General features: G+C 48.9%; 1 protein-coding gene and 2 pseudogenes across 1 annotated transcript; 1 reads left to right on the top strand and 2 right to left on the bottom strand.

Annotated features, from left to right (window-relative positions):
- Positions 1 to 176,514: 176,514 nt before the first annotated feature.
- On the bottom strand, positions 176,515 to 557,032 carry SMC2 (structural maintenance of chromosomes 2). The gene is made up of 25 exons (XM_086962048.1): positions 556,904 to 557,032; positions 522,556 to 522,761; positions 496,201 to 496,350; positions 495,736 to 495,858; positions 475,187 to 475,225; positions 473,255 to 473,365; positions 467,205 to 467,249; positions 461,328 to 461,561; positions 430,694 to 430,843; positions 422,754 to 422,987; positions 420,681 to 420,840; positions 410,720 to 410,837; positions 408,970 to 409,108; positions 396,473 to 396,592; positions 389,197 to 389,401; positions 385,661 to 385,796; positions 367,383 to 367,507; positions 366,625 to 366,818; positions 361,293 to 361,436; positions 303,368 to 303,562; positions 296,048 to 296,248; positions 295,168 to 295,284; positions 264,682 to 264,842; positions 210,549 to 210,696; positions 176,515 to 177,451 (listed from the first exon to the last, which is right to left on the bottom strand). The coding sequence occupies exons 2-25, from the start codon at positions 522,721 to 522,723 to the stop codon at positions 177,281 to 177,283; spliced, it is 3,588 nt and encodes a 1,195-aa protein (XP_086818174.1). The 5' UTR covers positions 522,724 to 522,761; positions 556,904 to 557,032; the 3' UTR covers positions 176,515 to 177,280.
- LOC147728189 (uncharacterized) lies at positions 229,316 to 230,671 on the bottom strand (annotated as a pseudogene).
- On the top strand, positions 537,123 to 537,719 carry LOC147728188 (serine/arginine-rich splicing factor 2 pseudogene; annotated as a pseudogene).
- Positions 557,033 to 576,716: the final 19,684 nt, after the last annotated feature.

Raw genomic sequence — 576,716 nt, 5'->3', positions numbered from 1 at the left:
TTCTTAGGATACGTGTGGTAAAACAACAGCAAGCTCAAATCCCACCGCTGTCACCAATGTGAGAAGTTGGCCTGATATATAGTGCTCACTAATCTAGTGATCACTGTGTATCATATCAAACGACCCTTATTGATGATTGGTTGTAAGTCAACCGTATAGACCAGCTATCCTAGTAGCATGGACAAGAGCAGTCTTTAGGCTAAACTCTAGAGGGCGTGTTGAGCCAGCTGTTATACCATCACATATACCCCTTGAACACCAAGTGAAAGGACACCACACAAGTTGTTATGAAAATAAAGGATATTTATTTATAACAAGTCTACCCTGATCTCTTTATGAGTCAGGGAATTAAGCACAATACAAAACTCTTATGAAAATACTTCAAGTTGCACAATTTACACAAATGCCCGAGGGGCACGAAAAACCATATACACTAAAAGTGGAATGCGAAATACTAGCAGGTAAGTAACAAGATCCAGAGGCTTCAGGATCGCTAGGACTACACTACTGAACCCTAAGGTTAGGAGCAGGAGGCCTAGGGAGATCGGGTGCAGAGTGTGCACTCTTACGCGGGATGCGGCACAAAGTCTATGGAGGCTAGTATTTCTTAAGTTACTGTTATCGGACGAATCCGACTAGCTAGACTAAAAACGACAAAGGATCTGGACACTTGGATAGTGAACCTGCGTTGGAGCACCGAAATGCTTGGGTTACCTAGCCCAGGGACTGCGGCTGCATAGGGTTCAAAAGACGTCGGGAATCCTCGTTGTAGTCTATGGAGCCTGAAAGAAGAAGTTGCTGGCAGGCGACCAGTGAAGAAGTTCGATGTGATCCAAGCCTGGATAGGTGATGGAGACGACCTGAAAGCAGAGGGGACTCAGTTCTTAATCACTAGCCAGTGATTGTGTGGGCACCAGGATGGCACCGGCTGAAGTCACCTCGACCAGGTGAGTGGGCGACGCTGGACTCTGCAGTCACACGGGCTAGGAGGCGTTGTCGGCGACCAGGCTGGAGGTGCGAGCTGTCCCACGAAGGTATCTGCTGTCGGCGGTGCTGGACCCAGGATTGGGGCAACAAACCTTGGCAAAGTCAAGCCCACGCGGTCGAGTCAAGATGGCGTCTGGAGTGGACCAGGAGGGTCCGGGGTGCTCCTCTGTTGGAGGGGAGCAAGGGCCAGTCTGGAGCAACCAGACCAGCGATGCAATCATCGTGGTACGTCGTCAAGAGGGCCACTAGCCAGCAGGCAAGTGACCGGACAACGCGGTGAGCAGAAAAGAGCAGAAGGGCCCCACGCAGATCTCGTGGATGCTGGGGGCTGGACTTCGGTGCTGGAGCTGCTCAGGGTTAGGGCTTCTCAAATCCCAAAGCACTCACTCGAGGATCCCTCGGCGGTCGTGCTGGTTAAGCGTCGTGCAGTTTTGAAGATGGCCGGTCCATCAGGTCTCGTCACACCCACGAATCTCAGCTGGGCTGAGGATGCAGGTAGAGGTCAGAGATGCCAGGGAATCCGGGTCTCGTCGAGCTGGGCAGTCTTGATCTGGAGGATGGACTTACAGCAAACCGCGATGCTTAGATGGTGCCTGCGGGTGCAGGGTGGCTACTCCTTAGCCACAAGGGAGAGTCTTCAGAAGGTATCAAGAGTTCCTTTCGTGGAAAGTCATCAAGATTCAGAATTATCTAATTTGGGAAGGGGGACCGCTCCTACCTTTATTCTAAAGAAAGGGGCTGGCACGCGACTAGGTCCTGCCCATGGGTGGGACCAGGAAGGGGGTGGTTACACCCCTCTCCCTTGTCCAGACTTTCCCCAGCTCAGGGGCTGGTGTGCCCCTGGAACTGGTTTAAGCCGGCATATGCACAGTGAGCACCGGGGTGCCACTTGCAGTCACCTTCCTCTCAGTCCTGCCTACCTGGGATACACAAAACCCTGTCTGGGATGGTGCTAGCACCGCCCCTGACAGGAAACCCTTTGTCCAAGCTCTCCTCACTGGAAGGACTCCCAGCAGCAGGAGGTCAGACTTGTGTCTGTGGTGGCAGCATCCATTTTGTGATGCTGAGGCTCGAGTTAGCTTTAACCGGGGTTCACAGTTACATACATGTTGTGTCCCTCTAGAAGGGTGGGATGCTAACCCCGTCGCCAGAATTGGCGAGGGGTTAGTATTCCAATTCGTATGACACCTTACTCGACATGTTTTGATAAAGCGATACCAAAGTTGACAAATAACCGCGAGGATTATAATGCACTTAAGAGTATATGGTACGCGTTATCATGGAACAGCTATTAGGACTTGGTTCCGCAAGCTGCAAACGGGATCAGCTAATGCCAGAGGACCATCTCACATAATTCCAAGCACTCTGCCTTCAGGATTGATAAGACCTGCCATAGGAGTGACTGATAGGAATACATGTGTCCATTTTAGGGTTAGATATAGGAATACTATATCTAAAGCAAAGGGTGATTACACCACCTTGCCCCAGCTGTTGTGCAGCCAGTTGTGTCAGATTTGGATGGCCAGCCAGGGGTGGCATAATACATGCTGCAGCCCCTGGTAGGCCCTGGGTACACCTATGCCCTGGATACCTAAGGTATACTGTACAGGGGCTGATAAGGTGGCCCAGTACCAATTGGTAAATGCACCTAAGGTACATGTGTCAATTTAGAGAGAGAACAGCTAGGCTGTGGGTCTGATTAGCAGGCCCACAGCCAGGGAAAGTCGTAAACCAGTGAAGCAAAAAGCAAAAATCTGGGGTGATCATAGGATTGCAGACCCTACTCTCCTACATATACAGTCAGTAGTTAAATTACCATAGCACAGCTAAAGAACAAAGATAAACTTGTGTACCATCCCAAGGTTAGCGGAGCCATGAACACAAGTGAACAGTTTATAGACAGCAGTTCTGCAATAATGTCTTATGGGAGAAATTTGCTCATATGTACGATTTTGCTTCCTTTTTGAAAGTTGCGATGGATGTAATTCTCCTAATGTTTGGTGGGAGTGCGTTCAAAATTCTCGGTGCTGCTCCTGAGACTGCTCGGTCATAAGTCTTTTTCTTGCAGAAGTGAGTCGGTTTCAGAAGTAAGTCTGTTTTGCTCCTAGAGGGTCGGTTACCTCCCGAAAGCATAAGTTTCTGAGCCAGGTAACCTGGAGTTTTGTGGTGTATTGCTTTATGAGTGATGCATGCCAACTTGAATTGAATTCTTGCTTCGAAAGGCAGCCAGTTTAGCATTTTCAGGTGAGGGGAGATATGGCCGAATTTTTGGATCTGACTATCAGCCTTGTGGCTGCATTGAGACAAGCTTTCAATGGGGCTGTTGAGATCTTGGGGAGCCCAGCTAAGGTAGTGCACCCGTATTCGATCCTTGAGATGACCAGCACTTGAACTGCTGTTTTAAGGTCTGTTTAGTTCAGGAAAGGTTTAAGTTTTCGTAAGTAGCTTAGCTGGAACCGGGCGTTTTTTGCCATTGTATTGATATGTGCTAATATATTCAGGTTTTTATCTAGAGTAATTCCCAGTGATTTGGTGGAGTCGACAATCTTTGGAGTACAATTTAGAGCAGTGATAAGGTTTGACCATTCTGCTGTCTTTAGTTTGCTTTTCTGCAGTGTAATAAGTAGGAATTCGGTTTTCTGAGGGTTTAGCTTCAGGTGATGCTTGGTTAGCCATTGGAGGGTTCTTGATAGTGCAAGGTTCATGGTCTTTATCTCTTCTGTTGATGCGACCTTGATGTACAACTGAGTGTCATCCGCATACATGTGAAAAGCGATATTTGCTTTTTGTAATATTTCCGTGTATAGATTGAATAGCGCTGGTGAAAGCGTTGATCCCTTTGGAACTCCGATTCTATTATTGGTTGGGCCAGAAAGGGTTTGGTTGACAATGAATTTTTGTGATCTGTTCTCATGAAAGGAGCTGAACCAATTAAGGACTGTACCCTCTAGGCCCATTCTGTTTTTCAATCGATCTAGAATTTTGGCATGGTTCACCGTGTCGAACGCTGACAACAGGTCCAGCAAGATTAAGAGGCAGGTTTCATTGTGGTCAAGAGCCAGCAATGCGTCATCTACAATGTGCAGAATTGCAGTTTCTGTACTATGGTTTGGACGGAAGCCAGACTGGCAAACATTTAACAGGTTGAACTCAGAAATGTGTAGACTCAGTTGTTGTTGGACACATTTTTCCAGAACTTTGGCTAACATGGGAATGTTAGTTACAGGTCTGAAATTGTTTGGATCAGAGGGGTTCTCTGTTGGTTTTTTTAACAGAGGAATGACTTGTCCTGTTTTAAGGCAGGCCGGGATTTGTCCTTGTGATAATGAGGCATTTATGATCTTCGTCCAAAATGGGATTAACAGGTGGTTTATGGTGGACCAGCACTTCTTGGTAGGGGATCGTTATAGTGGTTGTTAGGTTTAGTGGTCAACATGCTCATGAGTGTGCTCAGACTGCCTTAGACAGAGGAGTATCTCTCAAAGAGGTGCTGCATGAAAAGCTTTGGGTGCAACGTTGCACTCCTAAAAGCGTAACCGGTGTGTCATCTTTTGTGTGCCTAAAGGGAAAATTAACAGGTTCTACATGAAATCCCTTATGACTGAGGAATTAAAAGGATGTTGGACGTGGATGTGGTGATGGTGTAGTCTCACTGGATACATGCGAGTATTAGAGGAAGTATGAAGAATGCTATAATGACAAACTTTCTGTGTGATAGTTGAAATGGAGGTTGGGGGAAATGGTATAAGTTTAATAAAATAAAAAATAAAAAACAGGGTGGACACCTAAAGGAAGGTAAATACCTAACGTATTTTGGTCCACAGAAAACCATTGACGACGAGAAATATTGTGTGATTTCAGTGGTAGAAAAATTTGGAGCATGGTGCATTTGTCTAAGTCTGTGCTACATCTAGTTCAAGATGGTTCTTCAACTCAGGATTATTCTGATAGAAAGTGGCCATTACCTCCTTCGCTTAAGGGAAGAACATCTCCAAGAGTCAAGTGTAAGCCATCTTATCTTCTAGACTATGTATTGATGTAGATCTCATGTTCTCTATGGAAATATAATATGTATTGTTTTATGTTAATTTGTGTTTTAGTACTTTGGAGGTATTGCAATGTCTTTGGCCACATTGCTTACAGTTTTTTTTAAAATCATTTGTATTATCTCTTTTTCCATTTGCTTTTCCATATTTTGTGAAGGAGAGTGGTATTGTAACCTGTGTGTTGCATTCTCTTTTATACCTTTCCCTTCCCTCGTGCCTCCTCTCCCCGTGCTTGGAACTTGGAATCTAGTGCATGCGCAGCACATCTTTAGTTCCAGGTTCCAGAGCCTTACTTTGTCAGTTATTGCTGTTGCCTTGCATGGTGATTTTGTGCTGTGCCTCCTACAAATAAACCTTGAAGTTTACCTACCGTCTGATATCCTCGTCTTTACAAGTGGCGACGATCCTATGAAGACATCGTTGGCTACAATCTTATCGGAGGCACAGGTGCTGCGACGTCTTCCAAACCCATACTGCTGTTTCCCTCATCCAGAGCCTCCCCGTTGCTGTATGCATCATTTCCACGCTCTTTCCTGGAAACTGCAAGTGTTTCTCTCTTTTGGTGTCCTTTTTATGCCTTTTCTTCGTTTTTGCAAATTTCTAGTCAACAATGGCCATCTTCATTCTTTGGTATTGTTCCGTGACTACCGTTGCCTGGATACATATTGTGACGTGGGCAGCTAATCCTCTCATTGTGTGGCCTGAGTAGTTTGCAGACATCTCATCAACTGTACGTGACCCCACCTTCTGTTGGCTGTTAGTTTCCTTCTGTTGAAAAATAAAGAATCAAACTAACAAGACTTCTGGACTTCATTACCTGTGCCTTAACATTATATTGTTAATTTTTGCACAATTCTAATTTATGGTGCACCTGTGCTTTTTTTGTTACATGTTAAAGTTCTGTTTAGGACTGGCATTGTGATGGCGGGTGTCTTATCAGTGTGCACATAGTCCTCCTTTCAAGTATCAAGAAAAGGGAACATTTACTATTGAGGTTATTTCGGATCAGGTGCATCTTTATGAAGGTTCCGCCATCTGCCTTGTTTTAGTGACCCCACCTTCTGTTTCTCTCTTTGGCCACGCTGTGCGTTGTTAACGCTGGCGGCCATTTTGGAGCAGGAACATCCGAGTGCAGTTCACTACATGGAAACAATTTGAAGCAAGTACATCTGAATACGGTTCATATCACGCATCTTTAAATGAGTTTCGCCTGGGTACGGAGGCTTCGGTAATCGCTCCTCTGATTCTTTTGTTGAAGAGTCATGTTTCCTACAACCTCCAAACGGTGACGAGCACACCTTCATTGCTCATACAGGCACACCTTGTCTTTTATACTTTATTGTCCACAGCCTGCTGATTTGCGTTGACAGGCACACCTTTTATTAATTGACTACTTCACAGCAGTGACAGGCACACTTTTACTTACTCATCTGTTTTACTGCCTGTTCACTGTAACTGCAAAACCTTATTCTTTCCTGTATTGAGTACTATATATATCTTCTCTGTATACTTGCTGTGTATTTGCTGTTATTTTCACATCAATTTCACAGGTGTATTGAATATCACTATTGTGTGTATTAGCTGTTATTTTCTCTGCATTTTTAAAGTCCATTATTGTCACTGTGTTACTACTGTATTGTTACTATGCAGTTCGATCCGCCCTCAAAATTCTTACAAACCAAGGGAGAAGCACCTATACCATGGACAAAATAGAAAGAGGAATTCATCACCTACCTTAAGCCATTGATGGAGAACGCATGTCGGCTGAAAGGAAAAAAAACATCCTGCTCCATTGCTTGGGTTCAGAGGGACAGGTAGTCTATAGAACTCTCCTTCCCGTTAGGTCTGGACGTGATCACAATGTCTATGATGAAGCCATTTTGCGCATAGAAAATCAATTTAAACCTACAAGTGTTGCTCTTAATAGATTTAAGTTTTACACGAGAGTCCAAGAGGAGGGAGAGTTTTGATGATTTCCTCAACGCCCTCCGTACTTTGTCCTTACATTGTAATTTTGGGTTGATAGCTGATTAAATGATCAGGGACTAGATCATTGTACATGTTAAAAGTAAAAAAGTGCAAGAGCAGTTGTGGATAATGGGCGATCCTAATTTAGAAGCTGCCATTAGCACAGCTAAAGCCTTAGAACAATCTGAGAAGTGGATGAAATCACTCAACAAGGAGAGTAAGTCTTCCACTTCCAGTTAAGTTAGCACTATCAACCCTCGCTCTTCAAAAAACTGCTCAAACAACAAAATCAATTCTGCTTCCAAACAGTTTTACTGTTACAGGCGTGGGAATTCTGAACATGTAGCTTATTTCGCACATTGTCCTGCTATTGGTAAAGAATGTGGTATATGTGGACGTTTGGGACATTTTTCCAAAATGTGTAAGAATACCTTAAAAGGTGCTCCTGACTCAAAGAAGCCCATGTCATCTTCTAATTTCTCCAACAGAAAAGTCTCTTGTATAACTTCAGTCTTGTGATCATGCCCCGAGTGATTTAGAGTCTGGTATTGTTGTTTATATCCAAGATTCTTTTGACATCGCCCAATTAGATAAGATGTGTTCCCCTAAATGTAAAATGTACATTCTTGGAAAAGAATTGGAGCTAATGGCAGACTCTGGATCGCCGTGTACTATAATCACAAAAGATTACTGCTCTGAATCCTTGGGAGAATTAGTTTGTTTAGATTCTTTACACAAACCTGATATTGTGGCGCAGAATTTTGATGGCTCCATCATTCATTTTATGGGTTTCAAGGAAGTGTTTATTGAATTCAAAGGAAATTCTGCCACAGTCAAGTTGTATGTAGGTTTCAAAGATGTTAATGTTTTAGGGTGGCGTGACCAAGCCAAGCTAGGTATTGTTTTGAACCCCAGGAACAAAGAACCGGTTTCTGAAATTGCTTTAACTTCTACAAATACTATCTCCTCTAAAGAGTTCCCTGATGTGTTCTCTGAAAAGTTTTCTACCAATACTGATTTCATGAAAGAGTTCCCTGATGTATTCTCTGAAAAACTTGGCAAACTTATTGGTTTCCGTCATAGGATCAAAGTTAGAGATGGGGCTATTCCTGTTAAACAAAAGTTAAGAGGGGTTCCCATCAGCATTAGGGCTTAGTTGAAGAAAATGTTAGATGACATGGTTGAGGGTTGTATTATTAAAGAAATTGAATCGTCTGAGTGGGTTTCCCCCATTGTTTTAACCTAAAAACCTGACAAAAGTATTAGGCTGTGCGTTGATACGAGGGCATTAAATTCCATTTTGGTCACTGATTGCCATCCCCTTCCTAATATTAACCAAATGGTGTGCATGTTGGATGGTGCTTGTATTTTTTCCACTTTTGACCTTCGGTCTGCTTACCACCAGATAGAACTCACTGGAGATTCCAAACATTTTACTGCTTTTATCACGCCCCACTGCCCTTTTCAATTCTAAAGGATGCCCTTTGGCCTAACTGCGGCCGCATCTGTATTCCAGAGAGCCATGTACCACATTTTTAAGGATGTCAGCGATTTTGTAAAATGCTTTCAGGACGATATCCTTATTTTTCTAAGAATAAGGAGGACCACTCCAGTGATGTTATGGAGGTTTACCAGAGGTTAGGAAAGTCTGTTTTGACGCTTAAGGCTGGCAAATGTAAAGTTTTCTGCAGGTAGGTAGAATATCTTTGTGACGGTGTGGTTCCCAAAAAGTCTTTGGTGGGTGAAATTATTAATGTTAATGTTCCTGACAATAAAGAGAAACTTCTCCCTTTTGCGGGCCTGTGTGAATACTATAGTAAATCCAAATAGAACTTTGCCACCAAAATGGAGCCTCTCAGGGAGTTGTCCAGAAGGTCCGCTGAGTTTTGCTAGTCTGAAAGACAAGAGACAGCCTTCAAACAAATAAAAAATGATATTGTAAATGCTCCCACCCTTAAGTCTGTCTGCATCAATAAGAGATGCATTATCACTATGGATGCCAGCCTTTATGGTCGGGGGGTACTTAGCCAGTGCTCAGGAAAGGAGGAATGATGTGTAGCTTTTGCTTCAAGGACCTTTTCTGTTACTGAGAGAAGATGTGCTGTGATCAAGAGAGTTATTGGCATGCATCTGGGCTATTGAACATTTTCGTAGCTATGTGTGGGGAAACAGATTTACCCTTAGGACTGATCATAAGCCCCTCATTGGCATTTTGTCTCTAGGGGGAGGGTGAAACTCTACTGCTCGCATTGCCTGCCTTTCATCTAGATTACAGGAATATGATGTTGAGGTTGTTTATGTTCCTGGCAGAAGCAATGTCACTGCTGACTTTCTATCTAGATTGTTTTGTTCCGATGAGTGTACTTCCCATGATGAACAAGAAGTGGATGTGCTTGCCACAATCAAGGATTTTGTCTCTAATGAGTTTTTGTGTTTGTCTGAGACTGAGTGGACGACAGAGATGAATAATGATGTTGTCTGTCAGCAAGTCTTTGAACATTTAAAGAATGGCTGGCCCAAAGAAAGGTCCGCCACTGCTGAGGTTGCCCCTTTTTGTCATGTTTTGGGTGAGATTGAGATCATCCCTCCTGCTTCTATGCAGAACAAGATTTTGTTACGGGCCCACCAAGGACATTTGGGTACTTCTCTAGGAAACGGCTCATAAAGGCCAATTTTTGGTGGCCTGGGCTCGACAAAATGGTTGACAGAGCTGTTAGAGAGTGTCCCAAATGCATCAATAGCGACAAGATGCTCCAAGTCTCCTCTGCCCCTCTTCAACCTGTTTCTTGGCCTGTATGTCCTTGGCAAAAGGTGGCCTTTGATATTTCGGGTCCTTTTAAACACTTACCTTCAAATGCCCATTTTGCTCTTGTCATGGTGGACTACCACTCTAAGTGGCCGGAGGTTAAGTTTGTGGCTAATGCCTCTACCCAAGTCATCATTACTTTTTCAAGGAGGTTTTGGCATGTGAGGGGTCCCCTGAGGTTCTTGTGACGGACAATGGGGTGCAACTAGTATCACAGGAGATGGAAAGTTTCCTCCTTATGTGTAACATCAAGCATGTGATCACATCACTGTATGAACCAAGGGAGAATGGCCAAGTGGAACGGTTTAACGGGGTTCTTAAGTAGGGCATTCAATCAGCTGTCATGTCCAATGAACCTTGGAAGGATGTGGTGAGAAAGAGGTTGTGGATGTACTGCATCACCCCCCACTCTGAGACTGGAATGAGTCCTTTCAGGCTTTTGAAGGGCAGAGAACCGGTTACAGAAATTTGTCCATGATGGATCAAAGGAGCTAATAAGGTTGAGGACAGTGTTGATGTGAATCTTGTTGCTAAAAGTGTGGAAGATAAGCAAATCAAGATGAAAATCTTGTTTGACTCCAAAATGAATGTTAAAGTTCCTGTCTTTGCTGTAGGTGACTGGGTTAGAATCAAACAACCTGTTTTTTTTGGGGGGAAAGGTGTTTCCAAGTTTAGTCATCCTATTAAGATCGTAAAAGTTTGCAAGAACAGTGTCATTACTCAAGATGGTAGGGTATGGAATGTTAGGAGGGTTGCTAAATGCAAGTCTTTAGGATTTGGACTTGCTGCGGAAGGTGATGAGGTTTAACATGACTCCTCTAATGTTTCACATCTCCCCTCTAATTCCAATGATAACTCTTCTCATCTTAATCATATTACATGACTCCCCTAATTCCAATGATGACTCTTCTAATCTCAATCAATCTGTGGGATCCAGAGTCAAGGGAAATGTCCTTCACAGAATCTTACATGCCAGATACTTATCTTGACGTCATTTTTTTTTGTTTTGTTCTTTTCATGTTTTTTTGTTAGGGGTGAGATGTGTTGCATTTTCACTTAAATCTTTCCCTTCCCTCGTGCTTGGAAATTTGAACCTAGTGCCGGCGCTGCACATCTTTAGTTCCAGACCCTTATTTTGTTAGTTATTGCTGTTGCCTTGCATGGTGACTTTGTGCTGTGCCTCCTACAAATAAACCTTGAAGTTTACTAACCGTCTGATATCCTCGTCTTTACACTGTGTGTCTCCTGGAATCTTGGCTATGTGGTTTCAGCTGGCTACCTAGGTAACTTTAGAATGTACACCTGCTGATGTTGGAACTGTTGCTGAGACTGGGTGGTTGTGCCCGTCTTGATGACATTAAAGCTGGACGGTACTGCTATTAATGATTCCAGTGTTATGACTTCTACAATTTAAGAGTGTGGTCACTTATTCTAATAAATGCCACTCAGTGAAGTGATATACTCTAAGGTGCTAAAGTCAAACAAACCAAAATACACTTTTAGGAGGTGCAGGACGAGCTAAGAGCCACTCTCTGCGCTTATTTTCCAGACAGGGTGCAAGAGTCACAGAAATTCTCAGATTATGGGACCCAGTCATCACTGCCCAACTACCATTCACGTAGTGGTACTTTGGTGTTGGACACGGGGCTCATAGTCTCAAGGCCTATGGACTTCCATTTTCCAAACCCAGTCAGTCGTGAGTGTGGCTTGGAAGCGTGGACACAGCCTGTTTTATAATGCAGACAACAATTACAATGACTCATTTGATGCAAAATCCTGCACATTCTGGCCTTCTCACTAATAGCTTATTGTGAGGCCTCTTCACGGAGCGAAACCCAAAGTAATTTGCCCCATCGCCATTCCCAACCCTCGTTCTCAGGCTAGTGAGCATGCCATATGAAGCAGGGAGCAAGTTCACAAAACTTGATGTGAGATACTTTTATTCCTCAGGAATATTTGAGCACAAAAATATGTTGATGGAACCGCCCCCCAACGCTCCCTGAATTGGATACGGAAGACTGCAGAACGACAGGCAGTGCGCGTTCTCTTGAGTGGCAAAAAGTGCCACCCGAGGAAACCCCCACATCCAAAAGATGCGATGGAACACCTCTGGATGAAGCCGCCACTTGTGAATGGCCGAGTAATGCCGACAGACTGTCACATTCAGCACCCCGGCCAGGTAATGTAAATTGATACTTGTATAGCGCACTACTCACCGCAAGGGTCTCAAGGCGCTTGTACGAATACCGCTGTGGAACCCATCCTGGCTTTCCCTGTGAGGCGTCCACTCCTGGGCATCCCCAAGGTGGAGGCCAGGTATCCTTAGTGTTGTGGGGGCCGTTGTGGAGATTAAGCAAGCTATTGCCCAGAGTTGCAGAGTGGGACTCCATGATTGGAATAGGCACCGAGGCGAGAATTGTCAGGTCAGTGGAATTTTTTAGCCCAAGACCCGCCGAGGTGGGGAATTGAACCCTGGTCCCGGGCTAGGCCTCTGCATCAGGGTCTGCCGCTTTAACCATTGAGCCACACTTCTCCACTTGCAATCACACAAATCTGGTAGCCCTGCGCCCAAGACCAGAGTCGCAGAGCGCCTCTGCAGAGATGATACAACACTACCCCTCCCTGTTTGTTTATGTTCCACATTGCGGAAGTGTTGTCCGTCAGGTATTGAACTGACTGACCGTGAAGGAAGGGATAGAAGGCATTGAGAGCCAAACGTATTGCCTGCAATTCCAAAAGGTTGATGTGAAGCAACCTTTCCTATGGAGACCAAAGACCTTTGATCTCAAGATCCCCCAGATGAGCACCCCGCCCCAGAGTGGAGGCATCTGTAATCACTGCGGCCATCGGCGGAGGAGGTTGAAAGGGCTTTTCTTGAGACAGGTTGCCCTGCACACTCTAGCAAGACAGCTTTGCTGCAGTGTCTCTGGATATTCTGACCTTCTCCCCAAGACCTCCAATGTGCAGATACCACTGCCTGTGGAGGCACCACTGGAGTGCCCTCATGTGCATGGTTGACCAACAGTATGCAGGAAACAAACCGACAGAGCAGGCATAGGACCATCAAGATTGGAACAAATGCTCCATCATGAAATAAAGGAATCATCTCCTGAATGCTGAGATTCCTCTGCGGTGACGGAAAAGCTCGACAAACAGTAGTGTCCAGTATTGCCCCTATGAACAGGCTGTGCTCGGAGGGCACCAGGTGAGATTTGGGCACATTTATTGAGAAACTCAAGTTGAACAACAACTGCATTGTCGCATGCAAGTGGCACAACACCATCTCTGGAGACTTTGCCTTGAGCAGCTAGGGAAAACAGAAATCCCGACCTTCTGAGGTGTGCTGCCACCACCGTCATCACCTTCATAAAGACCCGTGGTGCAGATGTGAGACCGAACGGGAGGACCGCAAACTGGTAGAGTTGTGACCTTAGCATAAACCGGAGATACTTCCGATGCGACTTCAGGATGGGAGGATGAAAATGCGCATCCTGCAAATCGATCAACAGCATCCAGTCTTCCTGTTGCCGCGCCAGAAGAACCTGAGCCAAGGTCAACATTTTGAAATTTTCCTGCCTCGTGTAAAAATTCAAAACCCTGAGGTCTAGAATCGGTCTCAGCCGACCGTCCTTTTTGGGAATCAGTAAATAACGGTAGTAACATCCCTAACCCTTTTCCTGCTCTGAAACCACCTCTATCACACCTTTCTGCAACAAGGCAAGAACCTCCTGTTGCAGAAGCAGCAAATGGTCCTCTGAGCACCTATTCTGCCAAAGAGGGTAAGGAGGTGAAAACTCTAGGAGAGGGAGGTCGTACCCATTTTCCACAAGATTCAAAATCCAACGGTCTGAGGTAACCGATTTCCAATATTTTAGAAAATGGGACACCCAACCCCCTACAGGACCAGCATGCTCCAAGATGGGGGATATAGAGCTGCTTTGATGCTGTACCAGTGGTGGGGGCAGGAGAGGAAGAAGAGGAGGAGAGTTGACGGGATGCACCTCGCAGACCACCTCTGCCCTTTCCTCTGTAAGATTTGTACAGAGGGTTTTGCTGCTGCTGAGGTTGTTGACGGCCTTGAAAGGAAGCCGCCTTACCAAAACCACGAGACCTCCTATATCCAAATCCTCTGGTTTGGGACTGAAGACCTAAGGATTTTGCAGAGGCTCTACTGTCCTTAAATCTTTGCAGCGCAAAATCAGCCTTTTCACAAAAAAGCTTGGATTGAACGAAGGGAAGGTCAAGAAGAGTAGCCTGTACATCAGGAAAAACCCCGAAGACCTGAGCAGGCATGCCTCCTGGTGGCAATAGAGGAACTCATCACCCGGCCACCAAATCAGCTGTACCCAGACCAGACTGGATAACTTGACAGGCTGCAAGTTGGGTATCCGCCAGAACTTCTAAAAAGGAACCACGATCATTGTCCAGTAACTTGGGAGCCAACTGCGTGGTCGAATTCCTTAAGGCATGAATATACCTCCCCAACAACCACGTAGCATTGGTGGACTTCCACGCCATACTTGAAAAAGAGAATACCTTCTTTGCAGATTGCTCCAATTTCTTTGAGTCTCTGCCTCCAGGAGTTTGAGGAAAAGATCCTGCAGACTGTTTAGAACAGGAAACCTGTACTACTAACCTTTCTGATGAAGGATGCACAGAAAGAAAAGCAGGGTCACCAGGAGCAGGCCTGTACCTCCTTGCTACAGCTGGAGCAGAAAGAGGCTTCTGCCACACCTCTAGAATTGGCTCAGTCAAAACCTCATTAAAAGGCAAAAGAGGTTCAACCACAGAAGATGGGGAATGTAATACTTCTGTAAGAATATTTGTTCTGAACTCAGCAGTGGGTAACTGAAGGTTTAAAGGTTCAGCAGCATTCCTAATAACAGCATGGTATGGCATCACATCCTGATAGGGTAAGGTCTTTGGTGATGAAAGCTCCCACTCTGGGGAAGTGTCTAGACCATTTGCCTCTCGAAGGCCCTAAAGCTTGTCAACGGAGTCTTCAAATTCACCTTCTACAGCCTCTTTCTACTGAAATTCTTCCTCTGCCAACAGTCTTTGGGCTTATCTTCTTGACCGCAACTTCTGAACCGGCGTCAGTGGAAGACCCTCTAATGTGGGCAACGGCGCTGATCGAAGTCGAGAGGAAGAAGGACCACCAGATGGTGCCGTAAACTGTGAAAACGGCATTAATAACCTCAGAGCCGAAACTGCCAGGACGGCGCAGTCGGCATAAAGAGCACAAAGGGTGCCTGTGCATATTGTTGAGGAACGCCCAAATTGAAAGCAAGCGGACCCAAAGGGCCCGACGGCGCACAGGTAAGGTAGGCTGCTCTGGCAAACATGCCGTACATAGCATTAAGAAAATGTGAAGAATCTGACCCAGGTCCAGGAAAGGGTGGATAAGGAGCAGAGTCCGAATCCGCTCGAGGCCGGGGGCATCGGATCCAGAACAGGAGAGGCTGCACGCACCAGAGAAGACATCCTAGGCTCCTGTGAATCTCGGCGCATGAGATATCCTTGGCACTGGAGAACCCTTTGGTGTTGGTGAATGCACCGGAGAACACCTCGGCGCCGGAGAGTGAGCCGGAGACGCTCCAGGAGAATGAGAAGGCGACGGTGAGATGACATCTTTAGAGCAGATTCCTGGAGCCAGAGACAGTGACCTCAAAGCCCTACCTTTCAATGAATAACATCAGGAACCGTGCCTTCTTTTCTTCTTGTGCTTCCTCGACTTTGAAGAATGAGAGGTCGACGACTTCGATTTCGACCTCTTCCGGCCCCTCTTCTCCTTTCGTGCCTTCGCCATGAAAAGCATAGCCTCGCGCTCTTTCAAAGCCTTCGGATTCATCTTCTGACAACTGGAGCAACCTCAGACGTCGTGGTCCGAAGAAAAACACCACAAACAGTTGTCATGGGGGTCTGTGATAGACATATGGCCCACACACTCTCCGCAAGGCTTGAAACCAGACTTCTTCGATGTTGCCATAGCACTGCTACACCAAGGGAAACTGCAGAAACAAAGTAACCTACAAAGAAAATTGAGAGTCCCAGAAAACATTCACGCGTCGATGGCTCGGAAAAAAGGGAACTGACGGCAGCATGCAACGCGGTCTTCTTAAGGCTCCGGTGACGTCACACAGAGTTGTGAGCTGAGCCGTGCTATTATGACATCCTTGTCGATGTGGGAGAGTTAAGAAAAGAATTTCCGTGGAATGCTGGCACAGGGGTAATTCAAAAGGCGGGACAGCACCATGTGATTCTGCCCCGATGTCATCCGCGTTCGTGACGTCAGCGAGGATACATAAGTCCCACCCCAGGTGCGCCTACGTCAGTTTTGTTTGGAGAACTTTTCCGCGCCACAACGCGGAGCCATCACAAACAAACTGTGAGAATATGGAGACAATGTGCGAAAAAATCAGCGAAACAGAAAGGGAAGAAACAAATGGTGCCAGGCACTATGGCACTAAAAGTCATGGAAGGAAAGAAGAGAGCACAGCACAGCTACTGCAAAGCAAGCCTGCAACCAAATACAACAGCCTCCCTGGGGGCAGAAAGCATGCAACCACAGCCCAGATCAGAGAAGGGCACCAAGGCCAGAACGGAAGAGTAACGACAATTCACCCCCAGACAACACCAGCAGGGAGAGACATCTTCTGAAAAGAACTAAGGGTCGAGACCCAGCCAAGAGACCTCAACTCCAAGGACTGCTGAGGAGTCAGAAGTGCAGGCAATGAAAGGAAGAAGGGCACGAGCAGACCCCACACTGGAGACCAGGGTACAGGTGGGCAGAAGCATCCATAAAAACATCAACCAATCACCAGAAAGGAAGGAATGAAGTAACAACAAGACAAGCAACCCCCTAGGGAGGGAATAAGAAAAGGCACTCACAGAAGACAACCACCCAGAGGCAGGCGAGTGCAGAAGACCAAACAAAGGGTCCTCGCAGAACGGGGTGGAAGGGCGTGTCCTGAAGGAATCTGCGGCTAGAATCGTCTCTACCAGATACATCGTTACCGAAGGCAAGTAGCTCGTACATGGGGGGCGTGGCTACCAGCCGACAATGGTGGACGTGAGTTGAATCGGCTCCGTCTAACGGCCCTATAAATTGGTGAATTCTCCTATGTAAACTCATGCTGAATCCCCTGAATTTCTACCCACTTGCTGAGAAGAGGACCCGGGCCAGGAATAACTACTCTCGTGGGCTCCGACGACAACGGATTGCAACTACTGACTTCCAGCGACGAGAGGCCTAGCAACGCACCCAGCATGCCGGTGGCCGCGGCCCACAGTAGTAGACCAGGCCGGGCAAGGTGGACTTCCGGGCGGCGCCGCCTGACATCCGGGACCTGCCTGGAGCTTGGCGGACAATGGGCAAATATACCGGACACAGGGGATACCCCACCACTGGACCGGCTACCGCTTAAGGCGACAGGAACCAGGGGAGAGACGCTCCCTTCCAGCGGAGCACGGCACGACGAACATCAGGAGTACCGGCGGAGGGCGGGTGCCTGCCGCGCGGTGCATCTGCTGACGGGAGCCACGAGCCAGGGAGAGGAAAAACTGGTGGGGCCCTGATACTCACCAACGGACACAACCGATGCCCACTGGTCACACATGGGAGGCACAAAGCTCCACCGGCAACAGGAGACGAGCGGCCGCCATCTTGAGGAGGGTGCACTGGGCCCCGGAGCACTGAGGCGGAGCGGACCGTGGTGATCTGCGAATCCTACCTGTAAAGGTCCACTCTACCTATCATCACCCTGCCGAATGACCCTGAGAGTGAGATCCTGGCGGTGACCATATGGAGAGGGCAGATAGACTGTCTGCAACGCCACAGATAGACAACTAGACGCGGACAACCGGTGAGGAAGCGAGGGGTCGGGTACTACTGGTGATCGACATAGTGGGAGTGCCTGGCAGTGCTGGAGAGGGAACCGCCTTGGGTCTAACACAAACCGAGCTATGGTCCGCAATAAGGGCAGGCAACTAGACACGGTGGTACACGCCACGTTGCGCTCTACCAACTCTGAGGATCCACTGGCGTCCTCTAACAATGAAGCGATCCCGCCAACTGGTATGGACTTGCAGGAGGCAAAGCTGGACCTGATCCTGACCGAGATCAGGGCATCGAGAGAAGTAATGGAATCTCGAATGGACACAATGTCTACCGGACTGTCCATCTTAAAGGCCGACCATAAAAAATTAGCAGAAAAGGTCACTGAACATAAACTGGCTCTGGACGACCTGATACCACAGTCGACGGAACACTCCACGAAAATTGAGACACTAGAGCGGCAGTTGAAAGGGCTGAGGGATAGAGTGGATGAAGCGGAAGGGCGCTTGCACCACAACAATGTGCGCCTCCTGGGAGTGCCGGAACGCAGCGAGGGAACCAATCCGATGCAGTTCGTAGAGGACTGGCTTAAGACGGTTGTGGCTTCTGAGGACCTCACCCAGCTATTTACCGTGGAGCGTGCACACAGGGTACCCCCAAGGCCGCCTAAACCGGGAGCGCCTCCGCGCCCACTGATAGCTCGGATCCTGCATTACAAAGACAGGGACGTAATCCTCAAGGCGGCAAGGGAGAAGGCTCCGTTACGCTATGCAAATAAGACCATACCGATATACCCGGACTTCACCCCGGCCGTCCAGAAAGCTAGAGCCTCCTTCTTAGGAGTGAAACGCACGCTGCGAGAACGCAACCTGAAATATGCCCTGTTCTTCCCGGCACGACTCTGAATTATTCATGAGCAAAAATCCTATTTCTTCGACACGGCAGAAGAGGCATCAGAATGGATCGAAGTGGCACCTACACCGGACCTATCACAGGACCCCTTGAAGGACGCGCTGGGAGAGGACAAGGCTGGCACCTCAGATTCCCGGCGGGGACCTGGGGAGGAGGAGGACTCAGAGACTGGCAAGAGTGGCACTCGTGTGCCGTATGGAAAGAGGGGTGCGCAATGAACGGCGATGCTGACGATGGATACGCTGGCGGCTCATGATGCCAGGACCGGAGCGGAAACAAACAGCAAAGTCGGGTCACACACCCTGGCCTCTGAATCGGACACTAGCTTGCAGTTATTCCTGCGCATCACAGCGCAGATGGCGAACGAGTTCTGATAAGCTGACTGAGAGAAACGTGGGGTGGTAATGTATATACGTACATACAGAAATGGTGGTGTTGGGGATACATAGCAAGGGTTACATGTAGCTAGCAGGGCAAATGTAATGAGTCTCTTGCTAACAGACTCTAAGCGGGAACGTAGGGGTACGTCCCCCCCAAGCAACGACGAAATGGTTCTGATTTCTAACCCCGATTGGGTATCAATGTTTGGTCCTGGACAGTTAGGAGGAAGGGACCTCAAAGTTGGGAAGTTAAGCACTAAAGTAGCGCACATTAGACATCACGCACCACTACAGGGCCTGCAGGAGCGGGTGGGGCCACACGACCCAGACAATAATGACTTTGACAACAACTAGCACATACAGACTCTGCACGTGGAATGTGAGGGACCTGGGTTCAGTGCATAAAAGACACAGGGTACTGGCCCAACTTCACAGGCGCCAAATCGACATAGCGTGTATACAGGAGACCCATTTAAACGGTGCAGAGGGCTCCAAGATGGCCTGGAAATGGAGGGGTCAGTTTTATGCAACTGAGTACTCAGCGTTCTCCCGAGGGGCGGCCATTTGGATGAAAAACACGGTCCCTTTTAAACTACTGGAACGCAGGGTAGATAGGGAGGGGAGAGAAGTGTTCATAAAAGGATTGCTCGACAGCTCTTTGGTGGTACTTGGTAGCCTCTATGCCCCTAACACAGACCAATCCAAATTCTTTGATACTGTCAGTAGGGTGTTATCAGATTGGTCGGAGCTCCCGTGGGTGTTGGGTGGGGACTGTAGTGCGGTGCTAGACCTGTATCTGGACCGCTCCCATCCCCACTTGAATGCGTCAGAAAGCAAGAAGCAAGCAGAAGCACTTTCGCGCTGGACTAGTGGATGGGACCTGACAGATGCGTGGCGTACCAAATATGCATATCATAATGAATATACATTCTACTCCCCACCACACAAACTACACACGAGAATAGACCATTTTTTTTGTTCTGCCACATTATCAGGATCTATTGAATCAGTTGTGCACAGGGGCAAGACTCTATCGGACCACAACCCGGTGCGCTAGTGATAAAATGGGGAGGCTTCCTACTCCGATCCCAACCTGGCGGCTAACCCCTGACCTGCTGGAGGATCAAGTCTTTAGGGCAACTGTGTCAGACGCCATTACACAATATTTCACTGAAAACCAAAACACAGCTGGGTCCCGCCAACTCGAATGGGACGCCTTTAAGGCGACCATACGGGGTGTAGCGATAAGTACAAAAGTGGGCATTAAATATGCAGTGATAGAGAAGCTCAAAGAGTGGAGGGTAAACTAGCCATGCTAGAAAATGAGGCGGCGGGCACACACGGCGGCCTAACGCAACTTCAAGAAGCACACATACAGCATGCAGAATTACTGGAGGAACTACGTGTTATAGACTACAGAGAATACACATGCAGGCAACATACACAGGCAGACAGGTCTGGTCCACTTCTGGCTCGCCTGGTGCGCAATACCCCGCCGGCAGCCCCAATAGTGGAAGTGAGAAGTGGGCTGGGAATAGTAGTGCAAACACAACTGGAAATTAGCAATGCATTTAAAGACTATTACACAACGTTGTATGGTCCGCACGACCCAATGATAGTCGCGAACTTGGAGTCATTCCTGTCGGATGTTGACATTCCACGACTTACGACCGAGCAACGAAAAGACCTGGCAAACAATATAACTATAGCTGAAATTCGGCAGGCTATTAAAGCATTACCACGACACAAAGCACCGGGGACAGACGGCCTCCCAGCCGACTTTTATCTCACATACATTGATATCCTGACCCCGCATTTACATGCCCTATATAACATCTTGAGGGAATCCCGCATGCTGCCCCCACAACTCTACAGGCTTTAATCATCTCCCTCCTGAAGCCTGGCAGGGACGCTCTGCAGATGGAGAAATGTAGACCCTTGTCACTATTAAATACGGACTACAAGATCCTTTGCAAGATTTTAGCAACCCGCATATCCCAATATCTCCTGACCCTCATACACCCAGACCAGTGTGGCTTCGTGCCTGGCAGAAGCACGGCACTGAACCTCCGAAGGCTGAGCCAATTACTGATGCTAGAGGGTAATAAACACGACAAGGAGGGGTGCATCTCCCTGGATTTAAGGCAGGCTTTTGATTCCCTGAGATGGGATTATATGATGGCGATATTGGGCAAATTTGGCTTCCCATGGGAGTACATCAACTGGGTATTGTTGGTCTACCATCACCCCACAGCACATGTCCGAACTAACGCACAAGTTACTACTTGTGTAACGATATATCTGTAAGAGACATTAGTTAGTGATAGATTCCTTACCTTAGAATATCCCCAGGCGTCAGACTGGATCCGGAAATTTTTGCGTAGCAATACCCCTGCGCGCTGGTAGGCGTCGTCTGCGGCTCCGCGTCCGTCGTCGGCGTCGTGAGCGCCGGGATGACGTCATCGGAGTATATAGACGGCGCGCATGCGCGCTGACGTCAGTTCTGATAACACAGCTTTTCCGCGCCAGATACGCAGAGCCATGATAGAACTAACACTGGTGCCATTGAAACTAGGGCCCTGAAAGGGGATGACCTTAACCCTAAATATCGGTTCGCAGAACGGGGAGGATGGGAGGGCGGTAAGGAATCTATCACTAACTAATGTCTCTTACAGATATATCGTTACACAAGTAGTAACTTGTGCATCTGAAAGAGACACGTTAGTGATAGATTCCTTACCTTAGAATAGATACCCCAGCAATACCAACCCCGGTGGTGGATCTGCGAACCAATATCACACCAGAAAGTCCTGGAGGACGGAACGGCCAAAGAAGCCATCCCTCCGGACTTGACTGTCCAGGCAGTAGTGTCTTGCGAACGTGTGCAGCGAGGCCCACGTGGCTGCCTGACAGATGTCCTGCAGGGGGACACCGCGGCCCAGGGCAGTTGTCGTTGCCGTGGCCCGAGTGGACTGAGCCCGCAATCCAGCCGGGGGCTCCTTCCTCGCCATGGAGTAGCATGCTTGGATGCACAAGATGATCCACCTGGAGATGGTCCTCTTGTGTACAGCCTTTCCCTTCTTCGCGCCCACGTAACCAACGAAGAGTTGGTCATCCACCCGGAATTGGCGAGTGCGGTCTAGGTAGTAGGAGAGCGCACGTTTTGGATCCAGACGGTGGAGCCTCTCCTCCTCTTTCGAGGGATGCGGAGGCGGAAAGAAGGTGGGCAAGGTGATGGACTGCCCGATGTGGAAGGCCGTGACAACCTTGGGCAGAAAGGAAGGTCGTGTACGCAACACCACCTTATCAGGATGAACAGACAGGAAAGGCGGAGAAGAAGAAAGAGCCTGGAGCTCACTCACCCTCCTGGCAGAGGTGATGGCAACCAGGAAGGCCGTCTTCAGCGTAAGGAGACGAAGAGGACAGTTATGAAGTGGCTCAAAGGGAGCACACATCAGATAGGTGAGAACAAGATTCAAGTCCCACTGGGGCATCACGAAGGGAACAGGAGGGAACATGTGCGTGATGCCCTTCAGAAATCTACTCACTATAGGGGACTTGAACAAAGAAGGCTGATCTGGTAGCCTCAAGAAGGCTGAAAGAGCAGAAAGGTACCCTTTAAGAGTGCCCAGAGCAGAGCCCTGCTGGGCAAGGGAAAGAAGAAAGAGCAGCACTTCCGAAAGGGGTGCAGAGAGGGGATCCACAGCCTTTGCTGCGCACCATGCCACAAATCTATTCCACCGGCAGGCGTATACCGACTTTGTGGAGGGACGCCTGGCTGCCAGAATGATGTCACAGACTTCGGGAGGCAAGTCAAATGGCCTCAACTGCCGCCGCTCAATCTCCAAGCTTGTAGGTGGAGACTGGACAGGTTCGGGTGCAGGACCGTCCCCTGCTGCTGCGACAGAAGGTCCTCCCGAAGAGGCAGACGAATCGGGGGATCGACTGACATGCTGAGTAGCTCGGGATACCAGTATCTTCGAGCCCAGTCCGGAGCCACAAGGATAACTTGGGCCCGGTCGCGCCTGATCTTCTTCAGCACTCTGGGCAGAAGTGGTATAGGCGGAAAGGCGTACAACAGGCCGCAGCTCCACTCGCGACGAAAAGCGTCTCCGAGCGAGTGCCGCCTTGGAAACTCCAACGCGCAGAACTGCTGACATTGCGCGTTCTCTTCTGTGGCGAATAGATCTAACCAAGGCTCTCCCCACTGTCGAAAGAGACCTTGCGCCACGTCCGAGTTCAGACGCCATTCGTGATCCATCATGCACCGGCGGCTGAGTTCGTCCGCCCTGGCATTCAGAGAACCTGCCAGGTGTTGAACCACCAGAGTCACGCCCTGATGTTCCAGCCACTGCCAGAGGCGCAGAGCCTCCTGGCAAAGGGTCCACGACCCCACACCGCCCTGTTTGTTGCAGTACCACATGGCGGTGGTGTTGTCGGTGAACACTTGCACCACGCTCCCCCTGACAGAGGGGAGGAATGCCTTCAGTGCAAGACGAATCGCCCGCAGCTCCAGAAGGTTGATGTGGAGCCGGGACTCCGCCGGAGACCAGAGGCCTCTGATCTCCGCCTCTCCCATGTGGCCTCCCCAGCCCTGGAGGGACGCGTCCGTCACAACTACGTGCTCCGGCTGGGGTAGAGAGAGGGGTCTGCCACTGACCCAGTCGCGGTCCGTGAGCCACCACTGCAGTTGCTTCGCAGTGCCCTCCGAGATCAGGACATGATCGGACAGGTTGCCCTGATGCTGGGCCCACTGAAACTTCAGGTCCCACTGCAGAGCCCGCATCCGCCACCTGGCGTGACGCACCAGAAGGATGCAGGAGGCCATCAGTCCCAGAAGCCGCAGCGTCAACCTGACCGAGACCCGGGATAACGGCCCGAAGATAGGAATCAGAGCCTGAATATCCCGAACCCGCTGCTCGGGTGGGTAAACCCGAAACTGCGCCGAGTCGAGAACCGCTCCGATGAAGAGGAGCTTCTGAGAGGGACACAGGTGTGACTTCGGCACATTGATGGAGAACCCCAGCAAGTGCAGGAGGTCGGCCGTAGTCTGGAGGTGGCTGACGACTGTCTGGGGCGAGCCCGCCTTCAACAACCAGTCGTCGAGGTAGGGGAAGACTGATACCCCTTGCCTGCGCAGATGGGCTGCGACCACCGCCATCACCTTCGTGAACACCCGTGGGGCGCTGGTAAGGCCGAAGGGGAGCACGGTAAACTGAAAGTGCTCTTGGCCTACCGTGAACCGCAGGTAACGCCGGTGGGCCGGCAGGACGGGGATGTGGAAATAGGCGTCCTGCAAGTCCAACGCTACCATCCAGTCTCCTGGGTCCAGGGCAGCCAGGACCTGAGCCAAAGTGAGCATCTTGAACTTCTCCGTCCGGAGGAAGCCGTTGACGTTCCGTAGATCCAAGATAGGGCGTAGGCCCCCTTTGCCCTTCTTGGGTACCAGAAAGTAGTGGGAATAACAGCCACGTCCTACTTCTGGCCCAGGAACGCGCTCGATGGCCCTCTTGGCCAAGAGGGCCGAAACCTCCTCTTGCAGAAGTCGCAAGTGATCCCCCGACACACGGTGGTATTGAGGTGGCATGGATGGAGGGGAAGACTCGAAGGGGAGGGAGAAACCCCTTCGGACAATTTGCAGCACCCACCTGTCCGAAGTGACTGTATGCCAGTGGGAGAGGTGATGGCGAACCCTGCCTCCCACAGGCGTCACATGGGCCTGAAAGCTCGGACTAGGAAGGTTTTGAGGCGGGGGCTGCTGAGGGAGGTGTGGACTGGCCTCGCCGCTGGCCCCGACCACCGCCACGGCGGTTCCCACGGCCGCCACCGCGTTGCTGAACATTCTGCGGCGCGTGGCTGACGGTCCGTGGTGGGGCGCCCCTTCCGTGGCCACGAAAGGAGCGAAAGGCACCCGATTGCTGGCGTGGGGCCGCAAGGCCCAAGGACTTGGCCGTGGCCCTGGAGTCCTTAAAACGTTCCAGCGCATGGTCTGCCTTGCCGCCGAAGAGGCGACGGCCATCAAACGGCATGTCCAGGAGAGTGGCCTGGACATCGGCCGAGAAATTGGCGGACCTCAACCAGGCGTGGCGTCGAACCGCCACCGTCGTTGCCATCGCCCTGCCCAGTGAGTCCGTGGTATCCAGCCCACACCGGATGGAAAAGCGTGCCGCATCTCGGCCGTCCGCAAGGGTTTGGCTGAGTTTAGCCCTGACCTCCTCAGGGCATTGTGGCAGCACCTCCGCAACCGTGTCCCACAGAGTGTGGGTGTAGCGGCCCAAGAGACAGTTGGTGTTCACTGACCGGAGCCCTAGGCTCACAGACGAGAAGACCTTCTTCCCGAACTGCTCATATCTCTTGGATTCCCTGTCGGGCGGGGCCGACGGGAATGCGGTCTGGGAGTTGGAGGCCTGGATGACCAGGCTCTCGGGGGTGGGGTGGGTGGACAAAAAGCAAGGGTCGCCCGGTGCCGGGCGGTAGCGTCTGGCCACGTTCCTATCCACAGGGGGACCTGTGGCGGGCTTGGACCAAGTGCCCAGCAGAACGTCACACAAGGCCTCATTAAACGGCAGAAGGGGCTCCGCGGAGCCGGACTGCTGTTTGAGTACCTCAGTGAGGAGATTAGTCCTCACGGCCGCGACGGGGAGCTCAAGGTTTAGGGCCTTAGCTGCCTTCGTCAACACTACACTGTAAGCAGAACCCGCCTCCGAAGCCACAGTCGGGGGCGACGTAAATCCAGTGTCTGGCGAGGTGTCAATACCACTGGCCTCCCCAAGCTCATATGTCCAGTCCTGATGAGACTGGCAATCACGTGCCAGAGGGTCCTCGGACCCCTCCCATTGCTCCTCGTCACCCGGCTCCTGGAGACCAGGATTAACAGCCAGGGCCTCCTCGTGGAGATAGAACTCTCCGAAGGCCGACGGAATCGGCGCCCAGCGGCGCCCCTCCGACACCTGAGCAGGACCGTAGGAAGCATTGGGGTCGGCAACCACGTCGGCTGCCGGGGACGACACCTGAAGGGACGTCGCCGGCGAGGTCGTAGGGTCGACCGGCGAGGTCCCGGATCCGGGGCCGGATCCAGCGAGGTCGCGCGGCGCCGGGACCGAAGTCGCCAGCGGCGCCGGGGCCGAAGCACCCGACGTCGTCGGGGCCGAAGCGCCCGACCCGGAAGGACCTCCAGACGGAGCCGATCGGCCCGAAGGCGCCACGGGAACCGACTGAGGAGGGAGGGCCCTCATGGCCATGAGGTACCTCTCGACCTCCTCCTGCGACGCGCCGTGCCCAGGGACCCGAAGGTGTGGGGCAGGCGGCGACGCTTGCGACTCCCGCGGAGCCGCGTGGGCGGTGTCGCCCGAATCCCCGGTCGCATCGAGCGAGCGACGGGGCGGGTCGGAGGACCGATGGTGTCGCTCCGACCTCTCATGCCTCTTACCTGAGGACTTGGAACCAGACGATCGGTGTCCACTCCCGGAACGTCGATGACTCCGACCTCGCGACCTGTCCCTCGACCTCCCGTGGGACCGGGACCGGGACCTGGAGCGGCGCGGGGCCGACTGCCTCAGCTCGAGACGCTTGCGGGACCGCTCCCGCCTAGCCTTCGACGTCAGGGCCCGGCAGTCGGAGCAGGTTCGATCGTCGTGGTCGAGGCCTAAGCACTTCAGGCACCGGCGATGGGGGTCCGTGACCGACATGAGTCGGCCGCACTTCGAGCAAGGCTTGAACCCGGGCATCCCTGGCACCGATAGTCGAGAATCGACTAACTAGAGGATCAAAAAGATCAAAAAAGTTTTCAGTCAAAAAGTGACTGGGGGTAGAGCTTCTTCCGGATCTGCGCTAGCTGGCGCGGAAAAAAGAAGAACTGACGTCAGCGCGCATGGGCGCCGTCTATATACTCCGATGACGTCATCCCGGCGCTCACGACGCCGACGACGGACGCGGAGCCGCAGACGACGCCTACCAGCGCGCAGGGGTATTGCTACGCAAAAATTTCCGGATCCAGTCTGACGCCTGGGGATATTCTAAGGTAAGGAATCTATCACTAACGTGTCTCTTTCAGATAGATGTATCTCCAGACAACTTGACATTATGAAGGGCACGCGGCAGGGATGCCCGCTGTTGCCTTTGCTATTTATACTTGCTCTGGAGCCTTTGTTAATTTAAGTTTGTACTTTGGCGAGTACGAAAGGAATACAGAGAAACACAGTGCCCCATACTATATCGGCTTACGCCGATGACATAATATTATACATCAACGACATGTCGGCAGAGCTGGCCCCACTTCCAACAATATTCAATATTTTCCGGGAACTCTCGGGTTTAGGGATAAACTAATCGAAATCTTATGGCTACTGCTTTAACACTCCATTTGAAAACACGCACATAGAGTTTGAGCCCCATTGCTTTCAAGTAGCGACTACGACTTTCAAGTATCTAGGGATACAGGTGTACAGAAACGCTTGTGACCTATTGGAAGGTAACCTGGGCAAAGCGACCGGGGCGCTCAAAACACAAATCCAATTCTGGAACACACTACCCCTGTTGATAGCCGGGAAGGTGACAATTACAAAGATGGTGGTGCTACCTAGGTTAGTGTATTTCTTCACGAACCTACCCCTTGTGATCCCGATGAGTTTTTTCAAGACCATTAACACGTTATTAACGGAGATGACATGGGGTGCAGGCAGACGGCGCATCGGTATAGCTAAATTGCAACTCCCCACAGACAAGGGCGGCATGGGAGTGCCAGATTTGATCGCATACGGGTACGCCTGCCAACTCCAGTGGTTGGCCTATTGGCTAGCAGGGCGTAACCTGCATGAAATAGGTATGACGGAGGTAGAAAAGGACAGGGGCACCATACACAGGCTACTGCTGCCAAAGGCTAGATTGCCGACCACGGCACCATACCTACTACGTTTAGCTATCAAGTGCTGGAAAAAAGCGGTTAAATACACTAGTGCGGTATTGTCCTACGCGCCCACTATACCTCTGCTTGGGCTTCCACTGGGAAATGGTATACTATCGAAATTACAACTCAGAACATGGCAGCAAGCGGGTGTTCAGTGTAAACAATATGGCAGATTATCGACATATAACAAGGGAGAAATCGTAAGGAAGACACCAAACTAAGTAAGTAAAAAAATATAAAGTCTCATTTAATATATAAACGAATATTCATGGTTAAAAACAATTAATAAAAATACACAAGGTGAACCTGTTACATAAACAACAAAATAATTCAAAGCACAATGTATCCCATTAAAAATACATATAACATAGCATATATTAGTGGCAAACAGATTGTATTGTTCGACGCGCGTTTCGGCGTTATTCGGAACGCCTTCTTCAGGAGCCACAGTAATATCAATGACATAGGATGTTGCAAATGGAAAGCATAATGAATTCTTCCTTTCTAAATCAATTTCTTGAAGAAAAGATATGGATTTCAAAGTGAGTCGTTATTGGCTATCCTTATGGGGAAGAACTTCTTTGTGTGTAGTCAGGATAGAGGATGTATCTATCTGGCCTGTCGTTCCTCCAACGTTTATATCGGAATTGCCCAGTAACGATAGACACGTTGCGCTCTTGCTTTAACATGCGAAAGATTTTGAAGTATTGCAATGATGTTTATATCAGCTGCCCGGTATTGGGGAATATATCACAAACTCTTGCGTTGCAACAGGTAAAAAACGTAAGAATGCCGTCTTTGAACTTGTTGACTGGATGCAAGCAATAATTAAAATGGCCGTCTCTGGTCGGCCTTAAGAGAATAACTAGCCGTATCTTAGCGGTACCGATGTGTCCGTGTGAAGCAACCTGCGAGACCCGCGCTGGTACAGACTGCTGGCGTCTCACAGCCGTTTCGGGAAAGGAGGCATATATATAGCAAGCGGGTGTTCAACAGGTGGGAGACTTCTTTGCGGAGAACGTTATCATGACACACGCGGACTTCACGCAGATGCATCACACCACTGACACATTATTCTTGTTACACTCACAGGTTACGCAATACATAACCTCAACCTGGACACGGGATGGGGCAGAACCACCCACAAACCCATTCCTCACAATGCAATACCTAATGGGAAGTCACCTGACGAGGTGGTTGAAGGCCGGAATTAGAAACAGTAGAACAGACACACTGCAACCCACACGCGAACGATGGGAGGGTGATGTGGGACACGTGATAGGAGATAAGGACTGGGAAAAGATACTCAAGTTTCCTAAGAGGGTGTCCCGTAATCCAAAATTCAAATTTATCCAATTGATGATAATGCACAGGGCATACCTCACTCCCCACAAATTGCATGTCATGTTCCCAGACGCAGCGGATACATGCCCTAGGTGCAGGGCGGATGATGCCAGACTGTTACATATGTTATGGGACTGTCCGAAACTCAGCTATTATTGGGCAACAATCCACAAAACTCTAGAAGCTGTTGCACCGGGTAGGCCTTACACATCACAGCTCTACAGCTTACTAGGTATAGAGCATAAAGAAAAGAAAAGGAGTTCAGCCTCCCGCTTCGTTGATCTGGCGCTGCTGCTCGGGAAAAGGTTATTAACGATGCGATGGAAATCGGCAAGACCTCCGGAGGTGGAAGGCTGGCATAGTGAGGTGATGAGATGGGGAAGGGCGGAGGGGATGGAACTACGAAGGGAGGAGCGAAGAGGCCTAAGGAAACTACCCATTTCTTTAGAGTGGGACGCAATACCGGCAAACTTCGATGCTTATGCTGACTCGTTCCAGGACTAGTGGTACGCGACACAGGCCTGCCCGAACTAAGATTGATGCAGCACTGTAACGTCACCACCATGTTAACGAGGGAGATCCTGGGCTCAGTGGGACGGAATGAGGGAGGCATGCACCCGGGAGACACCCCACGTGCAGAGAACAGAGTAGTTTAACATATAGTGAATACAACGCAGTTGTAGGGAAATGTTCTGAATTTGTCGTGTGGGAAACACAAATATTTCTAATAATGGAAATGTGTGCAAACTGAAAAGTGCTAAAGGGGAAAGGGTGGGGGGGGAGTTGGAAACAGAAGGTTGTTCTTTAAAAGTAAAATGTAAAATAAGTTAATGAATACACAGGAAAATGTATGGTTCGATAACACTGCACTGATGTATGAGAGACATAAATGTATAACTGTATCATTGATTGGCTGCAATAAAGAAAGTTAAAAAAAAAAAGTAACTCGTACATCTGATAGAGACTACTAGCCGCAAATTCCTTAACGTAGAATAGATACCCTAGCCATATCCAAGGGGGGAGGAGGGTCTGCAAGAGGACCTCCCCAGCCTGGAAGAACACAGGGGCCCAATAGGGGATGAGTCATAGGGATAGGGACAGGGAGAATAGCCCAGTCCCCCCAAGCAGAAGAGAACCTCACCATCTTGGGAGAAAACCAGGCCCCCAGGGAATGTGTTAGGAGGACTGTAGGAGAGTAGGGTCTGCAATCCTATGATCACCCAGATTTTTTGCTTTTGTTTCACTGGTTTACGACTTTCTCTGGCTGCGGGCCTGCCAATCAGACCCACAGCCTGGCTGTTCTCTTTCTAAATTACGAGATGTACCCTAGGTGCATTTACCAATTGGTACTGGGCCACCTTATCAGACCCTGTAACTCAGGGCATAGGTGTACCCAGGGCCACCAGGGGCTGCAGCATGTATTGTGCCACCCCTGAATGGCCTCCTAAATTTGACACAACTGGCTGCATGACAGCTGGGGCGAAGTCGTGTAATCACCCTTTGCTTTAGATATAGTAGCTCTATATCTAACCTTCCAATGGACACCCGAGTCCCTATCAGTCACTCCTATGGCAGGCCTTGACAATCCTGAAGGCAGAGTGCATGGGCTCGCGTGAACTGTGTTCTGGCCCGAGCCGAGCCGGTTGCAGCTTGCGGAGAAAAGACCCAATGGCTGTTCCATGATAACGCGTACCACATCGGTAACTTCGGTGTCGCGTTATCAAGACATGTCGAGTAAGGTGTCATACGAATCGGGATGCTGCCCTCTCACCAACCCTGGCGACGAGGTTTGCATTCCGCCCTTCTAGAGGGACACGACATGTACGTAACTGTGAACCCCGGTTAAAGTTAACTAAAGCCTCAGCTCCACAAAATGGATGCTGCCACCACAGACACGAGTCTGACCTCCTGCTGCTGGGAGTCCTTCCAGCGAGGAGCACTTGGACAAAGGGTTTCCTGTCAAGGGCGGTGTTCGCACCGTCCCAGACAGGGTTTGTGTATTCTGGGTAGGTAGGGCTTTTGCGAGAAGGTGACTGCGGAGTGGCACCCCGGTGCTCACTACGCATCTGCCGGTTAGAACCAGTTCCAGGGGCGACAGCCCTGGCCTGGGGAAAGTCCGGCAGGGGAGAGGGGTGTAACTACCCCCCTTCCTGGTCCCACCCTTAGGGCAGGACCTAGTCATGTACCCACCCCTTTCTTTAGGATAAAGGCCGGAGCGGGGACCCTTCCAAATTAGATCATCTTTGAATCAAGAATACTTTCTACGAAAGGACTTCAAGACTTCTCAAGATTTCTCCCTTGTGACTAAGGAGTAGTCACCCTGCATCAGCGGGCACCATCTAAGACCTCTGCGGTTTGCTGTAAGTCCTTCCTCAAGGAATCCGACGGCCCAGCTCGACGAGAAACCGGCTTCCCTGGCACCTCTGACCTCTACCCACGTCATCAGCTCAGCTGTGATCTGTGGGTGCGACGAGACCTCGAGGGACCGGCCATCATCAGAACCTGCACGCTCTTAAAAACCAGCACGACCATCGAGGTAACTCTCTGGTGAGTGCTCTGGGGTCCGAGAAGCCCCGACCCTGAGCCGCTCCAGCACCGAAGTGCAGTCTCCCAGCATCTCCACGATCTGCGTGGGGCCCTTCTGCTCGCTGCTCAGCACGTTGTCTGGTCACTAGCCGCTGGCTTGTGCCCTTCTGTGACGACATCCGAGAATCAACACTGCCGGTCTGGTTGCTCCAGACTGGCCCTTGCTTCCATCTTTTCGAGAAGCACTCCGGACCCTCCTGGTCCACTCAAGACGCCGACAGCGACATCCGTCGTGGGACAGCTCGCACCTCCACCGTGGTCGCCGACAACGCCTCCTGGTCCGTGAGACTGCAGAGTCTAGCGTCGCCCACTCACCTGGTCGAGGTGACGGCCAACTGGTGCCTTCCTGGTACCCTCTGACTACTGGCTAGTAGTACGAACTTGGTCCCCTCTGCTTTCAGGTTTCATCAATCTCCGATCCAGGCTTGGATCCCTACGAACTATTCACCACTGGTCGCCGGCCAGCAACTCCTTTTCTTCCGGCTCCTGGCTCGTCAGCGAAGACCCCGACGCCTGTAAGACTTGCAGCCGCAGCCCTCGTGGCTAGGTAACTCGGCATTTCGGTGCCTGCATAGCCTCCTTACTCTAGGGTCCCGAGTCCCTCGCTTCCGACTTGCCTTAACCTTTCCGTGTCCCCGGACACTTGTTTTAAACTGTGCACTTGAAGTATTTGCTAAAGAGATTTGGTTTGTGCTTAGTACCCTGTCCTCATAAAGAGTACAGGGCTGTTGTGATTCTTAATAAATATATTGTTTATTTTCATAACACTTGTGTGGTGTCCTTTCACTGGGTGTTCAAGGGGTACATGTGTGGTAAACAGCTGGCTTAACGTGCCCTCTCGAGTCTTTAGCCTTAGACTGCTCGTATCCACGCTACTAGGATAGCTGGTCTATAGGTTGACTTACAACCAAACACCATAAGGGTCGTTGGAACGATACATAGCGGTCGCTAGAATAGCGAACGTTGCATATCGGGCCAACTTCTCACATTGGTGAGCAGCGGTTGGGATTTGAGCTTGCTGTTGTTTTACCACACGTATCCTAAGAATATCTTGTTGAAAGATCACACGAGTACTGTTAGTACATATAACTAAAGCTTAGAATACTCTGAGTTCTACTGAACCAGCTGTTGTAGCTCCTCAAGGCTTAGCACACCTTGGCTACAACTCTTAGCAAGGGAAAAGTAGGTAAACACATAGTGTAGGTAGGTGCATCACTTACACCACACTAGAAACAGTATGTCGGACAAAGGAGGAAACTCTGAGTCTCCCCTTGTGTCAGTTGACCCTCCACAGGTCATCACGTCAAGATATACTGCGCTTAACTTCCATGAGTTACGACAAGTATGTACCTCTAGGAAGATTAAGCAAGGGGCTAACCCCACCACCTCCTTTCTGATTGGTCTCCTAGAGACTTATGATGCCAGAAAGGCTGAGAAGCTTCTTAGCCCTTCTAATCCAGAAGGAGGCATGCCTCCCCTCGAGGGAACCCGGGGCGATCCTGACCTTATCCACCTCGCAACTGAGAACGAAGATGGCGAGGAGGATGAGGATGAGGATCTCTCTGGGGACGAGGCAGATAAGGGACAGGTAGAAGTCGGTAGACTGACACGGTCCAACTTAAGCAGACATGATAGTGGTACTGGGGGACCCCCGGCGCTACTGTCAGGTGCGCTTAACATTGGGAATGGACGAGTTAGGTCTCTGTCAAGAGGCTCTAACAGATCTGTTCGAACCAATGGCTCTCGCAACTCTTCTCAAAGAGGGATGACGTCCCCTCAGAGGAGAGTGTACGAAGCTAAGGAAAGGGCAGCTAATCTGAGGATCGAAAGGGAAGAACTTGCCCTGGCCAAGGAAAAGCTTGCTTTTGCTAGAGAGCAACAGTTAAGTGGGGCAGTCCCCACTGGTGGCAGCAATGTACCTAGTAATAGGGAAAAGAGTTTCGATACGAAACACCTTGGGAAGATAGTGCCCCCCTTTAAACAAGGGGACGACATCCACAAATGGATTACTGCTTTGGAGAGGGCCTGCACTGTGCAAGGTGTTCCCCAGAGTCAGTGGGCAGCTATCTTGTGGCTCTCCTTTGAAGGTAAAGGAAGAGACAAGCTCCTCACCACAAGGGTAGAGGACGCTAACAATTACCAAGTCTTGAAGAATACACTCGTTGAAGGGTTCGGCCTAACCACTGAGCAGTACAGGGTGCTGTTCAGGGATACCCAGAAAACGCAGGCTCAAGACTGGTCTGATTTTGTCGATTGTGCCACTAAGGCTTTTGAGGGCTGGTTGCTGGGCAGTAAGGTTACTGATTACAAAGGATTGTACAATTTGATGATGAGAGAACAAATTTTAAACAATTGTCAGAACCAGTTGTTGCATCAGCATCTTGTCGACTCGGATCTGACCTCTCCCCAAGAATTGGGACAGAAGGCAGACAAATGGGTTTGTACGAGAGTTAAACAGAACCAGGGCCAGAATCAAGGTGGTCAGAAGAAAGCAGACCAGAAGGGTAAAGATTCTAAGGGGGAACAAAATGACCAGAAGTCTTCGACAGGTCCCCAACAACCCAAAGAGGGTGGGGGTCAGGCTCCCCAAAAGAAGAAAGAAGGCCAATCCAAACGATGGTGCCAGTACTGTAAAAGTAAATCTCACTGGTTTAGTGAGTGCACCAAGAAAGGAGGAGGGCAGCCTCCTGCCACTGCAGCCCCTAAGGCACCTGTGCCCCCTAGTACAGCCAGCAGTGGTAGTGCACCTCCCAAGGGTTTAGTAGGGTTAACCCTGGGTTCTGAGGGGCGTGACAACTTAGTTGGTACACTCACTCAGGCCGTCCTTGTCAGTACAGGGGACGTGGACGTGTCCCCTGACGTAAGCCCCAATACTTTGGGCAAATACAGACAGACGCCTTTCATCAATGGAAAGATGGCTCAGGCCTATAGGGACACTTGTGCCAGCGTCACCATGGTGACGCCTAACTTTGTGGACCCTGGACAGATCATGCCAGGTACAGAATTCCTGGTGACCAATGCAAGCAATGTCACTACCAATCACAGTATGGCAATTGTAGCTTTCTCCTGGGGAGGGGTAACTGGCCAAAAGAAGGTTGTAGTTAGTCCAGACCTCCCAGTGGATTGTTTGTTGGGCAATGATTTGGAGTCGTCACAATGGTCAGAAGTGGAGCACCGGACTCACATGGAAATGTTAGGTTTGCCAGCACATGTGTTCGCTGTGACTAGGTCACAGGTCAGGAAATGCCCCACTGAACAGGTGCTGGATCCTGGAACAACGGACCAGACACCCCCCAAGAAAAAGAGCAGTAGGGTTAAGGCTGCGCCTTCCCCCTTGCCCCAGGTCGAGGATCAAGTCTCAGAGGAGGCTGACCTACAGGAATTGAGGGAAACTGAGCCGAAGGAGTTCGAACTTGATCAAGTTGAATTCTTGGGCTCAGGGGGACCCTCAAGGGAAGATCTGGGGAAGGACCAGTTAGACTGCCCTTCTCTTGAACCCCTCAGACAGCAGGCTGCTGCTGAGGCTGCTGGGAACGCCACAGGTACCCACAAGGTATACTGGGAAGATGGACTCCTGTACACTGAGTCAAGAGACCCCAAGCCTGGCATGACCAGGAGGCTGGTCGTCCCCTTGTCTCAGCGTGGTTTCCTACTTACCTTGGCCCACGAGATTCCCCTAGCAGGTCACTTAGGCCAGACGAAAACGTGGGACAGGCTTGTCTCGCACTTTCACTGGCCTCACATGAACGAAGATACCAAGGAGTTTTGCCGCTCCTGTGTCACTTGCCAAGCCAGTGGTAAGTCAGGTGGCACGACAAAGGCCCCCCTTATACCAATGCCTGTGGTGGGGGTGCCCTTTGAACGGGTGGGGATCGACATCGTCGGTCCCATGGAACCACCGACAGCATCAGGGCACAAGTTTATACTGGTGGTAGTGGATCATGCCACCAGGTATCCTGAAGCTATTCCCCTTAGGACCACTACAGCACCTGTTGTGGCAAGAGCCCTAGTTGGAGTATTCTCCAGAGTGGGCTTCCCTAAGGAGGTCGTCTCCGACAGAGGTGCAAACTTTATGTCGAGCTACTTAACTGCTATGTGGAAGGAATGTGGTGTCAACTACAAGTTCACTACACCCTATCATCCACAATGCAATGGGCTTGTTGAGAGATTCAACAGGACCCTAAAAGGGATGATTCATGGACTACCGGAAAAGCTTCGGCGTAGATGGGACGTCCTAATCCCCTGCCTCTTGTTCGCCTACAGAGAAGTCCCACAGAAGGGGGTTGGCTACAGCCCTTTTGAACTTTTGTACGGGCATCCTGTAAGAGGACCCCTGTGTTTGGTGAAGGAAGGATGGGAGAGACCTCTCAAAAAGCCTGCAACCAACATAGTGGACTATGTGCTCGGCCTCCGCTCGCGGATGGCTGAATACATGGAGAAGGCATCCGAAAACCTTAAGGCCAGCCAAGAACTCCAAAAAGCTTGGCATGACCAAAAGGCTGTCTTGACTGTTTACCAGCCCGGACAGAAGGTGTGGGTGTTGGAGCCGGTGGCCCCAGCAGCACTCAAGGACAAATGGTCCGGGCCCCACACCATCCTGGAGAAAAAGGGAGAGGTCACCTACCTGGTCGACCTGGGAACTCCCCGGAGCCCCCACAGGGTGCTTCATGTCAACAGGCTAAAAGCATATGTCGACAGGAAGGACATGAGTTTGCTCATGGCCCTAGATGAGGGACAGGAAGAGGAGAGTGACCCTCTCCCCGACCTGCTCTCTCAGAATCCTGACGATGGCTCGGTAGATGGTGTTGTCTTTTGTGGCAGCCTCTCCGAACATCAACAGAGCGACTGTAAACAGGTTCTTCAGTCGTTCCGACATCTGTTTTCTCTGACACCCAGTCAGACCGATTGGTGCACCCATGAGGTCGACACTGGTGACAGCTTGCCCGTAAAGAGTAAAATCTACAGGCAGCCTGATCACGTTAGAGACTGCATCAAAAGTGAAGTGCAGAAAATGTTGGAGCTGGGAGTCATTGAACCCTCGGATAGCCCTTGGGCTAGTCCCGTAGTACTAGTGCCGAAACCTCACACCCAGGGTGGTAAGAGAGAGATGAGGTTTTGCGTAGACTACAGGGGTCTCAATGCAGTCACTAAGACTGACGCCCACCCAATACCAAGGGCAGACGAGCTTATCGATAGATTGGCTTCGGCCAACTACTTAAGTACGTTTGACCTGACAGCTGGGTATTGGCAAATCAGGTTAGCTGAGGACGCCAAGCCTAAAACCGCATTTTCAACCCCTGGTGGGCATTATCAGTTCGTGGTGATGCCCTTTGGTCTGAAAAATGCACCTGCCACCTTCCAACGGTTGGTGAATCACGTCCTTACTGGGCTGGAGGACTTCTGTGCGGCGTATCTTGACGATATTGCTGTCTTTAGCTCCACCTGGGAGGATCACCTGGTCCACCTGCGGAAGACGTTAGAGGCACTGCAAGCAGCAGGTCTCACTATCAAGGCCACCAAGTGCCAGATAGGGCAGACACAGGTTGTATACCTGGGCCACCTTGTAGGTGGAGGTCAGGTTCAGCCACTGGAGAGCAAGATACAGTCAATCAGGGACTGGGCTCCTCCAACCACCCAGACTCAGGTTCGAGCTTTCTTGGGCCTGACTGGATACTACAGCAAGTTTGTCAGGAACTATGGTTCCATCGTGACACCATTAAATGAACTGACAAGTAAGAAAATGCCAAAAAAGGTTCAGTGGACAGCGAGCTGTCAAAAAGCATTCGATGACCTAAAGCAGGCCATGTGCACGGCGCCTATCCTCAAGAGTCCGGACTACTCCAAACCATTCATTGTCCAAACAGATGCTTCTGAGTTGGGTGTGGGAGCTGTTCTTTCTCAACTGAATTTTGATGGTCAAGACCAGCCCATTGCTTTTATAAGCAGACGGCTGACCCCTAGAGAGAAGAATTGGTCAGCTATTGAGAGGGAGGCCTTTGCTGTGGTTTGGGCCCTGAAGAAGCTGAGGCCATACTTGTTTGGCACTCACTTCAAGATTCAGACCGACCATAAGCCCCTCTTGTGGCTAAATCAGATGAAGGGTGAAAACCCCAAACTGCTTAGGTGGTCCATTTCCCTACAGGGGATGGACTTCACAGTGGAACATAGACCTGGTACTGATCATGGCAATGCCGATGGGCTCTCCAGATATTTCCACTTAGAACAAGAAGACTCACCTGGTCAAGGTTAGCTAGTTGTTCCGACGTTTGGGGGGGGGTCATGTAGGAGAGTAGGGTCTGCAATCCTATGATCACCCAGATTTTTTGCTTTTGTTTCACTGGTTTACGACTTTCTCTGGCTGCGGGCCTGCCAATCAGACCCACAGCCTGGCTGTTCTCTTTCTAAATTACGAGATGTACCCTAGGTGCATTTACCAATTGGTACTGGGCCACCTTATCAGACCCTGTAACTCAGGGCATAGGTGTACCCAGGGCCACCAGGGGCTGCAGCATGTATTGTGCCACCCCTGAATGGCCTCCTAAATTTGACACAACTGGCTGCATGACAGCTGGGGCGAAGTCGTGTAATCACCCTTTGCTTTAGATATAGTAGCTCTATATCTAACCTTCCAATGGACACCCGAGTCCCTATCAGTCACTCCTATGGCAGGCCTTGACAATCCTGAAGGCAGAGTGCATGGGCTCGCGTGAACTGTGTTCTGGCCCGAGCCGAGCCGGTTGCAGCCTGCGGAGAAAAGACCCAATGGCTGTTCCATGATAACGCGTACCACATCGGTAACTTCGGTGTCGCGTTATCAAGACATGTCGAGTAAGGTGTCATACGAATCGGGATGCTGCCCTCTCACCAACCCTGGCGACGAGGTTAGCATTCCGCCCTTCTAGAGGGACACGACATGTACGTAACTGTGAACCCCGGTTAAAGTTAACTAAAGCCTCAGCTCCACAAAATGGATGCTGCCACCACAGACACGAGTCTGACCTCCTGCTGCTGGGAGTCCTTCCAGCGAGGAGCACTTGGACAAAGGGTTTCCTGTCAAGGGCGGTGTTCGCACCGTCCCAGACAGGGTTTGTGTATTCTGGGTAGGTAGGGCTTTTGCGAGAAGGTGACTGCGGAGTGGCACCCCGGTGCTCACTACGCATCTGCCGGTTAGAACCAGTTCCAGGGGCGACAGCCCTGGCCTGGGGAAAGTCCGGCAGGGGAGAGGGGTGTAACTACCCCCCTTCCTGGTCCCACCCTTAGGGCAGGACCTAGTCATGTACCCACCCCTTTCTTTAGGATAAAGGCCGGAGCGGGGACCCTTCCAAATTAGATCATCTTTGAATCAAGAATACTTTCTACGAAAGGACTTCAAGACTCTTCTCAAGATTTCTCCCTTGTGACTAAGGAGTAGTCACCCTGCATCAGCAGGCACCATCTAAGACCTCTGCGGTTTGCTGTAAGTCCTTCCTCAAGGAATCCGACGGCCCAGCTCGACGAGAAACCGGCTTCCCTGGCACCTCTGACCTCTACCCACGTCATCAGCTCAGCTGTGATCTGTGGGTGCGACGAGACCTCGAGGGACCGGCCATCATCAGAACCTGCACGCTCTTAAAAACCAGCACGACCATCGAGGTAACTCTCTGGTGAGTGCTCTGGGGTCCGAGAAGCCCCGACCCTGAGCCGCTCCAGCACCGAAGTGCAGTCTCCCAGCATCTCCACGATCTGCGTGGGGCCCTTCTGCTCGCTGCTCAGCACGTTGTCTGGTCACTAGCCGCTGGCTTGTGCCCTTCTGTGACGACATCCGAGAATCAACACTGCCGGTCTGGTTGCTCCAGACTGGCCCTTGCTTCCATCTTTTCGAGAAGCACTCCGGACCCTCCTGGTCCACTCAAGACGCCGACAGCGACATCCGTCGTGGGACAGCTCGCACCTCCACCGTGGTCGCCGACAACGCCTCCTGGTCCGTGAGACTGCAGAGTCTAGCGTCGCCCACTCACCTGGTCGAGGTGACGGCCAACTGGTGCCTTCCTGGTACCCTCTGACTACTGGCTAGTAGTACGAACTTGGTCCCCTCTGTTTTCAGGTTTCATCAATCTCCGATCCAGGCTTGGATCCCTACGAACTATTCACCACTGGTCGCCGGCCAGCAACTCCTTTTCTTCCGGCTCCTGGCTCGTCAGCGAAGACCCCGACGCCTGTAAGACTTGCAGCCGCAGCCCTCGTGGCTAGGTAACTCGGCATTTCGGTGCCTGCATAGCCTCCTTACTCTAGGGTCCCGAGTCCCTCGCTTCCGACTTGCCTTAACCTTTCCGTGTCCCCGGACACTTGTTTTAAACTGTGCACTTGAAGTATTTGCTAAAGAGATTTGGTTTGTGCTTAGTACCCTGTCCTCATAAAGAGTACAGGGCTGTTGTGATTCTTAATAAATATATTGTTTATTTTCATAACACTTGTGTGGTGTCCTTTCACTGGGTGTTCAAGGGGTACATGTGTGGTAAACAGCTGGCTTAACGCGCCCTCTCGAGTCTTTAGCCTTAGACTGCTCGTATCCACGCTACTAGGATAGCTGGTCTATAGGTTGACTTACAACCAAACACCATAAGGGTCGTTGGAACGATACATAGCGGTCGCTAGAATAGCGAACGTTGCATATCGGGCCAACTTCTCACAAGGACAATAGAGGCAGACCAGCCCCCACCAAGGAGGAGGAAGTAAGGACAAGGTGAAGGGAGGCCAGTACACCCCAAGTCAAGGCCAGAAGCCCTAGAGGTACAGGCAACGGCAGAGGAGTACCGAGGAGGAAGAACCACCAAAAGACTCCAAGGAGAAGAGGTAGAAACAAAGGCAAAGCCCTTCACCGGAAAAGACACACAGTGAAGAGGGCAGCCAAACCTATCACAGCTGGAAGTCAACAGGCAAGAGAGAACAGCGCCTCAGTCAATAAAGGCAGACGTGAGAAGAAAGACGTAGTCTTACAAGGCTCCATCAGAGCAAGAAGCAGGAGCGCAAGGGCCCACGCCAAGGCTCCCGGATGTAGACCAGAAGAGCAAGCAGGCGCAGCTTGCCGCCGACAAGTGCCATGAAAGCAAACACCCAGACCATGCCAGGCTCAAAACAAAGACAAGGTCAGAGATATCCCGAACGACCCCTAGAAGGAGACCGCTCCGGACAGAAACAGACCCACGAAAGAAGAGTGACCAGCCGGAAGATAAGAGGAGAAACAAGTAGGACGGACCAAGCCGTCTATGTATGTATGTATAGGCATTTATATAGCGCACTACTTACCCGTAGGGTCCCAAGGCGCTTCGACCGCTGCGAAACCCTTCCTGGCTTCCCTGAGAGATGGTCCCTTAATGGGTATCTCCAGGGTGAGACCAGGCATCCCCGGCGGTCTGGTGGGGCCGTTAGTGAAGATGAGGCAAGCTAATGCCCAGAGTTGCCGAGTGTGATCGCTGATCAGAGTGGGCACCGAGGCGAGAGAATTATCGAGTCCGCTGACCCTGGTCCAGAAACCTGCCGCGCCGGGAATCGAACCCTGGTCCCGGGCCGTCCTCTGCTCTCGGGTCTGCCGCCTCTAACCAGTGAGCCACACTACTTCACTACACCGTCAACACAGGAATTTATCCCTCCTGGAACACCAGACAGAGGACCAGGCTGAAACGGCGGACAAAAGAGCAAAAACACCACAGCACAACGCTGCAGATGGCAAAGCCACACCCAGGTAAGGCCAAGAAACCACACCAGCAGAATACAGCGACACCAGGAAAGGTGAGGAACCCGCAAGGGGGAGTCCACACCCTCCCAGCATAAGACAGAGCTATACAATAACTACAAGTACCCCACTTAGGGTATGCCGTGACCCAAAGTAAGTATGGGAACTACTCTTAAGGAAAAAATCCTGCATCAGAGAACAAGAACGTAAGACCTGCAGCAGAAACCACAGACGGCTTAATAATCAGTCAAAAAGCACACTCTTGCCAAAAAGGGCTGAACCAGCAGCCAACCGAAGAGAGGGACCAACCAAAGGACCCTAAAGGCACAGCAAACCACACAGAAAGTGTAACGGTCACTCCAAACACCAGATTCCAGGAACAGGTGGGATGACACCTCCCATCAAGTCCCGGAGGATCAACAAACCAACCTATGGAGGAGGAGGGGAGCGGAGCACCGCAAGAAGACGCTGAATGGCGGAGTCCGCATGAGTGTTAAACAGAAGGACCCCGTCAAATGGCAGGTCAACCAGATGCTCCCTAATATTTTCAGGAAAAGCAGCATCTCTCAGCCAAGCATGGCAACTGAGAGCCACAGTCGTGGCCATAGCACGGCCAAGAACATCGGCAACATCCAAGGCAGCACGAAGAATAAACGCGGCCAACTCCCTACCATCCAACACCTGGTGCCGCAGATCAGAGCAGGTACCCTCATGGGAGACATGAGAAAGAAGGGACTCCACAGCGTCCCACAGGCTGGAAGTAGCCCTAGCCAACACGCACAGAGTGTTGAGCGCCCGCAAGGCAGCACTGAAAGAAGCGAAGAAATTACGCCCCCATGAATCCTACCACTGGGCCTCGCGAGACGGAGGGAACAACACCACAGGCAAGGAAAGAAAAGCCGTCCGTAGAAGAAAACCTTGAGTAGAAGCGTGGAAGGAAAAGCAGACTGGGTCGTGCGGAGCAGGACGGTGGCGATGCAGGAGCGGCTGAGGCATCGGATCACCCGTGGCCGGACGCCCCCCCAAAGCCCCAGAAGGAAATTGTGGAGCAACGCTTCAAAAGGAAGGAACAGCTCCCGTCCACCAGAGACCTGGTGGAGAACTTCCAAAAGGTTATCTGTAGGAAATGGAGGGACAGGTTCACCCATCCGCAAAATGCCAGCGGCCGTGGAAATAGCCCGAATAAAAGCAACACTGGCCTCTGTAGGACGCTGCGGAGGAGAAAGTAATTCCTCCGTGGGCAACGGCTGCAAACTGAGCCGTCCATCCCCAAGTTCAGGGGAAAACGGCCAGCCCCGGAATAGTGGGGGATCCACAGTTGAGTGGGGAACCTGAGGGGCCCCAGGGGAAGGTGGAGAGGCCGGTTGAAAAGCCAACCGCGAGCCACGAAAAGAAGGGTCCGAGGATTTAGGCTGTGGGGACGGCGAGGAGCCCTTCCTGGAAGATGCCAGTGAAAAGGCAACAATGCGGTGCCCTGTCTCTGGGGAGGAAGACACCAACAGATGACAGACCTCCGGAGAGAAAGGAACCTCAGGAGACGAATCAAGGACCTGACGCCAGCACAGCGCCGTGGCGTCCGCCACAGGCACCTGTTCGACATCAATCGGCGCTGGAGTGGGCATTTGCGACACTGAGTTGACCTCTGCCACCAGGTGCTCCCCGGGAGAATGGGGAGGCGTTGACATCGGTACGGCTACGGAGCAGCGCCGAAAAGGCGCCTGCTTGGCCTCAGACGGGCAGCCACCCACGTCGAGGACCAAGAGGGATTCGGGAAAGCACCCCAGGTCCCAGCCTCCACCCAGGGCTCCGCCGGAGCCGGGGAGGAAAGCTCCTGGTGGCTAAACAGCGCCGGCTCGGCCTCTGGCGAGGCAGCCGCCTGCTCAGAGGACCAAGGTGGACTCGGGGGCAAGCCCAAGTCCCGGTAATCTCCTGCGACACCACAGGGAACCCCGTAGGGATTTGCGGCGAGGCAGGGACGCTAGGCGCCGAAGAGGGGAGCCCCGAAGGACTACACCACCCTCCTGCGACCTGAAGCCGAAACCTTCGGCGCCGGAGCCGCCGGCGACTCCGCAGAAGTCCCCGCACGAGGCAAGGGATCCACGGACATCTCAGGAGGTGGAGGAGGGGCCAAAGAAGCCTGCAGAGCCGCAGGGTAGGCTGTCATTTGGGCCCTAGTCGCCCCAATGCTGGGAAACGGCGGGTAGGAAGGCGAGAGGCAGGGGTGCACGTCCCAAGGGGAACCGGCGCCCTCCGCTGAAGGTGGACAGGGTCTCAGAGACAAGCTGAAGGGCCTACCAGTCAGCGAGCAACGCCCTTGAGGCCGTGGCGAGGAAGGATGTTGCAGATGGAACCAGTGGCTCCTTGCTTTCGAAGAAGGGGATGGGAGCTGGGATGACAACCGACCTGGACAAGCAGGCTGACAGCAACTTCATCCGGCGCTCCCGCCTTGACTTAAGCTTAAGGTGCTGACAGGCGTCGCAATCCGTCGAGTCGTGGTGCTCGCCCAGGCACCACATGCAAATCGGGTGAGGGTCAGTCGCCGACATGGGACATGCACAAGAGGTACACGTCCACAACGCCAAAGTGTAAAGAAGAAGAAGGCCTGAAACAGGTCAGGCCACGATCAGGATCCGCGTTGCACGCGGAAAATAGAAAAAACTGACATAGGCGCGCCGGGGTGGGACTTATGTATCCTCGCTGACATCACTAACGCGGATGACGTCAGGGCAGAGTCACATGGTGCTGTCCCCCGGCGTGCAGGGATGCTGTGGCAAAAAGTTTAAAAATCCAGTCTCACGCCTGGGGATAATCCGACATTAAAGAATCTGCGGCTAGTAGTCTCTATCAGATCACCCATGTTTTTTAAGCAAATCCCAATCCACTAACGGCGATAGACAAACACATCCATGAGGGCATGCATAACAGAGAAAAGGTTTCATTTCTCAAAACATTTCTAACTTTGCACGTGGGCTGCACTCTACATCACACATACAACACTAAGGTCAAATCATGGTATTTTGTACTAGGATTCTCTTACTTTGCAAATCCTATGCATGACATCACACACACCCTTGCATTAAATTGTAAGGGAGTGTAGTGTGCATTGTCGTAGTGTCATCTTAGGGTTTTTTTTTTAAACAAACTGTTTTGATATAAGAAGACATTCGTACAATTGTCACCTGTTCCAATACATTAGTGTATTTTTGCAGTTATTTACATTTGTTACTGTCATCAATTGCTATTCCTTAATGCAGAGCATATATTTATTCAGCTTATCCCATCTACTTAACATTTTTACTTCGAACATTAGCCATATTAAATAATTATAATTGGCGGTACATAGTGTGCTTATTCTCAATCTAACAACCCTGGATCCCATCCATCCCGCACCTGACTACTTGGGCAATACAATCGGTGTCTGCTCTAGCATACAGAGTAATCATCCATTACATTTGTGGTAAGAGAAATAGTATCAAAGCTCTGACTCGTGTGGTATCTGCCCATTGATGTGTGGTAGCAGCAGGGCTCGAGTCGGGGTACCACGTGGGTGGATGGCGTCCCCCCACTTATTTTACCGGGAGCTCGAGAACTATAAACTGCAACTGAGTTCAAGACACCTTTCTTGACGTCACTTCCTGTCGTGACATCAGCGTCCCCCTACTCTTTTTTTTAGGACTTGTGCACGGGTAGCAGTATAGTTTCCCATCGTCAGTACTTATGACGTGTCGTTTATGTGATAGGCCACTACCTGAGCGGTCCCATCCCATGCTTTAAAGGTCTCTCACAGCATATCCTATACCATTGGAATGGGTATTTTCCTCTACCCCCGCTGTTCTTGCTTTCGTATCCTAGCGCTTTCGGCTAAGCTCCATTTTTCGACATCCTCCTTCCATGGCTTTATTTTTGGCAGTCTTTCTGCCTTCCACCTTCTAGTGATGTGTTTTTTCGCTAACAGTAACGCTACGTCGGCAAAGCTCGCCTGTACCTTGCATCCCTTCGGGTGCGGATATAGCCCGTGCCATTTTAAGGGTTTTGGAGATCCCAGGCCAAAAATATTTTCGGGGCTCCTCTTTGGAAAAGCTTTGAACTTTATTACCCTTTTTGTTTTTGATAATTCAAGCCCTTTCTTGGCTAACAATATTGAACTGTACGCTTCGGGTCTAGATACAAAAATACACAGAAGTGACTTAAAAAGTAATTTCACTTACTCATGGAATCCCTTTTATCTCTGCATTGGCACAAGGCAGCCTAAAGTACCCCTGTGCTGGAAGAATGAAAAACAGGGCCATATTTTAGTTAAAAAGCATCTGTGTGGCTCTCTCCCTTCCAAGCAATGCAAAGCAGCGACTTTAGTTGCTGTGCTACATTGCGTGAAAAATTAATAAATAAAGCATGAAGTGTACTTGCTCCTCCTGACACTGCTGTGTATTTCTTGTGGCACAATCTCGTCTGCTTACTCCTCAAGAAACGACAAAGCCAATAGGCTGACTTACAAGTCTTAGTTATATATTTCAATCCTTGGAATCTCCAAGGAGTTTAAGATTAAGTAGTTTTGGAAATACAGCCAATTGAAATTGTGGACATTTTAAATGTCTAGGAGGGTGAGGAAATGTTTCAGGGTGGATGATGCAGTCCAGTCAATGGGAGTCATCACAGTTGTTGGGAGGAAAAAGCTGACTCAAGGTTGGGAGCACCTTCCAAATGACAGTCAATTGAAAGGGATGGTAAATACCTAATTGATCGCAAGTGTGGATGGGTGAAGGATGACTGACGATAATTCAATGGTTGAATTAATGGATACATTAAAAAAAACTACAGCTCTATAAACTGAATTTGAATTTGAAATGTAATTATTTTGACTATATTAAATTTAAATTATTTTTTTGAAGTTCAAACTAAAAATACAATTCCACCTAAAGTAAAAGAAATGATAATTAATTAAAAGTGAAGTACCGAAATAAGCTACATTGATTTTTAAATTCAAATACGGTTATAACATTTTAAAATAAAATTATAAGAATAATCTTTTAACATAACATAAGATGCATTTATATTTTTAATTAGTTTAAATACTGTAATATTTCCTTGAGGTTTTAGTTCTGGTCCCTACCTCCATTTCTTCCTATGGAAAGGTGCCACAGCACCGGTGGTTACCCATGTGTGGTGCTGGCCTTACTCCAGCTCTTAGGTGGAGTACATTTACTACTGTGTGGGGCCCTTTTTGGATACAATAACTTTATAAATAACATTTGTGATTATCAAAGGGCTTACTCTTTTGTGGGTGGTGTATGTCCATCGCTAAACCCCTCTCGAGCACTCTATAAACCCTTCCCCTATGTAGTAAGTATGCCTTTTTTCCAGCTAGTCCCATAGTCTCCACGTTTACAATTAAGTAGTAAACTCACATGGGTATGGCTATTCGCATAGAAAAGATAGCAGATGTTGAGATTTACACAGGCATTTATGAATTGCATTGTATAGTAAGGAGTACTACTTAACTTACTACAAATTGCAGTTTGTGAATCGGGCCCTTTGACTCTATACAAGCTTTCAAAACTCTGAAAATAGACTGCTCACTGTAATTATTCTGCCCATCAAAGGCCTCAGCTCTACTTGCTCCATGTTGATGTCAAATGAAAGGGACAAGAGCAAGCTGTCCTCAGGAGAGGTCGTATGAAGCGCTTTTTCAGTGACAGCCTGTCCGGTTCTAACAGAAATTTCATGTCCACGTATTTGGGCTCCAAAGCCGGCTGTCGCACAAGTTACTACTTGTGTAACAATATATCTGTAAGAGACATTAGTTAGTGATAGATTCCTTACCTTAGAATATCCCCAAGCGTCAGACTGGATCCGGAAACTTTTGCGTAGCAGTACCCTTGCGCGTCGGTAGGCGTCATCTGCGGCTCCGCGTCAGTCGTCGGCGCCGTGATGACGTCGTCGGAGTACTTAGACGCCGCCTCCGCATGCTGACGTCAGTTCTTAGACACAGCTTTTCCGCGCCAGAAACGCAGAGCTAAGCTAAAAACCAACACTGGTGCCATGAAACTAGGGCCCTGAAAGGATATGGCCTTAACCCTAGATATCGGGTTCGCAGAACGGGGAGGATGGGTGGGTCGGTAAGGAATCTATCACTAACTAATGTCTCTTACAGATATATCGTTACACAAGTAGTAACTTGTGCATCGGAAAGAGACACGTTAGTGATAGATTCCTTACCTTAGAATAGATACCCCAGCAATACCAACCCCGTGGTGGTGGGTCTGCGAACCAATAATCACACCAGAAAGTCCTGGAGGACGGAACGGCCAAAGAAGCCATCCCTCCGGACTTGACTGTCCAGGCAATGGTGTCTTGCAAACGTGTGCAGCAAGGCCCACGTAGCCGCCTGGCAAATGTCCTGCAAGGGCACACCTCGGCCCAAGGCAGTTGTAGTCGCTGTGGTTCGAGTGGAATGAGCCCTCAGCCCAACAGGGGGTTCCTTCTTTGCCAAGGAGTAACACGCCTGGATACACAAGATGATCCACCGCGAGATGGTCCGCTTGTGCACCGCTTTCCCCTTCTTAGCACCCACGTAACCAACAAAGAGTTGGTCATCCACCCGGAACTGCCGTGTGCGGTCCAGATAGAACGAGAGCGCACGTTTTGGGTCCAGACGGTGGAGCCTCTCTTCCTCTCTCGAGGGATGCGGAGGCGGAAAGAAGGTAGGCAAGGTGATATATTGCCCAATGTGGAAGGCCGTGACTACCTTGGGTAGGAAAGAGGGCCTTGTCCGCAACACAACTTTGTCCGGATGGACTGAAAGGAAAGGAGGTTTACAGGATAGAGCCTGGAGCTCACTCACTCTCCTGGCAGAGGTGATGGCTACCAGGAAGGCAGTCTTCAAAGTGAGAAGGCGAAGAGGACAGTTGTGAAGTGGCTCACAGGGAGCGCACATCAGAAAAGTTAGAACCAAGTTCAAGTCTCACTGGGGCATCACAAAGGGAACAGGAGGGAACGTATGTGTGATGCCTTTCAGGAATCGATTAACGATAGGGGACTTGAACAAAGAAGGTTGATCAGGCAGCCTCAAAAAGGCTGAAAGAGCAGAAAGGGAGCCCTTGACAGTGCCCAGAGCAGAGCCCTGCTGGGCAAGAGAAAGAAGAAAGAGAAGAACCTCAGAAAGAGGGGCATTGAGGGGATCCAGAGCCTTTGCTGTGCACCATGCCACAAATCTGTTCCACCTGCAGGCGTATACCGACTTTGTGGAGGGACGCCTGGCTGCCAGAAGGATGTTACAGACTTCAGGAGGCAAGTCAAATGGCCTCAACTGTCGCCGCTCAATCTCCAAGCATGGAGGTGGAGACTGGACAGGTTCGGGTGGAGGACCGTCCCCTGCTGCTGCGACAGAAGGTCCTCCTGAAGAGGCAGACGAACCGGGGGATCGACTGACATACTGAGTAGCTCGGGATACCAGTACCTTCGTGCCCAGTCCGGAGCCACAAGGATGACTTGTGCCCGGTCGCGCCTTATCTTCTTCAGCACTCTGGGCAGAAGTGGTATAGGCGGAAAGGCGTACAACAGACCGCAACTCCACTCGCGACGAAAAACGTCTCCGAGCGAGTGCCGCCTTGGAAATTCCAACGCAAAGAACTGATGACATTGCGCGTTCTCTCCGGTGGTGAATAGATCTAACCAAGGCTCTCCCCACTGCAGAAAGAGACCTTGCGCCAAGTCCGAGTTCAGACGCCATTCGTGATCCATCATGCACCGGCGGCTGAGTTCGTCCGCCCTGGCGTTCAGAGAACCTGCCAGGTGTTGAACCACCAGAGTCACGCCCTGATGTTCCAACCATTGCCAGAGGCGCAGAGCCTCCTGGCAGAGGGTCCACGACCCCACCCCGCCCTGTTTGTTGCAGTACCACATGGCGGTGGTGTTGTCCGTGAACACATGCACTACACTCCCTCGGACAGAGGGGAGGAATGCCTTCAGTGCTAGACGAATCGCCCGCAGCTCCAAAAGGTTGATATGGAGCCGGGACTCCGCCGGAAACCAGAGGCCTCTGATCTCCGCCTCTCCCATGTGGCCTCCCCAGCCCTGGAGGGACGCGTCCGTCACAACTACGTGCTCGGGTTGGGGAAGGGAGGGGGATCTGCCACTGACCCAATCGCGGTCCGTGAGCCACCACTGCAGCTGTCTCGCAGTGCCCTCCGAGATCAGGACATGGTCGGACAGGTTGCCCTGATGCTGGGCCCACTGAAACTTAAGGTCCCACTGCAGAGCCCGCATCCGCCACCGGGCGTGATGCACCAGAAGGATGCAGGAAGCCATCAGCCCCAGAAGCCGCAGCGTCAACCTGACCGAAACTCGGGATAAAGGCTGGAAGATTGGAATCAGAGCCTGTATCTCCCGAACCCGCTGTTTGGGCGGGTAAACCCGAAACTGCGCCAAGTCGAGAACCGCTCCGATGAAATGGAGCTTCTGAGAGGAACACAGGTGTAACTTCGGCACATTGATGGAGAACCCCAGCTGGTGCAAGAGGTCTACCGTTGTCTGGAGGTGGTTGACGACTGTCTGGGGCGAGCCCGCCTTCAACAACCAGTCGTCGAGGTAGGGGAAGACTGAAACCCCTAACCTGCGCAGATGAGCTGCGACCACCTCCATCACCTTCGTGAACACCCGTGGGGCGCTGGTAAGGCCGAAAGGGAGCACGGTAAACTGAAAGTGCTCGTGGCCTACTGTGAACCTCAGGTAATGCCGGTGGGCCGGCAGGACGTGGATGTGGAAATAAGCGTCCTGCAAGTCCAACGCTACCACCCAGTCTCCTGGGTCCAAGGCAGCCAAGACCTGAGCCAGAGTCAGCATCTTGAACTTCTCCTTCCGGAGGAAGCCGTTGACGTTCCGTAGGTCCAAGATAGGGCGTAGGCCCCCTTTGCCCTTCTTGGGTACCAGAAAGTAGTGGGAGTAGCAACCACGTCCTACTTCTGGCCCAGGAACGCGCTCGATGGCCCACTTGGCCAAGAGGGCCGAAACTTCCTCCTGCTGAAGCCGCAAGTGATCCCCGATACACGGTGGTGTTGCGGTGGCATGGCTTGAGGGGTCATCTCGAAGGGGAGGGAGTAGCCCCTCCGGACTATCTGCAGCACCCACCTGTCTGAAGTGACAGTGCACCAGTGAGAGTGGTGATGGCGAACCCTGCCCTCCACTGGCGTCACATGGGCCGAGAAGCACGGACTAGGAGGGTTTAGAGGCGGATGCTGCGGGGGAAGGTGTGGACTGGCCTCGCCATTGTCCCCGACCGCCTCCATGGTGATTTCTATGGCCGCCACCGCGCTGGATGTTAGTCTGCGGCGTGTGGCTGGTGGCACGTGTGGGGGTGCCCCTTCCTTGGCCACGAAAGGAGCGAAAGGCACCCGTTTGCTGGCATGGAGCCGAGAGGCCCAAGGACTTGGCCGTAGCCCTGGAGTCCTTAAAGCGCTCAAGCGCGTGGTCTGCCTTGTCGCCAAAAAGGCGACAGCCATCAAACGGCATGTCCATCAGAGTGTTTTGGACATCTGCCAAAAAGTTGGCGGACCTCAACCAGGCGTGGCGTCTAACCACCACCGTCGTTGCCATCGCTCTACCTAGTGAGTCGGTGGTATCCAGCCCACATCGGATGGAATATTTGGCTGCATCCTGACCTTCCACAAGGGCTTGGCCGAGTTTGGCCCGTACCTCCAACGGACACTCTGGCAGCACTTCCGCAACCGTCTCCCACAGAGAGTGGGTGTAGCGGCCCAAGAGGCATGCAGTGTTGGAAGACCGCAGTCCCAGACTAAGGGAGGAGAAGATCTTTTTCCCGTACTGCTCGTACCTCTTGGATTCCCTGTCCGGCGGAGCCGACGGGAATGCGGTCTGGGAATTGGAGGCCTGGATGACCAGACTCTCGGGGGTGGTGTGGGTGGACAGGAAACATGGGTCGCCCGGGGCCGGGCGGTGGCGTCTGGCCACGTTCCTATCTACGGGCGAACCAGTAGCGGGCCTGGACCAAGTGCCCAAAAGAACGTCGGTCAAGGCCTCATTAAAGGGCAGCAGAGGCTCAGCCGAGCTTGACTGCGGTTTAAGGACCGCAGTGAGGAGGTTAGTCCTCACGGCCGCGACGGGGAGCTCAAGGCCCAAGGCCTTGGCAGCCCTCATCAACACCACACTATAGGTTTCCCCCTCCTCCGAAGCCACGGTAGGAGGGGAGACAAAACCAGTGTCTGGAGAGGTGTCCAGGCCACTGGCCTCCCCAAGGTCTCCTGCCCAGTCCTCTTGAGACTGACACTCCTTGGTCAGAGGGTCCTCAGACCCCTCCCAATCCTCCTCATCACCCATCTCCTGATACTCAGGGTTTTCAATCAATGGGGCCGGTTCGTAGAAGTGAAAATCTCCAAACGGCGTCGAAAGCGGCGCCCAGTGGCGCCGTTCCGACGTCGGAACCGGAGCAAAGGAGGTATCGGGGCGGCGCCGACCGAGGACGGCGCCGGAGGCGACAACTGACGGACCGACGCCGGGGGGGGTCGTAAGGTCCACCGGTGACGATCCAGAACCCGAAGAAGGTCCAGTAGGGTCCCGCGGCGCACCGGGACCACTTGACCCTGCGGCGTCGGGCCCAAAGGCGCCGTCGGTGTCGGGAGTGTGGGGCCCTGCGGCACCGGGCCCGAAGGCGCCGGCGGCGTCGGGGCCGAAGCACCCGACGGCGTTGGGGCCAAAGCACCCGACCCGCTAGGGGCCCCAGACAGGTCCGCTGGGCCCGAAGGCGCCGCAGAGCCCGTCGGAGGAGAAAGGGGCCTCATGGCCATGAGGAAGCGGTTGATCTCCTCCGGCGTCGCGTCTCGCCCAGGGACCGGAGGGTGTGCGGCGGGACGCGACGCCCGCGATTCCGAAGGAGCCGCGTGGGCGGTGTCACCCGAACCCCCGGCCGCATCGCGCGAGCGTCGGGGGAGTCAGAAGAGCGATGACGCCTCTTCGACTTCTTGTGCTTCTTACCTGACGACGACTTCGACCCGGAGGAGTGGTGCCGACTCCCGGAGCTGTGGTGGCTCCGTCTCCGCGACCTGTCCCTCGACCTCCCGTGGGACCGGGACCTCACGCGGTGTGGGGCCGACTGCCGGAGTTCGAGTCGCCTGCGGGACGGCTCCCGCCTGGCTTTCGAAGAGAGGGCCTGGCAGTCGGAGCAGGCCTTGTCGTCGTGGTCGACGCCTAGACAAGTTAGGCACAGGTGGTGAGGATCCGTGACCGACATCGTGCGGTCGCAATCCTCGCAGTGCTTGAAACCAGGCATCCCTACGGCACCGATCGGAGTCGCAAGACTTCGAGAAATGATCAAAAATGATCCCAAAAAGTTAGTAAAAAATTGACTAGGGTTACTGTTTTTTCCATATCTGCGCTTGCTGGCGCGGAAAAAAGAAGAACTGACGTCAGCACGCGGAGGCGGCGTCTAAGTAGTCCGACGATGTCATCACGGCGCCCACGACGCCGACGACGGACGCGGAGCCGCAGACGACGCCTACCGACGCGCAAGGGTACTGCTACGCAAAAGTTTCCGGATCCAGTCTGACGCCTGGGGATATTCTAAGGTAAGGAATCTATCACTAACGTGTCTCTTTCAGATATCATGATACTCTAGGACTGCCTGTAAAGTGACAAGTTCACAATAATGATAGATAGTAATACCCTCATCTATGTGAACATGACTGTCAACCTTGATGGAACAGCCCATCAGTGGTTATCTGTAGTATTTACGTATGGCTTTCAGCTCTACAGTGCTCCTTAGAAAGTAAACATAGAACTTCTGCACATTAGCATCTCAAGGAGCCAGAGCCCTCCTCAGTGGCACTCCCACCTTCAGGAATTAGAGTAGGTAAGTAGGTGAGAGCAATTGAAATCCAAGGTGCCAAACCTAATTCCCTTTGGTTTTTCTATTGTAGTGTTTCAAAAGTGAGGCAAGATGACGGCCGAGCACTCGGCTGTGTAGGTTGGTGTTTTGCTCCTCTGGATAATCCCCCCTACATTATGCTGCAGCTCCTACCGTGATGATTAAACTTTGAAGCAAAAAACACTTTGAATTGGTTCTGATTCTACAAATAATAAATGCCATGCTGAGGCGACTTGTACAACTCCAGAGAGACTCACCGGCAAGATATTGTGGCTCTGGTTTGGCTCAACGCCAATCTCCTTTAGCCTCCAGCATCTGTGTCTGTCCTATTGCTCCTTTGGTACTATGGCCCCGAAAGTAGCAGCAAAGTACGTGACCGGGAAGGCACAAGCTCCGACTACGCGAGATATAAAGGAGCCCGAAGGCACAGATACATTTTACTCAATGTCGGACCATACCGGTTCATCAGCAGATGAAGGGTCAGACAGAGAATGGACAGACGACGATAGTGATCTTGCAGATTGGAGTTCAAATGAAGTATCTAAAGATGAGATTTCGCTGCATGGTCCCCGCACGGTCTGCAAAGCCTTGACATTGAAAGACCAAGGGGTCCTGGTGTCAAGCAAGGACCCGGGGTCTATCGGGTCAATGATGTGGGATTATTCCTTCTCTGCACAGCCTGGCTTAGTTGGTAATGGATCTATAGCTGGAGGCGGTATCGTTGACCACCCTCAAGTGCCTTCCGGAGAAATGACTTTGTACATCATCTCCCAAACCATCATGTCACATCGTGAGGAGACTCGACAGGAGAGTGCCCGTTCACAGGGTGCATGCCGTAGGGTGCAAAACTCAATTTGAAGAGTTGCTAAAACGTGTTCGGGCATCGCAGCAAGTATTGTTGAGGCTGAGGAACGGATTTCCACTTTGGAGGATGCAATGGCTACTCAGAAGGGACTTGCAGATACAATTAAAGTACAAAGGGAGGACATGCTCTGGAAGTTGACTGATTTGGAAAACAGAGCTAGGAGAAATAATTTAAGGATTTTGGGAATCCCGGAGGGCAGGGAAGGGTCAGATACTAGACAGTTTGTCGTGGAATTCGTTTTGGAAGCCCTCCCGGAAGTCACACAGTGGGACCGGCATCTGGAAGTCCAACGTGCACATTGTTTCCTGTTCAAGCAGAAGCAGAACTCTGGCTGGGCTGGTGACAAGCTTCGGGTAATCTTAATTTGTTTGAACAATTTTTTGGTCAGGGAAAAGGTTTATGACCTAGCTAGGCCAGATAGGAAGAGGGTAGGGAAGGATGGTAAATTTTTTGTCAGACCAGATTTTTGTCCAGCAACTGTTGAGCGGAGATGGCAGCTCAGCCAGCTAATAGTCCCATTTCAGGCAAAGGTAGCCCAATCCTTCCTGCTCTATCCCCCTCCAAATTGAAAATAATCCATCGGGTACAAACCAGGTTCTTCGTATCTGAAGTTCAGGCAAAGGAGTTTTTGAACTCTATTTAGTGAATAATGTCAATGTCAATAATGTATGCTTTTTGGGTTACCATTGCGCGGGGCTTGAGGTGTTGTCATGGGGTCTGAGTTGATTTGTACTTTTTTAAGTGTTGTTTTGTTTCGCTATGGTCAGCTTAGATCCTCAGACATTGGTTAAATGGGAGGTAGGATCTAGGGGAGAGTGGGAGGAACAAACCTATCCCATCACAAGGGCCTTGGCCCTGATGCCTCATAAGGGGGGTGAAGGGTTTTGGGTGGCAGGGGGTGGTAGGGGTGGGTTTGGGTTGAGCTTTTTGGGGGGTGAGCAATTTTTCGGCTTTAATGTTTAGTCGTAGTATTGGTGACAGTACATTTTGTTTTATATCAGAATTTATGATTAAAAAGCATCTATTTTGAGTGGAGATTAGGATTTATCCTGTGTGTAAATGGGGCAGGATAGATCGCGTTTAAGTTCATGGATCATCTGCGGTCTCAATGACGGGAAAAAGCAGGCCTTGCTCGCTAAAATTGTTCAAACCATGCAGGTAGAGATCTTGTGTATGAGACACATATACCGTGGGGTAAGAGGGAGAGTTTGAAAATTCCTGGCTATGATCTTGTAGCTTGTTCTCGTCAGACATCTATGATTAGAGGGGTGGCCCTAATGCTAAAGCGAGGGGTGGGGTCCTGTAAGAAAGTTAGAGAGGATATTGCAGGCAGGTGGGCTATAGCGGAAATTGTCATCAATAGTAGTTCCCTATGTGTGTGTACCATATATGGCTCAAACTTGGACGACCCAGTAGTTATAAAAAATGTAAATCTAGAACTAGCAGCATGGCCACAACCTATGTTATTGTGTGGGGACTTGAATATTAATTTGACAATCAATTGTAAGTTGGCAAGCGATCAAAAGTATTTTGGTAGGTAACCCCGGGTCTTCAAGGCTCTTCAGACCTTAGTCATAGAACATGGGTTGATCGATGTCTGGCATCGACATAATATAGATAAGGATACTTTTACATTCTATTCTGCCCCTCACAATAAATTGGTCCGGTTGGACTATTTTTTTTATTTCTGATCAGTTGGTAGGGGCAGATTCTATTGTAGTATCCCCAAGAACCCTATTGGATCATAATTCATTGGTAGTTGAGTGTCACTGGGGCCGCTCCATCAAAGTTCCTAGACTGTGGTCATTTGAAAGAAAACTTCTTCTGGAGCAATCTTATCAGGATCATATGGGGAAGTGGATAATTGAATTTTTAAATATCAATAGAGAAACTGCATATGATTGCATGTCTGGGATACATTTAAGGCAGCACTCCCTGGTGAGATGAAAAGCTTTGCAGCTCATCGATGGAGGATTACACAGGCACAGATTAAGGGTCGCTTAGAGGAGCTTCGGTTGGCTGAGCTGGAATTAACATGCAATATCCAGTATGGCCTCAATATTGCCCAGAGCCAGCAGGCGGTGGCTATAAATAAGTCTAAACTGCTGGAATTTTTTGGTCAAGATTTGGCTGCAAAGTATGTGCAATTTCGTACGATGATGTACGAGTTTAGAGAAAATTCAGGTAAAATTTTCGCTAAAAGACTGCAGCAGAAAAGTATGGCAAATCAAATCGTTAGAGTCCAGGATCATCAGGGTGTTATTCAGGATTCGCCCGACCGGGACATGGATGTTTTTAAGAATTTTTATACTCTGCTGTATGAGGAGGAGAGTTGTAGCTCTCAGAGCAAGATTCTGGCTGATTATTTCCTCCAGAATGTTGACACTTCGGAAATTACACTGGGACAGAATGAGGTACTTTCTGCTCCAATTACTTGGGAAGAGGTTGAGCTGGCTATTAAATCTCTGGCCAACGGTAAGGCTGCGGGCCCGGATGCCATTCCTTTAGAATTTTATAAGGCGTTTTCTTCAGTAATCAGCAAGTCTTTAGGGCAGTGCAGGGTGGTTTTATACCGGATTCCTGGCGCCAAACTACGATTGTATTGTTTAAAAAAAAAGACAAATCAGAGTTGAATCCCTCATCTTATAGTTCAATTTCACTTATAAACACGGACAGCAAAATATACTCAAAAATATTATCTTCAAGACTTGCACAGGTTATCACTCCGTTAGTTTCTCTGCGCCAGCACGGGTTTATCCCGGGCAGGGACACAGCTGACAGGGCCTCCTGGAGGTTCTTATGGGCTGTGCTCCGCTGGGAGGGCTTTAACTCTGAGTTTATCTAGGCTATTCAGTCATTATATATCTCCCCGGCTGCAACAATCTGGATCTCTGGGCAAGAGTCAGGGCGTTTTAACATCAGCAGGGGTACCAGACAGGGGTGCCCCTGCTCGCCCTTGCTCTTTGCCCTCTACATTGAACATTTTCTCAGTAAAATTGAAGAAAGCCTAGATATCTCCCCGATTAGGGTCAGGGAGGTAGAATACAAGACGTTGGCTTACGCTGACGATATTGTGGTTTTAACCAGTGATGCCGGACCTGCCTTTGCAGCTTTAGAAATTCTTGCTGAACAATTTGGCTCATTATCAGGGTACAAGTTAAATATTACAAAAACGCAGGTCATTCAGTCTTCTATCATGTCCCACTTTGATGTTTCTGCTGTTACAGAAGCAGTGTATACGGGGGTCAAAATTACTGCTGCAGTCGCCAAAATTCCCGACCTAAGTATTCTTCCAGTAGTCGACTCTGTCAAGACTAAGGGGCCGATTAGGATTGCGGTGAATCGGCATCCTCCGGGCCGGAGGAAGCCACCGCCGGCCCAGAGGATGCGGATTCACCGCTGCGGTGATTCTAAAGACCCCCCGCCAGGTTAGGATGGCTGGGGGGTCATCGGCAGAAGGGAAGACCGTCCGCCAATTTTCCTCCGCAGTCGCCTTCCGACCCCGGCGGAAAAGCTCTAATATGGTGGCGGTGTCTATCAGACACCGCCAGCCTTATTAGGATTTGCATTGGGACATGCCTTTTCGCTATGGCAATGCCGCCAGGAAAAGGCATACAGTCTTTTCTTTGGGGGCCCGTTGCGGGCCCCCAGGGTGAAGGGAGGGGTGGGTGGTGCACATGGGGGGTACCTATGGTACCCCCCTGCATTTACATGCACAAAGCGGAAGGCACCGCGCAGTGCCTGCTGCTTTGTGCATGTAAATGTAAAACATGCTTTTTTAACCTTGCGGCGGGTACTGCTTCAAGCAGCACCCGCCGCAAGGTTAATGATCCAGGATGTGACCGCCAGGGTGGCGGTCACATCCTAATTGCACCGGAGGGACCGCCGCTGCCCCTGCAGATGGTCCCTCCACCTCGGGGGTGGCGGACGGACGCAGGTCTGTCCGCCATCCTAATGAGGCCCTAAGTTGGAGAAGTTGGATCATTTGCATTTGTCACTTTATGGTCGCTACAACGTACTAAAAATGTTGGTTCTCCCAAAGTTTTTGTATCTGCTTAGTACTATCCCTCTGGAATTCTCGCAGGCAACCTTGGTTAGGGCCGATAGGATTTGTCTTAGGTTTCTTTGGGGATACCGTCAGTCACGCAGGGCGGCCACATGGATCTTTCTTCCTAGGGATTGAAGCGGCTGGGCAGTCCCCAATCTCTTATTTTATTATTGGTCCGCCATGTTGCAACACTTTGGGCCACTGTTGTTGGGTGATAGGGCAGTTGTTCCCCTGTGCAGTAGGCCTCCTATATATGAGTTACTTTTGGGGGAGGCGGCTAAGGGTATCTTAATGCCGTATTGGAACCCAGTTACTTAAAATAAACTAGGTTAAAAGTCATTGGGGGGGAGGAGCTTAGCGCGCATCCAAGATGGTCGCGTGAGCACAGGGCTCCCGAGACCCTCGCCGCCTCCCGCATATATCCTGTCACCAATCCTGATGAAGACGACGGGTTATTAAGGACATGACCCTGCTGACATAAAAGCTCTTTTCAGGAATCGACTTGGGTGCCGGGAACCGGACTTATTCCACTCCGAAAGTTGATGGCCTACACCGAGGAGCCTGTGACTCGGGTCCCCGAGATACCCAGGTGGTAGTTGAATAACAACGACCAGTGGAAGTTGACTAGTGCCCTTGAGGTACTTCCGGTTTCGTTTTTTGATTTTGTCTACCGAAATCAGCCACCATCCGACTTCGGCGGCCCATGGTCTGTACTTCGGGTTGTACAGTCGCCCGCTGCGTCTCATATCTAGACTCTTCCAAGACTGACTTGTGAGGAGCCATTCATACCAGGTCTCAGAGGCCCCTCCGGGGCACATCGCTCAACATGGCGAGCAAGCCAGAAAGCGAGAAACGGACGACCAAAGTCACGCACCGAGGGGGCGCCATTCAATCCAATGTCATGGATCGGTACACTCGGCCTAAAGGATCCCCCAGTGGTGTCAGTAAAACCTTGGAAGAGACCGGAGATGGCTCCTCAGCGAGTTGACTTTGCGAGACGTCATGGGCGCCATTGCGAGCATGAAGACGTCATGGGCCAGGAATATGAGACTTTGGCTCTAAAGCTTGATACGGTGGCTATCGATGTTAACCTGATCAGGACTGACCTGGCGAAGACCAACGAACGGGTCAAGTCTCTAGATATCAAGACCGCCAGCCTCACGACCGAGATGTCCGATCTCCAAACAGAGGTCCGCAATCTACAATCCTCCAACGATCTATTTGCCTGCCGGCTGGAAGACTTCGAAAGTCGAGCAAGGCGCAATAACGTTTGTATCATCGGGGTTCCAGAGAAGTCCGCCGAGTTGACTACGGATCTCCTCGTGGAGGACCTAATATTGAATCATCTGGCCCCCAAGGGCCTCAGTAACTTTTTTGCTGTTGAATGTGCCCACAGAGTTCCGGGCGGGAAGCATAAACCAGGCGCTCCACCACGGCCCATAATAGCTAGAATCTTCAATTTTAGGGATAGAGACGCTATCCTGCAGGCGTCGCGGGCCAATGGACCCACGAAATTTGAGAATGCGACGGTTGGCTTCTACCCAGACTTCACTCAATCGTGCAGAAACAGAGGATGGGATTCTTGGGGGTGAAACGGAGATTGAGAGACATGGGATTGAAATACGCAATGCTCTTTCCTGCTCGACTACGTGTCGAATACAACGAACGGACATTCTTCTTTAATCGGCCTGAGGCCGTTAGTGACTGGCTTGACACACTGCCGACACATCGAGACTGCCCGGAGCACTCGGGGGGCGCAGAAGGTGGCCCGTTGGAACAGGAGTAAGGAGTGGTGACCGGCATGAGCAGTATAAGGACTTCGCAGCAGTGGTTTGATGACTTTCTGTGTTTGTACATACAATTGTATATACCCAGCGGCGGTAGGGGAGACGGGACTCTCCCTCCTCCGGGATTCTTCTTCTTCTTGTAGATTAGTTTTATGCCAGGGCGACAGGCACACTGCAAGTTGGGGTGGCTATTTAGTCTAACGCAGGGGTGCAGGGTGGGGGGATGTGTTCAAGGGATTTCCTTGGGGGTGGAGGTGGGGACTTTGTTTTATTTCTTTTTGTTTAGAGGCAATGTATCACTGCATATTTTGATCTTGGTGTCCGGTTCGCTGTGGGAGGGAGTCTGCCTTCATTCCTGGGATGGGGGGAAGGGGGTTGAGGGTACTAAGTTGGAATGTTAACGGTTTGGGGGACAGGATAAAAAGAGGGGTAGTACTGCAGTTTTTGAAACGTCTTTCCCCTGATGTAGTGTTGCTGCAGGAAACGCACTTGATAGGGAATACATGGCATGCAATGAACCGGCGAGGTTATCGTTTATTCACATTCGGGATTCACTACTGGATCTATGGGGGCGGGTATGCTAATCAGGAGTTCCCTCCCCTTGGAGTTAGATAATACTATCCTAGACGACAGGGGACGATATGCTGCTATCACGGGCAGATGGGAGGGGGAAGACTATTTCCATACTCTCTGTGTATGTTCCGCCAGGCCTGCAAACAATGACATTTGCTGATTTGGGGAGAGTAGTATTGGGACTCCCCGAGGGTATTTTAGTTGTGGGTGGAGACTTCAACTCTGTTGTCTGTGGTAGGGAGGATCGCAGCCCCCCTAGAGATCTTGCGAGATCGCAGACTTGGCTGGGTAACTTCCTGGAGACACTGGGTCTGGTGGATTGTTGGAGACTTATGCACCCCGGACAGGCACAATACACTTTTCACTCTGGTGCACAAGGGAGCCTTGCTAGGCTTGATTATGTCCTTATGCCGGCAGTGCAGGCCGTCTCGGTGACGGAGGTCAGGCACCTAGCCAGGGGTATTTCGGACCACTCCCCACTGTGGCTTTCTATTGATATACAGCTGGGAGCGGAGGGTCGAGTGGCTCCGATTAATCCCTGGCATCTTCACAATCCTAAAACCAGGGCGGGCGTGTGTAGGAAGGTGGATACCTGACTATGGTTGCCCCCAACTTTTTGCCTGGTGTTTTGCTGGTTTTCCGACTTAGTTGACCTGGGGCCCTGCCAATCAGGACCCCAGGCCTACTGCTCTCTCTCTAAAATGGATTCCATGTACCTTAGGTACATTTCCAATTGGTACTGGGCCACCTTATCAGATCCTGTAACTCAGGGCATAGGTGTACCCAGGGCCTACCAGGGGCTGAAGCATGTATTATGCCACCCCTGAATGGCCATCTAAATCTGACACAACTGGCTGCACGACAGCTGGGGCAAGGTGGTGTAATCACCCTTTGCTTTAGATATAGTATACCTATATCTACCCCTAAAAATGGACACACAGATTCCTATCAGTCACTCCTATGGCAGGCCTTGACAATCCTGAAGGCAGAGTGCTTGGAATCGTGTGAAATGGTGCTCTGGCATGAGCTGAGCCCGTTTGCAGCTTGCGTAACCAAGTCCTAATAGCTGTTCCATGATAACGCATACCATATACTCTTAAGTGCATTATAATCCTCGCGGTTAAATGCTATCTTTGGTGTTGCTTTATCAAAACATGTCGAGTAAGGTGTCATACGAATTGGAATACTAACCCCTCGCCAATTCTGGTGACAGGGTTAGCATTCCACCCTTCTAGAGGGACATGACATGTATGTAAATGTGAACCCCGGTTAAAGTTAACTCAAGCCTCAGCTCCACAAAATGGATGCTGCCAGCACAGACACGAGTCTGACCTCCTGCTGCTGGGAGTCCTTCCAGCGAGGAGAGCTTGGACAAAGGGTTTCCTGTCAGGGGCGGTGCTAGCACCATCCCAGACAGGGTTTTGTGTATCCTGGGTAGGCAGGGCTTTACAGGAAGGTGACTGCAAGTGGCACCCCGGTGCTCACTACGCATCTGCCGGCTAGAACCAGTTCCAGGGGCACACCAGCCCCTGGCTTGGGGAAAGTCCGGCATGGGAGAGGGGTGTAACCACCCCCCTTCCTGGTCCCACCCCTAGGGTAGGACCTAGTCGCGTACCCACCCCTTTCTTTAGGATAAAGGCAGGAGCGGGGACCCTTCCAAATTAGATCGTCTTTGAATCAAGAAACTACTTTCTACGAAAGGAACTCTCGACTTCTTCTCAAGATTTCTCCCTTGTGGCTAAGGAGTAGTCACCCTGCACCCGCAGGCACCATCTAAGAACTCTGCGGTTTGCTGCACGTCCTTCCTCAGGAATCCGACCGACCAGCACGATGAGACCCGGCTTCCCTGGCACCTCTGACCTCTACCTACCTCTACAGCTAAGCTGAGAACCGTAAGTGCGACAAGACCTCGAGGGACCGGCCATCATCAGAACTGCACGACTTCTATCCAGCACGACCGCCGAGGGATCGTCTGGTGAGTGCTTTGGGGTCCGAGAAGTCCCGACCCTGAGCAGCTCCAGCACCGAAGTTCAGCCTTCCAGCATCTCCACGATCTGCGTGGGGCCTTTCTGCTTTTTGGCTGCTCACCTTGTTGTCTGGCTACTGGCCCGCTGGCTTGTGGCCTTCCCGAAGACGATCAACGACGACAACACTGCTGGTCTGGTTGCTACAGACTGGCCCTTGCTCCCTTCCAAAAGAGGAGTACCCCGGACCCTCCTGGTCCACTCCAGACGCCATTTTAGGTCCACCGCGTGGGCTTGAATTTGCCAAGACTTGTTGCCCCAATCCTGGGTCCAGCGACGTCAACAGCATCATCCATCGTGGGACAGCTCGCACCTCCATCCTGGTCGCCAACAACGCCTCCTGGTCCGTGAGACTGCAGAGCCCAGCGTCGCCCACTCACCTGGTCGAGGTGACTTCGCCCGGTGCCATCCTGGTGCCCACACAATCACTGGCTAGTGATTAAGAACTTGGTCCCCTCTGCTTTCAGGGGTCATCCATCTTCGATCCAGGCTTGGATCACTCGAACAATCTTCACTGGTCGCCTGCCAGCAACTTCTTTCTTCAGGCTCCTGGTTCGTCAACGAGGATTCCCGACGTCTTTTCAGACCTATGCAGCTGCAGCCCCTGGGCTAGGTAACTTCGGCATTTAGGTGCCCCAGCATAGCCTTACTATCCAAGGGTCCAGATCCACTTTCGTTTTCGATCTACCTAGTCGGGTTCGCCCGAGAACACTAACTTTGCCTTTACTAGCTCCCATAGACTTTGTCCCGCATCCCGCGTGAGAGTGCACACTCTGCACCCGAGTCCCCTAGGCCTCCTACTAGTAATCTGAAGGTTCAGTAACGTAGTCCTAGCGATTCCAAAGCCTATTAGTACAGTACTTACCTGCTAGTAATTTCGCATTCCACTTTCAGAGTATATGGTTTTTCGTGCCCCTCGGGCATTTGTGTAAATTGTGCAACTTAAAGTATTTTCGTAAGAGTTTTGTTGTGTGCTTAGTACCCTGTCCTCATAAAGAGTACAGGGCTGTTGTGATCTAAATAAATACACTGTTTATTTTCATAACACTTGTGTGGTGTCCTTTCACTTGGTGTTCAAGGGGTATATGTGATGGTATAACAGCTGGCTTATCACGCCCTCTAGAGTTTAGCCCGAAGACTGCTCGTATCCATGCTACTAGGATAGCTGGTCTATAAGGTTGACTTATAACCAATCACCATAAGGGTTGTTTGGACTGATACAAAGTGCTCACTAGAATAGTGAACATTATATATCAGGCCAACTTCTCACATGGCAGACCTAAGAAGTGGGGGAGAATAAGGGATCAATGGAACTCGTACAGAGGGGAGATGTGTACTCCTCCTTTTGTAGACACTCCGAAAATGCCACAGTCCCCATAGCCGAGCATTCCTTGTACTGTATAGATCCTTGTTGACACTGTGTTTACTTGCTTGCCCCCCTTCCCACTTTTTCATCTATTATTGTTGCGTACATTGTTTCTTGGCATGGCTCTCCCCCCTGGAAAAGACACCTACCGCATAACTTCTTTTGCCTCGTCAGTTTTTTTTGGTTTATTTATTGTTTATTCATGTATATTTAAAATGTAAAACCTTAACCTCATCCTGTGCAAAATCCTATGATTCACACGAACTGTATGCTGAATCGCTGCCGGGCCCCCGGGTTGTCGGCTGAAGAGCTGTGTATTTGTGCAATACCAAGTTTCTGTTTAGTTTTAGTGATGGCCGGCCCCTGTGGTTGTAGGCCCACAAATGTATTGCTGCAAAATGAAAATACAGGTTTTCAAAAAAAAAACGTCATTGGGGCTATGTTTTCAGTATGGCAGAAAATCCGCCGTAAATGTATTATTCCGAAGGTTAATATTTATACGCCCTACAATGCGGTAGGTGTTTTACCAGCTATCTTTCAGGCCCAGGTTATCTTCAAATGGTAGAGATTGAGCTTGAATCTCATAGGTGACCCGTGCTCTGGAGGGAAAATGGCCTCTTTCGCCTCTCTAAGGGAAAAATGTCATATACAAACGCAAGATTTTTTAAAATATCTCCAAGTCAGAATCTTTGTAGATAAACATCATTATAATACCCCCACAATGTTTGATAAGTTCATTTTAATCGAGTTGACTCAAAGCAAGGAGGGCTAAAATAGGCATTTTCTATCAACATCTATTATTAGGTCTTCCGGATGATCTTGATGCACAGAATATTAAGTGGGCGGGGGAAACTGGGTAAGGCAGGAGTGGATATAAGGTCTGCTTTAGAATTACCAAGCCATGTCTTAGTCTTCGGTAGTCTACGGACCTAAAGCTACATGGCAATGTTCTACTTATATTATACTCCTGCAAAAATTGCAAGGTGGGGTGGTCGGAAGGGAGATCGTTGTGCCAGGTGCGGATTCCAAGCGGCTGACTCAATCCACATGTTTTATTCATGCCCAAACTTGGGGGACTTTCTCCGGGAAATTGAGGGTTTTATAAATAAGGTGTAGAAGATTCCGGTTGTGATCACCCCAGAGCTGGTCATAATGGGGTGTGATTTACTTTAACTGTTGAAAGATCTAGGCATACTACTGCCTTCCTGTATATAGTGATAGCAATGATTCGGCTCTGTATTACATCTCAGTGGTTAAGTTTAGAAGCCCCTACCTTTTTGAATTGGAGAGCTAGGATGCTAGCTCTGTACAATCCGGAGTCCTCAGTGTATCTATTAAGGGGGAGAATAAGGCGGGAGATGGGCGCTAAGATATGGGCCCCTCTAGAGGAATGGTCTAAGCGCTGAATATTCTTTTTATGGTATTAAGGAGTGTTGAATCTTATTTGTTTACTGCTTTTTTGATGTTCTGGGCTCTTTTTTTTTCGGTCTCCTGCCTATTATGGTATGTTACGTCTTGTAACTGACTGCTTATTGATTTAATGCTTTAGTATCGTCTCCACCGTTCTTTTTTATGTGAATGTTGTTTCCTATATATTGAAAATAAAGATTAAAAAAAATGTAGTGTTTCAAAAGTGAATATGGTTTCTCTACCCCACTTGAGCAGCAAAGAAATCCGAGGAACAAGTTACTTACCTTCAGTAACACATTATCTGGTAGAGACTGGATAACTAGCTGCAGATTCCTTACCTTTGAATTTCCCAGGCATAAGGCTGGATCCAGAAACTTTTGCTGAACAATACCCCTTGTGCGCGACGTCGGGTCGCTCCATTCGGCTCCATGAGACATAGTCGGCGTCGCTAGCTTTGGTTATGACGGTGCAGTGCCTATATAGGCGCTACCCAGGCGCGCAGACGTCCTTACTTTTCGTTTTTTTGCACGCCAGAAGTTCAGAGCCACAAAGTAACTGACGTAGTCGTGTGCAGGGCCCTTAATGGGGAAAACAACCCTAGTCCTACCATAATAGTCTGCAAGACGGGGAGACATAGGTGGGGCTGTTGGCAATCTGCAGCTAGATAGAATCTCTACCAGATAATACGTTACCGAAGGTAAGTAACTTGGTCATCTGATAGAGACTTCCAGCTGCAGATGCCTTACCTTTGAATCAGATAACCGAGCCATACGATCCCGGCGGTGGGTTACGGACTCATATCCTAAACTAAAAAGTCTGCAGGACTGAACAAGCAAAATGAATGTCTCTGTGGACCGGACCATCCAGGCAGTAGTGTTTTGAGAACGTGTGCAATAATGCCCAATAATGCCCACATTGCTGCCTGACAGATGGACACCCGAGCCAAGGCCATAGTCACAGCTTTTCTTCTGGTGGAATGGGCTCTTAATCCTCAGGGGCTGATTCTTTGCCAAGGCATAACAGATCTTACAAATAGGGGTGGGGTCGCACACTACTCACACACTGGCGGTGTCGCCCTAAGGACTCTGGTCAATGTAGTAAAGTGTTTGCGATGCATCATCTTTCGATCTTCTGCTATCTTTGCGGTCTTCGTCATCCCTGGACACGTGTTTCGGGGTTTCACCCCTCGTCAGCAGGGATAGGCAGTGTTCTGGGGGTTGCCGATGGCTGCCAATATCTGCCAGGTATAGTACCACTCCGGCGCGTAGGTGCGGAATCCCAGGCTTGTCAACCCGCTGCTCAAGGGAGCTTTAAAGTTACAAATGGGGATGGGGTCGCGCACTACTCACACACAGGCGGTGTCGCCCTAAGGACTCTGGTCAATGTAGTAAAGTGTTTGCGATGCATCATCTTTCGATCTTCTGCTATCTTCGCGGTCTTCGCCATCCCTGGACACGTGTTTCGGGGTTTCACCCCTCGTCAGCAGGGATAGGCAGTGTTCTGGGGGTTGCCGATGGCTGCCAATATCTGCCAGGTATAGTACCACTCCGGCGCGTTGGTGCGGGATCCCAGGCTCGTCAGCCCGCTGCTCAAGGGAGCTTTAAAGTTACAAATGGGGGTGGGGTCGCACACTACTCACACACCGGCGGTGTTGCCCTAAGGACTCTGGTCAATGTAGTAAAGTGATTGTGATGCATCATCTTTTGATCTTCTGCTATCTTCGCGGTCTTCGCCATCCCTGGACACGTGTTTCGGGGTTTCACCTCTCGTCAGCAGGGATAGGCAGTGTTCTGGGGGTTGCCGATGGCTGCCAATATCTGCCAGGTATAGTATCACTCCGGCGCGTAGGTGCGGGATCCCAGGCTCGTCAGCCCGCTGCTCACGGGAGCTTTAAATTTACAAATGGTGGTGGGGTCGCACACTACTCACACACCGGCGGTGTCGCCCTAAGGACTCTGGTCAATGTAGTAAAGTGTTTGCGATGCATCATCTTTCGATCTTCTGCTATCTTCGCAGTCTTTGCCATCCCTGGACACGTGTTTCGGGGTTTCACCCCTCGTCAGCAGGGATAGGCAGTGTTCTGGGGGTTGCGGATGGCTGCCAATATCTGCCGGGTATAGTACCACTCTGGCGCGTAGGTGCGGGATCCCAGGCTCGTCAGCCCGCTGCTCAATGGAGCTTTTAATGTTACTAATGGGGGTGGGGTCGCACACTACTCACACACCGGCGGTGTCGCCCTAAGGACTCTGGTCAAGTCAAGTCAATAGATTTATATAGCGCACTACATACCCATAGGGTCTCAAGGCGCTGGAGGGAGGGTGGGGGGTTACTTGTCGAATATCCAAGTTTTAAGTTGCTTTCTGAATGCTAGGTGGTTCTGGGTAAGGCGAAGGTGAGTGGGAAGTGAGTTCCAGGTTTTAGCTGCGAGGTAGGAGAAGGATCTACCTCCCATGGTGGTTTTGTTGATGCGAGGTACTGTGGCAAGGGCTTGGTTGGAGGATCGCAGCTGACGGGAGGGGGTGTAGAAGGACAAACGTGTGTTGAGGCATTCGGGCCCAAGTTCGTAAAGTGCTTTGTGTGCGTGGGTTAGGAGGCGGAAAGTAATCCTCTTATTTATGGGGAGCCAGTGGAGGTTTTTCAGGTGACCAGAGATGTGTTCTTTACGCGGGATGTCTAGTATGAGTCTGGCTAAAGCGTTCTGGATGCATTGGAGTTTTTTCTGGAGTTTTGCGGTGGTACCGGCGTATAGTGTGTTTCCGTAGTCCAGGCGGCTCGTGACCAGTGCGTGGGTGACCGTTTTTCTAGTTTCGGTGGGGATCCAGCGAAATGTTTTTTTGAGCATGCGGAGAATGTTGAAGCAAGATGATGAAACGGCGTTGACTTGTCTGGTCATCGAGAGTGAGGAGTCCAGGATGACGCCCAGGTTCCGTGCGTGGTCCGTCGGGATGGGGGCTTTTCCAAGGGCTTCTCGCCACCAAGAGTCATCCCAGGCGGAGGGGGAGGTGCCTAAGATGAGGACTTCTGTTTTGTCTGAGTTCAGTTTCAGACGGCTGTGCTTCATCCACTCGGCTACTTCTTTCATTCCTTCGTGTAAGTTGGTTTTGGCGGTGTTAGGGTCTTTGGTGAGTGATAGGATCAGTTGAGTGTCATCCGCGTAGGAGATGATGTTGAGATTGTGTTGGCGAGCGATGGCCGCAAGGGGGCTCATGTATACGTTGAAGAGGGTGGGGCTGAGTGACGATCCTTGTGGCACGCCGCAGATGACTTCAGAGGCCTTTGACTTGAATGGTGGGAGGCGGACTCTCTGTGTTCTTCCGGTGAGGAACGAGGTGATCCATTCCAGTGCTTTTCCTTGGATTCCTACGTCTCTGAGGCGCTGTAGAAGGGTGCTGTGACAGACTGTGTCGAAGGCAGCGGAGAGGTCGAGGAGGATGAGGGCGACTGTGTTTGCGATGCATCATCTTTCGATCTTCTGCTATCTTCGCGGTCTTCGCCATCCCTGGACACGTGTTTCGGGGTTTCACCCCTCGTCAGCAGGGATATGCAGTTTTCTGGGGGTTGCGGATGGCTGCCAATATCTGCCAGGTATAGTACCACTCTGGCGCGTAGGTGCAGGATCCCAGGCTTGTCAGCCCGCTGCTCAAGGGAGCTTTAAAGTTACAAATGGGGGTGGGATCGCACACTATTCACACACCGGCGGTGTCGCCCTAAGGACTCTGGTCAATGTAGTAAAGTGTTTGCGATGCATCATCTTTCGATCTTCTGCTATCTTCGCGGTCTTCGCCATCCCTGGACACGTGTTTCGGGGTTTCACCCCTCGTCAGCAGGGATAGGCAGTGTTCTGGGGGTTGCCGATGGCTGCCAATATCTGCCATAACAGATCTTGATGCAGAGAACAAACCAGTGAGAGATGGTCCTCTGCCTTTCCTTCTTCGCTCCCACGTACCCCACAAAGAGTTGGTCATTTACCCGGAACGCTTTTGTGCGGTCAAGGTAGAACAGCAAAGCTCTTTTTGTGTCCAGTCGGTGGAGACTCTCCTCTTCCTTAGAGGGATGTGGGGGAGCAAAGAATGTGGGCAAAGGGATGGACTGACCCAGATAGAATGGCAAAATGTATGCCTAGTGCAAAGTACCACCTTGTCTGGAAAGGACATAAGATAAGGAGGCGAGCAAGATAACGCCTGCAAAACACCCACCCTCCGGGCAGATGTAATCGCCAATAAGAATGCTGTTTTGATGTTCAACAGTCAGAGGGGACAATTGTGCAAAGGCTCAAAGGGAGCAAACATCAAATAGGTACGGACCAATTTAAGGTCCCACTGTGGCATAACAAAGGGTGTGGATGGAAATAAGTGAGCCAGCCCTTTTAGAAATCTATTTACAATAGGAGACATGAAGAGAGAGGGCTGGTCTGGCAGCGGTAAAAAAGCAGACAGAGCAGAAAGGTAACCCTTGAGAGTTCCCAAGCAGAGCCCTGCTGGGCAAGGGTTAGAATGAATAAAAGGACAGTGGATATAGAGACAGAAAGAGGGTCAATTGATCTTTCTGGACAGTATAATACAAATTTCTGTCAATAGCAGGAGTATAATGTCTTAGTGGAGGGCCGCCTGGCCGCCAGAATAACATGACAGACTTCAGGAGGAAGGTCAAAAGCTATCAACTGTCGCCACTCAATCTCCACGCACAGTTGACTGGTTCGGGTGGAGGACCCTCCCCTGCTGCTGCGACAGAAGCTCCTCCCGAAGGGGCAGCCTGATTGGAGGATCGATACTCATTCTCAGAAGCTCTGGATACCAGACTCTTCTTTCACAGTCCGGAGCAACAAGAATGACTTGGGCCCGGTCGCTCCTGATCTTCTTCAGAACCCTGGGCAGGAGTGGTATGGGTGGAAAGGCGTACAACAGGCCTGAGCTGCACTCAAGACGAAAAAAGCATCGCCGAGCGATAGCCGCCTTGGAAACTCCAATGCCCAGTACCACTGACACTGCAAGTTCTTTTGAGAGGTGGACAAATCTAAACAAGGTTCTCCCCACTACTGAAAGAAACCTTGTGCCACCTCCGACTGGAGAAACCATTTATGATCCGCTAGGCATTGATGGCTGAGTTTGCCCGCCCTGGCTTTCAAAGGACATGCCAGATGTTGAACCACCAGGGTTGTGCCCTGCTGTTAAAGCCATGTCCAGAGACGTAGATCCTCTCGAGAAAGGATCCACGACCCCATCCTGCCCAAGCATGAGCGAATTTTGCGGATCTCGCGTTCGCGAATTTTGCGGATTTGCGGATTCGCAATCCGCAAAATCCGCGAATTCCCGCGAATTTGCGGATTTTTTTTTTTTGTGTTCGCCCGTGTTTCTGCCAGTTCGCGAGGGTTTTGTACACTTTCGCAAATTGCGAACTTACCTGTCGGGTCGCAAGTTTCGCGAACTTGTTGTTTCTACGTGTCCAGCCTGTTTGGGACACTCTTCTTCATCACTGCCACTCTCTGTCACCACTGCCACTCTCTGACTACTCATGCCACCCTCTGGCCCACCCATGCCACCCTCTGTTTCATCACCACACCCTCTGGTTGTCCAGTGTACATTATTTTCGGCAAAGCAAATCACACCTTCCCTGCCTCAAGTGACCTGAATTAATTTGGGGCTGATTAATGTGTCACAGAATATTTTTTTAGCTGGCACCTGCTTCCTTAGTGCGCCCTGATTAGTGATCTTTTGCACTTGCTAAGTGCTTTCATTGTTGCAAAATTAGTTACAACACCTGCCCTGCCCCAACTGACAATAATGAATTAGGGGCTGATTAATGGATTTTAACTTCCAGCCTGGCTCCTGCTTGTCTCCCTTAGCTGTAATTCAGGACCTTTGTGGCATATGTGTAACTATTCTGAGGTTCAGAGCAGGGTCACATAATAGTTTCAACTGGCAACTGAACTCTGGAGGGGCCCCTCAGGAAGCACTACAGGAAATGGCTACTAATGATGAGCCTGAACTTTTGAACCTGGTAAGTAGTTACTTTCAGTTTTGCTAAAATCGTATTTCTGCAATTTTGCACTTATTCGCGGGGCGCGAACTCACGCGAACTCACGCGAACAGTGCGAGCAGTGCGAGCAAAATCCGCTGCTCGCGGATTTGCGGATTTTGCGGGAGATTCGCAAATCTCGCGGATTGCGGATTTCCCGAAAATCCGCAAAATCCGCGAGCGGAACGGATTTTCCGCCCATGCCTAATCCTGCCCTGGTTGTTGAAATACCACATGGTGGTGTTGTCGTCCGTTAACACCTGCACTAACTTCTCCTTGACAGAGGTAAGAAATGCTTTCAATGCCAACCGAATCACTCGGATCTCCAACGAATTTATGTGGAGAACTGTCTCCACCGGAGACCAGTGTCCCCTGATCCCCACCTCTACGAGGTGGCTGCCCCATCCCAGAAGTGACGCATGTGTCACAACTGTGAGATCTGGTTGGGGAAGGGAGAGGTATCGGACGTTGACCCAGTTGCAATTCGTTAACCACCACTGTAGATCTTTTGCAGTTCCTTCTGAGATCTGAACCATGTCTGTGAGATTTCCCCACTGCTGTACCAATTGAAACTTCAAGTCCCACTTCAGAGCCCACATATGCTTCCTGGTGTGCCTTACCAACAGGATGCAGGGGGCCATGAGGCCCAACAGCCTCAGTCAGTCTCACCGAAATCCAGGATATAGGCTGAAATATCAAATCAAAGCCTGAATATCCTGGGCTTGCTGCTCGGGAGGGTAGGCCCGAAACTGTACTGTGTCCAGAACTGCTCCTATAAAAGGGAGCGTCTGAGAAGAAGTCAGGTGTGACTTCATGTTTATAGAGAACCCAAGCAAATGCAGGAGGTTCGCAGTAGTCTGAAGGTGGGAGACGATTGTCTGGTGCGAGGACGCCTTCAATAGCCAGTCATCGAGGTAGGAAAAGACTAATACCCTTAACCTGCGCAGATGAGCTGCGACCACGGCCATTACCTTGGTGAACACCTGAGGGACAATGGTAAGGCCAAAGGGGAGCATGGTAAACTGAAAGTGCTCGTGGCCTACCTTGAACTACGCATCCTGCATGTCCAACGCTACCATCCAGTCTTCTTAGTCTAGGGCAGACAAGACCTGAGCCAGAGAGACAATTTTGAATTTTTCCTTTTTGATGAAGAGATTGACGGTCCGAGGATCCAAAATGGGCCACAGCCCCTTGTTCTTCTGCAGAATCCGAAAGTAGTGGGAATAACAGCCACTGCCTACTTCTGAAACTGGGACCCTTTCTATAGCCCGCTTGGCCAAGAGAACTGTAACTTCCTCTTGGAGCAACTTTAAATGATCCTCTGTCAGCCGTTCCTGATTTGGCAGAATAGGAGGAGGAAAAGAAAGAAAAGGTAGAGAATAGCCCTCCTGGACTATCTGTAAGACCCACTTGTCCGATGTTATGGATCTCGAGTGGAGGAGATGATGACAAATTCACCCACCAGCCGGAGTAGTGTGGTCCTGCAGAATCAGCCTAGGAGTGCTTGGAGGCTGTGGCTGCTTGGACAGTATGGGCGACGACTTCTGGCCTCCATTCCAGGATCGGAAAGCACTGTGTCCATGTCCTCGCATGGGTTGGGCAGTTTGTGTGGTACGGTGGATGGGATACGGCTGACGCAGCTGGAAACCCATTCTGTTGCCACGAAAGGAAGACTGGCCACAGGGGTGGAGAAGACCACCAAGGATCTGGCCATAGCTCGAGAGTCCTTAAACATAACCAGGGCAGAGTCTGGCTTTTCCCCAAACAGGCGGGTTCCATCAAAGGCTATGTTAGAAATGGGATTTCTGGTTGGCTAGGGCTTGCACCTAAGCCAGGGAGAAACCACCACTCTAGTCAGGGCAGGGGAGTTACACGCCAAAGATAACCCCTGCTCACCCCCTTGGTAGCTTGGCACGAGCAGTCAGGCTTATCCTGGAGGCCATGTGTAAAACATTTGCACAACCCACACAGCAACAACATACTAGGCACACCACAAATGGAACTCCACACAAGGTTATATCAAAAATAGCCTTTGTATTATCATAAAACACAATAGAATAGTAATCACACAATATACACTGTGCCAACTGGCACTGGGCAATATTTACAGGGGATTATATAAACATGACAGGGCAACTTGGACCACTGTCAGAACCATTACTTAGTAAAGATAGTAAATGGAGAACATATAATAAGCATAGAACACAACCAGTAATTACTGGCAAACACTGGACTCAGCATCATCCTGTAACATAAATCATATTATGCACAGTATCACATTAGGCGTGAAATATATCCTACATCAACCTCATAATCATAAACCACATTTAGAGGCATAAAAAACAGGGTGCGTAAATCATACTACATACATCACATTTCCTAGCACCACATCCATCACATTAGAGCCTGGGCCCTACAAACCTAACAGTCCCCCTAGCCAACTGGCCTTCTCAAAGGGGCTCAAAATGCCCTATGTCCAAAGTGCCAGGGCGGCTGCCAATGCAGCAGATTCCATGTGCGCAATTGCGCAGACCTAAACATTGCAGCTGGCACTAAGTGCTGCACAGCTGTGGAAGTATGGGGCTTAAAGGAAGGCACTCAGCGGCACAGTTCCTCAGCTGCAGTGGCCCACAATAGCGATAGCAATGATTTTCGTAGTACGGCAAATGCGGGCACTCAGCGGCACAGCTCCTCAGCTGAGGCGGCCCACAATAGCGATATCGATGAATCCCGTAGGACGGCAAATGCGGGCACTCAGCGGCCACAGCTCCCCAGCTGCAGCGGCCCACAATAGCGAAGATTCTCGTAGGACAGCAAATGCGGGCACTCAGCAGCCACAGCTCCCCAGCTGCAGCGGCCCACAATAGCGATAACAATGATTCGCGTAGGACGGCAAATGCGGGCACTCAACGGCCACAGCTCCCCAGCTGCAGCGGCCCACAATAGCGATAACGATGACTTTGGTAACACAAGCAAATGCAGGCTCTCAGAGGCAACAGCTCCTCAGTTGCGGCGTCCCACAATAGTGATAACGATGACTTTGGTAACACAGGCAAATGCGGGCTCTCAGCGGCAACAGCTCATCAGCTGCGGCAGCCCACAATAGCGATAACGATGAATTTGGTAACACAGGCAAATGCGGGCTCTCAGCTGCAACAGCTCCTCAGTTGCGGCTGCCCACAATAGCGATAGTGATTACTTTGGTAACACAGGCAAATGCGGGCTCTCAGAGGCAACAGCTCCTCAGCTGCAGCGGCCCACAATAACGATAATGATGACTTTGGTAACACACGCAAATGCGGGCTCTCAGCAGCAACAGCTCCTCAACTGCGGCAGCCCACAATAGCGATAACTATGACTTTCAGCCTGCGTTCCCAGCAGTAGAACCAGAGGCTCTAGAATTTTCAACATAGGCCTGCCCTGCGAGGAGAATTCCCCTCAAATAGGAATACGGATGGCTGATGGGTGAAGTCTAATGTCCCCGAGACTTCAGCAGGAGGCAAGCTCAAATCAGGCCTTTGGGTAGTTGCTTCATCAAGATGGATGAAAGTTTCAAAGTCCTTTCCCTCTAGTTACACGGACAGAGGTTCGTCTTGTAACACGTTCTTCCTCCAGGAAAGAATTATAATATAGCGCTCACAGGGCGCAGGGAGCCGTAGCTCCAAAAGCAAAAGTCCTCAGCAATCAAGGGGGCAATGCAGGGCCCAGGGAGGCAAGCCCTCATGGCAGTTCCTCCTGTGCCCCAGCAGCAGCATGCCCCAGCAGGATCAGGAACAACACATCATCCTAGAAAAGCAACATGGAACTGAACATCTACATGGGATCACAGCCCCTACATTTTTATCACCAAAAGTCTTTGTTCTCAAAAGTCATAAGTCACTGAACCCAGCCAGAACCAGTTTGGTGTGGTCCTGAAGCACTTTGTTTACAAGGCTGCATCTTGCCTTTCAGAAAGAGGGGGTCTACCATCAGACACACCGTGGGAGGTGGAGCCATCATTCACTTTGCCAGGCACAGCCCTGCTCAGATCAAAGGGTCACCCCTCCCCATACTTCAACTGCATATCTCTCTATTCAACCCACGTCTGGCTCATCCTGCCCTGTCCCTCCAAAACCAGACATGCAATTCACATCAGGCAGGCACACAAATAGCACACAGAAATGTCAACTTCTAAAAGTGGCATTTCTCACATAGTCATAATAAATCTGCACACACCATTGCGCAGCATTTATTCTCACAATTTCATACATACCAGACTTGACCATACTGCTACTCTCATAACAGGAATTACAATGGACACACACTGAGCAGGGAATTCCCCATGCTATTCCTCTGGGAGGGCAGGCCTCTCTCACTAAATGTAACAGAGCGCACGCACTTTACACTGGACCACAGGGCATGCATTCCTATGGGAGGGCAGGCCTCTCTCACTAAATGTAACAGAGTGCATGCACCTTACACTGGACCACAGGGCTAAAGTGCCCAGCGGCTTAAAACCACTAACACTACACAGAGAAAAAGGCTGGGAGAAAAGCAAAAAGTTCAGGGGTGAACCTACACAAAGGGCCAAGTCCAACAGGGCATGTCCATCAAATTGGCATAGACATCGTCCGAGAAGCCAGTTGTTCAAAGCCATGCATGGCGACCCAAGACAACCGTAGTTGAAATCGATCTACCCTGTGAATTGGTTGTATTTAGGCCACATCGTATGGGACTCGTGGCAGCACTTGCGCAACCGTCTCCCAAAGGGAATGGGAGAAGCAGCCCAATGAGCATGTGGTATTCACCGACCGCAATGCCAGGCTGGAGGAAGAAAACTATTTCTTTTTGAATGAGTCCATCCTCTTGGATTCCATTTCCGAAGGAGCAGAAGGGAACATGCCCTGGAACGTAGAGGCCTGCACCACCAAACTCTCTGGGGTGGGGTATTGGCTGAGGGACTTTGGGTCAACCGGAGCTGGCAATGGCAGCGTGCAGTCGTCCTATCCACAGGAGCCACTGTGCTAGGTTTGGACCATGTCCCTAGAAGGACGTCCGTAAGTGCCTCATTAAAGGGAAAAAGGGTTCGGGCGTGGGAGTCCCAGGTTGAAGCACCTCGTCAGGAAATTAGTCCCGACTTGCACTGAAGAAGCTCTAGTCCAAGGACCTCAGCTGCCCTTTTCACCAGCATGGCATAGGATGCCCCCTCCTCCATAGCCACTGTTGGTGGAGAGAGCATGCCAGTATGTGGGAAAGTATCCAGTCCAATGGCCTCCCCAAGTTACCCATTCCAGGCCAAATTCTCCTCAGAGACATCCTAGTTTTCAAGAGGGTCCCAAGACCCCTACCAATCCTCTCCTGAGCCTAGCACATCTTCAAAGTGCTCAGGCGACAACATAGAACCTATTGGTTCTGTAGACGTTGGAATCAGCATCGAGCGACGTTGTTCCAGCTCCGAGATGTCGGGATGGGGATGGAGCTAGCACCACGGATGGGCATCAGCGACATCGTAGGCACATACTTCGGATCCTGCGCCGGAGGAGGTCACGATGGTACGACCGGCATCTAATTGTATCTGGGATCAGAGCCCTGGGGCCCCACCGGCACCGTGGCCGGAACGGACAGCGTCGAACCCGATGGGGGCCCCTTCCGACTCCGTGGGCTCATCGGCGAGGTTGTTCCGCTCAAATACACAGCGCATGGCCTAGTAAAACTCTTATTTGAGCAGGAGTCGCTCCAACTCCCGGAAAGGGGGGAGGCATGAAGTTGACTCTGACGCCGCGGAACCGTGCCTAGAGGGTCAGTGCTCCTTACCTCTTTCGACGACTGACACCAGTTGAGGCGAAGATGAAGTCTGCTTGGGCTTCTCCTCCTTGTGCCTTTTCCCCGAGTGGCCAGAGAACCTAGAGTGGGAGGAAGAGGACTTAAGGCTCCGGGAGCGGTCAAGTGACCTCCGCAGAGTTCCACTGGACGGTATGACTGCCGGGCCATCAGAAGCTCCATCACCCACTCCCTTAAGGTCTTCTGAGCCATGCCCGACAGTCCGAGCTAGACTTTGAATCGTGGTTGCGCTCGAGATACCTTGGACACATGATGGGGATTGGTGACCAACATCATGTGGGAACAGGCCTCGCATGTCTTGATAATGGTCGTCCTCAAAGACATCCCTCGCACACAAAGTCAGAAAAAATCCTAGAATGCAACAAAAGTCGAGAAAAAGCCAGTCAAAAATCAGCCGAAGGGTAGCTCTTTCCGGATCGGCGCTTAACTGGCGCAGAAAGAAAAGAACTGATGTCCGTGTGCCTGGATGGCACCTTTACAGGCACTGTGACATCAAAAACTGTGCAAGTGGTATTGCTCAGCAAAAGTTTCCGGATCCAGCCTGACGCCAGGGAAATTTAAAGGTAAGGAATCTGCAACTAGAAGTCTCTATCAGATTTCGGGGACACCAGTGTCTGGGTGGCTCTTAAATATAGTAAGATGTGAGAATCAGTGAGCCACGCTCAGCCAAACATATGCATCATTCTCTGAAGTTGGGATCGCATAGAGGGCTTGAAGGGTGTTCCTGTTCCCGACAAGTCTGGTTCCTGGTGACACTAGGGATATTCCACACCCTTGAAGTTGTTTGTCGTAGGTTCTGGAGACACTGATTAGCCACAAATTTTGAGCAGCATTGCAGGAACTGCCTCCATGCCATCACTAGGAAGAGACAACATAAGAGTGTGTTGCAGTTCAACTCCTCCAAAGTTGTGGGACTATGGATTTTATCTGGATGGATTTTAGGTGACCGACACCTAACAGCATTGCAAGTGAAAATATTCCCCTATTTAACCATAAAATATTTTGGTGTGACCATTTAGTTCCCTGCATCCAAAAAGCATCTACATGGCAAGTTCCTAGTGCATGTACGTTCAATAATAATCTGTTCTAGTCACGGTCAAGACTTTGAGTTCAGTAGATAATACCGGATGAAGAACTAGATCACACTGTATAATCCACTGGGCGACACTTTGAGAGTGCTCACAAGTATACTGTTGGACATTTGGTGCATCTTAAAGCCCACCAGAAACCTAAATAAAGTCAGCATGCTGCCATGTTGGTGCAAGTCTAAAACTGCAGTGGAAACCATTCCATTGGGCGTGCTCCCTACCACGCGATAATTAGGATAAAGTAGTCGGGACTACCAGTAGACATCTGCCCTTGTGTCACTGTAAAAGGCAATGGAGCTGTGATATACATCAGGGGCCAGACTTACTAAGGGCTTGCGTTGCCCTTGCATCATGCAAGGCAACACAAGCTCTTAAAGAACAAGTTACTTACCTTCGGTAACGCCTAATCTGCTAGACACTATCTAGCTGCAGATTCTTTACCTTGAAATTATCCCCGCATCAGACTGGTTCAGAACTTTTTTAGTAAGTGGTACCACTGCGCACCGGTAGGTGGCGTAGTTTGGCTGTGCATGGCGTCATCCAAGTCAAAAGTGATGTGTGCGCGACCAATATAGGCGACACCCCAGCGCGCTGTCAACTTCTTTTTGTGACAAGCCGGGAGCGCGGAGCCATGAAGAACAATGACCACCAGTGTGGAAAACTAGGGCCCTGAAAGGAGAACAGCCTTGACTCTAGAAATCTGTACACGGAGTGGGTCATATGGGCGGGTCGGTATCGTAATCTGGAGCTAGATGGAGTCTCTACCAGATAAGGCGTTACCAAAGGTAAGTAACTTCTTCATTCTTCATCTGATAGACTTCTAGTTGCAAATTCCTTACCTTAGAATAGATACCAAAGCAATACCTCCCTGGAGGTGGGTCTGCGAAACAAATTCACACTAGAAAGTCCTGCAAGACCGAACGGGTAGTGTCCATCCGGACGGACCTGCCTGGTGAACGTGTGCAGAGAAGACTACGTTGCTGCCTGCGAGATGTCCAGGACCAGAACTCGGTGTGCTAAAGAAGTGGTCGCAGCCTTCGCTGTGATGGAATGAGCACGCAAATCCTCAGGGGGTTGCTTCTTGGCCAGTGTACAGCAGATTTTAATGCGGAGCACGATCCATAGGAAGATGGTCCGTTTCCGCACAGCCTTCCCCTTCTTGGCTCAGACATACCCCACGAAGAGCTGATTGTCCACCTGGAAATATTTTGTGTGGTCATGGAAGAACAACACTGCTCTTTTTGGGTCCAGTTGTTAGAGCTGGTCCTCTTCCTTAGAGGGGTGCGGCGGAGCATAAAAGGTAGGCTGGGTGATGGACTGGCCTACGTGAAAGAGAGTGGCAACATTCGACAGAAAGGAAGCTCTAATGCAAAGAACGACACAAGGAAGGCCGTCTTGATGGTAAGGAGTCTGAGAGGACAGTTATGTCGCGCCTCAAAGGTAGCGCACATAAAAGTAAGCACAAAATTGAGGTTCCACTGAGGCATGTTAAAAGGAGAAGGATGAAACATATGTTGGAGACCTTTCAAAAACCTTTTCACAACAGGGGATTTGAAGAGGGATGGCTGATCTGGCAACTGCAGGAAGGCGGTGATGGCAGAAAGATAGCTCATAAAGGTGCCTAACGCAGGGCCCTGCTGGGTAAGAGAAAGAATAAACAGAAAAAAAGGGAGCAGAAAGAGGGTCAACTTGCTTTTCTGTACATCATGGCACAAACTTGCCCCAGTGGCAGGCGTATGCCATCTTGGCAGAGGGACTGCTGTCCGTCAAAATAATATTGCAGACTTTGCTTGGAAGGTCAAAAGCTGTCAACGCCCATGCATGAAGTGGAAGCGTTGACGGGTTCAGGTGGAGAACCCTCCCCTACTGCTGTGACAGATGAGCCTCCAAAAGGAGCACCCTCATCAGAGGACCAATGGCCATGCTCAACAGCTTGGGATACCAAACTCTCCAAGTCCACCCCAGAAGCACAAGGATGATTTGATCCCAAGCGTTCCTAATATTTTTGAAAACACTGGGCAGGAGTGTTATTGGTGGAAAGAATACAGGAGGCTGAGCTCCACTCGAAACGAAAAGCATCTCCAAGCGAGAGCCACCTTGGAAACTTGTAGTTCCGTAGTTTAGCGGTCTGAGGTTCGGTGGTTCCGAACTCGTTCAATAAAGGTCATCGGAAATAGACGATCTTGGTGTCAGCGGACCGCAAATCACGAGTGCGGTGTATACGAGTGTTTTCGCATTAATCGATCAATGAGAACACTACGTATTCAGGGATTTCGTTTGAACCCTCGGGTTCCATTTTGTGAACGGCAGCCATTTTGTGTGGTTGCCCTCACATAAGCCGATGACTACGGCCAAGCGAGTCCTTGGGGCACGTACACCTTAGCTGACTTCTGAATGACCTGGCCGAACTGACTCCCTTGCTCGAGGCTGACCTCGCTGAGCCAGTTCCTTGTTAAACAGCTGGTCAGATAAAGATCCAAGAGCAGGACATACCGAAGTTTACAGTACACTGCACCCACCTTTCTATCTTGTTCCCAATCTATTTCTGCTCCTTCCTTTACGACATAATCACTGATTTGGGTTGAGGTTTTATGATCGGTTTGTCCGGCCTGATCGAACAGGATATGGGAATGTGCTTGGTCATTTCTGGTGGGCTGGACAACGGAAAGTGGGTTTGTCGTTATGCGATACTTTTGAAATGTCATGTTTCCATTGGTAGTTTGTACGTAGTCGATGCTACTTTGGAATGTGATTTTTGGCATAAAAGACCATGCTCCGCTCATTGATTTTGTGCAGTCTCTAGCGAACCACCCGTGTTGTGCTTCGTAGATCTCTGTTCCTGGTTGCAGCCAATAAACTTTTGTCTTTGACGTCATCAAGAAGCGTCCCGTGTCTCTGTTTGCCAAGGCAGGGGAACTCGAAGGGATCAGGCGTTTTCCCTGGCCCGCTAGGTTCTAAAACCTGGTCCTTCAGTTGGCGCCCAACGTGGGGCGACTTCAGCGGTACCGGTCCAAGCCAGAAGATCGTGGAGAGCTTCGTGTGGAAATTCTGGAGGAAGGCCTGCCACTTCATCGACCCCTGTATGTCGTCGTGGTCCGAAAGTCTTTGCTGCGAGGTTCCCCGCTTTCCGACGGCTACGAAGGACTGCTGCCCTGACTGTTGCCCTGTCTTGGAGCCGTAGACGATTTGTAGAGCGAGACGATAGACGGGTCTTCTGGTGACGCCATCGACATTTCAGTTAAGTATGAGTGGAGCGTCTCCCAGTCCTTAGTTTGTTTTGGTATCCTTCGTGGATCGCTTTGATTTGGTACCTGCAGGCCCCAAAGCCAAGGGACTCGTGTATTCGCGAGACTATCGTTTTGAGATTCCCCTTGAAGTTTGAAGCTAGACTAGTGAGCAAAGATGCCTGGTCTTAGCAGACTTGGAAAGATATTTGGTTGTGGTTGTTCTAGGGATTCCCGGTTAGAGGATTTGTGTCCGGTTCCTCCAATTGGAACTCCTACATATGATCTTTACGTGAAGCATGGTTTGGGTCCTATTAGTTATAATGACATTTGGGTAAAATATACGAGGAAAGACGGTGTCCTACAGTGGCCCCGTTACGGTAGCTTTGAAACACAGATTCTAGATAACCTCGAGGTGAAACTGTTCAAAAAGAAAGCCCGGCCGGCAATGTTTGACTCTTTCCGCATATGGCGCAAAGAAGCCAAACAGAAAGAAATTAAGTTAGCGAAGAAGAATAAACGAGAACGAGGTTTGTCAATGGTGCAAGCTACTATAGCGTATAGGGATAATGAGGAAGAGCAAGAGAGCGAACAGATGCTTAGGGTTAGGAAGTTAGCGGTAGATAAGTGCTACCCAGTTTTGCCGCTTAAAGAGCAGGAAGCAAAGGAAGACCTTGCGAAAGATCCTTAATGTCGCTGTAGGAGAGTAGGGTCTGCAATCCTATGATCACCCCAGATTTTTGCTTTTTGCTTCACTGGTTTACGACTTTCCCTGGCTGTGGGCCTGCTAATCAGACCCACAGCCTAGCTGTTCTCTCTCTAAATTGACACATGTACCTTAGGTGCATTTACCAATTGGTACTGGGCCACCTTATCAGTCCCTGTACTCTGGGCATAGGTGTACCCAGGGCCTACCAGGCGCTGCAGCATGTATTATGCCACCCCTGGCTGGCCATCTAAATCTGACAAAACTGGCTGCACGACAGCTGGGGCAAGGTGGTGTATTCACCCTTTGCTTTAGATATAGTATTCCCATATCTAACCCTAAAATGGACACATGTATTCCTAACAGTCACTCCTATGGCAGGCCTTAACAATCCTGGAGGCAGAGTGCTTGGAATTATGTGAGATGGTGCTCTGGCATGAGCTGAGCCCGTCTGCAGCTTGCGGAACCAAGTCCTAATAGCTGTTCTATGATAACGCGTACCATATACTCTTAAGTGCATTATAATCCTCGCGTTTATTTGCTATCTTTGGTATCGCTTTATCAAAACATGTCGAGAAAGGTGTCATACGAATTGGAATACTAACCCCTCGCCAATTCTGGCGACGGAGTTAGAATTCCACCCTTCTAGAGAGACACGACATGTATGTAACTGTGAACCCCGGTTAAAGTTAACTCGAGCCTCAGCATCACAAAATGGATGCTGCCACCACAGACACAAGTCTGACCTCCTGCTGCTGGGAGTCCTTCCAGCGAGGAGAGCTTGGACAAAGGGTTTCTTGTCAGGGGCGGTGCTAGCACCATCCCAGACAGGGTTTTGTGTATCCCAGGTAGGCAGGGCTGAGAAGGAAGGTGACTACAAGTGGCACCCCGGTGCTCACTATGCATCTGCCGGTTTGAACCAGTTCCAGAGGCCAACACAAGCCCCTGAGCTGGGGAAAGTCAGGACAAGGGAGAGGGGTGTAACCACCCCCTCCTGGTCCCACCCATGGGCAGGATCTAGTCGCGTGCCAGCCCCTTTCTTTAGTATAAAGGTAGGAGCGGGCCCCCTTCCCAAATTAGATAATTCCGAATCTTGATGACTTTCCACGAAAGAACTCTTGAACCTTTCTGAAGACTCTCCCTTGTGGCTAAGGAGTAGCCACCCTGCACCAGCGGGCACCATCTAAGCGCATGCGGTTTGCTGCACGTCCATCCTCCGGATCAAGACTGCCCAGCTCGACGAGACCCGGCTCCCTGGCACCTCTGACCTCTACCTACATCATCAGCCCAGCTGAGATTCGTGGGTGTGACGAGACCTCGAGGGACCGGCCATCTTCAGAACTGCACAACGCTTATCCAGCACGACCGCCGAGGGATCCTCGAGTGAGTGCTTTGGGGTTTGAGAAGCCCTAACCCTGAGCAGCTCCAGCACCGAAGTCCAGCCTCCCAGCATCCACGAGATCTGCGTGGGGCCCTTCTGCTCTTTGCTGCTCACCGCGTTGTCCGGCTACTTGCCTGCTGGCTTGTGGCCCTCCTGACGATGAACCACAACACTTCCATCGTTGGTCTGGTTGCTCCAGACTGGCCCTTGCTCCCCTCCAACAGAGGAGCACCCCGGACCCTCCTGGTCCACTCCAGACACCATTTTGAGTCCACCGCGTGGGCTTGCATTTGCCAAGAGTTGTTGCCCCAATCCTGGGTCCAGCATCGCCGACAGCAGATACCTTCGTGGGACAGCTCGCACCTCCATCCTGGTCGCCGACAAAGCCTCCTGGTCCGAGAGACTGCAGAGCCCAGCGTCGCCCACTCACCTGGTCGAGGTGACTTCATCCGGTGCCATCCTGGTGCCCAGCTGATCACTGGCTAGTGATTAAGAACTGAGTCCCCTCTGCTTTCAGGTCGTCTCAATCTTCGATCCAGGCTTGGATCACATCGAACTTCATCACTGGTCGCCTGCCAGCAACTTCTTCTTTCAGGCTCCATAGACTGTAACGAGGATTCCCGACGTCTTTTGAACCCTATGCAGCCGCAGCCCCTGGGCTAGGTAACTTGAGTATTTCGGTGCTCCAACATAGGTTGGCTATCTAAGTGTCCAGATCCTTTTTCGTTTTCAGCCTATCTAGTCAGATTCGTCCGATAACACTAACTTTACGAAATCTAGCATTCATAGACTTTGTCCCGCATCCCGCGTGAGAGTGCACACTCGGCACACGATCCCCCTAGGCCTCCTGCTCCTAACCTGAAGGTTCAGTAGTGTAGTCCTAGCGATCCTAAAGCCTCTGGATCAAGTTACTTACCTGCTAGTATTTCGCATTCCACTTTTGTAGTATATGGTATTTCGTGCCCCTCGGGCATTTGTGCAACTTGAAGTATTTTCTTAAGAGTTTTGTTGTGTGCTTAGCTCCCTGACTCATAAAGAGATCAGGGTAGACTTGTTATAAATAAATATCCTTTTATTTTCATAACAACTTGTGTGGTGTCCTTTCACTTGGTGTTCAAGGGGTATATGTGATGGTATAACAGCTGGCTTAACACGCCCTCTAGAGTTTAGCCTGAAGACTGCTCTTGTCCATGCTACTAGGATAGCTGGTCTATAAGGTTGACTTACAACCAATCATCAATAAGGGTCGTTTGGAATGATACACAGTGCTCACTAGAATAGTGAGCACTACATATCAGGCCAACTTCTCACAGTCGCATCTATTGAGTTCGCCACTCCCTTATGCACAGAATGCTACGGCACCACCGCCACCAGTTGTAATTCCGCAACACCCGGTTGTTGTGTACCTACGATTCCTCCACAGCCAGCTCCTCTTCCGTTGGCTACTATTCCTTTGGCGCAGCCTCCTCAGGGGCCGCCAACTTTGCCTCCTTCTTCGTCTGCTACTCCTACGCCTATCTATAATACTCCTTCTGTTTCGACTTTGGATTCTTCTACTATTGTTCCGTCTTCTCTTATTCTTTCACCTTCTCCTTCTGCTAGACAGAGAATGACTACTGCAGTTTCTGGTTGCTTTTCTCCTTTGTTGGGACAAATCTCCTGTTAATGAGCGTAGACAATGACGTAGTCAGTTGCCTGATACAGATGAGCGTACAGTTTTGGATCACATGACGCGTAAATGGATTACGTACGCCACACAGTATGATCTTGAGGGTGTTATGGATGTTTTCCTCCAATGGGAAGCACCAAAGCATCAGTACGTCTTTGAGATGATGTGTGTGTTCCTCCATGAACAATGGGTTGCAGAAGTAGGTAAAGCTCCTAATGAGTTGTATCGTATACGTTCCGAATTTGCGAAAGGGACCGTTGTGAGTCCTCAGGATGTTGGAAGAGCAGTTGCGACCATATTGTCATTCCGTAGCGATACTCCTTCTGAGCGACTGTTTGAGCCTGATTCGTCAGTTAGGAGAGCAGCGCGTCAATATCCGATGCGTGAGGTTCCTCCAGTTTGGAGACCTGGTGATCCAGCTGCTAATCCAGCCATTCCACCATACTTTCAGCGTGTTTGGGTACATGTTCCTTGGAAGCGTGTTGAAGTTTTAGCTATTAAGAAGTCTTTGCCTGATCCACGCAAAAATCCAGCAGGGTACTATAAAGAGCTCACTCAGACTGTGGGTTCGTGTATCATGAATCTGGCGGACATAGACATGTTGTTTGGGAATGTTGTTCCACAGCCCATTTGAGTAAGATTTGTCATATGGATCATGCGGACGAATTAGGTGACACTTGGGTTAATCTTAGAGATGCCGATAATAGACAAGTAGGCGGCGCTAAGCCTGAAGATTTGATTACTGAACTCCCTGGCAAGGTTATTACATATATGAAGACTTTGATGCCTGAAGTGCGTGTCAATTGGGAAAAGTTGTCTGCATGTAAGCAGAAGAAAGATGAGACGGTGTCTGACTTTTTCACACGGTTTGAAGAGACCTTTGTAGATCATAGTGGTCAGGATATGGCTACTGAGGGTGGTCAGAGATTGTTCATCGACAAATTTGTGCATAATCTGCTTCCCGAGTTGTGCACTAAGTTGAAGGATTCTGAGAGTGCTTGGGCTGTCTCCACATCAGCACAGATTTTAGCTACGGCCCAGTACTATGAAAATAGGCACAAAGATGAGATAGAGAAAGCGGATAAGAAGACTAAGGAATTGAAGACTAAAGTTCTTCTACAACAAGCTTATCCACCCCGTACTAATAATCAACGTGATTATCAGCAGAATCAGCAATATTCGAGAAACTCGCAAAGGAACGAGTCTTCTCAACAACATTTTCCGTATGGGCCTAATCAGTGTGCATATTGCAAAGAAGAGGGCCATTTTAAGAATAGTTGCCCGGTTTTGTTACAGCGCACAAATTGTTCTACTGGTGTGAGAGGTCGAGGTGCTCAACAGGCACCTAGAGGTAGAGGTCGAGGACAGAATGGGCGTTCTTTGCCTCCACAGAACTCAATGAATAGTTTTGACCAGCAACAGGGTTCATCTGGTAGGACAGCACAGTACTATATGGATGATTACTATATCGAAGGTGAGGCAGTGGATGGCAATGATTGCTAGGACAGCCATGGACAAAGAGAGGGAGTTGTTTCATTTCCAGTAGATCAGAGTGGACATTATGTTGAGGTGATTGCATCAGGTGTGTCAGAGCCTTTTCTATTAGATACTGGTGCTACGAAGAGTTCTATTATGCACTCTAAACTCCCTGGCGCACCTTTGTCTGGCTTTGAGAATGTTTCTGTAGGTTTTTCTGGCGCCCCGGTTACAAATCCAATTTCTACTCCGTTGCCTCTTTCTGTTGGTCCTCGTAGATTTGAAGCACCCATCATTTTGACTACAGGTTGTGGTGAGAACTTGTTGGGATTGGATTTGTTGAAAAGATTGTATGCGACGTTGTATTGTTCTCCGTCAGGAGTACATCTTACGTTGGGTGAGAGAGTGTTTTCTCCAATGTATATATCTAAAGACAGACTTCCACCTGAATTGTCTTCTTTACCTGATTCATTATGGGCTACTGGTCCGAATGATGTAGGCCTTTTGGAGATTCCACCTTATGTTGTGACACTGAAGGTAAATGCTAAGTTACCGCGCATTCCACAGTACCGTATCTCGAGCGATGGCGAACGTGCATGTTTGGCGATCATTTATGATCTGATCGAGAAGGGTGTGATTGAGGAAACGAGAGGTAATGTGTGCAATAGTCCTGTTTTGCCTGTTCTGAAGAGAACTGATTCTTCACAGCGTCCTGTATATAGGTTTGTCATTGATCTCCGCGAGGTGAACAAGATTGTTGTTCCACAGTTTCCTGTTGTACCTGATATCACCGCTTTGTTGACTTTGATCCCGGCTACAGCCATGTGGTTTTCGGTGATTGATTTGAAGAATGCTTTCTTCAGCATCTCGATTGCCGTGGAGAGTAGAGATATCTTTGGATTCTCTTTAAGCGCGCTCCTCAAGGCTATTGCGAGAGTCCATCGATCTATAGTCAAGCTTTGAAAACACAACTTGATCTGTTGGTGTTACCTGATGGTGCTGCCCTTATTCAATATGTTGACGACTTGCTAGTTGCTGCTGACAATGAAGAGATTTGTAGGGAAGCCACTTTGTCGTTGTTACGTCATTTGTCTGATTTTCATCACAAAGTTTCTCTCTCCAAGTTGCAATATTGTCGACAAGAAGTAACCTACTTAGGTCACCTCTTATCGAAGGAGGGAATGAAACTGACCCCAGAGAGAATTCAAGCTATTGATAAAATGAGTGTTCCTAAAACACAGAGAGAAGTACGTGCGTTTTTGGGTATTACGTCGTACTGTAGACAGTGGATCCCTAATTTTTCTTTGCTAGCGAAACCTTTGATAGCACTTACTGTTAAGGATACTCCAAATCCTATTCCTTGGACTGACGAATGTCAGAAGAGCTTCTCGGAATTACGCAATGCGTGGTGTTCGGCTCCTGTGTTGGGTACTCCCGACTACAGTAAGCCTTTCACATTGTATGTCCACGAGAGAGAGGGATGTGCATTGTCAGTCTTGACACAACAGTTCGGCGATAAGCAACGTCCATGTGCGTATTTTTCATCGACTTTAGATCCGGTAGCTAGAGCGTTGCCAAGTTGCTTGAGAGCAACAGCGGCAGCAGCTGTTTCAATTCGACAGTCTGCTGGTTTGGTTATGGACAACACGTTGATCGTAATGGTTCCACATGCAGTGGATACCTTGTTGAACCGTACCAAGACACAGCACTTAACTAGTGCTCGGTTGTCGGGTTACGAGTTGACCTTGTTAGCGAGTCATGTGCACATTAAACGATGCAACACGTTGAATCCAGCTACGTTGTTGCCAATTTCAGTTGAGACAGATAATGTTGAAGAACAGCACGATTGTTTTCTGAGAACTGAGGAAGAAACGAAAGGGAGGATAGACCTTAGGGATACTCCTCTTCCAGAGTGTGATGGTACTTTATGGGTTGATGGTTCGTGCTTTAAGCTTCCGAATGGAGATACGACTGCGGCATATGCTGTTACGACTTTGCATACCATTGCTGAAGCTGCACGTATCCCACACAATTCAGCGCAAGCAGCAGAGTTGATTGCATTAACGAGAGCATGTGTGTTGGCGAAAGGAAAACGAGTGAATGTGTACACTGACAGCCAGTATGCGTTTGGTGTGGCTCATAGTTTTGGACGTTTGTGGCGTGAACGTGGGTTTCTGACTTCGCATGGAACAAAGATCCAGCATGGGCAGTTGGTGAATGAACTCCTTGAATCACTTACTTTGCCGATTAATTTATCGAATGGCAAGAGGGGCTTTTTGCGCGTATAGTGTTATTAATAAATGGATAGTCAATCAGGCTTAGTAATGCTCAAAGGTTGAGATACAGTCCCTGCCACAACTGTAGGAATAGACAAAAAGAAATCTGTCTATATAATGAACATTATACAATTCTCTTCCTGAGCAGTTACCAAAGCATTATCTTAGAATTAATTCACAAGAAACATCCAAATGATATCAAAACAAATCAGAAGAAATGAATCCAGTATATTTCAAAAACTTCTTCTTTATTTTTCTTCTTTCCAGTCACTCAGTACTTTTTCTTTTCCTTTGCCAACACGTGTTTCGTCCTAACTAAATACAGTTAACGGACTTCGTCAGGGCTAAAGAAAAATTAAACAGTTATAAAATTACTAAAATTCATAAAAGTTTATGTAATATAGTTTCATCAACATAATACTAGACAATTTATAGGATATAGTCATTTTAGCGATGCGATTAGAAGTCTATTATGGTGGAACTCGCTCTATTCAACCGCAACAAAGGGCAAATAATAGTTCATTCATCTGTAATGTTCACATCCGGAACCATTACTAATAATTCCCATCATAAAAAATCATATTCACATATTTACAGGTTAAAAAATCATGGTTTCAAAGTTTCATAGGAAGATCATTAAGAAAAATTCTCAAAAAGAGAGGAAATGATATCAGCAACTCTATAACTCTCTATATTTCTCATGCTACACATGACTACAAATGAGGCAATCTCAGAATCCATTCAACACAGATATATAAATATGATGCATATAATGCTAGACTCACCAATGAGTATCTTTAATCTATGATATTGGCGAAACCTCAGGTGATCAAAACTTGAAAATTCCTAGAGAATACATATTATATTTTAAACATCAAGTATATACATCCATTATTTAGTGCAATAATCTAAAATACTTCATGTAATGTAAACCAATAGGTACATAGTTTCCTTAATGATATTCATTGTGTATCATAATTTCATTATTCCTTATTTTGATTATTAATCTACGATTCAATTATAAGCACGATTGTCACTATGTTGACCTGAAATCACATTTTATAATAAGGCGATATTCTCAGTTAGTTCCGCTGATGCACTCATATCAGACAGGTTTCAACAATAGAGATACCAAGTTTATCTAAAATAATATTTATAGACCGAGATGTCATAATCTTAACATTGGACCCCTCATGTTCATAAAGCACCCCTATAAATAGCTACTACTGATAAGCCCGTGTTAGGCAGGTTTCTATACAATTAATGAAACATTAGCAATGGTTCACACCCTTCAAGAAAGGAAAGAAAAAGGGGGGGGGGGGTAATTTTATAACTGTTTAATTTTTCTTTAGCCCTGACGAAGTCCGTTAACTGTATTTAGTTAGGACGAAACACGTGTTGGCAAAGGAAAAGAAAAGAAAAAGTACTGAGTGACTGGAAAGAAGAAAAATAAAGAAGAAGTTTTTGAAATATACTGGATTCATTTCTTCTGATTTGTTTTGATATCATTTGGATGTTTCTTGTGAATTAATTCTAAGATAATGCTTTGGTAACTGCTCAGGAAGAGAATTGTATAATGTTCACTTACTTTGCCATTACAAGTAGCGATTGTGAAATGCAGTGCCCATAAGAAAGTTACGGATGATGTTGGCCGCGGAAATGCGTTTGCGGATGAAGTCGCGAAAGAAACTGCGAGAAATGTGATGAGCCGAATGTACGTAGCAGGTCCAGCGAGATGGGTTCCAGAGAAAAGCATGTGTGAAGATACGATTGAGAGTGTGAAATCCATCCAAGCTGAAGCTACAGAGAAAGAGTTAAATGAATGGAGAGAAAGTAAGGGTAGATTGGACTCGAATGGTTGTTGGACTGATTTGTCTGAACATCAAAGATGGTTTTTGCCTGACGTGTATGTGCTTCCAGTTGCTACAATGGCTCATGGTATGGCACATATTAGCATGAACGGGATTTGCAAGTTGTTGGCTCCGGTTTGGCAGAATACAGGGATTTCCAAATGTGCAGAGAATTTGGTTAAGAACTGTATGGTGTGTTTGATGTACAATCCTGGTAAGGAAACTCCAACCCCAGCTGGTCATTTTGCTCCTCCTATGTATCTGTTCGAGGCTTTGCAGCTAGATTTCATCCACATGGAGAGGTGCAACAACCTGAAATATGTTTTGGTGGTTGTTTGCTCCTTCTCTAGATGGGTGGAAGCTTATCCTTTGAAGGACAATACTGCCTTGTCCACAGCGAAAGCCCTTATCAAGGAATTTTTCCCGAGGTTTGGTTTGCCGAGAATTATCTGGCGTGACAATAGGAGTGAATTTGTGGGTCAAGTGATGAAGAAAGTATGCGAGGGATTAGGTATCCGGCAGAAGTTCCACGCTGCAAATCACCCCCAATCAGCTGGTTTAGTCGAGTGCTATAATGGCACTTTGAAATTAAAGTTGGCCAAAATTCAAGCGAGCTCTGGTTTGCAATGGCCAGATGCTTTGCCTTTAGCGCTCTTGTCCATAAAATAAGAATGACAGTGCATTCGCTAATGGGTTTGAGTCCGTATGAGGTTGTGTTTGGTCGCCCGGTGAACATTTGGGGCGTACCAAGACCAACAAAGTTTAGTGACCTTGAATACCCTGTGTTGCTTGATTACTTGCACGAACTGACGGCTAAACTGCGTGTTTTACACCAACAGGTTTACGATAGCTTGCCACAGGCTTCTGAATATCCAGGTCACACCATTGAACCCGGGGACTGGATTTTCATGTAGAATTTTCAGCGGAGCAAGAACGATCAGCCCCGCTGGACAGGACCGTATCTAGTTCTCCTGTCTACACGTTCTGCAGTTCGAGTGCAAGGCAAGAAACACTGGATCCACGGCGTACACTGTAAGCGGGCTCCATGGCCCTTACCGTACGACCGGTGGGTCCAGGAAGGACTCCCAGACTCTGAAACAGAAACTGTGCCACGATTTTTGTCATTCAGCGATGCCCGTTTGATTGGAACAAACTCTGGGAAAGAAAGTGCCGATCTTTTGCAAGAAGCTGTGCCTCCTCTGAATCGATTGAACACTACTGAGCCTGAACTCCTATTTAAGGAACATACATTTCCTGGGAAAAATCGTTATAATTTGCGACCAAGAGTCGTGGGACTAATAAATAAATAAAGTTTTTATGATTTTTCTGTTTACAGGTTAACTCTCCTCCGAGGATTTACTTATTTTTGTTTTTCGAACCGCCATCCGGGTTCAGCTGTAGGGTCGCAGTAGACAAGTCTTTGGAGTGCAAGCCTGAGACACTAGGTCGAAGGTTCTGGTTGGCCTAAGGGAGTTGCCCTGGGTTGACAGAGGCATTCCTTAGCATAGAACACCCTACCACCGCGAGCAGCATATTTAGTTAGGATGGATTTCTTCGAGTTGGAGAGACCTGTAGGAATGATGAGTTTTAGAAATAAGATACACAAGCTGATTACACGGAAAATATTTTTAATATTGTGCTTGTTTTTGCTATTAAGTTTAATGATATTTATAATTGGTTATGTGACATTCTCTTTTAAAGTGACGTTTATTCCCACTGTGCAACCTACACCTCCACCTACTATTTCTTCTCATTCTTTTCATCCTTTACCTGAACATGAGGTAGTTAGACGACTGGAATTTGCCAATAATTCCTTTATTCAACTTTTGCACCAACACCAGTTAGTCATGAACACGACGAATTGTTGGATTTGTGGTCTAATGCCCCATACGACTGATAAAGGTATTCCGTACTTGGTTTTGCCTTTCAGCCTCAATGGTTCTATTTGGGCTTATAGAACAATGTTCATCTATGCTCATAGCGTCTATCCCCTACGTTCACCGAAGGACAATCCAAAGAATAGTGCTGTAGCTAGAGGCATAGTCGCCCTGGTTAAAGGGACTAATGCCGTTGAAACTATTCCGACAGATGAGAAGCAACCATATAGTGGTTGGGACGTTACTGGATATGGAGTTAGTCTGAGTGTTAACCAGCGAGCAAAAAGTTCTCCACCGATTTGGATAGTGCCCCATCAGGGTCGCTATTGTCTGGAGGGTATTGGCAAGAATCCGAGAGCTCATCTAGGGAAGAGCGTTTGTACTGACACCTATGTATTTACGTCTCAGACTTCCCCAGCATTTCTAGCCGCTAAGGGTATTTATTTTGTCTGCTATGACAAAGCGTATACATGGTTGCCCCCTGATTTTTCGGGCACATGTTTTGTTTCCTTTCTGTTGCCTCCCACTTTTACAGCTGCGGCAGATTACCATAAGACGAAAGTTGCTAGAGGTGTTTTCAGTCAGGAAGAATTGGGAGATTTCTTTAAGGGTTTTCTGCCATTCTGGGGACCAATGGCAAACAGCAGGAATATTCGCCAGTTGACGAGAGTAGTTGAGTCCACCATAGTCGAAACTGCTGGTGCCCTTAGTAACTTGACTGCTAAGTGTGAGAAGTTGGCCTGATATGCAGTGCTCACTATTCTAGTGATCACTATGTATCATTCCAAGCGACCCTTATTGATGATTGGTTGTAAGTTAACCGTAGACCAGCTATCCTAGTAGCATGGACAAGAGCAGTCTTTAGGCTAGACTCTAGAGGGCGTGTTAAGCCAGCTGTTATACCATCACATATACCCCTTGAACACCAAGTGAAAGGACACCACACAAGTTGTTATGAAAATAAAAGTATATTTATTTAGAACACAACAGCCCTGGACTCTTTATGAGGACAGGGTGCTAAGCACAATACAAAGCTCTTACGAAAATACTCAAAGTCGCACAATTTACACAAATGCCCGAGGGGCACGAAAAACCATATACTCTAAAAGTGGAATGCGAAATTACTAGCAGGTAAGTACTACTCTAATAGACTTTAGGATCGCTAGGACTGGACTACTGAACCTTCAGATTACTAGCAGGAGGCCTAGGGAGATCGGGTGCAGAGTGTGCACTCTCACGCGGGATGCGGGACAAAGTCTATGGATGCTAGATTTCGTAAAGTTAGTGTTATCGGACGAATCCGACTAGGTAGAGCTGAAACGAAAAAGGATCTGGACACTTGGATAGTTAGGCTATGCTGGAGCACCGAAATGCTGAGGTTACCTAGCCCAGGGGCTGCGGCTGCATAGGTCTGGAAAGACATCGGGAATCCTCGTTGCAGTCTATGGAGCCTGAAAGAAGAAGTTGCTGGCAGGCGACCAGTGAAGAGATTCGGAGGGATCCAAGCCTGGATCGATGATGGAGGATACCTGTAAGCAGAGGGGACCAAGTTCTGAATCACTAGCCAGTAATTAGATGGGCACCAGGATGGCACCGGATGGAGTCACCTCGACCAGGTGAGTGGGCGACGCTGGGCTCTGCAGTCTCACGGACCAGGAGGCGTTGTCGGCGACCAGGATGGAGGTGCGAGCTGTCCCACGAAGGTATCTGCTGTCGACGTCGCTGGACCCAGGATTGGGGCAACAAGTCTTGGCAAATGCAAGCCCACGCAGTGGACTCAAAATGGCGTCGGGAGTGGACCAGGAGGGTCCGGGGTGCTCCTCTGTTGGAGGGGAGCAAGGGCCAGTCTGGAGCAACCAGACCAGCGGAGTTGTCGTCGGGGTGCGTCGTCAAGAGGGCCACAAGCCAGCAGGCAAGTAGCCGGACAACGCGGTGAGCAGCAAAGAGCAGAAGGGCCCCACACAGATCTGGTGGATGCTGGGGGGCTGGACTTCAGTGCTGGAGCTGCTCAGGGTTAGGGCTTCTCGAACCCCAAAGCACTCACTCGAGGATCCCTCGGTGGTCGTGCTGGATAAGCATCGTGCAGTTCTGAAGATGGCCGGTCCCTCGAGGTCTCGTCACACCCACGGATCTCAGCTGAGCTGACGATGTAGGTAGAGGTCAGAGGTGCCAGGGAAGCCAGGTCTCGTCATGCTGATCGGTCGTATTCCTGAGGAAGGACGTGCAGCAAACTGCAGTGTTCTTAGTTGGTGCCCGCAGATGCAGGGTGACTACTCCTTAGTCACAAGGGAGAAATCTTAGGAAGAAGTCTTGAGTTCCTTTCGAAGAAAGTAGTTTCAGGATTCAAAGATGATCTAATTTGGAAGGGTCCCCGCTCCCACCTTTATACTGAAGAAAGGGCTGGTACGGGACTAGGTCCTGCCCATGGGTGGGACCAGGAAGGGGGGTGGTTACACCCCTCTCCCATGCCGGACTTTCCCCAGCTCAGGGGCTGGTGTGCCCCTGGAACTGGTTTTAGCCGGCCTATGCGTAGTGAGCACCGTGGTGCCACTTGCAGTCACCTTCCTATTCAGCCCTGCCTACCCAGGATACACAAAACCCTGTCTGGGATGGTGCTAGCACCGCCCCTGACAGGAAACCCTTTGTCCAAGCTCTCCTCGCTGGAAGGACTCCCAGCAGCAGGAGGTCAGACTTGTGTCTGTGGTGGCAGCATCCATTTTGTGATGCTGAGGCTCGAGTTAACTTTAACCGGGGTTCACAGTTACATACATGTCGTGTCCCTCTAGAAGGGTGGAATGCTAACCCCGTCGCCAGAATTGGCGAGGGGTTAGTATTCCAAATCGTATGACACCTTACTCGACATGTTTTGATAAAGCGATACCAGAGTTGGCATATAACCGCGAGGATTACAATGCACTTAAGAGTATATGGTATGCGTTATCATGGAACAGCTATTAGGACTTGGTTCCGCAAGCTGCAAACGGGCTCAGCTCATGCCAGAGGACCATCTCACACGATTCCAAGCACTCTGCCTTCAGGATTGTCAAGGCCTGCCATAGGAGTGACTGATAGGAATACGAGTGTCCATTTTAGGGTTAGATATAGGTATATTATATCTACAGCAAGGGGTGATTACACCACCTTGCCCCAGCTGTCGTGCAGCCAGTTGTGTCAGATTTAGATGGCCAGCCAGGGGTGGCATAATACATGCTGCAGCCCCTGGTAGGCCCTGGGTACACCTATGCCCTGAGTTACAGGGTCTGATAAGGTGGCCCAGTACCAATTGGTAAATGCACCTAAGGTACATGGAATCCATTTTACAGAGAGAGCAGTAGGCCTGGGGTCCTGATTGGCAGGGTCCCAGGCCAACTATGTCAAAAACCAGCTAAAACACAGGGCAAAAAGTTGGAGGCAACCATAGTCAGGATCTACCTTCCTACACTGAGCTCCAGTCGGATAGACTTATGACACTTCAGAATAGAGTTGCTATTGATGTCATACTAGCAGACCAATGTGAAGTATGTAAACTGATTCAATCGAGCTGCTGCGTTTTCATTCCAGACAACGCTCCGTCAGTCTTCCAGGCCATTTCCAAGCTACATAAGATCTCCGATTCTGTCCATATAGACAAATTAGATTGGTCGTTGATGGGATGGTTATGGGGATTGATATCCACTTGGGGATGGAAGATTCTGATGGTCATTGGGATGGTCTTAGCTATCCTTTTCCTGTTCTGTCTCTGTGTACAGTGTGCTCCTGCTATTTGTGGCCTTTGTGCTACTTCGTGTGCAAGGAGACCTGTCCAGAGAGAGGTACTAAGTACTAGGATGATGCTACAGCAACATATCGATGATCTGATGAATATAGATCCAGATTCAGACTGACATGGGTTTGGGTTTATTGTCTATGTAAGGGCAAAAGGAGGGTCTGTAGTTCCGTAGTTCAGCGGTCTGAGGTTCGGTGGTTCCGAACTCGTTCAATAAAGGTCGTCGGAAATAGACGATCTTGGTGTCAGCGGACCGCAAATCACGAGTGCGGTGTATACGAGTGTTTTCGCATTAATCGATCAATGAGAACACTACGTATTCAGGGATTTCGTTTGAACCCTCGGGTTCCATTTTGTGAACGGCAGCCATTTTGTGTGGTTGCCCTCACATAGGCCGATGACTACGGCCAAGCGAGTCCTTGGGACACGTACATCTTAGCAGACTTCTGAATGACCTGGCCGAACTGACTCCCTTGCCCGAGGCTGACCTCGCTGACCAGTTCCTTGTTAAACAGCTGGTCAGATAAAGATCAAAGAGCAGGACATACCGAAGTTTACAGTACACTGCACCCACCTTTCTATCTTGCTCCCAATCTATTTCTGCTCCTTCCTTTACGACATAATCACTGATTTGGGTTGAGGTTTAATGATCGGTTTGTCCGGCCTGATCGAACAGGATATGGGAATGTGCTTGGTCATTTCTGGTGGGCTGGACAACGGAAAGTGGGTTTGTTGTTGTTGTTGTAATACTTTATATATTTAGATCTCTGTTCCTGGTTGCAGCCAATAAAATTTGGTATTTGACGTCATCAAGAAGCGTCCCGTGTCTCTGTTTACCAAGGCAGGGGAACTCGAAGGCATCGAGCGTTTTCCCTGGCGCTGCTAGGTTCTAAAACCTGGTCCTTCAAACTCCGGCGCTCAGAACTGCAGACGAGTATTCCCAGCAGTGGCGAACAGATATAACCAAGGTTCTCCCCACTGCTGAAAGAGACCTTGAACCACCTCCAGATGGAGACACCATTTATTATTTGCCAGCCATCTTGGGCTGTGTTTGCCTCCTCTGGCGTTCAGAGAGCCCGCCAGGTGTTGAATCACCATAAAAATGCCTTGATTTTCCAGCCATGTCCAGAGACACAGTGCCTATTGACAAAGACTGCCCTGTTTTTTACTGTACCACATGGCAGTGGTGTTGTCCATGAACATCTGCACTAGCCTTCCCTTGATGGAGGGTAGAAAGGCTTTTAATGCCCAGAGCTCCAGTAAGTTGATGTTGAGTTTGGATTCCACCAGAGAGCTCTGATTTCCACCTCCCAGATGGTTATCCCATACTATGTGTGACATATATGTCACAATTTGTCAGATCTGGATGGGGAAGGGAGAGGGGTCTTCCCCTGATCCATTTACGGTTCGTTAAACACCACTGCAGATCTTTTGTAGACCCCTTCGAGATCTGGACCATGTCAGAGAGATTCCCCTGATGCTGGGCCCACTGGAACTTCAGGCAACACTGCACAGCACGCATATGCCAGCAGGCATGCGTCACATGCAAGAGGCCATGAGGCCCAGCAGCCTTCGAGTCAGTCTCACCGAAACCCAGGGTAGAGGCCGAAACATCAGTATCATAACCTGAATATCCTGGACTCGTTCAGGAAGATGAGCCCTAAACTGCACTGTGTCCATAATAGCTCAGATAAAAGGGAGCATCTGAGAGGGAGTCAGGCGTGACTTCAGCATGTTGATAGAGAACCCCAGCGAGTTCAGGAGGTCCTTTGTAGTCCGGAGGTGGGGGGTGACTGTGAGAAGTTGGCCTGATATGCGGTGCTCACTATTCTAGTGATCAATATGTATCAGTCTAAACGACCCTTATTGATGATTGGTTGTAAGTCAACCTTATAGACCAGCTATCCTAGTAGCATGGACAAGAGCAGTCTTTAGGCTAAACTCTAGAGGGCGTGTTAAGCCAGCTGTTATGCCATCACATATACCCCTTGAACACCAAGTGAAAGGACACCACACAAGTTGTTATGAAAATAAAAGGATATTTATTTAGAACACAACAGCCATGGACTCTTTATGAGGACAGGGCGCTAAGCACAATACAAAGCTCTTAAAGAAATACTGAAAGTCGCACAAGTTACACAAATGCCCGAGGGGCACGGAAAACCATATACTACAAAAGTGGAACGCAAAATTACTAGCAGGTAAGTACTACTCTCAGAGACTTTGGAATAGCTAGGCCTACAATGCTGAACCCTTAGATTAGAAGCAGGAGGTCTAGGAACGCCGTGTGCAGAGTGGGAACTCTCACGCGTAATGCGGGACAAAGTCTATGGATACTAGTAAATGCAAAAGTTAGTGTTCTCGGGCGAACCCGACTAGGTAGGTCAAAAACGAAAGTGGATCTAGACACTTAGAGAGTTCGTCTACGCTGGAGCACCGTGGTACTCGGTTTACCTAGCCCAGGGGCTGCGGCTGCATAGGGTTCAAGTGTCGTCAGGAATCCTCGTTGACGAACCAGGAGCCTGAAGTGGAAGTTGCTGGCAGGCGACCAGTGAAGATGTTCCGGGCTGATCCAAGGACTGGATCAGCTGAAGAAGAGTACCTGTAAGCAGAGGGGACCAAGTTCTGAATCACTAGCCAGTGATTAGGTGGGCACCAGGATGGCTCCGGATGAGGTCACCCAGCCAGGCGAAGAGGTGACATTGGATTCTGCTGCTGCACGGACCAGGGGCGCTGATGTCGACCAGGCTGGAGGTCTGCAAGCTGTCCCACGTCGGATGTCTGCTGCTGGCACTGCTGGATCCGGTGAAGGAGGCAACAAGCCTTGGCTACGGCAAGCCCACGTGGCGACACAAAATGGCGTCTTGGGTGGACCAGGAGGGTCCGAGGAAGGTCTCCTTCAGGAGGAGCCTAGGGCCAGTCTAGAGGAGCTAGACCAGCGGTGAAGAAAAAATAGGACGTCGTCGAGAGGGTCACTAGCCAACGGGCAAGTGACCGGACAACGTGGCAAGCGACACAGAAGCAAAAGGGCCCCACGCAGATCTGGTGGATGCTGGGGGGCTGGTCTTCGGTGCTCGTGCTGCTTGGGGTTGGGGCTTCTCTTACCCCAATGCACCCACTCGAGGGTCCCTCGGCGGTCGTGCTGGGTCAGTGTCGTGCTGGTTCTGATGGTCGCCGGGTCCACTGGTCTCATCGCACCCACGGTTCTCAGCTGTGCTGTAGAGGAAGGTAGAGGTCAGAGAGGGCAGGGAGTCCGGGTCTCGTCGTGCTGGTCAGTCTGGTTCCGGAGGAAGGACGTCTTAGCAAACCGCAGATACTTAGTTGGTGCCTGCTGCTGCAGGGTGACTACTCCTTAGTCACAAGGGAGAAATCTTAGGAAGAAGTCTTGAGTTCCTTTCGCAGAAAGTAGTTTCAGGATTCAAAGATGATCTAATTTGGAAGGGTCCCCGCTCCCACCTTTATTCTAAAGAAAAGGGGCTGGTACGGGACTAGGTCCTGCCCATGGGCGGGACCAGGAAGGGGGGTGGTTACACCCCTCTCCCATGCCGGACTTTCCCCAGCTCAGGGGCTGGTGTGCCCCTGGAACTGGTTCAAACTGGCAGATGCACAGTGAGCACCGGGGTGCCACTTGCAGTCACCTTCCTATTCAGCCCTGCCTACCTAGGATACACAAAACCCTGTCTGGGATGGTGCTAGCACCGCCCCTGACAGGAAACCCTTTGTCCAAGCTCCCCTCGCTGGAAGGACTCCCAGCTGCAGGGGGTCAGACTTGTGTCTGTGGTGGCAGCATCCATTTTGTGATGCTGAGGCTCGAGTTAACTTTAACCGGGGTTCACAGTTACATACATGTCGTGTCCCTCTAGAAGGGTGGAATGCTAACCCCGTCGCCAGAATTGGCGAGGGGTTAGTATTCCAATTCGTATGACACCTTACTCGACATGTTTTGATAAAGCGATACCAAAGATAGCAAATAACCGCGAGGATTATAATGCACTTAAGAGTATATGGTACGCGTTATCATAGAACAGCTAGTAGGACTTAGTTCCGCAAGCTGCAGACGGGCTCAGCTCATGCCAGAGCACCATCTCACATAATTCCAAGCACTCTGCCTTCAGGATTGTTAAGGCCTGCCATAGGAGTGACTGATAGGAATACATGTGTCCATTTTAGGGTTAGATATAGGTATACTATATCTACAGCAAAGGGTGATTACACCACTTTGCCCCAGCTGTCGTGCAGCCAGTTGTGTCAGATTTAGATGGCCAGCCCGGGGTGGCATAATACATGCTGCAGCCCCAGGTAGGCCCTGGGTACACCTATGCCCTGAGTTACAGGGTCTGATAAGGTGGCCCAGTACCAATTGGTAAATGCACCTAAGGTACACGTGTCAATTTTAGTGAGAGAACAGCTAGGCTGTGGGTCTGATTAGCAGGCCCACAGCCAGGGAAGTCGTAAACCAGTGAAGCAAAAAGCAAAAATCTGGGGTGATCATAGGATTGCAGACCCTACTCTCCTACATGACCCCCCCCAAACTTTGGGACAATAAACTAACCTTGACCAGGTGAGTCTTCTTGCTCTAAGTGGAAAAACCTGGAGAGCCCATCTGCATTGCCATGATCAGTGCCAGGTCTATGCTCCATTGTAAAATCCATCCCCTGTAGGGAAATGGACCACCTAAGCAGTTTGGGGTTTTCACCCTTCATCTGATTTAGCCACAAGAGGGGCTTATGGTCGGTCTGAATCTTGAAATGAGTGCCAAACAAGTATGGCCTCAGTTTCTTCAGGGCCCAAACCACAGCAAAGGCCTCCCTCTCAATAGCTGAACAATTTTTCTCTCTGGGGGTCAGCCTTCTGCTAATAAAAGCAATGGGCTGGTCATGACCATCAAAATTCAGCTGAGATAGAACAGCTCCCACACCCAACCCAGAAGCATCTGTTTGGACAATGAATGGTTTGGAGTAGTCTGGACTCTTTAGGATAGGTGCTGTGCACATGGTCTGCTTTAGGTCATCGAATGCTTTTTGACAGCCTGCTGTCCACTGAACTTTCTTTGGCATCTTTTTACTTGTCAGGTCATTAAGTGGAGTCACAATGGATCCATAATTTCTGACAAATTTCCTGTAATAACCAGTCAGGCCCAAGAAAGCTCGAACCTGAGTCTGGGTTGTTGGAGGAGCCCAATCCTTGATGGATTGTATCTTGCTCTCCAGTGGCTGAACCTGGCCTCCACCTACAAGGTGGCCCAGGTATACAACCTGTGTCTGCCCTATCTGGCACTTTGTAGCCTTGATAGTGAGACCTGCTGCTTGCAGTGCCTCTAACACTTTCCTCAGGTGGACCAGGTGATCCTCCCAGGTGGAACTAAAGACAGCTATATCATCAAAATATGCTGCACAGAAGTCATCCAGCCCAGTGAGAACTTGATTCACCTGCCTTTGGAAGGTGGCAGGTGCATTTTTCAAACCAAAAGGGCATCACCACAAACTGATAACTGGCAGACTGTCACCAGTGTCAACCTCATGGGTACACCAATTGGTTTGACTGGGTGTCAGAGAGAACATATGTCTAAAGGATTGAAGAACTTGTTTACAATCCTTTTGCTGATGCTCAGAGAGGCTGCCACAAAAGACAACACCATCTACTGACCCATCATCAGGGTTCTGAGTGAGCAGGTCTGGAAGAGGGTCACTCTCCTCCTCCTGTCCCTCATCTGTGGCCATGAGCAAGCTCGTGTCCTTCCTGTCGACATATGCCTTGAGCCTATTCACATGGAGCACCCTGAGGGGGCTCCTGGGAGTTCCAAGGTCCACCAGGTAGGTGATCTCTCCCTTTTGCTCAATGATTGTGTGGGGCCCAGACCATTTGTCTTTGAGTGCTGCTGGGGCCACTGGCTCCAACACCCACACCTTCTGTCCAGGCTTGTACACAGTCAGGACAGCCTTTTGGTCATGCCAAGCTTTTTTGGAGTTCTTGGCTTGCCTCAAGGTTTTTAGAAGCCTTTTCCATGTACTCAGCCATCCTGGAGCGGAGACCAAGTACATAGTCCACTATGTTGTTTGCAGGCTTTTTGAGAGGTCTCTCCCATCCTTCCTTCACCAAACACAGGGGCCCTCTTACAGGATGTCCATACAAAAGTCCAAAAGGGCTGTAACCAACCCCCTTCTGTGGGACTTCTCTATAAGCAAACAAAAGGCAGGGTATCAGGACATCCCATCTACGCCTGAGCTTTTCAGGTAGTCCATGTATCATCCCTTTTAGGGTCCTTTTGAACCTTTCAACACGCCCATTGCATTGTGGATGATAGGGTGTAGTGAACTTGTAGTTGACACCACATTCCTTCCACATAGCAGTCAGATATCCTGACATGAAGTTTGCACCTCTTTCAGAGACAACGTCCTTAGGGAAGCCCACTCTGGAGAACACTCCAACTAGGGCTCTTGCCACAACAGGTGCTGTAGTGGTCCTAAGGGGAATAGCTTCAGGATACCTGGTGGCATGGTCCACCACCACCAGTATAAACTTGTGCCCTGATGCTGTCTGGGGTTCCATTGGATCAACAATGTCAATCCCCACTCTTTCAAAGGGTACCCCCACCACAGGTAGTGGTATAAGGGGGGCCTTTGTTGTGCCACCTGACTTACCACTGGCTTGGCAAGTGACACAGGAGCGACAAAACTCCTTGGTATCTTCATTCATGTGAGGCCAGTGAAAGTGTGAGACAAGCCTGTCCCAAGTCTTCGTCTGGCCTAAGTGTCCTGCAAGGGGAATCTCATGGGCCAAGGTAAGAAGGAAACCTCTCTGTGACAAGGGGATGACCAGCCTCCTGGTTGCACCAGGTTTAGGGTCTCTTGCTTCAGAGTACAGGAGTCCATCATCCCAGTATACCTTGTGGGTACCTGTGGCGTTCCCTGCAGCCTCAGCAGCAGCCTGCTGTCTGAGGGGTTCAAGAGAAGGGCAGTCTAACTGTGCCTTCCCCAGGTCTTCTCTGGAGGGTCCCCCTGATCCCAGAAACTCAACCTGATCAGGTTCAAGTTCTTTAGGCTCAGTTTCGCTCAGCTCTTTGAGATCAGCCTCCTCTGAGACTTGATCCACAACCCGGGGCAAGGGGGAAGGCAATGCCTTAACCCTACTGCTCTTCTTCTTGGAAGGTGTCTGGTCCATTGTTCCAGGATCCAGCACCTGTTCAGTGGGGCATCTTCTGGCCTGTGACCTAGTCACAGCAAGCACATGTGCTGGCAAGCCTAACATTTCTATGTGAGTCCTCTGCTCCACTTCTGACCATAGGGATGTCTCCAAATCATTGCCCAACAAACATTCAACTGGGAGGTCTGAACTAACCACAACTTTCTTTTGGCCACTTACCCCTCCCCAGGAGAAATCAACAATTGCCATACTATGGTGGGTAGTGACATTGCTGGCATTGGTCACTAGGTAGTCCGTACCTAGCATGATCTGTCCAGGGTCCACAAAGTTAGGTGTCACCATTGTGACACTGGCACAAGTGTCCCTGTAGGCCTGAGCCATTTTTCCATTTATAAAAGGTGTCTGCCTGTATTTGCCCAAAGTATTGGGACTTGCATCAGGGGATATATCCACATCCCCTGTACAGACAAGGACAGCCTGAGTGAGTGTGCCAACTAGGTTGTCATACCCCTCAGATCCCAAGGTTAACCCAACTATTCCCTTGGGAGGTGCACTACCACTGCTAACTGTACTAGGGGGTGCAGGTGCCTTAGGGGCTGCAGTGGTAGGAGTTTGCCCTCCTTTCTTGGTGCACTCACTAAACCAGTGAGTTTTACTTTTACAGTATTGGCACCACCTTTTAGACTGGCCTTCTTGAGTCTTCTTTTTCTGCTGTGAAGCCTGACCCCCACCCTCTTTGGTTTGTTGGGGGCCTGTCGAAGACTTCTGGTCATTTTGTTCATTCTTGTTACTACCCTTTTGGTCTGCTTTCTTCTGACCACCCTGGTCCTGGCCCTCGTTCTGCTTAACCCATGTTCTGACCCATCTCTTGGGGAGAGGTCAGATCTGAGTCAACAAGGTGCTGATGCAACAACTTGTTCTGACAATTGTTTAAAATCTGTTCCCTCATGATCAGATTGTACAATCCTGTGTAATCAGTAACCTTACTGCCCAGCAACCAGCCCTCCAAAGCCTTAGTGGCACAATCCACAAAGTCAGACCAATCCTGAGACTGAGTTTTCTGGGTATCCCTGAACAGCAACCTGTACTGCTCAGTGGTTAGGCCAAACCCATCTATCAGTGTGTTTTTCAGGACTTGGTAATTGTTAGCATCCTCAGCTCTAGTAGTGAGGAGCTTATCTCTACCTTTGCCTTCAAAGGAGAGCCACAAGACAGCTGCCCACTGACTCTGGGGGACGCACTGGACAGTGCAGGCCCTCTCCAAAGCAGTTATCCATTTGTGGATATCATCCCCTTGTTTAAAGGGGGGCACTATCTTACTCAGGTGTCTAGAGTCTAAACTCCTGTCCTTTTCTCTAGGCAAAATGCTGCCACCAGTGGGGTCTGCCCCACTCAATTTCTGCTCTCTAGCAAAGGCAAGTCTCTCTTTGGCCAGGGCAAGTTCTTCCTTTTCAATCCTCAGATTGACTTCCCTCATCTTAGCTTCATGCTCTCTTCTCTGAGGGGATGTCATCCCTCTGTGAGAAGAGGTCTGAGAGCCATTGGTTCGAATGGATCTGTTAGAGCCTCTGGATAGAGACCTAACTCGTCCATTCCCAATGTTAAGCCTGCCTGAAAGTGGCCCTGGGGCTCCCCCAAGTCCATTCTCATGCCTGCTTAAGTTGGTCCTGGTGAGCCTACTGACTTCTACCTGACCTTTGTCTGCCTCATCCCCTGACACTTCCTGATCCTCCTCCTCTCCTTCACTAACTGTTCCATTGAGATGGAGGTCAGGGTCCCCAAGGGTTCCCTCTAAGGGGGGCATGTTCCCATCTGGATTAGAAGGGTCTGTATTAGAAGCCCTCCTGGCATCATAAGTCTCTAAGAGACCAATCAGGAATGGGATGGTAGGGTTAGAACCCTGTTTTAGCTTCCTGGAGGTACACACTTGTCTCATCTCCTGGAAGCTAAGAGCTGCATATCTTGAGACGACCTGTGGAGGGTCAACTGACACAAGGGGGGCCTCTGAGTTCCCTCCTTTGTCTGACATGCTTTTCTAGTGAGGTGTAAGTGGTGCACTTACCTACACTATTTGTTTGCCTACTGATCCCTTGCTAAGAGTTGTAGTCAGGGTGTGCTAGGCCCTGTTGAACTACAACAGCTGGTTCAGTAGAACTCAGAGTATTCTAAGCTAAGTTATATGTACCTTGGTACTTATGTGATCTTTCAAATGATATTCTTAGGAAACGTGTGGTAAAACAACAGCAAGCTCAAATCCCAACCGCTGCTCACCAATGTGAGAAGTTGGCCTGATATGCAGTGCTCACTATTCTAGTGATCACTATGTATCAGCCCAAACGACCCTTATTGATGATTGGTTGTAAGTCAACCTTATAGACCAGCTATCCTAGTAGCATGGACAAGAGCAGTCTTTAGGCTAAACTCTAGAGGGCGTGTTAAGCCAGCTGTTATACCATCACATATACCCCTTGAACACCAAGTGAAAGGACACCACACAAGTTGTTATGAAAATAAAAGGATATTTATTTAGAACACAACAGCCCTGGACTCTTTATGAGGACAGGGCGCTAAGCACAATACAAAGCTCTTAAAGAAATACTGAAAGTCGCACAAGTTACGCAAATGCCCGAGGGGCACGGAAAACCATATACTACAAAAGTGGCATGCGAAATTACTAGCAGGTAAGTACTACTCTCAGAAACTTTGGAATCGCTAGGCCTACAATGCTGAACCCTTAGATTAGAAGCAGGAGGTCTAGGAACGCCGTGTGCAGAGTGGGAACTCTCACGCGTAATGCGGGACAAAGTCTATGGATACTAGTAAATGCAAAAGTTAGTGTTCTCGGGCGAACCCGACTAGGTAGGTCAAAAACGAAAGTGGATCTAGACACTTAGAGAGTTGGTATACGCTGGAGCACCGTGGTACTCGGTTTACCTAGCCCAGGGGCTGCGGCTGCATAGGGTTCAAGTGTCGTCGGGAATCCTCGTTGACGAACCAGGAGCCTGAAGTGGAAGTTGCTGGCAGGCGACCTGTGAAGATGTTCCGGGCTGATCCAAGGACTGGATCAGCTGAAGAAGAGTACCTGTAAGCAGAGGGGACCAAGTTCTGAATCACTAGCCAGTGATTAGGTGGGCACCAGGATGGCACCGGACGAGGTCACTCAGCCAGGCGAAGAGGTGACACTGGATTCTGCTGCTGCACGGACCAGGGGCGCTGATGTCGACCAGGCTGGAGGTCTGCAAGCTGTCCCACGTCGGATGTCTGCTGCTGGCACTGCTGGATCCGGTGAAGGAGGCAACAAGCCTTGGCTACGGCAAGCCCACGTGGCGACACAAAATGGCATCTTGGGTGGACCAGGAGGGTCCGAGGAAGGTCTCCTTCAGGAGGAGCCTAGGGCCAGTCTAGAGGAGCTAGACCAGTGGTGAAGAAAACGTAGGACGTCGTCGAGAAGGTCACTAGCCAACGGGCAAGTGACCGGACAACGTGGCAAGCGACACAGAAGCAAAAGGGCCCCACGCAGATCTGGTGGATGCTGGGGGGCTGGTCTTCGGTGCTCGTGCTGCTTGGGGTTGCGGCTTCTCTTACCCCAATGCACCCACTCGAGGGTCCCTCGGCGGTCGTGCTGGGTCAGTGTCGTGCTGGTTCTGATGGTCGCCGGGTCCACTGGTCTCGTCGCACCCACGGTTCTCAGCTGTGCTGTAGAGGCAGGTAGAGGTCAGAGAGGGCAGGGAGTCCGGGTCTCGTCGCGCTGGTCAGTCTGGTTCCGGAGGAAGGACGTCTTAGCAAACCGCAGATACTTAGTTGGTGCCTGCTGCTGCAGGGTGACTACTCCTTAGTCACAAGGGAGAAATCTTAGGAAGAAGTCTTGAGTTCCTTTTCGCAGAAAGTAGTTTCAGGATTCAAAGATGATCTAATTTGGAAGAGTCCCGCTCCCAACTTTATTCTAAAGAAAAGGGGCTGGTACGGAACTAGGTCCTGCCCATGGGCGGGACCAGGAAGGGGGGTGGTTACACCCCTCTCCCATGCCGGACTTTCCCCAGCTCAGGGGCTGGTGTGCCCCTGGAACTGGTTCAAACTGGCAGATGCACAGTGAGCACCGGGGTGCCACTTGCAGTCACCTTCCTATTCAGCCCTGCCTATCTAGGATACACAAAACCATGTCTGGGATGGTGCTAGCACCGCCCCTGACAGGAAACCCTTTGTCCAAGCTCCCCTCGCTGGAAGGACTCCCAGCTGCAGGGGGTCAGACTTGTGTCTGTGGTGGCAGCATCCATTTTGTGATGCTGAGGCTCGAGTTAACTTTAACCGGGGTTCACAGTTACATACATGTCGTGTCCCTCTAGAAGGGTGGAATGCTAACCCCGTCGCCAGAATTGGCGAGGGGTTAGTATTCCAATTCGTATGACACCTTACTCGACATGTTTTGATAAAGCGATACCAAAGATAGCAAATAACTGCGAGGATTATAATGCACTTAAGAGTATATGGTACGCGTTATCATAGAACAGCTATCAGCTCATGCCAGAGCACCATCTCACATAATTCCAAGCACTCTGCCTTCAGGATTGTTAAGGCCTGCCATAGGAGTGACTGATAGGAATACATGTGTCCATTTTAGGGTTAGATATAGGTATACTATATCTACAGCAAAGGGTGATTACACCACTTTGCCCCAGCTGTCGTGCAGCCTGTTGTGTCAGATTCAGATGGCCAGCCAGGGGTGGCATAATACATGCTGCAGCCCCTGGTAGGCCCTGGGTACACAAATGCCCTGAGTTACAGGGTCTGATAAGGTGGCCCAGTACCAATTGGTAAATGCACCTAAGGTACACGTGTCAATTTTAGTGAGAGAACAGCTAGGCTGTGGGTCTGATTAGCAGGCCCACAGCCAGGGAAGTCGTAAACCAGTGAAGCAAAAAGCAAAAATCTGGGGTGATCATAGGATTGCAGACCCTACTCTCCTACAGTGACTGCCTGGGGCGAGCTCGCCTTCAACAGGCAGTTATCGAGAAAGGGAAAGACTGGTACCCCTGATTTCCACATATGAACTGCAACCACCGCCATCACCTTGTAAAATACTAGAGGGGCGCTGGTAAAGCCAAAGTGGAGAAAGGCGAACTTAAAGGGATCCTGGCCTACAGTGAATCTCAGGAACGTCTGTGAGCAGGCAGGACAGGAATGTGGAAATATGAGTCCTACAAGTCCAATGACCCCATTTAATCTCCCGACTATAGGGCAGGAGGGAATTGAGCTAGCATGAGCATTTTGAATTTCTCTTTTTTGAGGAAGAAAATCAGAGGGCACAGGTCTAGGATAGAATGAAAGCACCCGTCCTTTCTGGGGACCAGAAAGCAGAGGGAATAACAACGACAACCTATATTTGGGGTCAGCAGACTTTCTATGGCTCCCTATGCCAAGAACGCTGCCACTTCCTGGGGAAGGAAGGATAGATGGTTGTAGGAAGGTGCCCTTTTGTATGTTCACCCTCCCTCTTTTTGCTCCAATGCTGATGGTTATGACTCTGAAAATGCACAGGGACCTGCTGACCAGGCCCCGGTGCCAGTGCTGTCTCCCTAAAACTGATACATGTGAATTGGTAACCTCAATTGGCAAGGACTTTAACCCCCTTATAAGTCCCTGTTAAATGGTACCAGTGGACCCTGGACATGGGAGCTAAGAGGGCCGCCCTGAGTGACCCAAGTAAACACATGAGAGCAGTCCTGTGATTGCAGACTGCAGGAGCAGTGCAAACTGCTTGAACTCTACTTTACCCTCACCATGTGTGGCACGGTCAAAGCACTATCATTAATATAGGTCAGTCTCCTAAGGAAAGCCTCCTGAGCCTAGGAGGCAGGGTGCGTGCAAGCTTATATGTCCCTATAGTAGCCTTATCCACCAAGGGCTGTTATGGCCCTGGGAAACCTTGAGGTTGCCAGCTCCATTATGATACCACTGAAATACGTCATGTTTGGTATCAAATAACTTGCCTCACCACCCCTGACATGATTACCTTGTCAGAGTCAATGTGGAATACACATAGATGGCTACCTTAGAGGTTGCCCACCTGGTTGCCCCAGCCTTTCCTGTGCCCTGGCTAACAGATCATTGTTGCCTTAGCTAAGACAAGAATCTGTTCCTCTGTCAAGAGGTGTGAACGATCCCAGAAATCAGAAGGAATGACCTGGTCGGAAAAAGGTGACACCTCTGTCCCTGACAGGATGGATGGTGAAGTGGCACATCAAGGCAGTGAGCTTTAAAGTCTCTGATATGCATAAAGCCTACCTCCCAAAGGAGGAAACAGCCATCCCCTTACACCGGGCAGGAGAAAATTATGTAGTCAGGAGGTGTACACCCTAGAAGGCTATCCACACCACTAGAGTGGGCTACCAGCTCTGTACAGACAAGGAATGTTTCTGCCATTTGTAAAAGTGGCAGAATAGAGGTTCTGGATAGAAAAGGTGACACCTCCAGATGTGGTCACCTCAAGGGCAGAGTTGCCGCTGGGGCTAGTAGCCCATTGGCTACTTGCACCCACACCCCTAATGTCACTAAATCCAGAATTTAAGGAGCACCCCCGGCATCAGAACATCATTTCTGATTCAAATTGCAACAGAGGACAAAGAAGATACCAGAATCAGCGACTACAGGACCAGCACAAAACAAAGGTGTGATACTCTGCACCCGTGGCAACCATCCTGATACTACACAACTGCAACTCTTTCTAGCCCTAAGACTGGTTTCGCCAGTCAGAGGCAACTCCAGACTCCCTTGGACTAGTGGCACTAGTCCCCTGCAGTTCACGGAAAATAAAATGTCCTGAACCCAATGAATAACTGAACATCGGGCCCGCCTAGGGAATGCCCAAAAGTAGATGGGCCCATGCATTGTGGGAAGTGCAGTCCTGACCTCCAGCTGGCTTAAGGCGGCTACCATTTTCCTCTGCACGTCAAAACAACTTCCCCCTGGCCTTACCGCTGCCAAGGATTGTTGGTGGGCAATCTGCCTACCACCATCTACACTTGACGCTGCAACAAGAGGGAACTCCACAGAACCTTCAACCAACGACTGCAGTGGCCCCATTGTTTACTTTTTGCACTTGTTTTCGCACCAGCCCTATCTAAACAGTAAAGCCAGCTCCGCATTTAGCATCAAGGACAAGCAGAGCAACTCTGCAGCCAGGCACTACGAGCCAGGTAAATTCAACTGACTGTTGTGGCCTGGTCCTGCATCACCTTAACCCCCCAGTGTGTTCCACGCACCTCAACCTGCAAATGATCAATTGTCACTAGTGGTTTTTACCATATCCCCCAATGCTAAAGTTTTGCAGTATTGATTTGCACTGATTTATTTTCCCTTCTAAAATCAATACTGTCGGTTCTACTTATCGATTGTCTTTATTTTGGTATCTACATTTATATACAATTTTGCTTTATTTTTATAAATTGGTGTCCGATTTCTTTCGAGTCAAGTCAATTACTTATCATCCATGTTGGGACACTAAAATGCCTAACACAAGTTCCTCTAGAAAAGCCCGACTGCCCCTTGCCACACTACCAGGACTGAGCTAAGAATGTATTATTGTGAAGCTGTAGAAAGCTGGCTTTGTATATGGCATACTACTAGGTGGTTATATCATGCACAGCGTCCAGGAATTCCCCTAAAGGGTACAGGACTCAATGTAAAATCCAAAGTGCTCTATTAGTGTTATGTTAAAGATGAGTCTAAAGCGCACGTACACCATACGGTTTCATGGCACTGGAGTCCAAGGGACACTACCGCTAAGAGACTCATTCATATGCCTGGCGGAAAAGCCAGGTCTTTAGAAGTTTCCTAAATTGAGTATACAATGTCAACAATCTGATACCCAGAGGGAGAGAGTTCCAAAATTGAGGGGCCAAGACCGTGGATCTTAGTACCCACAGTTTCTTACGTTTATAAGATGGGATAACTAGAAAATTAAGATGGGAAGACCTAAGATCCGGAGAAGGGGAGTATCGCTGTACCCGAGAAGATACAAACAGGGCATTTGCCATGAAGTACTTTAAAGGTGATGCATTCCAGCTTAAATGCGCTGCATACAACTATTGGGAGCCAGTGTAGTCTTTTCATCAACGGGGTGACATGGTGTCATTTAGGCTGGTGGTAGATTAGTCTGGCAGCTTGTTTGTGCACCAGTTGTAGTCCTTTTGATTGATATGCTGGTATACAAAAGTAGAGTGAGTTGGCATAGTCAATACGAGAGATGACTAAAGCCAATACTACTTGGGTCAGGGCTTCAGTGGTAAGGAATCTGCTGATATTCCCGAACATTTGAAGCTGAAAGAAACAGGAAGAAAGAACCGTCCCACCCTGGGATTTCATAGACAGGTCACTGTCAATTGTGATGCCCAGGCTTTTGGTTGAGCTGGAAGGGAGGAGGGGGGGGGGGGGGGGGGTCCCAGTGCAGTCAGCCAAAAGTTAGAATTCCAGGGGTTTGATGCCCCATCAATTAGGATCAGTTCTATTATCGTTGGGTTTAGTTTCAGATGGTTGCTGTTCATCTAGTTGTTTATATGTCGCGCATGGTGGATTGGAAGTTAGAAACAGAGGCGGACGACTTGTCAATGTCAAAGATCAGTTGGAGATCGTCGGCATAGCTGAAAGTGCAAACCGTCCTGTTGCCTAGGGAGTAAATAAGGGGGAGTAGGTAACCGTTAAAAAGGTGCAGTGAGAGGGAGGAAACCTGTGGCACCTCGCATGTCAATTTAACCCTGGGGGAGGAAAATTGGGCGAGGAGTACAGCTTGAGCTTGATCCTTTAGAAAGGAGGTGAGCCACTTAAGAGCCAGACCCTGTATCCCAGCGTTACTCACACAGTCAGCCAGAAGCTCATGGTTGACAGTGTGGGCAAGCAGCCTTAGGCCAAACACGGAGAAGTGCAAGACATTTATTGCACACAAATGACCAATAATGGACACACAACTGACAAATGAAATCCACACCACTTTTATAATAATTAGTTTTGCGTGTACTTTATTTTAAGCCCAAGATCTTTGCAATAAGGTAAGTACGATTTTAACTAAAAATACTTTGTGGAAGAGGTGTGGCACAGCGGGCAGGGTGCCTGACTCCGGACCACAGGGTTCATGGTTCGATCCCTGGCTCCAGCGGCAGGTTAGCCCAGCACCATGTGACTCTAGGCAATAGCGTGCTTAATCTTCCCGACAGCCCCAGCGCGGGGACACCTCTCAGGAGGTAGCTGTACGCTTTACAAATATTGGCATTTATTTACTTATAACTTAAAGTCAATAGTGCAAAGAAAAGAATAACGCAGTTTAACTTGTAAGTAACAAGACTTACAAATCCAGTCTTCGGGCCCAAAGGTCGGCAAGGGTCAGGTGAGTATCAAAACTGCACCACTAGCGGCAAAGGTGCAGCGGGTTCGTGGGTCAAAGTTGGATTCAGCCCAATGCGTTTCATTGGAGGGGGTGCTCGGAACCACACTGCTTGCAAATAGGTAAATTAATTGCAGGGGCCAAACTTTGGGGGTAAGAACCAGCACGGGGGCACAAAGCAGCACCAAACGTTCACCGCCCTGGGTGGGTGCAATTTTACCGTCCCGCGCCCGGTTTTATTCAGTGACAAACTAGCTGCAGGTGCCGCACCAGAAGCTCAGGAGGAAGACCAACGACAGCAGAGGTAAGTAGAGATATAGGGGGTCGTAGGGGCATGGTCAGTTCAGCTCAGCAAGGGCAAGGGACTTCGGGTGCAGGGGTGCCTTTCAATGTCAGAGTCGTCTTACCAAAAGCGGTCAGTGGGAGCCTTTGGATTCACACTGCAGTTGACTTCGTGGAGGCCAGTAGATGTCAGCCAATGCTGGATTCAAAGTCAGGATTGCTGGGGAGACTTCACTGGACAGGTGAGCCACTCAGACTCGGGCCGTGGGCCTCAGGTGCAGAGTGGGCAGGAGACACGGATCCACCTAGACCCAGAGTCCTTGTAGTTGGCTTCTTCTGGACAGGTCCGCTGTCCACGGGAGCTTGGAGACTTTTTCGAAGGCAGCAGTCCTTCCAGGGTTTTCAGAGGTCACTGGCTGCAAGACCGGTCACAGGTTCATTGAAACTGAAGACAAGCGGTTAGGGCTGGGGCAAGGCAGTCGTCTTCAGTCTAGAGGCTGGGAAACACATTGCAAATGTGTCAGGCCTTTGAAGCTTCCCCTTCGAGCACTGGTTCATCCTGGGGAGAAGGTGTGATACCTCTGCTCAGAATATGCAGTGTTTCTGGTCACAGAAAGCAGAGGCATTCTACCCAGGAGTCCAGAAACATGTCTGTTTGTGGCAGGCTGCCTAAAGACCATCAGTGACCACTCCGGGGTCAGTAGATTTTCAGGGGGCACCTCAGTGGTACCTTCTGAGTACATAGTGTAATAAATCCCACACTGGCACCAGTGCGGATTTATTACGAGGAGTTGTTCGGTACCAAACACTCCTGTTTTCAGTGAAGCTATCATGGTGCTGTGGAACTCGAGTTGTCGAGTTTCCAGCCCATGTACTCTCTAGGACTTCCCTGGCACTTACAATATTAAGGAATAGCCCCAATATTGTAGGGGCATTTCTGCTCATGCAGATATGCCCACACCTGTGAGAGTGCACCCTGTCTTAGGGCTGATAAAGCCTGCTAGAGGGGTGACTTCTCTATATCTTAGGCAGTGCAAGCTGCATGGCACACAGGCAGTGTGCCATGTCGACTTAGTCATTTTGTCTGCACCAGGCCATGCATGCTGTAGTGGCAGTCTGCATGGCCTAGGTGATGGGTCCCTAGGGAACCCTCTTCAGTCCCAATGCCCTTGGTACCTAAGTACCATTTACTAGGAGCATACAGGCGACCTGAAGGGCTAATTGTAGAATCGTTTTAGGGAAGATGCACTGGCACAGGGACCTGGTTGGCAAACACCCTTTGCACTACAATAAAAACTATGAATACATTGGGGGTGAACCATGTCAAAGGGAGACTTTCTCACATGACAAACCCCCACCCCAAACGAAAGAGGATGAAACTAACATTCCCCTGGAGAGTCTTCATCTTCTAAGTGGAAGAACCTGAAAAAGCCATCTACATTGGAATGGGCAGTCCAAGGTCTGTGTTCCACTGTGACGTCCACTTCCTGTAGGGATATGGGCCACCGTAGCAGTTTGGGATTTTCACCTTACATCTGCTGTAACCACCTGATTGGAGAGACCTGTGGTCTGTCTGAACTAGGAAGTGAATGCCAAACAGGTATGGCCTCAACTTCTACAGGCCCCTTACGACAGCAAAGGCTTCCCTCTCTATGGCACTTCAACTGTGTTCTCTAGGGAGTACTCTTCTGGTTATAGTCTTTCCTCTGCTTCCGGACTCTTCACGTAAAACTCTTATGCAGGCGCTGTTGCGGAGTCATCTAGATTACTGCAATGCCCTATTGATCTAGTCTAACAAGTCATCTTTGCGGTGCCTACAGCTCGTTCAGAACATCGCTGCGTGCCTGGTCTTGAACGCCCCCTCTAAGACTCCCTCCCTCCCTCCCTCCCTATGCAGCGACAGCTGCATTGGCTCCCGGTGCACCACCGTGTGTGTGGTTCAAGATCTGCTGTACTGTGCCCAAGACTCTACATAATAAAGGCCCCTCCTACCTGGCTGAAAGGCTCATCAGTTACGTCCCTAGTAGAACCCTTCGCTCGGGCACTAAAGCTCTTCTCGGGGTTCCCTGGATCAGGAGAGAAAGGTTAGGAGGGAAGGCCTTCTCTTACCTGGCCTTGTCGTATTGGAATAAGCCTCCCATCCATTTGCGCCAATGCTCTGACTACCTGCACTTTAGAAAGCTACTTAAAACCTTCCTTTTCTAGATATCTGCTCTTCAGCTCTCGCCTGCAACGCCCTTGCGCTGAGATACCCCTCCGGGGATGATTCAAGCGCATTATAAAATCTCCTAAATAAATAAAATAAAAGAAACAGGTTGGTCATGGCATCCTTCATTTGTTCGGGCAAGGACAGCTCCTATCCTATGCTCAGAGGCATCTATCTACACAATGAACTGCTTGGAGTAGTAGTTTTTAGGACTGGGGAAAAGCACACTGCATCTTAAAGAGTGTGAAAAGCCTTTTGACAGTGCACTGTTCAGTTTACTCTCTTAGGTAAGTTCTGTGAGGGAAGCCACTATGGACCCATAATCCTTCACAAACCTATAGTACCCAGTCAAGCCAATGAATGCCCTGACTTGGGTTTGGGTTGTTGGAGTTACCCAGTCCAGAATTGTCTGGATTTTGGGTTGGAGTGGCTGAACTTGGCATTTCTCTACCAGGTGACCCAAGAACACAACCTTTCCCTGCTCTATCTTGCACTCACTTGCCTTGATAGTGAGGCCTGCAATTCTCCAAGCCTCAAGGACCTTGCAAAGGTGTATCAGGTGATCCTGGCAGGTGGAGCTGTAGACATCAAGATAAGCTGCACTAAAGGATTCCAACCCAGCAAGGACTTTGTTCACCAAACATTGGAAGGTGACAGGGGCATTTTTAATCCAAAGGGCATCACAGTAAACTGCAAGAGCCCACTTGGAGTGGAGAATGCTGATCTGTCTTTTGCTCGAGGGGTTAGATCAAAGGTACTCAGATATTTGGCTGCCCCTAACCTTCCAATTGCCTCATCTGTCCTAGGAATTGGATGAGCATCAGTCTTTGTCATGGCATTGAGACCGCTATAGTCCACACAAAACCACATTTCTTTCTTTTCACCCTTGAAGTGAGGTTTGGGGACTTAGACAACTGGGCTGGCCCAGGGGCTCTCTAAGGTTCAATGACTCAATTCCAGCATCTTGCTTGCTGCTTGGATGCTCTCTGACATTATCAGACTGCCTGTAAATTTAGTTTTAGACAGATAGGCTGTCACAAGTGTCCACCAGCTACTATAACCAGGGGTCAGTGAGAATAGCTAGGCGTACGAACTTGCCTGTAGTCAGCTTGCTGTTTGTCATTGGGTGTGCCAGAGAAGACCCCTCCATCAACAGACCCATCTTTGGGACTGCTGGAGAGAAGATCAGGGAGAGGTTTGATCTCAGCTTCTCGTTCCTCATCTGTAACCATGAGCATGGCCACATCAGTTCTGTCAAAATAGGGCTTCAGGCGATTGACATGCATCAACTTTTTGGGGTGTTTGCAACAGCCAAGGTCTACTAGATAGATGACCCCCCTTTTCTCTCAAGGACAGGGAAGGGCCCATTCCACTTAACCTGGGGAGTCCTAGGGGCCACAAGCTCTAAAACTCATACCTTCGGCCCTGGCTTCAATTTAACCATGGCTGCCTTCTGGTCATACCACTGCTTTTGAAGCTCTTGGCTGGCCTGAAGGTTTTAGCTTGCTTTTTCCATGTACTCAGTCATCCTGGAACGAAGACCAAGCACATAGTCCACTATGTCTTGTTTTGGTTCTTTGAGAGGCTACTCACAACCTTCTTTTACAAGACTCAGAGTTCATCTAACAGGGTGCCCAAACAGAAGTTCAAAGTGCAAGTACCCCACCTCCTTCTGTGGCACTTCCCTGTAGGCAAAAAGCAGGCATGGAAGTAGGCCATCCCATCTCCTGAGTTTTTCAGGGAGTAAACCAATGCCTTTAAATGTCGTGTGGAATCTCTCCATCAGGTCATTGGTTAGTGAGTGGTATGGTATGGTTTGGTGAACCTGTAATTCACTCCACCAACATTTGTGTTTTAAGTATGCAGACATGAAGTTTGTGCCTCTGTTACTACCTCCTTAGGAAAACCAACCCTGGTAGAGACACAAAGGCAGGCTTTTACCACCACTGGGGCAGTAGTGGCCCGTAGGGGAATATTTTCAAAATACCTGGTGGCATGATCCACTACCAAGAGAACATATTTTTTCCCTGAGGGTGTCGGAAGGTCCAGGGGACCAACAATGTTGCCCCTACCCTTTAAAAGGGTACCCAAACCACTGGAATTGGAATTAAGGGGCCCTTCCTGTAGTCTACTGCCTTGCCACTGGCTTGGCAGGTAAGACAGGACTGACAAAAGTCCTTAATCTTCTGAGACATCCCTGGCCAGTAGAAGTGATTGACCAATCTACTCCATGTTTTATCTTGGCCAAGGTACGGAGAAACATTCTAAACCTCTGGGGCATTACCACTCTCCTGGTTGCACCAGCTGTGGGGTCTCTGGTCTTAGTGTATAGGAGTCCCTCCTCCCAATAGATCCTCTGGGTGCCACTGATATCACCCTTTTAGTGTGCAGCAGCTTGCTGCCTCAGACTTCCCCACAGATCCATCCTAGAGGGTCCTCCTGGGCCCAATCTCTTCAGGCTCAGTTCCCTCTGAAGATAACAAGTCCTGTTCCTGAGAAGAGTGGTTCAGACTTGGGATCTGTTTAGAAGCTGGTACCTCCGTCTTCTTGCCCTTTCTCTTTGAGGGCTGGTCCATTCTTCCAGGATCCAGCTCCTCTTTTTCACCCAGACCTCTGCTCGGTTTGTGACACAACCCCATCCTGAGAGACCTATCATGCTGGCATGGGTCCCCAGTTCATCTTCAGTCCAATGGGGAGTCTCAAAATCATTTCCAAGCAGACAATCTACAGGGACAGTTGGGTACACAACCACTTCCTTTTGTCCAACTACTGCCCACCAGTCCAAAGTGGCCATGGGATGGACTGTGGTGATAATGTTGGCATTGGTGACTGGATGAGGCTTTCCAATCCGGTACTGATCTGAGTGAACTAGTTGCTGGGTTGCCATTGTGACAGTAGCCCCAGTATCTCTCAAGGCTTCTATTCTAGGTCCATTAATTTTGTCAAACTGCCTGTATTTTGTCATGTTAGTGGGCTAGGAAGTACAGACTAAGTCTATCCCCCCTCAAAGACAGATGCCTCAGTTGGGTCACTCACATGGTCAGTCCACACCTGGGACATCATCTGGACATTTGGTATTGCACTAGAGGCATGCTTCTTATTTGTACAACTAGGGTTTCTAGTTCGGTGTCCTACTACCTTACAATCGGGACACCAAGCCTTGTTGGGATCTCAGTTCTTCCCCTGGTACCAACGCTTGGACTGTGAAGTGTCACTGGGCCCACCGTTCTGAGCAGGTTTTTGGGGGCCTGAAGAACTTATTTTTAGGGTTACCCTCTTTCCCAGGGTGGGGGGGGTGGGGGGAGGGGCACTTTATGGCCTCTTTCCTTTGGTCTTCCCCATCAGTGTTAGTTTTGGTGACTCTTGTTATGACTCAGTAGTCTGCCTTCTTCCTTAATTAATGAGGAGAACGTGGACCCAGGTCTACCAGGAATTTATGTTGTTTCTCTTGGTGACAATTACTCAAAAGGTGCTCCTTCATAATCAAATTATACAACCCATCAAAATCATGGATATTGTTACCATATAACCAACTGCCTGGTATTTTCACAGAGAAATCTGTATGTTTGGCCTTGGTTTTTTTGGCCTGCCTGAATCTGATCCTATACTCAGTGTTGAATCCAAAGCCCTCAATCAGGGTACCATTCATGAGGTCATAAGATGTATAATCTTTCTCACTAAGTGTCAGGAATCTATCCCTGCACTTCCATGAGAACATTTCCCACAGGATAGCACTCCACAGCTTCCTGTGGACCGGTCTACCCAGACAGGCTCTTTCAAATGCAATGAACCACTTAGTTGTATCATCAGCCTCAAAGAATTTAGGGACAATCGCTAAAACCCCCTGAGAATTTTGTAGTCAATAAAGTCTACCTCCATAGTTATTTTGCTGCCACCAGAGATGGGTCCTAGTCCCAACTCTGCTCTTTCTTTCTCTAAGGCCAGGAGGCTAGCCTCTACGCATATCATCCTGGCCAGTTTCTGCAGATCTGCCTTTTCATTCTCTCCCTAATCTGAGGTACTACTGGGGTCACTACCACCAGTGGTGTTGCTATCTGAGGGGGTAGTGCTGGAGTCAGAGTCCTCTTCCCCATTGGAGGAAGTTTGGTTTACCTTGGCTCTGTCATTTTCTGAGAGCAACTGCTTTTGTGGGTCTAGGGCCCATAGCAACTGTCCATGCTGTGCACGAATCTTACAGTTGGGAAACTTTCAGAAGTACATAGGGTGCCAGGTTGAGCTCCTGGCTGCTCCCTGGATTTTCAGACATTGTTTTTAAAGTAGTAGGACACATATATATATATATATACTAAGGGTTTCTAAGGTCTGACTTAATAGACATTTTCTAAACAGTGAGGAACTTAACCAAGGCCCTATCACTAGTTTAATAAATGTGGAAAATGTTTTGAAAATCAATACATTCTAACTAAAGACAATTTTAGATCTCCTCTTGTGAAATCAATTACAAATCAAGTGGTACAACAAATGTCAAAATCTTGAACCCCGCCGCTGCTCACCAATGTAGGAAGCTGGCTCTTTAGATAGCATACCTCTAGGTGGTCATACCGTGCACAGAGTCCAGGGGTTCCCCAAAAGGGTACAAGGCTTAATGTAAAACCCAAAGTGCTCTGTTAGTGGTAGTGTGGGCGAGCAGCCTTAGGCATAACACAGAGCAGTGTAAGACAGTTATTACACACAAATGACCTATAATTGAGACAACTCAATAGGGAATCCACAACAATTTTATAAAAATAAACTTTATTTGTACTTTAAGACCAAGATCTTTGCAATAAGATAGGTTTTTAACTAAAAACACATTTCACTTTAAAAAGTCAACACAGTGCAATTTCTGAACAGTTCAATGTAATCCTATGGAGAAAAACAATAATGCAGTTAAACAAGTACAACATTTACAAATCCAGTCTTTGGGTTAATAGGTCAGCAAGGTGCAAGGGTCAGGTGAGTACCAAATCTGCACCACAAGCAGCACAGGGGCGGACGGGTGCAGAGGTCAAAGTCGGAGTTTGGCCCAAAGTGTTTCAATGGAGACTGGGAGTGCTCAGAACCACACTGCTTGAAGGTAGGTAAATTGGTTGCAGGGGCCAAACTTTCGAGTTAAGAACCAGCACGGGGGCACAAAGCAGCACCAAACATACACCACTAGCAGCACAAAGGTGACCGGGTGAAGAGTGCAATTTCAGAGTCTGGCGCCCATAGCTTTTCAACGAGGATTTGTTTTTCAACAAACAGGCTGCAGACATCGCACCGGAGATAGCAGGAGGGAGACCAATGATAGCAGAGGTACATAGAGATGTAGAGGTTGGTAGGGGCACAGTCTATTCAGCTCACTAAGGCCCAGGGACTTTGGTGCATGGGTGCCTTTCGACATCTGAGTCTTCTTACGGGAGCCGGTCACGGTCAGGGGGAGCATCTTGATTCACACTGCAGGCGCTGTCGTTGAGGCCAGGGGGTCAAAGGCTCTATCCGAGCAGGGGGCGAATCTGTTGGGGATCCCGCAACAAGCAGAGGAAGCCCCAGGAATGGGAAAGGACTCAAGGGAGGCCTGCAAATCCGCGGAATAGGCTTCCATTTGGGCCCGAGTCGCCACCACACTGGATAGGGCGGATAGAGGGGGGGCGACCGTCGGGAGCGCACTTCCGTAATATTCCAGGAACCAGTGCCCCTGAAAACAGAAGAAAGTAAGGTCGAAGACCTCGGTAACATGCGCCTGGACTTACCTACAAGTGGCGAACAACAGCCCCGGGCCCCAGAGGGCGATCGATGGCGGAACTGGACAGTAGAGTGACCTGCCGGTGATGAGGCCGGGGGACGAGAAGACTGATCGAGACAGCGGTGCCGAAAGAAGCTTCATCCGGCGCTCTCGCTGGGACATCGGCTTGAGGCGTTGGCAGGCGTCGCAGTCCGTGGAGTCGTGGTGCTCGCCCAGACACCACATACAAATAAGATGCGGGTCCGTCGCGGACATCTGTCGTGAACAGGGAGTACAAGTTTTGAAGCCCAAAGGCATCGCACACTTTTCCTGTCGCGAAGCGTCAAAAAGGAGGCCTGAAAACAGACCAGAGGAACTGCTCACTCCGGATCTGCGTTGCACGCGGAAAAGCAGGAAAATTGATGTCAGCGTGCTGTGAGGGACTTATATGACCTTGCTGACTTTACGTACATGGACGACGTCAGGGCGGGGTCGTGTAGAGCTGTCCCCCGGCGCACAGAGGTGCTGCTGCAACAACAAAAAATTCTGGATCCAGTCTGAAACCTGGGGATATTCTAAGTTAAGGAATCTGAGGCTAGATGTCTCTATCAGATACTAAATTTAGGGGCGTTTAGGGGAGTAGCAGGTAGGGCCAATGTGCACCATACCTGATGTGACTACACCCTCAATTATGCCAATGTCCTGTGGGAGGGGGCATAGCCTTAGCTCTGATTGCAGAGGTTTCCACATCTTCGGGGGCTACTCTGGCTCCTGGAAACTTGGGGAGGCACAGAAACTGCACAGGTGCAGGCTCAATCGTGGAGCCAGGCCTTGAGTTGCGATTCTACCTTGTCAGGTGACTTGGACAGGGTGAAGTCGAAGACCTCTTGAACAGCTTAATATTCTTTTTGTGGGACTTACCGGAGTGGGGCGACATTGACAAAGATTGATGGCTCAGCTACTGATTCCAGGACCTTCCTCTCGACCAGGATCGAGACTGTTGTTGCGTCGAATGGCAAGAAGCTTGAGAGAGTGCTCCTCAAGCCATAGGGTGCATGGAACGACAACAGATGCAGGTCTTTGTGTCTTGGTCATGCTCAAGACGCCGGAGGCAGGCGAGGTGTGGGTCCGTCACTCACATCTACTGGTGACAGGGCCTTGAAAAAGAGCACAAAGGGAAAGGTACCATGTCCCGATGGGGTCCCTCTCGATTTGTTCTGGGAGTGTCAGGATTTATGGGTCCTGTTACTAATGTGTTCAATGCCATTGCAAGGGTTGACCCACTTCCCTCGTGGAAGTGCTCCGTCATAATTCCAATATTTAAAAAAAGGAGCTCAATGCCCTGCCAAAAAACTATAGGCCCATCTCTCTCCAGGACTCCACCATGAAGGTGATGGTACAAGTTGTGCTACATAGATTGGAGGAGTGTGCAAATGCAACTAAGCTATCAAATACTCAGTATGGTTTCAAGAAAGGAATTGTAGCTATTGGTCAGTGCTTAAATTTAAGTTTATGGACAGAAATACTCAGCTGCAAAAAAAGGGTCTATTTTTTTCTCTTGTACCGATCTATCAGCAGCTTTTGGCTGTTTCCCATTCAAAACTGTGGTCCATAATGGAGGAGATAGGAGTAGAAAACGGTACCACTAACTTCATTAGACGGTTATATAGTGATTCAACTGCCTATGTCCATAGTGGTAGAATTGGGGAATGTAGGGATTTTTATTTATAATCAGAAGGGGTGACAGACAGGAGTATGTCTTAGCCCCTTTTTAGGTCAAGCCTTGACAGCGCATGTGCTGTCTGCAAGACCAGGTGTATCTCTTCTGTGGGCTTTGATCACACCCACCAATTGCCATTGGTTCTTTCCTGTGCCATTCTGAAATGATGGCTTTCCATTGGTCTTTTATCCTCAATTCTCCCTCCTTCCAGTGCTTGTTAGAGTGGAGCCAATTTCACTAAGTGACTGCTTTTGTTGGCCATCACAGCTTCCTTCTGCACAGCGCGGGTGATGGCCCCTCCTCCCTTCTGGGCATCGCAGTCTGTTACAGCCTGAAACGGTCTGGGTGGACTTTTGGCTGGCACAGGGATTATCGCAACACACACATTATTTACTTTAATAAACCATGCATTTTAACATGTTGTTTTATATGGCGCTAACGTGACCGTAAGGTATCAGAGTTCATTAAGTGAGCACTGGTTGCTGTACATGTAACTTGTGCATCTGAAAGAAACAGGTTAGTGTTAGATTACTTACCTTAGAATAGATACCCGAGCAATACCAACCCCTGTGGTGGGTCTGCGAACCAAGATCACACCAGAAAGTACTGGAGAACGGAACGGCTGAAAAAGCCATCTCTCTGGACTTGGCTGTCCAGGTAGTAGTGTCTAGCAAACGTGTGCAGCAAGGCCCACGTAGCTGCCTGACAGATGTCCTGCAAGGGGAATCCCCGACCCAGGGCAGTAGTAGCCGCCGTAGCCCGAGTGGAATGGGCCCTCAGCCCAACAGGGGCCTCCTTTCTAGCCAAGGAGTAACAGACCTTGATGCACAACACAACCCACCGAGAGATGGTTCATTTGTGCACCGCCCGTCCCTTCTTCATGCCTACGTAACCAACAAAGAGCTGGTCGTCCATCCGGAATTGGAGTGTGCGATCAAGGTATAAGGAGAGCACACGTTTTGGGTACAGACGGTGGAGTCTCTCTTCCTCCTTCGAAGGAGGCGGAAAGAAGGTGGGCAAGGTGATGGACTGCCCGATGTGAAAGCCGTAACCACCTTGGACAGGAAAAAAGGACGAGTTTTTAAAACAACCTTGTCCGGATGGACAGAAAGGAAAGGAGTCTTATAAGATAGAGCCTGGAGCTCACTCACTCTCCTGGCAGACTCACTCTCCTGGCAGAGGTGATGGAAACCAGGAATGCAGTCTTAAGAGTCAGAAGACGAAGAGGGAAATTGAGACGAGAGTACATCAGATAAGTTAGAGCAAGGTTCAAGTTCCACTGAGGCATCACGAAAGGAACAGGAGGAACGGGAGGAAACATGTGCGTGATGCCTTTCAATAATCTATTTACAATAGGGGACTTGAAAAGAGAAGGCTGATCAGGAAGCCTCAAGAAGGCTGAAATGGCAGAGAGGTATCCCTTAAGAGTGCCCAGAGCAGAGCCCTGCTGGGCAAGAGAAAGGAGGAAGAGGGGAACCTGGGAAAGGGGGCAGAGAGTGGATCCACAGCCTTTGCTGTGCACCATGCCACAAATTTGTTCCACCTGCAGGAGTATACTGATTTCATGGAGGGACGCCTGCCTGCCAGAATCACATCACAGACTTCAGGAGGCAAGTCAAATGGCCTCAACTGCCGCCGCTCAATCTCCACGCATGGAGGTGGAGGATGGACAGGTTCGGGTGGAGGACCGTTGTGAGAAGTTGGCCTGATATATGATGCTTACTAGTTCTAGTGATCACCTTGTATCAGTCCAAACAACCCTTATGGTGATTGGTTGTAAGTCAACCTTATAGACCAGCTATCCTAATGGTAGCATGGACAAAGCAGTCTTAGGCTAAACTCTTTTGGCATGTGAAGCCAGCTGTTTTACCACATATAACCCCTTGAATACCAAGTGAAAGGACACCACACAGGTTGTTATGAAAATAAACAATATATATATTAATAACAAACACCTCTGAACTCTTTATGAGGCCAGAGGGCTAAGCACATAACAAGACTCTTAGGAAAAATATGTTTAAGCTGCACGAATTACAATGGTGCCCTAGGGGCACGTCAAACCATATACTAAGAAAGTGGGTTGAGAAAGTCGATAGAAGGAATGGAGCTGCCCAGAGGCTGTAGGATCGCCGGGACTACACTACCCTAACCTTGGGTAAGTAATAGGAGGCCCACGGAACGCATGTGCAGAGTGTGAACTCACACGCCAGATGCGTAACAAAGTCAATGGACAGTACAATTTACGAAAAAGGTAAGTACGGACAGTTCTGACTAGTTAGGACTAAAACGACTGGAAATCTGGACACTAGGAGAGTTGATCTACCCTTGAGCACCGAAATGCTCTTGTTACCTCACCCACGAGCTGCGGGTGCATAGGTGTCAAAGTGTGTCGGGTTTCCGCGTTGAAGTCTATGGAGCCTTGAAGAACGATGCTGCAGGCGACCAGGAGGAAGCTGTCCGGAGTGATCCAAGGGTGGATCAAGGAAGATGACCTGAAAGCAGAGGGGACAATGTTCACAGTCACTAGCCAGTGACTGGAGTGGAACCAGGAAGGAACCAGATGCTGTTGTTGCGATCAGGTGAAGAGTGGACGCTTGACTCTGCAGCCACGTGGACCAGGAGGTGTCTTCGACGACCAGGATGGAGGCACGGGCTGTCCCACTCAGGCTCTCGCTGCCGGCTGTGTTGGTTCCGGATTCGGCGTCAACAGACCTTTGCAAAGGAAACCCACGCGGTGAGTGGAAAAGGCGTCTGGTGCGGACCAAGAGGGTCCGGGGTGCTTCTCCTTTACAGGGAAGCAAGGGCCAGTCTGGATCAACCAGACCAGCGGTGTGGATTTCAAGGATCGTCGTCTAGGAGGCCACTAGCCAGCCGGCAAGTGACCAGACAACGCGTCAAGCGGCAATCAAGCAAAAGGGCCCCACACAGATCTCATGGATGCTGGAGGGCTGATCTTCTGTGCAGGAACTGCTCGGGGCTGGGGCTTCTCAATCCCCAAAGCACTTCATCGAGGATGCCTCTGAAGTCGTGCTGGAAGCGAAATGCAGTTTCTTCAAGATGGCCGGTCCCACGTGTCTCGTCGCACCCACGGATCTCAGCTGTGCTGCAGATGTGAGTTGAGGTCGGAGAGGTCTGGAAGTCCGGGTCTCGTCGGGCTCTGAAGTCTGGATCCACCAGGGAAGACGACAAAGTGAACCGCTGGAACGCTTGATGGTTCCTGCTTGTGCAGGGTGGTCACTCCTTGGCCACAAGGGAGATTTCTTCAGTCTTCTGTGGAGCAGAACGTCAAAGTCCAGAGTTTCTTCTTGTAGAGTTTCAAATCAGGATTAATCTAATTTGGAATGGGACCAGCTGCTACCTTTATTCTCCTAAAGGGGGCTGTACTATCACTAGGTCCCTCCTATGGGTGAGACCAGGAAGGGGGGTGGTTACACCCCCTATCCTTTGTCCGGTTTCGCGCCACAGCTGGGGCTGGAGTGCCCCAGCAACTGGTTTGAGCCGGTGTATGCACAGGGCACCTTGTGTGCCCCAGGCATGTCTCATTCCTTTCAGGCCTGTCCTACCCAATACACAAAATCCTGTCTGAGGTGGTGCTAGCACCTCCCAAGGCAGGAAACCCTTTGTCCAGGCCTCCCTCGCTGGAAGGACTCCCAGCAGCAGGAGGTCAGACTTGTGTCTGTGGTGGCAGCATCCATTTTGTGATGCTGAGGCTCGAGTTAACTTTAACCGGGGTTCACAGTTACATACATGTCGTGTCCCTCTAAAAGGGTGGAATGCAACCCCCGTCACCAGAACTGGCGAGGGGGTAGTATTCCAATTCGTATGACACCTTACTCGACATGTTTTGATAATGCTATGCCAAAGTTAGCAATAACCGCGAGGATTATAATGCACTTAAGAGTATATGGTATAGCGTTATCATGGAAACAGCTAAAGGACTTGGTTCCGAAAGCTGCAGACAGGCTCAGCTCATGCTAGAGCACCATCTCACATAATTCCAAGCACTCGGCCTCCAGGATTGTTAAGGCCTGTCATAGGAGTGACTTATAGGAGTATATGTGTCCATTTTAGGTTTAGATATAGGTATACTATATCTAAAGCAAAGGGTGTTTACACCACCTTGCCCCAGCTGATTGATTAGCCAGTTGTGTCAGATTTGGATGGCCAGCCAGGGGTGTCATAATACATGCTGCAGCCCCTGGTAGGCCTTGGGTGCACTTATGCCCTGGGTACTTATGGTACACTGTATAAGGACTTACAAGAGTGACCCAATACCAATTAGATGTGTACCTAAGGTACATGGAGTCCATTTTAACAGAGAGAGCAGGAAGCCTGGGGTCCTGGATAGTAGGATCCCAGGCTAACTATGTCGAAAACCAGCAAAACACTAGGCAAAAAAGTTGGGGGCAACAATAGTCAGATATCCACCTTCCTACAGCATGTCCATAAGGGTGGCCTGGATATCCCCCGAAAAGTTGGCGAACCTCAGCCAGGTGTGGCGGCGAACCGGCACTGTCGTTGCAATCACCCTTCCCAGCGAGTCCGTGGTATCAAGTCCACACCGTATCGAATAGCGTGCTGCATTCCGTCCCTGCGCTAGGGCTTGGGTAAGCTTTGCCTGGACCTCCACCGGGCACTGCGGCAGCACTTCCGCAACCGTATCCCACAGAGAGTGGGTGTAACAGCCCAAAAGGCAGGCGGTGTTGACAGACCGCAACCCCAAACTCAGGGAGGAGAACAGTTTCTTCCCAAACTGATTGTACCTTTTGGATTCCCGATCCGGAGGAGCGGTCGGGAATGCAGTCTGGGATGTAGAGGCCTGGATCACCAGGCTCTCGGGGTCGGATGAACGAACAGGAAACTGGGGTCGCCCGGAGCCAGGCGGTGGCGTCGGGCCACGTTCCGATCTACAGGAAGGCCCGTAGAGGGCTTTGACCAGATGCCCACCAGAACATCAGTGAGGGCTTCGTTAAACGGCAGGAGAGGCTCCGAGGATCTTGCCTGTGGTTTGAGCACCTCAGTGAGGAGGATAGTCCTCATGGCTGAGATAGGGAGTTGAAGAGCCAAGGCCTTGGCTGCCCTAGTCAACACCACGCTGTAAGCAGCCCCCTCCTCCGTAACAATGGTAGGAGGGGAGACAAATCCTTTGTCGGGCGAAGTGTCCAGACCACTGGCCTCCCCCAGCTCGTCTGCCCAGTCTTGGCTCAACTGGCACTGCAGTGCCAGAGGGTCCTCAGACCCCTCCCAGTTCTCCTCTTCATCTATCTCCTGATAGTCAGAGAAAAATGATGGAGCTGGGTCGTCGATGAATGGCTCACCGATCGGCGTCGAAAACGGCGCTGGGCGGGTTTGGTCCGACGCCGGACCCGCACTGGAATCGGGGATGACGTCGTCCGGGGTGACACCCTTGGGGACGGCACCAGCGGAGGGGTCGTAAGGTCGACCGGCGACGTCCCGGATCCAGGCCTGGATCCTGAGGAGGCGTCGGGACCAGAGTAGTTGACGGCGCCGAAGCACCCGACAGCGCCGGGGCCGGAGCCGGCGGCCCGCTAGGGCTCCCAGACGGACCTGCGGAGTCTGAAGGCGCCTCGGCAGGGTCCGACAGAGGGAAGTGCGAGCTAGTGGCCGTGAGGAAAGCACTAATCTCCTCCGGTGTCGCGTGCAGCTGAGGGACCGGCGGGTATGGATCTGGACGGTGGGCTTGCGGCTCCGGCTGCGCGTGAGTGTCGGGGGGAGTCAGAAGAGCGATGACGCTTCTTCAACTTCTTTTTCGAGTGCCTCGACTTACCTGAGGACTTGGAGCCCGACGAGTGGTGCTGACTCGTCGAGCGGTGAGGACTGTGGCCCCGCGACCGGTCCCTCAACCTCCTCCTGGACCGGGACTTCGAGCAGCACGGGGCCGACTGCCGGAGCTGGAGTCGCTTATGGGACCGCTTCCGCCTAGCCTTCAAGGTCAGGGACTGGCAGTCGGGGCACGACTAGTCATCGTGGTCGGCCCCGAGACAGTAAAGGCACTGACGGTGGGGGCGGTCACCGGCATCAAGCGGTGACAGTCCTCGCAAGGTGTGAAACCAGGCATCCCTATCGACACCGCGAGTCGATTCGAAAAGTGATCAAAATAGATCAAAAAAGTTAGTCCAAAAATCACTAAGAGTACTGCTGTTCCCGGATCTGTGCTTGTGGGCGCGGAAAAAAGAAGAACTGACGTCAGCGTGTGAGGGTGGCGTCCAAGTGCTCCGACGACTTCACACCGGCGACGGACGCGAAGCCGGAGACGACGCCTACCGACACGCAGGGGTACTGCTACGCAAAACTTTCCGGATCCAGTCTGACGCCTGGGGATATTTGCAGGTGAGGAATCTAACGTGAGGAATCTAACACTAACCTGTTTCTTTCAGATAGTCAGAAGTACTACAATAGCCTTGGCAATCTGATGGGCTTTATAATGTTCATGCACTTAGATTACAAAGACAGCAGACTGAACCTGCCCTTCTTTCAGGATTGAGGTATAGCACTTTCGTTTGTTTATCCCATCTGTAACTTAATGCTTGTTTAACTTTATAGAAACTTCCGCCAGGAAAGAGAGCACCTCCAATAGAAATGTGAGCACCTTGTAAACCAGAATCATGTTGTGACATGAGAATGCTGTGCTAAATGGACAGCTAGGATCTAAAAGCAGACAACATATATTAAATGAAACCTCAAACGATACAGAGATGGTTGAAATGTTAATTTTTGTTGGCTTTGCATTGCCACTTGAAAACATTTTTTTATCGCTTCAATGCTTGTGATTACATAAATGTACTTAGTTTGCAGTCGCTTCATCCATTTTACATCAGCAGTTTATATACACATTATGCCCCCATAACACAATTCATGATCTCTCCAGCTACCACATTCCAGGCACTGTCAAACAGACCATGTCTGGAATTAAATACAGCTGTGTGATTCAGAGGATAACAAACACGTGAAACGTTTGAGTAATATGCAGCAACATTTTTGGTATCGCCGTCTGATTGTTTGCTTTTTGTTCTCCCCTGAACACACTTGCGCTTTTTCGATCTCATCGGTATTTCCTCATTCTAAATCCTCTAGACAGCACAGTTAGATTCTTCTCTGGTCCAGTCAGAAAATTCCTCATTCTAAGTCCTCTACACAGTACTGCAGCTCCTTCTCTGGTCCGAGTGGTAATTCACCATTGTAAGTCCTCTACACAGTGCTGCTTCCTGCTTCTCTGGTCCTAGTAGTAATTCCTCATTCTAAGTCCTCTAGGCAGTGCTGCAGCTGTGTCTCTGTTCATACATCCACCACACACCACAACACATAGGTAAAAGACATGTCATTTACAACAATAGCTCTAACTCCCCCCAAAAATGCAAGACCTATTGCATTGCAAATGCTGGTTTATTCTTCCTGTACATTAACAGGGTGGACACAGTTTTAAAAGCGTGCGCTAGGGTCACTGCGTACATTAGTTTGCTCCCTCTCCCCATTTTATTATACGAGGACGACGCAGTGTTAATTGCCAGAACCAGGAGAGGGCTGCGAGGGCTTGTGATTATATACTTTTTATGCAGGACCTAGACCTAAAAGTCAATGAGTCCAAAACGTATACTAGGACCTGTGGGGCGAGACCCATAAAGAGACTAACATTTCATTAATATCAAATTAAGTGAGGCTGCATAATTTTCTTAATTAGGTGTCTTGTTTGCGAGCAATTGGGCATGGAAAGCTATTCTGCTAAACAGGATATTGATGTTTGAGAAGTCTATTAATGTTCTACATAGCTTTAGAAAAAACTGAACCAGCCGGTGAGAGAGCTACTAACTATATATTAAAGTAAATGCATGGCTATTGCAACATATGGTGCTGGTATTTTGGTGCATGGCAAATGTGCACGATATCAAACTGGTAGAAAATGTTTTTTCTAACCTCAATGGCAGCCCCATCTAAGTTGCTCAAACTGTATCTGCCACGATGAACCGGGAGCTCCATATATTATGGATGAAATTAAGATTCCCCCCCCCCCCCCCCTCCTCCTTTACTCTGGGAATTCTATTTGGTGACAGGAGAAAACTGCTTTAAATCTTTACTAAAGGACTGCTTGAAGCTACATCATGCTCTAGAGATCCCTAGGCTGGCATCCGTTAAATCATACAGCATGGAGTTTGGGCATCTGGACCTTTTCACGGTTACCACAAGGCTAAGGGGCAAACTGTGCTGGGAGGAGAAGCCGTGTGCTCCCATCCCCCTTTTATTTAAAAAGGCTCCCATGAGCCATTGAGCTGACCAGCTTTTGGAGATGCACCTGTACACAAGTGCAGGGTACTGACACCGGAGAGGATTGTGGCAGCTTTCTCAGCAACCCTTGATGAAATGTGTTTTTATCTCTACTGATTAAGGATACTATCCAGAAACACATGTCTAGAGATTCACAGCAATAACCAGCACAAACTTTGGTGAAACACTACAGCTAATATTCAAGTAAGCATTTACTGTGAATTGCATTTACCACAATGCGAAGGGACAGGTTGTGCTGGGAGGTGAGGCAGTGTGCTCCTATCCTCTTTGTTTGAATAATGACAAGGTTACCCTAAAACAACTCTGCCTGGAAAAGGTCTACTGTATCTGTTTATAAATTGGGGCCCATCCACGAGGGTCTGCAACTGTATCTGCCCCTAATTCAGAATGCACAGCAACGCTTTGTTTTAACTAGATTTCGCTATAACTTTTTAATTATCTTAGTGGGTTACCCCGATAACTGTTATACATTGGCGGATTTAAGTCCATTTGATGGGGTCTCATCCCAATCGAATTTACACGTTTTTTGCTGTAGCTTTTAAAAAATACAGAGAAGAAAATTGATATTGCCCCTTTTAAAGTTTTTTATGCAGACCGGCTTTACTGTTCCTGCAAAAATGACACTGCCCCAGGTCTGCTGCGCAATGGCCTCCTTTATTTGGCAAATTTAAAAATTCGGAAATAATAATAATAATAAGGGAAGCTTATAAAGCGCTTGGTTACGCAGAAGCGTGTCCCCGCGCTACAACTGAAGAACTCTGGACAGTGTTAGGGAGTGAGCCCAATTATCTGGAAAACAAGTATGTTTTTAAGTTCTTACGAAAGCTGGTTTCAGATGGGTCTAGACGGAGGTAAAGAGGCAGGGAGTTCCAGCTCTTCGCTGCCAGATGGCGAAAGGAGCGTCCGCCCATGCGGGCCCTTTTAACTCTAGGAACCTTAAGTAGGCCTCCATGTGAGGAGCGCAAAGCGCGTGATGGTGTATACCTGGTCACTAGGTTCTGGAGTGGAATTGGCGTTTTCCTAGCAAGGATGCGGTGACAGGTACAGAGGGCTTTGAATTCCACTCTGCTTTTTACTGGCAGCCAATGGAGGGTTTTAAGAGCGGCCTTGGTGTCCGATCTTTTTGGGATTTTTAGGATGAGACGGGCTGCCGCATTCTGTAATACCTGGAGGCGATTTATAGCCTTACAGGTGGCTCCCAGGTACAGTAGGTTGCCGTAGTCTAGGCGTGATGTCACAAGGGCATGTACCAATGTTCTCCGTGCGGACATAGGAAGGAGGTCAAGGACCTTCCGTAGAGTTTTTAAAACGCTAAAGCAGACACCCGCCACTCGGTCTATTTGGGGTCCAAAAGACAGGTCAACATCGAGCCATACGCCAAGGTTTTTGACTCCCTGGCGGGGTATGGGAGCCTCACCCAGGCAGGGGGGCCACCACGCTGATGACCAAACAGATGGATTCCCCCCCACAACGAGCACCTCGGTCTTTTTGCCGTTTAATTTGAGGCAGTTGGTGGACATCCAGGTTGCAAGATCTTGCATGCAGGCCCTGAAGCTGTCCATTTCAAGACCGGGTGCACGCGAGAGGGAGATAACCAGCTGCGTGTCATCGGCGTATGACACAATGTTCAATCCATGACTCACGGCAATCAAAGCCACTGGAGAGACATAGAGATTAAACAAGGTTGGGCTCAGGGACGAACCCTGGGGAACGCCCTGTCCCAAACCTATGTCTCTAGAGTAGTGATCGCCCTGGCGGACTTGAAAGCTTCTCCCAGTCAGGAAGGATTGTAACCATTGGAGTGCAGCTTCGGATATTCCTCCGTTATTCAGACACTGCAGCAAGTTGGCGTGCGCTACAGTGTCGAATGCTGCACTCAGGTCCAATAGGATGAGGGCCATTGTATGACCCTCATCCGCCCCCTGACGTAAGGTCTCCACCGCTGTTAGGAGTGCAGACTCCGTTGAATGGCGGGGACGGAAGCCGAATTGAGTGTCATGTAATAAGGCTGCCTTTTCCACGAAGTCCATCAATTGCATATTGACAGTTTTTTCAGCTACTTTGGCCAGATAGGGTAGGAGTAGGAGTGAGATTGGAGGGAGGTTCTCTAGTTTCTCAAAACTGATAGTTGGTTTCTTCCTTAGAGGTAGAACCACCGCCTTTTTCCAATCTCTAGGTACTGTCATGGTGCTAAAAGACACATGTGCTAGATTATTATGATGACTCATGGACGATATGCGTTTTAACTATCTTTTTATGGAAATCTGTTTTTAGGTACCAAGGTCTGTTTACCGTATGGGTAATGAGTAGATGTTATATTTATGCACCGTATCTTAAAGCTGCTATCTTTGAAGTATGAAGTCTGTATTTTATTATTCTCTGTACTTTTATGCTACTGAAAAGTAGTGAATAAAGATTTTTACCCGAGTTGTTATTTACAGAAAGGACACAAATGCAGTAGGAAGTAAAATAAAATAACATGCTAAACCTATGTAGCTGTGTGCTTGATTTTGGTAAATTCGACGCAGTGAGTTAAGTATGTGAATAATGTAGGGAGATTGTGGCTCCAAAACTTTGAAAGTGGTCAGAGGCAAGCCACTCTTTGGATGCGCGGTTACATGCGGTTCAAATTCATTTTGTGAACAAAAAACATTTTCAGCCATTGTTGCTACGGAATAAACATGCATTTCCAATGCAATAGGTCTCGCAATTGTGAGGTTTTGAGTTATCAGCATTGTACATGGCAATGCCTTTTATATTAAACGGCATTGTCATTTACAATACCAATCGTTCAAAGTTTTGCAAAAGCAATAACTATTGTATGCAGAGCGCGGTGTCCATAAAGCACTGTGCTATTAAAAAAACAAAAACAAAAAAAAAACAAAAACTGAGCGCGGTTTTCCTAAAGCGGGCACCGCGCTCAGTATAAAAGTAAAAAAAAAATAAACGGAGCGCGGTTCCCCTGAAGTAAGCACCGTGCTCAATATCAATGTTTTTTTTTTAATGTAGACTGAGCGCAGTGTTCCCAACGCGGGCGCCGCACTTAACATACAATTTAGAGCGCATATCGCTGTACAAGAAAATCGTCCGCCAATGTCCCAATTGCTGTCAATAAACAAGAGTGATCACCCACTTATAATGCAGACTGTGTAACAAGTAAAGTAAAAGGTCCAGTCATTATAGGCGGTAACCAATGCAGACAGGGCAGTACCAAGGAGGAGGGACAAACACGCCGATTTACCAATCACAAGCCACCATTTAAGATGGACAATGACAAAGCCAATGAGAAATATGGGTGGAGAGTGGGCGGGGCTTCCAGTGCATAACCGAATACAGCATGCCTCGCAGAGCGAGCAGCACATGCGCGCTGCCGCTAGGCTCAACCTAAAGAACAAGTTGCTTACCTTTGGTAACGATATATCTGGAAGTAACAGTAGTTAGTATTAGATTCCTTACCTGAGAATATCCCCAGGCATCAGACTGGATCCGGAAACTTGTGCGTAACAGTACCCTTGTGCGTCGGTAGGCGTCATCTGCGGCTCCGCGTCCGTCACGTTTGTGTTGGGATGACGTCGCCGGAGTACTTAGATGCCGCTCTCGCGAGCTGACGACAAATCTTATACACAGCTTTTACGCGCCAGAAACGCAGAGCCATGATAAAAACCAACACTGGTGCCATGAAACTAGGGCCCTGAAAGGGGATGACCTTAACCCTAGATATCGGTTCGCAGAACGGGGAGGATGGGTGGGGCGGTAAGTAATTTAATACTAACTACTGTTTCTTCAAGATGTATCGTTACGGAAGGTAAGTAACTTGTTCATCTGAAAGAAACAGGTTAGTATTAGATTCCTTACCTTCGAATAGATACCCCAGCAATACCAACCCCAGTGGTGGGTCTGCGAACCAATAATCACACCAAAAAGTCCTGGAGGAAGGAACAGCCAAAGAAGCCATGCCTCCGGACTTGACTGTCCAGGCAGTAGTGTCTTGCAAACATGTGCAGCAAGGCCCACGTAGCTGCCTGACAAATATCCTGCAAGGGGACTCCCCGACCCAGGGCAGTAGTAGCCGCCTTGGCCAGAGTGGAATGGGCCTCAGCCCAACAGGAGGTTCCTTCTTAGCCAAGGATTAGCATGCCTTGATACACAACACGACACACAGAGAGATGGTCCGCTTGTGTACTACCCGTCCCTTCTTAGTTCCCACGTAACCAACAAAGAGTTGGTCATCCACCCAGAACTGGCGTGTGCGATCCAGATAAAACGAGAGCGCACGTTTTGGGTCCAGAAGGTGGAGCCGCTCTTCCTCCTTTGAGGGATGCAGAGGTGGAAAGAAGGTGGGCAAGGTGATGGACTGCCCGAAGTGGAAGGCTGTGACAACCTTGGGCAGGAAAGAGGGTCTTGTCCGCAACACAACCTTGTCCGGATGGACAGAAAGGAAAGGAGGTTTGGAAGAAAGAGCCTGGAGCTCACTCACTCTCCTGGCAGAGGTGATGGCAACCAGGAAAGCAGTCTTCAGAGTAAGAAGGCGAAGAGGACAGTTATGAAGTGGCTCAAAGGGAGCGCACATCAGATAGGTAAGAACAAGGTTTAAGTCCCACTGAGGCATCACGAATGGAACAGGGGGAAACATGTGTGTGATGCCCTTCAAGAACCTATTTACAATTGGGGACTTGAACAAAGATGGCTGATCAGGTAGCCTTAAAAAAGCTGAAAGGGCAGAAAGGTAGCCCTTGAGAATGCCCAGAGCAGAGCCCTGCTGGGCAAGAGAAAGAAGGAAGAGGAGAACCTAAGAAAGAGGGGCAGAGAGAGGATCCACAGCCTTTGTGTGCACCATGCCACAAATCTGTTCCACCTGCAGGCGTATACCGACTTCGTGGAGGGACGCCTGGCTGCCATAATGACATTACAGAGTTCGGGAGGCAAGTCATATTGCCTCAACTGTCGCCGCTCTATCTCCAAGCTTGTAGGTGGAGACTGGACAGGTTCGGGTGGAGGACCGTCCCCTGCTGCTGCGACAGAAGGTCCTCCCGAAGAGGCAGATGAATCGGGGAATCTACTGACATGCTGAGTAGCTCGGGATACCAGTATCTTCGTGCCCAGTCCGAAGCCACAAGGATAACCTGGGCCCGGTCGCGCCTGATCTTCTTCAGCACTCTGGGCAGAAGTGGTATAGGCGGCAAGGCGTACAACAGACCGCAACTCCACTCGCGACGAAAAGCGTCTCAGAGCGAGTGCCGCTTTGGAAACTCCAACGCGCAGAACTGATGACATTGCGCGCTCTCTTCTGTGGCGAATAGATCTAACCAAGGCTCTCCTCACTGCTGAAAGAAGCCTTGCGCCACGTCCGAGTTCAGACGCCATTCGTGATCCATCATGCACCAACGGCTGAGTTCGTCCGCCCTGGCGTTCAGAGAACCTGCCAGGTGTTGAACCACCAGAGTCACGCCCTGATGTTCCAGCCATTGCCAGAGGCGCAGAGCCTCCTGGCAGAGGGTCCACGACCCCACCCGTTACTGTTTGTTGCAGTAATACATGGCGGTGGTGTTGTCCGTTAACACCTGCCCTACACTCCCCTGGACAGAGGGGAGGAATGCCTTCAGTGCAAGTCGAATCGCCCACAGCTCCAAAAGGTTGATGTGGAGCAGGGACTCCGCCGGAGACCAGAGGCCTCTGATCTCCGCCTCTCCCATGTGGCCACCCCAACCCATGAGGGACCCGTCCGTCACAACTACGTGCTCCAAGTGGGGTAGGGAGAGGGATCTGCCACTGACCCATTCGCGGTCCGTGAGCCACCACTGCAGTTGTTTTGCAGTGCCCCCCGAGATCAAGACATGATCGGACAAGTTGCCCTGATGCTGGGCCCACTGAAACTTCAGGTCCCACTGCAGAGCCCGCATCCGCCACCGGGCGTGATGCACCAGCAGGATGCAGGAGGCCATCAGCCCCAGAAGCCGCAGCGTCAACCTGACCGAGACTCGGGATAAAGGTTGAAAGATCGGAATCAGAGCCGGAATATCCCGAACCCGCTGTTCGGGCGGATAAACCCGAAACTGCGCCGAGTCTAGAACCGCTCCGATGAAGAGGAGCTTCTGAGAGGGACACAGGCGCGACTTCGGCATGTTGATGGAGAACCCCAGTAAGTGCAGGAGGTCGGCCGTAGTCTGGAGGTGGATGACGACTGTCTGGGGCGAGCCCGCCATTAAAACAACCAGTCGTCGAGGTAGGGGAAGACTGACACCCCTAACCTGCACAGATGAGCTGCGACCACCGCCATATCCTTCGTGAACACCTGTGGGGCGCTGGTAAGGCCGAAGGGCAGCACGGTAAACTGAAAGTGCTCGTGGCCTACCGTGAACCGCAGGTAACGCCGGTGGGCCGGAAATAAGCGTCCTGCAAGTCCAACGCTACCATCCAGTCTTTTGGGTCCAGGGCAGCTAAGATCTGAGCCAAAATCAGCATCTTGAACTTCTCCTTCCGTAGGTCCAAGATAGGGCGTAGGCCCCCTTTGCCCGTCTTGGGTACCAGGAAGTAGTGGGAGTAACAACCACACCCTACTTCTGGCCCAGGAACGCGCTCGATGGCCTCCTTGGCCAAGAGGGCCGTGACTTCCTCTTGCAGAAGTTGCAAGTGATCCCCCGACAGGCGGTGGTAATGCTGTGGCATGGCTGGAGGGGTTGCCTCGAAGGGGAGGGAGTAGCCCCTTATGACGATTTGCAGCACCCACCTGTCCGATGTGACTGTGCGCCAGTGGGAGAGGTGATGGCGAACCCTGCCCCCCACCGGTGTCACATGGGCCTGAAAACTCGGACTAGGAATGTTTTGAGGCAGGTGCTGTGGAGAGAGTTGTGGACTGGCCTCGCCGTTGTCCCCGACCGCCGCCACGGCGGTTTCCACGGCCGCCACCGCGCTGTTGAACATTCTGCAGTGCGTGGCTGGCAGCACGTGTGGGGGTGCCCCTTCCTTGGCCACGAAGGAGCGAAAGGCACCCGATGGCTGGCGTGGGGCCGAGAGGCCCAAGGACTTGGCCGTAGCCCTGGAGTCCTTAAAACGCTCAAGCGCATGGTCTTCCTTGTCGCCAAAGAGGCAACGGCCATCAAACGGCATGTCCAGTAGAGTGGCCTGGACATCGGCCGAAAAGTTGGCAGACCTCAACCAGGCGTGGCGTCTAACGGCCACTGTTGTGGCCATCGCCCTGCCCGGTGTGTCCGTGTTATCCAGCCCACACCGGATGGAATACCGTGCTGCATCTCGGCCCTCCGCAAGGGTTTGGGCGAGTTTTGCCCGGACCTCCTCTGGACATTGTGGCAGCACGTCTGCGACCGCGTCCCACAGGGTGTGGGTATAGTGGCCCAAAAGGCATGCTGTATTAACTGACCGCAATCCCAAGCTGAGGGACGAGAATACCTTCTTCCCGAACTGCTCATACCTCTTGGATTCCCGATCGGGCGGAGCCGTCGGGAATGCGGTCTGGGAAGTGGAGGCCTGGATGACCAGGCTCTCGGGGGTGGGGTGGGTGGACAAAAAGCAAGGGTCGCCCGGGGCCGGGCAGTAGCGTCTGGCCACGTTCCTATCCACAGGCGGACCTGTTGTGGTTCCGTGGTTCGAGGGTCTGTGGTTCCGTGATTCGGAACCCGTTCAATAAAGGTCGTCAGATATAGACTATTTTGGTATCAGCAGACCGCAAATGACGAGTGCGGTATGTACGAGTGTTTTCGTCATAATCGATCAATGAGAACACTGCGTATTCACGGATTTCGTTCGAACCTTTGTGTTCCATTTTGTGTACGGCAGCCATTTTGTGTGGTTGCCCTCACATAGGCCGATGACTATGGCCGAGCGAGTCCTTGGGACACGTACACCTTTAGCTGACTTTTGAGTGACCTGAACTAATTGACTCCCTTGCCCGAGGCAGACTTCGTTGAGCCAATTCCTTATTAGGCAGCTGGTCAGATAGAGATCAAAGAGCAGGACATTGCTGAGTTTATGGTACATGCACACACCCTTCTATCTTGCTTGTCATCTGCTTCTGTTCTTTCCTTTATGGCTTAATCATTGATGTGGGTTGAGGTCTTTCATGATGGGTCCGTCCAGCCTGTTCGAGCAAGAATGTTGGATTTTGCCTAGTCATTTCTGATGGGCTAGACAACGGAAAGTGGGATTGTCGTCATGCAATATGTTTGAAATGTCACTGTTCTATTGGTCAGTTTGTATATAATTGATGCTAGCCAGGAATGTGATTTTTAGCATAAAAGACGATGCTTCACTCAATGAATTTGTGCAGTCTCTAGCGAACCACCCGTGTTATGCTTCGTAGACCTCGGTTCCTGGTTGCAGCCAATACATTTGGTCTTTGATGTCACCAAGAAGTGTCCCGTTGCCGAGGCAGGGGAATCCGAAGACATCGGGCGTTATCCCTGGCGCCGCTGGGTTCTAAAACCCGGTTCTTCAGTTGGCGCCCAATGTGGGGAGACTTTAGCGGTACCGGTCGAAGCCTGAAGATCGTGAGGAGCAATGTGTGAAAATTCTGGAGGAAGGCCTGCCACTTCATCGACCCCTGTATGTCGTCATGGTCCGAAAGTCTTTGCTGCGAGGTTCCCCGCTTTCCGCCGGCTACGAAGGACTGCTGCCCTGACTGTCGCCCTGTCTTGGAGCCATTAGATGATTCGTAGAGCGAGACAATAGACGGGTCTTCTGGTGACGCCATCGACATTTCAGTTAAGTATGAGTGGAGAGTCTCCCAGTCCTTAGTTTGTTTTGGTATCCTTCGGGATCGCTTTGATTTGGTACCTGCAGGCCCCAAAGCCGAGGGACTCGTGTATTCACGAGACTATCGTTTTTGATATTCCCTTGAAGTTTGAAGCTAGACTAGTGAGCGAAGATGCCTGGTCTTAGCAGACTTGGAAAGATATTTGGTTGTGGTTGTATTAGGGATTCCCGATTGGAGGATTCGTGTCCGGTTCCTCCGATTGGAACTCCGACCTATGAGCTCTACGTAAAACATGGAGTGGGCTCCATCACGTATAATGAAGTATGGATTAAATATACTAGGAAGGACGGTGTCCTACAGTGGCCCCGTTATGGTAGTTTAGAAACTGAGGTTTTAGATAATCTCGAAGTTAAACTGTTCAAGAAGAAAGCCCGGCCGGCGATGTTTGACTCTTTCCGCTTATGGCGAAAGGAAGCCAAACAGAAAGAAATTAAATTAGCGAAGCGCAATAAACGAGAACGAGGTAGGTCAATGGTGCAAGCTGCTATACAGTTCAGGGATAACGAAGAAGAACAAGAAAGCGAACAGATGCTTAGGCAGCGTAAACTTGCGGTAGACAAATGCTATCCAGCTTTGCCGCCTCAACAGCAAGAAGAATAGAAAGATCTTGAAAAAGATCATTTAATGTCACATCTATTGAGTTCGCCACCCCCTTATGTGCAGAGTGCTACAGCACCTCCACAAGCTATAGTTGCGCAACCTCTGGTTGCTTTGCCACCTGTGATTCCTCAACAGCCAGCTCCTCTTCAGTTGGCTCCTACTCTTTTGGCGCAGCCTTCTCAAGGGCCGCAAACTTTGCTACTTCCTTCGTCTGCTACTCCTACCCCTGTCTTGTTCACTCCTCCTGTTACTATTCCGACTTCGGTTTCTTCTCATTCTGCTCCGTCACCTGTCCTTCTGTCAACTTCTCCTTCTGCTCGACAGAGAATGACTGATGCGGTTGCTAGTCTCTTCTCTCCTTTATTGGGTTCATTGGGTATGTCTCCTGTTGTTGAGCGTAAGCAATTGCGTACTGTGTTAGATCACTTAGCGCGTAAATGGATTACGTATCCTTCGCTTTATGATCTTGAGGGTGTTATGGATGTTTTCCATCAATGGGAAGCACCGAAACAAAGATATGTTTTTGATATGATGTGTTCTTTCCTTCGTGAAGAATGGGAAGATGGAGAGGTAGGGCAAACTCCGTCTGAGTTGTACCGTATACGTTCTGAGTTTGCGAAAGGGACTGTTGTGGGTCCTGAGGTTGAGAAAGCAGTTGCGACGTTGTTGTCATTTAGGAGTGAATCTCCTTCTCAGCGATTGTTTGAAACGGATTCTTCAGTTAGGACAAAGGCGCAACAATATCCGATGCGAGGTTCCCCCAGTTTGGAGGCCAGGTGATGCAGCTGCTAATCCGGCTATTCCGCCACACTTTCAGCGTGTCTGGGTACATGTTCCATGGAAGCGTGCTGAAGTTTTAGCCCTTAAGCAGACTTTGCCTGATCCACGTTAAAATCCTACAGGGTATTATAAGGAATTATCTCAGACTGCAGGTTTGTGTATTATGAACCTAGCCGATATAGACATGTTGTTTGGGAATGTTGTTCCACAGCCTATATGGGGATTGATTCGTCATACGGATCATGCACAAGAATTAGGTGATACATGGAATAATCTTAGAGCCGCAGATGGTAGACAAGTAGGTGGTGCTAAACCGGAGGATGTGATTGCTGAACTAACTGGTAGGATTATTGATTATATGAAGACTTTGATGCCTGCTGTGCACGTTAATTGGGATAAATTGTCTGCGTGCAAGCAGAAGAAAGACGAAAATTCGTCTGATTTTTTCACTAGGTTTGAAGAGACGTTTATTGACCATAGTGGTCAGGACATGAGTACGGAAGGTGGTCAACGGTTGTTCGTTGACAAGTTTGTCCATAATTTGCTTCCCGAATTGTGTAGTAAGTTGAAGGATTCTGAAAGTGCTTGGGCTGTTTCTACGTCAGCGCAGATCTTGGCTACTGCCCAGTACTATGAGAATAGAAATAAGGATGAGATAGAGAAAGCAGATAGGAAGACTAAGGAATTAAAGACTAAAGTTCTTCTACAGCAAGCTTATCTGCCTCGTAGTAATCAGTGCGATTATCAGCAACCTCAGCAGTATCAGAGAAACTCACAAAGGTTCGAGTCTTCTCAACAGCGTTTTCCCGTAGGCCCTAATCAGTGTGCGTATTGCAAAGAAGAGGGCCATTTCAAGAGTAGTTGTCCGGTTCTATTACAGCGCACAAACGGTGTTTCTGGTGTGAGAGGTCGAGGTGTTCAGCAAGCTCCTAGAGGTAGAGGACGTGGTGTGTTTTCTCAGAATGCGCGTTCTTTGCCTCCACAGAATTCTATGAATAGTTTTGATCAGCAGAATGGTGCGTCTGGTAGGACGGCACAGTACTATGTGGACGTTTACTATGTTGAAGATGGGAACGCCGACGATAATGATTGCTAGGACAGCCATAGACAAAGAGGGAGTTGTTTCAGTTCCAGTAGATCAGAGTGGACCTTATGTTGAAGTGATTGCATCAGGTGTGTCAGAGCCTTTTCTGTTGGATACTGGTGCTGCAAAGAGTTCTATTATGCACTCAACTCCCTGGCGCACCTTTGTCTGGCTTAACAAATGTTTCAGTAGGTTTTTCTGGCGCCCCGGTTACGAATCCAATTTCTAGTCCTTTGTCTCATTCTTTTGGACGTTGTGATTTTAAAGCACCCCTCATTCTGACAACGGGTTGTTGTGAGAACTTGTTGGGATTAGATTTGTTGAAGAGCTTGTATGCGACACTATTGTTCTCCTTTGGGAGTACAGCTTACATTAGGTAAGAGAGTGATCTCTCCGATGTATTTATCTAAAGATCGACTTCCACCCGAATTGTCTTCTCTCCCCGATTCTCTTTGGGCTACTGGTCCTAATGATGTGGGTCTCTTAGAGATTCCGCCATATGTTGTGACGTTGAAAGCAAATGCTAGATTACCTCGTATTTCGCAATATCGCATTTCCAGTGACGGTGAGAGAGCACTTTTGGCGATCATTTATGATCTGATTGAGAAAGGTGTGATTGAGGAAACGAGAGGTAACGTGTGCAATAGTCCTGTTTTGCCTGTTCTGAAACGAACTGATTCTTCACAACCTCCTGTATATAGGTTCGTGATTGATCTTCGCGAGGTGAATAAGACTGTAGTTCTGCAATTTCCTGTTGTATCTGATATCACCGCTTTACTGACCCTGATTCCGGCTACAGCCACGTGGTTTTCGGTGATTGACTTGAAGAATGCTTTCTTCAGCATCCCGATTGCCGTGGAGAGTAGAGATATTTTTGGCTTCTCTTTAGGAGGCTGAAGTTTCCGGTTTAAGCGCGCTCCTCAAGGCTATTGTGAGAGTCCATCGATCTATAGTCAGGCTTTGAAGACACAACTTGATTTGCTTGATTTACCTGATGGTGCTGCTCTTATTCAGTACGTTGACGATCTGTTAGTTGCTGCTGACAATGAAGAGATTTGTAGAGAGGCTACTTTGTCGTGGTTACGTCATTTGTCTGATTTCCATCATAAGGTGTCTCTTTCGAAGTTGCAATATTGTCGACAAGAAGTTACCTATTTAGGTCACCTCTTATCGAAGGAGGGAAGGAAACTGACCCCAGAAAGAATTCAAGCGATTGCAAAAATGAGTGTGCCTACGACACAGAGAGAAGTACGTGCCTTCTTGAGTATTACGTCGTACTGTAGACAGTGGATCCCTAATTTCTCGTTGCTTGCGAAGCCTTTGATAGCTCTTACTGTTAAGGATAATCCTAATCCTATTCCTTGGACTGACGAATGTCAGAAGAGCTTTTCAGAATTGCGTGATGCGTTGTGTTCGGCTCCTGTGTTGGGTACTCCCAACTACAGTAAGCCTTTTACACTATGTCCACGAGAGAGAGGGATGTGCATTGTCAATTTTGACTCAACAGTTCGGCGATAAGCAACGCCCATGTGCGTATTTTTCGTCGACTTTGGATCCGGTAGCTAGAGCATTGCCGAGTTGCCTGAGAGCTACAGCAGCAGCAGCTGTTTCGATTCGACAGTCTGCTGGTTTAGTGATGGACAATACACTGATTGTGATGGTTCCACATGCAGTGGATACCTTGTTGAATCGCACCAAGACACAGCACTTAACTAGTGCTCGGTTGTCGGGTTACGAATTGACACTCTTAGCGAGTCATGCGCATATAAAGAGATGCAACACGTTTAATCCAGCCACGTTGTTGTCGATTTCAGTTGAGACAGATACTATTGAACAGCAGGATTGCTTCCTTAGGACAGAGGAAGAAACGAAAGGGAGGATAGACCTTAGGGATACTCCTCTTCCAGAGTGTGATGGTACCTTATGGGTTGATGGTTCGTGCTTCAAGCTTCCGAATGGCGATACGACTGCGGCATATGCTGTTACGACTTTGCATACGATTGTTGAAGCTGCACGTATCCCACATAATTGAGCATAAGCAGCGGAGTTGATTGCATTAACGAGAGCGTGTGTGTTGGCGAAAGGAAAACGAGTGACTGTGTATACCGACAGCCAGTATGCGTTTGGTGTGGCTCATAGTTTTGGACGTTTGTGGAAAGAGCGTGGGTTCCTGACTTCGCATGGGACGAAGATCCAGCATGGTTAGTTGGTGAATGAACTTCTTGAATCACTTACTTTGCCGCTGCAAGTTGAGATTGTGAAATGCAGTGCGCATAAGAAAGTTACTGATGATGTTGGTCGTGGTAATGCGTTTGCAGATGAAGTTGCGAAAGAAACTGCGAGAGATGTGATGAGTCGAATGTATGTTGCGGGTCCGGCGAGATGGGTTCCAGATAGAAGTATGTGTGAAGATACGATTGAGCGTGTGAAATCCATCCAAGCTGAGGCTACAGAGAAAGAGTTGAATGAATGGAGAGAAAGCAAGGGTAAATTGGATTCGAATGGTTGTTGGATTGATTTGTCAGAACATCAGAGATGGTTGTTACCCGATGCGTATGTACTTCCAGTGGTTACAATGGCTCATGGATTGGCTCATATTAGTGTGAAAGGGATTTGTAAGTTGTTGGCTCCAGTATGGCAGAATGCTGGTATTCCTAAGTATGCAGAGAATCTGGTTAAGAACTGCATGGTGTGTTTGATGTACAATCCTGGTAAGGGAACTCCAACTCCAGCTGGTCATTTTGCTCCTCCAACGTATCCGTTCGAGGCTTTGCAGCTAGATTTCATCCACATGGAGAGGTCCAACAACCTGAAATATGTGTTAGTGGGTGTTTGCTCTTTTTCTAGATGGGTGGAAGCTCACCCTTTGAAGGACAACACTGCCTTGTCCACAACGAAAGCCCTTATTAAGGAATTTTTCCCTAGGTATGGTTTGCCGAAAATGATCTGGAGTGACAATGGGAATGAATTTGTGGGTCAAGTGATAAAGAGAGTATGTGATGGATTGGGTATTAGGCAGAAGTTCCACGCTGCAAATCACCCCCAATCAGCTGGTCTAGTCGAGTGCTATAATGGCACTCTGAAGCTAAAATTAGCCAAAATTCAGGTGAGCTCTGGTTTACAATGGCCAGATGCCTTGTGTAGGAGAGTAGGGTCTGCAATCCTATGATCACCCCAGATTTTTGCTTTTTGCTTCACTGGTTTACAACTTCTCTGGCTGTGGGCCTGCCAATCAGACCCACAGCCTTGCTGTTCTCTCACTAAATTGACACGTGTACCTTAGGTGCATTAACCAATTGGTACTGGGCCACCTTATCAGACCCTGTAACTCAGGGCATAGGTGTACCCAGGGCCTACCAGGGGCTGCAGCATGTATTATGCCACCCCTGGCTGGCCATCTAAATCTGACACAACTGGCTGCACGACAGCTGGGGCAAGGTGGTGTAATCACCCTTTGCTGTAGATATAGTATACCTATATCTAACCCTAAAATGGACACCCGTATTCCTATCAGTCACTCCTATGGCAGGCCTTGACAATCCTGAAGGCAGAGTGCTTGGAATCGTGTGCGATGGTGCTCTGGCATGAGCTGAGCCCGTTTGCAGCTTGTGGAACCAAGTCCTAATAGCTGTTCCATGACAACACGTACCATATACTCTTAAGTGCATTATAATCCTCGCGGTTATATGCCAACTCTGGTATCGCTTTATCAAAACATGTCGAGTAAGGTGTCATACAAATTGGAATACTAACTCCTCGCCAATTCAGGCGACGGGGTTAGCATTCCACCCTTCTAGAGGGACACAACATGTATGTAACTGTGAACCCCGGTTAAAGTTAACTCAGGCCTCAGCATCACAAAATGGATGCTGCGACCACAGACACAAGTCTGACCTCCTGCTGCTGGGAGTCCTTCCAGCGAGGGAGGCTTGGACAAAGTGTTTCCTGTCAGGGGCGGTGCTAGCACCATCCTAGACAGGGTTTTGTGTATCGTGGGTAGGCAGGGCTTTACAGGAAGGTGACTGCAGAGTGGCACCCCGGTGCTCACTATGCATCTGCCGGCTAGAACCAGTTCCAGGGGCACACCAGCCCCTGAGCTGGGGAAAGTCCGGCATGGGAGAGGGGTGTAAATAGCCCCCTTCCTGGTCCCACCCATGGGCAGGACCTAGTCGCGTGCCAGCCCCTTTTCCTAGTATAAAGATAGGACCGGGCCCCCTTCCAAATTAGATCATCTTTGAATCCTGAAACTACTTTCTACGAAAGGAACTCAACTTCTTCTCAAGATTTCTCCCTTGTGACTAAGGAGTAGTCACCCTGCACCCGCAGGCACCATCCAAGAACACTGCGGTTTGCTGCACGTCCTTCCTCCGGAATCCGACTGACCAGCACGACGAGACCCGGCTTCCCTGGCACCTCTGACCTCTACCCACATCGTCAGCTCAGCTGAGATCCGTGGGTGCGACAAGACCTCGAGGGACCGGCCATCTTCAAGACTGCACGACGCTTGCCCAGCACGACCGCCGAGGAAACCTCGAGTGAGTGCTTTGGGGTGTGAGAAGCCCCAACCCTGAGCAGCTCCAGCACCGAAGTTCAGCCTCCCAGCCTCCACGAGATCTGCGTGGGGCCCGTCTGCTCTTTGCTGCTCACCGCGTTGTCTGGCTACTAGCCCGCTGGCTTGTGGCCTTCCCGACGACGAACGACGACATCAACACCGCTGGTCTGGTTGCTCCAGACTGGCTCTTGTTCCCCTCCAAAAGAGGAGCACCCCGGACCCTCCTGGTCCACTCCAGACGCCATTTTGAGCCCACCGCGTGGGCTTGCATTTGCCAAGACTTGTTGCCCCAATCCTGGGTCCAGCGACGTCGACAGCAGATACCATCGTGGGACAGCTCGCACCTCCATCCTGGTCGCCGACAACGCCTCCTGAGAGACTGCAGAGCCCAGCGTCGCCCACTCACCTGGTCGAGGTGACTCCATCCGGTGCCATCCTGGTGCCCATCTGATCACTGGCTAGTGATTCAGGACTTGGTCCCCTCTGCTTACAGGTATCCTCCATCTTCGATCCAGGCTTGGATCCATCCGAACCTCTTCACTGGTCGCCTGCCAGCAACTTCTTCTTTCAGGCTCCATAGACTGCAACAAGGATTCCCGACGTCTTTCCAGACCTATGCAGCCGCAGCCCCTGGGCTAGGTAACTTCGGCATTTCGGTGCCCCAGCATAGCCTCACTATCCAAGGGTCCAGATCCTTTTTCGTTTCAGCTCCACCTAGTCGGATTCGTCCGATAACACTAACTTTGTAATTCCTAGCAACCACAGACTTTGTTCCGCATCCCGCGTGAGAGTGCACACTCTGCACCCGATCTCCCTAGGCCTCCTGCTAGTAATCTGAAGGTTCAGTAGTCAAGTCCTAGCGATCCCAAAGCCTATTAGCGTAGTACTTACCTGCTAGTAATTTCGCATTCCACTTTTAGAGTATATGGTTTTTCGTGCCCCTCGGGCATTTGTGTAAATTGTGCAACTTTGCGTATTTTCCTAAGAGCTTTGTATTGTGCTTAGCACCCTGTCCTCAAAGAGTCCAGGGTTGTTGTGTTCTAAATAAATATACTTTATTTTCATAACAACTTGTGTGGTGTCCTTTCACTTGGTGTTCAAGGGGTATATGTGATGGTATAACAGCTGGCTTAACACGCCCTCTAGAGTCTAGCCTAAAGACTGCTCTTGTCCATGCTACTAGGATAGCTGGTCTATCGGTTGACTTACAACCAATCATCAATAAGGGTCGTTTGGACTGATACATAGTGATCACTAGAATAGTGAGCACTGCATATCAGGCAAACTTCTCACACCTTGCCTCTAGCCCTTTTGTCCACTAGAATGACTGTACATTCACGAATGGGTTTGAGTCCGTATGAGGTAGTTTTTGGTCACCCGGCATATATTTGGGGTGTGCCGCGGCCGACAAAGTTTAGCGAAATAGAACACCCTGTATTGCTTGATTACCTGTATGAATTGACGTCTAAATTGCGTGTTTTGCATTAACAGGTTCACGATACATTGCCACAAGCTTCTGAAGATCCAGGACACACCATTGAACCTGGATCCTGGGTACTAGTCAAGAACTTTCAGCGGACCAAGAACGAGCAGCCCGCTGGACTGGACCATCTCTGGTGTTGCTATCTAACCGTTCTGCAGTACGAGTGCATGGTAAAAAGAACTGGATCCACAGCGTACATTGTAAGAGGGTCCCTTTGCCTCTGCAGTACGACCGGTGGGTCCAGAAAAGACTTTGATTCTGAGACTGAGACCGTGCCTCGTTTTCTGCCTTTTAGCGATGCCAGTTTGATTGGAACGAACACTGAGCAAGAAAGTGATGATCTTCTTCAAGAAGCTGTGCCTCTGTTGAACCGTTTGAACACTGTTGAACCTGAGCTACTGTTCCGTGAACAGACATTGCCTAGCAAAGAGCGTTATAATTTGCGACCGAGAGTCGCAGGACTAATAAAGCAGTGAGATTTTTTTGATTTTTACAGGTTAGCTCTACTCCGAGGAACTACTTTGATTTTTGTTTTTCGAACCGCCATCCGGGTTTAGCTGTAGGGTCGCGGTTGCCGAAGTCTTTGGAGTGCAAGCCGAAGACGTTAGGTCGAAGGTTCTGGTTGGTCTAAGGGAGTTGCCCTGGACTAACAGAAGCATTCCTTAGCATAGAACACCCTACCACCGCTAGCAGCAATTAGAGAGGATGGAGTTTTTCGATATGGAGAGACCTGTAGAAAGAATGAGCTTTAAGAGCAAAATATGTATTGTAATGACCAGAAAACGTTTTTTAATAGTGTTTGTTTATGTTGTTTAGTTTAATGATATTTTTAATTGGATATGTGACATTCTCTTATCAAATGACGTTTGCACCCACTAGGCAAACCCTTATCTTTTCCCACTGTTTCTTCGCATTCTTTTCACCCTCGGTCTGAACATGAGTCCATTAGGAGAATGGAATTAGTTAATAACTCCTTTGTTCAGCTTCTGCACCAACACCAGCTAGTAATGAACACGACTAATTGTTGGGTGTGTGGTCTTATGCCCCATACTATTGATAAAGGTATTCATTACTTGGTCTTGCCATTCAGCTACAATGGTTCTGTGTAGGCATACAGAACGATGTTCATTTATGCTCATAGTGTCTACCCCCTACGTTCTGTGAAAGATAATCCAAAGAATAGTGCTCTAGTTAAGGGAATAGTCGATATGATCAGAGGAATAGATTCCTATGAGACTATCCCGAAAGATGAGACGCTAGCGTATACTGGATGGAACGTTACTGGATATGGAGTTAGTCTGAGTGGAAACCAGCAGGCGAAAAGATCCTCTCCGATTTGGATAGTGCCCCATCAGGGTCATTATTGTCTGCAAGGTAATGACAAGAATCCGAGAGCTCAGTTAGGGAAGAGCGTCTGCACTGAGACTTATGTATTCGCGTCTCAGAGTTCTCCCTAGCGTTACTAGCAGCTAAGGGTACCTATTTTGTCTGTTACGATCGAGCGCACACATGGTTGCACCCTGATTTCTCGGGCACGTGTTTTGTCTCGTTCCTGTTGCCTCCCACTTTTACAGCTACGGCAGATTACCACAAGACGAGAGTTGTTAGAGGTGTCTTCAGTGAGGAAGATACCGCAGGACAAGAATTGGTAGATTTCTTGAAGGGTTTTCTGCCGTTTAGGGGACCTATGGTTAACAGCAGGAACATACGGCAATTGATGAGAGTGGTTGAGTCCACCATAGTCGAAACTGCTGGTGCCCTTAGTAACTTGACTGCTGAGCTCCAGTCAGATCGCCTTATGACTCTTCAGAACAGAGTTGCGTTAGAGGTCATACTTGCAGATAGAGGAGGGGTATGTAAATTGATTCAATCGAGCTGCTGCGTTTTCATTCCAGACAACCCTCCGACAGTCTTCCAGGCCATTTCCAAGCTACATAAGATCTCAGAGTCTGTACATATGGACAAGGGAGATTGGTCGTTGATGGGATGGTTTTGGGGATTGTTATCCATGTGGGGATGGAAGATTCTGATGGTCATTGGGATGATTTTAGCTATCCTTTTCCTGTCCTGTCTTTACGTACAGTGTGCTCCTGCTATATGTGGCCTTTGTGCTACTTCGTGTGCGAGGAGACCTATCCAGAGAGAGTTACTAAGTACTAGGATGATGCTACAGCAACATCTTGAACTGATGAATATAGACCTGGATTCAGACTGACATGGGTTTGGGTTTATTGCCTATGTAAGGGCAAAAGGAGGGTCTGTGGTTCCGTGGTTCGAGGGTCTGTGGTTCTGTGATTCTGAACCCGTTCAATAAAGGTCGTCAGATATAGACGATTTTGGTATCAGCAGACCGCAAATGACGAGTGAGGTTTGTACGAGTGTTTTAGTCATAATCGATCAATGAGAACACTGCGTATTCAAGGATTTCGTTCGAACCTCTGGGTTCCATTTTGTGTACAGCAGCCATTTTGTGTGGTTGCCCTCACATAGGCCGATGACTATGGCCGAGCGAGTCCTTGGGACACGTACACCTTTAGCTGACTTTTGAGTGACCTGAACGGATTGACTCCCTTGCCTGACTTCGTTGAACCAATTCCTTATTAGGCAGCTGGTCAGATAGAGATCAAAGAGCATGACATTGCTGAGTTTATGGTACATGCACACACCCTTCTATCTTGCTTGTCATCTGCTTCTGTTCTTTCCATTATGGCTTAATCATTGATGTGGGTTGGGGTCTTTTATGATGGGTCCGTCCGGCCTGTTCGAGCAAGAATGTGGAATTTTGCCTAGTCATTTCTGGTGGGCTGGACAACGGAAAGTGGGATTGTCGTCATGCGATATGTTTGAAATGTCACCGTTCTATTGGTCAGTTTGTATGTAATTGATGCTAGCCAGGAATGTAATTTTTAGCATAAAAGACGATGCTTCACTCAATGAATTTGTGCAGTCTCTAGCGAACCACCCGTGTTTCCTTCGTAGACCTCTGTTCCTGGTTGCAGCCAATAAATTTGGTCTTTGATGTCACCAAGAAGTGTCCCGTGTCTCTGTTTGCCGAGGCAGGGGAATCCGAAGACATCGGGCGTTATCCCTGGCGCCGCTGGGTTCTAAAACCCGGTTCTTCACTGTGGCGGGCTTGGACCAAGTGCCCACAAGAACGTCACACAAGGCCTCATTGAACGGCAGTAGAGGCTCACTGGAGCTTACCTGCGGTTTGAGTACCTCAGTGAGGTTAGTCCTCACGGCCGCGATGTGGAGCTCAAGGTTTAAGGCCTTGGCCGCCTTCGTCAACACTACACTATAAGCAGCCCCCTCCTCCGCAGCCACGGTGAGAGGAGAGACAAATCCAGTATCTGGCGAAGTATCAATACCACTGGCCTCCCCAAGCTCATATGTCCAGTCCTCTTGAGACTGGCACTCCAGTGCCAGAGGGTCATCAGACCCCTCCCAGTCACCCTCACCACCCATCTCCTGTAAAACAGGTTCAACAGACGGGGCCTCCTCATTGAAATAAAAATCTCCAAAGGCCGTCGGAAGCGGCGCCGTTCGGCGCCAGAGTCAGACCGATGGGGAGACTGGGGACGGCGTCCACAGTGGGGGCCGGGGGCGACAGCCGCTGGGGCGGCGCCGGTGAGGTCAACCGGCGACAACCCGGATCCGGAAGCGGATCCGGCGAGGTCCTGAGGCGCCGGGACAGAAGTCGCTGAAGCACCCGACCCGCTAGGGCCTTCAGTCGGGACCGAAGGCGCTGCGGAAGCCAACTGAGGAGGGAGGGGCCTCATGGCCATGAGGTACCGCTCGATCTCCTGCGGCGTCGCGCCGTGCCCAGGGCCCCGAAGGTGTGGGGCAGGCGGCGACGCTTGCGACTCCGTTGGAGCCGCGTGGGTGGGGTCACCTGAACCCCCGGCCGCATCGTGCGAGCGTTGGGGTGGGTCGGAGGAGCGATGACGCCTCTCCGACCTCATGCCTCTTACCGGAGGGCTTGGATCCTGACGACCGATGGCCACTCCCGGAGCTGCGATGACTGCGACTCCGACCCCGTGACCGGTCCCTCGACCTCCTGTGGGACCGGGACCTGGAACGGCGCGGGCCGTCTGCCGGAGCTCGAGCCGCTTGCGAGACCGCTCTCGCCTAGCTTTAGTCGTCAGGGCCCGGCAGTCGGGACAGGCGCGGTCGTCATGGTCGAGGCCTAAACACTTCAGGCACTGGCGATGGGGGTCAGTAACCGACATCAGTCGGTCGCACTTCGAGCAGGGTTTGAACCCGGGCATCCCTACCGGCACCGTTGGAGTCGAAGACTCGAGTAAAGAAATGATCAAAAAGTTAAGTCAAAGAAATGACTAAGGGGTGAGCTTCTCTGGATCTGCGCTAGCTGGCGCGGAAAAAAGAAGAACTGACGTCAGCGCGCATTGGCGGCGTCTAAGTACTCCGACGACGTCATTCCGGCGCTAACGACGCCGATGACTGACGTGGAACCGCGGACGACGCCTGCCGGCGCGCAGGGGTATTGCTACGCAAAATTTTCCGGATCCAGTCTGACGCCTGGGGATATTATAAGGTAAGGAATCTATCACTAACGTGTCTCTTTCAGATAAATGTCCTGCAAAGGGACTCTCCGACCCATGGCAGTAGAAGCTGCCATGGCCCGAGTGGAATGGGCACGCAGCCTCACAGGAGGTTCCTTTTTAGCCAAGGAATAGCAGACCTTGATGCACCAAACGACCCACCGAGAGATGGTCCGCTTGTGCACCGCCCGTCCCTTCTTAGCGCCCACGTAGCCAACAAAGAGTTGGTCGTCCACCCGGAACTATTGTGTGCGGTGGAGGTAAAAGGAGAGCGCACGTTTTGATGGTGGAGCCTCTCTTCCTCTTTCGAGGAATGCGGAGGCAGAAAGAAGGTGGGCAAGGTAATAGACTGGCCGATGTGAGTGGCAGTAACAACCTTGGACAGAAAAGAAGGACGAGTCCTCAGAACAACCTTGTCCGGATGGACGGAGAGGAAAGGAGGCTTAAAGGAAGGAGTCTGGAGCTCACTTACTTTTCTGGCAGAGGTGATGGCAACTAGGAAAGCAATCTTGGGAATCAGAAGACTAAGAGGATAATTATGAAGTGGCTCAAAGGGAGCGCACATCAGATAAGTAGGAACCAGGTTCAAGTCCCATTGAGGCATCACGAAAGGAACAGTAGGAAACATGTGCGTGAAGCCTTTCAAGCATCTATTTACAACAGGGGACTTGAAAAGAGGCTGATCAGGAAGCCTCAAGAAGGCTGAAATGGCCGAGAGATAGCCCTTGATAGTGACCAGAGCAGAGCCCTGCTAGGCAAGCGAAAGAAGGAGGAGAACCTCTGAAAGAGGGGCAGAGTGTGGATCTACAGCCTTTGCTGTGCATAATGCCACAAAACTTGTTCCACCTGCAGGCGTATACTGTTTGACTCTGGCTGCCAGAACGACATCACAGACTTCAGGAGGCAAGTCAAAAGGCCTTAACTGTCGCTGCTCAATATCTATGCATGAATGTGGAGACTGGACAGGTTCGGGTGGAGGACCATCCCCTGCTGCTGCGACAGAAGGTCCTCCGGAAGAGGCAGACGAATCGGGGGATCGACTGACATACTGAGTAGCTCAGGATACCAGTACCTTCTTGCCCAGTCCGGAGCCAAAAGGATGACTTGGGCCCGGTCGCGCCTGATCTTCTTCAGCACTCTGGGCAGAAGTGGTATATGCGGAAAGACGTACAACAGACCGCAACTCCACTCAGGACGAAAAGGGTTTCTGAGCGAGTGCCGCCTTGGAAATTCCAACGTGCAGAACTGATGATATTGCGTGTTCTCTTCGGTGGCGAATAGATCTAACCAAGGCTTTCCCCACTGCTGAAAGAGACCTTGCGCCACGTCCGAGTTCAGACACCATTCGTGATCCATCATGCACCTGCGGCTGAGTTTGTCCGCCCTGGCGTTCAGGGAACCTGCCAGGTGTTGAAGCACCAGGGTGATGCCCTGGTGTTCCAGCCAAGTCCAGAGGCGCAGAGCCTCCTGACAGAGTCCACGACCCCACCCCGCCCTGTTTGTTGCAGTACCACATGGCGGTGGTGTTGTCCGTGAACACCTGCACTACACTTCCCCAGACAGAGGGAAGGAATGCCTTCAGTGCAAGCTGGATCGCCCGCAGCTCCAGAAGGTTGATATGGAGCTGGGACTCCGCCGGAGACCAGAGGCCTCTGAACTCCGCCTCTCCCATGTGGCCTCCCCAGCCCTGGAGGGACGCATCCGTCACCACTGTGTGCTCTGGTTGGGGAAGGGAGAGGGATCTGCCACTGACCTAATCGCGGTTCGTGAGCCACCACTGCAGCTGATTCGCAGTGCCCTCTGAGATCAGGCCATGGTCGGACAGGTTGCCCTGATGCTGTGCCCCCTGGAACTTCAGGTCCCACAGCAGAGCCCGCATCCGCCACCTGGTGTGATGTACCAGCAGGATGCCACCTGCCCCAGGAGCTGCAGCGTCAGCCTGACCGAAACTCGGGATAAAGGCCGAAAGATCGGAATCAGAGCCTGAATATCCCGAACCCGCTGCTCGGGAGGATAAACCCGAAGCTGCGCAGAGTCCAGAACCGCTCAGATGAAGAGGAGCTTCTGAGAGGGACACAGGTGTGACTTCCGCACGTTGATGGAGAACCCCAGCGAGTGCAGGAGCTCGGCCATAGTCAGGAGGTGGGAAAAGACTGTCTGGGGCGAGCTCGCCTTCAACAACCCATCATCGTGATAGGGGACGACTGGAACCCCTGATCTGCGCAGATGAGCCGGGATCACCACCATCACTTTCGTGAACACCCAAGGGGCACTGGTGAGGCCGAAGGGGAGCATGGTAAACTGAAAGTGCTCGTGGCCTACCGTGAACCGCAGGTAGCGCCGACAGGACGGGGATGTGGAAATATGCGTCCATCAAGTCCAACACAACCATCCAGTCTCCAGGGCAGCCAGGACCTGAGCTAAAGCCAGAATCTTGAACTTCTCCATCCGGAGGAAGACGTTGATGCACCTGAGGTCCAAGATAGGGCGCAGGCCCCCTTTAACCTTCTTGGGCAGAAAGTAGTGGGAGTAGCAACCGTGTCCTACTTCTGGCCCAGGAACACGCTCAATGGCCCCCTTGGTCAAGAGGGCCGTAACTTCCTCCTGCAGAAGTTGCAAGTGATCCCCTGACATGCGGTGGTACTGCGGTGGCATGGCTGGAGGGGTCGCCTCGAAGTGGAGGGAGTAGCCTATTCAGACAATTTGCAGCACCCACCTGTCCAAAGTGATGGAAACCCAGTGGAGTAGGTGATGCGGTGGCATGGCTGGAGGGGTCGCCTCGAAGTGGAGGGAGTAGCCTATTCAGACAATTTGCAGCACCCACCTGTCCAAAGTGATGGAAACCCAGTGGAGTAGGTGATGGCGAACCCTGCCCCCCACTGGCGTTGAATGAGCCTGAAAGCACGGACTAGGACGGCTTTGAGGCGGATGCTGCGGGGGTGGATGTGGACTGACCAGGCCTTGCACTGCCACGGCGGTTACCACGTCCGCGGGCGCGTTGAGGTTGGTTCTGCGGCCTGTGGCTGGACGAACATGTGGGTGCACCCATTCCTTGGCCATGATAGGGATGAAAAGCAGAAGTCTGCTGGTGGTGGCCCGACAGGCCCAAGGACTTGGCCGTAGCCCTGGAGTCCTTGAAACGCTCAAGCGCACTGTCTGCTTTGTCGCCAAAAAGGCGACGGCCATTGAAGGGCATGTCCATGAGCGTGTTCTGGACCTCCCCCGAAAAATTGGCAGACATCACCCAGGCGTGGTGAAATCGCTCTGCCTAGCGGGTCCGTGCTATCAATTACACATTGGATGGAATACCGTGTCGCATCTCGCCCCCTCAGCAAGAACCTGGGCGAGCAGTGTCCGGGCCTCCTAAACACACTGAGGCAGCACGTCCGCCACCGTATCCCACAGAGAGTGGGTGTAACGGCCCAAAAGGCACGCGGACCGCAACCCCAAGCTGACTGAGGAGAACAGTTTCTTCCCAAACTAATCAAGCCTTTTGGATTCCCGATCCGGGGGAGCGGACGGGAATGCGGTCTGGGACGTAGAGGCCTGGATAACCAGACTCTTGGGGGTGGGGTGTACGGACAGAATGCAGGGGTCGCCCAGAACCGGGTGGTGGCGTCGGGCCACGTTCCGATCCACAGGGAGCACTGTGGAGGGCCTGGACCAAGTGCCCATCAGAACGTCGGTGAGGGGCTCATTGAACGGCAGCATAGGCTCCGAAAAGCTTACTGGCAGTTAAAGCACCTCGCTGAGGTGATTAGTCCTCACGGCTGCAGCAGGGAGCTCAAGAGCCAAGGCCTTGGTTGCCTTTCACAACACCATGCTATATGTAGCACCCTCCTCCGTAGCCACGGAGAAAGGAGAGATGAAACCAGTGTCTGGCGAGGTGTCAGGACCACTGGCCTCCCCCAGCTCATCGGCCCAGTCCTGACTCAAATGGGTCCTCAGACCCCTCCCAGTCCTCCCCTTCATCCGTGTCCTGATAAACAGGCATAAAGGACGGAGCTGGGTCGTAGGTAAAGGCCTCACCCATAGACGCCGGAACTGGCACTGAGCTGCGCCGTTCCGACGTCGGATCGGGACTGATTCTGAAATCGGGGAAGGCATTGTCCGAAGACGGCACCAGGAGTGGCACTGTAGGGTTCAGCGCCAGCGGAGGAGTCGACCGGCATCCAGGCCTGGATAATGGGGGGTACTGCGGCGCCAGGACCGAAGTCGCCTTTTTGTGTAAAGAAAAAGGTACCTGGAATCCAAACTATTTTGTGAAACAAGACCACTCTATATGCTTTTAGTGGTACGGGCTGTTTATTTACCCATTTGTTTGGGACCGAAGTCGCCGGCACGCTAGGACCCCCAGTCTAACCCGCGGGGCTCGAAGATGCACCAGCAGGCTCAGACGGTGGAAAGAGTCCTCATGACCACAAGGAAATCTCGAATCTCACCTGGAGTCGCATGCCCAGGGACCGGAGGGTGTGGGGCAGTACGCGGCTCCGGCGGATCCGCGCAGGTGGTGCCACACGAATCCTCGACGAGTCGCGTGACCGGCAAGGGGAGTCAGAAGAGCGATGTTACCTCTTTGACTTCTTCCCATACCTCGACTTACCGGAGAACTTAGAGCCCGACGAGTAGGGATGGCTCAACGAGTGGTGATGGCTCCACGACCGGCCCCACGACTTCCTCCTCGACCGGGACGTCGAGAGGCGCGGAGCCGACTGCTGGAGCTCGAGAAGCTTATGGGGCCACTCCCGCCTAGCTTTCGAGGTCAAGGCCCGGCAGTCAGGGCACGACTTGTCGTTGTGGTCAGCCCCTAGACAGTAGAGACACCGGCTGTGGGGGTCGGTCACCGACATCAGTCGGTGGCAGGGGTCGCACGGTTTAAATCCAGGCATCCCTACCGGCACCAGGAGTCGACTCGAAACAGATAGTCAAAATAGACCAAAAAGTTAGTCAAAAAGTGACTACGGGTACTAGCTCTTCCCGGATCTGCACATGCTGGCGCGGAAAAAAGAATAACTGACGTCAACGCACGAGGGCGGCGTCTAAGTACTCCGCCGACGTTATCCCAGCGGTTACGACGCAGACGACGGACGCTGAGCCGCAGACGACGCCTACTGACGGGCAGGGGTACTGCTGACGAAAACTTTCCGGATCCAGTCTGACGCCTGGGGATATTCTAAGGTAAGAAATATAATTAACATGTGTGAGAAGGTGGCCTGATATGCAGTGCTCACTATTCTAGTGAACACTATGTATCAGTCCAGCAACCCTTATTGATGATTGGTTGTAAGTCAACCTTATAGACCAGCTATCCTAGTAGCGTGGATACGAGCAGTCTAAGGCTAAAGACTCGAGAGGGCGCGTTAAGCCAACTGTTTACCACACATATACCCCTTGAATACCAAGTGAAAGGACACCACACAAGTGTTATGAAAATAAACAGTTATTTATTTAAAGATCACAACAGCCCTGTACTCTTTATGAGGGCAGGGTACTAAGCACAAACCAAAACTCTTACAAAAATACTTAAGTTAGCACAGTATATACAAATGCCCGAGGGGCACGGAAAACCATATACTCTGAAAGTGGAATGCGAAATTCCTAGCAGGTAAGTACAGTACTAATAGCTTTCGGAATCGCTAGGACTTGACTAGGGAATCGTTAGATTACTTCTAGGAGGCCTAGGGGACTCGGGTGCAGTGTGTGCACTCTCACGCGAGATGCGGGACAAAAGTCTATGGTAGCTAGGAATTAGAAAGTTAGTGTTCTCGGGCGAACCCGACCTGGTAGGGAGAAAACGAAAGTAGATTCTGACCCTTGGATAGTGAGGCTATGCTGGGGCACCGAAATGCCGAAGTTACCTAGCCCAGGGGCTGCAGCTGCATAGGTCTGAAAAGACGTCGGGAATCCTCGTAGACGGACCAGGAGCCGGAAGAAAAGATGCTGGCCGGTGACCAGTGAAGAAAGTTCAGTCGGATCCAAGCCTGGATCTTGAAGATAGATGACACCTGAAAGCAGAGGGGACCAAGTTCGAGACTACTAGCCAGTAGTCAGTGGGCACCAGGAGGGCACCGGATGGTAGCCACCTCGACAAGGTGAGTGGGTGACGCTGTAGCTCGGAGATCTCGCGGACCAGGAGGCGTTGTCGGCGACCAGGATGGAGGATCGAGCTGTCCCACGAAGTTAGAAGCTGTCGGCGTCGCTGGACCCAGGATTGGGCAACAAAGCCTTGGCAAATTCAAGCCCACGCGGTGGACCTAAAATGGCGTCTGGAGTGGACCAGGAGGGTCCGGGGTGCCTCTCTTGAAGAAGGAAGCAAGGGCCAGCCTGGAGCAACCAGACCAGCAGTCGTGAAGTCGTTGAGCGTCGTCCAGAAGGCCACAAGCCAGCCGGCTAGTAGCCAAACAACGCGGTGCACAGCAAACAGCAGAAGGGCCCCACGCAGATCGTGGAGATGCAGGGAGGCTGACCTTGGGTGCTGGAGCTGCGCAGGGTCGGGGCTTCTCGGACCCCAAAGCACTCACCAGTGGAGGACACGGTGGGCTTGCAGTAAAGATGTCGTGCAGTCTTGGCGATCGTCGGTCCCTCGAGGTCTCGTCGCACTCACGGTTCTCAGCTTGGCTGTAGAGGTGAGTAGAGGTCAGAGGTGCCAGGGAAGCCGGGTCTCGTCGAGCTGGGTCGTCGGATTCGTGATGAAGGACTTGCAGCAGACCGCAGTGTTCTTTAGGATGGTGCCCGCTTGATGCAGGGTGACTACTCCTTAGCCACAAGGGAGAATCTTGAAGAAGAAATCGTGAAGTCCTTTCGAAGAAAGTGGTATCTTGATTCCAAAGATGATCTAATTTGAACAGGGGGCCCGCTCCTATCTTTATACTAAAAAAGGGGGCTGACCCGGTGACTAGGTCCTGCCTATGGGTGGGACCAGGAGGGGGGTGGTTACACCCCTCTCCCCTGCCGGACTTCCCCAGGCCAGGGGCTGGTGTGCCCCTGGAACTGGTTCTGACTGGCCTATGCGTAGTGAGCACCGGGGTGCCACTCAGCAGTCACCTTCCTGAAAAGCCCTGCCTACCCAGGATACACAAAACCATGTCTGGGACGGTGCTAGCACCGCCCCTGACAGGAAACCCTTTGTCCAGGCTCCCCTCACTGGGAGGACTCCCAGCTGCAGGGGGTCAGACTCGTGTCTGTGGTGGCAGCATCCATTTTGTGGAGCTGAGGCTTTGCTTAACTTTAACCGGGGTTCACAGTTACATACATGTCGTGTCCCTCTAGAAGGGTGGAATGCTAACCCCGTCGCCAGAATTGGCGAGGGGTTAGTATTCCAATTCGTATGACACCTTACTCGACATGTTTTGATAAAGCAATACCAAAGTTAGCATTTAACCGCGAGGATTATAATGCACTTAAGAGTATATGGTATGCGATATCCTGGAACAGCTATTAGGACTTGATTCCGCAAGCTGCAGACAGGCTCAGCTCATGCCAGAGCACCATCTCACACGATTCCAAGCACTCTGCCTTCAGGATTGTCAAGGCCTGCCATAGGAGTGACTGATAGGAATCTGTGTGTCCATTTTAGGGTTAGATATAGGTATACTATATCTACAGCAAAGGGTGATTACACGACTTTGCCCCAGCTGTCATGCAGCCAGTTGTGTCAAATTTAGGAGGCCAGCCAGGGGTGGCATAATACATGCTGCAGCCCCTGGTAGCCCTGGGTACACCTATGCCCTGAGTTACAGGGTCTGATAAGGTGGCCCAGTACCAATTGGAAATGTACCTAGGGTACATGGAATCCATTTTAAAGAGAGAGCAGTAGGCCTGGGGTCCTGTTTGGCAGGGTCCCAGGTCGACTATGTCCAAAACCAGCTAAAACACAGGGCAAAAAGTTGGGGGCAACCATAGTCAGGATGTACCTTCCTACACAACCCCCCCCCAAACGAAAGGAGATAAGGCTATCCTTGTCCAGGTAAGCCTCTATTACCTAAGTGGCCATATAAGGAAGGACCAGCTCTGGCTTGGTTTCCCCCTGTGTCATGGTCCACTAGGCAACCCCTCACCCTAAGGGTATCTGAGGGTCTCCACCATAGGGAATCTCTGTCTCTGGTGTGTCTTGGGAAAGAAGAAGGCTGATGCTGGGATGGAGTACTGAAGTGAGGCTCCTCTACCTTTGGGCTCAACTTCCTCCAATCACCATTCATCATGTGTGCCTTTCTTTCTTTAGCTGAGATGCACTGAGCTCTCAGGGTCAGCCTCTGGCTACCTAAAGCTGGAGGCTGAGTCCCTCTGTTTGGCTTACTGGAGGGACAGGTCAGGTCTGGGGTTTTTAGGCCCCATGTTTGGCTGTGCCCAACAGTGTCCAGCTGTGGGAGTTCCCTAACTACTTTTAAGGGGGATCCCTCAGGAGTCTGTTCTGTTTTCACTTGGCTAGGTTTACCAGCTTCAGTGATCCTAATCTGCTGATTAAGGGGTTCTTTTGGACAGGAGGCCCTTTGGGGTCCACCACTGGCCTCCCTGATCTCTTCAGCCCTGGGCTGACTGAGACAGGGTAGAGAGGTGCAGGTTACCTGCTCCAGACTGGGTCCCACCTGGGAAGGTTCCACTGCCATCAGGGGCTCTGCCAGGCTAGGCCTGACTACCTCTGGGGCAGTTCCTTCAACAGGGGTAGAGTCAGTTCCCTGAGGAGGCTGGCTCTCACCTAGTGTCTGGGAGGGGGAAGACTTTTCTTCCTCCTCAATGCTCTCTGTTTGAGTGGAGTGATCCATTGTTTCAGGCTTCACACCCTCACTATCTGTTTGAGTAGAGGCTGAGACCATTTCAACCTTGCCAACCTTTTCAGGAGGGCACTCAGTTTGTGTTTGGGCTGTGACTGTCACAGCCCTCCTATCCTGTTCTGGAAAGTCTGTCTGAGCCTGGGCAGTGGCTACCACTGCCCTTCCAACCTTTTCAGGGAGGACTGGTGCTTGGACTGGGGCTGTAGCTAGTACTGCCCCACTAACCTGTCTGGATAGGCCTATCATCCTGGAGTGAGTTTCTTGCTCCACCTCAGCCCATGCTGAGAGTTCCAGGTCATTCCCCAGTAAGCAATCTACAGGTAGGTTATCTGTCACTGCCACTCTCATGGGCCCTGTGACATTACCCCAACTGAGCTTGACTACTGCCATGGGATGCCTTCTCTTCACTCCACGAATGTCTGTCACCTGATAAGTAAAACCAGGGGTCAGTTGAGCAGAGGGGACCAGATGGTCACTCACCATGGTGAGGCTGGCCCCTGTGTCTCTGAATGCCTCAACTTTCTGACCATTCACTAAAACTTCTTGTCTATACTTTCCCAAAATGTGGGGTCCAGTAGTGAAGTTGGCAAACCCCATGCCAGTCTCACAGACAAGAGTGTGGTCAGGGAACCTGGCTAGGCCATAGTCCTCCTGATTGCCCAAAGTAATGCCCACCACATTCTTGGGGGCACTCCCACCACCTGGGGGATTACCACTAGTGGTAACAGGAGGTCTGGGAGTGTTACTTGGGGGTATATTTTCCTTATTGCTATTTTTAGGGCACTTGGCATCACTTTTGTAATGGCCCACCTGTTTACAGGTATGGCAATAAGGTTTCTTCTGTTCTGAAGGAGTGTTCTGGGACCCACCACCCTTGTTGGAGTTTTGGGGCCCTTGGGAAGTCTTCTCTGTGGATTTATCCCCACCCTTCTCTTGAGGCTTGGTTGATTCCTTTTTCTGGTCACCACCCTGGTTTTTAGGCCTCACCCTGGTTCTGACCCATTTGTCTGCCCTCTTACCCAATTCCTGTGGAGAGGTCAACTCAGAGTCTACCAGGTGCTGATGTAATAGCTGGTTCTGACAATTATTTAAGATTTGCTCCCTCATAATTAGATTATACAATCCTTTAAAGTCAGTAACCTTACTACCCAGTAGCCAGCCTTCAAAAGCCTTAGTGGCACAATCAACAAAGTCAGTCCAATCTTGAGACTGAGTTTTCTGGGTGTCTCTGAACAGCATCCTGTATTGTTCAGTGGTTAAACCAAACCCATCAACCAGTACATTCTTCAAGACTTGGTAATTGTTAGCATCCTCCACCCTTGTGGTGAGGAGCTTATCTCTACCTTTACCATCAAAGGAGAGCCACAAGATAGCTGCCCACTGACTTTGGGGAACACCCTGCACAGTGCAGGCTCTCTCCAAAGCAGTAATCCATTTGTGGATGTCATCCCCTTCTTTAAAGGGGGGCACTATCTTATTCAGGTGCTTTTTATCAAAACTCCTTTCCCTATTGCTAGGATTATTGCTGCCACCAGTGGGCTGTAGCCCACATAATTCTTGCTCTCTAGCAAGGGCAAGTCTCTCTTTGGCCAGGGCAAGTTCTTCCCTTTCAATCCTCAGTTTGACTGCCCTTTCTTCAGCTTCATACACTCTCCTCTTAGGGGAAGACATTCCTCTGTGAGAAGAGTTGAGAGAGCCATTGGTTCGAAAGGATCTGCTAGAGCCTCTTGATAGAGACCTAACTCGTCCATTCCCAATGTTAGGCTGACCTGAGAGTGGGCCCAGGGGTCCCCCAGTACCAAGCTCATGTCTGCTTAAGTTGGACCTGCTTAGTCTACTGACTTCTAGCTGTCCCTTCTCTGCCTCATCCCCAGACAACTCATCCTCCTCCTCAGCATCATCTGCCTCATGGAGGGGATGGATATCAAAGGGACCCTGTAAGGAGGGCAAACTTCCATCTGGATTAGAAGGGTCTGGGTTACCAGCCCTACTGGCATCATAAGCCTCTAAGAGACCAATCAGAAAGGAAGTGGTGGGGTTAGACCCCTGTTTTAGTTTCCTGAGAGTACACACTTGTCTCATCTCATGGAAGCTAAGAGCAGTATATTTTGAAGGGATGACCTGTGGAGGGTCAACTGACACAAGGGGAGACTCAGTGTTTCCTCCTGTGACCGACATACTGCTTCTAGTGTGGTGTAAGTGATGCACCTACCTACACTATGTGTTACCTACTGGTCCCTTGCTAGAGTTGCAGCCAAGGTGTGCTAAGCCTTGAGGAGCTACAACAGCTGGTTCAGTAGAACTCAGAGTATTCTAAGCTTTAGTTATATGTACCTAACAGTACTTATGTGATCTTTCAACAAGATATTCTTAGGATACGTGTGGTAAAACAACAGCAAGCTCAAATCCCAACCGCTGCTCACCAATGTGAGAAGGTGGCCTGATATGCAGTGCTCACTATTCTAGTGAACACTATGTATCAGTCCAGCAACCCTTATTGATGATTGGTTGTAAGTCAACCTTATAGACCAGCTATCCTAGTAGCGTGGATACGAGCAGTCTAAGGCTAAAGACTCGAGAGGGCGCGTTAAGCCAACTGTTTACCACACATATACCCCTTGAATACCAAGTGAAAGGACACCACACAAGTGTTATGAAAATAAACAGTTATTTATTTAAAGATCACAACAGCCCTGTACTCTTTATGAGGGCAGGGTACTAAGCACAAACCAAAACTCTTACAAAAATACTTAAGTTAGCACAGTATATACAAATGCCCGAGGGGCACGGAAAACCATATACTCTGAAAGTGGAATGCGAAATTCCTAGCAGGTAAGTACAGTACTAATAGCTTTCGGAATCGCTAGGACTTGACTAGGGAATCGTTAGATTACTTCTAGGAGGCCTAGGGGACTCGGGTGCAGTGTGTGCACTCTCACGCGAGATGCGGGACAAAAGTCTATGGTAGCTAGGAATTAGAAAGTTAGTGTTCTCGGGCGAACCCGACCTGGTAGGGAGAAAACGAAAGTAGATTCTGACCCTTGGATAGTGAGGCTATGCTGGGGCACCGAAATGCCGAAGTTACCTAGCCCAGGGGCTGCAGCTGCATAGGTCTGAAAAGACGTCGGGAATCCTCGTAGACGGACCAGGAGCCGGAAGAAAAGATGCTGGCCGGTGACCAGTGAAGAAAGTTCAGTCGGATCCAAGCCTGGATCTTGAAGATAGATGACACCTGAAAGCAGAGGGGACCAAGTTCGAGACTACTAGCCAGTAGTCAGTGGGCACCAGGAGGGCACCGGATGGTAGCCACCTCGACAAGGTGAGTGGGTGACGCTGTAGCTCGGAGATCTCGCGGACCAGGAGGCGTTGTCGGCGACCAGGATGGAGGATCGAGCTGTCCCACGAAGTTAGAAGCTGTCGGCGTCGCTGGACCCAGGATTGGGCAACAAAGCCTTGGCAAATTCAAGCCCACGCGGTGGACCTAAAATGGCGTCTGGAGTGGACCAGGAGGGTCCGGGGTGCCTCTCTTGAAGAAGGAAGCAAGGGCCAGCCTGGAGCAACCAGACCAGCAGTCGTGAAGTCGTTGAGCGTCGTCCAGAAGGCCACAAGCCAGCCGGCTAGTAGCCAAACAACGCGGTGCACAGCAAACAGCAGAAGGGCCCCACGCAGATCGTGGAGATGCAGGGAGGCTGACCTTGGGTGCTGGAGCTGCGCAGGGTCGGGGCTTCTCGGACCCCAAAGCACTCACCAGTGGAGGACACGGTGGGCTTGCAGTAAAGATGTCGTGCAGTCTTGGCGATCGTCGGTCCCTCGAGGTCTCGTCGCACTCACGGTTCTCAGCTTGGCTGTAGAGGTGAGTAGAGGTCAGAGGTGCCAGGGAAGCCGGGTCTCGTCGAGCTGGGTCGTCGGATTCGTGATGAAGGACTTGCAGCAGACCGCAGTGTTCTTTAGGATGGTGCCCGCTTGATGCAGGGTGACTACTCCTTAGCCACAAGGGAGAATCTTGAAGAAGAAATCGTGAAGTCCTTTCGAAGAAAGTGGTATCTTGATTCCAAAGATGATCTAATTTGAACAGGGGGCCCGCTCCTATCTTTATACTAAAAAAGGGGGCTGACCCGGTGACTAGGTCCTGCCTATGGGTGGGACCAGGAGGGGGGTGGTTACACCCCTCTCCCCTGCCGGACTTCCCCAGGCCAGGGGCTGGTGTGCCCCTGGAACTGGTTCTGACTGGCCTATGCGTAGTGAGCACCGGGGTGCCACTCAGCAGTCACCTTCCTGAAAAGCCCTGCCTACCCAGGATACACAAAACCATGTCTGGGACGGTGCTAGCACCGCCCCTGACAGGAAACCCTTTGTCCAGGCTCCCCTCACTGGGAGGACTCCCAGCTGCAGGGGGTCAGACTCGTGTCTGTGGTGGCAGCATCCATTTTGTGGAGCTGAGGCTTTGCTTAACTTTAACCGGGGTTCACAGTTACATACATGTCGTGTCCCTCTAGAAGGGTGGAATGCTAACCCCGTCGCCAGAATTGGCGAGGGGTTAGTATTCCAATTCGTATGACACCTTACTCGACATGTTTTGATAAAGCAATACCAAAGTTAGCATTTAACCGCGAGGATTATAATGCACTTAAGAGTATATGGTATGCGATATCCTGGAACAGCTATTAGGACTTGATTCCGCAAGCTGCAGACAGGCTCAGCTCATGCCAGAGCACCATCTCACACGATTCCAAGCACTCTGCCTTCAGGATTGTCAAGGCCTGCCATAGGAGTGACTGATAGGAATCTGTGTGTCCATTTTAGGGTTAGATATAGGTATACTATATCTACAGCAAAGGGTGATTACACGACTTTGCCCCAGCTGTCATGCAGCCAGTTGTGTCAAATTTAGGAGGCCAGCCAGGGGTGGCATAATACATGCTGCAGCCCCTGGTAGCCCTGGGTACACCTATGCCCTGAGTTACAGGGTCTGATAAGGTGGCCCAGTACCAATTGGAAATGTACCTAGGGTACATGGAATCCATTTTAAAGAGAGAGCAGTAGGCCTGGGGTCCTGTTTGGCAGGGTCCCAGGTCGACTATGTCCAAAACCAGCTAAAACACAGGGCAAAAAGTTGGGGGCAACCATAGTCAGGATGTACCTTCCTACAACATGTTTTTCAGATTTCACCTTTACATTCTGTCATCCATTCATTCATCTATCAGACAGTCTTTCACCATTCTGTCCATCCATATCCAAAAATATCCATCTTTCTAGCTATCCATCCACTCCTCCATCTCTCAAATATCATTTAACTCATTCAGCCATCTTTTCAGTCATCCATTCATCCTTTCACTCAATTCATCTATTAATGCACCCTTTAACTGCATCCGTTCATCCCTTTATCTCATCCATCCAGCCTTTACTCTTCCATCCACACTTCCAGGCATAGTAATGGTATGCTTTAAAAGATAACGATCCATGTTGTTGTAAGGAAACTGAGTCTGTTTCCTCACAACGGCGTGCACCGCCCATCGGAGACGACGTGAGGAAGGTCCCAGGAGGAGAGAAGAACCACGCGAAGAGTGAGGTAAGGGGGGGATGTAGTTTTTTTTGTGGTGTAGGGGGTCGTGCTGGGAGTTGTGTTAGGGTTCAGGGTAGTGTTGTGTTTTTGTAGTGTAGGGGGTTGTGCTGGGGGTAGTGAGTTAGGGTTTAGAGTAGAGTAAAGGTGTGTAGTCTTAATGGTTTCAGTGTAGTGTCGTCATGTATGTGTATTCCAGGGGCATGTACGTGTAGTAGTGCTTTGAGAAGTAATGGTCTGCGCATTAAAATACATTCCTTAGTATGAGAAGTAATGTTAAGTGTAGTAATATGCATACTAATGCCATTTGCGATGTAAAAACATCGCACTAAAAGCATATGTAGTAATGGCATGCTATCTATCGTCACATTCATCTCACACATCAGGCAGAGCAATACTGTAGCTCCATTCAGATACAGTACAATTTCAAATGCACATTTTTTTATTCTGCAGTTTTCATGCGACAAGAGTTCAGCAGGTAGAAGAGCATGCTTCGCTCGCATACTTAACACTGCATCATACATCAGCAGTGCACGTTTACTCTACACTAAGAATCGGGACAGCAAATGCAGCATTGTAAGCTGCGTGCGCAGACACATACACACACCAGACATAACGCAGGAAACAGTACTGCTTCTTCCTCACTAACTCACAGATACAGCTGAACAGTAGCAATCCAAGCTTTTTTACAACACAGGGGTCGCATAGGCAACACAGTAAGGCCCCCTCATGAACAAAGATTGGTAGTAGCAGTGCAGACGGGTTCAACACTGTTAGACGACCTGGAGGGTCGGCCGAGGACAAGGGGAGAGGTCTCCGGGGAGAGCCGTCTCCAGCGATCGTACAGACGAGTAACTTCCCCCCCCCCCCCACAGATGTACACCACACAAAGATAAGGGTTAACGTTCTTTATAAGCAAGCTTTAAGTACGGTAGAATGGTACAAGGAGGTCAGGACTCAGGGGTCCCCTCGATTCTAGTCTCTTGGATGGGAAAGGGGGTAGCGGGACAGTCTTGTTACCAATCTGGTAGATGCGATGATATGATGGGTAGCTCACAATCCTCGAGCTCGGCGTTCTAGGAGAACGGGCCGCGGCAGCGCCAGCAGGTCCCGAGATGATCGTAGGTAGTGACGGTCCGCGGCAGCGCCAGCAGGTCCCGATAAAGGTGGTAGTTACAACGGTCTGCAGCAGCGCCAGCAGGTCCCGACGAGGTTGAAGGATGCAGAAGGTTGCGGCAGCGCCAGCAGGCAGGACGATAGTTCACAAGGCAGGGCTGCGGCAGCGCCAGCAGTCCGTCAAGGATGAGTTCTTCACGGTGTCTCTCGACTCCAGGATACAACTGCCTTCCTGCTCTGGAGCTGCCCCAGTTATAGGTCTGGCGCCCTTTGATGTCCGGACCCTCGCACTTGGAGGTCGGGAGGTCCGGGATGAGGGAGCCCAGACACCCAGCAGGGGGGTGGAGCCAGCGCCCGGGGAAGCTGGGGGCGATCGGCACCTGGCGGGGGAGAGCCATCGACACTTCTTTCTCCCATTGACCTGCCAAGTGGTCCGTTCACCTCCTGGGTGGATGGTGGTGCCGGGATGTCGGGGCCTGGCCAGGCCCAGGGTTAGGGTCGAGTTGAGGCCACGCGGCCTCGTGGTGCAGTGTCCAAGATGGCGGCCGGGCCGGGCGATGGAGCTGACAGTGGCTCGGCCCAATGATACAGAGATGTCCGGGGGCAGGAGTCCCGTAGGGGACAGGGTGCGGGTTGGTTCTGTGGGTAACACCTGGAGGGCCGGTGTCTGGGCCCTGTCATGCGGGGAGGGAGCGAGCCCTTCATGTGGCCTGTCCAACATGCGTCCCCCCCAGCTGAAGGCGGGGAGAGTCACCCATCCTCTTGGGGACTCTCCTCGTCGAGGCGGAAAAAGCGTGACAGGCCATCCGCGTTGGCGTGGTCCTGGCCAGGTCGGTGCTCCACAGTGAAGTCCATCCCCTGCAGGGAGATGGACCAACGCAATAGTTTGGGATTTTCCCCCCGCATCTGCATTAGCCATTGCAGGGGCCGATGATCTGTTTGCACCCGGAAGTGGGTACCGAAGAGGTAGGGCCGGAGCTTCTTGAGGGCCCACACTACTGCGAAGGCCTCCCTCTCGATGGTGCTCCAGCGCTGTTCTCGGGCCAGTAGGCGTCTGCTGATGAAGGCCACCGGTTGGTCAAGTCCATCGGGGTTCAGCTGGGAGAGGACAGCCCCGATGCCATGGTCGGAGGCATCGGTCTGTACGATGAATTCCCGGCTGTAGTCGGGGGCCTGAAGCACAGGGGCGGTGCACATGGCGGCCTTCAGTTTCTCGAAGGCCGCTTGACAGTCTGGAGTCCAGTTGACCTTTTTCGGGTGTTTCTTGGATGTGAGTTCTGTGAGGGGCCCCACAATGCTGCCATAGTCCTTCACAAACCGCCGGTAGTATCCGGTGAGCCCCAAGAAGGCTCGGACCTCGGTTTGCGTGATTGGAGGCTGCCAGGACTGGATGGCAGCGATCTTGAGCTGAAGAGGGGCCACCAGACCGCTCCCCACTTGGCGTCCGAGGTAGGTCACGGACCCCTGACCAATTTGGCACTTGCTGGCCTTGATTGTGAGGCCGGCCTGTTGGAGGGCCTGCAGGACCTCTCGGAGGTGGCGGATGTGGTCTGACCAGTGGCGGCTGTACACAGCGATATCGTCCAGGTAGGCGGCGCTGAACTCTTCGAGGCCTGCCAATACCTGGTTCACCAGTCGCTGAAAAGTAGCTGGAGCGTTCTTCATGCCGAATGGCATGACTTTGAAATGGTAGTGGCCATCAGGGGCAGAGAAAGCGGATTGTTCTTGAGCCCGGGGGGTGAGGCCGATCTGCCAGTAGCCCGCTGTCAGGTCGAAGATGCTGAGGTAGCGGGCAGCCCCCATGCGGTCGATCAGTTTATCTGCTCGGGGGATAGGATGAGCATCGGTTCTGGTGACAGCGTTCAGACCCCGATAGTCGACGCAGAATCGGAGCTCAGGAGTGGTGCCCGGGGCAGCAGCTTTGGGGACCAGCACGACCGGGCTGGCCCAGGGGCTGTCCGAGGGCTCGATGACCCCAAGCGTGAGCATTTTTGACACTTCTTCTTGGATGCAGGCACGTACCCGATCTGGTACGCGGTACGCCCGATGTCTGATAGGGGGACTGTCCCCAGTGTCCACGTCGTGCAAGCACCAGGGGGTGACCCCTGGGGTGAGGGAAAACAGGGTCGCAAATTGCAGCAGGAGGCCCCGACAGTCTTGGCGTTGTTCCGGGGTGAGGGCATCTGAGAGTCGGACCCCGTCCACTGAACCATCTTTCTCACGGGTCCTTAGGAGGTCAGGGAGGGGCTCGGAGTCTTCTTCCGCTCCACTGTCTGTAGCCATCAGTAGGCTGAGCTCCGAGCGCACAAAGTGGGGTTTGAGTCTGTTGGTGTGGAGGACCCGGAGGGGGTTCCGGGGAGATTCCATATCGATGAGATAGGTGACGGGGCTCTTGCGCTCGACTACCTTGAAGGGCCCTGTCCACTTGTCCTGCAAGGCACACGGTTCGGTGGGGGACATCACCCATACTTGTTGGCCAGGTTCGAATTCGATGGAGGAGGCATTTTGATCGTACCATTTCTTCATGTCTCCCTGACTGGCCTCAAGATTCGCTTTTGCTATTTCTCTGAATCGTCTGGTCTGATTGCGTAGGGTCAGGAGGTACTTGAAGACGTCTGGAGGGGTCTTCAGGGGGGCCATCTCCCAACCTTCTTTGACTAGGCTGAGGGGCCCTCGAACAGGGTGTCCGTACAAGAGTTCGAAAGGGCTGAAGCTGAGGGACTTCTGGGGGACTTCTCGATAGGCCAAGAGGAGGCACGGGAGTACCACATCCCACTGGCGACGGAGGGGCTCTTCCAACCCCCCGATCATTCCCTTGAGTGTGCGGTTGAACCGCTAGACCAGTCCGTTTCCTTGAGTGTGATAGGGGGTCGTGAATCGGTAGGTGACCCCGCACTGTTGCCAGAGGGATTTCATATTGTTTTAAATAAAGTTTGTGCCTCTGTCGCTGACGACTTCTCGGGGGAAGCCCACCCGGGAGAAGATCCCCATTAAGGCCCGGCCGACCACCGGGGCTGTTACAGTTCGCAGGGGAACAGCCTCGGGGTAGCGGGTGGCGGGGTCCACCAGTACCAGGATGAATCGATGTCCTTGTGCTGTTCGGGGGTCCAGGGGCCCCACAATGTCTATTCCCACCCTTTCGAACGGGGTGGTAACAACCGGGAAGGGTTGCAGGGGTGCCTTGAGTTTGCGGCCGCTCTTCCCGCTGGCCTGGCACGTGGGGCAGGACCGGCAGTGGTTGAGGACGTCATTTCTCATTCTTGGCCAGAAAAAGTGTGTCACCAGGCGGTTGTATGTTTTGTCCTGTCCCAAGTGTCCAGCCAGGGGGACATCGTGGGCCAAATTCAACAGGAAGTCTCTAAAACGGAGGGGCACCACCAACACTCGACTGGCCCCTAACTCTGCGATTCTCTGTTCGCTATACAACAGGTCATTGTCCCAATAGATCCAATGGGCCCCGGCGGTGTCTCCCGCGCTCTGGGCGAGGGCTTGCTGTCGTAGTCCCTCGAGGGAGGGACAGGTCTTTTGCTCTTGACGGAACTGTTCCTGGGTGGGTCCCCCCTCTTGACGCCACTGAGCCAGGTCGGGAAGGCCCTGGAGCTGAGCGAGCCTTTCTGGGGTTTGTTCTGGAGGGTCGGTATGGTCGGTGTCCTCCACTGGAGCGATCGGGGGAGGAGGTGCTGGCCATTCGGGTTCTTCAGGTCGGGGGATGGCACGGGCGGCCATGGACCGGGTGGTTACGCACGCCCAGTCCGGAAGGCCCAACATCCCCAGGTGCTCTCTTCTTTCCACGGCGGCCCACGGGGAACTCTTGAGATCATTCCCCAGGAGACAGTCCACGGGGGCATCATCGCGGACCGTCACCTTCAACATGCCGGAGACTCCTCCCCATTCGAAGGGGACGCAGGCCATCCGACACAGACTCTCAGAATTGTCGGCTGAACGGACGGGGCAGAGAATGTTCGGCAGGATCTGTTCTGGGGTCACCAGGTGACAACGGACGGCCGTCACACTGGCCCCCGTGTCACGTAGGGCTTCAGCCCTGCGCCCATTAATGTTCACCCACTGACTGTATTTCCTGGTGTTGGCGGGTAGGGGAGCCCGCGGGATCATGTCTCTTCCCCCTAGGCACGCTAGAACCATGGCGGCCGGTTTCCACTCTTGTTGTTCTTGTTCGTATTCTTCCTGTTCTTCGGAGATTTGCTCTTCTCCCAGGGCGACGGCAGCTACCTGGCGGGGCCCCGGGGTCTGGTTCTTTGGGCAATTCGGATCATTGGCGTAGTGGCCGACTCGCTGGCATCGGTGACAAGTGACATTGGCTCGGAACCCCGGGCGCATCGGGGGGTTGCCCCGGCTGGCCGGGGGCGGGGTGCTCGTAGCGGGAGCGGCCGGGACGGTGTCTCTCCCCCGTCCCTGGCTTCCTCCTCGGGGACGGTGCTTACCTTGGTTGTTCCTGTTCTGTTCGTTCGGCCCACTCCGGCCTACTCGGGTGCTCTCCCATCGGTCAGCCTCGGCGGCGAGCTGCCGTGGATCAGTCAATTTACTGTCGAGGAGGTGCTGCCTGAGCTCGACGAAGCAGTTGTTGGAGAGGTGCTCCCACACAATGAGGTTAAAAAGTTGCTCGTAGGTCGTTACGTGGCTCCCCTTGATCCAACCCTCGAAGGCTCGGCTGAAATAGTTCACATATTCCACCCACGTTGTACCCGGGATTCGGGTGCAGTCTCGGAACCTCTGGCGGTACATTTCGGGTGTAAGCCCATATCGAGTGAGGAGGGCAGCCTTCATGTGGTCATAGGACGTCATTAGATGGTCTGGGAGCTGTAACAGGGCATCGCGGCCTTCATTGACGAACCTCCCCCATAGACCGGCTCCCCAGTCACTTCGATCGATCCGGTGGGATGTCATGGCGATCTCGTAGGCCTTGAACCACTGTTGTATGTCGTCGTTTCGGAAATACTCTCGGACGACATCCTTGGGGATGTGGACCTTTGGTTCTGTAGCTCCTGGGGTGCGCAGTTGCTCGGGCACCCCCAGGTCTTTGTTTTGCTTCCGTAGGTCTAACTCTGCTAGTTTGCGCTCGTGTTCGTACGCTAGTCTCTTTTCTTCGAGTTCTCTTTGTCTCTGTTTTTCTTCCCGTTCTTCTCGGAGCCGTAGATGTTCTAGGTTCAGTTTTTGTTCGGCTAGATTTAGTTCACCGTCCATCTTGAGGCGTGCCATTTCTAATTCATGTAGTCTGCTTCTTTCTCTCTCTTGGATCTCTTCCTGCGAGAGACCCGTTCTTCGCTATTCGGGAGCAGTGGTGTTCCTCTCTGATGCTGCAATGTTTTGGTCCGGGGGTCCGACGGCCCCGGTTTCTGCCCAAGACTCAATGGCGTGCTTAAAATCGTCTTTAGTGCTCAGACCGGTGGTAGCAAAACCTAGTTCGATGCAAAATTGTTTCAACTCACGATGGTTGTACTCTTCCAATTTGTCCATCTGGAATTTTTCTGCGCTTTCTCTGGTTGTCATTGTGGTTTAGTCGTGAGGTGAGTCACTCTCTGTACGTACGCGTTGATTCGGATCGCGCCGCTGGCCACCAATGTTAGACGGACCTGGAGGGTCGGCCGAGGACAAGGGGAGAGGTCTCCGGGGAGAGCCGTCTCCAGCGATCGTACAGACGAGTAACTTCCCCACCACAGATGTACACCACACAAAGATAACGTTTAACGTTCTTTATAAGCAAGCTTTAAGTACGGTAGAATGGTACAAGGAGGTCAGGACCCAGGGGTCCCCTCGATTCTAGTCTCTTGGATGGGAAAGGGGGTAGCGGGACAGTCTTGTTACCAATCTGGTAGATGCGATGATATGATGGGTAGCTCACAATCCTCGAGCTCGGCGTTCTAGGAGAACGGGCCGCGGCAGCGCCAGCAGGTCCCGAGATGATCGTAGGTAGTGACGGTCCGCGGCAGCGCCAGCAGGTCCCGATAAAGGTGGTAGTTACAACGGTCCGCGGCAGCGCCAGCAGGTCCCGACGAGGTTGAAGGATGCAGAAGGTTGCGGCAGCGCCAGCAGGCAGGACGATAGTTCACAAGGCAGGGCTGTGGCAGCGCCTGCAGTCCGTCAAGGATGAGTTCTTCACGGTGTCTCTCGACTCCAGGATACAACTGCCTTCCTGCTCTGGAGCTGCCCCAGTTATAGGTCTGGCGCCCTTTGATGTCCGGACCCTCGCACTTGGAGGTCGGGAGGTCCGGGATGAGGGAGTCCAGACACCCAGCAGGGGGGTGGAGCCAGCGCCTGGGGAAGCTGGGGGCAATCGGCACCTGGCGGGGGAGAGCCATCGACACTTCTTTCTCCCATTGACCTGCCAAGTGGTCCGTTCACCTCCTGGGTGGATGGTGGTGCCGGGATGTCGGGGCCTGGCCAGGCCCAGGGTTAGGGTCGAGTTGAGGCCATGCGGCCTCGTGGTGCAGTGTCCAAGATGGCGGCCGGGCGATGGAGCTGATAGTGGCTCGGCCCAATGATACAGAGATGTCCGGGGGCAGGAGTCCCGTAGGGGACAGGGTGCGGGTTGGTTCTGTGGGTAACACCTGGAGGGCCGGTGTCCGGGCCCTGTCATGCGGGGAGGGAGCGAGCCCTTCATGTGGCCTGTCCAACAAACACTTTCTTAACCGGTACTGGTATTCTCACAGAACAGACGAGCAGAGCAAGCTTCCCTGGTATATACAGAAGTAGTACTTAAACGAGCAATTTTACAGAGTGTTGGTGGCACTTGCAGAAAGCACTCCTGCAAACGGTGCGGCATCTTACCAGTGTGTGTGTGGGCAGACGCAGCCACCCGTGGGTATAAATGAGTATCATACAGTTAGCGCCCTCGGCGGATCTAGGCGCTCTTCACTCTGTCCGAGATTCTCACCTTTTGTACTCGTCCCGCTCTCACTTCACTTTCTCCAGCATGTTGTATAGCGCTCTGATCTCCAGCGCGATTGTGTTTAACTGCTCCCCTACCCCTGAGGGGTGCGCCCACGACACCCTGGGACCTTGCACTAGGGTCTCGACGCCGGTGCCAACCCGCCGTGTGCTGGAATAGGTCCAAATGGACACCGGCATGAAGCGTGACGATGGCACCGCTGCATAGTGGTGGTGATGGTGGGGGGGCGATGAGGCCGGACCCCTGGGGAGGCAGGGCAAGCTTCGGGGTGACCCAATGGGCTTCATCAGGGCGTTGAGGCCGGCGTGGGCCCCCTGCCAACTTCGAAGTTGGTGCTGAAGATGTCAGTGGAGCCGATTGCCAGACCGTGTGACCGAATGGTTCCAACGAAGCCGGTCTGGACCAACTGGTCCTGGGTGAGAGCGCACCAGTGCCGACCTTCATCTAGCACTTGGGCCAGCTGCTTTTCGAGGAGCTTGTTTTGGTGCTCCAGCTCGTGCACTTTGACCAGGAAGCAGCGGAAGCACAGGTTGAGGGTCTTGAGGAGGCTGATGTTGGAGCCCAGGTCGTACCGGAGGGCCATGGCGGGCTGGGAAGCTCATCCGAGCCGAAGCTGGCTGAAAAAATATAGTGCTTACCGGCTTCTTTAAGGAGACCGTGTAATGCCGCAAGTAAAAGATCCAGTCCTGATGGGTGGTCTCAAAAAGAGACAGGGTGTTAATAAGGAGGGACAAAGAAGCCTTGTTACCAATCGGAAGCTAGCATTTACCATTTACGATTACGCCAGCCAATGAAAAAGATGGGCGGGGTTCCACTCCCCTTCTAACATACCCTACTACAGCAGGCCTCGCAGCAACGCTAGGCTCGACCTAAAAACAAGAGTTTACATAATCATCAACATATTCAGATTACAGCAGGATGACAACCAAGGACATGGTTCAATCTACCTTATTAAACATAATGTAGAAAATGCAATTTCAAAATATAAAAAAGTCAGCAAACTTGCATGAAACTAAACTGTTTTAAACATTTCATTTATTAACATAAAAAAGTGAAAAATGTACGGATAAAATACTACATAGAGCTATAAAACGGTCTACAGATGAAAGTAGAATACATTTTGCTATACATTTTGAGCTATGTACAAGTGCAGACGACTACCTGAACAGCATGCTTGCCTCGCTTACACGCATGCATAATTTCTCTTTACACAGAACAACCGGACTGCTGGAATTCAATACACCCTTCAACTGTCCACATCAAAGGTTAACAATCAGTTTCTTCCAAAAATACAGCTCAGTTCCTGTGGTTTGGCTTTCTAGCCCATATTTACATAATTACAAATCCGTTTCTTTTTCAATCACATACATGTACAAGAATCGTTTCTTGCATTTCATTCGGTCCAGACAGAGCAGGAAGCAAAAACACTTCAGCATGTACATGTCAGTGGACGTCCCTCCTTCTCCACAAGCATGATTAAGTATATTAATCAGGGTGACAGGGAAGCAAGATAAATAGTTTAAAAAGAGAACATTTAAAACGAGGTATTTGTAGGAAAGCACTACAGGAAGCGGGAGGGTAACCAGACAAGACCACATATAAACAAGCAATAGCTTCAAAACTCTTTATAAGAGGATGAACCAATGTCTGAACTTCCAATTTTAGTTCTTCCCTAACTCTGGGGGCATGCTAAACACACATTACTCATTTTAAATCTTGAAAGTGCACATTCCTGGCCAGCAGATGCTGCCTGCACAACAGGTGTATTTGAAGCACGAGTGTGATCAATTCTTCTTCCCCTTAGTTTTCGACTTGTCTGCTCTCTGGGCCGAGCCCACGGTTCCATTTTGACTCTGTGCAAATCTCGCAACCGTGGAAACGCCATCCACAAATTTAGTCTTGAACAACACATTTGCATTGTTGAACATTCCATCTTTCAGGGACACGACAATGAACTACACAAGGAAATAGAAGGAAAATAAAAGTAAAAGATATGTAATTACATTTCACATACGATGAAACAGAATGACAATCGATTCTCTTTCAATGAAGAAAGTAATGAACACTCACTATGCTAGGGCTTGGCGGCAGTGGCAATTCCAATGTACTTTACGGGGTGTTATAGTGCAAGGCAAAAGTAAATTAACAAAATCACTCGTAGCTCAAAGTATATCATTATAGATTAATAGGAGTGCACATGACAATGCCATCCCAGGTGAACTAGAAACATCCCTCTCCCTTAAAACGTAAAGGATCTTCCTTGAAAATTAATTGAAAGTACACTGATTGAGCATCCAATTACTAAGTTCAATGAACCGTCCATCACTATATGGGATTACAAAAAACAAACAAAAAAAAAGGTCCTTTTATTTTCTCATTGGTTCAATTTCTGTTAAAAAAAAGCCATCACATGGACATCCACCCAACACGCATTTCGTCCTTTCATGGACGAGCAGCTGGTGGTATTACCAATATAATCAATCTGAAAGAGACTATTAGTTATATATTCCTTACTTTAGAATCCAAAGAAATGTTTTCATAGCAGTCTGTGCTCTTCGTCCTCAGGGGAGAGCCACCAGTGATCCCGCAGTCATGCCCTATACAGATTGAGCCACTGAGGTTTCAATATCTAGGTATTTATGTTACACTTGACTGGTAGCTACAATTTATTAATAATCTGAATCCCACCCTGGGCTGCCTTAAGAGAGATGTGCTGGAAGGCTCTTCCACTATTCTCTGTTGAGTACGGCAGTTTTGTTCAAGATGATGGCCCTTCACCGATTTCTGTACGTATTACAAAATACAATGGACCCAGTGCCGGCATCCTATTTCAAAGATATTGAAGCCCTCCAGAGGAAACTTCTCTGGGATCGAAGGCCCCGCATTGAATACTCTAAACTCACTCTCCCTTGGTACGGTGGGGGGGTTGGGGTGCCAGATCTGCGGAAATAGTATTGGGCTTCTCAACTTCCAGTGGTGATCCATGTTGTGTACAGACCTCCAGGAGATCCAGGGTATGCCATGGACCCTGGGCAGGCGCCAGGTGGGGATTTCACCAGGGCGCTGTATGCCAGACCTCAACGGTTTTCCCTAGCGGGTCCAACGGCACATGCCGTCCACGTGTGGCACGCGGCCAATAGATATCTTGCCTGGGAGGGGAGTCTCACCTTGGCCACCCCCTTATGGAATTTGGAGAGACTAGGAAGTTTGTGGAAGACCAAGGGATTCGACAAGTGGGATCTCATTGGTATCACACAGATCAAGGACATGTGGGGAAGGGGCTCGGTGCATACCTTCGCCTCTCTCAAGCAGCAATACAGCCTTCATGATAGTGACTATCGATACCTCCAGATCAAACAAGCCCTTCTTACACACATACCTAGAGACGCCGCACTTCCGGAGGCCTCTCCTCTTGAGGATCGAGTGCTAGACGGATACCTCCCAGAGAAGTCTATCTCTTTAATATATAAAAAGCTTGTTAATAATATGGAAGACCCGTTGGGACTCATCAGAACACAATGGAGTGCAGATGCAGTAGAGCTAGACGATGAGGACTGGATGGAGGTGATCTCCTCCCCGAGGGTGGTTGCGATTCAGATGCAGCTTCGACTGGTCCAGTTAAAGATCTTGCATAGGTCATATGTCACGGGGCCTCGTCTGCTACGAATGGGTCGAATGGAGAGTGGGGAGTTCCTTAGGGGGTGTGGAGACTCGGCACCTTTATGCATATTCTTTGGCATTGCGTGGAAGTGCAGGAGTATTGGACAAAGGTTCATGACGAGATACGAGATGCTTTGGGTGTGGAGTTACGGCCGGAGACCCGGAGATGTATACTGAATGTGTGGGAACCCACTGACTTGAATGCGTATGGGAAACAATGGGTAACACTGGCGTGTATGGTAACAAAACGAAACATCGCTCAGTTGTGGGGAGCCAGTCAGCCGCCCGGGTTTCCAAATGGATAGAGGACTTGGTCTGGTGTATGTTCAGGGAGAAGTCAGTATACGTGGCCAGGGGTTGTCCCGAGAATGGTTAAAGGTTTGGGGGCCTAGAATAATTATCGAGGAGAGATTTGTGCGCCCCCGGCGCGGCGAGTAGAGGTGGAAGCTCAGGAATCCCCGTGACCTGCAATTTTTATACTGTTTTCATAATTCTGTACAAGCGAGACTGTATCTTAGACCAATGAGGAAACTGTAATTCACCCAATGCTTTTGTTTTGTTTATTTCCTATTATTAATAAAAAGATTTTTAAAAAAATAAAAAAGTACAATACAAAGAACTTAATTAGCATACGATAAGTTGCACAGTTTACGTTATGCTCTAGGAGCCTCACAAACCATATAATAAAATAGTGGTATAAGAACTATGTGAGGGTTATAAAGCAGGCCTAGGACCTGTAGAACCGCTGAGGCTACCAGGAACCACCCAAGGTAGGGTCGCAGAAGGCCCACAGGGGAAGCGTGCAGTGTCTAAACAGCCACGGATCACCATTGACTTTCTATGGAGAACAAACAAGTTACAGTTTTAAAGATTAAGGGCACCTAGAGGTAAACGATGATAGAACCTTTTTAGACTAGGACACTTCGAGAGTCAAGACCCACGGGAGTACCGGAGTACTCTTGTTACCTCACCCAGGGAAGCCTGGTGCATAGGTTTCTTTTGGTGTCTGGTTTCGTAGTCTATTCCAATGGAGAGCTGCGAAGAAATGCTGCAGGCGACCAGAGGAAAGGTGTCCGGTTGGATCCAAGGGTGGATCGGAGATGTGAAGAACCTGAAAGCAGAAGTCTAGGTCACTAACCAGTGACCAGGATGGCGAGGAGAAGATGCCAGCCAATGTTGGGTGCTTTCAGGTGAAAGGGGTGAAGCTTGACTCTTCAGCCACGAGGACCAGGAGGAGTCGACTACGACCAGGAGCTGGATTCGAGCTGTCCCACGAAGGATGTCAAGTGCTGCAGCGTCAGAATCCGGACTGAACCCAACAAGGCTCAGCAACAGCAACCCACGCAAGATGTCGAGATTGGCTTCGGTTCAGATCAGCAAGGTCTGAGGGACTCCTCCTTTGGAGAGGATGAGAGCACGTCTGGAGCAACCAGGAAAGCTCAAGGAATCAAAGAGGCCCCTTCGCGGGGGCTTCGTAGCCAACGGACTAGGAATCGTGAAGGAGCCTCGAACCAAAATGCACAAAGCGGGCCCACATGACCCTCGTGGAGTGTAGGTCTCTGAGAATCGGTGCAAAAGGTGCTTGGGGCAGGGGCTTCAAATGCCCTAATGCACAACTTCGGGAAGTCCGTGCAGTTGCCAGGAGTTCCGGTCCCATGTCTCTTGTGTCCAATACTGGTCTCAGCTTTGCTAGGAGCTCAGGTCCGCGTTAGAGATATCTGGCAGTCCGTGTCCTAGGTCGCAGATTCTTCGGGATCCAGTGGGAGCCTCGAAAATGCAGATCGGCAAAGATGCTTTTGTGGCCTTTGTGAACAGTGTGGTCACTCCTTGACCACAAGGGAGATTTCTTCCGTCTTCCAGTCGATATGGAATGTCGAAGGTCCAAGATATATGATGCAGAGTTTCGTCCAGGGTAATCTAAAGTCCGAGGGACTGGGATCCTATTCTTATAGCAAGTTTAGGGGTTGGACTAACTCTAGGGTCCCACCTATGAGAGGACATGGGGAGAGGGTGGTCACACCCCTTCCCCTTTGTCCAGTTTCACACCAGAGCTGGGGCTGAGTGCCCCAGCAACCGGTTTGAACTGGGAAATGCATGAAGCACCTTGTGTGCCCCAGGCAGTGTCTGAAAAGCATTTACTGAATGCAACCCACCCTGCCCCAATACACTAAAGCCTGTCTGGGGAGGTGTCTATGGCAGCAGCATCCATTTTGTGATGCTGAGGCTCTTTTAAACATTTACCGGGTGTACCAGGGTGAAACATGTCTTCTCCCTCTAGAAGGGTGGAATGCTACACCTGAAGCCAGAACTGGCAGGGAGGGGGGGTGGGTGTTAAGATTCAAAAGCGTTCGACACCAAACACAACATGTTTTGATAAAGCCAAACCAAAGTTAGCATTAACTGCGAGGATTTTAATGCACTTATGAGTGTATGGTATGGCTATATCATAGCACAGCTATAAGGAAGGGATTCCGACAGCTGCAGAGGGACTCAGCTCATGCTAGGGCACCCTCTCACACTAAGTAAGTGTGGTGGTAAGGGGTAGTTACACCACCTTACCCAGGCTGCAATTGCAGACCTGTGGTGTCAGTTTGTAATGCTAAACAGGGGTGGTACAATACATGCTTCAGCCCCTGGTAGGCCTTTTGTGCACCTATGCCCTGGGTACCTAAGGGTGACCCCAGTAACCAATCTGGTATGTACCTAAAGCACATGGTATCAATTTAGAGGGAGAACCGCTAGGCTGTGGTCCTCATTAGCAGAGCCACAGCTATACTAAAGTCGAAAAACCAGTGAAACAGAGCAAAAAGTGGGGGTAACCAAAGGAAGCAGACCCTACTCTCCTACAGCCTGCATCCATTCTTAGATCTCCGGGACGTCAACCGCCTCCTCCAAAAGGAGAAGTTCAAGAAGTTGACATTGGCGAAGGTTCCGTCTGCTTTAGAGACTGGATGGTAGCATTGGACTTGCAGGACGCCTATTTCCACATCGACGTCCTGGCGGCCCACAGGCATTTGCTATGGTTCACCGTAGGCAATAAGCGTTTTCAGTTTACTGTGGTCCCCTTTGGCCTTATCAGCACCCCTTGGGTGTTCACTTAAGCAATGGTGGTGGTTGCAGCTTATCTGCCCAGATCAGGAGTTCGAGCTTTCCCCCAACCTCCTGCATTCGCTGGGGTTCACTATCAACGTGCAAAGTCACACTTAATTCCCTCTCAGAAGCTCCTTTTCATTGGAGTGGTTCTGGATACAACACTGTTCGGAAGGATAAGCCCGGAACTACAAGTCTGGGATATTCAGGCTATGATTCCGATCTTTCACCCTCTATACCGGGTTTCGGTCAGAATGACCCTGAGAGTGCTGGGCCTCTTTGCCTCATGCATCCTGCTGGTGTATCATGACAGGTGGCATATGTGGGCTCTGCAGTGAGACCTGAAGTTCCAGTGGGCACAGCATCAGGGGAATCTTTCAGATTGCGTCCAGATCTCGGAGGGCACTACACACTAATTGCAGTGGTAGCTAACGACCCAGGATTGGGTCAACGGCAGATCCCTCTTCCTTCCCCAACCAGAGTTCACAGTGGTGACAGATGCATCCCTTCTGGGGTGGGGCGGCCACTTGGGAGAGGCGAAGATCAGAGGCTGGAGCAGTCTGGCTCTACATCAACCTTCTGGAGTTTCGGGCGATTCGTCTTGCACTGAAGGTATACCTTCCCTCTGTCCAGGGAAGAGTAGTGCAGGTGTTTACGAACACCACCACTGCCATGTGGTACTGCAACAAGCAGGGCGGGGTCGTGGACGGAGACTCTCCGCCATTGGACATGGCTGGAACATCAGGGCATGTCTCTGGTGGCCCAACACCTGGCAGGTGCATGATGGATCATGAATGGGGTCTTCACTCGGAGGTGGTGCAAGGTCTCCTTTAGCAGTGGGGAGAGCCTTGGTTAGATCTATCCACCACCGAAGAGAATGCTCAATGTCAGCAGTTCTGTGCATTGCAATTTCCAAGGCGGCACTCGCTCGGCGACGCTTTTCGTCACGGGTGGAGTTGCGTCTTCTTTCCGCCTTTCCCACTTCTTCCCAGAGTGCTGAAGAAGATCAAGCGCGACCAGGCTTAAGTCATTCTTGTGGCTCCGGATTGGGCACAAAGAGTCTGGTATCCTGAGCACTTGAACATGGCCATCGATGCTCTGATCAGACTGCGTCTTCGGTCCTCCACCCGAACTTGTCCAGCCTCCACCTCGATGCGTGGGGATTGTGCAGCAACAGTTTGACATTCCACCTGAAGTCTGTAATGTTCCCTCCACCAAAACGGTATATGCCTGTAGATGGAACACATTTGTGGCATGGTGCACAGCAAAGGCTGTAGATCCCCTCTCTGCTTTTTTTTCTGAGGTTCTTTTGTTCCTCCTTTCCTTGGCCCAGCAGGGCTCTGCTCTGGGCCACCTTAAGGGCTATCTGTCGGCCATTTCAGCCTGTCTTCGGCTTGCTGATCAAGATTCTCTTTTCAAATCCCCTAAATCGATTTCTTAAGTGCATTACTAACCTCTCTCCTCCTATTCCTTTTGTAATGCCCCAGTGGGACTTGAATCTGGCCTTGACTTACCTTATTGGTGCTACTTTCGAGCCACTACATAATTGTCCTCTCAGACTCGTGACCTTAAAAACTGCTTTTCTGGTTACCATCCCCTCTGCTAGCATGGTGAGTGAGCTTTAGACTCTGTCTTCTAAAACTCCGTTCCTTGCTGTTCATCCGGACAAGGTTGTCCTTCGAATTCTACCTTCTTTTCTGATATGATGATATGATAATATGATAAATAGAACTTGTAAAACGCACATACACCTACGGTTTCAGATCAGGTAAGCTAATTATAGGCTAAAGAGAAGTGCCAAGTTTTCAGAGATTTCCTTAAGTGGGCGTAGGATGAGAGGAGGCGAAGTGCTGGAGGTAGAGAGTTCCAGAAAAGAGGGGCCTGAGTGGAGAATCGTAGACCACCGTGTTTTTTTCGCCTGAAGGGGCAGGGGGTGAGAAGATTGTGGTTGGAGGAGCGGAGTTCACGCTGGGGAACATATCGGTGCAAGGGGGAGGAGATGAAAGAGGGTCCCTGGGAGGAGAGAGCTTTGTGGGTCAGGCAGCCGAGCTTGAAAAGGCTGCGATGAGCAACTGGGAGTCAATGAAGGTTCTTTAAGAGGGGCTTGGTGTGGGAGGATCTTGGTAGACCATAGACCAACCTGGCTGCCTGATTCTGGATAAGTTGGAGACGTTTGGATTGGTATGCGCACATATAGGGAGTTCGCATAATCAATGCGAGAGATGACGAGCCCCAAGGTGACTTGTACAAGAGCTTTGTGAGAAAGAAGTCTACTAATTTTACGGATACTGCGTAGATGATAGAAACAGGTGGATACAACAGAATTGATTTGTGGCCTCATAGAGAGGTCCGTGGAGATGGTGATGCCTAAGCTCTTAACAGAGTCAACGGGGGAAGGAGAGGGGCTGAGTGAAGGTGGCCAAAAGGAGGAATTCCAAGGGTTGCTATGGGGGCCGGTGAGAACTAACTCAGTTTTATCAGGGTTAAGTTTGAGCTGATTGAGGTTCATCCAAGAGCTGATGAAATTCATGACAGAATGGATATTTTGTATGGAGGACTGGGAGGGGTCAATACAGAAAATTAACTGAAGGTCGTCCGCGTAGTTGAAAAGGGTGACAGATTTTTGTTGAAGGGCTGAGATGAGTGGACAGATGTAGAAGTTGAAGAGAAGTGGTGAAAGCGCTGAGCCCTGCGGAGCCCCACAGGCAAGGGGGTTTCCGGCTGAGGAAAAAGGTGGAAGGGACACTGCCTTAGTGCGATCCTGAAGAAAGGAAGTAATCCACTTTAGTGGTAGCCCCTGGATGCCGGCGAGCTCGACACGTTCAAGTAAGATGATATGATCAACAGTGTCGAACGCCGCCGACCGATCCAGGAGCACTAAAGCCTGGGAGAGGTTCTGGTCCGCCCCCCTTCTAACTCCTGATGGACGGCCAGAGCAATAGACTCAGTAGAGTGGCAAGGCCTAAAGCCAGCCTGATGAGGGTCAAGGAAGTGGGTGGATTCGATAAAAGTGCTCAGACAATTGACCACATAGGCCTCCAAGACTTTACCTAAGAAGGGGAGAAGGAAATTGGGCGGAAATTGGAGAGGATGGCGGGGTCAACTCCAAGTTTTTTTGGGATAGGTGAGACCACCGCAGTTTTGAAGGGGAGGGGAACCACCCCAGAGGCGAGGGAGTTGTTCAAGAGGGAAAGAGGGGGCGAGGTAATATTGCGATAGATTTCGCGGCTGACGTTGGGAGGGGGGGCGCAAATGTCCAGGGGGGGAGCCAGATTTGACTTTCGAGGAAAGAGAAAAGAAAGTGTCTTCCGTAAGTGTAGGAAACATAAGGTAGTGAATGGGTTTGGGGGGGCCGTGATAGAATGCAGTATAGTAGCAGCCGCGGGGATACTGGTTTTGATAGTTATAATTTTTCCCATAAAATAGTTATTGAGGGAGTCGCAAAGGAGTTACGAAGGAGGGGATGTAGTGGTGACACGGTCAGGTTTGACAAGCTCATCCACAATAGAAAAAATGGTTTTTGATTTGCAGCTAGAGCGGAGTATTTTTGCAGAAAAGTGTGCGGATTTGGCCGCTACGATGGCCACTTTGTACTCTTGTAGGGCCTTCAGGAATAGGATTTTTTTTGGGGGGCAGTAATGGAGCCTCCACTTGCGCTCTAATTGGCGCAAAGCGAGCTTCCTGTCCCTAAGGTCATTAGTGAACCAAAGTTGAGCGTCATGAGGTCTCTTAATTTTTAAAGCTTTAAGAGGGGCAAAGTTATCTCTCGACTGGATCATCCAGGAGGAGAGAGCTTCAGTCTGCCTATGAAGTGCACATTGAGGGTACAAGAGGTAAGGGAATGCAGGGAGGGTGAAGTAAGGTTCGTACAGATGGAAGGGATGTCTACATGCTTCCAATTTCTGACCATAGTGGGGACAGCCGCGCGAGAAGCGGTGGTGATCGGTAGGCTGATGGAGAGAGAGACAAAATAGTGGTTGGACCAGGCGCAAGGGGACACATGGAGGTCGAGTATGTCCAGATTAAGGGCCCAAGCCTGATCCAGAGTATGCCCTTTAATGTGCGTGGCTACTTTAATGTATTCTATGAAGTTTAGTCCAGAAAGTAAGTCTATGAAATGTTTGGAATGGAGGTTCTCGAGTGGATCATGTGGCCAATAGTTGAAGTCACCTTTGATAAGGAGCTTAGCATGAGTTACCACCAGTTCTGCGACCAGGTGGCTAAAGAATTGGACAAAGTTTGAGGAGGGATTAGGTGGGCAGTAGCAGAGGACACATGCCAGCGCAAAATGTTTGGAGTGCAGCGTAACTGCAAGAATATCGGACAAAGGAGCTCCGGTTAGCCTGGAGGATGTAATAATTGCTGGGGAGAGCAGCCAGAATATCTGGCGTGGACTCAGATGAGAGCCAAGTTTCGGAGAGGAACAGGATGTCAGGGCAGAGGGTATCAAGCAGGTGGAAAATCTCGACCTGGTGTCTGGCTAGCAAGCGAGTGTTTAGATACCAGATGGAGAGCTTGGTGAGGATGGGTTTGGGGTGGATGGTTGCGGCAAGAGGAGTCGGAGGGACACTCAAGGGAGCAGGAAAGATGGAAAGGGAAGGTTCCATAAGGGGTGCAGGGGGGGCCTCGGGGGACAGGGAGAGAATCCCAGTAATGGCTAATTTATTATGAAGTTCACCACTAATGGGCCAGACGCCCTGGTAAGTCCTAAGCTCTGCAGAGGTGTAAGAGGGGGCAGATTGGCCAGGGGGTAGGGCCCCAGGCCCCGGTCGGGCGCAGACGGGCTTGCCTTAGGCGCGCCATCAAAGTGGTTACCTCTTTCCACATTTGACAGCCCATCACTTTTGCCCACCTTCTTCCCGCCCGCATCCTTCAAAGGAGGAAGAGAGACTCCACAGTCTGGATCCAAAACATGCACTAGCTTTCTATCTGGATCGCACAAAACAATACTGGGTGGATGACCTGCTCTTTGTCGTCGGCTGGAATGCCAGAAACCGGTCCTCGGAAGCTTGTTTCCGGTCCAGGGAAGACATGGCTTGGCAGTTCGGGCTGGACTGTTCCCATGAGGCACAGGGTCAGACTGATTTGCATATAGCCATGTCTAAACTGGGGTGGCAGAGTGGGCTAAAGAACGGTGATGGATTAAACCCAGATCTTTTGACTGGGTGTGAGTGTTTGATTGATTCAGATGCTCCGTCCACCACCACCCCCTTTTGTACCGCTTTTGGCCGCCATAAGTGTGGCAGGGTATGCCCAGACATGAGTCCCTTGCTCACTTTGCCACTGGATTCAAGCAAGCCGGGCTGAAGACGGCTGGAATGCCAGAAACCAGTCCTCGGAAGCTTGTTTCCGGTCCAGGGAAGACATGGCTTGGCAGTTCGGGCTGGACTGTTCCCATGAGGCACAGGGTCAGACTGATTTGCATTTAGCCATGTCTGAACTGGGGTGGCAGAGTGGGCTAAAGAACGGTGATGGATTAAACCCAGATCTTTTGACTGGGTGTGAGTGTTTGATTGATTCAGATGCTCCGTCCATCACCACCGCCTTTTGTACCGCTTTGTTGGCTATGTGCGCACCAAGAATGGTCGGGCGTGCAAAAACGGACCATCTCTCGGTGGGTCCTTCTTTGCATTAAAATTTGTTATTCCTTGGCAAAGAAGGAACCTCTTGTAGGACTGCGCGCCCATTCTACCAGGGCGACGGAAGCCACTACTGCTTTCTGATGTGGAGTCCCCCTTGGTGACATCTGTCAGGCAGCCACGTGGGCATCCCTGCACACGTTTAAAAAACACTACTGCGTGGACAGCCAAGTCCGGAAAGAATGCTTCTTCAGTCGTTCAGTTCTCCAGGACTTCTGGTGTGAACTTGGTTTGCAGACCCACCTCGGATTGGTATTGCTGAGGTATCTATTCTAAGGTAAGGAATCTATCTTTAATGTACAAGTCACTTACCTTCGGTAACAATGTATCAGGTAGAGACGATTCTAGCTGCAGATTCCTTCACGTAGAATTATACGCAGGCGTGAGACTGGATCCGGAAACTTTTTGCCACAGCTTCCTTGCGCACCGAGGGCGGGGCGGCATGGCATCAAGCGACTCCGCCCAGGCGTCGTCTGCGTATGTGACGTCAGCGAGGTCACATAGGTCACGCCCTGGCGCGCCTACGTCAGTTTTCTTCGGAGAACTTTTCCGCACCACAACTCGGAGCCACCAGACAAAAAACTGTGGGAGCATGGGAACAGTGTGCGAAAGAGTATATACAAAAGAAAAAAGAGAAAGGCACCATAATGAACAGTGCAACACTGCAGTGTCCAAGGGAAGGGGCAGAAGGAATACCAGAGCAGAGCCCTGAGCAGCCACCCTGCCAGTACATATAAAACCACCACCCCACTCCCCCGGAGACAAAGAACCTACATAAAAAGTCGACATATGTAGCAGGCCTACAACCCTCACCCCGAAACAAGGAAGGGGAGCCAGTCCCAACAGGCAGGAACAACCAACCTCCAAACCACCCCAGCATAGAGGGCAACCACCCCCCAAGAAACAAGGGTAAGGCACGACGAGAGGATCCCAACTCAGAGGTTAGCAGAGGGGCTAGGACCCCTAGCAGCAAGGGGAAGGGAATGGAGGGCAGAGATTGAAGGCAAACCTCCCCAACCTGGAGCAGCCAGAACAGCGGGGCACAGGAGCACCGTAACCCTATCTTCCAAAGAACCAAAGAGGAGAAATGAACAGCAACAAGACTGAGCCACGGTCAAGAGCAAAAGAAGGTACTCACAGGAGACAGCCCCCTACCCGGAGGCAAGTACCGAAGACCAGCCATGGGGTCCTCGCAGAACGGGGAGGAAGGACGGGCCGTGGAGGAATCTGTGGCTAGAATCGTCTCTGACAGATACATTGTTACCGAAGGTAAGTAACTCTTACATCTGATAAAGACTAGTAGCCGCAGATTCCTTCACGTAGATTAGATACCCTAGCAATACCCACGGGGAAGGATGGTCTGCAAAAGGACCCCACCAGTCTGGACAGGACAGAGGGTCCCACAGGGGACCAGACCTGCGGACCAGGGAAGTAACCTCGCCCCTTCCAGGCAAGAGGACCCCCACAAGTCGAACACCAGCAACCCCAAGAGGGATGTAGGAGGAAGAAGGAAGAGTGAACAGGCCCGTACACTCACAACAGAGGATCCAAGGGCAAGGCCGGAGAGGCCGAAGCATTCCACTCCACCCCCAAGGCAACAGAGCTTCAATCCAATGCCAGGACAGGCAGAGGAACAAGAAAAAGAATAAGCCCAATGAACACAAGGGAAAGAGGGCGAGCCCACCCAGAGAGAAGGCAACATGCCAGCCAGAACTGCACCTTTAGCCATAAGCCGCCAGAAGCAATAAGAACACAGAAGCATCCCAGCTCTCAGCACAAGAGCAGGAAGGAGAAGAAATGCCCGGACCCACCACTACAAGGGGCCGCGCACACAACCTCAAGAAGCAATAGCAACATACAGAAACGCCCTGGAGAACAGGCACCCGAAGGCGACCAGCACTCCCCAGCAGAGCTTAGCTATAGAACAGCTACCACTACCCCACATAGGGTACAGTAAGTCCCAAGACATGGGAACCCTCTTTGGAAGAACTTTCGCAGCAGAGGAGAAAACAAAAGAGTCACAGGGGAAAAACATCCCAGCAGAAGGCTTGACAGCAGCCCAAATAGAAGGCCCAATCTCATGGCCAAGTCTGTGTAACAACTCCAGCAAAAAAACACAAAGTCAACAAAAGGCCGTCCAGCAGCCAACAAACCCAAAGTCCCAGCAAGGAGGACTCAATGGCAAGAAAACACAATCTACAGCAGGGGCACCCGGCTCAAAAAAGCCCAAAACCAGCTCAACTCAGCCGTCACTGAGGAAGGGAAGGAGGAGGAGGACGAGGAGGAGAAGGTGGAGGAGGAGGACGGAGCCCTGCCAGGAACCTCTGGATGGCGGAGTCAGCCAGGGCATGGAACAACAGGCTGCCTTCAAACGGATGATCAATGAGCCGCTCCCGAATATTTTCAGGGAACACACCGCCCTGAAGTCAAGCATGCGACGGAGGGTGACTGAGGAAGCCATGTATTATGCCACCACTGGGAAGCCTTCCAATGGCACCACAGGTCTGCACTTGCAGCCTGGGTAAGGTGGTGTAAGCACCCCTTACTTAGTTATAGTATACCTATATCTATATTTTCAAACAATGGCCTTTACGTAGCCAAAAAACGAACTGCACAACTGAACTTACTAGAAGTTAACAAATAATCACATTGTCGGACTCCACGCCCCAAAATACATCAGGCTTGACACACGCCCACTGGGGGCGGGCATTGAAGTGAATAAAGGTTGTAATTCAAGCAATGTGAATGTCAGCTGTGTGGTTCTGGCAGGCCAAGTAGAAGAGACCGAGTGTCTTGAAACGCGTCGGCGAAATAAAATTTTAAATGGATGCAAGGAGCGGGCTGCACTGTAATGCCAGAGGGCGGAATGCTGTTGTGTGCCTTATTGCTACGTAAGGGCCATTGTTTGAAAAAAACAAAAATAAATTAAAAAAATATATATATATAAAAATTATATATGACCAAGAGCCCGTGAGCTCGAAACGCGTCTGTTTGTGCCCGAATAAACATCTGAATCGTACCTGGCGGGTGTGGCTTATCCTTTTGTTGAAACAAGGAGGAATTTGTGGATATATATATATATATATATATATATATATATATATATATATATATATATATATATATATATATATATATAGACACATATTAACCTACAAGTCACTCCTATGGCAGGCCTTGACAATCCTGAAGGCAAAGTGCTTGGTTTTGTGTGAGAGGGTGCCCTAGCATGAGCTGAGCCCCTCTGCAGCTTTCGGAATCCCTTCCTTATAGCTGTGCTATGATATAGCCATACCATATACTCATAAGTGCATTAAAATCCTCGCCGTTATTGCTAACTTTGGTTTGGCTTTATCAAAACAAGTTGTGTTTGGTGTCAAACACATTTGAATCCAACCCCCGCCAGTTTTGGCTTCGGGTGTAGCATTCCACCCTTCTAGAGGGAGAAGACATGTACACACTGGTACACCCGGTAAATGTTTAAAAGAGCCTCAGCATCACAAAATGGATGCTGCTGCCATAGACACGAGTCTGACCTGCTGCTGGACGAAACTCCAGCAGGGGAGGCTGGACAATAGGTTTCCTGTCCTGGGAGGGGCCAGCACCTCCCCAGACAGGCTTTAGTGTATTGGGGAAGGGTGGGTTGCATCAGTGAATGCTTTTCAGACACTGCCTGAGGCACACAAGGTGCTCCATGCATTTCCCAGTTCAATCCAGTTGCTGGGGCACTCAGCCCCAGCTCTGGCGCGAAACTGGGCAAAGGGGAAGGGGTGTAACTACCCCCTCCCCAGGTCCTCCCATAGGTGGGACCCTAGAGTTAGTCCAACCCCTAAACTTAGTATAAGCATAGGAACCCAGTCCCTAGGACTTTAGATTACCCTGGTTGAAACTCTGAAGACGAAATCTTGGACCTTCGACATTCCATATCGACTGGAAGACAGAGGAAATCTCTCTTGGGGTCAAGGAGTGACCTCCCTGTTCAAACAGGCACCAAAGAAGCATCTTGCCGGTCTGCATTTTCGAGGCTCGCCGTATCCCGAAGAATTTGCGACACAGGACACTGACTTCCAGACATCTCCGAAGCAGACACGAGTCCCCAGCAAAGCTGAGACCTGTAGCTATCACAAGAGACATGGGACCGGAATTCCTGGACATCCTGCAAGTTTGCAAGTGCCCCTACTTCCCGAAGTTGTGCATTGGGCTATTTGTTGCCCTTGCACCTTTTGCACCGAAGCGGAGAGGCCTACACTCCACGAGTTAGAATCATGGTTTCCACGATGGCACTGTCGCAACACTTTGTTACGGTCCACTATGTTCTCGGGGGTGTCCAGCTATCACTGATAGACATGCCCTTTATAGCTCCCGCTTATGTGGCAACCAGGCCAATAAAGCGCGCAAGCGCTTCCGTGACAGCAGAGTCAATGCCAGATTTCTTGGCTTTCCCCTTTTGACCCAGCTGCAACAACAGTAATTTTGCCCCTACCAGGACTGCATATAGGGCAATTGGAGGCATTCACAGTATTTGCCCCCTACCCTTTGTAACAGCCTGCCCAGTCCTTTTGAGGATGGGGCCTTGGACACCAAAAAGGACGTGGGAGCCAGACCCAGCATGCTGCCCAGTCCCCCCGTCCCACTGGCTGCCTCAGCACCTCTTTAGTGTGCCCTCCATCAAGCAAAGCCATCCCATTGGCAGCAGGAGCAGGCACACCTGCCCCAATGGATGGCAATTATATCAGACAAGTGGGTGGCTCAAATCGTGCAGAATGGGTACATCCTGCAATTTGTTGACAAACCCCAGCAGTTGCCACCATATCAAGAACTGCTGACTGAGGACCATCTCGCCTCACTCCAACAGGAAGTGCAGGCTCTTTTGACTAAGGGAGGGATCGAGATGGTATCCAATACTAGAACTAGGGCGTGGTAGTTATTCCCACTTCTTTCTGGTGCCAAATAAAGGATGGAGGCCTCTGCTCAACTCTAGATTTACTCCCTCTCAATACCTTTCTGCGAAAAGAGAAATTTAAGATGCTCACGCTAGCTCAGGTCCTGTCTGCCTTGATTCTGGATGGTAGTTTGGATCTGTAGGATGCGTATTTTCACATCTGCATCCTGTCTGGCCACAGGTATTACCTGCGGTTCAAAGTGTCCCGCAAACATTTTCAGTTCACTGTGCTCCCTTTTGACCTTACCAGTGCCCCTTGGGTGTTCACGAAGTGGTGAAGGTAGTTGCAACCCATCTGCGAAGGTGGGGGACTCCAGTCTTCCCCCTACCTCAATGACTAGTGGTTGAAGGCAGGATTGCCCCCAGGCAGTAGTCACCTACCTCCAGACTATAGTGACACTCTTGCATTCGCTGGGGTTCACCATCAATGTGCCGAAGAGACACCTGACTCCCTCTCAGACCATGCTCCCTTTCATCAGAGCCATTCTAGACACAGTACAGTGTTGTGCCTAGCCTCTGGAGCCACGAGTACTTGATAATCTGCTTATAATTCCAATGTTTCAGCCTCGATCCTGGATTTCGGTGAAACTGAGGTTGCCGAGTCTCATGACCTCCTACATCGTGCTGGTATGACATGCCCAATGGCATATGGGGGCTCTGCAGTGGATCTGATGTCCCAGTGGGCACAACATTAGGGGAATCTCTCTGACCTGGTCCAGATATCATAAGGATATCTTAGTGACTGACGAACAGTGCCTGGGCCAGCGGCTGACTCCTCTTTTCCCAACCCAGAAGTTTAAAGGGGTGACAAATACATTACTCCTGGGTTGGGGCGGCCACCTTGGGAAGGTACAGATCAGAGGACTCTGGTCCCTGGCAGAGCCTCGGCCCCACATCAGTCTGTTAGAGTTGAGGGCAATTCATTTGGCATTGAAAGCCTTCTTTCCGTCCAACAAGGGGAGGCTGGTTCAGGTGTTTACAGACAACACCACCAAAATGTGGTATTGCAACAAATAGGGTGGGGCGGGGTCACGAACCATGTGCACAGGGGCTCTACACCTCTGGAAACGGCTAGAGCGGCAGGACATATTCCTTGTCATGCAGCGCCAGGGAGGATGCCATCAATGCCTAGTGGATAACTAATGCCGTCTGCATCAAGAAGCGGCACAATATATGCACATCTGCGCATTGGAGTTTCCAAGACAACTCTTGCAGAGACACATTCCATCTCAAGTGGGGCTCTGGAATACTGTACGCATTTCTACTGATATCACTACTACCCAGGATTCTCAAGAAGATCTTGACTGACCGGGTCCAAGTCATGCTAGTGGCTCTGGATTGGACTCGGAGAGTGTGGTATCAAGAACTCCTGGGCATGAAGGAAACCTAGTTGATATTTGGCACAATAGACACCAATTGGAACAGGAAGGCACGTGTATATCGGATCATAATGCATGTGCTCGTTTGGACTTTTGGTTAATTACTAGAGATGCCGCGGGCTGGACCATGGATATGTCACATCTACCTGCACCCTGTCCGACCATGCACCATGTCTGTTGAGGCTGTTCCTCCCGGGATCCCTGCCCTGCGCGTTCACCTGGAGAATCCCACCACACGCATTACTAGATGAGGCCTTTAAGGAGGAAATGAGGGGAGATATAGTGGATTACTTTGCGAACAATGAAGGCTTGGTTGAAACTGAAGCTTTGCTTTCGGAGGCCTTCAAGGCGTTAGTCAGGGGCCAATGCATTGCGCGACAGGCGGGAGTATTAAAGGCAATTCGTGGTACACTGGCCTCCTTAGAAGTCAAAATTAAGACACTGGAGGGCGCATTCTACTCCTCGAACAATCCCCATACTGCGCAAAAACTAAAATTGCTGCTATTAGAGTATGCAGAGGAGGCACAGCGTGAAGCGAAATTCTTAGGCAAATATGCAGAGACTCACAGATATGGCGAAGGGGACAGGCCGGGACGCACACTGGCAGGCATAATTAGGACCATCTAGGTCAGCTTACTTTTTCCATGAAATACGCAACACACAGGGTGACCTGGTTAGAGGTCAGGAGGGGGTTTCCGGTGAGTTTTTTGCATCCTACTCCCACTTGTACGCGACTACACAGGGGACTTGCACCGAAGAACTTAAGGCATTCCTTGACACACTGGTTTGGTTCAACGATACCCATAGGGTTTACATGGACCTCCCTTTTACAGTGGAGAATGTGGTCCAGGTTATTAAAAGCCTACCCCTGGGGAAGGCTCCCGGCCCTCATGGCCTCACTGCGGCATTTTATAAGGCATATGCTGAGGAATTGGCGCCTAGACTGCTGGCAGTATATGAAGAGGCGCTGGAAGAGGGGGTGTTACCACAGACTATGAGAGAGGCAACGATTCGAACGCTCTTTAAACCCGGGAAACCTGAGGAGGAACTGTACTCCTACCGCCCCCTTTCCATGATGAATGTAGATGTCAAGATATTGGCGAAACTGATTGCCAATAGATTACAGCCACTCCTGACAATGATTGCAATGCCGGACCAATCCGGATTTATTCCGGGAAGATCAACATCCCACAATTTACGAACCATATTTTCGGTGCTACACTATCTACATCCTAGCGAGAAGGCCGCAGTGGTCTTTCTTGATCCAACAAAAGCGCTCAATATGCTTGAATGGTCCTACCTCTTTTCCATTCTGGGGCGCATAGGGTTTAGTCCGCTTTTTTTGAGCCGCATTAAACTGCTGTACTCCGCATCTACGCCGTGTTTGCAGGTCAATGGCCTACTGTCGGACCCATTTTTGATATTGTGTGGCACTGAGCAGGGATGTCCGCTGTCCCCTCAACTTTTTGCTATCGCAATGGAACCTCTGGCTGCCAGTGTCCGGCAACATCATATCGGACGTGGCATAGGCTTCAGCTCTCGTAGTCTGCTTATATCATTGTACGCGGACGATGTCACGCTTAACATAATGAACCCAGAGGAGAATTTAGATCCATTGCTGAGAGAGTTTATCCGGTTTGGTGGGCTTTCGGGTGTCTTTATAAACTGGACCAAGTCTATGGTTTTTCCGCTGACTGGTGTCGGAATTCCCTTTGCGCTGGGAAGCTGATGAAGTTAAATACTTGGGGATATGGATCGGCCGAGACACGCAGGAGGTGTGGCAGCTAAATTATGGTCGAACGAGGACATGGCTAACCAAAGATTTTTTTACACCCTAAAATGTCACAATCACGCTGGCATGGGCCGGGAAACAGGTCAGGGCCTCATGGGATCTATTGACTCTCCCTCTACAGCAGGGGGGGGGGGGGGGGGGAGCCCCAGTTATGCAATTATATGCATTGTGTGCACAGGCACAGTTTTTACATTATTGGGTGCATCCGACTCCCTTTCAACCTCACGTAGCGGTCGAGACTGATGCTAAGGCCCCAATTCCGTTGAAAGTCGCTCTATATCAGAAGCCACGTCGACCCCGAGGCGATATAGACTCTGCTGGGACCTTGTGCGGGTCATGCGTTGCGTAAGAGGCCGGGAGCCCCACTGCTATTTGCCCCCTCTATTCCCCTCTCACAGAATCCCATGATGCCCTGCATACGGGATACTATGAGTAAGTCACTTGCCCAGAAAATTAAGCTCCAAACATTTGAGGACTTATATCCAGAAAACGAATTCTGACCCCCCCCCCCCCGCCCCCCCCCCCCCCCCCCACCTCCCACCCAGGCATCTGAGGGTCAAGTGGTGCCATTCACTGAACTTTTTTTATATCATAGAATTCGCACTGCGTGCCGCTCACTCGGGGAGGACTTCCTGAAGGCGCAGCCGACATTACATGCGCTAGAAAATGTGCTAAAGTTCCCGTCCTCACGTAAGCTTGTCACACGTCTCTATACTCGCAAGCAAGACACTGCCCGATATTAATACCACCCTCTCTTAAGTACTGGAATGAAGAGCTTGATCCACAGCTGACAGATGCGCGATGGGACTATTGCTGTGGGCAGCTCTTGGAGCTTTCTCTGAATTATAAGCTATGGCCGATTCACTTTAATTATCTGCATAGATACTATAGAACGCCGGTCAGTCTGCATCGGATGGGCCTCCGAGCTGACAGCATCTGCTGGAGATGTGGCTATGCCCGGACACTTTTCTGCACGTGGCGTGGCACTGTCCCAGACTTGCAAGCTTCTGGGTGAAGGTTTTTGGGTCCATAAACAGTATGTTGGGGGTGTCGCTAGAGCCGTCCCCCATCCTCTGTATATTAGGATATGTAAAAGACACCCCACCCAGGCTACATAAGCTACATGCTCTCCTTCTCCAGTTTGCGAAACGCCAGGCCGCAATGCACTTGGGTAGAAGGTGCTTGCCCTCCTTTAATGACTGGGTTAGGGACATTGCATATGGACACACATAACACTACTTTTTGGGAATTGTTGCCACCCACCTCTAGACCACAAAACATTTGGGAGCCGTTCATCGCTTGGAATGCTAGGATTCAAAATGGCAGTTGAAGAGCTGGTGGTGGGAAGTTCACAGAGCTCCTTGTAGGTCTGATGTATGTATATACCTCATTCATGTGCGGCCACAGTGGACAGGGGAGGCTGCATTTGGAGAGTTGGTTGGGTGGGTGGTTGTACTGCCGTTTTATCGGGGTCACGTATGTGTAGTATTGCAACCCTCTGTAGCAGCATTGATATAGTATGTGTGCATGAGAATGCAAATTTTACATCCTGTTAGATATTTGGGAGGGGGGAGGTGCGGAGAAGTCTGCTAAAAGCAAATATGTACCGAAAAGCAACTATGACTAATTGCTTATTTTGATGATTTGTATAGGACTGGCTGGTTGGAATGTATCAACATTGCTTGTTGAAAAATCAATAAATAAATTATTTTTTTTAAAAAAAGAACTCCTGGGCATCGCTCCTCCAGTCTAGCTGCCCCTTTGGGAGGAACTCCTGTTGCAGCAACAGGGCTGGGTTCTACATCCGAATCACCTTCATGGCAAGGCCTTGCCCTGATAACTGCTACGGGTTGCTTATCAGCCATCTCGGCTTTTCTGCGGATGCCAGATCAACACTCCCTATTTAAATCACCGGTTTGGACTTTTTTTTTTTTTTTGAAGGGCATGCAACAACGGTTTCTGCCTGCCCCCTTTGTTATGCACCAATGATCCTTCATTTAATTCTTATCTACTAGGGGCTGTATTATATTAAGTGCCCCAGGGGCAAAACGGACATGTGCACCTGCTTTTAGCATCCCCGGGGCACTTTGGTATTACAGAAAAGGGCACAGGCAGTTGTGCAGCCCTCGCTGTCATACAGATTGTGCTGGCCCACATGTAGCGCTGGCGCAGTCACCAGATGTTGTTCCCTCATTTGCATGGGACGTTGCCCCATGCAAATGAGGGAATTTATTTGCCACTGCGCCCGCGCCGGATTAAAGAAGCAGATGCAGAGACATAGAAACTGTCAGTGGGCCCCCTGATAGCAGCCCTTTTGAAAGGGGTCCTATGGACCCACCAGGGCATCCCCTTGCAGGCGGGTGCAGTCACTTACTGCACCTGCCTGCAAGGCATCTTTAATCCCCCTTGAAAGTGCAGGCGGGTTGCAGCCTGCACAGTGAAACACGGAGCGGCTTTGAAGCAACCACTCTACATTTTACTTGAATGCGCTGTTCCTAGGACAGCACGAGTTCGCAGCTGCCCTGGGGGCAGTGCATTCAATGTAATACGGTGCACTCTCCTGGTTCGCACCAAAAGCATCTTTTCAAAGGTGCACCTGGCGCTAACAAGGAAAATGTGCAAAATTGCATAATAAGTCCCCTGATAGGTTCTCCATTTGAGCCCCTCCAAAGCTGCCCTCTGCGGCTCTTGACCATAAAAGCTGTTTTCCTGATGGCCAACACGTCAGCGAGGAGGAGCTCACTGTTCCAGGCTGTCAGTCCACCCTCCATACACCAATTTCTCCTCAGACAAACTAGTCCTCCGAACACATTACTCTTTCCTACTGAAGGTGGTCACTCCCTTCTCAATGTCAGCTAGAGCAACATTCTACCTGCTTTCTACACTCTGCCTCATTCTACAAAGGGGGAGAGACTCCATCGTTTGGAGAGCTCTCTCCTATATTGATTGCATCGAAGACCATTGGGTGACTGACCAACTCTTCATTGGGTTAACCAGATCGAAGGGCAAAATCGTGCCTAAACTGACCATCTCCTAGTGGATTGTACCCAGCTTAAAAATCTGCTACACATTGGCGAAAAAGCAACCCCCTGAGGGCGTTCACAAAGCACTACTGATCGGAAGCTAGGTCGTAGACCTAGGCACTTTGCCCAGTCGGTCCTCCAGGACTTTAAGGTATAGCTAGTTCATAGTCCTACCATCAGGGAGGTATCTATTCTAAGGTGAGGAATCTGCAGTTAAAAGTCTATCAGAAGAACAAGTTACTTGCCTTAGGCACCGCTTTTTCCAGTAGAGAATATCTAACCAGAGTTTCCTCACCGACCCTCCCAGTTCTGCGAAATGGGCTCTAACCCAAAAGATCCTCTTAGAAACTGCATGCTGATCATCAATATGCATTGGTTTTTACATAGCTCTGTTTGTGTGTGGAAATAGTAAAAAAGAAACTGATGTCTGCCCGCCAGGGTGACAGCTATTCAGGCAGACAAGCCAAACAACACCTACCAGCACACAGAGGTACTGCTCAAGATTTTACGGATCCAGTTGGACGCCTGGGGAATTTCCTAAGGCAGTGGTTCCCAATCTGTGCGCCGTAGCACCCCAGTGCGCCGTGAAAAGTAGCCAGGGGCGCCGTGCACCAAGCACACACATTGGAAACGGAAGCCTTCAGTGTACAACAGTGCACTCTTGACCTGTATTTTTGTGAGCCGAGAATTCTATGAAGTTTCGGCAATTAAATAACTCAAGCACAAACCATTCAAAACGCGGATGCTTTTTGCTTTTTCCTGCTTTTGTGGTCAGATGCCACATACTGTTATGTATCCGCTTGCATGCATTCCTCAATAGATAAACAGATGTTTAGTTGGACCCCCGCTTCCACGCAGCATGCTGAATGTTCCAGAAACCTATTTTATGGACACCAATCTTTCCAAAGTGAGGCACGGCTGCAAAGACCAGTGTTTGCCCCATGTGAAAATGTAATCTGTTCAAATCTCTTTTGCAATGTCTTCCAAATAAATTCTTCCAAAATCTGGGCCGTACGTAAACCTGGTTCTCTGAAAAATCAACATGCATTTGAGGTGCAAGGATTCATTTTTGTGGGAGATGTTAACATAAAATGGTTATTTTGGTAGTGTGTTTTGTAATCTGCTTTTGTAAAGTTTGTTTCTGTGGTCTGTTTTCATGTGCTACTCCTACATTCTGATTTCACCTGCTACTCTGGAAAGCAGCAGAAGTGACTTCTTTAATTGTAGCTAGCTCACCTAATGGCCTCAAAGTGTGAGAAGAGGGTGGCAAGGTCGTGGATAGTTTTAGGCAATATTGTCGTTCCTAGCTGTGGTTCTAGTATCAGTGCTCCTGCTGGCAGTCTTACTAGTACGCAAGAAAGCCACACTAGTAAAGACTGATATTTATCTGTAGGATTTGCATGACACCTCCAATTTGATCCCTTTTGTGATTACCACCACTACATTCCATTCTTCCAAAATTTCACATGCCTTATCGCACAAGTTACTACTTGTGTAACGATATATCTGTAAGAGACATTAGTTAGTGATAGATTCCTTACCTTAGAATATCCCCAGGCGTCAGACTGGATCCGGAAATTTTTGCGTAGCAATACCCCTGCGCGCTGGTAGGCGTCGTCTGCGGCTCCGCGTCCGTCGTCGGCGTCGTGAGCGCCGGGATGACGTCATCGGAGTATATAGACGGCGCCCATGCGCGCTGACGTCAGTTCTGATAACACAGCTTTTCCGCGCCAGATACGCAGAGCCATGATAGAACTAACACTGGTGCCATTGAAACTAGGGCCCTGAAAGGGGATGACCTTAACCCTAAATATCAGTTCGCAGAACGGGGAGGATGGGAGGGCGGTAAGGAATCTATCACTAACTAATGTCTCTTACAGATATATCGTTACACAAGTAGTAACTTGTGCATCTGAAAGAGACACGTTAGTGATAGATTCCTTACCTTAGAATAGATACCCCAGCAATACCAACCCCGGTGGTGGGTCTGCGAACCAATATCACACCAGAAAGTCCTGGAGGACGGAACGGCCAAAGAAGCCATCCCTCCGGACTTGACTGTCCAGGCAGTAGTGTCTTGCGAACGTGTGGAGCGAGGCCCACGTGGCTGCCTGACAGATGTCCTGTAGGGGGACACCGCGGCCCAGGGCAGTTGTCGTTGCCGTGGCCCGAGTGGAGTGAGCCCGCAATCCAGCCGGGGGCTCCTTCCTCGCCATAGAGTAGCATGCTTGGATGCACAAGATGATCCACCTGGAGATGGTACTCTTGTGTACAGCCTTTCCCTTCTTCGCGCCCACGTAACCAACGAAGAGTTGGTCATCCACCCGGAATTGGCGAGTGCGGTCCAGGTAGTAGGAGAGCGCACGTTTTGGATCCAGACGGTGGAGCCTCTCTTCCTCCTTCGAGGGATGCGGAGGCGGAAAGAAGGTGGGCAAGGTGATGGACTGCCCGATGTGGAAGGCCGTGACAACCTTGGGCAGAAAGGAAGGTCGTGTACGCAACACCACCTTATCAGGATGAACAGACAGGAAAGGCGGAGAAGAAGAAAGAGCCTGGAGCTCACTCACCCTCCTGGCAGAGGTGATGGCAACCAGGAAGGCCGTCTTCAGCGTAAGGAGACGAAGAGGACAGTTATGAAGTGGCTCAAAGGGAGCACACATCAGATAGGTGAGAACAAGGTTCAAGTCCCACTGGGGCATCACGAAGGGAACAGGAGGGAACATGTGTGTGATGCCCTTCAGAAATCTACTCACTATAGGGGACTTGAACAAGGAAGGCTGATCTGGTAGCCTCAAGAAGGCAGAAAGAGCAGAAAGGTACCCTTTAAGAGTGCCCAGAGCAGAGCCCTGCTGGGCAAGGGAAAGAAGAAAGAGCAGCACTTCCGAAAGGGGTGCAGAGAGGGGATCCACAGCCTTTGCTGTGCACCATGCCACAAACCTATTCCACCGGCAGGCGTATACCGACTTTGTGGAGGGACGCCTGGCTGCCAGAATGATGTCACAGACTTCGGGAGGCAAGTCAAATGGCCTCAACTGCCGCCGCTCAATCTCCAAGCTTGTAGGTGGAGACTGGACAGGTTCGGGTGCAGGACCGCCCCCTGCTGCTGCGACAGAAGGTCCTCCCGAAGAGGCAGACGAATCGGGGGATCGACTGACATGCTGAGTAGCTCGGGATACCAGTATCTTCGAGCCCAGTCCGGAGCCACAAGGATAACTTGGGCCCGGTCGCGCCTGATCTTCTTCAGCACTCTGGGCAGAAGTGGTATAGGCGGAAAGGCGTACAACAGGCCGCAGCTCCACTCGCGACGAAAAGCGTCTCCGAGCGAGTGCCGCCTTGGAAACTCCAACGCGCAGAACTGCTGACATTGCGCGTTCTCTTCTGTGGCGAATAGATCTAACCAAGGCTCTCCCCACTGTCGAAAGAGACCTTGCGCCACGTCCGAGTTCAGACGCCATTCGTGATCCATCATGCACCGGCGGCTGAGTTCGTCCGCCCTGGCATTCAGAGATCCTGCCAGGTGTTGAACCACCAGAGTCACGCCCTGATGTTCCAGCCACTGCCAGAGGCGCAGAGCCTCCTGGCAAAGGGTCCACGACCCCACACCGCCCTGTTTGTTGCAGTACCACATGGCGGTGGTGTTGTCGGTGAACACTTGCACCACGCTCCCCCTGACAGAGGGGAGGAATGCCTTCAGTGCAAGACGAATCGCCCGCAGCTCCAGAAGGTTGATGTGGAGCCGGGACTCCGCCGGAGACCAGAGGCCTCTGATCTCCGCCTCTCCCATGTGGCCTCCCCAGCCCTGGAGGGACGCGTCCGTCACAACTACGTGCTCCGGCTGGGGTAGAGAGAGGGGTCTGCCACTGACCCAGTCGCGGTCCGTGAGCCACCACTGCAGTTGTTTCGCAGTGCCCTCCGAGATCAGGACATGATCGGACAGGTTGCCCTGATGCTGGGCCCACTGAAACTTCAGGTCCCACTGCAGAGCCCGCATCCGCCACCTGGCGTGACGCACCAGAAGGATGCAGGAGGCCATCAGTCCCAGAAGCCGCAGCGTCAACCTGACCGAGACCCGGGATAACGGCCCGAAGATAGGAATCAGAGCCTGAATATCCCGAACCCGCTGCTCGGGTGGGTAAACCCGAAACTGCGCCGAGTCGAGAACCGCTCCGATGAAAAGGAGCTTCTGAGAGGGACACAGGTGTGACTTCGGCACATTGATGGAGAACCCCAGCAAGTGCAGGAGGTCGGCCGTAGTCTGGAGGTGGCTGACGACTGTCTGGGGCGAGCCCGCCTTCAACAACCAGTCGTCGAGGTAGGGGAAGACTGACACCCCTTGCCTGCGCAGATGGGCTGCGACCACCGCCATCACCTTCGTGAACACCCGTGGGGCGCTGGTAAGGCCGAAGGGGAGCACGGTAAACTGAAAGTGCTCGTGGCCTACCGTGAACCGCAGGTAACGCCGGTGGGCCGGCAGGACGGGGATGTGGAAATAGGCGTCCTGCAAGTCCAACGCTACCATCCAGTCTCCTGGGTCCAGGGCAGCCAGGACCTGAGCCAAAGTGAGCATCTTGAACTTCTCCGTACGGAGGAAGCCGTTGACGTTCCGCAGATCCAAGATAGGGCGTAGGCCCCCTTTGCCCTTCTTGGGTACCAGAAAGTAGTGGGAGTAACAGCCACGTCCTACTTCTGGCCCAGGAACGCTCTCGATGGCCCTCTTGGCCAAGAGGGCCGAAACTTCCTCTTGCAGAAGTCGCAAGTGATCCCCCGACACACGGTGGCATTGAGGTGGCATGGATGGAGGGGAAGACTCGAAGGGGAGGGAGAAACCCCTTCGGACAATTTGCAGCACCCACCTGTCCGAAGTGACTGTATGCCAGTGGGAGAGGTGATGGCGAACCCTGCCTCCCACAGGCGTCACATGGGCCTGAAAACTCGGACTAGGAAGGTTTTGAGGCGGGGGCTGCTGAGGGAGGTGTGGACTGGCCTCGCCGCTGGCCCCGACCACCGCCACGGCGGTTCCCACGGCCGCCACCGCGTTGCTGAACATTCTGCGGCACGTGGCTGACGGTCCGTGGTGGGGCGCCCCTTCCGTGGCCACGAAAGGAGCGAAAGGCACCCGATTGCTGGCGTGGGGCCGCAAGGCCCAAGGACTTGGCCGTGGCCCTGGAGTCCTTAAAACGTTCCAGCGCATGGTCTGCCTTGTCGCCGAAGAGGCGACGGCCATCAAACGGCATGTCCAGGAGAGTGGCCTGGACATCGGCCGAGAAATTGGCGGACCTCAACCAGGCGTGGCGTCGAACCGCCACCGTCGTTGCCATCGCCCTGCCCAGTGAGTCCGTGGTATCCAGCCCACACCGGATGGAAAAGCGTGCCGCATCTCGGCCGTCCGCCAGGGTTTGGCTGAGTTTAGCCCTGACCTCCTCAGAGCATTGTGGCAGCACCTCCGCAACCGTGTCCCACAGAGTGTGGGTGTAGCGGCCCAAGAGACAGTTGGTGTTCACTGACCGGAGCCCTAGGCTCACAGACGAGAAGACCTTCTTCCCGAACTGCTCAAATCTCTTGGATTCCCTGTCGGGCGGGGCCGACGGGAATGCGGACTGGGAGTTGGAGGCCTGGATGACCAGGCTCTCGGGGGTGGGGTGGGTGGACAAAAAGCAAGGGTCGCCCGGTGCCGGGCGGTAGCGTCTGGCCACGTTCCTATCCACAGGGGGACCTGTGGCGGGCTTGGACCAAGTGCCCAGCAGAACGTCACACAAGGCCTCATTGAACGGCAGAAGGGGCTCCGCGGAGCCGGACTGCTGTTTGAGTACCTCAGTGAGGAGATTAGTCCTCACGGCCGCGACGGGGAGCTCAAGGTGTAGGGCCTTAGCTGCCTTCGTCAACACTACACTGTAAGCAGAACCCGCCTCCGAAGCCACAGTCGGGGGCGACGTAAATCCAGTGTCTGGCGATGTGTCAATACCACTGGCCTCCCCAAGCTCATATGTCCAGTCCTGATGAGACTGGCAATCACGTGCCAGAGGGTCCTCGGACCCCTCCCACTGCTCCTCGTCACCCAGCTCCTGGAGACCAGGATCAACAGCCAGGGCCTCCTCGTGGAGATAGAATTCTCCGACGGAATCGGCGCCCAGCGGCGCCCCTCCGACGCCTGAGGCGGACCGTAGGAAGCATTGGGGTCGGCAACCACTACGGCTGCCGGGGACGACACCTGAAGGGACGGCGCCGGTGAGGTCGTAAGGTCGACCGGCGAGGTCCCGGATCCGGAGCCGGATCCAGCGAGGTCGCGCGGCGCCGGGACCGAAGTCGCCAGCGGCGCCGGGGCCGAAGCACCCGACGTCGTCGGGGCCGAAGCGCCCGACCCGGAAGGACCTCCAGACGGAGCCGATCGGCCCGAAGGCGCCACGGGAACCGACTGAGGAGGGAGGGCCCTCATGGCCATGAGGTACCTCTCGACCTCCTCCTGCGACGCGCCGTGCCCAGGGACCCGAAGGTGTGGGGCAGGCGGCGACGCTTGCGACTCCCGCGGAGCCGCGTGGGCGGTGTCGCCCGAATCCCCGGTCGCATCGAGCGAGCGACGGGGCGGGTCGGAGGACCGATGGTGTCGCTCCGACCTCTCATGCCTCTTACCTGAGGACTTGGATCCAGACGATCGGTGACCACTCCCGGAGCGTCGATGACTCCGACCTCGCGACCTGTCCCTCGACCTCCCGTGGGACCGGGACCGGGACCTGGAGCGGCGCGGGGCCGACTGCCTCAGCTCGAGACGCTTGCGGGACCGCTCCCGCCTAGCCTTCGACGTCAGGGCCCGGCAGTCGTCACAGGTTCGATCGTCGTGGTCGAGGCCTAAGCACTTCAGGCACCGGCGATGGGGGTCCGTGACCGACATGAGTCGGCCGCACTTCGAGCAAGGCTTGAACCCGGGCATCCCTGGCACCGATAGTCGAGAATCGACTAAGTAGAGGATCAAAAGATCAAAAAGTTTTCAGTCAACAAGTGACTGGGGGTAGAGCTTCTTCCGGATCTGCGCTAGCTGGCGCGGAAAAAAGAAGAACTGACGTCAGCGCGCATGGGCGCCGTCTATATACTCCGATGACGTCATCCCGGCGCTCACGACGCCGACGACGGACGCGGAGCCGCAGACGACGCCTACCAGCGCGCAGGGGTATTGCTACGCAAAAATTTCCGGATCCAGTCTGACGCCTGGGGATATTCTAAGGTAAGGAATCTATCACTAACGTGTCTCTTTCAGATATACAATCTGCATCAGCACACTATTCAGCCGGGACGCCATATTTCCCCCATCTTTGCAAACAATACAGTTTGTTGCATAGTTCAACATATGTTAGTGACAGAGCACCACGCACGCATGCACACATACAAGCAAAGTCTGGAGTAAAAGCAATAGTTCTTCAAAACTCATTTGTGAGTCAAATGACTACATGCAAGTACTACTTAAAAGGTCTTACCGCGACCTGTCACGCACATCATAGCCTACCATTGACAGACTTTCACAGACTCCATGATTTTAATACCTTCATCGGCTTCATCCCAATTATTTTCAGGGAGAAAAATGAAAGTACCCCTGAGGCTGAGCTTACATCCCCCTACTTGCAAAAAAAAAAAGTAACATACTAGGGAGCCAGAGTGGGAAATTGGCTCTATATATACTGAACCAAAGTAAGGTACAGTGTGTATAGAGTCCACAATCCCCAGAGGTATAACAGAGGTTAAAGCCAGGTGTGACATTACTCTCTAAAGTGGTAGCTTGGTCGAGCAGTAAGGCAGTACCAAAGGACACTGTAAAGCATTTGTTGCACACTCAAGTCAGCAAAAGGTTTCCCACAATCAAGGACTGAACACCAGGCCAATTGTTTTTATATCAAAAGATATAGTTTTATTTTTAGAACCAACAGGTATCAAAATATACTTTTCTCAATATGAGTGATCTCAGATGAATACTTTGCAGAAAGGCAATAAACTTTGTAAACACAATAGTGGAGGAGTGTGGCTCACTGATTAGTGGAGCAGTGTGGCTCACTGATTAGAGCGGCAGACCCTGATGCAGAGGTCTGGCCCGGGACCAGGGTTCAATTCCCGACGCGGCAGGGTCCTGAGCCCAAAAATGTTCCACGGACTCGATAATTCTCGCCTCAGTGCCTACTCTAATCATGGGGTCCCACGCTGCAACTCTGGGCAATAGCTTGCTTAATCTCCACTACGGCGGCCCACCCGCTGCGGGATGCCTGGCTTTCACCTTGGGGATGCCCAGTAGGGGTTATCTCACAGGGAAAAAGCCAGGACGGGTTCCCAAGGCAAGCGCCTTGATGCCTTTGGGTGATACGTGCGCTATATAAGGTAACACAATTGACATTGAGCTCAATGGGTTTTTCCACATAAATGCAATTGATTACTTTATAGATTACTTTTGTAATCCCAGGACTGGATCCTAGATTCAGTCTTGGGGTCTAAGCTGAAAACAGTTTAGTAAAAACGTTTTAGTTATTGCAATGATTTTTAAGGAATAAAAAGGTATTTTAAAAGTTGACACTTAGAAACTTTCCAATGAAAAACTGGCAATGTTATCCTATGGCAGGAAATTCAAGTCACAGGTAAAGTAGGTTCTTGCTACTTTTGTAATCCAGTACTGGGCTCCTAGGTCCAGCACTGGGGACTCTACCCAAGACAGGTAAGCAATTACGTTTCAGTAGTTAGTACGATTTTTAAGGAATATTTGTAATTTTCAAAAGAAGAAGAATTTTCAGAAAGCAGTCAATGGTTTCATATGGGAGAAAATTCAGTTATAGGTAAGTAAGGTTAAAATTACTTGTGCAGGTCAGTACTGGGCTGAACGGTACAGTACTGGCTCGTCTCCTGATTCCAGGAGAGTATTTCAAAATTCGTTACTCTGATGATTTTATACGAATATTTCAGAGTTTCAAAACTTCACTCTTAAAAGATTTTTCGAGTCAAACCAGTCAATGTTGTCCTATGGCAGGAAAGTGAGTTATTGGTTTCCAGGTAAGTACTTGACTGGTGAAGTTAAGATTCTGGGCATAGACTCAGGGGTCCCCCAGGATCAGGTAGGTACAGTTGGTACACCCACAGGGGCAGCTGTGTGCAGAGGTAGTTAGGCCCAATGTTAGCCAATGAGAGGCAGGGGTCTTCGGTTGGTGGCTGCTGGCTGGCAGGCCACGCGGCTGTGAGAGCTGGGCTACTGGTTACTTGCTCAGGGCAAATGGGGAAGTAGGTTAAGACACAGGGTGCACGGCCAGAGGCGCACGGGCGGCTGGGTGCAGGGTGCTTTTGAACCTTCGGGCGCTCAATGTTATTCAACGAGAAAGGTAAAAAGGGAACAAAGACTGCAGGCTCGGGGACGGGGATTCTTCAGGTGCGACCACCACTTCGAGAGGTAAGTTGGGATCTTGGAGCAGAGGTAGGTACCCCAAAGGAAGGCACACAGTCGCAGGGCACCAGGGTGTCATTACCGTCGGGAAATCTTACCCCTCGGCTGGTCGCGATATGGGGGGAGGGGTCCCTAGTTCTGAGGCTGCAGGCGGCGTCTGGTTCGTCGAGGAGGGTCTTTGGGCACTGGACTTCGGGTCCCAGTCGCCGGGGGGACATCCTCGTGGTCTTGAAACACTCGGGCAAAGGCCGGGCTCGGCGGGTGCAGAGTGGGTTGGTCTGGAGCTTCCTGGCTGGTACCAGGGGTATGGTTGTTGAGCAGAGGCTCGGCTTATGGGAGTCCCAGTCTTTAAGAGGGTCAAGGCAGGCAGGTCCTCCGGGTGTCCCACTGTTGCTGTCTGCAGGAATCACTGGGTTTAGGCAGGAGCAGGTTCCAGGATCGACAGACCGGTAGGGCTGGGGCCTAGTCAGTTGGTGTCGTCCTATTAGCAGCTGCACGGCGGGTCGTCTTCTTGATCTTTTTTCTTTTCTTATCGGGATCTGAAGAAGGATGCTCTAAATACTAAATTTAGGGGTGTTACAGGTAGGGCAAGGACAGGGACCAATAGGTCCCTGTCCTGTGGGAGGGGGGCAGGAGCCTAGCTGTGATTGGGCAGGGCTCCCCATCTTCAAGATGGCCGGAGCCCGGGGTTGTGCTTCACCTTGCCTCTCCCACCTCAGGGGTGGGGTTGGCACAGGCTGGCACACCCCCCTTCCTGATGTAGGATTTCCCGCCAGTCTTCCCGCCCGAGTGGGGGTTAGAACTGGTGGGGGACAGTTGCTGAGCACAGCAAATGTTCTGGAGAAGCTCACAGAGGCAGCATGTCTTTGAAGCTTCCCCCTGTCCATCCTGGGGGAGGAGACCTAGCACCTCGCCCAGTATGTGCATTGTTGCAGACGTAGGAGAGAGGGGGGCTCTCCACCCAGGGGTCCAGCAACATGTCTGCTGTGTGGCAGCCTCTGCAGCCACTCAGACCAGACGTGGATTGTAGGTTAGGTTTTCAGGGGGCATCTCTAAGATGCCCTCTGGTGCATTTTACAATAAATCCCACACTGGCATCAATGAAGGTTTAATGTGCTGAGAAGTTTGGTACCAAACTTGTCAGTCTTCAATGTAGCCATTATGGTTCTGTGGAGTTCGTAACGACAACCTATATACTCTTAATGGCATCACTGCACTTACAGTGCCCAGGAATGGCTCTGGGTACTGTAGGGGCACAAGGCTCATGCACCTGTGCCCACACCACTGGCATAGGGCACCCAGCTAGATGGGTGACTGAAGTATGCCAGGGCAGTGGGTTCTGTGGGCATGGCACACAGGAATGTGTGCCATGTCAACTCTTTGTTTAGTTCTGTACTTGGACACTCAGTCTGCGAAGGCAGTGTGTGGGTGTCAGGGTACAGGGCCCCTAAGGGTGGCACAATAAGTGCTGCAGCCCTTAGGGGTCTTCTCTGGTCACCAGGCCCTGGGTACCATTTACTAGGGGCTGATAGGTGCCCAGAGGTGCCAATTGGGTTTTAGGTTAAATACAGTTTTAGGGACGGAACACAGGCCCTGGGCACCTGGTTGGCAGGAGCCCAGGGCAAACTTAGTCAAAGTACATCAGCAGTTACCAATACAAGAAAGATGGCATTTTCTCACAGCCACTGCCAACGGCCAACAGCTCAAGGGAGCCAGGGGTCGAAAAACGTTGGGAACAACTGTCCTAAGGTGAGGAATCTCTGCTTAGATAGAGTCTCTACCAGTAAACACGTTATCAAAGGTAAGTAACTTGTTCAACTCAAGCTTGTTGCTGCTTGAACTTTAACAATGGTTGAGGTGATAACATGTTGTCAGACTCCTCATTACAATGGCAGCAACATTGTATGCTCCTCGATATGCTCCAATTGGTACACAGATGCTCGAAAAAATGCTATATGTTGCACCAGGGTCTAAAACCTACCAAGACTGCAATTACTATTTGAAGATCACTACTGAAAAAAGGACAATCAACAAATGAAGTGTGAAAATAGACATGAAATAAACAGATCAGAGATAGATCAATTTTCAAAATTACCCTTTTGGCAATTTTTTCAGTTACCATACCTGTGAATGCCGAAAATGTGTCCTAAGCATTTGTCCGATGTTTTGCGTATGGGAGAGATCGAGAGCAGCATCCACTTCATCCAAGATGTAAATGGGAGCAGGTTTGAAGAGAAGCATGGCAAGAATAAGCGAAAGGGCAACCAATGACCTTCAAAATAAAGAGTGGCATTATTAGCACATTAAAAATATCCACTGAACCAAGACAATTATCTTAAATGCCCCTTTCTCTTTCAATATGCAAAGAAGTATTAATTAAGCTTTTCATAAAAAAAATATATATATAAGTTTTAAATCTCTACATTTTCACCAACAAGCGCAATGGCTGCTACGCGGACAAAAAACAATTTTCTATGAGAAGCAATAAGGTACACTGTCAGGAAGTGAAAAATATAATGAAAATAGTTAAAGTAATAACCAACCTGCAAGTAACGACTTTTCTGAGCAATTGTTGCAATAACTGGACCACATACTGTTGTCCAATGATTTACATTAACAATAAAAAATGAAGATATGGCTCTGAGAGTGTTACGGGGTCCCAACAGGAGTGGAACAGTTAAATGAAGGACTTTGGATGTGGAGAAGCACTTTACCTGGTCAGCATTACTCAACACCTGGAAAAGAAGCTGTATTGGCCAGTTTCACAATAGCAAGTAGATAAAGATTCTTTGACCTGAAGCTGCAGCAGGGATTACTTTAACACCTTGGCTGCTAGGTGTTTTCCCCTCCTGTGCTGACTTTGGATTATTCCCATTGTTCATGACGAGCTCAGCTCGTCATCAGCACAGCTCACCCGTGCATCATGACGAGCTGAGCTCGTCATCAGCATCGAAAGGGTTAAAGACAAAGAATTGGAGAGGAAATAGTCTCCAACTGGAAACTTAGTGTGCATTTTTAAGTGGGTTTATTTGGTATTAAAAAACAGTGCTTCCTAAGATCTGTACTTTTGAGCTCCTTTAACTGGAAAACTAACTTGTAACAGTTGTCGAGTCACATTTTCCCCAAATCTATAGTCTTTTACCTAGCAGCACACAGCAGACAAAGGCAAGTGCTCTTTAAAAAGTGGTCTCCTGAGCCTGTACAGGCAGCATTCCCATCATACAACCCTATGAAAATGCATAGAGGCCCGATCTACAACACTAACTATTAATCTATACTGTTCCAAGGATCTCCATCGCAACTCTATATAAGTGCATTGTTTCTGATTTACAAACAGCCACAAGAGAAGCCCTTCGTTGTAGAAACGACTTTATGTATTAAATATTTTATTGAGCATAGGCAAAAAATGCACCTCAGCGACATCTGTAGGGGCCGCCACCACTCTAGGGAGGCCGAGGTCAGCGACCCCGCGGATACCCCACATAGGGCCAGCGGGTACGTCATCTTATTAACACAGCAAGCCGCCTACAACCCAATGGGCCGGCCGCGTCTTAAGAGGTGCTACAACGGTGCAAGCTGGTCAGTGCTAGTGCATTGTAAGAAAACACGAGAAACAAAGAACTGTAAACAACCCCACCACCCACTTCACCCCAGCCCTCCCTTCTCCTTGTCCATGTCCGGAATCCAGCTAAAGGTCGCGAACCACCCTCAACAGTCAGTGGACGCCACGCGCGTGGGGCCTGTGCGCTTACGGGTGTGTGTTTTGGGGTCCGGGAGAGGTGTTTCCGCCAAGCGTAGCAGACGCAGGTAGCGTGGGCAGCTCACCTCCCGAAACTCCCCGGTAAGCAAGGCGAGGAATGGCCGCCAGAGTTCCGCAAAGTCCGCCCCCCTCCCTGATGCTGCCAGCGATAGTTTCTCCATTCCCAGGATCGCCCATAGTCGGTGAAGCCACCCCAGTTGTTGCGGAGCCTGGGTCGCCCTCCAGTGTGCCACAATGTTTTGGACCGCAGCCCCAAGCGCAATCAGGCGCCCGCGCCAGGATTTCAGAGGGTACATGAGTGCGTTTGGGAGGCCTAGTAGAATGTACGCTGGGAAGCGCGGCAGTTGTGTGTCCAGATGTGCATCTATAAGATCCAGGATAGGGTCCCAATAGGGGCGCAGCGCCTTACAGCTCCACAGCAGGTGTTCCAGTGTCCCTAGTTCCCCACATCCCCTCCAGCATCTGTCACTGACTCGGGCATCCCAGTGGTGTAGTCTCTCAGGGGTGTGGTACCAGTATGTTGCTACCTTAGTCAATGTCTCGGTAAGGCCAGTGTGGTGCGCCGAGTGTCTGGCTCTATGGTACACCCCCTCCCATTCCTTCCTAGTGAGCTGCCTCCCCAGATCCCTCTCCCACCGGACCTGGCCCGCATTGTAAGTGTGTGCCTGCGTGAGGAGCAGCTGCTGATAGAGGTCCGATATCAACTTCTTATCCGAGGTGCGTGTCAGCAGCCATCGTTCGTAAGGCGTGAGGTGCCGTTGGGCTCCGGGCTGGATCGAGGGATGGAGCACCCAGTGGCGCACCTGTAGGTATTGCAAGCGTTCCGATTCGGCCACGCCGTAATCCGCCTTGACCTGCTGCAACGGCAGGATGCCCTTGATATCGAACATGTGTCCTGCCGCGCGACAGGGTGTCGTCCGCCACGTCGTGAACGTGCCGGTGTCCAAGCCCGGTGTGAAGTCTGGATTCTCAAAGATGGGAGTCATGGGTGAGGGGAAGGTGGTCAGCCCCTTGGCCACGGCTACTCTATCCCACACTCGCAGGGCGGTGCTGGTGATTTCAGAGGCGTACAAGTTAGGGGGACGGTGTCGACGCGGAATGAAGGGCACGCCTTGGAGGGTACGGCCGGCCACTGCCTGGTCCAGGAAGAGCCAGTGCTTACCGGACTCCAGCTGGAACCATTCCACAAAGGTGCGCAGCTGTGCCGCCTGGAAGTACAGAGTAAGGTCTGGCACGCCGACCCCTCCGTTCGCGGGGGTAGGGTGGCGAGAGTATGCTTGAACCTGGGTCGCCGGCCGTTCCAGATGAACCGTGACAATTCCGATTGAGTTTGTTGGAGCCAACCCGCCGGGGGGTTCAGGGGGAGCGTCTGGAACAGGTACAGAATCTGCGGCAGCAGTGTCATTTTGACTGCGGCAATTCTTCCTAGCCATGACAGCGTAAGTGGTTTCCAACGCCGGAGCTGCTCCCGGAGTTTGCGGGTGAGGGCCTCGTAATTGACCCGCGCAGTGCCTCGGACAGTAGGAGCCAGGCGAACGCCCAGGTACGGGACGGTTGCGTCCGACCATTGGATTTGGAATTCCGATTTAATCTCGGCCACCACATCCGGGCTCAGTGAGATGTTCAAGGCCTCAGATTTGGCTTCGTTGATTTTGAAGCCCGAGGCCAGGGCGAAGGTGTGGAGCTCCACAAAGAGAGCACACAGGGATCGCATCGGGTCAGTGAGGGACAGCAAGACGTCGTCGGCGTACAGGCTGATCTTATGCGTGTCGGCCCCAAATTTAATACCTGAAATGAGAGCATGTTGCCGCACCCTCTGGGCCATCGGCTCCATGTACAATGCGAATAGGAGCGGCGACAGCGGGCAGCCTTGGCGCGTGCCTCTGCCAATGTCGAACCTCGGGGAGGTATGACCGTTCACTCTTACCGCGGCGTTGGGCCGGCGGTAGCAGTTGAAGATGCGGTGGCGGAGTTTCTCTCCAAAGCCGAAGTGACGGAGGGCCTGGTCGAGGTATGGCCAGTGTACTCTGTCGAAGGCCTTCTCCGCATCAATGGTGAGCAGCATGCAGCCGGGTTTAGTGCGCGATCCGGCCTCAATGAGGTGCAGCACCCGCTTGGTGTTGTCGCTGGTCTGCCGTTGGGGGATAAAGCCCGCTTGGTCGGGGTCTATCAGTTGTTGCATATATGGGGCGATGCGGCTCGCTAGTATGCCAGTGTAGAGCTTCAGGTCTACGTTCAGTAGCGATATGGGTCTGTAGGAGCCGCAAACTGCCGGATCACGGCCCGGTTTGGGAATAACAGAGATAGACTCCTCCAGCAGGTCCGGATGTATGGCGCCGGGCGTGTCAAACGTGTTAAACAGGTCGCGCAAGAGGGGGGCAAGCTGCTGGCAAAAGGTCTTGTAAAATGCCGCAGTATAGCCGTCGGGTCCCGGGGATTTCCCGACCTTGAGGCGGGCAATGGCCGAGATGACCTCTTCCAGGCCTATGGGCCGCTCCAGAAAGTCCGCTTGGGCCTGGGTAAGGGTGGGGAGTTCCGCGCCCCGCAAATAGGCTGGGCCGGCGTCAGGGTCTAGGTGATCCGCGTCGTAGAGCGCCGCATAGAAATTGCCAAAGGCCGTCGCAATCGCTGCGTTCTCTGTGACCAGGTCGCCGTTGGGCAACTGGAGAGAGCGCACTTGTTGCCTCTGGGTTTGCGCCCGAAGCCTACTTGCCAGCAGTCTCCCGCAGCGGTCGCCCCCGGTATAGTAGACGTGTTTGAGGCGCATAGCGGCGTATTCCGCCACATCTTGGTCCAAGGCACCTAGCATTTTCCGCTCGGCGCACAGTTGACGCCATGCTCTGGCTGCCCCTGTGCGTTGGTGCATCTGTTCCAATTCCGCCACGCGCTGGGAGAGCTCGGCACGTTTCAGCTCCCTCTCCTTGTTGTTGGCCGTGGCGATGGAAATGATTTCCCCGCGCAGGACCGCTTTGAGGGCTGCCCACTGGGTAGCTTTGGTGGTGTCATCATTGGCGTTGTGCTCCAGAAAACGGTTAATCGCTGTCGTGAGTCGGGCCTGGGTGTCAGGCAGCTGTAAGAGACCGTCCCGCAGCCTCCAGTGCCGTTGTGGAGCTGGCATGGCTCCCACCCGAAGCGTCGCCACCACCGGGGAGTGGTCCGAGAGCGCGGCTGGCAGTATCTCCACGCTCTCCACTTGTAACGCCAGCTGCGAGGAGCCCAGAAAATAGTGTAGCCTCGCATACGTCTTATGCGCAGCCGAGTAATACGTGTAGGCCGTAGTTTGGGGGTGCGCGTGCCGCCAAAGGTCGATGAGGCCCAGGTCTGTCAGGTGCGCGTGACCCGCCGCCGTGAGTGCCCCTACTTGACCGGATCTCTGACCCGAGCGATCCGCCGTGTTATGAAAGACTATGTTGAGGTCCCCCCCCAGCAGCAAGTAAGTGTGTGTGGTGGCTGTAACGGTCTCTAGAGCTGTATGCAGGAACTTTTCCTGACCCTCGTTCGGGCCATAAACAGAGCCCACAAGCAAGGTGTGGCCCGCGATTTGGAAGCTATAGAGTAGGAGCCGCCCTCTAACTTCGGCCTCTTTCTGGAGGACTTTCCCCTCAAAGGACTTAGCCACCAGGATCGCCACCCCTGCAGACTTCTTCGGGGAAGAGGAAAAGAACTGCCAGGGGAACGCGCGGGATTTGAGTCTATGCTGGTCGCTGTGCACAAGGTGTGTTTCCTGGAGAAGGCAGATATCCGCCTTGGAGCGCTCGAGATAGGATAATATCGCCCTGCGTTTGTTCGGACTGTTGAGACCCCGCACATTAAGCGTAAGCACTATGAGGTGTCGTGGCATATCTGGGATCGTACGAGTAAAGCCAAGCCTGCCCGGCGGCCGTGACTGTGGGCCCGCGGGTCGTGAAAGACACTGCGCTAGGGGCCGCGTCAGAGCACCTCTTGGCGACCGAACCCTCTGGACAAGGAGAACCCCCCCGCCCCTCCCCCCTCTCTCCCCAAGACCCCGCCAGCCCCAACTGCCCCCCCAAGTCCCCGCTCAACCGGAGCAACTGGAGCAACCTCCCCACCTGGGTCCCCCCCTCCCCCGGTGCAAACGCTTCCCATCCAACTCCCCGTGCCCGCCCCCCTACCCAACCCTCCTCCCCAACTGGCAAAGAAATGTGGTCCAACATTGTCCCAGGTCCAGGCTCATGGCCGCTGGACCCGTGGTAAGGTAAGTCCGTAGAATGGGGGCAGTGGTGGCGTCGCAAGCAGGTCGGCCCGCTCGAAGCACTCCGCCACAGACGAAGAGACAGAGTCACCATCAGGGAAGACCAAGGAGCGCTCTGCACGCGCCCCCGCCGCCGGACTAGATTAGCCCGAACCAACCATGGCTTGTGGAACCAGTGCGTCGCTCTCCCAGCGGTCAGCCATTGTTTGCCGGCGCCAGGCCCTGCGCCACCGTCTCCACCGCAGCCCTCTGCCCCTCTTCTATCTCAGTTGCCGCGGGGCGTCTCGGCCTGCGTCTGCGTCGTTGCTGCTGCCAGCGGCCTGGGCCAGCCTCGTTAGAAGTCTTTTCTCCCGATGACCCATCGTCGACCACCGGCTCCTCCAGGCCCAGCACGCGGCAGGCGTCTCTGAGGGTGCGTGGCTGATGGAGGACATTGCCGAGCCGAAACACCAGGCGGAAGGGGTGCCCCCAGCTGTAGGAAATGTTGCGCTGTCTCAGTTCCGCCGTTACTGGCCGAAAGGTGCGCCGTTTCTCTAGGGTAAGTGCAGCCAGGTCCTGGTAAAGCGCCGGGGAATGGTCGCCAAAGGTGATTCTCTCCATGCGGCGTGCCTTGCTCAGGATCTCCTCTTTTGTCCTGAAGTCCTGCACGCACACCAGGATGTCCGGTGGGTGCGTTGCGTCGGCCCTCGGCGGGCCCGTCCGATGGGCCCTGTCTAGTCGCAGGGGGGCGTCCGCCTGTCGGCCCAAGACGTGGTTGAAGAGACCCTGTGTGAACCGAAAGAGGTCCTCCGTGTCCGGGGCCATTTTCACTCCTCGGATCCTGATATTATGCCGCCGGGAGCGGTTCTCCAGATCCTCGGCATGCGTCTGGAGATCCACCTGCTGGTCATGGATGCGGGCCAGCTCCTGCCTTAGGGCCTCTATTTCGGCGTCCCGTGTGTCGCTCTTCGTTTCCAGGTCTGCCACTCTCTCCCCTATGGCATCGGTGTCGCGGCGGACCTCTTTGATCTCGTCCTGGAGCTCCTTCTTTAGGGCGTGGATGTCCTCCCTCAGCCCAGTGAACAGGGACTCCAGAAAGGACCGCGTGACTGGAGCCTCGGGATCCGCTCCCCCAGGGGGCGACGAGGCCACCGTCTGTGTGTCCGCGTCTCCTCGGGGTTTCGACCCCGCGGGGCCATTCCGCTTCCCCACGGTAGGGGGGGTGAAGAGATCCTTAATGGTGCGGTCCTTCCTGGGCCTCCCGCCGGACATACCGTCCCAGAGTCCCCAGCCGCGTCCGCCGGTCTCTCCTTCTGCTGGCCGCAGATCGATCCTCAGGCCTTGTGGGCACCGCTCCGGCCCCGGGACAACCAGTGCAATGTGAGTGGCACCTCCGCGATCCTCCTAGCCGTCCGCCACTCCGGGTGAGCAGTGTGGTGTCGCCGTTCCACGAATCCGCAGCAGGGCTCAGGGGGGGCCGCGTGATGGGCGCAGGGGCGCCGGTTCCAGAGGACGAGGCGGGGAGCGCCGGCCGGGCCGGGCGGGAAGCCGCCCAAGATGGCGCTCGCGGCACACCGCGGTGCACTGTCCAGGGGGTGAGAGCTCAGCACGGTCGCAGGGGCCTCTTCGCAGCAAGGGGGGCCCGCTCGCCTCCGTGGGGGTCGTGGTCGGGGGGGCTCGGCTACTCGTGTGGGTGCCTCCAGCGTCTGCTCAGGTCGAGAGCTCTCGTGCTGTCCCACCACGTGCGTGGCCCCTGTGGATCCTCTCCGCGCCCCCCGCGCCGACCGGCCACCACCTCTCCTGTCGAATGCCTAGGCGCGTGGATGCAGCCAGGGCGACCGCGGGGGGTCTCACCGATAGGCCCTGCGCTGGCCGATCGTGATCTCGACCGTCCCAGACTATCGCCGTGTCGTGCTGCCAGTGGACGGGCCTGCGGGGGTGCCAGCCGGTCTCCGCTGTCTCTCGGCGGCCCCACGTGAAAGGGGGTCTGCTGGGCCGGGGGGGTGGGGGCCCCCTCCACCACCGCTCCTCACCTCCTTGTCTTGGGGTCCCTCATTCGACCCAGGCCGGGTCCGCCGTCGACCACCACCAGCTAGGCACTCCGAGAAGCTGCAGGTCAGTATGGCGAGCCCGCAGAAGCCCCCGACAGGTGATCACGGGGGCCTCGCGCTCAGCAGCGCGGGCCGGGCTCGCCGTCTCAGCAGCCGCCGGGCACCGGCGCCTTCGACTCGGCGTGTAGGCTCCGCCCCTCGCGGTCGTGCCGCGCTTCCTCCAGGCCGTCAGTGCCACCAGGTCGCCGGGCCGGGCCCAGCCGGGGTTCCGCGCCGGGAACCGGTCGCACAGCCGTCCTGCACTCCCCCGCAGCAATGCTGGCCTCAGGCCCGCCGGGGAAGTGCTCGGTTCAGGGCGTTTCGCTAGGAAGTGTGCTGTAGTTAACGGCCGGCGGCGGGAGCTCCGACAAAGCACGTCTGCTCACGCCGCCATCTTGGCCACGCCCCCGTAGAAACGACTTTAAAGCATCTCAACATGTGCATTGTTGAAGACTACAAACTATAGTTTGAAAAGCTTGATTAATGTCAAACAAAATGTCTATTCTAACCTAAAATCAAAGGCCTTTCCCTAATGGGTCTCTGGGCCAAATAATACAGTGGGGCATATACTTGCGATCTGCCTCCCTGAACACGAACCCACTGACAGCAAGCCAATCATCCGCAATGCATACCCAAAGATCGGGAGTATGGTCAGAAGTGGTATTTGTGATGCAATACGTAAGTGCCAACACAGGAACAGATAGTAAGCTGAACCCACGGACGGTCCGTTGTCTTGAGTGCATGGTGAAAGGATCAGAATTAGAGCACACATACACTACACTGGAGGATGTTATGTTAAGCGAGGACTGGAGACTCAGATAAACCCTGTGATCTCATCATCTAACACCAAGAACATTCCAAATGGAGGGGGGCGTGGCTTGGAGGCCAATGGAGCTGGCTGCGTGAGCGCCGGGCTCCGAGGTGATCCCCGAGAAATCCTGATTAAAATCGGTCCTTTGGACCACTCAGTGGCACCGGAAGCAGCAGGTGGGGTATGACCCTGTCTTGGAGCCGGCCCAGAGACGTTCGGGGCATGAGGTGGGTGCTCTGGGCGGTTTTACCAGCCCGGGCCTGACAGCGGCAGAGAGGCTCATGATGGCGGCGGCGATGGTGCGGAGTGACCGCACATCCATCTGAGGCGCTGCGAGGCTCTCAAAGGCGAGAGCGGATCCTGCTGGAGACTGGAAGGTGGCCAGACGGAGGGGCCGGAAGGTTGGAGGAATACGGTTGTGCCCGCGAGGGTTGCGAGCAGGGGAGACCTACGCGGCGGGCGCCCTGTGGGATGGCGGCCCGCAAACAGAGAAGGACGACACTGGGAGAGCGCTTCCTACGCGGTGAAATTCCTGGTAGGGCGCCCTGCAGAAAGGAGGCTGGGTGGCTGAACGGAACTGCAGATCATAGAGTGGCAGAACGCTGACACCCCCTGCTGGTTGGGTGAGCAGGGCGCAGCCTGACCAGCGGCCCTGGGCTGCGGAGGCGGTCGGGGGGCCGGGGGGAAGGCTGTAGGGTGACCAACTGGCATTGGTGCAAATTCAGGACGTGAGTGTAAAAATTCAGGACAAAGGGTCAAAATTCAGGACACAAATTCAGGACAGGAGGTCAAAATTCAGGACAAAACTTTTGGACAATAGGTACGTTTTACAGACACATCAGAGGTCGCGCAATAGTATATAAGTAAGCCCAGCCATTTCCAAACATATTCAACCATTTGCAAACCTATCCATCATGTATCCTTCCATCTATCATTTCACTCATCCATCCCTTCATCCATCCCCTCATCCATCCTTTCACTCATCCTCCATTATCCATCCATACATCCATCCACCCTTTCACCCTATCCATCTGTACACTTATCCATCCACTCTTCATCCCATCCATCCATTCACTCATCCATTCAGCCATTTACCCTTTCACCAATCCAGCCATCCTTTCACTTACTAATCCTTCCACCCATCCACTCTTTTAGTCATCCATCCATCCTCCCTTTCTCTCTCCATCGACCCTTTCACTTAGCCTTCCTTCCATCCATCCATCCATCCACCCACCCATCCATCCATCTACTCATCCACTCATGAATCCATCCATTGCCCCTATCACTCATCCATCTATCATTTCACTCCTTCACACATCTATTCATCCTTTTGTCCATCTACCCTCCCTTTCACTCACTCATCCATCCTTACACCCACCCTTTCACTCATATGTCCATTCATTCACCCTTGCACTTATCAATCATCAATACATCCATCATTTCACTCATCCACCTACCCCCCATCATCCACCCACCCACCATCCACCCACCCACTCATCCATCCTTTCACCCACCCACCACCCAATCCACTGATCCATCCTTTCACCCACCCACCCACCCACTCATCCATCCATCCTTTCACCCACCCACTCATCATCCATCCATCCATCCTTTCACCCACCCACTCATCATCCATCCATCCATCCTTTCACCCACCCACTTATCCATCCATCCATCCTTTCACCCACTCTCCATCCATCCATCCATCCATCCTTTCACCCACCCATCATCCATCCATCCATCCATCTGTCCTTCCCCTCATCATCCATCCCCTCATCATCCATCCATCCTTCCCCTCATCATCCATCCATCCTTTTCCCTCATCATCCATCCATCCTTTTCCCTCATCATCCATCCATCCTTTTCCCTCATCATCCATCCATCCTTCCCCTCATCATCCATCCATCCTTTTCCCTCATCATCCATCCATCCATCTGTCCTTCCCCTCATCATCCATCCATCCTTTTCCCTCATCATCCATCCATCCTTTTCCCTCATCATCCATCCATCCATCCTTCCCCTCATCATCCATCCATCCATCCTTCCCCTCATCATCCATCCATCCATCCATCCTTCCCCTCATCATCCATCCGTCCTTCCCCTCATCATCCATCCATTCCCTCATCATCCATCCATCCATCCTTTCACCCACCCCCTCATCATCCATCCATCCACCCTTCCCCTCATCATCCATCCTTTCACCCACCCCCTCATCATCCATCCATCCATCCATCCTTTCCCTCATCATCCATCATCCATCCTTCCCCTCATCATCCATCCTTTCCCGTCATCCATCCATCCTTCCCCTCATCCATCCTTCCTTTCATCCATCCTTCCCCTCACCCATCCATCCATCCCATCCATTTATCCTGCCCCTCATCCATCCATCCTTCCCCTCAATCAATCCATCCATCCTTCCCCTCACCCATCCATCTATCCCATCCATTTATACTGCCCCTCATCCATCCATCCATCCTTTCCCGTCATCCATCCATCCTTCCCCTCATCCATCCTTCCTTTCATCCATCCTTCCCCTCACCCATCCATCCATCCTTTCCCTCCATTCATCATCCTTCCACTCATCCATCCTTCCTTTCATCCATCCTTCCCCTCACCCATCCATCCATCCCATCCATTTATCCTGCCCCTCATCCATCCATCCTTCCCCTCCATCCATCCATCCATCCTTCTCCTCATCCATCATCCTTCCCCTCACCCATCCATCCTTCCCCTCCATCCATCTATCATCCTTCCCCTCATCCATCTTTCCCCTCATCCATCATCCAGCTACCCTTCCACCCATAGATCCAGCTGTTTACATTTTCTCTCCATCCTTCCCCTCACTCATCAATCCATCTATCCTCTCTCATTATCCATTTATTCAATCTTTCATTCATCCATTCACCCTTTCACTAATTCATCCAGCCATTCACACATCCCTTCACTTACTTACTCGCCCACCTTTCCATATTAATTTTGAGCTGAGCCCTTTTGAGAAGAGGCCCATCAAGAACTTCACCCTCGCTGCAGGGGCCGTTCCAGGACTGGGACAGAAGCCACCCAGGGCGGAGACAGGATCCACCACAGGGGGGGACAAGAGCCACCACAGGTGGGGGTGGACTGGAGCCATCACTGAGGGGAGGGCAGGAGCCATCCCAGGCGTGGGGTGGACAGGAGCCACCACATGGGGGACAGGAGCCATCACAGCGGGGGTGGACTGGAGCCACCACATGGGGGGACAGGAGCCATCACAGGCGGGGGGGGGGGGGGTGGACTGGAGCCACCACATGGGGGGACAGGAGCAGGAGTCATCACAGGAGAGGGAACGTGATCCACCAGGGTGGGCACAGGGGTGGGCATGCAGTATTCTAGTATCATCTTGGGCTTCTCGCCCCTTCTGCACAAGACAACGAGAAGACAGGCTCTCTGACCAAAATGCCATCCCCCACTGTGATATACAGTACTTACAGGAGATACTCTAAGAGAACTGATTGAACTGATTGTCCTCCATACTTTATTAATCAGTGTGGGTGCGATTGTGCCATTTCTTTATTGTATTACATTATGCATGTTTGAAGAACCGAGGTTTGCTTACAAATTAGTGACAGTAATTAAGCTCAGTGAAGAGAAGCAGGTGCTGCCTCGGTGTAATCAGGGGTGTAATCTGGCCGAGTCTAGGATGTTTGGGGCCCTGGGTAGAAATGGAATGTGTGAGGCCCCTCTAAATAGCAGATACAAGACAAAAACAGGGCTGTTTGCATGTGAATGGATGCCCCCTGCTCCTGAACCCGCAGCCCCTCCCTCTGTCACCTTCAAGCACCTCTTAACAGCTCATCAAGGGCTGGAGGTGTGAGGGTAGCCATCCCGCTGTGCCTCTACAGTGCTGCTGGGAGTCTGAGCTTTCCTACAGCATCGGAGTCAAGAAGGGAGGTGGGGGCAAGCTGTACCCGGTTAAAATTACGGACAAATGGCGTCCGTTAAAGAATCCTTCACGGACAACGGACAGACAGCCAAAATTACGGGCTGTCCGTGAAATTTACGGACGGTTGGTCACCCTAGAAGGCTGTAGCCAGCGAACCATGGCGGGGAAGGTGGTCGGCGCGAAAACAGAGCGAAGGCCCTGCTGGGGGAGGCAGCCGTGGACCCGTTTGGCAGCTGACGGGAGGGGAGCTCGTGACTACTTGAGGAGGCTGCCTGGATGAGATGGCCCCGCGCAACTGAACACGAACAGCGGAGGTGCCCGGAGTATTGCGGAGGAGAGCTAATAGCGGTGGACGGGGCCCAGAGTGCGACGGAACTAGGAGCACAGAAGTCCGCGCGTGCTGCAGTGTCTGGGAATGGGAAAGGACCACGCATCCGGTACTTGTCGTGGGGCGGTGCACTGGCCCTGGAGGACTGTGCTGGCCTGGCGCGGCAGGAGGGGCAGAGACGGAGTGGGTCAGCGAGTGGAGTGACAACAACACATTGGTTTCCAGAGGTGGCCGGGTCGTGGCTCATCTGCTGGCGCTGCGGCGGCCGTGCGCGGGAGCGCACCATAGTGGATTTGGCTCGGACGCAACCTGGATTTGGTCGACACCACTGGGCATCTGATTGCGGAAGGGAGCAGTTGGCCTACGCGCATTGACGCTGGGGCACGGATACCTACCTACCTGATAATCAAGACACCTGCCCTCCTTTGGGGTAGAAGCGGACGTTGGTGCTACTCTGGGACCCCGGGGTGCCGAGGTGAACAAACTTGCACCTGCCCGGTGGTTGGCGGTCTGAACCATGGGGAAACCAAGAGGAAAGCAAGCGGGAGCATCCCAGCCACCGGATGGTATGTTGTAATCCCAGGCCGAATTGGACGGAGCGGAGGAGGCCCAGGACCCCCAGTTGAAAAAAACAGTCTGACTGTGTACTGGAGGCGATTACTGAGTCGCGCACAGCCCTGCAACAGGACATTACACAAGTAGCGACGGGGCTGGGGCTGCTGAGGGCGGATCACTAAGTTGGTGGCTCGGGTGAAGCAGGCGGAGGTAACACTATTGGAGGTGGCGCCGGCCCAAAAGGTGCTGGAGTGGTGAAGGTGATGGATTGCGTCCGGGCGTAGGAGAAGCGTGCGGAGGACGCGGAAAGCCAGAATAGACAAAACAACATTTGCGTGGTGGGCCTACCTGAAAAAGTGGAGAGATCTGATATGGTGCAGTACCTGGAGCCTTGGTTGAGGACCGTGGTGGCGGCGGAGGGCTTATCTCCCTTCTTCACATTGGAGCGTGCGCACAGAGTGCCTGCTAGGCCGCCGCAGCTGGGACGACCCCCACGCCCGGTGGTAGCCAGGCTCCTGCACTAGAGGACCGAGACCTCCTTCTCCAGAAAGCACGGACGGATGGGCCGTATTAAGTCGATAATGGTAGAGTGACTATATTCCCGGATTGTACACTGGAGATCCAGCGCCGTCGCACTTCATTCCTGGCAGTTAAAAGAGAGTTGAGAACAGAGGGCCTTCAGTACTCGTTGCTATTTCTAGCGAAACTAAAAATTATGCTGGATGGTGGCACTCATTTTCATGACACCCCAGAAGATGCGTGGGCATGGCTGGAAACTTACAGAGCGGGAACAGATCGCCTGGGGCGTTGCTTGCGGGAGCCTTCTACGGGTCTGCCCCAGCGCAAATCGCAGCACCTTCGACGCAGGCAGCAGGGTGTGCGGAAGCCGCCGAAATCCCAAACAGTTGGAAAGATGACAAGGCGCAAGGAGTTCATGCATATTTGGTCAGGAGAGGGGTACATATAGCACTGCTTCAAGAAACACACCTCACTAAGTCGGAGGGGCTGGCGCTGCAGCGTAGATGGAGGGGACATGTCTTTAGTACAGCTTATTCCGCGTTTGCGAAGGGGGCTTTGCTCTGGGTCAGGGCTGGTGTCCCCTTTCAGGCAACTAAGCAAATGATAGACAATGAGGGCAGATTTGTTGCAGTTGAGGGGCGCTTGTATGGCAGGGAGGTAACACTCTGTAGTATATATGCCCCGAATGTGGAGCAAGCAAGATTCCGGGACCGAATGTCCGGTACTTTGGCACATTACCTAGCAGGCCCGATAATACTGGGGGGGGATTTCAACTCCATAGTGGATATTGTCATGGACAGGTCTCAACCCCCCTTACCGGAGTCCCCAGTTCGCAGATTGTCCAAGTACAGACTTGAGTGGCAGACTAGATGGAATTTGGTGGATGTATGGAGGACACATCATCCACTAGAAAGAGATTATTCTTACTTTTCGCCGCTGCACGAGCTTCATGTGCGGCTTGACGCTATACTGTGTTCTGCGTCGGTGGTGCCGTCCATAACCCACTCTGAGTACCTCACCAGGACTCTGTCTGATCACAACCCGCTGCTGGTTACCCTACATTGGGCAAGGGAAAAGGCTGAAATCCCAACATGGAGATTGCGACCTGAGACGTTGGATGACCCAGTGTTCCATAGGGAGGTGGGTGAGGGGATAACAAACGAATAGTTTCTTACCTGTCGGTGTAGTTTTGCAGCTTGAAGATCTTTCTGGATTCACTATGCTGTGCATATTCCGCTATCTGGTGGTTGGGTCCGGAATCGTAGTCTTCTCTCTTTTTTTTCGTAGCCCAGGTGGGCGTCGACGTCCCACCATTTGGTTTACCTTCAGTGACGTCGGCATGCTTCCGGCGGAAGCTCCCACCCTTGGGCGCCATCTTCGGATTCTTTTTTTCTCTTTTGTGTCCTTGTAGTGAATTCATGGCTATGCTTGTTAAACCTTTCTCCAACGTAATTCTTTTCACGTATCTTGTAAGCTTCAACTTGCTTTCTATTCCATGCGTTTCCACCTTCTTCTCCAGCCTCATCTTTCTGGCGGAGGCGGGTGGGTTCGCTAGTGAATCCAGAAAGATCTTCAAGCTGCAAAACTACACCGGCAGGTAAGAAACTATTCGTTTTGCAGTGTGAAAATTTCTGGATTCACTATACTGTGCATAGATTTTGTAGTGGTTTTGTTACTTTTGTGGCGGCTGGGTGGAAGATGAGCGTTGGTTGTTGAATATATGTTGAAGCACTCTTTGTCCTATTTGTGCTTCCTTGTTCATCTGTTCATCCACGCAATAGTGCTTAGTGAACGTGTGCACTGAAGCCCATGTTGCCGCCAGGCACATGTCCTGAATTGGTGTGTTGGCCAGAAAGGCAATTGTTGCTCCTTTCTTCCTGGTCGAGTGGGCCTGTGCCCCTCCTGTTAGCTCCTGCCCCGCTTGCTTGAGGCAGAATTCTATCGTTTGTGCGATCCATCGAGCTATGGTGTTCTTAGTCACTGGTCTACCTAGGTAAATGTTTGCGAAGGATAAGAAGAACTGTTTTGTCTTCCTGTGTTCCTTCGTCCTTTCAATGTAGTGCATCACTGCCCTTCTTGCGTCTAGAGTGTGGAGCGCCCTCTCAGCGCTTGTCGTGGGGTTCTGGAAGAAGCTAGGAATTTGAATACTCTGATTCATGTGGAACCTTAACACCACCTTTGGCATGAAGTGCAGGTCTGTTCTCATTACGACCCGGTCACTGTGTATCTGGATGTAGGGTTCCTGAAGTGTTAGTGCCTGTAGTTCGCTCACCCTGCGTAGCGAAGTGATTGCTACCAGAAAGGCTGCTTTCATTGTCAGCATTTGCAGTGATGCCTTGTGGATGGGTTCAAAAGGTGCTTTCATGAGCTCTGTCAGTACCACATTTAGGTTCCAAGCTGGCAGCGGCATCCTTTTTGGTGGCGCTATTCTCTTAGCCCCTTCCAGGAATCTTTTTACTACTTGAGATGTAAAGAAGCTTCTCCATGTTTCTCCTCTTGTGTATGCCACAATCGTTGCCAGGTGTACCCTCAGCGAGGATGAGCTTAGCATTGCTTTTATTAGGTGCGTGAGGTATCTTAGCACCGTTGATTCCCTGGTCAGCGTTCTATGGAGTTTTTTCTTGCAGCACCATTGAGTGAATCTTTTCTATTTTTCCCCATAGCACTTGTGTGTGCTGGGCCTTCTTGCCTCCCGCAGCACCCGCAGGGTGCTCTCTGGTAGTTTTAGATGTGCGAACTCTAAGTCCTCAGGAGCCAAGCTGAGAGGATGAGGCTCTCCGGTTCTGGGTGTAGAACTGCTCAGTTTTCCATGGAGAGTAGGTCTCTTCTTTTTGAGAACTTGTGGGGTGGACCCTGCGCCATCTCCATTATCTGCGAGTACCAGGTCTGCCAGGCCCATTGTGGTGCCATCAGGATGGGCGTCATGTTGCTAGTCATGCATTTGTTGAGAACCCTGGGGATCAGTGGTATCGGGGGGAAAAGCGTAGGCAAATGTTTTTGACCAGCTTATCCATAGGGCATTCCCCTGGGATAGTGCCTCTGGTTGTCTGGATGAAAAGTACTGGAATTTTGCATTCTGGTGTGTTGCAAACAGGTCTATTGTCGGAGTGCCCCACCTCCTGAATAGTCTTTCTGTTTCCTGTATGTTGAGTTCCCACTCGTGGGATGCTGAAGTCTGCCTGCTGAGCCAATCCGCTTCTACGTTGTCCTTCCCTGGCAGGTGTATGGCTAGCAGGTCTATTTTGAGTGGTATTGCCCATCTCCAGATTTCCTGTGCCAAGCTTGACAGAGGGAATGATTGAGTTCCCCCCTGCTTGTTGATGTAAAACATTGTTGTGGTGTTGTCTGTTTGTATCGGCACCTTTTGGTTGTACAGTTGTTTCTGAAAGGCCTTAAGGGCAAGCAACACTATTTTCAGCTCCAGGTAATTGATGTGTCTGACCGCATCCGCTGGGCTCCACAGACCACTCACTCTGAGCCTGTTCATGTGTGCGCCCCATCCCTTCTGGGATGAGTCTGTGGTGATGGTCACTGTTGGGTCCGGTGGCGTTAGAGGCTTCCCTATTGTTATCCTCTCTTTGGTCCACCACTTCATTTCTTCCTGCACCTTGTGCGTTACAACCACTAGATCCTCCCAACTTCCTGTAGCTTGTGACCATTGCTGTTGCAGCCACTCTTGGAGCGGTCTCATCTGCAGGCGTACATTGGGGACCAGGTGTATGCATGACGCCATCATTCCCAAGATCTTGCTTACTGTCCTCACTGTCATAGCTCGCCCCTTCTAGTAGTGACGTTTCTCCCTCAGTAGGCTGAGTGTCCTGTTTTCGCTGGGTAACACCCTGCATTGGACGGTGTTGATTTGAGCTCCCAGGAAGATCTTCACTTGCTCCGGTTCCATCAAGCATTTTCCCCAGTGTATGGCGAATCCCAGGCTTGTTAGCGTTCTTGTGACCTGCTCTGCATGAACCTTGCATGTCCTGTAAGAGCTTGCCTTTATGAGCCAGTCGTCAAAGTAGGGGTACACGTGTATCCCCTCTTCGCAGATGTGCGGCCACTGCTGCAAGGCATTTGGTGAATACCCTTGGTGCGGACTTTAGACCGAATGCCAGGGTTGTGAATTGGTAGTGATCCTTGTTTACTGTGAATCTTAGCGTGTGCTTGTGCTGCCTGTTCATGTGGATGTGCAGGTATGCATCTTTGAGGTCTACGGTGGACAAGAAGTCCCCGGCCTTTATCTGTGGGATGACCTCTTGTAGGGACGTCATCTTGAATTTTTGAGTCTTTACATACTTGTTTAGGAACCGTACATCCAGGATGGGTCTTAGGCTTTCGTCCACTTTTGGCACCAGGAAGTAGTTTGAGTTCACTGCCCTGTTCCGTTCTTTGAATGGGACCGGTTCGATGGCCTCTTTGAGGAGGAGGTGCTTGAGCTTCCTCTTGGAGCAATTGCAGCTCTCTTCCCGAGTGCTCTCTTTTCTTTGGCTTTCTGTTTGGTGGTCTCTTTTCCAACTCTATGCAGTATCCGAACTGTATGATGTTGAGTATCCACTTGTCTGTGGTTATTTTTCTCTACTCCTGGAGAAAAAATCTCAGCCTGCCTCCTACTGGTGTTACATGGTCTTTTGTGTCTTGTTCGTGTAGCCCTCTCCTCTTTGTTTTCCCGTGCTCCTCCCCCGGAGAGTTTGAGTGGGTGAGCACTTTTTTCCGTGTGAAGTCACTTAGAGGGGGGTTGTTCACCGCCTCTCCTTCTCTGGCCCCGTCTGTTTCCTCTCCCGCGAAAGAACTGGCCCCTGTTCTGATAGCTCCAGTTTTGCTTCTGCTGGCCCTGGTGACCTTGGTTGTCACTCTGTTGACCCTGGTGGAACGCCTGGTGAGATTGTCCTTGCTGGTTTCCACCCCTTCCGTTCGGCCTCCGCATACGAGTGCCTCTTCTCATCCTCCTGAATTGCAGGGCCCCCATGGACCTTGCCGTCTCGTTGTCCTTCAGTTGGGTGAGTTTCTCATCAACTGGGGCTCCGAACAGTGTTTCTCCATTGAAAGAGGTGTTCAGGATGTTGTTTTGAACCTCCGTCTTGAAGCCTGAGATCCTGAGCCAGGCTTGCCTTCTCTCTGTGATTCCTATAGCCATCAGCCTGCTGGATGTTTCTGCCCCGTCCAAGGCTGTCTTCAGGCACGAGTTTGCAATGCTTTTCCCCTCTTCCACGAGGTGAGCGGCTCTCTGCTGGTGTTCTTCTGGGAGGTGCTTGAGCAATTGGTTCATCTTGTCCCAATTCTGGTACTGGTGTATGTTGAGAAGGGCGTTGGAGTTTGCCATCCTCCAGTGCATTGCTGCTTTTCTCTCAATTTTTCTGCCTGTTAGGTCCATCCTCCTGCTTTCCTTGTCAGGTGGTGGCCCAGATGTTGTTGGGACGTTGGCCCTTCTTCTGGCCGTTGCGGCTGTAATTGAGTCTGCTGAAACTGTCCCCTGGATGTAAGGGGGGTCCTGGGAGGAGAACTTGTACTTTTTCTCTGTCTTTGGCGTGACTGACCTGCAGGTAGCTGGTTCTCTGAACGCCTCTTTGCCCTGTGCCATAATACTCTTCAGCATGGGCAGGAAGTGGCTTTTTGTCTGTGCGGGGAGCAAGGTTTCCAGCAGGAAATGTGCTTTAGCCATCTCCTCCTCAAATTTGACTCCATAAGCTGCTGCAGCCTTCTTGACGACCTCATAGTAGGCCCCAATGTCATCTGGCGGCGAAGGCCTTGAGGGGTATGTCTCCACAGCCTCCTCCGGGTTTTCGGCCTCGATGTCGTGCCAATCCTGGTCCTGAGTCGTCGAGGATCCTGAGTCGTAGATCGAACGCGAGTCCCCATAATCACCCTCTGTGTAATAGAGGTCCTCCTCTTCTCCCTGCTCCGAGGGCTCCGGAGTTTCCGGCGGCTCTTCAGCGTCGAACTCCTCGTGTTACTCTATCTCTTCGAGGACCGTCGTGGGCTTCGAGGGGATCCTGAAGCTTTTCATTTTGTCTTCGAAGTCCTTCCTCTGGATGATGTTTTCCATCTCGGCCTCGAGCCTGCTTTTCTTTCTCTCCATCTGTGCGGCCTGCTCGGCGTCGAGCGTTTCGCCGCCCTTTTAGACGGCCCCGTCATCGTCTGAGCGGCTCTCGGCTCCTTCTCCTTTGTCGAAGATCCCTTTTCGGGAGTTTGCTTCGACGACCTTTGCTTTTCGCTGGTCTTTTCCTTCTGGGAGTCTTTCTCGAAGGATCCGCTGGGCTGTTTTTTTGGGGACCGCAGCTTCGGTCGTCGAAGATTTGGACGCCGGTGCTCCCTTCGAGGTTCTAGACTCTGATTTTCGAGAGTCAGCCTCAGGTTTCCGAGGCCCTGTCAAGGGTTTCGGGGTCGTAGACTCTCCTACCTTGTCTGACGATTTCTCATCGGTCTCTGCGACCGTGGAGACATCTGGACCTTCGGCGATGTTGTCCTCTTAGTCGGTGGAGAGGCCCAGGTCGTACAGCGACGGGGCCTTGCCCTTGCCCTGAATCGTGTGGTGAGCTATCCTCTGTTTTTCCCGAATCCTCAGGGTCTTCGGCGTGAAGACTGAGCAGGCGTTGCAGTCCTTGCTCCCGTGGTCGATAGGCAGACAGAGGTTGCAGACCGGGTGCTGGTCTCTCTGCGCGTACTTGTGGTGACAATTACGGCAGAATTTAAATGGTGTGTTGTCCATTACTGCGCTCAGGGGGCCTCCTGTGTGCGCATTCTCCGTCGGACGTCGAAGATCTCGAGGTTCCTCTCCTTCGTCGTCCCGGCTCTGATGATCTTCTCCTGGTCTCCTCGAGTTTTTTCCTGAAGAAATTCGCTAATTATCTCCCTTTCTCCTCCAAAACTTCTGGACCTTCACGCGACGATCCAGACTCAACGGCGGAAAACAATCTGAAGATGGCGCCCAAGGGTGGGAGCTTCCACCCGAAGCATGCCGACGTCACCGAAGGTACACCAAATGGTGGGACGTCGACGCCCACCTGGGCTACGAAAAAAAAAAAAAAAAAAAAAGACTACGATTCCGGACCCAACCACCAGATAGCAGAATATGCAAAGCATAGTGAATCCAGAAAGATTCACGCTGCAAAACTACTTTAATGAGAAAGCAGTGACCTCTTCTACTAGGGACACCTTTAAGGTGGTGGTAAGAGGGCTATGCATAAGTAAGTATGCTGGAGTAAGGAAGGTCCTATTGCAGGACGTTGAAAAAGCTGAAAAGAGGCTGTGGTTGGTAGAACAGGCGAGACCGGAACACCCGGAGAATCAAAAGGAGGTAATAGAGGCTAAAGAGACGCTGGCTACAGAGGTAGAGAGGTTGCGCTGTTTTGATTACAAGAAATACGTTGAGAAGGTTCATGCGGAAGGTGAGAAGGCTGGGACGCTGCTGGCATGGCTGGCTAACCCAATACTGCGAGGCTCCCCGATCTTGGCACTAGCGGCGGGGGCAGATAATAAGATCTATACTGTGGGATCATGAATTGGTTCCGGGAGTATTAGGAGAAGCTCTACGAGAGTACATTAGAAGCAGGCGAGGCAGATATTGAGTCCTTTCTAGAGAGCGTGACTCTTCCGCAGTTGGACGATGAGCAGGCGAAGCAGCTGGGCCAGTACATAATACTCAAGATTAGGTGTGCAATTAAGCAGATGGCGCGGAATAAGACCCTGGGAGTGGATGGCTTGCCTGTCGAATTTTACATGCGCTACATGGACTTGCTGGCGCCAAGACTGCTGGAGGTCTATGGAGAGGCGTGGGAATTGGGACTGCTCCCGATGATGCGAGAAACCCTCATAGTTCCCTTATTAAAGCCGGGTCGGGATGGCACGGACACAGCAGCGTATCGCCCTTTATCAATGCTGTCCACAGATTATAAGATCTTAAGTCGGATCTTGGCATCGCGCCTGCTACAGCATATGACTAGCCTGGAGCATAAGGATCAGGCTGGGTTTATCCCAACCAGGAATACTGCTACCAATGTGAGGAGATTGGTGAGGGTTTTGGGAGAGGCCTGCGAAGGCTCCCCCATGGCTGCAATCCTATCAGTGGACATAGAAAAGGCCTTCGATAGCCTAGAATGGCCGTATCTGTATAAGACAATGGGGCACTTTGGGCTGGGTGAGGCATTTGTGGGATTGACGGCGGTGTTGTATACTTCGGCTGTCGTTAGAGTGAAAGTGGGGCAGATGATTTCCCCCAGTTATGCGGTAACCCGTGGGACGCGGCAGGGTTGCCCACTCTCCCCGATACTATTTGCTTTGGCAATTGAACCTCTGGCAGCGAGGGCCCAATTGGGACAGTGGTACGAGGGCCTAGCGTTTAGAGGGGAACAACAATACATCTTGTTATATGCGGATGATTTGTTGATGTTTCTGGCGAATACGGAAGATGCACTAGCGGGGGCGGCGCGATTGTTATCAGACTTTGGCAGTGTTTCAGGGTAGCAGGTTAATTGGTCAAAACATGTTTATTCCCAGTGCAGCCGAGGAGGACGGCGCCTGTGAGGACAGACACAGTGAGGTGGGAGCCGTCTTGTTTGGCGTACCTTGGGGTGCATAACTACCATGAAGCCAGCGATATGCTAGAAGGCAATATAGGGAAATGTGTGCGGGCCCTAAAGGGGAGCATGGCATTCTGGAGTACCCTTCCGTTATCTGTAATGGGAAGGATAGCATTGCTGAAGATGGTGGCACTACCTCGACTGCTGTACTTTTTTAGGACCCTACCCATATGGATATCATGCTCCATGTTTGCTCGCTTGAAATCAATGGTCGTGGGGTTCCTTTGGGGGTCTGGGAGGCGCAGAGTGGCTCAAAAAACGCTGATGAGACCAAAGGCGGAGGGCGGACTGGCGGTTCCTAACCTGGAACTGTATTACTTAGCGGCGCAGTTGTAGGTTCTTATGCAGGCGGTAGCCATGGAATTTCGGGGCCCTGAAGCTTCGAGAGGAGGCGGAATCCCGAGACACGTCCTATCTTTCGTAGTATTGCAGCAGCGACTGGACCTTCAGGATCTCTTCTTGGAAGAGAAGACACTGAGGTTGTGCTGGAATAGGAGTCAGCGGAGAGCCGGTGCGGACACCCTTATGCGCCTGAGATACCACTGGGGATGCTGACAGCTTTACCCCATGGAGGAGACTGGACATCGCTATGGGAGTGGGAGCAAGCAGGTATCCAAGTGTTAGGGGACCTATAGGAGGATGGAGTGTTGCTGCCTTATCAGGTATTACAGGAGAGGTATGATCTCCAAAGGAGAGGTTTCTTGGTGCATGCTGCCCTGTTGCGTGCCATTCAGAAGCATTGGAGGGGGGGTATTAGCAAAACTTAAAACTACAATGGCGTGCTAATACGTGGTGATGGCGGCTGGCACGTTTAAAGCAGTGATATGCCTATACTTGAGGATGTTGAATTAGGGACTGGTTCTGTTGCACAAGTTACTACTTGTGTAACGATATATCTGTAAGAGACATTAGTTAGTGATAGATTCCTTACCTTAGAATATCCCCAGGCGTCAGACTGGATCCGGAAATTTTTGCGTAGCAATACCCCTGCGCGCTGGTAGGCGTCGTCTGCGGCTCCGCGTCCGTCGTCGGCGTCGTGAGCGCCGGGATGACGTCATCGGAGTATATAGACGGCGCCCATGCGCGCTGACGTCAGTTCTGATAACACAGCTTTTCCGCGCCAGATACGCAGAGCCATGATAGAACTAACACTGGTGCCATTGAAACTAGGGCCCTGAAAGGGGATGACCTTAACCCTAAATATCGGTTCGCAGAACGGGGAGGATGGGAGGGCGGTAAGGAATCTATCACTAACTAATGTCTCTTACAGATATATCGTTACACAAGTAGTAACTTGTGCATCTGAAAGAGACACGTTAGTGATAGATTCCTTACCTTAGAATAGATACCCCAGCAATACCAACCCCGGTGGTGGGTCTGCGAACCAATATCACACCAGAAAGTCCTGGAGGACGGAACGGCCAAAGAAGCCATCCCTCCGGACTTGACTGTCCAGGCAGTAGTGTCTTGCGAACGTGTGCAGCGAGGCCCACGTGGCTGCCTGACAGATGTCCTGCAGGGGGACACCGCGGCCCAGGGCAGTTGTTGTCGCCGTGGCCCGAGTGGAGTGAGCCCGCAATCCAGCCGGGGGCTCCTTCCTCGCCATAGAGTAGCATGCTTGGATGCACAAGATGATCCACCTGGAGATGGTCCTCTTGTGTACAGCCTTTCCCTTCTTCGCGCCCACGTAACCAACGAAGAGTTGGTCATCCACCCGGAATTGGCGAGTGCGGTCCAGGTAGTAGGAGAGCGCACGTTTTGGATCCAGACGGTGGAGCCTCTCCTCCTCTTTCGAGGGATGCGGAGGCGGAAAGAAGGTGGGCAAGGTGATGGACTGCCCGATGTGGAAGGCCGTGACAACCTTGGGCAGAAAGGAAGGTCGTGTACGCAACACCACCTTATCAGGATGAACAGACAGGAAAGGCGGAGAAGAAGAAAGAGCCTGGAGCTCACTCACCCTCCTGGCAGAGGTGATGGCAACCAGGAAGGCCGTCTTCAGCGTAAGGAGACGAAGAGGACAGTTATGAAGTGGCTCAAAGGGAGCACACATCAGATAGGTGAGAACAAGATTCAAGTCCCACTGGGGCATCACGAAGGGAACAGGAGGGAACATGTGCGTGATGCCCTTCAGAAATCTACTCACTATAGGGGACTTGAACAAAGAAGGCTGATCTGGTAGCCTCAAGAAGGCTGAAAGAGCAGAAAGGTACCCTTTAAGAGTGCCCAGAGCAGAGCCCTGCTGGGCAAGGGAAAGAAGAAAGAGCAGCACTTCCGAAAGGGGTGCAGAGAGGGGATCCACAGCCTTTGCTGTGCACCATGCCACAAATCTATTCCACCGGCAGGCGTATACCGACTTTGTGGAGGGACGCCTGGCTGCCAGAATGATGTCACAGACTTCGGGAGGCAAGTCAAATGGCCTCAACTGCCGCCGCTCAATCTCCAAGCTTGTAGGTGGAGACTGGACAGGTTCGGGTGCAGGACCGTCCCCTGCTGCTGCGACAGAAGGTCCTCCCGAAGAGGCAGACGAATCGGGGGATCGACTGACATGCTGAGTAGCTCGGGATACCAGTATCTTCGAGCCCAGTCCGGAGCCACAAGGATAACTTGGGCCCGGTCGCGCCTGATCTTCTTCAGCACTCTGGGCAGAAGTGGTATAGGCGGAAAGGCGTACAACAGGCCGCAGCTCCACTCGCGACGAAAAGCGTCTCCGAGCGAGTGCCGCCTTGGAAACTCCAACGCGCAGAACTGCTGACATTGCGCGTTCTCTTCTGTGGCGAATAGATCTAACCAAGGCTCTCCCCACTGTCGAAAGAGACCTTGCGCCACGTCCGAGTTCAGACGCCATTCGTGATCCATCATGCACCGGCGGCTGAGTTCGTCCGCCCTGGCATTCAGAGAACCTGCCAGGTGTTGAACCACCAGAGTCACGCCCTGATGTTCCAGCCACTGCCAGAGGCGCAGAGCCTCCTGGCAAAGGGTCCACGACCCCACACCGCCCTGTTTGTTGCAGTACCACATGGCGGTGGTGTTGTCGGTGAACACTTGCACCACGCTCCCCCTGACAGAGGGGAGGAATGCCTTCAGTGCAAGACGAATCGCCCGCAGCTCCAGAAGGTTGATGTGGAGCCGGGACTCCGCCGGAGACCAGAGGCCTCTGATCTCCGCCTCTCCCATGTGGCCTCCCCAGCCCTGGAGGGACGCGTCCGTCACAACTACGTGCTCCGGCTGGGGTAGAGAGAGGGGTCTGCCACTGACCCAGTCGCGGTCCGTGAGCCACCACTGCAGTTGCTTTGCAGTGCCCTCCGAGATCAGGACATGATCGGACAGGTTGCCCTGATGCTGGGCCCACTGAAACTTCAGGTCCCACTGCAGAGCCCGCATCCGCCACCTGGCGTGACGCACCAGAAGGATGCAGGAGGCCATCAGTCCCAGAAGCCGCAGCGTCAACCTGACCGAGACCCGGGATAACGGCCCGAAGATAGGAATCAGAGCCTGAATATCCCGAACCCGCTGCTCGGGTGGGTAAACCCGAAACTGCGCCGAGTCGAGAACCGCTCCGATGAAGAGGAGCTTCTGAGAGGGACACAGGTGTGACTTCGGCACATTGATGGAGAACCCCAGCAAGTGCAGGAGGTCGGCCGTAGTCTGGAGGTGGCTGACGACTGTCTGGGGCGAGCCCGCCTTCAACAACCAGTCGTCGAGGTAGGGGAAGACTGATACCCCTTGCCTGCGCAGATGGGCTGCGACCACCGCCATCACCTTCGTGAACACCCGTGGGGCGCTGGTAAGGCCGAAGGGGAGCATGGTAAACTGAAAGTGCTCTTGGCCTACCGTGAACCGCAGGTAACGCCGGTGGGCCGGCAGGACGGGGATGTGGAAATAGGCGTCCTGCAAGTCCAACGCTACCATCCAGTCTCCTGGGTCCAGGGCAGCCAGGACCTGAGCCAAAGTGAGCATCTTGAACTTCTCCGTCCGGAGGAAGCCGTTGACGTTCCGTAGATCCAAGATAGGGCGTAGGCCCCCTTTGCCCTTCTTGGGTACCAGAAAGTAGTGGGAATAACAGCCACGTCCTACTTCTGGCCCAGGAACGCGCTCGATGGCCCTCTTGGCCAAGAGGGCCGAAACCTCCTCTTGCAGAAGTTGCAAGTGATCCCCCGACACACGGTGGTATAGAGGTGGCATGGATGGAGGGGAAGACTCGAAGGGGAGGGAGAAACCCCTTCGGACAATTTGCAGCACCCACCTGTCCGAAGTGACTGTATGCCAGTGGGAGAGGTGATGGCGAACCCTGCCTCCCACAGGCGTCACATGGGCCTGAAAGCTCGGACTAGGAAGGTTTTGAGGCGGGGGCTGCTGAGGGAGGTGTGGACTGGCCTCGCCGCTGGCCCCGACCACCGCCACGGCGGTTCCCACGGCCACCACCGCGTTGCTGAACATTCTGCGGCGCGTGGCTGATGGTCCGTGGTGGGGCGCCCCTTCCGTGGCCACGAAAGGAGCGAAAGGCACCCGATTGCTGGCGTGGGGCCGCAAGGCCCAAGGACTTGGCCGTGGCCCTGGAGTCCTTAAAACGTTCCAGCGCATGGTCTGCCTTGTCGCCGAAGAGGCGACGGCCATCAAACGGCATGTCCAGGAGAGTGGCCTGGACATCGGCCGAGAAATTGGCGGACCTCAACCAGGCGTGGCGTCGAACCGCCACCGTCGTTGCCATCGCCCTGCCCAGTGAGTCCGTGGTATCCAGCCCACACCGGATGGAAAAGCGTGCCGCATCTCGGCCGTCCGCAAGGGTTTGGCTGAGTTTAGCCCTGACCTCCTCAGGGCATTGTGGCAGCACCTCCGCAACCGTGTCCCACAGAGTGTGGGTGTAGCGGCCCAAGAGACAGTTGGTGTTCACTGACCGGAGCCCTAGGCTCACAGACGAGAAGACCTTCTTCCCGAACTGCTCATATCTCTTGGATTCCCTGTCGGGCGGGGCCGACGGGAATGCGGTCTGGGAGTTGGAGGCCTGGATGACCAGGCTCTCGGGGGTGGGGTGGGTGGACAAAAAGCAAGGGTCGCCCGGTGCCGGGCGGTAGCGTCTGGCCACGTTCCTATCCACAGGGGGACCTGTGGCGGGCTTGGACCAAGTGCCCAGCAGAACGTCACACAAGGCCTCATTAAACGGCAGAAGGGGCTCCGCGGAGCCGGACTGCTGTTTGAGTACCTCAGTGAGGAGATTAGTCCTCACGGCCGCGACGGGTAGCTCAAGGTTTAGGGCCTTAGCTGCCTTCGTCAACACTACACTGTAAGCAGAACCCGCCTCCGAAGCCACAGTCGGGGGCGACGTAAATCCAGTGTCTGGCGAGGTGTCAATACCACTGGCCTCCCCAAGCTCATATGTCCAGTCCTGATGAGACTGGCAATCACGTGCCAGAGGGTCCTCGGACCCCTCCCATTGCTCCTCGTCACCCGGCTCCTGGAGACCAGGATTAACAGCCAGGGCCTCCTCGTGGAGATAGAACTCTCCGAAGGCCGACGGAATCGGCGCCCAGCGGCGCCCCTCCGACACCTGAGCAGGACCGTAGGAAGCATTGGGGGCGGCAACCACATCGGCTGCCGGGGACGACACCTGAAGGGACGGCGCCGGCGAGGTCGTAGGGTCGACCGGCGGGGTCCCGGATCCGGAGCCGGATCCAGCGAGGTCGTGCGGCGCCGGGACCGAAGTCGCCAGCGGCGCCGGGGCCGAAGCACCCGACGTCGTCGGGCCGAAGCGCCCGACCCGGAAGGACCTCCAGACGGAGCCGATCGGCCCGAAGGCGCCACGGGAACCGACTGAGGAGGGAGGGCCCTCATGGCCATGAGGTACCTCTCGACCTCCTCCTGCGACGCGCCGTGCCCAGGGACCCGAAGGTGTGGGGCAGGCGGCGACGCTTGCGACTCCCGCGGAGCCGCGTGGGCGGTGTCGCCCGAATCCCCGGTCGCATCGAGCGAGCGACGGGGCGGGTCGGAGGACCGATGGTGTCGCTCCGACCTCTCATGCCTCTTACCTGAGGACTTGGAACCAGACGATCGGTGTCCACTCCCGGAACGTCGATGACTCCGACCTCGCGACCTGTCCCTCGACCTCCCGTGGGACCGGGACCGGGACCTGGAGCGGCGCGGGGCCGACTGCCTCAGCTCGAGACGCTTGCGGGACCGCTCCCGCCTAGCCTTCGACGTCAGGGCCCGGCAGTCGGAGCAGGTTCGATCGTCGTGGTCGAGGCCTAAGCACTTCAGGCACCGGCGATGGGGGTCCGTGACCGACATGAGTCGGCCGCACTTCGAGCAAGGCTTGAACCCGGGCATCCCTGGCACCGATAGTCGAGAATCGACTAACTAGAGGATCAAAAAGATCAAAAAAGTTTTCAGTCAAAAAGTGACTGGGGGTAGAGCTTCTTCCGGATCTGCGCTAGCTGGCGCGGAAAAAAGAAGAACTGACGTCAGCGCGCATGGGCGCCGTCTATATACTCCGATGACGTCATCCCGGCGCTCACGACGCCGACGACGGACGCGGAGCCGCAGACGACGCCTACCAGCGCGCAGGGGTATTGCTACGCAAAAATTTCCGGATCCAGTCTGACGCCTGGGGATATTCTAAGGTAAGGAATCTATCACTAACGTGTCTCTTTCAGATAGACACGCTACGGACAAAGTGGGAGGCGAGTATTGGGAAACCCATACCGGAGGTCACATGGGGCATATACTGCGCCGGGCATGGAAGGGCGCCAGAAACACAAGATTTCAGTTGGTACATTTCTTTATACTACACAGTGCGTACTTGACACCTGGTAAGATCATGAAATATTATAATATTAACAATGTGATGTGTCCTAGATGCGCTAGAGTAGGCGCGGAGTTAGAGCACATGCTCCGGGAATGCCCGAAGTTGGGGAACTACTGGGGAGAGGTGGGAGAGATATGAATTTAACCACGGAGTGCCAATTGGATTTTGATATGGCCACATGCATATAACACTGGTTTCCTCATACTTCCAAGACGAAGGTGACGAGTAAGTTCGTAGATATGGGACTGGTGCTGGCTAAAAGGGAAATAACGATGCGCTGGAAATCGAAAGAGGGTCCTAGCAGTAAGAGCTGGAGGGCTGAAATGATAAAATGGGCTAGTGGTGAGGGTGCTGTTCGCTTCCAACAGGCGCGACGTCTGAATAATAAAAAGGCGCTGGACGTGGCGAGAGCATGGGAGGGGCTGGTACAAACAATGTTAAACCAATCGTTTGGGGAAGATCAAGAATAGAGTGAACGGGTTCAAGTAGGGTGCTGTAACACCCAGTAGGGACATCCTGTTTTTTTGTCAACACGAACCCTATATAGTGTATGATCGTTGCCACGCACAACACACCGGTGGTGGGGAGGGAGGCAGGGTGTTAAGGAGGGGGTGCTATCACTTGTTTATTAGGTCAGAAATAATAGGTCTGCAACGAGGACTAGCTGCAACAAGCATAAGAATTGCTGATACGATGCAATAATATTCCTGCAGGGTTATGTGCACATAAGACTAGCAGAGATTTGGAAGAATGATGTTATGTATCGGGTCTTGATGACAATTGTAAAATTGGGTGGGTGGATGGTTGATAACAGATGGTGATATTTAGATGTCAGATGAAAATCAATAAAAGAGGTAAAAAAAAAAAAAAAGAACATTCCAAATGGATATGATCCAATATCTCATCGCACAGTAGGAAATTTACAAACAGGCTTTGAGGTTAACCCAATTATAAAGTGGGGAGTGACAAATAGACCAACCTTGTGAACTATATTCATCTGGAAAGAGATGGTGCAGTGGTACTTCACTAACATCAGTGCTAAGTAGAGATATATGCATTTCGCCTAGAAGAGAGGCCAAATACAATAAGACATTACCTCAGTTCTAGTGATCTGCCGAACAGTGGTTCCTTTATGATAAACTCTCTGATGTAGTAGTTGTATCCCAACCACTCGCCCAAAATTTGAAAACCTTGATGGTCCTGAAGAAGTTGGTCGTATATTGGCTAATACCACCGAAACGTGCGTCAAACTGTCTTTGTGTGCACCCAACCCACAACATGGTCACAGAGACTTAAACATCTCTGTTCCTTGTATGACCATCATGTGTATGTGTTCTTGGGTGTGTTGATACTGTGGATGGTACGAGCGAGTACGAGTGTGATGTGAGATGTCAGTACGAGTGTGTGGTAGATCTGTAGGGGTTTGATATAGAAAATATCATTTGTGTGCAAAAATGTTTATGAATTGTACAACACATTTGTAAAAAAAGAAAAATGGGAAGAATTATGAACATAATGTATGGTTTTTAACTTTTTTGATACAATGAACTAAATCATGCTAAAAAATAAATACAAATATTTTGAAAAGTAGCAATTGTTGCATGCATCATGTCTCAGATTGAATGTCAATAACCCATTAGAACTTATTTTGCCCTATAGGAAAGAAATATAGATCAGGTGGGAGGTTTTTGATAGTTGTTTGGTGTTAGTTGTCTCCCTTTTCTCCCAGACCTAAAATTGAATAATCAGAGGGGGTTCCCTTCTCTAGGAGTACCCTAAGACCATGTTCATAGTTGCTAATCCATCTTTTACAAAAATACCTAATAATCAGACCATGGAAGAAACTGGAGCTCACCCACTTATGCTCCCAACTATCTACTAACAATCCATTCAGTGTAGGCGTAACTCCAGAGTGCTGCTGTAGGTAGACCCTGGGGAGGTTTCAGACAGGAATCTCTGGTGCTAGCACCGGAGGCTCTTTTTTGGGCTAAATTTGGGACAGAATCACTTCCGGTTTGGCTGCCACCTAACCTTTTGTGATGTCAGCATTCCGTTAGGAGCGCTGACTTCGCAAACTCCCAACAGAGCAGCGAGGTAGGAGCAGGTGAGTTGCTCCTGCAGACGTCCAGTGGAGATCCTTCTCTTAGACAGCCTTCCCAAGTTCTTTAAACAAATTCCTGATCGTGGATCGCAGATGTGCGGCCATTAACCACACACAAAAAAAACTTCACTGAACCACCAGGGAATTTCAGGGCTTTTTTAAGGCAGGTATGGTTGGGGGGTGGGAAGGGAGCTCCTAGAAGGGCAAAATTTGCCCATGGAAATAGGGGGTGCTGAAGAAGGTGGCCAAAATGACTGCCAGCAGGTTCAGACTGACCTGGGGCAATCTGGCAGTGCCAGAGGGCCTGGACTGACTCATGAGGATCTGGGCTTTTTTTTTTGCCGACTGTGTACTAGTTTTATGGCATAACCGAGTTTTTACTGTTGTATTTCCCTGATATTACAACATTGCCTGCAGCAAGCATAAATGCATTCAGTCTTCCAAACATTGCAAAACCCCAATATAGTCTGCCTTTAATTAACGGTTCAAAACTGCACCAATGTGCAAATGTGGGCCACTTTCTTAGCTACCCGATTTGCTAACGGGCCACCTGTGATGCCTGTGTCTAGTTTCTAGCCCAGGCCGATATGAACATTGATTTGTTTGAGCATTCGCCTGCCTCAAATCTCATAATGTAGATCAACAAAGGAAAAAAATTATTTTCACGATTTTTTGCTGCACAAAATCACCCTCTTCCCAGTTCCAAAATGTTATGTATGGAATTGTGTTGTAATTGCTGTTATATAGCGCTTACTACCCCTTGTGAGGCGTTGAATCACTTTACGGCAGGCAGCCTGTTGCTCCAAAACCCAAGATTAGTGGATACTCCTCTCCCTGATGGTTATTAGGACTAGTCTTGTCGCGGAGGGGAAGCATACTGGTCCCACTATTTAAGAAGGGAGATAGGGACAAGCCTATGAATTACCGTTTGATAGCTCTCCTTGACTCAATCGGAAAAGTATTTGCAAAGTGTCTTCTAATATTAATTAATGATTGGGTCGAAGAAAATAATATCTTACCACTGGAACAGACTGGTTTCCGCAAGGGGCACGGTACATTAGATAATCTCACCGCACTTCAGGTGATTTCGGACAAATACATACATGTTCGAGGGGGGGTGGTGTTTGCTGCTTTTATTGATTTCTCCACGGCGTTCGACAAAGTAGATCGTCATACGTTGTGGAGAAAATTAGCAGCACTGGGTATGCCATCTCATTTATTGGATCTTGTACGGGCTCTTCATACGGATACCTGGTGTCGTGTGCTTCAAGGTGGAGAAAGGGGTCTCTCTCAATTAATTCCATCTTTGAATGGACTTAAACAGGGTTGCCTTTTGGCCCCATTATTGTTCTCCCTGTACATTGCTGATCTCCCTGCTTCCCTGTCTGCTTGTGCGGGCATTGCCCCGGTTGTGGGGGTTTTTCCTATTTCCTGTTTGCTGTATGCAGACGATATCCTCATCTTAGATTTAACACCTAAGGGCTTGGCTAATCATCTGCAGGCTTTACATTTATTTGCTGAGTCCCATTTTATGAGGATAAATACTTCCAAAAGTAAAATTATGTGCATTTCAGGAAAAAAGAAATCCAGATCAGAAAATTTTGGATGGTCTATAGGTGGCCAGAAATTAGAGGTAGTTAGATCCTATACTTTTTTAGGTAAAATAATTTCGGCCAATTTGAGTGAGAAGCTCCATATTGATCATAGCTCGCGTAAAGCCCTTGCACATGGCAAAGGTTTGTGTTCCCTTTACCTTGCCACAGGGAAAAGACATTTTGCTTGTTTACTTGAGGTGTTTAGGGCAAAAATTCCTGCAACGCTTTTATATGGAATAGAACTTGTAGAGCTGAAGCATTGGGGTTTCTGCCACACAGTTGAAGGAAAACTATTAAGATCTTTATCTACCCTTAACACAGCTTGCTCGCTGGCCGCATGTAGGCTTGAATTCGGCCTTAGGAGTAGCTGGGTTCAGGGATTATGCGCTTTGGTAAGATGGGTGGCACGTTTGGCCAGAGGAGAACCAGGATCACTGAGAGCTCTTCTTAAAGGTGAATTGTTGGGCAGCTTTAAAGAGTTCTCTCACATAGTTAGGAATTTCAGAAAATCTGTGACACTTTTAGAGTTGGATGAAAGTACTCTTTTTACACATTCCCCGACTCAGCTAAAAACCTTGCTGAAACAGGCTTCGTGGGAACTCTGTTTTAAATTAGATAAGAATGTACTACAAGAAAAGAGGGGATGTGATCTCCTTTTTAATTCTTATTCAATGAAGCTTGCCCAACCGTATGTTACATGGAATATTCCACATGGAGTTCGAAGACTATGGTTTCTCCTAAGATATGATTTATTACCTTTAAATCTCCTTTTATCAAAATGGTATGGATCTTCTCCGGTATGTAACCTACGTAATATGAGTGTTCAGGATCGAACTCGTGTTGTTCTTATGTCCTGCATTGTGCTCTTTGCGGTTGAAATGGTTAAAGCCAATAGGTCTTCAACTCGGCATTTTTAATGTAAATACCTTTTTGCAGGCTTTGTATTTCCCCCAAAATGAAATGTTTTGCTTCTATATTTTTAATTTTTTTAAAGGTTTTTTAGCTATTTATTAATGAGATATGGAGGTGTCTGCTGTTGATTATTCTTGTCTGATGTTAATTGTCGTAAACTGTCTTCTGGTATTTTATTGTATCTTATTCTATGTGTGTATTCGTATTATGTATTTTATGTGGCCCTCTTTGAGAGCCAAAACATAATAAATAAATTGAAATTGACTAGTCTTGTCCTCTCATAGCAAAATATTACATAGGTATTTAAAAGGCGCCGAGAGATCCCCTTGGGGATGATCCACAGCGCCATACAAGTGTTAAATAAAATTTTTAAAAAATGAAAAAAACGGACAATTCTGCATTAATTATTTTAATCTAGGAGCTGATGGCTGTTAAAGAACAAGAATACTCGGTTGGCTCTCAATTCATCAGTTCTGAGTAGTGCCAACTCGATGGCTTCAATGCCTTCAAGGTGAGGGATAGAAGTATTCAACTGATGAATTGAGAGGCAACAGAGTATTCCTGCTTGAAATTCTACAGTTTTGTTTACAGAGAGAGTATTACGAACCCGCATCACTGAGCATAAAAGTCGTATCAGGACAAACACCACAAGCTCTCCATAGCAGAACACTGGCGCAACATGAGACATAATATTGCGCAACTCAAATGTGGGGTACTTGAGACAGTTGAACAACGTCCAGATCGAGACACTAATACATTTTTATCTCAGCGTGAAACATACTGGATTTGGTTTATGCAAACACTCACCCCATTAGGATTGAACGACAAATTTGAATTAGCATGTTTTCTCTAAATTGATGTATTTGATCTGTTCTTATGCTTATTGACATGTACAGTGTATCTTTTTGATATATGTATTATTCCTGTTTCCTTCATGCAATGTAATGTATTTTTCTTGTTTCCTCCATCATAATATAAGTCAGCACTATGTAATGTTTACTTAATCTGTTGCCCACTGGACTTTTCAGTTCTACCTTTTTCTTTTTCTTACTCTCGCACACTTCTGCTAGAAGCTGTCCCTTTGTGAACTTTAATACTTACACTTAAAGATGGCCGACACCGTTTTTCGGGGTTTTAGTCCACTTTTTGTTTTCTCCAATGACTCTTTACAGAGCAGTCTACATGTACGGCCCGCCGCAGAAACAGCTTCCGCATTTCTGACTTCACCACCACCGGGTTCCCGGCACGTCGTTTTCCACACAGTCACTGGTAAATCGCTACACTTCGTCCTTGATCCCACACAGTATGCAAATATTTGTATACGATTCTTATGCCTTGCACGTTTTATTCTAGTGCAACAAAACTCTCCCTACGAGTACGACTTTTTTAGCGTCTTCACGAAGAACGCTATGGTAAGCCACTGCTTGTTCACTGCATTCACCTCACTTCGGCTAAGCGGTTCCGGACGGTCGCTCCACCACACTCCTCCTGTGCCTCAGCTGCTATCGTTTTCTGTGCTTCGCTGGTATCGTTTTCAGCGCGCTGATCACTGAACTGCCGCTGCCTAATATTCTAGCGCCTCACTCGCATAGCGCTTCTATTAATTACCTGCCTCTCGCAGCGCGACCTCGCTCAGGCTATTGGGTTCACTATTGGCTTGTCGGCGCATGTATTATCCAGACTACTGCTCAATTTATCATCAGTAATTGTGTTTCTTTCACCAGCGCTTGTGCTCAGATTGCGCTTACTGTTAACTCGCTGCATTTTTTATTTTTTGTGATACCCCTGCCTGCCTTCCCTCGGACCCTCCATTTTGTTGTTGTTGTTCTCCCCTGACCCGCCCCTCAGCCACACTACCGCCTCCCTGCTGCCCCTCCCACCCACGGTCATCGAGCCTTCCTCTCTCCCAGCCTAACTGTGACCACCTGGACCTGCTTCCGGACGGTCGCTCCACCACGCTCCTCCTGTGCCTCAGCTGCTATCGTTTTCTGTGCTTCCCTGGTATCGTTTTCAGCACGCTGATCACTGAACTGCCGCTGCCTACTATTCTAGCGCCTCACTCGCATAGCGCTTCTATTAATTACCTGCCTCTCGCAGCGCGACCTCGCTCAGGCTATTGGGTTCACTATTGGCTTGTCGGCGCATGTATTATCCAGACTACTGCTCAATTTATCATCAGTAATTGTGTTTATTTCACCAGCGCTTGTGCTCAGATTGCGCTTACTGTTAACTCGCTGCATTTTTTATTGTTTGTGATACCCCTGCCTGCCTTCCCTCGGACCCTCCATTTTGTTGTTGTTGTTCTCCCCTGACCCGCCCCTCAGCCACACTACCGCCTCCCTGCTGCCCCTCCCACGCTCCGCCCCCTCCACTGTCCATTAATGTCAGATGGTCCCACGCGCAGCGTCCACGCGCTACGTACACGCCAAAGGTAAGCCCGTCTACGCCCGTCCGCGCCTGGACCGCGCCCAACGCCAGACCCCCTGGCCCTCGCATTGCCCAGCCCTCCCGCATTACCTCCGATACCACCACCCTCCTTGCCCTTAACCCCGGCCGCTCCCCCAACTGCGTCCAAGCCGCTCCTGGACACACCCATGGACCTTTCTCATGCTACTCCTGCAAATTCATCGGCACCGACAACAACTCCGCTACGATCACACCACAGATTCCCGACCCTAACCACCTACAATGCATCTTGCTCAACACCCGATCGGTCCACAGGCACGCCATTGACCTCTGGAATCTACTAGACACCATCTCTCCGGACGTCGCCTTCCTAACAGAAACATGGATGAACGCCTCTTCCGCCCCAGACATCACCATTGCCATCCCAGAAGATTATAAGATCATACGCAAGGACCGTACCGGCCACACAGGAGGAGGAATCGCTATCGTCCATAAGAAAACCATCCACATCTCAACCAGCTCTGACGTCAATCTTGCCAACTCTGAACACCTTCACTTCCAGATCCACATCGACCCCAAGACCACACTCAGAGGCACCCTCCTTTACAGACCTCCAGGACCCCGCGCACAATTTAGTGAGGACATCACGGACTTCATCACTCCACACGCGCTCCCCTCCAAAGATTACATCCTTCTGGGAGACCTCAATTTTCACCTTGAAAAGAACAACGACCACAACTCCACCACCCTTTTGGACAACCTCGCCAACCTCGGACTTAAACAACTGGTCACTTCCCCCACCCACATCGCAGGTCACACACTCGACCCTATCTTCACCTCCAGCAATCATGTCTCCTTCAGCCACACTACGGCTCTCCTCTGGACTGACCACAGCTGCGTTCACTTTACCTACAACAAGCCCAAACCCAACAACCACCCCCAACCAACTGCAAAGAAACTGGAACAAAATCACCATCGACCAGATCTCCTCATCGCTTCTTCTAAACCCCCCAGCCCACTCATCAAACCCCGACCAAGCCGCCACCAACCTCACCCTATGGTTATCCAACAGCGCCGACATCCTAGCACCACTGAAAAAATGACAAAGCAAACTTGGCAGCAAGAAGGCCTCCTGGTTCAACGATGATCTTAAGAAATCCAAGAAACTCTGCCGCTCCCTTGAGAAGGCCTGGAAAAAAGACCCAACCACCAGCACCAAGGACGCCTTCAAAAACGCCACCCGCATACACCACCAACTGATCCGAAAGGCCAAGAAAACCGCCTTCAAGGACCGACTTGATAACAACGCCCACAACAGCAAGGAACTTTTCAAAATCGTCAAGGAATTTACCAATCCCTCGGCCAACTCTAACGACATCACCCCCTCTCAAGCCCTCTGCGACTCCCTAGCCTCATTCTTCCACAACAAAATTGCAGACATCCACAACAGCTTCGACAACCAACCCGGAGACCAACCCACCCAACCATCTGCTGGACCTTCACCCCCCTCGAACATCCTTAATGACTAGAACCCAATCTCCACTGAGGACACCATCCGCCTGATGAACTCCATCCACTCAGGATCCCCCACAGACCCATGCCCTCACCACATCTTCAACAAAGCAGACTCCATCATAGCACCGCACCTCCGAGACGTCATCAACTGCTCCTTCAACTCCGCCACCTTCCCGGAAAGCTGGAATCACGCTGAACTCAGCGCCCTTCTGAAAAAAACCCACAGCGGACCCCACCGAACTCAAAAACTACCGCCCCATCTCGCTCCTTCCATTCCCGGCCAAAGTCATCGAGAAAGCTGTCAACAACCAGCTCGCCGCCTTCCTCGAAGCCAACAAATCCCTCGACTCCTCACAGTCCGGCTTCCGAGCAAAACACAGCACTGAGACCGCCCTCATCGCAGCAACAGACGACATTCGAACTCTACTGGACAATGGAGACACAGTCGCCCTCATCCTCCTCGACCTCTCCGCAGCCTTCGACACAGTCTGCCATAGCACCCTTCTACAGCGCCTCAGAAACATCGGAATCCAAGGAAAAGCACTAGAATGGATCACCTCGTTCCTCACCGGAAGAACCCAGAGAGTCCGCCTTCCACCATTCAAGTCAGAGGCCACTGAAGTCATCTGCGGCGTACCACAAGGATCTTCACTCAGCCCCACCCTTTTCAACGTATACATGAGCCCCCTCGCGGCCATCGCCCGCCAACACAATACCAACATCATCTCCTACGCGGATGACACTCAACTGATCCTATCACTCACCAATGACCCCAGCACCGCCAAAACTAACCTACACGAAGGAATGAAAGTAGCCGAATGGATGAAACACAGCCGTCTGAAACTGAACTCAGACAAAACAGAAGTCCTCATCTTAGGTACCTCCCCCTCTGCATGGGACGACTCTTGGTGGCCAGAAGCCCTTGGAAAAGCACCCATCCCGACAGACCACGCACGGAACCTGGGCATCATCCTGGATTCCTCACTTTCGATGAACAGACAAGTCAACGCCGTCTCTTCATCCTGCTTCAACATTCTTCGCATGCTCAAAAAAACATTTCGTTGGATCCCCACCGAAACTAGGAAAACGGTCACCCACGCTCTGGTCACGAGCCGACTAGACTAGGGAAACACCCTCTACGCCGGTACTACCGCTAAACTCCAGAAAAAACTCCAACGAATCCAAAACGCCTCAGCCAGGCTCATATTAGACATCCCGCGTAAAGAACATATCTCTGGTCACCTGAAAAACCTCCACTGGCTTCCCGTCAATAAGAGGATCACTTTCCGGCTCCTAACCCACGCACACAAAGCACTCTACGAAATCGGACCAGAATGCCTCAACACACGACTGTCCTTCTACACCCCCTCCCGCCAGCTACGATCATCCAACCAAGCCCTTGCCACTGTACCTCGCATCAACAAAACCACCATGGGAGGTAGATCCTTCTCCTACCTGGCAGCTAAAACCTGGAACTCACTTCCCACTTACCTTCGCCTTACCCAGAACCACCTAGCATTCAGAAAGCAACTTAAAACGTGGATATTTGACAAGTAATTCCCCACCCCTCCTCAAGCGCCTTGAGACCCTCTGGGTATGTAGCGCGCTATATAAATTCTCTGACTTGACTTCTTTCATAATTTATGCCTTCTTTTTGCTAGACCACACAACTACGTTTTCCGCGAGGCTTACCCGCTGGCATTGATATTTCGAGCATTCCGCTCTGTTAAGTAGTTCATACAAACGTTTCTAATAACACACGTTCATGATATACTGCTCACCGTGTCTTCATCACCTCTTAGTCTATACACCACCGAATATCACCAATCTACGTTTGTCACTCCCAGTGACCGATTAAGTTTTTCAATGTCCGTTTACTATACTCTCACTGTTCGTTCTCTTGTTTTCCACTTTTTAACTTTCACTTATTTCTGTGCTTATGCACCACTGAGCACCACCATGCCGCTTTCGTCACTTTAAACGGTTAACACTATTTTCCACTTTTTGCTAACTTGCTTTTACTGTTCGTTCACTTGCCATCGCACTCCTTAAGCTCACTCTTTTTTCTTTAACTCATTCTCTGCCCAATATTCCTTAAACTTGTCTTCCTCGCATCCTTTTGTGTTGATTAAATGTCTGAATTTAAGATACCTTTTATTAAAACACAGTACTGTTTTTCTAGATTCCCCTGACGAAGCGCTGTCTCTCTAGCCCGAAATGCATTGGGATTTTCAAACTGAATTGCTTTGAAGAATTGTTTGAACATTCAACGTTGGGATTATGTGAACCTTGAACATTTTCCTTGGATATTCTTTTGATGTCACAAAGAAATACTACTGCAAAAAGCAAGAACTTGACGTTGTTTATTCTGTTGATGTCCGTACATCTTGTTTAATCACGGATTGAATTGTTTAACTTTATTGATAATCACCTAAGACTTTTTGACTTATACTCCTTTGAGTGACTAGAGCAGTGCATTAGGCCGCCCAGACCAGTGTCTGGTGAACCTTCTCATTGTATGAATACAGGCTTGCAGGGCCTTTTCCTTTTGCACACAACTGAATATATTGTTCAAATTGGATTCATTGTACTACTTTCCTTTCACTTTTGTATATTGAGTGCATCTCGGTTGTTCTTGATCTCAAAGACGCATGACAGACATCTTCCTGAGCCTCTAGTGGCTATCACAGGCATCAGTAAAAGTTCACTCGGGAAGTATACAGTATCACTCAAGACTTCGAGGGATAGAGACATGTGGAAAAAGCTTAGCCTAGATTTCATTTCAATGGTATGTCAGGAAGCTTTTTGAGGAAACTACCTACATCGTGTCTGGGGAGGTTTGCATTCAAGATGGCTGATGACAGGTTGAGTGGTGGCGTTTGGTACTTCAGTCTTGTGGGGTATGAATGTGATGGGCCTTTGAATGGCGGTGGTATGTAGATGTGAGTGTTGTGTTGAACTCATGACTAGAAGTATGCATGACATTGTGTCTGGTGCCTGAAAGACGTGTGGTTGGTGCCTTGATGAGGTTTTAAAGGCTCACATTTAGAAGTCATGGGTCCAATATTCTGATACTGAGATTAGTATTTGCTCGTTGAATCTAGCACTACTGAAGGTGGTAAAACTAATTAGTATGATTTAGTACTTGAGTAGTGGATGGTCTCCAAGGAAGTCTGTCAAACCCCGACCTTTCTGAAAACCAGATACTCTGGAGAGAACCCCGCCCGAGGAAAATTCCTACCACTCCGCATTTTCACCCGTCCCAAACACAAAATGGTAGCCAACTTATGTGAAACAGATCACACTATGGGATATGCAAAGCCTATATGGTCTTCATACGGTCCTTGGTGTGCTAAGTCGATGTTGCGGCGCTAGGCCCAGCCATACCTGGGACTTTCCTGGGTGTCTAGTTTTCAGAAATGTCTGGTTTTGGTAGGTTATTCTTGGAAGGCAACAGAGCATGGGCCCAAATTTTGCAATTATGGGTCAATTTAATTTTCTCTATGCTTTTTTAGGTCTCCATACTGTATTTGTGGGTGCTGTGTTGCGTACGCTAGGCTCATCCATACAACTAGGTGCTCTTTTTATTGGAACAAGTGTGGGACCACTGGGCAGTAGAAATTTGGAGGATTGAAGAAGCTTCCAGAACTTACTCTCCCCGACATATGAGGTAAATGCAGGTTTTTAGGCAAAGTCTGAGGTTTGAAAGGACTTATGGGTAAGAAAACATTGTGGGATCTACACGAGTCACTGTACTTACCAGGGTGTTTAGTTTTCAGAAATGTCTGGATTTGGTAGGTTTCTCTGGGTGACAGCTGAACGACATTGTAAAATAGAGTGTTGATTTTGATGGGTAAAATGTGAGGCCTCCATGCCGAATTGTGGTTTTGTTTTTTACCCCTTGCATTAGGCACAACCACACAAATGGTGTACTGTTTGTATTGGGACAGTACAGTAAAGCACAAGTTACTACTTGTGTAACGATATATCTGTAAGAGACATTAGTTAGTGATAGATTCCTTACCGTAGAATATCCCCAGGCGTCAGACTGGATCCAGAAATTTTTGCGTAGCAATACCCCTGCGTGTCGGTAGGCGTCGTCCGCGGCTCCGCGTCCGTCGTCGGCATCGTTAACGCCGGAATGACGTTGTCGGAGTACTTAGACGCCGCCCATGCCCGCTGACGTCAGTTCCGATACACAGCTTTTCTGCGCCAGATACGCAGAGCCATGATAGAACCAACACCGGTGCCATGAAACTATGGCCCTGAAAGGGGATGTCCTTAACCCTAGATATCGGTTCGCAGAACGGGGAGAATGGGTGGGTCGGTAAGGAATCTATCACTAACTAATGTCTCTTACAGATATATCGTTACACAAGTAGTAACTTGTGCATCTGAAAGAGACACGTTAGTGATAGATTCCTTACCGTAGAATAGATACCCCAGCAATACCAACCCCGGTGGTGGGTCTGCGAACCAATAATCACACCAGAAAGTCCTGGAGGACGGAACGGCCAAAGAAGCCATCCCTCCGGACTTGACTGTCCAGGCAGTAGTGTCTTGCGAACGTGTGCAGCGAGGCCCACGTAGCTGCCTGGCAAATGTCCTGTAAGGGGACTCCTCGGCCCAAGGCAGTTGTTGTTGCCATGGCTCGAGTGGAATGAGCCCGCAATCCAGCAGGGGGCTCCTCTTTGGCCATGGAGTAACATGCCTGAATACACAAGATGATCCACTGCGAAATGGTCCTCTTGTGTACCGCCTTTCCCTTCTTCGCGCCCAAGTAACCAACAAAGAGTTGGTCATCCACCCGGAACTGGTGTGTGCGATCTAGGTAATAAGAGCGCACATTTTGGGTCCAGACGGTGGAGCCTCTCTTCCTCTTTCGAGGGATGCGGAGGCGCAAAGAAGGTGGGCAAGGTAATAGACTGCCCGATGTGGAAGGCCGTGACAACCTTGGGCAGAAAGGAAGGTCTTGTCCGTAACACAACCTTGTCCGGATGAACAGAGAGGAAAGGTGGAGTAGAAGAAAGAGCCTGGAGCTCACTCACTCTCCTGGCAGAGGTGATGGCAACCAGGAAAGCAGTCTTCAGAGTAAGAAGGCGAAGAGGACAGTTATGGAACGGCTCAAAGGGAGCACACTTTAGATAAGTGAGTACAAGATTCAAGTCCCACTGGGGCATCACGAAGGGAACAGGAGGGAACATGTGTGTGATGCCCTTCAGAAATCTATTTACAATGGGGAACTTGAATAAGGAAGGCTGATCAGGTAGCCGTAAAAAGGCGGAAAGAGCAGAAAGGTACCCCTTAAGAGTGCCCAGAGCAGAGCCCTGCTGGGCAAGGGAAAGAAGGAAGAGTAGAACTTCAGAAAGGGGTGCAGAGAGAGGGTCCACAGCCTTTGCTGTGCACCATGCCACAAATCTGTTCCACCTGCAGGCGTATACCGACTTTGTGGAGGGACGCCTGGCTGCCAGAATGATGTCACAGACTTCGGGAGGCAAGTCAAATGGCCTCAACTGCAGCCGCTCAATCTCCAAGATTGTAGGTGGAGACTGGACAGGTTCGGGTGTAGGACCGTCCCCTGCTGCTGCGACAGAAGGTCCTCCCGAAGAGGCAGACGAATCGGGGGATCGACTGAAATGCTGAGTAACTCGGGATACCAGTATCTTCGTGCCCAGTCCGGAGCCACTAGGATAACCTGGGCCCGGTCGTGCCTGATCTTCTTCAGCACTCTGGGCAGAAGTGGTATAGGCGGAAAGGCGTACAATAGACCGCAACTCCACCCGCGACGAAAAGCGTCTCCGAGCGAGTGCCGCCTTGGAAATTCCAACGCACAGAACTGATGACATTGCGCATTCTCTTCTGTGGCGAATAGATCTAACCAAGGCTCTCCCCATTGCTGAAAGAGGCCTTGCGCCACGTCAGAGTTCAGACGCCATTCGTGATCCATCATGCACCGTCGGCTGAGTTCGTCCGCCCTGGCATTCAGAGAGCCTGCCAGGTGTTGAACCACCAGGGTCACGCCCTGATGTTCCAGCCACTGCCAGAGGCGCAGAGCCTACTGGCATAGGGTCCACAACCCCACCCCGCCCTGTTTGTTGCAGTACCACATGGCGGTGGTGTTGTCCGTGAACACCTGCACTACACTCCCCCGGACAGAGGGGAGGAATGCCTTCAGTGCTAGACTAAATCGCCCGCAAGCCAAAAGGTTGATATGGAGCCGGGACTCCACCGGAGACCAGAGGCCTCTGATCTCCGCCTCTTTCATGTGGCCTCCCCAGCCCTGGAGGGACGCGTCCGTCACAACTACGTGCTCCGGGTGTGGTAGGGAGAGGGATCTACCACGGACCCAGTCGCGGTCCGTGAGCCACCACTGCAGTTGTCTCGCAGTGCCCTCCGAGATCAAGACATGATCGGACAGGTTGCCCTGATGCTGGGCCCACTGAAACTTCAGGTCCCACTGCAGAGCCCGCATCCGCCACCGGGCGTGATGCACCAGCAGGATGCAGGAGGCCATCAGCCCCAGAAGCCGCAGCGTCAACCTAACCGAGACTTGGGATAACAGCTGAAAGATGGGAATCAGAGCCTGTATATCCCAAACCCGCTGTTCGGGAGGGTAAACCCGAAACTGCGCCGAGTCAAGAACCGCTCCGATGAAGAGGAGCTTCTGAGAGGGACACAGGTGTGACTTCGGCACATTGATGGAGAACCCCAGCAAATGCAGGAGGTCGGCCGCAGTCTGGAGGTGGCTGACGACTGTCTGGGGCGAGCTGGCCTTCAACCAGTCGTCTAGGTAGGGGAAGACTGACACCCCTAACCTGCGCAGATGAGCTGCGACCACCGCCATCACCTTCGTGAACACCCGTGGGGCGCTGGTAAGGCCGAAGGGGAGCACGGTAAACTGAAAGTGCTCTTGGCATACCGTGAACCGCAGGTAACGCCGGTGGGCCGGCAGGACGGGGATGTGGAAATACGCGTCCTGCAAGTCCAACGCTACCAGCCAGTCTTCCGGGTCCAGGGCAGCTAGGACCTGAGCCAAAGTCAGCATCTTGAACTTCTCCTTCCGGAGGAAGCAGTTGATGTTCCGCAGGTCCAAGATAGGGCGTAGGCCCCCTTTGCCCTTCTTGGGTACCAGAAAGTAGTGGGAATAACATCCACACCCTACTTCTGGCCCAGGAACGCGCTCGATGGCCCCCTTGGCCAAGAGGGCCGTGACTTCCTCTTGCAGAAGTTGCAAGTGATCCCCCGACACGCGGTGGCATGGATGGAGGGGCCGCCTCGAAGGGGAGGGAGTAGCCCCTTCGGACGATCTGCAGCACCCACCTGTCCGATGTGATAGTGCGCCAGTGGGAGAGGTGACGGCAAACCCTGCCTCCCACAGGCGTCACATGGGCCTGAAAACTCGGACTAGGAAGGTTTTGAGGCGGGTGCTGTGGAGGGAGGTGTGGACTGGCCTCGCCGTTGTCCCCGACCGCCGCCACGGCGGTTTCCACAGCCGCCACCGCGCTGTTGAACATTTTGCAGCGCGTGGCTGGCAGCACGTGTGGGGGCGCCCCTTCCGTGGCCACGAAAGGGGCGAAAGGCACCCGATTGCTGGCGTGGGGCCGTGAGGCCCAAGGACTTGGCCGTAGCCCTGGAGTCCTTAAAACGTTCCAGCGCATGGTCTGCCTTGTCGCCGAAGAGCCGACGGCCATCAAACGGCATGTCCAGGAGTGTGGCCTGGACATCGGCCGAGAAGTTTGCGGACCTCAACCAGGCGTGGCGTCGAACCGCCACCGTCGTTGCCATTGCCCTGCCCAGTGAGTCCGTTGTATCCAGCCCACACCGGATAGAATAACGTGCTGCATCTCGGCCCTCCGCAAGGGTTTGGGCGAGTTTAGCCCGGACCTCCTCCGGGCATTGTGGCAGCACCTCCGCAACCGTGTCCCACAGTGTGGGTGTAGCGGCCCAAGAGACAGCGGTATTCACAGACCGCAGCCCTAAGCTAACAGACGAGAACACCTTCTTCCCGAACTGTTCGTATCTCTTGGATTCCCGGTCGGGCGGAGCCGACGGGAATGCGGTCTAGGAGTTGGAGGCCTGGATGACCAGGCTCTCTGGGGTGGGATGGGTGGACAAAAAGCATGGGTCGCCCGGGACTGGGCGGTAGCGTCTGGCCACGTTCCTATCCACAAGCGGACCTGTGGCGGGCTTGGACCAAGTGCCCACAAGAACGTCACATAAGGCCTCATTGAACGGCAGCAGAGGCTCGCTGGAGCTTGACTGCGGTTTGAGGACCTCAGTGAGGAGGTTAGTCCTCACGGCCACGACGGGGAGCTCAAGGTGTAAGGCCTTGGCTGCCTTCGTCAACACTACACTATATGTAGACCCCTCCTCCGAAGCCACAGTCGGAGGGGAAGTAAATCCAGTGTCTGGCGATGTGTCAAGACCACTGGCCTCCCCAAGCTCATATGTCCAGTCCTGTTGAGACTGGCATTCCAGTGCCAGAGGGTCCTCAGACCCCTCCCAATCCTCCTCGTCACCCGTGTAGGAGAGTAGGGTCTGCAAACCTATGATCACCCAGATTTTTTGCTTTTGTTTCACTGGTTTACGACTTTCTCTGGCTGTGGGCCTGCCAATCAGACCCACAGCCTGGCTGTTCTCTCTCTAAATTACAACATGTACCCTAGGTGCATTTACCAATTGGTACTGGGCCACCTTATCAGACCCTGTAACTCAGGGCATAGGTGTACCCAGGGCCTACCAGGGGCTGAAGCATGTATTATGCCACCCCTGGCTGGCCTCCTAAATTTGACACAACTGGCTGCATGACAGCTGGGGCAAAGTCGTGTAATCACCCTTTGCTGTAGATATAGTATACCTATATCTAACCCTAAAAATGGACACACAGATTCCTATCAGTCACTCCTATGGCAGGCCTTAACAATCCTGAAGGCAGAGTGCTTGGAATCGTGTGAGATGGTGCTCTGGCATGAGCTGAGCCTGTCTGCAGCTTGCGGAACCAAGTCCTAATAGCTGTTCCATGATAACGCATACCATATACTCTTAAGTGCATTATAATCCTCGTGGTTAAATGCTATCTTTGGTATTGCTTTATCAAAACATGTCGAGTAAGGTGTCATACGAATTGGAATACTAACCCCTCGCCAATTCTGGCGACGGGGTTAGCATTCCACCCTTCTAGAGGGACACGACATGTATGTAACTGTGAACCCCGGTTAAAGTTAAACGAAGCCTCAGCTCCACAAAATGGATGCTGCCACCACAGACACGAGTCTGACCCCCTGCAGCTGGGAGTCCTTCCAGCGAGGGGAGCTTGGACAAAGGGTTTCCTGTCAGGGGCGGTGCTAGCACCATCCCAGACAGGGTTTTGTGTATCCTGGGTAGGCAGGGCTTTACAGGAAGGTGACGGCTGAGTGGCACCCCGGTGCTCACTACGCATAGGCCGGTCAGAACCAGTTCCAGGGGCACACCAGCCTCTGGCCTGGGGAAAGTCCGGCATGGGAGAGGGGTGTAACCACCCCCCTCCTAGTCCCACCCATAGGCAGGACCTAGTCACCGGGTCAGCCCCTTTTCTTAGTAGAAAGATAGGAGCGGGCCCCCTGTTCAAATTAGATCATCTTTGGAATCAAGACACAACTTTCTGCAAAAGGACACCAAGATTTCTTCTTCAAGATTCTCCCTTGTGGCTAAGGAGTAGTCACCCTGCATCCGCAGGCACCATCAAGAACACTGCGGTCTGCTGCAAGTCCTTCCTCAGGAATCCGACGACACAGCTCGACGAGACCCGGCTTCCCTGGCACCTCTGACCTCTACTCACCTCTACAGCCAAGCTGAGAACCGTGAGTGCGACGAGACCTCGAGGGACCGACTATTGCCAAGACTGCACGACTTCTTCACAACAAGCCCGCCGAGTGTCCCTCTGGTGAGTGCTTTGGGGTCCGAGAAGCCCCGACCCTGAGCAGCTCCAGCACCGAAGATCAGCCCTCCAGCATCTCCACGATCTGCGTGGGGCCCTTCTGCTTTTTGCTGCTCACCGCGTTGTTTGGCTACTAGCCCGCTGGCTTGTGGCCTTCTTCACGACGCCCGACGACATCACTGCTGCTGGTCTGGTTGCTCCAGACTGGCCCCTGCTTCCTTCCAAAAGAGAAGCACCCCGGACCCTCCTGGTCCACTCCAGACGCCATTTTGAGTCCACCGCGTGGGCTTGAATTTGCCAGGGCTTTGTTGCCCAATCCTGGGTCCAGCGACGCCGACAGCTTCATCCATCGTGGGACAGCTCGCTCCTCCATCCTGGTCGCCGACAACGCCTCCTGGTCCGTGAGATCTGCAGAGCACAGCGTCACCCACCCACCTAGTCGAGGTGACTACCATCCGGTGCCCTCCTGGTGCCACCTGACTACTGGCTAGTAGTCACGAACTTGGTCCCCTCTGCTTTCAGGTGTCATCTCTCTTCAAGATCCAGGCTTGGATCACTTCGAACTCTCTTCACTGGTCGCCTGCCAGCATCTTTCTTCCAGGCTCCTGGTCCGTCTACGAGGATTCCCGACGTCTTTTGAGACATATGCAGCTGCAGCCCCTGGGCTAGGTAACTTCGGCATTTCGGTGCCCCAGCATAGCCTCACTATCCAAGGGTCAGAGTCCACTTTCGTTTTCCTCCTACCAGGTCGGGTTCGCCTGAGAACACTAACTCTGTGAAATCTAGCTACCATAGACTTTGTCCCGCATCACGCGTGAGAGTGCACACTCTGCACCAGAGTCCCCTGGGTCTCCTAGAAGTAATCTAACGATTCTATAGTCAAGTCCTAGCGATTCCAAAGCCTATTAGTACTGTACTTACCTGCTAGTAATTTCGCATTCCACTTTCAGAGTATATGGTTTTCCGTGCCCCTCGGGCATTTGTATATACTGTGCTAACTTAAGTATTTTCGAAAGAGTTTTGTTTTGTGCTTAGTACCCTGTCCTCATAAAGAGTACAGGGCTGTTGTGATTTTAATAAATACACTGTTTATTTTCATAACACTTGTGTGGTGTCCTTTCACTTGGTGTTCAAGGGGTATATGTGTGGTATAACAGCTGGCTTAACACGCCCTCTCGAGTCTTTAGCCTTAGACTGCTCGTATCCACGCTACTAGGATAGCTGGTCTATAAGGTTGACTTACAACCAATCATCAATAAGGGTTGCTGGACTGATACATAGTGTTCACTAGAATAGTGAGCACTGCATATCAGGCCACCTTCTCACAACCCGTAACCTGCAAAACAGGATTAGTAGACGGGGCCTCCTCGTGGAAATAAAAATCTCCAAAGGCCGTCGGAAGCGGTGCCGTTCCGGCGCCAGAGTCGGACCGTAGGATACATTGGGGACGGCGTCCACAGCGGGCGCCACCCATGGGGCCGGCGCCGGTGAGGTCGTAAGGTCGACCGGCGACGACCCGGATGCGGATCCAGTGAGGTCCTGCGGCGCCGGGGCCGAAGCACCCGGGGGCGTCTGAGCCGAAGCACCCGACCCGCTAGGGCCTCCGGACGGGACCATTGGGCCCGAAGGCGCCATGGAACCCGACTGAGGAGGGAGGGTCCTCATGGCCATGAGGTACCGCTCGATCTCCTCTGGTGCCGCGCCGTGCCCAGGGACCCGAAGGTGTGGGGCAGGCGGCGACGCTTGCGACTCCCGCGGAGCTGCGTGGGCGTTGTCGCCCGAGCCCCCGGCTGCATCGTGCGAGTGTAGGGGTGGGTCGGAGGAACGATGACGTCGCTCCGACCTCTCATGCCTCTTACCTGAGGACTTGGAGCCTGACGACCGGTGTCCACTCCCGGAGCTTCGATGACTCCGACCTCTGGACCTGGAGTGGCGTGGGGCCGACTGCCGCAGCTCGAGCCGCTTGTGGGACCGCTCCGGCCTAGCCTTCGACGTCAGGGCCCGGCAGTCGGAGCAGGTTCAATCATCATGGTCGAGGCCTAGGCACTTCAGGCACCGGCGTTGGGGGTCTGTGACCGACATTAGTCGGTCGCACTTTGAGCAGGGCTTGAAACCAGGCATCCCTACCGGCACCGATAGAGTCGAAGACTCGAAGAAAAAGAATGACCAAAAGTTTAGTCAAAAAATGACTAGGGGTAGAGCTTCTCCGGATCTGCGCTAGCTGGCGCGGAAAAAAGAAGAACTGACGTCACCGCATGGGCGGTGTCTAAGTACTCGGACGACGTCATTCCGGCGCGAACGGCGCCGACGACGGACGCGGAGCCGCAGACGACGCCTACCGACGCGCAGGGGTATTGCTACGCAAAAATTTCCGGATCCAGTCTGACGCCTGGGGATATGCTACGGTAAGGAATCTATCACCAACGTGTCTCTTTCAGATACATTATTTATAACCAGTTTGATTTCTCTGCATTTTCTGCTTCCAAATGTAAGCTTGTGTGCAAGAAAGAACACATTTTGCAAACTTCCCTCTAAATCACATGACTGTATGGGTAACCCCACAATCAGAGGTGTTCAATTAACCACTTTTCCTAATCAAAGTATCTGGTGCACATTTCAGAAATAAATAAGCTTCCTTCATGCCAACTTTTCATTCATTAGATTTTGCCACATAAATTGCTGCATGGTCAGCGCAAGATGAAAAATAGAATTGCAGCTCAGTTGTTGGCTCAGGGTATCAAATGATTTTGGAAATATAAAAACCTTATATATCTTTGCAAAAAGGAAGGGTCGGACTGACTTGCCAGTATATTGATTTTGTTACTCTGCCACGGTCACAAAATATTACAGATGAAAATGTTGTTAACTATTGATATTTTTTCCTACTTATTTTCATTATTTGGTTTTATTGTAATAGTTAATGTCCTTGGTGAAACTTTCAGGGATCAGGGATCTACACAAATGACTCCTTTCCTAAATTCAGAATTTTGCCCATTTTTGAGAAATGTAAAGCTTTGTGGGATCCTCTATACTTGTCACACTTTTTCCTCATCACAAACTGCAAGTAGATTGAAATCACAAAAATTAGGAAAATGGAGCCCACCTTTTAGAAAAATGGAAGAAATAGGGTAAAAAATGCTTTTGGGATAAAACTACTTTTTCCTGAAAGCTGGGAGGATGGTGATCCAAGCACAGCAAACATTGTGCCATTTTTTTAAACAACCATATTCATTCTTATACAGCACATTTTTCCCTTTTCCAATCCCAAAATTCACATTTAGATATATTTTGTCAATGTCTCAGTGCCCTCCAGGGGAAAACTCAAACCGTGGCTGACTTTAGATTCCGCAGGATGCTAGGGGAAAAAAAGATGCAAATTTGCAATTGTAGGAAAGTGCCCCTGTTTGACAAGGTCACTCCCACTGTCTGGTAAATGGTGTGATTTTGACAAATTGCACTGGGATTCAGCTAACCAGGTCCCCAGTGCCAGTGCTGTTTCCCAAAACTGCACAATTGTTTCCCCCAATTGACAAAACCTTTAGGACCCTTTGTAAGTCCCTAGTAAATGGTACCCCTGGTACCTATGGCCAAAGGTGCTAAGGATAGCCCCTAAGGGAGGCAGCAGCATGAATTGTGCCACCCTAAGGGACCCCTCACTAAGCACATGAAGGGTTGCTATCACAGGCTGCATGTATTGGTGCAAACTAAAGTGAAAACACAACATGTCCCATCCCTGTGTGCCATGTCCCGTAACAATGCATGTAACATTTGTAAGCCACCCCTACAGCAGGCTTGACAGCCATAAGGCAGGGTGTTGATTATTACATGTGAGGAGTATCTGCATTAGCAGATATTCCCCTGTGCTGGTCAGTCCTATGACAGCCAATACAAGTGAGCAGGGAAGCCATTTTAAGGCATCCTGGACACTGGCTGAAACAAGTTCCCCAGCTACATGAGGGCTGCAGTGTCAATAGGGAGGTTTGGTATCAAACATCTCGTATTGGTAAACCCTCACTCTCGTATTGGTAAACCCTCAGTAGCCCATTGGCAACTACCCTACACTCGGAAATTGCAGTGTGTCCACTTGTCGTGTGTCTCATTTATTGATCATTGTGTGTATTTGCAAATGTCTTGCAAGCTTCTGCCCACTCATAAGAGAACTCCTAGACTCTTACACGGTATATCAGGTTCATGACAAAGACAACTTCTACAGTCATGGATACCTTATGTGTAAGAAAAGTTGGGGTGGTGAAGCCCGAAGTACCCTCAAATATGGAAAACAGGGCTTCGCATTATGGGTAGAAAAACCTCTGTGCTCAAGTCCTTAATCACCACCAGACAATAATAGTTCAATGGACTGACCATTTTTCTTCTCAAACTTTTTCCAATTGAATATAAGAAAATCTGGCAGGCCCACGCCTGAAGTTAAATTATTAAAATTAAACAGAACTCTGGAAAGACTCTAGAAAACATCACACAGCTGTTATATCTACTTCTTCACGCTGTTCCACATCAATAAGGTAACCATTAGGAAGCCAGAACTACTGCAAAAACTCACACAATGTCTCAGAGGCTTCTTGACCATCAAGAGAACTATATACAATAATGAATGAATTCCTAAATCTTGAATGCCTCAACTCAAAAGAGCTACTCTGAGTCAATATGCAAATCTCTGATTATTTCAACACATAAAATGAAAGGCCTTGAAACATACATGAGGATGGGGAGTTGTGTGAGGAAAAAAGACCAACCTTACCCCTATCTACACAGCTAACTCACAAAAAAAGTCAAGGTCTGAAGCTATTTATTTTTAACCTCCTAACCATGAAGGTTTCAACACTGTGAAAGCTTGTGCTAATTCAGTTCACCACAATGTCAAATAACATCCTTTATAAATGCTTTGCTGCCGTCTTAACCAGAACCACCCGATGCTAAGTGACTCAGACATTCCTAAGCGAACCCAAAACAGCAGACATAAAAGTTACCCTAGAAAAAGCAGCCTTGATGCTGTTAACAATTCTAACTGCTGACCAGTAAATAATGAAGCAACACGGATAGCCCAATGGGGTCTAATCAAAGATAATGTTGACTCAATTTGAATAGCATTTCTTCTACTTGATCTACCCTTTCGTTAGATTCATTAAAATCCATAGCTACCATACCCCAATGCTCAGCCATTAATCTTTCACTGTTGAATGTTACCAGAGTTACCACCCAACTTTATCTTGTCATTTAACTACAACTGCTGTAATTCTGCAGATTTACAAAACATTCAATAGCTAGCACATCAATCATATCACAGACTCCTATACTATTGGATACAGTCTACAGGGAATTACCCACTGGATGCCAGCCAATTGCCTCACTAAATAACTTAAAAACAGAGATACTAACATGTGGCAAATGGACCAACTGTCACCCCTCAGCCATCAGGCTTGAACAACTAGGACATCCACCGTTCCACAGAGGAGTCGTGATGAATCTAAGATTATGGACTCAAATCCCTTCTTTTGACCACAAGTAAATGAAATCTCCAACTGAACGTTATCATTAGATGCCTTCTGTGAATTTTCAGACATCTTGGCTTCGCTCCAAAGGTTCAATCTATAATTACCTTACTAATGTCCATTCTGAACTATGCCAACAAAGAAAGCCATGGAACGCTACTTTAAATACTACTGATATTACAGAGAATTTAAAAGGCAGCGCACATCCCCTTCTCAACCTACCACTGTGGGCTCACAATACATCAGGCATATTATCTCTACACTGGCAATCTTTGACTAGACAGATGGCCTTCAAAGCACTGTGCATCCCTCGTTGAACAGTAGACTGGGTTATGCCAGTCTTTTTTCTCCCAACAGAAACTCACACCAATTGACAAACAAAATAATTGTGTCACAGGTCTTTTGTTTTGACCATCACACCCTATCCAAAAAAAACTGGCAAAAGCAATTTTCCTTCCAGACAGGTAAGCCCTGGAACAAGATCCCTCCATGGATAAGAATAAAGACACCTTGATTCCGAACAGCACTGAAAATCTGGCTTTTCCCTTCCATATGATCACAGAACGCATATGAAAAACCACAGTAGTTCCAAGGTATATATGATCATCTATTCTCACTTCTCCACAAAACGTCACGCTTCTTAGGCAACCAAGAACCGGATGCAAATCAGGGGTTTAAAGTACTATACAAATGAAGAAATTTAATACGATGCAAAAGCATACCAGAAAATATTACATTTAAAATGAAAAATATATTCACCTTTGGCCTCCACTAAGCTCAGTTAGATTTTCTTTCCAAGTGTTTCCCAAGGCAACCTTAAACTCCAGCCCATCCAATGCTGAATGCCCTTCTGGTGGCGCAAGCATAGCGTTGGCACCTGGCAAAAGTGTCGAGAAAATTGATCCAAAGTCTTTGTTTACCTGAAAAATACAACAAACACCAAATCAAAGTTGAATTTGAGGTATTTTCTTTTTTAAATACAAAAATATGTCAAAATTAACAAATTAACACAATGGTCAATTGTCACAATTTAAGTGGTGCCAACATGATAACTCTAAAAACAGAACAAGACATCAGGAAAAGGGACATTATCAGTAAGTAGGTGGTAAAAGAATTAAGAACCGCATTTTTCATGTGTTCACTAATTGTCCTTTGTGGTTAATTGTGAAAGGTCTGAGGTAGGTACAAACGGTCTAGGCTGGCTTACACCGGTGAGGACTTTTTTTTGGGGAGGGGGAGGTTTGGGAAATCGACATCCAGGGTTACTAGATCACCAATTGTATCCTCTGAGGTAATTTAAAAATGGGCGTTCAGGAGTTCCTATACTATTGTCAGCACAAACCTATAACCAAGCATATCCCTGACAAAAAAATAAGTCCACGGCTGCCTGCGGGGTGGGGGAGAAGAGAGGGGGGGGGGAGGGAAGGTGGTCAGTAATGTGGTTTGGAAACTCACTAACAAAAATAGTATAACTAATTGAGCACTCGCTGATTTTAACTTTAAAAAAGAAAATTGTTTTTGTGCACATAAACCTAAACACTTTGCACAAAAGAACAAGTTACCAGTACCTCGGCGTGCAGCCAGGTGGCACCATGTAGCTTTGCACTGATGTCATTCAGCCCCGGAATAGGTATTTGAGGTCTTTAAAAGGTACCACACCTGCGTGATGACTTACTTTGCTTAAGAGGCTGTCCACACCCTTAGATGCAAAGCGACAGCAGCAAATTGAAAGTGACCAGTGTGCAGATTCCTAGACTAAGGATCGCATTAATTGAGAGTGTCCAATATTAGAATGGGGAAGAAGGGAGGGTCGGTGAGGAATATGCTGCTAGATACAGTTCCTACCAGAAAAGGTGTTACCAATGGTAATTTGCTTGTACTTCAGACAGATGTCGCGCCGAAGATTCTCACCTTTTGAATAGATACCAAAGCAGCACCTATTTGGAGGTGGGTCTGTGAATTGACTCAAAACAGAAAGTCCTGCAGAACAAAGCGAGTAAAATATCCCTCTAGATTCACCTCATAGTCCAGGCAATAGCGGTTCATGAGCTTATGGAGGGACGCCCACACACCTGACTGGAATAAGTCTAGGACAGGGACTCAGTGTACAGTAGTAGTAGCAGCAGCAGCATTGGCCTCGATATAGAATGAGCATGCAGTCCTTCAGCGGTCTGCTTTTTAACCAATGTGTAGATTTTATTGTACAGCAGGATCGAGCAGGAAATGGTTTTCTTCTGCACTGCCTTGCCTTGCCTTTCTTCACTTTAGAGAACTCCACCAAGTGTTGATCATACCCTCGGTTTTCCTTGGTGCAATCAATGCAAAACCAGAGCGCTCTTCTGTGATGCAAATGAAGGAGCCTCACCACCTCTTTAGAATGGGTGAGGTAGGTCCATATAACGCCGGCGGGGTGACAGTTTGTGTAAGTGAGGTGTAGGCAACAAGGAACACAGTCTTAATAGTAAGGAGCAGTTTTGGACAGCTGTGAAGCAGGTCTAACCGAATCCCCTTCAGATAAATAAGGACCAGCTGAAAGTCCCACTGGGGCATAACAAAGGGAGAAGTGGGAAACATGCAGGAGTTTTATGAGTTTCAACACAACTGGTGATTAGAAAAAAGGTAACTGATCCGGCACATGCAAGAAGGCCAAAAGGGACGCAAGAAAATTCATGTTAGGGCTCAAAACAAAAACTTGCCGGGCAGTAGACAAAACAGTCACATAGTTTGACCTGAAGCAGGCCAACCTGGCGTGTGCCGCACCAAGCCACAAATTTGTCCCAACAACAGGTGTACACAGTCTTTGTCGAGGGACGCCTGGCTGCCAAGATTACATCAACCACCTCCTCGGGAGGAAGGTCAAAGCTGTTCAGCAGTTGCTGCTCAATCTCCAAGCAAAGGTGGAGTTTGCAAATGCCTCAGTGCAGAACTCATCGCTCTTCCTGCAACAGTAGGTCCTTCCGGGGAGAGAAGAGAGCTGGGGGGAGGGGGGCGGAGAAGAGGAAGGAGGGGGGGTGTTTACAGCCAGATCTGATCACATAGGCTCTAGCCCCGGTGTTCTGGATGCCATACTCTCCGTTCTCAATCCAGAACCACTAAGATGACCTGGGCCCGGTTAATCCTGATCTTCTTGAGAACACGGCACAGGAGTGGTATCGGCAGACAGTCTTATAGAAACCCCGAATTCCACTAGAGCCTGAATGCATCTGCTATTGGGAGATACGATGGAAATCCAATGCACTCAACGGTAGCTAACAAATCGAGCCAAGGTTATTCTCAGGTGCAAAAGAGATTTTACTCCACCTCCTGGTACCGCATTAGGTGGTGTGCCAGATGCAAGTTTATGTCCTGAAGCGACCCACTCATACTTCGGTTGAAAAGTGGACACAGTATATAGGGATTGTCCTATGTTCAATGAACTGAAGTTTGCAATCAGAATATATACTAATCTGTGTACCTCTGAGTGTAGCTGCTGTTCATGATCCGCTAGGCACAGACGGCTGAGCTTGTCCACCTTGGCATTCAATGATCCTGGCAGGTGGTTCATCCTCAGGAAAATCCAGCCATGTCCAGAGGTGCAGGGCCTCCTTGCACAGGGCCCATGACCCTGACACCCTCCTGTGAGAAGTTGGCCTGATAGGCAGTTCTCACTATTCTAGTGATCACTATGTATCAGTCCAAACAACCCTTATGGTGATTGGTTGTAAGTCAACCTTATAGACCAGCTATCCTAGTAGCGTGGATACGAGCAGTCTTCGGGCTAAACTCTAGAGGGCGTGTTAAGCCAGCTGTTATACCATCACATATACCCCTTGAACACCAAGTGAAAGGACACCACACAAGTGTTATGAAAATAAACAGTGTATTTATTTAGATCACAACAGCCCTGTACTCTTTATGAGGACAGGGTACTAAGCACACAACAAAACTCTTACGAAAATACTTTAAGTTGCACAATTTACACAAATGCCCGAGGGGCACGAAAAACCATATACTCTGAAAGTGGAATGCGAAATTACTAGCAGGTAAGTACTGTACTAATAGGCTTTGGAATCGCTAGGACTACGTTACTGAACCTTCAGATTACTAGTAGGAGGCCTAAGGGACTCGGGTGCAGAGTGTGCACTCTCACGCGGGATGCGGGACAAAGTCTATGGGAGCTAGGAAAGACAAAGTTAGTGTTCTCGGGCGAACCCGATAAGGTAGGTTGAAAACGACAGTGGATCCTGACCCTTGGATAGTGAGGCTATGCTGGGGCACCGAAATGCCGAAGTTACCTAGCCCAGGGGCTGCAGCTGCATAGGTCTCAAAAGACGTCGGGAATCCTCGTAGACGAACCAGGAGCCTGAAGAAAGAAGTTGCTGGCAGGCGACCAGTGAAGATTGTTCGAGTGATCCAAGCCTGGATCGAAGATGGATGACACCTGAAAGCAGAGGGGACCAAGTTCGTGACTACTAGCCAGTAGTCAGGTGGCACCAGGAGGGCACCGGATGGTAGTCACCTCGACTAGGTGAGTGGGCGACGCTGGGCTCTGCAGTCTCACGGACCAGGAGGCGTTGTCGGCGACCAGGATGGAGGTGCGAGCTGTCCCACGATGGATGATGCTGTCAACGTCGCTGGACCCAGGATTGGGGCAACAAGTCTTGGCAAATTCAAGCCCACGCGGTGGACCTAAAATGGCGTCTTGAGTGGACCAGGAGGGTCCGGGGTGCTCCTCTTTTGGAAGGGAGCAAGGGCCAGTCTGGAGCAACCAGACCAGCAGCAGTGATGTCGTCGGGCGTCGTTAAGAAGGCCACAAGCCAGCGGGCTAGTAGCCAAACAACGCGGTGAGCATCAAAAAGCAGAAGGGCCCCACGCAGATCGTGGAGATGCTGGGAGGCTGGACTTCGGTGCTGGAGCTGCTCAGGGTCGGGGCTTCTCGGACCCCAAAGCACTCACCAGAGGATCCCTCGGCGGTCGTGCTGGATAGAAGTCGTGCAGTTCTGATGATGGCCGGTCCCTCGAGGTCTCGTAGCTCCTACGGTTCTCAGCTTAGCTGTAGAGGTAGGTAGAGGTCAGAGGTGCCAGGGAAGTAGGGTCTCGTCGTGCTGGTCGGTCGGATTCCTGAGGAAGGACGTGCAGCAAACCGCAGAGTTCTTAGATGGTGCCTGCGGATGCAGGGTGACTACTCCTTAGCCACAAGGGAGAAATCTTGAGAAGAAGTCGAGAGTTCCTTTCGTAGAAAGTAGTTTCTTGATTCAAAGATGATCTAATTTGGAAGGGTCCCCGCTCCTGCCTTTATCCTAAAGAAAGGGGTGGGTACGCGACTAGGTCCTGCCCTAGGGGTGGGACCAGGAAGGGGGGTGGTTACACCCCTCTCCCATGCCGGACTTTCCCCAGGCCAGGGGCTGGTGTGCCCCTGGAACTGGTTCTAGCCGGCAGATGCGTAGTGAGCACCGGGGTGCCACTCTGCAGTCACCTTCCTGTAAAGCCCTGCCTACCCAGGATACACAAAACCCTGTCTGGGATGGTGCTAGCACCGCCCCCGACAGGAAACCCTTTGTCCAAGCTCTCCTCGCTGGAAGGACTCCCAGCAGCAGGAGGTCAGACTTGTGTCTGTGGTGGCAGCATCCATTTTGTGGAGCTGAGGCTTCAGTTAACTTTAACCGGGGTTCACAGTTACATACATGTTACATACATGCCGTGTCCCTCTAGAAGGGTGGAATGCTAACCCCGTCGCCAGAATTGGCGAGGGGTTAGTATTCCAATTCGTATGACACCTTACTCGACATGTTTTGATAAAGCAATACCAAAGATAGCATTTAACCGCGAGGATTATAATGCACTTAAGAGTATATGGTATGCGTTATCAATGAACAGCTATTAGGACTTGGTTCCGCAAGCTGCAAACGGGCTCAGCTCATGCCAGAGCACCATTTCACACGATTCCAAGCACTCTGCCTTCAGGATTGTCAAGGCCTGCCATAGGAGTGACTGATAGGAATCTGTGTGTCCATTTTTAGGGTTAGATATAGGTATACTATATCTAAAGCAAAGGGTGATTACACCACCTGGCCCCAGCTGTCGTGCAGCCAGTTGTGTCAGATTTAGATGGCCATCCAGGGGTGGCATAATACATGCTTCAGCCCCTGGTAGGCCCTGGGTACACCTATGCCCTGAGTTACAGGGTCTGATAAGGTGGCCCAGTTCCAATTGGGTAATGCACCTAAGGCACACATGTCAATTTAGTGAGAGAACAGCTAGGCTGTGCGTCTGATTGGCAGGCCCACAGCCAGAGAAAGTCGTAAACCAGTGAAACAAAAGCAAAAAAATCTGGGTGATCATAGGATTACAGACACCTCCCATTCCCCCCCCCCACTTACCCAAACCCCCATTTGTTGCAGTACCACATGCCGGTGGTGTTTCTGTGAGCACCTGTGTCTGCCTCCCATTGATGGATGGAAAGAAGGTCCACTTAGTCTTATTGTCCGACTGCGGAGCCCACTAATGGCACCTGGACTGCTCGAGCAGCAGGATGCAGAGGCCATCAATCAATCAATCAGCAAATTTGTAGCGCGCGCTAATCACCCGCTAGGGTCTCAAGGTGCTGGGGGGGGGGGGGGGGGGGGGGGGGGGCAGGTAGTCGCTACTGCTCGAACAGCCAGGTCTTGAGTTGTTTCCTGAAGGAGAGATGATCCTGGGTCAGCCGTCAGCCGTAGGTGGGTAGGGAGGGAGTTCCATGTCTTGGCCGCCAGGTAGGAGAAGGATCTTCCTCCGGCGGTGGATCTGGGAATTCGTGGGACGGTGGCGAGGGCGAGGCTGGCGGATCGAAGCTGGCGAGGGGGTGTGCAGAATGAGAGGCGGCAGTTGAGGTATTTGGGGCCCATGTCATGGAGAGCCTTGTGTGCGTGGGTGAGGAGTCTGAACGGGATCCTCTTGCTGACGGGGAGCCAGTGCAGGTCTCTCAAATGGGCAGAGATGTGGCTGTGACTAGGGATGTCCAGGATGAGTCGTGCAGAGGCGTTCTGTATGCGTTGGAGTCTTTTCTGGAGTTTGGCTGTGGTTCCAGCGTAGAGGGTGTTCCCGTAGTCTAGTCGGCTGGTGACGAGGGCCTGGGTGACCGTCTTCCTGGTTTCGGTGGGGATCCACCGGAAGATCTTTTGGAGCATGCGCAGGGTGTTGAAGCAGGATGACGAGACGGCGTTGACTTGCTTGGACATCGTGAGGGAGTAGTCCAGGTTTTAGCCCAGGTTGCGAGCCTGGTCCGTTGGCTTGGGGGCGGTGCCCAGGGAAGGGGGCCACCAAGAGTCGTCCCAGGCAGAGGGAGATTGTCCCAGGATGAGGACTTCAGTCTTGTCTGAGTTCAGTTTCAGACGGCTGAGCTTCATCCATTCTGCGACGTCCCTCATTCCTTCCTGGAGGCTGGCTCTGGCGGGGTCGTTGGTGAGGGAGAGGATCAGCTGGGTGTCGTCAGCGCAGGAGATGATGTTCAGATTTTGTTGGCGTGCGATGGCTGCCAGGGGGCTCATGTAGACGTTGAAGAGGGTGGGGCTGAGTGAGGATCCTTGCGGAACGCCGCAGATGACTTTGGTGGCCGCGCATCGGAACGGGGGGGCGGACTCTCTGGGTTCTTCTGGCGAGGAACGAGACGATCCACCCCAAGACCGTTCCTTGGATTCCGGTGTTGCTGAGACGTATCAGGGTGCGGTGACATACGGTGTCGAAGGCTGCTGAGAGGTCCAGGAGGATTAGTGCAGCTGCTTCCCCGTTGCGGAGCAGGGACCTGATGTCGTCAGTAGCTGCGATGAGGGCGGTCTCGGTGCTATGGTTTGCTCGGAAACCGGACTGCAAGGGGTCGAGGGATCCGTTAGTCTCGAGGAAGGCGGAGAGATGTTTGTTGACTGTCTTCGATGACTTTGGCAGGAAAAGGGAGGAGCGAGATGGGGCGGAAGTTCTTGAGGTCCGTGGGGTCCGCGGTGGGATTCTTCAGGAGGAATGCTGAGCTCGGCATGTTTTCAGCTCTCCAGGAAGGTGGCTGATGCGAAGAAGCGGTTAATGATGTCCCGGAGTTGGGTTGCGATGGTGGAGTCTGCTTTGTTGAAGATATGGTGTGGACAGGGGTCGGTGGGGGAGCGGGAGTGGATGGTGTTTATCGTGCGGGTGGTGTCTTCGGTGCTGATCGGAGTCCAGTTGCAGAGGGTGGTGGTGGGGGGCGCTGGTTCGGTGGTTGGGTGTGTGGTCTGTGCGCCAAAGCTGTTGTGTCTGTCGGCGATCTTGCGGTGAAAGAACGAGGCGAGTGAGTCGCAGAGGTCTTGCGAGGGTGTGATGTCGTTGCAGGCGCTGGGGTTGGAGAGCTCTTTAACGATGTTGAAGAGTTCCTTGCTGTTGTTGTCCAGACGTTCTTTGAATGTTATCCTTTTGGTGGTGCGGATCAGCTGGTGGTGTTTGCGGGTGGCGTTCTTGAGGGCTGTAATGTTCTCCGTTGTCTGGTCGTGGCGCCAGGCTTTCTTGAGGGTGCAGCAGGTTTTCTTGGAGTTTTTGAGGTCGTTGGTGAACCACGAGGCTTTCTTGCTGCAGGGTCTGTTGGGAGGGTTCTTCAGTGGCGCGAGGTCATCGACGCAGTTGGTGATCCACTGTGTGAGGTTGCGGGCTGTTTCTTTGGGGTCCCTCGTGTTGGTGGGAGGGTTATGGCTGAGGGAGGTGGTGAGTTGGTCGGCGGTGATCTTGCTCCAGCTTTTGCAGGGAACCTGTTGCGGGTGATGGTGAGTCGTGGTTCTACTGAAGTTGAAGTGGACGCAGCTGTGATCTGTCCAGTGTAGTCCGGTGGAGTGGCTGAAGGAGATGTGCTTGCTGGACGAGATGATGGGGTCTAGCGTGTGACCGGCGTAGTGGGTGGGGGTGTTCACCAGTTGCTTGAGTCAGAGGTTGGCGAGGTTGTCCAGGAGTGCAGCGGTGTTGCCGTCACTGTTGTTCTCCAGGTGGAAGTTGAGGTCTCCTAGGAGGATGCAGCCTGAGGCGGTAAGGGCGTGCTGGCTGATGTAGTCTGCGATTGCTTCGCTGAATTGTGTGTGTGGTCCCGGGGGTCTGTAGATGAGGGTGCCTCTGAGGGTGGTCATGGGGTCGGTGTGTATCTGGAAGTGGAGGTGCTCGGCGGCGGTGAGGGTGTCGTCTGAGTTGGTCATGATTCGGATGGTGTTTTTGTGGACGATGGCGATGCCTCCTCCGGTTTGGTTGACGCGGTCCCTCTGGGTGAGCTTGTAGCCCTCCGGGATGGCTATGGCGATGTCGGGGGCTGATGAGGTGTTCTTCCAGGTTTCTGTGAGGAAGGCTACGTCTGGTGAGGTTGTGTCGAGGAGGTTCCAGAGTTAGACGGCGTGTCTGTGGACGGAGCGGGTGTTGAGCAGGATGCACTTGAGGTGAGTGCTGCTGGTCCCTGGCTTGGAGGGAGCGGTGCTGGTTCGGAGGCAGGAGAATTTGCAGGCTTGGCAGGTGAAGGGTCCGTGGGTGCGTTTCAGGTTGGCTCGGTGGCAGGCGGGGTTCCGGCCGGCGTTGAGGGTGGCGGCGTCGTAAGTTTGTTGCGTGGGCTGGCACCGTCGGGGGCCAGCGGTCTTGGCGCTGGGTGCGGACGTGAGCAGACGGGTTTGTCTTTGGCGCACCCACTGCACGCGGTCGCTTTGTGGTCTGCATAAAAGCGCTGACGTGAGGGAAGGGCAGCTGTGTGGTGGGAGCGGGGCAGCGAATGGGGAGACAGGGGGGCGGGGAGACAGGGGGGCGGGCCGCAGGGAGCAGCGGTGGGAAAAAACGAGCGGCAGGAGGCAGCAGGAGACCAGGGAGAGCAGGCGGCAGCAGGAGACCAGGGAGAGCAGGCGGCAGCGGCGTGGGGGCGACCTAACCTGAAGTCAGGGTCAGAGGTCGCTCCCTGCGCTGCTGCGTGGCCTTCCTTAAAAGCGCTGACGGGAGGGAGGAGCAGCTGGGTGGCGGGAGCGGGGCGGCGAATGGGGAGACAGGGGGATCCGGGGGCGGGCCGCAGGGAGCAGCGGCGGGAAAAAACGAGCGGCAGGAGGCAGCAGGAGACCAGGGAGAACAGGCGGCAGCAGCATGGGGGCGACCTAACCTGAAGTCAGGGCCATCAGTCCCTGCAGCCTCTGAGTCAACCTCGCAGAAATTGTGGGCTGAGGCTAAACGATCAGGTTAATAGTCTCAATGTCCCGGACTATCTAGCCTGAGGGAAAAGGCTCCAAACCATGTTCTGAACATCTCCGATAAAGGGGAGCATCTGATAAGGAGTCAGGTGTGACTTTGGCATGCTGATAGTGAACCCTAAAGAATAAAGGAGGTTCACAGGAAGTGGATGACCGCCTGGGGCCAGCCTGCCTTCAAGAGTCAGTCATCAAGGTAGGGGAATATTAGCACCCCTGACCTTCATAGGTGTGCCTCTACCACAGCCATCACTTTAGTTAATCTCGGAGGGGCACTGGTGAGACTAAAGAGAAGCACTGCAAACCGAAAAATGGTCCTGTCGTGAAGCGGCAGCCCTCCATTAGGTCGGGGAGCTCCACCTCCCCCCCCCGCTGAACAGCTGCAGAAAAGAACAATAATAAAACTGGTTTCTAACCAGTTATCTTTTTTTTTTTTTAAATCCCCCTGGACCCACCCCCAGGACTCTGACAAGTCTTGGGGGCGGGTCCAGGGGAATAACACTGCGGTGAGGGTGCACTGCGCATGAGGTGTTTGGCTGACTGTTTCATCCCGGTCAACATCTCATTTGCAGTGAAGCTTTCTGCAACCTCAGCTGCGTTGCTGGGGCTGGAGAAATCAGGCACAGGCGCCCAGTCTGCCAGGGAGCGCAAAGTTGTAGCGCTCAGACCAATCATTTATTTTATTTATTTTTTGTTTTAAAAGTTTTGTATAGCGCTGGCTAGACCCAGAGGTATCAGAGCGCTTTACATGAGATAGTAATAAAAAGCAAACTTGGCATACAAGTAGATGAAGATAATGAAACATCAGGTGAAGTATGGAAAACTAACTAGATATACAGGTACAAGATCAATACATTTCAAGTAATTAGGTAGATGTTGTTCATGAAATGGACAAAAATTACTGAACAAATAAAACATGATAATTCGAGATCATGTGCGAGTCACAGGTTAGGTCTCCCAATAAATAATTGGGTCAAACCAGGCATTAAAAAAAAAAAAGAATGAGAGCAGCATGCGAAATATTCAGAATGGATAAAATAACACAGGGGCAAGAGCTATACATAACCAGTAGTTAGGTAGGAGCTGTTCTGGAAAAGGACAAATATTACTGAGCTAATATAACATGGTGAGTTGGAGATCAAGTGCTGGGCACAGTTTAGGATCCCCAATAATAATGGAGGAGGTGGGTTTTGTGGTCTTGTTTGAAGCTGAAATAGGAGGCGTTACAGCACAGGTTTTTAGGGAGGGCATTCCAGATAATAGGAGCATTGCCAGAGAAGGAGTGTGGTTGTGTGGCTTTCTTTTTCAGCAGTGGTGTGATTAGTAGGAGGGTGTTGGTGCTTCTCAGAGGTCGTGTGGTGCCCGCAATAAAGAGTTTCTTTGAGAGGTATTGCAGAGTGTTTTGGTGGAGGACTGAGTAAAGCAGGCAGTTTTGTAGGCAGGTCTGCCTTCAATAGAGAGCCACTTGAGAGATTTTAGAGTCGGGGATATATGATCGAAGCACTTGCAGTCTGTGATGAGTCTAGCTGCAAGGTTGAGCACAGCTTTGATAGTAGCAAGGTGGATCTTGGGGATTCCGTTAAGGACATCGTTACCATAATCAATACGAGAAAGAACAAGTGACTGAACTACAAGTTTAAAGTTATCGGTGGGTATAAAGGGTTTGATTTTCTTGAGGTGACGGAGAGTGAAGAGGGCTCCTTTAGCAGAGTTTTTGATGTGGGCGTTAAGGGTTAGGGTGTTGTCGATGGAAATACCAAGAGATTTGTTGGAGCAGGACAGGGTGAGGGAGCAGTTAAGTGCATTAAGGTCAGATATCCAGAATTTAATCAGGAGAGGGTTCTTTTTATAATGACGCTGCTTTCCTGCAGCGTAATCGTTGGCAACAGTGCAGTCTGGGAGCCGGTCCCAAAATCAGGAAGAGCGGGATGAAGCAGACTGCGGAGGCAATCAGGTAAGTTTATCTCTTTATTATACCCCCAGCTCCATCATCCGACCCGCCCTGCCTCTTCGGAAGGGCACGGGCAGTGACTGCGGTCATACCACAAATCACAGGTAAAAAGCAGTGGGCTGGCAAATGGGCGAATGGAAACAGGCATCCTGTATATCAAACGCCAGCATCCAGTCGGAGTTCAGACTAGAGCTGAGCAAGGGTCAACATTTTGAATTTCTCTTCCTAGAGGAAAGCACTGAGAGCGTGCAGGGCTAAAATAGGCTGCAGGCCTCCATCAAAAGTAGCAGTAATAGCAACCATGCTCTACTTCTGGCATGGCACCCTCTCAACACCCCCTTTGGTGAAAAGGGCTTGAACTTCCTGCCGCAAAATGGAGAGATGGACCTTTATGAGTCGTTAGGGGGACGATGGAAGGTGTGGCGGGAAAGAAAGGAAGAGAAAGATGTAGCACCTGCTAACGATCTGTAGGACTCACCTTTCTGAAGTTACTGCCTGCCAACTCTGGTAAAATCAGTGGAGTCTGCCTCTCACCGGGTGGCTGTGCTCCTGTAAAGGCACCCTGAAGAAGTTTGGCAGGTCGGGCAGCACGGGGAACAGTAGAATAGGTGGCCCGCTAAACTGGCCGCGAGGGCGGTGGGCACTTCAAACTCGACAGAGAAACTGCTGGGTTTCTTGCGGAGGCTGGTGGTATGGGGCATTTGAGCCAAATCTGCGAAAGAAGGGGTGGAACTGTTGCAGTTCAAGAGATCGGGAAGAAAGGCCCAGACTGCGAGCCGTAGCCCTGCTCTCTTAAAGCACTCTAGAGCAGAATTAGCCTTGTCCACTGGAGGACGCTGGTTCTGTGTATATACTATACCGAAGTAAGGTAAAGTGTGAGTCCAGAGAGGCCCCAGAGGTACAGCACAGGCTAAATTAGGCAAGTACCTCTTCGTGGTAGTGTTGGTGAGCAGTTAGATTTATCCAGAGGGTGTATTAAGTATTAATTGTAGTCACTCAATCAAGGTTGATGCACACACTCTGACTGAATCCAGAACTGGGTATGTATTAAAAGGTATAATTGTATTTTATTTCTACAACCAAGCAGGACTTGGTACAGGTACGTAAAATAAACTTTCAACTGTAGACCTTTAGATAGAAATGCAATTGAGTAAAGATTTGCATTTGTTACAGCTTTGTATCGCTTTAAAATGCAGTTGGAATAACAGTACTTTCATAGTTACTTCTGGATCAATTTGAGTACTGGGGTGGTATGCCTAGATACCACACCTTAGGATCTCACAATACAAGGTAAGTTAAAAACTTTTTTATACTTTGCAATTTGAGTTCTCTTTTCTCCTTACAAACATCAATTCAACACACTATTTTAGGCCTAAAATCTCTTTACATGGGTTCCTATAGGATAAAAGTGTTAATGGTTTCTCAAATAGTACACAACTTATGAGTGGGAGTTTTTAGGGTGTTAGGACCAAGGTTCCCCAAGGCCTAGATGGGCACTCGAGTTGCACCACCAGCAGCCTTAGGGCGACCAGGTGCAGGGGCCAATGTTTGGTTAGGGACTGACAACGAGCAGGCCACTCAGGCGAGGGAGCCAAGCTCCTCAGGTTAAGGTCAGCACTTTAGGGGCCAACAATCAACACAGGAGCTGTACCACTAATGCCCCTGGAACGGCCGGGTGCAGGGTGCATAAAGGACGTTAGGGACCCTGTGCGTTTCAATGGAGCCCTTCAATGTTGACAAGTTGCTGCAGGCTCAGGCAGGGAGAATTCCTAAAGACTACCACCGGCTGGAGAGGTAAGTTAGGATCTCGGGGATGCCTGGACACCGTCGGTTGGCCCACCCAAGGTCGTGGAGAGTCGGATGCAAGGGTATCTTCTGGCATCGGGGTTTCTTACCAGTTCCAGTTGCCATCGGGGGCTCCTCAATTTGAGGCTGCAGACGTCATCTAGAGGCTTGAGGGAGGTCGAGGATCACCAGATCAGGATTGATGGGGAGACCTTGTGATGTTGGGCCACTAACTCAGGCCATGAGCGTTGGGTGCAGAGTCGACAGAATCCGGATTCTGTGGGTGATTCTTAGTGCTAACACGAGACAGTCTGTAAGATGGTTGAAGTGCAAGTCCTCCGGGCTCTGGGGTTGCTGCCTGCTGGACTCACTGTAGGCAGGGCGTAGACAGGACAGGCCGTTAGAGCTGAAACCAAAGCACTTGGTGTCCTCTTCTTCCTGAGTCAGCACAGCTCCTCAGTCCTCCTTTCTTCCTTGAATCTTAGGAGGCAAGGTCAGGGTTGCCTCTAAATACTAAATTTAAAGGGGCGTGGCTAGCAGCCAAGCATGGCGGCAGCGTGAAGCGGGAGCTCCCCACGGCATAACGGCCTTTAGTAAAATCCGATAACTTCATCCGACACACCGCCCACCCGAAGTAGCGGTATCAGCTCAGGAACCCAAGCGGCACCACCCGATCCAACTCCGGCGAAAATCGTGGGCCGGGAACTACACCATCCCGCGCTGGGCCTGCGACTGCAGGGAAGCATCGGCCTTGCGTGACTGCCGAGCCCCGGCGGAAGTGCGACCTGACCGGCCTGAATTCGGAGGCGACCACCGCCCCCCCGACCGGGACGAAGCGGAAGACGCCCCAACACCAACAGTAACAGTAGGAGGCCCTTAGGAGCCGGCAGGGACTGAGCAGGCGGAAACGGCTGCGGGAGACTGCGAAATACCGCTAAGGAACCACGGCGGTGGATGACTCGTGCAAGTCTCCGAGCGGAGGGCGGCACCTCGAGTTTCCATCGGGCGACCCGTCGGAAGTGAGGCCTGGTCGGCGTGAGTGGCACGGGAAGAGTACTGGCGCACCAGGAGTGAAGAGGCCCCCTCGCCGCGGCAGCGGCGATCAAGACCGCACGCGAGGCAGACTTTCAGCGGTACAAGTAAGTGCCCCCGGGATCCCGCAAGGCAGACAAGCACATGGGGAAGAGCACCTGAGGAGCAAATAGCGGCGTCGGCCAGACCCGGGGACAGGGCAACAAGGGAAGCCCCGGCAGACAAAACTCCGGTTGGATCTTGAGCAGGCTCCTAGCACTGGCACCATAAGAATCCCGCCTGCCGGGTTGGCAGTGGCACAGAACAGGCACTGAGCGATCCCGGTCGGCGAAGCGAGAGGAGCAGTGGGGTCATTGCCGCATAAGGATCAGTGGGAAGCGGACCACGAAGCTACGCATTAGACGCAGGAGGACTGCATAGCGGACCAACATCCCCCAGATACAGACAAGCACCCTACTGATCAGGGACATACCATAGAGGTCCTACACAACTAGTGACGGGCGAAGGCACATAGGCGGATTCGCCGAGGCTGGCACATTGGAAGCCGGATCAGACACGGTGGGCTGGATACCCCTGGCGACAAGCGTCAGGCTCATCAGTGTAGGGAGCACTTCGAGATCCGAGACACAGCAGAGCATATACCGAACTGCATTCCCCTGACCCACGAAGAAGGTGCACAACCCCTCACCACGCGGGGACCGCGGTGCTGACCGGGACAGGGTACAAAATCCACAAACCTCGAGCCATGGCAGGCAAAGGGACCAGGAGTGGTTCGACGCAGGCTAGACTAGATAAATTTGCCTATAGCCAGCACGGTCAGTCACAAGTCACTGGGCGACATTCCACAGGAGCTACTCCAGACACGGAGGGGACCAAGAAGGTGACACTAGAAGACATTATGAAGACCCTCTCGGAAGTGCAAACGACAGTGGGTTCCATCTCTTCCGAGGTTACTCTGCTGAGAGCGGGCTTTCAGAAAATGACCGAAAGGGTGTCTCAGGTTGAGGTGGTTACGAAATCGCTTGTTGAGGACACTTCGGAACTGCATATGGCGATGGAACGCATGGAGAAAGTCACCAAGATGCTACAAGAAAAGCTGGACGACCAAGAAGGGCGCTCCCGAAGAAATAACATACGCATCCTTGGTCTTCCGGAAACAGAAGGAAAAGGGGCAATGGACCTGTACGTCGAGGACCTCATAAAAAATAAACTGCAACCTAAAGGCCTGTCGCACTTCTTCTCAGTAGAAAGGGCGCACAGGGTGCCTGGCGGAAAACCCAAACCAGGAGCAGCACCGCGGCCTGTACTGGCTAGACTTTTTAATTTTAGAGACAGGGATGCAATCCTGCAAGCGGCGAGAGTTTCACCACCTGTCAAGCTCCAAAACTCGACTTTGGCCTTCTTTCCGGACTATACAGCGGAAGTGGCCAGACGCCGGAAATCCTTTACTGAGGTGAAAAAAGCGCTGCGAGACAGAGGCCTGCCGTACTCGATGCTGTTTCCGGCCAAATTACGGATTGTGGCCGATGGGAAGACATGGTTTTTTGGCAAGCCAGAAGTGGCACAGGACTGGCTTGATGGATGGAGACAGGTGGGACAACACCAACGTCTCCACAGGGATCGACCGAATCATCGCAACGAAAAGCACACAGATACACCGACCAGCAGTTCAGCACACCAAGATGATACTGCGAGAGTGGAGCCCGACGCGGAACAGGACCAGCTTGACTCGGGGCAGCCGGCCCTGGTTTAAAGGTGGACTACTTCTGTGTCAGACCGAGTACGATACGAGGGAACCTGGAACTGGTGAAGCTGAGTAGGGTGGGCAATAGCCGGTGCCTGTAGGGGACTCCCCAACCCCACGAGCAAGTAAGATAGTTGGGAATGGGACAAAGCACTCTGCCAAGTTGGGGAAGCGGGGGGGGTGGGGGGGGGGGGGGGGGGAGTCCGTGGAGCAGGGGAGCAGGGAGGGGGGTTGGAAGGGGAGTTATAATGTTAATGTTACTGCTAATAGTCATCACTCATGTTCAATGGTACACGAACACGCCAAATGCCAAACTATTCATGTGCACCAACACACGGCGCTGCATCTGCACTGCGCATGGCGACCGGTCGCCCGAAACACTGCTTACGCGAACCAATGGCCCAACAGTTAAGCGCTGCACCCGTTGAGGGCGCCCCTACGACGACTGATGTGGCCCCCCCCCCTGCGCATGCTTACCTGGAATGTTAGAGGCTTGGGGATAAAATCAAGAGGGGTCTGGTTCTGCAGGCCATTAAACGCCAGGGACCTGATCTAGTGCTGATCCAAGAGACACACCTCGCAGGGACAACATGTAAAGCGCTTGATAGACGTGGGTATGTGATGGCAGTGCATGCGGAATTCACAACAGGCTCCAGAGGGACGGGGATACTAATGAAAAAAACATCACCTTTTCTGGTGGAACGCCGCAAGACGGATGATCAGGGTCGTTTCGCAGCAGTGCATGGCCAATGGGAGGGGAGGCCTCTCAATGTGGTCTCCGTGTACATCCCCCCGGCACTCCACTCTACGGCATTGCATGCACTTGGTAAATTCCTCCTAGACTTCCAAGAGGGTGCTACGATCATAGGGGGGAATTTCAATGCAATAATGGACCCCACATTAGACACCTTCCCCATGAGAGACCGCCCCAGGGGGACTGCAACGCTCCCTGGCTTTCTGGAGGCAATAGGCCTTCTGGGCGTATGGCGACAGCTGAACCCAGTGGCGACCCAATACACGTACTACTCCGCTGCACATAATAGCCTTTCACAAATTTACTATTTTTTGTTTCTGGGGGTTGGGCTGGGGTCAGTGGATAAGATAGACATCCTGCCTAGAGGCGTTTCTGACCATTCAAAAATATCTCTATTGCTCACTACCAAAGAAAGGAAATGCGCTAGAATATACCCAATATACCCAAACTAGTTGAAGATCCCGAAGATTAGGAAGAAACTCAAATTAGCCACCACACACTACTTTAAAGAGAACGCTGGGACGGTGTCCTCGCCCTCGGTCCTGTGGGAAGCATATAAAACGGTCCTCCGAGGTGAAGCAATAGCAGAGATAACGGGGCACAAACGAGACTCTCAGCGTGAACTCACAGAGCTGGAACTGGCACTCCACAGCGCGAACACTACTCACATGTCAGATCCCACCCCAGCAACGACACACTTACTGCAGCTCCGTCAACAGCAATACCAGGCCCACCTCAAAACAACCGTCAAAGGCTATATCGCAAACACAGCACATAGAATATATGATGTAGGGAATAAAGCCGGGAAAATGCTGGCGTGGTTGGACAGGAGAGGGGGCAGTACCAGAGGTATACAGAGACTTTACACACATGACGGTCAGCTGCAGACACATCCTGAGCAAATAGTGTGCACCCTGGCACGTCATTTTCAAGAGATATACACCCCGGAACAGGACGTCACTGCACAGGCGGCGGCGGCTTCGCTCGACAACATTGCCATCCCCAAGCTCACACAGGAGGCACAGCAGGAGCTAGAGATTGACCTAACGGAAGACTAAATTCAATTGGCGATACAGGCATTGCATCCGGTAAGGCGTTGGGTCCCAATGGGCTACCCGTGGAATGGTATAAAACAATGGCTTCCGTGCTCAGTAAACCACTGCTAGACATGTATACGGAAAGCCTGGAAAGGGCGGAACTACCGCTTGACCAGCGTACAGCCATGATTGTAGCCATACCAAAACCGAACAAGCTTCCGAATGCATGTACCTCATACCGCCCAATATCCCTGCTTAACGTAGAAGCCAAAATTTTGGCGAAACTCCTGGCCAGCCGTCTGACAACACCTACACACACCGATACACCCTGATCAGTCAGGCTTTATGCCTCACAGGAGTACAGCGCTAAATCTCAGACGGGTCCATGGGGTGATGGCACGTGCGCACCTTCTTTCGGAACAGGCAGTGATCCTCTCACTCGATGCCAAAATGGCATTTGATCTAGTAGAATGGGAATATCTATTTGCGGTGCTTACACGTATGTGCTTTGGACCGAAATATATTGCGTGGGTGCGGCTACTATACACGACACCAGTAGCGCAAGTAGTGGCGAATGGCCACATTTCGCCGCCGTTCCTGCTGAAACGGGGGACCAGACAGGGGTGCCCCTTGTCACCCCTGCTCTTTGCCTTGGTGCTGGAGCCGCTGGCGATCCTGATTAGAACAACGCCACTGTTTCGGGGTATCACATGGGAAGAAGGTTGGGAAGATAAAATCTCCCTATACGCAGACGATATGCTCATCTGCATGGTTGACCCTAACAACGGGATCCCTGCCCTATTACACCTCTGTAACACGCATGAGAAGTCGTCAGGCTATACCCTGAACTGGTCCAAGTCAGTCATATACGTGATTAAAGGCCCGGAGCCATTGTTGCAAGAGGAATGCCCCCTGGCATTGACTACAACCTCCTTTAAATACTTGGGGATTATAATCACGAGTAATGCCGCAGACTTCTTCGACAAAAATTTGAAGCCACCTATGGACCGCCTGCATACAGACGTTAAACACTGGGCGACCTTGCCCCTGACCCTCCTTGGGCGGGCGGCTCTATATAAAATGATGGTGCTTTCCAGGTTCCTTTATGTGCTGGAAAATACCCCATATATGGTTGCACCGCAGTATTTCAAACGAGTTGCAGCGCTGGTCTCCAGCCTACTCTGGAATAATGGACCGGCGCGTATAGCTTATGATAAATTGATAAAAAGTTGGTATGAGGGAGGGATTGCACTACCCAACGTTCAATTATACTACTGGGCTGCCTAACTTAAAATAATTAATCAGTGGATCCACGCCCCGCGAGACGACCCAGCCTACAAGGCGGACTGGTCTCAACTGGGGACGGACTGCATGCTTTCCGTTTTATACAACAAATCGAAAGTCAAAAAGATGCTGGGCCCGACGCAGCACACAGCGGCCCTGTGGCACGTAGCACAAACACGACTGGGCTGGAAAGGGAAAATCACCAAACTGACGCCACTGTGGGACACAAAGTCATTGGGGAACCTCAGATCATGCCAAGGGTTTACACAGTGGGACTGCATAGGAATCTCCAAGGTAGGGGACCTATGGGACAAGGGCACAGTGATTGCGTTTCCACAACTCCAACAACAATACGGCCTAGGCCCCACCGAGACGTTCAGATACGTGCAGATACGTCACGCACTGCTCCAGGCAATCCCAGCAGACACTGAAATACCAGAGTCCTCACCTCTGGAGGATAGACTACTGACGGACTTTATGCAACAAAGTGCGACTTCTCTCACATACAAAAAACTGGTTAACAACCTGGAGGACCCTACACTTAAACTTAGAGAGAAATGGGTGGGAGAGATAGGAGAGGTAGATGATTCGGAGTGGAACGAAGCGCTTGCCTCCCTGAGAGAAGTAGGCATTTCGGCAAAGTTCAGATTAGTGCAACTCAAAATTCTGCACCATATTTACTACACTAGAACACTACTTCACAAGATACAAAGGGCACCACACCCCTTCTGCCTTAGGGGATGCGGGGAGGAGGGGACACTATTTCACACGATATGGGAATGTCCACAGATACAAGAATTCTGGAAACAAATTATGCGCACTGTCTCCCAGGCCCTTAAAATCTCCATTCTACCTGAACCCCGCAAATGCCTGTTGAACATCTGGGACCCCAATGATCTGGATAGATATGGACTGATATGGGCCACACTAGCCATGACAGTGGCTAAACGAGACATTGCACAGAAGTGGGGTGCTCCGGAGCTGCCTACAGCGAATAGATGGACTAAAAATATGGACATGCTGATGGTGACGGAAAGGGCGGTGTATGTGCTCAGGGCTTGCCCCCGTAAGTGGAACAAGATCTGGACAGCATGGAATACTTATAGGGGGGAAATCTGTGAACCCTTGCCAGAAGACGAGGATCTAGACTCCGAAGGGGAGGATGAGTAGGGGGATGGACGATTGGTTGCTAGGTTACTATATGAAACAAAATGTCGCTTTACTGCAGCTTTATTGGGACACAAACTGTAGACATGTGAGGTGGCTGGTGGTTTGGTATGGGCGTGAGAGGCATACTGGAAAGTGATGACACCTGTTAGGTTTTTCTGTCTTTTTTATTTATTGTTATCTTCTTCGCAAATTAGTATATATGTTCTGAGGGTTAGAGTGGTGCAACGTGTACAATGGGAGACAGCTACCTTATGCTCCAACAATTGCATTACGGACAACTGGTAGTAACCATACCTGTCACTGTTGGGACTGAACTTAGCGTATATCAGACTACACATTTAATATACTGATCTACTGATAAGAAACTGCATGGAAAACAAGATTGAAACTTGATTGAAATATTGTGTATGTAACTTCTGCCTTCATGTCAATAAAGATTATTTTTTTTTTAAAAAATACTAAATTTAGGGGCGTTACAGGGGTGTGCAGGTCGGGGCCAATGTCTCCCTTCCCTCTATTATGCCACCTTCCAGTGGGAGGGGAAATGAGCTTCTCCCTAATTGGCTGAGTCCCCTCATCTTCAAGATGGAAGGGACTGAGATGCTTCACCTCACCTTCACCACCTGAGGGGTGGGGTCGGTAAAGGTGGGAACACCTCTCTTCCTAGCTCGGTTTCTCCTCTGATTCTCCCGCCCAAAGTGGGCGCCAGAACCAGTGGGAGACAGTTGCTGGGGGGCAGCAAAAGGCAGGGGCAGCTTCCAAAGGCGGAGGGCCGTTGGAGCTTCCCCTTTCTTGGAATCGGCCCATCCTGGGAGGGGAGGCATGACACCTCTTTCCAAAAAGGCCTTTGATTCTGGACCCGGAGAGCAGAGGCTCTTCACCCAGGGGTCCAGAAACCTGTATGGTGGTGGCAAATGGTGGGCAGCCATTCAGGAACCACACCAGGGCTGGTCGATTTTTAGGTGGCATCTATTAGATGCCCTCTGAGTGCCTTTTACATTAAATCCAATACTAGCATCAGTGTGGGTTTAATGTGCTGAGACGTTTGCTACCAAACTTCCCAATTTTTAGAAATGCAATTTTGGAGCTGTGGAGTTCGTAATGACCAACTTCTAGACCATACACTTTTTATTGTTTTGCTACACTTACAATGTCTTAGAATGGGCTTAGACACTGTAGAGGTACCTGCTCATGCCACTGTGCCGTTGCCTTGGGGCTAGTGCACCCTGCTAGAGGGATGACCTACCTAGGACTCCGGCAGTGGGTTGCAGGCATGGCACACAGCGATGTGTGCTTTGTCAACTCTTCCCTTTTCTCTGCACCAAAACACACAGCCTGCAATGGCAGTGAGTGGGTGTTAAGGTACGGGGGCACAATAGGTTCTGCAGCCCTTAGGGGCCTTTCCCTGGTCACAGTGCTCTTGCTACCCACGGTACCTTGTACAAGGGGATTACCTATGGCCATGGATGTGCCACATGTAGATACAAAGGTGCAGTCATGGGAAAGAACACAGGCGGTGGGAACCTGTTTGGCAGCGACCATGGGGCACATCAAGTCAGGTTGCATCAGATGTCAGGCAAAAAGTGGGAGGTAATCATGCAAAAAGTGGCCCTTTCCTACAGCAGGTCAGCATGCAAAGTTTCTGCTATGTAAAACAGAGAAAACAGAAATGCGCCATATCTATTAAGATATTAGGCACTGCTGCTCCCTCGTTGCGCTGGTGCATTTAAGGCTGCACAGTGCCAACACAGGCACCCCTGCGCCTTGCTCTAAGGGTGCTTGTGTTAACAGCAGGATTGTTTTGTGCAGGAAGGTGTACCTTCCCGTACCAAAACAATTCTTAAAGCATTTTCCTTTTTCTATGTGCGATGCGGAATATATCACACACAGAAAAGGGAAGTAATGAGGAGAAATAGATCCCATGGGGAGTTTCACCATGCTGTTCGGGGTGCACAGCAATTGAAATGATCTCATTATCCTTCATGCTTTTTTTTATTTTTTATTTTTATAATAGCAAAGGGAGAGCTAAATATGCTAGGTCATGGCAGACATACCCCTCAAGTCCATTACCAGAGAAAACAAAATTACTGGTAGGACCTGGACTATACCAACAACCCTTGGACAATTGTATGCGGGCACTAATGTCCTATATTTTTCTTTAAATATTGTAAAGTAGGGCACTTAGATTTTCTAATCTGCTATTAATGGATGATATGTATGTTGCCATTGTTTGTAAAAAGTGGGCCTGACCAAGTTATCAGATTGCCACAGAGCGTCAGAGGTAGTTTTAAATGTTCGAGCAAGTGATGATAGAAGGTAAATCTACAGCGCCCTCTTGATCTTTAATACCTGATTCAACTTGACGCACAAGTTACTACTTGTGTAACGATATATCTGTAAGAGACATTAGTTAGTGATAGATTCCTTACCTTAGAATATCCCCAGGCGTCAGACTGGATCCGGAAACTTTTGCGTAGCAATACCCCTGCGCGCCGGTAGGTGTCGTCTGCGGCTCTGCGTCCGTCGTCGGCGTCGTGAGCGCCGGGATGACGTCGGAGTACTTAGACGGCGCCCATGCGCGCTGACGTCAGTTCTGACACACAGCTTTTCCGCGCCAGATACGCAGAGCCATGATAGAACCAACACTGGTGCCATGAAACTAGGGCCCTGAAAGGGGATGACCTTAACCCTAGATATCGGTTCGCAGAACGGGGAGGATGGGTGGGTCGGTAAGGAATCTATCACTAACTAATGTCTCTTACAGATATATCGTTACACAAGTAGTAACTTGTGCATCTGAAAGAGACACGTTAGTGATAGATTCCTTACCTTAGAATAGATACCCCAGCAATACCAACCCCGGTGGTGGGTCTGCGAACCAATAATCACACCAGAAAGTCCTGGAGGACGGAACGGCCAAAGAAGCCATCCCTCCTGACTTGACTGTCCAGGCAGTAGTGTCTTGCGAACGTGTGCAGCGAGGCCCACGTGGCTGCCTGACAGATGTCCTGCAGGGGGACACCGCGGCCCAGGGCAGTTGTCGTTGCCGTGGCCCGAGTGGAGTGAGCCCGCAATCCAACCGGGGGCTCCTTCCTCGCCATGGAGTAACATGCTTGGATACACAAGATGATCCACCTGGAGATGGTCCTCTTGTGCACAGCCTTACCCTTCTTTGCGCCCACGTAACCAACGAAGAGTTGGTCATCCACCCGGAATTGGCGTGTGCGATCTAGGTAGTAGGAGAGCGCACGTTTTGGATCCAGACGGTGAAGCCTCTCTTCCTCTTTCGAGGGATGCGGAGGCGGAAAGAAAGTGGGCAAGGTAATGGACTGCCCGATGTGGAAGGCCGTGACAACCTTGGGCAGAAAGGAAGGTCGTGTACGTAACACCACCTTGTCAGGATGAACAGACAGGAAAGGTGGAGAAGAAGAAAGAGCCTGGAGCTCACTCACTCTCCTGGCAGAGGTGATGGCAACCAGGAAGGCAGTCTTCAGAGTAAGGAGACGGAGAGGACAGTTGTGCAGTGGCTCAAAGGGAGCACACATCAGATAAGTGAGAACAAGATTCAAGTCCCACTGGGGCATCACGAAGGGAACAGGAGGGAACATGTGCGTGATGCCCTTCAGAAATCTACTTACAATAGGGGACTTGAATAAAGAAGGCTGATCTGGTAGCCTCAAGAAGGCTGATAGAGCAGAAAGGTACCCTTTAAGAGTGCCCAGAGCAGAGCCCTGCTGGGCAAGGGAAAGAAGAAAGAGCAGCACTTCCGAAAGGGGTGCCGAGAGAGGATCCACAGCCTTTGCTGTGCACCATGCCACAAATCTGTTCCACCGGCAGGCGTATACCGACTTTGTGGAGGGACGCCTGGCTGCCAGAATGATATCACAGACTTCAGGAGGCAAGTCAAATGGCCTCAACTGCCGCCGCTCAATCTCCAAGCTTGTAGGTGGAGACTGGACAGGTTCGGGTGCAGGACCGTCCCCTGCTGCTGCGACAGAAGGTCCTCCCGAAGAGGCAGACGAATCGGGGGATCGACTGACATGCTGAGTAGCTCGGGATACCAGTATCTTCGTGCCCAGTCCGGAGCCACAAGGATGACCTGGGCCCGGTCGCGCCTGATCTTCTTCAGCACTCTGGGCAGAAGTGGTATAGGCGGAAAGGCGTACAACAGACCGCAGCTCCACTCGCGACGAAAAGCGTCTCCGAGCGAGTGCCGCCTTGGAAATTCCAACGCGCAGAACTGATGACATTGCGCGTTCTCTTCTGTGGCGAATAGATCTAACCAAGGCTCTCCCCACTGCCGAAAGAGACCTTGCGCCACGTCCGAGTTCAGACGCCATTCGTGATCCATCATGCACCGGCGGCTGAGTTCGTCCACCCTGGCATTCAGAGAGCCTGCCAGGTGTTGAACCACCAGGGTCACGCCCTGATGTTCCAGCCACTGCCAGAGGCGCAGAGCCTCCTGGCAGAGGGTCCACGACCCCACCCCGCCTTGCTTGTTGCAGTACCACATGGCGGTGGTGTTGTCGGTGAACACTTGCACTACGCTCCCCCGGACAGAGGGGAGGAATGCCTTCAGTGCAAGACGAATCGCCCGCAGCTCCAGAAGGTTGATATGAAGCCGGGACTCCGCCGGAGACCAGAGGCCTCTGATCTCCGCCTCTCCCATGTGGCCCCCCCAGCCCTGGAGGGACGCGTCCGTCACAACTACGTGCTCCGGCTGGGGTAGGGAGAGGGGTCTGCCACTGACCCAGTCGCGGTCCGTGAGCCACCACTGCAGTTGTCTCGCAGTGCCCTCCGAGATCAGGACATGATCGGACAGGTTGCCCTGATGCTGGGCCCACTGAAACTTCAGGTCCCACTGCAGAGCCCGCATCCGCCACCTGGCGTGACGCACCAGAAGGATGCAGGAGGCCATCAGTCCCAGAAGCCGCAGCGTCAACCTGACCGAGACCCGGGATAACGGCTGGAAGATGGGAACCAGAGCCTGAATATCCCGAACCCGCTGCTCAGGTGGGTAAACCCGAAACTGCGCCGAGTCGAGAACCGCTCCGATGAAGAGGAGCTTCTGAGAGGGACACAGGTGTGACTTCGGCACATTGATGGAGAACCCCAGCAAGTGCAGGAGGTCGGCCGTAGTCTGGAGGTGGCTGACGACTGTCTGGGGCGAGCCCGCCTTCAACAACCAGTCGTCGAGGTAGGGGAAGACTGATATCCCCTGCCTGCGCAGATGGGCTGCGACCACCGCCATCACCTTCGTGAACACCCGTGGGGCGCTGGTAAGGCCGAAGGGGAGCACGGTAAACTGAAAGTGCTCTTGGCCTACCGTGAACCGCAGGTAACGCCGGTGGGCCGGCAGGACGGGGATGTGGAAATAGGCGTCCTGCAAGTCCAACGCTACCATCCAGTCTCCTGGGTCCAGGGCAGCCAGGACCTGAGCCAAAGTGAGCATCTTGAACTTCTCCGTCCGGAGGAAGCCGTTGACGTTCCGCAGATCCAAGATAGGGCGTAGGCCCCCTTTGCCCTTCTTGGGTACCAGAAAGTAGTGGGAGTAACAACCACGTCCTACTTCTGGCCCAGGAACGCGCTCTATGGCCCTCTTGGCCAAGAGGGCCGAAACCTCCTCTTGCAGAAGTTGCAAGTGATCCCCCGACACACGGTGGTATTGAGGTGGCATGGATGGAGGGGATGACTCGAAGGGGAGGGAGAAGCCCCTTCGGACAATCTGCAGCACCCACCTGTCCGAAGTGACGGTATGCCAGTGGGAGAGGTGATGGCGAACCCTGCCTCCCACAGGCGTCACATGGGCCTGAAAGGTCGGACTAGGAAGGTTTTGAGGCAGGGGCTGCTGAGGGAGGTGTGGACTGGCCTCGCCGCTGTCCCCGACCACCGCCACGGCGGTTCGCACGTCCGCCACCGCGTTGTTGGACATTCTGCGGCGCGTGGCTGACGGTACGTGGTGGGGCGCCCCTTCCGTGGCCACGAAAGGAGCGAAAGGCACCCGATTGCTGGCGTGGGGCCGTAAGGCCCAAGGACTTGGCCGTGGCCCTGGAGTCCTTGAAACGCTCCTGCGCATGGTCTGCCTTGTCGCCGAAGAGGCGACGGCCATCAAACGGCATGTCCAGGAGGGTGGCCTGGACATCGGCCGAGAAGTTGGCGGACCTCAACCAGGCGTGGCGTCGAACCGCCACCGTCGTTGCCATCGCCCTGCCCAGTGAGTCCGTAGTATCCAGCCCACACCGGATAGAAAAGCGTGCTGCATCTCGGCCGTCCGCCAGGGCTTGGCTGAGTTTAGCCTGGACCTCCTCCGGGCATCTAGGCAGCACCTCCGCAACCGTGTCCCACAGGGTGTGGGTGTAGCGGCCCAAGAGACAGGCGGTGTTCACAGAACGCAGCCCTAAGCGCACAGACGAGAAAACCTTCTTCCCGAACTGTTCATATCTCTTGGATTCCCTGTCGGGCGGGGCCAACGGGAATGCGGATTGGGAGGTTGAGGCCTGGATGACCAGACTCTCGGGGGTGGGATGGGTGGACAAAAAGCATGGGTCGCCCGGTGCCGGGCGGTAGCGTCTGGCCACGTTCCTGTCCACAGGGGGGCCTGTGGCGGGCTTGGACCAAGTGCCCAGAAGAACGTCACACAAGGCCTCATTGAACGGCAGGAGGGGCTCCGTGGAGCCGGACTGCTGTTTGAGGACCTCAGTGAGGAGATTAGTTCTCACGGCCGCGACGGGGAGCTGAAGGTTTAAGGCCTTAGCTGCCTTCGTCAACACTACGCTGTAAGCAGAACCCGCCTCCGAAGCCACAGTCGGGGGCGACGTAAATCCAGTGTCTGGCGAGGTGTCAATACCACTGGCCTCCCCAAGCTCATATGTCCAGTCCTGGTGCGACTGGCAATCACGTGCCAGAGGGTCCTCGGACCCCTCCCATTGCTCCTCGTCACCTGGCTCCTGGAAACCAGGATTAACAGCCAGGGCCTCCTCGTGGAGATAAAATTCTCCAAGGGCCGACGGAATCGGCGCCCAGCGGCGCCCTTCCGACTCCTGAGCAGGACCGTAGGAGACATTGGGGGCGGCAACCACATCGGCTGCCGGGGACGACACCTGAAGGGACGGCGCCGGCGAGGTCGTAAGGTCGACCGGCGAGGTCCCGGATCCGGAGCCGGATTCAGCGAGGTCGTGCGGCGCCGGACCCAAGTCGTCAGCGGCGCCGGGGCCGAAGCACCCGACATCGTCGGGGCCGAAGCGCCCGACCCGGAAGGACCTCCAGACGGAACCGATCGGCCCGGAGGCGCCACGGGAACCGACTGAGGAGGGAGGGCCCTCATGGCCATGAGGTACCTCTCGACCTCCTCCTGCGACGCGCCGTGCTCAGGGACCCGAAGGTGTGGGGCAGGCGGCGACGCTTGCGACTCCCGCGGAGCCGCGTGGGCGGTGTCGCTCGAGCCCCCGGCCGCATCGTGCGAGCGTCGGGGCGGGTCGAAGGATCGATGGTGTCGCTCCGACCTCTCATGCCTCTTACCTGGGGACTTGGAACCAGACGATCGGTGTCCACTTCCGGAACGTCGATGACTCTGACCTCGCGACCTGTCCCTCGACCTCCCGTGGGACCGGGACCGGGACCTGGAGTGGCGCGGGGCCGACTGCCTCAGCTCGAGGCGCTTGCGGGACCGCTCCCGCCTAGCCTTCGACGTCAGGGCCCGGCAGTCGGAGCAGGATCGATCGTCGTGGTCGAGGCCTAAGCACTTCAGGCACCGGCGATGGGGGTCCGTGACCGACATGAGTCGGCCGCACTTCGAACAAGGCTTGAACCCGGGCATCCCTGGCACCGATAGTCGAGAAGTCGACTAAAGAGAAGATCAAAAGGGATCAAAAAACTTTCAGTCAAAAAGTGACTGGGGGTAGAGCTTCTTCCGGATCTGCGCTAGCTGGCGCGGAAAAAAGAAGAACTGACGTCAGCGCGCATGGGCGCCGTCTAAGTACTCCGACGACGTCATCCCGGCGCTCACGACGCCGACGACGGACGCGGAGCCGCAGACGACGCCTACCGGCGCGCAGGGGTATTGCTACGCAAAAGTTTCCGGATCCAGTCTGACGCCTGGGGATATTCTAAGGTAAGGAATCTATCACTAACGTGTCTCTTTCAGATCTCTCAAACTGGGTGTGGTCCTGAAATGTTCAATCCCTTTATCCTCCTGTATTTTGGACTCCTCTGTAAGCATCAGCATCACTTTTTTGGGAATGGTTTGAATACTTCTATTAGGTGTTACTATAGGCTGCAAAGGATCAAGTCTTCGGTTGCCATTCCGCATACTTTCGGTAAGTCAGGATCAATGTTGGAAATGATTTACTTCTTTGATGCCAAGCCCGAAGTTGAGCATGGTATCAGACAAACTAACACTAAGGTAGGTCAAGTTATGGGCAGCAGTAAAGAAAGTCTTTGCATGGGGATGATAGGAAAGGGACTGGTGGAAAGAGTAATGCTGAGGAGTGTGAGATTGTGGCTGCAGAGTGAACAAACGGATGGACGAGATGGCACATTTTGCGCTAAGAAATAGAGCTAAATGAAACAGAACACAAATAGAGAGCACGAGTAGTTGCTCTCTAAATAATCTTGGGATAGGACCCCCCCCCCTTACTATCTGCATTTAGCACTATTTTCTTAATGCAAAATGCACCCTTGCGCCCAAAATGGATGCAAGGATGCATTTTGCGCTAAGAAATAGAGACAAATACAGAATACGAATAGTAAGTGCACACTCGCTAAATATGCTCTACAGTAGGATTTTTTTCTCACCAAATTACATGAGCAGGAGTTTATTTTTTATAATTATTGGTATTTCCGTATCTAAGAGAAACAGATTATTACCTGAAGTACTCTGATTACTTCTGTTTAATCGAAAATCGGCCCATGCGTACTAATTCCCTAAGGATCTAACTACAATTGTAGGACACAAACATAAAATGGAAGGTGCACACAATTAGAGTCAAAAAGACAGTAATGTATTAAATATCTTCTTCTTTATTTAATAGTATTCATCGGACATAGGCACAGCCAACGCGTTTCGTTCCATTTGCCTTTAAGGAACTTCGTCAGGGCGAATAAGTATAGTTCAGTGCTGTCACCAATATTGGACAGAAATGTGAGGATCAAACAAGCAGCTACCAATTGTGTGTCAAAGTCATATGACCTGTAGAGACAGTGTCCTCACTAGGTGAGATTGAGTTAGTCCAGTTGAAATCCTAAAGTTGTCTTCCAAGTTCGCCAAGAGAAACAGGATTTCGGAACACAAGCACCCTATTACAGGTGCTCGGTGGTTATTCCCACGAACACCGTATTACATGACAGACTGGTGGCGGTCACGCCTACACAATTGGCCCTTCCCGGAGAACGAAGTCACGAGGAACATAGGGAAATTCCCCACGGGATCCACTAGACTTCCCGTGGAGCTAAAGTTCAACTGTACACATCATCTGATCGTATACTTGACACCAGTCAGCCTTGGCGAACTTGGAAGACAACTTTAGGATTTCAACTGGACTAACTCAATCTCACCTAGTGAGGACACCGTCTCTACAGGTCATATGACTTTGACCCACAATTGGAAGCTGCTTGTTTGATACTCACATTTCTGTCCAATATTGGTGACAGCACTGAACTATACTTATTCACCCTGACGAAGTTCCTTAAAGGCAAATGGAACGAAACGCGTTGGCTGTGCCTATGTCCGATGAATACTATTAAATAAAGAAGAAGATATTTAATACATTACTGTCTTTTTGACTCTAATTGTGTGCACCTTCCATTTTATGTTTGTGTATTTCTGATTTATACACCTATTGGTAGCAGGTGTAGGAAGAAGTTTGCACCACCCTGAATTTAGAACTACAGGATCTGGAGTGCTTGACCTGGTCTGCTGCCTTGGTCTTTTGGAATTTTACAATTGTAGGACAGTCACGTTGGTGGAAATGGATGGATAGTGGTTGCTTTACCAAGAGACACTTGCCTTATGAGGGTCATCAACAAAACATTCTTTTTACTGCAGCAAATGTGCATATAGACCCATAGTTTTACAGCAAGACGCGACTGGTATAAAGAGTATTAGAAAAAGTAAAGGTGCAGAGAAATGTGGAAAAACTTTGTGCAGAGAAAACGTCCAAGCACCTGAAGGCAAAATAGATTCCAGTCCACAACTGTCTGGGGAAAAAATGGATCAGGGGTGGGTACACAGTAGGCCTTAAGGTCATTAACTCAAAATCCACACCAGAATCCCAAAACAAATATAATATGCAACTGATAACTTGATGAAAGCATACCTTCTGCCATGCAATATTAAGGGCTTCATTCTTCTTTTGATCAAGTTCTTCAATGGTTGAAAGAATTTTTGACTTGTCATTCTCAACAATTCTTTTTCTCTTCATCAAATCATTGTACTGGCAAAAAAGGAAAATATTTGTTTAGCGCATAACAGCTTGAAAGGACAAAATATACTTTTATAGTGATCTTTATTTTTTTAACCAACTGAGGTTTCGACCAGACAAGGAACAAACAATAATAACTGGTTTCAAAGTAAAAGATTCTATACCAATCATTCAAAACTGTAACCCAGTACTCTTAAGTCATACAATCTTTTCAAATTAAATGACATATTCTCCCTCTGATAGGAAGGACTGGAGCATGTGGAATAAAATGGAAAATGATGCTTGAGAGTGTTGCAAGGCCTGTAGTACCCATGTCCCCCCCTCGTTGTACATTCATTCTCTATGTCACTGTCCTGGATCGGCTATTTATAGCACCGCAAACCAGGACACTAAACATTTGCCACTAAGCCCCAGGATACAGGGAGTGGGTCACTGTGTGGAAATTATTACTTGCTATAACAAGTTATCTAGTGTGATCTTCTTAGCTACACACAATTATTTCCCTGTAGTCAGATTGGGTGTCTCAGCCACCAATGGGGAAATATTCAAGTGTGTCTCAAATACCAATGTGAAGATCTGGGCCTTAAACGCAATCCTCGAGAGGGTTCATTTTGGATGCCATCATCACTTGATGAGACCATGAGTACATAGTTCAACAATATTCTAGAATACAAACATTTACTATACATATTGGATTCATTATTTTACACCAGTCCTGAAAATGTTGACAATGCCATACTGCAGTTTTTTCAGCAGCTCACTAAAATGAACATACCCTTTCCTCAGCCTGCGTGAGCATGTTCATGGCTCTCATGTTGACATTTCTCCCCAGCTTCTCTTTCTTCTCTTGGAGTTTCTGTAACCTTTGACCTGCTTCCTTAGGGTTGTTGGTTTTGAAATCATAAGCTGTGTTTGCCTGGCCAAACAAGTTCTTTTCAGAAGCAATCCACTCGTAGTCTTTCAGCATTTTAGCTACCTGGGAGCACAAAAAATAAAAAGACTTACAGTGTGTGTATATAGACCATGATGAAAAACAAAAGTAATAGTTGTCAAAGTTCAGAGTTTACACTTTTAAAACACCTACTTGTACCTCACCATTGCACTACTCTAAGATGAAACACAATGGAATCCTCACAATATCACTGCAATTGCAGACATATGATGGGACCTGAAAACACACACAACATGCTAGCCTTGCTGCTGCTAAAATGAAAGACTTCTTGAAATGCTTAGTTGAAACACATCAACAACCCACTTCACCACACACACGTTTTGACACTTGACATTCTAGGTTGTGGTAAAAAGATCCAGCCAAGGTTCCCCTGCTGTTGGAAGATTCCTGGTACCACTCTGGGGTGCAATCAGCATTTGTGATCTGCCAGGTGCCTCTGGAAGATTTGATCTGCCCTGGCATTTAAAGATCCTGCCATAAGGATCATGAAGCTACCCGGACGATCCAGCCAACTTCAGAAGAGCAGAGCCTCTTGGCACAGGACCCCACTCAGCTCTGCATTTTGCAGTACCACATGACAGTGATGTCCTTGAGAACCTCACCAGCTCCTCTTAACTGGTAGGATCGCCATCAGTGACAGGTAAACGCCCAGCAACTCAAACAGGGTGATATGGAGTCTGGATTATCACTGGAGATGGGAGTCTTCTGATCTCCACCTCCCGCTGATCTCAAAGCCAGCAGTGAGGCATCGGTCACCACTGGGTAGGGCAGAGAGAGGGGTTTGCCGCTGGTTCATTTGTAGTTGAGCAGCCATTACTGCAGATCTCAGAAAACAGGTTGGAATCGGACAGGTTTCCTTTGTGCTAAGCCCACTGACTTTTTTGTGCACAGCCTGAATATGATACCTAGTGTAGTCGAAAAGCAGGATGCAGGAGGCAAACAGGCCAAAAAAATTAACCATGTATCAGGGAAAGTGTCAATCAAACTGACCTCCTGTAGGTTCACATAAATACTGTCATCATGTTGCAAGGGTAAATCATCCCCATTTCCACCACTGCTATCTCTGCGAATCAAACTCTGGATGATGGATCCTCTGACGACAGCTCCATGGTAATAGTGGTATATTTCAGAATCAGGTTGCAAAGAACAAGTTATGCTGGTGTGGACTCAGAGCACAACTTTGGTCAGGGTCGAGATGGATTTGGTTTGTGGTCAGACATCAAGCCACCACCAGATCCCACACCAGCACAGGTATTAGCCGTGTCAAAGAAGGGACCATGCAATTCTCAGAGCTGGAACGGATATCGGCACCAGAGTTCAAGCAGAACCAGAAGCAGGATATACAGGCTCTGATGGTGCAGAGGATGGATTGAATGATAGCAACCTGCCTGGAGGCTCCTAGGGATCCTTTGGACCCAAAGGTGTGCCAGAGGGAGCTGGAAGAGGGTCAAAATTGCACAGCATAGCCTCCTTAGAGGCCATGAAGAACAAGTTACTAACCTTCAGTAACTCCTTATCTGGTAAAGACTATATCTAGCCGCAGATTCCTTAACTTTGAATTTCCCAGGCATCCAACTGGATCCCGAAGATTTTTCGTAAACAGTACCCTCGAGAGTTGGTAGGTGGCGATCGCCTCCGTAAGCGTCATCCGCGCCAGAAGTGATGTCCACAGCACCTATATAGGTGTCACCAAGGCGCTCGGACGTCAGTTACTTTTCTCAACTTTTCGTGACAGACGCGCAGAGCATTGAAGAACACGGACACTGGTGTGGATAAACTAGGGCCTGAAGGGATCAGTCTTGACCCTAGAAATCTGTCCGCAGAGCCGGGAGGATGGGTGAGTCGCTGAGGAATCTGCGGCTAGATAGGATCTCTACCAAGTAAGGTGTTACCAAAGGTAAGTAACTTGTTCATCTGATCGAGACTTCTAGCGGCAGATTCCTTACCTTTTAATAGATACACAATCAATATCATCCCCAGTGGTGGGTCTGCGGACCAATTTCACCAAGGAAGTCCTCCAAAACCGAACAGGCGAAGTACCCATCCCTATGAACCGGACTGTCCAGACAGTAATGTTTGGTGAATGTGTGCAGGCAAGTCCATGTTGCTGCCAGGCAGATGTCCAGGACCGGAAGTCATGTGCTAACGTAGTTGTCGCAGTTTTAGCTTTGTTGGAAAAAGCTTGCAAGTCTTCAAGGAGGGGGGGGGGGGGGTTGCTTTTTGGCCAATGCATAGCAGATTTTAACGCAGAGCATGACCCTGCAAGAGATGATTCGCTTCTGCACCACCCAGCCTTTCTTTTCACCAACACACCACACAAAGAATTGGTTGTCCACCTGGAACTCTCATGTGCGGTCATGGTAGTACAACAACATTCTTTTTAGGTCCAGAGGGGGGAGTTGCTCCTCTTCTTCAGAGGGGAGCATAGAAAGAGGGTAGGTTGACGGGCTGCCCTACATGAAAGGGTGGTGACCACTTTCAGCAGAGAGGAGGCACTGGTCCTTGTTCGATCGAATGGCATTCACAGACCCCCGGATTGACTCCCCAGCCGGCATGTCGATCGAACAAGGACCCGTGCCCCATACCCGGTTGATCGCTGACGGCCATGATGCATTGTTTTCCCTGCCCCCAGGCTGATGCGGCACTTTTCGCCGTTCCTGAATAAGTCCTGGTTTCCAACGTGTTATCGCTGAATTAACAGCACTACCTAAACAAGACAACCCAGTCCTGATTACGATCCAGATTCGAGTGGATCGAAACGCCATCGACTCAACAGCGCATTACTAGGCGTACCTCTCAATGTGGCTCAATACAAATTACAAAATCGTTGTATCTAGTGATGTCACTGTGTCACAATACTTGAGCCACCCACTGTACATTATTTGCACCATTGTTCACTGTGTGCCGTCCACGCTGTTCACCCTATCACATGTGTCGCCACGTTCGCCACAGACACGTTCTTGAGCACCAAGTGCTATATGGTTGTCACAGAATTTGTTCTATGCAGTGCTGCTTTAACTGTATATGCCCGACCATTATTATTAATTTCTAAATATAAGATGATCTACAATCTTCTATCAACTAAATAGTGGTCTCCTTATTTCTGTCATTGTAATGCTTGCTGCATACATGCTTATTTGTCTTTTACTGTTACCTGTTGGGATATTGTTTTTGTACCTACCTGGGTTCTAGAATGACATTACAGACTTCGGCAGGAAGGTTGAAAGCTCTCGACTGCCGCCGCTCAATCTCCATGCAAAAGATTTGGGTGGAAGACCATCCCCTGCTACTGCCAACAGAAGATCCTCCTGAAGTGGCTGCCTAATGGGGGAATCGATGACCTTGCTCAGAAGCTCGGGATACCACTCTTCGTGCTCAGTACGGAGCCACAAGAATGACTTAGGTGATATAGGCGGAAAGGCGAACAAGGAGACCTGAGCTCCGCTTGAGACAAAAAGCATCTCGAGCAAGAGCCACCTTGGAAACTTTAAAGTGCAAAAACGCTGACATTCTGCGTTCACAGAGGCGAACAGATCTAACAAAGGTTTTCCCCACTGCTGACGGATCTTGTGCCACCTACAGATGGAGACGCCATTCGTGATCTGCTAGGCACTGATGGCTGAATTTGTCCACCCTGGCGTTCAGTGAACCTGCCAGGTGTTGAATCACCAGGATATACCCTGCTGTTCCAGTCATGTCCACGAACACTGGGCTCTTGACAGAGGGGCCACAAACTCACCGTCCTGTTTGTTGCAGTACCACATGGTGGAGTTGTCCATGACCACCCATACTAGCCTTGCCCCTGATGGAGGGTAGAAAAGCTTTCATCGCACAGAGTGCCATCAAATTGATCTGGAATCCGGATTCTGCTCAAGACCAAAGACCTCTGATCTCCACCTTTCACAGATCGCTGCCCCTTCCCAGGAGTGACATTTGTCACTACTGTCAGATCTGAGAGGAGTCTCCACTGACCCAATCGTGGTTCGTAAACCACAATTGCACATCCTTAGAAGTGCTCTCCAAGATCTGGACATTGTCAGAGAGGTTACCTTCATGCTGTGCCCATTGGAACTTCAAGTCCCACTGCAGAGCTTGCACATGCCATCAGGTAAGTGCCACAAACCTAATGCAGAAGGCCATGAGTCCCAACAGCCCCAGAGTCTGCTTTACCGAAATCCAGGATTGAGGCTGAAACATCAGTATCACAACCTGAATATCCTGGACTTGTGAGGATTAGCCCGAAACAGCACTGTGTCGGGAACAGCTCCAATGACAGTGAACATCTGAGAGGGAGTCAGGTCTGACTTCGGCACATTGATAGTAAACCCCAGCGAGGGCAGAAGGTTCGCCATAGTCTGGAGTTGGGACACGATAACCTGGGGGCTAGCCTGCCTTCAATGGAAAATCATCAAGATAGGGATAGACTGGCACCTCTTATATCCGTACATGACCTGCAGCCACCGCCATCACCTTGGTGAACACAAGAGGAGTGCTTATAATGCCAAAGGGGAGCACAGTGAATTGAAAGTGCTCATGGCCTTCTGTAAACCGCTGCTAGCATTGGTGGGAAGGCAGGACTGGAATGTGGAAATAGGCGTCCTGCAATTCTAACGCTACCATTCAGTCTCCTGGGTCCAGGGATGACGAGACCGGAGCTACTGTGAATATCCTAAGTTTCTCCTTTTTGAGGACCAAGTAGCGGGCTCGTAGATCTGGGATAAGACGAAGGCCTTTGTGGGGACCAGAAAATAGCAAGAATAGCAACCACCGCCTACTCCTGTCACTGGAACCCTCTCTAGAACTCCCTTTGCCAAGAGAACCATGACTTCCTCACAGAGCAAGGACAAATGATCCTCATCAGCCGTCGTGAGATGGTGCCATAGAGGGAGTGGTAGTCTCGAAGGGGAGGGAGTTGCCCTTTCGGACAATCTGTAAGACCCACCTGTCCAATGTTAAGAACTGCCAGGATCTGCCATCACCTGCCAGTGGGGCAGGTGATGGCAGATCCTGCCACCAACTGAATGCCCATGATCGTAAAGGGGCAAATTAGGAGGGCTTGGAGGCTGCAACTGCCTGATGGGAGGTCTGGGGGTGAACGGTCCACATTGCTGGCTACCTGACCCAGGAGGTCTATGGGTACCACGCCATCATTTACGCAAAGGCTAGGGAGCATGCATAGCTCGGTGGCTGGGAGGCAATTTGAGCAGTTGGAAGCTCATTCCATAGCCACACAAGACAGCGTGGGTGTGACGTGGGGCTGCTGAGAGGCCCAAGGACTTGGCCGTAGACCGTGGTTCCAGGATGCTTGTTTCCGGTCCAGTGAAGACCTGGCTTGGCAGTTCGGTCTGGACTGTTCCCATGAGCCTCAGGGTCAAGACTGATTTGCATATGGCTGGGTCTAAACTGGGCTGGCATGGTGAGCAAAAGAGCGATGGATTTAACCCAGATCTATTGACTGAGGGAGAATATTTGATTTGCTTTGCATTCAGTCCATCATCTGCACGTCTTTTGCGGTCCTCTTGGATCTGTGGCAGCACTTGGACAACGCCTCACATAGTTTTGGAGTTAATCACAACTGTGGGTTGCACCACCAAATTCAAAGTCCACAAATGATTGGGTCCATTCAATGTTGTTAATGTTAAATTTCTTTATTCTTCTTTTGTGATAAAAAACAGCCAACACGTTTCATCCAGCTTCAGTGGACTTCATCAGGGCTCATTTTTAGATTTCAAGTTTTTAGCTCTGTAAGGAATTGCAAATGCACTGCGATATTCAGTAGGTCTGTTACTCCGCAATCGAACTGTACCCTCTCGTATCCAGGGTAGTTCGATAGTAATTGGCTCCTGTGCCGTGAGAGTTTTCAACTCCGGGACGCCAGCAATCCGCGTCTTACTCCATGCTCTCGATTGCTGGCGTCCCAGAGTAGATTTATAAGGAGCTACAGGAAACATGCTTCAAAGATGCCACTTTTACAGGCACCTTAGATTTAGAGACTGTAATCTACCTCTTTTTTTCTGTCTTTAGGAGGGTGCGTGAAGAGTGCTCCTCATGGGCATCTTAAGAAGGGGAATCGTTGGAGGGATCTACGTTCAGAAAATAGTGAAATTTACTTTCTACCACTAAAAGTTTTTGAATGGTGAACTTGTAGCAGATCTTACAAGCTTTAACTTTTGGAATTTTTTAAAAAAGGCATAGGGGTTCACATGTATAAAAAAAAAAGTAATAAAACCTAAGCCAAAAAAACGAGAACATGGGAAAACCAAAACCACAGCTCAGTAGATCTTGAGAAAATGCTATCTAAAGGAAGAAAGCACAAAAATGATAACAGATGCATCTATAATTGTTCATCTGAAATTATTATTAAAAATAGAAATATAAAAATACTTATATATTAATTTGAGATTAATTCCAAAGTAATTAATTGCACCAAAGTAATCACATAGAAGCTGCTTTATGTTGGAGTACATGCAGTAAGTACACTCTTTGTGAGGGCAATCCAATCACTGAAGAGTTTCTTCTAGCCACTGGTCTTGCATAGTTGAAAAATCATTCACAGGAGAATCCGAAATAGTGGGAAAAAGTTACAAGCCTTGCTTAAATCACCCCCAAAGCAACAGCCATATAGCATTCGGGTTGCTTTAGAGGTTGGAGATTATGTAATGACAAGACAGGGTTGATATAGTGAGTTTTTCTTCACACACTGCAGGCAAAAGAAATCTTTGTAAGGTGGAAGTTTACTTAATTCACTCATCATTGGTTGTAGCTTAGTTATTTTACAATTAAGTGATAAGATTCTAAAACCGTTTCGATTTTAGAACTGTTACGCACAATAATGATATTACTGCTATACTGAACTTATTCTGGGACCTCCTGGCTCAACAAGAGTGAATAACTAAAGCATATGTGAAACCATAAAAGATCTAGTGCTGGTGGACTCTGCATGTCATAAAAGACAAAATAAACCACAAATCATTTTCAAAGTTACAATGTAGCAAATCACTTCTATTTTACACTCCAACCAGTCTAAACTTAAAGAGTAGGTCTGTAAGGCTTGCCATCATTACTTTCTTGAAGTCCTCTGCAGCCAATGAATGGATCCAAGACATAGGAAATCTAATGAATTTTATATAAAACAATGCTTACTTTGGCTGCTGCCTCTGTACTATCGCGTTTGAGTTTACTGATATTGTGATCTAACTCTTTAATTTTTAGCTGATGATCATTGTTTTGCTCCCGCAGCTTGGCAGCTTCCGAGGATTTTGCCTTGATTTCCTTTTCTTGGCCCATGATAACTTCCTTCTGTTTGGTCAGCTCAGCTTGGGCTTTCTTCACAGATTCCTACATAGGGGGTATATAAATGATTGGTTTTTATTTAGGATTTTTCCTTTAAACGCACCAGGACAAAGCTGCACTTATTTGGTGGAAATGACATACTAAAAAATCCTACAGTTCTTAATGCAGTGCAAAAATGCAATTTAATGTACAGACGACGCGTTAAATAGTACAAATGCAACATCACACAATTCTACATTTACATTTTGAAGGAAGACTTTACAAATTCAGGTTTTCCACTAGTGCTTCCCCACAGCAAATGAGAGAACTGGTTGTGGAGAAGGACCAAGTGTTGAGATGGACGTTAGAAGCCTAGCACAAAGGCGACCATCATCCTACGCTACCAGGCATGCGGAGTCCAATGACTCACCCATTCACCCATCCAGATACATGTGAAACTGCACACCCAAACAACTCTATTCTCCTACCACTTTGACACATTCCTACCAAAGATGTTCATCATGCATGCCCCAGACACCATGAAAACCTACAGTGCCTAGATATGTGTTAGAATGAAAGTTCTTAGTGCCTCTTTTTGTATAATCATCCCCAAAGATTTGGTCTGATGCTGCTGTTTTTTTTTACATGCGTGTGCTCTGACCCCTCAAAGTATGCAATGCGCACAACTGGACACTACCTGATTGGCACGCTTAAATTGCCTATAAGTGCCTAGTATATGGTGTGAGAAAGTGGCTCTGTATATACTGGACCCAAGTAAGGTACAGGGTTCACAGAGTCCACAATCCCCAGAGGTATAACAGAGGTTAAAGTCAGGGTTGACCTTACTCTCAAAAGTGGTAGCTTGGACGAGCAGTAAGCCAGTACCAGAGGACAGTGTAAAGCATTTGTTGTACACACTCAGTCAGCAAAAGGTTTCACACACTCAGAGACTGAACTCCAGGCCAATTGTTTTTATATCAAAGATATAGTTGTTTTATTTTTAGAACCAACAGGTATCAAAATATACTTTTCTCAATATGAGAGGCCTCAGATGAGTACTATGCATGAAGGCAACACACTTTGTAAACACAATAGGTACAGGGGTTGTAGTAGGCAACAATTCTAAACACAATTTAGCATTGATCTCAATGGGGTTTTCTACACAAACAGTTGATTACTTTGTAGATTACTTTTGTAATTTCAGGACTGAGTTCTAGATTCAGTCCTGGGGTCTAAGCTGAAAACAGTTTAGTAAAAACGTTTTAGTTATTGCAGTGATTTTTAAGGAATATAAAGGTTATTTTAAAAGTTCACAATTCAAAACTTTTCAATGGAAATTCTGGCAATGTTATCCAATGGGAGAAAATTCATGTTACAGGTAGAGTATGTTCTCGTTACTTTTGTAATCCAGTACTGGGCTCCTAGGTCCAGCACTGGGATCTCGACTTAAGACAGGTAAGTAACTATGTTTCAGTAGTTGGTACGATTTTAAAGGAATATTTAAAGTTTTCAAAAGTAGACACTTTTAGAAGAAATTTCATAGAAAAGCAGACTATGGATTCCTATGGAGAAAATTCAGGTTACTAGTAAACCCGGTTAGGATTACTTTTGCGATGCAGTACTGGGCTACAAGGTACAGTACTGGCTTCTCTCCTGATCACAGGTGAGTACTTTGGAACTCGGCTGATTTTATAGGAATATTTTAAAGTTTGAAAACTTCACACTTAGAAGAATTTTCGAGTCAAAACCAGTCAATGTTATCCTATGGCAAGTAAGTGAGTTATCGTTTTCGAGGCGAGTACTCCACTGGTGAAGTTAAGGTTCCGGGCAATGACTCTGGGGTCCCCCAGGGTCAGGTAGGTACAGTTGGTACACCCTCAGCAGCACAGGGGCAGCCGGGTGCAGAGGTAGTTAGGCCCAATGTTATCCAATGGTGGGCAGGGGGCCTCCGGTTGGTGGCTACTGGCTAGCAGGCCACGCGGCTGTGGGAGCTGGGCTCCTGGTCACTTCCTCAGGGTAAAGGGGGAAGTAGCATAGCACACAGGGTGCACGGCCAGCGGCACTCGGGCGGCTGGGTGCAGGGTGCTTTTGAGCCGTCGGGTGCTCAATGTTATTCAATGGGAAAGGTAAAAAGGGAACAAAGGCTGCAGACTCGGGGACAGTGTTTCTTCAGGTGCGACCAACACTTTGAGAGGTAAGTTGGGATCTTGGAGAAGAGGTAGGTACCCAAAAGGGAGGCACAGGGAGCCGCAGGGCACCGGGTGCAGGGGTGTCTTTGGGCGTCGGGAAATCTTACCCTCAACTGGTCGCGGTTGGGTGGGGTCCTGGTTCTGAGGCTGCAGGCGTCGTCTGGTTTGTTGAGTAGGGTCTTTGGGCACTGGACTTCGGGTCCCAGTCGCCAGGGGGGACATCCTCGTGGTCTTTGATCACTCGGGCACGGCCGGGCTTGCCGGGTGCAGAGTGGGTTGGTCGGGAGCTTCCTGGCTGGCACCAGGGGTTGGTTGTTGAGGCAGAGCTTCTGCTTATGGGAGTCCCAGTCTTTCAGAGGGTCAAGGCAGGCAGGTCCTCCAGGAGTCCCAAGGTTGCTGTCCGCAGGAGTCGCCGGGATTAAACAGGAGCAGGATCCAGGATTGACAGGTCGGTAGGGTGGGGGCCAAGTCAGTTGGTGTCGTCCTGTTGTGAGCAGCTGCACGGCGGGTCTTACTCTTCTTGATCTTTCTTCTTCTTCTTATCGGGATCTGAGGAAGGAAGGTTCAGGGTGCCCCTAAATACTAAGTTTAGGGACGTTACAGGTAGGGCAAGGGCAGGGACCAATAGGTCCCTGTCCTGGGGTGGGTACAACCCCTAGCCTGTTCCTCTCCTGTGGGAGCGGGGCAGGAGCCTAGCTGTGATTGGGCAGGGCTCCCCATCTTCAAGATGGCCGGAGCTCGGGGTCGTGCTTCACCTCGCCTCTCCCACCTGAGGGGTGGGGTTGGCACAGGCTGGCACACCCCCCTTATTGACGTACGGTTTCCCGCCAGAGTGGGGGTTAGGACTGGTGGGGGCCAGTTGCTGAGTACAGCAAGTGGTCTGGAGAAGCTCACAGAGGCGGCATGCCTTTGAAGCTTTGCCCTGCCCATCCTGTGGGAGGAGACCTAGCACCTCGCCCAGGATGTGCATTGTTGCAGGCCCAGGAGAGTGAGGGGCTCTCCACCCAGGGGTCCAGCAACATGTATGCTGTATGGCAGCCTGGGCAGCCACTCAGCCCAGACGTGGATTGTAGGTTAGGTTTCAGGGGGCATCTCTAAGATGCCCTCTGTGGTGCATTTAAAACTAAATCCCACACTGGCATCAGTGTGGGTTTAATGTGCTGAGAAGTTTGATACCAAACTTGTCAGTCTTCAGTGTAGCCATTATGGTGCTGTGGAGTTCGTAATGACGACCTCCCAGCACCATATACTCTTAATGGCAGCACTGTACTTACAGTGCCCAAAAATGACCCTGGGTACTGTAGGGGTACAGGGCTCAAGCACATGTGCCCACACCACTGGCATTGGGCACCCAGCTAGAGGGGTGACTGATGTATGCTAGGGCAGTGGGTTTGTGGGCATGGCACACAGGGATGTGTGCCATGTCAACTCTTTGTTTAGTTCTGTAGACACTCAGCCTGCAAAGGCAGCATGTGGGTGTCCGGGTACAGGGCTCCTAAGGGTGGCACAATAAGTGCTGCATCCCTTAGGGGTCTTCTCTGGTCACCAGGCCCTGGGTACCTAGGGTACCATTTACTAGGGGCTGACAGGTGGCCAGAGATGCCAATTGGGTATTTAGTTTCAACACAGTTTTAGGGAAGGAACACAGGCCCTGGGTACCTGGTTGGCAGGAGCCCAGGGCACACTCAGTCAAAGCACATCAGCAGTTCAGAAAAAAGTTGGGGCATACCAATGCAAGAAAGATGGCACTTTCTCACATATGGTACAAGAGGTACCCCAGGCTGGGGAGTTATATGTCACTAGTGGATTGCAGCACTTAATAGTGCCACCACTACAGTGGTCAGGTGAAAGCGTGTCTCTGGGTTGGCCACCACAGCTTAGGTGGGCAGCTCCCAAACTGCCAATTCGACATGGTAAAATAAACCCTCTTGCAAAGTCAAACCTTCCTTTTTAATATTAAAAAGTCACCTTTAGGAAAGGCCTTTGTAGGTCATAGGGCAGGGTGCTAGATATTAAAAAGAAGTGCATGTTCCTCTCATGCTCGACATGCCAGACAGTGAAAACTCTAAAATGCTGTATCCACTGTAGTGAGGCTGGTGGTCCCACTGGCTACCATGCAGTTACACTAGACCCTGCACTAAGTGCTCGCTTCAATTTGTAACCACCAAAGACATTACACCAAGATATCAAATTGTTACACTGAACCAGACTCATTGCGGAGATCAAATTTATAGTAACTTTTAATAGGAAGGTGACTTTAGAAAGTCACCACTTTGTTGTCCAAACCTTTGGTAGCCCTTTCGGACTAGCTACACCCGTTGTCGGAGACAACAGGCTGCCCTATGCTAGGAAGTGTGAAGCGATTCCAGGAACAGGAACAAAGACTTGCTGGTGTGACCTCCTTCAGCAGGATGGCTACCAGGCAGTGACCACAGAGGGCCCAGCTTCAAAGAGGATACGGTCTCAGTGAAGCAAAGGCTGGTTACAGCTTAGCCTGTGCACTCCTTTTTGTAGACAGAGAGGCTGGCATCTCCTCCAGAGGAGGGAAAAGCCATTGTACAGACTGTTATCCAGGAGTAGTAGCTCAGCATGCTTGGTACACCCTAGGGGTATGCCCAGAAGTCCACAAAGGTGATGAAGGTTTGATTCATCTTGGATTTAGGCAGAGAAAGGTACTCGGGGATTGTTTTTGGCTAAGCCCCCGGGAAATTATGTAAATCAGGAAGGGTTGCCCCGTGGGAATTGTTGCCCAATTAGCTAGAAAGTACTCCCTGCCCACAAATACAAAGTTAGCATAAAAGTGTCCGCCCTAGCACACATTTTTCAGATTGCTCCCAGGCTGGACAGAAAACTAAAGGAGGATTTCCCTGCTACTCCCTGGACCCAGCATAGAGGCTGTACCAACCAAAGTCTAGACTGCAGCTGCTGAATATGAGGGGCCGACAAAGAGGACTGTGCCCACTCACCGAAAAGAACTACACTTCTGCCAGTAAATAAGTGGGTATTTCACAGGCTACGTGGCTAGTCCCCTGTTAATCATCAGGATTACAAAAGCTAAATAAGCCTGCATCCTCAAGATACCAGCTGCCCAGGAACGCCTACCCAAAGCTGCACAGTGAAGTGCAGCATGAGACAGTCCTGACTGCCACGAGGTGCCACCAAGGTTGGTGGACCCCTGACAAATGGCCCCTAACAAAAAATATTTGCTTACCTGCAATGAAACAAGACAGATGTAACTAGAAAACTAGTTGCAAGTGGACCTAAGCTGCACCCCACTGGTGCATCATGGGAGATGGTCTTCAGGCCGGAGACAAACCCTGACGTTCATGGACCCAAGGGTGGCCCCAGAATGACCCATCCCAAACCCCTGCATCAGCATTCTTTGAAAGACCATCATACTGGATAAATATACAGCGAAGAGACAGACTGCGAAACCCACCAGGTAACTGTCCCCCTGGACTAGAGTGGTGACTGCGACTGGCTCCCAACCAATCATAGTCCTTTGCAAGAGAGTTTTAGTAGTTGTTCTACCACCCTGGCTCATAGTTGCTCAGCTACTTGTAAAATGTATTGCAATTTAAAGCCTGAACTACAGTGTTTTAACCTAACTTTGCCCTTGATAGATTTTTAGCATTTTAGTCTCTCCAAAGATGAAAATATACTCAATTTTCTTTATAAATTTGTGTTAGATTTTTTTATTGAATTGTGTCGCTTACTTATTGATGGGGCTGGTACTTCTAAATACACTACATTTGTTCCTTTGATAAAGCCCATCCACATTGTGGCAGAGCTACCCAGGACTAAGCTAAAGGTTTCGCTGAAGAACTTAAGTAGATCCGATATAGATTGTTACATTATTATATGGTGAGGTCTCACAACCACACCACATAATAATCCACTTTCCTACAGCTTTAGGAAAGCAGTGTTGCCCTTCCCTTAGATTTTCTGGATAGAAATGCACTGTTTTTAGGTCTCGACCTCTGCCAATGCGCTTGAGCATTGAAGATGTCGAAACATATAGAGAGTGCAACAGGAAAGATGAACAAGAGGGCTTTGGCAAGCGGATTACGCAGAGTGCATGTGCCCGTGCACGCGCTTGCCATTTGCTCCCGAGCCGCCTCGCATCATCGCATCAGACCCGCCACAGCAATGCCGAGAGCTTCAGACATCAAAGGAATGCTCTCCCCCACCCCCTATGCGCAATGCCAGAGCTTGTACTTCGAGAGGCATGACATTTCACACCAGCCACTTCACGCGGTCCGCAGAATCAGCCCGCCTCCCAGCGCTGCCGTTACATGCTCCCAGGGAAGCTGTTAAAGCTATGTTTTCAAAGAAAATATGCAATTTACTTGGCAGTTCTAGGAATAAACTTCATATTTCATTGGCCCGTGCTGCATACACAAATCTCATCAGCGGCCTAGGTATTTTTCATAGGAACAGACCACAATGACTTTTTCTGCCCCTTTCACCCTGGTATGTCCTACTGTTTATTTTGTGTGGGTTTACATATCACTGAAACCCATTCCATGCATCCAGTGTTTATAAACATCTCTTGCTTGGGCGAGCTGAGACCGGACTGGCACTAACTTTTGAAAGGGCATGTCACTTAAAATAACTTTATTTTTATTGAATTTTGGATGATCTAGCTGTAAAAAAGCTGCAGCTTCTGAACTTTACACGCCCCAGAATTCTGATGTGCTGTTGCTGTGTGGCAAATGTAATGCAGGGGTGATCTGAAGGTAAATGTGCCTCGAGCTCCAGGAAACTTCCCATAAACGTTGATTCACTAGAATGCCTGGTTTAGTGGCATTGACGTCTCAAGACCTACAGTGACATCACAAGGTGGATCGAAGGCCATTAGAGGCCTGCTAACCTGCAGCCTTCATGCATGCCCGTTAATGCCTGTCGATGCTACACCCTCAATGAGGAAATAGGGTTTATTCTCCTCCCCTGCCTGGACAAGCAACTCCCGAATTTTGGACGACAATCTTAGCTAACCTTAGCTATTATGCAGTCAATACTTAATAATGTCCCCCTGTAATGTCCGAACCAAACAAAACAACTGCTGTGAGAACTGAATGTCTGCACACCTTGCAATGTCTTCCCGGTGTGCTTTAATTCCAACAGAACAATTCTCTATCCATTATTCCCTACTGGGTGAAATATGCAATTCACAACACTATTGCACATGAGGCGCAACTTCTGGCAACATCATGTACACAATGATTTCCACCTCAAATTATTCTAACACATCACCCCTCAGTAACAATACACATACCATCAACCAGTTGAAAACTGTACACCCCGGCAAAAGGAGACAAACAGCAATGTTCTATCTACACATCCACTGAAATAAGGCGGCACACACATCTGTAACAGTATCTGAAAACCTCTAATGTAATCCATCACTAGACAATACATTTGTGTATCCCAACTTTGCCAGTGCTCGCACTGGAATGTCTCACACATACATTATGCTTGGGTGTAACCCTGCCCTGTGTTCCTGGCTGTATATGAAACATGGATCCTGACTTTTTGTGTGCCCAGTGGCCTACGCCTGTCCATGGTAACATAAGGTCAATCAATCAATCAATCAATCACGGCATTTGTAAAGCGCGCTACTCACCCGGGAGGGTCTCAAGGCGCTGGAGGAGAGGGGTATGTTACTGCTCGAACAGCCAGGTCTTGAGCTGCTTCCTGAAGGAGAGATGGTCTTGGGTTCGCCGAAGGTGGGTGGGGAGGGAGTTCCAAGTCTTGGCTGCCAGGTAGGAGAAGGATCTTCCTCCGGCGGTGGCTCTGTGGATGCGCGGTACGGTGGCGAGGGCGTGGCTGGTCGATCGTAGCTGGCGGGTGGGCGTGTAGAAGGTCATGCGGTCGTTGAGGTACTTGGGGCCCAGGTCGTGGAGAGCCTTGTGTGCGTGGGTGAGGAGTCTGAACGTGATTCTCTTGCTGACGGGGAGCCAGTGCAGGTCTCTCAGGTGTCCGGTGATGTGGCTGTGTCGGGGGATGTCCAGGATGAGTCGTGCGGAGGCGTTCTGGATGCGTTGGACTCTTTTTTGAAGTTTGGCTGTGGTTCCGGCGTAGAGGGTGTTCCCGTAGTCTAGTCTGCTGGTGATGAGTGCCTGGGTGACGGTCTTCCTGGTTTCAGTGGGGATCCATCTGAAGATCTTGCGAAGCATGCGCAGGGTGTTGAAGCACGAAGATGAGACGGCGTTGACTTGTTTGGTCATCGACAGGGAGGAGTCCAGGATGGAGCCCAGGTTGCGTGCGTGTTCCGTTAGCTTGGGAGCAGTGCCCAGGGCCGGGGGCCACCACGAGTCGTCCCAGGCGGAGGGTGATGATTCCAGGATGAGGACTTCCGTCTTGTCTGAGTTCAGTTTAAGGCGGCTGTTCCTCATCCAGACGGCGACGTCTTTCATCCCTTCGTGTAGGTTGGCTCTGGCAGTGGTGGGGTCGTTGGTGAGGGAGAGGATCAGCTGGGTGTCGTCAGCGTAGGAGAGGATGTTGAGGTTGTGTCGTCGTGCGATGGCTGCGAGGGGGCTCATGTAGACGTTGAAGAGGGTTGGACTTAGTGAGGATCCTTGTGGTACTCCGCAGATGACCTCGGTGGCCTTGGATCTGAACGGGGGGAGGCAGACTCTCTGGGTTCTTCCGGCGAGGAACGAGATGATCCACTCCAGTGCTTTCTCTCGGATTCCGATGTTGCTGAGGCGCTTCTGTAGGGTGCGGTGGCAGACAGTGTCGAACGCCGCAGAGAGGTCCAGGAGGATGAGGGCCGCTGGTTCTCCGTTGTCGATCAGGGTTCTGATGTCGTCGGTGGCTGCGATAAGGGCGGTCTTGGTGCTGTGGTTGGCCCGAAACCCGGACTGCGAGGGGTCGAGGGATAAGTTCTTCTCAAGGAAGGCGGCAAGCTGTCTGTTGACGGTCTTCTCGATGACTTTGGCCGGGAAAGGAAGGAGCGAGATGGGACGGTAGTTCTTGAGGTCGGTGGGGTCCGCCGTTGGTTTCTTCAGGAGCGCGGTCAGCTCGGCGTGCTTCCAGCTCTCCGGGAAGGTGGCGGTGTGGAAGGAGGAGTTGATGATGTCCCGGAGATGGGGTGCGATGATGGCGTCGGCTTTGTTGAAGACGTGGTGTGGGCAGGGGTCGGTTGGTGATCCGGAGTGGATGGAGTTCATCGTGCGGGTGGTGTCTTCGGTGTTGATCGGGGTCCAGTTGCAGAGGGTGGTGGTGGCGGGCGTTGGTAGGGTGCGTGGTCTGTGCGTCGAAGCTGTTGTCTATGTCGGCGATCTTGCGGTGGAAGAACGAGGCGAGTGAGTTGCAGAGGTCTTGAGAGGGAGTGATGTTGTTTCCGGCGCTGGGGTTGGAGAACTCTTTGACGATGCTTAAGAGTTCCTTGCTGTCGCGGGCGTTGTTGTCCAGTCGTTCTTTGAGTGCCGACTTCTTGGTGGCGCGGATCAGCTGATGGTGTTTGCGGGTGGCGTGCTTGAGGGCGGTCCTGTTGTCTGTGGTCTGGTCGAGCCGCCAGGCTTTCTCGAGGGTGCGGCAGTTCTTCTTGGATTCCTTGAGTTCGTCAGTGAACCAGGGGGTTTTCTCGCTGCCGGGTCGGCTGGGAGGGTTCCTTAGTGGTGCGAGGTCATCGGCGCAGACGGTCAGCCACTTGGTGAGGTTGCTGGCTGCTTCGTTGGGGTCCGTTGTGCTGGTGGGAGTGTTCTGGCTGAGGGAGGCGGTGAGCTGCTCGGCGTTGATCTTGCTCCACCTTCGGCGGGGAACCTGTTGCGGGTGGTGGTGGGTCGTAGCTCTTCTGAAGCTGAAGTGGACGCAGCTGTGGTCGGTCCAGTGGAGTCCGGTGGCGTGGCTGAAGGAGATGTGCTTGCTGGATGAGAAGACTGGGTCAAGCGTGTGGCCGGCGTAGTGGGTGGGGGTGTTCACCAGTTGCTTGAGTCCGAGGTTGGAGAGGTTGTCCAGCAGAGCGGTGGTGTTTCGGTCGTTGTTGTTCTCCAGGTGGAAGTTGAGGTCCCTAGGAGGATGTAGTCGGCGGAGGGAAGAGCGTGCGGGCTGATGAAGTCTGCGATGTCTTCGCTGAATTGTGTTCGTGGTCCCGGGGGTCTGTAGATGAGGGTGCCTCGGAGGGTGGTCTTGGGGTCAATGTGTATCTGGAAGTGCAGGTGTTCGATGGCGGTGATGTTTTCTTCTGAGTTAGTCGAGATGCGGATGGTGTTCTTGTGTACGATGGCGATGCCTCCTCCCATCTGGTTGACGCGGTCCTTCCGGGTGATCTTGTATCCGTCCGGGATGGCTATGGCGATGTCGGGCGCTGAGGAGGCGTTCATCCAGGTTTTGGTGAGGAAGGCGACGTCCGGTGCTGTCGCTTCGAGCAGGTCCCAGAGTTCCACGGCGTGCCTGTGGACGGAGCGGGTGTTGAGCAGGATGCACTTCAGTGGGTTGCTGCTGGTGTTCGACTCGACAGGGGTGGTGCAGGTCCGGAGGCAGGTCCGGAGGCAGGTGAATCGGCCGGCTTGGCAGGCGAAGGGTCCATGGGTGCGTCTCGGGGTGGCTCGGTAGCAGGTAGGGTTCCGGCCGGTGTTGAGCGCGTTGAGGGTGGCGGCGTCGTAGGTCCGTCGGGTAGTCGCGCATCGGTGGGGGCCAGGAGTCCTGGCACTGGGCGCGGTCCAGGCACGGACGGGCGCAGACGGGCTTGCCTTTGCGGGCTTGCCTTCGGCGCACAATCGGCGTGCCCGCTGCGCGTGCAAGGGGACGTCATAAATAAGGAGCCGGGAGGGAGGGTCAGCTGGGTGGCGGGAGAGGGGCGGCGAATGGGCAGGAGGGGGGCGGGGCCGCAGGGAGGCAGCGGCGGGAAAGTGGTGAGTCGGGCGGCTCAGCGGCGGCTGGGTCGTCCGGCGTCAGGAAGCAGGATAAACCAGGCAGGATGCAGAAAAACCAGGCAGAGAGCAGCGGTGCGTGGGGCGACCTCGCCTGGAGTACAGTGACCTGCAGCGGCGCACTAGATGTGCCCTCATGGTGGGAATAGGGCTTGTGTCCAGTACTTGGGTAAGTCGCATCAGCAATTATTGCAGCGTACTCGGTCGCTCCCCTGCTCCCCCCCCCCCCAACCCCCATCCGCCTTGCACACCACATCAAAGGCTGCTGTTCCCCCGCCCACCCACCCCTCGCGCACTGTCTCTAATTGCCTTGCATGGTTGAGTGCCCTCCATTGTCTCCAAGCTTTAAATCCTATGCTGGCTATCAAAACGTCTCAATCCCCCCACCCCGGTTATACTTTCCAGCCCTCAAAAAGGATTTTGTGGCTAAAACGCAATTTCTACAATGCTCCTCACGCTGAAGTTATTTGTGCAGCTCAAGGTTAGATTTTCCAGCTAACTGCTATGTGGCACCATTAAACAGTGCACAATACAAACTAGCAGATTGGAAAAGAGAAAACTACATTTCCCAGCAACCATTTTGCTTTATGTATTTTTTTATTTTACAGAGCTTTATATAGCGCGAACTTCACCCAAATCTGTTATCAGAACGCTTTACATAGCACCTTTGGCATTACATGAGGACACATTCATTTTTGGTAGGTATGGGGAGATTAACCCCTTCACTGCGGCGGCTATTCCGCCGCAGTGCTAAGGGGGTGAGGGGGGCCACGCGACGGTCCCGTGCTCGTGACGAAACCGCTCCGTCACGGCACGCGGGTGAGCTGTGCTTGTGAGGGAACGGTTCCGTCACGACACCCTCCGCTCAATAGAACGCGCCGTGCAGGCGTGGCGAGCGGGTCGTGACGGAACAGTTCCGTCACCAGCACAGCCCACCCGACGCTCGTGATGGAACGGTTCCGTCACGAGCATGGAAGGGGTTAAGTGATTTGCCCAGAATCACAGGATGGTCAGCGTCATTGTCGAGACTCGAACCCAGTTCCCCAGCAACATCAAGATGCAATTGGAAATGTGCGCACTATACAATGGCTGTCACATTGATTGAAAAGACAATGGTTAATAGTGGCTGGAGGCGCTACTCTAGTGGAATTGGCAAAATTATGCGCACTGTAACTGAATTAGGGCGCAGAGTGCGCCTGACGGCCGTGCGGCCGTTGCAATATACCACTGACACAATCTGTGCAGTCACACTCCAGCATGCTTAATGGCTGTTGTTGAACTACAAGCCGAGCTTCCCTTCTAGATAAGGACCCTGCCGGACTTTCGCTGATCACTTTCAAATGCTGGCCTGTGCCACTTTCTCTCCACTGTCTGCTGTGACTTCTTGTGGGATAGGAAAACTAATGACAATTCGTATTTTGGGAAGGTAACTAGGGTCATTTCCTTAACTTCCTTCAAAGTACAGGCAACACAACATCTAAGAAATATGTGGCATCTTTATAGAGAGGAAATGCCAAAGTATGAACCTGCATTTCTTTGCCAATTAAGGGCAGATATCTCCACGAGCACACACCACCAGACGTCAGTGCACGCTTTCACCGGACACAAACACCACCAGCCATCAGTGCATGCTTCCACCCGGCACACAGCACCAGCCGTCAGTGCACGCTTTCACCAGGCGCACACACACACCACCAGCCATCACTGCACGCTTTTACCAGGCACAGACGCCATCAGTCGTCAGTGCATGCTTTCACCAGGCACACACCACCAGACGGCAGTGCACGCTTACACCAGGCACACACACACACACGACCAGCCATGAGTGCACACTTTCACCAGGCACAAACCACCAGCCGTCAGTGCACGCTTTCACCAGGCGCACACACACCATCAGCCGTCAGTGCACGCTTTCACCAGGCACACACACACACCACCAGCCGTCAGTGCACGCTTTCACCAGGCACACACACCACCAGTCGTCAGTGCACGCTTTCACCAGGCACACACCCCATCAGCCGTCAGTGCACGCTTTCAACTGGCATACACACCACCGGCCGTCAGTGCACACTTTCACCAGGCGCAGTCACCATCAGTCGTCTGTGCACGCTTTCACCGCTGCATGCTGCACACTACAGCACGCCTCACACTGCTGCACGCCTCACACTGCTGCACGCCTCACACTGCTGCACGCCTCACACTGCTGCACGCCTCACACTGCTGCACGCCTCACACTGCTGCACTGCTCACACTGCTGCATTGCTCACACTGCTGCATTGCTCACACTGCTGCATTGCTCACACTGCTGCATTGCTCACACTGCTGCATTGCTCACACTGCTGCATGCTGCACACTGCTGCATTACTCAAACTGCTGCATACTGCTGCATTACTCACACTGCTGCATGCTGCACACTGCTGCATTACTCACACCTGCACGCCTCACACCGCTGCACGCCTCACACCGCTGCACGCCTCACACCGCTGCACGCCTCACACTGCTGCACGCTGTAGGAAGGTGGATTCCCAACTATGGTTACCCCAGATTTTTTGCCTAGTGTTTAGCTGGTTTTCGACTTAGTTGGCCTGGGATCCTGCTAATCAGGGCCCCAGGCTATCTGCTCTCACATTAAAATGGACTCCATGTACCCTAGGTACATCTCCAATTGGATACTGGGTCACCTTATAAGCCCCTGTACAGTGTTCTATAGGTACCCAGAGCATAGGTGTATCCAAGGCCTACCAGGGGCTGCAGCATGTATTATGCCACCCCTGGCTGGCCACCCAAATTGACACAACTGGCTGATCACTCAGCTGTGGCAAGGTGGTGTAATCACCCTTTGCTTTAGATATAGTATACCTATATCCAACCTTATATCTAGACACATATATACCTATAAGTCACTCCTATGGCAGCCTTAACAATCCTGGAGGCAGAGTGCTTGGTTTTATGTGAGATGGTGCTCTAGCATGAGCTGAGCCTGTCTGCAGCTTTCGGAACCATGTCCTTATAGCTGTTCTAGGATATTGCCATACCATATACTCTTAAGTGCATTATGAACCTCGCGGTCAGATGCTAACTCTGGTTTAGCTTTATCAAAACATGTCGAGTAAGGTGTCATGCGTTTTGGAATACTACCCCCTCGCCAGTTCTGCCGATGGGAGTAGCATTCCACCCTTCTAGAGGGAGAAGAAATGTTGTTCCTACTATTCCCGGTTAAAGTTAACCAGAGCCTCAGCATCACAAAATGGATGCTGCTGCCACTGACAAAAGTCTGACCTCCTGCTGCTGGGAGTCCTTCCAGCGAGGGAGGCTTGGACAATATGTTTCCTGCCTTGGGAGGTGCTAGCACCACCCCAGACAGGCTTTTGTGTATTGGGGCAGGGAGGGCTGAAAGAAATGAGACACTGCCTGGGGCACACAAGGTGTCCCATGCATAGTCCAGTTCAAACAGGTGCTGGGGCACTCCAGCCCCAGCTCTGGCGCGAAACTGGACAAAGGAAAGGGGGTGTAACCACCCCCTTCCCTGGTCCCACCCATAGGAGGGACCTAGCAGGTAATCCAGCCCCTAGATTTGGTACATAGGTAGGAGCTGAGTCCCAAGACTTTAGATTAATCCTGACAAACTCTGAAACGAAACTCTGGACCTTCGACGATCTACTTTGCAAGAAGACGACTGAAGAATCTCCCTTGTGGTCAAGGAGTGACCACCCTGCACAAGCAGGCACCATCCAACGATCAACGGCTTCCTTTGTCGCCGCCTCCCACCGGAGCCCGAGCACAGAGCCTGACAAGAACCGGACTTCCAGACATCCAACAGCCCGATCCACAGTCCCAGCAAAGCTGAGACCCGTGGAGGCGACGAGAGACGTGGGACCGGCCATCTTGAACAGTCTGCGACATCCTCGAAGCTGTGCATTGGGGATTGAGAAGCCCCAGCCCTGAGCATCATCTGCACCGAAGATCAGCCCTGCACCCTCCACGAGTTCTGCGTGTGGCCCGTTGGCATTTTCCTGCTCGACGCGTCTGCCCGGTCACTTGCCCGCTGGCAAGTGGCCATTTTGGCGACGATCCTTTGAATTTACACCGCTGGTCTGGTTGCTCCAGAATGGCCCTTGCTTCCCTCAAAAGAAGCAGCCCCTCAGACCTTGCTGGTCTGAGTAAGAAGCCAACTTCGTATCCTGCGTGGGTTGCCTTTGCCAAGGCTTGTTGACTCCAATCCTGGAGCCGACAGCGAGAGCCTTCGTGAGATAGTCCGTGCCCGACTCCTGGTCGTCGTCGACGCCTCCTGATCCACGTGGCTGCAGAGACAAGCTTCACGACAGCACCTGATTGCTTTACGACATTGCCTGGTTCCTTCCTGGTCACTGGCTAGTGACCCAGACTCTGTCCCCTCGGCTTTCAGGTCCTCTTCATCTTCGATCCACCGGACACTTCTCTCCTGGTCGCCTGCAGCATCTTTCTTCCAGGCTTCATAGGATTCGACGACGAAACCTGACACACTTTGACACCTATGCACCCGCTTCCTGTGGGTGAGGTAACGAGAGTACTTCGGTGCTCCTGTGGGTATCAACTATCCAACTGTCTAGGTTTCAAGTAACTTTCACCGAGTCCAGTCAGAAGTACCCTAAAAGAACTAGTTTGTAACTTGTACGTTTCCATTCATTCTCTATGGTAACATGCGTGTGTGATTAGACTGCACACGTCTCCCGTGGGTCTCCTGCTTCCTAACTCTTGGTAGCTCAGCATAGCCCCAGCGATTCCCTAGGCCTATTCACTTTTCGTGTATTGGTCCTCATACCACTATTTTAGTATATGGTTTAGCGTGCCCCTAGGGCCCTACTGTATTTTGTGCAACTTAATGTATTTTTTATTGAATATCTTGTATTGTGCTTGTGCCTCTGACCTCATGAAGAGTTCAGAGGGTTTGTCTAGTAATAAATAACATTTTATATATATCCTGTGTGGTGTCCTTTCATTTGGTATTAAAGGGGTTACATATGGTAAAACAGCTGGCTTCACATGCCCTCTTGAGTTTAGCCTAAGACTGCTTTGTCCATGCTACCCCTAGGATAGCTGGTCTATAAGATTGACTTTATAACCATCACCATAAGGGTTGTTTGGACTGGTGCAAGGTGCTCACTAGAATAGTGATAATCATATACCAGGCCAACCACTCACATACGCCTCACACACCTGCATGCTGCACACTGCTGCACTACTCGCACACCTGCATGCCTCTGTCAGGAATCATTCAGTCAGTTCTCTATACAACACAGGACATTTCCGCTCCAAGAAGACATCCAGGGTTGTGGTGAAACCTAGGATGGTGAGCTTCTGGGTAGATGTGAATTAGTTGGGGAATTCAAGATGGTCGCCGCTATTGCCGTGGTGACATAGCGGCGACGTTCTAGTCTCCAGTATCTTGAAGAGCGAGAGCGCAGAGAACTGCGCACTTCAAAATAGACTTTACCGTGAGTGGCCGTCATTCAAGGCGCTCACAGGAATTTCGAGTTTGTGTTTTCTGTGAGAATAATTCATAGTCCCGTTCCCGAATATCTTAGTTCAGAGTCGAAGTTGGGTGTAAGCTTTAAGAACCAAGACTGAGAAAGGTTCTCGTCTTTCGACGTTTCAGTGAAGAAAAGACCGTCGAGAGCAGGTTGCGCTTTGACAGTAATTCTAGCAAGAGTCTGAGGAGTTCTTGTGTGAGACGGACTTTCTGGACTTTTCCTGAGGAGATTTATCCTCAACTTGGCAGTTCCATCTCTTCAGCGTAAACAAGGCTGCGAACGTCGGTGACAGCAAGCCGTCATCCACCAGAGGACCAAGTAAGACCTTTCCAATCTCCTTGGAAGACATTTTAGTTTTCCCCAGAGCTCCCCCATTGCGCTGCCCCTTCTCTTCCCTCCCTCTCTCTCCTCCCTGGTTCCTTTTTGCGCGCATCTTCCAAGTGTTCAAGACTGTCTCCATGAACTGCATGACCAATTCCAAGTACTTGTGAACAGACTCCCACTTGAAAGCAACGTTATCATTGAAGAAGGTAGGCGAGGGAATACTGGGTTTAGTGTCAGGGAACATTTCCTCAAATTCAGTTACTAACGGGGTGTTCTCCTTTTTTCAGTATTGTCCACTCCTTCATGGTAACCACTCGCAACCACATACAGAGAGGGGCAAGGCTCTAAAGACAACTGGTAGGATAAACTGGATTTGAGTATTATATGTCCTGGAAGCGTAGTTGGAGTTTCTGCATTGTCTTTCTCTCTTTCCTCTGTGCATTAGGAACCCAAGTGCAGTCCTGACCACCAATAGAACATAGAAGGACTAGTGGGTGCCAGTTGTCATTGGAGTGTCTCTCTTTTCTGTCCACTTCCCCTTTCCCTGTCTCTGGTGCCGTTGCTCGTGAAACGGCGTCACTGGGGATAGGGCATTGGGAGCCAGCATCAGTTCTGCCTCTGCGAAGAATCTGGGACCTGACAGCCTCACACTGCCGCACGCCTCACACTGCCGCACGCCTCACACTGCCGCACACTGCTGCACGCCACACAACACCACCACCTCACTCTGGGACACCACCACCTCACTCTGGGACACCACCACCTCACTCTGGGACACCACCACCTCACTCTGGGACACCACCACCTCACTCTGGGACACCACCACCTCACTCTGGGACACCACCACATCACTCTGGAACACCACCACATCACTAATACACCAACACATCACTCTAATACACCAACACATCACTCGGCACCACAACAGCATCACTCAGCACCACAACAGCACTGTCCTTGCTTGCTACAAACAAGCATTGCCATAGCCAATAGGACTTGCATTAGGAAAGTGTAAGCTATTGGCTTTGTGAATAACAATGCTATTCATTTTTATATTTTCAAAGCCAACACATTAAAGAAAATTGTCATTTACAATACCAATAGCTCACACTTTCCTAATGCGAGACCTATTGCATTGCAAATGCTTGTTTTCCTTGCAAGCTCAACAAGTGAGCCCTCCGAGGGTTCTCCCATTTATAATGGCGAGAGACATCATTATGTGGCTCTAATCTGGATGGCATCCCCAAAATTGTGCTCCTAGTCTAGCGTGTCTCCTGTTCACTCTATCTAGGCTGTGAAATTGACAGGGGTAGGATCAGTATCAGCTGTCCTAGTCTTTTCAGTCTTACCAGACGCTGGTTCTTTTCCTTAGACATACAGGGATGTACGGTGGATGTTTAAAAGCATGTCCACACTTGCAGACATGGACTGTGATGTGTAGTATGTTGTGTGCATGAATGAGGTAAATGAGGAGACTGATAAGAGAACGAGTGGTATGGTGCAAGACTACCCCAGGTCATGATGGATCAGAGTGACCCAAAAATATATGCCCCTCGCTGGGTAGGGGAGGTATCTCAAGAGCCCCTTTTTAAGGATCCGCAGTTCCAGCTGTTTTTACTGGAAGAAAGCTTGTGCTCCCCCTACCAAGATCTGCCAGCCAGAGGAAAATGATCTCCACCTGGACGCCAATACCCATACCACCTGGACTCTCTCAAATCAGCCAAGGAGGCACCTAGACACAAGGAGGTCTCCTAGAGATCATGCACCTCTAGGATTGGACGAGGCATCCCAGAATTTAAAAGTTGCAGTGAACTATGGTGGCCAGGCCTGACCTCCTAAGAAAGTTAAGTACCACCACCTAGTACATTTTTCAACATTTTCTCACCAACCAAGGTGGGTCTGCACAAAAGTGCAGAATAGCAGAATGGAGATATAAAATGAACCCTGATGGTTGCCACTCTCCAAAACTGTACAGCAGATAAGTCAGGGAACACTTGGAAGTACTACTGTTGCTGCTGTAATGCAAGAAGACAACCACCTCCAGCACTTGTCAATGGATTGCATCTGCAATGAGTATAATCAAACCCTAGTGAAACATGTATTTGTTTATAGTTGGCACCCTGCCTTATAGGCTACTAAGGATCTGAAAAAGTGAATGAGTTAGGGTGGCTGTAAGGCCTCCTCACATAATAATGTAACTATTCTGTTTCAGGATCAGTTAGCATTCTTTAAATCAAACTGTAACTCTATGGCGTTCCCATAGCTAACATCTGTAAAGCAGCTACCTGATTTACACAAACTCTCACAGAAGTATTTCGCAAATGTGTACGAACACATTCACGAAACACTACTGTGTGAATATCTTCGTACACCAATAAGCACAAATAGGCCAATCCGTCTTGCAAACTCTTTTCCAGTATTCTGCAGCATCATCTGGCTTGACAAGTCATCAAGCTATGCCAGACTTTGAGAGAGCAGAACTTTGTGTGCTTTGGAAAAGACGAAAATAATTGTTGAGTTTTGCCAAAAGGTATTGTTCTGTTGCTGTAGTAAATGACAGGCACGCATTACATCAAGAGTGTTTAGGAGTAGTTTCTGTCCTGTAACTCCAGTTCTGTAGTAGGGGTATCTCTGTTATAGTCATAATCTAGTGAATAGTCCCGCCCATGTGCGAGGACCCCGGCAATCAAAAATAATCTCTTAAATTGTCAAAATAATGCAGAAACTGCAAAGACACTTAAGAGAGAATTTAAAGACAAATAATGCAGCCTATATCCACAGGCTACACTGTTCAGTACTTCAACTAGAAATTCCACCAAAAAACACCACACACAGCACAGCCTGCCAGTTTCTACCATAGAGAAACTTGCCTCCCCCAGTCAAAGACTCTGGAATGATAGAGAGGAAGGTAGGGATAGACAAACCCCATAGGCTGCCATTATGTGGCTTAAATAGGATACTGTGCCCTTAAGAGAAATTTCCAGAACTTCTCCCAGTATCCCAGAATGCATAGCAGGTCCCTCTACTTTCAGTTCTTTTTGAAGGCGAAGCACGCCAGACCTGTCTCATTCCTTACATGATGAAAAATCTCCACCGGGGAGGAGGGCGGGCGCTTGTGACTATAACAGAGATACCCCTACTACAGAACTGGAGTTACAGGACAGAAACTACTCCTTCTGTAGTAGGGGATCTCTGTGTATAGTCATAATCTAGTGAATAGAATGGCAAGCCCATCCCCACACCAAAGCGGCGGTGGAGAATAATACATAACGCCACTATTGTGCGAACAAATTCCGCAGCGAAGCCTGCCCAACCTGAGCGTCTGCCCTGACGTCAGTGTCCAGGCAGTAATGCTTAGCAAAGGTATGAACCGACTTCCAAGTGGCTGCCTTGCAGATTTCAGCAATCGGCACGTTACGGAGCAGAGCCGTCGTGGCAGCTTGGCCCCTGGTGGAATGAGCCTTAGGCTTACCTCCTAAGGTCTTATTAGCCTTTTGGTAACACAATTGTATGCAGGACACAATCCACCTAGAGATGGACTGCTTAGAGGTCGCAAGACCCGTCCTGACCGATCCATAATTGATGAACAACTGGTCAGACCTACGAATATCCTTGGTTTTATCCAGATAAAATTTCAACACCCTCCTAACATCCAGGGAATGGAGAGACCTCTCCGCTGGGGATGAAGGGTTCTGAAAAAACGTAGGCAAAGTTATAGTCTGGTTGACATGAAAATCAGAAATAACCTTGGGAAGAAATTTAGGGCGAGTACGCATAACAACCTTAGCAGCATGAAATACAGTATAAGGTTCATTACAACACAACGCCTGAATTTCACTCATCCTGCGGGCCGATGTAATGGCCACGAGGAACACCGCCTTCCAGGACAGGTGCTGCAACGAAGCCTTATGAATAGGTTCAAAAGGCTCCTTCATCAATCTGGACAGCACCACATTCAATTCCCATGAAGGCGAGGGAAGCCTGACAGGAGGGAATACTTTCTTCAAACCTTCCAGAAAATCTTTGATCACAGGGATCTGGAAAAAGGAAGTCTGTGAAGGGCATTTCCTGTAGGCAGTCAATGCAGCAAGATGTACCTTAATGGAATGGACATTAAGGCCAGACTGCGCCAAATGTAAAAGGTAAGGAAGGATGACATCTTCCTTGCAGGTCGTAGGATCATGGTTCTTAGACTGGCACCAGATACAAAACCTCTTCCACTTGTAAGCATATGAAGTCCGAGTGGAAGGTCTCTTAGACTCCTTCAGTATGTCCATGCAAACATCGGGCAGATTCAGATGGCCATATTGCACTATCTCAGGAGCCATGCCGCCAAACTCAAAGACGAGAGGTTGGGGTGTAACATCCGTCCCCCGAACTTCGTGAGAAGGTCCGGCCTGCACGGCAACCGAATGTGAGGAAGGAGAGACCGGTGAAGTAGGTCCGTGAACCACCACTGCCTGGGCCACTCCGGGGCGATGAGTATCATCCGAGCTCTGGACCGGGCCAGCTTAATGAGCACCGCCGGAATCAGGGGAATGGGAGGAAAGGCGTATAAGAAAGCTGTTCGTCCAGTTGATCCATAACGCATTCCCCAGCGTCCCTTGCTGGAAGTACCTGGAGGCACAGTCTCTGCACTTGCTGTTTTCGGCGGTGGCGAACAAATCTACGTCTGGAGTTCCCCACCTGGCGAAGACTTCTCCTAGTACTTCGTCGTTTATGACCCATTCGTGGTTTTCCTGAACCAGTCTGCTCAGCGCGTCTGCCTGAACATTCTGCACACCTGGTAGATGGGTGGCCGTTATCGTCAGTCCCCTGGCTAGGAGCCAGTGCCAGATCGCCTGCGCCTCCTGTGACAGAGTGCGCGATCTCGAGCCCCCCTGCTTGTTGAGGTAATACATCGTGGTGGTATTGTCCGTCTGTACAAGCAGAGAGTTGGTCTGGAAGGACGGAAGAAAGGCCTTCAGCGCCAAGTGAACAGCCCTGAGTTCCAGGAAATTGATGTGATAGGTGGCCTCCATCGGTGACCACGTGCCTTGAATCTGTAGAGTCCCGGAGTGCGCTCCCCATCCCAGAAGAGACGCATCCGTCACGACAGTCTACGTGGGAATGTCCTTGTGAAAGGGAACCCCTCTGAGGAGATTCTCCGCCGAACACCACCACTTCAGAGACTGAAGAGCATGCAGCGACAGTCGAATCTTGTCGTCCCAAGATCCTATCCCCTGATCCCACTGGTCCTCCAAGCACTCCTGCAGTGGTCTCATGTGCAGCCGTGCATGTGGCGTCAGGAAGATACAAGAGGCCATCGATCCCAGTAGAGAAGACACCGTCCTCACTGTTGTAGATGGAGTTGTCATAAGAGCCTGAGCCTTCCGAAGGAGTGATAATCGTCGCTCTTCCGAAGGAGACACGCTTGCTGACAGCGTATTGATGGAGGCTCCCAAGTACTGTATGCATTGGACCGGAGTCGGGACAGACTTGGCCATGTTGATGTGCAGCCCCAGCTTGTTCAAGAGAACACACGTCTTCTGGAAGTGTGCTCGCGCTTCCCCGGGAGCTTGTTTCCTTCCCAGTGTAAGAATTGGCTTTTGTAGTTTGGTTTGCCCTGTTCCCATCATGCACTGGGACAGGAACAGACTAATTTGCATACAGCCAGGTTCTGAAACTGGGATGGTGCAGTGAGCTAAAAAACGGTGTTGGATCTAGCCCTGATCTCTTGACTGGGTGAGAGCTTTCTGCTTAATTCAGAGACTCTGTCCCTCACCACCCCTTGTTGTAAATATTTTTGTCCACCCTAAGCGTGGAAGGGTATTCTCAGATGTGAGACCCTTGCTCATTGCACCATCAGGATTCAAGCAAACCGGGCCGAAGACGGCTGTAATGCCAGAAACCGGTCCCCGGGAGCTTGTTTCCTTCCCAGTGTAAGAATTGGCTTTTGTAGTTTGGTTTGCCCTGTTCCCATCATGCACTGGGACAGGAACAGACTAATTTGCATACAGCCAGGTTCTGAAACTGGGATGGTGCAGTGAGCTAAAAAACGGTGTTGGATCTAGCCCTGATCTCTTGACTGGGTGAGAGCTTTCTGCTTAATTCAGAGACTCTGTCCCTCACCACCCCTTGTTGTAAATATTTTTGTCCACCCTAAGCGTGGAAGGGTATTCTCAGATGTGAGACCCTTGCTCATTGCACCATCAGGATTCAAGCAAACCGGGCCGAAGACGGCTGTAATGCCAGAAACCGGTCCCCGGGAGCTTGTTTCCTTCCCAGTGTAAGAATTGGCTTTTGTAGTTTGGTTTGCCCTGTTCCCATCATGCACTGGGACAGGAACAGACTAATTTGCATACAGCCAGGTTCTGAAACTGGGATGGTGCAGTGAGCTAAAAAACGGTGTTGGATCTAGCCCTGATCTCTTGACTGGGTGAGAGCTTTCTGCTTAATTCAGAGACTCTGTCCCTCACCACCCCTTGTTGTAAATATTTTTGTCCACCCTAAGCGTGGAAGGGTATTCTCAGATGTGAGACCCTTGCTCATTGCACCATCAGGATTCAAGCAAACCGGGCCGAAGACGGCTGTAATGCCAGAAACCGGTCCCCGGGAGCTTGTTTCCTTCCCAGTGTAAGAATTGGCTTTTGTAGTTTGGTTTGCCCTGTTCCCATCATGCACTGGGACAGGAACAGACTAATTTGCATACAGCCAGGTTCTGAAACTGGGATGGTGCAGTGAGCTAAAAAACGGTGTTGGATCTAGCCCTGATCTCTTGACTGGGTGAGAGCTTTCTGCTTAATTCAGAGACTCTGTCCCTCACCACCCCTTGTTGTAAATATTTTTGTCCACCCTAAGCGTGGAAGGGTATTCTCAGATGTGAGACCCTTGCTCATTGCACCATCAGGATTCAAGCAAACCGGGCCGAAGACGGCTGTAATGCCAGAAACCGGTCCCCGGGAGCTTGTTTCCTTCCCAGTGTAAGAATTGGCTTTTGTAGTTTGGTTTGCCCTGTTCCCATCATGCACTGGGACAGGAACAGACTAATTTGCATACAGCCAGGTTCTGAAACTGGGATGGTGCAGTGAGCTAAAAAACGGTGTTGGATCTAGCCCTGATCTCTTGACTGGGTGAGAGCTTTCTGCTTAATTCAGAGACTCTGTCCCTCACCACCCCTTGTTGTAAATATTTTTGTCCACCCTAAGCGTGGAAGGGTATTCTCAGATGTGAGACCCTTGCTCATTGCACCATCAGGATTCAAGCAAACCGGGCCGAAGACGGCTGTAATGCCAGAAACCGGTCCCCGGGAGCTTGTTTCCTTCCCAGTGTAAGAATTGGCTTTTGTAGTTTGGTTTGCCCTGTTCCCATCATGCACTGGGACAGGAACAGACTAATTTGCATACAGCCAGGTTCTGAAACTGGGATGGTGCAGTGAGCTAAAAAACGGTGTTGGATCTAGCCCTGATCTCTTGACTGGGTGAGAGCTTTCTGCTTAATTCAGAGACTCTGTCCCTCACCACCCCTTGTTGTAAATATTTTTGTCCACCCTAAGCGTGGAAGGGTATTCTCAGATGTGAGACCCTTGCTCATTGCACCATCAGGATTCAAGCAAACCGGGCCGAAGACGGCTGTAATGCCAGAAACCGGTCCCCGGGAGCTTGTTTCCTTCCCAGTGTAAGAATTGGCTTTTGTAGTTTGGTTTGCCCTGTTCCCATCATGCACTGGGACAGGAACAGACTAATTTGCATACAGCCAGGTTCTGAAACTGGGATGGTGCAGTGAGCTAAAAAACGGTGTTGGATCTAGCCCTGATCTCTTGACTGGGTGAGAGCTTTCTGCTTAATTCAGAGACTCTGTCCCTCACCACCCCTTGTTGTAAATATTTTTGTCCACCCTAAGCGTGGAAGGGTATTCTCAGATGTGAGACCCTTGCTCATTGCACCATCAGGATTCAAGCAAACCGGGCCGAAGACGGCTGTAATGCCAGAAACCGGTCCCCGGGAGCTTGTTTCCTTCCCAGTGTAAGAATTGGCTTTTGTAGTTTGGTTTGCCCTGTTCCCATCATGCACTGGGACAGGAACAGACTAATTTGCATACAGCCAGGTTCTGAAACTGGGATGGTGCAGTGAGCTAAAAAACGGTGTTGGATCTAGCCCTGATCTCTTGACTGGGTGAGAGCTTTCTGCTTAATTCAGAGACTCTGTCCCTCACCACCCCTTGTTGTAAATATTTTTGTCCACCCTAAGCGTGGAAGGGTATTCTCAGATGTGAGACCCTTGCTCATTGCACCATCAGGATTCAAGCAAACCGGGCCGAAGACGGCTGTAATGCCAGAAACCGGTCCCCGGGAGCTTGTTTCCTTCCCAGTGTAAGAATTGGCTTTTGTAGTTTGGTTTGCCCTGTTCCCATCATGCACTGGGACAGGAACAGACTAATTTGCATACAGCCAGGTTCTGAAACTGGGATGGTGCAGTGAGCTAAAAAACGGTGTTGGATCTAGCCCTGATCTCTTGACTGGGTGAGAGCTTTCTGCTTAATTCAGAGACTCTGTCCCTCACCACCCCTTGTTGTAAATATTTTTGTCCACCCTAAGCGTGGAAGGGTATTCTCAGATGTGAGACCCTTGCTCATTGCACCATCAGGATTCAAGCAAACCGGGCCGAAGACGGCTGTAATGCCAGAAACCGGTCCCCGGGAGCTTGTTTCCTTCCCAGTGTAAGAATTGGCTTTTGTAGTTTGGTTTGCCCTGTTCCCATCATGCACTGGGACAGGAACAGACTAATTTGCATACAGCCAGGTTCTGAAACTGGGATGGTGCAGTGAGCTAAAAAACGGTGTTGGATCTAGCCCTGATCTCTTGACTGGGTGAGAGCTTTCTGCTTAATTCAGAGACTCTGTCCCTCACCACCCCTTGTTGTAAATATATATCCGAGAAGGAGGATGCCTTGATCAACCAATCGTCCAAGTACGGGTAGACGAACACCTTGTTCTTCCTCAGGTGCGCTGCTACCACCGCCATGCACTTCGAGAACGTTCTCGGTGCAGACTTCAGTCCGAATGGGAGTACTGTGTATTGATAGTGATTGGTGCCGACTTGGAACCGCAGGAACTTCCTGTGTTTGTGTGCAATGGGCACATGGAAGTAAGCATCCTGTAGGTCTATAGCGCATAGCCAGTCTCCCCGTTGCAACTGAGGGTAAATCTGATGCAACAACAGCATGCAAAACTTTTCTCTGCGAATCCATTTGTTTGCCTGTCGCAAATCCAGAATGGGCCTGAACTCGTTCTTGTCCTTCTTGCGAACCAGAAAGAACCGGGAGTACAGACCTCTTCCTCTCTGAGACAGAGGTACGTCTTCTATCGCCCTTTTCCTCAACAGGACATCCGCTTCCGCCTGAAGCTCGCGCAGCTGAAACTGCGAGCTGACCGGGGGAATTGCTGGAGGAGGGCTGGTGAACCGAAGACTGTATCCATTGCAAACAATATTCAGCACCCGCTTGTCCGGAGTAATTTTTCTCCACTCTGCCAGAAAAAATTGAATGCTTCCCCCTACCGGAGTGGGTAACAGATCCGGGGGAAGTAGGTTCCTAGGGCCTAGACCCAGCCTGGCCCTTGGGCGCTGGGGCCGATTGCTGGCCACCTCTGCCCTTCTGGCGCTTCTGGAACGGCTTACGGAACTGGTGTTGCTGTTGCGATTGCCCAGAAGCCTGTCCCCGTCCTCGGCCTTGCCCGCCGAACCGCCGTTGGAAAGGGCGGTACTGCTTCTTGGTCTCTTTGGGCTTCTCCAGGCCCACAGCCGTTAGCGTCTCGGCCTCCGCCTTCATGCGGGCCATCTCATCGTCCGCATGCTTCCCGAAGAGGGTCTCGCCGGAGAATGGTAGGTTGGCCACCCTCTGCTGTGCGTCCGGTTTCAGGGACGTAAGCCGGAGCCATGCGTGGCGCCGTTGGTTGACTCCGTGGCAAAATCCGTGAGCAGCCAACAGGGAAGAGTCCGCTGCCGCGCTGATAATCTGGTTGGCCACCAGCATCCCCTCACTCAGTACTTCCATGAAGTCTTCACGCTTCTCCCGAGGCAAATGCTCCGCAAATCGCTCGAGGGAGTCCCAGGCGGCGCGGTCGTATAGGCCCAACAGCGCCGTGGCACTCGCAGCTTTCATGGAGGTAGCGGAAGTGCCACAGACTTTCCTCCCCGCCGAATCCGTCCACCTTGACTCCTTATCCGGGGGAACCGTGGTTGACGGAGTGGTGGCATGCTGCTTGCGGGCCGCCGTCACAATGACAGAGTCAGGAGGAGGTTCCGTTCTCAAAAAGGCCGGATCCGAATCGGGAGCCCGGTACTTCTTCAGTAATCTTGATGGAGCCGCCTTCGTCACCGCAGGGGTGAGAAACAGGGCCATAGCCGGTTCTTCCAGGCCCGGCACCAGAGGCAGGAGAGGACGAGACAGGTGTTTTTGATGTAAAGTCTCAAAAATGACTGACGTTTTCGTAGTAGGCACCGTCAGGGATATGCCCAACTTCGCAGCGCCCCTTAAAAGGACGTCATGGAACGCCACCAGGTCATCTATCGGGGACACTCTCGTGTCCGGTGACCCCGATAGGGTAGGAGAATAGTCCCTGGTCCCAGAGGACCTCGTTTGTGAGCGAGATTCGCGCCTCCTACGGCGGTGTCTCGACCTCGTGGATGATCTGCGTCGCGATCTCTCCTCCCTCCCAGAGCGAGAGCGAGACCTGCCTGCTCGTGGCCGCTCCTTCGGTTTTCGTGGAGGGGTCTTCCCCGGTTCCTCACGGAGTTTCGTCGGTTCCTCACGGGGTTTCGGTTTTGGGGTCCCCTTAGGAGGAACAGGCAGGGACAGCAGGGAAGTGGACCTCGGAGGAGGAACCTTCGGCTGCGGGGTGGGCCCACGCGGAGGGACCGGAGGCGGAGGAGGGTCTCCTGAAGGCAGTGGAGGTTCCTCCTTAGGAACAGGAGGAGGAGTCGGAGTCCTGGGCCTAGATGGTGTGTACACCTCTGAGTACACCGAGCCCGGTGACCCTTTAGGCGAAGGGTGCGGAGAGCCAGCCCCATCAGCAGGTGACCGCTTCCTCTTGCGTCCTCCACTTGACGCAGCGTGACTTCTGGGACTAGAATCCCTCTTGCGCCGTTTTGGAGAGGCTGACCGACTCCTAGACGCTGACCGCTGTCTGCTGGACGCAGAGCGACGCTTTTCCGGCGTCGAACGACGCTTCCTCGACTCCGGCGTCGATCGCCGTCTCCTCGGCGTCGACCCTATTTTCCTCGGCGTCGACCGTCGACGTCGACCTCTTCTTCCGCGACGCCGTACGCCGCCTTCGACGTCGAGCGTTCCGTCTTCGACGACGAACGTCGCCGTCTTCTTGATGCTCTCGACGTCGAGGAGCCCCTCGACGTCGACCGGTGCCTCGACGCCGATCGACGGTGTCGCCTCGACGGCGATCGACGGCGTCCCCTCGACGGCGAGCGTCGATGCCGCTTTGACGGCGAGCGTCGATGCTTGTCACTACGCCTCTGGCGTCGGTAGGAAGACCTCGACGAAGACGATGACTTAGACGGTGGCTTCGACGGAGACTTCTCCATGATCTTCGACGTCGAGCCGTCACGCCGTCGTCTCGACACGGAGCCCCTGGGAGAAGGGGAGCACACCGCCGTCATCCCTCTCGACGTCGTCGATGCAATCGACGTCGACGGAGACCGGGACCGTTTGCTGGACTTCCTGCCTCCGGGGAGCCCCCCAGAGGCCTCAGCAGAGGCAGAGGGAGTCTTCCCAGCCTGCCCAGACCCACCTGCAGCCTGCAGACGCCTCTCCTCAAGGCCAGAAAGCCTGATCTTCATCCTGCCCCTCAGAGTCCGAGCAGTAAACTGCTGGCAGATGGCACAATCCTCAGGGACATGATCTTCAGGGAGGCACACGATGCAGACATCATGGGGATCATTCTTGGCCTTCTTCCTCCCACATGCTGGGCACTTGTCTTTAAATTCTCTCTTAAGTGTCTTTGCAGTTTCTGCATTATTTTGACAACTTAAGAGATTATTTTTGATTGCCGGGGTCCACGCACATGGGCGGGACTATTCACTAGATTATGACTATACACAGAGATCCCCTACTACAGAAGTGCACTCTCCGCTACACAGTCTTGCTGTTGAAAGAACACCAGAAACTCAATGGTTCAGTTGAGGTGGAATGGAGATACAACCTTAGGAAGAAATGTGAGATTAGTTCTAAGGACAACCCTATCCTTGTGATGTGAACATGAAAGAAAGGTTACACAAGAGTGAGGGCTTGCAACGAACTAACAAATGTTAAGAATGTGATAGCGACAGGGAATACTACCGTCCAGGAGAGGCACTGTATGAGGAATTAATGTAGAGGTCCAAAGGGTTGGGCATTAGTTTGGTAAGGACAGTTTTAAGGTTCCATACTGGGACGGGACAACTATGGGTGGAATAACCCATTTGAGACCCTCCATGAAGGTTCTGATCGGTATTCTGAATAAGGAAGCATGTTACCTATTTGGCATGTAGGCAGCTATAACAGCCACGTGTAGGCGTATGGACGTATATGTAAGGCCTGATTTTTGCAAGAGAAGGTAACGGATGACTTCTTGTTATGGAAGGTTAAGCTGGTCTATATTTTTAGGAATGGATTACAGGACAAGACCATCCTTTTTCACTAGGCGGCGTAGCAGGCCCAGTCAGTTGGTCTGTGTGCTTCTTTGAGGACGGATGTGCCCTCTTGAGAGAGGTTTAGGTAGCCAAATTCTAGGACCACTGGAGGCAGATCGCTAGACTGAGCTGCCTGGATTGGGGAGTGTGGTCTTGCGTGAATAGGTACTGCATGCTCAGGAGGTGAGGAACCACTGACATTTCGAGGAGGGTGAACCCTAGTTGCCTGACCAAAGTGAATGAGGTCAGGATGAGGCTGATAGAAATTTTCTGCAGCTTCCGAACCACTTGCAGGAGTGTGAGTGGAAGAAAAGTGTAGGCAAATATTACTGACCAGTTCATCCATAGTGCATTGCCCATGGACGGTAAGTGTGGATCCTAGAGCCAAAGCTTTGGCATTTTTGACAGTGGCAAAAAGGTTGGCATCAGGTATTCCAACCCCAACAAGACATTCCCTCCAAAGGTGAACCACCCAGTGCCAAATGTGGATGACTTATCATGAGGTCATCTATAAGGTGGCAAATTATCACAAGGTAGTGATCCAGGTCGTCCAGGAACACAATGATGCACTGGTCAAAATGATCTTGAAGACACAGCATACACTCTAGTTTCTCCCTATGCTCTATGGAATGCTCAAGACTTCACCCAAGATACCCCAAGGCTGAAAATGTCACATCAAGAGTAGATAAAAAGTATAAAGCTTCACTCAAGGATCTGCCTTATATTTGTGGGAATACTCCACCTAACTCACTATTAGTCCACGCGAGCGCACTGATGCCCAATGGACTCTCCTTTCCCTGGCAAAGAGCTCTGCCACTCTTTTCCCCACTGTGTCAGCCACACACTTACAAATTGTAATAATTGTAGTCATCCTAGGCATCGCTCTCCAGTTCCTTGTCATAGAATGCATCATAAGGCTCACCAATGTCCTGGCACGTGTGATGGTGGCAGCGAGGGTGGAGCAGTGGATGGAAATGGTGGAAGAGTAGGGGGAACTGGGAGAGCATGGAGGGCAAGCAGGGATGGGCCTAGTGCCCCTGTCCTTGCGTTTCTTTTGTCTTGAAGGAGGTGTAAGTTCCAGGGCAATCTGCTCCTCAAAGGACAGCTTCCGATTCTTTGGTAAAGTGCCCTGAGGCTTTAGTAGTAATTTCCCCTATTTGTGGGTGTATGTAAAGTTTCTTTTGGTGAGCCACAAGCTCCTCATGGACACACTGAGGAATGAGTTGTTTTGAATTCTCAGTACACGTTCTCTCAGTGTTGAGTGGAGTTTCGGAACCGAGTGAAGTTCTGGCATCAAAGGTGGTTTCAGTGTTGTGATTAGCTTTGGCGCTGGTGTCCTCTTCAGTGGCGGTTGGCCTTTCTGTGTCAGGATAGAATGGCCCAAGGTCTCGGAGGAAGGACACGTTTTATGCTGGGCCTTTGTGGCTAGGCCTTCTGTAGGTGGCCAACATGGATCAAAGGCAGTGGTGGACCTGGATGGCACTGTTCATTATCTAGGCTCGCGAGAGGGCTGTACATGAAGATTTTCCCTTTGCACTTAGAAACTTTTCTGGTTCTTTGTCTTGTCGATGGGGAGGTTGGCAGAGTTCTCTGCAGCTTGGGGCCGGTGTTGGGCTCAACGTCATGCTAAGTCCAGCAGTCCGGTGAAATTGTGGTTCTCGACTGCATTGGAGGCTACCCACAAAGTAGCAGTAGTCTATATGGATTACAAGAATACAATGATTAATTTGGTATAACTAAAGGACCGCCAAGAAGGCGCAACCCTAGCTGTGCGTTTGGTTGAGGTGGCCTTACGTCCCAGTTCAGTCCATCTGCACTTAGGCCTCACTCAAGAGGGCAGACATTGTCTTCAGATGGCATTAGCTCTAACAAAAACTGAAGCAAGCCACAGCAAGACCTAATGAGTACAATCGTATAAACATGAAAGGTGACAGTGTTTAAACAAACTTTGATTGTATTTGATCCAATGTGTGACAGCACATAAGGGGAAGGGGTGTTATAGCTTCTATGCTTGCCATGAGGCCAGTTTCAAAGTTTACCATACATGCTCAGAGGTCCTCAATTGGCACAGGAGAAATTCAACCAGGCCTGCCATTATTTAAAGGAGGCGATACAAAAGGGGATGATGGACGGAGCGATTGAGCAAATCAAACACTCACCCCCAGTCAACTGATCTGGGTTTAATCCATCACCATTCTTTAGCTCACTCAGCCACCCCAGTTCAGACATGGCCATATGCAAATCAGTTCGACCCTGTGCCTCATGGGAACAGTCCAGCCCGAACTGCCAAGCCATGTCTTCCCTGGACCGGAAACAAGCATCCTGGGACCGGTTTCGGATTCATAATCCTCATCAGCCAAGCTATCTTGAATCCAGTGGCCAAGTGAGCTAGGGACTCATGTCTGAGCATACCCTGCCAACTTAGGGCGAACAAAGAGATACAAAAGGGGATGATGGACGGAGCGATTGAGCAAATCAAACACTCACCCTCAGTTAACTGACCTGGGTTTAATCCATCACCATTCTTTAGCTCACTCAGCCACCCCAGTTCAGACATGGCCATATGCAAATCAGTCTGACCTTTTGTACCGCTTTGTTCGCCATAAGTTGGCAGGGTATGCTCAGACGTGAGTCCCATGCTCACTTTGCCACTGGATTCAAGCAAGCCGGGCTGAAGACGGCTGAAATGCCAGAACCCGGTCCTTGGAAGCTTGTTTCCGGTCCAGGGAAGGCATGGCTTGGCAGTTCGGGCTGGACTGTTCCCTTGGGGCACAGGGTCAGACTGATTTGCATATGGCCATGTCTGAACTGGGGTGGCAGAATGGGCTAAAGAACGGTGATGGATTAAACCCAGATCTGTTGACTGGGTGTGAGTGTTTGATTGGTTCAGATGCTCCGTCCATCACCACCCCCTTTTGTACCGCTTTGTTCGCCATAAGTTGGCAGGGTATGCTCAAACTTGAGTCCCTTGCTCACTTTGCCACTGGATTCAAGCAAGCCGGGCTGAAGACGGCTGAAATGCCAGAAACCGGCCCTCGGAAGCATGTTTCCGGTCCAGGGAAGGCATGGCTTGGCAGTTCGGGCTAGACTGTTCCCATGAGGCACAGGGTCAGGCTGATTTGCATATGGCTATGTCTGAACTGGGGTGGAAGAGTGGGCTAAAGAACGGTGTTGGATTAAACCCAGATCTGTTGACTGGGTGTGAGTGTTTGATTGGTTCAGATGTTCCGTCCATCACAACCCCCTTTTGTACCGCATTATTTGAAGGAGGGCAAAATTAGGTTAACAAGCATTGGCAAAGCCAAAAGGTCTCGTCTACGCAAGAGCTATTGGCCTTGCCAATATGTTTTAGCAATGGTGTACACCAGAGTGGCTACAGTTCAACATGGCTACAAGTTAGTTGGGTAAAGGAAAGTGGCATGGAGTGAAGAGTCGTAAAGTGGAGCAGAGTGGAGTATTATGGAGTGGCATACTGTAGAGTTGAGTGGCAAGGAGAGGGGTGAAGTGGAGTGTCATGAAGTAGTGTACAGTGTTTTGCAGCGTGAATCTTTCTGGATTCACTATGCTGTGCATCATTCCGCAGTCTAGTGGTTGGGTCCGGAATCGTAGTCTTTTTTTTCTCTTTTTTTTTTGTAGCCCAAGTGGGCGTCGACGTCCCACCTTCTGGTGTACTTCCTGTGACGTCGGCACACTTCCTGCGGAAGCTCCCACCTTTGGGCGCCATCTTCAGATTCTTTTTTCCACCGTTGGGTCTGGATCTTCACCGAGAGGTTCCAGACTTTTTGGAGAAAAGAAGGAAAAAGCTGAAATCTACTGAAAACGTTTGGAGAATACATCCAGGAACAAGACCACCGAGCAGGGACGACTAAGCAGGAGGAGAACTACAAATACTTTGACGTCCAACGAAGAATGCGCACACAGGGGGGCCCCCGCGGAGCGCAGGAATGGACAAGACCCAGTTCAAATTCTGCAGCAATTGCCACCACAAGTACGCGCAGAAGGACCAGCACCCGGTTTCAAATCTCTGCCTGCCGGTCAACCACGAAAGCAAGGATTGCCACGCCTGCTCCGTCTTCACACCGAAGGCTCTCAGGATTCGAGACAGGCAGAGGGTAGCCAACCACAGCTTGCAAGGAAAAGGCCAACCTCCGTCACTTCGGGACTTGGGCCTCTCCAGTGACGAAGAGGACAACATCGCCGAGGGACCAGATGACTTCACGATCGTAGAGACTGATAAGAAAACTACAAAATAGGTAAGAGAGACGTCGACCCCTAAAGCCCAGACAGACTCTCGAAAGCCTGAATCAGACTCTCGAAAAACAGAGTCTAAGTCCATGAAAGGAACACTGGCGCCGAAAATTGACGGCCGGAGCTGCATCCAGGGAACAGCCCAGCGGATCCTTCGAAAAGGACTCCCAGGTGGCGAAAACACATGAAAAGCCTAAGTCGTCGAAGCACGCCCCCGAAAAGGAGCAAACGACGCCGAAGGAAAAGGACCCGAAGACTTCTTCGATGTCGACGTCTACGAGATCGTCGGAAACACTAGATGCCGAACAGGCCGCCGAGATGGAAAGGAAAAAGAAAAGGCTCGAGGGCCAACACGGATAACATCCTTCAAAGGAAAAGAGAATTTGACGAGCAGATGAAAAGGTTTACCATCCAGTCTAAGCCAGCGACGATTCTTGTCGACGAGAAGGAGTTGGACGCTTAAGAGCCGCCGAAAACTCCCGAGCCCTAGGAACACCAAGAGGAAGAGGGCCTATACTATTTTGAGGAAGGCAAAGAAGACCAGCGCACGAGTTTGGACTCTGCATCCTCGGTGGCGCAGGACCTGGATTGGCAGGACCTCGGCGCCGAAAGCCCGGAAGAGGCCATGGAGAAGTACCCTTCGAGGCCTTCGCCGCCAGATGACATTGGGATCTACAACATGGTCATCAAGAACGCGGCAACAGCTAATGGAGTGAAACTGGAGGAAGAAAACCCAAAAGCCTGCTTCCTACCAGAGACCCTGCTCCCACTCAAACCAGGAGTCAATTCCTACCCATGCTACCAAGTTTCCTGGACCAGGGGAGAGAGGCATTCAAAGAACCAGAAAGCTGCAGGTCTGTCACACCCAGGACAGAGGAAAAATACAAACACTCCTCTAAGGATCATCCCTACATCCAGGGATCCATCACAGCTGACTCCATCATTGCAGCAACGCCCAGTAAAAGGGCCAATGTTGCCACAAACTCAGGTCCACCACCTGACAAGGAGAGTAAGAGGATAGACCTCACTGGAAGGAAGATAGCGAGGAATGCAGCAGTACACTGGCGCATTGCCAACTCTAATGCCCTACTCAACAGGCATACGTACCAGCATTGGGACGAAGTCGGACAACTGCTCAAACACCTCCCTGAGCAATACCAACAGAGGGCAACACACCTGGTGGAGGAAGGCAAGAATATAGCCAACTCATGCCTAAAATCAGCCCTGGATGCAGCAGACACGTCCAGCAGGCTCATGATGATCGGGGTCACAGAGAGAAGGCATGCCTGGCTGAGAATATCAGGCTTCAAGCCGGAAGTACAAAATAACATCCTGAACACCCCCTTCAATGATGAAACCCTGTTCGGAGCACCAGTGGATGAGAAAGTCACCAATCTCAAAAAGGAAAATGAAACTGCAAGGTCCACGGGGGCCTTGCAATTCAGAGGAATGAGGAGAGGCACACCAACATGGAGGCCAAATGGAAGAGGGGGATGCCAGCCGGGAACGTCACATCAGACATCCCAGCAGGGCTACCAGGGCGACAACCAAGCACAGCAGGGCCAGCAAAAACAAACCTGGCAATACCAGCCTCGGGGGACAGTCCTTTCGCAGGAGGGCGAATAGACGAGGGCAAACAAGAAGGGGGGGGGGGGGGGCAACAACCCACTTCAAAGTGACTCAGCACCACCAACCGTGCCCACACACACACGACACCTCTAGGGAAGGGGTGTAGGAGAGTAGGGTCTGCAATCCTATGATCACCCAGATTTTTTGCTTTTGTTTCACTGGTTTACGACTTTCTCTGGCTGTGGGCCTGCCAATCAGACCCACAGCCTGGCTGTTCTCTTTCTAAATTACGATATGTACCCTAGGTGCATTTACCAATTGGTACTGGGCCACCTTATCAGACCCTGTAACTCAGGGCATAGGTGTACCCAGGGCCGCCAGGGGCTGCAGCATGTATTATGCCACCCCTGGCTGGCCTCCTAAGTTTGACACAACTGGCTGCATGACAGCTGGGGCGAAGTCGTGTAATCACCCTTTGCTTTGGATATAGTAGCCTATATCTAACCATACAATGGACACCCGAGTTCCTATCAGTCACTCCTATGGCAGGCCTTGACAATCCTGAAGGCAGAGTGCATGGGCTCGTGTGAACTGTGTTCTGGCCCGAGCCGAGCCGGTTGCAGCTTGCGGAGAAAAGACCCAATGGCTGTTCCATGATAACGCGTACCACATCGGTAACTTCGGTGTCGCGTTATCAAGACATGTCGAGTAAGGTGTCATACGAATCGGGGTGCTGCCCTCTCACCAACCCTGGCGACGAGGTTAGCATTCCACCCTTCTAGAGGGACACGACATGTACGTAACTGTGAACCCCGGTTAAAGTTAACGAAAGCCTCAGCTCCACAAAATGGAGGCTGCCACCACAGACACGAGTCTGACCTCCTGCTGCTGGGAGTCCTTCCAGCGAGGAGCACTTGGACAAAGGGTTTCCTGTCGAGGGCGGTGTTCGCACCGTCCCAGACAGGGTTTGTGTATTCTGGGTAGGTAGGGCTTTTGCGAGAAGGTGACTGCGGAGTGGCACCCCGGTGCTCACTACGCATCTGCCGGTTAGAACCAGTTCCAGGGGCGACAGCCCTGGCCTGGGGAAAGTCCGGCAGGGAAGAGGGGTGTAACTACCCCCCTTCCTGGTCCCACCCTTAGGGCAGGACCTAGTCATGTACCCACCCCTTTCTTTAGAATAAAGGCCGGAGCGGGGACCCTTCCAAATTAGATCATCTTTGAATCAAGAATACTTTCTACGAAAGGACTTCAAGACTCTTCTCAAGATTTCTCCCTTGTGGCTAAGGAGTAGTCACCCTGCATCAGCGGGCACCAACTAAGAACTCTGCGGTTTGCTGTAAGTCCTTCCTCAAGGAATCCGACGGCCCAGCTCGACGAGAACCGGCTTCCCTGGCACCTCTGACCTCTACCCACGTCATCAGCTCAGCTGTGAACTGTGGGTGCGACGAGACCTCGAGGGATCGGCCATCATCAGAACCTGCACGCTCTTAAAATCAGCACGACCATCGAGGTAACTCTCTGGTGAGTGCTCTGGGGTCCGAGAAGCCCCGACCCTGAGCCGCTCCAGCACCGAAGTGCAGTCTCCCAGCATCTCCACGATCTGCGTGGGGCCCTTCTGCTCGCTGCTCAGCACGTTGTCTGGTCACTAGCCGCTGGCTCGTGCCCTTCTGTGACGACATCCGAGAATCATCACTGCTGGTCTGGTTGCTCCAGACTGGCCCTTGCTTCCATCTTTGCGAGAAGCACCCCGGACCCTCCTGGTCCACTCAAAACGCCATCTTAGGCCCACCACGTGGCCCTGAGATCTGCCAAGGCTTGTTGCCCCATCCTGGGCCCAGCGACGCCGACAGCATCATCCTTCGTGGGACAGCTCGCACCTCCACCGTGGTCGCCGACAACGCCTCCTGGTCCGTGAGACTGCAGAGCCTAGCGTCGCCCACTCACCTGGTCGAGGTGACGGCCAACCGGTGCCTTCCTGGTACCCTCTGACTACTGGCTAGTAGTACGAACTTGGTCCCCTCTGCTTTCAGGTTTCTTCAATCTCCGATCCAGGCTTGGATCTCTACGAACTATTCAGCACTGGTCGCCGGCCAGCAACTCCTTTTCTTCCGGCTCCTGGCTCGTCAGCGAAGACCCCGACGCCTGTAAGACTTGTGCAGCCGCAGCCCTCGTGGCTAGGTAACTCGGCATTTCGGTGCCTGCATAGCCTCCTTACTCTAGGGTCCCGAGTCCCTCGCTTCCGACTTGCCTTATCGGGTCCGCCCGAAACCTTAACCTTCCCGTGTCCTCGGACACTTGTTTTAAATTGTGCACTTGAAGTATTTGCTAAAGAGATTTGGTTTGTGCTTAGTACCCTGTCCTCATAAAGAGTACAGGGCTGTTGTGATTCTTAATAAATATCCTGTTTATTTTCATAACACTTGTGTGGTGTCCTTTCACTTGGTGTTCAAGGGGTACATGTGTGGTGAACAGCTGGCTTAACGCGCCCTCTCGAGTCTTTAGCCTTAGACTGCTCGTATCCACGCTACTAGGATAGCTGGTCTATAGGTTGACTTACAACCAAACACCATAAGGGTCGTTGGTACGATACATAGCGCTCGCTAGAATAGCGAACGTTGCATATCGGGCCAACTTCTCACATTGGTGAGCAGCGGTTGGGATTTGAGCTTGCTGTTGTTTTACCACACGTATCCTAAGAATATCTTGTTGAAAGATCGCACAAGTACTGTTAGTACATATAACTAAAAGCTTAGAATACTCTGAGTTCTACTGAACCAGCTGTTGTAGCTCCTCAAGGCTTAGCACACCTTGGCTACAACTCTTAGCAAGGGAACAGTAGGAAAACACATAGTGTAGGTAGGTGCATCACTTACACCACACTAGAAACAGTATGTCGGGCCAGGGAGGAAACTCTGAGTCTCCCCTTGTGTCAGTTGACCCTCCACAGGTCATCCCTTCAGGATATACTGTGCTGAGCTTCAAGGAGTTAAGACGACTGTGTCACTCCCGGAAGATTCAGCAGGGGTCTAACCCCACAACGTCCTTTCTGATTGGTCTCTTAGAGACTTATGATGCCAGGAGAGCTGAGAAACTTCGTAGCTCTTCTAATCCAGAAGGAGACATGCCTCCCCTCGAGGGAACCCGGGACGATCCTGACCTCATACACCTCGCAACTGAGAACGAGGATGGCGAGGAGGATGAGGATGAGGATCTCTCTGGGGATGAGGCAGATAAGGGACAGGTAGAAGTCGTCAGACTAAGCAGGTCCAACTTAAGCAAACATGATAGCGGTACTGGGGAGCCCCTGGGGCCACTATCAGGTCAGCTTAACATTGGGAATGGACGAGCCCGATCTCTGTCAAGAGACTCTGGCGGATCCCTTCGAACCAATGGCTCTCACAACTCTTCTCAAAGAGGGATGACATCCCCTCAGAGGAGGGTGTACGAAGCTAAGGAAAGGGCAGCCAATCTGAGGATCGAAAGGGAAGAACTTGCCCTGGCCAAAGAAAGGCTTGCCTTCGCTAGAGAGCAACAGTTAAGTGGGGTAGTCCCCACTGGTGGCAGCAATGTACCTAGTAATAGGGAAAAGAGTTTCGATACGAAACACCTTGGGAAGATAGTGCCCCCCTTTAAACAAGGGGACGACATCCACAAATGGATTACTGCTTTGGAGAGGGCCTGCACTGTGCAGGGTGTTCCCCAGAGTCAGTGGGCAGCTATCTTGTGGCTCTCCTTTGAAGGAAAAGGAAGAGACAAGCTCCTCACCACAAGGGTGGAGGACGCTAACAATTACCAAGTCTTGAAGAATACACTCGTTGAAGGGTTCGGCCTAACCACTGAGCAGTACAGGGTGCTGTTCAGGGATACCCAGAAAGCGCAGTCTCAAGATTGGTCTGACTTCGTCGATTGTGCCACTAAGGCTTTTGAGGGCTGGTTGCTGGGCAGTAAGGTTACTGATTATCAAGGATTGTATAATTTGATGATGAGAGAACAAATTTTAAACAATTGTCAGAACCAGTTGTTGCATCAGCATCTTGTCGACTCGGATCTGACCTCTCCCCAAGAATTGGGAAAGAAGGCAGACAGATGGGTTCGTACAAGAGTTAAGCAGAACCAGGGCCAGAATCAAGGTGGTCAGAAGAAAGCAGACCAGAAGGGTAAAGATTCTAAAGGGGAACAAAATGACCAGAAGTCTTCGACAGGTCCCCAACAACCCAAAGAGGGTGGGGGTCAGGCTCCCCAAAAGAAGAAAGAAGGCCAATCCAAAAGGTGGTGCCAGTACTGTAAAAGTAAATCTCACTGGTTTAGTGAGTGCACCAAGAAAGGAGGAGGGCAGACTCCTGCCACTGCAGCCCCTAAGGCACCTGTGCCCCCTAGTACAGTCAGCAGTGGTAGTGCGCCTCCCAAGGGTTTAGTAGGGTTAACCCTGGGTTCTGAGGGGCGTGACAACTTAGTTGGCACACTCACTCAGGCTGTCCTTGTCAGTACAGGGGACGCAGACGTATCCCCTGACGTAAGCCCCAATACTTTGGGCAAATACCGACAGACGCCTTTCATAAATGGAAAGATGGCTCAGGCCTATAGGGACACTTGTGCCAGCGTCACCATGGTGACGCCTAACTTTGTGGACCCTGGACAGATCATGCCAGGTACAGAATTCCTGGTGACCAATGCAAGCAATGTCACTACCAATCACAGTATGGCAATTGTAGCTTTCTCCTGGGGAGGGGTAACTGGCCAAAAGAAGGTTGTAGTTAGTCCAGACCTCCCAGTGGATTGTTTGTTGGGCAATGATTTGGAGTCGTCACAATGGTCAGAAGTGGAGCACCGGACTCACATGGAAATGTTAGGTTTGCCAGCACATGTGTTCGCTGTGACTAGGTCACAGGTCAGGAAATGCCCCACTGAACAGGTGCTGGATCCTGGAACAACGGACCAGACACCTCCCAAGAAAAAGAGCAGTGGGGTTAAGGCTGCGCCTTCCCCCTTGCCCCAGGTCGTGGATCAAGTCTCAGAGGAGGCTGACCTACAAGAATTGAGGGAAACTGAGCCTAGGGAGTTCGAACTTGATCAAGTTGAATTCTTGGGTTCAGGGGGACCCTCAAGGGAGGACCTGGGGAAGGAACAGTTAGACTGCCCTTCTCTTGAACCCCTCAGACAGCAGGCTGCTGCTGAGGCTGCTGGGAACGCCACAGGTACCCACAAGGTATACTGGGAAGATGGACTCCTGTACACTGAGTCGAGAGACCCCAAGCCTGGCATGACCAGGAGGCTGGTCGTACCCTTGTCTCAGCGTGGTTTCCTACTTACCTTGGCCCACGAGATTCCCTTAGCAGGTCACTTAGGTCAGACGAAAACGTGGGACAGGCTTGTCTCGCACTTTCACTGGCCTCACATGAACGAAGATACCAAGGAGTTTTGCCGCTCCTGTGTCACTTGCCAAGCCAGTGGTAAGTCAGGTGGCACGACAAAGGCCCCCCTTATACCAATGCCTGTGGTGGGGGTGCCCTTTGAACGGGTGGGGGTCGACATCGTCAGTCCCATGGAACCACCTACAGCATCAGGGCACAAGTTTATACTGGTGGTAGTGGATCATGCCACCAGGTATCCTGAAGCTATTCCCCTTAGGACCACTACAGCACCTGTTGTGGCAAGAGCCCTAGTTGGAGTATTCTCCAGAGTGGGCTTCCCTAAGGAGGTCGTCTCCGACAGAGGTGCAAACTTTATGTCGAGCTACTTAACTGCTATGTGGAAGGAATGTGGTGTCAACTACAAGTTCACTACACCCTATCATCCACAATGCAATGGGCTTGTTGAGAGATTCAACAGGACCCTAAAAGGGATGATTCATGGACTACCGGAAAAGCTTCGGCGTAGATGGGATGTCCTGATCCCCTGCCTCTTGTTCGCCTACAGAGAAGTCCCACAGAAGGGGGTTGGCTACAGCCCTTTTGAACTTCTGTACGGGCATCCTGTAAGGGGACCCCTGTGTTTGGTGAAGGAAGGATGGGAGAGACCTCTCAAAAAGCCTGCAGCCAACATAGTGGACTATGTGCTTGGCCTCCGCTCGCGGATGGCTGAGTACATGGAAAAGGCATCGGAAAACCTTAAGGCCAGCCAAGAACTCCAAAAAGCTTGGCATGACCAAAAGGCTGTCTTGACTGTTTACCAGCCCGGACAGAAGGTGTGGGTGTTGGAGCCAGTGGCCCCAGCAGCACTCAAGGACAAATGGTCCGGGCCCCACACCATCCTGGAGAAAAAGGGAGAGGTCACCTACCTGGTCGACCTGGGAACTCCCCGGAGCCCCCACAGGGTGCTTCATGTCAACAGGATAAAAGCATATGTCGACAGGAAGGACATGAGTTTGCTCATGGCCCTAGATGAAGGACAGGAAGAGGAGAGTGACCCTCTCCCCGACCTGCTCACTCAGAATCCTGACGATGGCTCGGTAGATGGTGTTGTCTTTTGTGGCAGCCTCACCGAACATCAACAGAGCGACTGTAAACAGGTTCTTCAGTCGTTCCGACATATGTTTTCTCTAACACCCAGTCAGACCGATTGGTGCACCCATGAGGTCGACACTGGCGACAGCTTGCCCGTAAAGAGTAAAATCTACAGGCAGCCTGATCACGTTAGAGACTGCATCAAAAGTGAAGTGCAGAAAATGTTGGAGCTGGGAGTCATTGAACCCTCGGATAGCCCTTGGGCTAGTCCCGTAGTTCTAGTGCCGAAACCTCACACCCAGGGTGGTAAGAGAGAGATGAGGTTTTGCGTAGACTACAGGGGTCTCAATGCAGTCACTAAGACTGACGCCCACCCAATACCCAGGGCAGACGAGCTTATCGATAGATTGGCTTCGGCCAACTACTTAAGTACGTTTGACCTGACAGCTGGGTACTGGCAAATCAGGTTAGCTGAGGACGCCAAGCCTAAAACCGCATTTTCAACCCCTGGTGGGCATTATCAGTTCGTGGTGATGCCCTTTGGTCTGAAAAATGCACCTGCCACCTTCCAACGGTTGGTGAATCAAGTCCTTACTGGGCTGGATGACTTCTGTGCGGCATATCTTGACGATATTGCTGTCTTTAGCTCCACCTGGGAGGATCACCTGGTCCACCTGCGGAAGACGTTAGAGGCACTGCAAGCAGCAGGTCTCACTATCAAGGCCACCAAGTGCCAGATAGGGCAGACACAGGTTGTATACCTGGGCCACCTTGTAGGTGGGGGTCAGGTTCAGCCACTGGAGAGCAAGATACAGTCAATCAGGGACTGGGCTCCTCCAACCACCCAGACTCGGGTTCGAGCTTTCTTGGGCCTGACTGGTTACTATAGGAAGTTTGTCAGGAACTATGGTTCAATTGTGACACCATTAAACGAACTGACAAGTAAGAAAATGCCAAAAAAGGTTCAGTGGACAGCGAGCTGTCAAAAAGCATTCGATGACCTAAAGCAGGCCATGTGCACGGCGCCTATCCTCAAGAGTCCGGACTACTCCAAACCATTCATTGTCCAAACAGATGCTTCTGAGTTGGGTGTGGGAGCTGTTCTTTCTCAACTGAATTTTGATGGTCAAGACCAGCCCATTGCTTTTATAAGCAGAAGGCTGACCCCTAGAGAGAAGAATTGGTCAGCTATTGAGAGGGAGGCCTTTGCTGTGGTTTGGGCCCTGAAGAAGCTGAGGCCATACTTGTTTGGCACTCACTTCAAGATTCAGACCGACCATAAGCCCCTCTTGTGGCTAAATCAGATGAAGGGTGAAAACCCCAAACTGCTTAGGTGGTCCATTTCCCTACAGGGGATGGACTTCACAGTGGAACATAGACCTGGTACTGATCATGGCAATGCCGATGGGCTCTCCAGATATTTCCACTTAGAACAAGAAGACTCACCTGGTCAAGGTTAGTTAGTTGTTCCGACGTTTGGGGGGGGGTCATGTAGGAGAGTAGGGTCTGCAATCCTATGATCACCCAGATTTTTTGCTTTTGTTTCACTGGTTTACGACTTTCTCTGGCTGTGGGCCTGCCAATCAGACCCACAGCCTGGCTGTTCTCTTTCTAAATTACGATATGTACCCTAGGTGCATTTACCAATTGGTACTGGGCCACCTTATCAGACCCTGTAACTCAGGGCATAGGTGTACCCAGGGCCGCCAGGGGCTGCAGCATGTATTATGCCACCCCTGGCTGGCCTCCTAAGTTTGACACAACTGGCTGCATGACAGCTGGGGCGAAGTCGTGTAATCACCCTTTGCTTTGGATATAGTAGCCTATATCTAACCATACAATGGACACCCGAGTTCCTATCAGTCACTCCTATGGCAGGCCTTGACAATCCTGAAGGCAGAGTGCATGGGCTCGTGTGAACTGTGTTCTGGCCCGAGCCGAGCCGGTTGCAGCTTGCGGAGAAAAGACCCAATGGCTGTTCCATGATAACGCGTACCACATCGGTAACTTCGGTGTCGCGTTATCAAGACATGTCGAGTAAGGTGTCATACGAATCGGGGTGCTGCCCTCTCACCAACCCTGGCGACGAGGTTAGCATTCCACCCTTCTAGAGGGACACGACATGTACGTAACTGTGAACCCCGGTTAAAGTTAACGAAAGCCTCAGCTCCACAAAATGGAGGCTGCCACCACAGACACGAGTCTGACCTCCTGCTGCTGGGAGTCCTTCCAGCGAGGAGCACTTGGACAAAGGGTTTCCTGTCGAGGGCGGTGTTCGCACCGTCCCAGACAGGGTTTGTGTATTCTGGGTAGGTAGGGCTTTTGCGAGAAGGTGACTGCGGAGTGGCACCCCGGTGCTCACTACGCATCTGCCGGTTAGAACCAGTTCCAGGGGCGACAGCCCTGGCCTGGGGAAAGTCCGGCAGGGAAGAGGGGTGTAACTACCCCCCTTCCTGGTCCCACCCTTAGGGCAGGACCTAGTCATGTACCCACCCCTTTCTTTAGAATAAAGGCCGGAGCGGGGACCCTTCCAAATTAGATCATCTTTGAATCAAGAATACTTTCTACGAAAGGACTTCAAGACTCTTCTTAAGATTTCTCCCTTGTGGCTAAGGAGTAGTCACCCTGCATCAGCGGGCACCAACTAAGAACTCTGCGGTTTGCTGTAAGTCCTTCCTCAAGGAATCCGACGGCCCAGCTCGACGAGAACCGGCTTCCCTGGCACCTCTGACCTCTACCCACGTCATCAGCTCAGCTGTGAACTGTGGGTGCGACGAGACCGAGGGACCGGCCATCATCAGAACCTGCACGCTCTTAAAATCAGCACGACCATCGAGGTAACTCTCTGGTGAGTGCTCTGGGGTCCGAGAAGCCCCGACCCTGAGCCGCTCCAGCACCGAAGTGCAGTCTCCCAGCATCTCCACGATCTGCGTGGGGCCCTTCTGCTCGCTGCTCAGCACGTTGTCTGGTCACTAGCCGCTGGCTCGTGCCCTTCTGTGACGACATCAGAGAATCATCACTGCTGGTCTGGTTGCTCCAGACTGGCCCTTGCTTCCATCTTTGCGAGAAGCACACCGGACCCTCCTGGTCCACTCAAAACGCCATCTTAGGCCCACCACGTGGCCCTGAGATCTGCCAAGGCTTGTTGCCCCATCCTGGGCCCAGCGACGCCGACAGCATCATCCTTCGTGGGACAGCTCGCACCTCCACCGTGGTCGCCGACAACGCCTCCTGGTCCGTGAGACTGCAGAGCCTAGCGTCGCCCACTCACCTGGTCGAGGTGACGGCCAACCGGTGCCTTCCTGGTACCCTCTGACTACTGGCTAGTAGTACGAACTTGGTCCCCTCTGCTTTCAGGTTTCTTCAATCTCCGATCCAGGCTTGGATCTCTACGAACTATTCAGCACTGGTCGCCGGCCAGCAACTCCTTTTCTTCCGGCTCCTGGCTCGTCAGCGAAGACCCCGACGCCTGTAAGACTTGTGCAGCCGCAGCCCTCGTGGCTAGGTAACTCGGCATTTCGGTGCCTGCATAGCCTCCTTACTCTAGGGTCCCGAGTCCCTCGCTTCCGACTTGCCTTATCGGGTCCGCCCGAAACCTTAACCTTCCCGTGTCCTCGGACACTTGTTTTAAATTGTGCACTTGAAGTATTTGCTAAAGAGATTTGGTTTGTGCTTAGTACCCTGTCCTCATAAAGAGTACAGGGCTGTTGTGATTCTTAATAAATATCCTGTTTATTTTCATAACACTTGTGTGGTGTCCTTTCACTTGGTGTTCAAGGGGTACATGTGTGGTGAACAGCTGGCTTAACGCGCCCTCTCGAGTCTTTAGCCTTAGACTGCTCGTATCCACGCTACTAGGATAGCTGGTCTATAGGTTGACTTACAACCAAACACCATAAGGGTCGTTGGTACGAAACATAGCGCTCGCTAGAATAGCGAACGTTGCATATCGGGCCAACTTCTCACAAGGGGCACAACAAAGTCAACAAAAAAGGGACACACGGACAAAAGATCAACGAACATGTAACACCAGTAGGAGGCAGACAAAAACACTTCTTCCAGGAATGGAAGAAAATAACAGACATATGGATACTAAACATCATACAGTTCGGATACTGTATAGAACTGGAAAAGAAACCACCAAACAGGAAACCGAAAAGAAACACGCACTCAGCAAAAGAACTAGCGCTACTCACAGAGGAAGCTCAAGAACTCCACAAAGAAGCCATAGAAACAGTACCAATCAAAGAAAGAAACAAGGGAGTTGTTGTGAATGTATCTAGGACCCTAATTAGATATTCCCGATATATGCCATTGTGTGGTTATAATGAATCATATCCTTATAAAGGCATAAGAATCATATCCATATTAAGTCATAGCCAATGCAGTCCAAATACGGCAAGGCTACTCCCATAGACTCCTAGAAAGTACAACGCGTTCTTAAACAAACCAAGCCTCCAGCAGCCCGGGAATTTTCCCTGCTTCTGTTTTGATTTGTCCTAGAACTCCTGAGAGTCCTGAAAGAACTGCCAGTTCTTAGTGACGTCTTATGTCCAACCTTTCGTCAAACTCGGCACCTTCCAAGTATAAATATACCAGCATCTGTCTTAAGCAACACACAGTGGTTTGGAGCAGATCGGCTATCTATTTGCCCGACGCCCTGCTGATGCGAGTGCCGAAGGAAGCCGACCCTCCCCGCCGACGCACTGAGAAAGACTCTGTCTTTTCTCCTGCCAAGAAACCCAGCTCCAGTGTTTTCCGGTCACCCTTGCGGGTTTCTGGGAGATCGAGTCCTGAGAGAGAGATACAAGACCTCCTTCATTCTATACCTAAGGTACGGAGCTGATTAGACCCATAGAGAATTCTTGATTCAGATTCTTGGCAAAAAACTAACTCATCTACTCCATCCCACGTACTAGGCTAAGGTTAGGTACACTGGGGTAGGCGTATCTTAGAAACACCAGTTGAGTGTTTAGTCATTATTTTATCATTGTATGTATTTTATCCATTTTAAGTATCATATGGATTAGAAACCATATAAATGCTTTTACAGTAATATTTCATAATACTACTTTTACTGTACGCACTTTACTTTATGACAAGTATTGCAATTGTGGCAATTCATTTCTCTTGCATGAGAAAGAAGACTGCTCAATAAATAACCCTTTTATTGAAAACGCCCGTCTCTCTATTTCTCTGCATTTCTGGTGAAAGGAAGCATGCACGATTGACTGAGTAAAATAGCTATCTATTGTTTCCGCGACTCTAGAGATATATTCCTTATTGCAGGGGGAACAAAGTTGTCATGTGATATGGTTGTCAGAAGCTAATCCCTTCTCGTCTATTCAGGAAAGCTAAACGCCTTCTTGTTTACTCGAGAAAGTTTCTAGTGACCTCTGAGCTAGCTGGCATACGCAATTAAGTCCAACATATTCAATAGAGACCTAGCAGACCTCAGTCCTACGTCTAAGCTATCGTTTATGTTATTCCAATGCGCAGAGCCTATTGGGAATATAGGAACTACACTACAGAGTGTACTCAAACTACTTCCTTGTACCAGAGGTGGACGAAACACTAAGACCCATCCTGGACCTCCGGTTCCTAAACCAATAAATAACACAAAAATTCAAGATGCCATCTCTGACTTGTCCCGAATCGACTGCACGTCGCGCGGCACTCTGCTTGTTACTAGTTTCTCGCTCCATGACTTGGTGAATCTCCGCTTTGAAATTAATTTTCTGCATGCGGCAAGATAATTTCTGACTTGGCTCGGCATTTGTACTGGTCCCAAAGGTTGATACAATACAATCTTTACTTGCTACTTTAAATAGATTACCACCGTATGGTTGTCGAATTATCTGCTCTGAAATTGACAACCTACATATGGAAAGATACATCTTCTAACTTGGAGTTGTGATTAAATTCACTTTTTTGATGACTTACAGCTCATCGGGCAATTGCATACCTCAAAACGCCACCATTAGCACAGCAAAGTCCACTACCTGCTCTATATGCTAAGAGGGTGCTGGAAACATCGAATAGATTACAATATCTCTGTACAGATTTCAATTGACAGCAGTCCTGAAGATGGTTTCTACAAATAACTCTTAGGAAACCGAAACGTCGACCCTACATCTTATCCCTATCTTGTTTTATTCAATGTAACTGGGGATAGATGTCTTTTAGGTTCTGTTGAGTCACGTATTGATTTATTTCTGTGTGTACCCACAGACCTATTCTTTGTTTACTTATCTGTATATGAAGTGTATCCTTTAAAATTCCTTTTGATAAAAATCTATTTTTCTAATACACCTCTTGTTTGGTTTATATGTTGTGTCCTGTTAAAATTGAGTTTACATTGAATTAGAGTCTAATAGCACTCGATTTGTTCACATTAAGGATTATGAATTCATCCTTTTAAAGCCATCACAAATTACAAAATACATACTAAAATAAATTCCCTTGAAGGCACTTTTACCTTTTCAGTTCATCTCTTTAAGAAGTCATTCCTCAGATAAGGGATGGAGACTTTATGTCCACAATAGACCTAAAGGACGCTTACCAACACATTCCCATGAACAGACAGCACAAACATCTACTGAGATTTGCCATCAACAAGGCACGGTATGCAGCGTTTAGAACGCAAGCATTACCACGGAGTACCTTTACAACGCGGGCGTAACAACGAAAGTTGTTACCACGCATTGCACTGGGGGGCGCTCAAGGATAGTAAATGATTTAATTTACTATCCCAACACCTTCCCTACTATCCACGGGGACTGGTGTTGGAATAGTAAATTAAATTGATCAATTTTGCGCCCCCCAGCGCAATGCGTGGTAACAACTTTTGTTGTTACGAACGCGTTGTAAAGGTACGCGTTGTAAATGTATGCGTTCTAACGTCATACATCCCAAGGCACACTACCAGTTCACCGCCCTGGCCTTCGGACTAAAATCCGCACCAAGAGTCTTCATCAAGTGCCTCGCTGCCATGGCAGCGCACCTGAGGAGGGAAGGTATCCATGTATATCCCTACCTCGACGACTGGCTCATAAAAGCAAGTTCCTACAAACAATGCAAGGACCATGCACAGCGGGTCACAAAAACGCTAACGGAACTGGGGTTCTCAATACACTGGGGGGGAAGTCCTCAATGGAACCAGAGCAAGTGAAGATCTTCCTAGGTACACAGATGAACACCATACAGAGCAAAGTGTTCCCCAGCGACAAGAGAACACTTGCCCTGCTGAAGGAGACCCGTCAGTACCAGAAGGGGCGAGCTCTGACAGTGAGGACAGCGAGCAAGATCATGGGGATGATGGCGTCCTGCATACACCTAGTCCCCAATATACGGCTACACATGAGACCATTCCAGGAATGGCTACAACAATGGTCACAAGCTACAGGGAGTTGGGAAGATCTAGTGGTTGTAACGCACGCAGTGCAGGAGGAGATAGCGTGGTGGACCAAGGAGAACATAACAGAGGGGAAGCCTTTGACACCACGAAACCCAACAGTAACCATCACCACAGACGCATCCCAAAAGGGATGGGGAGCACACATGAACCAACTCAAGGTGCGGGGCCCGTGGACTCCAACAGATGCCATCAGGCACATCAACTACCTGGAGCTAAAACCCGTGTTCCTCGCCTTAAAAGCCTTCCAGAAACAACTGTACGGGCAAAGAGTGTTGATACAGACCGACAACACCACAACGATGTTCTACATCAACAAACAGGGAGGAACACAATCAGTCTCACTATTCAACCTAGCACAGCAAATATGGAGATGGGCCATCCCACTCAAAATAGACCTAGCTATACACCTACCAGGAAAGGACAACGTGGAGGCAGACTGGCTCAGCAGACAGACATCGGCATTCCACGAGTGAGAGCTCAATGCACAAGAAACACACAGGCTATTCAAGAAGTGGGGGACTCCGACAATAGACCTATTTGCAACACACCAGAATGCAAAATGCCGATACTTCGCATCCAGGCAACCAGGGGAACAATCACAACGGAATGCCCTATGGATAAGCTGGTCGAAAACATTTGCCTACGCTTCCCCCCCCCCCGCGATACCACTGATGTACAGGGTACTCAGCAAATGCAGAAACAGCAACATGACGCTGATTCTGGTGGCACCACAGTGGGCCAGGCAGTCATGGTTCTCACAAATAGTGGAGATGGCGCAGGGACCGCCTCACAAATTCGGGAAAAGATAGGACTTACTCTCCATGCAAAACGGAGAGGTACTCCACCCGGAGCCAGAAAGCCTCTGCCTAGAGGCATGGCTCCTAAAGACAGAGTTTGCACATCTGAAACTGCCTGAGAGCACACTGCAGGTGCTACAAGAGGCAAGAAGGCCTACCACACGGAGGTGCTATGTGGCAAAATGGAAAAGATTCACACAATGGTGTATCAAGGAGAAACTGCACAAGAAGATGACAAGGAAATCAACGGTGCTAAAATATCTAACGCACCTACTCAAATCAAACCTAAGTTCCACCTCGCTGAGTGTACACCTAGCAGCGATAGTAGCCTACACAAGAGGAGAGACAGGAAAGAGCTTCTTTACATCACAAGTAGTAAAAAGATTCCTGGAAGGGGCTAAAAGAATAGCACCACCCAAAAGGATGGCACCGCCAGCATGGAACCTTATTTTAGTCCTAACAGAGCTTATGAAGGCACCCTTCGAACCCATTCATAAGGCATCACTACTAATGCTCACAATGAAGACAGCCTTTCTAGTGGCAATCACCTCGCTACGCAGGGTAAGCGAACTGCAAGCGCTAACACTGCAAGAACCCTACATTCAAATACACAATGATAGGGTGGTAATGAGAACTGACCCACACTTTATGCCAAAGGTGGTGTCACGGTTTCACTTGAACCAGACAATACAAATACCAAGCTTCTTTCAGAAACCATCCACAAGTGCAGAGAGGGCACTGCACACTCTGGACCCTAGAAGGGCAGTAATGCATTACATGGAAAGAACTAAAGAGCACAGGAAAACAAAGCAGTTCTTTGTATCCTTGGCAAGCAGTTTCCTGGGTAGACCAGTAAGAAAAATTGCACGATGGATCGCACAAACGATACAATTCTGCCACAAGCAGGCAGTCCAAGAACTAACAGAGGTGGCACAAGCCCACTCTACCAGGAAAGAGGGAGCAGCAATAGCCTTCCTGGCTAACACACCCATTCAAGACATATGCCTGGCGGCAACATGGGCTTCAGTGCACATGTTCACTAAGCACTACTGCGTGGATATACAGATAAACAAGGAAGCACAAGTAGGACAGAAAGTGCTGCAACATATATTCAACAACCAACGCTCATCTTCCACCCAGCCGCCACGAAAGTAACAAACCGCTACAAAGTCTATGCACAGCTTAGTGAATCCAGAAAGATTCACGCTGCAAAACGAATAGTTTCTTACCTGTCGGTGTAGATTTGCAGCTTGAAGATCTTTCTGGATTCACAAGCGAACCCAACCACCTCCGCCAGAAAGATAAGGCAGGAGAAGAAGGTGGAAATACAAGGAATAAAATACAAACAGACACTTTAAGAGACAAAGTGATAAATCATTTGCTTTAAGGAAGAACTTGAAAACATTGCCAAGGATTCACGAACAGAACACAAAAACGAGATAAAAAAAAAGCATCCTAAGATGGCGTCCAAAGGTGGGAGCTTCCGCAGGAAGCGTGCCGACGTCACAGGAAGTACACCAGAAGGTGGGACGTCGACGCCCACCTGGGCTACAAAAAAAAAGAAAGAAAGAAAGAAAAGACTACGATTCCGGGCCCAACCACTAGACCGCGGAATAATGCACAGCATAGTGAATCCAGAAAGATCTTCAAGCTGCAAAACTACACCGACAGGTAAGAAACTATTCGTTATGGAGGGAGAAGAGTCAGACTGGAAAGGTGTAGACTTGAGTGGCATAGATTGGAGTAGTGTCAGAGAGAAGTGGCATAGAGTGGTGTTGAGCAGAGTGACGTAGAGGGTGCTGCATAGAGTGGAGTAGAGTGCTGTAGAGTATCGTGGAGTAAAGTGTTGTAGAGCAGCGTGGCATAGATTGTCAGGGTGGAGTAGCATAGAGTAGAGTGTTGTAGAGTGGAGTTGCACAGAGTGTCAGAGCGGAGTAGTGTGTCATAGAATACAGTGGAGTAAGGTTGCATAGAGAGTTGTGTAGAGAGCTGTAGAGTGGAGTAGAATGCTGTAGAGTGTCAAAGGGTGGTGTAGAGTGTCAGTGGAGCAGAGTTAAAAGGAGTAAAACGTCATATAGTGGAGTGTAGTAGAGTGGCCTAGAGTGAAGTGGCATAAAGTACAGTGGTGCAGAGTAGATTGGCGTAGAGTGCTGCAGCGTACAGTGCATGGGTTTGGAGTAAAGTGGTGTTGAGTGCAGTGACGTAGAGTAGAATGCTGTGGCATAAATTGGTGGAGAGGAGCAGGGGAGAGTGGAGAGGAGCAGGGGAGAGTGGAGAGGAGCAGCGGAGAGAGGAGCAGGGGAGAGAGGAGCAGCGGAGAGAGGAGCAGGGGAGAGAGGAGCAGGGGAGAGAGGAGCAGGGGAGAGAGGAGCAGGGGAGAGAGGAGCAGGGGAGAGAGGAGCAGGGGAGAGAGGTGCAGGGTAGCGTGGAGTGGTGCAGGGTAGCGTGGAGTGGTGCAGGGTAGCGTGGAGTGGTGCAGGGTAGCGTGGAGTGGTGCAGGGTAGCGTGGAGTGGTGCAGGGTAGCGTGGAGTGGTGCAGGGTAGCGTGGAGTGGTGCAGGGTAGCGTGGAGTGGTGCAGGGTAGCGTGGAGTGGTGCAGGGTAGCGTGGAGTGGTGCAGGGTAGCGTGGAGTGGTGCAGGGTAGCGTGGAGTGGTGCAGGGTAGCGTGGAGTGGTGCAGGGTAGCGTGGAGTGGTGCAGGGTAGCGTGGAGTGGTGCAGGGTAGCGTGGAGTGGTGCAGGGTAGCGTGGAGTGGTGCAGGGTAGCGTGGAGTGGTGCAGGGTAGCGTGGAGTGGTGCAGGGTAGCGTGGAGTGGTGCAGGGTAGCGTGGAGTGGTGCAGGGTAGCGTGGAGTGGTGCAGGGTAGCGTGGAGTGGTGCAGGGTAGCGTGGAGAGGTGCAGGGTAGCGTGGAGAGGTGCAGGGTAGCGTGGAGAGGTGCAGGGTAGCGTGGAGAGGTGCAGGGTAGCGTGGAGAGGTGCAGGGTAGCGTGGAGAGGTGCAGGGTAGCGTGGAGAGGTGCAGGGTAGCGTGGAGAGGTGCAGGGTAGCGTGGAGAGGTGCAGGGTAGCGTGGAGAGGTGCAGGGTAGCGTGGAGAGGTGCAGGGTAGCGTGGAGAGGTGCAGGGTAGCGTGGAGAGGTGCAGGGTAGCGTGGAGAGGTGCAGGGTAGCGTGGAGAGGTGCAGGGTAGCGTGGAGAGGTGCAGGGTAGCGTGGAGAGGTGCAGGGTAGCGTGGAGAGGTGCAGGGTAGCGTGGAGAGGTGCAGGGTAGCGTGGAGAGGTGCAGGGTAGCGTGGAGTGGTGGTGGGTGGAGTGGTGGTGGGTGGAGTGGTGGTGGGTAGAGTGGAGTGGTGGTGGGTAGAGTGGAGTGGTGGTGGGTAGAGTGGAGTGGTGGTGGGTAGAGTGGAGTGGTGGTGGGTAGAGTGGAGTGGTGGTGGGTAGAGTGGAGTGGTGGTGGGTAGAGTGGAGTGGTGGTGGGTAGAGTGGAGTGGTGGTGGGTAGAGCGGAGTGGTGGTGGGTAGAGCGGAGTGGTGGTGGGTAGAGCGGAGTGGTGGTGGGTAGAGCGGAGTGGTGGTGGGTAGAGCGGAGTGGTGGTGGTGGGTGGAGTGGTGGTGGGTAGAGTGGTGGTGGGTAGAGTGGGGTGGTGCAGGGTAGAGTGGGGTGGTGCAGGGTAGAGTGGGGTGGTGCAGGGTAGAGTGGGGTGGTGCAGGGTAGAGAGGGGTGGTGCAGGGTAGAGAGGGGTGGTGCAGGGTAGAGAGGGGTGGTGCAGGGTAGAGAGGGGTGGTGCAGGGTAGAGTGGGGTGGTGCAGGGTAGAGTGGGGTGGTGCAGGGTAGAGTGGGGTGGTGCAGGGTAGAGTGGGGTGGTGCAGGGTAGAGTGGGGTGGTGCAGGGTAGAGTGGAGTGGCGCAGGGTAGAGTGGAGTGGTGCAGAGTGGAGTGGTGCAGGGTAGAGTGGAGTGGTGCAGAGTGGAGTGGTGCAGGGTAGAGTGGTGCAGGGTGGAGGGCAGTGACGTAAAGTACAGTGGTGCACGATAGAATAGAGTGGCAGAGTGCAATAGTGTAGAGTGACATAGCCTGCAGTAATGTGGAGTGCAGTGGCATAGAGAAGAATATTGTATAATATAGTAGTGTACAGTACAGTGGTGCAAAGTAGTTGGAGTAGGTTCAGTGGCATACGGTGCATTGGTTATGAGTACATTGGTGTAGAGTGGCTTAGACTATAGTGCATAGGTTTAGAGTATAGTTGCACAGCGTAACCTGCAGAGGCATAGAATGCCGTGGCACAGCCTAGATTATTTCATAGTAGGGTGTTGTGGTGCAGAGTAGATTAGAGGGGATTGGCATAGAGTGCACTTGCGAACAGTGGAGAGGTACAGAGTGGGGCGCATTGGCGTAGAGTGCAGTGTTGCAGAGTAGGGTGGAGTGGTTCAAAGTAGAGTAGTATGGGGTAGGGTGCAGAGTGGAGTGGTGCAGATCAGAGTGCAGTATGGAGGGTCACAGTGTGGAGTGGTGCAGAGTAAGGTGTAGTGGCGTGGAATGGTAATTTCTAGGTCAACTTTCTTTTTTTAACCCTTTATGAAAGTCACAAATCAAAATCACTTATTTAAATAAAATGGTGAGAATCAACTCCTTTAAATGGAAGCTCTTGCATTTCTTGCAAGTCTCTTCTGACACCTGGCTAAAATCCGATAGATTGCCTTGTTGCTGAGCACACAGACTTTAAGCCAAGGGGCCCAAAGTAGGAGCTGTTCTCACTGAGACCCAGGTCAAGGGCTAAAACATCGTAATCATAGTCCGAATGTCCTGGACTCTGAGGCGAAGAGATAGCTCAAAAGAGCACCATATCCAGAATGGCACTGACGAAAGGGAGCTGTTGTGAAGGAGTCAGATGTGACGTTGCTACGCTGATGGAAAAGCCCAATTATATAATTAGGTTGGCTGTCATCTACAGGTGGCCTACGACTGCTTGAGGCAATCCCCCCCAGTAGCCAGTCATCTGCAGATGGCACTCTATCATCATTTTTCTCAACATTTGAGATGTTGAGATGCACTGGTAAGGCCAAAGGGAGGGGAGCACAGAGATCGGAAAGTGCTTGTGGCCTACATAAAACCACAGGTAAAGCTTGTGGGACTGTTGGATGGAGATGTGAAAATATACACCCTGCAAGTCCAGGGCTACCATCTAATCTCCTGGGTACAGGGCAGACAGGACTTGGTCCAGGGTGAGCAATTTGAACATGTCCTTCCAGAGGAAGTTTAGAAGGCGAAGGTCCAAGATAGTGCAGAGGTTTGCTCTGGACTACTTTGCAGGAAACCCCTATCAAGGTTATGAAATGGGCCATGTTTACGGGGGGGACGTTAGCAGGATGAGCTAGGCCTGGAGAGCAGGTGGTGGCCTTACTCTCTTTCAAATTCTCCAGGAAGAGTCAGCTTTCCCTCCAAACAGCCTATAGCCATCGAAGGGCATGTGCTTTAGGGACTGTTGGACATCAGAGGAAAACCCTGTGGAGGGAATCCATGCATGGCGTCGCTGCACAACGCACGTTTAGATTGCCCTACCCAGGCAGTCAGGGTTCATAACTAAACATAGTGTTCTTAGCTGCATCAGGTCCATCAGAAATAAGACCCTGTAAAGTCTCTCTGATATCTTCTGGGACAGCTGGCAGGAAGTGTGCCACCCCGTTCCACAATGTGTGAGAGTACCTACCCAGGAAGCATGAGATGTTGACATACATAAGAATAAGACTAACACTGGAAAACATTTTTTTCACAAAGGTTTACATTCATTTTGATTATCATTCAGGCAGAGTCATAGGTATGGCCTTTGGGTTCTGCAAACTAGTGGACTATACCACTAAGCGCTTCAGGTTGGCATGCTGGAGGAGTAGATCTGTGTCCCCAGGAACTGGTCTGTCTTGCCGCTTGCCTAGCCACTAAGAAGGCAAGATCCTGGTTTTGCCCAGGGGCCTACAAGGACATCAATGAAGGTCTCCTTAAAAGCCAATCGAGGTACTTAGTTATGCTGAGCTGGGTTCAGAAGCTTAGCGAGGACATTTGTTTTGACTTCTTTCATGGGTAGATTGTCTAGGACTTCTGCCATCCTTCTGATCACCATGCCCAAGATGGAGTAGTCTTCTGTAGCAAAGGCAGGGTTTTGGGAGGATGAGCAAAAGTCTGGTGAGGTGTCCAGACCACTAGCGTCCTGAAGGTCGTGAAATATACTTCTCTCATACAGGTCATTCATATAATCATCATAGTCATCATATTTGTGAGATATGCCTGGTTTGATTGGAGATACTGTAATGGTCCAGAGGGAAGGGGCACAGCTTTCGAATATTGCATCACTTTCCTGCGTACATGAAATCAGTACGGGCACTGGGACTCGGGTTGGTTGTTTAAGTCATGGCGTCGGACATTGTGCGGAGACTAAACTGGTGGGGCAGTCAGCGTACAGGACGGATCCACTGAGGTGGTCCTGCCAGGTAGCCTCCTTGGAACCGGTTCAATACAAAAGAGTTTCTCTACTGTATCTTTGAGCTGGTGGTATTCATTTACTGTTGCAGTCCGCTCTATCGGACGTGTAGGTGGCAATCACGACATGGCTTAAAACCTGCTTTAGGGCCCATATTCTGCACACTGAAGTTTTTAAAAGCAAAACTTTTTTTCCTGAGGAAAAAAGTCTGTCAGAACACAGTACTGCTAGCTCCGGATTCATGCCTGAAATTGAAGAAAGAAATAAACTGACATCAGCACAGAGGTAGCGCATACATGGGAGCCCGGACAGGTCTGGAGTAGGCGGATTGCCGACGCATGTGTGAATTGTTGAACATTTTCCGGGTCCAATCTGCTGCTTGGGGAAATTCACAAAGGGAGGAACCTGCAGTTAGATTTTTTTTATCACAAATACAGATTTCAATGTTCTAGTAATAGCCCCCAGCACAACTCAGAGCTTTGCCATTGTCAAATGATGTGGCAAATTATCTAGCAGAACAATTTCCAACTACTTAAGCTAGAATTTTATTTTGTGAAACCTGAGAATTGAAAGGAAAATAAAAGCACAAGCTTTCCAATTCCAATCAGTGATGACTGTTTGCTGCACTTTGAAGAAAAACAATTTATGAAGCCTAGCACCCCAAAATAAACACGTAAACAGTTCTATGTTACAATGTCGCTATCTCAGGGGTCTGGAAACATGTACAAACTACTCAATATTGCGGTCTACGAGGACACCAGAATCCCTCGATCGCAGTATTTACCAATATTACACTGTTATGTGTACTTGGTTTTAGTTTTTTCTAAGTCTAAACCTTTACACCCTTACTTGCGCTGTAATGTCGGACGATGTATTGAGTTCCAATGTAGGGGCTGCGTGGAAATGGTCATGCATGGTTGTGGTTTCATTGCAATCAATTGGCATCTAAGCCAACACCCAATGTTAGAGCCTTGAGCCGTGATGGTAGAAACAAGCAAATATGACTAACTCACACACATCTGTATCACTGGCATGGCTAAGTGTAACATCAAATCTGTAATCACAGGACAGAAGCACCCTCAAGCCCTAATGCACGACATCTAAAGCTCCCAACATAGGCCACATAATAAATGCATTCTCCAGCCACACTAGTCACAGTTGCCAAAAACCTGACAGGTACTGGACAAACTTGGGTGCAAACCAGTATTATGAAACCACTACATAAATCATAGTCTTCGCATGCACCTCTGCTTTGCATAAATATATAGTCAGTACAGCTTTGGCTTGATTCTCACCTTATTCTTCAACACATCTGCAGTCATATTCTCAATCTGTTCCTGGTAAGCTTTAATAGCTGTATCCACAGCCTCAATTTGCGTTTTATACGTAGTCTGTTCTCTTTTGAGCTCATCCAGTTCCAAAACTAAAGCTTCAACCTCCTGTGAAAATAAAAAAGTTAATTTAAAACATTAATCCGTACTTCGAGGCAATTAAAGTCTACAATTAATGTTCTATCAGTTGTCCATAATATTACAAAAACAAACCAATCTGTTCAATTGCATATGTGCTGCTTTTCTTGGTCAGTCATCATTCTTGGCAAATACAATCTCCATCACTTTTATCATTTTACATTTTGTAATTAACCTTTATATGGTATGGTAGAAACTGGGGGTTATAGCCGAGCGTAACTTCTTGCTGGTTCAGATCGGAGTGTTGCTTATTGCAGCCCATATATAAATGTGGTCCGGTTGCCAATCCCGCCAATTACCGTTTAATTTTGTTGACTGATATTGATGCAAAGGTGTTTGCTTCCATTCTGATGAAAGGATTTGGAAAATCGGGCAACGCAGGAAAGCATTATTCCATTTAATGAAACTGGTTTTCGGAAAGGCCAATCCACCATTACTAACCTGTTGGCTCTAACGTTACTTGCTGAGCGGGCTGTGTTAAATAAACAAAACGTATATATTTATTTTATTGATCTAAAGGCAGCCTTCGACTCTGTGCCTCGAAATCTGTTATGGAAAAAATTGTTAGATTGGGGCATCCCAGGGAAACTGTTGAGGGTTATGATCCTTTTGTAAACGGATACTTGGGTTCAAGTCAGGTTGGGTGATGGTAGTTACTTATCAAGAAAAATCATAAAATAATGGCCTAAAGCAAGGCTGTGTTCTTGCTCCCTGCCTTTATAATTTATTTTTATCAGATCTTTCTCAGCCCCTGGTTCTAGTAATGCACATGTCCCTAGGCTAGGAGGGTACAAATCAGCTATCTTCAATATGCTGATACTATCCTCGTGAGCCATACTCCTATTGGTCTACAAAGACTTATTAACGCCTTTGATGATTATATACAATTAAATGGCCTTGAACTGAATGTAAAATAAAAACAAAGTCATGAAAATGGGTTCTGTTAAACAGAAGTTCAATACATGGAAGGCCAGAGCAGGCCCAATTGAAGTTGTGAATACATATAGATAGCTAGGGGTGGTATTCGATAACAGGGTACATTTTAAATACGATTTTAAGGACCCAAGGGCTAAATCTGTGACCTTAATTCATGCTTTTAAATGCTTTAAAAAAATCACTATATTGTCAATCATATGGCTATATTCTTTAAAGTCGTCAAAACTAAGTTACAACCTACCCTTTAAAATGGCTCACCCTTCAGCAGAGGGAAAGATGCGAAGGTCCTGGATCTATTGGTAGTCAAGGTCTTCAAAGCAACCTTTGGGATAGCCAGTTCAGTACGCCAAGTGGTAATAAGATTAGAGTTTGGTCTTCAGAGACAGTGCCTGGTATCAAAAAGGAGCATTTTTTAACTGTGTGGTCGCTATGTCTTCATCAGCTCCTGCATGGGAACATTTGCAGGTTAGAAACAGATAAGTCTGCCTTCACTGCTAAATGGAGATCCCATATTGTAAACTTCCTAAGGGATATTGGCCTGCAAATAGCACTGCAAGATCTGAAAATGCCCAATTATAAGTTCATTTAAAAAAACCTGATCAAAGCTGAATCCCTCAAGTTGGACACAAATGCATTAGCAGGGGAAAATGGTGCATGGTATGCGATTAATTCATACCAATCTCCACATATTCAGCCATATTTGACAGCTTATTTCTCAGGAAGGATTAAAAATGTATTTTTAAGGTTACGAATGGGAATAAAACCAACAAAAGAGGGCACACAATCATGGATCAAGCAGTGGCCAGACTCCAATTGTAGAATATGCGGATGGCCAAAAGAAACATTAGTGCGCGACTACATTATGACTTAGTTCTTTATTTATTAAAAGTGAGTGTTTAAACAAACTGAGAAATACATCTGCCCCTGTCCTGATGGCAATGCGATTAGTAAACTGAGAGTAGACATGATAGGGGGAAACAACTGTTTCAATGCATGTCATTACAACACAAATGGTTTGTTGCAGGAGATAAGTGGTGTTGGATTAAACTCCAACACCTTCCCTACTGGTGCACAAACTGGAGTTGGAATGGTAAATTATACTATTCCAACTTCGAGGGCTCCCCCGACAGCAAGTCGGGGTAAAGATTTGCGTTGTAACAGCATGCATTGTAACGTCATACAACGATTTAAGGGTATCACACGTACCCCATATGTGGGCTAGATTCCTATTACACATGAAGAAAATGTTTTGTCTATTTAATCAAACAAAAAAAGAGTTTTGTTTTGTACAGCAGAAATGCTGAACTCAAATAATTGTAAGTGCACTCGTGGAACTGAAGAAAAGAGCGACTCTTGCAAAATAAAATATGTGCCAATGATCACACAATTTGAGACCAGCTTACAGGTCAAGTACATGACAGTTGGGTCAAGTAGATTGTTGAAGTTAATTAACCTTATGTGTTTGCAGGCCTGAGGGTTCAAGCAGCTTTCAGGCTACATAGAGTAGGTGTAAAGCCATGTTTTCACTTGTCACACTAGTGGATGGCACAATAAATACACAAGTCCACAGGTGACATTTAAACTGTTCATGCTCTGGGTGTAGTTTCTACACCATATACTATGGCTTATGTAGGAAGCTAGCTCTTTATATGGTATATCAAAAAGAGGTGCAAAAAGTCAAGGTATTCCCTTATTAGTGGACAAGGGCTTGCCCTAGCAATCCCAAGGTGCTCATCTAGGGGGTAATGTGATCATGCAGCCTTAGGCTTATCAGAGACAAGTGCCAAACATCTGCAAAATACAGTCAATAAATGATGCACACAACTCAAAAAGATAAGCCACACCAATTTATAAAATGAACATGTCTCTTTATATATATATTTAGGCAACAGAACCAGTATGATCATGTATGTTTCAAGAAAGAAATGCTTCAATTTTTCCGAGGCTGCAATGTTATCCTATGGGAGGAAAAACAAATATGGCATACAGGTAACGTACAGCGAGTTACAAGACCAACCTCCTGAACTTAAGGGGAGTATGGGACAAGGTCCAAGGCAGCACCAGCAGGTCAACTCCAGTGGCACTAGAGCTGCCAGGTGCAGGGGTGCAATACAGCGTCTAGTGCGTAATATTAGTCTTTAAGGATCTGTCTTCGAATAAAAAGGGTAAGCAGGTTTGGACTACGAGGCCAGTCGGGCTAAACCAACAGGGGGGCTCAAACCTCACGATGCTCAGGGGCATGGGGATATCCATTGTCCTCTTCTCCACAGGTTAGGTGAGGCAGGAGCAGGGGTGTCCTTGGGCACCGGGTTTTGGTTACCGGGAGCAGTCGTGGTAGACTGGGCCTACAAACCACAGGTTGCAGGCAGCGTTGAGAAGTCTACATTGTGGAAACTGAAGATGGGCTTCGAGTCTGGAGGGTCTAGGGACCACGTTGGCACTGTTGCTCGGGTGCAGTGGTGCTTACAGGCATCAGGTTTTCGCTGTCTTGTAGCCACAGTTGTTTCTTGGTACCTGAAAGGTGCAGGGGAGCAGCTCCGCTGTTCCACAGGAGTTCATGGTTCTTGGGTGAAGTGCTGGCAGTTCTACCAGGCTTTGGAGACGCAACAGCAGCAGGACAGGTCATCTTTTGGGGCAATAGTTAAAGTCAGTAGACAGGCCGGCAGGGTTGGTGCCAAGTCAGTTGCTGGTTCTTCTGTTCTTGACTCTTGCAACTCTTCACATCAGTCATTATCTTCTTTCAGGTCGGCAGGATCCGATTTCTTGGTGCCAGGAGCTCCCCAAATACCAGATTTAGGGGCTTTAAAGTAGGGCAGTAGCCTATGGGCTACTTCCCCTATCGGGCCACTACACCTTCTATATGAACACTTCCTTTGGGAAGTGGGCATAAACCAGTCCCAGAATTCCCACATTTGCCATCACAAATATGGCAGACTCTGAAATGCCATCTTTACATCAGGTAGCCCACCTTAAGGGTGTAACTAGCCTGAAAGTGAACACACCTTTCTACCTCCTAATTTGCCTACTTTGCCATGCGCCAAACAGGCTTCGGTCATGGGGTACACACCCTCTGCCCAGGAAGACTTTGTTCCTGACCTCCTGAGAGCAAAGTCCCTCACCCTTGTGGTCAGAAATTAGTCTTGAGAAGCAGGCTGGGTAAGACTAGTCAGCCAGCACACCAGTAGGTGGAAGGGTTTCTGGGGCACTTCTAAGGTGCCTTCTGGGTGCATGTACTAATAAATCCAAACAAAGGAATCAGTGTTGTCTTATTAATACGAGATGTTTGATATCAAACATCTGTTTTCAGTGAAGCCATCATGTAGCTGGGGAACTCGTTTTTACCAGTGTCTAGTTCATGTTTTAAAATGGCTTCCCTGATCACTTGTACTGGCAGTAATTGAACTGACCAGCACAAGGGAATATCAGCTAATGCAGAAGTGCTCACACCTGTAGTAAGTGTACCCTGCCTTATGGCGGTTAGGCCTGCTGTAGGGGTGACATACCTATATTGCATGCAGCGTCTGTAGGCATGGCACACAGGGATGTGTAGCATGTTGCTTTTTCACTTTTGTATGCACCAAGACACGCAGGCTGCAGTGGCAGACTGTGGGTGTATGGTGAAGGTCCCTTAGGGAGGCCTAATACATGCTGTAGCCCTTCAGGCCCTCATTAGCCTCCTTGCTCTGTGTACCAGGGGTAAAACTTACTAGGGACTTGCAGGGAGTGCTGAAGTGTACAACTGGGGTATAATTGCACAGTTTTGGGAAAGAGATGTGGGACTGGGGACCTGGTTAGCAGGACCCAGTGCCTTTCCAGTCAAAATCACATCAAATACCAGGCAAAAAGTTGGGGTGACCATGTCAAAAAAGGACACTTTCCTACACCATATAGGAGAGTTAAATACACCAATCAAGGATTAAGCAATTTCTACATGTTTAGAGGTCAGAGCACATATACTCGGCACTGGACAGCAGTGCCCCAGTGTGCTGAGTCTAAAGACCAGCAGTACAATCCAGCAAAATATGGAGATGACGACAAATAGGGGTACTTTCCTCACAAATGGTTTCAGCATCCAGATCAGTTTAAGACTTTGAGCCCATCTAGCAGGATATATTGAAACAGGATGAGAATGTATGAAAAAAGACCCCCCCTTGTAAGTTACACTTAGTTTACACACTTGGACGACTAACACTCCTCTTTCACATTTATTTTTTATCTTTACCTGTTGCTTTTCCTTAAATTTTTTACTGAAGGCATCAGCTTTTTTCTTTGCTGCATCAACTTTTTGCTGAGCTTCCTTCAGTTCTTTCTCTCGCTCTGCTTCAGCATTTTTCATCTTGTTCTCCAAGACTTTATATTTTTCCTCTGCCTTTTTTTGAACCTCCTTTGTTTTCTTGAGCGTTTCTTCACTTTCCTCTGAAATCACAAAGTTTCATTTGATTATTTAAAAGTGTAATTTAATAAGACTTCTACTGTAGAAGAAATCATGAAGTTTCATAACTGGAATACAATAGAAACTTAGACTAGATAGAGGTCTGCTGCCACACTAGCTCCTTAAAATATAGCTGGAAGACATTTGCTCTCTTCTATAAAAATTAAGGTTCAGATGCAGCTAGTGCAAAACACATTAAGAGGGTACATTATTTTGTTCTAAAACACTTAAATAGACATTTTGGTGCATCAACTTTCACAATCAACCAGATTTCTTGCGCAACAGGTGATTCTGTTTAAAGTTCAAGGGACTTTTGAACAGTCTGATGGAACAGGAATGCATGTTACAGATCTGTAAAGAATCACAGTTGCACCAAATCACAATGTTTTGTGATTTACTAATAACCTCTGTGAATCTGCCTTACGTGTGTTATTATAAACTCCTAGAAAGTCAATTTGCCTTTAACTGCCCCATCATTGGGTTTAACATTAATGTCCATAAGATGCAAGCTTGAAACATTTAACAATGTAATAATACACTCATGTTACCAATGGTTTTCTTGAGTGTCTCAAGTTCTTCCTGCTGCTTGTGATAGGAACTTTGCTGCAATTTAGTCTGTAGTAAGTCAGCTTCTTCAGACTTCATTTCCCATTGCTGCTTTAGCTGACGATATCTGGAAAAAAACACAATAGCACGTAATTATCACTTTTATTTACGGCATTAAAAAAATGTGAACAGATCTCTCCTTCAAGCAAAATCTGCGGTGGAACGATTGGTTTCAGAACAAGCACATTGCACCAATAAACAGTAAAGGAGAACAAACAAATATATACACTTCACAGAATTCACTGCTCCTTCTCTCTTTTTAGCTTATTTGTATCTGCCCTTTATTCTATTTGAAGGCCATGTCTCTCTCTATCCAGGTAACCGGATAATGTTTTTCAAATGTATTTTACAATGCTTAAAATAATAATTTCTTTTCTATTTTACAACACTATTCTTCTGAGCTCCATGTATTGCACTTATACCTTTAAAATCCAAACAGTGGGACAACTATGCTTGCAACAACATTAGGCAGGTAACATTTTAAAATAAAAACTACGATGACAATGTATTTGCCAATTAGTGGGTAACGCATTTGATAGCCTGTATCAAATCTCTTGCTTTGACTTCTAACATGTATTCTATTGTCTTCTTAACCAGTTGCCAAAAAGAATTCTGGTATCTTGTCTGATTAGTAATGTATGCCACTTTTGAGGACTTCAAAGGTAAAATACCAGAGACAAAAACGCAACTGCTATCAACCCGTGATTATGTGATAAAGCTGGAAAATCATTTCGCCAGTTGTCTGGCACTAACATCGTACACCAGCCTTGGCGTCCCCACTGGATACATGAAATGTATCTCCCACCCATAGCCCTGAACTTCCTCAGCACAAGATTTGAAGCTTGGCCACTTTGTAGGGTGAACCAACTCTCAAGGTGGAGATTATTCGATGTTGCATAAAAGAAAAGTAGTGTCTACCCTACGGGGTCACCCCACGTAGTTGCCCAAGTTTAATGCCAGACTGACACCATGAAAGAGTAGAAAGGTTTCAGGACACCAGAAAAAACAGTTTCTAGGGTAAGTTAACATCTTGGCTTTTTCAAAGATAAACAACTTGATGGTGAATAGCATTCGTTCAAAAATGTATCTGAGGATGGGGCATTGCTCGATTAGTCTCGGCCAGGTTTGGAGAAAATTTCTAAGTAATGATTTTTTTTTTTTACACTTTTTTTTAAGGTGCTAGTTTGGAGCAACCAGTAAGTGGGGAGGATAATTGAAAGAATGTCAAAAATTCAAGAGAATCATGCACAATGTTAACTTTTTGAACTAAACATTCATGAAAAAAACAAAGCAAGCACAACCATGGATAACACTACGTTGCTAGAGACTGCCATAGTAATGTATTATTAGTGTACAACATAACTGAAGTATAAGTTTGCACTAGTCAAATACACTCTGAAAAGCAGTCCTCTGTATCGCAGGAGAAGATCTCAGTAGACTGCATAGGCTTCTCAGTAAGGTCTGTAAGAATAGTTACTTTCAATAACTATCTTTCTGGTGGATACTCTACCTGCAGATTCCTCACCTGTAGAACAATCCTCAGGTGTCAGACAGGATTCGGAAACATGAAAGTAACAAAGTTCACGATAGAGGGTGCTGAATTCAGAAGGCACCGGAAGTGACGTCACACACCGCCGCCAAAGCATTAAAGTGCCGGCCCAGGCATAGCGGTCTTCAGTTACTCTCTATTGTTTCCAAGCCATCGAGGAGAGAAGGTATTCTAACATAGATGAAGAATAACAGTACCAATTAATAGAGATGGAATATTAATAAATGTTCCTATAAGTCATCCAGCTTTCCTGGGAAGAAGGTAATTAACATAGGGCGATAACTAAGGGCCTGCACCTCACAGACCTCCAGGCAGACATGATGGCAACCAAAAAAACAATTTTGAGGATCAACCTGCAAAGGGTATAAACTATGCAGGGGCTCAAACAGTGACCCCATTAAAAATATTAAAACCAAATTCAAGTTACATTGAAGAACCACAAAGGGCGTGGGAGGAAAAAGGTTAGTCAGGCCCTTTAGATAAGGCATGACTACAGGGGACTTAAACAGGGATGGCTGATCTGGCAGACAGAGGAAAGCATACAAGGTGGCTAGATAGCCATTCACAGTGCAAACGGCACAGCCCCTCTGAGCCAGGGAAAGAGCAACTGCCGCACCATGGATAACTGGGCCTGCAAGGGTCCGACATCCCCTGGCAGCTGAAAGGAGTTCAATTGTTCTAGCTCAACCTCCTAACATGAAGGTGGAGGTCTCGAGACTGGGGTCCATAACTAGCCCCCCAGCCTAGGAGAGAAGGATAAGCCTGAATGAAAGGCGAATAGGTGACACGTGGAGAAACGCAGAAAGTCTGCGCACCACAGGCTTCTCGGCCAATCCGGAGCAATGAGAATGACTTTGGCCTGGTCTTGGGGAATCTTCCTCAGAACTCGAGGAATCAAGGGTATGGGGAAGTCCGTAATGCAGCTAAAAGTTTCACTTCAAAGGAAAAGCATTCCACAAGTATTAATAAATCCAACAATGGATCAGTATGGGTTTAGTAATATGAGATGTTTGATACCAAACAACCCTATTTCCAGTGAAGTGATCATGTAGCTTGGGAACTCGATTTCACCCGGTCCAGTCACTGTTTTAAAATGGCTTTCCTGATCACTTGTACTGGTAGCAATGGAACTGACCAGCACAGGGTCGTATTTGCTCATGCAGATAGGTCCTCACATGTAATTTAAGGCACCCTGCCTTAAGGCCTGCTGTAGGGGTGACTTACAAATACTACATGCAGTGTTAGGGAAATGGAAAAACCACAGTTGATGGACAGAATGCAGAACAATGTAATACATTCACCCCAGTACAGAGATCTGGGCCTAAATCCATCGTTGTTTTGCACTCCACACCACCCCAGTTCAGACATGGCCATATGCAAATTAGTCTGACCCTGTGCCTCATGGGAACAGTCCAGCCCGAACTGCCAAGCCATGCCTTCCATGGACCGGAAACAAGCTTCCGAGGACCGGTTTCTGGCATTCCAGCCGTCTTCATCCCGGCTTGCTTGAATCCAGTGGTGTGGAGAGCATGGGACTCACGTCTGAGCATACCCATCCCACTCGGGGTGACAAATGCAAAAACTACAGTTGATGGACAGAATGCAGAACAATGTCATACATTCACCCCAGTGCAGAGATCTGGGCCTAAATCCATCGTTTTTTTGCACTCCACACCACCCCAGTTCAGACATGGCCATATGCAAATCAGTCTGACCCTGTGCCTCATGGGAACAGTCCAGCCCGAACTGCCAAGCCATGCCTTCCCTGGACCGGAAACAAGCTTCCGAGGACCGGTTTCTGGCATTCCAGCCGTCTTCAGCCCAGTTTGCTTGAATCCAGTGGTGTGGAGAGCAGTGGACTCACGTCTGAGTGTTAGGGAAATGGCACAAAGGGCTGTGTGTCATGTACTGTTTTCACTTTTGGGTCTGCACCAAAACACGCAGCCTGCAATAGCAGTCTTGCATGAGTTTGGTGCAGGGTACCTTAGGATGGCACAGTTTGTCCTGGAAACCTTAGGGACCCTCTTTAGTACATCAGGCACTAGGTTCTGGAGGGGGGGTTCCATTTACTAGGGAGTTACAGAGGCAAGACATTGACAATTGCACAGCTTTTGGGAAGGAACACTGGCGCTGTGGACCTGGTTAGAAGGAACCCAGTGCACTTCAGTCAAAGTTGCATCAAATAAGTGGTACAAAGTAGGGTTAGTACTGCAACAACAAAAAAAACAGTTGCTTACATCAATCACCACTTCATAAGAGAACTATTCAATTTCATGAAAATCAACAAATAAATGCAATAATGAGTAGATAATCACAACACAAGTATTCATCAATCCATGAATTCTTTCCTATACAAACTCTTTATAAACACTTTATACAATAAAATAGAGGGAACAAGAGACTGGGAGTTACCCCTGATTTCCCTTGCTGTCTGTCCTCACTTGTACCTGCCCATGGCCAAGATATTTTTATAGGCTTTACAAAAACAACAAAGCACCACTGAACTGTAGATGCTGCCATACCAGAACCTGTGCTTAACCAATGTGTGATAGGTAGCACGGACGGGCCTACTACATAGCGAAACACCATTGTTAGGCACTGTAGCAGCCACACACGTCGTTAGTCAAACTGAACATGAGTCCAGCAATACGTCTGTCATGTGGAGCTGCAGAATAAAGAAATGGGCCTGCAAGTAGAGATTTGGTGGACTTGGGGTACTTGCCCAAAAGTCTGTGTGCATGCATGTAACTCTCCAGTGTGTAACAGAGAGAACGGAGTGTGTGTAAGCTGTTGTTTCTATCTTATCTGGCATTTTGCCCAGTAAACCAGAGTGTTATTTGTTGGCTGAGAGCAGCAACAGGGGAGCAGGTGCTGCCATGCATTATTTCTGTCAGGGCCAATAGTTATTGGATTTGCACTTTGTTTTGGAGCATATGTGTTTTCCAGGTGCTGTGCACCTCTTTTCTCTAATTCGGATGTGTTATTGTTCCTATGTTGTGAAACAGATCACAGCCTGCATGTTTTATTCAATGAAGACACTCTTCTTTCTGTTAGCAGCACACTGACATCCATTGGGAGGCTGAATAGACTAGTGCACACACCATATAAAAACGTGGACCCTGAGGCTTTTGAAGAATGTTAAGAATACAGATTCTGTGTGCATCAGACTTGGCCTTCTTCCTACCACAGTCAGGACACTTGTCAAACAGAGAAGGCATTTTGACGAGAAAAATGTAGAAATTCTGCGAAAAAAGCACAGCAGAAGGTAGATAAAGGCGAAACTGGAAAAATCCAAACACAAAATTCAATTTTGAATGGAATGCCAAAAAAGGTATAGCTCAATGCTCCAGGGTGCTGCTAGCAGGAGCCGGAAAAAAGAACTGGAAGAAACTGCCTCTGGCAGTGCATCGTGGGATACCGGGGGGTCTTTGGAGACTCTTAAAGGCACGGTATCCATTTGCAGACACATAATGGCAGCCTATGCGGTCTTCTCCGTCCAATCCTTTTTATCTCGATCATGAAACAAGCATTTGCAATGTAATAGGTCTCGCATTTGGAAAGTTTGAGCTATTGGTATTGTAAATGTCAAATATTTTATTTATGTGTTTTTGAAATTACTGACAATAATATCTTTGTCTTTTACAATGTCAAAAGTTAATACTTTTGCAAATGTGACACCTATAGCATTTCTAATGCAATGTGTGTGGTGTTGTGTGTGTGTGGGGGGGGGGGGTTGTGTGTGTGGGGGGTTGTGTGTGTGATGTGTGTTGTGAGTTGGGTTTGTGTGGTGTGTGTGTTTTGAGTTGTGTTTGGTGTTTTGTGTGTGGGCTTTTTTTGTGGACTGTGTTGTGTGGGGGGGGGTGTGGGGGGTGCGGTGTATGTGGTGTGTGCGTGGTGTGTGTGGTGGTTGGTGTGTGTGTGTGTGGTGGGGGGGGTGGTGTGTGTGGTTGGGTGTGTGTGGGGCTGGGTGTGTGGGGCTGGGTGTGTGGGGCTGGGTGTGTGGGGCTGGGTGTGTGGGGCTGGGTGTGTGGGGCTGGGTGTGTGGGGCTGGGTGTGTGGGGCTGGGTGTGTGGGGCTGGGTGTGTGGGGCTGGGTGTGTGGGGCTGGGTGTGTGGGGCTGGGTGTGTGGGGCTGGGTGTGTGGGGCTGGGTGTGTGGGGTTGTGTGTGTGGGGTTGTGTGTGTGGGGTTGTGTGTGTGGGGTTGTGTGTGTATGTGTTGTGTGTGTATGTGTTGTGTGTGTATGTGTTGTGTGTGTATGTGTTGTGTGTGTATGTGTTGTGTGTGTATGTGTTGTGTGTGTATGTGTTGTATGTGTTGTGTGCGAGTGGTTTTGTGGGTTGTGTTTGTGGTGTTGTGTGTGGGGGTGTGTGGGGGGGTTGTGTGTGGTGGTTTGTGTGACATTGTGTGTGTTTCGTGTGTGCTGTTCTGTGTGTTTTTGTTGTGTGTGCTGTGGTGTGTGTGTGTGGGGGGGGTTGTGTGTGTGTGGGGGGGGTTGTGTGTGTGGGGGGTGTGTGTGTGGGGGGTGTGTGGGGGGTGTGTGTGAGGGGTGTGTGTGAGGGGTGTGTGTGTGAGGGGTGTGTGTGTGAGGGGGGTGTGTGTGAGGGGTGTGTGTGAGGGGTGTGTGTGAGGGGTGTGTGTGAGGGGTGTGTGTGAGGGGTGTGTGTGTGAGGGGTGTGTGTGAGGGGTGTGTGTGTGGTGTGTGTGTGTGTGGTGTGTGTGTGTGTGGTGTGTGTGTGTGTGGTGTGTGTATGTGGGTTTGTGTTTGTCTTTTGAGTTGTGTGTGTGTTGTGTGTTTTGGATTGTGAGTGGTGTTGTGTGTTTGTGCGTGTGTGTGTAAGTTATTTGCTACTGTGGCTCGATTTTAAAGATTGGTAAACAAACACTAGGAGCATGCGAAAAACAACAAACGTCAAAGAAATTATTGTACAAAACATTGTACAAATACTTCACAGTGGCACTTTATTTTGGGATTTCACTACACCATTTATCTATTCTATGACAAAAAGAGAGCAAGGCGGTAGATGATGTCCATAGTAGGCAAAAGAGGAAAAACAAAAAGTTGAAAGAGGGCAGATGAAACAGGTAGTGATGGAAGCGTCAGGAAGCAGAGGAGGGGGCAGTGAATTGAGGATGAAGAGGCGTAGGAAAAAGGGGAAAAGTAGATGGAAACAAACAAGAGGGAGGCTCTGACAGAGGGAGAAGTGCCTTGTTGTTTCCCCCAGAGTTCAGCTTTGGCTCAATACTCTCTATGTTATTGAAGAGTATCAGAAAAATGTAAGCTCCTGCTGAGCCCCAAATGGAAAAGGCTTATCACTGCAGAGTCAGAATGTCAAAGGAAGGGGGAGCATGTCACTGAAGGAAGTATTTACACTGCAAGATGGTACCTCCCCGTTTATGCATGAAAATGGCTTCAGAAAGAATTCTGGAGACAGAGCTATCATGACAAAGTGGTACCCATAGCATCATCATTGCAGCTGCCCACACGCACATACTACGTCTTGAACCACAACCAAATATCTCAGCAAAAATAACCAAACGACATGCAGAGAACATAAGAATGCTCTACTGTAATTTGGAGTATTTGCTGAAAAAAGTTAGTGCTAGGACTTTAGTCCAAAGCAGATTGCTGCTGCTCAAGCTAGGTTATCCATTTTTGTGGCAGAGAAAGTGCACATATACACCTTCTTCGACAAAACTGACTTAAACTACAGCAACCACAAAAAACAAGCATGCAGGACTTAAACATATGATGATCTGTTTCACAACATACTGAACGGATGCGATCTTTCTTTAGTAATCACCGCACTGTTTACAATAGGGCACCCCTTACAAGTGTTTCAGTTGAGCGCACACACTCATTGAAACAGGAACAGTTGGCAAACGATATCAAAATTAAGGATCAAAGATAGGAAAGTGAACTAATATTAGTCTCAACACAAACACAGATATGTTGCAGCCTTAGACAGTACAGTATAGAAAAGGACACTTGCCACCTAATACTTTGTAGCCTTGAACATTACAGTCGAGGATACCCTGCGCCTAAATGAAGGGTTCTCATTCCCCAGGCAAAGCTTACCATCACATCAAGAAGCCAGGTATGAAGATTGCCGGCTAGCCAGTGATGCAGAAAGTTATATTGAACAGGAGACCTATAGATTTAGTCAGACATAAACGCCAAGAGACACCAACCAAAACAAGCGAACCGCTCAGGAAACAGTGGCAAAGGAAGTGGTTGAAGATGGAGGAGGGGTAGGGAGATGAAAGGCTTGGGCAGTAAAGCAAGTTCTATCAACAGTGAACAGCGGGAGGAGGCGAATAGGGGACGGGAGAAACAAGCTCTCGGCATTGCGTGGTGCGTGAGCAGCAGGGAGGCGAAGGAAGGCAGCAACACGGAGAAGTGGAAGGTTGGAGATGAAAGAAGAAATGTGAGCAACTTTCTTTATTAGCTACTGAAAACACGAGCGCCACAAACACATTTCAAGTAAATTTAAAAAAATCGTAAATCACAGTGTGAACATATGAATAACAGTTAGAACGACGGGCGGGAGGTGGTCAGTGAAATGAAGGCATGCATTTTGGCAAGACGGATAGGGAAACTCCATACTTGGGTTTCAAACGTACAAGCACAACAATGTCAAATAAAACGCTGAAAGGAACCTACTTTTTAAACCAGCAGTGACTGTGGGGAGAGGTGTGGGGCGGGGGCAGGAAGACAGACATGCTGGGTGGGAGGAGAAAGGGAGTGAGTGAAAGCACGACTCCAGTGGTAACGGTATGGAGGGGTGTGGGGCGGGGGCAGCAAAGGAAGTGGATGAAGATGGAGGAGGGGTGGGGAGAGGAAAGGTTTGGGCAGTAAAGCAAGTTCGAGCAACAGTGAACAGCGGGAGGGGGCGAATAATGGACGGGAGAAACAAGCTCTCGGCATTGCGTGGTGCGTGAGCAGCAGGGAGGCGAAGGAATGCAGCAACACGGAGAAGTGGAAGGTTGGAGATGAAAGAAGAAATGTGAGCAACTTTCTTTATTAGCTACTGAAAACACGAGCGCCACAAACAAAACATTTAAAGTAAATTTAAAAAATCGTAAATCACAGTGTGAACATATGAATAACAGTTAGAACGACGGGCGGGAGGTGGTCGGTGAAATGAAGGCATGCGTTCTGGAAAGACGGATTGGGAAACTCCATACTTGGGTTTCAAACGTACAAGCACAAAAATGTCAATAAATAAAATGCTGAAAGGAGCCTACTTTTTAAACCAGCGGTGATGGTGGGTGGAGGTGTGAGGTGGGGGCAGTATGACAGTCATGCTGGGTTGGTGGAGAAAGGGAGCAAGTGAAAGCTCGAGTCCAGCGGTGATGGTATGGAGGGGTGTGGGGCTGGGCGGATTCCTTTGAAGTCTGATGCAGAGGCTCAGACAAATGGTGTGCGATGTGGCTGGTGATGTGCACGCGCCTGGCTCACATGCACTGTACCTGATCCGCAGTTTGGGTAGACTTTTGAAAACCTTACTATAATCTCGCCAAACAAGCATTGCTAAAGCAATGCCGTAGGCGAGACCTAAAAAGGAGTTTTATGAAGGGGAGTTTTCTATGTGTAAAACTCAGCAAATTGCTAAATTTAAAAGTTAAACTGGCTATCTTTTTTCACTTCAAGATGAAGTAATGGCCAGTGTAGCCTAGTTGGTTAGGCTGCATTATTGTTTTTTTATCTCTTAAGTGTCTATGCAGGCCTTCTTGAAGAAAGGCAGATGACAACACAAGAAGATATATCTAATGAAGTGCTCCGGGGTCCACGCACATGGGCGGGACTGTTCACATGATTATGACTATACACGGAAATCCCGTACAAGAGAACTATAGTCACAGCACTTTGATGTGTGCATTGTAAAGCGTATACCACTGACTGTAGAGCACATAGGCGGGACAAGGCATATTGTATGACTTTTCCCCATCTTGTGCTTGTTAGCCATCTCTTCATCAGATGGGTCTTGGATGCATGTCTTGGATCTTTAACTTTGGCTCCGGGCTGTTGTATGTTTCTTATTTTCAGGCATACCTTCCACTCACAGAAATGTTCTCATTTCTTTATTTTGTGTGCGCACAGTGTTCATTTATAAACATGTTTAATTTACAAATTAGTCACTTTATTATAGGTTGATAGAGGTATCTACTGCTTATATAACATGCATCAATATTAATTATATGTGGCAGATTTCAGCAAATATGCAATAGAACATATATGCCAATTCTTGCAATTGATATAATTATTCATTAAGTCTAGCCGTTTCATAGTAATTGAAAAATACTATTTACATTGGATGCAAAGGGATCTTTGAGGAGATACATCTTTAACTTTTCTTGGGAGCCTGGACCAAGCTGAATGCTACTGACAAATTAGATGAAGGGCACAGGCTGGCGTATACACACTTTTCACAGCTCAAGGTGACATAACAGAGCCAAGATGCAACCTTCTCGAAGCACAGTACAACGTTACTATCCACAAGTTTAGCTAGAGGTTATAAAGGGTGGAGGTGTCACTGAAGGCTGGATTCACTAGATACTTTGATTTAAGTAAATCTAAATACCACCCAATAAGTAGCAATTCTTTTTCATATATGGTCTACTGGCATATTAAATTATAACCATTGTATTTATTTTTATAGTTTGTAGTTATTGTTAGTTGCAATTTATAGAGCGCTTAATACAGACAGGTCTCTAATCGCTGTGAGAGGAAAGCTACTGCACCCCCGGATAAGTGTGGTCCCTAACTGAGTGAAATTAAGTCCAGGCTTCAATGAAAAGGAGGGTCTTCAAATTTTTCCTAAATGGTAGGAGGACCTTCTCAGATTGAAGATGGAGTGGGAGTCTGTTGCACAATTGTGGAATACAGACTGAAAAGGCGCGCCCTCCTTTTTTCTGGAGGTATTACCGCGGGCAGGAAAGTTGGTTCCCTGTGGTGGATCTTAAAGAGCGGCTTGGCACATACTTCACAAAGCGCTCTTTGATGTACCTTGGGGCTTGTCCATATTGAGCCTTGTGGGCGATACAAAGTCCCTTAAATTTGGTCCTTTGCTTTATGGGGAGCCAATGAAGTTTTTGCAGTAGGGGGGAGCTCTTGTATATCTAGGGAGTTTAAAAATCAGCCTAGCTGCGTCGTTCATTACCACCTGAAGTTTGTTCAACAGGTTGTCCGGTAGTCTAACCGAGACAAGATCATGGCTGTCACTACTGTACGCATGGTGGAAAACAAGAGGATAGGTGAAAGTTTCCTCAACTGCCTGAATAGGCCCACAAATGTCCCAAAGATGGTGGAAACTTGATTATACAAGGAAAGATTAGCATCAATTTTTATACCCAGGCTTTTTACCACTGGTGCTGGAGACTGAGTCTCCCAGCTCCTGTGGCCAAAATTGAAAGGACCATGGGTTATTATTCGTAGTGATAGCCAGCACCTCAGTTTAATCTGGGTTGACCTTTAATGAGTTGAGTCATACAACTCACTACAAATCTCAAAATATCTTTTACACGTGCATAGGCTTGGGGGTATTTTCGATTTGTAGAATAATTTGGGTGTAGTCAGCGTAGTTAAACACTTGACAGTCCATCCGGGCCAGGTCCATCACCAAAGGGCGCAAGTAAATATTAAACAGTGGTGATAGCGCGGACCCTTGGGGAACTCAACAGGTTATAGAACCTCTGTCGGACATGCAACCACCCATCTGAATTACTTGGGTGCGGTCCGTCAGGAAGGAAGCAATTCAATGATGAAACGTCCCATCAATGCCTATGTCCTGAACTCTAGTCAGAAGTTGATCATAGTTGACCGTGTCAAACGCGGCCGACAGGTCTAAAAGGACCAAGGCACACAGCTTTTTTTGATCCGCTGTGAACCTGATTTCATCCAGTGCGGACAGCATCACTAGCTCCGTGCTATGGTGGGCTCGGTATCCAGCCTGCCTGTCCCTTAGTAGATGATGGTCGTCCATGAATCCTGATAAAGTTTTAAGAACATGTTGTTCAAGGATTTTGGCAATAAAGGGAAGTTGGGAGATAGGTCTAAAGTTTTTCATGATGGTGGTATCAGCTCCCACTTTTTTGAGTAATGAAATTACTCTAGCTTCCTTGCCTCAATCGCTGGCAGGGCTTGTTTGAAAATTTTAGGGGGGCAGGGATCCGCCGGTGAACCAGACTTAATCTTTGATGCAATATGAAGCAGAGTCTTGGTACATTTTAGGGAAGATAGTGATAGATTCCATTATATTCTTGTGTGATTTTGCCCTTACCAGAACGTGTGGATTGATAGGAGTATTATGAATGTCAATTAAGATGCCCTTAACTTTGTCAGAAAAAAACGTCAGGAACTTATTACATAATTTCCGACTGGTGGGGGCTTCTTGCATTTCCTTTTGGCTGAGCTCTTTTAAAATTTTAAAAGTTTCTTTTTGTTTATTATCAGCGGCCAGGATCCTGGATTCATAGAATTCGGCCTTTCGTTTAAGGATAGCTTTTTTGTAACTGCTAAGATTAAGCCTATATTCCAGAAATGTCTGTGGCTCGTAGGTTTTTCGCCACAGTCTTTCATATTGGCAGAGGGTCCGCTCAACCCCGAGTTCTTCAGTGAACCAGGGGGTGCCCTTCCCCTTATTTCCAGTTTTTATTCTGCGGGTTGGTGCCAATATATTAATGGCCGTAGTCACTTGACTGCAAATAGAATCTCACCTAACTTCCGGATCCTCGGACCATGTTTGCCTGGGAGACATTGCTCATACAGTTTCACCCAAACTATTAGCCTCAATCTTAATCCAACTCCGCACCATTTTCCATCTGAGTGGGGGACGGGGGGACCAACTGGTAAGTGTTATTGGGAAACTGATGAGATAATGATCGGACTATCCACACCAGGATGTCTCTACCAGGTTAACCAGTGACTGAGTAGACCAGACCAGGTCTAATGTGTGATCTTTCTCATGGGTGGGATGCCTACCCCCTGGTGCAATCCTAATGTGGTCATTATTTCATCCAACTGTGGGGCTTGTACTTCTCTAGGTAGTTGGTCCCAATGAAAGTTAAAATCCCCTACCACCAAGAGCTGTTTAAACCGTGAGCATAGGTTAGTGACAATTTCAGTGAAATGGTCAATAAACTTGGGAGGAGTTCTCGGGGGTCGGTATACTACCACCACTGCCATACTCATGGTATCTGTATAAGCTTTAGCTATTAGAATGTTCGCTCCATCAGGGTTTTCTCCTGTTAATTTCTCTTTTGTCAACTCTTTTTTTTTTATAGAGAATTGCCACTCCCCCACCTCTTTTCCCATCAGGTCTATTGTGCCATAAGGCATCATAGCTTTCGGGCAATGCTGCAACTATGTTAGGGCCAGAGTTATCATCAAGCCAGGTTTCAGAAATTGCCAGGATGTCAGGCGAGTCATTTTGTAGTAGGGTGAATATTTCCAGGCAGTGCTTCTGAAGTAACCGCGTATTAAGCATCATCACATTCAAAAGTTTGTTCTGGGTGGAATTATTGATTTTACAGGTATGGAGGATAGTAATCCTTATATCCTCACTCAAATGTGTCGTTAGAATATCTTCTACTGAGAGCCGGCTCCTAATCTGCGGCTCCAGGTAAGATGTACTATAACGCAGAGCACGCATTTCAGCACTTTAGTATGTAAAAATTTGTTCAGGGGCCCTGGCCCCTTGGACCGTTCGGGCGCAGACATGCTTGCCTTAGCGAGCCCGCTGCGCGACCGCTCCAGCATGCAGGTATGTGCAACTTGCATGTTTCGCCCCACCCCGTCAATCAGGCCAGCCGACTACCCTCACAACCATTAGAACACAACGGGAAAGCGGAAGTGGTGGAGAGGAAGCTCGTGCCCCTCGTATTTCGCCAAACCCAATTCAAACACAATTATATTTAAAAAAAATAGCATCATACAGTTTTTTAAAAATCAGAACAGTTTAAAACAATTTCTAGCGAGTGCACAGCACCTGAGTGCTGTAGCAAGACCTCTGTATTAGCATGTAGTAATATATACATATACACACGCACATATTGTGGATTTGCGTGCTTATGCATGAGGGAAAGGAACTTTGTAACCCACTAAAAATGATAATCCTGTAGTCTCACAGGACTGGTATTTACTTTAGTCGCACCATAATCAAGCCACCAAAGAGAGGTACGTGCTTTACTGTCTGCCTGACTTCCTAATATGAGGTGGTAAGTTGGTGTCAGCCTACGATTTCCAGAGGGTTATCAATGACATATGGTATGACTGACAATCTGCATAAATGGATCACCATGAAAAATGGAATGAAGTGTAATGTAATGTAGAAATAAAGGAAGATGCTATACACATTTTATAAAGGAATAAGCCAAATAACGCATAAATGGGTTTTTAATGCCTATAATGTTCACTGGTTTGAACCCACTTATTTCTGACATTTTGATGAGTTAATGCACTTGTCACTATATTTCCAAAGTTGTCTGGAATGCGTCAAAGCCCCTCGACTATACCCCCAAGGGTGAGGCCTGCTGCCACACAATGAATCATGAGTGACCCTAAAAAGCCTATGGCTTTTTAGCCAGTACAGGCTCTATACTACACTATGTAGTTCCTTTTTAGCATTTTTTCCAAGTAGCACAAAAGGTCGGAGCAGTCCGTTTTCTTACTTCACTCATTTACTTTGTAGAATTCGCATAGGTATTTAAACCCAACTCTGCCACGTTTCGAACAGCCATTGCTGTTAACGACTGCTCTTTTTGTCATCACCTTGTGCTGAAAGTTCAACAGTTTCGACAGCTCAGGATGTTCCTTTGAGGAGCATCTTGCCTCATCCCCTAGCCCCCCTTCCCCTTGGCACAAAAACCTGTCTGTCTTGTAAATAATTAATACATATATTGCTTCATTGTCTGATTTCCGTAGACAAACCCGGACCTGAAGAAAGGCTGAAACAGGTAATTTTCCTAGAATATTTTCTAAGTTCCAAAGATTTTGTAATGTACTACATCAGGAGAAGAGAAGAAGAGTGTTGCCGGTGGCAGAGGCAGCCTCCATTCACTTCGTGCTTTTTTAAAAACTGTATTTCACTGCACTGCTCGCGCTGTTACAGCGAATGTTTTTATGTAGCGATTGAGGCTATCTTTTAAAACGTTCAGTGTGGGTTAGCGGATAACTTACTTTAATTCTGGTATTCTCCTCACCTGCTCAGTTTGTTTTCTCCCACTCCCGCCCCGGTCCGCCGCGTCCAATCATGGGCGTTTGATGCGGAGGGCGAGGAGGAGCCTTACACTTCCGGGCTCAGGGAGCACAGGTCAGCGCTCTAGCGACCCCTCCCATCACTACAAATGTGCTTAGGGCAGCGACCGCGCAGCGGACGCGTGCAGCGGGCGCGCCGGAAGCGCGCCGAAGTCGAGCCAAAGTCTAGCCCGTCTGCGCCCGTCCGCGGCCGGACGGGGCGCGGGGCCACAAACCCTGGCTCTTCTACTGTAACCACCATAAGGTATGGCAGACAGGAATTGCTTGCACTCCAACCTGACACGCTTGCAGCTTGTAAACACTCCATGCATGCCCTGTCGTTAAACAAATGCACTATGTGCAGTTTTGGACCCATAACTCACGTCCCAGCCACTAGCACGGGTCACGCTATCAAAGCAGCCTTACTTAACTGTAGATCCTTACGTAAGCACGCTATAGAAATCTTTCACTTACTTGAGGACCAAAACCTTAACATCTTATTCCTGACGGAAACTTGGCTGGATGACTATTCAGACCCTGACATTATCCAGGCCCTGCCCCATGGTTACTCCCTCTCCAGACTGGATAGGAAAGACGGCAGAGGGGGTGGCATCGCCATAGCTACGAAAGCCCCTCTAGTATGTTCCCTATCTCATATACAGGTTGACCATAGTGAAGCTGGTTCCTTCACGATTAACACCGGTCCCAATCACTCCATATCAGGCATTCTGATATATCGACCACCTGGTAGGCTATTTGACTTCACTTCTACCCTGATGGAAGCCATAACTCACTTAGCACTAAGGAAATCTCGCCTATTAGTGCTAGGAGATCTTAATGCCCATTTTGAAGACCCCTCAGATACTGACGCAACTGATATTCGAGCTGAGCTTCTTTCGGTACAGCTCGAACTAAAGAATAAAGAACCGTCACATCAATTAGGACATTTACTAGACCCCATTTTTGGCAACTGGAAGGGAGTTCATACCTCAGATCCTCAACCCATACCCTGGTCGGATCACTACATCATCCCCATAACGATTCAACTAGATAGAGATTGATGTCGAAAATGCTCGATTCTATGTTATAAACGCAGAAAATGGAAGAACTTTTCTATAGAATCTTTCATTAAAATTGTCCAGGATGAAGGCCCTCCTAAAGGGGATGATTGCGAATCAGCTAATAGGTACATACATAATTTCGTCACTAAGGCCCTTGACATTACTGCCCCCATTCGCACCACGACCAATGCCAGGAGAACCAAAAAAGCTGCTCCCTGGTTCAGTCAAGAACTGCAGACCATGAAGTCGGCATGTAAAAAACTGGAAAGAGCATGGCGCCAGAACTTTTGCCCAGAAATTAAAACGCAGTATAAAACAGCGCAAAGATTATACAACAAAACCATACGTCTGTCTAAGGCAGCACATTATCATACCCGCATCATGGAAGCAGAAAACTCCTCTAAGGAACTGTATCAAATATACAAAGAAATCTCCATAGTGGATGTGACTACTTCTGCCCAAAACGATTCTGTGGAAACTTGTGACAAAATTGCCCAGTACTTTTCAGGAAAAATTACTAAAATCTATGCCAGCTTTTCCAATAATATAAAGTCGGCTACGGAATTTATTGAAAATGATAATCTTATAAATACACCAGAGTGCCTAAGATCTTTCGAAGTTCCCCCTCATGAAGCTCTGGCTAAAATGTGCAACAAAATCAAATCAGGATCTCCTCGAGACCCTGCGCCTCCTAAAATTCTAGCTGAAGCTTTCCCTGCACTAGAACCTCACTTCAGACATCTTCTTCAAGTCTCCTTCTCCACAGCTTGCTTGCCGGTGGAATGGAAACGGGCAGTAGTGTTACCGATCAAAAAAAAGCCGAACATAAGTCAAGACATACTGGAAAACCTTCGCCCAATATCCTTGCTACCTTACCTTGCAAAGCTAGCTGAGAAAATTGCTAACATTCAACTTATGGAACATCTAGAAACCCATAATGTTTTTCATAGGTCCCAGTCGGGTTTCAGATCTAATTTTTCCACTGAGACAGCTCTCTTGAGGGCTACTGAAACCTTACGAGAAGGAGCGGACGAGGGTAAGACCATGGCTCTCATCATGCTGGATCTCAGTGCCGCGTTTGACACTGTATTTACAACAAGGGGTGGTGAGTTTGACACTGTAGCACATTCCATCTTGCTACAGTGTCTAAACAGAGCTGGAGTCACCAACAAGGCACTGGGATGGCTGAAAGCCTTTCTGATTAACAGGAGCTTTCAAGTCCAAAGAGAGACTTTCCTCTCTGACAGCGTGTTGCTTGAACAGGGGGTACCTCAGGGCTCTGCCCTGAGTCCCACCCTGTTCAATCTATACATGGCCCCCCTGGCAGAAGTGGTGCAATCGTTCGGCGTAGAGCTTGTCTCTTACGCCGACGATACGCAACTTCTTATATCTCTGTCTCAAGCCCCTTCCATGGAGGCTGATAACTTCAATGCTTGTATGAGTAAGCTTGCCACTTGGATGACAGAGCACTGTCTAAAACTAAATGGAACTAAAACGGAGGTTCTTATAATTGGAGGAAATGAGGCCAAATGGACAAAAGAATGGTGGCCCAGCTGCTTGGGTCCTTTGCCCCCTCCTAATCGGGAAGCGAAGAATCTAGGTGTCTGGGTAGACAATAAGTTGACTTTTGATAGCCACATTAAGAAAACAGTAGGCAAATGTTTTGGAGTGATGAAAACGCTCAATCGCACCCTTGACTTGCTGCCTCTGAACTCCAGACGCACCATGACGCAGGCACTAATTACTTCCAGTATTGATTACGGGAATGTGCTGCTCCTGGGTACATCGGCTAAAAACATCAAGAAATTACAGGTTCTACAAAATTCTGCAGCACGCCTAGTGTTAAGGCTTCCCCGTAGAGCCCCCTCGCGACCCTCTCTGGCAGTTCTTCACTGGCTACCCATTAGCAAGAGGATTGTTTTTAAAGCTCTACTATGGTGCCATAGGATAATCCACCAAAGAGCGCCGGCCTATATGTCGGATCTGGCATCCTTGTACGAACCTAACAGATCCCTCAGATCTAAAGGAATGGGCTTGCTCAGAACTGCTCGCCCCAAAAAAGCCAGAATGGGAGGCAGGTCCTTCCGCTCTCTAGCGGCCATGCACTGGAACCTCCTACCCACGGACACTAGGCTAGAGACCAATGAGGCCTCTTTTAGAAAGAAGCTGAAAACCTTTCTATTTACTTCATAATGGTACTCCTCTCTCTCCTCATAAAAATGCTCTCTCCACAGCGCGGGGACACGCCGGGAGGCGTCACCAGGCGCTTTACAAACTCCTTTAAACTAAACTAAAATCAATATCTTCTCATACTTTTAAGGCTCCTTCCTTCGAAACTTTGAAAATTAAATGTAAAACTACTGTCAGGTACTTACTTTTCCACTGTGTTTTTAAGACTGCTCAGGTCCTTTTCTAAAGCCTGCAGTTCCGTTTCTTTGGTTTTTAGCTCCTCTTGAACATCTTTCAACTCTTGAAGTTTGGACAGCACCGATGCAGTCTGTGAACGAGCACCTAAGCAAAGTAAAGGAACAAACGGAGACCATTATGGCACAGTTGTAAGCAATACTGTGACACCTACTGTAATATCTGTCCTGTAGACCCAGTCATACCAGAGCAATATTACTAGAGTGTACAGAGAGTAGGGTAAATGCAAAGAAACATTGGGTGGCTCCATTCCCTGCCAGGCCCTACACCCATCAAACTACCGCGCCTCTTTTAGCTCAGACCCTTCTAACCATGCACAATTTACTACGGTAAGTGTAGAGCTAAGAGGATGGAGGCTGAATTGTATAACAGAGGTCTAAATTAAAGGAGTTACAAATGGATGATTCCCAAGTTTGATTTACAGTAGGGAGGCAGAGTTTGGCCCCCAGTAAGAAATCCAGCCACTTCTGTTTTATCGTTTGGCCATGCCAAATTGGGAGACAGAATGAACTACAAGAACAGTGCTTACAGAAAGCAAGTGGAGTCTTGACATCTGGCCTGAAGATAGACACAAAGGATACATGCCTCTGAAAAGCAGTTCAGGCCAATGCCCTAACTGGGTACGGGTGGGTACTGCCTGGTCGGAAAACCATGAAGGCAGTCATTATTTGGGGTTTAACAATCTCTTGTTTTCAACAGCATGGATTATGAAGTGCCTCAAGAGGAGACTGCACATCATCAACCTGCCACAGAAAGACAGTTAGGGGTGTTAAAGGGCCAAAACATTGTGAAACCAGAACAGCAGCTACCACAGATGGCAGCTTGTTAGAGATCCCAGTGACCTTCTGCAGGGCAATTACATTAGCTGGGGGGCAAAGACCCTGGGTATGGCAGTTGCCTGGAGTAGTCCACAGAAGTAGCACAGTAGTCAACAATAAAGCTCATCTTTCCCACTGAGCATTATGGCGGCAGAGGGACAGTGCAAGCTTGACAGCAACTGGAACATTAAAAAACAGAAGTAATAAGGGAGTTTGTCTTTTGCAGGCCTGATCCTGGCTGTACACATTTAGTTTTACAACCAGACAGAGAATAGAGGCTCTGGTGATTTCCTATCATTGCATTTCTCATCCTAGCAATTTAAAAGCAATATTCCCAATTCACTGCAGTCTGCACATGAACACCATTTTAAAGAAGTAAACAAATCAGACTATATGGAAAGTGGTTTGGCCTGGTTTACATGACACTCTTCGATTATCTTTCCTAGGGGGCAGAGAGGACCCTTGTGGAAATCCACAAATCTTTTTTTTGCGGAGGAGCTGAAGGAGAGACAACCAGGGTTCTGTAGTACAGAAATTAAGGGCTCCACGTAAGAGCTAAGCCTCAAATATCCAACTGAAATTCTGTTAAAAATAGCTTGGGACACAGTGTTAAATGTCATTCTCAGATCAAACTATCAGTATGAGGGCCCTGACCCCACCCCAATCAAACCTAAGGTGATCATGTAAATTGATACTTGTATAGCGCACTACTCACCCGCAAGGGTCTCAAGGCGCTTATACGAATATCGCTGTGGAACCCATCCTGGCTTTCCCTGTGAGGCGTCCACTCCTGGGAACCCCCAAGGTGGAGGCCAGGCATCCTTAGCGTTGTGGGGGCCGTTGTGGAGATTAAGCAAGCTATTGCCCAGAGTTGCAGAGTTGGACTCCATGATTGGAATAGGCACCGAGGCGACAATTATCAGGTCCGTGGAATTTTGAGCCCAAGACCCGCCAAGCCGGGGAATTGAACCCTGGTCCTGGGCTAGACCTCTGCAGTCACATGCCGAGTGTAAAAGCCAGCATGAGTAGAACTAAAGAGTTAGTATACATAAACCTAGAAGGTTTGTGTGGAGGAAACAAGTAGTTTCAGCATCAACAAGTGACGAAAGTAAAACAAAAATGGCATGCAAGGACTCCATTTCCGTTTTTATGATGCCAGTACAGGCGCGCTTCCACCACCCCGCTGTAAACTGTTCTGGGCCATCACATCTACTGCCACAGGGTGTTAAGTTCTATGTTTAGAAAGCGAGTATAAACGGCTTCATATGAACCTTTTGCTAAAGATGCCTAGGTCTTCGAAACCAAATATTCCAGATGTCAATCCATATTTTTGGAGACATCCATTTCAAATTGAATTTTTAAATATGGGCATGAGTAAAAGCAAAATCATTTTATATTACAAGACTGAAGTAGATCTGTAGTTTCCATGTAAAACATTTATTCGCAACCTACTCAGCAGAATTTAGAAGTTTATAACACTCTTCTAATCTCCCTATAACTCTGCACCTCCCCCGTACTTTCTTTCCTCTTGCTGCTGGTCAGATCATATTCCCTTACCCATACTCACATTCATTCAACTCCCCCCATACATTTGCACCCTGAATCAGATAGGATATGCCACCCCCTTCCTATGTTATCCCTCCATCTTCACTATTATCATCTATAAAATCATAAGAAAGACTAAGACTTGCCCATTTCTGCAAACAAAACTATAATGAAACTTTCGGAAACAAACTTTCAGAATTGTTTGGGCATTAGTCCTTCCATGTGATACTATGGACTCTTTCTGCTACTTTTCTGGTAAGTTTAGTGTTTTAAAAGAATCTTTGTATAGTGTATTGCGCTACCAGGTTGACTGCATCAGAGCTCCAGAAATGGTATGCATTACATTTTTTTTAAATCTAAACGTTTGTGGAAAGTTACTACAACATGAGAGCACAACTGGTCTTTAAGCAGAATTTAGCACGTCTGATCCTGCCAGACATGCCACTTGCCAACTGTACAGGAATCCAACCAACTATGTAGTCTGCGTGTACAAGTATACATTTTTTTTTTCTTAAAGTGAATTCTCCACCCTATTATTTAAAGAAAGCAAAAAGCTGGTGATTAATTATTTTGCCCTGCTAAAATGAATTTACAGTATGAGAGAACTGACAAGGACGTAAAATGTGCAAGTTGAAGATACTACCGTAAGACTGTTAAAATGCTACTTGTACCAAAAACTCCCTTCCCTCAACGTTTTGTCCAAAAAGCTTCAGAAGATGTGACACCCAATTCTCAATCAAGCTACCTCTAGAAACACATGCCCTTGTCCAATTATGCCACACAGCTTTTACGATGGTCTCAATATAGCAGCTCAAGTACAATGATCAAATAAAGAGTTTTTTCGCTTGATGGAACAGGTCAACTAAACACTATCCATGCCAGAAAGAGCAATACGAAAGGGAAGTCTGCCTTTCATGGCTCCAAGTAGCCAGGAAGTCTGGAGGCCTGAATAAACAGTAAACAAAATGACCATTATGTGTAGTAAATAAACAGATTACATACTGAAGCCTATTAATGAATTTCTGGAATTATATAGATACTTAAGTGAGCTAATAATATATTTTTCCTACTCCATTACCCAACTAAGGCTTTCTAATAATGGCACAAAACAGTGATGAGTTTACCTCCGCTCAAAGTTCCCTGAGGATCAAAAGTATCTCCTCCAAGTGTGACGGTCTTAGTCATCACCCTTTTATCAAAAGTTACTTTCTTGGCATTATCTAGGCTGTCGCACACCAGTGTTGTCCCAAACACATATTCCATTGCCTTCCGCAGGTCAGCTTCAAATCCAACTAATGAAAGAGCCAGATGCACATTGTCCGCACCAACCTAAAACAAAACATTTAGTGTATTACATTTCTATTTTTTCATATCCAGCATGAAACAACCGCATTGCATTTACTACACAGTTCAATACAATAAAAACAGACTCCATGCAAGTACAATGATTACGTAATCTCAGTGTACAAATCTGACTAAGATTGAAGAGGCTCAAGTCATTGACTGAACCTGAAACTATTGTGGTCACCAAATAACAATGAAGCCTATTTCAAGAGGTGTAATAGAATAAGACTGACATACATATTTAAAATGGTCAACAATTATTTGTATAAATGTCTGCATATTTTTACACGCATTACAATCAGTGGTGATGGCCATACTGTGCACACGTCAGAACAATTCAGATTACATACTTGTTTTGTGTATCCTTGTGGAGCTTTAACTTTGTACAACTACATTTTTTTTATTCTATCCCTTATGGTCCATGATAGCACCACAGTGATGTGCAACACTCCACACACACAGACACCTTTAGGCCACCAATGCGGATTTGTTAATGACGTAATTGTATCATTTTATCATGGTAGAACATGTATAGTGCGTTCCATATAGCTCGTAAAGGGACGAATAATGTTTTAGACTAAATATTGATCCAGGCACCTTGGATCAGTATTTACCTGTTTTAAACCACTTATTGAGTGATCATCGTCCTCTCAAATGCATGTTGGTCCATTGTGCAAATTGCTTTAACTACTGTTCCTCAAACGGAGATTATGCCCTACACAACTGGCAGAAAAGGATTAAATTGTTCAGTTAATCTGACCAAAAAGGTCTAAGAATGAGTGAAAGAAACAGAACAAATTATTTTGGTTAATCAATATCCTGGGAATTGGAAATAAATAGCTACTGAGTGGGAAAACAAACTCTCTGCTGTAGACTTCCTTTGTACTAAATTTAAACAGAGTTATCCAGGTAGATGTTAACTTTCTAAGATGGTTTAATAATTATTGTAAAAGATAAAGTCTCTTTAGCACATAGATCAAAAACAGCTGCTAAGATCCTGAAAGCCACAGATAAAAAGCAGACTGTCTCAAAATCAAAGCATAAATACTGCACTACAGTAACTCGTACAAATTGATCCTTCCAATAACACCAATGGGCTATTTTGTGGGAGCAACAAAACAATAACAAAGTATTGGTCACTGGTAAGTTTAGGAGAAAGACAAATGTTTATAGCATTATCAGCATGTAAATTTGGTTGTCACATCTAACTGCGCAGTATGGCTTTATGTCAACCATTCAAAGAGGAAGGGTAAAGCCTACGTATGACCTTATGTGTGAGTGGTCATGTGAATTACTTGTAAAAATAATAAATAAATCTAGGGCAACCAGGCTTTTGGTCGGGCTACAGACTCAAGTAGTCTCCAGAACCTTGTAAATTCCACCATTTTCGCAATGTAGAAAAATAGTACTAATTCACAAAAAAGGCCAACTTCTTACTAATACCTTTACCGAATGTTGAAAGAAAGCTATAAAGTGCTTTCCTTATACAAGAAAGAATGGACAGCTAATAAGGATAGAATATCGTATGTACAGACCGGATTTTATAAAGGAGCCTCAACTGCAGACAGTGTCAATATATCGTTTGGGCTGGTTTTAAATAAGACCAAAAAAAGACTGCTAATTATTTTTTTTTATTATTATTTATCGATTACAGTGCAGCGTTCAACACAACTGATCATTTGCTTTTTTTATGGGGCATGCTGGAGAAAACGTGCTTAGACGTGCCCTCTATCCATGACAATAGACTTACACTCAGAGAAATGGGTCTAGGGTCAGACAAACGCTAATGGTTCTCTGACTAAACGGATTAATGCCAGCATTGGAACAGAATATGGCAACAGGGGTGCATGTTAGACCCCTGTTTTTTAATATGCTTGTGGTGGACCGAGCCACTCTTCTTGAAAAGGGGGAGTAGGTAAACAAGTTATCACAAAGCAAGAATCGGTTGCCAGCGCGATCCACAATCACTCAGCGGAACCTCGGTGTGAGTGCGCCTGTGTTATAAAAGCAGTAGGGAACGCTGGGAAAGCAGTCGCTACCGCTTGTTTACCTGGTCGAAGCAGCCATTCACGTTTTGATTGCTTGTGAGTCCTAATTTACAACTACGAGGGAAGCATGTTTTCGGTGCCCTGCATGTGCATTTGTTCCCTTTTGGCACCAGCCTCGGCACCCGCAACAACTCAGACTTCCCTTTATGGAAAGTTGCCTATTTCAGTTTTTTTTACTTTAGATTGGGCGATTCTGGTACCGCATTGTCCTGAGGAGGCCATACTTGGAGGCCAAAAGGTGTCGACTTTCATCATTCAGGACCAACACCATTCATCCAAAGGAAACAAAGGAACCCACTTGGGATTAGACCATACAATTAATGGTGGACTCAATTAATTTTAAAGTGTTTACAGCATGGAGACGATACAGGGGGAAGTGGTTAAGTACCCCCGAAGGCTCGCCACTGATATGAGTTAGGTCTTGTGGGATCTCACCCTCTGACCGGTATGCCTAGTGAGCACTTTCTATATCCAACGGCTCGAGGGACTGCCTGTCCATTATTGCCAGAGGAGATGATGTGGCAGGTAGGGTGGAGGGGGGGATCCGGACGATGAGGGTAGGGGAGCCTCAGCATAGTAAGTTGAATCGCATGAGGTGCACCAAGGGGGTAGGCCTTCTTGATCTCGCCAACGGAATTTTGAATGTGTATTATAACAACTGTACCAATGCACTTTCACTGTCATCTGATGTGTACTTTCATGGAGCTGTTATGTTCAATAAAAAGGATTTATACAAATTTTTTTAGTGTTTACAGTTGGTCTTTAATGAATCAGTGCAGGTTCCTGTAGACTGTTTCTTCATTGTTGCATCATTCTCTTGCGGATACCCCTTTCACCTATTATATACTTCTTTGTGAACTTTCCAGTATTATTAATTATGTTTTGTGATTCATTATCTATTTGCTTAGAAATTTTAACTGACTAAGTAAATCTGCTGAATAAGAAAGTACCTCTTATCTCAATGTTTCTTTCTTCTTGCACAGCACTGCATTCATACATTTTATTAACTTTTTGACATATGTTAAAATATGATTAAACTACACTAGGTGAGTGCTTCCGTCAGAGGCCAAAAAACCTAGATATTTGGCTCCTCTAGAAATTTGCTGTTAAAATATGATTAAACTACACTAGGTGAGTGCTTCCGTCAGAGGCCAAAAAACCTAGATATTTGGCCCCTCTAGAAATTTGCTGTTTATTTATCCCGCAGGAGCCACTCACCCTTCTTTTGACGCTTACCTGTGGTATATAGCCCAGGCTCCAGAGGGTTATATGGGCTCTCCCCATCCTTTTGTTGTATATACTCATCTTGAGAAGGCAATTTTCTCCCCTTGTTTTGGAGGAAGTTGCATACCTGTGTTATTCTATGCTGATAACCTAATTCTGAAATAAATACCTACTGGTCCCCAAAGATTACAGCACCCTGTACGCGATAAAGCAAAAACTATTTATAAGCATACCAAAGTTACATCCATCGACATAAGGAAAAAACTAATGTGATTGGCTCACCGATGGGTGTAAATTACAACGGTTATCAGTGTTATTGGTTGAATCCTTTACAAAGTATATGTTTAATTGGCTACCCCAAATTGCAATAAGTTAACTTGCTTACACGTTCCTAGTATATGGCGCCAAGGGTACCCAGGGCATGCAAGACGGAGTGTCCCCCAGGGCTGCAGCACTGGTCATGTCACCCTGTGTTTTATAAAAGTACAATATGGCTTCCAGTCTGCCACTACAGCCTGGAAGAGCAGTTTTAAACTCCTAGTTCGACTTTGCTATTTAAACCAATGGTAAAGACTACACTTCTCTTAACAATAAATGTAAATCTCCACTAGGGAAGGCCTATGAAGCCTGAAGGCAGGCAGCTGTCTATTCTTAAGTAAGACATACATTTGTATATGACCTAACAGTAAAAACCCAAAATTGTCAATACTCTTGTCAACATGGTGGGCCCACTGGCTAGTATAAAGTTACACACTGACCCTTCAGCTGTGTTAACTTCTGCATGGGCCTACCAAAATGGGTACGTCAAGGTATCAAATTAATTATGGCATTAAAACAGACTTGCACTGACAAGACGAAAGTCTTGATCTTTGGCAAACACCTCCCACTGGAATGACTCGTGGTGGCCGATGGAGCTCGGTCCCACCCCCACGCCGAAAGACCACGCACACAACCTCGACATCGTACTTGGCAGCCAACTCTCCATGCGACGCAAAGTCAACACTGTCTCATCTGCATGCTTAAACACCATCCGCATACTTTGAAAAATCTTCAGGTGGCTCCTCCACCAGCACCAGGAAAAGGGTGACACAAGCCCTCATCACCAGCCAGCTCTGTTACGGCAACACACTCTATGCCGGCACAACCTCCAAGCTCATGCAAAGACACCAGATGATACAGAAAACAGAAGACAGGCTGATCCTCATTCTGCCCAAGAGAACACATCACCCATCACCTCAAAGATCTCCACTGTCTCCACGTTCACAAGAGATGCCTGTTCAAGGTCCTGACTCACACCTACAAAGCCCTCCACAAGAATGGACCACAACACATGAACTACTGCCTGACCTTCCACCAACCCCCCCAGAAACCTGCACTTTGCACACCTCGCCCTAGCACAGACGTCACTTGTCCGCCACCCCGGAGGACGCTCCTTTTCTCACTTCGTTGGCAAAGCCTGGAACACCCTCCCTCTCCACCTACGTACCTCGCTCTTATTCAACCTCTTTAGGAAGGGACTCAAAACCTGGCTCTTCAACGGAGACTGGCAGTACAGCCTCTGCATAACCCCCGGGGTGATAAGCAGCTCTTTACAAATACTTTTTTGATTCATTGCTCCTACTCTAGGGTAGGCTACCACAATTCTCACAGTGAAGGAAGGGTTCAGACATCGTGAGAGTGGGCGGAATAGAGCACTTTGGCATTGATAGATGTCCCACATATCGGGGAGTCGTCATAAGGTGGTGGTAGGGTTCCCAGTAGCCCATTGTCTAGCGACTGCATCGTTCCCCCAGGGCACTTTCTGGCCATAAATATGGCACCCTGAATCTCAGAGCACCGCTGGATTGGAAAAAGGACAGAGGAAGGACTGCCCTGCTGACCCCTGGACCTGGCAAGAGAGGCTGCACCAACTGCTGGACTGCACCTGCTGCTTCTTGGGCTAGTAAAGAGAGAACTAGGACTATAGTGCATGGCACTTGGAAAAGTCGCTCCAGACAAAAAAGGTTAACACCAAGAGCCAGTTGGCTGACTTCATGCTCTAGCACCAGTGCCACAAAAGCTAACGTAGCCTGACCCATCAGTAGCCACTTCTAAGGAAAAAATACTGACCGCCGACGAGCAGCCATGAAGATCACCCCTAGGTGCTTAAAAGTTGCACGGGACAAGGGAGAGTTGCAAGAGTACAAACTGTTCACTCAAGGAGGATACTAGCCTGCGTTAAAGGAAACCGCAGGACCTGCTGTGAGCAGAAACTGGTAGCATAGCTGTCACTGGACATCTACTGGCTCAAAGACGAATTTGAGAGACACTGGCTCCTATGGTCAAAGTCGCTGCACCTCTCCCTTGGACCCAGGAAAAATGCCAGGAAGACCCCAGTCTACCACACAGCACCCAAAGCATCCTGTATCCTCAGCATCAGGCCCACTCCACTGAAGACTACGGCGGTCTTTGGGTGAAGTGTATAACTGGACTTGAGACTGCTTTGGTGACCAAGTAACTGTCCTGATATTCCTTATTTGCCTCCCGGACCTTTTCCCTGTCAGAATTGGTCACCCAATCCAGGACAGAGTAGCCAAACACAACTCTTGACAACTTTTCAAACTTCACATTTACCAATGCTTCTTTGATATGGTTTGGGGCTTCTATATGCTTAACACTAATTCCTTAGTTTGAGCCCTGCTGCTCAAAGCCACAACTACCCTGGGTTGAGCAAGAGGTTTTACAAACAAGCCTGACTGGACTCAAGACTGTTTTGTGACTGTATTGCAGGGTGAGGACTCCCAACCTCACCATATAAAACATCACAATCCTCTCAATGCACCTTTTGAATCTTTCATGTATGAAAAAAAAAATCTTACAATAATTTGAAACAATCCAAAAGGTTATTTTCTGCTCAAACGATCACACAGTTATTAAAAACAATTAATGTCACCGTAGTAGCACTGTTGCTCAGTAGTGTTCAGCCATAATTAATGAGCCACACTGGACTGTACTGAAGGCTATGGATTGCATAAAATAATACATGTCAGTTTAAAGACTTCACAATACTTCCTAAGACTGAAAGAGCCTACCTATTATAAGAGACCGAAAATAGCCCAGAAGACTCACTAGCTGCACTAATTTGTAAATGGACAAAGGCTTAAAAATGTCCTGGAGTCATACTTAAACAACCCAATTGTAATGCTTCTTGGCATAATTTAGAACTTACTGAAAGTGCTATAGAGGTCACCTGTAACGTAAGTTTCCAGTCAGATAAAAGTAAATAACTAGAATTGCTATATTTAGGAAGGAGTGCACTTAAAACTGTAGAGCTGTTTGATGGATGGACGTAGAAATGAAATTGCTGATGTAATAGGATATCTTAATTTGAATGTGGGGTATTTAGAAGTCCCTAACTCATTTTTAGATTCTATGTCTAATGCCATTTGCAACACCAGCACTTTCATCTTTTAAATGTGTTCTGTTGTCATTATTCATATCTTCATGACCACAAAATTGATTTTTTTATTTTTTGATATAGTACATACCTTGATAAATGACAAGCTTAAGTAGGATTTTACAAAAAAATCTTTAAATAGCTATAATTAACCTTACACAATTTAATCTGATTAGTCAATTACCCTGCCTGGTAAACGTTGTCAGCTAAGAACTACCATGAAAAATCAAACCAGACATAACACACAGCAACGTATAAATTATTTTGCAATTTTTTTGTCATAATTCTTTATTGAGAGATTAAATGTATATACAAATGCAATGTTTAATTACAAAAACAAACACTTACCAAGTTTTTGGCTGCCTTAATCGTGTCAGCACCTAGACATCTGGCAGATATTTTGTTCAATGGAATTATAGTGTATCGTCTCTTAAGGTCTCCTTTTTCCAACAGTTTCTTACCAGTAACCTAAATTTAGAATAGAAAAACGCACACTGTTTAAGGCTGGTTATTATAAACCCCTAGCCTCCCATGTTAAGGGAATATATCAACTCGAACAATTTGTGATGCATAATAGCAAAATCACTAATAATTAGTCTTACATTACAGGAAAAAAGTTATCCAGCTTTGATCATCTTTTTTTGGTTAGATACAGAATTACGCTCAACTGATCCTTTACATTTTCCTTTAATCTAGCTAGATTCTGTGCTAACACCATATGTGTTTTTGCTTGTCATCCAAAGATGTTTGTAGTCTAATGTTTGAAGCGCTCTGATTAAGAGCACTAAACTAGACTTAATCCACTTAATTACGCAGAACCAGCACCAAACTATGTGACCCAAAGCAAAGGCTTATTCAGGACTATACGGGTGAGAATAAGAGCATGTCACCCACATACAAAAACACTTTGTATACTTTTAAACACACAAACCTCATGTACATTATTTTCGCAAACTTCAATTGCAAGAGGTTCTAATGCTAAATCAAATAACAAGGAAAAGGGATTGCTTTGTCTGGTGCCTTTGTCAATAGGTGTATCACTGGAATGCAGATGAGAATCACCAAATGGGTAAACAAATTCAAACTAGAAATTAAGTTGCCACCAAAATAATTCTAAAAGAACTTCATTTAATTCACTTTATTGCACATTTTCATAGTTTTGTCTGCATCAGAGCTCAGGAGGAGATGATCCAATTTGGTTTTATTAAAATAGATCAGGTTCATTATTATTAACTCACTTTCTTTTTAATGACATCATCTTGGTCATGATGAACGAGTTCCATGAGCAAGGACCCCCAATATAGCAGCATATATATTAGTAATAGGCCAGGCATTGAAGTTAAGAATATTGAACTGTAGACGCCACATTACATAGGGTCCGCCAGGGTACTTTAAGTGTGCAATACGAGATTGTGTCATCACTCTTGGAAAATCCTTGTTAGTGGTAGCATAGTTAATGACCATAGTGAGTCCAGGTACCAATGATCTGATAAAAATTCATCTGGCTAACATGGGAAAAGCTAGAGTGCAGAAATTCCGAGCATTTAATTCACAGATGGCTTTTCTACTCTCCAATTCCAAAATAGATTTATTAAGAGTTGTGCTACTTACTTCCCTCAAGTTAAAATTTCGTCTAGTATCATTGAAACAATGACACCTACTTTGAGCAGACTTACTGTCAAAATATCACTTCAGTGTCATACAGTGCCATCTTCAGGGGGTTCATTTTACATAGGATACATTCATAGATAGTATATAATTTGGTTGGAGGCCTCTTGCACATTCCCATAGAACTTCTCCCTTATCCCAGACTTTCAGTGTTGAGTCTAGGTCTCCTTTGTTCAGCGTGTCACTTCCTCCCTACACAACTGTTGTGTCTGAATTTGTCCTATTCCTTTTGCGCTGCGTCTGATTTGTGTCAACCATCATGCCCACTCTGTAGTATTTCCTCCAAATATCCCATATATTGTGGAATTTTTTGAGCTGCCCCTGGCCTTGCATGTGACCCTTTCTGCTGCCATCTGGAATGTGGGGGTAGAAAATGTATGGAGAGAAAGCGCTTCACATTTTAAGCAAACTTAACACTTTAGGAACAAAAACAGGATGGATCCTAAGGACATCTTAGTTCCACAAATACGAGTGAAACATTTAAAGCACATATGCCTGGATCAGAGACACAGTAATAGGTTTAGAAAAATGTTATCGTGAAAAGAAAGGAAGCCTTCCTAGTGATTTTAGTAAGTCTCAGTGGGACAATGGAATAAAGGGTTTGTGCATCAGTCTGGATGGAGCCAAGCTGAGAAACCACAGGACCCTTACACAGAGCCAGTCTATCATACTCATCGACATTGTACAACCTTAATAGCAGTGAAGAAGAATTAATCTCTCTAGTTTCTGTTAGACAAAGTTCCTTTCCTTTTGCAAGGACCAAAGGCAGAGACCCATTCATTTGGACTTTTACTGTGCTCTGGTGAACAACTTCCTGGCAATCTGCACATTGACCAGATACTCTAGCAAGGGGCAGAAACAAACAAATGATAACTCTTCTGGAACTAACCACTCAAGCTGAGCAATGACAGGGAGGGATGTAACACTCCCTTAATCCATCTAGAGAGAGAAAGTCTCTTCTCTGTGGTTCTGGGAATCGCTGATGATCAGCCTCTGAAGGTGGTCAGGAGATACCAGAACCACACAACCTTGCATGAGCCACCACTGAGAAGGAGGTGCTCCCACACATTCTGGAGGACCATAGCGATCAGAAGGAAGGCATAGAGGAACCTCCATTAAGAATTCCCCAGGGAACCCAACCGAGGAGGCATACTGTTCGCATCTGTAGTTTTGGTGGTGGCCAATGCCTGAATATACAGAGGCCTCAAAGATGGAGAGCTTTCCTGCAAATTTCCCACCAGTGAGCAACATGACACCTGCCAAGGCTGTCTGCTCTCCAACTGTTAACCTCCGCAAACGAGGGAGTCTAGCAGGAACATGGCTTTATAAAGGGCAGATCACGACAGCACAATTGTCTGCCACAAATTTGCAGGGAGCAACAGTTCCCTTGCTTCCAAACCTAGAACATTTACTATGGTACTGTCGATACCAACCTAATCTTAACCAGAAAGCCAACATTTAGCTTACAAATATGTACGGAGAGAATCGAATTTGACTTTCAAGGCACAGATGGAGAGATGCCTGTTGTGAGCCTTGCACTGAAACGGCTATGTGCAATTGCAGTAGATGGAAGGGAGCTCTAACAAGAGATGTTGGGGTGGGCACTATATGCGAGTGAATTGGCAGAGGCTTGGGCTGGCTTTTGACCTACGAATACCAAGAGGAAGTGAAGGAGACAGATGCAGATTAAGACGGGAGCCACACCCAATGCATCACACTATTTAAGGCCTAGACATCTCTTCAGCTACACGGCCGATTCAGTATTTTTCAGAAAGTGGTAATCTGTCTAGCAAATTGTGAGTATTTGTCTTTAAGGCAAGTACGGTTTTTCAGAGTTTAAATGGGCTAGAGGAACAGAATCGTCTATAATCGTACTAGTGATTATTTTTAGTGGCAAGGGTAGCAGTAGGCCGTAAGCTCCCACAGAATAGGTGCTAATGGAGCAAGGATATTGAATTTGTGTTTAAACCAGATGGTAGTGTCTGTACTCAATTCTAGTTATCCACAACAAAGAATTACTGCCTGTGTTCTTGTTGGACAAGTAAAAGTAAATGTCCTGCAAGTCCACCAGACAGTGACAGTCACCAAGCCCTATTTTATGAAATATCCTCCATTATCCTGTTTATTCTCCATTCTTATTCCAATGAAATACGCAGTTATAACTTAGCCCCCTTCAAAAGCATGGAACCAGCTCTAGAAGTCCAAAAGGAAACAGCCAATGCATCTCTTCCAGGCGTTCTTTGGCTGTTTAATGGGAGGCCTACAAACAGTCTAAAGGCAGAGCAGTATACCACCAAAAGGCCTAATTTTCGAGTTATGATGGTCATTAATTGGTGGCAGGGGTAGAAAGCCTTCCTTAAAGAGGAGTGGATCGGGGGGAGGAGCCAAGATGGCGACCGGAGCAGACGTGTAGGCTCTCGGCTCCGCCGGCCCTTGAGTCCCGCACCGGAATCCTGCTCAATATCCTGATGTAATCTAACGGCGAGATGTGCGGAAAGGTGTGCTGACTTCGCCAGCGTTCCTCCGAGTTCTCCGCCTGGCCGGTGACCGGAGATATTTGGGATCTGCCTCGCTGCCCTGGACCCCTGCTCGCATCGCCGCGCGCCGTCGGACCTCGCTGGCTCAGTGGCGGCCGGGCTGCTCGAGTGGGGCCGGAGACTGGAAAGCGCTGCCTCCTGGCCGGGACACATAACACATAATTGCCTGCACAGCTCGCCGTGGTCCATCGCGCATTGAAATTATAGCGCGAGTGCGAGGCGGAGACGTGCTGTGAGCAAGGCTCCTTTGTTTGGCGCTGACGGAGTGTTACTTGGACCCCATCGCTGTTCTTGCCTGGCATCGGCGAGCCGCCCCTCCGCCCAGGCTGTTCAACTGAGTCGAGGCGGCTCTCTGCAAGGATCGCTGGCCGGTGGTTGACCCTGGAGGCATCGGGGGATTGGATTGCAAATCAGTCGTGCACCCCCCCCCCCCCCAGCTCTCACACTGTATCATCGGCAGGATGGCTGTGCCTGATCACTCGCAGCGTGGGGAGGATTGTCCACCCTCGCCCTGGAACTGCAATCCCACGTCCGAGCTGGGGGCCGGATTACATACATCCTCTTGGGATTTGGAGACAAGGGGACCGCAGCCTATGCTGTCCTATGGGGACGTTTTAGCTGCCCTTGGTGAACTACGATCGACGCTGGAAAATGGCTCCCGCACACTGGGGGAGAAGCTTGATGGAACTGTGCTCGATCTGGTGCGGGAGCGGAGGGTCTGCTCCCGACCTCGCCTGGATTTGCCCTTGCCGATGACTGATTGGGATACAATGTCTCCGAGTGCTCACAGCGATGTTGGTACTGTTATTGCCAGTATTTGCAGCAACAGACGGCCGTCCGTCAGTTCTATTTGTGCTACTTTGTTTCCCTTTCGTTCGGGGACTGATTCTCTGTTTCACTTAACATCACCACTGTCTTGGGCACTGGATACACGGTCTCTCGCCCCCTCGTTTGCTCTTTCTTTGTGGATTTCACTCTCCCCGTTATGGAACTTGTGCCATCAAGATATCTTGGAGGGACTTTTAACTGAGGACAACGAACTTCTTGGAGGCTGGCGACATCCATTTTGTGTTTATGAACCTCCCCCTCTCTCATTGTGGCCATTTTGTTTCTTTGTCCCAGAGGGGACTGGCTTTCCACGGAGGGTGGACTTGGGGGGGACTTCCAAGATCGGGCCAGGGCTAGGCGATTTCTTTCGTGGAATTGATTCACCGGCTGGCGGAGACTAGGCTGGAACTGGTTTATGTATGATTTGGTTGCACACTAAGAGATGACTCTCCCCATTTGTAATAATGTTGCTATTTACTATCGTATTGATGATACTTGGGGTGGAGGATGTTTATGGGGCCGGGGTGACCGGGAGTATATGGAACTGGCCCCCCTTTTGGTTCATTCATGACTTCGGGAGATGGTTGTGTGCTCCAGACGATGTTCCCCGTTTGGACCATTGTGTACTTTCCCGGGCTTCCCTGGGGTTCCGTGGTTAGCAATGGAGGCGGAGAAAGAACGGGACAGGGGTGCACATTTCTTACTAGGGTCTACAGATCTCCTGTGGCTGACCTGGGCTTGTGGGTGGTATGTCACTGCTCCTGACTATGCTATGTGTTGATTCTGGTACTCCAATTCATCCTGATTTTACTGTTTCATTTCACCGGGTTTCTCCTTCTGTGTTATTGCTGGCTTTGCGGGACGGTGGGGCCGAGGGACGGGTGGTGGGCTCCTCCCCACCTTTCCTTTTTTTTTTTGAGAGTTATAGATTAGGATTCTTTTCTTACTCTCTATATTTCGGGACTCCTTTTACTGGGCGACAGGCACATTGCTAGGGGGGGTTGGGCCGTAGCCAGCTGCATTTGTGCAGGGTGGGGGGTGGCGAGGGGGGGTTTTGGGTTTTTTCTTTTAGGTTCTATGGGCCCTCTATTCCTTTTTCTTTCTTCTTTTCTGGGTTTAGACGTTTTGCATGTGCGATAGGCGACTAATCTGGTATTTTATTACAGTTCCTATTTGTCAATCCTGCTCCTATGGCGCCAGATCTAACTCGTTGTTCTTCGATATCCTGCTTCTGTCTATCCTACAGAGAAAATCTTTAAAATTAGACCTCATTGATCCTGTTACATGTCCTTAGTACCCTTTATGTTGCAATGCACTGTACTTGCTAGCCCTCGGGCGTGTTGCTGTAATGTATGTGGTTTTTGTGAATAAAGGTCTTCCAAAAATAAAAAAATAAAAAAAAATAAAAAAGAAGAGGAGTGGATCTCCAGCGACGGAGCAAATGAAGGTAGCAGAACCCCAGGGATGGCACAGACGACTTAGATTCTCCTGAGGCAAAGGGGATTGTAAGGTGCTTCCGCTGAAGCCCTTTGATTTGAACTGGACTTTGAACCTTAGAAAGGTGAAGCAATCAATCAATCAATCAATCAGTGACACTTATAAAGCGCGCTACATACCCGTAGGGTCTCAAGGCGCTGGGGGGGGGGGGGTGTGCCGCTACTGCTCGAACAGCCAGGTCTTCAGCTTCTTCCTGAAGGAGAGGTGGTCTTGGGTCAGGCGCAGGTCGGACGGGAGGGAGTTCCAGGTCTTGGCGGCCAGGTAGGAGAAGGACCTTCCTCCTGTAGTCGCTCTTCGGATGCGGGGGACGGCGGCGAGGGCGTGGTTGGCTGATCGGAGGTGGCGTTGGGGAGCGTAGAAGTTGACTCGGCTGTTGAGGTAGCTCGGGCCTTGGTCGTGTAGGGCTTTGTGTGCGTGGGTGAGGAGGCGGAAGGTGATTCTCTTGTTGACGGGGAGCCAGTGAAGGTCTCTCAGATGTCCGGAGATGTGGCTGGATCGTGGGATGTCGAGGATGAGTCTGGCTGAGGCGTTTTGGATCCGCTGGAGTCTCTTCTGGAGCTTGACGGTGGTCCCGGCGTAGATGGCGTTGCCGTAGTCCAGTCGGCTGGTGACGAGGGCCTGGGTGACGGTCTTCCTGGTCTCTGTGGGGATCCACCAGAAGATCTTCCGTAGCATGCGTAGGATGTTGAAGCACGCCGAGGAGACGCTGTTGACTTGCCTGGTCATGGAGAGGGAGGAGTCCAGGATGAAGCCCAGGTTTCGTGCATGGTCTGTTGGTTTGGGTGCGGTGCCCAGGGTGGGAGGCCACCAGGAGTCGTCCCAGGCGGAGGGTGAGGAGCCCAGGATGAGGACCTCCGTCTTGTCCGAGTTCAGTTTCAGGCGGCTGGTCGTCATCCACTCGGCTACCTCTTTCATCCCTTCGTGCAGGTTGGCTCTGGCGGCGGCGGGGTCGTTGGTCAGGGAGAGGATCAGCTGGGTGTCGTCGGCGTAGGAGATTATGCTGAGGTGGTGTTTGCGTACGATGGCCGCGAGGGGGCTCATGTAGACGTTGAAGAGGGTGGGGCTCAGGGATGATCCTTGGGGGACGCCGCAGATGACTTCGGAGGCCTCTGACTTGTACGGTGGTAGGCGGACTCTCTGTGTTCTTCCGTCGAGGAAGGAGATGATCCATTCCAGCGCCTTGTCCTGGATTCCGATGTTGCTGAGGCGCCGTACTAGGGTGCGGTGGCAGACCGTGTCGAATGCCGCGGAGAGGTCTAGGAGGATGAGGGCCGCTGTTTCTCCATTGTCCATCAGGGCTCGGATGTCATCGGTGGCGGCGATGAGGGCGGTCTCGGTGCTGTGTTTGGCTCGGAAGCCGGACTGTGAGGGGTCGAGGGATCCGTTCGTCTCGAGGAAGGCGGCCATCTGCTTGTTGACGGTCTTCTCGATGACTTTGGCTGGAAACGGGAGAAGCGAGATGGGGCGGTAATTCTTGAGGTCGGTGGGGTCCGCTGTTGGTTTCTTGAGTAGAGCGCTGAGTTCGGCGTGTTTCCAGCTTTCAGGGAAGATGGCGGTGTCGAAGGAGGTGTTGATGATGTCTCGCAGGTGGGGTGCGATGACAGCGTCGGCCTTGTTGAAGACGTGGTGAGGGCAGGGGTCGGTCGGTGATCCGGAGTGGATGGAGTTCATCGTGCGGATGGTGTCTTCGGTGCTGATCGGGGTCCAGGCGTGGAGGGTGGTGGTGGGGGGGGGTGGCTGGTCGGTCGTGGTGTGCGTTGGTTGGTTGTTGAAACTGCTGTGTATGTCCGTGATCTTGTTGTGGAAGTATGAGGCGAGGGAGTTGCAGAGGTCTTGCGATGGGGTGATGTCGTTGTTTCCTGCGCTGGGGTTGGAAAGCTCTTTCACGATGTTGAAGAGTTCCTTGCAGTTGTGTGCGTTGTTGTCCAACCGGTCCTTGAATGCTGTTTTCTTGGCGGCGCGGATCAGCTGGTGGTGTTTCCGGGTGGCAAGTTTGTAGGAGGTCCTGTTGTCCGGTGTCGGTTCCCTTTTCCAGACTTTCTCGAGGGCTCGGCAGTTCTTCTTGGAGCTCTTGAGTTCGTCGGTGAACCATGGGGCCTTCTTGCTGCCGGGTCTGCTAGGCGGGGTCCTCAGCGGGGCGAGTTCGTCCGCGCAGTTGCTGATCCACTTTGTGAGGTTGTCGGCGGCCTGGCTGGGGTTCGCTGAGCTGGCAGGAGGGTGTTGGCTCAGGGAGGTGGCGAGCTGGTCTGCTGTGATCTTGTTCCAGCTTCTGCGGGCGGTCTGTTGCTGGTGTTGGTGGGTCGTCGTTCTCTTGAAGGTGAAGTGGGCGCAGCTGTGGTCCGTCCATTGAAGCTCTGTGGCGTGGCTGAAGTCGATGTCTGTGCTGGATGAGAAGACGGCGTCGAGTGTGTGTCCGGCGAGGTGGGTGGGGGTGGACACCAGTTGCTTGAGTCCCAGGTTGGCGAGGTTGTCGAGCAGGGTGCTGGTGTTGTGGTCGTTGTTGTTCTCCAGATGGAAGTTGAGGTCTCCCAGGAGGATGTAGTCAGCGGAGGGGAGGGCATGCGGGCTGACTAAGTCGGCGATGTCCTCGCTGAATTGCGTGCGTGGTCCAGGGGGTCGGTAGATCAGGGTGCCTCTGAGGGTGGTGTTCGGGTTGGTGTGGATCTGGAAATGCAGGTGTTCGGCGCTGGTCAGGGTGTTGTCGGTGCTGGTCATGAGACGGATGGTGTTCCTGTGGATGATGGCGATGCCTCCTCCCATCTGGTTGGCGTTTCGGTCCCTCCGGACGATCTTGTAGCCCTCTGGGATAGCGATGGCGATGTCGGGAGCTGAAGAGGCGTTCATCCAGGTCTCCGTGAGGAAGGCAACGTCAGGGGCTGTGGCGTCTAGGAGGTTCCAGAGTTCGATGGCGTGTCTGTGGACGGAGCGGGTGTTGAGCAGGATGCACTTGAGGTGGGTGCTGCTGGAGTTCGACTTGGCGGGTGCTGGTGCGGGGCTGGTCCGGATGCAGGAGAACTTGCAGGCGTGGCAGCTGAAGGGTCCGTGGGTGCTTCTTGGAGTGGCTTGGTGGCATTCTGGGAGTCGGCCGGTGTTGAGAGCGATGAGGGTGGCGGCTGAGTACGTCAGGCGGGTAGGTCGGGGTCTTCGAGGTCCAGGGGTCCTGGCGCTGGTCGCGATCCGGTCGCGGACGGGCGCAGACGGGCTTACCTTTGGCGCGCCTTCGGCGCACAATCGGCGCGCCCGCTGCGCGTGACCGCTGCGCGGTCGCACGGTCGCCATTTAAGGCGAAGTGCGCGGGTGGGCGGAGCAGCTGGGAGGCGGGAGCGGGGAGGGTTACAGAAGGCAAAAAGGGGCGGGGACAAGCGGCGGTGGCGGGAAGGGAGGGCGGGGGGCGTCGAGGTAGGCGGACAACAAGGAAGGAGGGCAACACGGAACAAAAATTAAAATACAGTGAAAACAGGCAAAAATGCACGCTAAAACAGGGAAAAAAACAAGTTTAGCTCAAACAAGCACAAAGAACCGTCAAAACAAGGAAACCACTCGCAGCGGCGGCAGCCGGCAAAACGAGGCAGCAGCGAGGCAGAGGGCGGCAAGGGGCACACGCAGCAGCTGGTGGCCGTGCGGCGCGGGGGTGTCCCACAAGTGGGTCACACTCACCTGCGTCGCACGGTCGCCATTTAAGGCCAAGTGCGCGGGTGGGCGGAGCAGCTGGGAGGCGGGAGCGGGGAGGGTTACAGAAGGCAAAAAGGGGCGGGGACAAGCGGCGGTGGCGGGAAGGGAGGGCGGGGGGCGTCGAGGTAGGCGGACAACAAGGAAGGAGGGCAACACGGAACAAAAATTAAAATACAGTGAAAACAGGCAAAAATGCACGCTAAAACAGGGAAAAAAACAAGTTTAGCTCAAACAAGCACAAAGAACCGTCAAAACAAGGAGACCACTCGCAGCGGCGGCAGCCGGCAAAACGAGGCAGCAGCGAGGCAGAGGGCGGCAAGGGGCACACGCAGCAGCTGGTGGCCGTGCGGCGCGGGGGTGTCCCACAAGAACTGCAGCCATGAAGCACTGAAAGGCCTCACTCAACTAAAAAAACCAACTGTGGAGCCGTAACCGGTTGGAGGATATGAAGTTCACAATAAACTGGAGGTCTGAGGTTTCTCACAGTCTTCAGGCTTCAAAAGTGAAGACTTCAGCACATGAAACGATTAAGGTTTAAGGCTCGGGAATCAAAGAGGTCCCTGGACAACACCAGTTTCTGCTCAGTATCTCTCTAGCCCAGGTTAAGCAAGAACATACAATCCCTACGTGGAACAAAGGTGCTGTAGAAGTCAATCTTGTGCAATGTGTGCAAGCTGTACTTCGCCACGATGGGAAAGGAATCGGCATACCTGACTGACAGAACCCTGGAATTATGTATCTTTCTCCAATTGGATTCCTGACGTTCTGGTCCTTCACCATAAAAGGATGAAACCTTGCTCTTCAGGGACACTGCTATGAACATAACAGACTGAGCTGAAGGGTTGCTATAGATAAGGGTTCTACTGGAATTGGGAGCTTCATATTTGTTCTCTAGACTTGTAACCAGTTGGCTTAATGTTACTTTTGCAGATACTTGAGCCTGCATGATGAGGCAAGACAGCTTTGATGGGAGAGTTGAGGCTTTCAGCAGTCCATGGATGCTTTCATTATCTGTGGTGGTGTATCTAAGGACAGAGACTTTTATGGTTTTGTTGGGGTACTTGTGGTATCCCCTGTCTGATGGGTGGGTGATTGTGTGCTTTAAGCATTGCAGTAGCCCAGGCCTGAAGCATCACCCTCCCTACCCGCCTTGCTGGTGTAGACACAGAACAGCACAGAGGCAACAGTTCTATTCTTGGTGAATCTGAAGGGGTTCAGTGGGGTTGGTGACAGAGAACCTGGATCTAATGCATGGAAAGCTACAAATTGGGAGGAAAACCTGACGCGGGACTGTGGGGAAGGGTGTCTCTGACCTTCAGTTTGGCTTGCAAGGCATCCAGGAACAAGTACCTCATGAGGAGGAATGTTAGTCAGCCAAAGCACTTATTTAGTAGGGAAGCAAAGCAGTTCTGAGTAATCATCATTCAACTGTTTCTGATCCAAATGACTAAAGGTCAGACATGCCCACCATGCAATCCCCCTTCCCAAATAGGAGGAAAGTCAGAGAGGGCCTTTGAAGGGATGGAGTGGTGAGGAAATGGGCGACAGGTAGGGGCTGTGACATCTGTGGACCGAGTACATGGAACAGCATAAGAATCCAGTGTGAAGTCATACTCCGCTTCAGGATCTTGAAAGGGAGGGAGGTAATCACATACTCATGGGTGTGTTGCTGCTGTGGAGTCAGAGCAATTTCCTTACAAGACTGCTACTGATGACATACTGGACTCCATGCCTGCAGCTTGTGCCGAGGGAAGTAGGAAGGAGGAAGGAGGAGAGAGGAGAGAGGAAACATCTTTCACTTATCTACAGGAGGTTTCTCACACTCACACTGAGAAGTTGTCCTCTTCACAAAAGACTCCTGTACCGAGCTGGGACCGGCAACTAGAGAAAAACTGATCATGAAACAGACAGTCTACCCCAGGATGAGCTAGGTTGCCCTCCTTGATGTAACCTTTCTACCCGCACAATCCCTTGACTCCAAATAACGAGGCCTAAAGAAGATTACTCAAAGTAACTTTAAACCATTGTGAGAAATATTCACCAACTTTGAAAATCATATGTGGAGGGGCTAAGTTACTGCCAAATGCCATGAAAATTCATCTAAAGTGTCAAAGAATATCAACAAAAATAAAAAACGCATTTCATATTGAAATGAGAACTGAACAGTAACGGAGAGAAGCTGTAGATTATATCACTTTCTCCTTTAAGAAAGGTATACCTTTTAAACGCTGCATTAAATAAAAATGATAATGGGAGGCAGGCAATTATATTCTTATTGGCATGCCTGTATACTCCCAAAGAGTCTGCACAATGCCAAGTTACTCTCCATGATTGAAGGTCAATTTAAAGTGAAAATAGTTTGCTCGCCCAAAGCGCAAACACAGCAGTGAAAAACACACCTCTGCCTACGTAAAGAACTAAATAAGTCATTTTCATCAAGATGCCAGACTAGCTAAGATTTCTCGAAACAGAGTCTTATGTGCTTCCTATATGGTCTTTGGAAAAATTAAGGCACTACCATAACTTGGTAGCAAAACCAACAGATCAAATTAGAAGTTCGAAATGTTGTCTTATCAAATCAGATTGTTTTCATTCAAAAACAGGTGGACATTTCCATGCATGCTGTATGGTCAAAGTACCCACCTCTGTATCAACCACAACATTGTAAAGGCGTCCTCCGGCTACCACTTCTAAAGCAGTTGCTGTAGATAATTCTTTGACAGAGATCAGAGAAGCAACAAGCCCCTTAACACGGGTCGAGTCCCAGTTCTTTTCAGGATCCCTTCAATTGAAACAAAAAGGTTCAGTAATTGTAAAAGTAATTACAAAACACTGGCATACATTAGAAAATCGTCACACAAGCATTTTACAACTGAACATCAAATTCAGAGTTTCCCATCTAGTTAGTGGAGAATGCTTGCCAGAAACTTGTTTAATAACACAGCAAGAATACTTTTGGAGAAACTACAATGTTGAATGCGCTGCCACATCATGGAGGCGAGAAAACCATTTTTTCCTTAGTTAAACAAACAAATCTACTTTGTTAAACAAACAAATCTACAAAGTGAAAACAAAAAAATGCAGGTACTAGGAGTATTCTGAACGCGAGGTAACATTTTTTATTTTTTCAGGTTTATGACCTCAGTGCATTGGCTCCATCAACTTTAAATGTCATTGGGAATCCAGACTATTTTCTGTAGCCTTTTCATTGCCGAGAGTGTAAATGAGGCCATAAATCCCCAATTTCATAAGAACTTCTACAGTCTTATGTAATTCTATTTACTCACAAAGGCTAGTGAAAACTCACTTGCACGAGGATTAATGCGATTGCCAACTAGGGATTGTCTTTCTCAAGGATGAGTAGCAAAAATGACCCATATATTCGACATAGCGCTTGAGGTTGATTAGCCATTACATTTAGTCAAAAAAGCAAAGAAATCTACAGAGCATGTAAAATATACGAGTTCCAAATCACTGAAACAGATGACATGCAGTAGATAATTTACATCACTATTGTTAGGAAGTATTTTTCACACGTGACCGTATGTACTAGAATCTAGTAACTAGATGCTACCTAGCACTCCACTGACTAGGAGGGATGGTATAGAACATAATGAGCACTGGTTGCAACCACACAAGAAGGAACTAAAATTCTGGCAAATATGGGGTTAGACCCCATATGTGTAATGGGGTCAGAGAAGTGTCTGGACTTTGTTAAAATTTAGCTTGTGCAGAGCGAAAAACATTTTGTTGTAGACAGCCAATCTAGATGATCTTAAGAGTGTCAACACACGTAACTAGATCTGGCAGTAAAATGTGCAATTTTACCTGAAATTTTTTTTAAAAGATACAATTTGCACCATCTCATAGTACTAATCTTTACTGATAATTACTCCTGTGGTTAGTGCCTTCCATTTCACAGCCAAACAGACTCTGCACACATTTTACCTGCTTTAAAACAAACATTTTACTATTAAAGATCAGCACATTTTAAGGCAGGCAAGTGAAGTCAATGCTCTTGACTGCTGAAACTCATTCATTTTCTAATAAAAGAAAATAACTATGGCCTGTTGTATACCAATTCGCACTAGAGTTTAGATGTTGCCTGGATCTTCAAAATTCTAATGCGATATGCTTGATAACATCTTTACAAATTAAGCTACCAGCACTGCAAGGATTTTACTACCTTTCAATATTTGTCCTTTGTCTAACATGTCCCATAACATTGTCCTTCAGGGCAAACGCAATTTATGGGAAGTTACTCTCTATACTTAGATGAGGAGGGGGGGTGGGGGGGGGTTGTCATATCGGAATTGCTTTCAAAACTAGACTATCTAGTTTACTCACCGCACCAATCTCAGATAACCTTAACCTATATTTTCAAGTGCATTACCTGTATTCAAATCGTAGATTTGGAAATCTAGCCATCAGTGACTCGTAAGACTCCCTCAGCTGATGGACAGTCCGAGACAGTTCTTTCCGTCTTTCCAACAACTTCTCCTCCTTACCATCTAGAATTGCAAGAAAGTAAAGTTCATTGAGTTTGACATACTCTTGTACATTTACTGTTGTTCATTCGGTTTTAAGTAAGGAAGCCTTTTGCTGTGTACAAATGTTAACAATGTGGCTGAAATTGTATTATTACTGAGAAAGAAGGAGTACTCAAATTAGGAGGCTGATTGCACAATTAAAGGAAAGCAATGTTAAAACAAATGTATTAACATCTGAATGTAATAAAGGTAATCAGCCTTACATTTTGCTAGTGATGAAACAAAAAAGAAATATGAACTAGTATTCAAGATAAACAAAATTATTGATTGATAGAATCAAATATGCCAGAATTATAACTTGTGTGTCTGATACACAAACTGCTTCCTTTGTTTTTTGACATCCAGAACAATGAACTGAAGAAAAATATTAACCTATTTTGCTTTATTTTCACGTAACAAAATATAATGAGGCTGACAATCAAATACAGAACTGTGTACTCAATTTAAGGTTACGCAATAAATCATAGCAAAATTGTACAATTCCATGTTAATGAGTAATTCTGAGAGGAGTCATCTTAATGATGAGCCTAATGATATACAGTTACTAGCATACCTTACTAGCGAAGAAAAACACCCATGTACACATTATGACATTCAGTGGTCCACACTGCCTTAATGATGGCCAGTTCCTTCCTCCCCAGGGAACAAACACACAAGTAAAACAGTCTATTAAGCCTTTTCAGGATAAAGTGTCTCCGATGCCTTGTATTCCACGTAACTAGTCTTATTTATCCTTTCAATCCTTGCTAATCACACCCAACTACAGGGTCCAGAGTAGGGATGAAATGCGTTACTTACCTGTAACTGCAGTTATCCAGTATTAGTGTCTTTCATAGATTCACATGCCTGAATCATTCCCCGTCGTCGAGACGGGAGCCTCCGGTATATAAAAAAGTAATGTCCTAAGACATACATATAAAAGAATAGGCCTAAGGGTCTCACCTTAGTGTCCTATCTAGGTCCTTATGTAGGAAGGACCAAACAGAGTCGGCCCAAGGGTCCCACCTTGGCAGCCTGTGTCCTTTTGTAAAAAGGACCAAAGTAAAGAGAAACAACCATTCAGCTACTACCTCCCTCTAGAACCTTCCTGTCAGGAGCCTCAGTCTCTCAGATTTTCGTACGCACCAAGCTAGTTAGGTGTAAACTTGTTAGAGAGAGAGGTGAGTCCTTCCAGGGGAGGCGGGAGGGTGCATGTGAATCTATGAAAGACAGTAATACTGGATAACTGCAGTTACAGGTAAGTAACGCATTTCTTATCCAGTATTTGGGTGTCTTTCATAGATTCACATGCCTGAATCAGAGTAGCAAGCAATACAATATGCACATTCTGTGTTGGTACAGCATATAGAAGTCTGCAGATAGGAAACATTTGCGACTGTAAACCAACGACATACAACATCATGTAGTAACTAGTAATAAAGAAATGTGCATACCAGTCAAGGATGGTGGGAAGCAAGAAGGCTCACTTCACTGGAATAGGTGGCGAAGCACCGCTCTGCCCACTGCTGCGTCTTTTGTTAGCTCAGCGTCCAGGCAGTAGTGCCTGGTGAAGGTATGCAGGGACTTCCAGGTCGCCGCTCTACAGATGTCCAGGAGTGGCACTCCAGCAAACAGTGCCGCAGATGTGGACATGGCTCTCGTGGAATGGGCTTTGGCCCGCGAGTCCAAAGGCCGCCCAGCCTTGTCACGGCAGAAAGTTATCGCTGAAGAGATCCACCTTGATATACTTTGTTTCGTCAAGGGCATGCCCTTCCTTGGTCTGCTGAATGCGACAAAGAGTTGGGGTGATTTCCTGAATTGTCTTGTTCTGTCAATATAGAATTTGAGGCATCTCTGAATATCTAAAGAGTGCAGCGTTCTTTCAGGCGAAGTAGATGGGTTCGGAAAGAACGATATGAGAACTACTGGCTCATTAAGATGGAAGTCCGATGGGACTTTGGGTATGAATCGTGGGTTAGTACGCAGTATGACTCTGTCCTCTTTGAATTGTAAGAAAGGGTCTTGGATGGAGAGGGCTTGCAATTCACCGACCCTTCTGGCTGAGGTTAAGGCCAGGAGGAGGGCCGTCTTCCACGACAGGAATTTGATATCCGTTTTGTGGATAGGCTCGAAGGGATGCTTCATCAGTTGGTGAAGGACCACGTTGAGTTGCCATGACGGAGGGACAGGTTTTGGCCTTGGAAAGGACCTGAAGAGGCCCTTCAGGAATTGTTTGATGAGCCTGTCCGCCCACAGGGAAGGACCCTCAGAAGTTCTTGTGAACCTAGATATTGCTGCCAGGTGAACCTTGATGGACGCATGGGCAAGTCCTGACTGCGCCAGGTGTAGCAGATATGGTAGCAGTTGCTGTGGGGTGACATGGAAAGGGTGTAGATCTTCTTTCGCACACCAGACACAGAAGCGTTTCCATTGGAGAGAATGGGTCTTTTTAGTGCTGTCAGCTCTAGCTTTAGCTAGGACATCTCTACACTCCTGCGGAATGTTCAGGTGGCTGAATTTGCGGTATTCAGGAGCCAGGCTGATAACTTCAGAGGGCCCAGGTTCGGGTGGAGAACCTGTCCTTGGGACATTGTGAGCAGGGTCGGATGACTGTGTAGGCGAAGAGGTGGTTGGATAGACAGGCGATGAAGTTCCGTGTACCAATGCTGCCTCGGCCAGGATGGGGCGTGAGGATCAGGGTGCAGGGCTCCGATTTCATCTTCCTGATTACCCTGGGTATCAGTGGAAATGGCGGAAAGGCGTAAGCAAACACGTTCCGCCAAGCTATGGAAAATGCATTCCCTAGTGTTCCTGGTTGGGGAAGCCTGCTTGCGAAGCTTGGGCATTTGGCGTTCTCCCTGGTGGCAAAGAGGTCTATCTGTGGTGTTCCCCACTCCGCAAAGATGTATTTTACCGCTCCCGAATCCAGCTCCCATTCGTGGGATAGAGACTGTTCTCTGCTCAAGGCGTCCGCTAGGACATTGTCTCTGCCCGGAACGTATTCGGCTTTGAGTGTTATGCCATGCTGGAGGAGCCAGTTCCAGACTCTCTGAGATTCGAGAGAGAGAGAGAGAGAGAGAGAGAGAGAGAGAGAGAGAGAGAGAGAGAGAGAGAGAGAGAGAGAGAGAGAGAGAGAGAGAGAGAGAGAGAGAGAGAGAGAGAGAGAGAGAGAACGCGTCCCTCCCTGTTTGTTCAGGTAGTGCATTGTCGTAGTGTTGTCTGTCCTGACGAGCACAGGGGAGTTTCGGATGCGTGGGAGGAACGATTGGAGCGCCAGGAAGACTGCCCTTAGCTCCAGAATGTTGATATGGAGTTTGGATTCCTGCGGCGTCCATTTGCCGTTGATCTGTAGTTCTTGCAGGACTGCACCCCAGCCCTCTAAGGATGCGTCCGTGGTGACTATATGTGGTTGTGCCGGAAGCAGGAACGGCAGTCCCTGCGACAGGTGTTTGGTCGACCTCCACCATTGTAAATTGTTGACTATAGATTGAGTGACTCGTATGCGGTCTTCGAAGGATCCCGCAGCTTGTGTCCACTGCCTTGTCAGTTCTTCCTGAAGGGGGCGCATTTTTAGACGGCAGTGTGGGATGAGCAGAATGCATGACGACATCATGCCGAGGAGCGACTTGAAGATACGGACAGTCAGAGTCTTTTTGGATGCCACTAACGTGGCTAAGGAGATAAGTTTCGATTTTCTCTCCTGTGATGGGAAGGCTCTTGCGCGTTCCGTGTCCAGGGTCGCTCCAAGGAAAGTGATGACTTTGCTTGGTTTCAGTGATGACTTCTCTTTGTTGAGGGTCGGGCCTAATTGGCGGAAAAGATGCAGACAGGCGCTGGAAGACGCGGCTGCTGTCGACGGAGCCTTTACCAGCCAGTCGTCCAGGTATGGGAAGACCTGGTGTCCCTGTTGGCGAAGAAAGGCTGCGACAGGCGAGAGGCATTTTGTAAAGATCCGTGGGGCAGATTTTAGGCCGAACACGGAATTGGTAGTGGACTCCTGCTACTGCGAATCTGAGGTACTTCCTGTGTCCTTTGAGGATAGGGATGTGATAGTAGGCGTCCTGAAGATCTAGTGATGTCATGTAGTCGCCTTTTTCCAGGAATCCCAGGATCTCTTGTAGTGTGACCATACGGAACGACTGTTTCTTTAGGAACACATTGAGCGCCCTTAGGTCGAGGATCGGTCTCCATTTCTTGCCCTTTTTGTGAAATAGGAAGAAGTGGGAATAGAACCCTTCCCCCTTTTGGGCGTGTGGAACTTTTTCTATTGCGCCCTTTTGAAGCATGGAAGCTAGTTCCTGAAGAAGCAGCCGTAGGTGTCTGTGAGGGCGCTTGACAGGTGGTGTCGGTGGGGGATTTGGGAGGAATTCCAGTGAGTGGCCGAATTGGAGAAGTTGTAAAACCCACCGGTCCGTTGTTATTTGTCGCCAATTCTGTAGGAAAAAAGAGAGTTTTCCTCCAAGTCGTAAAGAATGTGATGGTGGAGGGGCTGGCCAATTGATAGAGTCATTGGCGATTGCCTGTGGGTCTCTTCTGACCTTTTCCCCTGTAGGACGATTTGTTGTAGGAAGTTTGACGTCCCGACTGGTTTTGATGCTGTTGGAACTGCGTCTTGCCCTGTGAGTACGAATAGGAGGACCTATTTTGGTAGGAACCTCTGTATGAGGATTGTCCTCTCCCTCTGTTGCCACGAAAGGACTGATTACGAGATTGTAGAGTTCCCAGAGCTCTGGCTGTATCGGTGTCCTTCTTGATTGTGGTGAGGGCTTCATCAATCTTTTCGCCGAAAAGATGTTCGCCATCATACGGCATATCAATTATTTTAGTTTGGACCTCCTGTCTGAAGGAGGTGGCCTTAAGCCAACCTTGACGTCTTAGAACAGCGGCGCCTGCCAGCTGTCTGAAGCCAGTCATGGCTACGTCGATGGCACAGTCGATTAATTCCGAAGCCGAAGTTTGTCCTTTCGAGGAGAAGCGAGTGCGCCTCCGCTTTCAAATCCCCTGGAAGGTCAGCGAGGTAGGGCGCGATGTACGCCCAGAGTTGACGGTTGTAGCGGCCCAGAAGTGCGATCGAGTTGGCGATCTTCACCGTCGTCGCAGACGTGGTGGAAAAGCGTTTTCCGATGGCATCCAGCTTCCTGCCTTCTTTATCGGGTGGTGTTGATAAGGGGGATGCAGGGTTTCTCGAATTCTTCTGCGCCGCCTGAGTAACCACGGAGTCTGCCTTGGGATGACCCAGTGAAGTAGTGTGGCTCACTGGTTAGAGGCGGCAGACCCGAGAGCAGAGAACGGCCCGGGACCAGGGTTCGATTCCCGGCGCGGCAGGTTTCTGGACCAGGGTCAGCGGACTCGATAATTCTCTCGCCTCGGTGCCCACTCTGATCAGCGATCACACTCGGCAACTCTGGGCATTAGCTTGCCTCATCTTCACTAACGGCCCCACCAGACCGCCGGGGATGCCTGGTCTCACCCTGGAGATACCCATTAAGGGACCATCTCTCAGGGAAGCCAGGAAGGGTTTCGCAGCGGTCGAAGCGCCTTGGGACCCTACGGGTAAGTAGTGCGCTATATAAATGCCTATACATACCCGTGAGGCATGCTGGTGCCGATGATGTAGCTTTATATTTTTTGTCAAGTCTGGGCACTACTACCTGCAGAGATGCCGGCGTCTGCATGAGTTGTTAGCCCTGTTTTAGTAGGTAGTCAATGATCGGGATTGATCTTGTTGTTTTCTTCGTTGGTTCCTTGAAATCATAGAGGAAACATTCAGTCTCCTGTGTTTCCATGGACATATGGAACCTTTTGGCTGCCCTTTCCATGAGGTTATGGAAGCCTCCAATGTCTGCGGGTGGAGACTCCGAAGACTGCGGCTCTGGAGAGGCTGGAGAGTGAGTGACGTAGTCTTGGCCGGCGTCCGGGTCTGTGTCATCGTCGCGGACTTCCCCTTCTTCGTGGTCCCTCTCATCATCATCAGACGAGATGGGGTCTTGTGCTGGATTTTGAGTTCTCGGAAGTACCAGCGGAGGGGGCTTATGTCGTGGTAAAGGCGCAGGTACAGGTACAGGCGCAGATACCTGCGGAGTCGGAGGAGCAACAGGAGTGGCTTTTACTGGAAACCGCTCTTTATAGTCTTGGATGAGGAAACGCAAGTCCGAAACTAAGGATGCTGGCAGGCACACCATTGGTGTCACTTGTGTGTGTACCTGAGTATGGACAGCTTGAGGCACAGGTTCCTCAACATCTTGCTCCTCATCTGTACTCTGGCACTTAACCACCAGTTCCGAAGGGCTAGTGGCCTGTGGAAACGGTTCCTCATCCATTTCTTGGTCCTGTAAGAAGCAGGATGGTGTTAGTTGTTGCACCTTACTAGGTGATGTCATGTCCGGAGTAATTGGTTTTTTGGTAATTCTGATTGTGACATGGGACGTTTGGGCATCCATAGCATGCGAGAGCAGCTCAGACTCCTTCCAGGTACCAGTTGCCATCGACGCCTGTGTCGATGGTGTCACCAAAGAGCTTTCCGTCGTCGACGGAATTTTACTCTTCGTCGACGGTGTTCTCGCCGACGGCAACTGTTCCGCCGTCGACGGCTGCGTCGCCGTTGACGGGGTGCTCCTCGTCGACGATGGAGGCTTCGTCGACGTTGTGGTTTTCGTCGACGGTGTCGTCGCCGGTGTCTTCGGCGTCTGCCTTGCCGTCAACGACGTAGTCCTAGTCGTCGAGGGAACAGTGGATGAAAGTGGTCTACTCGTCGACGATGAAGGTGTCGTTTTGGTCGACGAGGAAGACGCCGACGAGGCCGTCGTTGTCGACACTGTTGTCGTCGACGTAGAGACGGTTTTCAGCGCTGAGGAGGTCGTCGACGTTGTCCTCGTCATTGTCATCAGCGACTGCTTCCTGGGGACAGGAAGGTCCTTGTCAGACACAGTAGGCTTGCCCTCTGAAGACTTTCTGGCCTTCTTAGGAGGGGTGTCTGAGGGGCCAGGAGAGGAAACGCTAGGCCTGTTCAAGAAAAACTGCAAGGCGCCAGACAGGCTCTAACCTTCAGAAACCAAGTCGCCTTCTGGCTTGTTTTTAAGTCTGTTCAGCCATATCAGAAGACGTCCTTCCCGATCCTTCTGGGTTTTATGGGAGAAAGTACAACATATTCTGCAGTCCTTGGCCTGGTGGTGAGGGTAGAGACAGTATACCAGGTCTCGTGTTCATCATCCACGTGAAGCCTCTTTTTGCCACAAGAAGCACAGGCTCGAAAGAGTCCTCTCTTTTTGCTATCAGCCATAGCAAAGAAGTCGAAAAAACTATCGAATTTAGATGAAAAGTAAGTTTCCTGAGGAGAACTCATGTGGAGACTCCCTAGCACAACGTGTGGTAGAAAATCTGAGAGACTGAGGCTCCTGACAGGAAGGTTCTAGAGGGAGGTAGTAGCTGATTGGTTGTTTCTCTTTACTTTGGTCCTTTTTACAAAAGGACACAGATAGGATGCCAAGGTGGGACCCTTGGGCCTACTCTGTTTGGTCCTTCCTACATAAGGACCTAGATAGGACACTAAGGTGAGACCCTTAGGCCTATTCTTTTATATGTATGTCTTAGGACAGTGTTTCCCAAACTGGGGTCCGCGGACCCCCAGGGGTCCGTGACACATGCCCTGGGGGTCCGTAGGCAACAGTTTTAAAAGCACAGAAAAGTTTCTAGTATAATTAGCAGCTTTCCAGCAACAATAAAAGTGTCAAGATCATGCCAGTGATTAATGTACCTGCTGGAGTGTGAGGAGAATTTTGTTTAGTGGCAGCTTTGACTTAACTAATGTAGCACAGAGGGTTAATGTGTCTACTGCAAAGAACGTGTAACATGCATTTTAAAACGCAGTATTTTATGTGCATAGGTTCTTGGTTACTGCTTTTGTCACAAAGATTCTTTCGTTACTGTTCACTTCACAAGTGTCAATTGTAATGTAGCAGAGGGACCCATAAACGGTCATCAAAGAGCTGCTTGCAAACTGCATGGTACCAGTTAGTAACTTATGTTTTCCCCAGTTATTAATTATCCTGATGCTGCTAAAAAGGTTTATTTGGGTGGAAATACATTTTTAATGTTAAAGTAAGTGCTAGCCAGCGTGTTATGTTCTGAATCCTGTGTTTGTGCTTTTCCAGACCAAGCACTCTTTAAACATTTTATATACACACTGATTTACATGTATGATTCAATGTCTCTATATGTGTGTGATGTAAAGTGCTCTTGCATCCTACAATGGTATGAGAGATGCTATAAAACAAATGAAATGCATGTGACAGAGGGGCTATTACTTCAATATAAAATACTAAGGGCCAGATGTATGATCCGTTTTTATATGTGCGAACGGGTTCGCGAACCCGTTTGCGCATGCAAAAACCTATTGGGCCATGTACATTGCCTATTTCGCGGGTCCCAATTTGTTTGCGACTCGCTAAATACGTTTTCCAACTTGCTATTTGGAAGGGGGATTTCCTTCTAAATAGCAAGTCTCAAAACCATGTACAAATGTTTTGCGGTCGCAAACATTTGCAATTACCACCTACTTCAAGTAGATGGTAATGCATTTGCAAATGGGAAGGGGTCCTCAGGGGACCCCTTCCCCTTTGCAAATACATGCAAAATTATTTTTTAAGGGCAGGCAGTGGTCCCAGGGACCTCTGCCTGCCCTTAGAAAATGAAACGAAAATGTTTAATTTCCTGTTTCTTTAAGTGCATGGTAAATGGGCTACATTTTCTTTTTGAAACTGCTTTATTCAAAAGCAGTCCCAGACATGGTGGCCTGCAGAGCCCAGCAGGCCACCATACCTTGGAGGGCTGGCATTCCCAATGGCTCGCAAATTGCGAGAGGCTCATTAATATTAATGAACCTCACAATTTGCGACCCCATTGGGAATCCCAAACAGTGTTAAACACACTGTTGTACATTTCATTTAGCGACTCACAATTTGCCACTTGCCATGTGTCGCCAATTGCGAGGCGCTAAATGAAGTGGTCGTACATCTGGCCCCAAAATCCTTAGTACTTTGACTATTTGTTTTGTATGCACACGTGTGTATTTTTTTCGGATTACTGTTTTAATATTTGAAATTTAACCCATACAAATTGCTTGGGGGTCCCCGGCTTCCAGTGGTGACTCAATGGGGGTCCTCAGGAGTCAAAAGTTTGGGAACCACTGTCTTAGGACATTACTTTTTTATATACCGGAGGCTCCCGTCTCGACAACGGGGAATGATTCAGGCATGTGAATCTATGAAAGACACCCAAATACTGGATAACTAGACATTAGGGTCAGTGCCTTGATAAATGCCTATTACTGGCAGAATCAGTAAGAGGCAGAAATATATTGGCATGTTAAAACCTTCAAGATCCTAGAACACTAGTCTATTTTACTGTGTCAGGAAAGTTTTAATAAAGACTATATCAAATATTTTTTGACACAGAAGTCAATCAACACGGGAATATGGGTTGCTTCCTGGAGAAATAAGAATTAGAGTCCAAAATTAATCAGAGTTCACACACACAAAAAAACATACACACGTAACCAGCTATATAGCTTTGAGTGAGCCCACCCTGAATGACTGTATTGTTCCCTAGTGAAGAAACAGACCAGATGATGTATGCCACCATGCGTGGTGAGGGTTTGTCGCCCTATTATAGCAAAGCTGTAAGGAACAATAGATCAGAGACAGCTTTACTCACATTAACAGTGGCCTTGCAGTACCTTTTGTGCCTTGTATGATTTAAGCTAAACCGTCATTATGAAACATACTTGGAAAAAGAAAAAAGTTAACAAAATTAAAAGACAACACAGACCTTCATAGTTCAACTTTTTCATTTCCGCTTCCAGTTTCTCTTTGACCTTTTTCACTGCTTCAAATGTTTCATTATCCTTCTTGTACCCATTATCCATTTTCTTAACTTCGGCTTGTTTGGTTTTCAGTTCTTGTTGAGCATGCTTCAATTTCATTTGAGCCTATGAGAATAACACAGCATAAAGTTTGAAATACTAATAATCCAACTTGACCCTATTCCAATTTGGACACATTCCGGATCTGGGTCATGGTTGACTCTTACATGGGCATGCTTGATTCAGCCTGGTAGTGTGTCCCAAAAAAATAAAAAAATAAGTTAAACTGCCAGTCTGCGACTGCACCCACCTATGAGGGGAAGAAATGCCTATGATGTCCTTGTGTCCCCCATTACCATCCCTAAAGTCCAATCGGCTGTGCACTATCTCATATGACACAATTAGTGTGAATCCTGACCTCTTCTTTGGCCCTATAACACAGTGCAGGTACAAAGGAAAACGTGCCCCTCAAATGCAAGGGTCACACCTCCTTGCAAATGAGAATGCTCCTTTGATCACAGCAGCGCAATCCAGATTACAAATTAAACCTTACAAGCTTCTGCAGGTGCTTTCTGTGATAAAATATTGTACCAGGGGTGCAAAAAGCAGGCACAAACCCCTATTTCACAACCCCAGACACTATATGCAACAGTGCCTGTGCTAAGTTAACACCTACTTTGTGCAGCCCAAAATTAAAGATTCCAGGTTGTACATATGTGGGGAAAAGAAATTACTGCCACATATGTCTATGTTTGAGCACTCTCTATACATTCAAAATTAATTTCTCAACACTGCCTTCTGAGATCTAAGCAAGCTTCCCTGCATACACATACCTTTAAAGTGGCTGGCCATTCAATAAGAATGAGCCACCACTTAAAAGGTGAACCCCTCAGCCGTTAGAAAAATTACTTCATGTAGCCGCCTAATAGTCTTAAAAACGGGACTAGTTAGTTGTAGGTGTCTATGGATGTATTTTAGTAATGTGATAAACATCTAGCCATTGCAAACCGGTGTGGGACAACTCTAAGCATGCAAATACTGGGTGTACAAGGAGAAGAGATATTCTGTCATCAACAGGTTAGACATTTATGTGAAAGATGAGCTAAGGACCTATCTCTAACAGTGTAGAAAGAATTCTTATTTAGGGCATAGTCTACACATGAATTTCCGAGAAGCCCAGTCAAGAACGTATCTTCAGGTCATATGAAAAGGTTAGGCTGGATAGAAAAGAGAAATTCATGCGGCTCTCCCAGCCCAGGCAAGTGTGTTCTGTTAGTCTTTCTCCTTGATATTGCAGCTAAAACCCGGAAAGAAAACAGATTAGATTCAGCACACTGTATACTCTATCTCAGCTCAAGTCCCCAAAGGGCTAGCAGCACAGGTTCTACACAAGAGCAGCCAGTGAAGCCATGTGAATCCACACGCTCCAGAAGCCCAGTACAGCTAGGTAGGGGATGACCAAACCTTTATCATTGGAACTATGTTTTTTTTTCAATCTTTGTGGAGACAGGGAATCCACGTAAACGATAGGAGGGACCCAGCAGCCTCTAATTAAACAAGCCTCCAACTGTCTGTGCAACTGTGAACATAAATTTAACTTACAAGTAAGGGATGTGTGAAAGGTATGATTATTCACATCTCAGGAGGGGTTGGCCTGTGTCATGCCTCACATAAGTTCGCGGTCTCGCCCGGGTGATATTTCAGTGTGTCATTAGTTCAACCGGCCAAGTTCTAATACTTTCAAACTCTATTTATATCTTCCTCTATTCTCCCTCGACTCCCAATCTCCTCATGGCACCAATGTTCCACTGCCATTCTTACTCCTTAACTGCTGAGGAGATGCAGAATGTCAACTATCCACAACACGACAACCATCGAGGAGTATTTTGGGGGAAGATTACATTTACAGGTCTTCAGCCTAAATCTTTGTGCTTGCTTTTCCTCTGTCCTTTCCTTCTTTCATCCAGCTCCTTCATGCAACTCTATGGTTGTGTAAAATGATACAACAGCAAGCAATATAACAATTATTGAATACATACCTGTTTGGCTTCAGTTTCTGCTTTACTGGTGTCATTCTTGCAGGTCATCATCTGCCCAGCAAGTGTTGCTTCCTCTCCATCTTCATTGGTGGACAGGCCAGCAGAGACAGCGTTGAAGTGTTGCTGAGCAGCAGTCAACGCATCTGCATCTTTCTGACCAGCTTCCTGCATGGAGCTCAAGTTGTCGGTTATTTTCTTTACCTCCTTCTCTTTGGCCACCAAAGTCTTGGAATCCTTGTGGAGAACAAATTGTACTTAACCATCAGAACACTTTTATGAACTTGGAAAATTAGCATTACCCTCTAGCTGTCTATTTTATAGTGCACATAATAAAAAACAAAAAGTAAGTAGGAACATTTTCCGTGTTCTCTATTCTTTTTTTCTGGACATAAAAAGGTGGTCATGTCCATTATTAAATACTTAATCAGAAGGATATTAAGTTAGTAAGAGGCACTCCAGAAAAACGATCACAATCATTTTGTGGTAGTTTTTATTTGCGGAGCTAAAATGTATTTGTGTTCCTCAAGAAGGAAGTCATATGCAGAGTGTTCCTGTATCGGCACCATATTAAAATCTCTAAATAGATGCACTGTGCATGGTTTACAATTGTTGAATACATTTCACATTATTTCCTATGTACGCCTTATTTTAATAATGCATGAACGCAGATATTCCTAATGGTGTCTTATTTGAAGCATTATATTTTCTTGTTTTACTAATGGTTTGCGTACAAGTTCCATTATTAGTACAGACCTATGGTGTACGATCTGGCCATGTCGATGGTGCCTTTCATGATATTAATCCTACAAATGTGCCCGTTTTGGGACGTGTGTCAGACTTTTACTTTCTTTTGAAATGTGCAGACTGTTAGTCTGCCTAATGAGTTATAAGTGTACTTTTCTGGCCTTACGAACGGAGCCGTCTCTGTCCTTCTGCTGGCTGATTTATATTTAGTCTTTCTTGACTTTTGAACTGAGCAGATTTATGCGAAACCTCTTGATGAACTATAATTTGGTTGAGGCTACTTGCTCTGGAGGTCTGCCTCATGTTGTTTCCACTCGCAAATCGCACTATTTGATTATTATTGCCGATTTCAATTTTACTAACTAATAACTTTTTGCTCTCTGTAATGATTCTTAAATGTGAATAAAGCTTTATGGTTTTGACTTTGAATTTTGTCCTGTGAATGTTTCTTTTTTTAGACCAGGGCTGTGGCCTGTGGAGAATCGTATAGACCCGATGCCGAGTCTCAATCCTTTTAATTTATTAGTTAAAAGCATCGAGAGGCAGAGCAAAGGTTTCTTGTGGTGGGGGTAATGGCAAATATCCAAATAAAACATTAATACAGCTAGAGGACTGGCTACCGTCTATGAAGAAGTTTACATTCGATAAAAACATGGTTTAATCAACCAGAGGACAGAAAAGGCAAAAGCATCGATTATTTACTGGCCCTGGCTAACATTTGGCTTTACTGTTGCCACCCCCTTCCCAGAAGCGTCTTCACCTGAGAAGTGAGAGATTCACACAGCCCTATTGTCTGCAATAAAAAACTATAGCAATGGCATTCAGAAATAGCAGATGCATTAAACATTGACACTAAGAGAAAATACCCCTGCAATTAAGTATCTGGCAAAATAGGTTTCCATAAGCGCTGGCAAAACAACATTCCTCAAGACATGGTATCATCCACAACGAATTCCACTTAGTGGAACACCGTATACCATACTGCTCTCAGTTGTATCACCCCCTTAACCATCTTAAAGTGTACACAGCATCATCTGTCCCTTCTTCCAAAAAACGACCCCTTTACTCCTGCAGCATTTCCAGATTGCCTAGGTTAATCTTCAATGTTTTCTACCGCAGCTAAACATGCAGCATTATTGCAGTTAAGGTGGGTGTAACAATATTCCCAAACTAATCGGGATGGCTAAGGACAAAGGAAAAATGAGTTGGAGTACACATACAATATGAGGTGATTTAATGTACGAGTTACTTACCTTCGGTAACAATGTAGCTGGTAGAGACTATTCTAGCCACAGATTCCTTCATGTAGAATTATCCCCAGGCGTGAGACTGGATCCGGAAACAGTTTTGCCACAGCATCCCTGCGCGCCGGGTGCGGGGCGACATCAAGCGACTCCACCCAGGTGTCGTCCGCATACGCGAAGCCAGCGAGGTCACAAGACCCGCCGCTGCGCGCCTATGTCAGTTTTCTTCTGAGAACTTTTCCGCACCACAACGCAGAACCACCAGATAAACTGTGAAAGCATGGGAACAGTGTACGAACAGCAGAAAAATTGGAAAGAAACAGTGACTCAACACCACAAGAGTAGTGTCAACACCGCAGAACCCAAAGGCAGGGAAAGACGAAAGAACAAGCAGAGCCCTCCGCAGCCATCCTGTAAGCACAAACAGCCTCCCACCCCCGTGCCCCGTAGCAAAGGAACATGCGTAAAATTCATGGCAAACATAGGAAACCTACCACTCCCATCCTGAGCAAGGAAGGGGACCAGTCCCAAGACAGATAGGGACAACAAACCTCCAAGCCACCCAAACATAGAGGGCAACCACCCACAAGGGACAAGGGTAAGACATGGCCAGATGACCCTTAATCAGAGGATAGCAATGGAAGGAAGAGAGGGAGGGAGGGAGGGGAGGGGAGGACAGGGATAGAAAGCAATGCCCCCAAACCTGGAATAGCCAGAGCAGCAGGGCACCGGAACTCCATCCTCTAAAGAACCAGGGAGAAAAAAACCGCCCCCAGACGGAGCCACCCGTCAAGAACAGAAAAGGGCACTCACAGGAGACACAGCCCCGCACAGAGAGGAGAGTACCGAAGACCAACCCAAGGGTCCTGGCAATACGGGGAGGAAGGGCAGGCCGTGAAGGAATCTGCAGCTACAATCGTCTCTACCAGATACATTGTTACTGAAGGTAAGTAACTCGAACATCTGATAGACTACTAGCCGCAGATTTCTTCACGTAGAATAGATACCCTAGCAATACCCCCTGGGAAGAAGGGTCTGCGAAAGGACCCCACCAGCCAATACAGAACAGAAGGCCCCACCAGGGACCAGATCTGCAGACCAGGTAGAACCTAGTCCCTGCCAGCAATGGGAACTCTCACAAGCAGAACCCTACTGACCCCAAGAGGATGTAGGAGGGAGAAGAAGGCTGAAGAGGCCCGTACACTCACAGCAGAGGAACCAAAGGCAAGGACGGAGGCCGAAAGAACCCACTTCCCCACAAGGCAAAATAGCTTCCGCCCAATGCCAAGACAGGAAAAGAGGAAGAAGAAGCCTAGAGGACCCAAAGAAACTAGTGAAAAGAAGGCAAACTCACTCTAGATGGGGCGCAACCTGCCAGCCCGAACAGCGCGGCAGGAAAAAGCCACCAGAATCAAGAAGAACAGCCCAAGGCCTCAGGAAGGCCGAGTAGGCGGCGCCTGGCAAGGGAGAATATAGGATCATCCCAGACCTTAGGAGAGGAACAGGGAGAGGAGGAGATGCCAGAGCACACCACTACGAGTGGCCGCGCACACAACCTCAAGAAGCAAAAAGAAATCTACATAAACGCCATGAATAACAGGCATCCAAAGGCGCCCAGAACCCCCTAGCAGAGTGCAAGTCATATGACAGCAACCACTACCCCACATAGGGTACGTTAAGTCCCATCTTGGGAACCCTCTTTGGAAGAACTTTTGCAGCAGAGGAAAAACAAAAGAGCCACGGGGAAAAAAACCCTGCGGAAGGCTTGACAAGCAGCCCAAGCAAAGCAGAAGGCCTAATCTCAGGTCCAAGTCTGTGCAACAACTCGGGCAGAACAGACACTCATAATCAACAAAGGGGCCATCCAGCAGCCAACAATGCCAAAGTCCCAAGGAAGGACGCAAATGGCCAGAAAACACACTCCACAGCCAGAACAACCGGCCTAGGAAAACCCAGAATCAGCCCAACTCCGGAGTCACTGAGGAGGGGACGGAGGAGGAGGATAAGGCGGAGGCGGAGGAGGAGGGACAGAGCCCTTCCAAGAGCCTTTTGATGGCGGAGTCGGCTGGGGCATGGAACAACAGGCTGCCATCAAACGGAAGGTCGATGAGTCGCACCCGAATATTCTCAGGGAATACTCCGTCCCGAAGCCAAGCATGGCGACGGAGAGCGATTGAGGAAGCCATGGCCCAGCCCAGCACCTCAGATGTCCAGAGCGGAGCGAAGAATAAACGCCACAAACTCGCGGCCATCCAACGCATGATGCTGCAAGTCCACCTGACCAGTCTCCTGGGACGCTGCTGATCTCAGAGACTCAGCCTAGTCCCACAAACAAGAGGAGGCCCAAGCCAGAACACACAAGGTGTTAAGGGCCCGCAGGGCAGCGCTGGTCGAGGCGAACATATTGGGCCCCAAGAGTCCAGCCAGCAGGCTTCCCGGGACGGCGGAGTAAACAGTGGCAGTAGGGAGGAAAAAGCAGACCGCAGAAGGGGGCTGGCGGCCGAGGGGTGAAGGGAAAGATACATCGGGTCACCTGGCGCCGGTAGGTGCCGGTGCAGAATATGCTGAGGCACCGGGTCTCCTGAGGCAGGATGCCTTCAAGCCCCCGTTAAGGAAGAAAGGAGCGAACCTTCAAAGGAAAGTAAGATTTCCCTCCCACCAGAGCCGTGGTGGAGGACCTCCAAAAGATGGTCCCCCGGAAAGTGAGCAACCGGCTCATCCATGCGCAGAATGCCCACACCCGTGGACACCGCTTTAGTGAAGCCCGCACCCGCCTCCATAGGGCCCCTGCGGAGGAGAAAGCAGCTCCTCCGTGGGCGACGGCTGCAAACTAAGGCGGCCGTCCCCGAGGCCAAGCGGGACGGGCAAGGGCCAGACCTGGAAGTCAGGAAGAGCCGAAGAATGAGGGACCTGCTGCTCTTTCGACAAACACCTCAGCCTCAGGAAGGGCGGGGAGCCGCCCTTCGACGTTGGTGAAAAAGACACCACACCGCGACCAGTCTCCGGGGAGGAGGACACCAAGACACCAATAAACAGCATGCCTCCGGAGAAGGAGGAACATCCGAAGATGAATCCGTGGTATGACCCCTGCGCGGAGCCGTAGAGTCCGCTGCCTGAGGCAGGACATGGGCACTATCCGGCGTCACCGGACAAGGCTCCTCCAAGTCACCCCGCACCGGAGACCGGAGTGGAGCTGGAGCCGAACCGGTTCCGGAACGACGCCGACCTGGCCCACGCCGAGGCAGCCACCTGCGAGGGGGAATGAGGGGGGCCTGGGGAGTGAAACGAAGCCTTCCGCCAGCCGCGGCCCAGAATGAGACGGAGATCGATCGGCAACCCATGTGGGGGTACCAGGGATGATTCAACCTCCGACTCGCCCTCCGACGAGGCCGCCGCATGTGGGGAGGGACGAGACTGGCCCGGAGAGGGACGCGGGGTCCTCACCCAGCATCGACCCACAGCGGGACGAAGAGGGTTCACCGACCCCTTTCGCCCAGCATGGTCCAACTGTTGCCAGCGCCGTAGCGGCATCACCTCGGCCTTAGACAGGACCACCTTGTCAAAGGATCGAGAGGGGCTCGGGGATGCGACCCGAGCCCCAGCGACCTCCCGCGACACCACAGGGACTCCCGCAGGAGTTGGCAGCGAGGCAGAGACGCTGTGGCCTGAAGGAGGTTCCCCGGAGGAGCCACACCCCAACAGCACCCCATCCTTCAAGCCTGGATCCGAAGCAGTCGGCGCCAGAGCCACCGGCAGTACCGCGGAGGGCCCTGCGCACGGAGAGGGATCCGCCGACGGCCCAGGAGAGGAAGGAGGAGGAGATGCCAGCGAGGCCTGATAAGCCACCGCGTATGTCTCAATTTGGACTCTCGACGCCCCAACACCAGGAATCGGTGGAGAGGACGACACGCGGGCCGCATCACTCGTGGAGAGTCCATGCCCCCGGCAGGCCGAAAACCAGCCCCCGGGGACAAACTGCGACACTTACCCACCGGAGAGCGGCGCTCACATGACATCTGAGAAGGGCGAGGACTACTACCACAGCAGTATCTGAAGCAGAGAGAGGGCAGGACGTCGACCTGGAAAGACGAGCCGAAAGAAGTTTCATCCGGCGTTCCCGCCGTGACTTCGGCTTCAACTGTTGGCATGCCTCACAATCCGCAGTGCCGTGATCCTCCCCTAAACACCACATACAAATGAGGTGAGGATCCCCCGCCGACATAAGACGCCCACACGACTTGCAAGTCTTGAAGCCCGAATGCATTCACACACTGTTCCACAAAAAGAAGGGACAATGGAAGGAAAAAAGAGGGCCAATACAAGCCTGTAGCAAGTACCGGATCCGCGTTGCATGCGGAAAACGAAAAAAAACTGCAGTAGGCGCACGGGGCGGGTCTTATGTGACCTCGCTGACATCACGTACGCGAATGACGCATGGTCGGAGTCGTGTGATGTCGCCCCGGCGCACAGGGATGCTGTGGCAAATAAGTTTCCAGATCCAGTTCACGCCTAGGGATAATTCTACGTGAAGGAATCTGTGGCTAGTAGTCTATCAGATATTGTTTTTAGAATGTGCAATGTAATTAATGCAACTATCACACAATGCCTGCTGTCTTAAGTTACATAACAAACTTATAGCACAACCTCACCCCCTTTTCCTTTTATTAAAAAAAACATAAATTAAGCTCATGGTGCCTCCGGGACCAGGAAGCAAATCAAGTTGACTCTGGATGTAGGGATTCCTAACCATTGTGGAGAACCAAGACCACAAATTAAGGTATGTGTGCATGTATGCTTTTATCCTTATGTATTTCTGGCCCAAGCACAGGAGGCTGAAACGTGCATCTTTTCTTATAAAAAGATGGAGTAAAACACAGTTCTACAGGCTCCTAACTCGTTCCAAAATGTGTACAAACCTGGTCAGGCATATGTCCACAGAAACAGACCAGTAAACTCTGCTTAGTCTACAACTCTGGCAGCAAGGCAACACTACCAAAGGATCAGAATGTTAGGGACGGTCTCTTTGCAACCTGACAATAGTCTAAGCCTCATTTGAGTGTCTCTCCTTCAACAAGCATAAACTGCAGGGAAGCAGACCCTAATTTCAACTCTATGCAACTCCAATTTTAGCAAGAAGAAGCAGAGTCCTGGCTTTGCATGCAGATAAATATATGCATTAGTGAAAGTGACAAGAGGAATACCCACCTGTCTCTGCAGTCTCGAGGACAGAGTTCTGAAACACAAGAGCTAAGAAAGGAACACAGTTGCACCCTTTTAGAAAGAGGTGCATTATAACAGGTCTCCTAGCCACCGTGATCACAGCCATTTTTGGCTCTGCAGACTTATTTTTTCCTCAATTCAGAAAGCAGACCTCTATCTCGTATGTCAAAAACTGTATAAATTCCCCTGCCTGGTGGAGTTATCAAAGCAATGCCCCACTGACGGGGCATTATTCCCATCTAAGCTTGCTGATATCTCACTGAACCCTCAGCAAACTAAGTCAGCAGATTTACCTCACACCACCTGCACACAGCCGATCTATATTTCACTGGAAACAGGTACAGCAGAGGTATGTATTGCACCACTGAGATACCCGTGGTGAGGAGCTTACCTGTCTATTTTAATATTGGCCTACCCATCTTCTGTCTGCCTGTCTACATCTATCACACTCTCACTGAGCACACAGTAATTAGAGCCTCAAGTCCCAGGTGTGAGTACCTATTCCACAGACTAATGTCTGGTTCTTTTTGCACAAGACCCTCTGTGCAAAAAGAACCAGACACAACTCAGTGGAATAGGGACTTAGATATACACACTCATAGTCTTAGTAAATGAGAAGGGGATCACCACCCCTTTAGAACTCAGGGCAAACCTCAAAGATCAAAACAGATTCTTATTTTTCACTTGCACACCTGTTAATATTTTTGCCTAAGGGCAGAAGCAATTATTTACCTCTTCCATGCTTTTCACTAGTTCTTTACGCTTCTTTTCTTCCCCTTTCATATTTTGCTTTTTAAGATCAAGGGCACTCTGAGCTTTTGTGTCTTCTCTCTGGACTTCTGTTAGAGCTTCTTCCAATCCACGGAGTACACCACCAATTTCCTGTAGCAAATAGATTCAAGGAATATTTCATCAGATCTTGAGAGGAAAAAAAAATAGATTTACCTGGAAAAATCGTTCTGATCTTTTTATCTCAGGCAGTTTCACTGGGGGGAAGTCTACCAGTTGTGTACATTTTAATCCTATTAGGAGTGAAAATGCTTCCTGGCACACTTTGCAGTTCAAGAAAGAACACCATTAGTCTTTCCATATGTAGCTCAGATCTCAACATTCAGGATTTTGTGGCTTAGTTTCTTTTAGGACCGATGGCACTTAGGTGCCCCAGTCTCTGGGCCCTGGGCCTGGTAGAAACTCTCCCATCCAGGGGTACAAGAAAGAAGGCCTGTGGACCTGAACTTGAAACCATTTCCCTCATTCCTCCAATATCCATTATAGCACAAGAGCAACCTCCTAATAAGGATGGGGTACACTTAGGGTTCCTTTCAACCCCCTGACAATTAGAAGAACCCTGTACACTGCTTTTGAATGTCAGTAAAAACATAGAGCGCTTCCAGTGGACTCAGATTGCCAAGCCTAGTCAAGGAAAAAACAAGACATGAAGACAAAAGAACAGAGTAGCAGGGTAGCACATAATCCAGGCCAAGTACACCAACTTTTGAAGCTCTGGATTCTTCAACAAACCCCATGCACCAATTTGGGATGCATCACCGTCCATGCCTCGCTGAGGTCTGGTAAAAGCAATCTGAAGTGACTCACTTTGTGAAAAGGAGGATAAACCCACACTCGGAGTATGTAAGGGGGAGCATTGACCTATTTTGCCACACCACCCTTTGCTGAGGCTCTAAGCCTTTCCCACATGTTTTCCATGCCTACCTTAAATAGTTGGCAAATGACAAAACAAATGCAGTCAATCAATGTGTAAAAAGTACATTTTGCAAACAGCGCAAGAAATGTGTTGGAAAGCTCACATGGCCAACTCCACAAGGTTAAGAGAAAACTGTATATTTAATGGTGTTTTGGGGGTTACTAAATATATTTGAAGACTAAAAGTAGGCAAGCAAGTCAGTGAAAAAAAAATGATTTTGGTAGAAGGCACAGGCAAGTTCTCCGGGGTCTGTATGGCAAGCATTGTATCTCATATTGCTGTTATCCGTAAAAGCACAGGAAGAAATACCTATTTCAAAATACTTCATTTATAGGCTTTGGTATTCATGGAGTAGCCAGATGGAGCAGGCAATGCCTACTCTAGGAGGATGGTGTTGGGAGAGAATTTGAAGTTGAGGCAGCATATATACAGCAGTATAATTAACAGAATGTCCAAACAGTTATTTTTTTTAAGCAAACATTTCTATTAAGATTCTCTGGGGAGGAGAGAGGAGAGAGGAGGGGAGGGGAGGGGGGGAGGGGAGGGGAGGGGAGAGGAGAGGAGAGGAGGGGAGAGGAGAGGAGAGGAGAGGAGAGGAGAGGAGAGGAGAGGAGAGGAGAGGAGGAGGGGAGAGGAGGGGAGGGGAGGGGAGGGGTGTGTTTGTAAAGCATCAAAAGTAATGAGATTCCCTAGTTATCGCCTTAAGCTTTGCTCCCTCCCACTGCCACGCTCATTTCACCTTACCTCCCAACCAATGATAATTTGTGGACGAGAAACTAGAGATGCTAACGAGAGACCGAACATGGATGTGTGTGCAAGAGGTTGCATAATGGCTCTATTTAGAAACTTGAGTGCTCTGTAAAAGATTATGGAAATCTGTGCTCATTTTCTAGTTAGTCTTGAGGTGTAATGGTACATTATGGTGTGCTCATTACATGGCAGTATGCTATAATACTTCCTGCACTGAATTGCAGATAAAGGCATTTGTCCGTGATAATGTGGATGTCTCCGTCTTCTCGTTGGAGAAGATGAGCACTTGTACATCATGACAAAACACTGTGTGTGTAACATTTGCAGTTGGAAGTCGTGCATTCTAGGGTTGGGAGTTAATTGTAAGTGAGAATGAGGAGGGTGAAAGTTAAGCTTAAGGTAGTACCTTAAAGAGGGAATTCATGTTATTTTAGTTTGTGTTGTAGCCGCTGACACTCCTGAACTTTAACTTCACTTTACATTTTGTTCGTTAATGGCATTTTAATTTGTAAATAGATGTATGGATCTTATATTTTTGCAAGCCTTTATTTAAATATGGCATGATCACTATTGTCACAGTTGTTAGCTGCACTGGCCCCATTACATTTTATAGCCATACGTGATAGATGACAACTGCCCTGGCACTTGTGGGCAATAAACACTTCTTGCTTTGCCCAAGAGCCGAGGATTATTAATGACTGCCTACTTGGCTGGTTGCAAGATGGAAGGAGCAAGCAATAGAGACCGTAAACCCAATAGGTTTTCCAGATTAATGTAAAATATCGGAGTTTGGTTTTCTAGACCCCTGGCACTCAGGAATCAGTCAATGTGCCAACCAGAGACCGAAAACAATAAATATAATGAAATAGTGTGGGCCATTAAGCGTCGCACTAGTGTAAAATTATGGTGCAATGTATTCTATCTATACCCTACTTTTCATGACCCCACTGCCCTGCAGTCACAAAACAATCAAATGCCAACAAACAAATGAAAAGGAGCATACAATTATATAAACTCTTTATTTCAATTCACAACATTACAATTCATTTCATGCAATTCTATATCCACATATGTTTGCTGTTCATATCTAATCAAATTCCTCAGGAGTCTTGTAATTCAGTATTCATCCACTTCATTGAAGTATATTTATTGTCACAATTGCACTTCAGCCCAGCCAATGGGTTTCGTCCAATCAGATTTCATCAGGGTTAAGGATAAACAGGAAGGTGTGCTGAATGAAGCAGAAAGCCAGTAAAAAGTCAAGATAGGACGAGCGGTGGAGTACCCCCTGGCCAATCCTGAATCTAATATATTTCAGAATCCTTCAGACCTGCATCTGTCAAGTCTGCCTCTTTACTTAAAATTATATATGAATGTAGATTATATAATTGTATGCTCCTTTTCATTTATGTTTGTTAGCAGAGACAGAAACCAGTTGGCCTGCAACCTCCTCACAACTCACTGATGAAGATTTGGGTGAGCCGGGATTCTGCTACCAATTTATCTCATGAGAAATTTCAGGGATAGTTAGAGAAACTTTAATCCCTCATTCATTAGAAACACTAGAAAATAATGAATCAATTTTCAAGATTGATTTTAAAAGTCAACATCCTGATCTAGTGAACACAATAGAAATTGTAACCACAATAAAGACAAATAAAATGGCAGCAGCAATGTTTGCTAAAATAGTAAATAAAAGGAAGAACTCCAATAGGATTGCAGTTATACATTCATCACAATTATACCACTAATTCCTCTAGCCCCTCACTGTGTTCTGCGTTTATAATATCTCACAGTTGGTAAAACTCCCAGAATAGCCACTTAAAGAACGGGGTGATGCCCTTTCAAGTAGTTATTTACCTTGTAGAAACCCTTCAGAAATCCATAACAGTATAGAAGACATTCAGCACTCAGATTAAATGCGAATATACGCTGTGTTCCCTGATGTGAGTCCCCCAAGACTTTACCCCATCACTCCTTTGTGCCCTCCCTGTATTGCACAAGACTCATATCCCTGGATCCTTTGTAAAATTTGGATGCTCCTCTCCTAGAGCTACTGTAACCATACTGCATATATGCTTGAAAATGTTAGATATTTTAAAGATAAAAATAAAATAAAAAATACTGCTAATATATTCAAGTAATACTTTATCATGCTGCTCAAACTAAATGTGCATTTAATTATCACATATTCATCCTTGATTGATTTGCACATTTCTCAAAAACACCAGATAAGAAAAAGCACGCTTTGATTAAAGTTCTAACTTTCTGCCAGCTTTGGTGTAATAAGATATTAGATTATTTTTTTAAAACCCTAGTAGTTGACTGAGAAAAACAAATGTATAAAATGACGTTATAGTTAGGCGTTCAAATAAGATAAAAACTAATGTTTTAAAACACTGACATTCACTAGTTATTGTTTACTGAGTTAACTAGAACTTGCACTCTGTCAAGCATTGCTTGTGAGGGCCAATTAGGGCCTATCAATAATCGACCGTAGTTAAGTACACTACATACATTCCTGAGATGGGCATACAGGGATACACTTCGAGCCATACTTACAACACCAGTCTGAGATAAACCACCATCAAGTGGGATATCTCTTAATTCTACATTATTCAACCATCTGTAATGCTTCAAAATCTTCAGCAACGTTCTGGAAATAACCATTCACACCTTAAGTGGCAGTAGATTGCGTTGTGCACCTTTGCTCAGATGTTGTTCAGCTCTTGAAAGGACACTCAGAACCACACATAAGCACCACTTCCAAGCACCGACATCAGTTGCTACCCTGCCCCCCCCCCACCCACCACCCCCACCAAACCACTGCACAGCCTAACAGCAAACTGGCTTTCACTAGCCTGCAGATCTCTACACTTGAGACCTTTTTAGTTGGAAAAGAGCCCTGTTCACTGAACAGGGAGGATAGGAAGGTCGGAGAGGAATCTACGGTTAGATACGATAGTTACCAGAAAGAGTGTTACCAAACTTGTTCTACCGATAAGATACTTCTACAAGCAGATCCCACACCTTTTAAATGGATACAAAACAGTACCTCTCAGGTGGTAGGTCTGTAAACTGGCTCAAACTGAAAAGCCCTGCAGGACCAAGAGGGCATAATGCTCATCTCAACAGACTTGACTGTCAAGGCAGCAATATTTCTTTTATATTCAAGCGCATTAGATTAGAAGAATCACGGGATGCTGAGCAGACGCCAAGACTCTAACCCAGATCCCCAGTTCCACAGTCAGCAGGTCCGGCAATTACGCCACATCCTCTCCACAGAATGGTACAGTTCTCTTCGGAAAGGAAGAGTTTTCTTCTGAACATATTCCTTCCTCTTCTGCCTGAATATTCTTCAGAACGCAAAGTTCTCTTTAGTACGAGAAGTCCCACTTTGCAAGGACAGCCCTAGTATTCTAAATGTAATATCACTACACAAGAGCAGGACACCCTCGGAATGAATCGGCTCTCTTAGATGGCAAAACTCTTTGGAAGGAAAGAATACTTTGATTTTCCAAATGTCTCAACACACATCTGGAATGGCTGCACTCTCTTCAAAATGCCACGGTCCCTTCAGAAAATGAGGACTCTAATGGAACGCAAGGCTGTGTTCAGAAGAGTTCGGCTGTCTTCAGGACGCTGATGCACGCCTGTCTTCCACCGCAGTTCTCCAGCGCCTATCGTCCCCTCCTTCCTCCGAAGACGCTGAAGGGATTCCTCTTCTTCAAAAGTAATCTATACAGCACTCGAACTTCCTGCCAGCCCCCGGCTCCGTGACTTCCTTAGCAACTTCAGCAGATAATTTAAATTTAAACCGAGCTAGTTGACGTATAGCGGGCCGAAGCCCTCCTGGCTCTGATATATTTGAAGCGTTAGCTTCGCAAGTATTCCCTACACTCGGCTATGCCAGTGGTGAGTGTGACTCGGGATCGCAGGAGCACGAGGACAGGGCATTTCTGAATTAAGTTTTCACAAGTGTTTTGGGGGGGATGGGGGAGAAGGCACGGACAATGGGAGTGCGGGCGGGGGGAGGAGGGGAGAAGGCACGCACAACATGAGGGAGAGGGGAGTAGAGAAGGCAGTAGGAGAACCTCATTAAAGCAAATCGTGCTCACAGTCTAAATAACATGTACCGTGTAACACTCGTAACAAATGAAGAGGAGGCGGTACTAAGGAGGGACCAACAAGCCTATGGATAAATTAGAAGCCAGCATTTAGGACAATGACACAAGCCAATGGTAAACATGGGCAGAGAGTGGGCGGGGCTTCTAATCGCTACTCGTCTACAATAAGTCTGGCTCAGGCGCGACCTCAAAAGGAAGCTCGGGTTCTCAAGACATGCTGGTAGCTTACTCTCTCTCCCCCCCTCCCCCCCCCCCCCCCCCCCGGCACCGATTTTAATGCGATTATGAACACTGTTTTGAGGGCAAGAAGGCGTAGAGGACAGTGGCTCAAATTAAGTACACATCATAAAGGTGATGACCAAGTTGAGGTACTCCTGTGGCATGATAAAGCAAGAGGTGGAATCAAATGTGGCAAGCTCTTTAAACAAAAACGCATCACGAAATCGCATTGTGATCAGGATGGCTCCGGTGAATGCAGCATCTTAAGAAGTCAGTTGAGATTTCACCACATATTTATAGTAAACCCCAACGAAATGAGGTCTGCTGTATTGTAGATGTAGAGGACGACTGCCTGCGGCGCGCCTGCCTTGAACAGCCAGTTATTGAGGTAGGGAGAAGACTGGATTCCTGACCTGCGAATATGTTAAGAAACCACCACCATCACTTTTGTAAACATCAGAGAGACACCACTGAGGCCAAAGAAGAGCAAAGCGAACTGAAAATGCACCTGCTGCACTTCCCGCTGCAAGAAGAACTGATTATCCTTCGTGAGCCATTCTGTGGATAGTGGAAGATGAAGGGGGCACCAGGAATTGTAGGGCATAACCCGCCAGACAATTTGTAGAACTAACTTGTCCAATGTGATCACCTGCCATCCTGGCAGAAAATATCAGATCAGGTCACCGGCAGGGTGGCTGTGTACTCGAAGGGCAAGCTAAAGAGGTTTTGAGGCAGCAGGAGGGGTGGATGACTGTGCTGCATGCCACCCCTGTTGGCCACCTGGTCGTATGGTACCACAGCCACAAAAAAGCTGCTGGATTTTCTAGGCACGCTTGATGGAGATATTGGAAGCCCCTACTATAGCCACTGAGGGAGCAAAACGGTTGGTTCAGATGACATAGAAGGGTGGACAGCCCAAATGAGCGCGCCTTGACCATTCAATTTTCTAAAGAGCCCAAGGGCTAAATCTGCCTGCTCACAATAAAGATGAGCCATTGAAAAAAACGTCCATTAATGTGGAAACCAGAGGACCTCATCTAGGCATGTCTCCTAAGAGCAACACTGGTGCCAATTGCCCTTTCTACACAATCTGTGGTGTCCAAAACACAGGCAGATTGTAAATTTTGCTGCATCAAGACCATTCTGGATAGCCTGCATAAGGATGGGACACAAGTCGTCAGGACACTGGGTAAGAGTTGTGCAATGAGTCCTAAATTTGATTTGATTTGATTTCAGATTTGTAAAGCGCATAGCTACCCTGGGGCGTCCCAGCCCTGACAATCAACCTGTAGCTTTCAGAGGGGGAAAGTTGTAGGGATGGGTTATGGGAAGAGCCACGTTTTTAGTTGCCTACGGAAGGCTAGTAGGTTGTGTTCTCTTCGAATGGAGAGTGGGAGGGAGTTCCACAGCTTTGGCGCATTGTATGAGAACAGTCGTACCCCTGAGCGGGCCTTTCTTATTCTGGGGACACTGGCCAAGGAGAGGGAGTCTGATCTGAGTTGTCTGTTCGAATGATGTGGTTTGACGAGAGATCTCAGAATGGGCGGGCCTCTGCCTTGAAGTATTTTATGTGAGATGCAGAGGGTCTTAAAGGTGATCCTTTCCTTGATCGGGAGCCAGTGTAGAGATCTGAGGGCCGGTTTGGCGGAGCATCTAGATTTGGTCCCGGTCAGGAGTCTGGCAGCGGCGTTTTGGGCACATTGCAGTCTGTTGATGACCGATGCGGGAGCACCTAGGTAAAGGGCATTTCCGTAGTCTAGTCTGGAATTAACTAGCCCCTGTATGAGCAGTTTCCTGGACTGAAAGGGGATTAAGTGGAGAATTTTTCGAGCTGTCTGAATAAGGCTGAAGCATGTGCCGGCGGTTTTTCTGGCCTGGACTTTAAAGTTGAGGTCTTGGTCCAACAGATACCTAGGCTTTTGACTTCGGTCTTAGGGGTGGGGGGTGATCCCATACAGGGTGGCCAGGAGAGGGAAGGGGGGAGTCTGCGTGGGTCTCCCAGAAGAAGGATCGCGGATTTCTCTCCGTTTAGTTTGACGCGAATCGCACATCCATTGAGAGATATTCTGGAGGCCGGATGACTAGTTGTCCAGACATTTGGTCGACTGGTTTATGGAGACTACCAGCTGGGTATCGTCGGCGTACATAACTGTTTTTATGCCGAATGGAGTTATGATGTCTTCGAGGGGAGACATGTAGACGTTAAAAAGTGTGGGGCTCGGGGAGGAGCCCTGAGGGACCCCACACTGGAGGGGGAGAGCACTGGAGTGAACTGTGCCGTCGGTCACCCGGAAGGTTCTGCCTTCTAGGAAGGATTTGATCCAGGACAGGGCGGTGCCGGAGATTCCTGCCATGCTAAGACGGTGGATAAGGATGGCATGATCCACTGTGTCGAAGGCAGCACTCAGATCTAGGAGGATCACTGCCACTGATCCTCCCGCATCTATGATGGTTCTTGCCTCTTCGACCACGGCTAGGAGTGCGGTATCCGTTCCCTGTCCCGGTCTAAACCCTGTCTGGGATTGGCGCAGGAGGTTGTTGGATTCAAGGAAGAGGGAGAGTTGGTGGTTGACTATTTTCTCGGCCACTTTGCTGATGGACGGGAGGAGAGAGATAGGTCTAAAGTTAGACAGGTCGGTGAGATCGAGGCGGGGCTTTTTGAGAAGCACGCGGACTGTGGCTTTTTCACAGTTAATTGGGACGGTGCCTAGAGCAAGAGACGCATTAATGAGGTTGGTGAAGGGGGGGGGGGGGGGGGGGGGAAAGACTGTGGAGGCGACCAGTTTTAGTTTGCTCATAGGAGCTGAGTGGTCGCTCCCTTTGGCCCGGTATTATTTTCCTAACGCGTTGTGCTTTGTGCTTTGCATTGTGCTGACATTTGTGCTCACTGTACTGCCTGCTGTGCGCTGTTTATGCCGCTTAGCATTTTGTTTAATAGGCGTGTCATTTCAATTTGCCAGCGCGACTCTGCTGCTCTTCGACTTTTCCCCAAACGCCCTCATTGTGCTTTGTGCTGATTTGTTGTGTATGCCGACTTGCATATTATTTTATTTCTGTGTCTTTCCACATTGCCAGCGCGACTTTGCTGATCTTTTCCACTCTTCCCCCAAGCGCCCTCCATTTTGTTGTTGTTGTCCTGCAACCTAGCCCGCCCCGCCTCCCAGCTGAGACGCCCTCCCACAAAGCTAAAAGCGCTCCGTTACCTAGAAGCAGCGTGACTCACTCTACGCTTCACAGCCGAGTGGTCGCTCCCTTTGGCCCGGTATCATTTTCCTAACGCGTTGTGCTTTGTGCTTTGCATTGTGCTGACATTTGTGCTCACTGTACTGCCTGCTGTGCGCTGTTTATGCCGCTTAGCATTTTGTTTAATAGGCGTGTCATTTCAATTTGCCAGCGCGACTCTGCTGCTCTTCGACTTTTCCCCAAACGCCCTCATTGTGCTTTGTGCTGATTTGTTGTGTATGCCGACTTGCATATTATTTTATTTCTGTCTTTCCACATTGCCAGCGCGACTTTGCTGATCTTTTCCACTCTTCCCCCAAGCGCCCTCCATTTTGTTGTTGTTGTCCTGCAACCTAGCCCGCCCCGCCTCCCAGCTGAGACGCCCTCGCCCCTCCCCTTCCACCACCCATATATGACAGTTGCTCCCGCGCGCAGCATTCACGCGCAGCGTCCGCGCCCAACCCGCGCCGAAGGTGCGCCAAAGGTAAGCCCGTCTACGCCCGTCCGCGCCTGGACCGCGCCCAGCGCCAGACCCCCTGCCCCTCGCGCTGCCCAGCCCCCCCGCGTTTCCTACGATGCCGCCACCCTCCTAGCCCTTAACCCCGGCCGCGCCCCCAACTGCTTCCAAGCCGCCCCTGGACACACCCATGGACCGTTCACCTGCCGATCCTGCAAATTTAGCGGCACTGACAACATCCCCGCTAAGACCACTCCACAGACTCCCGACCCCAACCACCTAGAATGCATCCTCCTCAACACCCGATCGGTCCACAGACACGCCATCGACCTCTGGAATCTACTAGACACCATCTCTCCAGACGTCGCCTTCCTAACAGAAACATGGATGAACGCTTCCTCCGCCCCTGACATCGCCATTGCCATCCCAGAAGACTATAAGATCACACGCAAGGACCGCACCGACCATACAGGAGGAGGAATAGCTATCGTCCATAAGAAATCAATCCGCATCTCAACCAGCTCGGACACCAACCTCGCCAACTCCGAACACCTTCATTTCCAGATCCACATCGACCCCAAGACCACACTCAGAGGCACCCTCCTCTACAGACCACCAGGACCCCGCGCAAAATTCAGTGAAGACATCACGGACTTCATCACCCCACACGCGCTCCCCTCCAAAGACTACATCCTTCTGGGAGACCTCAACTTCCACCTTGAAAAGATCATCGACCGCAACACTGCCACCCTCTTGGACAACCTAGCCAACCTCGGACTTAAACAACTGGTCACTACCCCCACCCACATCGCAGGCCACACACTCGACCCAATCTTCACCTCCAGCAACCACGTCTCCTTCAGCCACACCACAGATCTCCTCTGGACTGACCACAGCTGCGTTCACTTCACCTACAACAAGCCGAAACCCATCAACCACCTCCAACCAACTCTACAAAGAAACTGGAACAAAATCACCACGGATCAGATCTCCACATCGCTCCTTCGAACCTCCCCAGCCCTCTCCTCTAACGCCAACGAAGCCGCCTCCAACCTCACCCTTTGGCTATCCAACACCGCCGACACCTTAGCACCACTGAAAAAACGTCAACACAAACTTGGCAACAAGAAGGCTTCATGGTTCAACGATGACCTCAAAAAGTCCAAGAAACTGTGCCGCTCCCTTGAAAAGGCCTGGAAAAAAGACCCAACCACCATCACCAAGGACGCCTTCAAAAGCGCCACCCGCACTCACCACCAACTGATCCGAAAAGCCAAGAAAACAGCATTCAAGGATCGACTCGACAACAACGCCCACAACAGCAAGGAACTTTTCAACATCGTCAAGGAATTTTCCAACCCCTCGACCAACTCCAACGACATCACCCCCTCTCAAACCCTCTGCGATTCTCTAGCCTCTTTTTTTCACAACAAGATTGCTGACATCCACAACAGCTTTGACAACCAACCCGGAAGCCAACCCACCCTACCACCAGCTGACCATCCTCCCCCCGTTAACACCCTTAACGCCTGGAACCCAATCTCCACTGAGGACACCATCCGCCTGATGAATTCCATCCACTCTGGATCCCCCACAGACCCATGCCCTCACCACATCTTCAACAAAGCAGACTCCGTCATAGCACCGCACCTCCGAGACGTCATCAATTGCTCCTTCAACTCCGCCACCTTCCCGGAAGACTGGAAACACGCTGAACTCACCGCCCTTCTGAAAAAACCCACAGCGGACCCCACCGAACTCAAAAATTACCGCCCCATCTCGCTTCTTCCATTCCCGGCCAAAGTCATAGAGAAAGCTGTCAACAACCAGCTCGCCACCTTCCTCGAAGCCAACAAATCCCTCGACCCCTCACAATCTGGCTTCCGAGCCAAACACAGCACTGAGACCGCCCTCATCGCAGCAACAGACGACATTCGAACTCTACTGGACAATGGAGACACAGTCGCCCTCATCCTCCTCGACCTCTCAGCAGCCTTCGACACAGTCTGCCACAGCACCCTTCTACAGCGCCTCAAGGACATCGGAATCCAAGGAAAGGCTCTGGAATGGATCACCTCGTTCCTCACCGGAAGAACCCAGAGAGTCCGCCTCCCACCATTCAAGTCTGAGCCCTCTGAAATCATCTGCGGCGTACCACAAGGATCCTCACTCAGTCCCACCCTCTTCAACGTATACATGAGCCCCCTCGCGGCCATCGCCCGCCAACACAACCTCAACATCATCTCTTACGCGGATGACACTCAACTAATCCTATCTCTCACCAAGGACCCCAGCACCGCTAAAACTAACCTACACGAAGGAATGAAAGAAGTCGCCGAATGGATGAAACAAAGCCGTCTGAAACTTAACTCAGACAAAACAGAAGTCCTCATCTTAGGTAATTCCCCCTCTGCATGGGACGACTCCTGGTGGCCGGAAGCCCTCGGAAATGCTCCCATCCCGACAGACCACGCACGGAACCTTGGCGTCATCCTGGATTCTTCACTCTCAATGAACAGACAAGTCAGCGCCGTATCCTCTTCCTGCTTTAACATTCTTCGCATGCTCAGAAAAACATTTCGCTGGATCCCCACCGAAACAAGGAAAACAGTCACCCACGCTCTAGTCACGAGCCGACTGGACTACGGAAACACCCTCTACGCAGGTACCACCGCTAAACTCCAGAAGAAACTACAACGAATCCAAAACGCCTCAGCCAGGCTCATACTAGACATCCCACGCAACGAACACATCTCTGGTCACCTTAAAGACCTCCACTGGCTACCCGTCAACAAGAGAATTACTTTCCGACTGCTCACCCACGCACACAAATCACTCTACGACATCGGTCCAGACTGCCTCAACTCTCGACTGTCCTTCTACACCCCCTCCCGCCAACTTCGCTCTTCCAGCCAAGCCCTCGCCACTGTACCTCGCATCAACAAGACTACCATGGGAGGCAGATCCTTCTCATTCCTGGCTGCCAAAACATGGAACTCACTGCCCGCTTACCTTCGCCTCACCCAGAATCACCTAGCGTTTAGAAAGCAGCTTAAAACGTGGATATTCGACAAATAATCCTCCTCCCCTTCCTAAGCGCCTTGAAACCCTCTGGGTATGTAGTGCGCTATACAAATTCTATGACTTGACTTGACTTGACTTGACTTGAGGGGGCCCCACTCTTCACTGTCTGTAGGGTGGTCAGAAACGTTTCGGTGGACACCTGGGAGAACGTGTCGAGACATGGGGCCTCCGGCCCAGTGGGAGGAGTCGGGGGGAGTTGGGAAGTGCTGTGGGTGGGGAGGGTTTTAAGGATGTTGTTGATTTTTGTTGAGAAGAACTCGGCTAGCTGGTTGCATCTAGTGCCCGATGGGTCTGGTATGGGCAGTGGTTCTGGGGTTTTCGTTAGGAGACGCACAATACGATAGGTTTCTTTGGCTGAGTTAGCAGCAGCTAGTATTTTTCCCTCGAAGAAGGTTGCCTGGGTGTTTTTTATACAAGTTTTGTACTCCTTCATGGCTGACCTATAATCGTTTTTACTTTAGTTTGCCCAGTCCTTCCTCCAGAGGCGCTCAAGCTTTTTACACCTTTTCCTAAGTTCACGTAGTTCCGGAGTGAACCAGGGAGATTTGAAAGTTCCCTTTTTACTGGGGAGGGGTTTAACGGGGAGGATAGCGGCGAGGGATTATTCAATCCAGGAGCGGAGTTGGACATCTGCTCTGGAGGGGTCTGAGTCCAGCTCAGGTGTAGTGGAGGCTAGTGCTTGAGTTCATGCAGCCGTGTCCAAATTTTTGCCAAGGGCGGGATGGTGCTTGGGTGCTAAATAGCACAAGCATAACACCCTAAGAGGTAGTTGGCATTAATAGAACATAGTGCCAAACTGGCTGATAAAAACATGTGATTCCCAAATGTTTTGATGGGTTTAGATCCCCTGTCAGGTGGTGAGGCACAGAAAGCTTTAGGGTTTAGTTTGCTCCTAGAGGCCTAAATAACTAGGCTCTCACAAGCGGGTTGTAGAGTCAAAAGGTCCAGATCTCCTCAGGCTGGACAATGGCGCCATGCTAACGGTCTGTTCACCGAGGTCCGGAACAGAGTTGTGACACAGCACCAAGAGGAGTGTCTGTGAGGCTTCATTAAACAGGTGTAGAGGCTCAGTATTTGTTTGCCCAGGTGGAAACACTTCAGTTGTTTACTTCCTCTCCCTAATTTTAACTGAAAGTCGAAAACCTCTGCTTCCTTTCCCATGATCATTGTGACTGAGGCTCTCAGTTCAGTTCAACTTTATTTCGGCTAATATAGCCATAAAAGCAGGAAGTACAAAGACAAAAGGAAAACATTTACAGACAAAAATATAAAATGCCCTTGACAACAATTAATCACATGAACACATTACAATTAATATGGTGGGGCAGAGTAGCAATTGATTCAGTAGCAGTAATTTTACATTACTACATTAAAATCCAGGTAATTCAATAAAAAAAGGTTATTTCATAGTTAAAATGCCCGACTAAAAACCAGACTTTAAAATCTTTAAAACCACGCAATTTTTACGATAAATGAACTCAGTGCATTCTGCACTATCTAATGCTATATGGAAGAACTACAGGTCCCCATATTATATTACAGTTTGTATCCAAATCGTTTCCTGATTAGATACACATTGAATAAGAACCTGCTTATACAAAAAACTACCAATTGTGAGGTATTAGACTTAATGAGGCTCTCTCTTCAGTGGCAGGACTCTGAAGTAAAACTAGTCCAGTGTCTGGTGAGGTATTCATACCTCTGGTGTATTTGAGGTCCCAAAACTACTTGTCCTCCGTATATGGTTGGTCAAATGACTCCCCAGCATCACATGCATCGTCAGAACCTGCTCCAAATAAAGTATGCACAATTTGATCCCTTCCTTTCGGCAGGGGCAGAGTATGATGGGTTACCCAAAGGCTGTGGTACAAGTAGATTAGGGCTTGGCCTCAGTTGGCCTGGCATTAACTCGGAGCTGGAAAGCACAAAGGGGGCACTGGTTCGTCTGGTGCAGACATTAGCACCAATACTCCAGGGTTTGCCTTGGGTCATGGCGCCAGGATCGGAGTAAGTAACTTAGCCGGTGCAGAGCCTATAGCAGGTCCAGCTGGAACAGAGCGTGGACTGGCAGACAGAATCCCAGATGGAGGTGCTTTCAATTCCTTGGGGCCCGGAGGCACACCAGTGTGAGCCAGTAATGTGCCAAAAAAACATGCAGCAGGGCTTCACAGTTTTGATTGATATGCTGAGGCGTCACAGATGACCCCAGAAATACGGGTAACATCAAAACAAGGGTCAGAAACGGCTCAGAAGGAGAATGGCTTTGGGAATGAGGCTCGAGTCTTGTTGACCCCTTTGCACATTCTCCACAGTTCAAGAGCATCAGGAAGGTGCTGAGTCACTCTTGGACTATGTTTTTTCTTCAACTTGCCTGACTTAGAATGCGACGATGATCAACCTCATGAACGACAGAGTTGAAATGGGACCTCCACTTCAAATTCAACCCATCACTGCGTAGTCCTTCTGTGCTTTCCAACTTAGAGCTTTGCCTCACCGACCCAGATGGCCTGGGGATTCATAAGGGCGCAGTCACTGCAGGAGTGGAGTTGTGTACTGACACACCACAAGCAATCCTGATGGGGATCCGTCACAGATTTGCTTAGGATAGTCTCTGCAAGGTTTAAATGCTACAGTCTTGGGAAAAGGGGTAGCCCCAGATTGGAGTCTGGTGGTGCAGAACGAAAGGAACTGACGTCAGCCTGTGCAAGTGGTTTCTACAATTGGTTCCGCACGTCACTTTTGGAGTGAAACCATGGAGTCACAGGACACAATCTAATGGTGCACAGGGATACTTCCTGATGAATATTCAAAAGTTGAGGACTCTGCGGTTAAAAGTAAATATCAGAAACAATGGCATGTGCCCAAATACCCACTATAGGATAGCTTATTGTGGATATAGATATATATATATATATATATATATATATATATATATATGAGTGGTGCCTCACAAATAACACCTTCATATTCGATAGACTGTTTTATAAACAAATCCAAGGTTCAGCAATGGGTACTTGCTTCTCCCCCAGCTATGCGAATTTGCATATGGGCTGGTGGGAGGAGCGGGTGCTTATGACACTGTATGAGGAGACAATAAGCAGAAATGTTGTTGTTTATAAACGTTTTATTGATGACATCTTTATTTTGTGGGAGGGCAGTGTGGAGAGTGCAAAAAGCTTTACAGAACAGCTAAATGAAAATTCTTTGAATCTAAAATTCACCTGTAATGCTAGCAAGGAGAGCATTCAGTTTCTGGATGTAGAATTGTTTGTAGAGAATGAAAAAATACAAACACGCACTTACCGCAAGCCCACTGCGGGCAATGCAATCCTCCACGCAAACAGTTTTCACCCAACACCACTCAAACAGTCCATTCCGTACGCAGAATGTCTCAGGATGACACGCAACTGCAGCACAAGTGAAGGGTTATCAGAAGCCAAAACCAATCTCTTCACGAGATTAAAACATAGAGGGTACACTGAAAAAACATGCAAGACTGCTGAGGCAAAATGTAGCACGAAAAACCGACATGACTTACTATTGCCTGTGGAAACAGAGTCTGGGGTTCAGACACAAGAAAGACAACCACCCAGGTTAATTACAGGTTTCAATCGCCACCACGCCAACCTTCGAAAAATACTTAGAAGGCACTGGCCGTTGGTCCGCAATGATACAACCATAGGGAACTTAATGGGTGACAAACCTTTAGTGTCCTTCAGGAAAGCAAAATCTATGCGGCAGCAATTAGTCCGCAATGCCCCGGCTATACAAAAACAAAAAAACTGGTTTCAGTCACAAAAAGGTTTTAAGAAATGCACAAAATGTAAGGCCTGCAGCCATGGCAAAAATACAACTAGCATCACTGTACCCTTTCGCAAACAACCCTACTCCATCAGAGAACACTATACATGCAAAACGGAATATGCTGTATACGTGCTTACATGTATATGTGGGAAACAATACGTAGGGTCTACCATCCACCCAGTGCATGTAAGAATATTGCAACATCTGAGGGCGATCACAAACAAGGACCCATCCTACCCAGTAGCAAGACATATCCACGAGATACATGGTGGTGATGCTAGAGGTCTGACGTATTTTGTCCTAGACAGTATCCCAAAAAATGTAAGGGGCGGCAATCGCAAGCTTGCGTTGCGCCGCCTAGAATCCAGAAACATTATATTACTGAATTCTAAAATCCCCGCAGGGCTTAATGCTGATGAAGCCCTAAATGTTCATATCTAGAACAGCCCAACTCTATTTTCCCGAGTACCCTACAACATCATAAACCAGATTGCGCGATCACTGTAAATAATTTGCACTATCTGTCACATGTAGTTAAATTCCCCCACATAAGACATTAACCGCCATACCTGCATACTCGGCACGAGAGAATACAAGACCTTAGGAGGGTTCCTTTAATTCAACAAAGGAATAACTGCGCACTAGCGGGGTATTCTCCTCTCCTTTTCTGTAAGTACAGTGACGGTTGTTAGAATGTTAGGAGGAGCTCACATTAACAAACGCAAATTCACCTTACCGGTTACACGAGGAGAGACTGTTCACATTGCAACATGTTCTGACTCTGCCACTAGGCCAGCAAACCGATTACCGGTGAAACTGAGCGCCTTTGTACGAACCCACCCCACACAACCAATCACAGTCACAAGAGAAACACACACCTTTCCTCAGATACGCCAAAACTCAAATGACGTAGGTGTATACGGAATAAGCATTATGTGTTTCTTTGACAAAATGTTGAAATTTATTCTGTAAAAACAGAGAACGGCGGGTTAACATGATAAAATACTCGTCAGTGCCAATATGTACAGGTTAAAATGTATTAGAAATTCCGGGTAATTCTCTTAAAAACATGTTGGTAATGTTTGAACAACAGGTTAATGAACGTGGCATTTGGCAATTAACTAACCCGCCAAAAAATGTCAAAATCATGCGAGTGGTCACGTAAGCATGTGGGTGTAACCCAAGTCGCCATGGCAACAAAACAATGCCAATTAGTGATGTTAACTATGACTCATGTGAATTGTAACATGTATATAAGCGCAATTTTCTATGGTCAGATGTTAGTGAGCAAGGCGGGAGTAGCCGCCGAAACGCGTCTGAGCAGAAGCTGATGTAAGAAATAAACACCCTTGAACTGAGATACACGGAGTCAGCGCCTTCTTTGATGGTGAAGTTTGGTGTGGTGTGTGTGTGTGTATATATATATATATATATATATATATATATATATATATATATATATATATATATATATATATATATATATATATATATATATATATACATATATATATATATATATATATATATATATATATATTACCTACTGGCGGTCGCCAGTAGGTAGTTATAGTTAGGATTTTTTTCAATGTTAAATCTCAAAATTCTATTTGGAATAACTTTGGCACCGGTTGACGAATCTGCCTGAAAATTTCCTGAAAATGGCCTCGTCGAGCTCCGGTCCTTCCTTGAAAGTTTGGGGGGGATACGTCAAGCGGGGGCCGAGATAAAAGGGGGGTCCCAAAACGCGTTTTCCCCATGTAAATTTCCATAGGGCGGTCGATTTTACTTTTAGCCCGAACGGCTGAATGGATTTCCACCAAACTTGGCAAAATTGAAGGGACTGGTAGCCCGATGTGCCTTTGCTATGTCTCAAGATATGTGCTGCAGTGGATTTTGAGTAATTTAGGTGCAAAAATATATATATATCTATAGGCGCTCTCCGGTGCGCGCACCGGAGTGCGCTCCAGGCGCGACACGCGACTTGCGCGCAGGAAGCTGATTGGCTCTTGGGTGTCTGTAAACATTCTAAACAGTCTGGAGCGGCCGCCATCTTGTGTCTCGGTAAAATCGAGACACAAGGGGTTTGAAAAAAAAGGGGCAAATGACCATAAGGGGGAAGAGTAGACCCCCTCTGACCCCCTAGGTTTGATGTAGGGGCTAAAATAGGGTCCTGCGGGGCATTACATTTTTTTTTTTTTTCGATTTGCGCGGGGGAAGCGCATGGTACGCGCACCGGCGAAGCACGGGGAAAATCCAGGACCATATTTATGAAGGCCTTGCGCTGCCAGTTTTGCGCCTCCTGTGCGTCAATTTTTGTGACGCACCAGCGGTGTAAAAAAATGCGCATTGTTATGCAATATTTAAAAAGTGACGCATCTATCTAGATGCGTCACTTTTTAAATATAGTGCAACAAGGCACATTTTTTTACACTGCTGGTGTGATGCGTCACTTTTCTGTGCGCACTCCTTATGACATTCCAGATGTGTCATATTTAATGTATGACTAATCATGTTGCAAGGAGTTACAGATACATCAGTATTTGACATATCTGTAAACATAAAAGTGACGCGAGGCTAGCGCAAGATTTTGACGCAACAGCATCCTAAAAGTGACGCAGAGAAATCTTATAGATTTCAGTACGTCGTTATTACCAAGCTTTTTGCGGGGGAATGCCCCCTCTGCATACATTATACCTGACGCAGATATAATGTGGCGCAGAGTTTTAAAAAGTGACCCATGTACCTAGATGCGTCACTTTTTAAAAATAGCGTCAGGTATAATGCATGCAGAGGGGGTGTTCTCCCGCAAAAAGCTTTGTAATAGCGACGTAGTGAAATCTTTGAGATTTCACTGCGTCACTTTTAGGATGCTGTTGCGTCAAAATCTTGCGCCTGCTTTACAGCAGGTGTTAGACTGACGCAAGACCTTTCACATGGTGCTTTTTCCATGTGAAAGGACACATTACTGGAGTTGCGTCACTTTTGTGACGCACTCCAGCAATGCGTTACTTGGAATGTCATAAGGAGTGCGCACAGAAAAGTGACGCATCGCACCAGTGGTGTAAAAAAATGTGCCTCGTTGCGTTATATTTAAAAAGTGACGTATCTAGGTAGATGGGTCACTTTTTAAAATCAAGCGCCACATTATATCTGCGTGAGGTATAATGCATGCAGAGGGGGTGTTCCCCCGCAAAAAGCTTTGTAATAGCGACGCAGTGAAATGTTTGAGATTTCACTGCGTCACTTTTAGGATGCTGTTGCGTCCTTTAAATATAGTGCAACGAGGCACATTTTATTACACTGCTGGTGTGATGCGTCACTTTTCTGTGCGCACTCCTTATGACATTCCAGATGTGTCATATTTAATGTATGACGAATCATGTTGCAAGGAGTTACAGATACGTCAGTATTTCTGACATATCTGTAAACATGAAAGTGACGGGAGGCAGGCGCAAGATTTTGACGCAACAGCATCCTAAAAGTGACGCAGAGAAATCTCATAGATTTCAGTACGTCGTTATTATCAAGCTTTTTGCGGGGGAATGCCCCCTCTGCATACATTATACCTGATGCAGATATAATGTGGCGCAGAGTTTTAAAAAGTGACCCATGTACCTAGATGCGTCACTTTTTAAAAATAGCGTCAGGTATAATGCATGCAGAGGGGGTGTTCCCCTGCAAAAAGCTTGGTAATAATGACGCAGTGCGTCACTTTTAGGATGCTGTTGCGCCAAAATCTTGCGCCTGCTTCACAGCAAACCTTTCACATGGTGCTTTTTCCATGTGAAAGGACACATTACTGGAGTTGCGTCACTTTTGTGACGCACTCCAGCAATGCGTTACTTTTGTGTTTACAGATACGTCAGAAATACTGACATATCTGTAACTCCTTGCGAATTGATTAGTCATATATTAAATATGACATATCTGGAATGTCATAAGGAGTGCGTCCACAAAAGTGACGCATTGCTGTTTTCACGTAGCGATGCGTCACTTTTCAGAAATGAGGCCTCCAGTTTATTCACTGTGTCATAACTTTCTTTTCTAACACTCACCTTCTTTCATTCCTCCTACTTCACTTCCTTTCACCTCTCATACCTTTCTGTTCTTTCTTACTCATTCTCCTTTCAATTATCAATGCACTATATTTCACTTACTCTTCATTTTTTTAAGAATATAGCTCTTTGATGAGAATTGGAGGTAGTTCTGAAAAGAACTTTTGGTTTTCTTCTTTTAACTGAACAGGAACAAAAACAGGGAATGGAAACTGCTCAACAGGAGCAAAAAGAAAACAAAAAAATTAGGGATGGGAAGGGCAGCGATGGTTCTCCAATGCTCGAACCATGAGCAGGACACTTTGCTCCCCATAGGTGAGGAGTTGATTGCAGTATCTGCATTTGACGACCCCATGGTTAAATGCAGGTTGTATGTTTGCCACCTGCTCCTGCGATTGATCTCTCCCAGAAGAAGTTGCTCCTCCGGTTGATGTAGAGGCCCCATCTCTGGGAACCTCTTGTGCCAGAGCCCTGACACTTTCCCGGGCAAAATTCTGGGGGTGCCTCCTCTCCACATGGCGAATCATGGTAAAGTTGCCAAAAGAGTACTTTTTTTGGGGGTTACCCCGTGACAGGACCTGTTTGCAGATCCTGCACTCCACTTTTGGTGCATTCACCTTTTTCTGGTCTGCTGGAAACTTAAAAAATTTCCAGATGAAATGCTCTTTGACCTTCGGCTGAGGAGGCTCTTCATCAATGAATTCAGGCTCATCTTCACTGCTGGATGGTCTGGCAGCCATGATTATCCAAGAAATATGCAAGAGCAAAAAGGCAGGTCTTTCAGTCACAAAAGTGAAAGAAGAAGTGAAGGAAATGGGTGGGGATTTCATTCATTGTAAAAAAAAAACTGTTAGCAACCAATGAAAAGTGTTATTTTAGGGTCACATGACCCGACGCGTTTACGCTGCGCGCTCCGGAGCACTTCCGGTGCGTTTACGCAGCGCGATCGTAGGCGCTTCCGGGGCGCAAACGTGGCGCGATCGTAGGCGCTTTTGCGTGCGTTTACGCGCCGCGAACGTAGGCGCTTCCGAGGGCACTTACGTTGCGCGCCGAAGTGACGTCATCAAACTTTTACAGAAATGCATAATCATTTTCCTTATTAAAAAAAACTAATTTTATTTGTATGGTACGAAATTTTTTGCATTATTATTAACTTTTCATTCATATTTTTTTTCACGAACGACAGTTGCGCTCTGGGTGCGCTTTCAGATGAGCTCACGGAAAAGCTTACCGGAGAGCTTAGCTGAAAGCTTCCCGGAGCGCGCACCCAGAGCGCAAAAGAAAAAAATTATATAAAAAAAATGAATACTTTAAAAAAAACAGCAAATTGTAAAAAAAAAAAAAAAAGGTTAGAAACTCGATATACAAAGGAATTAGCATTTAAAAAACCTATGAAATTCACTGAAAAAACCATAGGTTTCACACCAGTTATAGTTAGGAATTAGCATTTAAAAAACCTATTAAATTCACTGAAAAAACCATAGGTTTCACACCAGTTATAGTTAGCTGGAAATTTTACTGATATAAAACCATTGAAATTCCCACGTTATAGTTAGATGGACTCACTATAACTTGCGCGTGCAATGCACTGCTGATGATGTCTTAATAAGCCAGTTAACCAATCAATTTTTAAAAACCATCCATTTAGACACTTATTTAAACATTTATTCTTCCATCAACTTTTACATATACATATATAAAATATATTTATTTTTCAGAAAGACACACATTCACTGGATGGTGTCATCAGTGATGTCATGAGTGATGTCACTGACCATGTCATGAGTGATGTAATATGTGACGTCATCAGCAGTGCATTGCACGCGCAAGTTATAGTGAGTCCATCTAACTATAACGTGGGAATTTCAATGGTTTTATATCAGTAAAATTTCCAGCTAACTATAACTGGTGTGAAACCTATGGTTTTTTCAGTGAATATATATATATATATATTCCTACCCAGTTGTCCATGTTTGACAAGTGAGGCGCACTTTACTTTAAGCACGACGGTGCAGGCCAAGCCGCTAATGAATTCTCCATCCTGTTCCCTTGATGAACAAACGGCCGCACTCCGCGAAGTGGTGAAATCTTCTGTTTATTCACAGAGTGTTAGCAATTAGAAGACGCACCCGAAGTGTTTCGATCAGCCTAGACCTTGCTCACGGGTTACAACTACCAAGTCCTACATCCATTTTTATTGTGCGCACTTTTAATTAGGCATTCATTACATGCAAATGACATGCAAATGTAAATACAATTCTTTTCCATCAGTGCTGCTGAGCCATCAAAGGCGCCAAGCCTTGCTTTAAAAAGTAACACTACATGTGCCTGCAGGGTCTTGCCGGTAAGGGGCATTCTGGAAAACAGAGTTTTTTGTTTTTTCCATATTAGCAGTGATTTCATACCGCCACTGCATTTTTCGCTTTATGTGCCCTGTAGTGGTCTGAGATTCACATAATAGTTCACATTTAATTTATCCTTTCTAAATACAATATCCAGTCTTGCCAGCAAACTGCACGCCAATAGCTTGCTTAATCTCCACAAAGGACCCAACAACGCTAGGATGCCTTGCTTCACCTTGGGGGTGCCCAGAAGTGGGCACTTCACAGGGAAAAGCCAGGAAGGGTTCCACAGCGGTATGCGTACAAGCGCCGAGATACCCTCATGGGTCGATTTGTGCGCTATACAAGTACTACTACATTTACATAGAGTGTTGGTTTGTTCATCATTTACCATATTGTTACATTACTGCATTTTTAATTTTTATGTGCTCTCTACTGCACTATGATTCACATTATAGTTCATATTGTGCAATATCAAAGAGTTGTAAACGTGAAGCATTGGCCATTGATTTTCAACTCTACATATATTTTGCGATATGGTATTGAATGTACCAATTTGTGTAACCTTTACTCAGCTCCATTAATGGGCCACTCAAGACTGTATACCAAACTCTATGAACAGGTACTCCTTTTTAGCACTTTACAATCTTAGGATTGTGAAGAAGAGCTGTCCAAAGCTTAGTCATACAAGGGATGTATTTTAAACTATGTAGTAGGACACTTAACAGCCCCTTAATAGCTGACCATCATGTCAGTTCTTTGCTTTGTAACACTTAATATACGCAAGAAAAATGTTCTACAGATAAAATATAAAGGGAACATAAATCTCTAGCTCCTTCTTCAGCTTCTTGGGCAGTGATATGATCCCAAATGATATTTCAGAGCATACAGCCTAACACTGTGTATGGTGTACATTGGGCCAGTGACCAATGGTTGTTCAAAGGGACTTAAAGTGCAAGCACTCTCGAGACTTCTGACCTTCATTGCGCATATGATCCTTCATTGGGAATAGCAAGACCCCCAAACAGTAGTTCAAACCTCAGTGCCAGTGTCTGTTACAGCTCTTTACTCTGTATTTGGTTTTAGGTGTTGTAATGTTAGATTTTATTGAACCTGCCACTAAACCCTCCAGACTCAAACTGCCAGTGAGCCGCAAGCAAACCTGGCAAATGGAACAATCTGTTTCGGAGTGCAGACATAAGGTCCAGTACCTGGTGTATCTGTAGTCTAATTGAGTCCAATTAACAACCAACTAGTCCACTGAGGGCCAGCACATCATTTTATCGATTAGGTCGGTACATAAAGCTGTAAAACAGAAGCCATCAGTCACAGTCAATTAATTCTAGTGGTAAGAATACTTGTGGATTCACGGGCAAGGACAACAACCACCAAAGCCAGCAAGATCAAAGCTAGAGACAGTGCATCTGCTGTTGTAGTGACCATGGATTAAATTGTGAACATACCATGAATCGCTAGTCATAGAAAGAAGTCAAACTTTCTGCAACTCAGAGCCATGTCCTCTAGCTCAGTCACTGAATTCAGATGTGGTCAGTGGAATACTCAAGACATCTGGAGGAAACCAGAGTGCTCGAGAAGAGTCATGGATGAAGCTGGCACATCCTCTCAACAGCAACATGAATTTTCCCCATGGCCATGATGGAAATTTACATTACTAGGGGAGGATGTTAGAGGACTTTCTGAAGAGCTGACTGGTGGGACAGCACCAATAACCGAGCATGAGGTTCCCTGTCTAGATCCTTGAGGACATCCTAAACCTCCAACTGCATCACCCGATGGCCAAGGAGAAGGTTTGTTGCCTGCAGCCTCTGTTGGTGAGCCTACTTGTCTGTACAATTCAATTGCGTCCACAAAGCCTGAGAACACTTCCAAGCCCCACATTCTTCTTTCAGCCAGGGATTATCAGAAAGGAAGCTGGAGGAAGGTGCGCAAATTAAGGCAGCCCTGCAGCATCAAACTGTTCAAAGGTTACAGAGATATGACCCTTTGACGCCCTAGTCCAGTTCTCAGCTTTGTTTATGGCTATTCCATGGTCCATTGGGCACCCTGGCATTATAAAATGCCAACTGAATCTATTTTCAAGCTATATTGCTCTAAGGTATTTAACTGTAAGCAGGGGGATTTTTCTGTAGGAGCTGTTTTTGTCTCCCACTGTAGCCGTTGGGCTGGTGGATTCACAAGGAGTATGTTCAGGTATCAAATGGTGATCCTCTGTCACTTTTGTGACTCTGTAGACCACCTTGAAATGAGAGTGATCTTTTGGCCATTCTGAGATCGTTTGTTGACATCACTTAAGGCCAGAACGTTTTTTGGGAGCAGATGCATCAAACTCTCGTAAATACTTTTGGAACCCCGAATAGATGCACAATTCTTAGCACTGGTAACTAAAGTACCGAAATAGAAAATAGCTGCGCTTCACATTTTTTTTCTAATTTGACTTTTTGAAGTCATCTTGGCACACTCCCCGGAGCTACATTTGGGCATGCAGTCGAACAGATACTGATGTTACGAAGAAGTCGTTGTGAACATAAATATTACAGAAGCTAAAAGATAGCTATCTTCGGCCTGAGCAGTAGGTAAGTAATATAATTAGGTGTAGCTGCCGCCCTGCCTGGAAACACCTGCTGCTATTGAATCGCAGAGTCAGGGGTGGGAAGTGTTGTTGGGGGAAGCCGGGGAGATTAAGTAAAGTGCAAGCAGCGCCGTGCACTGCGGCAATGAGACGGCGGAAATGAACTGGGGAGTGCTGCGATGATCCTTTGTCAAAGGAAAAATAAATGATCTGTTGAATAGGGGCACGGCGACCACAATGTCACATAACCTTTTTTGGAGACTGGTACCACATGAAGCCAGCCTCTTGATTTTGATAATCATCCACAAATGAAATAGTATGCCGAATGTGCACAGTACAGAGTCAAAGGACTGCACTTCGTGATACAAGTCTGGGGAGGGGGTGGAGCAAACGGAGTGGAAGGTTAAAGGGAGGTGTGCAAGCCGCGCCTTGCAAAACAAAATAAAGGCACGGCAGCGATAGTTGCAAATATAGCTGGGCATGCCTTCACTGAAAGAAAAGGGGGAAAAAACAAGCACTGGCATATCCAATAGGTCTCGCTTTTGGGACCTTATAAGTATTTAGTTATGCAGAACAATATCCTTGGTGCGAAAGGCAATTGATACCACGCGTCAGCTTAACATCCTATAATTCTGGGCAAATCACTTAATCTTCCCGTGCCTACCAAAAATGAATGTGTCCTTATGTAACGTAACTTGTGTTCATGTAAATCGCTCCAAAACCTTCGGGTAGAGTTGCGCTATATAAAACAGTAACAACAAAAAAATACCTGATGATAGGACAACACCCTGGGTTACCAATTAAATATATCACCACGTGAAAAGGGACACTATACAGGGGGCAACAGTGAACATGGGCAGCAGTACAAAAAGGGAACATTTGTTTCCATTTCTTCGAATTATATATGAATAGTCCGATTTTTCTCATATTTTGGATACTGTCCTTAGGGCACCAATAATGATCACCAAGGAACAAACTAGAGTGTTCAAATACATAACAGAAAGCAGCTCAGCAGGCATTGTGTCACGACAACAGCAGAGAAACATCAAAAGGAGGCACCTGAAAAGCAGACTAAACTTTCTCAAGCAAAGCATAGTTTGATTACGTTCAAGTGCTATTAAACCCGTGAAAGGCAATGACCCCAGACCTATTAACGAGGTAAAAGACTATATAATCAGATCTCCACCTAAAACGCTCAACAGGGCCCGCGCTCTACCCACCTCGACTTGGAGTGGCTCCCGGGCACAAACCATTCAGGCGGGCCTCTAATCAACTGGAAGGGTCTGGAGACTTCCAGGCCTGAGGAGCACAACTCATGCGGAAAAGAGTTGTCAGAGTGAGGCCAGCACCCAAGTGGGAAGCAAACACAACAAACAACTCAACAGAGAAAACAACGACTATCAGCGAGGGGCTATTATAGCGCTTGAGCGAAGTACAGTAAACACAGAGTCACTGCGTCTGCCTGAGGCACCCTCAAAGGGTGGCTAGCGCTTAGAGGAGACTTGTGAGTGCACATATTTACTGCCTGCCATGGGAATGCACAGCCATTGTCACACAGCTTTCTTCATGGAAAGTCTTGCATACGCTGGGGATTTGCCCAAAATGTCCCCAAAAGTTGACATTTTATTTATTTAATTATGAGGGAGCTTAATGAAGACCTAGGTGTCGCCTTTAATTCAATGCAACATTTTGTGGCGGTTTAAGAACAGAACGTTTGACATTCAGTTCAACGCCAAACTGCTTTCAGAATTAAAAATTTGCAGAGGATGGGTAAATGCAAAAAAAGCTGCGATTCTACGCAACGAGAGGTTTGTTTTTTTAGGGGCATGTGAATGTAATGGATTTTTGCTCATGAAAGAAACGCAATCGGCGCAGTTTCTTTCGACGTTTGTTGGGTCATAATAAAGGTATGCTAACAACTGGGATCTTCCCACCTGCCCATACTCAAGTAACAGCCCGAAGAAGGGTCTCTTTATTCTGGCCCGCTGCCTGCACTGCCTCTCGGGTTACCACCTTAAAGCAGGGTGATTAAGGTGGGCTTTGTGGTGTTGAGTGACATTTTTTTAAAATAAAATCCTACGCGTTGTTAAAATATCTTTTACATTCTGCACTCTGAAGAGCGAGCACAGGGCTCAGGGACTGAAACTCCGGAAGAAACTGCAGTGTCTTTGTTAGGTCGGTGAGGTTGTAACATTGGGAGATGGAGTGCTGCTGGTTAGATAAAACAAGCATTGGCCGTGCAAAGCGGGAAGCTTGTGATAAGAGAAGCTAACGAGGAGGTGGGGGAGGGGCAGAGCGAGGCGCTTGGGAGAGCGTTGAGCTTTATGAGCCATGACGGCCAGACGGAGGAAAGCCAGACGTAGGAAAGACAGATGGCGGCTGCGCTCGTGAACGCAAGCTTGTGGACAGGAAAAGCCTCTGGTCGCACTTTTAAAAGCCACTTACTAAATGTCTCTCGAAGAGACAGCACATGCGCTGTCTCAGGCGAGACCTAAAAAGCGTTGCTCCCGTTTAAGAAATGTGTACACATGCTGTTTCAGCACTTACAAAATGCAGGCGGGTACATTAGTGCAAGCCGCTCAAAACAAAAGAAAGACATGGCAGTTGCAACTTCAGCTCGGCATGCCTTCACTGAAAGAAAAATAAAAAGTGTGGCTTCCAGTTTAAGGAATGTGTACACATGCTGTTTCAGCACATTACAAAATGCAGGCGGGTACATTAATGCCATGGTGGAGTAGAACAGGAAGATCCCCGGGAATGGAGAGAGGTCAGGCAGAGCAGCGAATGCTACAGGAGGGAGGAGCAGTGAGGATTGAAGACGAAGAGGCGTTGCTGCCTCATTAAGAGAAAGGCTGCCATTGTGAGAGTGCAGCATGGGTTACATGATGTTTTTTGCCGTGGAGAAGTGTGGCTCACTGGTTAGAGCAGGCAGACCCTGAAGCAGAGGTCAAACCCGGGACCAGGGTTCAATTCCCGACGCGGCAGGGTCTTGAGCTCAAATGTCCACGGACTCGATAATTCTCGCTTCGGTGCCTGACCTAATCATGGGTTCACACTCTGCAACTCTGGGCATTAAGCTTGCTTAATCTCCACAACGGCCCCCGCGGCGGGATGCCTGGCTTTCACCTTGGGGATGCCCGTTAGGGGCTATCTCACAGGGAAAAGCCAGGACGGGTTCCCAAGGCAAGCGCTGAGATGCCTCCGGGTAGTCGAGCGCTATATAAGAACATACAAAAAAAAAAAAAAAGCCGTAAATGTTTAAAAGCAGGAATCCTAAATTTTAACAAATTGTTGGCCCTGCGTTTCAAAAAGCAGGAGGGAGGCAGTTGCAGCAGAAGAGAGTGAGCGATCAAGGCGAGGAATCAGCTGCAGCCCAGGAGAGGGAGCAAGGGTGGCTGCATGTAGTTCTTGAGCTTAAAGAAGCAAAAATTAGAAGAGTGCGCCAAAACTAAATAAATAACAGAGAGTAACAGGACATGTAACAGGGAGTGTCCTCATGGGAGGTTACAATAAAAGAAAAGGTAGTACTAAGGAGGGACTACTAAACCTATTGACCAATGAAAAGCCACCATTGTGACAGGAGCCAATTAAAAACATGGGCGGGAAGTGGGAGGAGCTTCATGCCCATACCATGAATACAGCATGTCTCGAAGAGACGGCACAAGCTCCACCTAGGCGAGACCTAAAATCGACAAAATAATGAAGCAATATTATAAGAAAATGTGCTGCATTATGCTGCAAAATTTGCCTTTTCTTGTCGCAAAATGTATTTAATCCTGACGCATAATTTAGCCATCCCCTGCCGCATAATTACAGTGGCCCTGTGTATATTCTTATCTTATTCCTGCCATCTCACAAAAACCAGCCAGGAGTCTCATCATAACAGGAGACACAAGGTCTCAGTAACAAATGGTCTCTAAAATTAGAACGCTCAAATTTCAAGGCAACCCTTTAAGAAAGTTATGCCTACTATCTGGAAAATACTTCCCTTCCATCTCGGCACATAAAATACCTTTCTGGTTAAAAAACTACAAATAGAAAGATTCCGCTAAAGAGCTTAACCTGTAAATTTAGACTAGTTTCATCTTTCGTTAATCACAATGCTCCCTTTCCTTCACATCATTCCCCTCTACTTTCCTGTTTTTTTCTCTGAATATTTATTCTGTAAAAAACATTTTCCTGAATAGAGTTAGCATTCAATCACTCTGCTGTACCTAGGTCTTTAGGACTATGTAAAACAAATAAACAGAGAGGCAAAGACAATGGCATGAGACTATACAATAGTATTCAAACCTGTGAATTTCATGCTTCACGGAAAACTCAGCAGAAAGCACTTTAGGCCAAACAATTTGCAGTAAAAGTTGAGAAATGTCAATGAAGGCAAAGGTAGTGTTACAAATTCTAGAATGTCTACACCCTGCTCCACCGAAGCAACTAAATCATTCACGTGATATTGTGCATTCTTGTCTTAGTTAATGTAATAGATTAGCACAATATAGAAGACTTCTATGATATTCCCTATGATCTTAAAAGAGAAAGAAACCACTCAGACAGTAAAGAAAAAGTCACAGCCACGTTAGAACAAAGACATTTCTGATTCTAAAATAAAGGGACCACTCTGGGAACAAAAAAAAAAGAGCTAAAGCACATAAAACATTTTAAATCTTAAGTAATGCAAATAAAAACAAAAAAATCATGACCAGAAACGGACGTTGCTATACAGATGTACTTCTTCAAATGGTGGAGAACATTACCAACTGAAGGTACAGTTGAGAAGGAGGAGTTCTAGAATGTGGAATCAGTTTAGTCTGTTTCAGTGGGGCAGATATGTGAAGGTTAAGGTTCGATCACTTAAATTCAATAATAAAGCACATTGGCTGTCATAGTACACTTCCCATTATATATGAATTAAAACATTACACCTAAAAACAAAAAAATGACCTAACAAATAAAACATTAAAATGATGAGGAAAAGAGGCCTTTACTCAATATGTCTTCTATTACTTACCCCATCTTTTTTCTTTTCCAATTCCGCAATTTCTTTGCCGAGTTCTTTCACCTTCCTTTCATTTTCCACAATGGACTCCTGTAGTTTCACAATGTTATCCTGCATCTCCTTTAGCTCCTCAGCAGAGCGCACTTTAGTCTCTTCGGCACAAACAAACTGATAAGCAACATAGAGACGACTCAAATGTTCAATCTCCCGCATGATCTTCTGATACTCCAAATAGGAAGAGCGTTCCTACGTGAAAAGAGAGGGAAAGTCAGACCTCAGCAAATAGGCAGAACAAACAATGTTAATACCATAGTTTGCAAATACATCCAACTTTTCACCAGTGGAAGGTGGCGGATATTCTTGAAGTCACCTGATAGAAGAGGGATTTGAATATACATAGAAGGAAAAATAATTGAAGATTCTCATCTTCCAATGACCCTGGTGTCCCATATCATGCAACGTCTTGAGCAAGCCCTGGAATTCTATTCAATAGCACTCTGGGATACATAGTTAAATATGTTGAATCTGTGTGTGGACTGCTAAGCCCCAGGACACAAAGTACTGCTGGATAAAACTAAAAGATTAGCTGAAGGAGTAATATAACATTGGGCACTCTGCCACAAATAAAGTGAATTTACTTAATAAATATGAATCCCTCGGTCTTTAGCAGTGACGTGTAAACAATAGAAATTACTCAAGCATTCACCTTTAGCCACACCCATAAATCACCTTAATGAAAAGGTTTCAAGTGATTCATTCCTGGAATTAGTTTTTTCAATTTTACCCTTTGAAAGGGAGGAGGTAATTGGCAAAAATGTCTGGGTCGATAGTAGGCTTCTTCAAAAAGCGAAGATCTGCTTTGCATCAAAGTCATCAGCCGGGTTCTCTAAGACAGGTAAGCCGACTACCTCAGGTGTTGGCCAATGATTGAGTGGATCTCCATGAAGTGATTGCACAATGTATGATGCTAGGAATCATCTTCCAAGACGTAAAGATTTAGTGAATGGATAGCAGTGAGTTCAGCGTGCAAGGAAAACGCCTACATGAAGGCGAAACGATGTGTGAATTAGAGACATACTGGTGGAATCAGATTTTTTTTAATACTCTCAATGAAGATTCCACTTGTCAACAGATTGTTGGACTGGAGGGTCTCGAAGTGAATGGATTCAGTGTTTCACCATACACAAGTAAGGGGAGAGGGTCAACTCAATATACAACGCCGCCACCCCAAACCCCCTAAACTACATCTAGACACAAGAAGGGGTGGAGAGAATCAAACTCATAAATGACACTACAAAACAGAAAAAACTCATCTGTTTTGAAAAACTGCCCTCACTCACACACTGAAGTGTGTGACATGCTTCATAATCGGGTCTGCTCACAAAACGCCCTAGTGTAGCCACACTCAGGACGGAGCATAAGGGAAGGGGAAAAAAACAAAAAACCACAAGACACAATACAAGAAACAAAGACAACATAAATAGTGATTGATCAGTGAGTGTCACCCTGTGACTAGGACTAGTGATTCGACAAAGTGCAGGTAATGGAAAAGTGCTCTAAAACTGGTTTGAGGATACCCTTCAAGCCTTTATTAGTGGGTTCCGCAACCAGGATTAAAAGAGAAAAAGGATGGGTAGTGTTTGATGAAGAAGATTTAAGTGCTCAAAACAACCCTCCTGGTGCTGCTTGTGTCGCCAACATGTTTCGACCAACTTACTGTGATGGAGCAAGGATTCGCACATTATGCAACTTGCTTGTATTCATGAACCTCGAATAACGTTAACGTCATAACCAACATGTTTGTCTTATTAATATTGCACTTTTACACTACACGGGGGTGTCCCAGTGATGCTTGCCTATGTGTTTACTAATCCTAACTACGCTTGCATATTACATGGTCGCTGCTTTGCAGGATTCTAGTCTGCGCATGCGTCGGTCATAACCATGTGATGTGACGCACTCGCAGTTCTGGAGGGAACTTGTCGCTCATGCGCAGTGCACTGCTGCTTTAGCCCAGCTGTTTCGTTCTGCTTAACTCCTAATGCTATAGTTATTATAAAGTAAGGGGTGTAGTATAGCCAATCATGGTATACAGTGTATTCATAATTTTCTGTGTTTCTAAATTGGTTCCGCGTACTTTTCATGTATCGGTCTTTGTGGGCCTGGGAGAGATGTGCCACTCCATCTTTGAAGCCCGTGCGGTACTAACCACGTGATGGAGGAAAAGAGTCTTGCAGCAGTGGAACCCAGCCAGCTGGCTGCCGAAGCTAAGATGCTCATGGGAACCTGAACTGTGCCCCAGCGAGAAGACTCAAACTCATATCTGCATTTGTCACATTTGTAATGTTCTACTGTAAGCTCTATTGTATTCTGAATTTCTGTGCCATGGGAACTGAAATGCAAGGGGCAACTATTGAATATTCAGTGTGAGAAAGTCCAAATTATAGTGGTGTCATGACCTAACCACCTCTCTTGTCCAATCTGAAGTTGGGGATCCTTTCACTTGCAACATTGGTGGGTGGTACACTGACCCGAAAACAGTATAACTTGCCTAGGTTTAGCTAGAGAAATTGTCCGACTTGTCCGAATAGCTGACCTGTCACTGACCCAACGAACTCTATAGGTGATTGATACAGAGAGCTGCGGAGCACTCTGTCCGTAATTGCCACAAACTCAGTCGGAGTTTGGAAACCTTAAGTGCCGGCGAAGCACTTTGCTGGGAGATTCGAGAACCCAATTGGGGTTATTGGCAGATTCCTTGCAGAGAGGGGTAGCGCAGGCGTTGCATCCGAAGCTGCAGGTGTTGGTCATACCCTTTGGTGAGCCCAGTCCCGATCCAAACCCGAGGGTATCCTGTCCTGACTGTCCATGAGCTGTACCCGCTCGCCTACTGGCATCCTAAGTCCTTGAGGGTCCTTTCCCGCCTTTCCTAACTGACCCGTGGCCAGGGTTAGTCTCCATCCTGTTCTAGGTAAATATATTCTGTGTGGGTGTTTATCTAAATCTTTCTCTCTCCCGTCTTAAATAAAGCAAACTTGCCAATGTCAAATTTCTCTGTCATTTGACTCTCACGTAAAGTATTTTACTAGCATGTTCCATATCTTCTCCCTACCTTTATCAAATACTGAACTGTTTACATATATAGTATGTTCCATTCTTACCCTCCCTATAGAAAATAAGCACTTGTTGGTATAGAGACTTACATGAGTTTCGGTGTTCTTCTTAACTGTTAGAATATTTGAAAGTTTACATGATTAGTATGTTCCCTTTCTCTACCCGCCTTTAGTGACGTTGTGAAAGTCGGTTAGACTAAAATAGCGTGTTCCTTATTTTTCCCCTCCCTTTATTCTTCGATTTATAAATGATTCTCACTCTGATTCATAGCTACACTGTATTTCTGATCTTAGTTATTGATAGTCTGATCTGTGTAAATTTCATTCTCATGGCATTTGATGATGAAAATGAATTAGATAAAGGTGTTGGAAAATTCTTGCGTTTGTGGTTATTACAAAAGTATAAACATTTTCAAATGTACAAAGTATCAATTTTATGTTGTTTGCCTATCCACTGATAGCTCCTGTTCCATTGTGATCTTAGGTACCTGTTTCTGAGGATTGGTAAGTCAGGTACACGGAAATAAATAGAGAGGAATAAGGATTACTGATAGCGGTGTGTAGGTTACCTGATTAATGAAATATAGTGATAAATAAGTTATGGGCCCAGGTGTGCATATTTGGTAAAATAAGAGTCGGGTGACCTGCGCGCTCTATCAACTGCGCCTCAAAAGGTTATCCCGGTCTTCTTCAGGACGTATGTCGTTTCCTAGTCCTGTTTCTGGCCCAACCGCAATTCGATCCAAGTGCCAAAATAAACTGATCACAAAAGCGATTTCCAATCTATCAGCACGTGTGGAGATTCTCAACAGCGCGGAAAACAAATACAAGGCTATTATAATTATAAGCTAGACAAGACGCCCGGCAGGGAGGCCTCCCAAGAACACAACTGGTCCGTCAGGACGACCTCACCACACTGCCTGCTCCTGTGGCGCCGAGCGGCAGACCCGATGATGAAGCATGTCACACACTTCAGTGTGTGAGTGAGGGCAGTTTTTCAAAACAGATTAATTTTTTCTGTTTTGTAGTGTCATTTATGCGTTTGTTTGATTCTCTCCACCCGTTCTTGTGTGTGGATACAGTGTTTGACAGAGGTGAACAGTGATTTGCTTTTGTTAGTTGCTGAGTCGAAGTTAGTTACGCGGCTATGGTGTAGAGGAACGTACTTGCAGAGTGGAGAGTTTGGTGAGGTCAAGAAAGGCATTGTCTGGCTCTATTTGTGTCTGCTGCATTAAATGCATTTCTTCTTTAAGAGTTTGTTGATGTATTATGTTGCAGCGGATAGAGCTTTTTGAGGTGCATGGAGTTCCATCCGTTTTTTCTGGGTAATAGTGTACATGTTGATAAGTGCACTGATTTCTTCAGCGGCATCCGTGAAGAAGTGTTTGAACAGAATATGGACGCATTGATTTTTTAGTTTTTCCTGAATGCGTAGGTGTGATTAAGGAGTAAGAAAAGTGGTTTGCATATTCCTGGGGAACAGAGTTTTGCAGAGAATTGATGGTGAGAGTCTGTCCATGATAAAATTGAGGGTGCTGCCTTAGGAATTGGTGGGTTTAGAGATGAACTGATGGATAGCCAGAGTATTTAGAATCGTGTAGAGGGAGCACCTCAGTCTCCATGCTATGTGGAGTGAATGTGGTGTAAGGAGAGGATGGTCATAAGGTCTAAAATGTATTATATTTTGGTTGGGCTCGAGGGTCTGTAGACTCTATTGAAGGAAGACACCTGAATAGCTGAAAGGGGGAAGTGACAGGAGAGTGTCTCAAATTATTTGCTGGGTCCCGAAAAATGCATTTCCAGATAAAATTGTGGAAGATTGCACATTCTCATCCTTTATTGAGCAGGTCATCCATACGCTGGTTGTTGCAGCCTGTGGGAGTAGAGATGTCTAGATCATACCTGGATGTGGGGTTATGTCAAACTTCCATGATTAAAAGCTTACATAGGTCTGGCGTGCAGGCCTGGAGGAGGAACACTGGAGGAGTGCTGGGGGTGCACTGTGAGTGCACTGTTTACTGTGTTTGTTTTGATGTGTGAAAAACCAATTTAAAAAATCTTTTAAAAAACCTAGGTTGCGTTGTTTGATGTTTCTTTTCAGACGCATGTATGATTGCAAAGTATGTTGATAAAATTAGTTCTAAGATTTGTACTGTTGGCGGCATGAGTGTTCGTGAGTGGGTGGAGGAGTGTGAGTGCGTGTGCCAGAGTATCCAGAGTGGTGTGACTCTTAGAATAGCTGAATTGTCGAACGGTAGGGACTCTGGACCGATGAATGTGATCGCTGTCTGGGGGGTGGGTGGGGTAGGTCCCTTAAGGTGCTTAACCTGGGCACTGCCATTAATTCTGTAACAGTTTTTCAAATCGATTTGCCTCACTAGGATACAGAGTGAAAGAGTGAAATGAGAGGACTGTACAGAAAAACCAGAGACCATTCTTCCTAGAGCCTTATATTCCAACTCCCTTTCCAATAAAGGCTGACCAAAAGCGGTATGTAATGTGAAAACTGTCATGCTATGGTAGCTTCCATACTTTTTCATTTAATTGTCAAAAAATGTACACTGACTAGAAACATTTAAGATGTCTTATTTCAAAATAATTTTGGGACTTTATGGAAACGTTGGCAAATTTTGCAAAGTTTGAAAGTCAGCACCCAGACATACCAAAATGTTAGAGCATTCCTAACACCAACTTTCAAAATCTGCATCCTACAGCAGCCTATAAATAGAAAGAATGTTATAACATTATCTAGAAACATTTTAATGTGATTAGATACCTCTTTCAGTTTCTGTAATGTCGGCGTAATTTCCTCTTCCAAAATCTGAAAACACAAAGCAGAGGGTAGTGAGCAAAGGGTATTGAAACATTTACATTATCACAAAATATTTTAGCTATATTCGATCAACTCTCTTGCCTTTAACAGGAATTTACAGAAAAAGTCAACAAGGACAATGCAACAAGACAGGGTTTTTTATAATCCGTATGCCTGAGATCAACGAGCCAGGTCGTAGGTTGTGCTATAAGGACGGCACATACTAATTTGGAATACTTCCAGAACTGATGTTGTACAATATTAAATCTGCTCAATAACCTTAACTACAATATTTTGATAAATGTTTCGGACTCTGACTCGGACAAGAACTCTTTACCAGTTGGAGACTTCATACTTTGCATTTAGTTTAAAGGCAATGTGCTAGCACCTTTTCCAATATAACTAGTGGCAATACAGCAATTGATATTCTAGTATTGGAATTTTCGAAACCAACTAATTTTCCTTTTCATTTTCAACCTAACATAGCTATGTGTGTGGAGAGCACTCGAGCCGGAGCCAGACAGCCCATAAAATGGGAAAGAAGGACTTCCTATATGAAAGACATGTGAGCAGAGCATCTACTTTACAGTTTCAAGAAACCAGTTATTTCTGGATAAGGCACCAGAGGCTCAGCACCCCCACAATAACTTTCCGCTTGAAAAATCTTTGATCATGGCTATAAAGATCCAGGTGTCGAAAGAAATGATTAATTATGGGGCGGCAGAGGAATGTTTGTTCAGACGGGTATGGGAAATAGAGTTGGGGAGACCTTTATCAGAAACATATTGGCAATACAACTGTGTGCAAGTCAAAGGTATCCCATTTAATTACAGGTACAAGTGGATACATTTTAAGATACTACATCAATTATATTATACACCAGAGTGTATAGTTATGTTAAACCCAGGTAAAATAGTCAAATACAAAAAAAGAATATCGACAATCTCCAGTAATGCAATGTAGGTATTCCAAGTAGTGCACGTAGATTGGTCTCCATCACCCTATTTGCAAAGAGGCAGGTGTCGGTACACCGAATGGCCGCCAAAGCTCCTACGAAAGAGAAATGGCTAAAATATATGGCATATTGTAATGAAAGGATGGAGGACTATTGTGAAATACTGAACCAAAAAGCATGCCAGAGACATCTGGGAAGCTTAGAGAGATTATATGTGACGAAGGGAGGCAGATTCTTCGAATGAGGATGTGTACAAGTGCAGACAATAGGGGACAGGGTGGTGGTTTTGATGTAGAATTACAATGTGATAAATGTAATTAATGGTATAAGAACAATGATGAAATATAATTGAGCGAAGTCTAATAGCATTAGATGTTATGCAAGCTGCATTTCTGATGTATGTTTAAATCTAGAAAATAAAATAAAAAGCATCATTGATTGGGTGCTAGAGGTGCCCTGGGGAACCAATCCAGTCTTCCATGACAGATGCTTTCAAATGCTAGTTCACCATTTTCATAGGCAAGATTCCCAGGACTTCAGAAGACTGAGATGTAGTTACTGAAAGGGATATTGCACCTGTTTCTGAAGTTCTTTCAGAGACAATGGCAGAAAGACCACCAGTTTTGCTGCATTGTAAAAGGAAGTGCTTGGAATAGTGAATGTTTGTGTAAAATTAATCAGCTGCTGGTACTCCTGAACCCATGGCACAAGGTTAGGCAGATGCCACAACAAGATGCCAATGTGGTGGCTAATAATTAAAAAATGAATATAAAACAGGGTTACAACAGCAATGATCACACCTACTTTGTGATACAAAGGACCAAACTTTACTCTACAAAGACAGACAGACCAGTGCATTTTCTCAGAATAATGTGATTTGCTTCGTGTGGATTTCTGGTTGCATTTCTCCTGAAATATTTAATTGAAATTTTCAAGATGAATGTCATTCACTATTTGGTAGAATTAATTCACAAAATATCTATTTTTGTTCTGAAGCTAGATATGGATGCAGCTGGCCTGGGTCTCCCAGACTTTATACTATATCATCAAGCGGGACAATTTGCAGCACAATGATGTGGGAGGGCCAAAATACTAAAAAAGAATTGTTGGCTGATTGGAATACAGGCATGACCCTCCTAGGTTATCTCATGATGGGCTCAAGCCCCCCTATAGATTTCCCTCACATAGATTTCCCTCACATAGTGATGCTTTGGAATAGGCAGTCATCCTGATCATCCTGATCATCCAAAGGGCTCCATATGTCACAGCACTCCCCCCTGCAATGGCTGCAGGGCTGTTCCCAAATTCAAACAGTGATGGATACTACGCAGTGGAATGACAGCCGAAGATTTATATGCCAATGGAACGTTAACGTTCCAAGAGGCAAAATATTGGTATCACAGATGGCCAGTATTTGCAATATGCAAAAAGAAGTCGCCCAGCAGGGGAGATTTGGACCTCGTTCCTGGACGAACCTGTGGAATCTCATAAATTGGTATTAATTCTGGAGCCTGGACTTATTTCGCGTCTGTATAAATCCCTGAAGGCGGACCGTACTATTGAACTCTCTCAAACTAAAAAAATGTGAAGCAGACTTACCCACCCCACTTACAGAGGGTGAGTGAACAAGGCCATTTGCACAGGTTCGCGAAGTAGCTAGTAACACCAAATTTAAATTGACAAGTTTATTACCTACATTACGCATATCCGACACCCCAGCGGTTGGTGCGTTTTAATCCAGGCAGATCAGCAGCCTGTCCCAGGTGCAGCTCTGATCCGGCCACTTTCATTAATATGGTTTGGAGTTGCCCCTGCCTTCAAGTGTATTGGGAGCAGGTGAGACAAGAGATAGATACAGTCACACCAAAGCCTCACTAAAGCATTTTCTACTGGGAGTAGTTCCAGTTCCTAAAAAAGAGACACGCATGAGGCACAAATTTGAGCTCCTAGGCCTGATTGTGGCGAAATGAAGAATCACAATTTACCGGACTCATAACGCACCCCCCGATATAGATAAATGGAGGGCAGACATGCGAGAGTGGGGTGTGGCGGAAGAAGTTTGTTTAAAAATGGTCCGTACGGACGAGAACGCAGAGAGGGATCTGGATGTGTGGAAACAAATGTTAGAAGACCTGCACTTAGGAACTACCCAACCATCAGACAGGGAGGATACATTAGACAGCCCACCACTTACACACAGACTAGGTAATGCAGATGCCCCTCATCCATCTCGTGCACACATATAAGCAAAACGAAGTCCCAACTGAATTCTTTTGTCCCTGTATAAGGTTCTCATTATTGAGTGCCTGACCCCCAAACCCTAGAATTTTCTCTGCTATCCACTGAAGATGGTACTGAACCGGTCGCTGTCGCCTACCCTCCTCTTTTTCATTATTGTTCTCATATTTGTTTTCTCTCATTTACATACATACAAAATTACGGCGTTGTTACTGTGAATTAGATTCCCAATTATTGCCATAGGCCCTCAGAGCATCTAAGAGAAAGTAACAGGGGGAAAATGTATGTAACACAAATGCAAAACTGAGATTTATTGTGTCTGTAAATAGATAGCCCCAGGCTAAGATGTGGGGGGGGGGGGGGGGGGGGGAGTAAAAAAGGGATGTAACTTTACTGTGAGCTTTATGTACAACATTGTCAATAAGGAGAAATATATATATATATTTTTTTTTAAATTGCCATTCAGGCGCTTTTTGTTTTTATGCTGTTTTTTTCCTAAAGTACTGCATGGATACTTTTCCCTTTATCCTTTCCATCCGGTCACTGGATGCACCCACTTTACTTTTAAAGCATTCCTCCAGCTTATCACACCATCAAATCCCCACTATTGTCTATTTTTTTCTTCCCTTCCCAATATCAGTCTCCCTCCAGTGTCATCTGCCCTCATCCTAAGCACCTTTTTTTGTGGCTGCACCACTCCACAGCCCTTTCGCACATTTTTAAAACTACCCCTCCAGTATAGTAATTTTTTTACACGGGGGGGATGGGGGGGGGGGGGGGGGGCTTCTGAAATCTAATTATTTCTCTTAACCCTCTTCCTCACCCTGCCTCCATCCCCGTTGTCAAATTACCTCTTTATTTCTGCTTTAACATGAAGTCCCCTAACCAGGCAGCATAAGCTATAAGGCACACATGTAAATGCAATTTAAATAGTATTTTATTAGTACATTAGCTAGCTGTTCTAGGAGTTTAATAAACCAGGTTTCGATTAATTTGAGTTTCTACTAAATGTGTTTTCCATTTTTGGTTTATGGTAATGTTCTTCTATTGCTTAATATTTCTAAGAATTTACACATCACAAATTGTCAACTGATGTAGCCATTGGTGTACATTTTTTCAGTTTTTCCTGTTACCCTGAGAACTTGGTCCAAGGTCCTTCATTATTCGTGAAAGACAAGCTAATTTTTTGGACTTAACTTTAATGACTTGTGGAAACTGTAGCGGCATCAGCAGAACAATCATACAACTCTTCAGATGCTGTTTAAGAGCAAGAATGTGTTGCTTTTAACACTTAAAATAACAGCAATATTGAGTGAACAAGGAAAGAGTAAACGGGCAAGGTCTCCTGCACAGGTACTGTAAACTATTATGGCAAAAGCAAAAATCTACTACCTAGCAATGTGTTCTTGTAATCCAGTGGTAGAAAGGAACGCTGAGACAGAAATTATTGCGAAGAGGCATTGAGTGGGAGCTGATGCAGCCTGATCTGAGACCACTTAAAGCTCCTTGGACTGGCCAGTAAGAGGCTGCTTCACAATTACAATAAATTGAATGCCCATATTTAACTAAAACTGATGCACCACCAAATTAACAAGATTTCTGTACTAAGGCTTACAAATTCTTAATATATTTGGGCTTTGAATGGTTCCTGTAAGCGGTTGGTGCATGCTGGGGACTACAAACTGAAATATCACATTGAAGAACAATGGCGAACGTTCGCTGCAAAGTCAAAGGAGAAACGGCTCATTGAAAAGGTCAGTATGTGCATGAGGGTTTCTAGGAAGTGAAGGGAAGTTTTGGTGGTGCTTTAACTACTCGAATCACAAAGATACCCATGTTGAAGACCCATTGCTAATGAAGTATGAAGGCAAGCCATCTGTCATTTCAAATGATGAGAACCCTTCAGTTTAAAGGAAAGGGTAGTTTTGTTATTGTACATTTACTACATAAAATTATTCCTTAAGGAGGAGTGGGAAAAGTGTTTCAATATTAGGTTTAATATTAATTGCATGAATACATACATAGACAGAATGCAGGACTATAGGGGTGACTTTAATCCACTTTAAAAGCGGCGCTTATTATTTTTTGAATCAACGTTTCTTATTTTTGTAAGTACAACAATATTCTTTGCCTTTCTTTTTGACACTACAGCAGACCTATGGATGAAGAGAGCTGGCTGAAAGCCACTATAAGTATGTCTATTACAAAGGTCACGCCGAATGCCAGACCTTAAAAAACATGTGTAGGGGAAAAAAAACATTGAACAGTCGGCAGGTATAAAAACGTCTTGGGTATACTGATGGCGTGACTTCACCCTTTCACAATGTTCACTCACATTAAGATGATTTTTAGCATGACCCTGGCATTGGAGAGACACAGGACTACCAGGAAGGCTTCCCCTACCTCTCAACATGGCTTAATGTACCTAGATATCATGGGACGCCTTTACAAGAAATGATGTACTTACCTTTTCGAAATGGGTAAATGTAAGACAAGTTTGTCTCTAGACACTTCAAAATGTCCCTTTTTCGTCTCTTCTAAGTGTTAGCACACTTTTAGGCAGTGGCAACATACGCTAACTTTACGTTGCAATTCTCGCCACACACAATAGTTGTAAGCATCAGAGTTTAAACAGATCTAGCTCCTTGGACTCCCCCCCAACCCCCCATCAACAGCAGACAGAATATACTAGCAAATGTAAAAATTACAGCAAGCACCTGAAAAGTCACCTATTGTGAAAGTCATCAAAACAGAATCATTTGCCATCACACAAGCATCAGAGTTACCAAATCATCAAAAAATAAAAAACAAAATATTTTACCGTATGGATTTCTTTCAGCTTAGCTTCTTTCTTCTCTATGGTTTTCTGAGCTGCAAGCTTCTTGCACTCATACATCCTGGTACCAGCTGCTTCTTCAATCATTGCTAAAATCTGAATTCGTACAAAACATGTTATTTACAGGTACATTAAATTCTTCAGCTAGACAAAATAATTTCAAAATCCTTCAACTCTGGCAATACGCTATATACAATTAATATTACCCACTGTGAACATCTTAAAAAAACAAAAAACGTTAAGGACCATTAAACGTCTTCTTATTTTCACCTATGTGTAGTTAGAGAAACAAGTTCTCTTTTTGCCATTACTATAGACCGCAGTTTTTACTATCACTGTTCTTACACGTAAACTAGTAGACTGATTTCTTCATTCTATCATTTCTTCTATTAAAAGAAGTATCCCTCCTTCCCCTGAAGGCAAGTTTGTATGGTGTCTAAGACACCAGAGATGCGAAAGGAACCTTAAGACTGCATATGTTATGTTATGTTATGTTATTTTTGTCTTGTATAGCGCACGGCTACTCAAAGAGTCTCCCGGCGCTTTATTGCAAACCTGTGTCACAACATAACAGAAGAAAAAAACAGAAAAGTGGGGGGATCCCTAACTAACAGTGAAACGGATATCTACAAAGTAAAAAGCCAGGTTTTAAGGCCCTTCCTGAACGCCAGTAGATTGGAGGTACTACGCATTGTCACTGGGAGAGTATTCCAAAGCATAGAACATAGCCAACTAATAGCCAAACTGCTGGGGAGGATGGTTTACCTCTTCTGCTGCCAAGTCCTTCAAGCTCAGGAACACTAACGGATACCACAGAAATGGTCCTGAAACGAGGCAATGCTTTACAATGAAGGCCACAGTTTTGTGATGGGATCTCTGGAAAGATTTCTCTAACCATTGGAAGTTATATACAAGGGTGCATCCCATGGTTTCTGCGGAGTACTGGGTGGAGCATGCCTAGTGACAAACAAAATGACCCTCTCAAGGCCAACCAAAGAGAAAACACACACAATACTTGCAGTAGACAAAGCACAGACTGATGCTTCAGATTGCCACGAAGAAAAAACTCAATCTTTCCAGTATTCAAATAGATATGAAAAGACCTCAGTATAAACATATTGTGTAAAAGTCCACATGGTTGCAGGGGATTCAATACCTTGGAAATCGAAGAGTGACTTAATTTCTTATATATTTTTTATTATTTTGGGTACTTATGTAGCCAAGAGCTAGCTTCAGGTGGTAGATGAGCCCTTTACTTGAAATAGTTGAGAATCAGCATGCATCACAGCAAGGCATGGGTGGAGATTTACAAAAGGAGAAGAGATAGACTGAGGATAAAGGTGCACCCTGGAGGCTTTTTGAAATCTAACAAGGCATGGTTATTTTCTATGGGTAAGATCTGCAAATAAACGGAGAATACAATTCACATTGTTATACATCACTTCGCAAGTGAGCAGTGCTCCAGTCACATCTCCAGAAATTAATCTCCACTACACAGCCACAGGGAAGGGCGAACCATTCCAGACTGAAGCAAGTTGGTTTGCACTTCCTTGGGAATTGCATCTCTAATTGCCCATCCAATAATCAACCATAGGAAAGAAGGAAATAAAAACACAACTTTGCATTTTTGAAAGTGTTCTCAACCCAAACTGAATTTAGAAACAACGTAAAGTGTTGTTGCCCCGTGCGTGGTGAAATTATAGATGTAACACTTTGGATGCCCTCAGTTTAAAAACTAGGAATTCAGGATAAGACGCTCAAGCTTAAGAAACCAATGCTGATCAAGAGAGCCCCTTCTCTGCAGCTTTGTTGGACGACACAGCTATCTGTGAACATGTTCAACATGTTATTACGAAACTGTAATTTAGAATGTTAATAAAACTCACAAAACTCTTAACTAGCTTACAATGAACTTACCTCTGGAGGCTTCATGTTTAGAACTTTTGTAATTCGTCCCTGTAGGAAAAAAAAGCAGTCTTAAGCCAGCAATCACAATTAGTGCATAACATACCAGTTATTTACTTGTAACAAATGGTTTTGCAGCATCATGCTCTTTTAGAGTCACTTGTTGTGCATTATTCCATCATGTAGTGGATGGTTCAGGCAGCATTCTCAGTGTTTTTTCCCCAAGTTTGGGCATTGACATGGGTGGACAAGCATTCCATTTTTATCCTACATGGCACATATCTCCCTCATTCCCAAGGATGTGGGAGGATCGAATATTTAGAAGAGCGTCTAGCTGCAAAAAAACATTCTCCTACCCAAGTAAATGGTTCCTTATACAGATTCTAATATATTCTATATTCATGTGCTAAGCATAAATTATGTAGTGGTATTTTCCCCAGTGGAGGACATTTTGAAGAGGGAGTAGCAACTAACAATTGCTTTAAAAGTGTTCAACTTATGAATGCCTATTTTGCTAGGACAAATCTATAGTAATGTTTTGTAACGTGGGTCTAGAAGACCAGCAGTTCGAAGGGTTTTTAAGGACACATCTTCCTCCAACCACCCCCAAAAAATAAAGCAGATTTAGCCCCATTCTTTCTTGTAGCATGTGCCTTTGGTTTAATGTTCAGCTCGTTTGCTAAAACAAAAATGAATTTTCAGTACAATCTACTGTGTTGAAAGTATGCCTGGTTACAAGTATCCCTAGTCCTTGGGGTGCATGTGCACGAACAATGGCTTAATTTTCTGTTTTTAATTTCCTAAATAAAGGGGGGTTTGTTCTCATCCCTACTTTATCTTTATGAACAATTAAGTACGGCTTCTTAATGGTAAGTACTTTTAACTCAATTACTTTGCTTTGATGCAGTCCAATGCTATGGTTCGAAGGGTGCTTTCAATAGGCACACTAGAACGAGAAGTGGGTTCTACTGAAGTGGTCGAACTTTAAGTGGGGGATATAGCCTTTTGGATCTTTCCGGAGTCTGACTGGTATTGCTAAGATTTTGTTTTGGTTTTGTACCTTTCGTGTATGCGGCAAGGGCTAATATATGTACTCATATCAATGGCTAACTGAGTCCTTCTTTAATAGGTATGTTAAGAAAGGAAGAATTACTATTTTACAAGTTAATGTTTTAAAGCATGGTTTCTTGCACATCAATCGATGAAACTACACCACTTTGTTTCATAACATTTCCTGTTTGGTTTTCTTGCCTATTTCACAGCCAGTGTTTGTCCAAAGTTTACCAGCTTAGGAGCCATTTCCCTGTTGTACAGCCTGTGTTTCTGAATGAAAAATCTTTACTCCATTGAAAGTACATCCTTATTTGACAGAATTTCAATTACATTTTGGTTGGAGATCGCCATGAGAGGAGTAACGTATTTGACATGGCCATCTGGGTGTCACTAGTTTTAAGAGTCAGACAGTTTTTAACTCCATAGTGTCTCTTACTTTCCCAGACTATGACCATTTGCATCAGACTCTCAGACAGCAGTTAAGGTCACCCCATTTCAGGATAGTCTAAAGGACAGGTAATTAATACTGTCTACCCTTTGTCATGTGCTCTTTGTTCCACCATTATATAGATTTGTTTTTAATTTGCTTGTAACAAGCACTAGATCAATCAAATGTCATTGTGTTTGTACCCACTGGTTGCTTAATCATTCATGAATTGGCCCCACACAAATTTAGAATCAGATGAATACAAAAGGCCATAATTCAAAGTTTCATACATTCCTCACTGTCGGATACCAAAGTCAGATAAAGGGAATCAGTTCCTGCAATGCCTTTAAGCTCCTTATTATACTTTTGGCTACATACACGGATGTATCTAATGTAGCCCACAGGAAGGTTTTCATGTTCTCTGGCGTTGGAGAGGATTTCTTTATGTTCACCATGAACCCAAAATGAAAGAGAATCCACAGATGTATGGAATGTCTTTTTGGCATTAATGGAACAAACTCTTAACCTGCCCGCATTCAGGTATACACAAACTGATTGAAGCCTCAAATGTGCCACTACTGCCACAAGTGTTAACTTCAAAACATTTTTTATTTCATTGTAGGAGATTTCTTCAGAAACTAAGCATTATCTGGATTTGATTACAGTTATTATCCCTTTGCCTCCACTTTGCCACTCTGGATTTCGCTAATGTTCATAATGAGAAAATAAGTTGAGCCACAGCGCCAAGACACCCACGGGTATAAGCTGCGCTTTATAAATTTTAAAAATAAATAAATAAATACATTTGCGATTATTAACGGTCACCTTGAAATGAAGTGAATTATTTTGCCTCTCACTGGTGTTGCATTTTGTGGCAATGAGAAGGGGTATTTTACAGTTTGAGGTGGCTAATCTTTGGGCTTGGTCTCTACCTTGAAAAAATTGGTTTGAGTTTGTAGTTTGTTGCCATGAGCCTGTTTGTTGGAGAGCTGTTTTGTATTTGACAATGACATGTAGGGTTGCCTTCCTATGATTCCAGGAAACCCTTCTGAAACATCCTCTCATGTGAAATGCCCACATTTCTATTGTGTTTCATTCGCTTTTCTCAGTTTCTCTAAAGATTGATCTACCAGAGGACCAGATTCTTATCAGTAAATGGAATATCAATGGTGTTAGTTTGCACCTTTGCTTAAATCCTAAAATACGCGGCCATAAATACCTCAAAGCTGTTTATTTTAGTTGCCTCCAGCTGTGCCTGCAGAGTCTAGTTCTGATTTCAAATAGGTGTCTGAAATATTCTTCCGTACCACAAAAACAGCTTTCTCTCTCTTTTGCTGGTGTTCTGGAAAAAGTTTCATTCAACCTCTTCCAATCTTTGTCGTGCTTATCTATGTAAAATTAGTTTGCTACACACAACCAAGTGGGTGCTCTGTCTTTGATTTTGCGCCCTACCGCCTCTACTATTTTGATGTCCTTTTGTGGAAGTGGTTGTTTATTGCTGTTGCTACAATCAAGGAATCTGCCTCCACATGTTTTAATATATTATTGATCTTGCACTGATGCCTTGTATTTTGTCCTCATTCTGTGGCATGATAGGTCTAGCTCTTACGAACACCTTTCTACTTGCCAAAAGTATTGCTGGCAGCCTTGGAAGATTTTGATGTTTTCTGGTCTGTGCAATTAATGTCTCAAGCAAGAAGCTAGAATCTCCTACTCTTCACCCATCTGGACTCCATACTTGTCTGCTGCCCTTTTAATTTAACCATATTCTGATATAGTGTAGTGTTTGCAGGGAAAGGTCTACCTGGGTGAAGGGTAACCTCATGAGGAGGATCTGCCTCAATATCCTGCCAAATTCATTCTTCCTTTTCCTACATATTAAAGCTTATTTTTGAGTATTTAATGCCAGGACTGCCAGTTATCTTCAGAGGAAGTTCTTTTTCTACCTGTTCCTCCTCCGGACACAGTGGTGAAACAGGGGATTTTTATTTTTTATTTTCGTTTGATGTGTTTAGTATCTTCTCTATGCCATAATGTCTTCCCAGTGTTATGAGCAGCTACATTTTCCGCAAAGTTCTGTTTTTTTCTTTGTCAGTTGTGCTATCCTGGTATCAAGAACCTGCTGTGTACGCTTGGGGTTTTTGGGTGTCAACATCAAGATTTTTTTTTACGTTTCAATCAGATATTGAATCGAACCTTGTGAGTCCAAACCCGGATAGAAACGCCAACATGCATCAGAGAGATCATCAGAGCTCTAATTTGAGGATGTTTCCATAATCCGTCAACTCACTGCATGGTGCTAAAAATATTAAGTGTGTTTTTTTACATAACTAGATTTTGAAACATCCTGCCCCTTGGGCAATCATTGTTTAAAACATTCCACACTTGTTTGGCCTTCCTTGAAAAAGCACTAGAACTGCTTTCCTTTTTGTATTTCCCTAGCCTGAAAAGATTTTGAAAAAAGAGGTTGCAGATAGATACCATTTTGCAGAATGAAGCTAATGCACCTTTAACATCTCTACATAACCACATGTGTTTTGCAAATATCCAGGACTATGTCAGTCATTGGAGAAAACAGAAGTTTGATGGCAAAGGGTTAATCTAGCACCTTCTCCTGCGCAAGGACACTGATCGGAGTTAAGCTTTTCTACACTCGAGCCATGAAGTAAGCTAGGGTTTTAAAGCTGCTGGAAAAAGAGTAAGAAGCTGGCTCTTTATATGGTATACCAAAAAGAGGTATACTAAGAGCAAATAGTCCAGGTATTCCTTTATGAGTGGACAGGGGCTTACTCTAGGAATACCAAGGTGCTCTTCTAGGGGTAGTGTGGTCAAGCAGCCTTCAGCTTATCAGAGAGGAGAGTTGGACATCTGCAAATACACACAATAGTCAACAAATGATGCACACAAAATCAGTAAGGAGATACACACCAATTTACAAAATAACACGTATCTTTACATAGGTTTAGACACCAGAATCAATCAGATCAGGTAAGTACTTTCACATGAGAAATACTTTTACGTTTATAAAGTCGACAGTGCATTTTTCAGAAACTGCAATGCTGTCCTTTGGGAGACAAAACGTATGGCATTCAGGTAAAGTACAGAGACTTATGAGACTGATCTCCTGGACTTAAGATAAGTATGGAGCAAGGTCCAAGGCAGCACCAGCAGGTCACCTCCAGTTGCACTAGGGCGACCAAGTGCAGTGGTGCAATACAGCATTGGGTGCCCAATGTTACTCAATGGAGATCGTTCTGCATGATAAGAAGCAGGAGGTTGGGACTTTGGGGGACGGGGGGGTCAGTCGAGCTGAACTAACCAGTGGGTTTAAGTCCTGCGATGATAGGGGACGTGGGCACACCAACGGTCCTCTTCTCCTCGGGCTAGGGCGGTAAGCACTCACGGTTGAGGGGTCCTGCACACAGAGTCTGCAGTCGGTGGTAGTACACGAGAGGCAAAACCAAAGTGGATTCGGTCACTTGAGGGCTTGGGGACCACACTGACATTGTTGGCCCATTTTGACTCAGGCTGGGGGGCTCAGGTGCAGTGGTGTTTGGAGTCATATGGTTTTGGCGGTTCTTGAGTCCTCAAGGTTCTTCTTGGGGGCCCTGTAGGATGCAGGGTGCAGCTCCACGGAGTCTTTCAATCTTTACTGAAGAGAGGCAGTCCTCCCAGGCTTTGGAGGCACAACATTTTGCAGGAAGAGACTACTTTGATGCAATTTGGCAGGGAACACCACACGGGCCTGCAGGGCTGGGGACAAGTCAGTTTCTCTTCTTCGGTGTTTGCTTTTGCGGCTCTTCAGTGTCCTTCGTAGGTCAGCAGGATCTGTTCTTATGGTGCCAGGGGCTCCCCTAAATACTGGCGGACCCTTGGGGTCACTACCAATGTGCACTGCAGCCAAGGCTATATGCGCCAAGAACCCAACCGCATGTGTGGGTTCAGCGACAAATATCAGTGCAGACATCACTCTCACATTTGCTTAATAAAGTGAAAAAAGTGTATTTCTACACATACAGCACCACATGAAGGGTCTTAAGGCAGGTTTGCAACATATAACAAACATAAAAAGAATACAGTATTCAAAAGTACATTCTCCATTAAAAGTCTTTTAATGTAACAATGTGTCCCTTTCGATCACTTTTGTCAAATTTGAATGCTACATCCCTAAGAGGTCTGTGTTATTCAAGATTGCACCACAATGGAATCTGTGAAAATGCATTGTTGTGTCCTATCCTTGGACAACCGCAGAAAATTCCTTAAATGTGTTTTATCTACTGCTGCATTTCTTGCATGCCTTTTGCAGCCCTGCCAAGTACCACGCCTCAGGCTTAGACTTACACATTTTAGTGTGGTGGTCTGCATAACTACACTAAAATGCATTAATCACACATTTGTAGCGCCTTCACAACACCTGCGTAATGTGAGGGAGAAGCTGGAACTGCAGCTGCAAAGTGCACGTCATGTGCACTATTGCAGTAGATAACGGTGCTTTTTTCAAGCTCCCAGTTTGTAGTCTCATTATGCAATATACTTTTGATCATCCGGATATACGTCTGCTACCAACACTACTAGACCAGTATGCATAATCGAAAACAATTAAACAAATGGTAGCCATATCTAACCACCAGCATACTTCAGACTTTTTTCTACATCGCACAGAGAACATAGTGGCTATTGGATTGCAGAACATGCTGCTTAAATTAAGCGCTTGGGTGGCATTCACAAACAAAGTAAGTGTTGCCTTAGAGAAGTAAGGTGGTTGATATACGACAGCGAGGTTGAGACCTTTATCTCTTTCTGTTCTGGACGTGTGGGCAGCCAGGGCCTGGCTGCGGGCCCAGAGGACACCAGCATCTGTCTGAAAGGATATTAATGCCCTGGTAGTGATGCACCAATGGAAGCATCAGGCAGCGATAGATGACAGGTAGCAGTGCAGGAGAGGGACCCTTCTGCTGTGGGGAACATGGTGGCCTGTAGCCTGGGGGTGCTCAGTGAGTGAAGCAGACCGGGTCCACTGGGGCCTCCCCTGACCCAGCGCTTGGCGAGTTAGAATGGAAGGACCCATCAAACATTCCACTCACCTCCTGGGCGCAGTACCCCAAAACAGCTTAGCTGTGTGCTCATTTTCAGCACCGCTTTTGCCGGGAATACTGAGCTGCGGAGATCCACTTTGTTTGGGGACAATCGGTGCTGCCTATTGTCTGGACCACCTGGGTAACTGACAGTCTTTGGAATAAATGAGTGTGATAGCCTCTTAGTGAGAGCAACAAGGAGTGTGGGGCTATTTTCTCACAGGAGGAAGAAAAGCACACAAGGAAGAAAGCAAGAAGGTAAGCACAGTGGAGGGAGAGTTTAAAGATTGGAGAAACACAGGAGTGAGAAAGCAGCAAGGAGAAGTTGGGATTGCAGAGAAAAGCACAAGAGGGACAGAGAGCATCATGGAGAGCAGGAGTGTTTTGCAGATGGAAAACACACAGAGAGGAAAGCAACATGGAGCAGGAAAGTATACAAGGGAAAGAGCAACACGGAGTGCAAGTGGTAATGCCTCAGTTACTCTGCTTTAAAATGTGCTTTTAAATTTTATTATAGATCTAGCACACTGCAGTAGTGCCGGTCCGACTACCTCATACCTTGATCTTGCTCGCAAGAAAGTGTCAGTCATAGTCATTGAAAGGGCACTCATAATAAACAAAAATTAAGGAAACGTTACACATAGCAATCTGAAACCTTGGTAGCTATGCATTTGTTAATAAAGCTTGGCAGATTGTGTGCCTTTTTGAAAGTTTTCATGTTAATTTCAGCTCCCGTCTTGCCTACACACAGCGCTGCAATTAACTGGAGTACTTTCAAAAAGGCACCTAATCTACACCGCTCTATTAATAAGTTAACAATAGGTCATGGATTTGCCGGGACAGTCCAGGTTTTTCACCACCTGTCCCAGTAGATTTCTGGAAACTTAGCTCATGTCCTGGTTTTTAGAGCGGGTCGACTCAAAACTGTGGGAGGTGCCATTTTAGGTTTTCCAAAGCAGGGACGGTTAGCAGCGGTTATAAAAAAAAACAAAATCAGTTTAATTAACTGGCCTGATACTGGCTTTAAAATCTTTATTTTATCAATGTTTTTACTGCCTGATCTGTAATTCTATTCTGATGAGCGCTGTTATTCTATGTGCTCCAAGTAAAAATTTTAGTCAGCCCTACCAAGTACCACGCATCAGGCGTGAGACCAGGGGTCTCCAAACCGGTCCTGGAGGGCCGGATCCATGCCAGATTTTTTAGATATCCCCATTGAGATACATGTAGCTATTTTAAAAATCTGGCACGGATCCGGCCCTCCAGGACCGGTTTGTGGACCCCTGCGTTAGACTAACGCATTTCAGTGTGGTGGTCTGCATCACTGCACAGAAATGCGTAGTCACTCATTTATAAATCCTCCTCCGATTTCCAAAGAACTCTCCAACCCCAGCGCCAACGACATCCCGCCGTCACGAGAACTGTGCAACTCACTGGCCATCTTCTTCCACCGCAAGATCGCCGACATCCACGGCAGCTTCAACACCACGACCGCCCCGACCACACCAGATTTCACCTCCCCTGTGAACACCACCAGCGCCAACTGCCTGACCTCCTGGTCCAACGTCAACAACGACGAGACACGCAAGGTCATGAACTCCATCCACTCGGAATCTCCGTCTGACCCGTACCCACACAACGTATTCAACAAAGCAGACGCAGCCATCGCACCCAAACTTCGGAAGGTCATCAACATCTCCTTCGAAACAGCGACATTCCCGGAAAGCTGGAAGAACGCCGAAATCAACACTCTCCTCAAGAAGCCCAAAGCAGACCCAAAGGAACTCAATAACTTCCGACCCCTCTCCCTGCTCCCATTCCCGGCTAAAGTCATCGAGAAAATAGTCAACATGCAAATCACCCGCCACCTGGAAGACAACATCCTGGACCCGTTCCAGTCCGGATTCAGACGAAACCACAGCACAGAGACAGCACTCATCGCCCCCATAGACGACATCAGGCGCCAACTAGACATGGGCGAAACATCTGCCCTCATCCTGCAGGACCGGTCGGCCGCCTTCGACACGGTCTGCCATCGCACTCTAAAGACACGCCTGCTAGAAGCCGGAATCCAAGAGAAGGCCCTTGACTGGACCACGTCCTTCCTCACCGGCAGAACTCAGAGTGTCCGCCTCACACCCTTCCGATCCGAAGCCACCGACTTATTCTGCGGCATCACCCGGGGCTCATCCCTCAGCTATTCAACGTCTACATGGCCCCCTCGCACTAGTGGCCCGCCATCACGACCTCAACATCATCTCCTACGCCGACGACACCCAGCTCATCCTCTCCCTCACCAAGGACCCACACACCGCCAAAACCAACCTCCGCGAGGGAATGAAGGCAGTCGCCAACTGGATGAGGAGCAGCCGCCTGAAGCTGAACTCGGACAAGACTGAGGTCCTCATCCTCGGATCCACCCCCTCAGCCTGGCACGACTCCTGGTGGCCGAACAAACACACTGGGAACAGCACCAACACCCACCGACCACGCACGCAATCAATCTAGGATTCATACTCGACTCCTCCCTTTCCATGTCTAAGCAGGTCAATGCCGTCTCCTCCTCCTGCTACAACACCCTCCGCATGCTCCGCAGGATCTACATGTGGATACCAACCGAAACAAGAAGAACGGTGACACAGGCCCTCGTCAGCAGCAGACTGGACTACGGAAACGCACTCTACGCAGGAATTCCAGCCAAACACCTACGACGACTGCAACACATCCAAAACGCCTCTGCCCAACTGATTGTCAACATCCCCTGCCGCAGCCACATCACCCACCACCTGAGAAACCTACACTGGCTCCCCGTCCACAAGAGGATCACCTCAAGCTCCTCACCCACATACAAAAAGCACTCCACAACATCGGACCAGCCTACCTGAACAGCAGACTCCGCTTCCACACCCCCACCCGCCAGCTCTGCTCTGCTCCGCCAGCCTCGCCCTCGCCGCTGTCTCCTGCATCCAACGAACTACCTTCGGCAGCAGATCCTTCTCCTACCTTGCCGCCAAGACCTGGAACATCCTCCCTACCCACATACGGCAGACCCAAGACCTACTCACCTTCAGAAGACTCCTCAAGACCTGGCTCTTCGAGCTGTAGCAGCACTCCCCCCTCCCCCCCCCCCCCCTCTCCCTTCAGCGCCTTGGGACCCTCAAGGGTAAGTAGCGTGCTCTACAAGTACTTGATTGAAGCCCAGTGCCAGCTAGTAATTAGCACCACTTGGAGAGAGCTGGCAGCGCTTGGTCAGCCCTGCTTGCGCAGACTTTGGGATGGCTCAGCTAGCTTTGGGCTGGCTTTAAGGGCTACAATGTAACAACTTCACCTGTAGTGGGCTGGCGCTGCATTCAGCTTCACTGACCTCACATGACACAGTTACAGTGTACTGGCAACAGGGTTACCATCACAGCCCGGGTGACAGCGAGCTGAGACTTAGAGCTACCCAGTGCAGTTTACGCTGGGACTCTACTCAGTGCAGCCCTTAGGACACATAGGCTGCAGCCCCGCTCTGCTGACACAGACCAAAAGCTGTGTGCAATACCCATAATGAAGCACCATACAATCTGAGGCCAGTACTGAAAGGCCAGGCCCAGCCTCTCTCCTGCTTTAATCAGCAAAGCAACACCAATGACCCCCAGTCCCATCTCAACCTGGCCCGAATCTTGCTTGGCACAGGTGAGCTGAACACTGAACGTGTATGTGGTTAAGATGGACTGCAAAGGAGCAGGTTGGTTCTGGTGGATATGAATGGAGTTAGTTCTAATGGCTTTGTGGTGTTTGAATGCATTGTGGGGGGCAGGTTGGTTCATACTGGGAATGGAGTTCTAGTGTACTCGGTAGAATCAGGCTGATTTTGCTCTCAAAGTGTCACTCAAAGCATTTGAAATGTCACTCATAATTGCACTCGGGGCACGAGTCGGGGGTACATGTGGGTGGATGGCGTCCACCCACTTTTTTCACAGAGTGAACGCAGTCCACCCTGCCAAGAATTTGGGCCTCACTGAATAATGTGCTGGGCTTGTCCTGGTGTAATTTCAAACACTGGGACACTTTCAGCAGCACCTGCAACTTGTCTGCTTTCCATCTGCAACAAGCAACAACATGCAGGTGGGGATGGGGCTTTCTTATTTAAGAGTCTGGCTGGGCCCATAAAAAAGGTGGAATCTAAGGGGTCATCAGGCCTCTTTTTGTTTGAGTCTCTTGGCTGTGAGCAGTTAGGAGTCTCACACCTGATGCAAATGAAGCAGAGGGGAAATAAAAGGCTCAAACCTTGCTAACTCTGCATAATTGAGGCTGCTTTTCACTCCGTTAAGTCCCTGGTTAGGAGGTATGAATGCTCTGTAAGAATATCAGGTGTGTTGGTCTTTACCAGTATTTACACAGAGCAAATTGCATTGATATAGAGTTTACTTCCCCTGAGGTGGCGTTGAAATAATTTAAGTTCCACTATTTTTTCATGTATAGCCCTACTCATTCCAATGCATGGTGTCAAAGTGCTGTACATCAACACGTGCATATTACATGTACAATAAATTATATACGTTTGTAAATCAATGTACAGGATTTGTAATATAAAACTGGGGGATTACGAGGTGTAGAAGTCACATATCCTCTTTCATAGTTCACTGTGCTATTATCCTTGCAATGCGCTCAAACGTACACATGATAAACCTGCTAATCATATATGTGAAGGCTTTAGATCTGATGTTACTTCCTGTAAAGTCGTGGCTTGTGATGCCACTTTCTAAGATGTTAACTCCTGTGATGCCATGTGTGATGTCAATTCCTGCGATGTTGTGTGATGTAGCGAGCCATGATTATGTGCGGCTTGATTTCACTTGCATACTATACTGCCTAACTAGGTTAGTCCCCCCACTTCTTTTTTTTAGGACCTGTGCCCTGATTGCACTGAAATTTTGAAAATGTCACACATAGCAGTATGAAACCTTGGCAGCTACGTGTAGTCCATTTTCAGTTAGTTAGTAATTAGTGATTGTGAAAGCGCAAGTTGTGCTGTTAGGCTTGTTGCATGTCTTTTGTTAATAGAGCACGGCACATTGTGTGCCTTTTTGAAAGTTTTCATGTTAATTGCAGCTCCCCACATTCTTACACTTGGGCTGCATTTAACATGAAAACGTTCAAAAAGGCACAAACGTCTGCGATCTGTTAAGAACAGGCAGGCAGCAAGCCCAACAGCACCCACCACGTGTGCTTTCACAATCACTAAAATATGTTAATGATTGTGAAAGCACACGTTGTGCTTTTAGGCTTGCTGCATGACTTTCCTTCAAGTACTCATGTTAATCGAAGCACCCATCATGCATCTACAGGGTGCTGAGATTAACATGAACACTTGCCTCTAGTGGTGTGCGCGCTTCAAGAAGTCACTGCATGCTCAGATTCAATAGGTGCGTGGGCGCACAGGTGCACATGTTAAAGGGAACAGTGGTCACTACGCCCCCTATATGACCACATCCTGTGGGAAGGGGCCATAACCCTGTGCCAGAGTTCCTAAGTTTGTCATCACCAAGATGGCCAGCTCTGAAAAGTCACCTTCTTGTTAGCCAGCCCACCTTAGGGGTGGAAACTAGCCTGGGGTGGACAGTCTATCTAATTTTTCCACCTGTCCAAGAGCCAAAGGGCTCTGGACAAATGGGGGCGGTATGGTCTCCTGTGAGAAGCCATATTCGCATACCAAAGGCACCCCTGCCTTGGAATGTTAATTTTCAGGTCATACTGTGGGAGTGAGTGAGTGTAACACCCTTTGCCTGATCAGGCTTAATTTCTGACCCTCTGAGAGCAAAGGCCCTACCCCATGGGGTCAGATATTGGTCTCTGGTGGCAGACTGGAGAAAACCAGTCTGTCAGCACACCAGTAGCTTATAGGTTTCCAGGGGGCACCTCTAAGGTGCCCTCAGAGGCATGTATTAATAAATCCAACACTGTAATAAGTGTGGGTTTATTAATACGAGATGTTTGATACCAGACATCTCTATTTTCAATGAAGCCATCCTGTAGCTGGGGACCCAGTTTTCACCAGTGACCAGCACATATTTCAAAATGCCTTCCCTGTTCACTTGTACTAGCAGAAATGAAACTGACCAGCTCATGCAGATATGTCCTCATCTGTATTAGAAGGCCCCCAGCCTTAGGGCTGTAAGGCTGCTGTAGGGGTGTCTTACAAATATTACAGGCAGTGTTAGGAGCCATGGCACACAGGGATGTGTATATTATAGCACACACTATGAACGTGGATGGGTATGAAAGGAAGGAATAGACAAGGCTAAGATGGAGCACTGTACTGCTAGGACAAGAACCCTCACTCACCCGAAGGTGAAATGCTTCAACATTGGGTTCCCTCCTCAAACTGGGACTGCAAGGAACCCAGTGTGGGCTACAACTCCCCAAGGGGAGGAGCAGAGGTGTTTTACTATAAAGATGGGCAATGTCAACTAGTGAAAAAAGAGTAATCAAACTCTTTCACTGTGGGCTAAAATGGTCCTTTATTCTGGGGCCCCCATTGGTAAGAGTTAAAAAATAAGCAGAAAAGGGTTGCTATAATTGCACTCTCTTCTGTGGTCAACATGTTTCGGCCAAGAAAGACTTAAGAAAGTTCAAAGGCATACATCAAGACCAAGGTATGTAGGTCACTCTGCTATTGTGTTCAGAGATTTAAACGTACTAGCCATACAACTTGGTGACTATTCTGGTGGCCCGTTACAGGAATAGGGTCCACTGAAAAATAAACCGATAACAGTTACTCGTGAGACAACATAACTCTAGTGTCACCAGTAAACATCACCAACAATCCAGCATTCATGCCAAAGAACCATATAATACGAGTGAGCATAGGTAAATCCTTACCATGAGCGTGTGTAAAAAAAAAAACTCAGCTCAACCATCAAAAGTCCACACCCGAAGTACAGAGCTGTATATATACACAGAACAGACATAATTAAAATAAGTTATGTTGCAGGTTTCCAAATGATGGCTCAAAGGGGGACTATGGCGTGTAACTAAGGTAAAAGTACAATTCAAAAAAGGTAAATGAGACAGACAATATAGAGACTGCTGTCTGGTTTTAAAAGGGTCATACTATGAACTATGTAAGTATTGGCCAGGCGTGCAACGCCCTCTGGGCTCAAAGGGCTTCCGGGCCCCCCGGTGTGTGTCTGTGTGTGTCAGCCCGGGTGAGACAGCTTCCCGGGCACACAAAGACAGTTTTTGAGCAGTTGTAGGCTGGCTGGCTGGGCTGTCATCCATCTTACTGCAGCCGAAAGTACTTCACAGTTTTTAAAAGACCATTTACTTGTTGAAGAGGCTTGGTGTTCGGGTGCGGCTGGGGACGGCGCGCTCGGAGGAGTGGCCGTTGGGGCGCGGTACACGACAGGGGTGACCCCTCTCGCCACTTCTCTTTGCTCTAGCGATAGAGCCTCTCGCTGTCCGGATTCATCTGGAGATAGCACAGTGGGGCATTCAGGTGGGAGATACCTTTAATGTTATCTCCCTGTATGCAGATGACGCCTTATTTTATCTGAGGGCCCGAGGGAGGCACTTCCTCTGTTGCTCAAACAATTGGACAGGTTTGGAGATACGTCGGGGTTGCGTCTCAATAGGAGTAAGTCTTTGGTGTACCTGCTATCGGGATTTGACTCGGTCTGAGTCCGATTTGCCGGACCTTGGGCTCCGTTGGGAAACAGACTCTTTTCGCTACCTGGGGATTCGAGTGGCACCCACGGAGGCAAGATCCCTGGCCTGTAATATTGATAGGGTCCTTCAGTCCCTCCAGCGCTCCGTCTCCTTCTGGAACACCCTCCCGCTATCTCTTATGGGCCGCTTGGCGGTAGCTAAAATGGCGATGCTGCCTAGGACCCTGTATGTTTTACAGAACACGCTGTGCCCTCTCCCTCCTAGGGTCTTTCGTGCATTAAAGACGCTGCTTACGTCCCTGCTCTGGGCGGGCAGACGGAGCCGGGTTGCGCTGCATACGGTGGTGCGATCCTTTGACGAAGGGGGCCTTGAGGCCCGCGCTTTGATCTGTATTATTATGCCGCGCAGCTGCTGCCGGCTGCCAGATGGTTTGCTGGAGTGGATGTCTGGGAGACACAGCTGTTGGCAGGGAGAGTGACAGTGCCGGAGCTTCAGATCGCCTTGATGAGAGGATGGGGGGCAAGTGCGACTCGGCCATATGTCGTGAGGCATACGGCGAACGTCTGGCACCGCTTCGTGGAGAGAGTGCTCCGTTTGGCGCCCTTTCATAGGGATCTACCGCTTTGGATCCTGGCGCCCGTGGTGTCATTGGAGGAACAGATTTCCTTTCGGGCCTGGCGGGAGGGGGGATGCGAGACCCTGGCAGACTTGTATCCCTCCGAAACCTTCCTGTCTTATGAACAGGCGGAGGAGACATTTGCCCTGGGTAGGGGACAGTTCCTCCATTACTAGGGTTTGCGAGATGTGGCGAAGTCGTTATGGACACAATTTTTGGAGGTTCCCCCGGTGACTCACACTTTGGATATTATTTTGTCCTGTGGCAAGGGACGTCGTCTTGTCTCACTGTTGTATGCAGCCATGCGTAGAGACTCTACCCCCCCCCCCGGTCCCCCCGGCGTGGGTGGCCTGGGAGGCGGATTTGGGGGCTCCGATTGCACAGGACCAACGCAAGCGAATAGGGACCCTCACAAAGAAGGTCTCATGTAATGCGCGTTTCAAGCTAATACATTTTAATTTCTTGCACCGCACCTACCTCACTCCAGTCCTGCTGCAGTGTTACTCCCCAAATAGAGGGGGTGACTGCCTCAGATGTGGGGTGGGGGGGGGGGGGGGGCGAGAGGGTTCCTGCATTTGTCCTGGGGTTGTCCTTTGGTTCAGAGTTTTTGGGAGAGGGCGGTGGACCAGATCACTGCCACTACAGGGATTTGCGTTCAGCTGACGCCCCTATACTGCTAGTTGGCTTTAGTACCTAGACCCAGGAAGAGGAAATTGGCTCATAAATTGATGCACTTGATGCTGGTGTTGGCTAGGCGCCGGGTGGCTATAACTTGGATGGGTCAAAGGGCCCCAGATATTTCCAGATGGTTGAGTGATGTGCGGGAGTGGTCCCTGGCGGAGGAAGCACATATGCAGAGCAGTAGGAGGGATGAAAGGCTGCAGTAAGATCTGTGGGCATGGCGCATGCTCTGTGCCGAGATTGGGGTCCTGGATCGCACCTCGCATAGTGAGTCAGAGGGGACGAGTGGAGAACTATTCTCACCGATGGACTCGAGCACTGAGGGGGAAGACGGAGTTCTTCCCGGAGCCGGGGAGGGTGTGCAGTGAGTGGGTACTGGCCCGAATGCTCACAAATGACTGGCTGCTGTTTCATATTTTGTACAGTGTAACTCGGTGTGACCGCGGTTCGTCCAGCCGTGCCTTAATGAGTCTGTCAATGTGCATATGTGCAGTTTTGATGCCTCGGGGAGGGGGGGGGGTGATGGGAGTTATATGTTTTTTCTGTGAAATGACAAAAATAAGTAAAAGAAGAAGAGGCTTGATGTTTGCACCCCTTCTTAGAGCATCTCCATTCTACCTACTGCTGGAAGAATCAGCCACCCCCCTCCCCCCAATTTTTTTGCAGCCCCTCCCTCCTGAAATTTGGCTCTAGTTCTGATCTATTTAACTTTCGGCTGTGGTAAGAACCAGAAGTGCATCAAAGGAATCATGGGGTGTGTAGTCCCAGATTCCCTCGTTCGTAAATAGCTGCCGGTCCATCCCCTAGGTGGACTGTTATATATTGATATAAAAATCTGACGCTGTCATGGAAGGGGGAGGTGTATGCCTACAGGCGATAAAGAAGCTTTCGATGAGAGGTCGGCTGGATCAATGATTATCCTAAATAGGGCATTATGGAACATGTAGTACACTGGTTCAGTATCTCACATGAAGGGATGTCAAATGTATGAAAAATGAGTTAAGGGGGCAGAGGGGGCTTTTTCATAAACATCCTCCTGCTTGTTATAAAATGGTATTATGACAGAAAAAAGATAGTCATGTCTTTTAGGGTTCTATTTGAGAATATGTACTGTAAAGGTCAGAGGTATCATAGGGAGGACGAAGGGATGTCAGCATTTAAGCCTCTTTGTTGACTTCTGAGTCTAAACCCACCAATGTAACAGGCCCATTTTGGTGGTGTAGTAGGGTCTGACTAGCACCCCCCAATTGATGTCATTTTCTGTATGGCCAGTTTTCAAGAAGTTTTGTGTTGAATTTTCTACATCTTGATGAGCTCTTATGCTCAACAATCCTGATACATACTTTGTAGGTCGTCATCCCAACATACAAAAACTGCAAAGAGACTTAATCAGATAGATGACTCCCCATGAAGTGCAGTTTGTACTACTGTTTAAAACCCAGGGGTGTCTCTTGTGGCTTGTTTTCACTTTTGTCTGCACAAAAACACGCAGCCAGCAATGGCAGTTTTGCAAGACTCTGTTGAGGGGGTACCTTAGGGTGGCACTATTCGTGTTGCAGGCCTTAGAGACCCTTTTTAGTACCTCAGGCCCGAGGTACCAGTGGCACCATTTACCAGGGACTTACAGAGGGTACTAATGGTATCAACACCTAGGTAAACAATTGCACAGTTTTGGGAAAGTGATCTTCTGCTTCTTGAAGAAGAAATCCAGAGCATTTGTCGATGTTGCTCAACATCTCCCGATAGAAGCAGGTGAAGATTGGATGAACGAATTTGTCTCAGGATGAGACCTGCATTGCGACAGCTTATCTTTTCAAGGTGTTTCAATGCCTTTGTTACCTTTTCCTGTACTAGAGAAAGTAGAGGTGTGCAAATATTTGCCTTTCCCAAACCTACTGTACATACAGTAGACAGGGTTAATAGGTTCCCCTTAAATATAAAAGGCGTATCCTTTCAGAGCCTGATACCAGACTTCCAACGTTTTTGGCACTGAAGGTTCAGAGTGTGAACTGGTCCATGTGGAGGGTGGCTGCTAAACAATAGACTCTTTTGGCTGCACTAATTTGTTAGGTTTAAAAAAAAAAAAGACTTTCAACAACCAAAACATTTACAACATGAATTACGTCGCCATTTTGGTTCCAAAATTCACAGGGCCAGGATAGATGATCAGAGAGATGTGTGAAGAACCTACAGATGTAGCTGGCATGATAGAGATACACCAAAGATCGCATAAAAAGTGGAAACCACAGGTCTGCAGATCTGGACATAGAATTAAAAAAAATAAAAAACTGGAGGTGTAAGTAGGGGTGGAAACAAAAATGCTGTCAAGCCATAGTCTTGCAATGAAAGGAAAAGCAATGGGGTCAGTGGGCTTCGTTAAGGAGATGAGGAAAAAACCATTGCCCCAATACAGAGAAAAATCCAAAAGTTTAATGATTGGAGCGTTTGCATTGTCAAAATTCATCCAGTGAAAACGATAATACTGGTCCAGTTAAAGAACTGTCCCTTTTGTTTTAACTGTTGTGTTTTTATGAATAGAGGGGTCTTCTGTTGAATTCCACAACAAATAAGGGGAGCCCTTTCCTTTCTCATTAGCAGGTGTTACCTTATTTTTCTCAGTGTCCTGTGTCAGGGTATCAACTGAGTCGAAAGAGAAGTAGGGTACACCATACAAATGGCACCAAAGATGGAGGCATACTCACCATGAGAGGATGAGTAGAACTGATCACGAACACAAGAGGTAAAAGCAGAGAGATGGGTGGTAGCTAAAAAATGACAGGTCAAAGAAAAGAGAAGCAGGAGATAACAGATTATAAATAAACTGAAGTGGAAAAGGTAGACTAGTGGTTGAGGAAGCTGAAGTTGGAAGGAACATTGGAAAATAAACTAGATTTATGGCCACAATCAGATCTCCTGGAATGAGACTGGGTTTCAAATTCTTTTTTCCTTCCATGTGCATACTGCATATAATACAATATACTTCTGCTTAAGTTTTTGGATTGGTTTAGTTCTCATAATACGTTTTCCCCAAAAAACCTATTGTACACTCTTAATGAGAGGCTTGGATCATTCTGGACTGCCAAGTACTACTGCACGAGAACCTGCTGCAGCAACAAATGTACGGAATGATGAACAAAACAACAATTCACCCCCAATCAAGAAATGGGAGCTTAAGCCATTGTTCTTTTGCGCCCAATGCCATTTCAGTTTAAACCCAGCCATATGCAAATCAGTCTTGACCCTGCTCCTCATGGGATCAGTCCAGCCCTAACTGCCATGATGCTTGTTTCTGGTCCAGGGAGGACCTGGCCTAGCATTTCGGACTGGACTGTTCCTAATTAGACAATTGTATTGTTTTAGGAAAAGTCTTGATTAATACGCATTGTGGATAATCAGATGAATTGTTATGATGGTTTTTAACAAATTTTAAATATCGAAATCAAAAATATATTTTTTGTATTGTATGAAATTAAATGTATTTTAATTAAATAGGCTTGTTGGATATTTAGTATTGGATTGTGTAATTTGGTTCAGTGTATACTACTGTAGGTCAGTAACACGGCACATAGGTGAATCTTGTTTTTTATAAGTGATAACTACCCGGTCCCTTTTGGTCTAACTGGGGTAACTCTTTTTTGTGGATTAAACTAATTCTACAGCACTAAGGTACAAAACTCTTCCATAACTTCCTTACTGTTCCTCACCTAAACAGCTTCCTCTCTAACCTAAATTCTGTCTAACTTCAGCTGGAGATACCTAAATACCTAACAGGTATTTATAGCTGATAAAAACTACCCACAATCTGGGTCACTTGCACATCACAGAAGGTGCTGCAATCACACGAGACATCAAAATGCAACCCCGCTGTTGGTTTGGATCTGGTCACAGTACTCCGTACTAGTCAATGTAATCACTCCAACTAAACATGGGCTGCTCTGTAATTAGCTGAACAACCCTACACTCCATTTGAGGTACAGGTACACGCAGGAGTAGAGGTGATCTGGCAGTTGTAGAGGACTAGAAATACATTTTTAAAAGCTGATGGGGCTACGGATGCGCGGCAGAGGGATGAAGCAAAAACAGAGAAGGGTATAGTGGTTATCCATAGCAGCAAGTAAAATAAAGACATGGAAGAAGAGTCTATAGGATTTATCACAGTAAAACTGAAACAATGGATCTCGATGATACAGGGAAAAAATACTAAAGGACTTTGTCAATTGGATTGTCATTTGTTCACTAGAACAGATCTGGTATCCAGGAAACGTCATTCATTTGGGAAGATTCCAAAAAACACAGCCAGTGGAAAAAGTCTAAAGAGCAGGTTTCTTTGTCATTTTTTCTCTGCAGAATCAGATAGAACCTACCTAGCCACAAACACTGCAGTCATACCTCTCCATTGTATTTGACATCTTGGAAACAGGTGGCTACTGAGCAATCCTAACATTATCAAAGTCTTACAGACAACCTATGTGGAAACCGTCTCCCTCTTTGAATTCATTTTGAGACAGGCAAAGAATGAAGACGGTGGATTATGACATTCTCCCACAAAGCATGCCGTACACCAAAGAGAGATGGCTCCAGAGCATAAATCAAAGGAAAAATACCCTGAACAGCTATTGCTTCAATTATGAATTCAGAAGCAGGTCAAAGAAGTCTAGGTTCGTGTGGTAAGCAATCTGAGAATTCCATTGAAAAATGCCAAACGTGATCTCCAGCTGAGCACCTTATTCATACAACCAATTAAACAATGCCATCTAAACCCATAAATAGAATGTTAATCACAATAAAAATCTGTTTTCAGAAGAGTGGCCCTCACATCTTCTGAACTTTCTTTTTAAAGGGATCAATTGCTCTGCAACCTCAGAAACCACACACTTACATGTAATTCTGCAACAAGATTTACACATTATACAAGCACTCGCTGTAATCAATATGAGGTCTTAGAGATTTGGGCTACTGATGCTGAACTAATATACAGGAATGTGTGGTTATCTCAACGTATGACAGGCCTTTGCAACCCAAGCAAAATCAATTACATTGAATGTGGATGCCTTACCTGCATAATAAGGAAATGAGGATTATTCACATTGAGTCCAACCGAACAGAAGAGATCTTGCACTCGTGTATTGTTAGCATTAACACCATTAATCAAATATTTGTTCCTACCACCAATGACCACCTACAAAAAGAAATCGTAAAACGTAAATCTGGGAAAAAGAGTAACTAATAGGACAGAGTGCTGGAGGGCTTGGATGCATTTATTGATAAGGACTTAAAAGATGTATTCAGTTTAGATGGTGTATATGGCAAGAATAAGAGAGGGTCATAAATGCTCAGCACAAAGAAACTCGTTTGAATATGGCCTTAAAGATGAAAGGCTGAATCTGAACAACTAGGATCCAAGTCTGATGTACAAAATATAGACAGAAAGCTTAACTAAGTGTGAAAAATCATTTAAAAATGTAATATTTCAAGGGTGTGTCTGTCCACCCATACCGCATGAGCTAATGTGAAACCTTACCTGTCTGGTAACAGTGATCTCATCGTGGGCTTCGAAGCCCAGGGGGCTCTGCTTCTTGTCGGCGTTATCAAAAGTGATAGAGACAGTGGCTTTAGTAATACCAGCCTGGCCATTTTTGTAAACCAGGTCCTGCAAATTCGAGGCTCGCACCTGAAAACCAAGGAAACAGAAAAAGAGATAAATTCCACTGACTGAGTTACTATGAAAACTCCCCACTTGACTCACCCAAAAGGCATTGGAAGATATTGCTCTCCAAGCAACTGATGTTACCAAGATGTTCATGCCAAAGCTTTCCACCTTAAGGGGTGCTATACAAAACAGTTGTTTAACCACTGCAGAAACTACAAAAGCTAAATACTGAGCAACGGCTAAAAAAACCTGAAGATTACACACACGCTGCAAACAATGGCCAAACAGCAGGCAAGTCGTAAATACATTTTTACACCATAAAATAACAGACTTGAGCTTTAAAAATATAGCAAATTTATAAAACAGTTCAAAACCAGAAACAACGGATTAATTTGTATCTTGAATAGACATTCCAGCAGCTACACATTGACTATGAAAGCATTAAACCAAGCAACATGAAACGCCGTAAAACACCATCCTGTACAATGAGCTCAAAATACCAGACCCCCTGAACTTTCCAAAACACTATACAATGTCTCACTATTTCTCAAGACGAAAACTACTTCATTGAATGATTGCTACCTTCTGGAAATATATGGGTAATGGGTTTAACCATGGTTAATCCAGGAAAAGTAAATAGACTGATCAGTTCCTGGCCTTCCCCCTTCCCCCTTCCCCCTTCCCCCACATGCCCTCATAGATGAGGATAAGACCAAAGTAATCAATGAAAGAATCAGTGCATACCAAAACTAACTTGAGAGGTAGTTGGGACAGAGCTTGCCGCGCTCAAAGATGGCCACCATCTAGGTGAGCTCCTTCGGCCATTCATCAATACGTCATGATCCTGGTTCTTATACCACAGATTACAGCAGCAGCCGCTCCTTGAGACTGCCTAAGTCAGGCACATCGATATTTGGTGCGAGCCAAAATTGGCTGTCCCAAAGCAGCTGCGATTCAGTCTGAGACCTATAGTGCGGCTGGACCTCTAACTGGTGAACTGTGGGCTGTTGACTGCGGATGTGCCTGCGGCTGCATGAGAAGGGTGCTGCGGAAGCAGCTGCCCCCCAACCCTGCCGAGATCACAGGGGAGATGCTGCGGCGGTCAGCTGATGGCCATCCTGACGTGAACTAACTACTGTGGAAGAGTTATGCGGTAACTGGCCCGGAGGAGCGACACCGAGACATAGGAGACTGGCTGGGGGACATGGCTGGCGGCTGCGGGCTGATGCACGGCTGGCTGAAGGAGGTGAAGGCCACTGTGCATTAGGCAGGACAGAGGTAGACACTGTCTGGATACCGCTGTGGCCACGACCGAGGCCTAGACGCTGGTGAGTGTGGAGGGCCCTTCCCTTCGAGATGCTGAGGTGGTGGGGCACGACACTGCAGAGGGCAGATGAGCGCTGATCCCACCAAGAGCGGTAGCGGAGCAGGGGGCGCTGGGACAACTTGCGATTTGGCACTGAACTACTGCTCTACCCCACTGTAGCACAAAGGACGTGGTCGCTGGCCCAGGTTAGGCTCGTTGGGACTAGCGCCGAGGACCGCGTTACAGACTGTAGTGGGTCTGAGCCTTGCATTTCTACAGTGTTAAGTTAGCATGAGCTTATTAGAAGTTTGAACGCCATTTTACCTTTTTGCTTTCTTTTGCACACGGCACACACGTTAGTTATTGTTTCACGTTAGGCTGAGAGTTTTGCTTCACATGAGAATACCTTGTTTTTCCACATTGCTGAGCTTGCTTTGTAAGCGCAGCCTGAACAGTGAGTGCCGAAGCCTTCAAAGTCATCAACACTGTTGCTTTTGTTCGAACTGATCAGCGCACGTTCTAGACATAACATATATGCCGCTGTGGACAGCTCAGATACTGGCACCTTTAATAATACACTGTGTAAGCATGATTGAACACACTTGGAGAACTTTCGTATGCTGAGAGCTTGTGCAGAACTCGATGTGATTCACTCCTGCTAAACTCTGAGGTATGGGGTCGCCTATGCAATCCTAAGAGACCTTCTGTAGTAATAAAATAACCTACTAGCAAGGGAGGGTGAAATATAGGTATATATTTAACTGGTTTCGATTTAGCATTATAACATGCTTTCTCCCTTTGTATTTTATGGAATAGTAACTATGCTGACAATCTTATTTCTTATCATATGTCTGCTTGTATTAGCCAAAATGCTACACCTGAGATCAGGGCGTTGAAATAAACATTTTAAACTTGCTCATGTCTCCCTTTACTCCGTATTCTGGACTGGTATGAGAGTATAACGAAAGAGTGGTCATGTTTCCCACCTTAGCTGAGGTGTCCTAAGTCGCATGTTCTGGGTTGTCTAATCATTGGTGACATTGCTATAGGACGAAGAGCTAATGTGACACTGATGCTAGTCTGGTAGGGGATTTTGGGTACTAAGGTGAGTTTTGGCACACCCTAATTCACTGAGGTCCTGAGTCTCTGTGCACAGTTCTGTGACTGAGCAGAATCCCTGCAACATGGCGCCCAACGTTGGTGGCCTTATTGCATGACGCTTGAGTAGTGCTTGTATCAGTCCTTAACCCCCTCACTATTGTTTCCGGTTAACAGTGGTGAGGGATAAACCCACCTATATTTACATAGGTTTTTTCAAGCTTGAATCTTTCAAAATGGTTTCCTTTTGAATTACTACCCAGTTGTGCTACATTGTTTTGCATTGTATCTTTCTTCGCTGTGTCGTTTTGGTTGACGTTGACATACCCCAGCATAGTCGCATTGCGGTCCGCAATCATTTGCAGGCTTATAACTTTGGCTTGAATGGCATAGCAGTTATTTTGGTGGCGAGTGCTGAGGTAGCTTACCCGTTTGAGATCTTCTCATGGGTGACATTTCCAGCTGTGGATGCGGCTACTCAGGTGTTTAACTCTTACACTCACACAGTTGTGCCCGTGGAATATGTTCCTTATAGGACACAGGAAATTCTGATTTCCTGCATGGCAGCACTGTGTTTAGTTTAATGGCGCCCTTCCCCACAGTTTAACGGCGATTAGATTAGGTCCTTTGTCCATTCCAGGGGCTTCTTGGCCTGTTTTGGCTGGATTTATCCCGCATCCTCGTGCAGGGGCAGTCCCCGTTGCTGAGTTGAGGCCCCTTTATACCTCCGCTATTGGAGTTATTAGGGCCTTGGTTCAAAACATTACCCGCAATTTCCAGGGTGGGCACCTGGAGTTGCGGCGCTCCCAGCTGGACAGAGCAGGATGAAGCTTAGTCCTGTCATGGTTAATGCAGTTATGGGCAAGCGTCCCCAGGATAAGGAAGATATGCCTTTCTGGCTTGCCGAAAAATGTGACCAGCTGGAAGATGTTTTTCCTAATTCGAGTCCTGTAGGAAAACACAGAATTCTTACAATTAGTTTGCCCAAGGACTTGATGCCTGAAGCCGATGACTGCGAGTCATGGGGTAGAATCTTTGCAGCAGTGCACACAAGGAGCTTCGGCACTCCGTCAATGGCTGTCCTGCCGATGGTCATTAAACACATTCAAGATGAACAAGGACTGGAGGCTGCGGTTGAATTAGGAAAGAGACTCGTTGGCTCATTTGCTGTGGTTTCCGATCTAGTCCTTTCTAATATTAAGGGAGATGCAGTGAACTTCCAAGTGTCTAATGCCTTGCGTGAGGTCCCCGATGCAGATAAACCCTGTCAGTTACCGAGAATTATTACGGCGGCTTATAAGACCATAGGCCGTTATAGTTTAGGTGTCAAACCCTTTTCTGCTAAAGATAAAAAAGTCTGAAAAAGACGATCAACCCAAAGCTCCAAAGCAAAAATAGAAAAAAAACAAGGAACAGGGTAAACAACAACAGAAACAGGAGTCCTGTCCTGCGTCACCAGTGCCTGCGTCTACCGAGCGCTGTTATGACTCACGCTACGGTTAAGTCACCTGATCGATTTCAGGTTCCTGATCAACGTTTTCCTCGTTCTTTACAGGACACATCGGCCTCCGTCCGGTGGTGGAAGAAGCGGCAGAGGAAGGGGTGGCCAGCAGAGTTGCTACCAGCCCCGCCCGAAAGACGGAAAAGGCAAGCAGGACGATTCTTCTCAGAAACGACCCCAGTTTCAGAAAAAGAAAGTTGCTGCTTTGACAGCGAGATATGCCACAGATAGTGAGAACGCATCTTCGGAATCAGACATGGGCGCTGACGCTGTTGGACAGCGCAGCGGAGATTACCATAGTGCAATAGGCCCTGCGTGCACTACTGAAGGTGACAGCCACTGACAAATTCGTTGTTGTTGAGACAGCTGATACTAGAGTAGCTCCCCCTGATAGGTTATTTGAAATCGGCCTTTTAATTGAAGGTGACATACAACGTACCATAAAAGGGGTATTTTGGGAAAATCTTACAACTAAATACGATATTTTGTTAGCGGAGGCTGACTGGCCCCCACCATTTCTTCTCGCAGCTCCGAAAGGAGAGGAGGTAATCCTCCCAAGATTTGCGCACAGAGTGTCTAAGGAGCATGCGCTGAATTTTGTAGAAGAGTGGGCTAAGGACCCTTGCGCCTGCATTGTACCGCACTCACTGCGGTTGGGACAAATTCTCTCCCCAACATGAGATTCCCTTGCGGTCTATGCCACAGCCTCAACCTCAATATCCCATACGGCGTGCAGCGAAGGCTTCAGTCGCAGAGATCCTTGAACAATTGGAATATCAAGGTGTAATTGAAACTTGTGTCTCCGATGAATAACCCTTTTTTTACTGTGACCAAACCCGACTGTTCTTACTGCCTGGTATTGGATTACCGGCATCTTAACTCGCATTGCCGTACCTGTACAGTATAGAATACCCACGGCTCTGCTCTCGAGGATGGTCTTGTGCGTAAACGGTTTAAAACCACACTTGACATATCCAATGTTTTTTTTGCCCACAATCTTTCGGATTTAAGTAGTCAATGGACTGCTTTTACCAGTGGTGGCACACAGAAAAAATTCAGACGATTGGCAATGGGCTATAAGAATAGTCCAGGTGTGTTCGCAGCCCGTATAGTTTCTCTTTTAGAGAGAATTTGACCCAGATGCATGTTCGTATGTGGATGACATTTACCTCACAGACAACGAGGTATTGGCACATCTGTGCTGCGTCGACCGCATAATTTCAATTTTGCGGACTTCGGTTACAAGTTTAACTTCGCAAAGTCTCATATTGCAGAGTACACAGTGTTGTTCCTGGGCTATGAGCTCAACAATGAAGGTCGAGTTTTTGGCTCCTCACTTCTTGGAGAAATTGCGCACAACTGCGAGCTCCACAACACTGAAAAAATTGCAATCCTTGCTGGGATTTTTGAATTTCGGGGGTACTTATATTCCCGAATATGCCCAGCTTATCAAGCCTTTATATGCTTTGATACAACCTACTTTTACCAAATCGTGCTGGCTGCCTGAACATTCAGCCATTTTGCAATCTTTGCAAGCTGAATCTACTTGAATCTAAATTCTTGCTGTCTTGTGATAACACCACCAACCTGGTGATAAGAATCGTCCCTGGGGCGGTGGGTTTGACGTACTTTTTAACGAAGGTTACACAGTACCTATCGCTTACAAGTCACACTTGTACACTTCGGCTGAAATGCGGTTTTCCACTGTGGAAAAAGTTGACAGCAGTGCAAATGGCGATTCTAAAGGAACACACAAAGTTGCAGGGAAAACGCTGTTGGTTGTTACCCCGTATCCTGCCTTGGAGGCAGTGCCGAAAGCCAGTGTACCAAAATCTAAACCTTTGCACTCACTGTGGATACAGTGGGCGACATCATTGACGTCTCCAGAGGTCATGTTTATTTTTTATGCCTCCTTACGGTCGCAGGAGTATTTGCAGTAGGAATTTTTTCATCCTGCCCCTTTGACTATGCACCCTTTGGAAGATTTCCATTGTATCATTTACACTGATGGTTCTGCGCAAGTTGCGCATGGGTCTAAACATGCATGTCTCAGCTTGCGCTATTGTGGTTGGTACCATGGTGGATGGAGAATTCAAGTCCGATGTCTTGCATACACAGACATTAGGGGACTGTACCGCCCAGTTAGCTGTGCTCCGTGCTCTAATGCTTGCATTGGAGTACGCAGACCCTGGTGTGACTACTTTTATAGTGAGTGACTCTTACTACTGTGTCCAGTCTTACAATGACAATCTGTTCTTTAGGACTCAAAACGAATTTCATGACTCCAAAGATAGCACAATAAAAACACAAAATGATCTCGGTTCGAGTGGCTGAACTTAAAGAGCAACTGCCACTTGTGTATGTAATTCATACTCTTGGTCATCAGCGAGTGGGAGTTCCCGCTGTTGGCAATAGTTTGGTCGAGGAGGCCACAAAGACAGCAGTTTCAACATATTTGGTTGCAGCAGTTACACGTTCCAAAAGTAAGATTGATGATGACATCTTGGCAGCAATTGCTGCTACTGAGAAGGGAAGTAAATATCCTAAGGAGTTTCCTTCTAAGTATTCTTATCATTTAAGTCCTGATAAAGTTCCTTATGTGAAAATACCAGACATTGGAGACTGATTCCCAACACGGACCGCAGGTAGGTGCGGATTACAGCTGCCCATGAAGGTGTTGCGTCCGCACATGCGGGCGTTTCGGCTTCTGTATCTCAGCGACAACTTCGCTTTTGGTGGGGGGGAATTTATAAACAGGCGTGTGATTATGTCCTTCAATGTGACATTTGTCAGCAGATCAATTCCTCGTCTGCTGCGCGTCTGCCCCAAACACAGTTGTACATTTCCAATAAACCACTTGGTTGTGTTTATTTGGATCACTGCAGTCCTTTCTTCTCTGATACTGCGTATAAGTACATCTTAGTTGCAGTTGATTCTTGCACGCGCTTTGTATGGTTGTGGCCCCACCGGAGTGCTGAGTCACGAACTGTCATTAGAGATTTGCGTGTCTTTGTGGGAATTTTTGCGTGTGGCACCTTCCATTCGGACCAGGGTCCAGCATTCGCCTCTAAGGCATACAAGGATGCCATGAGTTCATTGGGGGTCCAAGTCAAATTTCGTCTCCATAACGACCTGAGGGTAATAGTGTTGTGGAGCGAATGAACCGTGATTTAAAGCAATCATTGACAGCTAGGGTTATAGGTACCGGCAGGAACTGACTCGCCCATCTCAATAGAGTACAGCGTGCACTTAATAATCTCTCTAGATGGTCTCTGGGTGGGCGGACCCCATACTAGATGCTCTTTGGTATCAAAATGTTCGTTCCGGACCTTGAAGGTCTAGACCAGGCGGCGGCTGCTGCCCCCTTTGACGCAGATGAACATTGTAATGTTTTACAGAATCTACAAGAGACGAGAGACAGTCTTGCAAAGGAACACTTGCCCTCCACATCTGATGCTGCGTTGCAGATTCCGGTAGTTGGCTAGCTACCCTGAGTTGGAGAACTGGTCCAAGAGAAGAACAAGAAAGAATTTGGTCCCTCATATCGAGCACCAGTTCCTGTACTTGGCGTGCAGGGCACAAGAACAGTAATTTTACCACCGCTTCCAGGTTGAAAAGAAAAAAGGTACCTCTCTATTGACAATGTCAAATTACACAGAGTGGCCGATTCTTCTTAGTAGGACTCCTGCGGTCTCCTGTCCATCAATACTGAGAAATTCTGTTTTGGCTCCTGCCCCTAACAACAGGCCTGACGTTGCCTTTGAGATGCCTGCAATTTCAAGTCCTTTATTGAATACCCCACCTGATGCTCAAATAGATGAGACTGAGTATACGTACCACACAGACTTATCGATGCCCGATTTACGAACCTGTTTGGCCACTGAGTCCAGATTTTCATTTGACACTAATTCTACCACCTCGAAGTCCCTTTAAAACTTTCTATTTTTGCAACATGGTTTAAAAAAACATTTTTTGATTCCTCCATGGACTTACATTTGGTTAGTACCTTTTTCAATTTTTTTGTTCATGTCAATTGTATTTGTGGTGTATTTTTTCCATCTTGTGAAGGGACACTACGTTGAAGAGAGGACTGCTATTCGACATATTAATGGAAAATTGGCACCCCATTCTTCTTCACAAGGATTGAAGAGGGATTTGAGCTTTGTAAACATTACTGCTTGGCCCGTTTTAGATGGGATTGTATGGGATGATGTTAAGTTTCAAATCCATGGTCCCACAGAGGTTATTAATGTCCCGAATGTACTAAGAGTTTCTATGGGGGATGTGATTAAACAAAATATACGCTCGGATGACTGGGATGTTCAAGCCGTAGAGGTTTTGTTTTCAGATTTGAAATATTATGCTGCCTTTGATGGTGAGGATTTGTACTTAGATTCTGCTAATTATGGTGATCTGTTCTGTTATCAACACTATGGCAATCACTACCTGCATAAGGCAAACACAAGGAGGAATATGGTTAATTATACACAATGGAAACATTGCCCCGGGCCTATAGACGGCAGCTCAAATTCTCTTTTAAAGAGATTCACTTATTTTACTGATTCCAATCAGTCAAAACCTAATGCATTTTATTTTAAAATGACCGAAAAGTCCTCTTCTAAAGTTAGAGTGACCCACACTAAATTATTATACTCCAAGTCCTTTCTTGACCAATTGGCTATTGGGGGCTATGAACTGTGGAAGGATACTATTGATCTTAAATCTGTTTGGGGTTCTAAAAGTTGGCAAGTGCAAGGCAGAGGCTTTGCATTGTGCATGCCTCATCCCAAACCATATGTTGTTTTTGAATTAGACTATTTCACAAACAACCTGCTTTGGATTAGCTAAAACAAAAAAAATAAATGCTCCTTTTTGAGAATTAGAAAAGTACCCGGGTTGGGATAATACCACCAGTATTTCTATTAGAGAGTTACACACCCTGTTGCTGAATTCTTCTTCTAACATACCCAGTTTGGATCCTAAGGGTTGGCTGTTGTGGCACAGAAGTGCATATTCTTGCCAGCATTGTTTTCTGGGTTTATGCCCTGGCTACACACAGGTTAGGGCGGATCCCCGTTTTGAGAGTGACCATTCTGTGACTACTTATTCCATGGGTAAGCTGTGTCAGAATTGGCTCAAACACTCCAGTTTAGCGTCAGTTAAGCTTCATTTGTCTAAATTGACTGACTATGTTGACCTGAATGACTTTGTCAAGGGCCCTGCTTCTTGCAGATCCAAAAGGTGGATATATGCGATTTACAACAAAGTTTGGAAACTGTCCCAAATTGAGGCTGCTTCCCGCTTAAGAGCTATAGATCAAGATAATTTAGAAAAAGTACTAGCAGTTGTAGATAACAGCATTAACACGCTCTCTTCACGCATTTACACTTTGGATAATATTGTTTTGTCTGTAGTGGATATTGTGCAAGAAGATGTCTCCATTTAGTACCATGGGCAAAATCAATTGCGTTCTATTATGCAGTTTGCAGGGACTTTACAAACGTTAAAGGCTGGGAAGGGGCCTTGGGACTATATGAACCCGTCCTCTTTATTTGCCCCTTTAAATTTGACTGACAAACAGCAATTTAGGTCTATGAAAGGTGAAACTTTTTCTATGTTACATATTGAAAAGCTTGAACGTTTGCAGTTTTCTGTGGCAGAGACAAATTCTGCTGTGTGGCTCGTACATAGGCTAATAACATTGCCTTTCCCTCTGTTCAAGTTCGAAGCTTCTATGAAGTACTATGCTATTGGCAGGTATGAACCTCTGGGTACCAGTTATCTCCATGAAGCTTGGTCACTGCCATTTACCTATAGGTGCCTGAGGGAGGGAGAAAAGGTTATTTGAATGGTGAAGATTGCACAACAACCCCTGATCACTCAGTGTTCAGGAATATCCAATTGCATGGCTCGTGTAATCAAAATGCGCCTAATTTGGCTTGTGTCTTGAAAGGTACACCGACACCTGCTATCACACCCACGTTCATATTATTAGCAAACAATAGTTATTTACTTTTAAATAATGAAGATTGGTGTGGGATTCTGGCAGGAATTCCTAGCATCGCTACAGTCTCCCAACGTATAGTTTGTTGTAAAAACGTAATGTTCCCTCGTCCACATGGGAAGCTGGATGTTTCCATCTGGCCGTCGATTCCGACCTTTAAGGCAGAGTTCAACAAGATGAGTCGAATAAGAGCTATTTTGTCCCAGAAAGAAGTCGCCCTTACTTCTGCCCGTGAAACGTTTGTCCTTCATGTGGCAAACACCCGCACAGCTCACTTTTTTAACATTGTTAGTAGTGGCCTTGTGACTTCTTTCCAAACTATATTCGGTGTTTTTCCCGCCATTTTTTCATTACATTTTCTCCAGCCTCTTTGGTGGATTTCCCTTGATGCTTGCTCTAGTTGGCGTAGTACTTCTACTGCTTTACTTATTTCAGAATGGATGCACATCCTGTGCCACAAGACGATTTGCCCCGGCTATTGCTGCTCCGCAACCGAATGCTTAATTTCTATGGAGTGCTGCCTCTTGCTACATTGAGTGCAGTTTATGGATTATCGCTTCGATTTTCCTTTTTCACATGTGTCCAGCCTTTCTTTCATTGCCTGAGTTGCGAGTTCGAATGGGCTCTGGATTTGTGTCTCTGCAGTACGGTGTCTCCCAAAGCAGATTATGATCAACTGATGAGCCCCTTAGTTGCGTATGAATTGCTTTGTTCTGGCGGCAGGATTATGGCCTTTGCAGCGATGCATGGAGTCCTGGGATGTTGGAATATTTTTGCAGCGGCGCATGAATTCTTGGCACGCAGTTAAATTGAAGTAAATTCGAGTTGTCCTCTGATGGTACTAGAGGCTCCGGTTATTGAGGAAGATGTATGTTCATTCCCGTTACTAAATTGGATGGCTGAAATGTTTTCAGATGAGAACAATTACTTCATGTTGGAGGCTGTGCATATACACTATTAGAGTGATGTGCATTTCCTACACTCTCTCTTTCACAACTGGAGTCACATGTTGGACATCACATTTTTTGCTATTTTCTTTAAGGCCTATTGGCTTTACTATGCCCGAAAGTGACTACTAATTTGAGTTTTTTTTTTTTCAAATTCTGAATTTCACTCCCGTTTTTTACATTATGGCAAATTTGAATTTGATTCTACCTCTCGAACTTGAACTCTGCGTTCCTGCTTTGCACACATTTCTTATCCGTGCTCCGATCAAGGGAGGGTGTAAGTGGGGTTGAGCCTTGCATTTCTACAGTGTTAAGTTAACATGTGCTTATTAGAAGTTTAAACGCCATTTTAACTTTTTGCTTTCTTTTGCACACGGCACACACGTTAGTTATTGTTTCACATTAAGCTGAGAGTTTTGCTTGAAATGAGAATAAATTGTTTTTCCACATTGCTAGACTTGCTTTGTAAGCGCAGTCTGAACAGTGAGTGCCGAGGCCTTCAAGGTTATCAACACTGTTGCTTTTGTTCGAACTGATCAGCACACGTTCTAGACATAACATATTTGCAGCTGTGGACAGCTCAGATACTGGCGCCTTTAATAATACACTGTGTAGGCATGATTGAACACACTTTGAGAACTTTCGTATGCTGAGAGCTTGTGCAGAACGCAATTTGATTCACTCCTGCTAAACTCTGAGGTATGGGGTCGCCTATGCAAGTCTGAAAGACCTTCTGTAGTTATAAAATAACCTACTAGCAAGGGAGGGTGAAATATAGGTATATATTTAACCTGTTTCCATTTAGCATTATAACACGCTTTCTCCCTTTGTATTTTATGGAATAGTAACTAAGCTGACAATTTTATTTCTTATCATATGTCAGCTTGTATTAGCTAAGATGCTGCACATGAGATCATGGCGTTGAAATAAATATTTTAAACTTGCTTGTGTCTCCCTTTACTCCCTGTTCTGGAATGAGAGTATAACGAAAGAGTGGTCATGTTTCTCACCTTACCTGAGGTATCCTAAGTTGCATGTTCTGGGTTGTCTAATCATTGGTGACTTTGCTATAGGACGAGGAGCTAATGTGACACGAATGCTAGTCTGGTAGGGCATTTTGGGTACCAAGGTGAGTTTTGGCACACCCTAATTCACGGAGGTCCTCAGTCTCTGTGCACAGTTCTGTGACTGAGCAGAATCCCTGCAACAAGACTGGATCTGAACCTGGTCTCCCGATCCTGGTGCCCTGTGAGAGAGGAGACACCAGACTGGAGCACACTAGAGGAGTTGGCAGCTGGGGGAGCTGAAGGGCTTAAGCCCCCCCCCCCCGAGTGGTTGGGACAGAGAGAAGAAAGGAGGCTACGACCTAACCCCTCTTTACATCATCAGGTCTTTGGAAATTGCTACACAATCCGTGCCCCTGCTGGTTGCCTCTCAACCCTAATGGGAAGTCTGAATGCTCCAGGCCCTGTGAATTACTGATTTGCCTCATTGACGCAAGACTCTTGGTGCTTGACGACACTCCTGCGCCTGACACAGGAAAGTGGTGAACGCAGCAGTGCCCTTTGTGCATACCACACCCAGGAAGCTTAACAAAATGGGTAAGCCGGACAAGTCACAGACTAAATTGCATTTAGATCTCCGGAAGACCCCCCCAAGATACGTGAAGGTGGGGCAACTTCGTAGGGGGCTATGGCTGGGGACCTAGGGAAAGAAGAATGTTCTGATCAAAAAGAGCTACTTACGACCTATGAAACGTAGTCTCACGAAGATTGATGGCTAAATAGATGCATTAATGTTCAGAACGGACCAGATGCACAAGTTACTACTTGTGTAACGATATATCTCTAAGAGACATTAGTTAGTGGTAGATTCCTTACCTTAGAATATCCCCAGGCATCAGACTGGATCCGGACATTTTTGCGTACCAATACCCCTGCGCGTTGGTAGGCGTAGTCTGCGGCTCCGCGTCAGTCGTCGGCGTTGTTAGCGCCGGAATGACGTTGTCTGAGTACTTAGACGCCGCCCATGCGCGCTGACGTCAGTTCTGAGACACAGCTTTTCCGCGCCAGATACGCAGAGCCATGATAGAACCAACACTGGTGCCGTGAAACTAGGGCCCTGAAAGGGGATGACCTTAACCCTAGATATCTGTTCGCAGAACGGGGAGGATGGGTGGGCCGGTAAGGAATCTATCACTAACTAATGTCTCTTACTGATATATCGTTACACAAGTAGTAACTTGTGCATCTGAAAGAGACACGTTAGTGATAGATTCCTTACCTTAGAATAGATACCCCAGCAATACCAACCCCGGTGGTGGGTCTGCGAACCAATTAGTCCTGGAGGACGGAACGGCCAAAGAAGCCATCCCTCAGGACTTGACTGTCCAGGCAATAGTGTCTTGCAAACGTGTGCAGCGAGGCCCACATAGCTGCCTGGCAAATGTCCTGTAAGGGGACTCCTCGGCCCAGGGCAGTTGTTGTTGCCGTGGCTCGAGTGGAATGAGCCCGCAATCCAGCAGGGGGCTCCTTTTTGGCCATGGAGTAACATGCCTGAATACACAAGATAATCCACCGCGAAATGGTCCTCTTGTGTACCGCCTTTACCTTCTTCGCACTCACGTAACCAACAAAGAGTTGGTCATCCACCCGGAACTGGTGTGAGCGATCCAGGTAATAAGAGGGCACGTTTTGGGTCCAGACGGTGGAGCCTCTCTTCCTCTTTCGAGGGATGCGGAGGCGGAAAGAAGGTGGGCAAGGTAATAGACTGCCCAATGTGGAAGGCTATGACAACCTTGGGCAGAAAGGAAGGTCTTGTCCGCAACACAACCTTGTCCGGATGAACAGAGAGGAAAGGTGGAGTAAAAGAAAGAGCCTGGAGCTCACTCACTCTCCTGGTAGAGGTGATGACAACCAGGAAAGCAGTCTTCAGTGTAAGTAGACGGAGAGGACAGTTATGGAGCGGCTCAAAGGGAGAACACAATAGATAAGTAAGTACAAGATTCAAGCCCCACTGGGGCATCACGAAGGGAACAGGAGGGAACATGTGTGTGATGCCCTTCAGAAATCTATTTACAATGGGGGGCTTGAATAAGGAAGGCTGATCAGGTAGCCGTAAGAAGGCGGAAAGAGCAAAAAGGTACCCCCTTAAGAGTGCCCAGAGCAGAGCCCTGCAGGGCAAGGGAAAGAAGGAAGAGTAGAACTTCAAAAAGGGGTGCAGAGAGAGGATCCACAGCCTTTGCTGTGCACCATGCCACAAATCTGTTCCACCTGCAGGCAATATACCGACTTTGTGGAGGGACGCCTGGCTGCCAGAATGAGATCACAGACTTCGGGAGGCAAGTCAAATGGCCTCAACTGCCGCCGCTCAATCTCCAAGCTTGTAGGTGAAGACTGGACAGGTTCGGGTGCGGGACCGTCCCCTGCTGCTGCAACAGAAGGTCCTCCCGAAGAGGCAGACGAATCGGGGGATCGACTGACATGCTGAGTAGCTCGGGATACCAATATCTTTGTGCCCAGTCAGGAGCCACAAGGATAACCTGGGCCCGATCTTCAGCACTCTGGGCAGAAGTGGTATAGGCGGAAAGGCGTACAATAGACCGCAACTCCACTCGCGACGAAAAGCATCTCCGAGCGAGTGCCGCCTTGGAAATTCCAACGCGCAGAACTGATGACATTGCGCGTTCTCTTCTGTGGCGAAAAGATCTAACCAAGGCTCTCCCCATTGCTGAAAGAGGCCTTGCGACACATCCGAGTTCAGACGCCATTCGTGATCCATCGTGCACCGACGGCTGAGTTCGTCCGCCCTGGCATTCAGAGAGCCTGCCAGGTGTTGAACCACCAGGTTCACGCCCTGATGTTCCAGCCACTGCCAGAGGCGCAGAGCCTCCTGGCATAGGGTCCGCGACCACACCACGCCCTGTTTGTTGCAGTACCACATGGCGGTGGTGTTGTCCGTGAACACCTGCACTACACTCCCCCGGAGAGAGGGGAGGAATGCCTTCAGTGCTAGACGAATCGCCCGCAGCTCCAAAAGGTTGATATGGAGCTGGGACTCCGCCGGAGACCAGAGGCCTCTGATCTCCGCCTCTCCCATGTGGGCCCCCAGCCCTGGAGGGACGCGTCCATCACAACCACGTGCTCCGGGTGGGGTAGGGAGAGGGATCTGCCACTGACCCAATCGCGGTCCGTGAGCCACCACTGCAGTTGTCTCGCAGTGCCATCCGAGATCAAGACATGATCGGACAGGTTGCCCTGATGCTGGGCCCACTGAAACTTCAGGTCCCACTGCAGAGCCCGCATCCGGCACCGGGCGTGATGCACCAGAAGGATGCAGGAGGTCGGCCGTAGTCTGGAGGTGGCTGACTACCTTCTGGGGCGAGCCCGCCTTCAACAACCAGTCGTCTAGGTAGGGGAAGACTGATACCCCTAACCTGCTCAGATAAGCTGGGACCAGCGCCATCACCTTCGTGAACACTTGTGGGGCGCTGGTAAGGCCGAAGGGGAGCACGGTAAACTGAAAGTGCTCTTGGCCTACCGTGAACCGCAGGCAACGCCGCTGGGCCGGCAGGACGGGGATGTGGAAATAAGCGTCCTGCAAGTCCAACGCTACTAGCCAGTCTTCTGGATCTAGGGCAGTTAAGACCTGAGCCAAAGTCAGCATCTTGAACTTCTCCTTCCGGAGGAAGCCATTGACGTTCCGCAGGTCCAAGATAGGGCGTAGACCTCCTTTGCCCTTCTTGGGTACCAGAAAGTAGTGGGAGTAACATCCACACCCTACTGCTGGCCCAGGAACGCGCTCGATGGCCCCCTTGGCCAAGAGGGCCGTGACTTCCTCCTGCAGAAGTTGCAAGTGATCCCCCGACACGCGGTGGCACTGCGGTGGCATGGATGGAGGGGGGTCGCCTCTAAGGGGAGGGAGTAGCCCCTTCGGACGATCTGCAGCACCCACCTGTCCGATGTGATAGTGCGCCAGTGGGAGAGGTGATGGCGAACCCTGCCTCCCACAGGCGTCACATGGGCCTGAAAACTGGGAAGGTTTTGAGGCGGGTGCTGCGGAGGGAGGTGTGGACTGGCCTAGCCGCCGTCCCCGACCGCCGCCACGGCGTTTTCCACAGCCGCCACTGCGCTGTTGAACATTCTGCGGCGCGTGGCTGGCAGCACGTGTGGGGGCGCCCCTTCCATGGCCACGAAAGAAGCGAAAGGCACCCGATTGCTGGCGTGGGGCCGAGAGGCCCAAGGACTTGGCCGTAGCCCAGGAGTCCTTAAAACGTTCGAGCGCATGGTCTGCCTTGTCGCCGAAGAGGCGACGGCCATCAAACGGCATGTCCAGAAGTGTAGTCTGGACTTCAGCCGAGAAGTTGGCAGACCTCAACCAGGCGTGGCGCAGAACCGCCACCGTCGTTGCCATTGCCCTGCCCAATGAGTCAGTGGTATCCAGCCCACACCGGATGGAATAACGCGCTGCATCTCGCCCCTCCACAAGGGTTTGGGCGAGTGTAGCCCGGACCTCCTCCGGACATTGTGGCAGCACATCTGCAACCGCGTCCCACAGAGTGTGGGTGTAGCGGCCCAAGAGACAGGCGGTATTGACTGACCGCAGCCCTAAGCTTAGGGACGAGAACACCTTCCCGAACTGTTCATATCTCTTGGATTCCCTGTCGGGCGGGGCCGACGGGAACGTGGTCTGGGAATTAGAGGCCTGGATGACCAGGCTCTCGGGGGTGGGATGGGTGGACAAAAAGCAAGGGTCGCCCGGGGCCGGGCGGTAGCGTCTGGCCACGTTCCTATCCACAGGCGGACCCGTGGCGGGCTTGGACCAAGTGCCCACAAGAACGTCGCACAAGGCCTCATTGAAAGGCAGCAGAGGCTCATTGGAGCTTGACTGGTTTGAGGACCTTGGTGAGGAGGTTAGTCCTCACGGCCGCGACGGGGAGCTCAAGGTTTAGGGCCTTGGCCGCCCTCGTCAACACTACACTATATGTAGACCCCTCCTCCGAAGCCACAGTCGGAGGGGAGACAAATCCAGTGTCTGGCGTAGTGTCAATACCACTGGCCTCCCCAAGCTCATATGTCCAGTCCTGTTGAGACTGGCACTCCAGTGCCAGAGGGTCCTCAGACCCCTCCCAATCTCCCTCGTCACCTGTGTCCTGCAAAACAGGATTAGTAGACAGGGCCTCCTCGTGGAGATAAAAATCTCCAAAAGCCGACGGACTCGGCGCCCATCGGCGCCGTTCCGGCGCCAGAGTCGGACCGTAGGAACATTGGGGACGGCGTCCCCAGTGGGCGCCGGGGGCGACACCCGTGGGGCCGGCGCCGGTGAGGTCGAACCGCGACGACACGGATCCGGAAGCAGATCCGGTTAGGTCCTGTGGCGCCGAGACCTAAGTCGCCGGCGGCGCCGGGCCGAAGCACCCGGCCCGCTAGGGCCTCCAGTCGGGACCGTTGGGGCCGGAGGCGCCACGGAACCAGACTGAGGAGGGAGGGACCTCATGGCCATGAGGTACCGCTCGATCTCCTCCGGCGTCGCGCCGTGCCCAGGGACCCAAAGGTGTGGGGCAGGCGGCGGCGCTTGCGACTCCCGGAGCGAGCCATCGGTCGCATTGTGCGAGCGTCGAGGTGGGTCGGAGGAACGATGACGCCTCTCCAACCTCTCATGCCTCTTACCTGAGGACTTGGAGCCTGACGACCGGTGTCCACTCCCGGAGCTGCGATGACTTCGACCCCGCGACCTGTCACTCGACCTCCGTGGGACCGGGACCTGGACCTGGAGTGGGGCGGAGCGGACTGCCGAAGCTCGAGCGGCTTGCGGGACCGCTCCCGCCTAGCCTTCGACGCCAGGGCCCGGCAGTCGGAGCATGTGCGGTCATCCTGATTGAGGCCCAAGCACTGGCGATGGGGATCCGTAACCGACATCAGTCAGTCGCACTTCGAGCAGGGTTTGAACCCGGGCATCCCTACCGGCACCGATAGAGTCGAAGACTCTAAGTAAGAAATTATCAAAAAGATCAAAAGTTTTAGTCAAAAAATGACTAGGGGTAGAGCTTCTCCGGATCTGCGCTAGCTGGTGCGGAAAAAAGAAGAACTGACGTCAGCGCGCATGGGCGGCGTCTAAGTACTCCGACGACGTCATTCTGGTGCTAACGACGCCGACGGACGCGGAGCCGCAGACGACGCCTACCGACGCACAGGGGTATTGCTATGCAAAAATTTCCGGATACAGTCTGACGCCTGGGGATATTCTAAGGTAAGGAATCTATCACTAACGTGTCTCTTTCAGATGTCAGAGAGTGAAGGTAAACGCGCTGAACATGTAAGACACGGTTGAGCGGCGTGTCTCGGGGGCCACGAATGATCAAGTGGCAATGTCGGCTGCTCAAAAGAAATTCGACAAGCTGCTTCCTGCGCTATAGTCGAAGCCATAGGACCTGGAAGCCTGCTCACACAGAAACAACTTGGGAATAGTCGGTATTGCTGAGTCCAGTCACATCGTCAACATGGAAAGTTATATTAAACAGCTTCTCACAGACCTGCTAGGCTGGGAGACTTTCTGAGATCTTTGTTGTTGAGCGCATTAATCGCACACATGCCCTGCGCCCAATCCCGGGGGCCCAACTCCGCTCCATGATAGCACAACTCCTGAATTACAGGGATAGAAATGCTGCTCAACGAAAGGCTAGTGAATTGAAAGTGCTCTGGCGTGTGTGCCCTGAGATTGCGGGAATTACAGTACAATAGCATGCTGTATCCAGTGATGCTCCGGGTAAATTTGGACAGCAAGGTAATGATGTTCAGTGATCTGAAACTGCTGGTACAATTCTTCAAGAGAAGAGACTATGGGGTCATGCAGTCGCTCCCCTAGGACGGACGACACAGAGGCGGGGACACACAAGATAGCCCCTCGCCTTAATGATGACTGTCTGGAAGTAAGCCACCAGCTGACATTGTACACAATGTACTGGGGTAAGAGTGTTTCAACGAATTTGATAGGCCGGTTTGGGACTATTGGCGGCACTGACTGACACACCAAGCATTGCATTGTTTTAGAGGTTGCAGCTGGGAATAATTTGTATTGTCAAAACCTTTTGTACTAGGCACACACTATGTTGAGTTCACAGCCCCATGCAGCATTGAGCTATTGGAAGTGACAAGCGAGGCAACATCTGCCCCATGTGTGCTCCACATGATCCTGTTCGAGAAGTTCATAGAAAGAGAATGGGAGGGTTAGGGAGGATAGATGTATTGCTGCGTTTGTTGTGGGTATACGAGGCGTGGAAGGTGTGCAGGAAGGGGTTCTTGTTGTCCTTTATGCACTAGGCATGGCTGCAAATGCAGAATGATCCATGAGTTTTACAGAGCAATGTGTGGGGCAAGTGCTTGATGGTGGATGACCAGCAATGCACAGCGATGGGGTCTCCGGGCCTCTCGCTGCTACAGTTCATTATGTGGAATGTCAGGGAACTGAACGATTGCAGAAATATACGTAAGGTGGTAGCTTATCTACAGAGCCACAAGATGGATGTTGCAATATTGCAGGAAACCCATCTGATGCCAGGGAACGGAGTGTTTGTAGGAAGCTGGCTCTGTAACGGTAAGGCAAAGTAAGGTATAGTCTGCACAGAGTCCATTGCATCCCCAGAGGTATAGCAGAGGCTAAATTAGATAATCACTAACAGCTCTATTTGTGGTAGTGTGGTCGAGCAGTTAGACTGATCAGAGGGTGTGTTAGGCAATTATTGTATTCACTCAGGCAAGAAATGACTGCACACACTCAGACAGAATCCATACCACTTAGGCAAGGATAAAAAAGGTGCACTTATGTTTTAGTTCTAATCTAGACAAGCAGAACTCGGCACAGGTAGGTAAAATATACTTTCAAATGCAAAACTATACACAGAAATGCAATTGTAGATTAAACTGGTTTTGTTACAAGTTTGTATTTCCTTTCAATACAGTTCAGAATAATTTGAAAAGACGATGGATGACTTTTACTTAGGGTGATATGTGTACATATTACTCTGTGGGTCCTACAATACAATGGTAAGACAATTTACTGTTCAAAGCCCAGTTTTTGTTTCATACGGAAAAACAGGTCGCCACTTAGAACTTTCCAAATGAAAAACCATAACATGGGTTCATATGAAGAAAAAGAATGTTATTGGTCTGCAGATAAGCAAATAACTTACAATGCTGGGGGTCTCGGTTAAGAACCAAGGTAACCCAAGATTCAAGGAGGCACTCGATTTGCACCACCTGCGGCACTAGGGCAGCCAGGTACAGAGTGCGGAGGGCCCAATGTAAGCCAATAGGGCTAGGGGGCCGTCGGTTAGAGGCTGCTCACGAGCAGGCCAATCGGTTGTGGGAGCAAACTCCTGGGGGTAAGATCAGCACTGCTCAGGCCAACAATCAGCACAGGAGCTGCACAAACAGTGGCACAGTGCAGCCGGATGCAAGGTGTCAAGGAGACATCTGGAGCACTGTTGATTTCAATTGGGAAATGCTGCAGACTCTAGCAAGGAGGTTGCCTGAAGGCGACCACAGGCAACAGATGTAAGTTTCTTAGGGGATGCCTGCACACTGTCGGTTGGGCCACCCAAGGCCGTGGGGCGTCGGGTGCAGGAGTGCCTTTAGGCATCGGGTTTTCTTACTAGCTCCGGCCATGGTCGGGAGGACCACTAAGCTTGAGGATGCAAGCGTCGGGTAGAAGATAGAGGGAGGTCGGGGATCACAGGATCCCAGGTCAGGATCACTGGGAAGATCATGCGGTTGGGCCACTCGAACTCGAGCCATGGGTGTCTGGTGCAGAACCGCGAATCCAGCTGGATCCGGGGTTTATGTTGGGGTCTTTGGTTGAGCAAATCCAGTGCTCACAGGAGTCAGAGTCTTTTTGAGATAGGCAGGGCAGGTCCTACAGCTTCTGGATGGCTGCTGGACACATCGGGGTTTCGCTGGTTGCAGGTCGATTTCAGGACAGGCCGGTAGGGCTGGGACTAAAGTAGTTGTTTTCCTGAGGAGGCAAGGTTCAGGGTCCCCCTAAATGCTAAATTTAGGGGTGTTAGAGGGGTGTGCAAGTTGGGACCAAGGGGTCCCTTCCTCTGGGTGAGTATACCCCAAAGCTCATGCCACCCTCCCAAGTGGGAGGGCGGCATGAGCCTCTCTCTGGTTGGCTGGGTCCCCTCATCTTCAAGATGGAGGGGATTGACATATGTGCTTCAACTCACCTCCCGCACCTGAGGGGTGGGGTTGCAAAGGTGTGCACACCTCTCTTCCTAACTTGATTTTCCCACCAATTCTCCCTCTCTAAGTGGGGGTCAGAATGAGTGGGGGCAGGGTCAGCTCGCAAAGGCAGCAGGCCTTTGAAACTTCCCCTTCGTGGACCCAGCCCATCCTAGGGAGAAGACAGGACATCTTTGCCCAAGATGGGCTTTGTTTCTGGACCCAGAGAGCGAAGACCCTCTACCCAGGGGTCCAGAAACCTGTCTGGTGGTGGCAAATGGAGGGTAACTATTCAGAAACCACACCAGGGCTGGTCGTTTTTCAGGGGGCATTTCTAAGATGCACTCGGAGTGCATTTTACACTAAAACCCACAATGGATCAGTGTGGGTGTAATGGGCTGAGAGGTTTGCTACCAAACTTCCCAGGTTTCAGTAAAGCCATTATGGAGCTGTAGAGTTTGTAATGATAAACTACCAGACCATATACTCTTTATGGCTTTACTACACTTACAATGTCTAAGAATGGACTTCGGCACTGTAGGAGTACAGTGCTCAGAAAACTGTACCGTCACCTGTGGTCTAGTGCACCTGGCTAGAGAAAAGGCTCACCTAGGCCACAAGAAGGGGGCTGCAGGCATAACGCACACAGGGATGTGGGCCATGTCAGCAGTCTTGACACACAGAAGGATGCAGGGCCAGTGTGGTGGCAGGTTTTACTACGCATCCCAGAGGTGTTTTGAAATGGGTGTGCCAGGGGTGAGGTATCAAATTGCAGGCGGTGTGTGTGGACTCTGGAGGGAGGTATGTTGTGACATGCTGTTATAAAGACAATTTAGCAGTCCTCCTGTTTGAGGTTTATCGCCCAAATTATCATGAGCCCCAGTTTTATTATGCTTTGAATGACCGACTGATACCATGGGGGAGAACTACTGCATATATGGGTATCAACTTTAATTGCATCCAGTGCCTCGAACAAGACCAATCTAGGGGACCTCCTCTGCTTCCTTCCGCGGCGGCACATGTCCTCGCGGAAATAGCTGCATGGGAGGGCTTGATGGAGATCTGGTGACACAGATCTTACATTAGAGGGGGGGACACGCATTATTGATCAGTGTATGATGTCCATACTCTCATTATTGGCTGCTGTTGTGTGCCTTGGCTTCTCTCGTGCAACGCCGAGAACAGCGTTCATGTACATATTCGGATCACTCGCTGGTCCCTTTAGAGCTGGAGCACACACCGCGGGCTCCTATGTTTTTGTTGCGATTTTACCCATATTCATTGTTAGACACCACGTTTCGAGGGGAGTTGGCGAAGAAGATCATTGACTTTCTGCATTAACATGGGTTCAGAGCAAAAATCGACGACAATAAAAGGAAGCTTTCAGCCTTCATCCTTCTATTTGGCACACCAAATTACAAAGCACAACAAACAACAAGAATAGACAGATGTGGCCAAGAGACAAAGACCAAGACGTAGGACATATATAAACTCTGAGGAAGATCTAAAGTGCTTCAAAATTGCCCAACTAAATCACCATGCATGAAGGTGTAGGGTGTGAAGATTCAGGTGAGGAACTTTGTCAACTTACTGCGAACAAAGGTCCTTCCAGAGCAGAAGAGGAAGACAAGACACTGAGGGGCAGTAGTTCACAGTACCAGATAATTCTTGCAAAGCCCAGATCACCTGCAAAAGGTCTGCCTCGCTTTCCTCAAACACCAGGAATCAGAGGAAAGGGGCAGAAAGCATAATGTACACCAAAACACCACCTCAAGGAGAACAAAGATTTTAGGACTACTCATAGAGGAAACTGCAGGATGCAGAACTGACAATGCATTCACCAATGTAGCCAACAAATCTACCAATTGCAGGATGGAGCAATTACTTGTATCGACTATGTAACGCCTGCTCACCTCATCCAGCCTTAAATTCTGAAAGCAATCCAGATAACGTACCAACAGCAAAACGTTATGAGTAGCAGCCCAGCACCTCCCGACACAGAGGACAAGAACCCATGTTGCCAGTTTGTTGGCATACCACATAGAGATAGTGTTGTTAGTGAGAATGTGACTTTCTTCCCTGAACCAAACACATTATGCCTTGAGGGCCAATCAAATCTCTGTAATTAAAGCATATTGATGAGGCACCTTTGCTCTGGTGTGTACCAAAGGTCTCATATCCATTTTGTCCAGGTGGCCCCCCACAAACAAGTGAATCAGAATGGATCTCAAACATGGCTAATGTCGGTGGAGGACAGTACAGTTGCCAACAGGTTAGGTGGTTTCAGCTCAGCCTGGTTTGCAGTTCGATGGACTCTTATGGACAGATGTCATCCCTTAGTGCTGTGCCAACTGATAGCTGAGGCACCACTTAAGTGTCAAGCGCTTGTTGCACAGGAGGAAAGACATCCATAGCAATGTCATCCTGAACTGCCCTAATGAAAAGAGACGCAGAACAGTCTGCAGGTGATTGAAAACCACAAGTTGGAACAGAGAAATTGCACCCTTAAAGTGGTCTGACCCCAGAAGTAGCAAGCATACCCTCAACAGCTAATGGATGAATTGCAGGTGTTGAGCTATCCCCGACCTGCTTAAATGAGACGCAAACATGGGCACACCTTCTGTGAAGGCCTAAGAGGACAATATAAGTCGAAAGCGGAGCACCTCAAAGTCAGTGCGTGGAACACTCCAGATATCACAGACACAACCTTTGGGACGGGAGGACCAGAAGATAAATATATGCACCCTGCAAGTCCAGATACACCAATCGATCCTCAAACTCCATGGCCAGCAGGACCAGAGATAGAATTTTGAACTTCTTGTCACACCAAGTCAATGTCAATTGAAAGAGTCGAACACAAATATGTCCAGAACAGGTAAAAGGCTCCCAACATCCTGGGTACCAAAATCTAGCAGGAATAACATCCTTAATATATTTCTGCCTAAGAGATAAATGGAGGGTCTCCTTTGCTCAGGAGGGTCTACACCGCCCTGGAAAGTACCACTGAGTGACACTGTCAAACCAACTTGAGGAATGTGCAGAACCCTGTCTTGGAATGTGAGGACCAAGAGGCCTGATGTAATCAGAACATGCCCCCACTTAAGATTTCACAATTTGCGCAAAAATTGCAAAATCAGCACTTTTGTAAAAATCCCAACATTTTTACAAAAGAGCCCGCAAAATATTTACTGGCTCTGTGCTGCCAATGAGCTAGTAAAGGGAAGGTGAACAACAGGTCAGCAGGCAGCCAAGGTATTCAATTCCTCTGCCGCCTGCCTTTGAAATGCTAATCGCACCCTCCTGTGCGATTAGCAGCAGCCCACCTCACACATTTGTGTGCACGCTGTGGACTCTGCAGGCCCCTATAGCCCTGCACGCACAAGTTGTCTGTTGCCAAAAATAGCAGGTTTCATATTGTAATCTACTCTCTTTGGCATCAGACACCCTCTGGTTCCAGGTGCTGTGCTGCTGCAGACTCTGCAACGTTACAGACTGACATAGCACCTCTCCAGCAGTGACATAGCACAGGCCTTCAGTATTTTTGTGGCGGGCACATATTTTTGACCACTGCAAAAAATACAGCAAATTTAGGTTTTGGGCCACAGATTTTGCTTTTTTGGCTGCAAAATATGCCACCAAAAGCCACAAAATCAAGGGGGTCTGAGTAATGGTCCTCCAGCTAATAACAAAATCAGATCTGCATCCTCCCACTGGATAGGGATGATCGATAGAGCAAATTAAAGTGGTCCTGTAGAGGAAGGAGGACAACTTGCCTCTGCTCCAACCCCTGAAGTAGCAAAATAGATTGCTGTGGCTGCTCCCGTGGCTGAGAGGACTGACTCTGGTAAAAGCAGTGGCCCTGTGAAAGCCCCCAGAAGTTGCTGATGAAATTGGTGCGTTCTAAAGAGATTCAGTAAGCATGCTGAAGAACCGCTCTGCTAAAAAACTTCTCCATCACAGAGTCCCCTTTATCACCATATAGCTGTGCCACCAAACGGCATATGCGCACTAGAGAATTCGATCAAATACACAGAATTGTGCCATCTAAAAATGACATCTGTACCTATGGACCTGACCACAAAGACAACCACGTCTAAGCTAGCTTCCAAAGCCTGCTCGGCTGCATTTAACCCATCTTCGATGTATTAAGGAAAAGGCCCACAAATGTGTCCAAGCAGGCTGTTCAAAGCTAATTGGGCAGTCTTCCACAGTGCACAAGAACTTAGTGAGGGCAGGTGGCTTTGGATAAGTGTTATGACTGACTCCCAGAGGAGACCTTCTTCCACACTGCGCCTATGCGTTTTGATTTTCAGTCAGGAGTGATGATGTATTAGTGCCAGACTTAAGCTTTGATGTACTGGCCTGCGCAAACATGTTGAGGGAGGACTGAGAGAAACTTGGGTTCTCCCTGGCCCAGGTTTATTACATTTATCAAACTGATGGTTCACAACATGGCAGAAAATGGTTAAAAAGTTTATTTTCCTGCTGTCGCCATAGTTTCCAAAGTCTATGCCTCAACATTGTACAAGTAGAAGTGTGTTGCCAGGATGAGAACGCAGTGGGAAAAACTCCATATTTATGGGAGAGTCACAGAACGTGGTGTTTTCAAACCAGTCACCGTACATGACAGATTGAATAATACCTCACTAGAGGTCCAGGGGGAAACGTATTCTTAAAAAAATAACATACAAACTGATCCAGATAAGTCTGAAAACAGTTGACAGACCAATCTGGACAAAGCAAAATACCTCTTAAACACCAATAAGCAACTCACTTGATTAACTGAGAAAATATAACTAATCTATCATATAATGAAAATGTAAACGTCAGATTAATACAAATGTCACCACCATTACGTATGCTTATCATACAAAAACTGTGTTTTACTTAAGCAGAAGACATAAATGGCCAAAGTCAATTAAAAACTAATTTGCCTAGTCATGTCTGTTCATTGGAGTCATGTTTTAGCATAGGTTTCTTGAATAATTCTGGAGAAACAGCAAACAAATGTATGCTGTTATTAGATGCTGGCATATTGAAGCTTATGTGCCTCTCACTATTATTTCTATTATAAAAAAAAACACTCAGAAATGTCATCACAAATGCAGGACGCCACTTCTTTAACCAAACTGCTGTTGAAAGATTTCACGTACCTGGGTCAAGTTGGAGATACCCAGAAGGAAACAGATGGAGTCAAGGATGTTTGACTTGCCGCTTCCATTCAGGCCAGTGATGGCATTGAAGAGAGGGTCAAAGCCGTTGATCTCCGTTCTCTGTGCATATGACTTGAATCCATCAATGATGATGGACTTGACATGCATCTTCAAACTGGTGTGCTGACTTGGAAAAGGCTGCTTACCTGAGCAAATAAAGAAAGCATGGATGATTCAGATCACGATTAAAATTTTTGCGAGCCAAAAGTCATGCAAGGGCTCTTAAAACCCCGTCTCTGCCACGTCACATCACAACTCCATTCAACTTTGTCTACATCGACTAACAACCTGGTAATTTTGCACATTCACTGTTGCTCACCCACAAGATAGTTTGTTCTAGTTGCCAAACCTTTAACGCAGACTGCATAAACACTCTTGCTTTGATCCAGTTTTCATAAAGGAGTAATTTTATTTGTTAACTGTAGCCTTAGTCACATTTCCAATTAAAAAAGTAGATCTTTTTCTATAAATGTTCTAAAACATCCATAACAATGGATGCATAAACCACTATAAAGTGTTGTAAAAGCAGACTAAACATCAACACACTTTCCACTACTATATTATTTTGCAGGTCCGACGTCATGGAAATATCAACATTCCATGTAAACTATTTTACATTCTCATCGTCTCAGTCACCAAAAAGTCTACTTAAGTCATTCACATATTTATGAGTTGACAACTTATTTCAAATTCCAAGGTAGTATCACAGTATAGTCAAACCGGTATGAGAAAAACATGTGAAAACATTACTGCCTTACAGAGCACCCTGCATCTCGTTTGGTTAAATATAATTATTTTTTAAACAAATACCCATGCAATACCACACGACAAATCATAAATGCAGATAATAATACAGTACATATTCTCATTATTGAGAGAGGATGGGAAACATGATACTACAGACTGTCTCTCGTGAGTCCTGGTTCCTTTACATGCTCTCTATACAAAGAGTATGTTACACACCTGCATACACACGTCAGTGCTATCCTAATTTGATATAGTGCACGAATCACCTGGAAGGGGTGTCTCGACTCTATGACAGATTGCAGGCATAGAAAGAAACACTGAGTTAGTACAACACTGTCTTTAGCAGTTTCCTGAACTCTAGATGGTCTGTGCATATGAAGGTTGCAATGAGGTAACTTATTCCAATAAAAGGGGGCCAAATACGAGAAAACCTGCCACCATCTCAATGACCTTCTGACACGTGGGACAGTTAGCAAAGCTTTAACACTGGATCTCAGAAGTACGACTGGGCAATAATGTGGAGCCTCAGCTTTGTATAGCTGTGGCCTTCCCTATTAATGATTTATGATAGACAGATTTTAAAGATTATTTCCTAACAGGCAACCAATGTAAGTGTCTCAGAAAAGTTATGGAGGGGAAACCAGATGGAAGGTTGTAAATGAGAGTGGCCGGTGTGTTTTGAACGACTTGTAATTTGGACAACAAAGTCTCATTTGCAGAGGCTAGTAATGCGTTGCCATAATCCAGCCTTCTGATAATAAGTGCCTGAACCAAGGTTTTCCTTGCCAAAAGAGGGTGGAAGGAAATAAAGGGCTTTCCTCAACAGGCACATCATACGGAAACAAGTGCCAGTGCTAGACAGAACATTGTTCTACATTTAGTGCACAACTATCACAAAATTGTATTATTCAAAAATAAGCCTAGATGTAAAAATGTTGTTTTGCGCAATAGTGCTTTCATGCCTTTAGTTGGCTGAAAGCTATTCAGTTTAATCCGAATCCCACTGGAATTTTGGGATCCTAGACTTAGAATTCACAGGGTGATGGGGGCGAAGATAGATTCATTGAAGGTTCTTAGTGTTAGAATACCTGAACAGTAGTGATACATTTACAAATCCAGGCAGGCGACTGGCTACTAGATGAAGTCGCAATAGTACGAAAAATAAGAATTATAAGAAAGGGCAATCAAATCGCTGAGCTACCTCACAGCAAACGTGAAGGGTACAAAGTCAGCTTAGTAATTGGCCATCTGATGACCACATGAAATAAGTGTTTGTCTCAAACAACTATGCAGTGTTTCTCATCTTCTACTATAGAACACTCTTCTATTTAATGTCTCCAAGAAGGGTAGGTTTTGCACACATGCAACGAGAAGAACGAATAGAACGTTCCAACTGCGATTTTCCCTGGGCATAAAGGGAGGCACCAAAATACATTACTTTCTATATTTTTAGGCTATGCCATGCTGTTGCGCACGTGGTGGCCATGCTCATGAGGTTGAGGGTGTCTCTTGTTTTATTTGTTCTCAGGCGGCCAATGAGGTTGAAGTTGTGCGGTACAGGGTGCGCTTTGCTGCTTGTGAGCAAATATTTATTAAACGGATATTGATGAGTTTGTAGCAGTCACTGTGTGATGCACAAGTGTGGTTAGCATGTTTCTGTGGTCTGGGTGTAAGTGTGAGAATGAGCAGCGCTGGGTGCCGTGAGAGGCACACAATGTATCAATAGCAAGTGCTAGATGCTGAAGGTGTAGGGACAGGGAATAGGACATTGGCCATTTCTGGACTGATCAGATTTCAGTAGAAAGTGACCTCATCTTTGCATTCTTTTTATGAAGGGCGTCTAGGAGATAGGAAGCTTTCAGGTATCTGGGAAACCAGGTAGCTGCTCCTGACTGGAAGAGTGAGAGGTGATGTAACTGGATCAGCCACCGTGACATTTTATTAATTTATTTATTTGTAATACATTCCTACCTCGTAAGGGATTGAGACGCAAAGATCAACCTCACTTATAGCATGCGAAGCTCATGGAATCTGGGCACTTCTTAGGACTGTGTATAAAGATAGAAATGTTTAGAGAGCATGAATAGAGGGGTGGTGCTCCTAATCGACAGAGAGCATTTTTATATGCTTCACAGTATTTTTAGATTTTCCATGAAAAGGAGAGAAGCACAGTGATTGATGAAAGCCACATTTCTATGCTTCCTCTCATAAGGGAAGGTGGGGCCAAAAAATACCTCAAATATCCAAATGCTACTCTAGCGAGTCATAGTATTTGGCAATAGTTTTTCCTCAAGTATTCCAAGACTAAAATTGGAATACAATAAATACAGTTAAAATATTTGGAGGCTATTTCTACAACAAGAGGAAGCATAGAAATGTGGCTGCTCGCTTTCGAGCATAGAAATACAGCTATTATTCCGTGGTTGCTTTTGGTTTGAGCTGCGTTCCAATAAAAGGACTGGACCTGTATGTCATCATTTGATGATGTGCCTAAGATTTGTTGGTTTAGATCACCAGAGAGGATAAGGTTTGAAGTGCTGTGCAAACTCATGTTAGGCTTTTTTTATGCGAGGCTTCCTTCCATTGTGTAGGAAAATACTCCATTCAAACAGAATTCAAGATGCTTGTGAGATATGCAGCCACAATATCCACAGCTAGTTTGATTACAGCAGGGGGACAGAGCCTGACTTAGTAGCTTGTATTTGGGATATCACTTGATTGACAGAAATTGAAGAAAATTCTGTAAACGTTTTCTGTCCCTGGCTCAAAACTAAATGATCAATTCACTCCTGTCTACTAACGTTGTTTTCATCTAAAATGTTAAAGTTGAGGAGCTACGACACCAACCAAGATGGCCGCATAGTCTCCCGGCTCCGCTGACCTACGTCCTACGCTAGCTTATCCTGTTGAATATCCTGATCTCCTGCCCCGGATTCGTGTGGGTGAACTAGTCAGCACCCCGATGGTGTGACCACGGAATTTTCTGATGTTCTGGGGTGAAGTAACATCGAAAATGTTTTGAGGCCTAACCCAGACTGGAAGCCGGGGTCTCGATTGCTGGTCTACCCGGGTCCAAAGTAAATGTAAATGTATGTATGTATAGGCATTTATATAGCGCACTACTTACCCGTAGGGTCCCAAGGCGCTTCGACCGCTGCGAAACCCTTCCTGGCTTCCCTGAGAGATGGTCCCTTAATGGGTATCTCCAGGGTGAGACCAGGCATCCCCGGCGGTCTGGTGGGGCCGTTAGTGAAGATGAGGCAAGCTAATGCCCAGAGTTGCAGAGTGTGATCGCTGATCAGAGTGGGCACCGAGGCGAGAGAATTATCGAGTCCGCTGACCCTGGTCCAGAAACCTGCCGCGCCGGGAATCGAACCCTGGTCCCGGGCCGTCCTCTGCTCTCGGGTCTGCCACCTCTAACCAGTGAGCCACACTAAAGTGAACAACAACATACTGAGGAGAGTGGTTGGGTCCGGTCCTTGGAACTTTTGAAAATTTCTCTGGACTATTTTGCAACCATCTGCTGCCTGGTGCTCTACCTGAGGTGAGGTGACGGGTGGCGCGCGGTGCAGCGTCGCAGGGGGCCCCGGCCCGGAGGCCCGGCACTAGCACTGCTGGTGCCCCGGGGTGGGGGTCCCGCCGCGCGTTGCTGCGTGCTGCTGGCCCGTCCCTCACGGCTTGATTCTGCTCCGGCGTGTTCTGTCCCGGAGAGGGCACCTCTCCGTGGAGATCGTTATGCCTGCGGAAGTATGGAACTTGGTGGAACGGACTCAATGGGGCCCTTCCTTGCGGATGGTAATGGCGGAACTGGCGGCGCTTCGCGCGACGATGCGGGCCCAAGTCAATCGTTTGCTGTCGGCAGCAGATGGGATCATAGGACCGGGAGCAAGCCCTGACTTGAATTTTGAGACCCGGCAGCCGACGTGCCTCCTGTGGGGCGCCCTAGTGGCACGTTTGGACCTGGTGCTGGAAGCTGTGCCTGCCCCCGAAGAAATGGAACTCATCGTGTGTGCTGAGATTGGTGACCCTCTTACGTTTTCGGAAACATCGGTCCTACAGTTATCAGTACATTTCACTGCTTCCCCCATCCTGGACACTGTTGGCCCACACTATAATTTGGATCGGAACGAGTCGCACCCCCTCCCCAATCGGTCTCCCAACATGGCGGATGTAACGATGCTTGGTTTCGGAGACGGGGAGGGACATCGTTTGTGCAAGCCGTGTGCGTTGGGATCGGCTATTCCTCTCCCATTTGCTGGCCCAAGCTTCAGCTGCTACTGTGTGACTTTCGACTTTCCGGGGATGGGGCTTTACTTATCCGAGGGACTCTGCAACTTTGATAGACGGGGCCCGGGGCGGGGGGTTTGTGGTTCCCCCCGGGGTATTTTTTTTATGGTGGACAACTTTATTCGTGCTGGCTTAGGGGGGCCCCCTTTGTTAGGGCCGGGGGGGGGGGGGGGGGGGGGAGGGGAGAGACCGGGAGCGCACACACTATCGCCCTCCTCCACTTCCCCGTTGGGTGGGGTTTCCTTTCTTTTTCCTTTTTCTCTGTTCTTCCATATTTCGGGTTTGGTTCTCGGGCGACAGGCACACTGCTGGGGGGGTGGGGGCCGTAGTCATCTGCAGGGGTGCAGGGTGATGGGTTGGGGGAGGGGATTTTTCGTTTTTATTTTGTTTCTATGGCCTATGTTCTCTTCTCTGATCTTTCTTTGTCTTTTTCTTTTTCTGGGTCAGTGCAGTGGGTTTTCTTTGGTATCAATCACTGCTTTTTCATCTGTGCCTCAATTTTCGTGGTGTTCTCTGGGTCTTAGGGCAGGTGACTAGCAGGCGCGAATTGACCGTAACATTCCTTCATATCCTGAACCGCCTGTTTCAGCGCCATTGATTTGACCGATTACTGTTTACTGTTGACACGTTTACTATTCTGCCTGCCATTTTTCGTTGCTGGGAAATAGTTCGGCACTTGATCCTTCCATCTTATACTATAAAATGAAAACCTTTTATATCCTGTTTTTCTAATTGTGCTATTCAGTGACCAAGAGTACGCTAGTATGGTGATTCTGCTCCCCGAGGTGCTGCATGTGATTTAAAATTTGCTCTCTGCTAATCTAACTGCTTAGCGGCCAGCCCCGGGGGTTGTAGGCCCATACTTGTATTTGGTTGAAATGTCAATAAAGGTTTTCCAAAAAAAAAAAAAAAGTTAAAGTTTTGTAGAACACTGTCAAGGAAGAAGCTGCAAAAAGCCGGACTTGAATTGGTAAGGTTGTGACTGCAACAGAGAACAGTTTAGCTCAGTTGTCTCCAACCGGTTGATCACGAGCTACCTGTAGCTCGCCGGACCCCTAGGAGTAGCTCAGGCCGGCATTTAATAATTAGGGCCTCACACTGAGCTCTGGCATCTATTTATTATCCTTTCCTTCTCTTTGTAGGCCTTTTAGGAGTGCTTGCCCGCCCTCATCCAAACCAGCAGCTCAGATTGGTTGAAACACAGCTTAGCTGGAGTGGGGCGGGCAGAAAAACAAAGTTCTTCCTGAACTCCGGAACAAGCAGGAACCACGCCACCTGCCATTTCCAGGCTGGCCCCGCATTGTATATCCTGCAAGACATGGGCGCAGATAATCAGGACGGAACCCCTGACAGCTGTAATGCAGGTGACGCAAGCACTATTGATCTACTGCCCCTTCTGAGAACCGCAGCAGCTGCCTTATTATCCTGCGCGGAGCACAGCAACAGATTTGTAAGCGAACTCCAGTAGCTCCATAGTATGTTAATGCAGCTCAGTGCATTTAAGACCCTTTCTTTTGAACGTGCGTAGCTATACATGCAATACTTCCTCCGACAAAAAATAAATAAAATTGGAGTGAAACGCTGGCTGGTTTGAATGATTCTGTAATAACCAATTAAGATACTAATAATAGCAAGACCAAACATGAGCCGCGGGTAGCACTATCCTCTTTGTGCAGCTGAAAAACATGCACCAATAACTTTAATCCAGGGCTTTAATCATAAAATTTCAGCAAATGTTCGGTTTTATGTTTAATAACTCAGCAGCCCAATTCTATAGTCCTGTAAATCAGTTAGGAAGGGATCTTTTGTGCAAGATAAATTGCACTATTTACTGCACACCAGATGGTGTTGAATTCCGCATGCATGATGAAGATATTTAATTTAAAATGACCCGACATGGCCAGCTGTAGGATTGTATCCAGTGAGAACAGTAGAAGATTTACCTCCCGATTTGAGAGATATACTACACACAGAAGTATGTGAGTTTTCAGGAAAAGACATCTGACTAATCAAAGGTTTAGAACCGGTCCGAATTAGAGTTAAGCCGAACAAAATTTTCCCCAGGAACACCACCTTTTAATTTAACACCAGAGACAGCAACAGGAATAACACCAGTGATTGAAAACCTGCAAAAGACTTGGAATTTTTAAAGAGATTGCTGGAAACCCTTGTAAATCTCCTATTATGGGTTTGCAGAAACCCAATGGGAAATACCGAAATCTACAGGATCTTTGAAAGATTAACAACATAGTTGTTCTATGTGGTCTTGTGTTACCGAATCCAGCAACAAGTTTCCAGATTCCTTGCACTCCAGGATGGTTTACTGTTGTGGATCTCAGACAGGCTTTCTTCTCTATTCCGTTACATGAGGATAGTAATTTGTTGTTCTCATTTGTGTTTAGAGATAGTTTCACATGGGTATACAAAGAATCCATCAATCTTTAATCAGATCTTAAAAAAGAATCTTTAGACTCTGCAGATGCCTGGCAATTCAGTTCTCGTACAATATAGTGATGACTTACTTGTGGCATCAAATAAACGAGAGGTTTGCAAACAAGAAACGATCGCTTTACTAAATTATTTAGCTAAAAATGGGCATAAGGAGACTCCAAGCAAGCTGCAATATTGTTAAAAAAAGTCCACTATTTGTGACATATTGTAGGGGCCTGATCTTTTGTGATGTATAGTTCTATTGCTAGATATTGCAAGTAAGCAGGGAAGCCATCCTAAGGAATGTACTGGCCACTGGTCAAAACATGTACCCCAGCAACTTAACGGCCTCACTCAAACATACGGTGTTTGGTATCAAATACCTCGTATTAATAAACACATGGATTTATTAAAGCATGCACCCAGAGGGTACGTTAGAGGTACCCCCTGAAACCTACCAGCCTCTAGTGTGGTAGCAGACTTGTTCAGTCCAGCCTGCCACAGACTAGTTTCTGACCCCACAGGGGTGAAAGTCTTCGCTCTCAGTAGGTCAAGAACAATGACAGCTCAGTAGAGATGTGTTATCACTGCCTCCTCCAAGAAGACCGGTAAAATTTGTATTCCATACCTGCACTATCGGGGACTGCAGGATGTGGTAAAGGTGACCTGGCCTCAGTGCCCGGCTGCACCACCGATGACTAACACCTTAAACATTCTTCTTTCCTGCAGCAGGGGTTGTAGACTAATCTCTCTGCTATATGCGGCTATGAAACAGGACTCCACCCCACCGGTGCCACCGGCCTGGGCTACATGGGAGGCGGATCTTGGTGCTCCACTGGAACAGGGGCAGCGGAAGCGAATAGGGTCCCTCCCGCGCAAGGTATCGAGCAATGCACGATTCAAATTGATTCACTTTAACACCATGCGCGCTAGCGGAATTCCGCTCGCACGCTGGGTTTTGCGAAAACGCACTTTACGTGACGAGCTGGGCTCGTCATCAGCGTGCGAGGAGGCTACGCCATGACGAGCCCAGCTCGTCATCAGCGTCGAAGGGGTTAATTTTCTGCACTGCACCTACCTAACCCTGATCTCGTTGAGGCGCTAGTCTGGAGACAGTGGGGACAGCTGCCCTAGATGTAGTGCGGGGGGCGGGCTTCCTGCATTTAGCCTGGGACTGCCCTTTGATCAGGAGTTTCTGGGCGGGCGTGGTCGATCACATAGTCACCACTACAGGCCTTCAAATAGCAATTAATCCCTTGCATTGTTTACGGTCATTAGTCCCCAAGCCCAAGAAAATGAAAGTCTCCTATAAACTATTGCAACTGATGTTGGTGCTTGCCAGGCGTAGGGTGGCGATTACTTAGATGGGACAGTGGGCCCCAGAGGTGCCCACCTGGCTTAGAGATATGAGAGAGTGGTCCCTGGCCGAGGAAACTCATATGCAGCTCACTCGGAGGAATGAGAAACTGCAGGAGGACTTACTTGCCTGGCGATGCATGTGTACCTCGGGACTGGCAGAGAGAGGGCAGTCTTCTCAGGGCGAGTCTGATGGGGCAAGTGACGAATTGTTCTCGCCAATGGGGTCGGGATCTGATGGAGAGGGAGGGGGGTTTCCTAGTGTTTACGTATTACAGGGAGTTGTGCGGGGCCTGGCTGCTTCCTCACAATGTTATTTATTTACCTGCTAATCTGTTATTCCTCATGTGTCCGTACCTATCCAGGTGAAGCCTTTATCCCCAAGTGCCATAATGAGATGGTCGAACTGTGAGGGAAAACCTCTAGGGTGACTAAGGCTGACATGAACACAGCTTAAGAAATATCACCATATTGTGTGCGGTGGAATTAGGAATTCTGGGGCTGGGTGATGCCCACTCCCCATACGGAGTGATCATCCGGGGGATGCAGTGACCCCGGGGGTAAGTAGCCCCTTGGCTACTACTCCTCACTACCCTTAATTCCATTAAATGGAGTAGCTAGGGGCTCCTCTGATACCAGATCTTTAGTTTTTGTTGAACACAAAAGGAGTGGAAGAAGACTGCTGACTCGAGAACCAAGGAGCACGACTGACTTGGTGCCAACTCTGCCTGCTGCACAAGACACTTGCGTAGCAACCGATTCATCCTGTTGCTGGGCAGACCTCGAGAAACCTGGAGTGCTGCCAGTGATTCGCTAATTGCCAAAGAAACTCCCCTGCAGCTGCAGGCACCAAAGAGCAAGACCCGGTACACCGATCTGCTGGGGTCTACCAATGCAGCAGCAGTCCAGGAATAGGTAGCAGTGCTCCCATAGGTCAGATCCGTTCTCTCTTCAAGTGTGGGGATGCCAAGACCGACGGAGTAGCACAGTACCAACACCTGGGATACCAGACCCCTTGCTTCAGCCAAGGCCTGTTGTGTCCAGTTAGGACACCAACTCCGAGGAAGAACGACCTGCAAGTCAAGGGACTTCAGGAGCAGTGAAACTCACTTCGTGAGTGGCCCAGCTGTTCTGTTTGTTCCCTTTCGCCGAAACCAAGGACAAAGAGTGAGTCTGCGACCGCCGCCATCAGATGCCTCAAAGCACCAATGCACACACGCACCAGAGTCCCTAGGAGGTGACTTTGCGAAGGGGGTCCCCAAACTTACAAGAGCCAAGCACAGGCTTGGGTTTGCCCAGACTGGACTTCCAGTAGCTGCCTGGAGCTTCACCCTCCAACTGTGAGAGAATCCTGCCTCACCATGAACCGCTAGATCAACGCCGTCTCATCATCCTGCTTCCACATGCTACACCTGCTCCAAAGGATCTTCAAGTGGATCCTCACTGAGTCCAGAAAGATAGTCACCCACATGCTCATCAGCAGCAGAATCTATTACTGCAACGCACTATGCCGGAAATACCCAGAAACTCCTCAAGAAACCGTAGAACATTCAGAACGTCTCCGTCAGACTCGTACTAAACATCCCCTGCCACAGCCACATCACCAGCTATGTGAGAGATCTCTACTGGCTCCTAGTCAACAAAAGAATCACTTTCAAGCTCCTCATGCACACCTACAAAGCTCTACAAGACGCAGGACCTGCGTACCTTAAACACCACCTTTGCCTTTCACGCACCCACTCTCTCTGCTCAACTGGCCCTGGCTACCATCCCTCGTATCCGCAAGATGATGGCTAGAAGATCTTTCTCCTACCTTGCAGCAAAGACCTGGAACACCCTGCCTCTTCAACTGAACCACAGTGCCTACGGCGGACCAGCTTCTCCCCTCCTTTCCCCAGCCAAGCCTGTGCAGTGCCGGGTGCCTCAGGGTTCGTCCCTGAGCTCCACGCTCTATAACATTTATGTTACACCTCTTGCCAGGCTTGTAAGATCGTTTGGGCTGGAAGTTCTCTCCTATGCTGACGACACTCAGATTATGGTCTCCCTTTCACAAACGGTTGAAACCACTTCTCGAAACTTCAGGAATTGCATGGAATCGGTTGCAAACTGGATGGTGAGGAGCTCCCTTAAATTGAATGGGGAAAAACGGAGATGTTGATTTTCGGAGGCAAGGAGGAGATCTGGTCAATGGATTGGTGGCCTTCTTCTTTAGGAACCTGCCCACTGCCCTCTCAATCTGCACGGAACCTAGGTTTCATTTTTGATACCAAACTCTCCTTTCAAAAACAAGTCAGTAGAATGACTTCCACCTGCTGTGGTGTTCTTAGAACCTTGAGGAGATTAGTACATTATCTTTCCACCGATGCCCGTAAACTGGTTACGACGGCCTTAATCTCCTCAAGGCTATACTATTGTAACTCACTGTACCTGGGAATTAATAAATCCCAGATACAGCGTTTGCAAATGCTCCAAAACGCAGCAGCCCGTTTTGTCACTGATGCCCCGAAACTCGCCTCAGCCACTGCTATTAGGAAGGACCTTCACTGGCTTCCTGTCCAGGCCAGAATAGAGTTCAAGGTCTTATGTCTCACCCAACGTGCCTTGCACGGGCTTGGCTCTGAAGACATTAAACCCCTGGTAACTCCGTATGTCCCCGGCAGGGCACTTCGGTCAGCCAATAAACATCTTTTGCTTGTCCCTAAAACCCGCAAAGCCAGATGGGGCGACAGAGCCTTCAGCTCCTGCGCTCCAAAAATTTGGAATACTCTTCCAGCTGACATCAAGGAACTTACCTCCCACCTCCTCTTCCGAAAGGCTCTGAAGACCTGGCTTTTCAGGCAGACCTACAACTGATCCTCCCTCCAGTCTTCTACCACACAGCTCTTTATTCCATCTCTAGCGCCTTGACGCTCTTGGGCAAAGTAGCGCTCTATAAATTACCTCTCAACTCAACTCAACTCCTCCCCCTAGTGCCTTGAGATACCCTTACGGGTGAGAAGTCATGCTTTACAAGTAACCTGATTGACTACTGCACAGGAATCCAATGCCAAAAAAACAGTACTGCACCCAAGCCCCACAGCCCAGAAGAAGTAGACCAAGGGTGTCCCTGTTTGCCGGAGGATCTCAAGGGTCGAGCTCCTATGTGGGTTCCCTTGGACTGGTCCCCCAGTCCCTGTTTGCAGCCTCTTTGTAACTGGACTGTTCTCCCATTGTAGTGAACGTGACACCCAACCAACTGAAAATAAAATCCTATCTCGAAAAGTACTTACCCAATCTTGGTATCTAAATTTATGTAAAAGTATGTTATTTTTATAAATTGATGTTGGATTTCGTTATTTAGTGTGTGTCTCATTTACTGCCTTTGTATGTGTAATAAATGCTTAGTACCACCCTCAGATATGCCCAACTGCTCGCCCACACCACCGCAATAGAGCATTTGGGGTATCATGTATGCCTCTGTGATTCCTTTGGTTTGCCTGGCCTCTACACAGTGTACCTCATATTGGTCCACTATAGAGATTGAGCTTCCCACATATATAATTGAGAAGAGAACAAGAAATATGTCACAGGAAAGAGTTGAAACTATCTTAAGAATTAATCCACCAAGAACTCAGAAGTTAGGCTGTTTGTGTGAATGGTTGGCTACTGTAGACAGTGGATACCAAACTTTTTCCTAGTGGCAAATCCTTTACAGAGGCTGACGCACGAAGATGTGCTTAATCCGCTTCCACAGGATTATTACTTGAAAGCTATCCTAGAGCTAAGAGAAAGTCTATGTTGTGCCTCGGTCCTCTCAGTGCTTACTCAGATGCATGGAGATTTGTGAAGACCTGTGGCATATTTTTTGACTACTCTTGACCCTGATGCCGCAGGATTGCGCAGCTGTCTTAACGCGATTGCGGCCGTTGGTGTCAATATTCAGAGATGTAGAAGCATAGTGATGGGACATCCTCTTACAGTGATGGTGTGTCACTCTGTTGAAACTTTGCTCACCCAGACGAAAAGACAGTACTTGACAAACAAAAGACTTGCAAAGTATGAACATCAGATACTTGCTGCTGGAAATGTGGTTTTGAAAAGATCTTGCATGCAGAATGCAGCTACTTTGTTACCATTACCTGAAAACATAATTGATGGATGAGGCTGAACTTGATAGCCTAGATGTTACAGTCGTATGCGCCAAGTCCAGTCCTAACAGATGAACATCTCAAGGAGACAGATTATATCTTTAGGGACGACTCATGTATAGGAAACAATAAGGGAACTTTGAGAACAGCTTATGCATTCTGCACAATTCAAGAAGTGGTAGAAGCTTCATGGCCTTGAGGTGCTACCTCTGCACAAGTGGCAGAATTGATTGTCCTTATGAGAGCATGTTGCCTTTTAGCACAAATTAAGAGTGACTATATTTAAAAATGGTCAGCATGGCTTTGGTGTGATCCATAACTTTGGACAGTTATGGTAACAAAGGGGGTTCATGAGATCTTCAGGATCCACTATCTGGAACGGGGAAGATCTGAAAGAACTATTGAATGTTTTGCAGTTGCCCCAGGAAATTGAAGTGGTTAAGCGTGCAGCAAACAGAACCGGCCATGATTTTGTTATAGTAGGAAATCGACATGCAAATAAAGTTGTGCACATGTGGCTTGCACATTTAAAGGAGAATATGCACATGAATGTGGCGAGGACACTCCTTTTTAGGTCTCGCCTGGAAATCGCATCCGAAGGATGCGTCCAGGCTGGAGACTTGTAGCGAGCTGACACGGGGGAATGACGGACAAGAAACTGTCACGCGCTTCTCCCCGGCTGGATTCAGCTGCTTGCACGCGCACCAACATTCACGCATGCGCACATCACAGCCACACGCATACACAGCACTCACGCATGCGCACATACACACGCATACACAGGCACACCCCCGTCGCCGCCGCCGCACCTACACGCATACACAGAGACCCCTCCACACACACCAGCCCCTCTCCTCCCGGCTCCACTCACCGGTGTCTGGCGGGCGCTCCCCGGGTCTCCAGGCTCCTTCCCTTCCTCCGCAGCTGCAGGCTCTCAACATTCACACATGCGCACATCACAGCCACACGCATACACAGCACTCACGCATGCGCACATACACACGCATACACAGGCACACCCCCCGTCGCCGCCGCCGCACCTACACGCATACACAGAGACCCCTCCACACACACCAGCCCCTCTCCTCCCGGCTCCACTCACCGGTGTCTGGCGGGCGCTCCCCGGGTCTCCAGGCACCTTCCCTTCCTCCGCAGCTGCAGGCTCTCCCCACATCACAGGGGCCCGCTGCTAGACAAAAGGCTTCTCTGTGGCCGGGCGGTGGTAGCGCTCGGCGGAGCTCTCTCTCCACATGGGAGCCCCGCCTCCTCAGTGTGCCCGCTTCGCCCCGCGGGTCTTCACCCGGTCCCCCATCTCGGGACCGGGACTTAAAGGGAAACAGTATCCAGGGCTCCTTCCTGGTCACGGGAGCCCCGGGGCCGCAATGCTCACGCCACTTCCTGCTGCCGGCTCCTCTTCCTGGTTGCACGTCAGGTCCCGGGCCAGCAGCCAATCAGAGCGCGGCCCGGGAATGACGTCACAGAGGTGTCCCGCAGTACCGCCCCCGGCCTGCCTGACTTCTCAATTACTTTATTCAGGTTATTTTTTTATTTGAACTAACTTTGGCCAAAGCTCTTGTCAGTGTAGGCGCCCACGCCTGCTGACTTTCACCTTCTGAATAGTTAAGGTTCCGCCCGACGCCTCTCACGGGTTCCCTGGAGATGAGTTACGGCAGGCCGCCGCCTGACGTAGGAGGCATGACGTCCTTGAAGGTGGACAATCTTACCTACAGGACGTCGCCCGAAACACTTCGAAGAGTTTTCGAGAAGTATGGACGAGTAGGCGACGTCTATATCCCCCGCGACCGCTACACGAAGGAGAGCCGCGGTTTTGCCTTTGTAAGATTCCATGACAAACGTGATGCCGAGGATGCGATGGACGCCATGGACGGAGCCGTACTGGATGGGCGCGAACTTCGGGTTCAGATGGCTCGTTATGGAAGGCCACCAGACTCACACCATAGCCGCAGGGGACCACCACCCCGAAGATATGGAGGCAGTGGAGGAAGTTATGGACGCCGGAGTTGCAGTCCCAGGAGGCGTCGTCGGTCGAGGTCCCGCAGTCGGATTCGCTCCAGATCCCGCAGCAGGAGCCGCTACAGCCGATCCAAGTCAAGATCCCGCACACGATCAAGGTCTCGTTCCACATCGAAGTCCTGACAGTGAGTGCAGAGTGCGTGCAGAGTGAGTGCAGAGTGCGTGCAGAGTGAGTGCAGAGTGCGTGCAGAGTGAGTGCAGAGTGAGTGCAGAGTGAGTGCAGAGTGCGTGCAAAGTGAGTGCGGAGTGAGTGCGGAGTGAGTGCGGAGTGACAGTGAGTGCAGAGTGACAGAGAGTGCAGAGTGACAGTGAGTGCAGAGTGACAGTGAGTGCAGAGTGACAGTGAGTGCAGAGTGACAGTGAGTGCAGAGTGACAGTGAGTGCAGAGTGACAGTGAGTGCAGAGTGACAGTGAGTGCAGAGTGACAGTGAGTGCAGAGTGACAGTGAGTGCAGAGTGACAGTGAGTGCAGAGTGACAGTGAGTGCAGAGTGACAGTGAGTGCAGAGTGACAGTGAGTGCAGAGTGACAGTGAGTGCAGAGTGACAGTGAGTGCAGAGTGACAGTGAGTGCAGAGTGACAGTGAGTGCAGAGTGACAGTGAGTGCAGAGTGACAGTGAGTGCAGAGTGACAGTGAGTGCAGAGTGACAGTGAGTGCAGAGTGACAGTGAGTGCAGAGTGACAGTGAGTGCAGAGTGACAGTGAGTGCAGAGTGACAGTGAGTGCAGAGTGACAGTGAGTGCAGAGTGACAGTGAGTGCAGAGTGACAGTGAGTGCAGAGTGACAGTGAGTGCAGAGTGACAGTGAGTGCAGAGTGACAGTGAGTGCAGAGTGACAGTGAGTGCAGAGTGACAGTGAGTGCAGAGTGACAGTGAGTGCAGAGTGACAGTGAGTGCAGAGTGACAGTGAGTGCAGAGTGACAGTGAGTGCAGAGTGACAGTGAGTGCAGAGTGACAGTGAGTGCAGAGTGACAGTGAGTGCAGAGTGACAGTGAGTGCAGAGTGACAGTGAGTGCAGAGTGACAGTGAGTGCAGAGTGACAGTGAGTGCAGAGTGACAGTGAGTGCAGAGTGACAGTGAGTGCAGAGTGACAGTGAGTGCAGAGTGACAGTGAGTGCAGAGTGACAGTGAGTGCAGAGTGACAGTGAGTGCAGAGTGACAGTGAGTGCAGAGTGACAGTGAGTGCAGAGTGACAGTGAGTGCAGAGTGACAGTGAGTGCAGAGTGACAGTGAGTGCAGAGTGACAGTGAGTGCAGAGTGACAGTGAGTGCAGAGTGACAGTGAGTGCAGAGTGACAGTGAGTGCAGAGTGACAGTGAGTGCAGAGTGACAGTGAGTGCAGAGTGACAGTGAGTGCAGAGTGACAGTGAGTGCAGAGTGACAGTGAGTGCAGAGTGACAGTGAGTGCAGAGTGACAGTGAGTGCAGAGTGACAGTGAGTGCAGAGTGACAGTGAGTGCAGAGTGACAGTGAGTGCAGAGTGACAGTGAGTGCAGAGTGACAGTGAGTGCAGAGTGACAGTGAGTGCAGAGTGACAGTGAGTGCAGAGTGACAGTGAGTGCAGAGTGACAGTGAGTGCAGAGTGACAGTGAGTGCAGAGTGACAGTGAGTGCAGAGTGACAGTGAGTGCAGAGTGACAGTGAGTGCAGAGTGACAGTGAGTGCAGAGTGACAGTGAGTGCAGAGTGACAGTGAGTGCAGAGTGACAGTGAGTGCAGAGTGACAGTGAGTGCAGAGTGACAGTGAGTGCAGAGTGACAGTGAGTGCAGAGTGACAGTGAGTGCAGAGTGACAGTGAGTGCAGAGTGACAGTGAGTGCAGAGTGACAGTGAGTGCAGAGTGACAGTGAGTGCAGAGTGACAGTGAGTGCAGAGTGACAGTGAGTGCAGAGTGACAGTGAGTGCAGAGTGACAGTGAGTGCAGAGTGACAGTGAGTGCAGAGTGACAGTGAGTGCAGAGTGACAGTGAGTGCAGAGTGACAGTGAGTGCAGAGTGACAGTGAGTGCAGAGTGACAGTGAGTGCAGAGTGACAGTGAGTGCAGAGTGACAGTGAGTGCAGAGTGACAGTGAGTGCAGAGTGACAGTGAGTGCAGAGTGACAGTGAGTGCAGAGTGACAGTGAGTGCAGAGTGACAGTGAGTGCAGAGTGACAGTGAGTGCAGAGTGACAGTGAGTGCAGAGTGACAGTGAGTGCAGAGTGACAGTGAGTGCAGAGTGACAGTGAGTGCAGAGTGACAGTGAGTGCAGAGTGACAGTGAGTGCAGAGTGACAGTGAGTGCAGAGTGACAGTGAGTGCAGAGTGACAGTGAGTGCAGAGTGACAGTGAGTGCAGAGTGACAGTGAGTGCAGAGTGACAGTGAGTGCAGAGTGACAGTGAGTGCAGAGTGACAGTGAGTGCAGAGTGACAGTGAGTGCAGAGTGACAGTGAGTGCAGAGTGACAGTGAGTGCAGAGTGACAGTGAGTGCAGAGTGACAGTGAGTGCAGAGTGACAGTGAGTGCAGAGTGACAGTGAGTGCAGAGTGACAGTGAGTGCAGAGTGACAGTGAGTGCAGAGTGACAGTGAGTGCAGAGTGCGTGCAGAAACAGTGAGTGCAGAGTGCGTGCAGAGTGACAGTGAGTGCAGGGTGAGTGCAGAGTGACAGTGAGTGCAGAGTGACAGTGAGTGCAGATTGAGTGCAGTGACAGTGAGTGCAGAGTGACAGTGAGTGCAGAGTGACAGTGAGTGCAGAGTGACAGTGAGTGCAGAGTGACAGTGCGTGCAGAGTGACAGTGAGTGCAGAGTGACAGTGAGTGCAGAGTGACAGTGAGTGCAGAGTGACAGTGAGTGCAGAGTGACAGTGAGTGCAGAGTGACAGTGAGTGCAGAGTGACAGTGAGTGCAGAGTGACAGTGAGTGCAGAGTGACAGTGAGTACAGTCACTCAGCACCACCACATTATCACTCAGAACCACCACAGCATCACACAGCACCACCACAGCACCACCACAGCACCACCACAGCACCACCACAGCACCACCACAGCACCACCACAGCATCACTCAGCATCACCACAGCCCCATTCAGCACCACCACAGCATCACTCAGCACCACCACAGCACAAATATGTTCTCTCAATGTTTCAAGCTTTATTACAAATGTCACAAAAAGATGTTCATATTTCACTTCTGTTCTTGGATTTCGTTACAATTAAATACACTGAACATAATCTTCACAAAAGTTATTTACAAAAGTTTAAGCTATTGCCATTATAAATTACAATCACTTTTATTAAGTATTAAAAAAAATTAAAAGCCATTGTTATTTGTAATATCAATACATCTAAGTCACGTAAATACAAATGTTGCATTACAAATGCTATAGGTGTCACATTTGCGAAAGTTATAACTATTGGCATTGTAAATGACAAAGCTATTAATTTAGCTATTTTCAAAACCAACACATAAATGAACATTTGGTGAATTTCCATTAAAATATTTGACTTTTTTACTAAGATATTATTATACTCTTTTATGCAAACAAAATTTAGATACTGCATAAATAACTTTAATAAAACATATTTTTATGTAGCTTTTTATGTAAAAAAATAACTATAGCACAAAGCAAAAAACAATTGCCATTTACAATGCTAATAGCTCAAACTTAAATAATGCGAGACCTATTGCATTGCAAATGCTTGTTTTACGTTGTTCTCTGTAGCGGACACTTGGGAAGAGATCAATAGATTGCAAGGAGAGGTTTCAGAAGCAGAACATGGTGTTCAGGATGAAATAACCTTTGGGTTTCAGTGGATGGAAGACCAGTGTTACCAGACAGTTTAATGTTTCCTATTAAATTACATTTCCATGGTCCTTCATGCATCGGAAGGGATTCAATGGTTAGGCTGTGCAAGCAAAATTGGTTCAATCCCTGATTTAGAGTTCTAGCAGAATAATTGTGCCACAGATGTGCAACATGTCAACAGGTGATTGTAGGAAGGAGAACGCCAGTAAGCATGAGTCATGTAGGAAGATCAGGTAAACCATTTAATAGTACGCAGTTGAACTTTAATAATATGGCTGTTTGTAATGAGCTGAGATACATCCTCGTTATAATATGTATTTTCTCTTGATAGGCGGAAGCATACCCAACATGGAGAAATCACAGTCTCATAATAGCTAAACTGCTGTTGGGGGAACTCATACCAAGGTACAGATTTCCAGCATCTCTGGAGCCAGACCGAGGGACTCGTCCATTAATGAGGTCCATAGAATGCGTGTGGCTCTTCAAGTGGAACAGAGGTTACACTATAGCTATTGTGCTGAGGATTTGGAGTTAGTGGAGCAAGTAAATGGAACCTGGAAATCACGACTGGCCAAATTTTGTGCCCCCACTTCTCTGAAATGGCCAGATACTTTACCATTGGTTCTGAAGTCTCTCCAAAGTACTCTTGGCAGGAGAACAGGATTATTGCCTCATGAAATCCTCATGGGTCATGCAATGAGACTGCTTGCTGTATCTGCAAATACACGTGTGAACATCACAGATGACATGATACTCGATCACTGCGAAGGACTGGCTTAAATGGGGTGTTCCGTTTCTCACCAGGTTGAAGCGGTCACTGCCAAGCCACATCAGAAGCAGTTCCATTAACTTAATCCCAATGACTGGGTTTTGGTGCAGAAGCTACGTGGAAGTCCTGTTTGGAGCCAAGATGGAAAGCCCCAACCAAGCTATTCTGGTGACAAACACTGCTGTCAAATGTGCTGGGATATCTAACTAGGTGCATGCATCCCACACAGAGTAGGAGGACCATGTGAAGAAATAGTGTTATTTGAGCCAAATCAGAGAGCGCATGTGACAGCACATTCAGAAGAACAAGAGAGGTGAAGAACAGAAAGATCTCATACCAGTATAAGTTACCAAAACATTGCAGTGGTGTGGAAATACCCTTTGAAGAAACTGTTGGAGTATCACAAGAGAAATTGAATGACCCAGATTAAGGAACATGTGTGATGAGAGAAAGACCCATAAGGAGATTTGAATGGCCAAGTGGTAGGAAGTGATCAAGGTGAATTGTGTCAGTTGAACACATACCGCAAACCATCTTCGAATAAACAATCTAGCAGTATAAGTTAAACAGAAGATCAGCAGACACTAAGGAGATCCAAGAGAGCAAGATTATTTTGTCAAAGGTACTCAGCCCCTATATGGATTTACTATGCGAGAAACGTGCCAATGGTTCAAATTAAAGTCCAGATTAATTGAGCTCCAAGTTGTTTGAACCTCCATGCCACACTGACAAAAAGCATTGATCAGAACAGAATATTTGAAAAAAAAATTACAATTGAGAACTTGACGAACATTTGCATTTGAACTTGAGGCTAAAAGCAGCTTCAACAAGAGAACAATTATGGTAAAGTCAAGTAAAAGAGACTGAAGTAAGTTCAACTAATGATAAAAAAGTATTCATAAAAACAAATAAGAATTAAGAAGAATTCCCTAGGGCCAAGGCTGAAGTAGAAAAAAGTGAAGTAGGGCTAGGGATTACTCACGAAGATTATTGTACATAAGCTGAATGAAATAACAGCAAGTCAATTTTCAAAAAAGGTTTTGCTCTTTTGCACAAGTAGAAGTTAAGGCAGACAATTGTATCTGGGTTCTCGGAGGTCCTTCCTGGCATCTTTTTGGGGCCCACATACCTGCGACTAGCTGTCCTCTGCGCCACTGCCGGTCTCCAGAGTCTTCTCCAGCCGTCGTCGCCGCAGTTTCCACCATCGCGGCGTGGCCACAGGGAGAGAGACAATACCCAAGAGGCATAGCGGCGGAAGCCGCCACCGCCCACATCTCGCCCGGAGGCGCTTAAAATTGAACGGAGCTCCTGCCTCGCGGGATCGAGTGTGGGTCGCCCCGGGTTAAGCCCGGGACAAGGGCGTGACCGTCCAAGGCCGTCACAGGCTGAAGAAGGCCGGGCCGGGCCACCCCTCTAACGTGTACCGCATCCTGGCAAGATACCTTTCAGGTGACCGAGACTGATAACTCTGTTAATTGTATTCTTATTGCTGAGTTCTGGTGTGTGCCTCACGCCATCGTGTTAATTTTAATAGACGATCATGGCCCTTCTATCGGGGAAGGTGAAGAAGATGGCGTCAAATACAATAGGGGGCAGCGTGAAGGGACATTAGACAATTTTATCACCAGAGCTGCAGTTGTGTTAGAGCGAGAGATAGCCCTTACCGAGAAGCGGCTGTCCCTTGAATTGCTAGGCTCAAAGAGATCTTCTCTAGGTAAAATTAAAGACGCAGTAATGCCAGATCCCATGGATACCGAGAGATCCAATCGGTCTAGCTCGATAAATTTAAGTATAGACTCAGACGATTGTAATTTAATCACCTCCCCGAATTCCTCACAGGATAGTATCTCATTACTCACGGAAAGTCAGCCCACCACAACAAATACTAAGAAGGCCAATATTGTGGGGACTCAGAAAATAGAAACCATGTGCCCCAGACAAACGGGGAAAAGGGGGGTGGGGGGCGTCAAATGGGCAGAAGACCAAAAGTCCCCAAGACTGTAAATAAAACAGTAAAATTACCTGCCCCCAAAGAGCCCACAATAGTTTCTACGCATAATTCACCTCCAAGACTAGTGTCACACATTACATCTATTCCGACACCGCAGCCTACTTCGTACGTCACCTCTGAACCAAATAATAGTGTTGGTCTTATAGCTCAAGTGGAACAGCTGTTAAAATCATTCATGCTCCCACTTATAGAAAGGCTAAAGATAATAAACCAGAACATGGGAAAGTTACAACAGGCAACTTCCGAAAATACCCAAATGCTGGAAAGTCTATCATCAAGCTTTAAAGCCGGTGCCTCACGGATATACCCCAACAAACAGATGTTAAATCCGCCTTCAATGCTTCGCCTGGCTACAATCATCATAGATGATGAACATAAGATCATAAATCATAAGGAGCATGGGACTGTTGAAGGAAGCACCAATTTACTTGGGATTACAGATAAAACAGACGTAGTAGGTGATATTAATAAGCATAGTATATATAATATCTCATCACCAATACAGGCCGAGGGAAATCGAAACATAGATAAATCATCATACGGTGTGGATAAACGCGCTGTTATTGATTTACCCCTACAATCAACACCGTTGGTAATAGTTCTGGGTAATGTACCACCCCTCGCTGAAGGTACTAAAGAGGATTACAGCCAATTGAGAAACAAGATTACCCACTGGCTGTATAGTAACACCCTGGAGGGACAAATGGTAGGACATAACATAATTATGGCCCGACGCGTGTCTTGGATAGGTAATTCAAGAAAATCTAGAAATGGTGACTGCACTGTGGTAAATTTTGACAGCCCCACAATAGTAGCACTATTAGGGGGGGGGGGGGGGGGGGAGTCTAGGGGCCAGGGTATAGAGATATTGCCTTTAGGCTTCTTTTACAGGGTCAAACACCTGACCTGGACATGATATTCGGAATAGGGGACACTTTCATGACAAGACAAACTACCACAGAGGTCGACAGGGATTGGGCCCACCCCCTTTGATGCTATCACGGGATCCAACCTGGGGTGTATATAGGCATCCCCCGTCCTTTGTAGGATTAAACCGTTACGCAGCACTCTCCGGTCTTAAAGACTGTGACTGACTGCGTGGGAAACATCTAACCCCCAACATCTCTTTTAGTAACACCCACCTAAAAGACGGTGTCACCTTAGTAAACAGCCTAGGGACCGAGTATGTTACAGTGGCGGCAAAATCAGATAAATCTAGGCCCATCCTAGTGGACGGGCTTCCAGAAGAAATCCCTTCTGTATCAACTCAGCCTGGCCCCCAACGGGAGACCACTGTAGGCCCTAAGGAGTATCAACATGATCATAATGTACTCTCCTGGAATATTGCGGGTCTGGCAGGAACGGTCTCTGACCCCTTTTGGATGCAGTTTGTCAGCAAGTATTCGCTTATCTGTCTCCAGTAGACGTGGCTTGTTAATTGTAATATTGTGTTGGAGGGGTATAGAGCCTTCTTTGTACCAGCGACCAGTGCAACTAGTGGTAGAGCTATGGGAGGCCGGGCAATTTTTGTGTCATTGGCACTAAGATGTAGCATCAGGAATATCCTGCTTGATAATAGAAATATGCAGGCTATCTCCCTGGGTCGAAAAGACAGTACCCTTCATGTGATGAATTTTTATAATGCTAATCATAAAGAAGGAGGTTGCGGGATCGCGGGGTAAATAATTATGTTAAGCAGAGCTGTGGTTCCCTTAAGAAGAACTTACTAATAGTAGGAGATTTCAACATCCACCCGTGTGGCGCCCCTAAATTAAATACCTTGGAGACACTTGGTTGCCCATTGACACCAGGACTCCACTTCGAACACTCCAAACCGGGCAATGTATTAAATGACATGCTTGATGAATATGATTTAACATCTGCACTGAGTTTTGCCCCGCCACACAGTAAACAAACGGAACCCACGTTTAAGGGCAGAGGCTCGGGGTCCTTTCTAGACCATATTTTATTATCCAGAACTTGCCTAACCCTCCTCCAGGGTTCCTCCATAGCTCCAAGCATACACAGTGATCATAACCCTGTCTGTGTGACTTTAGGAGGGAGTATCATGCAGAAAAAGGGCAAAGTACAAGGTAGTAATAGTTTACAACCCATTAATGGAGGGCGACGGATCAAATGGAGCCAAGTAATCCCGTCTCTCTTTCATGATACTCTTAAAAATGCATGTGAGAGAGAAATTTTCTGTTGTTTAAATGAGGATTCTACAGCTACAGGGATTTTAAATTCTTTTGAGGGGGGATCGCCTTGAAAGTGGGAGGCTTGCTACTTGCTAGAGGGAGAAGTAATAGGACTAGTGATCCCAAATGGTTTTCCTGTCTTTGATCAAGAGCTGCAAGAGAACTTAAGGCAGGTCTGAAAACAATACCCAGGGATAGATCCCTGATCAGTAATCTCCGTAAAAATTATAAGAACGTTCTGGCTAAACGCAAGTCGGAAATGAAAGAAGAATTATGGAGGGAGCTTTTGGACCCTGTGACCTTATCCAGAAGCTCAAGATTCTGGAGCACCATCAATCGATCACCTTTTTTAGCGGAAAGGGTTAGAGATGTGGGCTCCAACATCACAGAGGATGAATGGGTGTCCCACTTTGTCAGTATATTTCAAACGGGTTCCACCACGTCAATTCCACCTGACAAGAGTGAAGATAAAGATGTTGTGGTGTTTTTAGTCAATGAAAGAGTAGGGTATTAATAACCTTACTAATAAAAAGGCCCCAGGCCCTGATGGCATTCCCCGGGACCTTTTTAAATCAAACCCCTCTTTCTGGGCCCGGATCCTTACCACAGTAGGTAATGCTGCGGCTAAGGAGGGGTGCCCAGCTTCATGGGGAGTATCAATTATCGTACCGGTTCACAAAAAGGGGGATTGTAACTGGACGATGAATTATAGGCCTATCTCGTTGATTGACTCCATAGTAAAGGTGATCGGGGGGAGTCATTTTAAAGAGGCTGTGTACCTGGACAGAGGAGAATAAGATCATCTCCGATATCCAGTATGGGTTCCGCCCAGGTCACTCGACCTTGGCTCAGTGCCTAAACCTTTACCTGATCTTGGGAAAGTACACCATCGCTCGCGCCAGGAACATCTACATGGCCTTCATGGACTTGTCCTCCGCCTTTGACTGTGTCAGTCGGGGAAAGTTGAGGCAGTCCATGGAGGCCATGGGAGTAGAGCGATCCTTGGTGGACTTCCTGAAAGATCTCCATAGAGATACCAAGGCCAATATTAGATATTCCATCGACCTGAAGGTAGCCAGGAAGTTTGACATTGAAAGGGGGGGTTCGGCAGGGGTGCATATTAACCCCCTTGCTTTTTAATTTATATATTAATGATCTAGAGGGTTCATTGATAAACACTGGGGCCGATTATCCATACGTGGGACGCCGAGGACTGCCTGTCCTGCTATACGCGGACGACGCAGTCCTCCTGCCCGCACCCCAAAAGGGTTACAAACCCTACTTGATGCGTTTCAGGTATATGGCCAAACATGATTTGTTAATAAACAACACTAAATCTTATGTGATGTAGGTAGGGCCGCGACCGAAAAGACAGTATTGTTTCACGGTGAACGGAACCAGAGTGCCAATCTGTACAACTTTTTCCTATTTAGGTGTTTTATTAGATCGGATAACGTGGGCTGTACTTTTCAATAAAAAAAGGGGCGCGGTCAGTAGGGCAAATATGGCGTTATTTAGCTTTACAGCCAAAATAGGCAATTGACCGGTGGCAGCAATGCTAAAAATCTATAGGGCTAAAAGCTTTATCTATAGCAAGCTACGGGAGTGACCTATGGGGATACTCTGACCTCGATGGTCTCCAGGTGACAAAAAATAATTTTCTAACACAATTACTTAGCGTCCCAAAGGGCGCGGCGAATCTGTCAGTACACGAAGAAACTGGTATGCCTTTTCTAAGCGACATCCTGGCCGTGCGTCCCCTTATATTTTGGCTACAATGTTGGCTAAACATGGACCTAGGTCTTACACACAACATTTTGAAAGAGGTTCGGAGTTAAGACCACATGATCAACATCCCTTGGATTAGGTATATAAAAACCTGTTTTAGTGAGATGGGACGTCCGGATTTGTTTTTAAAACCTGAAGGGATTACTAGAATGGACGTTGCGCTTGTTAAGTGCTCCTTTGCCCTAACTAAATCTATGGCAAGAGAGCAGAAAGAGCTGTTGAGACCTAGCGTGAGGTCACATCTGTTGCTTAAAACGTCCCCAGAGATGGAACCATACTTATTATGGCAGTTACCAGCCTACGAGCGATTTTTATTAACTAGGTTTAGATTAAACCTTTTTCATATCCTAATAGCTGTACCAAGGGGCAGTCACAAAGGGAAAGTGTTAGCACCCTGTGGCTGCGACAATAAGTCTCCTCAGGATCTGCTTCACTTCATGTTTTTTTGTACATACTATGAAATACCTAGGACTCTATTTAAAACATTTTTTTTAATTAAATTTCGTGCAAGTACGCCCCGCTCTCTTTTACCTGCAATTGTTAAAACCTGACTGTATCCCCCACATGGCCGGCTTTTTGAAATGTGCAATGAACTACAGAAAATGCTTGGATTTTTAAATTAATATAGTGTTTTTATGGTCTTTTATATCTTATTTTATATTTATAGCCTTTTATCGGCCTGTAAAATTCCCTCCTCTTTATGACAACCTCGTTACTGAATTTCCACTACTGTCTTTTTAACTAGGATATCGCGTACACTGTGTTTTATTTTGTGATTATGTTCATGTTGTATTCTGTATTGTGTAACTTTTATGGTTTCTAATCAAGCAAACCGAATAAAGTATTTTGATTGAATGAATTGTATCTGCTTGCTGCTATATCACTCTCATAATTGTAAACATAGCAATCATAACAGAATGAGTTGGACTCAATTACACCAGTGATAGAGATACCAGTATCTACACCTGCAACTATAACCCCTGCACACACAATTCATTAAATAAAATTGATAGACTAGCTTTATTCTAGACTAGTTCAGGAATAGACACAAGCTTTGGATGCTAAGGATTGTTATGTATGTGCATGCTTACCTTCTACAGCTGCACACAAGGTGACCTTATACCACATCCCACTATCATATGCAATTGCATGTAGCATTCTGCTTCCCTACTTTTATAGACCAGAACGCTTCAAATATTTTTCCAAATATGACATGATTCCTTCAAAAGTTTCCCTTCAGAAAAGTATGAACCTTGACTCACAGGCAAAAGATCAAGATAATGCATGGTATTTCTTTAGATCACCCACAGTTATAGACACGGTCAAGGCATACAATAAAGAAAAAACCTGTTTAATGAGACCATTAAAAAAGACATGTTGGCATTAGAGGAAAGGAAAGCTCAATTTTCCATAGTAAAAACAAAGAGGATGTTTTTAAAAATGTTTGGAAGAAAGAAGATGAATATAAAAAGTATATACAAAATTTAAATTAGACAGAAAGAAAAATTGTGAGTTGACAAAAGAAGAGACCAATTTAGAAAAACGCCTTATAAGATTGGTAGTTGTGAACAAACATTTGAAGCTTTGTGAGGACATCTTCAAATTCTAATAGGTGTTATGTTCCATGTAGGTACCCCAATATAGGCCCGGGTAATATCATACCCCTTCACCTACATTACCTCCCCTACACTACACTACACTGCAACGAGCCTTTTAAGATTGAAGCTTTACCTAGTTCTAGTCCTGGCGCAGAAGGAGGGTTTCCCGACTCACACAGTATGAATGAATATTCATAAGGGTTCTTGGAAACCAGGCAGGGGCTAAACCACCTGCATAATATCTACATACAAGGTTCATTCCATACATCATCCTCAAATCCAACAATGGCTAATACAAGAAACAAGGGACAAAGGAACGCTAGATACTTTCTGCATAAATACAGCACCTCTTGCTAGTGTTAGAGGGAACCGAGACTTCCAGGCAGTCACACTGACCAGAGACGCTGAGGCTCCTGCATGTAGACGCTCCAGAGGACAGTGGTCTAACACATCCCTCGGGGTGTCCAACTCGAGACCAGGTCGAGGTCCCACACTCTCTTGCTTCTGCTTCAGGTAATGGGATTAGACTATACCTAGAGGGATTCTTGGCTTCACACTTAATCACATGCTAGGTACACTTGGGTACATCTAGACAGGCATCGTAGGAGTATGTGCTTTATTTTATCATGCATTTTATATTCATGTATGTATTCATGACTATTGCAAGATTGTAGAACTGTACTATCCTTTAATATTCACTGTACTGCTAATCATATATATCTGCTACTGTAACGGTTGTTGCACCACATCTATTTTAAACTAGCAGAACAACTGTGCAATACATTCTTACTGTAACACGCCAAACTGTTTCTTCTGTGTAACTCTCCGAGACCAAATAAGTGAGCACGAGTGACAGCGAAAAGTATTACAATGTTCCCACGATCGGGGGGGGGGGGGGGGGGGGGGGTTGTCAAGGTTGTCCTCTTCTAAGGTTGCCAGAAACTATTCTCTCCCAGATGAGAGGATATTCTAGTGGCACTGTGAGCTAGCTAATGCAAACAGGCTAACATTTTCGGTGGGGGTGCTCAGAACCATTCTGCCACCAAACCCACACTTTATGTTATCCGAACGTGCATATTCTGAATAGGAATATATAGGAAAAACACTACATTCCAGTGGTTTATTTTGTTTGAGGACAAGATGCTTATTTCCAGTTACCTGCTGACTGGGTAGGCACTTGTTACTTAGATTTATTATTTCCAAAAACGTACTATGTAAATACCATAGATGCTTTCATTATGACACTATCTCAGACATACAAGTAGAGTTAATGATGGAACACAATTAGTGGGAAGACATTTTTTGAGCAATCATACCACCCGTAGGAGTAGTTTTGAATGAGAAGATTAGAAAGTGGTCAACAGTTGTGGATAAACTGGCAACTACTACCTCTGGTACTTTGCTGCTGTTAACACAGAATTAGTGGATCAGAGTAATGGTTTTACAAGATCAATTAGCTTTAGACATTTTGCTGGAAGAGAAAGAGAGTCTGCAAGAAGGTGAAGGCTTACCATTGCTGTTCATATATACCAGATGCAAGTAGGATTTGCAAAGAACATTTCTGACCTGTATTAGAACATTTAGATAATACTAGTGTATTAGGAAATTTTGGTAAAGGAGCTTTCGCTATTGGTAACTGGTTTGCAACAGTAGGAAGACTTTTTAGAGTACATTTTGAAACCTGAGTTAATCATAGGTTTTTGCATGAAAACTTTATACGCTTTATGATAATGTTTAGAAACTGAAAGAATAGAGAAAGAAACACATTTGGAGATAATTAGAAACTGAAGAGAAAAAGAATGGCTAATACAAGAAATTGAAATAACTCGGAAAACACAATTTAAAAAGATGACTCAGAGTGAGAGTGCGCTCTAGAGATTCATTTGGGAAGAAATTGTGAGGGTTTTTCAAACATCTGAGGGAAGTAAACTGATTCTATAGATCTAGCCCTTTGCAAATGCTTTATTAAAAAAATATATATATATATATATATATATATATATATATATATATATATATATATATATATATATATATATATATATACACACATACATATATATATACATACCTTACATTTGAGAATGAACAAATACTTTAAAACTTTAGGCCTGTAACATAGAAATGAAGCATATATTCTTAACTTGACAACCGATGAGACCATGAAAAAATAAGAAAATATATGAATACTGAAAGGCCTGTTTTTCACATTGAACAACTGTTGTGCAAGATTTCTTTATTCTCTTTGGAACAGATGTTGATATTTCGGAAACTAATTGTTTATTAGCTAGTCAATAGACACTTGCTTGTATCAGATGACAAAGTAAGGTTCTCATCGCAAAAGATGCAGACGAGAGGGAAGATGATTTATGGGAAAGAGTTTATGGAAAACAAAAAGAAATGTGCCTGCAACATTCAAAGACACATGGTTTAAAGACGGCTGTACTCTGGTGAGAAAATGGGGATTAAACATGGTCCCAATAGAGTGCTGAAATCTTATTGGCCAACATGAAGAAAGAAAGAATATTCGTGCTGCACTATAGAAAAATGATATTTTATTAGAGCGTGTTCTTAGACTAGCTTAAAATGGGGAGAGAGATTGAGATTTTCATTCATTCCTTTCCTTAGGCCGAGAGCAGCAGGTATGTATCCTTTACCCAAGCTCTCTAAGAGGATATTCCTTATTGGGTTTCTTAGACATCTCTTCATGAGGAGTCTTAGCTTATTTCTTGGTCTGCTGCAATTTGAGCAGAGAATACTTTTACAACTTATTATGTTAAAGCTTCATGTAAATGTAACTGTAAATGTAAATGTTTTTGAGCTTATATAGCGCACAGCTACCCACAAAGGGTTTCCGGGCGCTTGCTTAGGGAACCCGTCCTGGTATTCCCCTGTGAGATAACCCCGGCACGGTATCCACAAGGTGAAAGCCAGGCATCCCGCCGCGAGGGGCCGTTGTGAAGATTAAGCAAGCTATTGCCCAGAGTCGCAGAGTGTGAACCCGTGAGTTGAGAAGGCACCGAAGCGAGAATTATCGAGTCCGTGGAATTTTTGGAGCCCAAGACCCGCCGAGGCGGGGAATTGAACCCTGGTCCAGGGCCGATCTCAGCTTCCGGTCTGCCGCCTCTAACCCCTGAGCCACACTTCTCTCATGCTTATGCTTGATTCGCTCATCAGAACCCTTCATGGGTATCTGAACTGACACTTTTTCCTTCTCGCATTTAATTTTTAATTATTTAGAATAGGGGAGTTAATTTCTGGAACACGCTTGTTGTATTATTTTATCGACTGCATTATTGAAAAATGTATTGATGCAACTTTTTAAATATCGATCAATCTATACTACTAGTATAAAGAGAGAACAGAAACCTTTTGGCAAGGTAAACTCAGGAACCACAGCGCCAATACACACACCCAATACATTGTTGGAATCCTCAGGGTGTGTAGATGGACATAGGCGACATAAAATTAAAATAAAACGTAAATTGAAAAAATTAAAATTTAAAAACAAAGTTGTCCCCTAAAACTAGTGCTGACCGCGACCTACACGTGCGTGATGACGACGGGCGGGGAGGAGCAGTGACGAGCGGCAAGGAAGTCCGGAGCGCGGGGAGGAGCGGAGGCTCAGGTAAGGCAAAGGCGAGGCGGGAGGCGGTGTGGGCAATGTCGGGGCGGGAGGCGGTGTGGGCAATGTCGGGGCGGGCGGGGGCCCGGGAGTGACGTGAAGCCTAGAGCGCGGCTCAGGTAAGGCAGAGGCGGTTTAGGCTATGTCGGGGCGGGCGAGGGCCAGGACGGGAGTGCACAAAAGCCGAAAATGCTGCCCCCAGCCCCCTTCTGCCCCGGGCAACGCCGAGGCGGGCTGCTAGTTTATTATATTAACCTTTGATGAAGATACATAAAAAATACTACTTTAATAAGAGGACAAACTAAAACATCTCAAATAAAACCTTTCAACTCACTACATTTCTTGATTAACTGAATTAGAATAAATGATAATTGATAACGTTTTATATTGACTGCAGCTCCTTGTGCAGACATCAAAGATCCATTGACCTGCACGCAGGGTTTATGACTAATGAGTAGGTAGAGAGAAAACCCTGCACTCCAACAAGATTTGATACTAAACTTTTGAAGGAAAATTGCTGTGTCTTTGAATTTCATTGGGACTTTGTTGCTAATGGTCAAGACAACCAACAGGAGGGTACTTTTTTTAAATCAACATCCATGTGAGAAAAAAAAGCAATGTACTGTGAGAAAAATACCCAATGTACTGAGAGAAACCACCTCCAATAGGAGCAGTTCCATCAACTAATTAATCTTCTACAATGATGTGGTCATGTGTTCTAATGCAGAATCAGAGTGCTAACAACTCCTAGCTGTGTAGCATGCTAAGTCTGTGTTTTATGCAAATTATATTTAGCGTGTGTGATTTATTTAGTATTTGTAAAGTGGACATTGACAAAATAGAGAAGTAGATGTTTTAAAGTTGCGTGGTGAATAGATGTAGGGCAGTTTACCTAATGCTAAATTCCCAATTGCTAACACTGAGGTGTTTAGCTAAATGCAACAACTATTTTAGAACACAATTAAAATAATATCTTACACAGTGTAAAAGATTTTCCAAAGATTGTAACACGTTAAACTATACGACTACCCCACAGAAAGGTGAAAAAACATTTGCAGCCAGCAGCATATAGAACCAAGTTTATTCTGCACATCCACCAGGCTCCATGGGAAAATGAAGGATTTTGAAGATGTTATTTTAGGCAGCATCTGTCAATGTGATTGCATGTTCTGTAACTTCACAGAGGAATGTATAAAATCAAGAAGCTGTGATAGGAATTACGAAGAGTTCTGTTTCAACTTGTCAGGGGTTCTCCTAGTTAGAGACTGAACAATGGAATAACTGAAGAGATCTGCCACATACTGCTGGCCAATGGAGGATTCTAATGTATTCCACTACTGCAGGTCCTGAATAGCTACATACCATGGCCACTCCTTGCCTTCTCAATGACAATCAGATTTGGGATATTAACAAGGTCCATCACAACAGATCTCTCCACCACTTCTCCCTCTAACAAATGCATGCTCAGGTCCATAACCCCTAAACAAAATCTGAGCACTACTAACCCCGATCAGTAACTAGCTAAGTGGACTACGAACTTAAATACCAACACAGGACCTGCAGAGCTGCTCAAAACGTCAGCTTACTATAAACCATAAACTGCATGCCTGTCTCTCACACTCCTATGCACTGCACCCAGTAACGCGATAACTACACCTCGGTGGGCCTTATGTCCAACATGGAAACAATTCTCACAAAGGATCAAAACAAAGACAACATCATTCCACCCTCACATCCTACACGGTGTAGCCTACTACCCATGTAGGCAAGCGTTTCTGCTCCCTCTCAGGAAAGAGCTAAAGGCACACCTAATCACAGAACACTAAATCACAACACATTAATGTGCACTACCCCCACTTAGAACTCAGCTACTGCAGCAATCATTTGTTGGTGGTATGTATTTCTTCGTCCTAGTTGCAGTGGTCCGCTGCCTTTCATCTAAGTACATTGTACACAAATTCCATAACCATACACACATCATACTATAACAGGCGTCTCCAAAATGTAGCTTGTGAGCTACTGGTAGCTCTCCTCTGTGCAGCCAGACTACTAAATTAGAAGCTTTTTTTTTTTTTTTAATTAATATTTGTATACCAAAAACAAAAAGTGTATACAATAAAGGCAGCTGTGCTTTTTTCAGAACTCCTAAGCTGGTGTTTGGAGAAAAATAATCGGCTTTTCAAAATATATTTAAAAGTTGGTATTTGAGTGTTACATTACGGAGCTTTGGAGAGACATAGGGGCATATTTACAAGGGCTTTATCTCCGATTTTATGGCTTACAAAGCCAAAAAAGCAGAGATAAAACCAGCACCCTATTTACAAGATGGTACTAACGTGCATAATCGTATGTTAGCACTCTTTTTCCCAACGCCTCCCTTTGCATCTACAATGAGATGTAAAGTGGACGTTACTGGGCGTACCCCAGATGGACTACCTTGCAAATTTTGCTAATGTTTACATTGCGATATTTACAAGGCAGCCCACATGATTTTAGCGCACATTAGATTTTGGCGAAAACTGCCGTTTTCGCCAAAATCTAACATCTGCTAAAATCCTGATTTAGCCATCCCTGACATAGGGGGTGGATTATGCGGATATAATCCTGTGGGTAGTATCAGCAAGGTTATCGCTGGAAAACCAGTGATGTTCCCTGCAAAAGGGAGATAACCTCGCAATCTCTGGAATTTTTATCGCCCTGGAATAACGCGTTGTTAATTACGCCCTACCAGGGCGATAAATTCCAGAGATAGCCTGCCATAATATAATTATCGCTAAGCATGGCCAGCGATGAATATTGCTGGCCGTTGTTAATATGCCCCTTATTACTTCTATTATTACCTTGGTGCCACGGGCATTGAAGCTAAGGCTGTTTTCTATTACCCTGGTAAAAGCATTCCAAATTAATAAAGCTTTTTTACATTACTGCTGATAATCCTGCCTGATCACTGCAGGTAATCTTGCATATTGTGGCTACTAATGAAATCGTGCCTGATGTAGTCACTAATACAACACTATTATTAATAGTAGCTCAGAATGATTTTCATTGAACATAAGTAGCTTTATTACAGAAAAAGTTGGAGACCCCTGTCCAAGAATGACCCCTAGTTCAGTCTCTTAGCCAAAATTAATATTTCATGTACAACCAAGAGTAACCTGTGGATACCCACAACAGGGTAGTGTAGAAAACGCGCATAACACGCAGCTGTCATTAATGCGGAGCTCTGTGTGTGTTGACACGTGAATGTCTAGACTAGAGTGTATCTAACACGGGCACTGCGGAGTTAAGATTGAAGAGCAAGAGTAATGAAGCCAATATTACAAATTGAACAAGCTAATGCTATCTACTGCTCAACCTTCATAGTGAAGCACTGACTACACTGAACTAAAGAAACAGATCTTATCCATCAGAGCACATCAAGGGAAAGACGCAGGATAACAACAACTTCACATATAGTCATAAAGCGAAACCGCATACTCCTGTTAGCTGCGGCACACGCGATCCTAAGGAGGCATCTGCAAACTTTCCCGCAAATCACCCACTCACCGTTCCCCCGTTTCTTTCCTCGCAGTTTTTCCTTCGCCGGTTTGGAAACTTGAAAATTGGCGCCGGGGTAGACCAGCCGTTTTCTCGAGCGCGCTGCCCTATTCAACGCCTGAACACCCACACCCAACTTCCAATGTTAATTTCTGTTTTGAACACGGAAATAAAGTCAAACGCAACAACGAGCTACAAGCCATGGACGTTACAGTAGTTTGTATCATCTAAAGCAAGCCTACGAGAATAAATTGTTCACTCTACACGCAGGCATTAAGTGGGACAGCTATCGCATCAGTCAGGGGTCCTTCACAATTTACATAGAACATCCCGGTTTGCGTTCTAAGCACAACGCGGCAGCCATGTCAGAGAGGTGCAATTTTCATAATCTTTAACAGACACTGATGTTGTAGTGCCCATATAATTAATCAATTTTAAAGCAGTATGACTGCCATTGGAGTTGGTCCCTTCACAACCACATGTGACAAATTAAATAATACACGTGCTTGCTGAGAACAAAACGTTTACGAGATTCTTCGAATGTCGAAAACGTATGTAATTATTTTAGATGTACTCCTCCTATGAAAAGCATTTCATGTATTCGGCGTTTAGTGTACCCCGCTCGGTGCACCTCAGAGGCTGGCTACCCTCAGGATTGTTTCATGACCTTTTTCCGGGTTCGGTGGCATCCTGGTGACGTCAAATTCTGTACTTCTGTTGCTTCTTTGTAAACAGTAGAGACAGAGGTAGATCGTACCATAGGTGGGGTTACTGCTAGGCAGATGAGTGATCCCAAGAAAGTTTCAAAGGGTTGTTGTAGTCAGAGCCTGACACCATGAATGATGATAAATTATTTATTAGTAGAAGGCCCACAAGGAACCGGCAACAGCAATACGAACAGCAGGTCGGAACAGCTGAATGTTACCATGGAATGTGTGAGGTCACATAAATGCCATCGGAGCATTCCAGGATGGAATTATGTGACGTGACACAATAGACATGGTAGAGGTACGGTGGCAACAGTGGAAAGGAAGAAGTACGATTACAACATCTCCCTTCCTCAATATAAACAACACAATATATACATTACATAACTGTCGCACAATGGTGTGGTGATGTGGGGTAAGGCCCAGCACGTGTGGGGAACACCATGTAATGAGGGACACAGACTCTGGATAACAGTTAGCCGGAAAGACCCCGAGCGGTCTTCCGCGTGTTTATTTATACCCCGGCGCGAGCCCGCCCCGGGGTTGTGCGTGCGTGGGGGAAAGGATACATTGTGTGGGAGAGCCCGGGTGGCTCTCTACATCCCTCCTTTGTTTTAGTTCTTTTCTGCCAGCACACTCTGGGACTCTCGTTCAGGGTGATGCCCAGGCAAAGTCTCTCAACCGCTGACTAGGCTTCGGATTGGGCCTCAGGCTGTATCGGTGGTTCCGGGTCCATGGTGGTTCGACAACACCAGCCGGGGTTGTCCCTGGACCTGCGCTTGCCTCTACGGCCCTTGGCTGACTTTGGTCGGTGCTGGGGCCGGGTGGCGTTGGCCTTGGTTGAGTGTCACCTCGTGACGGCACTGCTGTCGGACTAGGAAAGCTGAAGAAGTCCACGTCCTCATGGTCTCCAGGTCCCGTTCTTTCTGCTCTCCGGTGCCCTGCGGCTGTTTCGGTCACCTTCCTGAAGCATGATACGTTTCTCGTCACAGCTTGGCCGTCTCTCTTTGCGGTGACCATTGTCCCTTGTACTCTATCCACTATCCACACTTCGGGCTCGAATGGAGTTCGGAACTTCCACCCCGGGTGACGATCTTTGACGACTACCGCGTCCCCTTCTTTGATGTCCGGTTCCTTGGCGTGACGATACACGCTTGCTTTGGTGTTGGTGGCTTGTCTTTGTGCTTGGGTGGCCTCGGCGTCCCTTTCTTCCGGCACCCACGTGCTCGCAGTGGGGATGCCGTCCCTCGGAGCCCGTTTGAACAACACGTGGGAGGGGGCGCACTTGGTCGTTGAGTGAGGCGTCTGACGGTATGCTCCTAGGAATTGGTCTAGGGCTGCCTCCAGGTCTTCACCATTATCCACCGCTATCCGGAGGGCCCTGTTTATTGTCCGCATCAGCCTCTCCACTTCCCCGTTAGCCTGGGGCCACAGCGGGGTGATCTTTCTGTGTCTGATCCGGAGAGCCTCCAGGTACGCCTGGAATTCTCTCCCTTGAAAGGGGGGTCCGTTGTCGGACTTGATTTCCTCGGGGAGCCCCATCGTGGCGAACACGCGGTTTAGTACTTTCTTGACTTGCGCGAATGCTGTGGATGCTATGACTTCTACGATTGGGAATTTCGAGAAGGAATCAACTAACACCAGCATGTGCCTTCCGTCTGGGAAGCTGCCAAAGTCTATGCTGAGTTGAGTCCAGGGTGCCTGGGGTGCTTCTTCGGTGATTACGGGTGCTGGGACAGGCTCTCCCCCAGTGATCGTGCAGGCATGGCAGGACCGTATCATCGTTTCCACTTGGTTGTCCATCGCCGGAAACCACACCTTACTCCTCAGGCGTGCCTTCGTTTTGGCCATGCCTTGGTGTCCTACATGCGCTAAACTCAGAGCTCGTTGTTGGAGGCTTTCTGGCATGACAATGAGGTGTCCTCGTAAGATCACTCCTTCATCTCCTACACTTAGTTCGCTGCGCACTTGCCACAGCTGCTGTCTGGCGTGGCTCACTTCCGATCGGAGGCTGGAGGCGCCGTCTAGAAAATGGGCCCAGCGGTTTTCCTCGAGGGCTCGACGGACTTTCGTTAGAGTCTCGTCCCCTGCAGTGGTGTCTCCGATTTCCTTGAGCGACATGTTCTCCGGGCACGCGGCCTGCGTGATCATGTGGACGATCTCTTCCACTTCTTCCCCTTCCTCGGTGGGTGGTCGCTGTGTGACAACATCCGGGTGCCGGGACAGGTAGTCGGCGGGATTGTGGGCCCCTGGCCGGAACACAACTTTGAATCGGTAGCCCTGCAGCTGGACAGCCCACCTTTCGATGCGCGGGGGAGCCAGCCGCGATGTTCCCGCGAAGAGGGGCAGCAGAGGCTTGTGGTCGGTGACCACTGTGAACTCCTGCCCACAGAGGTAGAGATGAAAATGCTGGCACGCCCACTTGATGGCCAGGGCTTCTCTTTCTATTTGGGCATACCTGGTCTCGGTGTCCGTCAGCGCCTTGCTGGCGTAGGCAACTGGTTTCCACTCTTCGGGCCCGTATTCTTGTAAAAGAACGGCTCCTAGCCCCACGGGACTGGCGTCGACGATGAGCTCGGTCCGCCTGCGTGGTTGGAAGTAGGCCATTGTGGTGTTATCTAGGAGGCTGGTCTTGATGGTCTGGAACGCCTTGTTTGCGGCTGCAGTCCAGTCCCATTTCTGATCGGCTCGAGTGAGGGTTCGGAGGGGTTCCGCAATGGCAGCCAGGTTCGGAATGAATCGGCCACAGTATGTGGCCATGCCCAAGAAACTGCGCACTTCAGTTTGACTTCGTGGGGTGCTGGCCACCTTGATCGCTTCCGCTTTCTTGGGATCGACTTTCAGGCCCTCTCTCGTGAATGTGTATCCGAAAAAGTCCACCGACTCTTGGTAGAAGACGCATTTGGCTCGGTGGAGAGTCAGGCCGCTGTCGGCGAGCCTTTGCAAAGTCGCCCTTAAGTTGACGTGGTGTTCTTCCAGGGTTGAGGAATATACAAGAATATCATCGCTAAGGTTAATCACTCCTCTTAGACCTGATAGCACCTCGCGAATGGCGTTTTGGAAAACTTCGGCTGCAGATGAGACACCGAAGCTGAGCCGGGTGTAACGACGCAGCCCTACGTGCGTCGAAAAGGTGGTGATGTACCTGCTGGCTGGCTCCAACTCGAGCTGGTGATACCCTGAATTGAGGTCCAGCTTCGAAAACCACTTCGCCCCGTTGAGGTCCGCTATGACATCGTCCATGGTGGGGGTGATATGCCTTTCACGCTTGACGGCTGTGTTGGGGAGCCTCATATCAACGCATAGACGAATGGCCCCTGGCTGCTTCGGTTTGGGGGCGACAACCAATGGGGAGACCCAGGGTGTCGGGCCCGACACTTTCTCGATTACTCCCAGGCCTTCAAGTTTACGAAGCTCCTCCTCCACTTGCGGCCTGAGATTGAACGGCACCCGCCGGTGCCGGAGTGCAACGGGTTTGATGGTTGTTTCTATGTGTAATTTGAACCTCCGTCCCTTTAGCTTGCCAAGGCCCTTGAACAGTTCAGGGAAGTCCTTTAACATGAATTCTGCGTGTGCTTGGTGCACCTGGTTGGCAAAGAATACCAGGCCAAGGTCTTCTGCCGTGTGACAGCTCAGGAGGGTGCCCTTCTTTCCCTCTGTGATGTGAAACTTGGTTTCTGTAGAGTATTCTCCGTTAACCATGGTGGTTTGGATCACTCCCCGATGGGGCAGCGGTTCAGTGCCTCCGTAGGTGTAGATTCTTGCCACAGAAGGTGTTAGTGCCGGCTTCGGGACATTCTCTCATATTGGTCCGAGTCCATGACGTTTACGGACGCTCCTGTGTCTATCAAGGCGTTGACACTCGTCCCATCCACCGTTATGGAACACATGGGCGGCGGCCTCCTTTTCGTGGATGCCCGGCTTACATAGGAGACGACGTATACTTCGTCGTCTTCATCGTCCTCGTATCTGGGCCGTCGGTCTTGTGCCTCAGTGTCGGGCGGGGGTCTCTCTTGGTCGAGTGATAGCTGTCGGATGCGCTGTGTCACTGCCCTGGCACGCGGGCCTGCTGAACGAAATTTTCCTCCCCGGCAGACGGCGGCAAAATGATTCAGACGCCCGCACTTGAGGCACGTCTTGCCTCTGGCGCCACACGTGGCTGTGGCAGGGTGGTCATCACCGCAGTACCCGCATTGGTTGCCTCGTGGCGGGCCACTTCGCTGCTTCGCTGGCGGGAATCGTCTGTGAATCGCATCCACCCGTTCTTCTTTGATGGTCGGGGTTCTTGCAGCTGGTGGGGCGATCACCGGGGTGCGCAGTGCCACCTCCATTTCCTCTGCCCTGGCATCGGACAGTTCATGCGATCTGGCCAGGATGAGTATCTCGTCGAGCGATATCCCAGGTTGCCTGAGGATCAGCTTTCTTAGCAGCTTCGACTTGCATCCGACTATGATCTGATCCCTGATTTCCTCCCGGGGTTTGGCGAACGGGCACGTGCTTGCGAGCCGACGGAGTTGGGCATAGTACATGTCGACAGATTCAGCGTCAGTTTGCCAGGCGCGCTTAAACTTGAACTTTTCAAAGTCATTGTTTAGCTGGGGGTCGAAATGCGCGTTGAGAGCCGCGACGGCGGCATCATAGTCGTGTTCGGGCCCGGTGTTGGGGAGCGACTCGAACAGATCGTAGATTTCTTGGCCCCCGTATAGGATGAGGAGTGACCTCTTTACTGTCCCATCCGTCTCTCTGGTGCCCTTGAAGTATAGATTGAGGCGTCCGACCCACGCTCTCCATCGGAGAGCAGCTGTCACAGGATCTGCCGTTTCGCTAAAGGGCGGGATGGGCGCTGCGCCGGCATGCAGGTGGGCAGGAAGTGCAGGCATAGGAGGTCCCGCTGGGGCTTGGGCTCCCGCTTGGGCTTTGACCTGTGGGAGTACTGCAGGTACAGCTGGTGGTGGCTGGACTGCTGGCGGTGGGGGCTGGACAGTTCCGTCCTGGGCCGCCCCTGTCGCGTTCTGGCTCATATTGAGTCTCTATGCGAGGTGTCTTGGTGCTTTCCGGAGTTGGAATGAGTGCGAGGCAGGGTGCCTGGTTGAATTTGCCAAGGCTCCTTTGAGTTTGTGTGGCGGTGAGTCTCTTGTGCTTTTGCCGATTTTCTTTTATTGTTTTCTTTGTTTTTGACACTTGTGGGAGCGCCGCGTAGGCCTGTGCTAGAAGCACTGCAGATGACCCCGGATTGCTTTTGCCAAGGTTTGATGACAGCCCGTGCAGCGCAGGCAGGTGCAGCGTGATCGGGGCTTGGCGCGGTGCCTCCTGTGCACACGCGGTTAGAACGCCACTCGCGCGCCTTCTCCAGGAAGGGGGGCGGGTCCGCTGCGGGCCGCAGCCACGTGGTGCTGCCGCTGGGCCTCTGAAGACGTTCGCGGCGGGCAGGCACACCTCCTCCGCGCCTGCCGGCGAATCGAGGCAGCGCGGGGATCGCGCAGGCGGGGCAGACGGCTCACTCACCCACAGGACGATTTCGCAGCACACCGGCCCCACGAGTCCCGCCGGCTGAAGGCGCTCCCTCACGGGAGACGCGTGGGCGGGCCTCGGGCAGAGGGGACCGGCACAACGAAGCAGGTGGGCACCGCAGCAGGATACAAACAGCGCGGCGTGCAGGAGGCAACAGGCACGCGTGGGAAACAACCGGCCTCGTCGCCAGTGTGGTGATGTGGGGTAAGGCCCAGCACGTGTGGGGAACACCATGTAATGAGGGACACAGACTCTGGATAACAGTTAGCCTGAAAGACCCCGAGCGGTCTTCCGCGTGTTTATTTATACCCCGGCGCGAGCCCGCCCCGGGGTTGTGCGTGCGTGGGGGAAAGGATACAATGTGTGGGAGAGCCCGGGTGGCTCTCTACAAATGGAACAGAATATTCATTCCAATACATAACTGTCGTAACGTTTGGGAATACATATTTCTCTTCCAGACCTAGTATAAGTGTGTATGTCAACATGTCTGTTGGCCACAACATTTTCATTCTTTTTGCATCCCTCTCTTTCCTTAGGTCCCTTTTGGATACTTGATCTTTCCTCTAAATTCTCGAGTCGGCTATCCATCTTTGTGTTCCTCTCTTCCTCCTGCCTTTGAGCACTGACACTTTCACTGCTTATTTGATCATTGTGGTTTACTGGCGTATCATCCCATTCCAGAATGCTGTCATCAAGTTGGACATCCTCATCCTCCATTCCCTTAATTATTAACAATTCCTGACCATTTTTCAATCTTACTACATCATCCTTGCTGCGCCATCCTTTGCCATCTACATAGACTGCCCCTTTGGATGCACTGCTCACTTGTTCTGGTCTACTGAACAAAGATTCTCCTTTGTTCCCTTTGAATGGTTTCTTCACCAGGATCCAGTCTCATTTTTACACCTCTTTGCTCTTTGCTTTGTTAACCTCATCTGAATATTTTTTAGTCTTTACTTGTTTATTTACAATGTTCTCCCTCACTTTGAGTGTTTTGTCATCTATGCACTCTGTAGATATGTCATCTTTGTACCACTTTTCAAATTTGGGAGTTCATTTTTGCACTTTCTTCCTCTCATCAAGAAAAATGGTGTGAACCTTGTAGTTTCGTTAGGAGTGATATAAAACGTGTTCACTTTGTCTTTTATAAAACTTTTGACGTTCATCTTAGAAGCAACTGCTAATTGGATGCCTTCCTTCATGAATTTGTTCATGCGCTCAACTTGACCATTACTTTTTGGACTGTATAATGGTGTCTTTTCTTGTCTCACACCAATACTTTCCAAAAACTCCGTCATTTGCTTCGACACGAGTTGAGTTCCATTATCTGACACCAGGATTTTGGGCTTACCTTCCACAGAAAAAACTTTCTTAAGAAATTTTATCACAGTTTCAGTGGTCACATTTTTCACAAATTTGAAATAAACCCACTTCGAATAATAGTCTGTTAGAACTATCATGTATCTTTCAGATTCTGGTAGCAAGTTAAATGGCCCGGCAAAGTCTATTGCTATTTTGGACCACGGTTCATCTGGTATGTCCACCATCTGCAATTCTCCTTTACTGGTCTTCCAGTGCTTATCTGCTTTCAAACACTGTACGCATTTGTCAATGAAACTGCACACGTCACTGTCCATTCCCGGCCACCAGTAGTGCATTCTAAATAGATTCTTCGTTGCGCTACTTCCGGGATGACCTTTGTGAGCTAATGTTATTAACTTGGATCTAATGTTCGCAGGTGGTATGAACAAATCACACCTTTTCAGAAACCCACCTTCGATAGTTAACTCATCGTTAACTTGTTGGAAACTTCTTAACTCTTTATGAAGTTTTCTGACTGGTGGCCACCTATTTTTCACATGACTTATTACGCTTTCCATTCTTTTATCTTCTTCCTGGCACCTCTTCCACTCTTCCTCTGTTACTGACCCACTACACATCTCTGTGGCATCTATCCACGCTACAACGCATTCTGTTTCATCTAGTGTGGTTTCAGAAGGACCACTCATTTGCAATCGTGATAAGCAGTCAGCTCTGCAATTCATTCCTCCTTTGATGTGATGTATGGTGAATGTATATTCCTGCAACTTTGACAATAGTCTTATCAATCTAGAACTTGCTTTGCCATTGCCCCGCCCTTCACCATCCATCATGTAAATCAATGGTTTGTGGTCTGTGATAATTATAAAGCTTTTTCCCCATAGGTAACTTTTGAGTTTTTGCACTGCCCAGACACATGCAAGTGTTTCCCGCTCAATGGTACTGTAGTTTGTTTCAGCCTTGCTTAACCTCCTGGAAATAAAGGCTATCGTGTTTTCCTTCTTTCCTTTCTTTTGACAGAACGCTGCGCCTATACCCTTGGCGCTGGCATCCACTGTGATAACATTTTCCCATTCTGGGTCATAAGGTTGTAAGGCAGGTGCTTTGGCAATATATTTTTTGATTTCATTGAAAGATTTATCTTGATCTTCTGTCCATTGATAATTCACGTTCTTCCTGAGAAGTTTTCTCAGTGGTTCAACCTTGGTGGCATATGCTTGTATGAATTTGGAATAGTACTCGCTTAGTCCTAGGAAGGACTTTAATGTTTCCTTGTCTTTAGGCTGAGGTGCCTCTCTAATTGCTTCCACCAGATCATCTTTTGGCATTATTCCATTTGAAGTTTACACATGACCCAAATATTCAATTTTGTTCTCCATAAATTTGCATTTGTCTTTGGACACCGTCATACCCCTTTCACTCAAGGTTTTCAGTACTTGATCCACCAGTTTAAGATGCTCATCTTCTGTCTTTGAATGGATTAGAATATCGTCCTGGAACGCCTGGACCCCATTTACTTCTCCAAAAAGAATATCCATGAGTTTTTGAAATACCCCCGATGATGAGGCAAGACCAAATGGCAGTCTGATGTGTCTGTACGCTCCAAAAGGAGTCACAAAAGTGGTCAATTTCTTTGATTCTTCTGTCAAGCCAACCTGATGGTAAGCTGCTTTCAGGTCAACCAATGTAAAGTACCTTGACCCTGCTATGGACTGTAGTATTTCTTGTAGCATGGGGAGTGGATGGCAATTTACCAGAATGTTTCGGTTGAGCGATCTCAGATCCACACACAGCCTTATCTCCTCTGTTTTCTTTTTCTTTGAAACAACGATTGCAGACACCCACTCAGAGGTATCTCTTTCTTCTATCACTCCCTCTCCTTTCAATTTTTCTAGTACATCTTTTAATTATTTTCTTATTGACAAGGGTACAGACCTCACTCTATGCTTTGTTGGCATTGCTCCATCTTTCAGCTTTATTGCATGCATGAATCCTTTTACACACCCTATCTCATTTCTCAATACATTTTCATATTTTTTCAGTAACTCTTCTATGCCATTTTCTTTTGCTTCAAGTCTTATGCTGTTTATAAAATCCTCCCTCAATATTATGGGATTTTCAGAACCTGGTTGTAGGATCACTCCAATCTTTGCTAGATCCTTCCACCCCACCAGTATTCTACCTCTCTTTACTACGTATACTTTGGTCTCAATGGTTCTCCCCTTAAATGTCACAGTGTCATTGAAGTAGCCCACCATGTCTATGTCCTGTTCCCCAAATGCTTTTGGGTTTATGTCAGTTTCCTGTAGTTCAACATTATTACATTTTTCATCACACGGTCGGTTATTTTTGATATTAAATCAGACTTAGTAAGAACTCAGCGTCTATGCAGAGGATTTCAAACGTATTGTTTAATGACGAGAATCTCTCCAGTGAACGCACAGTCTATTGTGGTTGTTTGATATCATTCTTAACGGAGCATTAGCTCTCAAATTAGTAACAGTTTCTGGACTGGAAGGGCAAGCCCTATAGTCCTTCTAAAATATGGTCAAGCATGCTTCCCGACCTTTCATAGAGTTCCTAAGTTTACCAGTTCATGTGAGAGTATAGGTCTTGGAAATATTGCTATAGCAACTCGTGGAACATTGTGGGTTAGTAGTGTTCAGGTATTGGGGCATATTAATAAATTCGATGTGTAAGCAGTTTTGCAGGAACAAAGATATATATGTACAAGGTTATTCTAGTTTATGGAGTACTTTGGGCATAATGGAAAATTCAAGGAGTGTGAGATGGCAGTACCAAAATACAGAGAAAGTGCACCTTACTAATGTTTTTTTAATTGACGCTATCTTCTCTGATAATCTAAGATAAAGCGCCTACGCAGAATATGTGGTGGTGTTTCCCCAAGTTCAGGGGAGAGGATATAGCCTTACAGCTAGAGCGGTAGACCTCGAAGCTAGGGGACCGGGTTTGAGTCTCTGCAACGACGCTCAACATCCTGTGTTTCTGGACAAATCACTTAGTCTTCCCATGACTGCCAAAAAGGAATGCGCCTCAGGACTCGAGTCGGGGGTACACTCAGGTACACAGCGTCACCCCACTCTTTTCACAGGGTGGACGCCGTCCCCCCTGCTAAGATGCTGGGCCACTCAGAAATATGCTGAACGTGTCCCGGTGACATTTTCAGACACCGGGACACGTTCAGCACATGAGGTCATTTGTATATTGTCAGTCCCCCCACTTCTTTTTCTAGGACCTGTGCCCTGGTCCTTCTGTAACCAAAATGGTTGCTCATGTAAAGCGCTCTGATACCCGATATCCCGGGTCTAGTTTGCGCTATATAAAACTCAATAAGAAAATATATATATAAATATGTATACATTTTCCCCTAAGGTGATTAGATTGACCGCTAAATTAACTCCTTTCATGCTCATGACGGAATGGTTCCATCATAAGTTCAAGTCTGCCCATGGCGGAACCATTCCGTCATGAGCACACTTTAAACAAGCATTTGCAATGCAATAGGTCTCGCATTAGGAAAGTTTGAGCTATTGGTATTGTAAATGACACATTTTTTATTTATGTGTTGGTTTTGTAAATAGCGAAATTAATAGCTTTGTCATTTACAATGCCAATAGTTTTAACTTTCGCAAATGTGACACCTATAGCATTTCTAATGCAATATGTGTTGTATTTACGTGACTTAGATGTATTGATATTACAAATAACAATGGCTTTTAATTTTTTTAAATAATTAATACTTAAATAAAAGTTATTGTCATTTATAATGGCAATAGCTTAAACTTTTGTAAATAACTTTTGTGAAGATTATGTTCAGTGTATTTTATTGTGACGAAAATCCAAGAACAGAAGTGAAATATTAAAATCTTTTTGTGACATTTGTAATAAAGCTTGAAACATTCAGAGAACATATTTGAACCAGTTGTTGTAGAATGGTTGCACAGATTGATGCTGTACTGGCGCTGAGTGATGTTGTGGTGGCGACGAGTGATGCTGTGGTAGCGCATAGTGATGTTGTGGTGCCCTTGAGTGATGCTGTGGTGGTGCGATAGATAGAGTGATGGCGATATTTAGAGGGAGGGCAATAGATAGAGGGAGGGCGATAGATAGAGGGAGGGCGATAGATAGATAGAGGGAGGGCGATAGATAGAGGAAGGGCGATAGATAGATAGAGGGAGGGCGATAGATAGAGGGAGGGCGATAGATAGATCGAGTGAAGGCGATAGATAGATAGAGTGAGGGCGATAGATTGATAGAGTGAGGGCGATAGAAAGACAGAGTGAGGGCAATCGATAGATAGAGTGATGGCGATAGAGTGAGGACGATAGATAGATTGAGGACGATAGATAGAGGGAGGGTGATAGATAGAGGGAGGGCGATAGATAGATAGAGGGAGGGCGATAGATAGAGTGAGGGTGATAGAGTGAGGGCGATAGATAGATAGACAGTGAGGGCGATCAATAGATAGATAGATAGACAGGTAGATAGATAGATAGATAGATAGATAGATAGATAGATAGATAGATAGATAGATAGATAGATAGATAGATAGATAGATAGATAGATAGATAGATAGATAGATATATAGATAGATAGAGTAATGGCGATAGAGTGAGGGCGATAGATAGAGTGAGGGCGACAGATAGGATTGACTGCAATAGATAGAGTGAGGACGATAGGTAGAGTGAGGGCGATACATAGAGAGAGGGCAATAGATAGAGGGAGGGCGATAGATAGAGCGAGGGCGATATATAGATGAAGTGATGGCAATAGATGGATAGATTAAGTGAGGGCGATAGATGGATTAAGTGATGGCGATAGATAGATAGATAGATAGATAGATAGATAGATAGATAGATAGATAGATAGATAGATAGATAGATAGATAGATAGATAGATAGATAGATAGATAGATTAAGTGAGGGCGATAGATAGATAGAGTCAGGGCGATAGATTGATATATAGATAGATAGATAGATAGATAGATAGATAGATAGATAGATAGATAGATAGATAGATAGATAGATAGATAGATAGATAGATAGATAGATAGATAGATAGATAGAGGGCGATAGATAGATAGATTGATAGATTAAGGACAATAGATATATACTAGGCAAGGAACAGGCATAAAATTAACAGAAAAATCAAATTAAGGAAAAAGCAATGAAGAAAAAATATTAATTCACAATGGACGAAAAGAAAGTTAATAGAAAACAAACAATTAAATAAAAAAGACAATCTAAAAATAACAGCAATCAAAAAGTTCTGCACAAATAGATTTTAAGCACAGAGAAATATAGTCATTTCAAGTAAAATCATCAAAGTCAAACTGCTGTTTTTGGCAATAAGTCATACTGTACACTTTAAACTGAAATGGGTATCAAGAGTACAGCGATTTTATTTAGTTGACTTACTGCGTGTAAAACTTTGTTAAATGTTCCACCTTATGCAATATCATGGTGTGCAAGGCATGTAAGGCAACTTCGGTAGGAAGGGGTGAGTGGGGGCAGGATAGAAAAAGAATGCGGATGGTTGTAAGAAGGGGTGGTTGGGTACTAGGACAAAGAAGAATCATTTGAAATGAAGTTCAGAACGAGAAATTAGATCAGATAAGGTCTTTGATAGGGCAGACCTGCCAGTTTGGCTTCTTTGCCTGACTCTAGAGTCCATCTGTTGGCTAGTGTGAATTTTGTCTCCTGGATTTGTAGAGTTTTTGCTCTCTCCCTGCAGGCCTTTAATCTGCGGAGGCAGTCCTATTTATTTATTTATTTATATTCTTATATAGCGCAGGACTCGACCCCCGAAGGGGTATCTCTGCGCTTGCGCTTTTAGTTAATAATTGCCCAGTTGGTCCATGGTCTATAGGATGGTTGATAATTTATAGTTTTTAAGAAGTCGAGAATAGGTACGTTTTTAATGATTTCCTGAAGGATGAGTAATTAGTGGTTTGTTTCAGAGTGGGGGGTAGTAAGTTCCAGAGGATAGGGCCCTTGTAGGAAAGAGCTCGTCCTCCCTGCCTAGATCTCCGAATCCTGGGTATCTGAAGTAGTTGTAATTTACTGGAAGGCAAAGAACGTCCCGGATTATAGGAGTTAAATTTTTCAGTCAGATATTTTGGGCTGGTGCCAAACAAACATCGGTGTATAGTGCAGCAGATTTTGAATTTAATGCGTTGTCGCACCGGCAGCCAATGGAGTTTGTCCAGAAGGGGGCGTGAGGAAGTCCTAGGCTGAACGTTAAGGACTAGTCTCGCCGCAGTGTTTTGGGCTAATTGTAATCTGTTGAGTTGTTACTCATTGGCCAAGAAAAGCAGACCATTACAGTAGTCCAATCTACTGATCACCAACGTCTGGACAAGTGTTTTCCTGTGACTATCCGGCAGGAAAGGAAAAACCTGTCGGAATAGTCCGATGACACGGAAACAAGATCCGGCAACTTGACCTACATGTTCTTTAAGTAGTAGTGCCTGATCTAATCGCACTCCCAGGTTTTTCACAGTCTGTTTAGGGCTTGGTGCTGGTACTAATTCCAGAGGCCACCATGCAGGGGACCACGAAAGCGTGGCCTCCCCAAACAGCATTACCTCTGTTTTGCCTACATTACACTAGAGGCAGTTTAAAGCCATCCAGTCTGATACTGCCCTCATTCCGTCCGCAAAAGATTTTTTTAATGCGGGCATAAGAGTCTTAAAAAGGAACAGAAGTTGAGTGTCATCGGCATACGACACCGGGGTGAACCCATAAGTTCTTACAATGTCCGCCAAGGGGGCCACATACACGTTAAACAGTGTGGGGCTTAGGCATGAGCCCTGTGGCACTCCCTTGGTGAGCTCCCTAGAGATGCAATGATGGGAGCCCAGTCTGACTTCTTGTGAGCGGCCTGAGAGAAAACTCTCCAACCAGGACAGCGCCGTACCTCCTAGTATAGAAAAATGACAATGCCTTTTATTTATGTGTTTAAAAACCTGGAATAATAAAAAGCATTGTCCTTTACAATACCAATAGGTCAAAGTTTCCAAAATGCAAGACCTGTTGCATTGGAAACGCAATGCTTGTTGTTTATAAGAGCCCCGTGCTTTGCTTTCACGTTATATAAGTAAACACAGAAGAAGCACCGGTGTTTACCAGTCGAGAGACTTACTGCTCAAAGCTATGGTGGCGCCCGTGTTGATAATATTAAAGGGTGTGCCGCTCGGAAGTATAAACGTATTGCTGCATAGCGGTGCAAGAATTGATAATATTAAAGCTGGTGCTGTGCTGCGGCATAAAGTTACATTAAGTTTGGCAGTACTGCTTCTGTGCGAGTTGTTGTAAAGAATCTCTTTATTGATTTTTGTAGTTTGATTAATTTCTTCTGGTGAACATTGCATTTTTAATTATTAATGTTTCTTGTAGGTTTGCTGTGTCTATCAGAAAAACATAGTCGGAGTGCCGCCTCCAAATGTGTGAGAAAGGGCACACGTCGATACCTCAGCGCCGGAAACCATACCGCCCAAATGCATACTGTATTCTTTACCTTCAATAATAACCCTCAGAAGGGAAGGCACCTGTCTTTCACAAATCGCAATTCCTCACATGAAAAAAAAAAGGTGGGCGCTGCCTTAAAAAGAGCAAAAATGGTTTACAGCAGCATCAAGTGTTAGCGCAAGCAGCTTGAAAGGAATACGTGCTTCGAGACTGGCCATTGTCTGTTAATTAATAAGGCCAAGATACAACAAACAATACAGCTTTCCTAGCACTGCGAAGGCATCTCTTGCCACAGTATAGAGAAACTTCTTAATAGGTTTACAAGAGCTGTCTTTTGTCTGTGATTGCAATAGGCATGGCTGGATGGAGAGACAAAGGAGAAGAGAGGGTGCGTTTTAAGATCATTCTTGTGAGTAACAATTGCCTTCATGCACCTTAAAACATTTTTGGATAGAGCAACGCTGCGGTCGGTCCTGCGGCGCCCTGTCTGGTTTATAGCCTTGCGCTTTAAGAGACAGAGAAAGACAAGCAAAAAAAGTGCTCAAAAAGGTTTGCTACATGCTGCAAAACACACAATTGCAATGTTTAAAACTGAGCGCTGCCCCGCTTCAAGGACAGTGCGCTCAGTTTATTTAAAACATTTTTTTTTAGCTTTAACACTGAGTATGGTGTCCTTGAAGCGGCGCCGCACTCAGTATTAAAGTAAAACAAGGGAGAGTGAGGGTGAAAGAGGCGGTGGAGGAGCAAGCATGCACAGATGAAACTAATTGAAAATGCGCCGGGAGGAGAGATGGGGTGGTCCTGGAGGCCTCGGAGCACGAGTGTGCAGGCTTGGGGGGGGAAGCAATCGAAGCTGCAGAGCTGGGAGCGCGAGCTAAGCTGCTGGCTCTTCTCAATGGAGCGCGTGGAGAGCTGTGACGTGTCTGTAAGTTATAGAAACCGCTTGCGCAATTTGCTTCATTCCGTTGACTTCAAAAGTTGCATTTGTTTGACAGAGACGTTGTTTTTGGAGGTCTAGGGGGGCTAGGAAACAAGCAGTACTTTAGCTAAGTAACTCCTCTCTGAGTAACCTCTGATTGGAACATTGACCAAACGACCTGGGCCTATGATTTGTTTTGTGAAAAAAAAAACATAATAAAAAATGTTTACATGCCTGCAAGTAGTTTGCTGAGGAGCGGGTGGGAGGGGGCAACGCAACATGGGAATGGAGCATAGGGGAAAAGCATCACAGACACTAGAGAGAACAAGGGAGAGTGAGGGTGAAAGAGGCAGTGGAGGAGCAAGCAAGCACGGCCGAAACTAATTGAAAACGCGCCGGGAGGAGAGATGAGGGGGTCTGGAGGCCTCGGAGCACGAGTGTGCAGGCTGGGGGAGTGGGAGCAATCAAAGCTGCAGAGCTGGGAGCGCGAGCTAAGCTGCTGGCTCTTCTCAACGGAGCGCGTGGAGAGCTGTGACGTGTCTGTAAGTTATAGAAACCGGCTGCGCAATTTGTTCCTTTGCGTTGACTTCAAAAGTCGCATTTATTTGATGGAGACGTTGTTTTTGGAGTTCTAGGGGGAATAGGAAACGAGCAGTACTTTAGCTATGTAACTCCTCGCTGAGTAACCTCTGGTTGGAACATTGACCAAACGACCTGGGCCTATGAGTTGTTTTTTTTAAAATGCACATAATAAAAAATGTTTACATGCCTGCAAGTAGTTTGCCGAGGAGCGGGTGGGAAGGGGGAACGCAACATGGGAATGGAGCAGAGGGGAAAAGCATCACACACACGAGAGAACAAGGGAGAGTGAGGGTGAAAGAGGCAGTGGAGGAGCAAGCACGCGCGGCTGAAACTAATTGAAAACTCGCCGGGAGGAGAGATGGGGGGGTCTGGAGGCAGTGGAGTGTGCAGGCTGGGGGAGGGGGAGTACAGGGAGAGGGGACGAAACATGCTGTGGGAGCCTAAGCTTTACCGTGGTCGGTTGTTTAACAAGCAGAAAGAAGGAAAAACAAGCTCTTGGCATTGCTGTGGCGGGGGAGCGCATTCCTTTGAAGTCTGATGCCGAGGCTCAGACAAATGGTGTGCGATGTGGCTGGCAATGTGCACGCGCCTGGCTCACATGCACTGTACCTAATCCGCAGTTTGGGTAGACTTTTGAAAGTCTTACTATAATCTTGCCAAGCAGGCATTGCTAAAGCAATGCTGTAGGCGAGACAGTGTCCACCTCATGGGTGCACCAGTTTGTCTGACTGGGTGTCAGAGAGAACATTTGTCTAAAGGATTGAAGAACTTGTTTGCAATCCTTTTGCTGATGTTCAGAGAGACTGTCAGAAAAGACTACACCATCTACTGACCCATCATCAGGGTTCTGAGTGAGCAGGTCTGGGAGAGGGTCACTCTCTTCCTCCTGTCCCTCATCTGTAGCCATGAGCAAGCCCATGTCTTCCCTGTTCACAAATGCCTTGACCCTGTTCACATGAAGTACTCTGTGAGGGCTCCTGGGAGTTCCAAGGTCTACCAGATAGGGGACCTCTCCCTTTTTTTCAATGATAGTATGGGGTCCAGACCATTTGTCTTGGAGAGCTGCTGGGGCCACTGGCTCCAACACCCACACCTTCTGTCCAGGCTGGTAAACAGTAAGGACAGCATTTTGGTCATGCCAAGCTTTTTGCAGTTCTTGGCTGGCCTCAAGGTTTTTAGATGCCTTCTCCATGTACTCTGCCATCCTGGAGCGGAGACCAAGTACATAGTCCACTATGTCTTGTTTAGGCTTTTTGAGAGGTAACTCCCATCCTTCCTTTACAAGACACAGGGGTCCTCTTACAGGATGCCCAAATAGAAGCTCAAAGGGGCTGTAGCCAACCCCCTTCTGTGGGACCTCTCTGTAGGCAACCAGAAGGCAGGGTAAAAGGATGTCCCATCTTCGCCTAAGCTTTTTTGGTAACCCTTTTATCATCCCTTTTAGGGTCTTGTTGAATCTCTCCACAAGCCCATTGCACTGTGGGTGATAGGGGGTAGTGAATTTGTAATTGACACCATACTCCTTCCACATTGCAGTCAAGTGTCCTGACATAAAGTTTGCACCTCTGTCAGACACAACCTCCTTAGGAAACCCCACTCTGGAGAAAACTCCAAGTAGGGCCCTAGCCACAACAGGAGCTGTAGTGGTCCTAAGGGGAATAGCTTCTGGGTACCTGGTGGCATGATCCACTACCACCAGTATAAATCTGTGCCCAGATGCTGTTGGGGGTCCATTGGTCCAACAATGTCAATCCCCACTATTTCAAAGGGTAAACCCACCACAGGTAGTGGTATAAGGGGGGCCTTTGTGGTGCCACCTGATTTGCCACTGGCTTGGCAGGTGACACATGAGTGACAAAACTCTTTTGTGTCTTCAGACATATGAGGCCAGTGAAAGTGAGGGACAAGCCTGTCCCAAGTCTTGTTCTGGCCTAAGTGACCTGCAAGGGGAATCTCATGGGCTAAGGTAAGAAGGAAACCTCTCAGAGACAAGGAGATAACCAGCCTCCTGGTAGCACCAGGCTTGGGGTCTCTCGCCTCAGAGTATAGGAGTCCATCATCCCAGTACACCTTGTGGGTACCTGTAGCATTCCCTGCAGCCTCAGCAGTAGCCTGCTTTCTGAGGGGTTCAAGAGAGGAACAGTCTAACTGTACCTGCCTCAAGTCTGCCCTGGAAGGTCCCCCTGTCCCAAGAAACTCAACCTGTTCAGGCTCAAGCTCTTCTAGGACAGTTCCTTCTGGGGTCTTTGGGTCAGCCTCCTGATCCTCACCCTGAGGCGGGGGGGGGGCACTGCCTTAACCCTACTGCTCTTTCTCTTGGGAAGTGTCTGGTCCATTGTTCCAGGATCCAGCACTTGTTCAGCTGGGCTTTTTGTGGCCTGTGACCTAGTCACAGCAAGGACATGTGCTGACAAACCTAATATTTCCACATGAGTCCTATACTCCACATCTGACCATAAGGAGGATTCCAAATCATTGCCCAAAAGACAGTCCACTGGGAGGTCTGAACTAACTACAACACTTTTGAGGCCAGTTACCCCTCCCCAGGAGAAATTAACAAGTGCCATACTATGGTTGGTAGTGACATTGCTAGCATTGGTCACTAGGTAGTCTGAACCTAGTATTACCTGTCCAGGGTCCACAAATGCTGGTGTCACCAAGGTGACACTGGCACAGTTGTCCCTGTAGGCCTGAGCCATTTTTCCATTGATTAAAGGTGTTTGCCTGTACTTGCCCAGAGTACTGGGACTTATTGTAGGGGTCATATCCATGTCCCCAGTACAAACAAGAACAGCCTGAGTAGGTATCCTGACTAAGTCAGAACCCACCTCAGTTCCTAGGGTTAACCCTACTATAGCCTTGGGGGGTACACTACCACTACTAACTTGTACTAGGGGGTGCAGGTGCCTTAGGGGCAGTAGTGGTAGGAGCTGGGCCTTTCTTGGTGCACTCACTAAACCAGTGGGTTTTACTTTTACAGTATTGGCACCATGGTTTCCTCTGACCATCATTCTTCTTCTTTTGGGAATTCTGGGACCCACCCTCCTTAGATTGTTGGGGCCCTGTTGAAGACTTCTGGTCATTTTGCTTACTCTCATTACCCTTCTGGTCTGCTTTCTTCTGGCCACCACCCTGGTTCTGGTTCTGCTGCTTGACCCTTGTCCTGACCCATCTGTCTGCCTTCTTTCCCAATTCTTGGGGAGAGGTCAGATCTGAGTCAATAAGGTGCTGATGCAACAACTGATTCTGACAATTATTTAAGATTTGCTCTCTCATAATTAGATTATACAATC

This window comes from Lissotriton vulgaris, chromosome 3_1 (assembly GCF_964263255.1).
Source record: "Lissotriton vulgaris chromosome 3_1, aLisVul1.2, whole genome shotgun sequence".
Classification (NCBI taxonomy): Eukaryota; Metazoa; Chordata; class Amphibia; order Caudata; family Salamandridae; genus Lissotriton; species Lissotriton vulgaris.
The sequence above is the reverse complement of the archived record's forward strand: the minus strand, read 5'-3'. Positions and strand labels throughout refer to the sequence as shown.

What these genes read in the sequence shown, in the direction of transcription:
- SMC2 (XM_086962048.1), bottom strand. Translation starts at nt 522,723, where the DNA reads ATGCATGTCAAGTCCATCATCATTGATGGATTCAAGTCATATGCACAG. An exon ending in CAGATGTGTTGAAGAATAAG is followed by an intron (nt 303,563 to 361,292) that starts GTGAGAATCAAG and finishes CCCCCTATGTAG; the next exon opens with GAATCTGTGAAGAAAGCCCA. An exon ending in GTACAGAGGCAGCAGCCAAA is followed by an intron (nt 296,249 to 303,367) that starts GTAAGCATTGTT and finishes TTGTGCTCCCAG; the next exon opens with GTAGCTAAAATGCTGAAAGA.